The 576,716-nt window shown below is 42.4% G+C and overlaps 1 protein-coding gene and 1 long non-coding RNA gene across 9 annotated transcripts; one reads left to right on the top strand and one right to left on the bottom strand.

Moving 5' to 3' along the window:
* Nucleotides 1–94,405: 94,405 nt before the first annotated feature.
* EPHA5 (EPH receptor A5) lies at nucleotides 94,406–573,658 on the top strand. Of its 8 annotated transcripts, none has more exons than XM_068233605.1 (17): nucleotides 94,406–95,431; nucleotides 159,535–159,599; nucleotides 231,960–232,623; nucleotides 367,198–367,353; nucleotides 373,909–374,244; nucleotides 456,911–457,035; nucleotides 472,753–472,912; nucleotides 485,153–485,258; nucleotides 505,868–505,935; nucleotides 507,110–507,253; nucleotides 508,367–508,552; nucleotides 514,183–514,244; nucleotides 532,015–532,224; nucleotides 541,860–542,009; nucleotides 545,367–545,560; nucleotides 553,253–553,408; nucleotides 557,055–573,658. In XM_068233605.1, the coding sequence occupies exons 1-17, from the start codon at nucleotides 95,266–95,268 to the stop codon at nucleotides 557,158–557,160; spliced, it is 3,054 nt and encodes a 1,017-aa protein (XP_068089706.1). In that variant the 5' UTR covers nucleotides 94,406–95,265; the 3' UTR covers nucleotides 557,161–573,658. The 8 variants fall into 8 exon arrangements, with proteins under 8 accessions (XP_068089706.1, XP_068089708.1, XP_068089707.1 ...); XM_068233607.1 differs by lacking the exon at nucleotides 94,406–95,431 and adding an exon at nucleotides 153,663–153,684; XM_068233608.1 differs by lacking the exons at nucleotides 94,406–95,431; nucleotides 159,535–159,599 and adding exons at nucleotides 196,443–196,691; nucleotides 206,986–207,051.
* LOC137506606 (uncharacterized) lies at nucleotides 379,639–447,624 on the bottom strand. The gene is made up of 3 exons (XR_011020460.1): nucleotides 447,564–447,624; nucleotides 408,190–408,242; nucleotides 379,639–379,717 (listed from the first exon to the last, which is right to left on the bottom strand). It is a non-coding gene; the product is annotated as an uncharacterized lncRNA (long non-coding RNA).
* Nucleotides 573,659–576,716: the final 3,058 nt, after the last annotated feature.

Here is a 576,716-nt window from a genome sequence, read left to right as displayed (position 1 = left end):
CTCAGCCTTGGGTGCTGGAGGACCTTGTCCCGGCTCTGTTCATGAGCCGTTAGTATAGCAGAGAATGCGTCCTCGGAAGGACGTGAAGCTGCTGGCTCCTGCTGCTGTCTCTCCCCACCTGCCTGCACCTGTCAACCCCCACCTAGGCTGGCACCGAGCGCACCCATGGGTGCACTGGGTGCCAGCCTAGGTGGGGGTTCACAGGTGCAGGCAGGCAGGTGGGGAGAGACTGCGGGAGCTAGCAGCTATGCGTCCAAAAGGACTTTTGGATGCATTCTCTGCTATGTGGTTGGGGGGCTTCGGAGATCTTCAATCAACTTAATAGAAGATCGCAACATAAGAGGATACAGTTCGTTGGATCATTTACCGAGGATATTGCCGTGGGAAATTTTTTTTAAAGGTACAGGTAAGTATTTCTGGTTAATTAAGAAAATTAAAGGACTTTTTTCGTGGTTGTGTTTTTATTTCATTTAACCCTTTTTGAATGGGTAGGGGTACTTTGTACCTCTATACTCATTTCTCCTGGGAGGAGGTGGGCATCTGGGGTCCCCTTCTTAAAGGGGACTCCCAGATGCCACCATGAACCCCCCCCACAGGGAGTCGTCGCCCCCACCTCCTCCTGGGGCACCGGAGGTGGGGAAGAGCCCCTTGTGCATGGATTGGACAAGGGCTCCGGGGGGGGGGGGGGGGGAGGGGAAGGCTTGGCTGCCCCTCCCCCCCTGGAGCCCCCCATACCATGGACCATGCGGGCTGGTATAGCTCAGGGTGCGAAGCCCCAATCGGCCGGGGCTCCGCATTCTGGCTATCCCAGCCTGCATGGGGGAACAAGGGGTTACAGAGGCTCGGGAGGGGGGACCCCACGTCATTTTTTTTTCAGATTTCCCACACTCAGCACATAAAAATAATAAAAAAAGAATATATATATATATATATATATATATATATATACACACACATATATATATATATATATATATATATATATATATATATATATATATATTTTTTTAGGACTTCCGAGGCCACAAGTATGAAAAAAGTTAAATACCATTTCATAATCTAGATCCATGGAGGACGCCATCTGCGCCCCCCCCCCCCGTTCTTTCCGCCATGGCACCCGCAGTAATACCGGCCCCGGTCGGGTCCCGACCCTTCCAAATGGGTCGGGTTCTCATTCCCCCCTCAATATGGCCGCCACAGATTGCCATCGGACGTCCTCCGGGCTGTACTGCGCAGGCGCAGTAGTTCTGCGCTTGCGCAGTACAGCCCGGAGGACGTCCGATGACGTCAGCGCGCCCGCGTGGGACGCAGAAGAGCCCGTCCTTGGAGCGCAGAAGAGCCCGACCTGGCAGCCGGCCTGGCCAGGTCGGGTCGGCCACCGAAGACGACCGGAAGCCTCTGGAGCGGCGGCGAGGGCACCTCCTGCCTGCCACGGGCTGGAGGAAGCCCCAGGTAAGTGGATAGGGATTTTTATTTTTTTACAGGTTTCCCTGAACCTTCCCTTTAAGTGGAACACCTGTCACTGATTGCTATGCATGGGAACACCTGTCACTGATTGCTATGCATGGGAACACCTGTCACTGATTGCTATGCATGGGAACACCTGTCACTGATTGCTATGCAATGTCCTGCATTTTGGGCATAATGAGGTAAATACACAAAAGGTTGGTGTTGGCTATCTCTGCATGTCACGTGACATTTATCAGGAGCCACAAGGAGATAAGTTGCACAGTGCATGGTTTCGATGCAAAGAGGAGTGAGGACCTGTCCCGCTGTTGGGATTAGGTAATGTATGATACTCTGTTGTCTCTACTCGGCAAATCACAGCAGGAACAGGCTAAGGCAGGAGTTGTGGGGCCATTATTATGCCCCCTAAAGGCAAGAGATCCGCAAGACCTTACAAGCAGTGAGACCAGCAGCATGCTGCTACACTCTGATGTACGTTCATAGAGGGCTGGAAGTAGGGAAATCTGTTTTAACAACAAATGACAATTGTTTTTAGATATCTCAAAGGTGTTACAATTGGTAATAGATTATTGCCATAAATCATAGAGGATAAGCCTTTAAAAATGTTTGGTGTAAAGTGTATGTTTGCATGGGGGGGCCCTTATCCACAGTGATATACTGCAGGTGATATACAATAGGGCCCCATATGCAGAGCCTGCGTTGAAGTAGGCTGACGCATGTATATCTACCTGTCCTCGCTTCGGCTTGCATCCATGCATCTACCCAGCAGTTTCTAAGCTGGCTACTAGAGCTCCGGGCTCACTGGAGTCACATGACACATTCAGAAGCTGCCAGGAAGATGTGGGGACTGGAGCCAGAGTGAGGAGAGGTAGATATGCTTACATGCATGCATTGTATGCCGTATATACTTGCATTCTGCATTGGGGTTACAGCAACACATTGGGGGAATGGCTAAATGGCTGAACATGACTTTTGGCCTTTTTCAGTGGGTGAGCCTATGCAAATGGGCTTATGTGCAAGTATACACAGTATTTATTATTACTATAAGCTTCATGTATTATCAGGCTGCAGTTTTGTACCAGGAGGAAGCTCATTTAGCACAGTAATGCATTAAGGGAATTTTATGTTAACTAATTCCTATTTTATGAAATGATTGTATTATTAATGCATGTTATTTAGCAAATACAAGTAAGCATGACTGGATGGCGTTCACTGTCACCGTTATAATGACTATTTTTTGTGTTCAGAGCTGATTGCTTTAGGATTAAAGCAAAATAAAAAATAACAAAATGAGGCACAACATGATAGACTCATAATAACAACACAATCTAAAAAAAGCTTTATATTGTCATGCTGAACCAAAGGCACTAATTCCATTGCATGTGTCATTTCACAGTTTACCTTGATGTGTAAATGAAATGTGAGTCAGCTTTTACCAGGGAGTGCTCACTTTTTACACATTATTCTGTGGGTTGTCCCAGATGGATTTATGACTGAAAAGCCTCCTAAAAGAAGCAGATGAATGAAAGAGTTGTAGGCTTATATAAAAACAATAATGAAATAAAGGCAAGGAGTTGAGGTCATGATGAGTCCTATGCTTTCATTCTGTACAGTGGATGGAATTAGCGGCAACAGAGTGGCAAATGGCAATACTGGTGGGAGTGTGCAGCGACAGGAGATTGAAATGTTTGCACTGTCATGGATAAGAGGCTCCAAACAGGATGTAGATTTCAGCAGTGTGCATCCTTCAAAACGGAGGAGGCTAGACCATCAGCTTACAAACGTTTGGGCTTGTATGCCCTAGTACTAATAAGGAAAACGTTTATTTACTAACATAACCAAAATTAGTGAAGACAAACCAGTTGATGATAAAAATTGGCCATGGCCAGTTCTATTTGGGTTTTGTAAATTATCCAACAATTCTTTATAAAGTATTTGTAACCAACATTGAGCAAACTTTATTGTAAACAAATGACCTTAACAAAAAAAAAATGTGTACCACTAATCTGCAGAGCAGTTAAACATGACTTGATTTATTATCAATGTCCGCTTTCCCTGGGCAACATTTCCACTTTCCACCTTCCTCATGCAGGTGACAAGTCCAATAATGCCAGGGATGATGCACAGGAGGGAGGAAGGAAGGGGGCTGAATGGTTTGGAATTTTGCAGGTGAGACACACTCCATTCCAGCACTTTTATATCCTCCTCCCACTCATGATTGGCTGTAGCTGTAGCAGAAGAGCTGTAGCAGAAAGGGCAGGATTGGCTCATCCCCAGGGCCCCCAATCATCCCGACTTCGTCGAGACGGCCCCTGCTTCCTGCTTCCTGTGACGTCACAGGAAGCAGGAAGCGAGAAGACCAGATGAGATCCCGGTGCGGAGAGGCAATGGTAAGATTTACAGCCCGCTCCGCTGCGCATTTTTTACTCTGCAGGCAGGGGGGACTCTGGGGGCACATTAAGAGGGTGGGAGGGAGAAGTTTAATGGCGGCGGCCATCCATGCCGCATACCGCATCCCTGGGCTGGTGCCTCGATCGTTTTTTTCCCCCTCTCTGCCCATCCACAGCCACCCTCACCCTCCTCCCCATCTACTGGCACCCTCACGCGCCTCCCCTTTCGGGAGTAATTAATATTATTAATTAAAAATATTTATTTTAAAAAAACTTTTTGGTGGGCGTGAGTATGGGGTTGTGGGGTGTGGCCAGGGGTGTGGCCTAAGTGTCCCGCTTTCTATCATTCGAATGTTGGGAGGTATGCATCCCTAGGAACAGCAGAAAGAAAGAAAAGAAGAGACCCAGCAGCAAAGGCACAGCTGACCTTAATTGTTAATCAGCCCAGGTCAGCAAGCCCATGTGTTCTACGTTATTACATGTCTTGCTGCAATTAAAGAAAAATGCTGTTTAGAACCACTTGCATGATGGATTTCAAAAAATTTTCCAGTCTTCAACTGTTCAATTTTGGTGAGCTCGTGCAAATTGTAGCCTCTTTTTCCTATTTTTAGTGTCGATAGTAGAATGGCAGCACTCCTGTGGTTCACTTGTCCAATGTGCCTGGTTGTGGGATGCACAGCACTTGAATCCCATTTAAATCTTGCAAAGAGTGTAGACCGGCACCATTGTATTATGCTCTTTCAGTTTATTAAAAGACTTACAGACACATAGAAATACAACGTTTCGGAGGCGAACCTCCTTTATCAAGTTATGTCTGTGTCTAACCAACTATCTCCTATCTTTCTCTTATATACCCTAACATCAATATGGTCACACCAATCACATCAAAGCCTCGCCTCTTGCGATCCCTCCCCCTAACGTCCCGCCAAGCGGACCTGATGGGGAACCGTATATACATATACCTGCCTCTGACGTGTCTCCACCTATGTATCCTCTCCCAGTGACAGAGCGCGCCCGCTCCGACCGGCGTCCCCATCAGATGGCCCGTCCAGACCCATCCAGCCGCCGACCAACCAGAGCGGAGGAGTAGTGACACGTCATCAGGTCTACGCTCCCACAGGGAGCGGACTTGATGGGAAACCTCGGCTGCTGGAGGCGGTGCTAACACCGCCTAGATCGGATAGGGTGCAGCGCGGCCACGTGGATAAACACGTGGGCGCTCTTCCGGGTCCGGAACAGCCAGCATGACGTATGTGCACAACAAAGGAAGCTGACCAATGGAAAACAGACAGATGTAAACAAAGACCACGTGCGCCGACTACAGCGCACTGGGCTTGTGGTCTGGTTCCCATGGGAGCGGCTAAATAGCCGCCTATCAGCCATCCTTTATCAGCGCATCTTGCGCCGACGTGCACCTAAAACGTCAGTCAAAGCGGGCACGCACCTACAGTGGGAGGTCACAGAAAACAGTTACCAAGGAAACCTCATCTCCTCACTCTCACTTAGTCAATACATAATAAAATACAGTATTCACTACTTCATATCAAAGGGAGCATATCATATTCTCTATTCATACCCTTGGGTTCCAATGTGCCCAACCTGCGGATCCAGACCGCTTCTCTATAAAGGAGTTTTTTAATCCTATCACTTCCTCTCCTCAGAGGGGGCACTTGCTCTAAAATCTGGAAGCGCAGCTGGCTCACATTATGCCTAGCCTGCATAAAATGTGAGGACACCGATAACTCTTTGTTACCCGTTCTAATGGCACTCTTATGAGATGATAGCCTGACTTTCATGGCTTTAGTTGTCTGTCCTATATATAGCTTACTCAGAATCAGAATCAGAATCAGAATCAGATTTATTTCGCCAAGTGCGGCGGAAGCCACACTCAGAATTATTTATGGTACACACAGGCGTAGGGCTTAGTGCAAAAAAAAAAAAACAGGTTAACAACAGTGAACACAGTGAACATAACTAACATTGTGCAAAAGGTGCATACAAACACAGACAGAATAAAAACAGACATATATAAGGGCCTAAAAGTGGCAGTTCTGCAGGATGACCGGGGGGCCATGCTGGGTGGATATGCAGCGTAAGGGGCACTAGTTTAGGAGGCGTACCGCTTGGCGGAAAAAAGAGTTCCTGTGCCTGAAGGTTCTGGTGGGAATAGTTCTGTAGCGGCGGCCTGAGCGCATGCGGGTGAAGAAGCGACTACCGGGGTGGAGGGGATCTTGCACAATCCTGTTTGCCCTAGATCATAGCCTGGATGCGTGGAGGAGGTCCAGGGGAGGCAGGGGTGTCCCAATGATTCTCTCCGCAGCCTTGATCACCCTTTGCAGCTTGTACTTGTCGCTTGCGGTAGCGCCTGCATACCATACGATGATAGAGGAGCAGAGGATAGATTCGACTGTGGCCGTGTAGAAGCTCGTCATCAGTTCCTGGGGCATACCGAACTTCTTCAGTTGCCTCAGAAAGAACAGCCTTTGCTGTGCTTTCTTTTGGCATGTGGTGATGTTTTCTCCCCATCTCAAGTCGTTGGTGATAGTTGTACCCAGGAACCGAACGCTAGCTACCTTGGTTACTTCAGAGCCTTCGATGAGGACAGGATTGAGAGGTGGAGGGCGCTTCCTGAAGTCTACAATCATCTCAACGGTCTTTGCAGCGTTTAGGACAAGCTTGTTGCTCTTGCACCAGTTGCAGATACGCTCAATCTCGCTCCTATAGGCGTGTTCGTCCCCACCGCTGATGAGGCCAAGGATAGTGGTGTCGTCTGCGAACTTAATAACCTTGACACAGTCTGTGGTTGAGATGAAGCTGTTTGTGTACAGTGAGAACAGAATCGGGGACAGAACACATCCTTGGGGAGCGCCCGTGTTTGTGGTTCTCTCCCGGGAGGAGCAGCTGCCGAGCCTTACTAGTTGCTTCCTGTTGGTGAGGAAGTCCTTGATCCACGCGCAGAGGGTGTGGTCAACTCCAAGTCGCACTAGGTTGTCATACAGAATGCTTGGACAGATGGGGCTCGATTCACAAAGCGGTGCTAACCCAGTAAGAGACTTTAGGCATGATAACCATTGCACCTCTCTGGTGAAAAGCCAGTTTAGGTGTGATAAGTTTAGGCATGATAAGTTTAGGTGTGATAAGTTTAGGCATGCTAAGTTTAGATAGGTTTAGATCGCTTGCAAAGTCCCGCATGCAAAGCAGCGACATTAAACTTTATACAAAGTGCACCAGACTTTGCTAGCGTAAAACTTTTGATCAGCTGTGCACTGCGGTGCTAACACAGTTGGCGCTTAAACTTATCACACCTAAACTTATCACACCTAAACTTATCATGCCTAAACTTATCACACCTAAACTTATCACACCCAAACTTATCATGCCTAAACTGAGTTTAGGCATGATAAAGGGCTTTTCACCAGGGTGCTAACTGTTAGCACCGCTTTGTGAATCAAGCCCATAGTGTTGAAGGCAGAGCTGAAGTCTAGGAAGAGGATTCTGGCATAGGTGTCCGGCCTGTCTAGATGTTCCATGATGGAGGCCAGGCTAATGTTGATGGCATCCTCTGTAGATCTGTTGGCTCTGTATGCAAATTGGAGTGGGTCTAGGAGAGCGTCCGTGGCACCCTTCAGATGGGTGAGGACCAGTTTTTCAAAGATCTTCATGACAGTTGAAGTTAGGGCAACAGGTCTGTAGTTGTTGAGGTCTGTGATGCCCGTTTTTTTGGGGATTGGTATGATGGTAGACCTCTTGAGGCAGGAGGGAACTTTGCCCTCCGTCAGGGATTTATGAAATATGGAGGTGAGGACAGGAGCCAGCTGACTGGCACAGGTTCTCAAGCAGGTAGAAGACACTCCGTCTGGGCCAGGGGCCTTCCTGGGGTTCAGCTTTTGGAGCTGCCTAAGTACATCCGCCTCTTGGGCTGCCACTGGCACTGAGAATCCCTGGACCACTTTCGAGGAGGTGGTTGTGGGAGGCGGGCTAGGAGTGGTCGCCTGTATCCCAGGATGGTTGGGTTTGCGTTCAAACCTGCAATAAAACTCGTTGAGTTTTTCAGCTAGTTCAAGGCTTGGTGGCGCGTGTTGGGGAGGCGGTTTAAGATTTGTGACAGCCCTGAGACCATTCCAGACTTCTCGTGAGTTGTTGGACCTGAGACTGAGACGCAGCTTGTTGGAGTAGTCCCTTTTAGCAGCACTGAGCGCCCGTTTAAGGGTGTATCTGGCTGTCTTGAATTCCTCTGGTGTGCCGGACTTGTGTGCTGCTTCTTTGGCTTTGCGGAGTCGGCGTAGCTTGCCGTTGAACCAGGGCTTGTTGTTAGGGTAGACCTTGAAAGTCTTTTTGGGGATACACAGCTCCTCACAGAAGCCTATGTAGGAGGTGACGTTCTCAGTCCATTCCTCAAGGCAGGGTGTCTCCAGGGCCGCCCAGTCGGTGCACTCAAAGCAGGTCTGCAGCCTCAGCTTGGTTTCATCAGTCCATTTTCTCACAGTCTTGATAGCCGGTTTGGAGGTCTCAAGGAGTCTTCTGTAGCATGGTATTAGGTGGATTAAGCAGTGGTCAGAGTTGCCTAGAGCAGCCAATCTTGTGGGTTTGTAAGCATCCTTGAGAACTGTGTAACAGTGGTCCAGGGTGTTTTGGTTCCTGGTGGGGCACGTGATATGCTGCTTGTAGCGAGGCACCTCTTGGCGGAGGTTCGCACTGTTGAAGTCACCGCAGATGATAAAGAGTGAATCCGGCAGAGACGTCTCCCAGGCTGAGATGGAGTCGCTGAGAGTTCGCAAGGCGTTCTTGGTGCTGGCATCGGGAGGAATGTATACTCCAACAAGAACATAGGAGGAGAACTCTCTTGGTGAGTACTGGGGCCTGCAGTTGATGAGTAGGAGTTCAACATCTGGAGAGCAGAGCTTGCCCAGGACGGACGTGTTTGTGCACCAGGCATCCTTAATGTAGAAGCAGATGCCTCCGCCTCTCTGTTTACCGGAGAGTACGCTGTCACGATCCGCGCGGAAGAGGTTGAAGCCTGGAAGCAAAAGAGAGTTGTCCGGGATGCTATCGTTCAGCCAGGTTTCCGTGAAGCACAGGACTGGTGTGTTTGCGCCCACTTGGGGATTCATGCTGAGTAGTATGAGCAGTTCGTCTATCTTGTTTGGGAGGGAGCGAACGTTTGCCAGGAGGATAGCTGGAATGGGTGAGCGCAGGCCCTTTTTTTTAAGTCTCACTTGTACTCCAGCCCTGCACCCCCTTGGGCGGCGTTTCCTGACTTTGCTGGCGAGGAGATCAATGTGGGCCCAGACTGCGTCGTGCAAGGGGGCATGAGTCGCTACACTGCAGGCTTCCCAGCGCAGTAGCTCCGCTCTCGTGTAGGTGGTGCGCATGGTTGTCAGGTAGCGTGCCCACTCCTAGACCATGGTTGTCAGGTAGCGTGCCCGCTCCTAGGCCATGGTGCCTAGGTGCTAGTGAAGGTCAGTGCGGGTGGGAGGCAGGAGGGCCCAAGACGTGGTGGGGAAGGCCAGAGAGCCCAAAGTGTGGTGGGGAGGGCTCGCAGAGTTTGTAGGCCAGTGGGCTGCGGGGGAAACAGGACCAGCAGGGAGGACAGTGCCGGTGGAGTACAGTGCCGATAGAGGGCAAGAGGGCTCCAAAACTGGGGTGGAGAGGGCCTGCAGAGCTTGTGGGCAGGGATGTGGTCCTCCAGAGAGTGGGGGCTAGCTCAGGGTGTTGGTAGTTTAGGTCCCTGGGGAGAGCTGGCTGGGCCGTGGGTAGTGGGGAGAAAGGGCACTTTAGAGCGTACACTACATATTTAGAATTACAATCAAATTGGCCATGTATTTTATGTTTATACCCTGTGTATGGGTGACAAATCTCCTTTGATCTAATCACACTACTACAATGTACGCAATTCAAGCAAGGATATGTACCATCAGGTCTATGTGATTTTTCAAAAACTTTTTTAGTGCCTACATCTGCGTGCACCAATTTATCTTTTAACGTGGGAGACTTCTTATACGACATCAAAGGAAAATTCTGTACCTCTACCACTTCAGGCAGGCCGTCCCTCAAAGAGTGCCAATGGCTACGTATTATATTGGCTATCTTATCACTACATATACTGTACTGACTTACAAATGGAATGCTTTTATTTTGTCCCCTCCTTCGATTAGATCTACCTGCAAAGTCTCCCTGCAACCTCAACCTAGCTCTGCCCAACACACTATCTGGATATTTTCTAGATAAAAATCTCCTCTCCATTTCATCTAATCTAGTAGTTTTAATAGCTTGATCCTAGACAATTCTATCCACTCTCTGATATTGACTAAAAGGAATAGACAATTTTGTGGCTGGAGGATGAAAGCTCTCGTAACTCAGGGTAGAATTTGTGTCCGTAGGTTTAATGTATAAGTCTGTGCTTACCCTACCCTGAGACACCTTTACCACTGTGTCAAGAAAGCTGACCTCCTCCAAGTCACTATGTACCGTTAATTTAATAGGTGGATATAGTAAATGTAAAGTTTTAACAAATTCCTCTAGGCTCGAATGTGCCCCCTCCCATATGCAAAAAACATTGTCTATATATCTGAACCAACACAGGGCATGTTTAGTGAATAATTCACTTGTATATACATACGTTTCTTCATAAGTGTTCATAAAGATGTTTGCATAGGATGGGGCCACATTCGAGCCCATCGCCGTTCCCTGAATCTGTAAAAAGAAAGAATCTTCAAACAAAAAATAGTTACATGTCAACACCAGCTTAAGTAATTCACACAAAAACTTAATCTGTTTCTTATCGAAATCTGAAGCACAAAAAAGGGTGTGTTCGACCACCTCTACACCCCCATCATGAGGGATGGAGGTGTAGAGGCTTTCCACATCCAATGTAACCAAGTAAGCACCTGTAGGTATCAACATAAGCTTTTCCAACTCCTCTAAAAACATGGAAGTGTCCCGCAAATATGACTTGCCAGCAATAACATACGGTCTCAGTACAACATCAAGGTATTTAGCCAAGGGAGAAAAAATACAGTCAATCCCTGCCACTATTGGGCGTCCAGGGGGTCTAGTTAAATTTTTATGTATTTTAGGACAAATGTAAAATACCGGTATCATAGGTTTTTTTTGAATCAGATATTCTTTTAATTTCTCATCAATGATGTTTTGATTCAAAGCACACTGTAACAGTTCCTCGATCTTCTTTTCAAATTCCACCGTAGGGTTATAACTCAACTTCTGATAAGTGTTCCTATCAGATAATAATCTATATATTTCTTCCTTATAATATGAGGCGTCCATTATAGCTACTGCTCCCCCCTTGTCCGCCTGTTTAATGGTAATAGACTTGTTGTCCATCAATTCCTTAAGGGCCTTCCTTTCCTCAGCTAATAGATTATGCTTTGGGCGTAAACTATCTGTATTTATGTTCTTCAAAAGCTTTTCAACATCTCCCTGTACATTCTTCACAAATTGATCTATTACTTGGCATGATGATGTATTAAAATTACTTTTCATTCTGAGATTGGTTCCATGCAGTGTTAAACATTCTGTATCTGAGATCTGTGTGGTAAACTAAAATAATACTTCAGTCGAATCAATCGAAAAAATCTTTGTAACTCAATGTCCACATCCACCTGTTGTGGCCAGTATGTAGGTGCAAAAGACAAGCCTCTCTCTAATAGTGTCTGTTGAGCAGGTGTCAAGGTAGCAGCCGAGATGTTGACAACAATAGTTTCTTCTAAAGGTTCCTTGTCTTCTGAGCTTTCTGTGGCCGAGTTCGTTGCCTTCGGTCTTTTATATTGCCTCCTCCTGCCCCCTCTGCATGTTCTTCTGCGCTTGAGGGGTGATCTGAAGATGATTGGGTCGAAGGGGTCAAAAAATCAGTGGAGCCCCCTTGTAAATTCGGATCTTGTTCCTGGGGTTTAGGCCGAATTGGACGTCGTCTTCTATTGGTAGGTTTTTGCCATGGATACACATAGCCTGTAGTGTAGTCTGCAGCATCTCTCTGGAATTTCTTCCTCTTGATGATCTGTCGTGGTCGCGCTGCAGCCTATCGTGGTCGCGCTGCAGCCTATCCGATCTAGGCGGTGTTAGCACCGCCTCCAGCAGCCGAGGTTTCCCATCAAGTCCGCTCCCTGTGGGGGCGTAGACCTGATGATGTGTCACTACTCCTCCGCTCTGGTTGGTCGGCGGCTGGATGGGTCTGGACGGGCCATCTGATGGGGACGCCGGTCGGAGCGGGCGCGCGCTGTCACTGGGAGAGGATACATAGGTGGAGACACATCAGAGGCAGGTATATGTATATACGGTTCCCCATCAGGTCCGCTTGGCGGGACGTTAGGGGGAGGGATCGCCAGAGGCGAGGCTTTGATGTGATTGGTGTGACCATATTAATGTTAAGGTATAAAAGAGAAAGATAGGAGATAGTTGGTTAGACACAGACACAACTTGATAAAGGAGGTTCGCCTCCGAAACGTTGTATTTCTATGTGTCTGTAAGTCTTTTAATAAACTGAAGGAGCATAATACAATGGTGCCGGTCTACACTCTATGCAAGTCCTATTTTTAGTGGAGATGAATGGTACCCGGTGGGGTCTTCTGCTGTTGTAGCCCATCCGCCTCAAGGTTGTGCATGTTGTGGCTTCACAAATGCTTTGCTGCATACCTCAGTGGTAACCAGTGGTTATTTCAATCAACGTTGCTCTTCTATCAGCTTGAACCTGTCGGCCCATTCTCCTCTGAGCTTTAGTATCAACAAGGCATTTTTGGACTGCCGCATACTGGATGTTTTCCCTTTTTACACCATTCTTTGTAAACCCTAGAAATGGTTGTGCGTGAAAATCCCGCAACGGAACAGATTGTGAAATACTCAGACCAGCCCATCTGGCACCAACAACCATGCCAAACTCACAATTGCTTAAATTACCTTTTTTTTCCCATTCTGACATTCAGTTTGGAGTTCAGGAGATTGCCTTGACTAGGACCACACCCCTAAATGCATTGAAGCAACTGCCATTGGTAGATTAGATAATTGCATTAATGAGAAATTTAGGTGACTGTGTGTGTATATATATATATATATATATATATATATATATATATATATATATATATATATATATACAGTGGTGTGAAAAACTATTTGCCCCCTTCCTGATTTCTTATTCTTTTTGCATGTTTGTCACACTTAAATGTTTCTGCTCATCAAAAACCGTTAACTATTAGTCAAAGATAACATAATTGAACACAAAATGCAGTTTTAAATGATGTTTTTTATTATTTAGTGAGAAAAAAACCTCAAAACCTACATGGCCCTGTGTGAAAAAGAAATTGCCCCCTGAACCTAATAACTAGTTGGGCCACCCTTAGCAGCAATAACTGCAATCAAGCATTTGCGATAACTTGCAACGAGTCTTTTACAGCACTCTGGAGGAATTTTGGCCCACTCATCTTTGCAGAATTGTTGAAATTCAGCTTTATTTGAGGGTTTTCTAGCATGAACCGCCTTTTTAAGGTCATGCCACAACATCTCAATAGGATTCAGGTCAGGACTTTGACTAGGCCTCTCCAAAGTCTTCATTTTGTTTTTCTTCAGCCATTCAGAGGTGAATTTGGTTTGAATCTGGTGTGTTTTGGGTCATTGTCCTGCTGCAGCACCCAAGATCGCTTCAGCTTGAGTTGACGAACAGATGGCCCGACATTCTCCTTCAGGATTTTTTGGCAGACAGTAGAATTCATGGTTCCATCTATCACAGCATGCCTTCCGGGTCCTGAAGCAGCAAAACAACCCCAGACCATCACACTACCACCACCATATTTTACTGTTGGTATGAAGTTCTTCAGCTGAAATGCTGTGTTACTTCTACGCCAGATGTAACGGGACACGCACCTTCCAAAAAGTTCAACTTTTGTCTCGTCGGTCCACAAGGTATTTTCCCAAAAGTCTTGGCAATCATTGAGATGTTTTTTTTTAGCAAAATTGAGACGAGCCTTAATGTTCTTTTTGCTTAAAAGTGGTTTGACCCTTGGATATCTTTCATGCAGGCTGTTTCTGCCCAGTCTCTTTCTTATGGTGGAGTCGTGAACACAGACCTTAATTGAGGCAAGTGAGGCCTGCAGTTCTTTAGATGTTGTCCTGGGGTCTTTTGTGGCCTCTCGAATGAGTTTTCTCTGCGCTCTTCGGGTAATTTTGGTCGGCCGGCCACTCCTGGGAAGGTTCATCACTGTTCCATGTGTTTGCCATTTGTGGATAATGGCTCTCACTGTGGTTCAGCAGAAGGAAATGGCAGCGCTTCCAAACAGACGCTGCACCTGAATTGACTACCTGCACAGGTATGCAGAGCTCAAATAACGGGCAGGTTACACACCTTGCATTCAAAACAGGTACAGTAAAGGGGGGCGTTAGCTTCAGCATAAGTTGTGCACAAATTATCCCTTATAGACTCTCCAACGGCGGTGACGTGCCCCATAGGAGAGAAACTAACCACTAATCTAGCAGTGAAACATATAAAAAAGTGAAGCATGTTCAAACAATGAAAATTGTCCAAAAAAAAGGTTAAAAACCTCAAACTAATGTAACAGTGAAACATATTCAGCAGTGAAACATATCCAACAGTGAACCCTAGCTAGTCTAAAATTAAAATCATAATCCTTACCTGGTGCAGCTAGCCATAAATGGTATACACATTTGTTCAGAAGACAGCAAGCAATGGGCAGCGCTCACAGGCTGCAAGTGAAGTGAAAGCTCCAGAGATATGCCCAGCCCCTTGGGGCTAAATACACACCTTGAATACAAATCAGATGCAAATTATGTGCTAACACTAATCTAAATTCTAAAATTTGAATGCAAGCTGACACCCCTGGAGGCAGCTAGCCTGAAGTATACTTAAGTTTTGTACAGCAGAAGGAAATGGCAGCGCTTCCAAACAGACGCTGCACCTGAATTGACTACCTGCACAGGTATGCAGAGCTCAAATAACGGGCAGGTTACACACCTTGCATTCAAAACAGGTACAGTAAAGGGGGGCGTTAGCTTCAGCATAAGTTGTGCACAAATTATCCCTAATAGACTCTCCAACGGCGGTGACGTGCCCCATAGGAGAGAAACTAACCACTAATCTAGCAGTGAAACATATAAAAAAGTGAAGCATGTTCAAACAATGAAAATTGTCCAAAAAAAAGGTTAAAAACCTCAAACTAATGTAACAGTGAAACATATTCAGCAGTGAAACATATCCAACAGTGAACCCTAGCTAGTCTAAAATTAAAATCATAATCCTTACCTGGTGCAGCTAGCCATAAATGGTATACACATTTGTTCAGAAGACAGCAAGCAATGGGCAGCGCTCACAGGCTGCAAGTGAAGTGAAAGCTCCAGAGATATGCCCAGCCCCTTGGGGCTAAATACACACCTTGAATACAAATCAGATGCAAATGATGTGCTAACACTAATCTAAATTCTAAAATTTGAATGCAAGCTGACACCCCTGGAGGCAGCTAGCCTGAAGTATACTTAAGTTTTGTACAGCAGAAGGAAATGGCAGCGCTTCCAAACAGACGCTGCACCTGAATTGACTACCTGCACAGGTATGCAGAGCTCAAATAACGGGCAGGTTACACACCTTGCATTCAAAACAGGTACAGTAAAGGGGGGTGTTAGCTTCAGCATAAGTTGTGCACAAATTATCCCTAATAGACTCTCCAACGGCGGTGACGTGCCCCATAGGAGAGAAACTAACCACTAATCTAGCAGTGAAACATATAAAAAAGTGAAGCATGTTCAAACAATGAAAATTGTCCAAAAAAAAAGGTTAAAAACCTCAAACTAATGTAACAGTGAAACATATTCAGCAGTGAAACATATCCAACAGTGAACCCTAGCTAGTCTAAAATTAAAATCATATTCCTTACCTGGTGCAGCTAGCCATAAATGGTATACACATTTGTTCAGAAGACAGCAAGCAATGGGCAGCGCTCACAGGCTGCAAGTGAAGTGAAAGCTCCAGAGATATGCCCAGCCCCTTGGGGCTAAATACACACCTTGAATACAAATCAGATGCAAATTATGGCTAGCTGCACCAGGTAAGGATTATGATTTTAATTTTAGACTAGCTAGGGTTCACTGTTGGATATGTTTCACTGCTGAATATGTTTCACTGTTACATTAGTTTGAGGTTTTTAACCTTTTTTTGGACAATTTTCATTGTTTGAACATGCTTCACTTTTTTATATGTTTCACTGCTAGATTAGTGGTTAGTTTCTCTCCTATGGGGCACGTCACCGCCGTTGGAGAGTCTATTAGGGATAATTTGTGCACAACTTATGCTGAAGCTAACGCCCCCCTTTACTGTACCTGTTTTGAATGCAAGGTGTGTAACCTGCCCGTTATTTGAGCTCTGCATACCTGTGCAGGTAGTCAATTCAGGTGCAGCGTCTGTTTGGAAGCGTTGCCATTTCCTTCTGCTGTACAAAACTTAAGTATACTTCAGGCTAGCTGCCTCCAGGGGTGTCAGCTTGCATTCAAATTTTAGAATTTAGATTAGTGTTAGCACATAATTTGCATCTGATTTGTATTCAAGGTGTGTATTTAGCCCCAAGGGGCTGGGCATATCTCTGGAGCTTTCACTTCACTTGCAGCCTGTGAGCGCTGCCCATTGCTTGCTGTCTTCTGAACAAATGTGTATACCATTTATGGCTAGCTGCACCAGGTAAGGATTATGATTTTAATTTTAGACTAGCTAGGGTTCACTGTTGGATATGTTTCACTGCTGAATATGTTTCACTGTTACATTAGTTTGAGGTTTTTAACCTTTTTTTTTGGACAATTTTCATTGTTTGAACATGCTTCACTTTTTTATATGTTTCACTGCTAGATTAGTGGTTAGTTTCTCTCCTATGGGGCACGTCACCGCCGTTGGAGAGTCTATTAGGGATAATTTGTGCACAACTTATGCTGAAGCTAACGCCCCCCTTTACTGTACCTGTTTTGAATGCAAGGTGTGTAACCTGCCCGTTATTTGAGCTCTGCATACCTGTGCAGGTAGTCAATTCAGGTGCAGCGTCTGTTTGGAAGCGCTGCCATTTCCTTCTGCTGTACAAAACTTAAGTATACTTCAGGCTAGCTGCCTCCAGGGGTGTCAGCTTGCATTCAAATTTTCGAATTTAGATTAGTGTTAGCACATCATTTGCATCTGATTTGTATTCAAGGTGTGTATTTAGCCCCAAGGGGCTGGGCATATCTCTGGAGCTTTCACTTCACTTGCAGCCTGTGAGCGCTGCCCATTGCTTGCTGTCTTCTGAACAAATGTGTATACCATTTATGGCTAGCTGCACCAGGTAAGGATTATGATTTTAATTTTAGACTAGCTAGGGTTCACTGTTGGATATGTTTCACTGCTGAATATGTTTCACTGTTACATTAGTTTGAGGTTTTTAACCTTTTTTTTGGACAATTTTCATTGTTTGAACATGCTTCACTTTTTTATATGTTTCACTGCTAGATTAGTGGTTAGTTTCTCTCCTATGGGGCACGTCACCGCCGTTGGAGAGTCTATTAGGGATAATTTGTGCACAACTTATGCTGAAGCTAACGCCCCCCTTTACTGTACCTGTTTTGAATGCAAGGTGTGTAACCTGCCCGTTATTTGAGCTCTGCATACCTGTGCAGGTAGTCAATTCAGGTGCAGCGTCTGTTTGGAAGCGCTGCCATTTCCTTCTGCTGTACAAAACTTAAGTATACTTCAGGCTAGCTGCCTCCAGGGGTGTCAGCTTGCATTCAAATTTTAGAATTTAGATTAGTGTTAGCACATAATTTGCATCTGATTTGTATTCAAGGTGTGTATTTAGCCCCAAGGGGCTGGGCATATCTCTGGAGCTTTCACTTCACTTGCAGCCTGTGAGCGCTGCCCATTGCTTGCTGTCTTCTGAACAAATGTGTATACCATTTATGGCTAGCTGCACCAGGTAAGGATTATGATTTTAATTTTAGACTAGCTAGGGTTCACTGTTGGATATGTTTCACTGCTGAATATGTTTCACTGTTACATTAGTTTGAGGTTTTTAACCTTTTTTTGGGACAATTTTCATTGTTTGAACATGCTTCACTTTTTTATATGTTTCACTGCTAGATTAGTGGTTAGTTTCTCTCCTATGGGGCACGTCACCGCCGTTGGAGAGTCTATTAGGGATAATTTGTGCACAACTTATGCTGAAGCTAACGCCCCCCTTTACTGTACCTGTTTTGAATGCAAGGTGTGTAACCTGCCCGTTATTTGAGCTCTGCATACCTGTGCAGGTAGTCAATTCAGGTGCAGCGTCTGTTTGGAAGCGCTGCCATTTCCTTCTGCTGTACAAAACTTAAGTATACTTCAGGCTAGCTGCCTCCAGGGGTGTCAGCTTGCATTCAAATTTTAGAATTTAGATTAGTGTTAGCACATAATTTGCATCTGATTTGTATTCAAGGTGTGTATTTAGCCCCAAGGGGCTGGGCATATCTCTGGAGCTTTCACTTCACTTGCAGCCTGTGAGCGCTGCCCATTGCTTGCTGTCTCACTGTGGTTCGCTGGAGTCCCAAAGCTTTAGAAATGGCTTTATAACCTTTACCAGACTGATAGATTTCAATTACAGTACTTTTGTTCTCATTTGTTCCTAAATTTCTTTGGATCTTGGCACAATGTCTAGCTTTTGAGGTGCTTTTGGTCTACTTCTTTGTGTCAGATAGCTCCTATTTAAGTGATTTCTTGATTGAAACAGGTGTGGCAGTAATCAGGCCTGGGGGTGACTACAGAAATTGAACTCAGGTGTAATAAACCACCTTTAAGTTATTTTTTAACAAAGGGGGGCAATCACTTTTTCACACAGGGCCATGTAGATTTTGAGGTTTTTTTTCTCACTAAATAATAAAAACCATAATTTAAAACTGCATTTTGTGTTCAATTAGGTTATCTTTGACTAATAGTTAACGGTTTTTGATGAGCAGAAACATTTAAGTGTGACAAACAAGCAAAAGAATAAGAAATCAGGAAGGGGGCAAATAGTTTTTCACACCACTGTGTATATATATATATATATATATATATATATATATATATATATATATATATATATATATCACTCTTGCCAAAGCCAAATCTATGGGTGGAGTGGGCCTACCAGATTTGAAATTGTATCATCAGGCAGTAATACTGGCCAGTGTAGTAGAAAAAGCCGGAAGTTGCCGGCGAAACATATCGGGTCCTCCCGGCGTGTCCGACACCTGACCCCGTTGTCTGCGGACTGCCACCTACTCTCTCCCCTCCGCCGGGTACCTGTGCCTCCACTCGGGACATGCTGAGGCTCCCTCCGGCGCACTCAGGCATCCATCCAGCACTGGGTCCCAAGCGTTGGTCAGTGCTGGCTCCCTTTGAGAGACTCACGCTGTGGGGATTGAGGCAGCCCTACTGACCATATAGTATGGTGGACGGCCGCTCCAAATGAGGTTTGTTTTTAATATTTATTTACTTATTTACAGATTATTAAAATAAACATTTTTGATACTTTTATAAATTAATGTTGCTAGACGATTTATTGTTGCACACACCTTGCTATATATATTTTTTCTCCTAAACAATACGTAATTAGTAGAAAATTGTTTCATTACATTTACAGTATTACATTTCACTATTGATCCAGGGATTTTAACAGATTGCCATCTGGAATTGGCAAGCAACTTTTTCCCTTTTGGCTCATTGGACTATACCTTGGAAGGGTTTTTCACCTTCCTCTGGATCAACAAGGATATGTGAGGGTGCAGGATAGTGTTGTACCTTATTTTCTGGTTGAACTCGATGGATGCATGTCTTTTTCAACCTAAATAACTATGAAACTATTAGCAAGCATGGGGTTTGCGGTTTCTTGGGAACTGTTTGCTGTGAGTTTAGTGGTTTAGTGGTTTTTAGATTTTATTTAGCAAAATTCTGTTTTTGGACAACAATTTGTTTTTATCTTTAACCACAGATCCAGATGCCTTTGACCACCATTTAGTCCTCGTGCAGAGTTGCTAATGGGTAAAAGCCTTTTCAGGCCATGCTGGAAAAGTCTTGCTCAGTTTATGTCCAAAGATTAATAAAAAAAACCTGGAGTTGATTCAGTCAATACGAGATTTTATGTGTTGCCAGAAAAATGAAAGTCCTGACAATTCATTTCCTTACTTCAAAATCCTGTTAAGTCATATGATCACTTTTATAACATTTACAAATGAAAGGTTTTCATAATACAATTTACTGTTGCCATAGCATCCTATAAAGACAGAGAATACGTTTCTTTTCCCATTACAAAATACTGCAATCAGTGGCTCATAAACACTATGTCTGAATCAGCTGTATTTATGGAGTTTTAGAGAACATTTTACGAAGGTCGGCTTATCCTGCTCTCATGTATTTTGACATATTTATCTTCACAAACCCTCTGAGATGCATTTTGTAATATCTTTGCATCCGATGAGGTTTTAGGTGCAATTTTTTAAATTAATTAAATTGTGAGTATAAGTGACTGAAATGGTGTGAGTGTCACTAACCCATGAACAGTATTAACCCACTTGCGTAGAATTATTATTTAATTCAGTAAGATGGAAATCCTGAAGCAGAAGAAGGGATGACCAAATATCAGGTTCTCACCTCTGTTGCAATTCCAGGCTCCTGCACTGTGCCCTCTCGCCTACACAGAACCTCAACTAGACTTGGAGGCACATGTTGACCTTGGAGGAGGAAAATCACCACTCCATTTCCTTTTTTAAACTTGTTTTTATTTATCCTTTGTTGGCACCTCATGATACTAATATTTAGTTGGTGGAGTTAGGAGGGTGCTTTATGGTCTAACTTGCATTCCAGGAGTGAGATGACCTACTGACCTGCCTGTGAACGGGCTTATTTTCCACTTCGTGCTTGTATTTGGTTGTCTCTCAAGCAACTCAACTTTACTAGTATTAGTAGTTGACTAAAAATACTACACCATAAGAGGCTCTTGGTTCGTCTCTCTTCCTTCCTTTGTCCTTTTCCCCTACACACACTTTTCTACACCTTTCCGAACTTAGAGATACTCAATAGTGTGTACCTCACAAAGCTGTAAACAAAAGGCTTTGCATCTCCCCCCTCCCCCCCATTTTGACCTTTCTAAACATTTTTCCTCTTATTTTTAAATAGCAATATGTTGCTCAAAATTTGTTATCCAATGCCATTTTGTTGAATTTGCTGTTGCCTCTCAGAAACCAGTATGCACCACTGGAATGTTTCCCATTGACTGCAATGGTGTTCAGATTCAATATCTTCTGAATCCCAAACATTGTTAGGGTTGGCTGAAATGCTCTCGAACTGAACATAATGTATATAATGCTATTTTCAACATGCATGTTTTGCAACTGTGACAACAACAGTGTAAAAGAAACATACAATCATTACTATTACTAGTAATACTTGTTACTAATACAATTAAAAATACAATAATTTGCTTTCTGTTACTTCTATAACCTCACAGGGTAGAATATATTCAAATAAGCTAATTGCTAAAGAGAATTACAGGTTACTAAATTAGTTGACCAACCAACCTGATTTATCTTTAATGAAATAAAAAAATTTAATGAAGCTATCATCCACTGTAAATTTATGTACATTAACTGTAACTTTCAATACAAATAAATTATTTGACTAATAAAAACCTGAAATGTTATTTGTTGAAGCAGAGATTTTGTAATTAATGTAGTTAATATGTGTTGTTGCCTGTAAAATATATAAATACAGAGACTGCTTGCAAGGCTAGTGTTCCTGGAACTAGAGATATCAAACATAATGCATTATGCGTACCTGGCTTTGTGACCTACTCCAGTTTTAATATTTATTTAAAACTTCCTACAAACAGATATAGTAAACTTTAAAAGTCCAGGGAACCTTGAAAACAACAGCGTCAATGCTTTCTGTCTGTGCCCTCCAAAGCTCCACATTTTACTGTACATTAGATACAACATATACACAAGTCTAATAATGTGATAGAAATAAGTTTCCAAAAACATTTCTGCAAAAGAGAAGTGTTTTCTTCTGGCTCATTAGTGAAATTGCAGAGTTTGATTCAACGGGAGGCCAGGACCCCTCACTAAAGCCAGTGCAATTTCCCGATGGAAGATATATAGCAGATGGCGTAAGTCAAAGCACTATGGGAAATAGAGACAGAAGTACGGTAACTGCAAATTTTAATGAAAAAAGTGTAGGTGCAAAGGAAAATCCTAAGTGTATGATTTGGAATGAAACCGACAGCCTCCAGCAAGCAATTGACTTAATCAAAAGATGTGTACTAAGCTTAATTTCAACACAGCTCAACAAGGAGGACAGGTTTTGGATCTGGGAGTAATTTCAAGTTATTTGAAAGGCTAATACATGACAAAATAGTCAGGCTAGAATTAGATATACAGTTTCCTTCCTTTAATAGAACAGTACATTTGTAGATAGGATGTAAAATCTGGCCTCCAAATGTTGTCTACGACATATTAAGAAACATGAATGATTGATAACTCAATGTGCAGCCTGAGCAACTGCAAAGTTGGTGTTACTTTCACTGATACACTGGAACTTCTGAGTTTAACCTTTTCACCACTGGGGGTTTTTAATGAAACTAACTGTTTTTACGCACACATACACACACACACACACACACACGCACGCACACGCACACACACACACACACACACACACACACACACACACACACACACACACACAAAACATAAAAAGTTTCTTAAAGGGAAGGTCCATGCAAAATAAAAAAATGAGTTTCACTTACCTAGGGATTCTACCAGCCCCATGCAGCCATCCCGTGCCCTCGTAGTCACTCACTGCTGCTCCAGTCCCCCGCTGGCAGCTTGCCGACCTCGGAGGTCGGGGGGTCCGCATTGCGTACATTTTTTCGCATTCCTGCTAGTGCAGGAACATTAACACATACATTTTTACGCATTACTGGTTCAATGCGTAAAAATGTACGCATTGAAAACCAATAACGCATAAAAATGTATGTGTTAATGTTCCTGCACTAGTGGGAATGCGTAAAAATGTACGCAATGTGTCCCGCCGACCTCCGAGGTCGGCAAGCTGCCAGCGGGGGACTGGAGCAGCAGTGAGTGACTACAAGGGCACAGGATGGCTGCATGGGGCTGGTAGAAGCCCCAGGTAAGTGAAACTCCTTTTTTTATTTTGCTTGGACCTTCCCTTTAAAGCAGAGTTAGTCCTAATTAAAACTTTGTTTTACATGAATCATACTGCTGTGTATATGTAATAAATTATACCTTCTTATCTGTTGATCTTCTGTTGCAGCACTGACTGGAACAGGGTAATGGTAAAATCAGACTAGTGTTGCGCACTCAAATTTGGAACATCGATCCGACTGCTTTGGATCATAACCAGAGTCTTTACATAAGCTGACCATGGCAGTGGGGGGAGCAGGGAGGGGGGGGGGGGGGTCATCTCACCCTTTTGCTCCTCTGGCTGCTGCATTTCACTTTACATTCCAGCTCTCTGACACTTCCCCCTTCACAGCCACACGGAGGAAGTATCAGAGAGATAGAATAACAAAAGTTTGCTTTCTTAAATCAGAAAGAATTTGCGATAATTCAGGTTGGAGTGAGCTCGAGATGTCTCCCAAGGCATCACTGCTGAATATATGCAAATTAACCATTGTACCCTTACAAGCTAAACACACCTCCAGAGCCGCTGGAATGCAATGATGTGTCAGCTTGTTAATTTGTACAGAGCCATAATAATCCAACATGCATACAGACTGTTTCGGATTGTTTGATCCTCATCAGTGCATGGCATGGATTAATTTGGCTCTATGCAGTAGGGCTTGTAACACCGAGAGGGACAGACTAACCAGCAAGCTCATGGTGACCCAGAACTCATTGATAGAACTCAGAGATAGAATGTGACATGGAGCACAGTGGCCAGAGGCAGTGACTAAGATTAGTTAACCCCCTGCCGTGGCCCGCATATGTAAGTTCTGTTCAGGAGCATTCATAATGACGTTACAAATTCAAATGCTGCAACAATAGATAAGGTATGAATTTTGCCAATTCTCAACTTTGTTTTGATTTGAGAACAGGGCTGGACTTCTGGAGAGGCCACGGTGTTTTACATCAAATATGAAGGCAGATGAGCATTATTATTCCCTATGTTTCTAAGGTCTAGACATACCACACTATCTCAGAATGATGCTTTTTGCAGTCTTTTTTTTTTCTTTAATGTCTTAACTAAATATTTACCCCCCCCCTCCCAATTTGTTGACCTCTGGACTCCCGCGCAGGCTGGTACTGCCACAGCTGCACCGTGTGGGTATCCACCTCCCGAACAATTAGCTCACATGATCCTTAACATGAGGCGTACTCTGCAAAGAGAGGGGGTTGGAAATCTTCCCCCGCCCCCCTTTGAAAACGTCCCTTTTTTTTGTTAAGAACAAGGTGCTTATCACCACTCATGCTTGGAGAGGCGGGGTACATACATGTGGATATATTCCTGAAGGGAAGGGGGGCTTAATGTGGAATCCTGTAGTCTTCTTTATGATGACTGAAATTTGAAGTTAAATTTTCCACATTTATCTGTACTCCGTTTGAGAAGTGATCCCTGCTTTACGCAGATATGTATTCTGTAGTGGTGTACAGAGGATGCATGGGGGTAGCAATCATCCCTGCGACCCCTACCATTGCAGGGGGGCCCAGAGGCTTTGGGGGGCCCTCCTCCTCCCTCTCCCCAACCGTAAGTGTAGAAAATTAGCAAGAATACCTCCCCTTTATCTCACAAAAACTATTCCCGCCTCCTCCTCCCACCATGCAGAGTAGCGGGAGCGTGTGTAATTTCCAGACGCTGCTTCACAACAGAACACTCTCTGCTGCCATTCACTGGCTCCCGATAATGTGACATGCATGGGTTTCAGGGACCAAGGGGGCCCCAAGCCAACATTTTTTGTAGTGGGACCCTATGAAGTCTAGATATGCCCCTGAGAGGATGGTGACTAATTTATAACTCATTCCGATGGACAGCTGAACTGCGGGCCTGTCAGGTGGTTCAGAATCACATCTGCTGGTCACGAGTGCCTATCAGCTGCTATTTTAATGGCAGCATTGGAACCTAACATATCGCTTTGGAGCACAGCTGCAGGATGCAACTCAGTGAACTGCACTGGGGCAGCTGACATGCACCAAATTCACTTCCGTGCAGTGTGATACCATGCAGAAATGTCACCCTACCCTCAGGATCTCCAGTGTCAGTATGTTCCAGATTTCTAAGATACACTCACATAGCTGCTGTCTATAATTCAGCTTGATTTCCATCGTTTTGTGCAAATTTCAAAAGACTTGAAACTCAGTAAATTGAGCCCAGCAGCAGCTGATTAATTATCCAGCTGACAATTAAATAATCCACAGCTGCTGGACTTGATTGGCTTAGCTTCAAGTCAGTGGTAATTTGCTTGGAAAGTTGTAAAAGCATGTGAGCTTTTCAAGCCTGCTATACCTATACCTTGACTGCAATAAAAGGATCTGGGGATTCGGGAACAAGAACACTAGGCCCCTTTCACACTGGCAACTGACAGATGGTGAATTCACTGCCTGTCAGCTGCTCTCATGCAGTGTCCGGGCGCTTGTTAGCCCTCGGCACCGGTGCTGGATAGGCGGTACCTATATAGAGTCAGATCTGAGCGTGGCTGCAGCTGTGCTCAGCAAGTGTGCAGTTCAGCCTTCCATCTGAAAGAAGCCATAGGGCCAATTCACACGGGGAACTTCTGGCATCTGTGTGTGTCATTTACCAACTGGATCCACTGCGTCCTGCATTGAGATAAATGCCAACGTTCGTCTCAATGGGTTTGCTGTCAATTGTTGGCGAATGAGCACGCACTGTAGTCGATCAAATTTCCTCAGCTGCTCCATGTAGCTTCTAGTATCTGTTGTGTTTGCTGTTCCGTATGTCCCTAGGGGCTCAAAACACAATACGATGATGAACCGACAGCAGTTAATGTAATTAATAGGAAAAATGCACATAATGAGCATAATTATGCTGCAGGATATGATTTGTTTTTCTGCACAATATCCCTAGTCTAACTGCAATGTTCACAGAGTTTTGTTCCAGGTTGTTGTCAATATTATTACTAGGGATGCTCATTCAGATTCTGCGCAAATGAAATTTCCGTATTACCGATTGGAAATTGGCTTTTCCGATTGCAACTCAGAAATCGGAAAATGGAAATCGGATTTCTGCCGAAATACCACATTACTGCAACTCGATCATTTCAGCCGAGTCACAGAACTTGGAAGCATTGGACCAATCAGAGAATGAGAATCAGAGTATGCAGAGTGAGCTTGAAAGTATTTGGCCAATCAGTGAATGCAAAAAATGTCCTGAGAAAAACTCCTCGGAAATCGTAAATGAAAATCTGCAGAATCGGTAATTGATATTGGTGGAAATTGGAATTTCCATCAAAACTTAAATCGGCATTTCCAACCATTCCCTATTATTACATATATAATTACATTTTTTTTATTTATGAAGCCCTGGTGGTGTTTTCTCACACCGAACAGACATATGAGATCATTTGTAGTGTATATGATATTTAGGAATGTTTATCATACTGATTGGAGTTTTGCTGCTTTTTAATTGTTTCATGCTGTTGTCTTCTCCAATAAGGTTTATCTATGATAAAATTATTTTTATTCATGCTATTAAACTGTTTTTAATAAGTTAGCTTCCTCTACTAAGCAGCCACTTTAATTGCTGTATTTCATTATACCTGGTTACAGCTGATCCAATATTGGCAACAACATACTACAATATAAGTGGAATTAAGAACTCATCATAGACATTACTTAGGCTTCTTTTCCACAGACTGTTGAGCTGTGTGCTCAGCAAGCAGTTACCAGGCAGCCAGTGGCGTAGCTAAGGAGCTATGGGCCCCAGTGCAAGTTTTACATTGGGCCCCCCCAAGCACTCTATACATAACCATTGATACAGCGCACCAAAACCTGCCAAGGACAACCACAGTGTCAGGGGTGCAAGAAGGGCATGGGGAACAGTTTATTAATAATTACTACCATTCAAAGCATCTATACAAGTGATTATTACAAGCACAGGACCAATAAAGAGCTAATACTGCAGTTGAGTGAGGACCCTCTGGCCCAAGGGCCTCGATGTGGTCGCAACCTCTACAACCTCTATTGCTACGTCACTGCAGGCAGCAGTGAGCAGTTACCAGGCAGCAGTGAGCAGTTGTGATCATTTGAGAGGCATTTCACTGCCAATCAACAGTCTGTGGAAAAGAGACCTAACAGCCCAACTTGGGATGGTGATCTACTTGTTTTAGGCCTCTTTTCCACAGACAGTTGATGGGCAGTTAATGCCTCTCAAACTCCCACAACTGCTTGCTGCTGCCTGGTAACTACTCATAAGGCATTACTAGAGAAAGTATTTAGTTGTGTTAATATGTTTTTTCTTAATGACTGCGAAATCTTTTTTATTCAGTTGTTTGGCTAGGTTCACGCTGACACATTGTGGTGCATTTGATTGGACTTTATAATCACATTGGAAATATGACACAATTATACTGCAATGGTATGTTTACAACAGCGCTCTAGCAGTGTGGTGGAATTCGTCTGCATGGTGTTAGGCATGCTGTGCAGTATCAGACAACATGTGTGTTTACTGTTGTAGTGAAACATACTTTCCATGCACTGTATGCTTCATTCATGCGGAATGGGAGCTTTGGAAGCAACCACAGAAGGTGGCAGCTTGGCGCCATTAATGTCAACGTGAAATCTAGTGTGAAATCTGGCCATAGATTCACAGTGTTCACTTGTGTTGCAGAATAATTATGCATGTCAACTCACTGCCCATACAGTTCTATGAGCCTGTTCACAGTATTGCGTTGTAACTCATCACATTATTCTAACTCACTGCATGAAGGCTTTGTATTCACTAAGCTTGTATTAATCCATCTACGTCGTTTAGACCCCTTAATCGCGCATGCACGGCAGCAACACTTACCATCCTTTGTGATGTCATTGCCAGTCATTGGGTCCTTTTGAGCACTTTGGGCATTCTGGCATATGGAATATAACTGGTAACCATATGTATGTAATCAGAGTGCGGTTCACGCTGACACGCTGGATGGAGCTTGCAGGGGAAGGAGAATATGGTAATTTTCCCAGCAGGGGATACTTATTGGCTCAGCAAGACCTGTAACCTAGCTCAGGCATGGGCAAACTTGGCCCTCCAGCTGTTAAGGAACTACAAGTCCCACAATGCATTGCAGGAGTCTGACAGCCACAGTCATGACTCATAAAGGCAAATGCATTGTGGGACTTGTAGTTCCGTAACAGCTGGAAGGCTGAGTTTGCCCATGCCTGCTTTAGCCCCTGTTGAGTCATGTGACATAACAAAACTGGTAGGGCGGAGCCAAGGAGACACGCGGTGAGCTTGCGAAGGGAAAGGAGAGGTGAGATGCAGGGTCACGCTGGGGGGAACGCCTGAACCTGCAGGTGGTGGGCCCTTCTATGTGGACACTCCCTGGTGGTGGTATAGGTGCATGCCTGTCACTAAAAGGTGATAGTTTAAAGTCATTAACAGGCTATACCATATATGGTTTTGTGTCTTCTCTTAAACTGGTCTGAAAGCCAGCATTTCTACTTATCTCTAAAAGATTCCTTACAGCTTTAAAGCTACTATGCCAGAAAAACATTCTAGCAGAAAATCACTGAAATGGATAAACAAAACACTTTGTCCTGTTCAGCTTCAAATCCGCATCCAAACTGGAGATAACAGCATCTTTTTTACTTTTTAAACACAGATGATGAGTCCTATCGGACGAAACGGCGTAGGGCGGAGCCAGTGCGCGTTGACGTCATTACACTTGAGGAATAGAGCGCACGTGTAGTTTGCATGCTCCTGGGAACGTTCACTGGCAGGACGCCGCAGTGTTTAAACTTACAGTGCCCCGGAGATATAACGTGCTGTGCACCTTACCTTTTATGGATCCTTGTGGATGGTTGCTGGAATAAACTTTTATCGGTGGAATTGTTCCTGGGTTATCCTTACTGGCTGGATGACAGCCTAAGCGCTAGATCCACCTGGTGTATGAGGTGGCAACTATCCGGTGAGCCCCCGTCTGATTGATTGAGGATGCTGATGATATGGTCACTGTGTGCTGCTGACCTTTTATCAGTTACAGCAGGGGTGCCCAATAGGTCGATCGCGATCTACCGGTAGATCGCGATCTACCGGTAGATCGCGATCTACCGGTAGATCGCGACCGCCTATTTAGTAGATCGCGGCCTCCTGGCCGCGTCACATCACATTTTGCAGCCGGCATCAAATTCTGCTGCCGGCTGCTGGCCAATACAAAGCGGGGAAGAGAGAGGAGGCGCGGCTGAAGAGGCAAGAACCGCCCTGGTTCTGCCATAGCGGATGACGAGCAGAGACTTCAGGAATCAGGAGGAAAAATGCCCGACAGCGCTATCAACTATGCAGCCCAGCTGAAGCCGCAGCTTGCACTCTCCCCCTCCTCCATACAGAACGTGCAGGAAGCCAGACCTGGTCCTTCTCATTGGCCGCCCTGCAACAACAGTTTATAGATCGCAGATTCACAGGGGCAGCTGGATGGCCAGGTAACTCATCACACATGGCAGAGGGTGAAAAATCTCCGCGGGGCACTGGAGGCAGGAAGCGGAGCACACAACAGGCAACTTTCACATGTTGCCTCGGTGCAGATCAGCACCCAGATATGTGCCACTCACTGATTCCGCTTCTGACCACGGAGAGACTCACTGCCATCCATCACAGTCTGTGAGCTGCTGTGCCTGATGCTGCCCAGCTTCCCCTCCTATTCAAATAACAGGACAGGTTTTTGCCTCTGATCCCCTGTGGTTTCAGCTTGCGCTGGATATCCCTTTGCTGCAGTTCAGCACTTGGCAGCCTCCGTGACTCTGGCAGCTGACGTTTCTTAGCGTCCTGCCAGGTCAGAAGAGGAGGTCAAAGGTCTTGGAGCTGCCGTGCTGCTGGGGCTGACACTCGTGGTCCAGGCAGTGTGTGGAGGAAGGAGACAGCTTTGGTAAGACTCTCTCTCACATTCCCTCTCCCTTTCTCTCTCTCTACCCCCCTCTTTCTTTCCCACTGTCTATCTGACCCCTCCCTCCCTCTTTCTCCCCACTCTCTCGCTCTTTCTGCCCCCTCCCTCTTTTTCTTCCCACTCTTTCCCTCTCTCTGCCCCCTCCCTATCTTTCTTTCCCTCTCTCTCTCTGCCCCCTGCCTCTTTCTCCCCCACTCTCTGCCCCCTGCCTCTCTTTCTCCCCCACTCTCTGCCCCTCCCTCCCTATCCTCCCTACCTAGGCTAAAAGCACCCATCACTACCTACCTATGCCAAAGGGACCCATCCCCACCTACCTATGCTAAAGGCACCTATCCCTACCAACCTTTGCCAAAGGGACCTATCCCCACCTACCTATGCCAAAGGGACCTATCCCCACCTACCTATGCCAAAGGCACCTATCCCCACCTACCTATGCCAAAGGCAACTATCCCCACCTACCTATGCCAAAGGCACCTATCCTTACCTACCTATGCTAAAGGCACCTATCCTTACCTACCTATGCTAAAGGCACCTATCCTTACCTACCTATGCTAAAGGCACCTATCCCTACCTACCTATGCTAAAGGCACCTATCCCTACCTACCTATGCTAAAGGCACCTATCCTTACCTACCTATGCTAAAGGCACCTATCCCCACCTACCTATGCTAAAAGGGACCTATCCCCACCTACCTATGCTAAAGGCACCTATCCCCACCTACCTATGCTAAAAGGGACCTATCCCTACCTACCTATGCTAAAGGGACCTATCCCCACCTACCTGTGCTAAAGGGACCTATCCCCACCTACCTGTGCTAAAGGCACCTATCCCTACCTACCTATGCTAAAGGCACCTATCCCTACCTACCTATGCTAAAGGCACCTATCCCTACCTACCTATGCTAAAGGCACCTATCCCTACCTACCTATGCTAAAGGCACCTATCCCTACCTACCTATGCTAAAGGCACCTATCTCTACCTACCTATGCTACAGGCACCTATATCTACCTACTTACCTATGCTGAAGGGACCTGTACCCAGCTACCTTTGCTGAAGGGACCTATACTTAGCTACCTATACTGGAGGCACTTGTACCTGGGGCTGTTCATGACGGGGATGGGGGGGGGGGGGTCTGCAAAACTTTAAATGTTGGTAGATCTCCTGGACTTGGCAAATTTTAAAGTAGCTCGCGAGCCGAAAAAGTGTGGGCACCCCTGAGTTACAGTATCATGCTATGGGAGCTTTGTGCTTTCTTTTCAGATATTGATCACTGAGGAGTGCGCACTGGTATCTTTATAGACTGTATTTTATCCTGGAATCTTATCTATGTGCGAACCCACTATCAGTTGCTGATACCGGACTCTTTATGCGGTTGGCGCAGTATATCTGAATATCTGACAAATGTATCAACATTGGAATGTAATCAAACACTCTCTGAAAGCTGTCTCTGCTTCAGGCAGACACAGAGTTCAAAATAGCTCATTAGAAATTTTTTTGGGTGTTGCGGGGGGGGGGGGGGGGGGGGGCACCTCAAAACCCCCCTCAGCGGCGCAATTCCCCCCCTCCCTCTCCTCCCTCTCACCCCTGGTGATTGGGGCTGTACAGGACGCTATCCGTCCTGTGCAGCCTGTGACAGGCTGTCCTCTGTCACATGGCATCGATCCCCGGCCGCTGATTGGCCGGGGATCGCCGATCTGCCTTATGGCACTACTGTAGCAGCAGCGCCGTTCAATGTAAACAAAGGAGACAGACGTCTCCTGCGTTTACATTTAGTCTGCGAGCCGCGATCAGCGGCTCGCAGGCTATTCACGGAGTCCTGCTCCGTGATCAAACAGGAAACTTTCCTGATTAATTAGGGAGGCACCTGGCGACGCAGATGTGCGTCGCTGGTCCTCCAGCTACCACTTTGCTGCCGCAGGGTATGAGTGTGCGGTCGGCAAGTGGTTAAAGAGAAACTGTGAGCAAGAATTGAACTTCAACCCAATCAGTAACTGATACCCCTTTTTACATGAGAAATCTATTCCTTTTCCCAAAATGGATCATAAGGGAGCTCTGTATGGCTAATATTGTGGTGAAACCCCTACCACAGGAAACTGTGAGGACCGTGGTCCTGGCTGTTTCCTGTCTGTGAACCTCATTGCATTGTGGGAAATAGATGTTTACAGCTGTTTCCTACTGCCAAAAAAAAAGCAGCAGCTACTTCCAGTGACATGACTTGCCAGCAGTAAAAAGGCTAGGAGCACACTTAGCAGAAACGCTAGCATTGCAAAAAAACAATGCCTTTTTGCCGCTAATGGAAGTCTATGAGCCGCAGGAAAAAACACATATAAAAAACACATGTGCATTTTATATGCATGCGTTTTGGAAGACGCTGAATTTGTTGCAAGGGATCCGTGCGCAATCTCCTGCAAAACAGGCCCACAGGACCTTAGGCCAATCGGCGTTAGGAGGTCCCGGGGCTGCCGACACTGCCACGCCCATGGATTTGTATTTGCCTATTCCAGTTTGCTGTGGTATGTTTTTGAGGTGTTCTTTTCCCCAATACTGCAGTTTGTTTTCCCACAATTCTGCACATTCTGGATTGTATCATGGCTAGTTATTTATACATATTTATACATATTTATATTCCCTTAGTATTCATATAATTGTGTTGATGGTGCTTACCCAATTGTTCGAGTAATATTAATTTGCATAAAACGCAATTGTGAAACGCATAAAAAACACTCAAAATGCTTGAAAAATACATCTGCGATAAAAAAACGCTAACACAAATGCACCAAAAATGCAGTAAAACGCAGCAAAAACACACAAAAGACACACACAAAAATATGCACATGACATAAAATGCAGCTTTTCATGTTATTATATGTGTGCACCTAACCTTATAGTTATTTGCTTCATTTTACGATTACCTCCTAATGTGCTGACCACCCATCTTCAGTCACGGGATCATTGTACTAGTGGTAAACTAGTAGTGAGGCTATAACTCAGATTTTGAACACAATGGCCTCAATTCACTAAGATCATACTGGAGATAATAAGGCAAGAGAAAACTTACCTCCACATAAGAGAGAGTTATCTTATCTCTACATTCCTTAAGTTACCTCCTCTGTAGTTAAGTTACCTCCTCTGTAGTTATTTTACCTCCTCTGTAGTTAATTTACCTCCTCTGTAGATATTTTCACATGCAGTGAATAAACAGCCTGTCTTTAACTCTGGAGTTATTTTAGGGATTGAAGAGTTAACTTAAAGACAGAAGAGTTAACTTTAGGTTTGCCTGAGGTAAAATGTTTCCTGAATACTACATGCCTTATCAGTATGGTAACAACTCTAGAAGAGTTATTAAAGACAGGAGATAAGCTTAGTGAATTGAGGCCAATGGCCGATAACCTGTTAACTTTTCTTCTGAGTTTTCTCTGCAGAGATATTTTCAAACTGTGCCATTAAAATGCTTTTAAAGCCCACCATCTAAGAAAATACCCCAAATAGTACTTATCTAATTTTTAGTGCTTTTCAATTGCTATGGGCTTTGCAACCCGTGGTAAGCGTAACACCAGTGGTACTTTGCTGTTGGCCAGGTGGTACACACCAGGTTTGCCTGCCACTTTATTACCCATCTGCCTCTTGTTCTGGTCCTGTCCTGCCTCCACAGAGTTTGGCTCCCCATCCCTCGCTCCTTGCTGTGCTGCTTTGCGGCATACTTCACACCTCAGATCAGTGGGGAAGAAACAGCCAGGCGAACGTAATGGCGCACATACAGAAAGTGACATCACTGCTCACTTCCTGTATTTGAAGTTCACACACCGTTACTGTGCACCATTTGCCTGGCTGTCTCTTGCCTGCGGCTGGCTTACCGATGATCTGAGGTGTGAACTATTCTGCAGGGCAGCACAGCAAGGGGTAACCTTATCCCCACCAATGCCTCCTACTTTTCCCCCACCCATATGCCATCTTTTCTTAAAGTGTACCTGTAAGAAAAAAGTGCCCCTGGGGGGTATTTGCCTTTGTATTCTAAAGAGATTTCCTCCTTCCTCCTCAGTAGAGGGAATCCAGCGCTGGGAACCCCAAAGTTCTCCTTGTCAGTGTGTGCACATGCGCAGTAACTCGCTCTCCATTCAGGCACCAGCAGTAACCGGCAAGCCTGATGACATCTAATCTACTGCGCAGGCACACTGGTGGTACCTTTTAGGCGATAAAAGTGGTACAATTAGTGAAAACTAAGGTTGAAACGCCCTGCTCTAGACACACACACACACACACGTTCTCAGCAACTAAATTTCTTTTTCTTGACTGCAGTGCTTAAAGTGAACCTCCGGACTAAAAATCTACTCAGCAGCACTGAAAAGGCTTGGTGTTTCTTTAACAGTTTCACAGCATCAGAACTTTGTTTTTCTTACCAAAGCATCATTTTTGGCTGCATTTTTATCTAAGCTCCACCCGTCAAAGAAAAAAAGCCCGGGCTTTTTTCCCTGATGCTGTGCAGAGCATGATGGGATTTCCTATGTTGTTATTCATGTTGCCTAGCAACTGGGAGGGGTGATCAGCACACAGGACAGTTGGAACTGTGTCTCATGCTCCCTGTCACCTCCTTTCAACCAAAAAGATGGCTGCCATCATGAAATCAAAAATTTGCCTGTTCTTTTAAAACAGGGTGGGTACGAGATAATATTACCTATCTATTTTAATTAACATAACTAATGTAACTTAATGACAGTATGTTTATTTAGGCTGGAGTTCCTCTTTAAAGATGAACTCCAGTGAAAATAATGTAATAAAAAAGTGCTTCATTTTTACAATTATGTATAAATGATTTAGTCAGTGTTTGCCCATTCTGACATTTATTACATGGTGACATTTTTACTGTTGGCAGGTGATGTAGCTGCTGCATGCTTTTTTGGCAGTTGGAAACAGCTGTAAACCGCTATTTCCCACAATGCAACAAGATTCACAGACAGGAAAATGCCAGGTGTACCACGGTCCTCAGAGTTTCTTGTGGTAGGGGTTTCACCACAATATCAGCCATACAGCCCCCCCACCCCCACCCCCGATGGTCTGTCTGTTGAAAGGAATAGATTATGTAAAAGGGGGTATCAGCTACTGATTGGGATAAAGTTCTATTCTTGGTCAGAGTTTCTCTTTAAGTATAGGTCTTCTAACTGCTCATTCTTTTCACTGTAGTGGTACTTTAACCACCCTGGCGTTTTATTGAGATCGCCAGGGCGGCTGCGGGAGGGTTTTTTTTAAATAAAAAAAAAACTATTTCATGCAGCCAACTGAAAGTTGGCTGCATGAAAGCCCACTAGAGGGCGCTCCTGAAGCATAATTCCGATCGCCTCCGGCGATCAGAATTAACAAGGAAGGCTGCAATGAGCAGCCTTCCTTGTTTGGCTTTCCTCGTCGCCATGGCGACGAGCGGAGTGACGTCATGGACGTCAGCCGACGTCCTGACGTCAGCCGCCTCCGATCCAGCCCTTAGCGAACTATTTGTTCCGGCTGCGCAGGGCTCGGGCGGCTGGGGGGACTCTCTTTCGCCACTGCTGCGGCGGCGATCAGGTAGCACACGCGGCTGGCAAAGTGCCAGCTGCGTGTGCTGCTTTTTATTTGGAGAGAATCGGCCCATCAGGGCCTGAGCGGCACCCTCTGGCGGTAATGGACGAGCTGAGCTCGTCCATACCGCTAAGGTGGTTAAACAGTTGAAATTTAACAGTTGTAAAAATGGCAGTTGAAAAATGACAGTTGTAAAAATGGCAGTTGAAAAACGACAGTTTTAAAAATGGCAGTTGAAAAACAACAGTTGGAAAACAGGCAGTTGAACTGTCATTTTCCAACTGCCAATTTTCAACTGCTATTTTCCAACTGTCATTTTTCAACTGCTATTTTTCAACTGCCATTCCCCAACTGCCATTTTCAACTGCCATTTTCCAACTGTCAATTTCCAACTGTCATTTTTCAACTGCCATTTCCAACTGTCATTTTCCAACTGCCAAATTTCAACTGCCATTTTCCAACTGCCATTTTCCAACTGCCATTTTTCAACTGTCACTTTTCAACTGCCATTTTCCAACTGCCATTTTCCAACTGTCATTTTACAACTGTCATTTTTCAACTGCCATTTTTCAACTGTCATTTTCCAACTGCCATTTTCCAACTGTCATTTCCAACTGCCATTTTCCAACTGTCACTTTTCAACTGCCATTTTCCAACTGTCATTTTTCAACTGCCATTTTTCAACTGACGTTTTCCAACTGCCATTTTTCAACTGTCATTTTCCAACTGCCATTTTCCAACTGTCAATTTCCAACTGCCATTTTTCAACTGTCATTTTTCAACTACTATTTTTCACCTGCCATTTTACAACTGTAATTTCCAACTGTCGTTTTCCAACTGTCGATTTTCAACTGCCGTTTTCCAACTGTCAATTTTCAACTGCCATTTTCCAACTCTCATTTTTCAACTGCCATTTTTTTACCTGCCATTTTCCAACTGTCATTTTCTAACTGTCATTTTTCAACTGCCATTTTTCAACTGTTATTTTCCAACTGACAATTTTCAACTGTCATTTCCAAATGCCATTTCCAACTGCCCTTTTTCAACTGTCAATTTTCAACTGCCATTTTCCAACTGTCATTTCCAAATGCCATTTTCAACTGTCATTTTTCAACTGCCATTTTCTAACTGTCATTTTTAACTGCCATTTTTGTGGTGGTAAAGGTTGGTCAGGCAGGCATAGCAATCCCAGCCACTTCATGTGCCCCTCTCACCGACACAAGGGCCAGGAAATTGCCTTCCACCCAAGCCTGTTGCATTTTCAGGAAGGTTAGTCTGTCCACAGACTTGCTGGACAGACGAGAGCGCTTCTCTGTGATTGCGCCACCGGCCGCACTGAAGCATCTCTCCAACAGCACGCTGGAAGGGGGGCAGGACAGGACTTCCAGGGCTTAATGCAAAAGCTCCCTCCAGATCTCCAGCCTCTTGACCCAGTATTTCATGGGGTCCACGGGGGCCTCAGTGTCAGGCCTGCTGAAGGACCCCATGTAGTCTACCACCATGCGGATCAGACACTGGTGTTGGCTAGAGGAGGATGCTGTTGCTGGCACCCCCTATCTAGGCAGCTCTACTGTGTAGAATTGCATAGTCGGACTCAGCAGATCTCCTGGGGCCTGCTGCTGCTGGCTGAAGGAACTGGCTGCTGTGTCAGCTGGACAGGGACGGGGACAGGGAAGGCTTCCTCCAGTGTGCGAACACTCAGGGTCTCCATGCTTCATTAATTGACCCAGCTTCCTCTTCAGCCATGGGTCCAGGATCATGCTGATCCAGATGTCCTCCCTCTGCCGCACCTGGATCACCCTGAGGTCCCTGCGCAGACAGCCTAGCATGTGTGCTGCCATGGTGAAGAGGTGATCATCACTGTCATCCTCTGAGACGATAAGCCAGCCCTCCTCTTCTGCCTGCTGAGTGTCAGCCTGCCCTCTCCACCCTCACACCACTGCCGCAGCGATGTGCTGTTCCCCCTCTACAGCAAGGTCAGAGACCTCCAACTCCTCCTCCAACAAATGAAAATCCTCCTCCTGAGAGGTGGACCGTGCAGCTGCCTGCTGATCCAGCTGGGTCAGGGCTGCCTTTCCTTCTACCAGCAGATCAAACACCACCCTGTCCAGCAGGCAAACCATGGGCACCCACTCGCAGAGGGATGCCCATTCCCGGCTCACCATGTTGGTTCCCTGCAGAAAGGGAGTCAACACCAGACACACCTGCCGCATCTGCCCCCAATCTGCATTGGAAATGACCTGGAGGTGTATGGTGCCGGAGACATTCTTGTCAACGATGTAGCGGGTGACAGCCCTCTTGTGCTGGCACAGCTGCTCCAACATCACCAGGGTGGAGTTCCAGCGAGTTGGTACATCAATGATGAGACGGTGTTGTGGCAGGCCCTCATCTTGCTTCAGGTCGGCCAGGATTGTGGAGGCAGTGGCGGAGCGGCGTAAATAGTGCACAATTTTCTGAGCCCCTTCCAGCAGTACATCTATCCCCTGGTAGGTGCACAGGAACCTCTGCACCACCAGGTTCAGGACGTGGGCCAAACAGGGGACGTGGTTGAAGTGTCCCCCGCTGAGGGTGGCCAACAGGTTTGACCCATGGTTGGACACCACCAAACCAACTCTGAGGCCCCTGTGGGTCAGCCACTTCTGCTTCTGCTCCCTGAGGGCGGCCAGGACATTGACAGCCGTCAGCTTCTTCTTCCCTAGCAGCGCTTCGCAGTGGCGGGGCTTGACAATGCTGCTGAGGCGGGAACACTTGGTGGGTGTGCCAGAGGAGGGAACCGGATCAGAGGAGCCTGCTGCATCTCCCCTGACCCTGCGGAGTGGCACCACCAACTGGGCTACTGCTGCGCCACTTTTTTCTGCGCCCACCCCCCCTTCCCAACAAACTCACCTAGTGTGCAGTGAAGGACAGGTAGGGGTCTGTCTCAAACTGGCTTCTCCAAGAGTCCATGGTGACATGAACCCTCTCGCTCATGGAGTTATTGAGCAAATGGGCCACATTTGCCACCACAAACTGGTGCAGTGCTGGGATGGCTGTGCAGGAGAAGTAGTGACGGCTGAGGATTCACCACTCTGGGATCCCATACTGCAGGAGCGCACGAATGTTACTCCCCCCTCCTGCAAATGGGAGTATGGCAGCAGCTAGAAGCACATGGCCCAGGCAAGCAACCCATTCAGCATCGAGATGTGCCTGAGGCCGTAAGGCAGAGCCTTGGCACACCCGGAAAGGTATCACTGAGCAGGGTCTGCCGCTTGCCAGCACGGGAAGCTGAGGAGGAGGGAACACTGGAGGGAGCAGAGGAAACCACTGAGGACTGGCTGCCCTCCCCAGCCTCAATTACAGGGTGAGCTCTGGAGGAAGCACTGGAGGGAGCAGAGTGTTTACCCGCTTCTGCTGCTGCTATAGTGGGATGCAAAAGTTTGGGCAACTTTGTTAATCATCATGATTTTCCTGTATACATTGTTGGTTGTTATGATAAAAAATGTCAGTTAAATATATCATTTAGGAGATACACACAGTGATATTTGAGAAGTGAAATGAAGTTTATTGGATTTACAGAATGCGTGCAATAATTGTTTAAATAAAATTAGGCAGGTGCATAAATTTGGGCAACACAAAAAATAAATGAAATCAATATTTAGTAGATCATCCTTTTGCAGAAATTACAGCCTCTAAATGCTTCTTGTAGGTTCTGATGATAGTCTGGATTCTAGTTGAAGCTATTTTGGACCATTCCTCTTTACAAAACATGTCTAGTTCAGTTCATACAGGTTTGATGGCTTCTGAGGATGGACAGCTTTCTTTAACTCACACTACAGATTTTCAATTATATTCAGGTCTGGGGACTGAGATGACCATTCTAGAACTTTGTACTTGTTTCTCTGCATGAATGCCTTAGTAGATTTTGAGCAGTGTTTAGAGTCATTGTCTTGTTGAAAAATCCAACCACAGCCCAACTTCTGCTTTGTCACTGATTCCTGGACATTAATCTCCAGAATCATTATTATTATAAGAAAAGATTATCAGAAAAGATGCTGCGCTCCTCACAATAAGTACAATGTCCTTTTAGTCTTTTCAGTACCGGTTTGCACCACCGAAAGTCACCTTATATAAAATACGAAAAAAGGATGTGCTCTCTACGGCACTAAACAGGCAGTAAACAGAACCCAGTCCTATTAGACTTCAATTCCAAGTTGTGCATCAGTATAGTTGTCCACAATGGTCAGAAGTTGTAGCCCTCAGAGAAAGACATAAACATATATAGAGCAATAATAGTGTAGTATCTTCTTAACCAGTTGAGGACCTAGGGCTTTACCCCCCTTAAGGACCGGCCACTTTTTTTCCATTCAGACCACTGCAGCTTTCACGGTTTATTGCTCGCTCATACAACCTACCACCTAAATGAATTTTGGCTCCTTTTCTTGTCACTAATAAAGCTTTCTTTTGGTGCTATTTGATTGCTCCTGCGATTTTTACTTTTTACTATATTTTTCATCAAAAAAGACATGAATTTTGGCAAAAAAATGATTTTTTTAACTTTCTGTGCTGACCTTTTTCAAATAAAGTAAAATTTCTGTATACATGCAGCACGAAAAATGTGGACAAACATGTTTTTGATAAAAAACAACCCATTCAGCCTATATTTATTGGTTTGGGTAAAAGTTATAGCGTTTACAAACTATGGTGCAAAAAGTGAATTTTCCCATTTTCAAGCATCTATGACTTTTCTGACCGCCTGTCATGTTTCATGAGGGGCTAGAATTCCAGGATAGTATAAATACCCCCCAAATGACCCCATTTTGGAAAGAAGACATCCCAAAGTATTCACTGAGAGGCATAGTGAGTTCATAGAAGATATTATTTTTTGTCACAAGTAAGCGGAAAATGACACTTTGTGACAAAAAAAAAAAAAAAAGTTTCCATTTCTTCTAACTTGCACCAAAAAAAAAAATGAAATCTGCCATGGACTCACCATGCCCCTCTCTGAATACCTTGAAGTGTCTACTTTCCAAAATGGGGTCATTTGTGGGGTGTGTTTACTGTCCTCACATTTTGGGGGGTGCTAATTTGGCTGATGGTGTGCAGTTGGCTGATGGTGTAATGGTTAAGGTCTCTGCCTCTGACACAGGAGACCAGGGTTCGAATCTCGGCTCTGCCTGTTCAGTAAGTCAGCACTAATTCAGTAGGAGACCTTTGGCAAGTCTCCCTTACACTGCTACTGCCAATAGAGCGCGCCCTAGTGGCTGCTGCTCTGCTCTGGCGCTTTGAGTCCGCAAGGAGAAAAGCGCAATATAAATGTTATTTGTCTTGTCTTGTCTAATTTGTAAGCACCCCTGTAAAGCCTAAAGGTGCTCATTGGACTTTGGGCCACTTAGCGCAGTTAGGGTGCAAAAAAGTGCCACACATGTGGTATTGCTGTACTCAGTAGAAGTAGTATAATGTGTTTTGGGGTGTATTTTTACACATACTGATGCTGGGTGGGAGAAATATCTCTGTAAATTACAATTTTTTAATTTTTTTTACACACAATTGTCCATTTACAGAGATCTTTCTCCCACTCAGCATGGGTATGTGTAAAAATACACCCTAAAACACATTATACTACTTCTCCTGAGTACGGCGATACCACATGTGTGGCACTTTTTTGCACCCTAACTGCGCTCAGGGGCCCAAAGTCCAATGAGTACTTTTAGGATTTCACAGGTCATTTTCAGACATTTGTTTTCAAGACTACTCCTCACGGTTTAGGGCCCCTAAAATGCCAGGACAGTATAGGAACCCCACAAATGACCCCATTTTAGAAAGAAGACACCCCAAGGTATTCCGTTAGTAGTACGGTGAGTTCATAGAAGATTTTTTTTTTTATTTTTAAACAATAAAAATCAATTTCTGCTAACTTGTGACAAAAAATAAAATCTTCTATGAACTCACCGTACTACTAACAGAATACCTTGGGGTGTCTTCTTTCTAAAATGGATTCATTTGTGGGGTTCCTATACTGTCCTGGCATTTTAGGGGCCCTAAACCGTGAGGCGTAGTCTTGAAACAAAATTTCTCAAAATGACCTGTGAAATCCTAAAGGTACTCATTGGACTTTGGGCCCCTTAGCGCAGTTAGGGTGCAAAAAAGTGCCACACATGTGGTATCGCCGTACTCGGGAGAAGTAGTACAATGTGTTTTGGGGTGTATTATTACACATACCCATGCTGGGTGGGAGAAATAACTCTGTAAATGGACAATTGTGTGTAAAAAAATCAAAAGATTGTCATGTACAGAGGTATTTCTCCCACCCAGCATGGGTATGTGTAAAAATACACCCCAAAACACATTATACTACTTCTCCCGAGTACGGCAATACCACATGTGTGGCACTTTTTTGCACCCTAACTGCGCTAAGGGGCCCAAAGTCCAATGAGTACCTTTAGGATTTCACAGGTCATTTTTGTTTCAAGACTACTCCTCACGGTTTAGGGCCCCTAAAATGCCAGGGCAGTATAGGAACCCCACAAATGACCCCATTTTAGAAAGAAGACACCCTAAGGTATTCCGTTAGGAGTATGGTGTGTTCATAGAAGTTTTTATTTTTTTGTCACAAGTTAGCAGAAATTGATTTTAATTGTTTTTTTTCACAAAGTGTCATTTTCCGCTAACTTGTGACAAAAAATAAAATCTTCTATGAACTCGCCATACTCCTAATGGAATACCTTTGGGTGTCTTCTCTCTAGAATGGGGTCATTTGTGGGGTTCCTATACTGCCCTGGCATTTTAGGGGCCCTAAACCATGAGGAGTAGTCTTGAAACCAAATGTCGCAAAATGACCTGTGAAATCCTAAAGGTACTCATTGGACTTTGGGCCCCTTAGCATACTTAGGGTGTAAAAAAGTGCCACACATGTGGTACCGCCGTACTCAGGAGAAGTAGTATAATGTGTTTTGGGGTGTATTTTTACACATACCCATGCTGGGTGGGAGAAATATCTCTGTAAATGACAATTGTTTGATTTTTTTTACACACAATTGTCCATTTACAGAGAGAATTCTCCCACCCAGCATCGGTATGTGTAAAAATACACCCCAAAACACATTATACTACTTCTCCTGAGTACGGCGGTACCACATGTGTGACACTTTTTTGCAGCCTAGGTGCGCTAAGGGGCCCAACGTCCTATTCACAGGTAATTTTGAGGCATTTGTTTTCTAGACTACTCCTCGCGGTTTAGGGCCCCTAAAATGCCAGGGCAGTATAGGAACCCCACAAGTGACCCCATTTTAGAAAGAAGACACCCCAAGGTATTCCGTTTGGTGTATGGCGACTTCATAGAAGATTTTATTTTTTGTCACAAGTTAGTGAAAAATGACACTTTGTTGAAAAAAAACAATAAAATAAAACAATTTTTGCTAACTTTTGACAAAAAATAAAATCTTCTACGAACTCGTCATACACCTAACAGAATACCTTGGGGTGTCTTTTTTTCTAAAATGGGGTCACTTGTGGGGTTCCTATACCGCCCTGGCATTTTACGGGCCCAAAACCGTGAGTAGTCTGGAAACCAAATGTCTCAAAATGACTGTTCAGGGGTATAAGCATCTGCAAATTTTGATGACAGGTGGTCTATGAGGGGGCGAATTTTGTGGAACCGGTCATAAGCAGGGTGGCCTTTTAGATGACAGGTTGTATTGGGCCTGATCTGATGGATAGGAGTGCTAGGGGGTGACAGGAGGTGATTGATGGGTGTCTCAGGGGGTGGTTAGAGGGGAAAATAGATGCAATCAATGCACTGGGGAGGTGATCGGAAGGGGGTCTGAGGGGGATCTGAGGGTTTGGCCGAGTGATCAGGAGCCCACACGGGGCAAATTAGGGCCTGATCTGATGGGTAGGTGTGCTAGGGGGTGACAGGAGGTGATTGATGGGTGTCTCAAGGTGTGATTAGAGGGGGGAATAGATGCAAGCAATGCACTGGCGAGGTGATCAGGACTGGGGTCTGAGGGCATTCTGAGGGTGTGGGCGGGTGATTAAGTGCCCTAGGGGCAGATAGGGGTCTAATCTGATAGGTAGCAGTGACAGGGGGTGATTGATAGGTAATTAGTGGGTGTTTAGGGTGGAGAACAGATGTAAACACTGCACTTGGGAGGTGATAGGACGTCGGATCTGCGGGTGATCTATTGGTGTGGGTGGGTGATCAGATTGCCCGCAAGGGGCATGTTAGGGGCTGATTGATGGGTGGCAGTGACAGGGGGTGATTGATGGGTGATTGACAGGTGATTGACAGGTGATCAGTGGGTTATTACAGGGAAGCACAGATGTAAATATTGCACTGGTGAATTGATAAGGGGGGGTCTGAGGGCAATCTGAGCGTGTAGGCGGGTGATTGGGTGCCGGCAAGGGGCAGATTAGGGTCTGATCTGATGGGTAACAGTGACAGGTGGTGATAGGGGGTGATTGATGGGTAATTAGTGGGTGTTTAGGGTGGAGAACAGATGTAAACACTGCACTTGGGAGGTGATCGGACGTCGGATATGCGGGCTATCTATTGGTGTGGGTGGGTGATCAGATTGCCCGCAAGGGGCAGGTTAGGGGCTGATTGATGGGTGGCAGTGACAGGGGGTGATTGATGGGTGGCAGTGACAGGGGGTGATTGATGGGTGATTGATAGGTGATTGACAGGTGATTGACAGGTAATTAGTGGGTTATTACAGGGGAGAACAGATGTAAATATTGCACTGGCGAATTGATAAAGGGGGGTCTAAGGGCAATCTGAGCGTGTAGGCAGGTGATTGGGTGCCCGCAAGAGGCAGATTAGGGTCTGATCTGATGGGTAACAGTGACAGGTGGTGATAGGGGGTGATTGATGGGTAATTAGTGAGTGTTTAGGGTAGAGAATAGATGTAAACACTGCACTTGGGAGGTGATCGGACGTTGGATCTGCGGGTGATCTATTGGTGTGGGTGGGTGATCAGATTGCCCGCAAGGGGCAGGTTAGGGGCTGATTGATGGGTGGCAGTGACAGGGGGTGATTGATGGGTGGCAGTGACAGGGGGTGATTGATGGGTGATTGACAGGTGATTGACAGGTGATCAGTGGGTTATTACAGGGAAGAACAGATGTAAGTAATGCGCTGGCGAATTGATAAGGGGGAGTCTGAGGGCAATCTGAGCGTGTGGGCGGGTGATTGGGTGCCCGCAAGAGGCAGATTAGGGTCTGATCTGATGGGTAACAGTGACAGGTGGTGATAGGGGGTGATTGATGGGTAATTAGTGGGTGTTTAGGGTAGAGAATAGATGTAAACACTGCGCTTGGGTGGTGATCTGATGTCGGATCTGCGGGCGATTTATTGGTGTGGGTGGGTGATCAGATTGCCCGCAAGGGGCAGGTTAGGGGCTGATTGATGGGTGGCAGTGACAGGGGGTGATTGATGGGTGATTGATGGGTGATTGACGGGTGATTGACGGGTGATTGACAGGTGATCAGGGGGATAGATGCATACAGTACACAGGGGGGGGGGTCTGGGGGGGGTCTGGGGAGAATCTGAGGGGTGGGGGGGGTGATCAGGAGGGGGCAGGGGGGAGGGGAGGGATAAAAAAAAAATAGCGTTGACAGATAGTGACAGGGAGTGATTGATGGGTGATTAGGGGGGTGATTGGGTGCAAACAGGGGTCTGGGGGGTGGGCAGGGGGGTCCTGATGGGTGCTGTGGGCGATCTGGGGTGGGGGGGGGGGAAATCAGTGTGCTTGGGTGCAGACTAGGGTGGCTGCAGCCTGCCCTGGTGGTCCCTCGGACACTGGGACCACCAGGGCAGGAGGCAGCCTGTATAATACACTTTGTAAACATTACAAAGTGTATTATACACTTTGTATGCGGCGATCGTGGACTTAACATCCCGCCGGCGCTTCCGTATGGCCGGCGGGATGTTGCGGCGGGTGAGCGGCACCAGGCGGAGGATCGCGTCACGGATGACGCGATCGCTCCGCCCATGCCCCTACAAGGACCGCCGCCTTTGGGCATGAGCTGGTCCTTGTGGGGTCCACTTCCCGGCCGCCTCTGTGCTTTAGGCGGTCGGGAAGTGGTTAATGTCATGCACCTCCACCTTCACATGTGTGAACACATACTGTACAATATGGTGACCGTCGACATATAAGGTATGCAATGCGCTCACCAGATGCAGTTGCTGCTCAATCACAAACAGCATAAAGACATAGACAATCAACCATGATTCTCCAGGGAGTTCCTCTCCCTATTCCTCTCAGAAGATAGCACTTTTTCCTCAAAAGAAGAGAAGTATCAACTAGTAGGAAAGAGTGCCATCTTCTGAGAGGAATTGGGAGAGGATTTCCCTGGAGAATCGTGGTTGATTGTCTATGCCTTTATGCTGTTTGTGATTGAGTAGCAACTGCATCTGGTGAGCACATTGCATATCTTATATGTCGATGGTCACCGATTTTTTGTGTTCACACATGTGAAGGTGGAGGTGCATGACATTAAGAAGATACTACACTATTATTGCTCTATATATGTTTATGTCTTTTTTTAAGAGTTGTTTTGAGACCCCCATGTTGCTACTCTTCAGAGAAAATTAAAAGAGGAGGGAAACTTACAACTGACCCCCTTAAATACTCTTTCTCATAATTGGATTCATCTGTGTATGTAGGTCAGGGGTCACTGAGCTTACCAAGCCAATTTGAGTTCCAATAATTAGTTCTAAAGGTTTTGGAACCAATACAATGACAACAGTGCCCAAATTTATGCACCTGCCTAATTTTATTTAAACAATTATTGCGCACTTTCTGTAAATCCAATAAACTTAATTTCACTTCTCAAATATCACTGTGTGTGTCTCCTATATGATATATTTAGCTGGCATTTTTTATCGTAACAACCAACAATTTATACACAAAAATCATGATGATTAACAAAGTTGCCCAAACGTTCGCATCCCACTGTACTGCTGGATAAGCAGGAGGATGGGATGCTGCTACTGCTGATGCGCAGTGGTTATCCTACTCATACCACTACCACGTCCATCAGCTTCCTTCAGGCTCTTAAACTGCTCAAACAGAGTCTTGTGCTGGGTCCTCAAGTGGCTCTGGAGGCCTGTAGTACCCATGTTGGATGGATCTCGACCTCTGCTCAGAGTGGTTTTGCAGGTATTGCACACTGCAAAGCTGTCATCCAGGGAGGAGAGATGGAAATAATTTCATATTGGAAGTGAACTACCCCCTACAGCTTGAAGGGGGTGCCTGTCTCCCTCTGGTTGGGGGTTGCCTGGTTGGGGTGGGGGTGGCTGAAGCAGTGGGCTGTGGCTCCTGTCTTCCATGCCCACTGCTAGCCCTGCCTCTGGCTGCCGTGCTGAGCCTCTCTGCCAGGGTAAACCTCCTCCTTGCTGCCTTCGGGGAGACATCTGGCACATACACCATCCAGCACCTCACCTTCCTCCTCAAACTCCTCCTCCCCAAACAACTCCTTGACCTGCCTAAACACCTCTTCCACTGCAACATCCCCTGGATCAGGCCCCTCCTCACCTCAGCCTCAAAATCAGGTTGTGCTTGGCCTAGCACAACCTCCTCCACCTGCCATGTCCCCAGCATCTCCCCCATCTCTTCCACAACAGTCCTCAACAGCAAGCTCAGTGACTGACGGCAGACCAGCCACAGACTGCCTGCGGCGGCAATGGCGCTGCATCTCCTGCTGCCTCTGCCAGAAATTGCACAATATTTAAGAAACAAAATTAAAAGAAATGAAAAGGGGGAAAACAGATAGTTTTTTTTTTTTTTTTTTTATTAAATATGTGTCTGGTGACTGGTGACGGTCTGACAAATTTAAATGTTTTTTTTTTTTTTTTAAACGGACAAATATACACTAGTAGCATATAGTAATGTACTGAGATAGTTCACTTCACTACATGGATGGTAAGTGACAGTGAGTGAACTACTACAACTACAATAATCAGTAAGATAAGTTAGCCAGTCACTAAGTAATCTGAACTGACTGGTAATGATGAACAGAACACTAGATTGAGACAACAAGAGAGTGACAGTCAGTGAGGGACACTAAAGCTGGCCATACACTGGCCCGATTTGCGCCCGTTTCGACAGCAGATTCGATCACTGGGATCGAATCTGCTGCCAATCGTTCACGCTACACGCCAAATTTCAATCCATTCCGTCCGATCCCGTCGAGCGTGCAGTGCGGAAAATAACCGTCGATCGCCCGCGGGTAAAGAGCGCATCGCTAGCGGCGTTCGAGTGCCCGACGACCGACGCAATAGAGCTGCAATACATTACCTGCTCTGCCGGCACGACTCCCGGGTCTCCGCTCTTCTTCTCCGTCTCCGCTCTGGTCTGGTCTCCGGCATGCTTCCCTTCTTCCTGTCCCGGCAGGAAGTTTAAACAGTAGAGGGCGCTCTACTGTTTAAACTTCCCCCAGACAGGAAGAAGTAAAGCATGCTGGACCTGGAGACCAGAGCGGAGACGGAGAAGAAGAGCGGAGACACGGGAGTCGCGCCGGCGTAGCAGGTAATGTATGCGGGATGGGGGGAAGCGGCACCACCACCACCACAGATTGTGAACGGTTTCAGGCTGAAATCGGTTCACAATCTGTTTGCTGTAAAGGTAGCCATACGATCCCTCTCTGATCAGATTCGATCAGAGAGGGATCTATCTGTTGGTCGAATCTGATGGCAAATCGACCAGTGTATGGCCACCTTTAGACTGTCTCACACTCACACTACGGGTAGCAGCTGCACAATCACAGTTAGAGACACAGATGCTGCTGTAGTACTGCTAGTCTACTAACACTAAATAAACTAACAGTACATATGACTAATCCCTAACCTACCTACAGGCTAGTAGGCTACCTAGCTAGCAGGTCTAGCCTGCACACAGACTTCAGCTAAGCTAACCTAGCTCAACTTCAGTCCTAAGCTAGCACAGTATACACTGTACAGTACACTGACTGTAAGCTAACACAATCAAATGACTAACTAACTATATAGCAATACAATAAATGTATTGTAAAGGTGGATAACAGTAAAAATGCTGTGTTTTAGGACAGTAAAGCACTTGCTAAGATGTACCATAGTACTGGAGATGCTCTCAGCACTACAGAGTCACAAGCAAGAACGAGTTCTCAAAATGACCACCGCCAGCAGAAGCACCCCTCCTTGGTTGCTAGGGCCTCAGATGAGGGCCCTCTGATTGGCCCAAGGGCGTCATTACGACATAATTTCCCTGGTTTCCGGATTCCGGGCTTGTAATCATGGCTAACCAGTGATCATGAGTTGGATTTCGAATACAATCACGAGTGCATTCGAAACCGGCATTCGTGATCGTGGCCGATCACAGATGTTGATTTCGACCTTGTGATTGCAAAAATCCTGGTGATTGCAAAAAACCTTCCTGGTGGCCTAGGAGCACAAAAGGGTTAACCTCCTGTGTTTACATATTAGCCCAAACTATGGCACAGAGTGGCACACCTGACAGCCCTATTTACACTTGCTGTTTACTTGCTGATAAGGCCTAATTATACAGGCTAATCTCTCTAGACCAGGGCTTTGCAACCTGTGGTTAGCATACCACCGGTGGTACTTTGCTGTTGGCCAGGTGGTACATATCAGGTTTTCCTGCTACTTTGCCCTCCTCCCACCAGTCCTAGTCCTGTCCTGCCTCCACAATGTTTGACACCCCCTCCCTTGCTCCTTGCTGTGCTGCTCTGTGGCATACTTCACACCTCAGATCAATGCCAAAGAGACAGCCAGGCGACCGGTGAACAGTGATGGCGCAGATACAGAAAGTGACATCACTGCTCACTTCCTGTATTTGAAGTATACACGCCGTCACCGTGCAACGTTTGCCTGGCTATCTCTTGCGGCTGGCTTACTGATGATCTGAGGTGTGAACTATTTTGCAGGGCAGCACAGCAAGGAGTAAGCAATGGGGAGCCGCACTTTGTGGTGAGTCACTGCCGAGCTCCCGGCTCTCTGGTGGTGGGGCCAGGTTACCTATAATTAAGCGGGAGTGGGGGGGAGAGGAACTTGCAAGGATACCTATATTGTCAATCTACCTACAGATTGCCAATACTGACAATCTGTAGGCTAGCAATCTAATTGTAATCTTTTTTTCCCCACCAATGCCTCCTAATTTTTCCCTCCCATGTACCCTCTTTTCTTAAAGCGGGATTGCCAGCCACAAAAACAAATTCTATTTCAACACTGCAGTGTGTTTAAAATTCTGCCAGAAATCTTTCTCTGCAAGTACAAGCTCTCCAATCTATTCAGGAATCTCTCCGCTGTTATTATATTTTCTCAGTTACCCCAGGCTCTTTCTGTGGCATTGCCAATGACCCTCCCACCTTCCTGCTTCTCACTGATTGGCTGAGCAGACTGCTGCCTAGCTGAAACATTATACTCTGCTCACTCATGTTTACAAGCAAGGCTGAGGTGAGAAAAGAAAAAAAGTTAAAGTAGACCAGAACTCTTGCACAGGACAGAAGGAAAACATAGACAGAAGTGCATGTATGTGTTTAGCCTGTTTAATTCCCCCTCATTTGTGTCTAATCGCAAATTGTAAATTGATCTCTCCCTTGTGTCACATGACTGCCTATGGCAGATAAGCCCATTTGAAAGTACAGGCTGTAAACAATATGTCTGCTTCCTTGAATCAGGAAGTAGACACACTGCAGATTTATTTTAGGATTTGTATCAGCTGTAACAAAGACATTTTTTTAGTTTAAAGGTTATTATGCTGTTGTGTATCTTTTAGAGCAGAGAGGACGTTCTGAGTTCAGGTCTGCTTTATGGGAAGAAAGTACAACAGGATTTAGCCTCAAACTGTGGGCAAAATGGGCATGGCCCCTGCCAGGAATAGAATTCTCTTCATTTACTATATAAAATTCACTGAAATCAAAATGTGGACAGTACAATACATGTGTTATGTAAGTAGATCAAGTATTTATCTACTTATATATGTGTTTTTCCCTTACCTGTAAGAAAAAAGTGCCCCGGGGGGTACTTACCTCAGGGAGGGGGAGGCCTTTGTATCCTAAAGAGGCTTCCCCTTTCCTCCTCAGTAGAGGGGATCAAGCGCTGGGAGCCCCAAAGTTCTCCTTGTCAGTGTGTGCGCATGCGCAGTAGCTGCTCTCAGTTCAGGCTCCAGCAGAAACAGCCAAGCCCGATCGCATCCAATCTACTGTGCAGGCACACTGGTGGTACTTGAACATTTTCAGGCAGTAAAAGTGGTACAATCAGTGAAAATGTTGAAAAGCCATGTTTAGATGACAATTATGTCCTTGGAGAAAACTCAGGAGAAAGGGTTAAGGGGATCAGGGCCTATGTGTGAAGAGGACACAGTCATATGAAAGCTTCTCCTCCTGCCAACTGAGGCAAACCCCCTCCAGTTCTCTCTAAAAATGCCTGAAAGTCCATACAGGGTCTTCAAGAAATCCTGTGAATCTGCAGAGCTCTGGATGAGATACTCTACTATCGATGTAGGTCACAGAGCAGTGTGATGCTCAATGTTCTTTATATTGTGGCCCCCAAAACATGTATACTATTTTGAAACCCATAATCACAAGTTTTCCATCGTATTGATAGTAAAAAAACAAAGATCCAACTGAGGTTCCATAACAAACACAGTCAAGAGAGTTGGTTAGACCACCTTCAACTAATATGTATCCCTAAAAAAAGGTATTTGCCAGACTATTCAACATTCACATCAACATACTAAGTCATGACTGAAAATCTGCAGAAAATTGTATAGATATATATTAAAACAGAGGATCCCAAGCACCTATGATGGATCAATAAAGGAATCCAGAATGAATGTCTGATCAACCATATTCCGCAAACACAACACGTAATTAAATGTTCACAACCCATGTGCTATAGCCCAGAGTATCAGGATAATACATACATAATGTTCCAAGATTTGTTGGCATATTATTATCTTCATCATGTTCATCTGCACTTATAGATTGAGCTAATTTAATGCTTACTTCCAAACTGCCTCCAACTATTGTTGGCATGCCTACGTAGGTTTCCATGCGCCAGACAAATACTCAAAACAGGTTATTTCAGTCAATGTCTGTCTATGGAGCACTCATTACTGTAAAATATGTGGAGCAGTCGTGTTCCTGTTTTCCTGTAATTCTGGCTCCAGTTTGATTATTATTTTGTTCTCCACTTTAAAACACAACTTAATTGTATTAATATTAGTCTTATCACCAGGGGTGTAACTAGAGGGGAGCAGCACCTGTAACTGCAGGAGGATCAAGAGCTGTTTTGGGCCCCAACTACTAACCTTCCCTTACTCCGATACAGGGGACTGTACTTGAGATCAGGTTTGGCTGCTTGTTGTGGGTGGGAAGTGCATGATGGCCACACTTGTTTTATGACCTTTGTGACCTTTATGAGATGGTTCAAGAGGCCATGAAGAGCACCAGGGGGAGGCAAGGGAAGGTGTGTTAACATTCGGGGGGGGCATAAAAATTTCGCTGGGGGGCCCCATGAATTGTAGTTATGCCACTGCTTACCACCAACCCTTGTGTTCTGGTTTCCACACCTCACTGTAAAACTTGCTCATTATTTCATGAGTGAGGCTGTGACTACCTTAGGTTAAACTCCATTATTTCCATGACTCCTTTGGGTAAAAGTCTATTAAAGATCAGTAAGTCCATACATTCGGAAAAAAACGTACGCCAGGATTTCCACACCCTAGAGGAGGAACCACACACTTACTGACAGCCATTCCATAAGAGAAGTGTTATGTTATACCTAAGCCAAATAGAAAAGCCTGAAGATGGGCACTGGCTCTTAAAACACCACTTGCCTTTATTGTGGGTGCACTGCAGACAGATATGCAGAGGAGGCCCTTGATGCGAAGCGCTCCTCCTTACTTTACCGCTGTTTCATGAGGAAACCTTGCATCATAAATGGCATGGCTGGAGTCTGCATTTGGATATTGATTCCTGGATTTGATGGCTGATTGATGACACTATTGCGTGATGGTCTGTGGCCTAAGTGCTGATTACTTTCTTACTAACTGCAATTTTATATGTTAATGTTAATATGTTAATGTTATACATAACTCCCTCCATATGCACACATTTTCTTGGGATGCGAAAATATGGAAGGGCTTTGTACCTATAAACGCCAACCTGGTTGGTTTGAGGAGGGACCAATCATCTTTCTTTTGAAGTGCTCCTATGGACTTGAAGAGTGCACTGCTGTAATAATAGTGTGGTCCATAATCTGCTGACTGGGGTCATTATCTTTAGTATAAGTGACTTCACTTTTATCTTCAGGTAGATGTCTGACAAATTGTATTAATATTTTTGACTTTTTCTAGCCTTCTAGAGACTCTAATTTGGTGGAGTTATATGTATATCTCTAGCCGCACCAGCTCAGCCTTGAGACACTGTAGTGCCAGCCTGCTGTCCATCCTCTACATTTGTTACATTTATATCTCCATTGCTGGCTAGTGAGTTAGCTTCAGGGCTCGTTTCCACTATCGCGAATCTGCATGCGTCCAACGCATGCAGATCCGCACATGTAATACAAGTGGATGGGCCTGTTTCCACTGTAGCGTTGTTGAGGTGCGTTTTTTTCAGCGTAAAAAAACGCACAAAAGAGCCAACGATTTCGCCTGCGTCGGGAATCCGTGCGAATCGCCGCTAATGTATTTAATAGTAAAAACGCATGCGTTTGTTACATGCGTTTTTACCCGCGATTTCGCACCTTTTTCAATTTTATTTAGCCCTGGCAGTGTCATGGTTAATTTCGCATGGCACCCTGCCATGCGAAATCGCATGCGAAATCGCGGGTAAAAACGCATGTGGAAACGCATCCGCATGCGTTTTTACAAGCGTCGGAATGCGGCCGAAATCGCGTCGCAACAGTGGAAACGAGCCCTTATAGATTTAGTCCATGGTATCCATTGGAAGATTCGGCAATGGCCTCAATTCACTAAGATCATGCTGGAGATAATAAAGCAAGAGAAAACTTACCTCCACACAGTGAGAGAGTTATCTTATCTCTTCATTCCTTAAGTTACCTCCTCTGTAGTTCATTTACCTCCTCTGTAGTTAAGTTACCTCCTCTGTAGTTATTTTCACACGCAGTTAATTAACAACCTGTCTTTAACTCTGGAGTTATTTTAAGGATTGAAGAGTTAACTTAAAGACAGAAGAGTTAACTTTAGGTTTTCCTGAGGTAAAATGTTTCCGAGTACTACATGCCTCGTCACCATGGTGATAACTAGAGAAACGTTATTAAAGACAGGAGATAAGCTAAGTGAATTGAGGCCAATGTCCTGTTGTTGGGTAGTGCAATTTGTTTGTATGCACGTGCCTCTTGAAATATATGCACCCATACCCATAAATTTGGTGGGTTTTGTTCAATTAGATTAAACAGTGAAGCATATGTTTTTGCAATAAATGGTTCTCGCCTTTTTTGAGTGCAGCTATGCTGGTTTGTTCGCTTCTTTTTTGATTCTGTATGTTTCACCAGTGCTAACACCAGGGAGGTTTAATCTATGAATGCATTGAACTTTTTTGTAGCTACTTTTTTGTTGTCAATATTTTTACCGTCTTCCATTACATTCATTTACATTTTCAAATGAGAAAATAATGTGTACAGCTTTAATAGAAGATGGAAATCTCTAAAATGGAGAAGACTGGAGAGGAATAAATCTTCATGACAGCACTGTATCTTTTTATTCTATCACTGGAAAATTAAGCACAGGTGCTGAGAAAAATGCATTCTGCAGTCAACAAATAATATGAACTGTTGTATTCAGTTCGGCTGTTTTGGCATTTAAGCTGATATTTAGCTTGGGAATGTTATTCTTTGGCATGGTAAAACAAGACAGCAGGCTCAGATAGACAAGGTAGCACAATGTTTTTGTTAACATTTGGCTGACTTGGAGTAGATAAAAGTACTGCTTGTGAAGTGTTTTGGTCCAGGAATTGTTTCTCACACTGTAATAAAGGACAGATATCTAGCCAAAACTTTGAACATTAAATGAATGTTTAAAGGAACAGCAAATTATTTGACTGTTCACAACAAGTTCTGTAAAAATAAGATTGCTGGGGGGTCTTTCATAATACCGTATGGAGCTGCCATATTCCCAAAAGAATGCTGCTAGGGTTGACCGATTGAATCTTTTTGCCGTCCAAGGAGTAGGAGTAGAAGTATATAATGAATGGTTCCCTTTACAGCTGATCACCAGAACATATGATTGGACAGGGGTTTGTTGGCTAAAAAGAGGCATTTTTAAAAAAATATTATTATATTTGAAAAACATTTTTTATTCATAATTTGTCTTTTAGAAAATTCATAGTTTCAGAATTACATCACCTGCTAAATATTTGCATTCAAATCAGCCATCGTATTGAGCATATCAGCTCACAGCAATGGCTAAAGTATACAAATTAAAAAATATGACATTGTGGGTCCACAAATAGCCATCCTTTTCATGCTTTTTATTAGTAAATAGTGTAATCTTGTTGTTTGTAGCTATGCCCACAAAATCTGTTCAAAGAATCCAAAATCTGTTGGTCTTCATGCTACATGGACGTGGTAAAATTGGTCAGTGATTAGCCAGTCAAAATGTCATGTATGGATGCACCGTTAGGCAGTAAACAAGTGACAGGGAAAAAAAACAAACTATAGGGTTTGGACAAGTGGCAGATTCTTACCAAATGGCAGTTACTCAGTCCAGTTTATAGATCCTTTCCAGAGAACACTTTTGTAAAGAATAAAGAACATACTGAGAATACCCCATTAGGAGATGGACTAATCAGATTTTTACTACCTCCTGTAAGCAACAGCAACATGTGAGAGAAGAAATGTATAGTGCATTTTATAGTGCTGATTAAAAAAATAAGATCTGCTTACCTGGGGCTTTCTCCAGCCCCTGGCAGCCCTCACCGCAGCTCCACTCCCAGTCGGTGGCCTGGAGTCCATTCCGTTGCAGATGCCGACCTCGCCTGGCCACCATCTTCTGCGCCTGAGCAAGCGTGTGGCCGCACCGCTCGTGATCACACTCACATAGTCTGGAGCGTTCTGCACAGGCGCAGTACTTCTGCACCTGCACAGAACACTCCAAGCCACGTGAGCGCGTTTACGCAGGCGCAGAAAATGCCGGCCTGGCGAGGACGGCATCTGCAACGTAGGGAACCCCGGGTCACTGGCTAGGAGCGAAGCTGCCGCGAGGGACACTTAGGCTGCCAGGGGCTGGAGGAAGCCCCAGGTAAGTAGATGTTATTTTTTTTATCCAGCTTGCACCTCCCCTTTAAGGTGAATTTGACAAATTCTGTGCAAATTATATTTCAATGAATTTTGTTTAGCAAACCTTTATAATGAATGTTATTTCCTCTAAATTTCCAACTTGACCGTGTTGTAAATGCATTGCATCACATGATGAAGATGGTGTTTGTTTATACTAAAATATGGGGGACAGTGACAATGCCAAGTTTGCCACAAAAATTAATATTGAAAAGCTATAAAATATTTAATTTTCCCACATATTCCTGTCTCCATAACCTCTAATGGGTTTCATTAGTCTCATGGATGCCTGTGCATTGGCAGTATGCCTATCTCTGATCATTAGATTGGAGCTACCAAGATAAGCCTGTGATTTTTACAAACAATCTGCTTTTATGATCTTTCATCACAAAGGGAGTTAGTATCCCTGAGTGACATCGTGCTTTAGCTTAGTAACATTTTATTCACATGCTTTTTTTCAGCATTTTTCTACACGTGCTTCATAACACATTGTTTTACTAAATAATCATGCTTGTTGTTTTTGAATACTAGGGATGGGACGAATCCACAATTTCTTCGAATCCGAATCCGGATCCGAATCTAAAAAGGTTCTCGAATATCTCGAACCTTTCGAATCCCGAATCTAACGAATCCTGCACATAAGAATTGTGTGATCCGTGGTATAGTTGCCCGCAGTATAGGTACCCAGGCATAGGTGCCCGCAGTATAGGTACCCAGGCATAGGTGCCCGCAGTATAGGTAGCTAGGTATGGGTGCCTTCAATATTGGTAGCTTTCAGTATAGGTAGCAAGGTATAGGGGCCTGCAGTATAGGTAGCAAGGTATATGGGCCTTCAGTATAGGTAGCAGGGTATATGGGCCTTCAGTATAGGTAGCAGTGTATATGGGCCTTCAGTATAGGTAGGTAGCTAGGTATAGGGGCCTTCAGTATAGGTAGTAAGGTACATGTGGCTTCAGTATAGGTAGGTAGGTAGGTAGGTAAAGGGACCTTCAGTATAGGTAGCAGGGTATAGTGCCTTAAGTATAGATAGGTATGTAGGTAGGTAGGTATAGGGGCCTTTAGGTAGGTATAGGGGCCTTTAGGTAGGTAGATAAAGGGACCTTCAGTATAGGTAGCAGGGTATAGGGCCTTAAGTATAGGTAGGTATGTAGGTAGGTATAGGGGCATTTAGGTAGGTAGGTAAAGGGACCTTCAGTATAGGTAGAAGGGTATAGGGCCTTAAGTATAGGTAGGTATGTAGGTAGGTATGTAGGTAGGTATAGGGGCCTTTAGGTAGGTATAGGGGCCTTTAGGTAGGTAGATAAAGGGACCTTCAGTATAGGTAGCAGGGTATAGGGCCTTAAGTATAGGTAGGTATGTAGGTAGGTATAGGGGCATTTAGGTAGGTAGGTAAAGGGACCTTCAGTATAGGTAGCAGGGTATAGGGCCTTAAGTATAGGTAGGTATGTAGGTAGGTATGTAGGTAGGTATAGGGGCCTTTAGGTAGGTATAGGGGCCTTTAGGTAGGTAGATAAAGGGACCTTCAGTATAGGTAGCAGGGTATAGGGCCTTAAGTATAGGTAGGTATAGGGGCATTTAGGTAGGTAGGTAAAGGGACCTTCAGTATAGGTAGCAGGGTATAGGGCCTTAAGTATAGGTAGGTATGTAGGTAGGTAGGTATAGGGGCCTTTAGGTAGGTAGGTACGTATAGGGGGGCCTTTAGGTAGGTGGGTAGGTAGGTAGAGGGACCTTCAGTATAGGTAGCAGGGTATAGGGCCTTATGTATAGGTAGGTATGTAGGTAGGTAGAGGGGCCTTTAGGTAGGTAGTCTAGTGCCCCCCAGCAGCATAGGTAGGTAGTCTAGTGCCCCCCAGCAGCATAGGTAGGTAGTCTAGTGCCCCCCAGCATAGGTAGGTAATCTAGTGCCCCCCAGCATAGGTAGGTAATCTAGTGCCCCCCAGCATAGGTAGGTAATCTAGTGCCCCCCAGCATAGGTAGGTAATCTAGTGCCCCCCAGCATAGGTAGGTAATCTAGTGCCCCCCAGCATAGGTAGGTAATCTAGTGCCCCCCAGCATAGGTAGGTAATGTAGTGCCCCCCAGCATAGGTAGGTAATCTAGTGCCCCCCAGGATAGTTAGTTTAGTGGCCCCCCCACCTGCATAGGTAGTTTAGTGCCCCCCAGCAGCATAGGTAGTTTAGTGCCCCCCAGTATAGGTAGTTTAGTGGCGCATAGGTAGTTCAGTGCCCGAGCCCCCCCCCCCCTGCCCCCATACTGTACCTGTCTGTTGTTCTCTCTCCCTCAGTCCGTCCGTCCGTCCGTCTTCAGTCTCAGCCAGGTCTTCTACGCGAGAGCGACGTCCACACCGTCCACACCTCGGGCCTTCACTGAACTATAGGCGGAGCGGCGTCAACGTCATCACGCGGCGTCGGAACACGAGGTCTTCAGTGGTCGCGATGACGTGGCGGCGCATCACACTGCGATGGAACGCGAGGTCGCGATGACGTCACAAGCGGCGCAGGTAATGTATACACAGCGATCCCGGCGGCGAAACGTTGCGGTGGATGCGGCGGATTCGTCGGATTCGTATGCCCTAAAATGGCATGGGGATTTGAATCCACGAATCTCGAATCTTTCTTAAGATTCGAGGGATTCGTGGATTCGCCAGATTCGAGGTCCCATCCCTATTGAATACACATCTGGAAATAATTATAGGACTTTGGTGTGTATAAACAAACTTTAAAATGTAAAGATATTTTGAATGATAACATTTTATATGTATGCTCATACATACAGTGAGCCTACAGATGCAGATCCTGAAATGAATATAAATGCCCAGGGATAACATGGAGATCACATCCATCACAAAAGATATATAGATATGAGCATCCATGGAAGATACCCTTTAAATCACATGCAGCCCCCTAATAGTGTGCACTCTCTGAAGCTCAATACTTCATGCCATACTTCTATTCAGTGTGCGCTATCTTCATCAGCACTGCTGCTTGGATTGTCTTGTATTTTCTAAATGTCATGTGCATTTGCATATCTGCTATCAAGCGGCTCCCAAGATGTGATTTTCTGTTTTATATGCACTATCATGTCTCAGCACACAGATAACCGAGAAATATATAGCCAAATGCAACTGCTTGTTTTTTGATATTTTTGCGCGTAATTGTCATCTTTCCTCAGGTGACCTCAACATCAAAAGAAAAAGAAAATCAGAATGTGATACAGATTGTGGAAGGGTAAGAGAAATAGCACAGCTAAACTGATAACACCTTCTGTATTAAGCAGAGGATAGGCATAACCATGGGACTACAGGGTAAAACGATTACAGGACACATGAGTTCTGAACCTCACCTGAAAGATAATCACTCTAGTAGGAATCATGGCTGGGGTGAAGGAGAAAACTACTTGTCAGATTTTGCAAGCAATACACTGTACTGCTGACATAGGTATGTGGCTGAGTCTAAATTGGAATTTAACAGTTGATTAATAGCATTGATCACTGTATTGACATATAGAAGAATGCAGTAAATTATTCATGATACCCACTTTTATGGTCGTTTTCCAGGTTCCAGCATCAGAAACTTCCTATATATTGCTGTATAGTGGTATCTAGCCCTCCAAGTGATGCTTAGCTTAGGCTGTTTAGCTATTCTCCACCCAGGGCATTCTAGGAGACCAGGTATTATTTTCACTGGCTTCAGAATTGTCAGAAACAAACATTCCACAGAGCTGCATCTGACAGGACTAAATATGCCACCACATGTGATACATTTCAGAATGTAAATCTGGGTGAGGAAATACTGTATTGTACAATGGGCAAACATTGACTTAAATTGTAAATAAATATTATAAAAAAAGTTAGCCATTTTATTAATTACATTATTTTCACTACAGCTCCTCTTTAAGCATTTTGTACATAACAAATGATATTAAGAACCAAAACCTGTTAAGGACAGCCACAGTGTTAGAGAAGTGTAAGCAAGGGAAGGGGAACAGATACAAGAGTGCCACTGTAACGGTTGGGTGTAGCAGCTCAGATGTCTGATTATTTGATGATCTGCAGAATCACCAATAATGCAGACGCTATACCTGATTATGTGTGATCTACAGAATCACCAATAATACCATTATAGCAGCACAAGGAGCTGAGTTTGTAGTGCTTGGTGCAACCGTAACTTAATAGTTTGACAAGACCTCACCAGAGGGGCTGGTGAGGTACTGTCAGTACACTGACTGTGTAATAGAGTACAGTAACTTTAATAGTTTGGCGAGACTTCACCAGAGGGGCTGGTGAGGTACTATCGGTACACTGACTGTATAATAAAGTACCAACCCCAGCAAGCTGGAGATACTAACACTGAAGAGATAAAACCTCCCGAGGAGCGGGTGATTCAGACAGTACTGCAGCCTAGTGATCACTTGAGGGGCAGGATATCAAGACTGTACTGCAGCCTAGTGATCACCTGAGGGGCAGGTGATTGAGACTATTATGTAGAAAGAACAGAGGCGCCAGCAGGATAAAATCAGGTAATAAAATGTTTAAAAGTGCTTTGGAGACAGCGGTGGACTTACCTCCTGTAAGCAGACACTATAAACTGTCAGTTCAAATCTAAATACATTTTATTGGCATACTTCAAGGGGGTCGCAATGCGTTTCACAGGTGTAAACCTGCTTCCTCAGGCAATACAACATAGGAGCATACAACAGTAAAAGGTCTAGGTAACACCTGGCGCCTCAGTGTTACCCGGACCTTTTACTGTTGTATGCTCCTATGTTGTATTGCCTGAGGAAGCAGGTTTACACCTGTGAAACGCGTTACGACCCCCTTGGAGTATGCCAATAAAATTTATTTAGATTTGAACTGACAGTTTATAGTGTCTGCTTACAGGAGGTAAGTCCACCGCTGCCTCCAAAGCACTTTAAAACATTTTATTACCTGATTTTATCCTGCTGGCGCCTCTGTTCCTTCTACATAATATTAATTATCCACCCTTGGTGGAGGGGGAAACCCTTTTTCTGTCTACAGAGAGCGACTTCTTATTCCTGAGTGGGGACAGGATAGTCTCCTCACCTGCCTATACAGTGGTTGCCTGGAGGTAACCCTGTCTTGTGAGTATATATATTGTACTCTTTACATATATCCATTTTTGCAGTACTTACTACACTATATTGGGCTCTCGGTTTCCCTCTTCTGTAGGTGATTGAGACTGTACTGCATCCTGAGGAGCAGGAGGTACAGACAGTACTGCGACTAATGATCAACTGAAGAGCAGGCGATTCAGACCATACTGCAGCCTAGGAGCATGAGGTACAAACAGTACTGCAACTAGTGATCACCTAATGAGCAGGCGATTCAGACTGTACTGCAGCCTAGGAGCAGGAGCAACCGGTCACCAGCAAATAACTTCACCAGAGGCGCTGGAGAAGCTAATACCTCACCAGTGGCGAGAGGCCCACTGGTGAGTAGAATGGTCAGACAGACAAGGGTTGGCAACAGAGAGGACAGAATCAGAATATAATCGTAAGACAGAAGAGTAATCAGTAATCAGGCAGAGGTTCAGCAGCTAATCAGATGGGCAGAGGTACAGAATCAGTAAGCTTAGAGCGAAGTCAGAGGATAGCCAGAATCATACACAGAATAATCAATAACAATGTAATAATATCCTAGTCTAGGTGTGAAGTCCTTGGTTTCAACACCTGGGATCTAGTCTAAGGTCTGAGCGCTAACACGAGATGTATTCACGACAGCAGACAGCGCAAGACTGAAGCCCGGAGGCTTAAGAAGCAGAGGAGACTTCACTGGCACGCCCCCTGCACTCAGCCAATCCTGGGCGCCGTGAGTCTCCTCTGAGGTCAGCTGACCAGCCGGTCAGCTGACGAGCCTCCTCCCCGCATAAAGGTCCCGTCTGTGCACGTGCCCGCGCGAGACAGGGACCCTATCTGCAAACTAATGACCCGACCTCGGCGTCCTAGACGCCGGAGGGACTGGCAGGGGAACGGAGGCAGCTGCGGTGGCGGTGCTATTCGCCGCAGCTGCCTCTTCAGGCGTTACAGCCACTATTCAGAGCACATACAGTATTACGATGATAATTATCAGCATAGCACCAGGTCCGCCATGAGAAATTTTGGGGCCCCTCACAAATCATCAGGCCTGGGTCCCCCTCCAGGCCCATCCACTGGCTGCTGTGCCTACCCACTAGCCACAAACCCCCCGCCTTTCCTGCCCTTGCCAGGTATAGGTTCCGCAGTATAGGTATCCAGGCATAGGTGCCCCCAGTAAAGGTAGCCAGGTATAGGTGCCCCCAGTATAGGTAGCCAATTATAGGTGGTGCTTCAGTATAGGTAGTCTGATAAAGTTGCCCCCAGTACAGGTAGCCTGGTATAGGTGGTGCACCAGTATAGGTTAGCCAGGTACAAGTGCCCTCAGTGTAGGTAGTGAGCTATAGGTGCCCCAGTATAGGTAGCCATGTATAGGTGATGTCCCAGTATAGGTAGCCAGGTAAAGGTAGTTCCCTCAGTGTAGGAAGTCAGGTATATAGGTGTTTCCCCAGTATAGGTAGCAAGGTACAGGTGGTGCCCTCAGTATAGATAGCCAGGTATAGGTGGTGCCAGCCACAGTATAGGTAGCCAGGTATAGGTGCATAGGTAGCCAGGTATATGTGGTACCCTCAGTGTAGCCTTCTAGTCAAAGGCCCCGTGGTGTGGTCACAACCTTGTCACAATCCCTTGTTGCTGCACCTTGGCACTGCACTACACTAAGAGCCCTAGTGCCAAAATGAATGGCACCAAGCTCTGAAAAAGTGAACCACATAGATCACAACGGGTAAAGTGTACAAATGTACCCTGGACCCAAACAGACAGTTTTATGCGGGTGGGGCGCTGGGAAAAAAGGGCGCCGGGTTTTAAACGATAAACATGGATAACGTTTAAAAAAAATAATGTACTATATTTCGTTTAAAAATAATGTTTTATAACGTTATAAATCATTAAATAATGTGCATGAAATTGGCAATTGTGAAAACGTTAATCTTCCGTTTAAAAAGTGAAACGTATAATAACGTTTAAAAAAAAATAGTAAGTAACCCTCCCTGTACCTACCCCTAACCCCTAGACCCCCGTGTTGGTGCCTAAACCTAAGACCCCCCTGTTGGTGCCTAAACCTAAGACCCCCCTGTTGATGCCTAAACCTAAGACTCCCCTGGTGGTGCCTAAACCTAAGACTCCCCTGGTGGTGCCTAAACCTAAGACCCCCCTGTTGATGCCTAAACCTAAGACCCCCCCTGGTGGTGCCTAAACCTAAGACCCCCTTGTTGGTGCCTAAACCTAAGACCCCCCTGGTGGTGCCTAAACCTAAGACCCCCCTGGTGGTGCCTAAACCTAAGACCCCCCTGGTGGTGCCTAAACCTAAGACCCCCCTGGTGGTGCCTAAACCTAAGACCCCCCTGTGATAAGCATTAATAACGTGTGAAAAAATATTGTGCTGTTTTTCGTTTAAAAATAATGTTTTAAAAAATATTGTACTGTTTTTCGTTTAAAAATAATGTTTAAAAAATTATAAATCATAAAATAATGTGTAATCATGAGAAGCAGTTTTAAAACAGTAAAAGTCTCCGGGCGCCGCTTATAAAACGTTATTTTTCTCCGGCGCCCTTTTTTCCTGTCGGGCGCCCATTAAACGATATTTATTATGGGAGTGAATGGCGGCGCCCGATTTGTCCACTTCCCTCAGGCGCCCGAATTTACTGTTCCCGTTTTATGCTACTGTAAGAACTACTACTTTATGTTTCTGACTTGGTTATATGCAGCATGGCCCATAGAGTGGACTTGAATGAATCCCCTCCCATCAATTTTGCATTGCTGCCCCTCAATTCTAGCCTTTGAAGCCACAAAGATATATACTGCAGCCACAGATGCCCGTGCAAGTCACAGGAACAAGATGGGAGGAATCTCCTCCATGTGGACACAGACTGCATTTAACAGCACATCATGGACCTATCCTGACAGGTTCCCTTTAAAACTTAACTCTTGCTTACGTTATATTTTAGTCTTTAATCACATAAAAAGAGATGTTTTTATAGCTGACTGTTCATCATTTCATATCCTTGGCTAACAATAAGACATACTGTAGGTGGTCAGCAGAAGAGGAACTGGATTTGGGATTTTACCAAGCAGTATGGGCAGAGATTGCCATATCATTTGTTCATTGGTTTACTAACAGTATCTGAATGTAAAAGAATTAAAATTATGTGAAAGAAATATAGGAGAATGTGTTTAAAGGGTACCTGAAGTGACATGTAACATGATGAAATTAACATGCAAATGTAAAGTCCCAATCCTACATAGAACAGGGTTGTGTTCCTTTATTCTTTTTTTTCGCACTTTAAGGGTTAAGAATCCAGGGCTCTGCATCACATTTCCTCAGTGATACTTTCACTGATAACTAAGTAGAGCTAATAAAACTCATGTTTGACTTACAACAGATGCTTAAAATCGCATAGTGCTTCAAGACTTGTCTTGTGGGTTTGAAAAACATTAATGTAAATGATGGCAGTTTTTAAACAGTAAGAACTTTACATGTACATTAAAAACTTTAAAGGTGCGTACGCACGCACTACGGAAGCCAACGACGGGCCCGTCAGACCCTCCCGCTGGGCGGACTTTCAACAGACAGTAGTGCGTGTGTACGCACTGTCGACGGACTGATAAGGCTGCTCCTGAATGATCCGCTGAGCGGATCGTTCAGGAACAGCCTTATCAGTCTGCCGAGAGTGTGTACACACGCACTACTGTTGGCTGAAAGTCCGCCCAGCGGGAGGGTCTGACGGGCCCGCCGTTGGCTTCCGTAGTGCGTGTGTACGCACCTTTAGACAGAAAATAACTATGGGTTTCCATGAAATCCTATTAAGGATGATGAATATACAGTAGATATAATGTTATATCTCATCATATTGTTTTCACCTTAGGTTTGCTTTAATGCTTGTATTGCGCGCAGACTGCACTGTGTAATTCTAGTTCACGATAATATTTAGAAACTGCTGAAATCAGAAGAAGAGCATTGCAGCTTTCATGTGCCTCTTGGTTTAAGTTTTGTTTAATGACTGCTACACAATGCAAATGAAAGTGATAATGCAATATGGAGGATTTATAAAAATGAATGTAAAACAAGTGGAAGTGTTGGCTGAAGCAACTAGTCACATGAGAAATGTCATTCCGCTAGTGCTGCTGGATAGAACATGAAAGCATCTGGTTACTGTGGAAAGCATCACTGTTTTTGCTCTCATTTTTATAAAGGTAATGTAGGTTGAAGAGAGCAATCTAACTAATTTAGGAAATACTGATATAAGAAATGACGTTTTTGATCTTCTTTGATACCTACTGCCGTTAATGCCATTAGAGTTCATCTGTGCAGAACACTACTGAGCTGTAAAGTCAGATTATGGAGCCCATTATCGCTTTGCCACATAGTGGAGGTTCAGAGGGACAGAGCATAGTCAAATTAACACAAATAGATCTGAGGAGAAGTACTCTGCCACAAGACTGCATGCACTCCATTTACTCAAAGCTGGTATAAGCCAGAGTCAAATGTATGAGAAGAGCTACCTTAGAATAAAAAGATATATCTGCTTGTAAATAAATATTTAACAGTGCAAAAGCAGCACCAGTCATACATGTCCATGGTTGGACTGTTAGCAGGCCCGGCCCTAGACCATTTGCCGCCTGAGGCAAACTTTAAAGAAATCGCCGCTGCGCCCCCCCCCCCCCCCCCCGTGGGTGTGGGGGGGCCGCCCGAGCTAGAGGAGATAGCGGGCAGGAAGGGGGTATTGGGGCTAGCGGCGGGAAGGGAGGTCGGACCCCCCCCTCCCTCGCCTGGGTCCCCCGTCCTCCGCTCCCCTCCAGCTTGTTATGCGCGCTGGCTGGCTGGCTGCAGCTGTAAGAGGCAACGGGCGGGGATCACTTACCTCTTCCTCGTTCAGCCTGCGCTCCACTGACGTCACTTCCTGCTACGCCGCAGGAAGTGACGTCAGTGGAGCGCACGTTGGAACGAGGAAGAGGTGAGTGATCGCCGCCCGTTGCCTCTTACAGCCGCAGCCAGCGCGCATAACAAGCTGGAGGGGAGCGGAGGATGGGGGACCCAGGCGAGGGAGGGGGGGTCCGACCCCCCTCCCCGCCGCTAGCCCCAATACCCCCTTCCTGCCCGCTATTACCTCCAGCTCGGGCGGCACTCCACACCCACGGACGGGCGGGTGCCGCCCCCTCAGAAGTGCCGCCTGAGGCAAACGTTTCATCCCGCCTCATGGGCGGCCCGGCCCTGACTGTTAGGTCTCGCTGATCCAAACTCGCTGAAGCCACCTAATAAACCCATCCTATAATTTAGGGATAAAGGATGTGTATGATGATAAACATGATGCTGTTTATGTACAGGTTAGATTTTTGTCTTGGAAACTCAGAAAGTTGCAACAATCAATAAAGATCAAATTAAAACAATACAGCGTGTTATGCTGTTCAAGTCTCATTTGTTATGCCAATTACTAATGCCATTTAGGTATTTATATTACCAAATGTCTTTTTTTTATGTAACTAGCAGTTGGTATAGGGATCAATTGACCACAGTATGCTAAAATATCTCTATGGTGCCCTTTCCTGCTGGTGTCACCCCAGGTATCTGCCTCGTTTTACTATGTTAAAAGTGGCTCTCCTAACATACAGAATGTTTCTGAATAATGCACCCCAAATCATGTGCATTGTTCTAGTGTCAAAAAGTCCCTCTTCTTCCCAGTACCCTCAGTAAGCCCATCTCTCTCCCCATCAACCCTCCAGCATTCTCAGTAAGCCTCTCTGTCTCTTACCGACCATCCAGTATCCTCAGTAAGCACCTTACTCTAACCATCCACCCCCCCCGACATCCTTAGTAAGCCCCCCTCTCTCCCCATATTGGGAGCAGGTGCTGAATTGATTCAATTGACCTTTCTACTGGGGCACCTATACCTGGCTACCTATATTGGGTCACCTATACCTGGATAACCTATACTGGGGCGCCTATTCCTGGCTAACCTATATTGAGGCACCTATACCTGACTAACCTATACTCGGGACACTTATACCTCGCTAACCTATACTGGGGACACTTATACCTGGCTAGCTATACTGGGGGCACCTATACCTGGCTTCCTATACTGGGGGGCTAAATACCGCATCACAAATAACATTCACAGATACATACATACATATATATATATATATATATATATATATATATATATATATATATATATAGTATATATATATATATATATATAGAGAGAGAGAGAGAGAGAGAATTTTGTTCAGCCACATAAATCAAACGAGAAAACCTCATTGCTTTCTGAGTAGTAAAGGAAAGCTGGCCATACACTATACAATCAAGATTGTACGATAAAACTGATGTAGCATATGAGTCAACAAATTGAAAATATTATTGTTTAGGAAACAATTTTGTAGTTCACTGACTTACTAGGGTCATGTCACATGGGCAACTCTGCTGACACTCTGATTTGTTTGAGCAGCTTTTAGCTAATAGACTTTGCATTTTTGTAGATTACACCCCTAGTTTCCAGGCTACTGAAAGTTGTCAGCAGTTTTGATGAGCAATATCACTATTCACTGCTGGTGTCAGCTGCTCCCAATTTCTGGAACATGTCTATATTCAACTATGTCCATGTATGTTTATATAGTACACATATATGTATTTGTATATATATATATATACTAGTTACATCTAGTTATATAGCCCGGGTATGTAATTGGCTGGTGTTGGCTCCACCCACTTTTTCTAACCGTAACACACAATTACTCAATAACCTAGTTTGTGATCTTTGCGGTCTTTGGCATCAATAATTTGCATTGAAATGAAACAAATCAAATTGGCTGTTTGTGGCTCCACCCCCTTTTCTGAATTTGAACCCCAGTCACCCAATGACCAACTGTACCAGGTTTGAGGCTTGTGCCATTAACAGTGCAAGAATGGCAGCAATTAAATATTCCCCCTCAAAATCAATAGGTGCATTTTGATTGGCTTTTGTAGGCTCCACCCACTTTTCTGAATATTGATCCCAGTCACCCAGTGACCAACCAAAATTTGAGAACCCCACCATTAACAGTGTACGAACGGGTGCAGTTTACATTTTCCCATTGAAATTTGTATTTGTCTCTGCCCACTTTTTGGTTTTAGGGATAAAAAGTATCCTATATGTTATTCCAGGCAATGTACTATGTGTGTACCAAATTTCATTTAAATCCTCTCAGCCATTGTTGTGTGATTGAGTAACAAACATCCAAACTTTCACATTTATAATATTAGTGAGATATACAGTATATATATTGAAGGGAACACACAAATAGGTCATCCTAGATCTGAATGAATAAGTATTCTTATTAAATACGTTGTTCTTTACATAGTTGAATGTGCTGACAACGCAATCACACACAAATTATCATTGGAATTCAAATTTATCAACACATGAAAGTTTGGATTTAGAGTCACACTAAAAATTAAAGTGAAAAAAACACCACAGGTTGATCCAACTTTGATGTAATGTCCTTAAAACAAGACAAAATGAGGCTTAGTAGTGTGTGGTCTCCACATGCCTGTACGATCTCTCTACAATGCCTGGGCATGCTCATGATGAGGTTACAGATGGTCTCATGAGCGATCTCCTCCCAGACAAGACCTGGGCTAAAGCATTCACCGTCACCAGCTCCTGGACAGTCTGAGGTGCAATGTGGCATTGGTGGATGGAGTGAGGCATGATGTCCCAGGTGTGCTCAATTGTATTCAGGACTGGGGAATGAGCAGCCCAGTCCAAAGCATCAATGCCTTTGTCTTGCAGGAACTGCTGACACACTCCAGCCACATGAGGTCTAGCATTGTCTTGTGTTAGGAGGAACCCAGGGTAAACTGCACCAGCATATGGTGTCACAAGGGGTCTGAGGATCTCATCTTGGTACCTAATGGCAGTCAGGCTACCTTTGGCGAGCACATGGAGGGCTGTGCTGCCCCCCAATGAAACGCCACCCCACACCATTACTTACCGACTGCCAAATCGGTTATGCTAGAGGATGTTGCTGGCAGCAGAATGTTCTCCATTAAAACATGCATACAAGTATAATAAACAAAGGCCTATAGTGGCTGGTATGGGGGGCCTTTTGGAAAATGTTTCCTTATATATATATATATATTTTTTTCAGCCATGCGTGCTAAACACAGAAGCATATACTAGAGATTCACAGCATGTTTTGGAAATTTTATCGTATTACACTTGGGAACAAAATTATATTTGGGCTTCGTTAGATCGACCTCCTCCAGTTTTCTTTATCCCATAATTATTTTACCTTTAAGGAAAGCCTTTACTTGCAGATTTGTGGGACGTCGATGAGGGCGGGGTTTGCTCCCAGTTTTGCAAATGTATACATGGCCCTGTGGTAGGACAAATATATATGGTCTAATAATCCCTATAGAAAACATCTGGTCATGTATACTAGATTTATTGACGATATACTACTTATATGGGACGGCAGCAAGGAACAATGCCATCCCAGATAAGCCGTGCAATTTTGTAATAACAATGATTTTAATTTACAGTTTACTCATGTGTTAGACAACAAGGAAATTGTATTTTTAGATCTAATACTAATGGTAAATCCTTTCAATAATCGGATATGTTCAAAAACGCATTTCAAGCCTACTGCAGGCAATTCTTATTTGCATGCGTCAAGCTGCCATCATGCTAGATGGGTACAAAACATACCTTGGAGTCAATTTCAACATTTAAGGCGTAATTGTACGTCTGACCAAGATTATGATGAACAGGGATTATTACTAACAAATAAATTCCTTCAGAAGGGGTATGAAAAGAAACAAATTGAAGAGGTATGCAAAGAATTTAGGAATAGGGACAGGAATGGGAGTTTATTCGTTTAGAAAAAAGAGGCTAAACCCAGAAAAGGACCGGCATTTGTAACAAAATTCAGTAGCAGGTCCTCCCAAGTGAGGAAAATTATAAAAAAAAATATTAAAAAAATGGCCCATAATCCTTCAGGACCCCTGGTTAAAAGATTTAGGGGATAAACCAGATATCATTTTCAAAAAGGCAAAATCAATAAAAAAAATGCATTAGCACTGAGTAATGTGAGGGCCTACAAAATAGAAAGAAAAAAGTTTTTCTGAATTGATGGGTAACTTCAGATGTAACATCAAGAGGTGTGGATGTTGTCAATTTATCAGACATCGCACATCCACTATTTATGATTGTAAAGGAGAGAAAGTGAAGATCAAGGAGTTTATTAATTGTAGTTCGCCTTACGTGGTCTATTTACTCTCGTGTGACTGAATGCCCTATGTATTATGTGGGCAGGACTACTAGGCCATTAAGGCAGAGATTTGGAGAGCATAAGAGATTCATCTTAGAAGGTTGCAAAAAACATACTGTACCCAGGCACTTTAAAGAGAGCCATGATAGCTCCATTGAGGGGCTGAAAATAATGGGGCTTGAAGTGATGCCTAGTAATATCAATAGAGGCCTGAGGTTTAGAAGGTTATGTGAAAGAGAGTCATATTGGATATTGAGAATGAAGGACTAGAGATAGCTACATATATTTAGAAAGATCTCTCTCCTCTCTCTTTTTAGGTGTCTTTTTCTCTCCTAACAGCTGATAAGGTGGCAAGCTTTTACCCAAGCGGTGGACCTTTCATTTTATCTATGGGTAATCTTCCTTGATCACATTTTCTACCACTTTTCTTTCCCTGTGTTTATTACAATGTGAGTATGTGTTAGTTGGTAGGATTTAGAAATCAGGTTGACATAACCTTTTCCCAGTTCCCTTTTCTTTTCCTTGCTCTTTCCTTTTTTCCTTGAGTTTCTCTTTCCCCCCTTCCCCCCCGTCTTCCTCCCCCCTCCCTTTTCAATAGACATAACTGCCAAAATAAGTATTGACTTAGGAGTCCAAAATATTGTTGTAAATATCAACCATATTCAAGTTTTCTAATACATTCTATATAATTTTAGGTTCTGTATTGATATGCATTTGTTTATTATTCATGTATGCATTTTTTAAAATTCTTTATATTTTTTTTATATATATTGATTTTATTTTACACATGAAATCGCAGGGTTATAAAGTATTGTGGCAATAATATAAGTGAACACAAGATGGCAGTAGTGGGGATAATTGCTGCATTGTAACGAATGAAGTTTCCCCCTGACCCTATGCGGACATCATAGTTTTGGTTTTAAATGTTGCTTGGTAACGGCGATAGTATTTACCAGCGCCGTTTGCGCCGTTACGTCATCTGACAAAGGGGCAGGACGCCGAAACGCGTAATGACGTAACTGCCGCGACAACCTAGGCACCGCCCACCCCCTGACGGACACTGCCGGCACATGGAGCAATAGTCTCCGCTACTGGCCACAGCGAGGTTGCAGCGTGAGGTGTTAGCATCATTCGGATGGTGGAATGGAAAAGCCTGTGGAAACACGTGATATGCCTAAAGGTGTTTTAATCTTGTAAGTGTATTTTGAATTTTTAACGAAGTGATTAAAGAGGTTAATGCACCAGAGAGCGCTCCTATATTCTCTTTAGTTTGATTTCACAAAAGTGTGATTGACTTGGAGTTACATTGTGTTATATAAAGAGAATCTGTACTCTAAAATTCTTACAATAAAACGCATACCATTCTATTCAATATGTTCTCCTGGGCCCCTCTGTGCTGTTTCTGCCACTCCCTGCTGCAATCCTGGCTTGTAATTGCCAGTTTTAGACAGTTTTTTACAAACAAAAGACATGGCTGTTACTAGCTTGTGATAGGCTGTGGAGAGGGTGTGTATAGCTTCTGCCAATAACAGCAGACAGCACATTCCTGCATGAGCCCGACAGAGCCAACAGAAGAGAGAAGATTAGATTATATAACAGAGATAACACAGCCACTGTGCAACTAGAAAAGGCTGCAGTAAGCCAGACCACATTTGAACAGGTATAAGAACTTATAGGATAGAACAAATAAGGCTGGACATTTTGTTACAGAGTCCCTTTAAGTGTTCCCTTTATTTTTTAGAGCAGTGTGTATACCATATTTTCCGGTGTATTGGATGACTGGGCGTATAAGACGACCCCCCAAATTTTCCAGTTAAAATATAGAGTTTGGGATATACTTGCCTTAGAAGACTGACTTTCTTCCAATGCACACTAAATAAAAAAAAATAAAAAAGAATCATATACTGGTGCTGTACTGTATGTGGTACCCAGTATATAACAGTATACAGGCGATTGACTGGTTGGATTGGTCAACTTTCCCTCTCCTTAAGCGGAGTGGTCATCTCTACCTGTTTCCCTGTTTATCAGAGCGGTATGGACAAATAGATTGTGCTGTGCCTATAAAACACTCCTCTTTCACCTGTCTGGCCCGCCCTTGTATCCTATTTACCTCCTTCTCTGCCTCTCTCTCTTCTGCACCACTTCACTACAGTCCTCAGCAGTGAGATCTGAGAGGCGGTAACAAGATAGGGCAGGCCAGATGGGTGGTAGAGGCGTGTTTTATGGGCACAGCATGATCTCTTTCTTCCATATCCTGGGCGTCCCAGACCTTGCAGCGTAAGCGGTGAGCTCCCCCCCCCCCCAGCATATGCGGCGACTGCCAAATCTCCAGCACCCACTAATGAAACATCTGCATGTCGCGTACGTGCATCACTTATCAGCATCTGGTAAACATCAGTATGTCACGTACGTGCATCGCGTATCATCACCCAGCATTAATGACACCCGGCATATAAGACGACCAGAAGATTTTCAAGGGTTTTAAAAGAAGATTTATATGCCAGGAAAAAAAATAAAAATACGTTAGTGTGAAACATTCCTTATTATGTCAATATAAATTTCAATTATTTAAATATTCCTACTTTATTTTTTTTTACTTGCCTGTTTTTTAATGCCACATTAACTTAACTTTTATAAAACCATTTTCCTCAAAATAACTCTGACAAATACACTTTTTTAAAATTATTATTCTTGCTAATTTCTGTTATGTAAACTTTTTCCGATAGACATATATACTTTTAGTTCAGAATGGCAGTGTAATTATTGCCATTCAGCCATTCAAAGACAAAATGTATTTAATACCAAAGCTGTATAAACTCAGATATTTGTTCTACTTTACTGGGTGTTTTCAGCGTTCCTAGGCTTAATGTCACTAGCTGAGGCAATCAGATGAGACATCTGGAAACTTGCATGCTGTATCATGCATACTGTTTAGCTTATATAGACATTTGGGGGATCCTTTCTTCCTGGTACTGGTAATAAAAAAAGGCTATGCACTTCTAGAAGTCAGGCCTGGGTTTGGAGTCAGAGCCTAGATGCTCACATCAGTGTCCCAAGATATGACATCTACTATTAAGTACTGATTCAGGGCTCGTTCACATCTACCTAACGCAGCTGGCCGTGCGATCCGAATGCAGCGCATCCGATCGCACGCCATCGGCGCCGCTGCCCGCTGCGCTGTCCACTGCGCTGCTGATCCCATCCATTGACAGTGATGGGATCAGCTCTGCGCTTCCGGGCAAAATGCAGGCAGCAGTACGCAAGCGCTTCCCAGCGCATCGTACTCCTGTGCAGCGCAGTAGATTTGAACAGTAGAAGGGCAGTTTATGCCCTTCTGCCGTTCCTGCATTTCAGCACATCATACGCGCTTCCATATCCACACGGAAGCGCGTATGATGTGAACGAGGCCTCAGACAACACAGGGCTCTATTCACATAGCATTACCGCATTCGATAATGCTGAAAAAAGCTGATTTTACCGATCATCTTCCCAAATTACAATTCACTAAACCTATCACCGCACAGAAAATCAGAGTTCTCGACTAGTGAGGTAAATTACCGACTTTTGCGGTAATTACCTCAGGAAATGTCAAGAAATGTAAATTCACAAAGATTTCCACATTTCATTTACCGGACAAAAGTTTTCAGTATTTTTCTCCAGCTCACAGCAGGCGATAACTCGCTCTCCCCATGCTGTCTCTGTGCACTGGAATTGAAAGACAGCCTTTGGCGAGAGCCAGGCAGCCAATGGGGAGAGCCACACAGCCTGCTTCTCACTGTGATTAGATGCGAAGGGTTGTCGGGTGGGTCTTTCAGTGTATCAAAGCAGAGGAAGCTGACAATTCTGAGGGCTTTCCTGCATCCCTTTAGATGTGTAAATCTGTATTCTAGCATACATTAGAGCTCCCCCTGGTGGCTGAAGCGCATCTAAAGTGATGACTGGGATGCCCAGGACATTAAACTTCTGAGTGACACTCGCAGCTCCTTGCCTCCCTGATGCCCTTCTACATGCTGGTAAGTGACACGCTTAGTGAATTGAGGCATGTTTGTTCGGTAAATTACCGAACTTCTGCCTCATGCGGGAAAACCTAAGTGAATTTGGAAAAAAAAGTGTAAAATACAGAATGAGGTATTTTACTGACCAAAATGATTTTACCGAACTGCCTATTGTGAATAGAGCCCACAGTACCTATTTTTCCTATACCGTAAGTGCATCAACTGAAGTTCTGTACTCATCAGTAATGGGTTAAGGGATATTGTAAAGTGTCTATATCCTGTTGTCTAAGCATGCTGATGTGTGCTTAAAGAGACTCTGAAGCGAGAATAAATCTCGCTTCAGAGCTCATAAATAGCAGGGGCACGTGTGCCCCTGCTAAAACGCCGCTATCCCGCGGCTAAACGGGGGTCCCTTCACCCCCAACCCACCCCCCGCAAAAGTGTGTCGTGAAAAGGTCGCTGGCTGTCCCTTCCTGGAGGCAGGGCTAACGGCTGCAGACCTGCCTCCAGTCGCGTCTGTCAGCGGCGCATCGCCGCCTCTCCCCCGCCCCTCTCAGTGAAGGAAGACTGAGAGGGGCGGGGGAGAGGCGGAGATACGCGCTGACAGACGCGCGTGGGGCAGGGCTGCGGCGGTTAGCCCTGCCCCAACCAGGAAGCGCTCCCCCGGTGTATCGAGGGGGATTTGGGGGTGAAGGGACCCCCGTTAAGCCGCGCTATAGCGGCGTTTTAGCAGGGGCACACATGCCCCTGCTATTTATGAGGTCTGAAGCGAGATTTATTCTCGCTTCAGACTCTCTTTAATGACTGGCTGACCTTTTTCCTCATCCACACTCCCATGTTGTCAGCCAGTGGCAGCAGGGCAATACATCTGGAACAAATCCTTCAGTTTTTTTTATAAAGTGGGTAGCTATGGGAGTGATCCTCTGAAGAAGTTTGTATCTGTACAAAGGTACCTAAATCCAAATATTCCAGTGCCGGTTCTCTAATGAAGCAGGGTGAAACACTTAAATCAGACAGAGAGATTACAGGGGCAGCATGTTTGTACTGTGTGTTTACACTAACAGCATGCAGTCAGAGTAGGAGGAGAACCAAGAGGAGAGCGAGGTGAAGAGGTCATTATTGGGGAAAAGCAGCTTGTTGTGCTGTGTGAGGAGTCTGACATTGAGTGAGGAGGGGAAGGCAGGAGAGCAGCAGTGTTTCATTTAACTTGCACAGCAGAAGGGAGGAGGTGACACTGCTGCCCTGACTGAAGAGGAATGGAGGACGGCGACTGGCTGAGGGTGAGCAGTTTGTTTGTCAAAGACTCGCAGCCCGCCAGTGTGTTATTGTGTTGAGCTGCAGCATGTCATGCCTCAAGGCATTGCATATGCTCCCTTGCTGACTGAAAACATTAAGTGAAGCAGAGTAAATTGGCAGGTGCTGTGCGCCCATTCCAAATGTAGGGGGTGCATTCTCACAAGTTTGCCTCAGGCAGCAAAAAGTCTAGAACCGGCCCTGGTTCCCACGGTGACTTCAGGAGCCAGTCTGAGCAGCCGGCCCCTTCTTAAGCTCCTACAGAGGCCGAGCACATCTACAGACTTCAATGACAATTTCATATCAGTGTGACGTTAATTCAACATCAGTTGTTTTAACATTTACTAGTATAGTTTAGGTATGACCTTATTTAAAATGGAATGCATACTGAATGAGAACTAATTTTAGAAGAGTGTGTACACTATTAATGTGTAAAGAAGTGTAGCAATACTAGGGACTAATATATGCTCAAGTGTGACAATGACAAAGGGGCACCATGACTTGCTAACCTTTAATGCAGTGGTCACATTTACTGTCTTGGGCCTTGATGCACCAGACTGTAGTTAGATTGTCCTGCACAGGTAGCGCAGGACAATTTTATCAGTACTAGCATCGGGAATGCACCCTCCATTAACCTAAAAGTGCTACATGTTACTGGGATAATTGCTATGGTAATATGCTTTGTAATGCGCATTCAGATAGCAATGTGATCTTTACCCCAGTAACTCGCATAGCGCTAATAGGTTAATGGGTGGTGCTACCCCAGCGTTCGTACCAATTAATTTGCCATGTGTTTCCTGCGCGCAGCAATCTTAACACATTTTGGTGAATCAGGGCCTTAGATTCTCCTGATATCATACTTTCACAGATGGGAAAGATGTTTTCAAAACATACAAAAAAAAAATGTGTAAACTTCCCATCTTGCTTTAGCTTTTCTTCACCTTATATCAAAAGTAACTTTTCAGCACATTGCAAGTAAAACCAGCCCTCAAAACAATCTGAGCCCAATTAATTTAGCTGTGATAATTGTTTTCTTAAAGAGACTCTGAAGCGAGAATAAATCTCGCTTCAGAGCTCATAGTTAGCAGGTGCATGTGTGCCCCCGCTAAACCGCCGCTATCCCACGGCTAAACGAGGGTCCCTGACCCCCCGAAATCCCCTCCGAGCAGCGGGGATCTCTACCGGATTGAGGCAGGGCTAAACACCGCAGCCCTGCCCCACGCGCGTCTGTCAGCGCGTATCTCCGCCTCTCCCCCGCCCCTCTCAGTCTTCCTTCACTGAGAGGGGCGGGGAGAGGCGGCGATGCGCCGCTGATAGACGCGACTGGAGGCAGGGCTGCAGCCGTTAGCCCTGCCTCTAGGAGCAGCAAAAAATGAAGGGACCCCCGTTTAGCCGCGGGATAGCGGCGTTTTAGCAGGGGCACACGTGCCCCTGCTAACTATGAGCTCTGAAGCGAGAATAATTTTCGCTTCATTGTCTCTTTAAGTTACGTTTTTTTCTTCCTATTTACTGAAACAAAGTGAAATTTTATAAGAAAGGTTTGAGCATCATCTCTACATAAGAGATCTTAATGCTTGTTTCAAAACTTTTTTTTTAGAACTTGTTTGACTGCTTACTGAGCGTTATATATACTAAGCCAAGGGACTGCACCTCCAAATCATGTGCCTTAGATGGAGACTGCAATTTGTTATACTGCCAAAGAGGCAGTCTGTCTTTTATCTGCAGAGTAGAAGTGGTAGAGTGTTGTACCATGGTAGCCGTCAGCAAAAGCAAGAAGTTTAGACCACACCAATGTTATCAGACAGCTTTGTGGTGCCCTGATATCAGAATTAAGCAGTTGGGTTGCCCAGATACCAGATTTTAATGTCACTATGCCCCATAAGTAGTCACATGCCCCCAGATAAAATCATCAAGTAGTTGCATGCCTCCAGATGAAATAATCAAGTAGATAAATGCCTCCAAATAAAAGAATCAAGTAGTTATGTGCCTCCAGATGCAATCATTAAATGGCCATGTTCTCCCAGATAAAATAAACAGTCATGTGCCCCCAGATATCAGTAGGTTGCCAGATTGCTCACATTCTCCCACTTAGCAGTATTAGGTAGCCCTGTTAGTCCCCAGATAGCAGTATTAGGAGGCCATGTATGACTTCTTCCACCCATAGTAGTATCAGGTAGCCAGGTTTTACCATAGATGGTGTTATTAGGTAGTCAGATGTGTATATCCCAAATTGTATTAGGTAGACAGATGTTTCCCCAATAGCAGAGCAGTTTCTAGGCTAAATTGCACCCAGGGCGAGGGTGTAAAAATTGCGCCCCCCCCCCGTATAGGCTCCCGCAGAATGGGTAGCCAGTATAATTGCCCCCAGTATAGGCTGTATAGGTTTGCCAGGTAGGTGCCTTCAGTATAGGTAGCCAGTATAGGTTAGATAGGCAGGTGCACCTGGTATAGCCCCCAGTATAGGTTTGCTAGGTGGGTGCCTGCAATATAGGTAGCCAGTATAGTTGCCCCCAGTATAGATTAAATAGGTGCCTCCAATATCGGTAGCCAGAATAGTTGCCACCAGTATAGGTTAGATAGGTAGGTGCCCGCAGTATAGGTAAGGTAGGAGCCTCCAGTATAGGTTAAATAGGTAGGTGCCCACATTATATGTTAGATAGGTGCCCACAGTATTAGGTAGGTAGGCATAGGCTAGATAGGTAGGCTCCCCCAGTATAGGTAAGCTAGGTAAGTGCCTGCAGTATATGTTAGATAGGTAGGTGCCTGCAGTATAGGTTAGATAGGTAGGTGCCAGTATAGGTTAGATAGGTAGGCTGCCCCAGTAAAGGTTAGATAGGTAGGTGCCCCCCAGTATAGGTTAGATAAGTAGGTGCCCCCCAGTATGTTAGATAGGTAGGTGTCTCCAGTATAGGTTAGTTATGTGCCCCCAGTGTAGGTTAGATAGGTAGGCGCCCCCAGTGTAGGTTAGATAGGTAGGTGCCCCCAGTGTAGGTTAGATAGTTAGGTGCCCCCCAGTATAGGTTAGATAGATAGGTGTCCCCAGTATAGGTTAGATAGGTAGTTGCCCACAATATAGGTTAGATAGGTAGGTGCCCCCCAGTATAGGTTAGATAGGTAGGCACCCCAGTGTAGGTTAGATAGGTAGGCACCCCAGTGTAGGTTAGATCGCGCCGGATTTGTACTTGTTACCGCCCAAGGCCCACTATCACCTGCCACCCACTGGCCAAAAGAACCCCTCACTCTGTCTGCCTCCTCCCTAACATACATATACTTTTTCCCTGGTAAACATAGGTGTAGGTAGGTAGTCGGCTGGATTGTTTTTATGTACAGTCAGTGATTGTTCCCTGCAGTGTAAAACATGGACAACCATGACCATTTTATATATAGAAGCCGAGAGCACTAAACACAGCACTAACCAGGGAGTCAAGAAGCAATATAGTAGGTGAAAGCTCACAGTCAGACCAGGCCAGCTTTTGCTAGTTGTAATATACAGTATATACATAGTGCAGCTATGACTTGGTAGAGTAGTATTGACATTTGCACGGACTGCTCCAATACATTAGCACAGAGCAATAACAAAAGGTTGAATTTGGGCACCCAGAGTAATAAAACTTCACCTGGCAGACTTCAATCACTGGGAGCAGCAGAATAAAAACGAAGCAGAATGCAACACTTTACAGCCCCCTATCAGCCAGAAGCACTGATTGCTTTAGGATCGCATTACAGAAGCTAGAAGAGGCAGAGACTCATGACACCCTGCGTGCAGCTCAGCCTACACGCAGCACACAATTGGGCTCACACAGGAGAGGAGCACAGAACAAAAGAGAAAATGTAAGGACACAAGCTACCTTAGGCAAGTCTGGGAAAGGAAGAAGGGGCTTTAGCCGAGAGCCAGAAGTCTAGGAACAAACTTGGGAACTGCCATGCCTAAATCCATAAGGCAGAAGTCACACTGCTTCACTGCACTGATACAGGAAGCTGACGAGAGGGGGCAGGCTTACTGTCTCTCTCCGCATCTCTCCCACAGCACACCATACATCTTTGGCAATTTTGGCAGCAAAATCCGCGGCTCCACCCTCCATCACAGCGCCCACCCCTTCCACAGCACTCAGGGCGACGGCACGCCTCGCACTCCCCTAGAAACGGGGCTGCCCAATAGTATTACATAGCCAGAGGTGTCCCACACTATTATATAGGCAGAGGTATACCGCAATATTAAGTAACCAAAGTTGCCAAGTATAAGGGTTCGTTTATGCTACAAGAGCTTTTCTATGCACTTTGTGATTTCAAAAGCTCTTTCTAATGTTATCCTATGTGTGTGTTCACACTAGAGCAATGTGATTTTGAAAAAATCCCCCATAGCATTGCATTAGAAGGAGCTTTTAAAATCTCCAGCATTTACAGTGACTTCCAAAAGTATTCGGCCCCCTTGAAGTTTTCCACATTTTGTCACATTACTGCCACAAACATGAATCAATTTTATTGGAATTCCATGTGAAAGGCCAATACAAAGTGGTGTACACGTGAGAAGTGGAATGAAAATCATACATGATTCCAAACATTTTTTACAAATAAATAACTTCAAAGTGCAGCACGGTGGCGTAGTGGTTAGCTCTCTCGCCTTGCAGCGCTGGGTCCCTGGTTCGAATCCCAGCCAGGGCACTATCTGCAAAGAGTTTGTATGTTCTCTCCGTGTCTGCGTGGGTTTCCTCCGGGCACTCCGGTTTCCTCCCACATTCCAAAAACATATGGAGAAGTTAATTGGCTCCCCCTAAAATTGGCCCTAGACTACAGTACTTATACTACATAATGGCAATGGTAGGGATTAGATTGTGAGCTCCTTTGAGGGACAGTTAGTGACAAGATATATATACACTGTACAGCGCTGCGTAATATGTCGGCGCTATATAAATACTAAATAATAATAATAATTAAAAAAAAGTGGCGTGTGCGTAATTATTCAGGCCCCAGAGTCAATACTTTGTAGAACCACCTTTTGCTGCAATGTCTCTACCAGCTTTGCACATCTAGAGACTGAAATCCTTGCCCATTCTTCTTTGCAAAACAGCTCCAGCTCAGTCAGATTAGATGGACAGAGTTTGTGAACAGCAGTTTTCAGATCTTGACACATATTATTATTATTATTATTATTGATTTATAAAGCGCCAACATATTCCGTGGCGCTGTACAAAGTAAGAAACAAACATGGGGTACATAATACAGACAATGGTGTACACTAATATACAAGATACATAATTAGTGACAATATACAAAAAAATGATACAGCGTACAGAATACAAAATACAGAAGTGGTAATGACAGTGATAAAAGTAACATGATAAATAAAATGTATAATGATTTCCAAGACACAAAAGGGGAGAGAGCCCTGCCCTTGCGAGCTTACAATCTAAAGGGAATAGGGGGAAACAAGAGGAGGGGTAGTATACGATAAAATATATAAAGGCAGTGTGTTTTAGGATACCTAGTAGGAGTGCAATTTGGTCTTAGGACAAAGGGAAGTGGCCTAGGGTAGCGCATATGCTTGTCAGAACAAATGAGTTTTTAGAGAGCGTTTAAAAGTAACAAAGGTTGGTGAGTGACGGATGTGTTGTGGGAGGGGATTCCAGAGAAGGGGTGAAGCGCGTGCAAAATCTTGTAAGCGTGAATGTGAGAAGGTGATTCTAGAGGAGGACAACAGAAGATCGTGTGCAGATCTGAGATTGCGATTGGGTTTGTATCTGGAAATGAGTGATGATATGTACCGGGGAGAGAGATTGTGGAGAGCTTTGTAGATTAGGGTTAGGAGTTTGAACTGGATCCTCTGGTTAATTGGCAGCCAGTGAAGAGCTTGACAGAGAGGGTCAGCCGAGGAAGATCGAGAAGAAAGATGAATGAGACGAGGAGCTGAGTTCAGTACCGATTGGAGCGGGGCCAGTTTGTTAGAAGGTAGTCCACAAAGTAGTACGTTGCAGGAGTCCGGACGAGAAATTATAAGAGCATGTATTAACATTTTGGTTGTGTCTTGAGTGAGAAAAAGACGGATGCGAGATATATTTTTGAGTTGGAGATGGCAGGAGCTGGTTATGGAGTTAAGATGAGGAATAAAAGAGAGAGAAGAGTCGAATATTACCCCTAAGCACCGTGCTTTGGGAACTGAAGTTATGGGAGTGTTATCAACATTTATAGTTACTTCAGGCAGAGAGGTGACCAGAGACGGTGGAAAAATTATTAGTTCCGTTTTACTGATTCACTGAGTCTGGGTCAGTGAAGGATTGTGTGAAGAGAGGTGCCAGGGCATCAGAGACGGATTGCATGTCTAGATTGCGATCATTTCTGTGAATATCAAAAACAAAAATTAAAAAAAAAAAAAAAAAAAAATATGTAAGCGTGCTTGTGCTAGAGTGGTAGGAAGAGAGGAGGAGAGAGAGAGAAACTAAGTAGCTTATAGTCAGAGAGTGGTAGTGGATCATTAGTAAAGTCAGTGACAGAGCAGAGACGAGTGAATACGAGGTCAAGCGTATGGCCATTAGTGTGGGTTTAGGTAGAGGACCACTGAGACAAGCCATAAGAGGAAGTGAGTGAAAGAAGTTTGTTGGAGACAGCGTTCTTGGTGTCAATAGGACCCAGAAGTGTCTGAAGAGCGATCCTGGTTGGAGCCCTGTTATAAAATCCTTGTCATAGACATAGGTGCCCCTCTAAATACTGTTAACCCTACTCTGTTATCCTACTAATATAATAAATGGGAAAGTTCGGATGTTTGGATGTTTGGATGTTTAGATGTTTGGATGTTTGGATGTTTGTTACTCGATCACGCAAAACGGCTAAACGGATTTGAATAAAATTTGGCACACACATAGTACATTACCTGGAATAAAGTATAGGATACTTTGTATTCCCATAACCAAAAAGGGGGCGGAGACAAATACAAATTTCACTGGAAAATGTAAACTGCAGCCATTCTTACACTGTTAATGGTAGGGTTCTCAAACTTTGCACAGTTGGTCGCTGGGTGACTGGGATTAATATTCAGAAAGGTGGGTGGAGTCTATAAAAGCCAATCAAAATTAACCTATTGATTTTCAAGGGGAATATTTACATTGCTGCCATTCTTGCACTGTTAATAGCACAAGCCTCAAACCTGGTACAGTTGATCATTGGGTGACTGGGGTTCAATTTCCGAAAGGGGAGGAGCCACAAACAGCCAATTAAATTTGTTTCATTTCAATGCACATTATTGATGCCAAACACCGCAAAGATCACAAACTTGGTAATTGATTAATTGTATGTTAGGGTTAGAAAAGTAGGCACAGCCAACACCAGCCAAATACATAAAAGGGCAACCCCGGGTCATAAGTGGGCGGAGACAAATACAAATTTTGCTGGGAAAATGTAAACAGCAGCCATTCTTACACTGTTAATGGTAGGGTTCTCAAACTTTGCACAGTTGGTTACTGGGTGACTGGGATTAATATTCAGAAAAGTAGGTGGAGTCTATAAAAGCCAATCAAAATTAACCTATTGATTTTCAAGGGGAATATTTACATTGCTGCCATTCTTGCACTGTTAATGGCACAAGCCTCAAACCTGGTACAGTTGATCATTGGGTGACTAGGGTTCAATTTCAGAAAGGGGGTGGAGCCACAAAAAGCCAATTAGATTTGTTTCATTCCAATGCAAATTATTGATGCCAAACGCTGCAAAGCTCACAAACTTGGTAATTGAATAATTGATTCATTGCGTGTGAGGGTTAGAAAAGTGGGCACAGCCAACACCAGCCAAATGCATAAACAGGCAACGCCGGGTCATAAGTGGGCGGAGACAAATACAAATTTTACTGGGAAATGTATACTGCAGCCATTCTTACACTGGTAATGGTAGGGTTCTCAAACTTTGCACAGTTGGTTACTGGGTGACTGGGGTTAATATTCAGAAAAGTGGGTGGAGCCTACAAAAGGCAATAAAAAATTACCTATTGATTTTTCAGGGGAATATTTCATTTCTGCCATTCTTGCACTGTTAATGGCACAAGCCTCAAACCTGGTACAGTTGATCATTGGGTGACTGGGGTTTAAATTTATAAAAGGGGGTGGAGCCACAAACAGACAATATGATTTGTTTCATTTTAATGCAGGTTATTGATGCCAAAGACCGCAAAGCTCACAAACTTGGTCATTGAGTAATTGATTAATTGTGTGTTAGGGTTAGGAAAAGTGGGCACAGCCATCACCTGCAAAATACATAATCGGGCAATGCTGGGTCATCAGTAGGCGGAGACAAATGCAAATTTCACTGAGAAAATGTAAACTGCAGCTATTCTTACACTTTTAATAGTAGGGTTCTCAAACTTTGCACAATTGGTCACTGGGTGACTGGGATTAATATTCAGAGAAGTGGGTGGAGCCTACAAAAGCCAATCAAAATTCACGTATTGATTTTCAAGGGGAATTTGTAATTGCTACCATTCTTGCACTGTTAATGGCACAAGCCTTAAACCTGTTACAGTTGGTCATTGGGTGACTGGGGTTCAAATTCAGACAAAGGGATGGAGCCACAAATAGCCAATCAGATTTGTTTATTTTAATGCAAATTATTGATGCCAAAGACCGCAAAGCTCACAAACTTGGTTATTGAGTAATTGTGTGTTAGGGTTAGAAATAGTAGGCGGAGCCAACACCAGCCAAATACATACCTGAACAATGTTAGGAAATAAGTGGATAGAGAAAAATACAAATTTCATTGCGCAAATGTAAACTGCAGCCATTCTTACACTGTTAATGGTAGGGTTCTCAAACTTTGCATAGTTGGTCACTGGGTGACTGGGATTAATATTCAGAAAAGTGTGTGGAGCTCATAAAAGCCAATCAAAATCCACCTATTGATATTTAATGGGAATATTTAATTGCTGCCATTCTTGCACTGTTAATCACCTGTACCTGGTACAGTTGGCCATTGGGTGATTGGGATTCAAATTCAGAAAAGGGGTTGAGCCACATCCAATCAGATTAATTTTATTTTATTGCAAATTATTGATGCCAAAGACCGCAAAGCTCACAAACTTGGTCATTAAGTAATTGTGTGTTAGGGTTAGGAAAAGTGGGCAGAGCCAACACTAGCCAAATACATACCCGGGCAACGCCGGGCGTCCAGCTAGTGGATGTATAATTCTGGGGCCATATTCTCGATTGGATTTAGATCTGGACTTTGACTGGGCCATTCTAACACATGGATATGTTTTGTTTTAAACCATTCCATTGTTGCCCTGGCTTTATGTTTAGGGTCGTTGTCCTGTTGGAAGATGAACCTCTGCCCCAGTCTCAAGTCTTTTGCAGACTCCAAGAGGTTTTCTTCCAAGATTGCCCTGTATTTGGCTCCATCCATCTTCCCATCAACTTTGACCAGCTTCCCTGTCCCTGCTGAAGAGATGCACCCCCCGAGCATGATGCTGCCACCACCATATTTGACAGTGGGGATGGTGTGTTCAGAGTGATGTGTAGTGTTCGTTTTCCGCCACACATAGCGTTTTGCATTTTGGCCAAAAAGTTCCATTTTGGTCTCATCTGACCAGAGCACCTTCTTCCACATGTTTGCTGTCTCCCCCACATGGCTTGGGGCAAACTGCAAACGGGACTTCTTATGCTTTTCTGTTAACAATGGCTTTCTTCTTGCCACTCTTCCATAAAGGCCAACTTTGTGCAGTGCACGACTATTAGTTGTCCTATGGACAGATTCCCGCACCTGAGCTGTTGATCTCTGCAGCTCGTCCAGAGTCACCATGGGCCTCTTGACTGCATTTCTGATCAGCGCTCTCTTTGTTCGGCCTGTGAGTTTGGGTGGACGGCCTTGTCTTGGTAGGTTTACAGTTGTGCCATACTCCTTCCATTTCTGAGTGATCGCTTGAACAGTGCTCCGTGGGATGTTCAAGGCTTTGGAAATCTTTTTGTAGCCTAAGCCTGCTTTAAATTTCTCAATAACCTTATCCCTGACCTGTCTGGTGTGTTCTTTGGACTTCATGGTGTTGTTGCTCCCAATATTCTCTTAGACAACCTCTGAGGCCGCCACAGAGCAGCTGTATTTGTACTGACATTAGATTACACACAGGTGCACTCTATTTAGTCATTAGCACTCATCAGGCAATATCTATGGGCAATTGACCGCACTCAGACCAAAGGGGGCTGAATAATTACGCACACCCCACTTTGCAGTTATTTATTTGTAAAAAAAAATTTGGAATCGTATGATTTTTTGTTCCACTTCTCACGTGTACAACACTTTGTATTGGTCTTTCATGTGGAATTCCAATAAAATTGATTCATGTTTGTGGCAGTAATGTGACAAAATGTGGAAAACTTCAAGGGGGTCGAATACTTTTGCAAGCCACTGTAAAAAGATTTTGTAGTGCAAATCAGCCCTAAGAAGCTAGTGGTGCCCATAAGTATTAGGTAGTCAGAGGTAGTGCCACACCCCCAGTATAAGCCAGATGTCGCTCCCATAATACTGGTTGCACATATTAGGTACATGGGGGGCTACCTACTGGGTGGAGGATTACCTGATACTACCAGTATTAGTTAGCTCCCCACCAAACCAGTATAGGTAGCCAGATGTGCCCCCAGTTCTAGGTAGAAACCCTACCACCCAGTATAGGTAGCCATACAGTATGTGCTCCCAGTATTAGGTCCCTCCCCCTAATATGCAGAGTTGTGAATGAGCTGAGTGTACAGGAAAAGGTACTCACCTCTGGGTACCAGGATCGCTCAGAGATACACATGATTGATCCTTTCAGAAGTATATTAAAATATAACTTTTATTAATTTATATAAAATCACTTATTATTTTTGTTGTTTTATTCTCAATTATACATCCATAACAGAGTAGGGTTAACAGTATTTAGAGGGGCACCTATGTCTATGACAAGGATTTTATAACAGGGCTCCAACCAGGATCGCTCTTCACACACTTCTGGGGCCATATGCAATTTCCTTTTTCTCCTGAGTGTTCTCCTAGGAGATCATTTTCACCTTCTCTTTGCAATTGAAGAAGTATCAAAAAGGGGTGAATAGGTGAAAATAACTATCACATTTATGTTGAGAATTTTCTTGCTTGCTAGTGGTTCAGAATGGCATTTTATTAACAAGATGTGAACAAAATCATCTAGAAAAAAACTCAGGAGAAAAAAAGTGCATTAAATAAGGCCCCAGGCTCATATGCAATTAGCTTTTCTCCTGAGTTTTCTCCTACAAGTTAATTTTTTTATCTCCTCTGTAACTGCATGCCGACCGCTCCACGCCAATTGGCGTGAATGTGGCGGCAGCCCCAGGACCACCCCACGCCAATTGGTGTGAAGCATTAGGAGCGGAGATTGCAAGGGATCATGCGTGCCGATGCGCGCGCATCCCCACTGGAATGATGGAGCTCTGCTCCAGCCCCATCCCCTTCGATCACTCCCACGCCGCCGTCCTCCGCTGTCTGCAGCTTTGGGAACAAGGTCCCGTCACTTACGTCAGTCGGAACAAGTCTACACAGGAGAAGTGCGCCCTCTACATATCTCTCCAGCGGCTGCTGGAGAGACACTCAAACAGTGCACTTCACTTATGTCAGACTGGCTCCGACCGACAGAAGTGACGGGACCGGGTTCCCAAAGCTGCAGGCAGCGGAGGAAGGCGGCATGGAAGCAATCCGAGCATTTGGGGCTGGAGGAAGCCCCAGGTATGTATAAAACGTTTACCTTATGTCAGCTCTGAATCTCTTTAAGCTGCGTTGCTAAAGCAGCGCAGCTTAAATTGAGCAGCGCTAGTTTAAAATCTCTGTGCGCATGTTACACGTGGTAGTGCTATGTAGCTTGTGTTTCTAAGTTACGCACTCCTTTCATAGTACCGGCCGCTCCCTTCTAATGTGATATGTGAAGTAGCTTTAATACACTTTGATTGGCCCCAAATGCTGACTGTCACGCAGCGCATACTACATAGGGCCTCTCTCTAAGCCCGCCTGAACCACCTCTGGCACCAAAAGCAGTGTGGTACTAGGATACTAGCGGTTCTAGATTGGGCAATGGTTCTGTCACTTATATGCATATGCTAAATATATATCTGTCTCCCTCAAAGATATGGCAGAGAAGCATGCTGATAGATATACTTACCTTCGCCATTCCTGTGTGTACCTCTGTCCACAAACTTCTGAGTCCTCCTGACCATGATGCATCTCTGCCTCTCGTATAAAGGAGCACCAGGGCCCCTTTATTCACTTCATTTTCTCCTAGGAGATCATTTTTAACCTGCTGTTTACAATAACTTTTCAGCACTCTGCATTTGAAAAAGTACTCTAAAGTTGGTGAAAAAGTATTGTCAAAATTATTATGGGTATCTCCTTGCTTGCTTGTGGCATAAAACATATTTATTAAAGAGAAGGGGACAATAAAAACGATGCTACCTGATCGCGGAGGCGGGCTAAGCGGATCAGGTAGCTGCCATCTCCGCCGCTCTATGCCGCTCCTGTGGCCTGCAGCAAGTTACTTTCACTTTCGTGACCTCAGCGTGCAGGAAGGCGGGGGAGTGGCAGGGGGCGCGGCCAGGGAGAGAGAGCTGCCCAATGGCAGCTGTGGAAAACTTGCAAGAACTCCCCCAGTGGGCGTTTTGAGCAGGAAATCCTTCTCCTTCTTTCCCCTCCAGATTAGCGAAAATCATTGTGGCCAATTTTAGGGGGTTATGGAGTGGCAGTGGGGGGTGGGGGGGGGGGCATAGAGCAGCTTGGGGGGGGGGCAGAGGCATTTTATGAGGCAGGGACCATGCTTCTGTGTCCCCTCTGACACCCCCCCCCCCCTCCTGCACCACCGCATGTGCACTTTAAAGGAAATCTGTGACAAGGGGAGATACAAAAAAAATATTGATACCTGGGGCTTCCTCCAGCCCCCTCCAGGCTGATTGCTCCCCCAGTCTCGTTAAAGAGAGCCTGAGATGAAAGCCATCTCAGAATCTATACTTACCTGGGGCTCCCTTAAGCCCCCTTTGGGGCTGCTCAGTCCCTCGCTGTCTCCCCAGGTAGCTCCTGACGCCCGCGATACTGCCCAAAAGGCTGACCGAGTTGTGCTTCATCACATGCGCGGCTCGGCCTGCCGTGCTTCCCCGTCTCAGTCCCAGGGCCTCGGAGCTTTCTGCGCTTGTGCAGTACTACTGCGCAGATGTAGTATGGTATGGTACCTGAGATAGCTTTTAGCTCAGGTACACTTTAATTTCACCTAGGAAAAACCTCAGGAGAAAAGACGAATTGAATAAGGGCACAGGAGTAGGGAGCAGAAGAGATGCATCTCTGTTAAAATTACCAGGACTTCTGACTATAACTCCATGACTAGCAGTTAAAAAATATGGAATTTACCTTTGATGCATGATTCATTTTGTGCCTTACAACCTTGAAGTGTCAACAATATGATAATGATGGGTAAACCTGTGGTGGAAATGCCCAGTTTGCTGTTAACTCCTTCAGCATTGCTGTTTCAGGACATATGACATTTTTCAAATCGAGTTTTATAGCTGCTGAAGACTTATTTCACACAGCAAAGTAACATGTGGACACACTGTGTAATAATATATGAAATCGTATACTTAGAGCTATGGCTATAGTTGTCGGCTGGCAGTCACATCTTCAAAAACCAAGCGTTGTAATTGAACCGATCATAGTCCTTCCTACTGCATACTATATTGTATTACATTTAGGATAACAGTCTTTTGTAACATTGTTTTCTCTAGGTCTAGGACACTGTGTAGATACTTTTTTGTATGCTGTTTTGTTTCCTTTTAGTTGCTGTTCAGAAGAGTCCCGGTGTATTATTACTGTGATACGGAGGGAGAAAAGCCAGGGGCTGCAGGCATCACATTGCTCAGTAGCACTGTTAATCACCTGTACCTGGTACAGTTGGCCATTGGGTGATTGGGATTCAAATTCAGAAAAGGGGTTGAGCCACATCCAATCAGATTAATTTTATTTTATTGCAAATTATTGATGCCAAAGACCGCAAAGCTCACAAACTTGGTCATTAAGTAATTGTGTGTTAGGGTTAGGAAAAGTGGGCAGAGCCAACACTAGCCAAATACATACCCGGGCAACGCCGGGCGTCCAGCTAGTGGATGTATAATTCTGGGGCCATATTCTCGATTGGATTTAGATCTGGACTTTGACTGGGCCATTCTAACACATGGATATGTTTTGTTTTAAACCATTCCATTGTTGCCCTGGCTTTATGTTTAGGGTCGTTGTCCTGTTGGAAGATGAACCTCTGCCCCAGTCTCAAGTCTTTTGCAGACTCCAAGAGGTTTTCTTCCAAGATTGCCCTGTATTTGGCTCCATCCATCTTCCCATCAACTTTGACCAGCTTCCCTGTCCCTGCTGAAGAGATGCACCCCCCGAGCATGATGCTGCCACCACCATATTTGACAGTGGGGATGGTGTGTTCAGAGTGATGTGTAGTGTTCGTTTTCCGCCACACATAGCGTTTTGCATTTTGGCCAAAAAGTTCCATTTTGGTCTCATCTGACCAGAGCACCTTCTTCCACATGTTTGCTGTCTCCCCCACATGGCTTGGGGCAAACTGCAAACGGGACTTCTTATGCTTTTCTGTTAACAATGGCTTTCTTCTTGCCACTCTTCCATAAAGGCCAACTTTGTGCAGTGCACGACTATTAGTTGTCCTATGGACAGATTCCCGCACCTGAGCTGTTGATCTCTGCAGCTCGTCCAGAGTCACCATGGGCCTCTTGACTGCATTTCTGATCAGCGCTCTCTTTGTTCGGCCTGTGAGTTTGGGTGGACGGCCTTGTCTTGGTAGGTTTACAGTTGTGCCATACTCCTTCCATTTCTGAGTGATCGCTTGAACAGTGCTCCGTGGGATGTTCAAGGCTTTGGAAATCTTTTTGTAGCCTAAGCCTGCTTTAAATTTCTCAATAACCTTATCCCTGACCTGTCTGGTGTGTTCTTTGGACTTCATGGTGTTGTTGCTCCCAATATTCTCTTAGACAACCTCTGAGGCCGCCACAGAGCAGCTGTATTTGTACTGACATTAGATTACACACAGGTGCACTCTATTTAGTCATTAGCACTCATCAGGCAATATCTATGGGCAATTGACTGCACTCAGACCAAAGGGGGCTGAATAATTACGCACACCCCACTTTGCAGTTATTTATTTGTAAAAAAAAATTTGGAATCGTATGATTTTTTGTTCCACTTCTCACATGTACAACACTTTGTATTGGTCTTTCATGTGGAATTCCAATAAAATTGATTCATGTTTGTGGCAGTAATGTGACAAAATGTGGAAAACTTCAAGGGGGTCGAATACTTTTGCAAGCCACTGTAAAAAGATTTTGTAGTGCAAATCAGCCCTAAGAAGCTAGTGGTGCCCATAAGTATTAGGTAGTCAGAGGTAGTGCCACACCCCCAGTATAAGCCAGATGTCGCTCCCATAATACTGGTTGCACATATTAGGTACATGGGGGGCTACCTACTGGGTGGAGGATTACCTGATACTACCAGTATTAGTTAGCTCCCCACCAAACCAGTATAGGTAGCCAGATGTGCCCCCAGTTCTAGGTAGAAACCCTACCACCCAGTATAGGTAGCCATACAGTATGTGCTCCCAGTATTAGGTCCCTCCCCCTAATATGCAGAGTTGTGAATGAGCTGAGTGTACAGGAAAAGGTACTCACCTCTGGGTACCAGGATCGCTCAGAGATACACATGATTGATCCTTTCAGAAGTATATTAAAATATAACTTTTATTAATTTATATAAAATCACTTATTATTTTTGTTGTTTTATTCTCAATTATACATCCATAACAGAGTAGGGTTAACAGTATTTAGAGGGGCACCTATGTCTATGACAAGGATTTTATAACAGGGCTCCAACCAGGATCGCTCTTCAGACACTTCTGGGGCCATATGCAATTTCCTTTTTCTCCTGAGTGTTCTCCTAGGAGATCATTTTCACCTTCTCTTTGCAATTGAAGAAGTATCAAAAAGGGGTGAATAGGTGAAAATAACTATCACATTTATGTTGAGAATTTTCTTGCTTGCTAGTGGTTCAGAATGGCATTTTATTAACAAGATGTGAACAAAATCATCTAGAAAAAAACTCAGGAGAAAAAAAGTGCATTAAATAAGGCCCCAGGCTCATATGCAATTAGCTTTTCTCCTGAGTTTTCTCCTACAAGTTAATTTTTTTATCTCCTCTGTAACTGCATGCCGACCGCTCCACGCCAATTGGCGTGAATGTGGCGGCAGCCCCAGGACCACCCCACGCCAATTGGTGTGAAGCATTAGGAGCGGAGATTGCAAGGGATCATGCGTGCCGATGCGCGCGCATCCCCACTGGAATGATGGAGCTCTGCTCCAGCCCCATCCCCTTCGATCACTCCCACGCCGCCGTCCTCCGCTGTCTGCAGCTTTGGGAACAAGGTCCCGTCACTTACGTCAGTCGGAACAAGTCTACACAGGAGAAGTGCGCCCTCTACATATCTCTCCAGCGGCTGCTGGAGAGACACTCAAACAGTGCACTTCACTTATGTCAGACTGGCTCCGACCGACAGAAGTGACGGGACCGGGTTCCCAAAGCTGCAGGCAGCGGAGGAAGGCGGCATGGAAGCAATCCGAGCATTTGGGGCTGGAGGAAGCCCCAGGTATGTATAAAACGTTTACCTTATGTCAGCTCTGAATCTCTTTAAGCTGCGTTGCTAAAGCAGCGCAGCTTAAATTGAGCAGCGCTAGTTTAAAATCTCTGTGCGCATGTTACACGTGGTAGTGCTATGTAGCTTGTGTTTCTAAGTTACGCACTCCTTTCATAGTACCGGCCGCTCCCTTCTAATGTGATATGTGAAGTAGCTTTAATACACTTTGATTGGCCCCAAATGCTGACTGTCACGCAGCGCATACTACATAGGGCCTCTCTCTAAGCCCGCCTGAACCACCTCTGGCACCAAAAGCAGCGTGGTACTAGGATACTAGCGGTTCTAGATTGGGCAATGGTTCTGTCACTTATATGCATATGCTAAATATATATCTGTCTCCCTCAAAGATATGGCAGAGAAGCATGCTGATAGATATACTTACCTTCGCCATTCCTGTGTGTACCTCTGTCCACAAACTTCTGAGTCCTCCTGACCATGATGCATCTCTGCCTCTTGTATGAAGGAGCACCAGGGCCCCTTTATTCACTTCATTTTCTCCTAGGAGATCATTTTTAACCTGCTGTTTACAATAACTTTTCAGCACTCTGCATTTGAAAAAGTACTCTAAAGTTGGTGAAAAAGTATTGTCAAAATTATTATGGGTATCTCCTTGCTTGCTTGTGGCATAAAACATATTTATTAAAGAGAAGGGGACAATAAAAACGATGCTACCTGATCGCGGAGGCGGGCTAAGCGGATCAGGTAGCTGCCATCTCCGCCGCTCTATGCCGCTCCTGTGGCCTGCAGCAAGTTACTTTCACTTTCGTGACCTCAGCGTGCAGGAAGGCGGGGGAGTGGCAGGGGGCGCGGCCAGGGAGAGAGAGCTGCCCAATGGCAGCTGTGGAAAACTTGCAAGAACTCCCCCAGTGGGCGTTTTGAGCAGGAAATCCTTCTCCTTCTTTCCCCTCCAGATTAGCGAAAATCATTGTGGCCAATTTTAGGGGGTTATGGAGTGGCAGTGGGGGGTGGGGGGGGGGGGGCATAGAGCAGCTTGGGGGGGGGGCAGAGGCATTTTATGAGGCAGGGACCATGCTTCTGTGTCCCCTCTGACACCCCCCCCCCTCCTGCACCACCGCATGTGCACTTTAAAGGAAATCTGTGACAAGGGGAGATAAAAAAAAATATTGATACCTGGGGCTTCCTCCAGCCCCCTCCAGGCTGATTGCTCCCCCAGTCTCGTTAAAGAGAGCCTGAGATGAAAGCCATCTCAGAATCTATACTTACCTGGGGCTCCCTTAAGCCCCCTTTGGGGCTGCTCAGTCCCTCGCTGTCTCCCCAGGTAGCTCCTGATGCCCGCGATACTGCCCAAAAGGCTGACCGAGTTGTGCTTCATCACATGCGCGGCTCGGCCTGCCGTGCTTCCCCGTCTCAGTCCCAGGGCCTCGGAGCTTTCTGCGCTTATGCAGTACTACTGCGCAGATGTAGTATGGTATGGTACCTGAGATAGCTTTTAATTTCACCTAGGAAAAACCTCAGGAGAAAAGACGAATTGAATAAGGGCACAGGAGTAGGGAGCAGAAGAGATGCATCTCTGTTAAAATTACCAGGACTTCTGACTATAACTCCATGACTAGCAGTTAAAAAATATGGAATTTACCTTTGATGCATGATTCATTTTGTGCCTTACAACCTTGAAGTGTCAACAATATGATAATGATGGGTAAACCTGTGGTGGAAATGCCCAGTTTGCTGTTAACTCCTTCAGCATTGCTGTTTCAGGACATATGACATTTTTCAAATCGAGATTTTTAGCTGCAGAAGACTTATTTCACACAGCAAAGTAACATGTGGACACACTGTGTAATAATATATGAAATCGTATACTTAGAGCTATGGCTAGAGTTGTCGGCTGGCAGTCACATCTTCAAAAACCAAGCGTTGTAATTGAACCGATCATAGTCCTTCCTACTGCATACTATATTGTATTACATTTAGGATAACAGTCTTTTGTAACATTGTTTTCTCTAGGTCTAGGACACTGTAGATACTTTTTTGTATGCTGTTTTGTTTCCTTTTAGTTGCTGTTCAGAAGAGTCCCGGTGTATTATTACTGTGATACGGAGGGAGAAAAGCCAGGGGCTGCAGGCATCACATTGCTCTCAGTAGCAGCAGCAGCAGCTCAGACGCTGCCTGCCTCTATGGTTCTCACACACAGGCAGCACAAGAGGCTACAGAAGCATGGCAATCCCATTCTGCCAGTGAATATGTAAAAGCCATCATGGCCATATCATTCTGTCTCTCATGCTGTTCAGTGGAGCATGGCATTCTCTGATGCTGTGCGGACAGCCGAGGCTCTGATGGAGAGGACAGACTGATTCCTTGAAAGTGCAAGGCTATGCTGAACTTTCTCCTGCTACGCTAAGCTGGATGTCTGCTTTTGCTCCTCTTGTACATCTTCTGAGCATCGTCTGGACAGAAGAGTGAAAGCCACATAAGAGAACAGAGGCACTGATCTGACGTTTGGATGTTTGCTTCCATCTCTCAGTTGCGCTCCCCAGTCCCCACCTATGTCATTTTCCAGTCTATGGATGTGACTTTACAGTGAGGGTCTCTGTGCTACTACTACCTATTCTCCTCCCTACCAGCCTGCCCCTCTATCACCTCAAGCATATTCCGTGTGATGTCCTCCTCCTGAGACTCTGCCTTTATCTGCTCTCCTTAATTTGGACATCATTGCTGCTTGCAATCTCACAGCCCACCCCCTTCCTCTGTCACCTCACCTCCTCTTTCCCCGTCCACCCTGTCTGACTTTTGGTGGAGGGGGAGAAAGAAAAGTGTGTGTGTGCGTGTGGGGCTGATCTTGTCACATCCCTCGTCTTCCACCCACATCATCTGGCTCCTCAGAGCCATCACACACCAATCTAAATCAAAGTGTGGAAGAGGAGGAGAGACGAGTAGGCACATCAGGGTTATTTGTAGGAGAGGGGGAGGCAGGGAGAGAGAGGGACCTTACACCTGATCACATGCCACATCTGACAGCAAGGTAAAGGACAACTTCTTGATCACGACCAGCTATTGGATTGCCACCGCGGAAGAAGGGATTTTCTCACTGGCAGCAGCTGAAGAGGATTCTAGGAGGACCCTATGTTCTGAAACAGACAGAGCCAAGCAAGAAGTGGTCTTTTTATAAAGGATTGCTGGAGAAAGAAGATGCTGCAAGCCACTGGTGCCAAGTCTGCTGCCGGACTGCCCTGGTTTACTACTGGATCCTCTTGGTCGCTTGGTACCTGCGGTGGATTTGGCACTCACTTAACCCTATGGATATGGCTTGTCTCCAGCACCTATTCAAAGAGCATCGCTGGACCAAGCAATGAAGGTGAGCTTTAGCATTCTGCTTCATCTTCATTGCCTGAACGTTATTTATGCCTGTCTATACATTATGTTAACACTAAACACGTTAGAAGCTGTAGGCAGTCAGTGTGCAAACATCACTTTGAGCCTAGCATCCATCACTCTGGCAGGAAAATGCAGGGATGTTTCAACACATGTGTGTGATTATACATGTGCTGCATTCATCCAGTGACACTGAGCCTCCAATGCTGCCATCCCCTATTAAACAACACTGTGTACCATGGAGAGAGGAGATGTAAAGCAAAAATAGTGCTTGTCAGGTCTAAACTGGATCAGCTAGTGTCAGTCTGCATTATTAAGCAAGTGTTTTAGACTGCATGTTTTAGTTTACAAAGAACTTGCATGTTTTATGTTTACTGTTGTATTTAACTAATGCTGGTGCAGATACACATCCATTCACTATACACATAATACTTGGCCTTTGATGTCATTCCATTACCTTGTCATACCTGTCAAACTTATAGCTGCTTTTTATGATTTTTGCTTAGTTGTAAAAGCAATGCTACAAAAAAAGAAATAAAAAAAATCAAGAGTATTGGGCATGTCATGGTTCTTTAATAGCAAGCAGCTGCATCCATCTATATCCAATAATAATACATGTAATAATATTTTTTCTCCCTTCCCCAGTCTATAATTTGGCATCGTAAATCAAATTAGTTCATGGTATGTATTATACAGCTGTTTTTATAGTTTTCGTATTAGCCTCAGCCTTTCTGGTATTTTGACTTTTAATAGTAAAAACTGGTCATTTTAGTGTTGCTGGCATGGCCACTATCTTCAGCTGCACCAAAAGTAATGTCATGCTGTACAGTGGTGATAATATTGTGCAGGCGATGAAAATGGAGTTGACTCGTGGGTCATAGCATTGCTGCAGGGTTTATGCTGATGCCTTGTTAGAAGCTCGCTCCTTCAGCCACAGAAAGGAGTCAAGAGCTATAGCAGTGACTGACTTTATTGCATTACTATTGCTGGGGTGCAGGTGACTTCAGTACATACCTGTGGTTGTATCATTCATTACAGGATGGGGTCACCATTGTGTTGTGATTGAGAAAGGAGGCGTGGGGCCATGAGCTGTTATCTGCCACAAACTCCAAAGTAATTACTCATTGTTGTCTGAATGGGAAACATACATTTTTAAAAATGTAGCTCTGTTGTACAAAAGTTCTGAATACCCCAAGGTATCACCCTTAATACACTGAGATCATTAACACACGTATGTGATTTTTTTTGTTTGCAGTTTGCAAAAAAAAATTGAAGTTTTTCCTCTTTAATAAGATCTATCGGTTCTCTTAACAGGTGCACCATTAAGTCTATTATACTCTGTATAAAGCACGTGGCATTATTTGATTAAAAAAAACGAAACTTTATAACAAATGGCGTTTTTTTATTTCATTAAACAATAATTGGTAGTATTGGAAACAAGATAGGCCACATGTCATTAGTCAGTAGCTGGTGCATACGCCAAAGGCAAAAGGCACCCAATCAATCACGCTAATCCATTGGTAATTATATTTTATAGTGTTTTTGTGTGTATATATATATATATATATATATATATATATATATATATATATATATATATATATATATATTTATTTTACATCAGGGCCCATGGCAACAAAATCTGTTGACTTTACGATAACGATGTTCTTAAAATGTGCCTACTTTTTTAAAACAAAGTTTTGGCCCAAGATAGTAGTTTGTGATTGCAGGATGTAACTCCGGAAGCAAATAAAGTAGAGGACTATGTCTACTACTGGTGAAATTTCCCACGAGACATACAGTTAAGTTAACAAGCCATTGTAACACAATTTGATTTTAGAGCATTGTGAATCAAGCAGTTGTCTGGGCTTGAATGGTTGCGGTCCATGTGTTTTTGGTAGCAGTATTTACTTTTTTTTCTAGTATTTATCGACTTCAGATGTTATTTTGATATTTTTTCTTATTACGTTTTAAGAAAATGTAAACCTACGGGATTTATCACATATGAATCCTTTTGATATGTTTATTTTAGATGTGTTATTGAATGTGAATATTTTTTACTTTTGTTGTTCAAGCATGAGAGTGTAATGACTATACATGCAATTCTTCATTGCTTGGCATATCAGATATGGCATTTAAAAGAAAATACTCTGGATAATCATTGGTTAACAATGAAACAATGGTCATCACAAAAGAAATTTGCTACTAGTCGCATTGTAAACAGAAAAAATTTTTTTTTTTATTTAATTAAGACTGAAGACATTTTATTTATTAACATCATTGTGTTTTTGCTTTTTAAAAAATTAACTCAAGTCATTAAGTTGGGATTTTGCTTCAGCCCATTAGTTCAAGGACAGCTCTTTGGCCTTGTATATCGTATACAATGTAAAATGTATCTGGGCATTAACCTGTTGTACAAAAGAGCAAGAGATGTCCATTTATTTAATTATTATTATTTTCGAGTCTGATTATTAAACTACTTCATATCGGTCTTTGGCTAATCACATATTATGAATACTCTGCTTTCGTCATAGTGCATTTTTTCTCCAATAATAACTTCTTCACTTCTAGAAGTGGAAAAACCTTGAATCACCTCCTTAGATTTCAATGATGTATAGTGTACATCAAGTGTGTGTGACTCAAGTAGACATTTCGTAGAAGTAATAACATATAGAATACATATCCAAGTCTTGTATGTTGGATGGTGGGAGGTACTCAGAATAGGATCCAAATTCCTGACTGGTGTAATATTGTTATATTGTAGTAAACGCTTGCTCCTTTCCTTTCAAATATTTTTTTTTATATTTACGCAATTTTTGTTTCTACTAAGCAGTTCCATTCTGTTTGTTCCTCTTAACATTAAATCGGCAAAGCAGTAAATAATAATAATGCACATTGCTCAAAATATATGAACCATGATAGCAAACCTAGGCCTTTATATGTACACTTTCATTATACATACACATACCTGGCCTAAAATCGACTTAGATAATTATAATGAAGGGTCAGACCATGCTATATATATTAACAACATGTAGAGAACTTTTCTTACTGATTCGTGCCATGGTGTATGTGGCACATTATATATACTCTACACACAGTAAAAGCTAAATATGTACGTTTTTTTGTGGCACATTCAGTAACCAAGAGTATGGTATGTATTATTGGGTATCACATGCATTTTGATGCATTTATGAACACCAGGGATGTGGTTATGCATTTATGCACACCAGGGATGTGGTTAGTTAATTTAGAACTTTTTGGGGGGAATATTTTAGATGATGACGAGAGCTTAAAGCTCTGGTACTGATCTTGCGATTGTTAAGAGCCCCGACTCTGACTAAACGGAGGTGGAGATGCTGCATTTACTAGTTGAAAACTTTTCCATAGTGCATAGATTTTTTGAGAAGAAAAAGTTGCTGATAATTAAAATAATTAAACACTAATAGTTTTCTCCTCCCTGTTCACCATTGTTGGCTTGGTTGCAGTTGAAATTAATTGCTGTTGATGTACTGCTGGTAAAGACCACATTGTACTTACCTTAACCATTCTTGAATTTCTCAAAGGCTTTCAAGTTTCTCCAATGTATCCTTAAGAGCAAGATCACGAGGATCATGTCTGTTTGAAAACACACATTGAAGGAGGTCTAGCTTTATCAAAAATGGCAAAATGAAGCATGTGACCATATGACTGTTTGGGTTTCATAGCCCTGCACATTAGTGTTTTATTTTATGCAGCTACTACACACCATAACATTAAAACAGACAATAATAGCATACCTATCGGTGTGTAAACAAGTGTTAGGTACACTTCATAGCTCAGCAGTGTGTTTTGTGTTTAAATATTTCACAGTGTGTTTCTGTGCATGGTATGTGCTTTATTTTTATTTTATTTTATTTCACCAGTATGTTTGTGTAATCTAACAAATGTGTACACTTTAAAGGTAACCATATCATAAATGGTATAGGAAATAAGTCAGGTGTATTTTTTTTTCGTCTAGTGAGAAAATCAAAAATTGTTTGTTTTCGCCATTGTTGTAAGACTGCACAAATAATATTTCAGTTCCGTAATAAAAGTGGAACAACAAAAACTATCATGTGAACCATGTATAAAACTTTTAAGCAAACACTGACACTATGGGATTTCTAGCAGCATGTAATGAAGCCCTTATTTTATTGTATTATTTAGTTTGACACTCACTAATAAAACAACCATTATATGTCATTTGGTGAATGTAGACAAACAATGAATGAACATAACTCTTGATCCTTTTTTCTCATAGCCAGATGGTTAAGGTAAATCCCGCAGGCTATGTAAAAGAATTAATACTGCCACCAATCCAGTCATGACTTAACAATGTCACTTTGACAAGCTACCTCAGAATATTGTTTGACAGGACTGAGCTAGAGAAACAATGGGATGATAAACTAGAAGTCACAACATCTGTGAGTCTAAGAGAAAAGTTTAGTATAGAGTTACTGGGTGGGACAGTGCTAGGGATCTCTCTAATGTCTCCAGAGTTTGTAAAGAAAGTGAAGTTAAGTAAACAAACAGGAACACTGCCGTATAAAACAGACATTTCAATATGTTAACCTAATACACTACCATGAGTAATATTACTGTATTAGGGCCCATCTGGAACTAATGAGGTTAAGTAAAATCCCCTATGTTACAAAACTCCCCTCTAAGCCTATTCTTTCTCCCCCAAGCTGAAAACACAAAGGCTGTCCTTTTCACTGCCAACATCTCTGCCCCTTTTGACCCTTCCTTGCTAAATACAGGAGCGCACCACAAAGCAAGAGGGCAGCCACATGAGGCCAGAAATTTCAGAAATTGTTTGAGGCTTTTCAACTGTTACTTAGAGAATTAAAATGGAGAACCTTTATCATGTTAAGCAGAGGATGGATGGTGTGGAAGGAAACAGGCCTGCAATAATTTGACGACTTCCTCTAACATAGTGAATTGTGTATGATAGCACTGTTTACTTAGGCGTGTATCAGCGATAGCGGCCATGAAATCCAAAATGATCATGACAGCTTAACAACACTTCCTCTTTCACCGGTGACACTCATTTGCCATTCAGCACAGAATGTACTCAAAAATGGCCAAAGCATGCACTAAGCAAACAACCAAGTGCTGTGCAAGTTGTCCTTCTCTCCAGGCCACTTCTATGGGCTTGATGCAGAGGGGTGATGTTACTAAGTGTGTGTTTTTAGAGTTTTACATTTAAACACATTTATAATATGCCCAGACTTAACAATTTTTTGATTTTTTTTTTACATGAAAAGATTAAGCTGGGTTTGACTTTATAAACAGAATGTATTAGGTACACTATTGTCTGTGTTATTATGTACCCCATGTTTGTTTCTTACTTTGCACAGCGCTATAAAATATGTTGGCACTTTATAAATCAATAATAATAATAATTAGGTAGGAAAACTAAGACATGGATTCTAACTGGGTAACATCCGCTGCTTTGCAGATGTATACATTGGCCTCTGTTGTGTATCAGCTGATGGAGTTCTGTTCTATAATAGCTGTTGAAATGTTGGCACTAGTGTCATGTTTTATTTTAAGGATGTAGGCTGAATAAACTGTAAAGCATCCTCACCGCTTCTAAAACGAGCAATTTGTGAAACTATTTTGTCAGATAGCACGTTTCCTACGTCTCACGCATGACATACAGCTTGTGTGTTGTCTGTCTGTGACTTGCATAATAAAAAGCATTTTTGTTATTATTTTACTTAACCTTTCTAGCTCAGCAGATGCGTCTATAATCCAAATACCAGTTTTGCTGTTGCATCTATGTACCATGCAGCCAAGTGTTTGAATGCTGCAGACTGCTATGAACAGGCCTTCATTATCTATTAATGGCTTGCTGCAGCTTGCTGCAGCTTGGTATTCTTTATATGTTATACAGTGTCAACAAAGAGGATAGATCTATATAATAATGTGCTGCCTGTGCAGTGAGGGGCTGTGTGTTCCTATGCACATATTCATGCCCCAGCACCATAATTGCTTAGGACTGTGACAGTGGGCCTGTTAATGCTAAGGGAGTGATGCAACAATTTATCCTACAGAAATTCTGTTTAGGGAGAATTGATGGAGAAAAATGGTCCACTTGGTCAGATAATTGATTTGCATGTCTCTGATTATCTGGTTGCAACCACATGACTGTGTCTTAGTTCCTTAGTTCATAGTAGAGCCATTAAAACCAAAGGTACTGTATAGTGTGATATATATGCATTAGTTAGTTATTAGTGATGTGATGCCATAGAAGTTCAGTAGTATTTTTTCACTGAATGGATTTATCATTACTTCTCAATTTGAACTAAGGAACATTGTTATGACCCATCTTTTAAAGAGATAAGATAATTGGCAGTGCAAAAAATGAAGGCACCCATACATTCTATGATGCCATTAGAGATATGTGAATCTTGAAGTCTGTAGCCACTTTGTGGCATGAGGCTTTTGACATATAATTATCATTAGTCATTTGGAGCTTGACTTAGCAAACAGATCATCACCCCAGCATAGTTATGAGGACATTAATGTGTTCCTGTGTCTGGCCCCAGAAATGCCACATGAGTCATCACTAAAGCTTTAGAACGATCTAGCGTTTCAGAAAAGGAAAACGCATTAAGAATTCAATGTTATTGTTTTAGAGATAGTCATTTCCTAGTGAAGATACAACAATGATATTACAAGGCATCTTTTGGCCTGGTTCTTGGACAGACCAGCCGGTACCCTCTGAGAGAGGCATGAAAACCTTTAAAGCTGAATAGGAAATGCACCTGTGCTATGATTTTGTGGTATGCAGAAAAGGGAAATATGGGATGCAGTGTTGCCCTTTAACTACCTACCAATATATGGAGAGAGGTGTGGCTTGAGAGATCAATGGCATCAATTCATCTGGAAGGCTTGAGTAGTGGGGGTTACTCACTTAAGGTGTCTATTAATGGTACAATCTCCTGAGCGATTGACCATATCATTAATTGGGTGCCTTTAATGGTGCCAAACAATGACAAGTGATTGTTCTATTGATCGGTGATCGAAATTTCAGAATGATTCTTTTAAGTCTGATCTGATTGCTTATTATTTTCTCCTCCGTTGGTGAGCCAGGAATCTTCTATTAAATCATTATTTCCAATCAATCGCAATGAACGGATGGTCAATCATTCAGGAGACCTTATAGGTGAGTATTGGCAGTATATTTATCTGTGATAGGGGAGGGAGGGCGTGCACTATCGTTTTAACACGCACAAATACCTACATTGTTTCAAACCGATAATTAGTAAAGATAAAATATATGTAGTTGTATTTTACATATTCATTTCCCTGTTTATTGAATTTTAAAGCAAGTAGAAAGGAGTAGAGAGCATCCCAATAGAGCAGTGTAACTAATACCCAATGTAACTAATACTGCTAGTAAGGGCATATAAATTCTAGAATTTCACTTTTTGCAACCCCTGATGCATTATTTGTTTTAAATGAAATGATTTGTCATGTGTGTTTATGTTTTCCTGCCTGTGTGTTGGAGGATAATAATGAATTAGGGTTAGGATTGCACTTATGAAAAATGAGGCATAAAATGCTGATATTATTAGAATAGCTGTTTTCTGTGCATTTTAATGAGAGAATTTACAAGTCTGCTGTGCTCATTTATAATGTGGTGTTTTTTTTTTCTTTGAGGTTACAGTTGCTTTTCTGCACATGGGAGAATATAAACACATTTGAATATCCATTTAATCATACTTGCCCTAAATGTTTTAGTATAGGAAAGTAATCATCTGTGTAATAAAAATAAGTGAACCTTTTTAAAGAAAGAGCATATGGTTTTAAATTTAGAACATAATTGTTTTTATATGCAATATCGATTTCAGACAAGTCTCTATGCTTCTGTAAATACATCTGTGAATTAAGCTCTTTATGGTCTCCTATAGTATGCATACATATATATCACAGGCCTCTATAGTAAAATGTTGTGGGGGTCCTTGGTAGAGATGGCTTGAACCTCCAATTTTAGGTTCGCGAACCTCGAACGCGAACCTGCGCAAAATGTTCGGTTCGCACAAACTTTTCAAACCGCAATAGAGTTCAATGGGGAGGTGAACTTTGAAAACTACAAACATTTATGCTGGCCACAAAAGTGATGGAAAAGATGTTTCAAGGGTTCTAACACCTGAGTTTTTGCATGGCGAAGTGGAATACACGCCAAAAGTGGGAAAAATCTGGATTTGACGCACAGCAGCGTTTTAAAGGGCAGAAATCACATTGCATGCTAAATTGGGGGCCTAAAGTGCTTTAAAACATCTTGCATGTGTATACATCACTCAGGTAGTGTAATTAGTGTACTGCTTCACACTGACAGACCAAACTCACTGTGTAACGCACCGCAAACAGCTGTTTGTGTAGTGATGGCCGTGCTGGACTGGTGCACACCATGGCCAGAGTGCAGGCAAAAGCGTTTTTCAAGCCCACATGGTCACCGGGCTGAGGTAGCTGAATGACAGAACAACAGTGACTGTCCAGCTGATCGAATTTTGGATGGTCCACAATGAAGCAATGACCTTATTATCTTGGGTGTGCCCCCCCCCGAGACACTCATATAGCCAGCGGCCATTGCTTCATTGTGATACGCAAGCCCCTTCACCACGTCAAGGTAACGATCACGAAGCCTTTTGTTTTGTTGTTGCAGCTGCAGTGCAGCCAGAAAAATTAGGCAGGCATGTACACGCACCAGAAAAATTATTATAAAAATTCAGGAATCCGTCTGGAGTCCTGGACCCTGTTAGTGGTGGCGGAGAAGGCAGTCAAGCGGCCTGCAGGCAGAGATGCTGTGTGGGGATTGACTTAGTCTTGGGGCAGGCAGTCACACGGCGTGCAGGCAGAGATGCTGTGTGTGAGGACTGACTTAGTCTTTCGGGCAAGCCTGACCGTGCTTTGCAGACCACGTGGTCAGATGGACCCTTGACCCAACACTGTATGCCAGAGATGACACCACTTGCCTTTTAGCATCATGGTACAGTTTGGTTATCGCCTTTTGTGAGAAATAATTGCGGCCTAGTATCTTCTACTGCGGTGTGTGGCTTTGCTTTTGAGTGCTGCTTTTCCTCAGGTGGTCATCACATTGCAGTTTGTGCTTTGTCATCATGTGCCTTCGTAAGGAAAGTGTCCCTATGCGGGTCTTGGTCTTTCCACGCCTCAATTTTTGGTGGCAGAGAGTTCAGATGGCATTTCTCTCATCTGAGGCAGACACACAAAAAAATGTCCACACCGCTGAGCCCTGGGGTGATGGCACTTTGTTGGTGGCGGCCGACTGAGTGTTTATGGGGTGCCAGAATCAGAGCATGAGGAGGAAGATATGTCACGCTTCCGTGCGGAAGCTGAGGAAGATGAGGTGTTCTGTGTTATATAATCAACTATGTCCTGACAATCTTGGGGGTTGATGGCACAGGCCTTCTAAACACTGTACTTTGGTCCAGGGCCGCACAAAATCACGACACTATGACGTCAAAAAGACCTGCCGGGTGGCCTGCCTCTGCCTGTTTTGCCCATATTGGGGGGATGAAGTAAAAGGTATGCACTGACTTGACTAATACAATGTGCAGTCACACAGTTGCAGTGAACAGATATGCAGTGACTGGTATCAATACAATGTGCAGCTGTCACACACACAGGTACCGTGAACAGGTGCAGTGACTTGTGGTATATAACACTGCGTGCGCTCATGTAGGTAGGTAGGTGCACTGAACAGGTGGGTATGCAGTGATTGGTATTACAAATGTGCAGCTTTTTCACACACAGGTACCGTGAACAGGTGCAGTGACTGGTATATAACACTGCGTGCGCTCATGTAGGTAGGTAGGTGCACTGAACAGGTGGGTATGCAGTGATTGGTATTGCAAATATGCAGCTGTCACACACACACACAGGTACCGTGAACAGGTGCAGTGACTGACTGGTAAATAACACTGCATGTGCTCACGTAGGTAGGTAAGTGCACTGAACAGGTGGGTATGCAGTGATTGGTATTACAAAAGTGCAGCTGTCACACACACAGGTACCGTGAACAGGTGCAGTGACTGGTATTTAACACTACGTGCACTCACGTAGGTAGGTAGGTGCACTGAACAGATGGGTATGCAGTGATTGGTATTACAAATGTGCAGCTGTCACACACAGGTAGTCACTGAATGTGCTGGGCCTGGCAGTGGCACAGTAGGAATTACCAAGGGGCCAAGGTCCAGTAGCTGCGACTGACTGACATGGCTGTATATGCAACACAAGTGTCTGTGGGACACACACACAAAAAAATAGATCACAAGAACAACATTAGTTCTCAAAAGAGCTGTTGAGGATGAGGTGTGCTTTTTAGCAATAGGTATCAACAAGAACGAGCAACCTAACAAGCCTAACACAAGAGCCTAACTAAGCTTTCTCTTCTCTAATTACTGCAGCCACACGAGTGAGTGAAAAGGCTGACGCTGCCTGCTTTTTATAAGGGAAGGGGGGGGGGGGCTCCAGGAGGGAGTGTAGCCTGATTGGCTACCCTGTGTCTGCTGACTGTGATGTAGAGGGTCAAAGTTTAGCCTACTGATGTAGTATAGGGGGGGGGGGGGGGGTCGAACAAGCATATAGTTTGAGGTTCACAGCGAACGCAAACCACCGAAGTTTGAGCGAATAAGTTCGTGGCCGAACCGTTTGGGCCATCTCTAGTCCTTGGTACACGGCACAGATTTGCTCCCTTCCTTAAGAATGTAAATAGAGAAGACAATTTGCAGTCACATATAAATATGAAAAGTACCATGCATACAGTACATGAATGCACACTATGTACAATTATCCTCCCCATCAACAGTGTACCATACCACCACCACTAAAACAAGACTAGTATGACCAGCACTAATATGGAGCATACAGGAAAGCTGCACTGAACCTGTTGTCTCCTGAATATGAGCACCAATGAGATGCCCTGTGATGACCTGTGATTAGCGATATCACATTCTGCAGCATTTTAGACACTGTCATACTCAGACAAGTTTTGCACCATTTGTGAATACCCATTGATTTCCCCATTTGAACATTTTACACTTCCCAGCAGGGCTGGTGCTCCCCCCACACACCCCGACCCTTTTTGATTTGGAATGATCACACAGAATCTGTCAATTTACTCTGATTCATTTAATTCAAATGAAACACTGCTGCTCTCCTGCCTCCCCCCTCCTCACTCACTGTCAGACTCCTCACACAGCACACCAAGCTGCTTTTCCACAACTGCTCCACTCTTCCGATATTATAGCTCTGCAAAAACTTTTAAAATTAGGCCTATGGTTTAACTTTGGCTACATGGTTCTTAACTGTAGCATGCGGACTTCAAACCAACAAACATTGAGTCAGGTAATACTGCTAATGACTAACTGTACCTGGTTTATTGCAAGCTTTTGAAGCTTTAAGTTTCTTCTTCAGGTATGATACAGAACTGAATCAGAACTGTACCATGATCCAGTAATATATCATGCCTGAAGAAACTACATTTCGAAAACTTGCAATAATCAAGGTACAGTAAGTCATTAAATGTATGACCCTAATCAGCCTTATTTTGGTTTGATGTCTGCATATATGCTCCATGACTAACACCAGACCATATTTCACTAACTAGTATGTATGCTATGTTTCGGCAAATGTAAAGATTATTTATCACAATGCCCATCTGCTTCTGTCTGTCTCTGTCACACATGCTACATGAAACCTGTGACAGGAAATTCACATTCCTTATAAATTGGTCATATACACAAATGAGTGCTGCAGAAGCCTTTTCATAATTTATTGTTAAAAATTATTTTTTCCATTTGAATTTGTAGCCAGATAAGAGTTTTCTAAAACTGTAAAAAAACAAACAAACAAACAAACAAAAACCTGTCAGAAAGGTAAAATTGCACTCCATTAAAACCATGTTAAGAGTCCAGAAGCGCCAACCATACGGCATAAATAGTTACTTGCACAAATCAAGGGCCATGGCTGCTTATTTATTTCATCTGTACTAATTCTGTTCTTTTGGGAGCCAGATAAAGTTATTGCCATGTGCTCAGTGCTGCGTTGAAAACAAAAGTCGATGCTACAATGGAAAGTGTGAAAGTAATCACAGAAGGAAAGTAGCAGTTAGGGTTGTGGGTCAGAATTAAGAAATAGGACAGAGGGACAAAGGTTACAAAGTTAGGCATGGACCTCAGAAAGGGGTTAAAATTAGGGTAAGGGAATGTTTGGTTTTCAGGAAGGAGTTAATGTTGGCGAGGTTCAGTTAACGAGAGGGTTTGTATTCAGCCGAGTTAGAGACATCTGGAAGAGTTTGATATTAAGTGGGACGCTTTGGGAAGGGGATATAATGTTGTGAGATTATTTAGGGAAGGACTGGGGAAGATTTGTGAAAACATGAATATAAACACCTTTGTAAACCTGTAATAGCAGAGTAACACTAATATCTTGAATACACTTGGTACCAGAGACTGGTAATCCTGATGCCTGTGGTTCATGGAAATAGTGGTTTCATAGGCCAAAAGAGCATTTTTGGGTGCCTCATATAGCATTAGCGATTACTGCCACACATTTTCATAATAATCACAATAACGCATTCGCTTTGCCACAAAAACATTTGATGTTAGTCAACCCAGTAACATATTAGCATCGTCACGGCCTCCTCATTATCACTTTTTGTAGACAGGGGATTAGGCATGAGTATGGGAGGGTGAGTGTGAGTGATAGGATAGGCAAGAATGTATTTGAATATCTGTACAGTTACCCATGTTCTATTTATCTGCAATTATTTACTGTTCTCATTTAGCTACTGCAATACTTACATCAGGTGCCCTTTCACATGCAGCTAGTATTAGGAGTAGGTGGGGGTAGTGTTAGGTGTAGGAAGTGGGGGGTTAGTTTTAGGCATAGGAAGGGGAGGATTAGCCTGAGAGATAGGATAGGGAAAACCCTAGGTAAATATGTCTACGGTGACCGATATTCTAACCTGGGTGCCCTACTTGCACAGGCAGAGAAATTACAGATTATGGCCTCAATTCACTAAGCTTATCTCCTGTCTTTAATAACTCTTCTAGAGTTGTTACCATGGTGATAAGGCATGTAGTATTCAGGAAACATTTTACCTCAGGCAAGCCTAAAGTTAACTCTTCTGTCTTTAAGTTAACTCTCCAATCCTTAAAATAACTCCAGAGTTAAAGACAGGCTGTTCATTAACTGTGTGTGAAAATAACTACAGAGGAGGTAAATTAACTACAGAGGAGGTAAATTAACTACAGAGGAGGTAACGTAAGGAATGAAGAGATAAGATAACTCTCTCACTGTGTGAGGTAAGTTTTCTCTTGCCTTATTATCTCCAGCATGATCTTAGTGAATTGAGGCGAAAGAGATCTAGCCGCAACAAAACATTTCCATAACAACTTAATTTCCTATTCACCAGGCAAATAACATTGCAGATACATCTAAATTTCATTTTCACCAACCATATTACGTTTCTGATACAACCACACTTTGTTTTCACCATATTTTCTGGTACGCCTTGACACCTGGTGTATAGTATCAAATTGTACCCCATGTTGTTAAGTTTTGTAGCATAACTTAAATGGACAGATATGAAGCTTAAAGTGTACCTGAGATGTCACTTGTTTTATACTTACCTGGGGCTTCCTCCAGCCGCATGAAGTACGTGGGCTCGCTTGCCGTCATCTCCAGTCGCTCCGTTCTCTTACTAAGCCTTCCAGTAATCTGACCAGCTGCGGTAATCTGGTCAGTCCTGGCTGCAGGAATGCGATGGAAGAGGTGTGCGCATGGCCGAGCAGAAGAGCGCAGCTGGCCAGATTACCAGGTGGAATTAGAAGATAATGGAGTGGCCGGAGAGGACAGCGAGGGAACACACACACCTCATGGGGCTGTAGGAAGCCACAGGTAAGTATAAAAAACCCTAAGCGACATCTCAGATTTACTTTAACCTGTTGCCGACCGCTCCACGCCAATTGGCGTGAACGCGGCGGCAGCCCCAGGACCACTCCACACTGATTGGCGTGAATGGCTTTCTATGGGGATTGAAGTAGAGCATGCACGCCGATGTGCGTGCATCTCTGCTTGGATGATGGAGCTCCACCTTCAGTCTCCCAGTGGCGATTGCCGCTCAGAGACTGTTAGACGGTGAAATCGCCATCTAATAACTATGTACATCGCTGCGATCTAAGACTGCGCTGTACTGGGGACAGCCGTGTGACATGGCTGTCCCCCTGGAGGACACAGGAGCAATCTGCTGTGATAGGCTGACTGGGGGATGGAGGGAAAATTAATAAAAAAATAAGTAAATAGTAAATAAGTAAATTTATTTATTACAAAAATAAAAATATTTACAAAAAAATAAACATGGGGGAGCGATCAGACCCCACCAACAGAAAGCTCTGTTGGTGTGGAGAAGAGGGGGGGGGGGGGTCGGGGATTTGGGGAAAATCACTTGTGTGCTGTGTGCTGCGGCCCTGCAGCAAGGACTTAAAGCTGCAGTGACCCATTTAGTAACAAATGGCCTGGTCACTAAGGGGGTTTAACAATGCGGTTCTCAAGTGGTAAAATATCAAAATATTACAGACTTCCATAATGATCAAGTAAAATTTGTATTTAAGGCTATAATTTTACCTCTTTGTAACTTACTGGATAATTATATAAAGGTCACAGAATGTGTTATTTCTCCTGTTCTATAGTTAAAAAGCTGTTTGAGCATCTATAAAAAAAAACCTCGGACAATGGCTCACTATTTACAGAAGAAAAACATATTTACTGAACAAGAGTAGGGCTGTCAAGCCTTTACTTCTGACACATGTATGCAGTGTGTTCTAAATGCAGGCTATTGGTTTATTTTATGTATTGTGTGATTGTTCTGTTAATACCATATTTTATTACTGTCATTACAAACGTCTGCAATGTTTTTGGTGTTGAATCTTTTGATTTACACGCCACAACTGTGACACCTTTTGCAGTTACGAAGCATTCTGCCCTCTACGAAATGATTTCTTTTGTGTCCTTTAGAGGTGAAAAATAAAACTTGTCAACTGTATGCCATGACATCTGCAGATTGTGATCCATTTCTGTTTTACTAATGCCATCTATGAATCATTGCTTCTGGGAAATAAAACTTTACAGCAGTTAGGACTGCATTGAGATACCGAATTTGCAAAGCTGGTCCTATTGGGAATGCAGTGACATTTATGTGCTGTGAATTCTCATATTGGCTGAAATGGTAACAGATGAGTTTGATGCAATGAATGGGAAATTTGTTTCTGCACTTACAGGCTATACTGTAAAATTAAGGACACTAGTCGCACATGTGTAAGAGGTTAATTGGTATAAAACCTGCAGTAGAACAGAGTTCAAATACCATTTAGTCTTTGGGCCAGTGTTTCTCAAACCTGTCCTCGTGACTCCCCAGTTGTGCATGTTTTGCAGGCAACCTCACCTATGCACAGGTGGGGTAATTAGTGTCTCGGTTACATGGAATGCACCTAGCTGAGACACTAATTACCCCACCTGTGCATAGGTGAGGTTGCCTGCAAAACATGCACTGTTGGGGAGTCACAAGGTTTGAGAAACACTTCTTTAAGCCATGAAAAAAAATCATGTTTTAGCCCTCCAGACAGAAAGCTCATTCGGGTAGTTATGATTCTGTTGTGGTTAATGTTGGCATCAGTGCTAGGTATATTAGCTAAGCAGCATTGTTAATGGTGATAGGGCAGTTCTCCAAGTCATTTAGCAGGCACTAACCAATTGCAGAAACGCAAATGCCTTCCTCCCTAACCTAACCATCTAGATGACTTTTAGGCAGCGATCACAGAGACCGGTTTTTCATGGATGATTCTTTACGTTTTTGGCACACTTGGCAGCAGCTGACTGTCAGCAATAGGAATTGCACACAGTGTGCAAATAAATAAATAAATAAATAAAATAAAGCAACAGAGCTGGTATTTCTTCCTGAACATGGAAAAACTCATTTCACGCACTTGAACCCAATTGTACATGCAATTCTCTCAAGTGTGATCCCTAGCTAACTCGTTTTCGCTTTGATGTCTGAACCTAACATCCCTAATGTTAACCCCTTACTTTTAACAAACTCTACCTCCCCACTAATGGTAATACTTTCCTGATATTTCATCCTTCTCCAGGTAAAACACTGGCTATTATTATTATTTATATAGCGCTGACATATTACACAGCGCTGTACAGAGTATATTTTCTTGTCACTAACTGTACCTCAGAAGAGCTCACAAATGTATCCCTACCACAGTCATATGTCTGTGTGTATCGTGTAGTGCATGTATCATAGACTAGGGCCAATTTAGGGGGAGCCAATTAACTTATCTGTATGTTTTTGGAATGGGGGAGGAAACCATAGTGCCTGGAGAAAACCCGCACAAAAATGGGGAGAACATACAAACTCCCTGCAGATAGTGCCCCGGCTGGGAGGCAAACCGGGGACCCAGCACTGCAAAGCGAGAGAGCTAACCACTACGCCACCTTGCTGCCCATATATATGCTTTGTTCTTGCCGCCCAATACCCTGTAAATATTATTTGGATGCATTTGGCCTTGCCCGCTGTTCCAGGATGTTGAACAGTATGGTGTCTGGCTATTTGGATCAAAGTTTCAAAGTCTAAAACTTTTGATCCCCTTCATTGCCACACTGTGCTATGTAACACAATTACGCTTGCACATGTGCAATGGGGCTGGAGCTACAGCACTTTGATCCCGTTTGTTGCCACACTGCGCCACGTAATATAATTACGCAGGTGTGTGTGCAATGGGGACGGAGCTACGGCACATGAGCTTTTGTCGGCCCTGCCCCTTGCTGATCCCTACCACAAAGCACTCCTGCAATCACCCACATGGGTGAAGCATTAATTGGATTGGAAATGGTTGCTGGGGAGTGGCAAGACTAAACATCAGCACGAGCACAGCTCATCTATGATTTATCTTCTGACTGTTCATGTGCACAGGATTTCTGTTTATGCAGCTGATGCTACCAGATGAATGGTATACACAACTACTGTTACTTGTGAAGTGTTCCTCCATTCCTTGTTCTGCCTATTTTTTTATTTTTTTACTTACAGCATCCTTTAAATACACTTTGAAGGGCTTTGAAGAAGCACATTTAAACTGGGTATGAGCAAGTTCCAAACTGCACTTGTGCCCATCTCCTTTTCTTCAGGCACAAGCAGTAAGAGCATCAAGTGCTTTCTACTACTGTGCTGCTGTTTATTTACTTTTAACTTAATATGTCAGTTTAGGTAACTTTTTAACTTCTATGTTTTACTGCTTATGTATATAAAATTAAAAGTAAGCCTCTGCATGTTAATTTTGCACGTTTTGGGGATTTTTACATTAACATTATGGAAGTGACGTTTCCTACCTTGTCCTATTTTGCCTAGATTAGGAGAAGTCACTTCTATGAGTATCCATTAATTCCAGTCTGCTGTAATGCTCTGATCAGTTCTAACATTGCAAAAATCCGATGAAGGCATCTTGTCTTGTCATTCCCATAGAGGTGCATAAAAGCAAAATATTACTGTTATTGAAACCACTTTACACAGGAATTTTACACTTTACATGTAAGTAAAGTCTCTCTGTACAGAGCTCTGTAAAGTTAAACACACACACTGAATTTGTTTTTTTTAAGAGGCATGCTGCAAACTATGGATTGTCACTATGGTTACAAGGAAGTGTAATTTGAACTTCCTGATAATTGCAGATAGTCATACTATCTAGTTACAAATTGAAATAGAAACGTAAACACTAGCTTTTTCTATGCTTTCTGTACTGTATGTCAGTGACAGGCATGATTTTCTAGAGTCTGATGGGGTGGGGTTTGCATGTTTGTATATAATGGAATGGCATGTATAAATGTGGGATTGACCGCAAAATAGGCTTTTTAATCATGTGAGATTGGCAGGCTGTCAGGATCCTGGTGTTTGTGGGATTTCTGAGTTATAATTATTGCCAGCTGACTCCTCTTAGATTTCAGAGAGCTACGGCTGAGAAATGGAATACAGAAGTCTGGTAACCTTACCTGCATAATAAGCCTCAATGAGCATTCTGCCCATTTGCGATACAGGCAGAATTCCTTGGAAGCAGTGGCGTAACTAAGAAGCTTGGGGCCCTGGTGCGAGCTTCCCATGGGACCCCAAATACTCTATTGATAGGGAGCCAGAAAACCTATAAGGACAGCTGCATTGTCAGAGGGGCTTATTTAGAGCGAAGCAGGTTATTACGGAGCTAAGCGCCGTCATAGCAACAATGCTATGCTGCTCGCCCTGTGTAACGGTAGTTTGGGGCTCCGGTGCTTGCCAGACCCCACATGACATCTCCCTCCGAGTTGCGACAACTTGGAGGCTGAATAGTATTTCACCTTTTTGGGACCAACGTAGGGTGAATCTACGTCCAGCAGGTGCTGCTGCCGCCCTGACTGGACGTTTATTCAACGTCCGCGCTAACGAACCGCCCCGACGCGATCATGCACATCCGAGAGGGGAGATTAAGCTGTCATATGACAGCTGACATCTCCCCTCATCGCGTATGGCTGCTGATCACGTGATCACTACGATCGCCGGCGGATCGTAGTGATCAATTTGACAGCTGTGGCGGTAGGAGGGGAAAGAAGAGGAACCACTCACCTCCATGCCGTTCCCGCGACGATCGGCTCTTGCTGGCATCTCTGCTCCTTCTGACGTCAGCGCCGGTTCCCGGCTTGATGACGTCATCAAGCCGCAACCCGAAACTGAGTGGTAGTAGGAGCAGAGATGTCAGCCGGAGCAGAGGGGTCCGCTGTGGCTTGTTGCTGGAGCCTGGAAGGTGAGTAATGGGGTCTGCATAAAGGGGGGACACCTGGCCACCATGGGAGGACACTGCACGGCAAGACCCTGCAGGGATCCGGCTGCCCTAACCCCCCAAACGCGCCCCCCCCCCTTTCAGCAAAAACCCTGGTCCTTAAGGGATGGTTAGACGGCCGGTCCCGAAAGGGTTAACGACCCCTGGTAATTTAGCGGCAGCAGGGAGAGCTGTAATTTATGCCGCCCTGTGATGAACTGCCTGGCGCCCAAATAATATGTAGTCATTTAGGGTAAGGAAACAGTTTAAGAATTATCACTATTCAATGCACATAAAGAGGTATTCAATACCAGCATAGCACCAATGAAAAGCTAATAAGATGGATGAAGGATGCCCCGAGTGGGTTCCTCTGGTCCAGGTCCCTCTGGTACGGTTGCAAACACTGCATCCCTTATTGCAATACCACTGCTTGGAAGGAAAAAAGGCAAAGGTTATCCCACCCTTTTTCCTTCCCAGTCAGTAAAGTTACATCAGGCACTCTTTAAAATGTAGGCTTTAAAGTGTCTTTCCACTAAATATGTATTGTCTTACTCCACCCACCTAACAGAAAGAAGGGCTCCAGGACTAATATCAATTAAAATTATAACATTTGAAATACATTAAAAAAATTCATATGACATACATTTCTCCCAGATTAAAACTAACTATACATTACTTTTCTCCTATGCTGCTGTCACTTACATTGGACAAATCTGACAAATGTGACTTTTTTTTGGACAAGTTAATCTCTTCATGGTGTATTTTTAGTATTTCCTGAACTATTTTCAAAGCACTACCTGGAAAAGATTTATACAGATGTGCCATCCTTCCTACATGTTTGCACACTATTTTGACAGTTTTTATTGAGCATTGTATTTAGTGCTTTTGAAACTATAGAAGCTCTGAGAATCCCCCGCAAGGAGATGGACTATTCCTCTAGCTTCTAGTGCATTTTACTCTGAGACATCTTATGTGGGTGTATTTTAAATGTAACCATTTTTATAGTAGTCTTTAAAGCACATATCACCTTAGAGATGACATCATGCAGGAGTCACTTGCTGTGCTCTTGATGCCATCGAGAAAAGGTCCATGGCATCTTTGCAGTGTCCAGCCATCAACAGTGTATTCTCAGATTTAAACACAGATGCCAGTCTCTGGCTTTGCACTATTTTTTTTTTTGAGGGAGGGGGGGGGGGGGGATTATTAGTCTATTTTTGATACTTAAGTTGTGAGAAGTACCACAAGGGTTGTAGAAAGGGGTGGGACTTTCTCAATTCTTAGCCTGGCCTGTACCCCATTGTTTCCTATGGAAAGGGAAAATAGCCCAGTTGGTGGTGGCATCTAGGCAAAAAGAAAGAGCTGTATGGTCTGCTGTGATGGGTTGGCGTCTCTCAGAAAATTGAGGACTCCTTAAATTATGTAGGGGCCTTGGGGACCTTCTTTGCGTTAGGTAGAGACGCTGCATTTTTAATCTAGAATGATGTGCTCCTTCAAAGAGGAAACCAAAAAGTGAAGGTATGAACCAATCGTGTGCTTGCCTAAAAAAAGGTGCATTTTAAAGGACAACTGTAATGAAAGGGAGATGGGGGCTGCCATATTAATTTCCTTTTAAACAATATAAATTGCATAGCTTTAAGGATGTTCTTAGTGTTATGTTCTTTAGAAGGAAAAAGTTCAGTATATGCAGATGTATGATGAGATAATTCTGATGGAGGACCAAAGATAATGCACAAAGCAGAGTAGAGGAGACAAATGATGGAGACCTTTGTAGGTTAGAGTTAGGATTTTTAACTGTATTTTCTGTTTTTGTTTTTTTATATTTTTTGTTTTTGTAAGGAAGAGTTAAAGCACAATTACAGTCAAAATGTATCCTTTGTTTTAATAGATTAGCCACATTATGATACATTCTAAGAATATAGCACCTGAATGGGTATTTGGTTTACTTTCATTTTCTACTTTGAACCTAGACAGTGTGCTGCACTGAGGTAAACCAAGTTCTCCAGGCTGCTAAGAGATTGTTTTTGAGACTATGTTCATTTATAGTAGGAAGCAAGCTAACATTATACACAGGTGTATCTATAGGAAAATAATAGTGTTGTGCTTACAGACTTAACATGATATAATATTATTATGCAAGATGGCCCCTTCCAGTACAGTGTTTCCCCTAAAGTAAGACATCCCCTGAGAATAAGCCCTAGCAGGAATTCCCAGCATGCTTGAAATATAAGACCTCCCCCGAATGTAAGCCCTAACAGCAGCCCACATGACACCAGCAAATCACACTCAATACAAAGCCTGGATACAGGAGAGCAGCAGTATAATGTAAGTTCTACTGTCCTGTATATGTGTCAGGCAATTTGTGTTTTTGTTGGAGCCAGCCCTCCTGATCTGTCGTGATAAGCATCAGCAGTACTTCACCTCTTCACCTTTTCCTAGGACACACAGCTTATCCTATCATAGCTCTGGGGAGCCTGACAGAGTTCTCTGCCTGCAAGAAATAGACTCTTACCCACATGATCAGCAGAATCAATTTCTTGTGAGAGCCAATATCTGCAAACCACAGGCTCTGTGCATGCTGCATGTGTTTCAGCAGGGCATGCAGTATATACATTTTGTATAGGAAAAATACCAATGTTTCCCCGCAAAATAAGACATCCTCTGAAAATAAGCCCTAGCACATCTTTTGGAGCAAAAATGAATATAAGACAGTGTCTTATTTTCAGGTAAACACGGTACTAGCTGCTGTGACCAGGGGAAATTGTAATTTTCACAATAACATTACTTAATTTCAGAGACAGGTAGAAGAAGTATATAGATCATAATAGATGACACTGCTTTATTCCAAGGTAATTGGAACAAGTAGTGAGAAGAAATTCACAACAAATGTACCTCTCACCAGGAATGAGCCCATCCCAAAGAAAGGGGGAGGGAAAAAAGGGTAGGAAAAACAAAGACACGTTCAAATCAATATATAAAATTCATGTCCCAGCTCGCATTTAGACAATAGGGTCTCACAGACCAGCAATTTAGGATAAACATCTCCTCTGTGGGTTGAGAATCTAACTCTCTCAATAGCCTTGGATTGATGTCTCCACCATGTCTATGGAAGAAGCTTTTAGAAACATTCAGCATATTATTGTTTAGCTTCAGTGACATTCTGAGGAGCCTAGTTGTGTAGGCCATGTACTTTGCACAGCATCCAGAACATGGCATGACATAAACGACAAAATGTGAAGTTCAGTTAACACACTGCCTTATAGGAAAAGTTTTGTTTGTAGTTAAAGAAACAAGGAATCTGCCCATTTCATGTAAAGTACAATAGCAGCACATTGAGGCCGCGCACCTTACGAATCCAAAAGTGACGAGCCAAGTTGAACATGAACATGAGAGGAAGAAAAGAAACAAAGGAGGGACCACTTCTAGAGGCGCATCTCTCCAGAACCTAATGCAGTTTGTCATCCAAATACAGTATTGTGAGTGAATCTTTCACAATTTTAATAGTTTCATTATATTCCCTATTGTAGATCCAAGAAGTTTTAAATCAGGATGATAACATTTATTGGCTAACTAAAAATAAATAAGAATAAACAAGCTTTCGGCCTTGCAGCCTTTGTCGGGCACAGGATGTAAGCCCGTTTACTTTTATTCATTTTTAGTTAGCCAATAAATGGTATCATCCTGATTTAAAACTTCTTGCTTTTACTGATGGCTAACACGGTACAATACCCTACTGCTACTACTATTGTAGATCGTGACACAAACACAGGTAGCTCAGGGGTCTCACACTGGCACTCTCCCTGGTGCAACATGCTATCCCTTCCTTTAGAGAGTGCTATACGCCTTGCTGTATCCAGCATCCACTTTGGATATCCCCTCTCTAACGATCTTTGATCCAAAACAGTAAATTCATGCAATAAGTATTCCCATGGAGGAGCAATTGCGGCGTCCATGTATAAATTTCCCTACGGGAACGGCTCTGACAGTTTGTTTAGGGTAACAGCTGTTAGCTGCCAATATGAAATTACCTGCACAAGGTTTCCTGTATGTCTTAAAAAAACATCCATACAATGGCCTCAATTCACTAAGCTTATCTCCTGTCTTTAATAACGTTTCTAGAGTTGTTACCATGGTGATAAGGCATCTAGTATTCAGGAAACATTTTACCTCAGGCAAACCTAAAGTTAACTCTTCTGTCTTTAAGTTAACTCTCCAATCCTTAAAATACCTCCAGAGTTAAAGACAGGCTGTTAATTAACTGCATGTGAAAATAACTACAAAGGAGGAAAATTAACTACAGAGGAGGTAAATTAACTACAGAGGAGGTAAATTAACTACAGAGGAGGTAACTTAAAGAGACTCCGTAACAAAAATTGCATCCTGTTTTTTATCATCCTACAAGTTCCAAAAGCTATTCTAATGTGTTCTGGCTTACTGCAGCACTTTGTACTATCACAGTCTCTGTAATAAATCAATATATCTTTCCCTTGTCAGACTTGTCAGCCTGTGTCTGGAAGGCTGCCAAGTTCTTCAGTGTTGTGGTTCTGCCATGCACTCCCCCCTCAGGGGGGAAAGAAACACACAAATGATCTCTTGAGATTCAAAAGGAATGCTGTATACAGCCTGCTTGTGTATGGATGTATTTTCTATGTGTGGACATACTGTACATCAACCTACTTCCTGTTTTGGTGGCCATTTTGTTTGTTTATAAACAAACTTTTAAAAACTGTTTTTAACCACTTTTAATGCGGCGGGGAGCGGCGAAATTGTGACAGAGGGGAATAGGAGATGTCCCCTAACGCACTGGTATGTTTACTTTTGTGCGATTTTAACAATACAGATTCTCTTTAAGGAATGAAGAGATAAGATTACTTTCTCACTGTGTGGAGGTAAGTTTTCTCTTGCCTTATTATCTCCAGCATGATCTTAGTGAATTGAGGCCAATGTGTTATGCTTCACAGGGAATACTGTTGACCTTACCACTGAGGTGAGAACTCCCCAGAGCACAGGGTCTAAGTGACCACGGGTCTTCACTCTAAGGCCCACTGGGGCCAAAAGGACTTCGCTACCTATTGCCCACCAGGTTGCGCTCCAGGTAGTCCTAACAGTGGTTCAGAGAACAGCAACACTGCAACGTGGAGAGAGCAGGGTACCGAATCAGCAGGCAATAGCGTGGTCGAGATAGTTCTGGGGTCAGGGGGGCTGGCAGAGTTCAATCATAAGCGGTATAACAATCCGAGGGTCGAAGCAGGCAGAGTTCTAGCGTAACGATATAACAGGCACAGGTCGGGGAAGGCGGAAATCAAGCGGAGTCAGGAATAAGCCGAGGTCAATAACAGAGATCAATCAGAGTATAAGGCGGGCAGAGACATGGGCTACTGCTAGCAAGCTGGACAAACTGACAGCAATGATGCTCAGGGCTGACAGGTTTAAATAGGCCACTTTGCGCCAAAGGCAGAATGCCGCGCATGCGCACGAGCGGACGCATGTACGCATTGCGCATGCGTAGAAGTACGCGCATGCGTACTGTTGTCCGCATAAAGACGGCCGCGCGCGTCCGTGCCTGTGCAAACTACAAAGCGTGGTGACATCACGTCGTAGGGCGAAACACCATGTGATATGCATAACAAATGCCGGCCTTTCCTGAGCGCGTGAGTGTGAACTGAGCCCTGGGACAAACGAGCAGGAAGTTGGTGAGTATGACACAATGAATGTCCAGAAAGCTGATCTCGGTGGTGTGGGAAGACATTGAAAGGAAAAGGTCACATCTGGCGACCCCCTTCAAAAAAGGAGGGGGTCGTCAATATAATGACCATACCAGACAATCTGGTCATGAAAGGGGTTCTGATCCCCAAAGATGTGAAGCGCCTCCCACTACCCCATATAGAGGTTTGTGAATGAGGGTGAAAATTTTATCCCCATCAAAGCCCCCACATCTGTGGAGGCAGAATGCGCCATTAAATAAAAAAATAATTGTGTGTAAGCAAAAATTCAACAGCTAACTGAATGATAGCCTGAAGTGGTTGTGAAAATGATGAATATCTGGATACATTGAATTCAAGTGCCAATACTATGTGAAATTGAAGAATATAGAATTAGAGAATTTAGCTCCCTTACATTCATTGTCACCCAGATGTAGTCCATACACCACTAAAAATTCTGAAGTCTGGACATGTTTGTGTCTCAAGTAAACCCGGGTAGTTGAAAGACCAAGTGTTGTAACTGTGAATCCACCCAGTCCCTCAAACATTCCCCCCAAAAAAACAATCCACACAACAATAGGTCGTCACTCCGGGGGACCGCCCAGCTTTTGGTCCTTGGGCAAATGGTGAAACACTGAAATCACAGGGTGACGACCTTTCAAGACGTCCGCCACGTTCTTGGAAAGTACACCTATAGCCTCCCCTATAGAGATGGTCCGTAGATAGTTTGAGATATGTGTCTTCATCATTAAGCTGACAATTGAAGTCTTTTGTTTAAAAGTATCTATTGCCCCTCACTTGGCTGTTGTTAAGTTATCTCCTCAACCTCAAGAGCCAGCCAGAGAAATTAGATATATATCCTGGAAAGCATCTACAGGATTGGACCTTGCATGTACTGGGTAAAAATCCAGATTAGATTGTGCAATAGGTTGAACATCTTCCAATTTTGCCTGACATGTAGTCTCTGCTGACATCTGGTCCAAGGAAGAAACAGCACAACATTCCCTGAACCGAGAGGCAGAATATCAGGAAGTGTGGAGTTAATTGTAGGACCACTCTTAGGTCGATTCTGTCTCCCAGCTGCCAAGAAGTGCTTCTGTAAAAGTAAATTACAAAAAAATATTATTTAAAAAAAATACATTCAATACATTGTAGTGCACATATTTAACAATATATTCCCATGCATAAGAAGGTGCAGGAACAACATATTGTGGTGGTTCTTGTGAATCCCAGCTATCTGTCCTGAGAAATATATAGCTATATATAGTCCATGAGAAGTGGGGGGGATAGGTTTTTCAGTTGTACATTACACAAGAGTATAGTTCCACTTTGTATCCCATGTAAGGTGTGCGTGGCAGACTGTATCTCCATTGGGTACACTTCCCTTCACTTACTGTTCCTGTTACATGTGACACTGAAACAGATTAAGCTGGATCTCCCAGTTTACAGTTGTCAAGGAAACAGGAATTGATTATAAAGCTTTAGGGGGGCTCTTGTTTTGCTGACAAATCCTAAGTGTTAATCTAAGTTTCTATTGTCTTTGAAAGAGAAAGCAACTTATATACAGTATATATGCCAATATAAGTAAGATAGACAAAATTAAAACTCAACAGGGGTTGTAACTCTTCCCCACTCCTATAATTTTTTTTAATATGGGCTAGAATTGTACAATAAAGGAATACTTTTTTCACTTCACATTTTCATCACAATGAAGGAAATAATAAAAAAAGACAGCAGAATTCTCCCCTGATAATAGTTGGTCATTGGAAGTGAACTCATGCCAGTTTGAAAATTACTGTACTTCTTTATTAAATCACCCATTGTGCTGAGGTTCTGACTCACTGTACTGCAGTGTATTAGGACTGACAGTATATGCTTGTAAAAACTGCAGGATATCGGATTCATGGTAGAAATGTTTTAACCCTAAAAAAATAATATTTAGAATGCTATACTATTGTAAACTGAGAAGTATTCTTCTCTGTGCTATGAGTTATATACAGTTTATGGGAAACGTTTTTCTATATTGCGCCAGAATATGTTAAAGAGACTCTGTAACAAAATTTTCAACCTTCTTCCTTTTATCCTATAAGTTCCTATACCTGTTCTAATGTGCTCTGTCTAACTGCAGCCTTTCCTAGTTGCACAGTGGCTGTGTTATCTCTGTTATATTATCTAATCTTCTCTCCTCTGTTGGGTCTGTCAGGCTGAGGCAGTCAGGCTGGAATGTGCTGTGCTGCTTGCGATTGGATAGAAGCTATGCACACCCTCTCCAGGCCCCCTGCATACTCTGTATGACTCACACACTGAGCTACTCTCATCACTTGCTATGTCTTTTGTTTGTAAACACTGCATAAAACTGGCAATTACAAGCCAGGATTGAAGCAGGGAGTGGCAGAAACAGCACAGAGGGGCCCAGGAAAACATCATGAATAGAATAGTATGCTTTTTATTGTAAAAATTTTAGAGTACAGATTCTCTTTAATGTACTTTATTTAATAAATGTTCTTTTTTTTAAAGAAAAGCTAGACATGGGAGAAATACTGAGACTGCCGCTGAAAATGTATTTGTGTAATTGCCAGTTCCCAGGTGGTCATGCTTATTTTGTGGCTTAGGCTGGAAACACACTAGGCGGTGCGTTAAAGGTTGCGTTTTGCTGCATATATATTTGTACGGTTTGTGTCATGATGAAGTGTGTTTGAGTGTTTCCTACATGCATTTTGCTTGCATTTTACTGTGTTTGTGTTTTGCACATATGAATCGCAAGTGCAGTCTTGTATGCAATTCTGATATGCTTTTTATCCAAATTTTAATAAAGATTTTTTTTCGATAAAGATGTTTTTTCAATGTCCCCTCTGGCTCACCACTAGGAAGTCAACAGAAAGGTGAAATACATTATCAATCTTGTTTTTTATACAAAAACGCATAAAAAACTCAATAAAAGTGCAATCAAATGCTATACCATTGACATACGTTACGTGTAGATGTGTTTTGAAAAAAAAAATGCAACAAATTCTGCGTTTCAAAAACACACATTGTAGACTGCAAACAAATGCTTTCTTTCCTGCTGCCCATTGACTTACATTATGTGCATTGATGCAAACATTTTACGCAACGCTTGCATTTTTGCCTAGTGTGCTCTTACCTTTAAAGGATACCCGAGGTGACATGTGTCGTAATGAGATAGACATGGGTATGTACAGTGCGTAGAACAAAAATAACTATGCTGTGTTTCCTTTTTTTTTTTCTCTGCCTGAAAGAGTTAAATATCAGGCACGTAAGTGACTGACTCAGTCCTGACTCAGGCAGTAAGTGACTACAGTTTGACCCTTACTGATAAGAAATGCCAACTATAAAACACTTTTCTGGCTTCTGAGAGCAGGAAAGAGATAAAAAGGGTCAATAGTTCATAGATCTTAACTCTGGCGTACTTCAATAAATTTGTCGAGCAAAAACAATAAAACAGTTAAAACTTAAAAAGTAGATTTAAACATAAAATAAAACTATGGAATATCTTAAAAAGTAATTTTTAGGAGAAGGAAGATATATACAATTGTTTATTTCATTAGTTTATTTTCGCCTCGGGTGTCCTTTAAAGGGAACTGAAGGGGAAAGATATATGGATGCTGACATATTTCCTTCCTTACAAACAATGCACATTGCCTGGTTGTCCCGTGGATCCTCTGCCTCTAATACTTTTGCCATTGACCCTGAACAAGCATGCAGATCAGGTGCTCTGACTGGATTAGTCACATGCTTGTTTCAGGTGTGTGATTCAGACACTACTACAGCCAAAGAGAGCAGTGGGACTGCCAGGCAATCTGCATTATTTAAAATAAACATGGCAGCCTCCATATCTCTTTCTGTTCAGATGTCCTTCAACAGATTATGAAGCTGAATTGAACAGATTTCATATTTCTCAACAAGAGCTGAATTGCACATTAAGTTGAAAGTGATGTTTATGGTGAAATATTTCACTTTAATAGTAATGCGTCTTAGTGATTGTGAGTCAGTGAAATTCATATCATTTCCAGTTATATTTGTCACTTGTCACTTATTTGCGTGTGGCAAGTTTTTATAGTAGTAAAGCCATCACTGCCTCGTGCGATTGCTAGAAAATAACACCATGCCGATTAAGGACCACAAGATGAAGATGTACAGTATGTTAACACACTGAATGAGTACTGGCCTAGGGCTGCCTTCTGGGGCATTAGAAAAAAAAAGAAATTGGTATAGACTGTATTATGCTCTTTGAACTACTGCTATAACACGTCTATTGAAAGCAAGAGAGTAAGAGCTCACTGCTTAGCAGCACTGCCCTGCGTTTGTTCCTTAAAGTTAGATAACCAAGACCCTAACAGACACTTGTGTTGAAATTGAATCTTGTAAAACAGGCAGAAAACCTTTTTAATTTAGCCTGCAACAAATCGTCTGTTCGGTGAAGTTTAGTGAATTTATACTTAAAAAAATCTAGTATTCCATTTTTTACTCCTGCAATGCTGACTGCTAGGCTTTGGGCTACTGATATACATTTTTTTTAATTTAGCAAATCATTTTTTTTAATTAAATGTGTGTGCCCTCGAATGAAGAGATATCAGTCCAGCACATAGGCTGCTATCTCTACAGAAAGAAGGTCACTGAAGGTTCAGCTAAAGCTTCAGTTCTTCATCATCAGCCAGTTTATATAGCAAAGCGTAACCACGGCGTTGAGTCAACGTTATTTTAAATTATTTTGGAGTTTACAAGTGTGCAAACTGCTGTTTTATATAAATGTTTAACTATATTTATAAAACTTTTATTTGGCAAATAAACATTTAATAGAGGGTGAATCTATAACTCAGATTCTCAAAAGTGCCGTGGAACTTTCTGTGATAGAATATTACATTTATTTTAGAGGTCAGCTGGTTAACATAACGCACTGTTTTTAATTGTCTTCAAGGTCTAATATTTGTGAGAAGAGTAATTAAATGTTTTTATTTGCTTGGTTTTTTTCTGTTTTTATTGTGTTATAGTCTTTATTGACCTGACCAAATTACCTGTTTTTATTTCTTTATGTACCATAGTTTGTTTAAAAATGTTTTAATAAAGCATGCCCTGTTTCTCCCACCTGCCCTAAACAATGGTAAAGGTTGCATTTGCAAAGTCTTACTTACTCCCTGGTGCCCTCCCCTCTCCTCCAGGAGCTCCTCACCCCCTTCTTCTCTCTGAGCTCTATATGCACACAGTGACATCACTACACATGGAGGGTTCCAGGGCTGCCAGGCTGTGTACTTATAGGAGGCATGAGAATAATGCCAAGGATGTGGGCAGGCTGTGTGTTCATGTGAGGTAAGGGGCAGTGCTACCATAGCAATATCACTTGGTTTCCTACCCAGCATCTGTGTAGAAGACAGGGGAGTCCTTGTGGTGAAGTCATGGAGACACATTTATTTTATTAGGTGAGTTTGAGCTTTTCCTACCTCGGTTTTATGTGTTTCACATTTAAAAACTCTGTTTACTTGTTAACAAATGCAGGTAAGCAGGGCGAGTCTAGGCCCACTTTAAAGGGGCACCCTACTTAGCACAATCATCTTTATAACTTGTTTCATCAGTGAAAAACTCATTTTGTACTTTACTAACATTGTGTACTGTATGTATGTTACCCAGGAAGGAACTCTTTGTGGTATACATTGAACTCACTCTGGACCGGTGAGAGACTATTGCATACTTGTCAAGAGGAAAGGTTACTGCCGTGCTGATGTTGATATAGTTGGATTCACTGGAAAAACTATACTGTGTTTTCAGAGGTGAAATATGGCTTCAGTACTGACAGTATTTTTGGCACCAATTTCATACTGATAAAGCTTTATTCAACAATCTGACACAGTTATTTTTTTCCCTGAGTTATCTCCTAGGAGATAATTTTCATACTCACGTTAAAATAATATTTAAGCATTTTACAATTGAAAAAGTACTATCAAAATAATTTTGAGTATTTTCTTGCTTGTTGCTGACGGTTTAAAGGGCATTTTATGACAAGGACCCATATACAATTCTATTTTTCTCCTGAGTTTTCCCGTAGGTGACATTTTCACAATGTATCAACATGGTGCCTTTTAAGCTAACAGCACGCAAGAAAATTGCTAGTCCTTGCTAACTTATTTTTGATACTTTTCAATTGCAAAGGCTGAAAAACTAGAGGTGTATACTAGGAACTGCACTGTCTTTTTTTATTTACACATCCAATTACTGAGTCACCTCAGCCTTGCTTGTAAACACAAGTAATCAGAGGGTGTTTCTGATAAGCAGCTAGATAGGGAAATAAATGGAAGAGGAGGAAAATATTATAGATAAATAGAACTCCCAGCATTCAACTCTTTGGCACTGTTTGGCACTAGGGCCAGTGCTCCTAAAGTATGTAATAACTACAAACCATAACAGCAGAAAAAGTTTTGCAAGTTTTGAATGCAGAATTAGCATCTTTATCACTTAATACACTCAGACCAGTTGCTGTTGAAATTTGATTTTTATAGTGACAATACCGCTTTAAAGAGAAGATGAAAAATGATCTCGTAGGAGAAAAAGTGAATTGCATATGGGCCATAGTTCTTAAAGCAGACCTGTTAGTTTAGAAAAGGCAAAAGTTGGTTACTACCTTAGTAGAGAGAACACAGATGAAAAAGATCTTTACCCTGCGCTACTGGAGGACAGCAGAGTTTTGTATATTTCGGAGGTATTCCTCTTGTCAAATGCACTAGGTGCTGTTCTTTAACTGGGTGGTACCAGGCACTAAATTGAACAAGAAGAAAACAAGAGCACTCCTATGGTGCATTAACCTTATTTACTTATTTCCGCAAAAACAATATATTGCACTTACAATTTAAAAGGTAGTTACAGCACATATCAGAGGCCGCCCATGATCCGTTTTCCTTCCATCAGTCTGGCAAGGACCTGGGATTGCCACAGATAATTCTGCATTGTTCATGTGGTGGAGCAGGAGATGAGGAGGACGTCGACTTGTCATGCTGAATGTTTCTCTAGGTCACTATATATAGACCTGAGGAAGGCGTGGCATACGCCGAAACCTGTAGTGACATAGAGAGGCATTTAGCATGACGAGTCGACGTCCCCCTCATCTCCTGCTCCACCGTACAAACAACACGGAATTAGCTGTACTGATCCCAGGCCCTGGCCAGACTGAGGGAAGGAGAACGGATAATGGGCGGCCTCTGATATGCGCTGTAACTACCTTTTAAATGTAAGTGCAATATATTGTTTTCTCAGTAGAGAGAAGTCTCAGAAGGACTCAGAAGCTTCTCTGATCCTCCTGCAGCCTACAATTCCTTGCCAGGACCCTCGTCTTCTTCATGGCTGTGCTCCCATCCATGTATGAGCACAGCCGCAATGTACATTGACTGTGCCTAAACAATGGCAAGGAGCCACTCTTGCACCAGGAAAAAGCTGTGTAAGGCCTTGTTCACATCATACACACTTCCGTGCGGTTATGGAAGCGCGTATGATGTGCTGAAACGCAGGAACGGCAGAAGGGCATAGACTGCCCTTCTACCGTTCACATCTACTGCGCTGCGCAGCAGTACAATGCGCTGGGAAGCGCTTGCGTACTGCTGCATGCATTTTGCCGGCACCGCAGAGCTGATCCCATCACTGTCAATGGATGGGATCAGCAGCGCAGCGGGCAGCGGCGCAGATGGCATGCGATCAGATGCGCTGCATTCCGATCGCACAGCCATCTGCGCTGGCTAGATGTGAACGAAGAGCAGGGACAAGGTCCTCCAGCACCCAAGGCTGAGACACCAAAGTGCGCCCCTCCATCCCTCCCACCCCAGCCGTCACACACTGACTGTTATTAGACTAAGAGGGCCACAGGGCCCACAACCTCCCCAACACCTTAATATCTAGTTATCTGGCTTGCAGTCACTGCTATGTATCCCCTTTTCTTATTTCTTTCTGCTTCATACACAATTAGGAATGACAACTGAATGAATTGTGCGCCCCCTCCTACACTGCGCCCTGAGGCTGGAGCCTCTCCAGCCTATGCCTCGGCCCGTCCCTGTGTGAACGAGGCCTAAAAGCGGCTATGTGCTACTGGGCAGGTCCAGGCATCCATCTACTGCACAGTGCGGTAGCGCAGCTGTGGAAACCTTTTTGACAAGGCCTTGTCTTAAGGGTCGAAGGGGCGGGGGAGGGCGGTTGCGGCGATGGGCTACCAGTGCTGAAATGGCAAACTTAAGGAGGATGGGGAAGCCAGTGAATTATCCATAGTCTTCCTTTTACTAAGGTGATTGTCTAATGTTTTCTCTTTTCAAAGTCATGGGTATCCTTTAACCTTCTGCCAACCGTGTCACGCCAGTGGGCGTGGCCGAGGCGGCAGCCCCAGGACCGCATAATGCCGATTGACGTAAAGTCCTGGGGCTCTATTTTGCAGGAGATTGCGCGCAGGCTGCGTGCGCATCTCCTGCTTGGGGGGCTGAGCTCCGCCCCGGCTTCAGTCTCTGAGCGGCTATTGCAGCTCGGGAGACTGTTAGACGGCGTGATCGCCATCTATTTACTTGGTGCAGCACTGCGATCAGCAGCAGCGCTGCACTGGGGACAGCCGTGTCACACGGCTGTCCTCCTGGGGGACAAGAGAGCGATCGGCTCTCATAGGCAGAAGCCTATGACAGCCGATCACCATAACTGGCTGACTGTGGGGAGGGAGGGAAGAAATTTAAAGAAACGTTTTTTTGTAAAAAAACAGACAACAACAATATTTATTATTAAAAAAAATAAACATGGGGGGAGCGATCAGACCCCACCAACAGAGAGCTCTGTTGGCGGGGAGAAAAGGGGGGGGGTCACTTGTGTGATGTGTTGTGCGGCCTTGCAGCTTAGCCTTAAAGCTGCAGTGGGCTATTTTGCTAAAAATGGCCTGGTCACTAGGGGGGTTTAGCACTGCAGTCCTCAAGTGGTTAAAATTGTGTGACTAAAGAACATGATGATAGAATGCTGAATAAGCCTTAAGCCTGCAAAATAATATATAAGCCTCTTTACGTTACATTTCTGGTACTTTTGCATGGTTCTGATCCAGTTCTATAAGATACCTGAAGAAGCAACTTATGTTTAAAAGCTTGCAATAGAGCTATGTACAGTTAGTCATTAGTCGTTTGTTTCATGACAACAGTTATGTACAGTTAGTCGTTTGTTTCATGACAACATTATATGACTTGGTTTTAGAGGTATCCAGCATTTTCCTCCATCTACGTCATTAATTCACAAGTCTGCAAAAAAAACCAGGAAATTCAAATTGAAACAGGAAGTGACAGTTGACTGCATCTGTGTTCACCCCTACAGCCTTGCTTGATTTACTGCTCTATATATTTGGTCTACAAAGAGGTGCTCCTCTACATTGTAGGGTTGCTGGCTCTTTATACTCACAGTTGAAACGATGACTCCCATCACAGTATCAGCTGATAACTGTGCAATGTATGTTTCATTCTGAATCATGTTGTGCTCCAGATTATGGTCCATAAAAAGCAATAGAATAACTCCGTGTATATCTGGGTGCAACAGCTTGTATACTTACAATATGGATAGATTATTTGATAAAGACTGGCATTTCTTAGGAAAGAAGAAATATACTTTAAGGCATTTGGGGCTTTGTGTGCCGGTGATTACTGTTAATTTATGTACTGTACCATTTAGCCATTGGAATGACACTATTTTGTTGGGGCAAGTATGTTCTTTTTGTACTTTGTTATTAAAAACTAATTTTTGTTTTCCACATTTTCACTGCTGTAAAATAAATTAGCTAGGGTTTTCACGTTTGTTGTTAGTTCGGAAGATTAGTTACTTAGTAATTGACTTTTTCTTGGATCATTGCGTTTCTTCATTTTCTTAATAGATTTCTGTTGTTTGGAAGCTGGATGGAAAAGTACAAACTCGCTGTATTAAATGGGTTGATTTGTTTCAGTAATATTGTAATTAAAGGTGTTATTTATCTACATTGTAAATGATTTTTTATCATTCTAAGTAAATTAGTTAGGCATAGAAGTGTATTAATGCATCCTCTGCAGGGTGATATTATGAGTTTGAGTTATTTTGTTTGGATTATTATTGTGAGGCTGTAAAATGAAACTGAACACAGGAGGCTAAGTGTGGCAAGTACATGCCTGCAGGTAGCATAGCATGCTGAGGTTCTGATATTAAAATGTTTGTGATAATGTCTTGAACTTGGCTGACATACTGTAAAAAAATAGAAAAAAAAGAAAAATCATCATACAAGAAATGTGCATTGGAAAAGCCCAACACACTAATCCCAACATTGTCCACTTGCCTAAGTCTGGACTCCTCTCTTCACCTTGATTCCCTCCTGATGCCCAAATCCATCCTACCCCCCTTAATGTAGGATGCTTCCTAGTGCTGTACCTTAACTTCCGCCTTTAAAGTGAAACCCTTCCTTATGTGTAAACATACGCGCCCCCACCTTAACATTAAGCCCTTTCTGACCCCTTGCCCTAATATTCTAAATCTGACCTCTTCCCTTTCTATCCCCTAACACAAAACCCTTCTAATCTATGTTCCATTGTCCATTTTGATTTTGGTGTCTAGTGCCCAATCTTTCTTTCTGTAGCAGACAATCTCTGCAAAGCAATGATGGTGCTGATAGATTTCATGTGAATCTCTGAAACAGGTTTTAAGACAGATGACAAAGGTGACTCTGAAAATGTAATCAAACCAAGCACTGCATATTGGTAAACTGATAGATTTCATGTGAATCTCTGAAACAGGTTTTAAAACAGATGACATAGGTGACTATGAAAATGTAATCAAACCAAGCACTGCATATTGGTAACATTGGCTACTGCTAATTGTAACTGGTATCAAATCCACCTGCTCCAGATAAATGTTTATCCCTCTGAAAGTCCTAAATAAACAGGTTTCTGAGGAAATGGCATAGCAGTTCTCTGCAGGTACAGACCTAGAAAAGATGGGATTTGATAACAGAGAAAAATAAAAAACAATAGGTTCCAAAAAGTTGTAAAATTATTAAAATAGTAGATTACATTTTGGTAATGGTAATAAGGCCTTACTTTGGCAAAGATATGAATACAGACTTAGGCCCAGTGCACACAAAAACCGCTAGCAGACCCTCAAAACGCTAGCGTTTTTTGGAGCAGATTTCAGAGCAATTCTAGGCATGTTTAGAGACGTTTTTTAAACATGCCTAGCGTTTTTGAGAACGTTTTTGTGTAGCAGATTACAAATATTGTTACAGTAAAAGCTGTTACTGAACAGCTTCTGTAACAAAAATGCCTGGATGTAGCGTTTTCCAGAGCGGTTTGCGTTTTTCCTATACTTTACATTGAGGCAGAAACGCTTCTGCAAACGTGCAGCAGGAGGCACGTTTGCGGTTTGCTAAAAAACTCAAACTGCTGGTGTGCACCATCTCATTGAAATACATTAGCCAAGTGTTTTCACAGGCGGATGCGGTCTGCTAAAACCGCTCGGTGTGCACTGGGCTTATGTTACAATGCTTTTTCCCCATACTTTAGCTTCTTCTGGGAAAATAGCATGCCACCCACGCAGCCCTCAGCCAGTCACTATGCAGCAGAGTGTGAAAGAGGAATGTGCCACAAGGAAATTTGCCATTTTCCAGCAAAACTCTGTTGGTAGAGATCACAGCAGGGGTAGATGATAACCCAGCAGAGGTGGGGGAAGAGTAATACTGATTGATAGGGATGAGCTTCCAAATTCCACAAAATACCAATTTCCAAGTTTCCAATTGGGATTGTCTTTCTGCAACAGAAATTGGTATGTGGAAATCAGTATGCAGAAATTGGAATTCTGTGGAATACCTTATCGTGGAGACTTAGAAATTGTAGGCTAATCACAAGACTTGTAAGTATTGCACTAATCAGAGAATCAGTATTTTACTGCAGAAATCGGAATACCCCGGAAATTTCAGGGCAGTCACAAGACTCGGAATAATTAGGCCAGAGAATTGGCAGAGAATTGTAGCGTGGTTGTATGCATAAAAGTGTACATCCACAAACTATATTGGATTCTGCAAAATATAGTGTGTTCCACACAAATTTTTTTTAATTACTTAGCTTTATTAACAAAAATGGTGGCCAACCCTCCCCCCCCCCCCCCCCCCCCCGTCAAAATCATACGGACGGAAATAAAAACCGGAAGTCTTCAAGAATCTGGAAGATACTTGTTGGAAGGTAGAAATCCCGTTGAATCAGAAATAGGTATTTTTGACCATCACTACTGATTGAAAGCCAGGCCAAGGGCTGTCATTTGCTTCCACATTTTGTCAGAACTGAAATATATCAGTTGCTGTCAGTTATAGCTGAGAGGACCACTGATGTGCCAGTTAATGTCCACGTTTCCCTATGGCTCAAGTGGGCGATGTTACAGTTTAACAGTGCACTGACCAGAAAGCTGTTATGGGGAAATGGTCATTTTCAAAATGGCGGATGGAGAATTCCCTCGATCACAGTGGACAAACAAGGATGCGGGAGAGGAGAAAGATATCGATGAGTAGACTACACGGAAGGTAAGTATGATTTGTGTATGTTTATTTTGACTTTTAATTTTCAGTTCAGGTTTTCTTTAAAGGACTCACAAGGTGAAAAAAGAATGCAGTTTTACTTACCTGAGGTTTCCTCCAGTCCCTAGGAGTCATTTGGGTCGTTTGGCGCAGCTCCGGTCCTCCCTGAGGTCCCGCCGGCAGCCTGTAAGGATTGCCAACCCATGGGTCGGCATCTTCTGAGCATGCAAGTACCCATGTGAAAATGTGCCCACATTATCAGGATCGTACTGCCCCGGCAGAGTATGCTCCTGGTGAGGGGGGGCGCATACTCATGTGGAGGCCTGCGCATGTGCAGAAGGCGCTGACCCATTGGGAGTCGGCAATCCTTACAGGCTGCCAGCAGGACCCCTGGAGAGGACTGGAGCTGTGCCAAGGGATGGCTGAAAGAAGCCCCAGGTAAGTAATATTACATTTCTTTTTTTCACCTTTTGAGTCCTTCAAAACAGCCTGAAAGCTGCTGGACTAGCTCTGTGCTTAAAGGAATATTTAAGTCTGGCAAAAAAATATGACTTTTACTCACCTGGGGCTCCCCTCAGCCCCCTGCAACTGAACGGTGCCCTCGCCGTGTCCCTCCAATGCACCAGGACTCACCAACGGCCACTTTCGGTTTGGCCGTCACCGGCCGACAGGCTGGGAACGCGGCTGATTATCCGCGTCCCCCGACGCAATAGCATTATAGAGGTGTAGTATTATATTGCAATTGTTAATGTAGTGTTAAAGAAAAACCATAACCAAGAATTGAACGTCACCCCAATCAGTATCTGATACCCCCTTTCCCATGAGAAATATTTTCCTTTTCAGAAACAGATCATCAGAGGGCTCTGTATGGCTGATATTGGGGTGAAACCCCTCCCACAGTGTGATGTCAGGGCCATGGTTCTGACATTACACTGTGGGAGCCTTGTTGCATTGTGGGAAATAACAGCTGTTTACAGCTGTTTACAACTGCCAAAAAAGTAGGGATGGTCGGAATGCCAATTTCTGATTCCGCGGTAAATCTGCATTCCGTCATGTACCGATTACCGATTCCACTTTCCGCTACCAATTTCCGCATTCCAATGCGGAATTTCCGCCAGAAATCGTGGAAATTCCGCTTGACTTTAACATTGATTTTCTCAAAAACTATAAAGTCTTTTTGAAAACTTTTTTTTGCATCTTGTTCGGAAGATTCTGTTTAATAAACCCTGAAAATTTGGTGTTTCTATGACTTAAGGGGGCTTTGTTATTAACCGCTAAATTCGGCAGATTTTTACTGTAATGTAAAATGCAGGAAATAGGCAGATGCAGATTTTCTGCATTTTACATTATAGTAAAAATCCGCCGACTTTAGCGGTTAATAGCAAAGCCCCCTTAAGTCCTAGAAACACCAAATTTTCAGGGTTTATTAAACCGAATCTTGTGAACAAGATGCAAAAAAAGTTTTCAAAAAAGACCTTGTAGTTGAGAAAATCAATGTTAAAGTCGGGTGGAATTTCCGCGATATGGCGCTTGCATTACCGATTTCCGCATTCCGATGCGGAAATGAAATTTCCGATCGGAATTTCGGAAATTGCATTTCCGCGGAATCCGAATGAGCATCCCTACAAAAAAAGCAAGCAGCATCTCCTTCCACTGAAATCACCTGCCAACAGTAAAAATGTCACCATGTGATAAATGTCAGAATGTAAATCAGGGGGAGGAAAGATTTTACAAAGGGCATTTATATATAATTATTGTAAAAACTTGGCCTAAGGCCCATTTAAAACCTCTACCTCATTAGTGCGCACACTGCGCACGGATGCCGCGCACGCACACGCCCGTCCATCCCTGCTCTCGAGCAAGAGGCGCGCATCATTCCCCCAGCTCTTGGCAATGTCACTGTGTCCCTGCACATGCGCACAACTAAACACACACACACACACAAACACACACACACACACACACGGACATGGGAGGCAGAGACACTTGCCTATTATTATATAGGATGAAGCACTTGTTTTAATACATTATTTTCACTGGAGTTCCTCTTGACAGTTAAAGGGAACCTAAACTGAGAAGGATATGGATTTTTCCTTTTAAAATAATACCAGTTGCCTGACTTTCCTGCTGATCCTGTGTCTCTAATACTTTTAGCCACAGTCCCTCAACAAACATGCCGATCAGGTGCTCTGGCTGAAGTCAGATTGGATTAGCTGCATGCTTGTTTCGGGTGTGTGATTCAGCCACTACTGCAGCCAAAGTGATCAGCAGGACTGCCAAGCAACTGGTATTGTTTAAAAGGAAACATCCATATCCCTCTCTCTACTCATCAATCTCTTTCTCCTCTCCTGCTTCCTTTTTGTCTACTGTGATCAATGGAATTCTCTGTCCTCCATTTTGAAAATGGGCATTACCCCATAACAGCTTCCTGGTCAGCACACGGTTAAACTGTAATATCGCCCACTTGCCATAGGGAAGCATGGACATTACCTTGCACATTAAGTTGTAACCGACAGCAGCTGATATATAACTGACAGTAAGTGGTATGTTTCAGTTTTGACAAAATATTGTCAGAACTGGAAGGGATCACTGTAAAAAGAGAATGGTGAGCTTCTGAGAGGAATATGTAATATTCAATTGAAGCTACATCATGTGTTTATTTTAAATAATTTTACTCAGGTTCCCTTTAAGGTACCCTTAAACAGTGTTGGACTGGGAGGCGGTAAAGCTGAGGAAATCCACTTGCTGGCCAAACAGCAGTAATCAGGTATTTCCGCTCACAGTGAAGACTTGCTGCAGGTTAGTATTGGAAGTGATAGCTAGAGATGTAGCGAACGGTTCGCCGGCGAACGGTTCCAGGCGAACTTCGGTGGTTCGCGTTCGCCTGCAGCATAATGCACTATGAGGGTCAACTTTGACCCTCTGCATCACAGTCAGCAGGCACATTGTAGCCATTCAGGCTACACTAAGCCCTGGAGCCCCCCCCCCCCCCTTATATAAGGCAGGTCTTGCCGGCCATTACACTCACTCGTGTGCCTGCTAGAGACAGACTAGAGACAGCTGCTGCAGACTTGTTCTCCTAGGGAAAGATTAGTTAGGCTCTTGGCTTGCTCCTGGCTGATTGTTATTGCTAAAATAGCACCCCTCAACAGCTCTTTTGAGAGCTAATGTTTTCCAGATGTGTTTTTTGTGTGTGTGTTGCTCACTGACATTATACAGCCCTATAATAATAATGTCTCAGCGAGCTCCACCCCTAATACACCTTATACAATCCCGTGGGTATGCTGCAAATTCAAATGTCACACCAACATATAGAGAATATAAAAAACACAAAATTTGCGCTGCCTCACAGTCCACTAATAGCAAGGAACGGACCAAAGGGAAAGTCTTGGCCTCGTAGCCACCAACGGCGTAGCTGATCGTCTTCAGTCAACCTCAGACAGAAGAAAAACAAGAAAATAATTCATCGCATAGCCTATCAATTCAGACTTGATACTCCACCAGCTATGGCCCGTGTGATATTTAGAGGGTATCACCTTCTTCCTGTGTTCCACCACTCGCAGGGATTGCCCTCACCTTTGGCTATAGCTGCCCAGACCTCACAGACAGCAACCAGCACATATAGGTAACCACAAAGACCTGGCTTCTCCTCGTTTCAGACCAATGGGATGGCTCACGATTCCAGGATTAAAGAGAAAAAATACATATCATTGCATAGGCTGCTATGCAGATTCTTCAAGCGGGATCAAAGCCCACTATCCACTATGCCACCGTGCCTATGGATTTATAGGGACCACCTCTACCACAAACAGGTGTACCACCACCCAGCAGGAGCGTGCTCACCTTTATTCTATGCTGTCCCAGTCATAGACAGCCACAAAACACATTGGTAAGCGATCCTCCACACAGCAGTGCTGGCTAGTATATGTCTCCCAGTGTTGCCAACTCATCCCTTTAATTACTGACACATATGAATTATACAGGTTTCGTGGCTAGGTAGATGCAGTTAAGGCACTGATTATGTGTAAGTAGCCCCAGAACCTGTATAACTTAGATGTGTCAGTAATTAAAGGGATGAGTTGGCAACACTGATGTCTCCTCCACGCATAAGTATAATGCAGCCCACTGCAACTGAACAGGCTTGAAATGGTGTAAAATCATTTATTAAGAACAATATAAAAAGAGTACTACTCACAAGCATGAAAAAGAGTCAGGCATATCATAAAATGTCATGAGGACGTCTCCTCCGTGCACTGCAACCTCCTGTCCGTTTAGCCACGCCCTAAGCGTTTTGTCTTACGACTCATCAGGGGCTCTTGGACAGGACTGGTCAGCAGTGCTTAAATACCCTCCCCGTACATCCCCTTAAATCTATCACATTACTTAACCTACTGGTATTTGAGTATTGCACGCCCAAGTACATCAGCGTCCACTTATCCTCCAGCGCGCGATTCAGCCTCACTGCGCAAGCGCCTCTCAGAACCCGCGAGACTTCGGAGCATGGTCTGGAGCGCAACCAGAGCTGTTCCGCGTTCCAACGCGAACCTCCATGTGCGTCCCAGCATCCCTCCTATTGCGCCTCTGCTCACCTCTCGCGTGATTACGGAGGAGGAGTCAACTGAACCCACTGCCTCCGTGTCATCATGGCCATCATCTGGCGCTTCCTACTAGGAAGTATTATTCTGCGTTCCACACTACAATAGAGAACAGGAGACCTTACTGCAGCCAATTTCTACCCCATTACCCATAATAACTAAAAACCCTCAATATGTGTGGTTTCGTGCAACTACTCACTTACCATTACATGTGCAAACAGCTACTATAAATACGTGTTATAGTGTCAATAGCATACATAAATATATACCCCACCTAATTATTAGAGCCCACCCACTATTCATACACTAATCTCCAGTGCTATACAGATAGTAAAAAATAGTAAATTTTACTGATGTCCCTCACCCTACAGACAGCAAGATTACTGATATCCCACTGATATCAGTAAAATTTACTTGTGGAGTTGTGGACAGACTAAATTTGATCAGCTGGACAGTCACTGTTGTTCTATCATTGAGCTACCACAGCCCGGCGACCATATGGGCTGGAAAACTGCCACGGCCTGCACTCTGGCCATGATGCGCATCGGACCTGCACAGCCGTCACTACGCAAACAGCTGTTTGCGGTATGTTACACGGTGAGTTTGGTGTGTCAGTGTGAAGCAGAACTCTAATTACACTCCCTAATTGATGTATACACATGCAAGATGTTTTAAAGCACTTTAGGCCTGCAATTTAGCATTCAATGTGATTTCTGCCCTTAAAACGCTGCTCTGCGTCACATCCAGATTTTTCCCTGGGACTTTGGACATGTATCCCACTCTGCCATGCCCCCCTCCAGGAGTTAGACCCCTTGAAACATCTTTTCCATCACTTTTGTGGCCAGCATAATTTTTTCTATTTTTCAAAGTTCGCATCCCCATTGAAGTCTATTGCGGGTCGCGAATTTTTCCGCGAACCGAACCTTGCACGAAGGTTCGTGAACTGGGTTCGCGAACCGAAAATCGGAGGTTCGCGACATCTCTAGTGATAACACAGGGTTTCTGCTGTTCGGCCAGCAGGTGGATTTCCTCACCTTTTCCAGCTCCCAGTCCGACACTGCCCTTAGGTGTTGGGATTGCAGGCCCCACAGGTATCTGTGCTGCAATGCAAGTAAATAGTCTAGTGTGTTGCTGCAGCATCCTGTTTGAATACATTCAGTAATGCCATCTATTTGCTAAGTTGCATAAATGGCTGCTTTTTAGTATTTGTGAATATTTAATAGTATATTTTGTAATATAACATAATATGGCTATATTTTTGATACATACTTTTGGTTTCTTTGATAAAACCAAGGTGTTGGTTATAACTAATATCCATGCTATAAATAAATGGAACAAAACACCTGAAAAGTGGCAATGATTTCACTTTCATTACGGATGAATTTACATAAATTATATTTGAGAAAATAGTTTTCACATGCAATCAAATCCACTGTAATTGCAATAAAGGTAGAACATATTTCTTCTAATTACATTCACTTGTAGTTTCTAAAGGATATGATTTTATTTTAAATAGTGGGCTAGAAAGTAGATCAATACACATTGTGCATCCATTATGGCTTTGAAGAAAATATAGTGTTCTACAGCACTTAATTACAATAATTGCAGCCCAGAGGATTGTGGGTGAGAATGCCACCTCCTTGCCAAGAACATCTATAATGCAGCTTGTAATCAATGAAATGGGATACATTCTTAAACTCTCTATTTTCTGTGAAGTATATTCATTTGAATATAGGCTGCCAAGAAAATATTAAAGATTTGGATTATAAAATTAGATGCAGCGATATCTAAACACTAAAAGTAAAATTTTACAGTTGGCTTTCTAAAAACTGACACTATCCAAATTCCAGTTTTACACTTAAAGGACACCTGAGGCAAAAATAAACAAATGAAATAAACAATTGTATCTATCTTCCTTCTCCTAAAAATGACTTTTTAAGATATTCCACGGTTTTATTTTATGTTTTCATCAACTTTTTAAGTTTTTTACTGTTTTATTGTTTTTTCTCAAGGACACATTCATTGAAGTATGCCAGAGCTAAAATCTATAAACTATTTTATCTCTTTCTTGCTCTCAGAAGCCATTTTCTGCTAGGAAAGTGTTTTATAGTTGAAATGTCTTATCAGTGAGGGTCACACTGTAGTCACTTCTTGTCTGAGTCAGGACTGAGTCAGCCACTTACACACCTGATATTTAACTCTTGCAGGCAGAGAAAGAAAAAAAGAAACACAGCATAGTTATTTGTGTGCTAGGTACTGTATATACCCATGTCTATCTCATCATGTCACATGTTACCTCGGGTATCCTTAAAAGCCATTCTCTAGACTAAAACTAAAATATTCACTAGACCGTATTTCTTCATATGTTGTAGAGTATAATGTACCATAAATCACCACAGATAAGCCAACTTTTTATAACACATTTTTGGGCTAAAAGTGGTGGGTTAGTTGATTTGTCTGTGATATATTATTTGAGGTGCAGAGTTTACTGGATATCATAGCTACCTCTCCTGACTCCAATTCTGTCTCACGCATCTCCTTGACAGCTTCGCTTGATTGTCAAATGACCCTACTTAGTGTACAAAGCTGCTAGAGAGTTGTATGAGTTGGAGCTGGAGCAAGAACAGGTAGCTATGATCTTCCAGTTCACTCCAAATGTGCATTTTGCATTGAGGGACTAAAGCTGCACATTGGGGGGGTTGGCCTATCGGTGGGTAACTGCACTTGACCCATTTTTTTTTCTGTTAGAAGTGTGGGGGTGGCCTTATTTGTGGATCAGCTTATCCATGACCATATACAGTACTTGGAGTTGTAATTCTACTAACTCTCTGTACCATAATTCTCACATCAACCCTCCCCTATCTACACTCCCACCTAATCCTAACGCAAAACCCACAAAGCCAGACCAGTAATATAAAAGCTTGGAGTTTGGCTTCATTACAAGCATGTTTTTTTTTTTCCTGCAGTACATAACACCAATCCTTTACTCACTCCACTAGCTACTCATAAAATGTAGAATCATCTTCAAGATTGGCTTATTAACATTCACATCTTTATACAATTTGGGCTCTGGATACCTGAAGGATATGTTGCAACTGCATCACACCTCCCACAATCTTAGATCAAAACGATCTAATAAGTTGGTCTCCCCAAGTCCACCTGAAAACCTTTGGAGACAGAGCATTCTGTAATGCTGCCCCTATACTTTCAGAACTCCTTGCTACTCCCAATCAGGAAATCTACATCCCTGAAAGTATTTATGTTAAACCACTTAATGACAAGCTGACTTATAAAAACGTCCTGCTAGAGCCTCTTAATGGCTACAGGACATTTTTATAAGTCAAACAGGGCTGTGCACTTGCACGTGGAAATAGTAAAAAAAAAAACACTATAGAAAAAATACACCTTTATTTCCAAATAATATATTGTCACCATACTTTGTACTAGGAACATAATTAAAATCTTGTGATAACCAGAACAAATAGGCAGATAAAAGGTGTGGATTTTATGCACAGTAGCATTGTTTATATTAATTTCAAACTATAGGGGATGAAATTGGAGAAATTGTGTATTTTTTCATTTTTTCCTTGTATTTCCCTTTAAAATGCATAGCAAATAAAGTAATTAATGAAAACAAATATCAACCCTAAAAAGTCCAATTGGTGGTGAAAGAAACAAGATATAGATCATTTCATTGTGATTAGTAGTGATTAAGCTATTGGCAAATGAAAGGGATGAGCACTGAAAGGTGAAAATCGCTCTTGTCCGTTAGGGTAAAAACACCTTTGGGGTGAAGTGGTTAAACTGATAAGTCACTGATAAGTGTTTTTATTACAATTTATGTTACACATTGTTGTGTACATATATTTTGGATTGCATATGGTATGAGTAGTTAATAGAGATGAGCAAAAGTACTTATTGAACTTTTGCTTCACCCATAAGTTTGCAGAAATATTGTTTGGTAGTAAATTCTGAATGCTGTTATACGTTGTGCTCAATTTTTCTGAATGTAGTCTCTCCCATTATCCTTTATTTGAAGTGCTTTGCTGATTCCTAACCATATTTAGTTATGTAGTTGGCTTTAATCAAATTCTATTTATAAGTATATTAACCCCTATTCAAAGAGTATGCAATGCCTATGCAAATGAATATGAAACATTTCTCATAAATATACAGATTCAGCTACCAGGAAAGCAGACAAATAGATGTTGGAATTCCTACAACAACATTGTAAAAATTAAAGTTACTGTGAAACTAATGTTTAGTACCACTTTCACTGAATTAATAACAAAATCAGACTGTTTTACTCATTCTTACTCACTTTACTTCCTCCTGAAAACTCTGTAAAGAGAGATAATGAGTTTTACTTTGTGAGGATTTTTTACTTTTTAAAAATTTGGTGCACATAATCCCAGTGCTTTTAAATCTCTTAACATTTTAGCTGTGATGTAGCAGAGCCAATCCAAGGTTAAACCATGTATAAAATACAATTTGATCAATTATATTGAGAGCCAAATTGCTCTTGTGAACTGAATGATAACACTCTCCTATTTATATAAGGGGATTCTTAGTTTCTTAAAGAACCAGGGAGCTAGTTTGTAGTCTCAGAATCCAAGCTTCACTGCTTACAAGTCTCTTGATAATTTTTCATCTTCTTTTTAAAATAACTTTTCTGCAATCTGCAATTGAAAAAGTACCAAAATGTATTTGGAAAAGTACTGTCAAAAGTATTACTATTATTTTCTTTCTTGCTGGTGGCTTAAAAGGCATGGTGATAGCAGCTTTGGATCTCTTTCAGTGTTGACCCTGGACCGTCTTCTCTTCGTTTCCATTTCTTGTCTCTTTCTTTAGTCACTTCCTCTTCTATCTCTTCTTATCTTTAGTCTTCTCTCTTTCCGGTTCTTTAGCGCTGTTTTCTACCTACGATTGGTGAGTTTATTCTCAGGTTATCTTACTCTATTTGGCCTCTAGACCTTCATTGAGGATGGCTCTTTGTGTGTGTTCCCTTTGGGCCCTGGGACCTCCTGTTTTCCTGCCACATAGTTTTTGTGGATTTAGCTCTGGCACCTATACACATAGGGCAGCTGTGTGTTAATTGAGTTTCAAATAGTCATAGTTTAAGTAACAATTGGGTCATAGGGCAAAATTAGCCTGGGGGCCCCCCAACAGACACCCCCCGAACCAAAAAGCGTCATTAGAGGCCCTTTGTTGCAGCCAAATTTCCCTCCTGGGCCCCTGAGCTGGCTGCTGACCCTCCCCCCAATCACCTCCCAACTTAAAAGACTCCGCAGAGTCCCTGGGGAGCAACAGTTAAGATGGGGGAGGGACAACTTGGGGGCCCCTACAGGCTCTGGGGCCCTGGGGCAATTGCCCATTTTTTCCTATGGTAGCTCCGGCCCTGCAAATAGTCATATATGCTGTACAGTTTTCTTCCAGCTATGGTATTACTCTTGCTAAGCAATATTGATATTCCATGTGTACTCATTCTCACATTAACCATGTACAACTGTTTGTGTGTTGTAGGCTGGCCACTAAGCATTTCTGTATATGTCTGTTTTATAGAAATAATAGTGTGATATTTTTTCCTGGTACTGTTTTCTTTTTCTGGAAAATGTGAAACACCATTAAATAAAGAATCTTAAAAAAAAAATAAGTTACACTTGTCTAGTCAAATACTGTTCCATATAGATCTTCTTTTGTTCCACTCAATCAAATGTATTTTTTTAGAGCTATGAGGCCACCACTTATTTGCATTAAGCACGGATTAATTCACATCCAGTGGGGAAAAACCATACACCAAAACAAGGGATTTTTCAGGCATATTGAGGACACTTTTTTATTAATGCAAGTGATAGCCCATAAGATTGCAACATGCCTATATTATTAAAACAGAATACTTAAATCTTTTTGGAATTAGAAATGTACAAATATTTACAAATCTAACATTCAATTTAGAAGGGTACCAATGGTACAAAGACCAAAAGAGTTACTCTCAAGAGTTTAAATCTCAGTTTATTTCATAAACAGCATTACTGTAATTTCTTAAGCCGTGCAGTTGCAAATGTGAAGAATGTATACAAGTTGTCCATTGCAGACAAGCATGGCAGAGGCAGCAAAGGTGCGTATCTAGCCAACTATACTATAGTTTTGTAGTTTAGCTTCTGCTAGCAAGATAGCTAGTTCTTGGATACACCAACCTAGTTTGCACTCTATATGGCTAAAATCAACCTTTTTTTATTGTGCTGTCTTTTGCTAGATAACTGAAAGGGGACATCTAGATTCTGTAATCTGTAATCCTCAGCGCTGGAACATCACCCTCTTCTGTTGTTACAGCCTGTAGTCACCCAGTGCTTGTTAGATACACAGTGTCCACCACCAAGGGACAAACAACAAGCCAGGCTCAGTAGTTTTCAACAAACTGCATAAAAAAGCATATAAGGTTTTTGCAGTGACTGCGTAGCCCGTCTCTCCTTCTCTTCTTGGGAAGGAGAGACGGGCTATCTCAGAGAACGACCATTTAATGGTGTGATAAGGTGCACTTTGACATCAGTCAGTGCAAAAACCTTATATGCTTTTTTATGCAGTTTGGGTCCAGTTTGCATGGACCCACACTGTAAGTAATGTACCTTATTTTATGAAGATTGTTTGAATAAAGTTTGTAACCCCCTGTTGTTGAAAACTACTGAGCCTGGCTTGTTGTTTGTCCCTTGGTGGAGGACACTGTGTATCTAACAAGCACTGGGTGACTACAGGCTGTAACAACAGAAGAGGGTGATGTCTCAGCGCTGAGGATTACAGATTACATGCTTTTATGGTTCCACTGTGGAATTTACCTCTAGCAGCTAGTTGTATCGGTGTGGAGCACTTGATAACTTTTGCAACATAGACATCTAGATTCTACAATAAGTCAGGCCTCCAGGTTTATTTCATCACGCATGGGGCAGTCACCCCTACCTTCTCCCAAGCACCAGAAGTAGGAATAAACCTTTTTTGGTTGATGGACAAGAGTGGTTTGCAAGAGGAAGTATTTCTTCCCCCCTCTTTCAACACACCCTCCATGTCAAGGATCATATGGGCTGGTATTGTACAGGGGGCAGAGCCCCAGGCCAGCTCAGCTATTCTTCCAATATCAGCCTGTAGGAGGCAGGGAGTTAAAAGAGGCTTGTTGTGGGGGAGCATGTAGATTTTTTTTTTTTTTTTTTATAAAAATGTGATTGCATCTGACTTATGGTGAGACATCATTTCATATAGTATACATTTATAATATCTGAATGTGAAGCTTTAGCTTTCTTGCAGAAAAGGGTGTAGAGAGTATGAAACAATACATTCTATATAAACATAAAACAATGTTTCTGTAATGCTGGGGGGGGGGGGGGGGGGGTCATACTTTCTGACCACTCAGTGCAACAAGGCTAAGTAGCTGGATAATGGAAGAGGCTCCACAGATGGACACAGGAGTAATGAACAAGGGAGCAAGATTGCCCAGAGCAACTGCAGCTCTGGGCCGCCTATCAGGCTAGATACCATGTGATTAAATACTCAACAGACGTAGTCGGTAACAGGCTTGGGTCATACACGTTAATTCAGATGTCAGTCATATTGGAAGGATTAGGCAGATTCGTAGTCGAGAGGCGGGCAAAGGTCGGTACACAATACAATATTACAATAATACAGTACTGACTGACTAGAGTACATATATATTGTGCTGATGCGCAAAATATGAAATGTAGCTCTCAAATAACTTACTAGCTAAAGCACAAGTAATGACAGTTAACAAGACAGACAACAGACAGATAGACAGAATGCTCAGCCAATCTAGTCGCTGTTTCAGCGATGGCAACATTCACACTGAGATACGCAAGACTAACAGGTAGGAGCGAACTAATGGCAACTGCTGCTATAGTTCGTCCTCAAGAACAAGGCTAGAAGGAATACTACCAGTCACCAACGTGGTGCTGGCAGAATCTAACTATCAGGATCAGAAGGACTTCACTGACCCCCGCAGGTCAGCAAACGTCCAGCAGACATGACAATACAGAGCAAGGCATTATACATTTACAATAACTTTCACAGCATAGACCCAACGACAACTCAGATAGCTGAACGCTATGTCGGGCGGAGTATGAAATGGGAGGCAGACTTTTATGCTGGCATCAGCCAATGGATGCAGTATGCAAATTCCCACACAGCTGAATGGTCATCATTCAATCCTGACCTGGTTTGATTACCATTTGCTAGCTGAAAGACTAATATAACAAATGCATGCAGTAATATGCAACAACATGCATACAGGAAATCCAGGGCTGTCTGGCTGGAGTTCAACTGCAGCAAACCATAGGAGGAATGCTGACAGCATCCTGAACTGCTCTGAACTGCAGAGTGATTGCAAATGACAATAAGACTCACTGCGAATGCGCAACCAAATGCAAGCAGACAAGTCAGAACTGCCCAGTTGCAGCTCCACTGCAAGCAACAGAACATGCTACAGGAAAGATCCTGACAGTTTCATTTGTTTATTTGACACATTTTATATATATATATATATATATATATATATATATATATATATATATATATATATATATATATATATACAGTATATATATATATATATATATATATATATATATATATATATATATATATATAACTATGAACAAATTGGCTATAACGTATTTGTCATTCTGCTTTGAAATCTATAGATTTATATTCAAAGCTACCAGTTTTTCATTAGGTAAAATAAGAAAATAGACCCTAAGTTATGCTAATTTAGGGTCTATTTTCTTATTTTACCTAATGAAAAACTGGTAGCTTTGAATTCACATGCACATGAACAGACTGATTTGGTAATGCTTACCAAATCAGTCTGTTCATGTGCGTGTTATAGGATAGCAAAGACCTCTCCTTCTATTTCCCTCCCACTATATAGGTGAAAGAAAAGCATAGTGCTGAATGCTAACCCAGCAGACCCCTGGGAAATTTCAGCCTAGGATGGTCCCCAAAGCTCAATTCCATCTCTATTACCAATTCATTGTTGACTTTGTAGAAAATCTCATTAATTAGTTAATTCTGTAAGTAAACTCAGAGGTGTCATTAAGAGTAATTAATAAGTAATTGATTGTTCGGTTGGTCACCTGGTGTTGCTAATAGTTTGAATATTGGTAATGTAGTATAATCAGCCGGAGATATTGGCAGCGGCGCTTCCAGAGATACTTCTGGCAAGCTGCATCCATGTGCTTTAATTTGCATCTGATTTGTATTGAAGGTGTGTATTTAAGCCCCTAGGGGGCTCTGCACACCTCTGTTGGTTTCACTTAATTTGCAGCCTAGGAGCACTGCCAATCGTTTGCTGTTTTATGAAAAAATTTGGTATTATCGACATTCTACTATCAGCCTATGTGATTCCTAATACCAACTCCGCCTACCTACTCCTAACACTATCCTTCCATCTAACAAGATCTAACAACAACTCACCCACTTAGGCCCAACACTAATCTCCCTATCTTTATCTAACATCCCCACCTATGCCTAATATTAATGATCCTCCCCTTACCTATGCCTAACATTATCCAGGGCTTGGCTAGTAAGTGCTTAACTCCAGCACCATTAGCCATTCACCATGACAAGATAAAATTAACTTTGGTGTGCCTTTATACACCCTGACCCGATGGGATTAATCCCCCTTAAGGTGGCCACACACCATACAATTTTTTAAATATCTGTTCAATTTAAGAATTGCAAACAGTTTTTCTGACTGATTGTAACATTTCAAAAATAGGACCAATGTACCATACACCTGTGTTCAATTTTTTCCTCAATTATGATAAAAATGATTGGAAACTCAGAGAAAATTGCTAGGGTGTGTATATGAATAAATTAACAATCCAACACACACCATACAATCTTTAGTAGAAATTGAAGAGAAATATCTGGCATTCCGGATCGATTTAAATCGAGAAAAACGGGAAATCCGATCGGATTTTTCAGTCGAATGAAAAAAAAGCTTTCGATTTTTTCGAGAGATACGATCGTTTTAATCGAATTACTGTAAAATCGGATCATTTTATTGTATGGTGTGTGGCCACCTTTAGATGCATGAAAGATAATGTTCATACAATTCTGAACATTATGAACTATGCCAATATATAACAGCTATTACTACTTCTTAAATTCATTACTTAGATATGAAAAAGGGATTCAATGGCAGATCTTGAAAACATTTTTCCTGTCCTACAAGAGGCTTTGAATGCAGTGCACAGATATGAAACTGGCATGGTTGAGTAATGCTCCATTTGTGCTACAAAAGTCATTTCTTTTATAATTTTTGACATATTAAAGAGAATCTGTACTGTGAAAATCTTACAAAAAAAGTACCAGCCTGTTTGTAGTCTTCTCCCAGCCCCCTCTCTGATATTTTCGCTGCTCCTGCTGCTTTATTGGTGATAAAATCACTGTTTTATTAATTGTTTTTGTAAACAATGAAGATGGCCGCCAAACAGGAAATACATGACCAGAGCAGGTGCCTGTTTGCAGAGGCTCCTCTCAAATGTGACTTGAGTGCTGTAATATTTCTCCCACTTGTTGCCTTGGCTGCTTGTCTGGGCTTTGAAATGATCTTTCTGCACTCACAGCTGTTCACAAGGTCACAGACAGGCTGGCTGTGAGCAGAGACGCTGGCTGTGACTAATAAACAAAGCACACACACAGAGCCTGCAGGGGGCGTGGGGGAGGTGTGCATAACTTCTTCCTATCACAGCACATTCCTCTCTGGGATGACAAGGCTCGACAAAGGAAAGAAGATTAGATATAATACAGAGACAGTGCAACTAGAAAAGGCTGCAGTAAGCCAGAGCACATTAGAACAGGTATAGGAACTTATAGGATAGAAGAAATATGGCTGAAAATTTTGTTACAGAGTCTCTTTAAAGTTTTTGTAAAGGTCAAAAGTTCACCAAGCCGAACACTGTTGTAGGAGGCGGGATTGAACTGTTGCTCTTCATAAAAACGTTAATATCTCTGTATGTTTTTTGGGATGCCGGTGAAACCGGAATGCCTGGAGGAAACCCACATAGACATGAAGAGAACATAAAAAAGCTGTGTAGATAGTGCCCTGGCTGGAATTTGAACCTGGGATCCATTGCCGCAAGGCTATAGTGTTAATCACTACGCCGCTTTGCTGCCCACAGACCGGCAACAATTATGCAACTGACCACTGTGAACTTAGCCTAAACCTAAGTTTTTAGCTTTTAAACAAAAACATAAAACCGTGATTCTGAAAATGTTTTGTTTAGATTTAGGAGTATAGATACAATAATATCATCAGTTCAGGTTTCTTTTAAAAACAAGATGAAGATGGGAGAGGATTTAAGACTATAATTGAAAAGAGAGTGTGTATGGATGCAATATATAGAAAATGTCTGTGGAAAATTATTCACTGAAGTTGGGCACAATAGGAATGACTATATTAATATAGCTTGTCCAGTTGCAGATAGGATCCATTTCAAACGGATCAGTTTTTCTAAAAACGGATGCAAAACTGATCAGTTTTTCAAAATGTTGTCCTTTTGTAGCATACGTTTCCAGTCCGTTTAACTAACTTACGACCGCTACACGCCAATGGGCGTGGCCGCGGTGGCAGCCCCAGGACCGCCTAACGCCAATTGGCATCAAGTCCTGGGGCTGGTCTTTGCAGGAGATTGCGCGCAGGGTGCATCTCCTGCTTGAGGGGCGGAGCTCCACCCCGACTTCAGTCTCTGAGCAGCGATTGCCACTCGGGAGACTGTAAATATGGCGAAACCACCGTCTATGTACATGTACAGCGATGCGATCAGCAGCAGCGCTGTACTGGGGACAGCCGTGTGACACGCCTATCCCCCTGAAGCACAAGAGAGCGATCGGCTCTCATAGGGTGAAGCCTATGAGAGCTTATCGCCATGATTGGCTGGCTGGGGGGAGGGAGGGGTTTTCAAAAAATAATAATAAAGAAATAGTGAAACATATTTAAAAAAAATATATATATATATTTATACAAACAAAAATAAACATGGGGGGGATCAGACCCCACCAACAGAGAGCTCTGTTGGTGGGGGGAAAAGGGGGGGGGGATCACTAGTGTGCTGTGTTGTGCGGCCCTGCAGCTTGGACTTAAAGCTGCTGTGGCCATTTAAACAAATAATAGCCTGGTCTTTAGGGGGGTTTAGCACTGTGGTCCTGAAGTGATTAAATGTGTGTCCTTTCTTCATGTGTGTTTCTACAGGGAGTGCAGAATTATTAGGCAAGTGGTATTTTTGAGGAGTAATTTTATTATTGAACAACAACCATGTTCTCAATGAACCCTAAAAACTCATTAATATCAAAGCTGAATATTTTTGAAAGTAGTTTCTAGTTTGTTTTTAGTTTTATCTATTTTAGGGGGATATCTGTGTGTGCAGGTGACTATTACTGTGCATAATTATTAGGAAACTTAACAAAAAACAAATATATACCCATTTCAATTATTTATTTTTACCAGTGAAACCAATATAACATCTCAACATTCACAAATATACATTTCTGACATTCAAAAACAAAACAAAAACAAATCAGTGACCAATATAGCCACCTTTCTTTGCAAGGACATTCAAAAGCCTGCCATCCATGGATTCTGTCAGTGTTCTGATCTGTTCACCATCAACATTGCGTGCAGCAGCAACCACAGCCTCCCAGACTCTGTTCAGAGAGGTGTACTGTTTTCCCTCCTTGTAAATCTCACATTTTATGATGGACCACAGGTTCTCAATGGGGTTCAGATCAGGTGAACAAGGAGGCCATGTCATTAGTTATTCTTCTTTTATACCCTTTCTTGCCAGCCACGCTGTGGAGTACTTGGACGCGTGTGATGGAGCATTGTCCTGCATGAAAATCATGTTTTTCTTGAAGGATGCAGACTTCTTCCTGTACCACTGCTTGAAGAAGGTGTCTTCCAGAAACTGGAAGTAGGACTGGGAGTTGAGCTTGACTCCATTCTCAACCCGAAAAGGCCCCACAAGCTCATCTTTGATGATACCAGCCCAAACCAGTACTCCACCTCCACCTTGCTGGCATCTGAGTCGGACTGGAGCTCTCTGCCCTTTACCAATCCAGCCATGGGCCCATCCATCTGGCCCATCAAGACTCACTCTCATTTCGTCAGTCCATAAAACCTTAGAAAAATCACTCTTGAGATATTTCTTGGCCCAGTCTTGACATTTCAGCTTGTGTGTCTTGTTCAGTGGTGGTCGTCTTTCAGCCTTTCTTACCTTGGCCATGTCTCTGAGTATTGCACACCTTGTGCTTTTGGACACTCCAGTGATGTTGCAGCTCTGAAATATGGCCAAACTGGTGGCAAGTGGCATCTTGGCAGCCGCACGCTTGACTTTTCTCAGTTCATGGGCAGTTATTTTGCGCCTTGGTTTTTCCACACGCTTCTTGCGACTCTGTTGACTATTTTGAATGAAACGCTTGATTGTTCGATGATCACGCTTCAGAAGCTTTGCAAGTGCTGTATCCCTTTGCAAGATATCTCACTATTGTTTACTTTTCTGAGCCTGTCAAGTCCTTCTTTTGACCCATTTTGCCAAAGGAAAGGAAGTTGCATAATAATAATGCACACCTGATATAGGGTGTTGATGTCATTAGACCACACCCCTTCTCATTACAGAGATGCACATCACCTAATATGCTTAATTGGATAGTAGGCTTTCGAGCCTATACAGCTTTGAGTAAGACAACATGCATAAAGAGGATGATGTGGTCAAAATACTCATTTGTCTAATAATTCTGCACTCCCTGTATTGGATAAGAGATGAATGAGAGGAGCAGGCAGTGTTTTGTGTGCAAAAGTTCTCTATGAGGGAGATTTGTTTTTGTGTAGCCTTTCACTACCTCTTCATGTATCCAGGGTACGTGAAAAACCTGCAAATCCGGACTCTCCATTCAGTTTTTCAAAACGGATCCCGCAGATCCGTTTTTTAAAGTGTGTGAAGACGGACGCTATTTTAAACATTGGTATCCGTGGCTCTGGTTTTGATCCGGGCCAAAAAGCGCAGCCACAGATACGTTTCTCAAACAAGTGTGAACCGTGCCCCAATCGTGACAGGCCTGCATAATAATACAGTGCAGAAAGGAGTAGTCCATGTAATCCAATCTAATTATAGCTTTCAGCAGGTTACTATAATGAAACAATTGATATTTCTGTATGATTAAAAGTAGGTGAATACAAATGTATATGCACCATTTTCTGTTGTTTTGCTTGTTTGAGTGGGACATGCCCTCTTTATATTCCTAGTAAATTCAAGCCTTATTTTCTGAATAAACATGATTCAATTTATATTAATTCCCATGTCTGTTTTGCTCTCCAGTTTAATCCCCTCACATTTAAATACAGATGTCTTTTTTAATGTTCAGAACAATAAAAGAAGCACGTACTGTAATCTGCGCTGCATTCATTGACCCCTTCACTCCCACTGAGGCTACTTAGTAGAAGGGGTCAAGGAACTTGCAGACTTTAATCCTCTCTCGTATTCTCTCATCTTTTTTGTGAGCTACCGGAGAGTAGCGAGTAATCAATCGGAAGATTTATTTTCTGACATGGCAAATCCAGGCTTTACTTCACGTCACACTGCTTTTCGTCATGTCTTTTAACATTTGTAGCTACATTATTTGTTTTATAATAAAGTAGATATATATAGATTGCAAAGAGAGGTGAAGTGCCGATTCCCCATAGCAACCAGCAGTTTATTAGCTGAGGGGCATAATTCTAATGCCCACGACTCCTAATTTTCTAACTGTAGTGAAAATCCCAAGAGAGACTATCAACCTTGCTTTTTTTAGGCTGTTGAACTATATACAGTATTCATACAGGCTTTTTTTTTTTTTACTATTATTTTTTATGGATTAAATAAAAGCAAAAACTCTGAAGTAAGGGGGGACCATTTATTGGCTATTCTAAAATGTCTTATGCAGAAATGTAAAATGGTATTGAAAGCTTGCTTTTTTAATTTGCAGAGTGGTCCAAGAAATGGTTTAATTACTACTTCAAAGTTTCTAATAGAACTGATTAGTAAGTAGTAACACAGAACCAGTGTTCTCCCCAAGCATTAGCAGGGAATGAGCGCTCATGCGCTAGTTCACTGCGGGTAAACAGAGTGGGGATCCGTTAGCAGCCTGCCAGCCGCGATCGGAGCTGGCAGGCTGTAATGTAAAAAAAAGCCACAAATAAACATGTGTATAGCGATGTGATCTAGCGCAGCAATGTACAAGGGACAGCCCTATCACTTAGCTGTGCCTCTGATTGGCTCACAATCTAATCCCTCTCATAGATTGATGCCTGTGAGAGGGTAGTGTAGTGTACGGAGTGCAGTCTAGGGCCAATTTAGGGGGGAGGGAGGGAGAGGAAGAAAATATTTTTTTTATTTAAAAAATTAACTATTAAGATTCATAATAATAATAAAAAAAATAACAGCAGCTATCAGAGGCCACCTAAAAATTCCTCCATTAGTGGCAAGAAAAGGAGGTAAAATTCATTTTGGTGGTAAGTTGTATGGCTGAGCAATAAATCGTTGAATCTCCACAGTGCTGAATTGTTAAAAATCGCCTGGTCACTAGGAGGGTAAAAACCTGTGATCCTCAAGTGGTGAAGTAGCTAGAGGTACCCCGGCTGAATGCTGAGAGCAGGGTGAGTAAGCTCTCATTTACACTGTCATCAGGACTCTGCATAGGGAAGGAAGGGAGGTGCTCTGGGAGGGGAGGGAGCTGCCTTTCCATCATCAGGCGCCTGTAGGCATGAGCCTATAGTGCCTTATAGTAAATCTGGCCCTGCTTATCTGTGTCATCTTACCCTACCCTGTCACAACATGAAAATAGCTAAAAGAAAAAAAGGATTCATTGAAGATGGATGTGCAATAAAAAAAAATCCACCCTCAGTGTTAGCACTGCAACCTTTGATATGGCACTTTGAGTCTGCCAGAAGAAAAGCACAATATAAATGTTCTGTGTCTTGTCTGGTCTAATATGAGCATGCTTTAGAAATACTGTGCAGTATGTACAGGTGCACTTTGGGCTTCTTCATGCAAGGGATTTAAGGCAATTAGTGGTGCTTTAACACTCTAAGAAAATGCCAGTTCATTTTAACCTCCATTAATCTCACTGAGAACTGTTGGCACTAGGGCCCGTATGCAATTAACTTTTCCCGCTTTAAAGTGAACCTCAGGTGAAAATAAACTGATGAGATAAACAGTTGCATTTATCCTCCTACTCCTAAAAAGGTTTTTTTTCAGAAATCCCATGGTTTTATTTTATATTTAAACATTTACAATGTAGATTAAATGTTTTATTGCCTCTGCTCAATGGCAGTCTTTTAAATATCCCAGAGTTAAAATACCTGAACTGTTGACCTTTCTTCTATCTCTCCTTTTCCCTCAGACGTATTCTGCCAGGAAAAGTTTTATGTCCGTAATTTGCTTATCAGTGAGGTTTACTATATTCTCAACAAGGTACCAGCAAGACAGAAGCTGCCACTTGCATGCCTGAAATGTACCTCTTTCAGACAGGAAAATAACAAGAAAAAAAGCCTGGTTATTAATATGTTTTGTACTGTACATATACATGTTTATTTCATCATGTCACATGTCCCCTCAGGTACACTTTAAAAAGGAATTTTATTGATAAGGTGTAAAAATAGCACCTGGGAGAAAAGTCAGGTGAAAATGTTAATTGCATGTGGATCCAGGGCATATATGCCATACAGTTTTTCTCCTGAGTTTTCTCCTAGGGGATAAAAAGTACCAAAAAGTAGGTTAAACAATACTGTCTAAATTATTTTGAGTATTTTTTTGCTTGCTGGTGGCTTAAAAGGCATTTTATTGATAACACAAAGAGGGTAAGAGGCACCCAGGACTGTATAAAACTGAGTTAAAGTACAAACAAATTTCAAAATCCAGGTGCAGACGCTCTGCGTCTGGCTTTTGAAATGCTTCAGGACTTTATTTGGCCTGGAGAAGTGGACAAGGACTCACAAAATGTATTGACTTTGCTTATTAAAGTGGACCTGAATTTAGAACGTCCTCTCTGCTCTAAAAGATACACAACAGCATAATAACCTTTAAAGTGGATCCGAGATATACTTTTACTCATTGCATGATTGTATTCCTTTCATATAGATTATAGGGCATTCCTCAAGCCAAATACTTTTTTTGTTTTGTTTTAATACTCTAATTCCCTATAAACTAAAAAAACCTCGCCCACAGCTCCTTTTGTGCCTTGGCACTGTAGCAAGGGCTTATAGGAGCTCAGTCTGGGCAGGAGGAGGAGGAGGTTACTAGCCATTGATGCCAGAGGCAGAGGGGAGGATGGAGGAGGAGATGGAACTGAATTTACACAGAGGCAACCTGATAGCATCTCCTGATAGCTGATTGCAGCCTGTGACAAACAGAACATGGCTGCCCTCATTGTATCACAGGATGAAATAATCATATTCTATTGAAGCTGTTTGATATGCTGTGTAAACTGTCTAGACTTTAGGTAACATATATAGACAATTTACTTGTTATGGTTAGTTTTTCATCTCGGATCCGCTTTAATAACCACTTAAGGACCAGCCCTGTTCTGTGTGATCTGCGCTGCGTGGGCTCTCCAGCCCGCAGCGCAGATCAGGATTGTGGCAGGGCGATCAGACTTCCCCCCTTTTTTCCCCACTAGGGGGATGACCTGCTGGGGGGGTCTGATCGCCACCGCTCCGTGTGGCTGAGCGGGGGGGCTCTTCAAAGCCCCCACAGCAGCATTTTCCGCGCTCCCTCCGTCCCCTTACCTCCCTCTCCCTCATTCATCTGCGCAGGACGGATATCCGTCCTGCGCATTGTGGGATAGGCTTCAGCCTATCAAATGACGGCGATCACCGGCCAATCAGAGGCCGGGGATCGCCGATCTGACTTACGGCACTGCTGCGCAGCAGCGCCGTATGATGTAAACAGCGGGGATTTCTTCCCCGCGTGTTTACATTTGGCGTGCGAGCCGCGATCGGCGGCTCGCACACTGTTCACGGAGACAGTCTCCGTGAACTGACATGGAAAGGCCGCTTCCATGTAGTAACCACTTAAACCCGCCGCCGCCTATGGGCGTAAGGCGGTCCTTAAAACATTTCTTTGTTACAGCTGATACAAATCTTAAAATAAATCTGCGCTGCTTCTACTTCCTGATTCATGGAAGCAGACATATTGTCATGTGACACAGGGGAGAGATCAAATTACAACTTTGATTAGACACAAATGAGGGGACATTAAACAGGCTAAACTCTCTAAATACATGCAGGGTGCATTTCTCGCTGTTTTCCTTCTGGCTTGTGCAAGAGGTCAGGTCCAATTCATTACATTTATATATATACATTTGTCATTATTGAGACAAGCCACCTCCCCTTTTTTCTCTCTTTTTGTTTTTTCACTCAGCTTTACATACTTCTAGGTGCCTCTTTACCCCTTTGTGCTTGTTCCCCTCCTTGTGAGGGCTAACTCTGGTCACCACGTGGCTGAGGCCACATGTCAGGATCTTACAGCTGTTTTTCAAGAGAGCGACTATCACCACCCTCTCTGGGTACCTGAGTGGAGTCGGGTTTGTGCGTCTCCACCTACTTTTAGTGGTTAGTTGCTCCCTATGCAACCTCCCTTTGTGAGAACGCATTTCGCCTAAATTTCATTTTTATATTCTTTGTGATGTACCGTACCATTTGTCTCTGTGTTTTCTTCTTAGGATGCATTGCTTACCCTTTCACACAGTTCCATTTTATTGATAAGGTGTATAAATATCACCTTGGAGACAATTTAGCTGAACAAGTAAATTGAATATGGACCTATACAATTGGCTTGGGTTGGCTGCCATTTCAGTACGGTGGCGTAGTGGTTAGCGCTCTTGCCTTGCAACGTTAAGTTACTGTTTCGAATCACAGCCAGGGCACTAGCTGCAAAATATTTGTATGTTATCAAGGTGTCTGTGTGGGTTTCCCCCGGGCACTCTGGTTTCATACGGGCACTCTGGTTTCCTCCCACATACCAAAAACATACATATAAGTTAATTGGTTTCCCCCTAAAATTGGCCCTAGACTATGATACATGCACAACACGATACATATATAGACATATGACTGTAGTAGGGATTAGATTGTGAGTCCCTCTGAGGGACAGTTAAATGACAAGACAATATACTCTGTACAGCACTGTGAAAGATGTTGGCGCTATATAAATACTAAATAATAATAATAATAATAATAAAGTCACTCAGCCATCAGTAGGCCTGCAGTGTGAACTGTCTTTATTGAGGACACTGAAGTTTACATTGTCCTGGCATTTTGCTGGAGCTGTAAAGTGCAAGGAACTAATTGCAGTGTAACCTAGCCCTGACTCTGTGCTCCCTTCAATGCTAATGTGTTTCAGCAATTTCAGTGTGAGTAAAAAAAAAACAGTTTTACGTACAATTATAGTTAATGCATCGTTTTTGTATTATTAGCAAATAAAGTACACTAGCAAGGCTCAGTTTTGCAGCTGCATATAAACAAAGTGTCTCTGCAGTCCTCTGATGTGTCCTTACAGAAGTGAGATTAATCATGCAGCATGTTTGCATTATTAATCAGGGGCTGTTTGTTAAAGCTCAATACCTTTGATCATTGTTCTGTGTGAGCATGCAGCACTGTTGTTAAATCGCTTACATGTTTCCAGTTGTAAGGCTAAATAAACAACTATAATGCACCACAATGATAACTAATACAGTTATAATGCATGGAAATGATTACTGATATCGTCACAGTAAAAAAGAACAGCTAATGCATTATAACACCTGAAGATGATAACTGGCACTGACATAATAAACTGGAAAGATGATTAATGTAGTAGAAACATAGAAGAATGCTTAATGATACTTGAGCAAATGGCAGGGAGAGTGGCAGCCAATCAAATCTCAGCTCTCAAATAACAACGGCTTCAATTCACAAAGATTTACCACATGAGGTAAATCATAAAACAGCTAATTTAACTGAACATTTTTGTGAAATGTCAATTTACTAAGGCTGTCAATTACCGTGTGAGGTAAATACCTCTTAAATGTCAATTCACAAAGAATAGAGCATGAGGTAAAACAAGTGAGATGTTCAGTATTTTACTTCCAGTCTGGTGTATTTATAAAGGCCCAACATATTAAAGTGGATCCGAGATGAACTTTTACTCATTGCATAATTGTGTTCCTTTCCTATTGTTTATAGGGCATTCCTCAAGCCAAATACTTTTTTGTTTTTGTTTTAATACTCTAATCCCCTATAAACTAAACAAGCCTCGCCCACAGCATTTAAGAGAGCCTTGGTATTTTCAGACAGTAGCAAGGGCTCATGGGAGCTCAGTCTGGGCAAGAGGAGGGGGAGGTATTACTAGCCAGAGATTTCAGAGTCAGAGGGGAGATTAGTTTTTGTTCACAGGCTGAGTGCTGGAGATGCAGATAAGCTTGCTGTGTGTAATGTTTACAAACAACATGGCTGCTGTCATTGTATCACAGGAAGAAATAATCATATTTTATTGAAGCTGTTTGCAGCTAGATTTGCTGTGTAAACTATCTAAACTTTAGATAAGATTTATAGACAAGTTACTTGTTATAGTTAGTTTTTCTCGGATCTGGTTTAAAGAGACTCCGTAACAAAAATTGCATCCTGTTTTTTATCATCCTACAAGTTCCAAAAGCTATTCTAATGTGTTCTGGCTAACTGCAGCACTTTATACTATCACTGTCTCTGTAATAAATCAACTTATTTCTCTCTTGTCAGACTTGTCAGCCTGTGTCTGGAAGGCTGCCAAGTTCTTCAGTGTTGTGGTTCTGCTATGAACTCACCTTTCCAGGCCCCTCTCTGTACACTGCCTGTGTGTTATTTAGATTAGAGCAGCTTCTCTCTTCTCGCTTATCTTTTACAAGCTGGATAAATCGTCCTCTGAGCTGGCTGGGCTTTCACATACTGAGGAATTACAAACAAGGGCAAAGCTGTTTGCAGGAAGAAAAGAGCAGCCTGAAACTTCAGTGCATGGGGGAAAGAAACACACAAATGATCTCTTGAGATTCAAAAGGAAGGGTGTATACAGCCTGCTTGTGTATGGATGTATTTTCTATGTGTGGACATACTGTACATCAACCTACTTCCTGTTTTGGTGGCCATTTTGTTTGTTTACAAACAAACTTTTTAAAACTGTTTTTAACCACTTTTAATGCGGCGAGGAGCGGCGAAATTGTGACAGAGGGTAATAGGAGATGTCCCCTAACGCACTGGTATGTTTACTTTTGAGCGATTTTAACAATACAGATTCTCTTTAAAGGAAACATGAGGTGAGAGGTTACGGAGGCTGCCATATTTATTTCCTTGTAAATAATGCCAGTTGCCTGGCAGCACTGTTGATCTTCTGGCATTAGTTTCTGAATCAAAATCCTGGAACAAGCATATGGTTAATCTCGTGATACCTGAGTCAGCTGAGTACCTGATTTGCTGCATGCTTGTTCAGGGTGTATGGCTAAAAGTATTAGAGACACAGGATCAGGAGGAATGTCAGGCAACTGGTATTGTTTAAAAGAAAATAAATATGGCAGCTTCCATATACCTCTCACCTAGGGTTTCCTTTAAGCAGCGCTAAACAATAGATACATAGGGAGACAGACAACAAGGTACAAGGCCATGCAATGGAATTCAAGTTGGAGAGACTACATAGATCAAATTCAAGTCAGTCCAAAGGGTAACCGATGAAGGGGGTGAATAATAAAGTTGGATACACTACTGGGGAGGACCCTGTCAGAGGCGTACAATCTAAAGTGTTGGGGTAGGGACATACTAGGTATGGCTGAATCATAGGTGCTCAGCAGAGCACATGATGGCATTGATGTATGTGTGTGTGTGTGTGTGTGTGTGTGTGTGTGTGTGTGTGTGTGTGTGAAACTCCAAGGGACAAGGAAAAGTAGTTTACTATATCAGAAGTTTACTATATCAGAATTGGTCATACATTGTATATTTTTATAGATGCATTTGCTGGAACCTGAGGACTGAGTTTACTATAGCAAGAGGTTTATAATGTCAGTTTACCATAACAAGAGTCTACTGTACCCACATTATTCCTAAAATACCAATGAAATACCTTATAAGGTAAACATTTTAATGCCGCTTCTCTGTAAATTACTGAACTATTTCCATATGTGTGAAGATCTTTGTGAATTCATAAAAAAAAGTCTTTAACACTGAATGCTGTGTTAATTGAAGCCAAAGTGTGTCTAACAAATGCCCAGAAAAAAGCAATATGTATGGCCTGTTAGCTGAAGCATTTTTTTCTTATTTTCAGTGAACCTATTGGATTCCCGATCTGTCATGGGTGATCTTGGATGGGTAGCATATCCCAAAAATGGGGTAAGTCATTTTACATAATATATACTGCATGTAATTTAAATGAAGAGGTTTCAGAAGGATAACAATTGTGTGTGTAATACTTTAGAACCATGCTTTGCTTTTTTTTATAGTGTTTTGCTAGTTGTAAACATAATTTCTATTATTAACCACTTCACAACTGAGGGGTTTTACCCCTTGACCACCAGAGCAATTTTCACCTTTCAGCGCTCCTTCCATTCATTCGTCTATAACTTTATCATTACTTATCACAATGAAATGAACTATATATTGTTTTTTTTTTTGCCACCAATTAGGCTTTCTTTAGGTGGGACATTATGCCAAGAATTATTTTATTCTAAATGTGTTTTAATGGGAAAATAGGAAAAAATGTGGGAAAAAATTTATTATTTTTCAGTTTTTGGCCTTTATAGTTTTTAAATAATGCATGCTACTGTAATTAAAACCCATGAAATTTATTTGCCCTTTTGTCCCGGTTATAAAACAGTTTAAATTATGTCCCTATCACAATGTTTGGCGCCAATATTTTAATTGGAAATAAAGGTGCATTTTTTTCAGTTTTGCATCCATCCCTAATTACAAGCCCATAGTTTATAAAGTAACAGTGTTATACCCTCTTGACATAAATATTTAAAAAGTTCAGTCCCTAAGGTAACTATTTATGTATTTTTTTTTTATTGTAATTTTTTTTTATAAAAAAAAAAAATTGGGGAGTGTGGGAGGTAAGGAGTTAATTTTGTGTGTAAAACTAATTTATTTGTATGTGAAAAATGCTTTAGGGTGTAGTTTTACTATTTGGCCACAAGATGGCCACAGTAACATTTTGTTTATGCGACCTGCAAGCGTCCGGAAGGACGCTTGCAGGAAGTACAAAGAGGCTGGGAACTTTTTTTTTTCTCACAATGATCGCGCTGCTTATCGGAGAAGCAGCGGATCATTGCGGGGCTTAGATCAACGAATGGGAATGGATTTTCCCGTTCATTGATCTCCGGACGAGCGGCCGGCGGCGTGTTTACGAGCGGGAGTGCGCGCTAGAGCGAGCGGGAGCGCGGGCAGCGGCGGGAGCGCAGAAAGTACGCATTTCTCCGTCCCTGGTGGTGAAAGGATGGAAAAAGGGACAGAGAAATGCGTACGCGTGGGGGTAAAGTGGTTAAGGTACAACTCCAAGCACAGAGTCCAAAGTGATATAAATATTACGTGGGCCCATTTGGGCTCTCCGATACCTGCACTGCTGCCAGATCTATTCTAGCATGGCATCAGGCTACTCAGATTAAATTGTCGGACAAAGTTCAATACTCTGATTACCTTTGGTACCACCCTGTGCTGCGTAAATACATAATTATGCTGGCATATGAACAATGGGAGGTGGAGCTACATATAGCATGGGAGCTGGCACTGTCCCTGACCTCCCACTGATTGACAGGAGGTAGAGACCATACTTGCTCCTCCAGCAGCACCACAGCGAGATCATTCATGTCCCCCCTCACAGAAGAATGTAAGTAAGTGCTGGGGAGCACGTGGGTGAAAAAAAATGGATTGGAAAGGGTTAAACAAGAGAAACAGTCCTCTCAATACAGCTTATAGCAAACAAGTGGGGGACTCAAGAGGCTAAGCAAATGTATGCAGAAAAACATTTAAAGGGACATTAACTAAAACTCACATGTAGCCAGGGGATGTACACAGCACTTCACAAAATGCAGAGACTTTTGACTCCACAGTAGAGCCACTCAGGCACAACAAGGCCAGCCTCATTCAGTGGTCCCTATATTAGTGGTGAATGCAATAAAATAAAAATAGTCTTGCCTGGAGTTCTATTTTATTACATTTCTCCCAACGTTGTCTTTAGCATGGAGATTACACATATTTATTTGTTGGGGTTACAAATAGCCACAGTCCTAGAGTTCAGCAGGGATGGGACATAAGGCATACTTTTGCAATCAGTCATGGTGTTTCATTTTTGTGCTCAGTATGATTTGCAGCTTTATACAGGCATTAATATGTTATGACTTCGAAGTAAAGGAAGTTATTCATTTGCAGTTCGCGTGCACGCATTCAATAACAGCAAAGCTGTCATTATCGAATTTAGTCTCCAGCACATGTGTTCACATCATATTCTAAATATGTATTTATTTACTTTGCACAAGCTTTGGCTGTAGTGTTATGGCAACCTCTGATGGGTAATTTGCTTTTACAGCTGCCTACAGTTCTATATTGTGGTGTAACTCCAATTTTTAATTAAGTCATCTGGAATAATAGAGCTATCAAGCAGCTTCCGCCTTGCCGAACCTCTTTGACTCTACCGAGGGTGCACAACTTTACGCCCATGTATGCAGACTGATTTAATCATTTTACAGCCTTATGACCCATTTACTTTGCTTATCGTGCTGATTTTATTTCCTGCTATTTTCATGTTGGAGAGCACTTGCTTCCTTTAAGAAAATACACATCTGTTTACTGTAGGCAGTGAAATTCCTATTGAAGGATTCTGGGAGTTTTGCACACAGGATGGATGGTAACCCTTTTTAGTCCGCAGAGAATATGGAGAATGCTGTGGGGCTTGCTTCACAACATGTTCTGTTTCTGTCTGAATTCAAACAGCATTCTAGCATTCCTTTCAACAGCAGCACAAAAGGAATGGCTGACTAAGCTAGATTCATTATGAGTGGCTATATTGAGCTGTATGAGTTAAAAAGATATAAGGAGATAGTGGGCGAAACACTTAGCAAAATGTTGTGTTATTGGCATAATGTCAGCGGATGCTGAATGGGTTTGAACTGCAGGGTGAACAAATGAGCAAGAGATGACCCATATAATCTGTAGACTGTGCTGTGTGCTCGGAGCTGTTCTTCTCAAGCCATGTGAACAAAATGGGAAAATGAACAGTAAATAAAATGACAGAGATATGGCAACATTTGCACACATTGTCGTGTATAGGCTATTTTTGAAAGATTTTCCTATCTGTTCATCTGCCTGAAACAAGTTAAATGATACATAACTGCCAAATAGAATAAAGGCAAAATACCATTTTATACCCTTGAATTATAGCCATCGGAAAGGTATCCAGTTTTGTAAAACAAATATAAACTGCTGCTAGTGTGCTTACTCACAGCAGTAGCACACCAGGAGTCACTGCAGGATGTGTGCCTCCTTTACTACTCTAACTCTCCATTAACTTCTTCTCTGTATGAGAATTCTACTCCTTCCCCAGGTCCTGCTGTATCAGCCTACTTGGCATTTCTGAGCAGCTCATGGGAGGTGAAGCACCTCAACCTAAAGGTCAGAAAAATGTAAACACAATCAAATAAGGCAATGCTAGATTGTCCCCTGAGCTGCTATAGTCACAACATATGCAAGGAGGCAGGGACGGATCTAGGGGGGGGGGGGGGGGGGCAAGCGGGTATCTTGCCCCAGACGCAGTTTGTTGAATTCTTAAAAAGGCGGCAAAATTTGGATGGGGAATGGCAGTTTAGGCGCCAAAACCTGACCTTGCCCCAGGTGCAACTTGGTCTAGATCCGTTCCTGCAAGGAGTATTTAAAAGCAAACCCAAATTTAATTTTTCATATTTTCTTTGTTGAACATCCAACCTAGTTGTCCAGAACTGGAGAGTTTGCATATTTTGATCCTCATATCATGAGGACATAAAATACCAAGCTGTTTATTTTAGCGTATCCATAATGAATGCTGTACTAAGCCGTTTTTGTAAATTGAGGTGTACTTTAAAGTGGTTTTTCTAGTCCTGAATTCTTGTACTCTGAATCTTGACAATATACAGCTATTTAATAGCCTAACATTGGTGCTCAATAATACACCTTGTGCTGAATAGCGACATAGGACCATTAATTAACATTGTACTATGTGGTGCTACCCAGATCAACAACCACCCAATTTTCCTGCACATCAATGAGGCATATAGGTGATCTTATGGAAACTGGATATATTATAATTTGTTTATTGTTTTGAAGCAATGATCTGCAACCCTCGCTTGGGTCACCTCAGAGAGATTAATAAAAGATTGCACATTTGCTGGTGAGTGTACACAACCACATCAAAAACTTTTTTTTGTTAACCATAAATGCACGCTCGCAAATATTCAATAATAAAAGGCAAGCTCACACTGTTGATGCAGCCATGTAGCTGCACATCCAGTTATTTCTCCACCTCTCTGCAATCCTCCCTGTAATATCCCCCAGGTAGATGCTGCAGACTTTTGCTACCTGATGGCGAATTTTTAATAAATCCAGGGCAGGTTTGCAGGATCCTTTATGCTCTTCCTCAATGATCTTCAGCTTGGAAGAACTTTAATAAACAGGGCCTAGTATATTCAGGTTTAAATAAATACATGTCCTCCGCAGTATGTACTAGTCTTCGAGTCTGTTAAATTCCTACATGTATAATTGTAAACTATTCCATTCTTTTCAGTATGTAGTGATTGCTGAGAGGGAGGTCACCTGTCATTGATGGTATTGATTAGGGATCATCCATAGGGCTAGTTAGCTATTGACCACAGAACCATCTACTAGTTGTCTAGGACTATTTTTTCCAAGTTTACTTTTAGTACCTTGTCATGCATCTGCCTGAATTACTCTGCTTGGATCTGGACTGTGCTTCTGACATGAAAAGCATGGTGCAGAAAAGAGTAGCACTACTGACAGCTCTGATCAGGACCCTTAGTGCAGTGATAAAACAATTTCCTCACTTTAATTTTACATATTTTTTATTTCAATACTGTGAGTTTTTAACCACGTTCCCTCCACAGTTTATTTCCCCTTAAAAACCAGAGCAATTTTTACACATCCCACTCCTCACATTCATTCGCCAATAACATTATCTCTACTTATTACACAAAAATGATCTATATATATTTTTTTTCGCCACAAATTAGGCTTTTTTTGGGTGGTACTAAAAATTATTTTTTAATATGCATTTTAAAGGGAATAAGAAGAAACATATTAAAAAGTCGTTATTTCCCAGCATAGATCTAAAACAAAATGTGATAAAGTAGATAAAACCCACATGTTTTATTTGCTCATTTGTCCCAGCTATTACAACATTGAAATGATGTTACTAGTTACGACAACAATATTTTATTTGTAAATAAAGGTGTATTTGATTTGTTTTCCGTTTTATGTTTTTTTTTATACTATATCAATAATCACAAGCCCCAATTTGCAAAATTAATAGTTATAAGGTAACCATGTTCTTGTTTATGTTTATGGTTTTTTTTTATTCTGTCATTTTTTTATTATTTTTTTCAATAAGTGTTTTCTTTTGGTAACAATAGGAGAGGGAAAAAGAAGGAGTTAAAATGAATGCCCCTATTGTAAGAATAGAATGGAATTTTTAGACCAAGGGTTCCCATTGAGTAGATTGCAATCTACTGGTAGATCACAAAGAACTTTATGGTAGATCTCGACTGTACTACATTTTTCATTCTGTATATACAATTGTTCTCTTAAAATTGTACATAGGTAGATCATTTCGACTTGCTAATTTTTAAAGTAGCTCATAAGCTGAAAAAGTGTGGGCACCTCTGTTTTAGACTATCCATTACTAAGCATACAAAGGCCCATATGCAATTAACTTGCAGTTAAGTTATCTCCTAGGAGATTTTCATATTCTCTCTAAAATAACTTTAAAGCATTTTACAATTGAAAACGTACCGAAAAGTTGGTGAAAAAGTACTAACACAATTATTTTGAGTATTTTTATGCTTGCTGGTGGCTTAAAAGGCTTAGGAGAAAACTCAGGAGAAAAAGTGAATTGGGGGCAGCACGGTGGCATAGTGGTTAGCACTCTCGCCTTGCAGCGCTTGGTCCCCGGTTCGTATCCCAGCCAGGTCAACATCTGCAAGGAGTTTGTATGTTCTCCCCATGTCTGTGTGGGTTTCCTCCGGTCACTTCGGTTTCCTCCCTAATCCCAAAAACATACAGATAAGTTAATTGGCTTCCCCCTAAAATTGGCCCTAGACTACAATACATACACAATACATACACATAGGACATATGACTATGGTAGGGACTAGATTATGAGCTCCTCTGAGGGACAATTAGTTACAAGACAATATACAGCGCAGCGGAAGATGTCGGTGCTATATAAATACTAACTAATTATAATAAAAATTTTGGGCCAATGCCTTTTAGGATTCTGCTATCACTAATGCTGATGCCCGTTCTTCAGTTTATAAAATCTACTTTTCCTAAAATTTACAACATCATTACATATTATAGCATGGCCATTATTGTTCAATTCTTAAACATGCAAAAATAAAGAAATCTTCAATAAGGGAACCAATTTTTGTTTGTCAGTTGACTATTTTTCTATACATGCTCCATCGGAGGTTAAAAATAAGTGCAGTCTAGATTAGTCAGCATGCTTCATGAGCACATTAATGTGCTTCTGTGCAGCCCTGACTGTAGCTATTTAGAAGAGTTGGCATAGCTGTTCAGCCAATGCAGGGCAGACTTTATGGAACAGGGGCCCCTAGGGAGATGAAGAGGAATGAAAGGAAAAGAGGATTTTTTTTTTGGTATGCCAAAGTCATGTCACATTGCTGTCATGGTAATTGGCATATCCAGGGCACCAGGACTGCATAAAATGTTGGCTCTAACTCATAGCATTTACGCACTAGAAAACACATTTAGACTCCTGTACTGCAATACTATTTTAAAGATACAACAACATAAGTGGAAAATTAATGGGCATCACTTATCTTTGTAGTAAAAAATCTAGGCTAATACTTTAAGAGCTATCCTATGCAGAGCAGATGCTGCACACTTGAACATGTGATGTACCATATATAACACATCATTAACAGTGACATTACTATAATTAGTATTCCGTGAGAGTATCCTGTGGCAAGCTAAGTGAAATGATGTGCGTTTATTATTGCAAACAAGCCTTACTATTTCTTTTTATTGCCGTGAAGTAATGATGATCATTATTTAAATCATGTTGTTTATGGATAAAGGGACCCATAAGGCAATTATCACCTGGTCGGCCTAACATTTGGTACCCGGTCTGTTGCAGTGCCTCATCTGGCAATATAGCCCAGGCTGAAAGAGTTGGTGTAAGAAATGATGAGCAGAATGGGTTATCATGACTGGTTAGAATTGCTCATTTATGTATCCTCATACAGCATATATATATATTATGTTCTTAGGAAAGTGCACAGTTTTATCCCACAATTGCATCAGACAGACGTCTGACACAACACAGAACATTTATATTGCACTTTTCTCCTGGTGGACTCAAAGCGTCAGAGCTGCAGCCACTAGGGGCAATCTATAGGCAGTAACAGTGTTAGGGAGTCTAGCCCAAGGTCTCCTCACTGAATAGGTGCTGGCTTACTGAAAAGGAAGAGATGAGATTTGAACCCTGGTCAGAGGCAGAGCCCTTCATCAGTACACTATTCAGCTACTGACCACAATTACGACTGTTCACTTTTGGCTTGACTGCTTTAGGTATGACTATCAGCTAGCGTGTCTACAACCACTTCCACGTCATTATGTTAAGCAAAACTGTAGCAGGCATGTTTGATAGGTTAACCTTCAGTCTTTGCCAGTTGGATGATTGCAGCCTAGAGCATAGGAAAGGTAAGGAACATTTGAAGAGAAATGTTATCCCAGGATTAAACTTCATTCCAATCAGTAGCTGATACAACCTTTCCCATGAGAAATCTTTATTGATTTTTTTCCCTACTACTATCGTTTGTTCGTCTGTGACACAGGTGGAAATGTAGAAATAAAATCACAGTTTAAAGGACCACTATCACAAAAAAAGTAACATTTTAAATACATCTTTACAAGTAGTTCATTTCTCCCAGAGTAAAATGCATCATAAATTACTTTTCTGCTATGTTGCTGTCACTTACAGTAGGCAGTAAAAGTGTGACAGAGCCAGGGCTGTTTCTTGGGCTGTGCGGGCAGGGCGACCGCCCTGGGCGCAGACTGGAAAGTAGAAGAAAGGGAGGCGCAAGCAGAAGGAGATAACCGCTAGAGAGCTGGTGATGTGCGGTGCAGCCAAATGGAATAAGGAAGAAGATGTCCAGCACAATCACCTTCCTTGACTCCTCCTCGGCCCGACGTCAAGTCATCATCACGTCAGCGCGTGATGACGCCTGATGTCCTGTAGTGGTACTGCAGGCTGTCAGTGCGCGGCTCCCATGGAGGAGTCGGCTTTCCAGGCTCTCTTCTCGTGTGTTTTCCTGGTCCTTGCTTCCTCCTGGATGAGCGACTGGTCACTAGAAAGTAGGCAGATCTACTTGTGACCTGTGGCTGTGTGACTGTCCCTAAAGAATAAGGGTTTGTGAGTCCACGGGGGGGGGGGGGCGCAATTTTTACATCTTCGCCCTGGGTGCAATTTAGCCTGGAAACTGCCCTGGACAGAGCTGACAGGTTTTGGACCATCTACTCTTGGGGGGTTAGCAGTATTTCCTTCTTTCTGTACAAATTCGCTCCCTGGAAAGGATCTATACAAACACATCAGCCAGCTTCCCTACTCGCCTGTACACTAATGTTTTTTGTCTTTGGTCATTACTAGCTTCTCTAGTTTGGAAGGGTAGGTTAGGGAAGGGGGGCGTTCAGCTTGGTGAAACGAATAACAGAAAAGTGGCCCTTTTTAGGAGCTATCCAAGCTCTTGTATAGCTCCTGGAAGGGGCCATTTTTCTGTTATTCGTTTCACCAAGCTAAACATACTGAGATCCCCGTAAAACTTCCTGGGCTGAGTTATTACAGTCAGCAGACCGCAGCACACGGTTTTAATTGATAAGGTGTGCAGTAAGCTGCAGTATCTGGCGGTGATGAATACACAAGGTACCACAGCCTACTGCAGTCTTATTGGCACCACCTATTTATAATATAATGGATAGAGAAATGTTTGTTTTCTTAAAGGGGTTCTGTGGCCCTTTTTCAAAATGCAATTTAAATAAAGAAATATGTTCCTTTCATAAGTACAAATCTTTCTTCCCTTGTCTTGTTTAGAAACAGCTGTGCTGTCTTTCTCTTGCTCCTTTCTTATTATTCGTCTAGTTAGACAAATATTGTTTTGCAGGAAAAGGCAGACTAACAACAGCTGTTCCTCCCTGCTATCTGCCTCTCCCTCCTCCTGCTGCACGTCATCTGATGAGTCATCCCTGACCTTTCTGCACCCAGACAGTAGGGGGAGAAAGATCTGCTTTGCTCCAGTGAGGCTGACAGCATGGCGGAGATCTGCCTCCTGTGGCTTCAGCTCAGTTCCTTTCTTGTGCACGGCAGCACAGAGAGACCGTGTGGAACGCGATGACCCGGAAACACTTCCGGAGTCAATTCACATTGCAGCCACCTTGCCCAATATTTTATTAACTAAGTTATTTATTGGCAGCAGGGACCAGTGGAAATAGGAGAAATGAAGAGGGGGAATAACAGGGGAAACAGTAATATGTTTATTTTAATGTGCTGTAAATTTATCACAGATCTCCTTTAACTAGACCTATGAAGAATTTCATTCAGGGACTCTACTTGTCTTCACATTCACTTTTAACACAAAGTCACACTGTCTTATAAAGCAAGAATTGCAGCTAAACTAAGCAAATATTGTTTTACAGGTTTCAACATAAAAAAGTTAAAGGGTCACTCTAAGCCATGTATGGGTGGAGTAAGTGGAGAACACAAGTATGAGTAGTGTCTGAATCACTTACCTGAAACACGCATGTAGAAAATCCAGTCAAACTTCAGTCAAACACCTGATCTGCATGCTTGTTCAGGGTCTACAGCTAAAAGTATTAAAGTAAAGCATCAGCAAGACAGCCAGACAATTTGCTTTGTTTTCAAAGAATAAATAAAATAAATAATAAATATGGCAGCCTCCATATCACTCTCACTTCAGGTGTCCTTTCAAGATAGACGCACAGTGCTAATAGGTGTCAGGCTCCTCCACACCTCACAGTATTAGAAGAGCTGCAAAACTGGGAAGCTGCCTGTAGCTTACCTAACTTAGTTGGACAGCTTTCATTGGTTAGGGAATAGAGGGGTTAATGGAACCTGTTAGCCACGCATCAGTATGTAAGTAGAGTTTAAAAAGGCACCAAAACTATTATTTAAATGAATTATTCAGCCATAGAGCGTACATTCCCCTCATTCTTCAGTTAATTAAAATGTTTAAAATAATCCACAAGAGACTCATCCTGCTCCAGGTTGGCTGTTCATTAAGTAAAAGCATCTCACATTTGGTTTGGAACAGCACAGTTCCTGTGCATTTTTATGCTGTGGCTTGGAGCTTCAAAATGAAGGAATTTTATTGTGACTCATTATGGAAGAAGCAGATGTCATTGTGGTAGATAATGGATAATTCTTTGATTGTTTGATAGAAAACATTCTAGCACACTGTGTTAAAGGGGAAATGAAGAGAGAGGTATATGGAGGTTGCCATGTTTATTTCCTTTTAAGCAATACCAGTTGCCTGGCAGCCCTGCTGATCCTCTGCCTCTAATACTATTAGCCATAGCCACTGAACAAGCATGCAGCAGATCAGGTGTTTCAGACTTTAAAGTCAGATCTGACAAGACTAGCTGCATGCTTGTTTCTGGTGTTATTCAGATACTACTGCAGAGAAATAGACCAGCAGGGCTGCCAGGCAACTGGTATTGATTAAAAGGATATAAATATGGCAGCCTCCGTATACCTCTTACTTCAGTTGCCCTTTAAAGGGGCCCAAGGTGAGAGACCTGTGGGGAGGACCTAATTATTTCCATTTAAATATTGCACATTGCCTGGCTGTTTTGCTGATTCATTGCCCTTAATACTTTTAGCCATAAACTCTGAACAATTTGGCTTCTCAGACGTTATGGCAGCCATGATAGGTCATTTGTTTATCATAAAGTTTTATTTCAGTACAAAATTACATATAAAAGATGTTAACATATAAACAAGACAACATCATTCAAGCTAATTGCAGCTCGTATGAAACATTTAGCACATCTCGTTGTATACATTTCATGGGTACAAAGCTTAAGGGGTATGAACTTCCCACCAAGGTTTAGGAGAGAGAACCTGGCTTCTACCAATACCAGGGGAAACCGGTATCATCCCACTTGTATGTACAATATTGTATGAAGGCCAGATAATTAATGTGTTTCATGAATTAAATCATCACTTCTTCAGGAGAATGTACAGTAGGGTGCAGAGAACCCCCCCCTTATGAACTTACAATTTAGAATTCAGTGGCATGGCTATGTGTCTAGCTTGAATTGTAATTTGATAGATTTTTCCCATTTTTGGAATGATATATACATGTGTACTAGACCTTAAGCCCATTACAATAATGGGCGCTAGGTCTTGTCGCTGCGCCTCCCTCACAACCCCCCTCTCCGTCACCTTTGCTAACGCTGCCACAACAATGGCCGCACGGTCAGTGTGCATGCGCGTGGCCCCTATGCGTACATGCCCGCTACGCATACACGCCTGCACAACACAATGGCCGGGATGCGCACACATGCCACAACGTGCGCGCACATACCCACCCCCTGCACCCGTTCTCCTGTGCTGTCTAAAGTCCGCCCAAATGTTCTTTGAAAGTTAACTTTTGATAATGGGATTTGACCAGCATTCATGTTAAGGAAAGATGGAGTGGGAGTAGCTGATTTCCTTTCAAATAAAACTACTTGCCTGGCTCTAATACTTTAATTACCATCCTTTAGTCAATATGTCGATCAGGTGTTCTGACTGCACTGAGTACTTGTTCCTAGTGTATTATTCACACTCTATTGAAACTAAAACTGTCATGCTTGTTCATTGGCTTCAACTAATTGAGACTCACCTAGAAATAAACACAGTGCTAACTGGTTTAATTGGTGCTCATAGATTAAGGCACAAGGTGTAAATACCCATCTGTTTTTCTGCAGAGCATCTGTTGTTGATAAGGGGTATTGTGATGCAGATACAAACAATAATTAGCCCCCTACACTCAAAATACATGCTCATAACAAGCACTGACAGTAATAAAAGAAACTAGGTTTTCAGAATGCAGAATATTCATTATCAAAATGGACCGCAGTGTTTTTTGTACTAAACCAGTTCACCACATTTAGAATGGGTCCCTACTCTACCTATATCAGTTACACAAGCTAACACTTCAGGCTTGAAAACTTAGCCTACTACAAAATACACTGCAGACCAATTTTGGAAGCTAAGCAGGGGCGTTGCTAGCCCCAAAGATCAATGACACGTGCCCAGGAAGTTTGGCTTCACCCATGACCACACCCACATTCTTGTGCGTAGCCACACCCATTTTCCATCTGGAGTGCCCAAAAGTACCCCAGATCTCTTTATACTAAGAGATTCTTAGGATCTCTAAGGATAAATTTGTAGTTTCCTCAAAAATGTGCAGCTTCTAGAGTATTCATTTTCAATTGACCATATGGTAAAAATATGTGTTTTTGCGAAAATATTTTTGAAAGTGAAAGTAGCATTTTTGATGGACAATAACTTTGGCGAAAGTTCACAAACAATACCATTGGTAACAAAAGAGTGGTAGTCAGCCAAGCCAGGGGTCAAGAGTCAGAAGTCAGTTAGCCAAGCAAGTGGTCAATAATCAGAAAGTGACAATCAGCTAAGGTAGGGCTTTAAAGTTAGAGTTCAAGTCAGGGTAGAAGGAGAAGTTGGTGTAGCCTCCCTGGCATTCTATTTCCCCAGGATTTCCGTGCAAGAAGTGGTTCAATTAATTTCCAATCATTTTAAATTTTTTTTTTTTGGTCGGGATCCCCCTTCTGGGGGGGGTGTCCCTGTTCTTTTCAGGCTGTTGGTGGCCTTTGGGGACCCCCCCTTCTGGGCAGGGAGGGGGGCCCTGTCCTTTGCAGGCTGTGGGGTGTCCCCATTCTATGCTGGCTGGTAGTGGCCGGTGGGGACCCCCCTTCTGGGCAGGGAGGGGGGCCCTGACCTTTGCGGGCTGTGGGGTGTCCCCATTCTATGCTGGCTGGTAGTGGCCGGTGGGGACCCCCCTTCTGGGCGGGGGGGGGGGGGGGTGTCCCCGTCCTTTGCGGGCTGTGGGTGGCCTTTCCCTCCCTCTTCCCATCCCCCGTGCAAGCCCCCCCTTCCCCCTGAACCCCTTCCCTCGGGTGAGTCCTGTTCTACTCACCCAGGCTGTCTCCAGCGGCGGTGGCACAGAATCCCTTCTTCCTCCATCCCCGAAGTCTCATGCTCTGTGTAATTACCGCTACGAGGCTTGGTGACGTCACTGAGCCTCGTAGCAGTAACGTCACAGACCGGGACTTCGGCGTTAGAGAAAGAAGAGATTCTGCTGGCGCCGCTGGAGACAGCCTGGTGAGTAGAACAGGACTCACACCGAGGGAAGGGGTTCAGGGGGAAGGGGGGGCTTGCATGGGGGATGGGAGGGGGGAGGGAAAGGCCACCCACAGCCCGCAAAGGACGGGGACACCCCCCCCCCTCCGCCCAGAAGGGGGGTCCCCGCCGGCCACCCACAGCCTGCAAAGGACCAGGACACCCTCCCGCCCGTAAGGGGGGTGTCCCCCCCCCTTGCTGCACAGAGGGGATCCCCGCCGGCCACTACCAGCCCGCATAGGGAATCCCCCTGCACAGAGTGGACACCCGTCCGCACACATAGGGGGAATCCTTGCACGCAGCACATTCTCTGCCCCGCCAGCTGCACAGGGATTCCCCAGGGTGGCTGGATGCTTGTTCTGTATGCTGGGGGTAGCACAGATCGCTACCCACAGCGTGCAGTCAGGCATCCAGCCATCCTGGGGAATCCCTCTGATGAGGGAAAATTGCAGCGGGCGGTGCAGAGAAACAGGAAATTTCCCTGGCGGGATTGACGAGCTCAGCTCGTCCAAAACACTTTCAGCAAGTTTTTGCTGGACGAGCTGAGCTCGTCCAGAACGCTAGGGAGGTTAAGTACCCCTGAGCAGAGGCTCGGTTTACATTCTTTTAATCATATTTTATGTGTGGTGCTGTGACATATGTCACAGGAGTATCCTCACAGTCCAGCGCCCCTAATGGTCCCTGCACTACACTGCCGTAATATACTGGGAACATTGATTATGGGCAGGGAGGAAGTGGGAGTTCTCCTCCTCTCAGCCTGTCCCTGGGAATTTCACCTCCCCTTTTTTGTTCCCGATATACTGTGTCTTCTTACAGTAAGCAGGAGAGCTGCAACATGTGTAGTTTGTACACTATTGTTCCGAGGCTCACAGCTCAATCCCCCCAAGCCTAAACACATTGCAGCTTTTCTGCGGACTGTAAACAGACACAAAAAGATCGGGAAAGATTAAGGGGTACTGGATTTTTAATTGATGTAACAATTAGAACTCTGTTATTTGTGTTTATATTTTGCTTTATTAATCATTTAAAGGGATTCTGAAGTAAGATATATATAGAGGCTGTCATATTTATTTCCTTTTAAACTGTACAAGTTACCTGGCAGACCTGGTGATCTCTTTGGCTATAGTAGTGTCTGAATCACACACCTGAAAACAAGCATGCAGCTAATCTTGTCAGATTTTAGTCAGAAACATCTCATCTGCATGCTTGTTCAGGGTCTGCAGCTAAAAGTACTAGAGGCAGAGGATGAACAACATAGCCAGGCAATTGGTATTGTTTAAAATGAAATAAATATGTCAGCCTTCATATCCCTCCCACTTAAGATTCCTTTTAACATTGCTGTATTTGCAGAAAATGAGACCATGTATTAGACAATCTGCTTGCAGCTTTTTTTATTTTATCTTTTTTTAAATTTGAAACTATTTGTCAAAAGAGGAAAGAAATGAGGTTCGATCTGGCCCAATACCAGGATGCCATATGTTCAGCCAGATCTCTCGGACTGATCCCAATACTTTAAAAAGTAAGAAATCAGTCGACTTATCTATTATCTGGTGCTTCACAGCTTCAATACAATAATCCCATCTGCATCTGTAGCTCTTTCTAAAATGCACACGAAACACTGTACTATATGACAAAGAGATGAATACAGCAAGAAGTGGCCACAGTCCAGTGATTTAAAAGCAATTGTACAATTCTCCACAGCCTGTACTGTGTGATGATATATTCTGAAGTGAACATCCAGGCTGATATTCCAGCCTGTGAGAAAAATTGCAGTCTGAGATAAGAGCTTATTGATGAAAGATCTCCAGGGTGTTTTCAAAATGAGTGGCAACAGATAACCTCTGCTGGAAATATCATTTGTACATGCTTTGGGAACCGACTCCGAAGTGTGTGTGTCTATAAACATACTAGGTTTTCAGAATAAAACTGATCATGTGTGATCAAGCCTACAATCATATAGAAGAGTACAAGCAAACAATTATGATTTTGAAATATACTGAACTAATTTATCTAATGTGCATTTTTCTAATTTGGGCCATTTTCTGCTCCGGGTGAAAATCAGTCTTCCATCCACTGCCTACAACCATTCATGGTTTCATCACTTTGCTAATCTTTTTACAGTGATGGTGTTGTGTAATCAAACATAATGCAAAAACATTGCACAGGAGTATTCATTTCCACTGCAGATTGGTACTATTCACATTCTTTCATTGCTGTTGAGGTCAATTAACAAATGTACAGTAACAGTAACAACAAATTTGAGCTGTGGGTACTGTAATAATGTCACTATTAATGTTGAGCAAGTTAAAGCTGAATGTCAGAAAGCCCAGGGTGGTGTGTTTTAAGAATACATGCATCAATATAACACAATTGAACATTACAATTTGAAGACCTGGACGAAATATATAGGGGATTAATTTGAAGAGATGCTCTACATATACTTAAAAATGCTAGGCTCTAATCGATAATGCAACACTGTATTTTAAAACACTTTTTAAAAAAAACAAACACAATATTGGCATGTGTCCACATTATTTACACTAAGAAATGACTCATCACTAATCCCATAGCCGGCCTTTGATATGAGCGACCGGAGCGGTCGCTCAGGGCGCCAGCTTCCAAGGTGGCGCCTATAGCTGGTTACCTATACTGAGGGCACCTACACCTGATTTCCTATACTGAGGGCACCTATAGCTGGCTACCTTTACTGACGGCTCCAACACCTGGCTACCTATACTGGAGGCACCTACGCCTGGCTACCTATGGGGGGGATGGAAACCTTCACCGGACTTTCTATACTGGGGGCACCTATGCTTGGCAACCTATATTGAGGGCACCTACACATGAGATCCTATACTGGGGGCACCTATACCTGGCTACCTACCTATACTGAGTCTGAGGGCGTTGGGGGTGGGGGGCGCACTGCGGCTATAACACGTGGTGCAAATTGTCAGTGCTGTGCTATCATTCTAAGTGGGGGGGGGAGGCGGCTAACTGTCCCACTGATTGTTTTTATTAATATTCCTGAAAGGTTCTAGCCTTCATTCTTAAGTGTATTCAGGATAATGCGCTCTTTCCATCCATTCGTGGTTATTAATAGTATTTCTTCTATTATACATACGTGACGTGTCACAGAGATCTGAGCATTTGGCATGATGTGTAACAACGTCAAAAGGTTGGGAACCACTGTTCTAGGAGATATCTTAGGAGAAAAGGGGAATTGCATATGGGCCTGTGTGTGTATACGTGCGTGCGTGTGTGTATATGCAGACATCTTGTTAACCACCTGTGCTTTGAAATGCCCTTATCTGCTATCTCTGCCATTGGCAGTTATGTGACACAGGGGAGAGATCAGATTACAACTTGTCATTAGACACAAATGAGGGGGAATTAAACAGGCTAAACTCTCTAAATACACACAGGGTGCAATTCTCTATGTATTTCTTCAGTCCTGTGTAAGAGATAAGGTCCACTTTAAGCATAAGCACTAGGGATGGTCGGAAATTTCTGACAGAATGAAAATGTCAGATTTTCTGATCTGAACTTTCCATGGAAATTTACTGCAACTCTGTAATTTTAGGCCAATCATAGTCCTCAAAAGCATTCCACCAATCAGAAAATCAGAAATACTCAGTAGTATTGGAACAATAAATGAATGTGTGATTTACTGTGAACATCGAAAAACCACTGAAATTTTAGGCCAATCAGGAGACTAGAAAATACTCAGTAGTATCCAAGATCTTTGATTGGCCTATAATTACTGCGGCAATCCGATTTCCATTTTAACAATTCTGCATTCTCTGATTGGTTGAATGCTTCCGAGTTCTGAAGTATTTAGCCAATTTACTGTTCACAAATATATTGTAATGTAAAATATTGGTTTTAAAAGGAATCCGTAATATTTTGCGAATGTCCGTAAAAAGTATGGACATCTGCAAAATATTACATTGCTTTTAAAACTGATGCATTTTCGGAATTCGTTAATCACCTTACCATCAGTATACCGCGGTAACGGAAATCGGCATTTGTGGAAATCTGAATTTCCGACCATCCCTAATAAGCACACTTAGTTTTCACATTTAGCACGTTTTCAATCAAGCCTTCATTGGTCAACACGATTGATAATATAATGCTTATTGAAGCAAATGCTGTAAATGTTCTGAATATGCAGTAAAACCACCTCAGTCATATGCTGCTTTGCACAGATGATGAGGAGATGATTTTCTAAGCATTGCCATAAATCCAGGGGCAATGAAATAGGTAGTTTTAGACAAATATACAATGCAACATACTGTATATTGCACCCTTACCTTTATTTTTATTTTTGAACTCTCAGTGGCTCCTCACAATGTATGACCAGCATAGCAGAAAACAGATCTTTACTCTACTGCTCTTAACCATTAACTTTCATAGTCAATGAATTTCAATTATCTATTTGTTTGCACTTTTATACAATATTTTGCTGATTAGGGAATACATTTTAATTACATTTCTACACTGAATCACCTTGAATAAAATTCACAGCCCATGTTTATGGGCTAGTCAGCTTGTCCCCTTTTGACTATTACATTATTGATCTGGATATTGACCTCAGCATAGTGTGTATTGTGCATTATTTTAATACTGCTGTAACAGTGCAATGCTTGCATTAATAGAAGTCATCCATGTGCTCATGCTACAAATGACGTACTGTAAGCTTAGCTACAAGGCCCTAAATATAATTTAAATTATCATAAATTAGTTTATTTGGAAGAAGTTTAGAGTCTACATTCTTGTCACCAATAAGATATATACCTTTTTGAGGCCTCTTTTCCACGGGCAGTTGAACTGTGTACTTATACTATTCACAAAAAATTAGACTAGCGTTACAGCCTTCAGCAAATGATGGATGAAACAAGTTATAGGTGTAGAGCGCTCCCCTGCTGCGTGCACAGCCAAACAAGTTAAATACAAATAAGGTAAAAAGCGCTACATACAATTCATCAAATGTATAACCACTACACATACAACCAGAGGCAGTCTGTGCACAGCCAATGTGGCTGATAGGTCCTTAATAGGTTAGGCAAATTAATCCGCAACCAATAAGTTCATAAGCAAGCATAAGCTCATAAGCAGTTTGCAAAGTTCATAGCAGATCAGCCTCAAGCAGATGATGATGCTTAGCAGTGATGGTTAGTAGCAGGTGTAATTAGGGAACAAATCCCCCCTTCTTATCCCCACTCACCAGATTGTACGGCCTAACTGGGCCCGATAGCACCTCTGAGGTATTGGCCACCTCACAGCCCCTCGACCAGATCAGGATCTTTGGTGAGTAAGTTCCATCCAATCGATAGTCCACACCGATATCCTCTGGTCAGTATGTAAAAAATAGAAACGCTAACATCGCGTAAAAATATCTCTTTTTATTAAAACAGCAGATCAAACAAACTGCCAATATTAAAACAAGCCAAAAAATATATATGTATGACAGTAGGAGTACAGCGATTAGTTAGCTAAGCTGGTGCTGGGCTGACGCGGACTATAGGCAGAAAACTGCCGCATAGAGTTGTAAATACCTCAGCCACCTACCGCTACGCTGAAAACCCCGCTCAGGTCCAATAGCCGCGTGTTGCCGACGTACCGCGTCCGCTGACGTCACACGCTACCACGTCGCTCCGTAGCTCCGCCCAACGCGTTTCGTTGCTAGGCAACTCATCAGGGGCTCCTGATTATAGTTATATGCTGGTGGACTAATCAGAAGTTTGCCATAAATCTTGCAAAATTGCCAGCACCCACGACGTTCATCTCTAGTGGAGACTTATGTAGTAAAGCACTGTAACAGTGCATATATAATAACCTATATAAGCCAAATCCACCTGAGCTTATGTAAGGCAGTGCCAGAGATTGAGAGTACCCATAATACCAGAGAGTATTGGAAATCACTAGATCAGTCCCAGATCACAGCAATAGTACAACGCTTGCCAGATCAATAGCAGGCAAAGCTGGTGCACTGATGCATTTATTGTGAATAGGGACACACCCATAGAAACACATACAAAACTGATACAAAACGGACAGGACAGGTAAATGTACAGATTTATGTTTGAACACATCCATAGAAACACATACAAAACTGATGCTTACTGTCAAAAACTGATAGGACAGGACTGGACAGCTTTTTCACGTGTGAACCAAACCTAATTGGTTTTTCAGCATACAGGGCGATATAATCATTTTCTTCTTTTTTTCATCAGTACTCTTCTATTTTAATATTTTCCTTCTTTCATATTCTGTTCACTTCTTTGTAGGGAAGTCTTCTCCTGCATAAGTCCACCTTCTTCTGTCATTTTCAGTTGGAAGCCTCATTTTTTTTCTACCGTGCTTTTTTGTTACTGAATGAAGTAGGATACATAAGAAGAGTATAGAGCTTTACCAGATTGAAAGTGGGCATAAAGGGTTAATGAGGCCTACTGGGGCAAAAGGTCCTGGACAGATTCAATCAGAGACCAAATTGGTAATAAAAATGTATACGTGTTGGCGGGTGTGACAATATCCTTTTGTTTTCCCCTTTCTTTAAAGCATACATGTCAAACTCCGGTCCGCGGGCCAGATCTGGCCCTTAGAGCCATTAAATTTGACCCTCAAGTGGTTTCCCCACTTTGCATTATGTTTGGACCACTCTAGAATACTAGGGAGGCTATATTGGAGGTGAAGCCCTAGATCACTAGGAAAGCCATATGGGGAGGTAGGGGAAAAGCACTAATTACTAGGGAACTGTATAGGGGAGGATGGGGGCCGCTAGACACCAGGGATCTGTATAGGGGAGGGAGGACCACTAAACACCAGGGAACTGTATAGAGGAGGATGTGGGCCATAAGACACCAGGGAACTTTATAAGGTGGCCAGTAGACATAGAGGTTGGCCCGCGGCTAAGTTCAAGTGTTCAGTTTTGGCCCACTTTGTATTTGAGTTTAACACCCCTGCTTTAAAGGAAAGGAAGCACAGGTAGAACATTCTGGGAAACTGTTCATACTTTTAATTAAGACCTTCAAATTGTCTCCATATAGCTGTCATTAGATAGCTATGGAAGCTGACCTTTTGCATTTCTTGTCTTTTTTTTTTATACTTGTTTCCTGATGGTACAGGGGATCTATAAACTGTAATATGTTCTAAACCACTGTTGTTCAAGATCAGCATTTTCATTCCATGGGGAGTGTCTCAAAAACCTGAGGTTCAATCTTACAGGCAGACAAATGCCTTTAATTGTCTTTTTCCACTGCCAAATACCAAGTTCACAGGCAAGAACGCATTCTTTCCCTCGCACTAGCTCAGTGATTTTTGGTTTGGTTGTGGAAAGTCTCATTCGAATGCACTGAATGGTAATCTATCCAAAAATGCTACAGGAAGTGACTTGCCATTCAGCTACAACCACTTTGCTTTGCAATGCAAGCAATGGAAATGATGCACCACAATTTGGCTAAAAAAGCAAGCGTTCGTGCAACCAACAAACCGTGTGCACTGCAAGTCAATCTTATGCTTAGGTAAGTAAAAATACATTTCTTTTTCCTACTTTAGTTTAGTGGCTGGATAGTGTAATCAGTGGCTTGATAGTGTGCTGGTTATGGGTTCTGCCTCTGACCCAGTAGACCAGGGTTGGAATCTCGTCTTTTCCTGTTCAGTAAACCAGCCCCTAACACTGCTACCGTCTATAGAGCTGCCCCTAGAACTTAAGTTCTTTAAGTCTGCCAGGAGAAAAGCGCAATCGGAATGTTCTGTGTCTTGTCTTGTTTTTTATTTTGTCTTATGTATCAAGCTAGGCATGTAAATACAGTCCATATACATATAACCTTAATAAGAGAAACATTACCAGGAGATGAACTGGTACTGTGGAGTAGTGAGTAAAGAATAAAACAATTCCTATTTACTTCATGGTAAATGGTGAAATAGCATGGGTGTCACAGTCTAAATAAATATGGGTTCTATAGCAGGGCTAAAAAATGACAAATAATCAAGAACATAATGCAAGGATTGTGGTATTATTTTACAAAAGGAGAATCACTGTGAATGCTTAGCCCTTTAGAGCCCTTTATCTATAGGCTCTCGATAATTATGGAAATCTGTCAGGTCCATTAAAATAATTATAGTTCCTTATAGCTGACACATTTCCTACAAGTGCATCCCTACTTGAGCACAGGTGGTTCAATCAGCTGCACATTCATCTTCAGTGACATATATGCTCAATCAAGGATATCCTTAACACCTGGCTTAGTAGTGGATCTGGAGTGTTGGGCTTGACTGCTTTTGATGAAGCTCAAAACAGAATTGATTGGCATGAGCAGTGAGCCAGCTATGTAAATATGCTTATATAGAATAGAGAGGAGAAATACAATCGCCTTATTTGACCGTCTTTATCAAGCATGTTAGATATCTTGTTCATGGCATATAATTAAAATGATAGGAGATTAAAACTTTGTACCGCAATCCTCCTACATGACACGATTAAAGTCATAACCACACAAAGCAGTCCTGTAGGCTGGAATCAGTTCATTATACAGCGAAAGCTCCTTCTGGTGTGCTATCCGCTTTGTGTCAGTGCCAAACTGAACAACTGGCTCTCCTGGTGTGATTAACTTCATTGGTGTTGTGTCTGCTCAGTGCCTCCTGGCTGATTTGAGAGTACATTTCACACTCTCAAAACATAACATTTGGGAAGACGCTTCCCTAGCAGAAGCCAATCAAATCACCATTAAGTCATGGAGTCAGATTGGGGATTCTCGCTGCCAACTTACATTTTGTATCCAAATTATAGTATATTAGTTCTGTCAGTGAGATGAATTTACCTGAATGGCATGTAATCAAAACACACAATTCGGAGATGAAAGTTAAATCTGGGGAATTACACTGCTTAATTCGCACACGGGGGGTTTAGACATGTCATTACCATAATGGAGAGCTAGATGAATAATAATGTAGGAAATACATTGAATAAATGGGTTCAGGGAAATTAAAATTCAACCAACAGAAGGTTTGTACAATGTAGATGTTTTAGGATGTGCTAAACCCTGCCTACAATTCATTATTTCCACACAATTTTTCTTTTTTTTATTTTCTGAGTGTAAATAAAGTTAGACAACTTCAAAAGCAAATTGTTTTCACTTTTTCATCACTAAGTTGTAAACAGTATTTGATTAAAATGAATGAAAGAGAAAAAGAAAACAGAAAAAATAACATTTTGCAATGAAAATATCAAATATACTGCTTAGTTGTTCTCTGATGATATTCAAATAGAAGTTCAAATATTTGGGTTGTTACAAATATATTCTTAACATTAAATTGTTGATATTATTGCTGTTGTTGTTGTTATTAATATTATTATAATTACTTGTTGTTGCCATTTGCAAAGCACTGATATGTTCCATTTTACTGTACATTTATTAAGGAAAGTAAAGGAGAACAAAAACAAAAATGTGATGCGGTGGGCAAAGGGTACGATGAGTAATTACACTTGCATGTTAAAGAGACACTGTAAAAAGAAATACCTCCCCTGGGGGGTACTCACCTCGGGAGGGGGAAGCCTCCGGATCCTAATGAGGCTTCCCCCGTCCTCCTCTGTCCTACGGGGGTCTCGCTGCAGCCCTACGAACTGCGGCCCGACAGACCCAACCGCCTGTTCAATATTTACCTTTCCAGGCTCCAGTGGGGGCGCTGTTGCGGCTCTTCTGATGGAGATATGCGGAAACAGCCGATCTCCGTCGGGTCCGTTCTACTGCACAGGCGCAGGAGACTTGCGCCTGCGCAGTAGAGCGGCCCGACGGAGATCGGCTATTTTCGCCTATCTCCATGGGAAGGAGCAAATACTGCGCCTGCGCTGGAGCCAAAAGGTAAATATTTCCATCGCCGCCGCTCCGGGAGGATTTTCAACGCCACCGTGGGACCGAGGAGGACGGGGGAAGCCTCAATAGGATCCGGAGGCTTCCCCCACCGGAGGTGAGTACCCCCTAGGGGAGGTTTTTTCGTTACAGATTTTCTTTAAAGCTATTTTCATGGTTTACTTTTTTCATCTGAAATAGTCATTCATGGGTGACAGTCTGTACAGACAGGCATTCTCATTTGTTCAGAGTAGCATGTACTGTTCATTGGTGGGGGAAGGGGACAACAGCAGGAACAGTGGCAGAGAATGATACAGTGGGATGCGAAAGTTTGGGCAACCTTGTTAATTGTCATGATTTTCCTGTATAAATCGTAGGTTGTTACAATAAAAAATGTCAGTTAAATATATCATATAGGAGACACACACAGTGATATTTGAGAAGTGAAATGAAGTTTATTGGATTTACAGAAAGTGTGCAATAATTGTTTACATAAAATTAGGTAGATGTATAAATTTGGGCTCTGTTGTCATTTTATTGATTCTAAAACCTTTATAACTAATTATTGGAACTCTGATTGGCTTGGTAAGCTCAGTGACCCCTGACATACATACACAGGTGAATCCAATTATGAGAGAGTATTTAAGGGGGTCAATTGCAAGTTTCCCTCCTCTTTTAATTTTCTGTGAAGAGTAGCAACATGGGGGTCTCAAATCAACCCTCAAATTACCTGAACACAAAAATTGTTCACCATGATGGTTTAGGGGAAGGATACAGAAAGCTGTCTCAGAGATTTCAGCTGTTTCCACAGTTAGGAACATATTGAGGAAATGGAAGACCACAGGCTCAATTCAAGTTAAGGCTTGAAGTGGCAGACAAAGAAAAATCTCGGATAGACAGAAGTGACGAATGGTGAGAACAGTCAGAGTCAACCCACAGACCAGCACCAAAGGCCTACAACATCATCTTGCTGCAGATGGAGTCACTGTGCATCGTTCAACCATTCGGTACACTTTACACAAGTAGATGCTGTATGCGAGAGTGATGCAGAGGAGGCCTTTTCTCACAAACAGAGCCGCTTGAGGTATGCTAAAGCACATTTGGACAAGCCAGCTTCATTTTGGAATAAGGTGCTGTGGACTTATGAAACTAAAATTGAGTTATTTGGGCATAACAAGGGGCATTATGCATGGAGGAAAAATAACACAGCATTCCAAGAAAAACACCTGCTACCTATAGTAAAATATGTTAGTGGTTCCATCATGCTGTGGGGATGTGTGGCCAGTGCAGGGATTGGGAATCTTGTCAAAGTTGAGACACCCCTGTGACACGCTAACTGCTACCGGGGCTGCGTCGCATATTGCATAGTGGATGCTGTAAAACTGCTTGTTTTGGGCATTCGCCCAGTGTATTTTGTACTGTATTTTTGTACTCCTAAAATCCTGTAGTCTATGTGTAATTATATGTATGCTGTCAATCATAGTTATGTTCCTGTCCATGAAGGTTTGCTGCTCTGTAGTGCCAACAACAATTCCTTGTACGATCCTGTACTTGGCGAATAAAATCTATTCTGATTCTGATTCTGATTCTGATTCTGATTCCACTCAGTATCAGAAGATTTTGGAGACCAATGTCCAGGAATCAGTGACAAAGCTTAAGCTGCGCCGGGGCTGGATCTTTCAACAAAACAACGACCCTAAACGCTGCTCAAAATCCACTAAGACATTCATGCAGAGGAACAAGTACAATGTTCTGGAATTGAAATCTCAGTCCTCAGACCTGAATCTAATTGAAAACGTGTGGTTAAAGAGAGCTGTCCATGCTCGGAAGCCATCAAACCTGAAGGAATTATAGATGTTTTGTAAAGAGGAATGGTCCAAAATATCTTCAAGCAGTATCCAGACTCTCATTGGAACCCACAGGAAGCGTTTAGAGGCTGTAATTTCTGCAAAAAGAGGATCTACTAAATATTGATTTCATTTCTTTTTTGTAGTGCCCAAATGTATGCACCTGCCTAATTTTGTTGAAACAACTATTGCACACTTTCTGTAAATCCAATAAACATCATTTCACTTCTCAAATATCACTGTGTGTGTCTCCTATATGATATATTTAACTGACATTTTTTATCGTAACAACCAACGATTTATACAGGAAAATAATGACGATTAACAAGGATGCCCAAACTTTCGCATCCCACTGAAGATGCCTGTACAAACAGCTCCAAACATACCATATCTACATGGGGCTTAATGTTATTCAGATATTCATATGCATGAGAGTATCTAGTCTAGGAGTAGAATAGCTAATTACGTTGTATACATGTGCAAAAATCAATTATTTTTGGAGGACTTTGTGTAAAGCACACAGTGAGTGAAAGTAAATTTGATTAAAAAAATGATAGAATATTTGATAGTTTTCTGCTGCGAGCTATTTCCTAACCTAATGCTGCTAAGAAATATCGTTCTATCCCAACTTGTAGAGCTATGATTTTCTAAATTTCACAGGAATTCCAAATGTTACTTCTCTGCTACCGGGCACTTTGGTTTCCTCCCACATCCCAAAAACAGATTTGTTTATTTGCTTTCTCCTATATTGGCCCTAGACTATGTTGGACATATGACTATAGTAGGTATTAGATTGTGAGCCCCTTTCAGGGACAGTTAGTAACACCCTGTAAAGCACTGTATAAGATGTCAGCACTAGAAATAATGATAATTTAGATTTGCTGAAACCAGATTAGAAATCAGATGTAGCTAAAGGGAATAAATAAATTAATTCGTTCAGGTACCTAAACACTATGCAATATTTTTAACAGATGGGCTATAAGGGGTTAATATATATAAATATAAGACATATTAAGCACATTTTACAACAGTTTGGGGATATGTCCCTGGCTCTGATAAAATTTTGAACTTAACAAAAATGTATCAGTTATTTAGGTGGGTGTTGTTGAAAGACCACAGCAATACGTGATCCATAGTTGCATAATTTAATATTGCACTGCATTGAGTATTACAAAGCTGTGGGCATGTGACAGACATTAGATCACATTGCTGCTTGAATGAAATCTACTATTGATTGATGCAAGGTGGTAGAGACTAATCAATTTGCTGAATCTAGTATTGTATGACTACTACTAGTGGTACCGACACTACCATAGAATGCACTGCGGTGATTTCTGCTACATGTGCACATAAGTAGTACCTCCCAGGTCGCGGCTTAGCTTCTGACTAGAGGAAGCTCATGGAGGCGACAATGGTTGGGGCAGAAGCGGGGGAGCGCAGCTAGAATGACAGGATGGAGGTAAATACACGGCTACCGACAAGGAGATTGTCGTTAGCCTAGCGCTTTTTACAGGGGGGCACAGCAGACCCCGGGGGGGGGACACTTTGAGGCAGCGATACAGAAACACAGAGGCATGTCATAGCGCACAGGATATGCCTCTGTGCTCTCTTAAGATTTTAAATACCCACCTCGGGTTCTCTTTAAAGATAGGATATAAGGCTAGTGATTTGTGGTCATTATTTTTATTGTGGTCTTTGTTAACCACTTGCCGACCGCACACTCATACCGTGCGCCGGCAAAGTGGTAGCTGGAGGACCAGCGACGCAGATCTGCGTCGCCAGGTGCCTCCCTAATTAATCAGGAAAGGCCGCTCGCGCGAGCGGCCGTTTCCTGTTAAATCACGGAGCGGGTCTCCGTGAATAGCCTGCGAGCCACTGATCGCGGCTCGCAGACTAAATGTAAACGTAGGAGACGTATGTCTCCTTTGTTTACATTGTACGGCGCTGCTGCGCAGCAGCGCCGTAAGGCAGATCGGCGATCCCCGGCCAATCAGCGGCTGGGGATCGCCGCCATGTGACAGGGGACAGCCTGTCACTGGCTGCACAGGACGGATAGCGTCCTGTGCAGCCCCGATCACCGGTGGGGAGCAGGTAGGAGAGGGAGGGGGGAATTTCGCCGTGGAGGGGGGATTTGAGGTGCCCCCCCCCGCAACTTGCATGCAGACCGGAGCGATTAGACCCCCCCTGCACATCATCCCCATAGGGGGGAAAAAAGGGGGGCGATCTGATCGCTCTGCGTGCCAGCTGATCTGTGCTGGGGGCTGCAGAGCCCACCCAGCACAGATCACAAAAATCAGCGCTGGTCCTTAAGGGGGGGTAAAGGGTGGGTCCTCAAGTGGTTAAGGGGCCCATACACTCAGCCGATGTTCTGGCCGATCGATCGATCAAAATCGATCGATCGATTGGTCGATTGCCGATTTCGATCGATTTCGATTGATTTCAATCAATCTGGCAGGGTGGAAAATCTAGGTCGATCTGTTGAGATTGCTTATCATTTTGCATTGGCCCTAATGGAAATCTGATGGCAAAAAATGCCATCAGATCGATTTTCAATAGATTTCAAACTAAAATCTATTGGATTTCTAATCCTAGTAAAAAATGTTCCTAAACACATAAGATAGATCAGAAATCTATCTGCTGATCTATCTGCTGCTAATCTAACGAGTGTATGGCCACCTTTACTCTTGAGGAAGATCTCTCTTCAATTCTTGCTTTCCCCACTCCCAAAAAGGTAAATTACACACACTTTTTAACAACTGTGAAGCCTGCCTTAAAGTACGGGGTAAATGTTTTCTGCTTCCTGTAACAGAGAGCATTGCAGGTATTTTGAAAGTGACATACCATACGCAGTGTTCCCCAACCCTGTCCTCAAGGCCCACCAACAGTGCATGTTTTGTGGACATCCACAGAGGCAGTTAATCAGCTCTGCCGAGACACTAATTACCCCACCTGTGCATGTGTGTGGTTTTCTGCAAAACATGCACTGTTGGTGGTCCCTGAGGACAGGGTTGGGGAACTCTGCTACAGGACATTTGTTCAGTGCTTTAACTGTCATACATACCTCCTATACATTGAATCATTTACGTGCTGGGGTCAGGAACAAATCATACAAAGCAGGAAACATGCATAAGATTTCTGTGGTATATTCGATTATTTAAACAGGGTACTGGCATATGCTGCTCTCTCGTCTTCAGAGCTGTCACATCATACCCACCAGTATGAACACTTCACCACTGCTGCACTTTCCAGTCCAAAAAGAATCAAGGCTGTAATCATGCCTATCAACGCATAGCCTGCCAGATGTGATAACAGAATTTTCCATTTTGTTGCATTCTCTGTGGCAGCTCATTGTTATATTTAGTATGACATTTCTTCCGCAGCTTAGCACTTTTAGTTCTTTTTGTTCTTAATAATTTAAGGCTGAATGCACACATTATTAGATAGCTTAACGTGTTCTACAGCGGGCCAGCAATTATTCATTCCTTGAGTGACATTTTTTCTACGCATCCCTTGCTCCATCTTTTTAGAATGCAAATTAATTAAAATTAATTATTGTAAGAATTTTATTTAACTCATACTAACATTGTATTTTCTTCACTGGATAATTATTCTATGGCCTGCTTAATACTTGATTCCAAATGCATTGCTAGCTCTATATTTGAATGCATAATATAGCCGTTAGATTTAATATAGCTGGTGGTGTTAATTATAGGAGAAAGATGTCATTTAAATAAATAATAATAAATAAAGGAAAGACAGTTTTAGTCAATTTTGGTGACCGCAATTTTGGTGACCTGTAAAAGACAGGTAAATTGGGTGCCACGTGGTGCCCTCGATTTGGGTGCTGACATAGGCCGTAATGTGAATTAGGGCTATAGCAGCATGAGTAATTTGGGTGCTGGCAACAGCTGGAGCACAAATTACAATAAAAGCAGCCAGAAATAGCTGGAGTCCAAAGTGTGTGTGTGTGTGTGTGTGTCTAATAAATTAGGTAGTCAGAAGGGGAATAGTTAAAAGAAGAGAGGTTAGCTAGAGCAGGGTGAGCCGTCTTTCAGCTTCACCTTGCGCCCAGATTTTTCTGCATCATCTTTAGATGTACATGTAAAATTATCTATTTTTAAGCGGTGAAATCTTAGCCATTTCAAGCTCCTCCTGTTGTCAGGTGGATGAGAATTATCAGAAGGTACATAAATCATATCTGACTCTACTTACGTATTTATTTAGGTTGAAAAAAGACATATGTCCATCGAGTTCAACCAGAAAATAAAGTACAACTCCAGCCTGCTCCATCACATATCCTTGTTGATCCAGAGGAAGGCGAAAAACCCTTACAAGGCATGGACCAATTAGCCCCAAAAGGGAAAAAAATACCTTTCCAACTCCAGATGGCAATCAGATAAAATCCCTGGATCAACATCATTAGGCATTACCTAGTAATTGTAGCCATGGATGTCTTTCAAGGCAAGGAAAGCATCTAAGCCCCCTTTAAAACGCAGCTGTTACAAAAGATGTGGCATAAACTTGATCAGAAATTATGTAACCTTTACCCTCTAAAGACCCATCCCTTCAAAGTTTTTTGCACACTCCTAGAGCTGCCCTTGCCTCTCCTGTACACATTTTCTGACTATATGGTGATCATTTTTAATTCAAACTATTTTCACCCCCCTTTCATTTAGGATAAGAAGCCAGAGGCAGCTATAGGTGGGGACTGTAGATGTCAAGCAGATGTAAATATTGATAAAAGAAAAATGAAACTGCTGGTAGAAGTAATTGGGTCACTGCATATGCATTGTTGCAGTTAAACTGCAGCAAAGTACTACTATTAATTGGACATACCATGATCATTAAGTAGAGTGTGGAAATACAATTGCTGCCAGACATGTAATGTCTGATCACAGTGCAGTCAGAAATGATCACTCTAGCGTAATGCTTTTTGTTGTGGAGGAGGAACTGCAAATGAAGGTAGGGTGATGCCTGGCAGCAGGCAGTCATGGGAGAAACAATAATGAAGGCTGATAAAATCTGGCCTTGCTCATTGCATTTTCCTGAAAACAGACTAGCGTTCAGGTTTGCTGCTTCAGATATTCATCTAATCATTTTGTCAGACTGGTAGATGTTCATCTGATGCTCTCTGCAGTTTGAGGAGTAAGTGTGTAAGTAAATATCTCCCTTTGGCACTACCACTGGGAAACAGTAAATTCGGGCGCCTGAGGCTAGTGGACAAATCGGGCGCCGCCATTCACTCCTATAATAAATATCGTTTAATGGGCGCCCGATAGGAAAAAAGGGCGCCGGTGAAAAATAACGTTTTAAAAGCGGCGCCCGGAGACTTAATGTTTTATTACTGCTTCTCATGATTACACATTATTTAATGATTTATACATTTTTAAATATTATTTTTAAACGAAAAACAGTACAATATTTTTTTTCAAACATTATTTTTAAACGAAAAACAGTACATTTTTTTTACATTATTTTTAAACGAAAAAACCAACAGGGGGGTCTTAGGTTTAGGCACCAACAGGGGGGTCTTAGGTTTAGGCACCAACAGGGGGGGTCTTAGGTTTAGGCACCAACAGGGGGTCTTAGGTTTAGGCACCAAAAGGGGGGTCTTAGGTTTAGGCACCAACAGGGGGGTCTTAGGTTTAGGCACCAACAGGGGGGTCTTAGGTTTAGGCACCAACAGGGGGGTCTTAGGTTTAGGCACCAACAGGGGGGTCTTAGGTTTAGGCACTAACAGGGGGGTCTAGGGGTTAGGGGTAGGTACAGGGAGGGTTACTTAGGCACCAACAGGGGGGGTCTTAGGTTTAGGCATCAACAGGGGGGTCTAGGGGTTAGGGGTAGGTACAGGGAGGGTTACTTAGTAATTTTTTTTTTAACGTTATTATACGTTTCAGTATTTAAACGAAAGATTAACGTTTTTACAATTGCCGATTTAATGCACATTATTTAATGATTTATAACTTTAAAAAACATTAATTTTAAACGAAATACAGTACAATACATTTTTAAACGTTATCCATGCTTATCGTTAAAAACCCGGCGCCCTTTTTTCCCAGCGCCCCTTTTTAACGTACGCCTACCACTGACCATGGTAAGCAGCATTTGGTTTTCATTTTCCTCATGAGGCCAATGACAAACCTATTACCTATTTTAAAAGAGGCAGCATATAGTAACATATGGATAATGCTGCCAGTCAATTATTCAGGATATTTATGGTAATTTTCCTGGTTTCAGTGGATTCAGAAACGCTTCCTTAAAGAACAAGCAACATCCATGCTAACCTAGAAATAGAAAACACATATATAAGTAGATAAATACTACTTCTACTTAAATAACAGATGTATTGTGCTATCCACGTAATGATTCCTGTGAACACAAGTGAGCAAAGGTGTTTCAGATAAGAAGCTAGGCAGGGAAATAAATAGAAGAGGAGGAATATATTATAGATAAAAAGACCCCCAGCAGGGATGAGCAGAAACTACGCCAGTGCGAATTTTTGCATCGTAGTTCGCATCTACGCATCGTAGTTCATAGGCGAAGTTTCAAACCTACGCTTACGAATTTACGCGTAGCGAAGTACCGCTACGCGTAGCTTACACCCACTATGCGTAGTTAACATGTGTATTGCGTAGTGAACTACGAATGCGTTACTCACGTCTAATTTTCCGCATGCGATTGTATGCATACAAATTTACGCATTGGAAAGGGGAATGTACGCATAGAAGGGTTCCCAGTATTTGCATTTCTAAAGAAATTAATGCGTACAATTTTCTGCATACGGGCATAAGTATCCGCACACACTACGCTTCGCTCTACGCGTAATTGCGTATTTTAACGTGTATTCTACGAAATGCATACGAAGTGAATATTTGTTTACGAAGCCGTAGTCTGGCGAAGCGTAATTGCGTAAAACTACGCGTATTTCCAGCGTAGCGAAGTTGGCTGACTTCGAACATCCCTGACCCCCAGCATGCAACTGTTTGGCACTGACTACTAAAGGGCCAGTGCTCCTAAAGTATGTGATAACTACAAACCATAACAGCAGAAAAAGTTTTGCAAGTTTTGAATGCAGGATTATCATCTTTATCACGTAATACACTCAGATAAGTTGCTGTTGAAATTCAATTTTATGGTGACAATTCCTTAATGTGTATTTTGGTAACCCTTCCTTGCCAGTGATGCTTAGTCTAGGCTGTTTAGCTATAGAGAATTCTCCTAGCATTCAGGTATATTTTGTACTGGCTTCAGAACTATCAGTAAACGAATGTTCTGCAGCTCTGTACCTGACAGGACTATGGATGTTGCCACCGGTGATAGATTTTATAATGTGAATCGGGGAGAAGAAAGATTTGTCTCCTTCCAGTCTCTCACTAGTTTTAAACTTCAGCAGCTACTTTAACCCCTCCCCCACCATTTTTTCTGCGTGTTCACTTGACTACAGAACAGCAATGCCTGCAGTCAAGAGGAACTGTAACTACGGATTGAACTTCATCCCAATCAGTAGGTGATACCCCCTTTCCCATGAGGAATCTTTACCTTTTCTTGAATAGATCATCGGGGAGGGGGGGGGGATGGGTCTTTATGGCTGATATTGTGGTGAAACCCCTCCCACAGTGTGATGTCAGGACTTAGGTCCTGACAGCTCCTATCTGCGAGCCTTGTTGCATTATAGGAAATAACAGCTGTTGTCAACTGCCAAGCAACTAGTATCTCCCTCTGTGCACATGTATATCTATAAAAAATAACCTTTTGGCCTAATGCGTTGTTAGGGGGTGTGGTTATAGATAATGGCAGTTGCTTTTTTTTTTATATTTGCAAGTTGTAAGGATGATTATGTGCAGGCTGATTATGGATCAAATAATATGAACAAATTACTTGGCAAATATTAATCATTTCTTGATCTCTCTTCTGCTTTTTACCATCTCACTATGCAATGTATTGATTTATTTTTTTCCCCTTTTCGCTAAAGTTCCTCTTTAAGTATGTAAAAATTGGTAACATAAAAAGCCTATTTCAATTCAAAGAAGGCATATAAACCCTGCCTTTCATACATTCTATAAGCAGAATTATTCACAAGTTTACCCCTTGACAGTCATTGGTAAGATGGTTGTCAGCATGACTGCATTGCACCATCGCATTAAAGAGGAACTCCAGTGAACATGTTGGCAGGTGATGTAGCTGCTGCATGGTTTTTGGCAGTTGGAAACAGCTGTAACAGCTATTTTCCACAATGCAACAAGGTTCACAGACAGGAAACTGCCCAAAAAGTACGTACTTTTCTTGTGGGAGGGGTTTCTTGTGGGAGGGGTTTCACCACAATATCAGTCATACAGCGCCCCCTGATGGTCTGTTTGTGAAAAGGAATAGATTTCTCATGTAAAAGGGGTATCAGCTACTGATTGGGATAAAGTTCAATTCTTGGTCAGAGTTTCTCTTTAAGGATGTCAGACATTTTAGAGCAATATTATGGCATCATCATTTGCTACAAGCTTTAATAAAATAAAAGGTGCTGTCTCTCTTCTGTTTAGGGGTGATCTGGGTGGCTTCTGATCACCTCGTCAACTGCTCAGAATATCACAGAATTTCACCACCAACCTATGCATGACACTGTTGTTGCCACCCCCTCCCACCCCTCCATGCTACACAATAAATCTTAGGATGGCTGGAGCAGAGGAGATAAGTGAGCCTGAACTCAAATTCAAAAACTGTCACTAAGGAGCCATGCTTGCTAACATACAAAATTCATATCCTCACATACTACAAATATATTACTAATTATATAAGTGATTTTGGGCTGTAATTCTAGATTAATGTGACAAACAGGGTACTTCATGTAAAGGGAAAAAGAAAGCCCATATATACAGCACCACTGGAAACGGTACAAAAAAGTTTATTCCAATATACTGACAGCGTCTTCCTGGATTCACCGCTGCGCTCCATCCTGGTTTGTAGTCCTTCCTCCTTCCTGTCTCCTCGTAGCCAGCAATGATGTCACATCCGGTTTGGCGTGCATTTAATGCGGTGTCCTCTCTCCTTCAAAGCGGGGTCACGCCCGCGGAGCTAGCGGGGTTGTCTTGAGGGGTGCCTATCTCTTCTCCTGCTGTTGCATCATACCAGCTATTCTTGGGCATAAGTATCCTCCATTTTTTGCACTCTTACTTTTTCTACCTATGCACTTTACTCTATAGGCTGCTCCTATATAGTGTCGTTTGCAGCCTTTTGCACATTACATGTATATATATATTTTTGTACACTATATGTATTGTATATTACTATTTGTCACTTTGCACAGCAATTTTGCACTATTATTACTGAACCCGGGTTCAAGCATTGCTGGGCTTTTATCAGAAGCCCACTTTGCTGGTATTTATATATTTATTTTTTCATTACTAATTGATGTACTATGATGCTATCACTTATAGTATTGTATTATATGATATTTCCTCAGCAGGATATGGATTTGGTCGCATTTTAATTGGTTTTATTTGATTCTTTGAATCTCATTGTGTCATTTATTATTATATGTCAGTATATTGGAATCAACTTTTTTTGTACCGTTTCCAGTGGTGCTGTATATATGGGCTTTCTTTTTCCCTTTACATTTTATATTTGAGCCCAAGCACGCTAGTTGTTGTATTTACATGTGCAAGGGTTGCGGACATAGATTGCAAACAGGGTACTTCATAATAGAGTACCTGTAGCCTATAGGGAAAAAAGGGCCTATGGCAGATACTCCCCTTAGAAGAGGCAAGATTCTGGATAATCCAGAAGGTTCCCCCATCCCCTCGAACTTGCTGTTCCAGCACTGTAATAACCCTCTGAACCTCTTTCGACTAAGGGCCTGTTTCCACTACACGCAGATTGGATGCAGAATGGATGCGGAAAAACTGACTCCAATGAATGCCTATGGGAAAATCTGCATCAGAAAAATCGCGTTTAGTGGAAATAGGCCCATAGGCAATCATTGGAGTCAGTTTTTATGCATTCATTCTGCATCCAATCTGCGTCACTACGTGTAGTGGAAATAGGCCCTTAGGCTTGTCTGTGTATGACTGTGCATGAGCAGCTCCGTGTTATACAATAGCAGGTAACCAGTGTGCCATGCTCAGTGCACAGGAGCATGACAGTGAACTTTCAGAGGGTCCTGGGCAGGGGCGGTGGTCTGGAGGAGGATGTGAGAAGCCTCTGGAGGATCCCTTTACCCAGGTTAACTGACTTTTTTTTTTACTTCTTCACAAGATGGCTTTAAGGCTTTAACTTAAGCTACTTATGTCCTATGTGTGGCTTTGGTGTTGCATGTTTGATATATATAATTTCTGTATTAACTACCCATAGTTTCATATTTTATATAATCACAATCCGAACATTTGTATAGTGCTTGACATCAGGATTGGCTTCAAAATAGACACAGTTAAAATGGAGAAACCTAAGAAGGATTTTCTTTATTTTACTATAGAAAAATCACTAAAACCAAACGTGGATAGTGCAATACATATGGTATGTAAGTAGAGCAAGTATTTATCTACTTATATATGTGTTTATTTTTCTTTATCTACTTATATATGTGGGTTTTTTTCTGAGATAGTATGGCTGACAGCTCCTCTTTAATGAGCTTTTTTTTCATTCATGTGCTTTTTGTAGCCTGTACAAAAAATGTTTCACACTGGATTGACCACCAGAAGGGCAGTTTGGGAGCAATGGCGTTGCAGCAAAAGATTTAACATTGATGAGGTAACGATGAAGTGAAAATTAGCCCTGTGTGTTAAAGCAGTTGACCTAAACTGTAGGGTGTTGCTTTTAGGTGTATCAATAGGATATTACTATTGCTTTTGGTGAACTTTTCTCAGCATCACACATCACGTATCACCTACTCATATGACTAGTGCACCCATGGTCAGAATGGGGCTGATATCTTCCCCATGGATGCTAATACAGGCTCACATATGATGCAGCTAATGCTCCACCTTGGGGGACCTCATTAATATTACAAGTGATGTCATGGTATTTCTGGGTGTGTCATAGCGTCAAACCATTTTAACAGCTAGATGGCTGTATTTATCAAGAATGTTATTGTAATCTACAGATGGGACTAAGTAGCCAATTAGCTAAAGGAAGGATTTTATACTTGACTATTTTTTGTGCTTTTATATATGTATTCTGTATGCACATTTAGATTAAAGGAGTTTTGTTGATATATTAGTAGTGTGACTATAGCTATGAGTTTTCAGAGCAGAACACATTTTATTGGATCTACAAATAAAATTCACAATTATCAAAAAAAAGATGTTAGTAGAAATAGGAAAGTAACCTGAAGACTTCCAAGCAAAGATATCATAATTACCATGATAACTTATGTGTCTGCCTTCTACATTTTGCTTTTTAACTGTAGCCCTGTCCTTGAAGGACCAATAGGCAACAATAATTATGCTTTCATTCTTTTTCCTGTGCAAATGTTTCTTCTGCTCGTCAGGATACTTTACATTGATCCAGTAATGTCAATGTAAAACTAATTAGAGAACGTTTTACAAAAAATGTGCTAGTCTGTTTTCTTATTGAAATAGCCTTTGATCTATCTATTCAAATAGCATATGTAGGACTTCAACTGTTGGCAGAAATCAGCATAATAATATAGTTTTACTCATTTATTTTGAATTATAGCCTTCTGTTTCTGAAATGTAACTTTTAGTTAAGGATACGCAATGCTCAGGCTGAAACATTTAACATTTTATCAGTCTCTGTAAACATCTGCATGCCATAGCAACCAGTTGCAGATGACCTCTTAATATCGTGTAGTGTACTGTTAAAGGCTGTTATTAGCAGCTGTGCATCACTGAACACTCTCTTGCAATATGTTTTGCTATGCCTTTACGTCCTCAACTTTCAGATGTTGGTAGTTATACGCACAACATAGAGGATATTTTGAGAGATTTATATTTTTCTCCTGGCAGCTCTGTGCCTCTGGTACATGTAAAATTGCGGTTTGAAGTTCCATATAAAATCTTCACAAAGAGGGTCTGTCCCACTACTTAATATTAATCACAACGTCAATTTATTTGTTTAAACTGAAGTGACAGCTACATAAATGGTAAGTATACAATATGACCTCATGAGACAATGTTTTAAATGTAAAGGGGCTGGTGTGATATGTTATGAAGAAATATGTTTCTTTTCTGCAGGGTCATTTGCTTACTGTAAATGGTGTGCTGTCTTTACATTGACAGTAGTTCACCGGAGTGTGGGAAAAGGTATATTGTTATGTCTGTGTATTAAACTAGATGCATATTCTAATTAAATTACATCCAGAATGACTGCAAGTAATCATTTCAACTGGCTTTTCCAGTATAAACCTTCTGCTCGACTGTCTACCCGGCACCATGATCTGGAAGAGGGAAGGGGGTATGATGATTGCACATGGTTATACTTTATACTGGCTTGCTAAGAAACAGTCGGAGGGCAAATGAGGCCTCAGAAAGCAGCAAGGACATACATTAACGTATGTTATTAACAGAAATTTGGGCAATGGAGGTGAGCGATAAAATGACACATGGCCTAAAATCCCTTGGTGCCTGAAGGTGGCACAGATGTTTTCCGTGTTTGTGGTGGTGGTGATGGGGGGGTGTTCAGGTTAGGCATGGGTGGGGTTTGGCATGCTGGACGGGTTTGGTTAGGGTTAGGCAATAGGCATCGGTGGGGGAATTGGTTAGGGTTAGACATCAGTGGAGGGGTTCAGCTAGGGTAAGGCCATATTCTAAGCGGTATCCTTGGAATAGAACCCACGCCATATCCTAAAACAGCTTTTTATAAAAAGTTTCTCTCTGTGAGTGCTGTCCCTGACTACAATCATACAGCTGCTAATTTACAAAAGTTTCAGTCACTCCCCCAGTCACTCCCCCATATTCTGGTATGACTCAGTGACGGCTTAAAACTTTTGGCTGCTGGAAGGAAGAGGACGTGCAATGCATTGGGACTAGGAAAATATATGCACATAGCACAGAGCTAATACTTACCGGGTAAGTCAGTGTGTGGCCACTTCCAGGGGCTTCCATCTGCACATGGGCCCAATATAATCTTGTTTGCTGGGGGGCCCGGGCAACTGTTGTTATGCCCCTAGCTATGGGGCAGGGACTGCAGTCAGATTTGCTCTCCTTCTAAGTGGAATGTGTCACTGCAGTTACTACTACAGAGGGAATGAATTAGGTCTGCTAGGGGACAAGGTAAAATTCAGCAGTAAGGAGCTGGGAACCCATGATCTGATGCATGAAATACCTCTTATTTCCATTTTTGCTAATTCATCTTAGATGCATTTTTTTTACAATTAAATTGGTGGTTTTGAATATTTGTATCTAAAGCAGCCCCAGTGAAGAAGTTGATAGCAAGATCAATGAACAATGTTGGTTGTCCAAACATCATCTGATGACTGATGAAGGGCTCCCAAGAAACCTTCTGTAAATTGGGCATTAAACCAATTAATCCAGTAATAATGTCAGTACAGATGAGTTGTTTATGTTGCAGAATCTACGGTTTATAATATTCTGTAAAATAAATGTGATTGCAGCCAGCCTTCACATGCAAAGGATCTGATTTGAGAACCCCTGTCGTTAGCATGGACAGACCACCCACGACTTCTAATCTGAAGTTGCACATTCAGAGAAATACTGTATGAGCCATAGATAAATGTTCAAAGCTGCTCATTAAATTATAGTGTTGGATAAAGAAGTAAAGCAGGGTTTATTACACGGCTTTAGGTGTACAACGCTTCATTAATAAAGCCACAGACGAAATTAATATTGCATTGAGAAGACAGATTTGCATGTTCTTAGCTAAACTGGAACAAGACTCCCTGAAAGATACTCTGCTATCTCAGTGTCTCGGGATCAGCAATGAATACAGTGTAATGATATAGTTCAGTAGAGCGAAAGGTTGTTCTACTTGAGAAAACAACAAATAACAGTGCTATTTCTCTGTTCCTGGAGCATGATCAGCATCTAAACACCAAATTAAGCGTTTGAATGTCCCAACATAAATCTGGCCTCACAATGAAGAGGATGCAATTTCCCCCTAAAAGCTTGTTCACCAGATTTCAATAGAGACTTAAGGAACCATCTTGATAAAAGTAATAAAGGATTTCCGTGCATCTTGTGAGTTATATCGTGTTGGTTTAAGATGGGAAATATTCCCGTTATTCTACTGATAACACAGGTTTAGATTGTAGTTGAGCAGAAGGGGGACTTAAAGAAGAACTTTACTTATTACATCTAAATAAATGAATACAATTGGTTATTTATTGATTTCATGTATAAATTATTTAGCCAATGTTTGCCCATTGTAAAATTTGTCCTTACCCTTATTTACATTCTTTAGTTTATCTTAGTTGGTGGCATCTTTACTGCTGGCAAGGTGTTTCGCTGTGGAATGTTTTATTTTTTCCCCTCTGTGAAGTGTACAGGAACAACACCATATGTAATTAACTTTTACTCAGGAGTTCACACCTTGTCAGCACAATGCCTTTTAAGCCACCAGAAAATAAGAAAATAATGAAAATCATTTTGATAGTACCTCTTCAGTCTTCACCTACTTTTTGGTACTTTTTTGCAAAATGCAAAAAAGTTATTGTAAATTACAGATGAAAAATTATATCCTAGGGGAAAACTCAAGAGAAAAAATGAATTGCATATGGGCCCTATTGTCTCAGAGCTCTTTGGGGCAGAGTGCTGTGACATCATGGCCTAGGCTAAACATTAGTGAAAGAGTGGGGTTACAGACCAATATTATTATTATTTTATTATATACGTAGCACTGACATCTTACACATCGCTGTACGGAGTATATCATCTTGTCACTCACTGTTCCTCAGAGGAGCTCACAATCTAGTCCCTGCCATAGCCATATGTCTATGTATGTATCGTGTAGTGTATGTATTGTAGTCTAGGGCCAATTTAGGGGGAAGCCAATTAACTTAACTGTATGTTTTCTGATGTGGGAGGAAACTGCAGTGCTCAGAGGAAACCCATGCAGACAGGGGGAGAACATGCAAACTCCATGCAGATAGTGCCCCGGCTGGGATTCGAACCAGGAATACATCGCTGCAAGGCAAGAGTGCTAACCACTATGCCACAGTGCTTTATAGAACAATAGATGTATTGCTATCTAATATGATATAATTTATATAATGTATAAATATAAAAATAAGTGTTTCTGATGCTAAACCCCAAAGGATTAATGAAGAATGTAAAAATTAGTATTCTGAATAATTTAATACATTGTACTCTATGATGTTACAGTTCCTCTTTAACCTCCTTGGCGGTCTGATTCTTTCCAGATTTTAGGGTCTAAAAGCGGTGCAATTTTTTTTCACTCTTTCAGACCCTAAAACCTGAAAAAAATCATTCTGGCAGGGAGATCTGCAGCAAAATAAAAAAAAAATTGTACCTTCCTGGGCTCCTGTGCTGCAGTTTTCTCTTTGCCCACAAGATGGCGCTAATATACATATAAACAAACTTCTCTATATTTCTCTAATATAGAGAAGTTCGTTTTCAATATTAGCCCCGCCCCCGATGACGTCACGCTGCCACCACTGCTCTGCTGCCACCACGGCTCCGCTGTTCCAACTGGCTGCCGTGTCCCCGGAAGAATAGCGGGGACATGGGGGATCCCGGCGGCCAGGGAAAGACCCCACACTGCCGGGGAGAGAGGCTGGAGTCCCGCTGCGCAGCGAGATCGCGCGCGGGACTCCACAACTTCAAGTAAAGCTCTGCAATGCATACCCCGACCTGAGCTCGGGATCACCGCTAATAGCTTGTTTTTTCTACCCCGAGCTCAGGTCGGGAAAACCGACAAGGAGGTTAAAGGACACACGATGTGACATGTGACATGATGAGATAGACATGTGTATGTACAGTGCCAAGCACACAAATAACTAGTCTATATTCCTTTTTAACTTTCTCTGCCTGAAATAGTAAAAAATAAGGTATGCAAGAGACAGTTTCTGGACCCGACCGGGTCGGACTATAGTGTAACACTCACTGATTAGGAATTACAGTCATAAAATTTGTATGTAACACATTCCTGGCAGAAAATGGCTTCTGAGAGCAGAAGAGAGATAAAAAGGGGCAATAGCTCATAGATTTTAGCTCTGGCATACTTCAATGAATGTGTCATTGAGAAGAGGCCATGAAACAGTAAAAACTTATATATTAGATTTAAACATAAAATAAAACCGTGGGATAGCTAAAAAAAGGGTCATTTTTAGGAAAAGAAGGATAGATACAACGGTTTATCTCATAATCTTTTTTTCACCTTGGATGTCTTTTAAGAAAATGTGGCATTTAACTTCAGCTACAAATATTTGTCTTGTTCTTGGATATGGTGGGGAATGGTTAGAACCTGTGTCAAGTTCCTGTGCCCACTTCATGAACATTTGGCCTTACTTTTGTTCTCCTTCCATCATAACAAAGAGTTGAAGAAAGGGGAAACAACCAGCAACAGAGACAGTGCAAATGTTCCAACTCTCCACCTCACTTCTGAAATAATATTATGAAAAAAACATCAGTTAACGTGCTTCTGACCAAGATGTGATTCTAAAAATACCCTTTCCATGAGTTTCAGCGATCCTAATCCCACCCCTAATTTGCTAGGCCTTACCATGCCTCTGCACTGGGAGGGAAGAATTATATTATTGCAGGGTATGTCTGCATTTTTGCTGCTCACATGTTCGGGGTCTCTGAATTTAATATGAATCTGCAGTATGTGTTGGGCGTGTATAGGATGGTGCCAGCAAGATAGAACACCCGGTTTCATTTTTCAGGTTCAAATTTAGGGCCATTCAGATGATGAGAATACTGTGAACTATAACTATACTAGAGTTGTCAGGTGCCCAACAGGGGGAAGTGTACATGTGCTTTGGGCATCCTTTTAACATCAGTTTGATGTTCCAGTTATTATACTGGATGGAAAACTGAGAAAAAAAGTATGTGTGAAGCAAAGTGTAATGAGAATGTCTCTTATTTACTAGGTTCAACATTAAAGCGTTTACCAAGAGCAATCAAGCAGGTCTAGTGGCTTGCACTGTGGGAAGAAATGGATATGAGGTCCAGGTCATTGAGCAAATCTGCTCATTGAGGCACATTAGAGATTTACATTGACATCAGCTTGTTGTGATGGGTCCACTGCTCTGTAAAGCCCTCTTTTGAAAAACAGATACTTACTAGGTATTTGTATGGGTTGCTTGGTGGGATACAAATATTTATTGTGGTTACATTAGACAGCTTCATTGAGTTCCTTGTGTGTGTTGCTCTTTAATTTTTAAATAACATATACCAGTAAGTGCTCGGATTCAATGTCAGGAAGCTGTCGCTTGGATGGACAGAAGTGCATGATGACATTTGATTATTTTTAGAGAACTTCTACTGAATGTCTACTGATGCCTATACTGTAATAGACAGCTTACCTTTAACCCTTAGACTGCTAGCTATTTTTTTACATAAGGTACATGCCAGTTCTATCTATGTCTGAATTGTGTTTATTAAAGTTTCTTGCCCAAGTCTACACGTACCAAAGTCAAAATTATTCAGTAGGATTGTTATTAAGGTGCAAATCGAGATGATTGAGAATTATGCTAATTGTTATGATACAGAACTGTACTAATTATTATAAAAATGTACTGTAAAATGGACTAAACAAATCTTGCAGTAAAAACATGCCACTGGTCCATATTCAAGCTGAATAAATTTGCAGTAACATTCGCATATTTCTGCATCAACTTAGAATTATTTGCTTATTTTAAGTAAAGTAGAAAGTTGGCACTGAGACAAAACTTTAAATTTAACACCGTTTAGACATCTGTGGCAAAAGATCACATCGACACAAAAATGCCTATATATGTCTGCTGCAGGCCAGGCAGAAGTAGTTTTACATTAAAAAGCTTTTAGATGTCTGTGGCATATGGATGCAAACACTTAGAACACCTAAAGATGCTGGCAGCAGTCTAAGGGTTACCGTATATACTCGCATATAAGCCGACTCGCATATAAGCCGACCCCCTAAGTTTTACTTAAAAAAAGGGGTAAAATTGAGTGACTCTCATACAAGCCGAGGGTAGGAATCACAGTGAAGGCAGGCGAGCAGAACCACTGTCACAGGTGCCTCTATATAGTGCACTGATGGTGTGACAATGTAAAAACACACACACACACACACTCTCAAATATTCCCACCTACACAAACACTGCCTGGGTGCCCCTCCCCCCCCCAGTCAAAATGTATAGCACAATTACTTGTATGACAATAATAATAGTCCCCCCCAACACAAACACTGCCCAACTGCCTCACAGTAAAATGTATAACACTTATGACAAAATAGTCCCCCTGCAAAAACACTGCCAGAGTACACCCAGTATCCATGTGCAGCATAACATTCTTCCTTACTTGACCCAAATGCCCCCTCCAGTCAATGCACAGGGGTGTGTGCTGCATCCATTCGCGTTAATGCCCTCCCTGGCATTAGTGCGGTGATGCACAGCGGTATGAGCTTCCACCAATCAAGCAGGTGCACTGCACAGCATTAGCATTGTGCTACACAGCGGTGCGCGTCTTCTCTCCGGCTCGCGCTGACAGGATTCAGCCTACTTCTCCCTCACAGTTTCGTTTCCATGGCGCCCTGTTATTACGTCATAGAGAAGAGACTGTGAGGTAGAAGTAGGCTGAATCCTGTCAGCGCGGGACAGAGAGAAGACGTGCACCGCTGTTTATCACAATGCTAATGCCGAGCAGTGCACCCGCTTGATCGGAGGAAGCACAGACCACTGTGCAATGAAGGGGGGGGGGGCATTCGGATCAGGTGCGGTTATGCTGTACATGGCTCTGCAATCCCTGGGGGCACTCGAGCAGTGTTTGTGTAAGGGGGACGCTATTTGAGGTCATACTTGTGCTATACATTTTGCGGGAGGTCTCTACATTTTTGGTGACTCGCATAGAAGCCGACACCCCCACTTTAGGGCCACTTTTTTGGACCCAAAAATTCGGCTTCTATGCGAGTATATACGGTAATCTCAGTATATTATAGAGTCTGTACATTAAAGAGAACCTGAATTTAAAATAAAAAGTCAAAATAAACATACACAGGTCATTCTTACCTCCCATGTAGTCTGCTCAGCAATCTCTTTCTCTTCTCATGGGTCTTGTATGTCCACTGGGATCGATGGAATTCTCTGTCCTCAATTTTGAAAATGGCCATTACCCCATAACAGCTTTCTGGTTAGCACACTGTTAAACTGTTATATCGCCCACTTGAGCCATAGAGAAACATGGATATTACCTTGCACATTCAGTTGTAACTGACAGCAGCTGATATATAACCGACAGCAACTGGTATATTTCAGAAAAAATCTTGTCAGAACTGGTAAGGATCACTTTAGGAATAAAATGGTGAGCTTCGGAGAGGAACTGATTGTGAGGTGAGTATATAATATTCATTTGCAGATACATCGTGTGTTTATTTTAAATAATTTTACTCAGTTCAGGTTCCCTTTAACTATTTTGCCATTATTAATGATATATGAACCAATACATATGAACCAATATTACAGAAATTATTAAAGGGGCACTATGGCGAAAAATTTTAAAATTTTAAATATGTACAAATATAAACAAATAAGAAGTATGTTTTTTTCCAGAGTAAAATGAGCAATAAATTACTTTTCTCCTATGTTGCTGTAACTTACAGTAGGTAGTAGAAATTTGACAGAAGTGACAGATTTTGGACTAGTCCATCTATTCATAGGGAATTCTCAGCAAGGCTTTTATTCTTTTTAAATCCCTAAAAAGGACTTAAACAATGATGCTGCCCAGCTTCCCTGCTCGCTTCACAGTTTTTTGGCAGTTAGACAGAGCAACTGTCATTCACTAAGTACTTTTGAAAATAAATCCCTGAGAATCCCCCCATGAAGAGATGGACTAGCCCAAAACCTGTAGCTTCTGTCAGATTTCTACTACCTACTGTAAGTGACAGCAACATAAGAGAAAAGTAATTTATGGCTCATTTTACTCTGGGAAAAATTGTACTTCTTATTTGTATGGTTTTGCACATATTTTAAATTTTACAATTTTTCGCCATAGTGCCCCTATAAAGGACACCGGACACAAGATGGATATGGAGGCTGCCATCTTTATTTCCTTTTAAATAATGCCATTTCCGTGGCTTCCTGCTGATCCTTCATGCATTAGTAGAGTCTGAACCACACACCTGAAACGGGCATGGGGCAAATGCTGTAAAATTATAGCCAGAACATCTAATCTGCGTGCCTGTGCAGGCTCTGTGGAGAATAGTATTAGAGGCAGAGAGATAGGCAGAACAGCCACTGGGCAATTTGCATTGTTTAAAAGAAAATAAATATCCTTCTCATTTCAGGTGTCCTTTAATATCCAATGCATGGCTCAGTCTATTCCCATGTTTCACAAAGAGGAAATGTAGCAAGTTATGGCCATGGTATAACATATCCCTGAACTACCAGATGCCCTTCTGTGGGGAGCAATACTTGGTTTCCTCTCAAAAATCTAGCATTGGAAATTTTATTTTATTTTATACTTTATATATGAGACATTGGCCTACACGCACTTCACTTTTTCTCAAGAGTTTATTCCTAAATGATATTTTCATACCTCATCTGTAAAGTACTTTTTTGACTACTTTTTGGAACTGTATCAAATTGCTGAAAAGTTGGTTTAAACAGAAGATGAAAATTTATCTCCTAGGAGAAAACTTAGGGGAAAAAATGAATTGCGTTTGGGCCGTGACTTAGGCTATGTTCACAGTGGGATGTTGCGTTGTAAAGTTGCAAAGCAACATTACAAAGCAACGCAACAAAAAAGTGGTAACGCAGATCAATGCTGCATTACTGTCACATTAAGTAGGTACAGAAAAGCATACAGTAAATGAAAAGTATGCTTTCCAGTACCAGGTAACGTGTGTGTTTAGAGGTAATGCACTGCAGCAGTGCGTTACCATAATGCTACATGTTACAATGCAACGTTGCACTGTGAACTTTTTTATTGTAGTGTATTGTAGTGTATTGTAGTGTATTATTTTATAATGCAGCTCTGCAACATCCCATTGTGAACCTTGCCTTAAAGTACTATATTCTTTCCTGTAACATTATAAATATCCACCTTGAATATTTTGTGTAATTGCTTGATAACTATTGCACACCTAATAGTTTAAAGCTAAGAATTTTAGTTCAGACCATGCAATAAAAGTGAATGGTATAGCATGGAGATCTAGAAAGTCTGATATTGTCATGGGCAGATCACTAAAGCAAAGCTTCCCGAAGGTCACTTGAAATGCAGTTTTGCTGTGTCGTACACATATTGTATTTATGTGATGCGCTTCATGAACTTGCAATGGCTGAGCTTATTTGTGCTAATTAACACTTATCACAATGCTCAATAAGCAGTAGGATAAGCAATGACCTCAAGTCTCTAGCAGTCATGTCACATCATGTCAGAGACATCTCATTACTGAATCAATTGGTGTTTTCTGTTGTGTTGCTCAACTGGTGTAAGAGGAAAGGAAAATGCATTCATTAATGATGATGTGTAAATTTACTATGCATACTTACACATCATCCAAGTTTCTGGTTATTTAGAGAAAGGCCCTTTTTACCTTTGTATGCTTATTACTTGAGAAAGGTCCTTTTTATACTTATTACTTGAAGAGCAACTTTTTACCTCATGATCGCTAGAATTTAGTGTTCTAACTAAATAGCATTGCACATAAACTCTGACCCCACAAATATGAATACTTTGAAGTGAACCTGTGCCCAAATCGTGTGAAGGAAACTGGTTGCTGTCTTATGATTGCAATTTGTCTGGCTTCAGTTTAATGTTTAATGAGAAGGAGACTTTTATCTGAAATGCAAATTGTTCCTGCCTCTTCCTCTCTCACCAAGTTAGTTGTACTGGCCATATGACAGAATAAAGCCTTGTACACACACTAAATGCTTGTAGGGCAGGCCAAGGCATCCATTCGGGGCTGCCTCTGCTGATAAACTAGCATGCATTTGGTGGCCCCTGATCCCGACCAAGTGTTGGCAAGAGACCAGGACCGGTTGGATCATCTCATCCGAGCAGCGAATGAGTCCATTGATCTCCCTCCTTACCCCTCTTACTTTCCGCTGCTCCTGTCATGCACCGCATTGTCCCTTTGTCTGCCGATCCATACATTGTTGCCGAAACATTTGAAAAACTTATGGTTGCAAAAAACTTCAATTTACAGTACCTTGTAGGTAAACAAAGTGATTGCAGACACATGTGGCTGGAAACAACATTAATGAGAACTTTGTTACTGAATCCACCTAATTTTTCGATCTGAACATTTTTATTTCACAGAAGCAACCTTCTCTAATTCCTTAAAGGGGAACTCCATGTATGTGTGGGAAGTTGGATGGAAGCATGGTAGTATATTTCTATCACATATATGTCTTTACTGATGTTTGGAGAGTTATGTATGTTATTACTTGTCACTGATGTAAATCATTTAGTACTTTCACTTATGGTCCTTAATTAATTCACTTTTCCTCCGAAGATTTCTCCTAGGTGATATTTTTACACCTAATCGATAAAGTGGCTTTTAAGTCACCAGCAAGCAAGAACATACTCAGAATAATTTTGGCAATACTTTTTCACCAACTTTTTGGTACTTTTTCAATTGCAGAGTGCTGAAAGTTAATTTAAACAAAAGATGATAAATTATCTTCTGGGAGAAAACATAGGAGAAAAAGTGAGTTGAATAAGGGCCATAGGCCCATATGCAATTCACTTTTTTCACCTGAGTTTTCTCCTGGGTGAAATTTTTAAACTTGTCAAAAAAATGCCCGCTAAACAACCAGCAAGCATACAAATACGCAAAATAATTTTGATAGTACTTTTTCATCAATTTTTGGGTACTTTTTCCATTGCAAAGTGCTCAAAAGTTATAAATTGAAGATAAAAAAACGTATCTCCTAGGACACAGGTGTCGAGCTCCAGGCCTGGAGGGCCGGATCCATGCCAGTGTTTAGGGTGGACCTAGGAAGAGAAGAATGTGTTCTACCTGATGGACCACACCTTTCCTAATTCAGGCCTATCAATTAATTTGAGCTGTGTCAAAAATGTGTGAGGACCTCGGCCCTCGAAGGACCCGTTTGACATCCCTGTCCTAGGAGAAAACTTAAGTGAAAAAGTGAATTGCATATGGGCCATAGTGTTTATCAAGATTATATGAGGCACCGGCATATTTTGTGTGGATGTATATGCCACCATCTGTAAGAATATCACTTGTCTTGTCCTGATAGAAGTTTGTTCATTGCTCCAAAGTGGGATAAGGACAGAGGTTAGTGTTAGGTATCATTATTGGACTATTAGTGTTAGGAGATGGGATAAGGAAAGACAGAAATAACAGCACAGAAATAAGCAATGCAAAATTGTTATAAGAATATCATAAACAATATTCAGATAACAATCATAGTGCCCAAATTAACACACCTGTTTTCAGTGTTGGACTGCAAGGAGGAAATCCACCTGCTGGCCAAGCAGCAGTAACCATGTATTATCACTCCCAATAGAAACCTGTAGCAAGTCTTCACTGTGAGCAGCAACACCTGATTACTGCTGCTTGGCCAGCAAGTGGATTTCCTCAGCTTTTCCAGCTCCCAGTCCGACACTGCCTGTTTTCCATGTATGCCTTAAAACATCTCCAGTGGGTATATTTTAGCAAACATCGAGGCTTGGTGAAAAGTTTAAAAGTTAATATTTGCAATCTCATGAAAGTGTACATAGTGATTTTTTTTTTAGTTAAGTAAAAAGGATTTTTCTGAATTTAATAAAAAACAATACCAGTAATTCACATACCTTTCAAAAACCCTTACTGTGACCTGATAATTGTTAATAGATCCAGGCCAGGTTTGCTGGATCACTTATTATGATACTGTACACCCCCCCCCCCCCCTGCACACACACACACATACACACCTACACACACCTACACACACACACACACACACACACACACACACACACTACTCACATACACACACACTACTCACATACACACACACACACACACACCACACACACACACACACCTACACACACACACACACACACACTACACACACACACACACACACACACACACACACACACACACACACACTCCCACATACATAGACACACACACACACACTCCCACATGAATAGACACACACACACACTTGAAATGCTTGGAGATCTCTGGAGATGTGTATAAAATAAAATAAAGTATAAAATATATAAATAATAAAATAACTCATGCAAACAAGATTGATACAAACTGTAACTATTTTAATACTGGCAGTGCCATTCCATCCACAATAATTTAATTTCCAATTAAATCCTAAAACAAATAAAAGAGCTGGTGTAGCTTTATTTTATTTTGGCTTTTTGAAAACAAGAGTGGTCAGCTAGTCTCTGCCGGATCCTATGTTAGGCATATAGCCAAGAGACGTTACAAAGTAATCTCAGCCAGTGAATGGAATGACAAATGAGACAAAACTTTAAAGAGTTTCTCTTTACAAGCTCCTGTGACCCCTCTGCTTTGTAGCTGGTGAGCACCAGTGATGGCCAGAGCTTGCATTGAATAAGCATAGCAGTTCTCCTGTTCAGAGTCCTTGCCACCAACAGCAAACAATGCTGACTCTGCTCCATCCTGTTACTGAATCACATTAATGCAACTCAAGACAGCCAGACTGAAAAGACTTCAGTGTTTATTAGGGGAATATAATCATTTAAGCTTGAATAAGCTTCAGAGGCCTAATGTGACAGTTTGGTCAACAGAAATGAGATGTAAATTTGCAGTGAATAGCCCCTGATTACAGAAAAATGATTAATGCAAGATTGGAAATTAATTTAAGGGTGCAGTTGTCAAGGCTTAATCCTATCTTTAGAAATGTTTGGGACAGATTACAGCCTAGGTAAGAGGAACAGTGGCACTTTTAGAGATACCTGACACTCTTATCATTCTACCATAAAGAGATGGAAAAATATGCTGTATGTAGTTACTTATTACATTACTCTTTTTTTCAAGCTAGGCAACAGAGTTTTTTTGTTTTGTTTTTTTACCACAAGCATGCCGTAGCAGTAGGACATGCAGAGGTTGTGATCGCACTATTGCCTTTTGACCAGAGGGACCCTGAGGAGCCCTCCCTTAACAAAAGTATTAACATTCTATTGGTTCTGTGCTGGTAATAAGGACTTCTACAAATGCTTCGAATAGTGGTAATCAATAACAAACTGTTCCTCATCCAAACAACTAGGAGGGATGAAGGCGCCCAAAAAATAGGTGGTGGTGGATGAATGGTACATAGTTACTATGGTTGAAAAAAGACATACGTCCATCGAGTTCAACCAGAAAACAAAGTACAACACCAGCCTGCTCCCTCACATATCCCTGTTGATCCAGAGGAAGGCGAAAAAACCCTTACACGGCATGGTCCAATTAGCCCCAAAAGGGAAAAAATCACAGTGAGTGAGTGCCAGGGAGCCCCTTCAGGCAGTGAGTGAGTGCCAGGGAGCCCATTCAGGCAGTGAGTGAGTGCCAGGGAGCCCCTTCAGGCAGTGATTGAGTGCCAGGGAGCCCCTTCAGGCAGTGAGTGAGTGCCAGGGAGCCCCTTCAGGCAGTGAGTGAGTGCCAGGGAGCCTCTTTAGGGAGTGAGTGAGTGCCAGGGAGCCCCTTTAGGGAGTGAGTGCCAGGGGGAGCCCCTTTAGGGAGTGAGTGCCAGGGAGCCCCTTTAGGGAGTGAGTGAGTGCCAGGGGAGCCGCTTTAGGGAGTGAGTGAGTGAGTGAGTGCCAGGGAGCCCCTTTAGTGAGTGAGTGCCAGGGAGCCCCTTTAGGGAGTGAGTGAGTGAGTGAGTGCCAGGGAGCCCCTTTAGGGAGTGAGTGAGTGCCAGGGAGCCCCTTTAGGGAGTGAGTGAGTGCCAGGGAGCCCCTTTAGGGAGTGAGTGGGTGCCAGGGAGCCCCTTTAGGGAGTGAGTGAGTGAGTGAGTGAGTGAGTGCCAGGGGGAGCCCCTTTAGGGGGTGAGTGAGTGCCAGGGGGAGCCCCTTTAGGGGGTGAGTGAGTGCCAGGGAGCCCCTTTAGGGAGTGAGTGAGTGCCATGGGAGCCGCTTTAGGGAGTGAGTGAGTGCCAGGGAGCCCCTTTAGGGAGTGAGTGAGTGCCAGGGAGCCCCTTTAGGAAGTGAGTGCCAGGGAGCCGCTTTAGGGAGTGAGTGCCAGGGAGCCCCTTTAGGGAGTGAGTGAGTGCCAGGGAGCCCCTTTAGGGAGTGAGTGAGTGCCAGGGAGGCCCCCCCCCCGCCGCCGCCACCGCCGCCGCTGCTCCCCCCACCCCCCTTACCTTGTAGCAGACCTCAGGATCAGCGGCGACCCGACCAGTAAGAGCGGGCGCTGGACGCACCCGCTCGATATGCGGAAGTGATGTCACTTCCGCATATCAGTGCGGGCGCTGGGTCCTAGCGCCCGCACGATTGGTCACCGGCTCGCCGCCTGATCCTGAGGTCTGAGTGACGCGGCGGCGGCGGCTGGAGGGAGCCACTGCCAGAGGGGGCCGGGCGGAGATCAGTGGCACCCCAGGATAGATGACAGGGCTAGCGACGCCCCTGTCATCTGCAAAAATAGCAACATTGCTCACTACTGCATCTACTAGGTCATTAATAAATAAATTGAAGAGCACTGGACCCAGTACAGACCCCTGTGGGACCCCACTGCTAACAGTCTCCCATTTTGAGTACGATCCATTGACCACAACTCTTTGTTTTCTGTCCATTAGCCAGTTCCCTATCCATGCACACAGACTCCCCAATCCTTGCATCCTCATCTTTTGCACCAGACTTTTGTAGGGAACAGTGTCGAAGGCCTTTGCAAAGTCCAAGTATATCACATCTACAGCATTCCCAATATCCATATTAGCATTCACTACCTCATAAAAGCTGAGCATGTTAGTCAAACAGGACCTGTCTTTAGTAAACCCATGTTGATGCTGAGAAATAAGATTATTTTCTAGTATGAAGTCATGTATAGTATCTCTTAGTAACCCCTCAAATAGTTTGCATACAACTGATGTTAAGCTTACAGGTCTATAATTTCCTGGATCTGATTTTTTGCCCTTCTTAAATAATGGGAATAATGGGTATATCTATATTATGTGACTAAAAAAAGCAAGACATAAAAATAATAAAAATGGCTTACCTCAAAGGAAGGGGCAAAGCCAGTTTCAAACAAAAGGTTTATTATTCATTATACACTATAAATTGAATGTTCCTCATCCACTTCTTGCACCTCTCAAACTTTGGTTGTCCTTAGCAAGTTTTGGTGCGCCATATAAATTGTTACACATATAGGGTGTGTGTGTAAAACTGCATGGTAATAACGCCACCAATAATAAATTAAGACTGGCATGGCTAACCTATACAAAAAAAAAAAAAAAATAGGCTTTGAGTTAATTCATTTCATTGCTAAAACTGATCTAAACAAGTTGTGTGTGATATTAACCACTTCCGGATACCGGGTGGTTTTGCTGATCGGTGCTGCGTGGGCTCTCCAGCCCGCACCACCGATCAGCTAGCAGCCAGGCCGATCAGACTTCCCCCCTTTTTTCCCCACTAGGGGGATGTCCTGCTGGGGGGGTCTGATCGCCGCCGGCTGCTTGCGCTTGCGGGGGGGGCTCTCTTCAAAGCCCCCCTCCGCAGCGCTTCCTGGCCGCCTTCCCCTTCCCTCCCTCTACCTCCCCCTGTGAGCGGCGCAGGACGGAATTCCGTCCTGCGCCGGATAGGATAGGCTTCAGCCTATCAGGTGCCGGCGGTCCCCGGCCAATCAGAGGCCGGGGATCGCCGATCTCCGCCACGGCGCTGCTGCACAGCAGCGCCGTATACATGTAAACACCGGGGAAGATCTTCCCCGTGTGTTTACATTTACCCTGCGAGCCACGATCGGAGGCTCGCAGGGTGTTCACGGAGACACCCTCCGTGAACTGACATGGAGTATGAGCGGTCGTTTCCATGCAATCCACTTCAGGATTCAGGGGCGTAGTTAACCGTACGCCGAATCCTGAAGTGGTTAATAAAGATTAGCAAAAGTCCGTTTATCCGTAATGGGCAATCCACCACACACATTTCAAAACTTTTGTTAGAGTAGAATGATGATTTATTTCAGGAAACACCGCAGATATAATCTTGCAGGCATTCAAATTCTCAAATTTTATTGCAAAAAAATACAAAAATGCGATAAGTATTTTTTTTTACAAAAAATCACATGTAAACTCAATGGTGTAGGTCAGTATACATAGGTAGCCTACAACAATAGCTTGTTTCATCAGGCCTTTACAAGGCCATAAACCAATTGATCAGGATATAATTGTGAGAACGCACAGTAAACTGAAGTATCAACCCTTACGTTGAGCTCACAGACACTCATCTAGAGATCTTTATCTTGGGGAGAGAGCTGTTAAGATCAGAGCGCAATACTAAGATCAGTGGGAATCTTGGGGCCAGATAATACACACACAGCATTAATGTCAGTAGTAAGAATGTCTGCATGGATAAATGTTGACTGCATAGCAGACACTGCTAATGCCAGCTCTTTATACGTGAAAAAAGTGAGAGCGAGGGGTTTTTAATGGGTTATTGCTTCTTCCTCAACAGTAATCATCTGGTGGTTTTCTTTGAGCTTCTGACGATAGGTTGCTGGAAAAGAAATGGCCTAAATTATAGCTATAGAGACAGTAGGCCATATGATGTCTTTGGGTCAAACCAGCCTTCTTGTGTATTGGTTTATCCTGGCAGCAGAATCATTTTGCATTTATTTTGTTTTTTTATACTATAAAAGTGGCTATCATTAAAGATTTTTTTCAAACCTATGTTGCAGTTTTATATTCATTTATAAATGAGCAGCAATATTGCCAATAAGACTAAGGCCTATAAGCAAATGAGAATGCTACTTACTATATGATAGTTGAACTCTTGCCCAGGAGTTGCTTTTTATTTTATTTACAGCAAGTGTTACAGTGCATCTGGAAAGTATTCACAGCACATCACTTTTTTCACATTTTCTTATGTTACAGCCTTTTTCCAAAATGGGTTAAATTCATTGTTTTTACTCAGAATTCTACACACAACACCCCATAATGACAATGTGAAAAAAAAATTACTTGGGGTTTTGGCAAATTTATTAAAACTAAAAAAATGTAGAAAGCACTTGCACATGCGGATTCACAGCCTTTGCCATGAAGCTCAGAATTGAGCTCGGGCACATCCTGTTTCCCCTGATCACCTTGAGGTTTCTGAACCCAATGATCCCTCTGTCAGAGCTTCAAAGATCCTCTGAGTGGAGAACCTTCTATAAGGACAACCATCTATGCAACTATCCACCAATCAGGCCTGCGTGGTAGAGTAGTCAGACAGAAGCCACTCCTTAGTAAAAGGCACATGGCAGCCCACCTGGAGTTTTCCAAAAGGCACCTGAAGGACTCTCGGAATATGAGAAATAAAATTATCTGGTCTGATGAGACAGAGATTGAATGCTTTAGTGTGAATATCAGGCATCAGGTTTGGAGGAAACCAGGCACCGCTCATAACCAGGCCAATACCATCCCTACAGTGAAGCACAGTGGTGGCAGCATCAAGCTGTGGGAATGTTTTTTGGGGGGATTTATACAAAATTCTTCTCAAGAAGGAGGCCATGTGGATACACCGCCTGGGGACTAGGGTACCCCAAGGCCTTAATGCTAGGTGGGACTTAGCGTTTATCACACATTAGTTTGCCAATGGCTTCCCTCCCCCCCTCCCCCTTTCTTCTCCCTTTGCCCATTTTTCTCCCCTCTTTTTCTCCCCTCTTTCTTTCACCCCCCCCCCTCCCCCCCCCCTTTTTGGAGGCCCCCTGTGTGCCAAACCATGGTTTGGTGAGATGCCCCTCCCTTTATCATCTATTTTTACATTTATACATCTTTCCATCTATAGACAGGGTCTGTGTATGGCCTCATACATACCCACATGATTCTGTGTTTACTCACGCTGTTCTTTGTTAAATTTTATTTATTTCTTAGCATTTTGTATTTTATATACATTTTTAAATTTGTGTGTATAGTGCTTTGTCTTTGTAATGTGCTTATACAAGTAATTACCTGTCCATTATATTAAGACCACCGTCCATTTACTTCCCCCCCTTTCTCTTGGAGGGCGGAGTCTTAAGTGGCCGGCACAGGATATCCTCCTATTTATAGGAGGTTCTGTCATGTCTTTAACCAGCTATGATTAAGAGCTGAGATAGCTCGAAACATGTTAGCATCTTGATGCATGTGCATATTTTATACTGGATACGTCCTAAATAAAAGTCATTGTTTGGAATCCTGGACTGGTGCGGACCTTTCTGCTGTACATTGTGGGCTTTGCTGACCTGATCGTGCACATTCCAGTGATTGGTGGGTAGAGCGGTGTTAACACAACTTCTGGGGAATGTTTTTCAGTTACAGGAACTGGGAGACTGGTCAGAGTAAATTGAAAGATGACTGCAGCATATGTACAGAGACATCCTGAATGAAACCTGAACCAGAGCACTCTTGAACTCAGACTGGGGTGCTGGGGTATCTTTCAGCAGGACAACAACTCTAAGCTTGCAGCCAAGATCGCAAAGAAGTGGCTTCATGACAACTCTGTGAATGTCCTTGAGTGGTATCTATATGCAAAGGTACACCAGCACTCAAGTTTCATATGCAAAACGTTGAATACATTTGTATTGAATTTAAAACAGTACAATTCAAGACATTCTAGGAACATCCACTAGATGATATAAAACATTGAAAAAACATTGACATCAATGAAGTACACTTAGACACATATTTACAAGCAGTAGTACCAAATGGGCAAGATGAGCCCTTGATTCAAAAAAGCATTTCAGTCCACATAGCAATAAAACAACATTGGAAGCATTAGCAGTAATAGTGAAAGCCCATGAAAAATAAAGCTAAATAGCAAGCAATGAACTACAGCCTATGGCACCATATTTACGACAGCGTCTATTTCGAGGATGACCCCTTGATCGTAGTCTCACTGGTGCAGTAATGCAGAAACAGTGAGATTATGATCTTACTGGACCAGTGAGATTATGATCAAGGGGTCATCCCTGAAACAGCTGCTTTCATATGGTGCTATAGGCTGTACATCATTGTTTGCTGTTTACCTTGATGTTTGCAATGTTTTCCTACTGCTGCATGGACTTAAGTGCTTCTTTGAATCAAAGGCTCATCATGGCCATATTTGTTACATTTTCTTGTAAATATTTGTCTTAAGTGTACTTCATTGAGGTCAATGTTTTATTCCATCTAGTGGATGTTCCTAGAATGGTTTGAATTGTACTTTTTAAAATTCAGTACAGATTTATTCAACTTTTTACATATGAATCTTGAGTGCTGGCATATCTTTGTATATAGTTATCATTGTTTATGGGTGAGTCACGCGCATGCTTCATATTTTTAGCACCAAAAACTGTATGGGTGTGCAACATACTATTGATGTATATTTTGTCCTTAAGTGGCCCAGCCAGAGCCCAGACTTGAATTCAATTGAACACCTCTGGAGAGATAGCTATGCACCAAAGCTTCACATCCAGCCTGACAGAGCTTGAGAGGTTCTGCAAAGAGGAATGGGCAAAAGTGGCCAAGGATCGGTATGTCTAGTTTGTGGCATCATATACTGTATTCAAAAAGACTTGAGGCTGTAGCAAAAGTGCATCGACAAAGTATTGAACAATGGCTGTGAATACTTATGTACATGTGATTTCTCATGTTTTTGATTTTTTATAAATTTGCTAAAACTTCAAGTAAACTTTTTTCACATTGTATTGTGTATAGAATTCTGAGAAAAAAATAAATGTAATCCATTTTGGCATAAGGCTGTAACATAGCAAAATGTGGAAAAAGTGATGTGATGTGAATACTTTTCAGATGCACTGTGCTTCCTTTATCAAAATAGTAGTTGATTTTGTATTGGCAACAGATGATCAATTCTACTAAGAGAATTCCTCCTGTAAAGGAAAATGTATGAAGACGCATATTTTGTACATGGTATAGATGTGTTCTTTTCTGGTTGGCTGGCCATGTCTCACTATTGCCTCTTGTGTAGGCTGTTTGTGATCAGCCTAAAGAAGTCCAAATCATGTCACCCCAAAATTTGATTTTGGCATGTGCTTTTTCCAGGAACTCATCTTACAGGAGAATTTTTTTGGTGGGGAAATTGATAATCTCTAAAGCTGCCTTCTTGATTCATGTGCAAAAAAATATTATAGATAATTTCACTGTATGCTCTCTATGTTGCTAAAGAAGTTGTGGGATTTTCCTCCATAATACATAGGGGTAAGCTCTTAGATTAGTAATACATAGCAAGTTGAAGGCAGTTGATGCTAGGTCTGCTTTAGTTTACACACTGCCAAGGCCAAATAAATGTCCGTCACCACTTTATATTTTATTCATCTAAAATATGTGCCATGGCACAACATGCTGTTTTAGTGCTTACTCCTTGGTAATTAGTAGGTATCATCACAATGCAGCAGGCAAAAATCATTAGAGCTCAATTGACGGGATAGTGCTTTAACACTCCACAAGAGCTCTTGTGAGTTTCTCATTAAAGTCTTAACAAAGAGGAAGAAAAAGGACAACGAAACCTTAATGCCTGAGTTGCCATGAAGGACAAGCAGGTGCTGAAATAGGAAATAATTGAAGAGCAAATTACCGCAGCAAAATTACATTTGCTTGTTATAAAACTTTGCTTCACATGTTTGAATCTGCAGTGTACATAATAACCAATTTCTATGTCCAGCTGTACACGTATCAGGCATTCCCAGCAATGCAGCTACTTTATGCATCTCTACTTTTAGAGGGAAAGTGTATCAATTAACAAGCAGTGATCAATAAGTACAGGGTATTTCTGAATGATTTATTTTTCTCCAAAGACTAGAAAACAGTCACTTGCAAAGAATGGCTGCATTAAGAAGCTTTGGCAGTCTGTGTCCTTTCAGTTATCGGTAAATGGCTTGTCACCTTCTCTGTGAAAATAGGAACTTTATTAAGTATGTAAATTGACCACATAATGTAACTTTAGTACAGTTTAAGAGGCACCCTGAGCACCATATTACTGTGGTACAGACACAGTATTGACCGGAGGAGAAGAGGGTATTGAAACCCACGAAATGCGTTATCACATGTGCAAATGACATCTGAAAACAAGTTACAAATTACATTCAAAACAAATTATTAAATTGTATTACAATTTAATACTAGTTATTAAATGACATCTTGAAAACTAGTCTAGGTACTGCTCAAAGGAAAGCAAATTCTTAACGTTGTATGTATATTTATATATAATTTTATAAGTAGTAATAAGTCAATCAATTAAAATGTGGGTGCCTCCTACCCTGCTATTGCACCAGGACTGACTGTTTTTAGGATGCCTATGGCTCTCAAAGTCCAACACATATGAAATCATATTTAAAAAAATGAATTAATAGGTCCTCTGCGCCCACTGGTATTGTAAAGTCAAAAGGGGAAACAAAGAGTCAAATTTGTTGTTGTATGTACTGATGACGAATAAAGTTCTAATTGCTGGAATAGAGTAATACTCAGAAAGGTAGGTTACCTCAATGGTAATCACAATGTAAACAGGAGGGGCAATAAACCTGACCCCACTGAGGTTAAGAAGTCGCTCTCTGCAGTTCGGAAAAAAGGTACACCACTCCATCAGGGGTGGATATCAATAAGAAAAGAGCGGTAAACACAGGCACCAACAAAGTTTAAAATACACTAAAAACAAATTAAAAGGGAGGTATTAGTGGACTTAAGAAAAAGACACCGAGAGCCCAATATGGTGTAGTATGCTCCGGACAATAGTGGATGATGTAATGTGAGAAGGTTATACTCACAAACAAGGGTTACCGCTGAGGCAACCACTGTGAATGCAGGTGAGGAGATTAGACCTGTCCTCACTCAGGGTTAAGAAGTCGCTCTCTGTAGATAGAAGAAAGGTAGGGGTGGGTCCCCCTTCCACCAAGGGTGGACACTATAATGACTTTGATGAACAGAGGCGCCAGCAGAATAAAAACAACAATTAAAAGTTTTAAAATATGCTGGGGAGGCAGTGGTGGACTTACCTCCGAAAGCAAACTAGACTACTTGTCTGACATAAATAAACACTTTATTAGTACCCCAATAGAGGCAACGCGTTTCGCAGGACCAAGCCCGCTTCATCAGGCAATAAAACAGGGGACAAAACAGTAGCTCTCAGGTAGCACATATAGTGCCTCTGTCTGTATTAGTGGACTTACCTCAGGGTAGTTCAGACAAAATGGGTCTAGTTTTGAAAAATGGTTTTATTTTCACATAATGCACTCCACATGTGACATGTATCACAGGACAGCCCAGTTCATCAGGTAAAATGCTGGAGTATCCAACAGAGGCACCAAGCTTGCAACCTTTAGAAAACAGATACTCCAACATTTTGCTGGAGGTAGCTAGTAGTGATGGGCGAACACCTGGATGTTCGGGTTCGGGAAAGTTCGCCGAACATGGCCGAGATGTTCGGCATGTTCGGGCCGAACCCCGAACTTTCCGAACATCCAGCTTTTGGGGGCCATATGGGGTCGCAGGCATAAGGGGGGAGCATGCCCCGATCGCGGGGGGGGTCGGAAATTCCCCCCACCCCCTCCGCTAGCGCTCCCCCCTCTGCCCACTTCCCCATACAAAAGTTTAAGCAAAGTACCTGTAGTGGATGGCCTGGCAGTGGGCGGCACTGTGGAGTGAGGAGGAGGAGTCCGGAGAGTGACGAGTTGAGGGAGGCCGGGCAGCGGGCGGTTCAGCGGAAGTACCCTTGTGGTACTTCCGCCCTTTCTCTGACCTCACGCCCGCTGCCCGGCCTCCCTCAACTCGTCACTCTCCGGACTCCTCCTCCTCACTCCACAGTGCCGCCCACTGCCAGGCCATCCACTACAGGTACTTTGCTTAAACTTTTGTATGGGGAAGCGGGCAGAGGGGGGAGCGCTAGCGGAGGGGGTGGGGGGAATTTCCGACCCCCCCCCCCCGCGATCGGGGCATGCTCCCCCCTTATGCCTGCGACCCCATAGGGGGGCAGTATTCGGCCGAACAGGGCCCTGTTCGGCGGCCATTAGAAGTTCGGGGCGAACCCGAACTTAAAAGGCCGAACACCATCAGGTGTTCGGCCGAACGCGAACATCACCCGAACAGGGTGATGTTCTGCAGAACCCGAACAGTGGCGAACACTGTTCGCCCAACACTAGTAGCTAGGTGTCCCACAAAACACGTTGCATATGGAGTTTTTTATGTGAAAATTTTTTTGAAACTGGACCCATTGGCCTACAATATGCAATTAACTTTTTCTCCTGAGTTTTCTCCTAAGAGATACTTTTTCATCTTCTTCATCTTCAACTAAGGAGAAAGAGGTAATTGCTTATGGGCCATTGTCTGAACTATTTGGCGGTAAGTCCAACACTACCTCTCTTTTAATTTGTTTTTAGTGTATTTTAATCTTTGTTAGCGCCTCTGTGTTTATGGCTATTTACTTGCTGGTTCTGTAGTTCTTATTATTAATTTTGATCTCTAGGCTTTCTTAATGTAGAAAGAACTGCTTTCACTAGTGGAGAAAAGGAAAAATTCCCAGCCTGATTCAGACAAAACAGGAAGCCTTGATTTGTCATGGCAACAGAGATGGTATGAAGGTAAAGGGGACCCACAAAGTATACCTTCATGTTAATGAGAGCTTGGGCTTACTGCAGCTGCCTTCATGATAATAACATGAGCCCACTGGCTGTTAAACGTGGTAATGGCATGACATGGTTCAGGAGTAGAACCTCTGGATATACCTCCCTATCTCATGGATAAACAGGGGATCAGTTTGATCAGGAAATACATTTGGAAAGCACTCATTTTAATCTTTTCCTACTTTAGCTTACACAGGACATGAACACACCTGAACTTTAACCACACATCAGAACCTCACTGATCTATCACCTGCTCAAATGAATTCAACAATATATGAGCAAATTATGCTTTAGCTCTAACTAATGCTCTGTTAAAGAAAACCTGAACTGAACATTAAAAGTCAAAATAAGCATACACAAGTCATACTTACCTCACATGTAGTCTACTCATCAGTGTCTTTCTCCTGTCCTGTGTCCTGTTCGTCCTCTGTGATCAATGGAATTCTCCGTCCTCCATTTTGAAAATGGCCATTATCTCATTACCCCTTCCTGGTCAGCACACTGTTAAACTGTAACATCGCCGACTTGAGCCATAGGGAAACATGTACACATCAGTTCTCCTCTCAGCTGTAACTGACAGCAACTGATATATAACTGACAGCAACTGATATATTTCAGTTCTGACAAAATGTTGTCAGAACTGGAAGGGATCATTGTCAGAAGAAAATTGTGAGTTTCTGAGAGGAACTGATGGCAAGGTAACTATGTAATGTTCATTTGAAGTTACCTCATGTGTTTATTTAAAATAATTTTACTCAGTACAGGTTCTCTTTAAGGTCCTCCAAACCCACAATTAGAACTATGCACTGGATAAGAAATAACATTGGCAACACTGTCATAGGAGAGGAACCCCTTTTAAAAATGGCACTGTCATTCACTTTAATGTTAATTGCCATGATTTGCAGCTCTTAGTGGTAGAAAGAGCGCAGGAGATGTTCCCTTTATTACCGCTTATAGCTGGAAATGATGGCAGTTGACAGTTAGCTACCATACTTTACCTTTTCTGTTAGATTTCAATATAAAGACCGCAAATACACTGCATTGTATATATGAAGGTACTGTTAAAAAACGGACACATGCAATGTCTGCATTACGAATACAAAAAGGGGTACTTGATTTTGGGGATGACCTGACAAGAGCTGCATTCAAGGAAAAAATGAGATCCACTGAATTATGCTGAATAAAAATGTAACTTTAGGCAAGTCAAATAATCCTGCCATTTTCCCCAGCCCGCTACTCTCTAATCCTTGCAGATAGAGGATTTGCCAACTAAATCCTCTAAGCTTGCAATACATATAATAGTCTCTGCCAAATGGTGCATCATATCAGTGTGGTTCCAAGTCCTATTCATGTCCCATAAATAGGATAAACGTTATCATGACTAATGAACATATCATATATAAAAGAAGCTAAAATGGAATAGTCCTTTAATAATTGGAACCAATGTGTTTAATAGTTATCTATCTAGTGATACATTGAAATGTGACCCACTACTCAGAATGTATCATTTAACTTTCTTATATTAACATGCTTAATACAGATTTATCTTTATAGCTATAAGTAGGCTTGCTAAAATCTCTCAATAATATAGAAAAGCAACACCATAAACACTATAATTATATCAGATAAACACTTTAAATACATTAGATTGTAAGCCCCTCTGAGAGACAATTAGTGACATGAATGGTTCAATTTACTGTTTAATGCTCTTGCAAGAATTTGTGTAAAAGAATAATTATATAAAAAAAAAACTGGAGGGAAAACACAGGAAGATACCACAATGGGTATATTATATTCTGATATTCTGGCAAACACACACCCACCCTCATTTTTACATGTGGGAGCTAGCGTTGTATATTGGGACACAAATGTCCTGAATTTGCTGTTAATGTATGGGTGTCTGTTCCCCTGAAATGTTTGTCCTGCCTCCAACAGTCATTGTTGCAATGCTGATTTGGAAATTATACAAAAGAATGACTGGTTGCTATGGGAGGAAAAAAAAAAGGAAAAATAGTACTCTTGCCAGTGGCCCTGAGTTGCAGTTTTATCTCTCAAAGAAAAAGCAGCACTAGGTTAATTGATGCAAGTACCAATTTTTAATGACACCGGTATCACATGACCAGGCATACGACCCATTTTGGGCTTTCTTCTCTTTCATGCCGTCCTGGTATATTCGTATAGATTTGTTTGCAATGCTTTTTTTTAAAAATTAATTGCAATAAGCAAGTGCATGGGAGCTGTAGTTGCTTGGAGTTCCTCTTCAGATTTTCACACAAGAACATGATTGAGCTATTAATACTTTGCTTCTCCTCAGCACAGCTTTGCACTCTTGTTTTAATGAAAATCTACTGACTTAAAAATAATGCTTTCATAAATGATTGAATACCGCGCAGTGGAATCACATTTGTGTTTTGCTTGGTGTGGCTATCAGAAGCTCTGAGGAATATTTAGCTCAGACAGTAAATGCAGAGCTGCAAATTTCAGTCTACTGTTATCCTTGAGTTGTGGCTAAAATTCCAATCTGTGCTTCTTTGGGGATTCAGAACTAAACAATAAATTGTTTTGAAGGATTATTTTGTGTAGCTGCTGTATGGAACTAATTGTCTCACATTTGTCACCTTAACAAAATGTAATACTTCTTATGGCAGTGCCATGTTTTATTAGGTCATGCAGGGCCGTATTTGTACTTTCTACCGCCCAAGGCCTGCTTTCACCAGCCACCTCCTGAGCAACGGCATCCTCAATGCCCCCCCCCCTCCCGGAGACACTCTGTAGCAGTCTTCTGTCATCATGTGACACATTGGAACGTCACATGATAAGAATCCCCGCATGGAGCATGAGAGGCGCACAACTGTCAGCGACAGGGAAGGTCAAGATTCCGCACTGGAGACAAGCCTGGGAGGTGGGGGGGGGGGGGGGGTTACAAAAGTTGTGTCATGTGTTAGCATTGCTACCATACAGTACATTGAAAATGTCCCTCACTGCCACTGTAAACGCACATGTTGTGAGTTGTCCTGCACATGTGCCAGTTAGAAAGCCCAATAGGTATATCTTTGCATCTCATTGGGATTAGATAATATTGTCCGTTGAAATGATATTGTCCATTGCAACAATTCACTTAGTGGGAAAGGAGTCTTATTTTCAAGGACATGTGTTAATGGTCCCTAACTGATTGGCCTATAGAATTAGGGCATGAATGGTAGTTTAATATCCTCTCATTTAAACTAATATCTGCGAAAGGCAATTTACAGCTACTTATCTATATGCATAAGTCACATGCAGCAGTATTTTTAGAATACAGCTATATAAAAGGAGCTGCTAATTACTGTAAAGGTGCCCAAACATCTAGTGATATATGGGCAGATAGACCGAGACAGATATTTATCAGATTGAATGTCATTAGAGAGAGAACTGTTGTCTGCCCATAAAACGTAGGCTGATCAATTTCAGCATGAAATATTTCAGAAATCGGCCTTGTGATGCTGCCCCTGTCCCCCAAAACGTTATGTGTGCCCCCAGTTGCCATGCATTAAAATCTCACCTGTCCACTGCTACTGTGGGTCCACCTGCTCTTTTTCCGCATTCGTGTCCCACATGCAAAGTGCAAAATGATGCTACAGGTTTTACGTTTTTTTTGGAGAACACCGACTCTTGAATTCTTGCAGTTCTCCATTGACATTCATTGGATGTGGGGGGAACGTGTTTTTACACACTTGCAATTTGCTTGTGAATTTTAGTTTGTGTGAACCCTGTTTAAGTCAGGTTTCTGTTTTTTAATGTTTTCTGTGTCACAGCTGGGCCCATATGCAATTCACTTTTTCACCTTAGTTTTATCATTAGTGATTTTTTTTACAACTTGCAAATAAAATGCCTTTTAAACCACCAGCAAGCAAACAAATACTCAAAATAACTTTGACAGTATGTTTCACTTATTTTTTGGTACTTCTTCTATTTAAAGGGCTAAAAAGTTATTTTAAAACAAAGATGAAAAATAATCTCCTAGGAGAAAAATCGGGAGAAAAAATGAATTGCATATGGGCCCTAGTTAGATCATTGCTGATGCTCACTCCCTGTATTGGTGAAAATTGTGACTGAGAATGAAAGTTGTCTTTCTTTTTGTGGGAAAAATAGTATCATGAAAAGTAGGGAAGAGTTCCAACACCTGTCTGATTTTTATTCCTGTCTGTGTTTATCTCACGGAGTAAGCCCTCACTTCCTGTGGTGATGCCTAGGTACTGAAACTCCAAGCGGAAAACATTATTTCAGATGTCTTAGTTAATAATATAAATGTGTACTTGAAGTTACATGTAAAAAAAAAACAAGTACACATAGTACTATTCCTACTAAGAAATTGTCTGAAGTCTATTTCTGTTTTCCTGCACAGCAAGTGTTAAAAAAAACTTATGTTGTTATCTATGCAAAAAAGCTTGTTGAACAGATTGTCAAACTCAGTGGTGAAAAAGTAAATAAAATCCAAAGGAATCTTATCTGATTGAGAAAGGCTGCTAACAAGATGGTAGTGCTAAAAAAGTGCAAAGGATCATTACTTCTGATTGCTTTGTTGCCCAACAGAGCGCATGCTACATGAGACTGTTGTTGTTGCTATTAGGAATGCAGTCTTGAATTATTTTTTATCTGAGAGTTCTAGATTACTCATGTTATTTTTACTGTTTTTTTTGCATGAGTTAAAGGCCTTGATTATTTCCAAGGCAAGTTTCCTACTCAGCTGTGCATATGGCTACCCTCTACAACAATCAGTAAGTTTTCCTTACAAACAGTTTGCTATCAGGTCTGGTGAGATGATTTCACAATCACTGTGGTACGAATGTAATCTACAGGCCTCAAACTGACAATTCCATTTATGGTCTTAATAAATGTAAAAATAAATGATTTTAAAAAATAATGATGTGCTTAGAAATTCCAAGTTATTCATTTCTTAAAGTTTGCTTTAAAAAAAAAAAAATCTGTTGACGGTTTCATGTATGTTTATGCACATGAGTTTAACATTAGTTTTAAATATTTATTCACTAGTTTTTATATAACATATATCATAAAAAATGTATCTGCCTTTTCAAAATACCCTTTTTATAGTTTTGTATTGTCCCTGTTTTTATTTATGCAATTTAAAGAGATAAAAAACACAGAATGTCTTGCTATAGGAAATGTTTTTTCATATGGATTCTCTGTGACTGATTGCTGTATAATATGATGAACAAATGGGACTTGGCCTAGAGTCTACTGGACTCCTGAGAATTAATATAACCTTCAGGGCCTTTCAAGCCAGGTTGTGTTAATCAGAAAATAAATAAGAGGTTGTTATACAATTTCTGATACAGATAACAAAGATAAGATTAGGAGGCAGGAGAAGGTTTGGGCAGAAAGCACTAGGCATGTGCCAAGATATGATTGTACTGTCACTCCCTTGTGAATTTACAGAGATAAGCAGCCTTAGCAAATTACTATTTAGCACATCTTTTTCTTCTGCTCTTTCAGCGCCTGCATTAATTTTAATGAAAGTCTATCTCGGGGTTTGTATTGGATTAGCTGGCTACTTTTCTCTTTCTTTTGTTTGCTGCTGCCATTGTGAAGAGTGGTTCAAGCGTGATGGCGTAATTTCATCACAAATAAGTATTGATATACTAAAGGCTCTATTACATAAGAAATAAAAAAAGGTGGCATGCTCTAAAGACGAGAGCACATTTTTAAAAATAAAACATTAAATCTTTTGAAATGCTTTTCCATAGCCCAGTTAAATGATGTCTTCTTTATATAAAAGTCCCTTTTTCTAAAACTAGAATGGGCATTGGCATAAAAAGCAAATAGTTGTACTGTAGGCTAACATCTGCTTCAAGCATCTAGTTAAATTATGAAAACAGATATTATTTTTCATACAACTATTATTTTTTTTCTAAGATAAGTGATCTTATACATGTATGAAATCTACTCCAAATTGACCATCATACCCTGTATTGCACAAAAATATTACTGACCCTTCCTCCAGAGATCTTAAAGAACCCTGGTAGCCTACTGTTTACATTAGTTTTCCCTTTAGTAATAGCTCATGCACATACATAAGGGCTACTGTAGCTGTTCTTTGTTGATCAGTCACAGTTTCCAAGCCATAGAAAGGTTTTAGTGTTTTTAGTTTGTTTGTGCCAAATCATCTGCTACAAAATAAGTTGCACGTAATTTCACAAATTAAAAATAACCTTCATTAAGCACTAATAGCACAGTTTGCTCATATCTTCCTGTTCTATTTGAAATTTAAGAAAACAAACTAGCTGTAGCGGGAAAGCTTTAAAAATGAGTGCCTATATTTATTTAACAGAACAGACTATGCTATTATGTTCCTTAGTCATGTTAGAGTAATTTCCAAATTTTAGTGTATATGGCTTCTATTCTTGATGGCATCTTTTCAAGAATGTTGGGTTCCTGCTGTGATGATTAATAGCTGCCAGCAGACTGCTATAGTGCCCACCTGTCCAGGACTGTGCTGTGCTTTGACATTGTTAAATATGAGATTGTATTACTGGAAAATAACCATAGTCACAACATACAGAGACAGCTCTCATGCAGCTCTAGAATCAGAGGTGTACCCTTATGTATTCATTTCATATATAACTATCCCCTGAAAGATATACATTTAACAGGTCTAAAAACTGGTTAGAGGCAGAGCAGCCATTGACATTTTGATATATAATAGCAGCACGTACTAAAGTAACCTCTTCATTCAGAAATATAAAGAGGAATGTGTTGCAAATCTGATTTTACCTTTCACTATTCTGACTGCAGTAAATGTTTTGGTTGCATTAGTAAATTTTGACTTTGTCCATCTTGGTTCTTTGCTTTGAAGCCATATATCCCCACAAGGAATATATTTATTTACAGTCATAACAGTCAATTTTATCTTTAGAATAACTAGGGCTGAATTTCAGTGCACCGTATCTCCAGTGAAACCACAGACATTTTTTAGATATACAATTCTGAAGCTTCAGATCTCTTAGGAAATTTTATTTTCCCCCCTGTATTTCTGCATGAATGCCTTTTAAAATGCAATCTGGTCATCATTTTTGCCATAACAATAAATAAAGAAACCCAGCACATACATCATTTTACAGTTCCATGTTTTTATTGAATAAACAGGCATTTGAAATAACATGGATTTTCATTATTGAGCAGTTTTACTGTAAACTACCTGTTTGAATTGGCAGTTTAACTGAGTTGTAAATTGCCAGCTTTTCTATGGGATACAATATTATTTCCATAAAAAGTTGTGATGCTGTTTAAAATGTAAATAAAACAAAATGCAATGATTTCCAAATCTTTTAAAACCTATATGTAACTGAAAATAGTCTAAAACAACATAACAAATATCTGTCACACTTTGCAAAGGATGAATAACAAAGTGTTTTATGGTCGTCTTTGTATTGGTGCACAGGCTTTTGCATCTATCTATAATTGTCTATTACCCTCTTATGCTGGGAATACACAATGCATTTTTTCGGCAGATAGATGGTTCGATAGATAATTTCCAAAATGTCCAATCTTACTTTTGATCGTTTTACCGCTTGGTTTCTCAAATAATTGAATGGTAAAAAAAAATAAGAGACTCGAGCGGGAAATCGAGCGGAAAAACTAATCGAAAATCGATTGAACGGAAAATCGACTGAAAATAATGTATCGTGTATTCCCAGCATTACTGTTGAGCACTATGTTATGTTCCCCAATACCCTTGATCTCAGCCTTTTGATCATTTAGTGCCAGCAAAATCCTCTGAACGTGGAATGTAAGAAGTTTGACTGTTATGTAAATATATGCTCATTTCAGGTTTGTTGCCAGTAACATGTTCTAAAAAAAAGTTGGGATAAGGAGAAAAAAACTCTAAAAAAAAGTATCTAACAGCTGAGCTAATGATGTTTATTTGCGTTAAGTCCATAACATGACTAGATATAAAAAGGCATATATACACAAAGTCTCTCAAGAGCATAGATCAGGAAGAGTACAGGAATTCATTTATAGTGCATATTATGAATAAACAACTTAGCCAATCCTGAGAAATTTCTGTGCACCATTGACAAACCCAAATGCCAGGCCGTCAGTAGAAATCACTATACGGGCTCAAAAACACACCTAAAAAGCATTGTCTATGAACATAGTCTGTATTAAATATCCACAAACAGGTTAGAGTGCATGTCATGGTTAGCCTGCACTTTTCATAATAAAACTGTATTGTATCATAATTTCTAATGCCTGAAATAAACACAAGTAGAATATTGGTAAATGTACCGATATACTAGTATTTTGGAGAGCAAATTTTGACAAAAAATATTGGCAAATGATACGGTTATTTTACTACAGCTAACATTTATCCTATTGTCACACAGAACCCTACCCCAATCGATGACTAACCCTAACCACTCCCTCTGCTGATGCTTAACCCTAAATCCACCCTCTTCTAGCCATACCTTAAAAACCCTCTTCCTAACGCGTAACCTTAATCCCCCTGATGCCGAAGCTTAACCTCCAACTCCTAACCTCAACTATGTTTTGAAGCAAATACTATTTTGTAAAGGAAAAAAAAATGTATTAGCTGATAATATATTATAATGGAAAAATAACCTTGCCCCCAATTTTCTAGTTTGACGCTTTGTAGCTGCTATTTTACATTACAGTGGATAGGTGGGCCCAAATTGTCCATTTGCTGCCCAGGCCCAAATTTGCCAGCTTGAGCTTGCACACCTGGGGAGGCTTCATAAATGTTAAATAATATATAATGTTTTAGAGAAACTTGTTCAGTTTGGCATTTGCAGAAATATAACTTTTGTTGTGTGAATACTTCATCCTACTACCAATTACTGAATCTGAGAGAGCCTACGGGAGTCCTACGGGAGAAAAGCGCTATAGAAATGTTATTGTATTGTATTGTATATATTGTACAGCCATCCAGGCAGCATTTTTTTTCAAAGAGGGTCTCAAACGGTTTAGCATGAAAATGCCAAACTGCATACTCATTCGTTCTAGGTGCATGATGCTCTAGTAAAATAAACTGGCCATCACACAGTTCAGATTTGCTATCCTTTGAAATCATTGATTCAGCATCAAAATTAAAAATATGACAAACGTGCCCCAAAACTTTTGGGCTGCTTAAAATCTCTGAGGTGAAAGAGGAACAATATTTGTTTTAAATCTACAGCAGCTGGTCTGTTCAGTTCACAGACATTTACAGAATAGTGTTAAAACAGTGGTGTCAAACTCAAATACAAAGTGGGTCAAAATTGAACACTGGAACCAAGTCAAGGGAAACCTCAATGTCAAGTGCCCACCTATCCCCCCTTATAAAGTTTCCTCATGTCTAATTGCCCCTCTCCCTCCCTTATGAAGTTCCCTGGTGTCTAGTGGTCCCTCCTCACACCCCTAAATAGCTCCATGGTGACCCCCACCCTGCTTTATACCATTCCCTGGTGTCTAGTGGTCCCTCCTCACACCCCTAAATAGCTCCCTGGTGTCTATTAACCAGGTGGCTGGATGGTGTAATGGTTAAGGGCTCTGCCTCTGACACAGAAGACCAGGGTTCAAATCTCGACTCTGCCTGTTCAGTAAGCCAGCACCGATTCAGTAGGAGACCTTAGGCAAGTCTCCCTAACACTGCTACTGCCTATAGAGCGCATCCTAGTGGCTGCAGCTCGGGTGCTTTGAGTCCACCAGAAGAAAAGCGCGATATAAGTGTTCTGTGTTTAGTGTTTTCCCTCTCTTTCCTCTATGTAACTTCCCATGTGGTCTAGAGTGGGCCAAACACTATGCAAAGAGGGAAAACCACTGGCGGGCCAAATTTGATGGCTCTGAGGGCCAGATTTGGCCCACGAGCTGGAGTTTGCCATGTATGTGCATTAAAAGAAGAGATGATTAAAAGGAATTGGTAGATATTGTCCCATTCCAGAACATTTTAAGTGTGTTGATGGCTTCAAATTCAAAATGAGTATACATTACAAAAGGTACTTCTAAGTTGAAAAAAAAAGTTAAGTCTTTTTGTTATTTTCAATTAAATATCATGCTTACTTTTTGCTAAGTTTACACTATGGCCCATATCCTTTTCACTTTTCTCTTTAACTATAACTAAGGGCCGTAGGCCCGATACGCGTTAGTTGATCCTGTGGTTTTATTGTACCTTGTCATGTGGAGTTTCTAATAAAGAAAAATCTTTTTTTCACCGACCTTGTCAGGCCTGTGGATCCTTCCTTGCTGTCACTTTTCTCTTTAGTGTTCTCCAAGGTGATAGTTCCAAACCTGAAATCAATCAAATACCTTTAAAGCTCCTACCAATCAAGAAATTACTAAAAATAAAGTTCCCACCAAGCATGAAATTATTTCAAATAAATTTGGTATTCCTTTTTTACCTACTTTTTAGTACTTTTTTAATTGTTGAGTGCTGAAAGATAAGATGGAAATTGTCTCCTGGGTGAAAACTAAGGGTAAAAGGTTCTTTGGAAAAGGGCCCATGGCCCTTATTCAATTCACTTTGAAACTTACTCAGTTCACTATGAGATACTTCATTATTTCAGCAAAAAATAACTGTTCAACATTCTGCAGTCAAAAAAGTACTAAAAAGTATTGTCAAAATTATCATGAGTATTTTCATGTTTTCTGATGACTTAAAAAACATTGTGTTGGTTAGGTGTGAAAACTTCTGAGAAAAAGAAAATTGAATAAGAGCCAATGTGTAATGCATTGTGCCAGCATACCGTGGGCATAATGTGATACACACTCTGTAGATAGTGCATTTGGATAACATGATTTGTTACATTGCAGAGATGGGAACCTGCCCATACAATTGTATGCTCAGTGTGTTCACATGCCGCAATGCACCAAACTGCAACACGTGAAGTTTGAACACACCCTTATCTCCTAGGAGATAATTTTTCATCTTCTATTTAAAATAACTTTTCAGTACTTTGCAGTTGAAAAAGTACCCAGAAGTTGGTGACAAAGTTCTATCAAAATTATTTTGAGTGTTTTCTTTCTCGCGAGTGTCTTAAAAGGCATTTAATGATAATGTTGTAAATATCACCTAGGAAAAAAACTAAGGATAAAAAGTTAATTGCAAATGGGCCCTTATCACTATTGAAAAAATATCCTGAGTTTAAATGTAGTGAAAGAAGAAATACCCCAAACACTTACCGGTATATGTACAGATAATTCACTTCCCGGAAGGTAACAAAGTTTTGGCAAGTGACCCCAATAGGGTGATTCATAACTAAAATGTCAAGCTGTGGTAACCAAATACTAGTAAATGCACATTTACTAAAGAAAAAAAGCATGTGATTGAAATGTTGAGACAGTTTAAGTAGCAGGAGCCTCTTTTCACAATAAAAGATAAAATGTAAAACTGATAACTAAGCTATTCTTAGATATTATGCGATTATACCTGGATATGGATATTGCTTTAAGTTACTGCTACACATGTAAAATGTATAAATTATAATAAGATTAAGTTATCAATTTAAAATAAATAACTGCTTTGTACTTTTGTTTATTTGTGCAGTGGGAAGAAATTGGTGAGGTTGATGAGAACTATGCTCCAATACATACATATCAAGTATGTAAAGTAATGGAACAAAATCAGAACAATTGGCTGTTAACTAGTTGGATATCCAATGAAGGAGCTTCAAGAATCTTCATTGAGCTTAAATTTACACTACGGGATTGCAACAGTCTTCCAGGGGGACTTGGTACTTGCAAAGAAACTTTTAATGTGTATTATTTTGAATCAAATGATGAAGATAACAGAAATATTAGAGAAAATCAGTACATCAAGATTGATACAATTGCTGCTGATGAGAGTTTTACCGAGCTGGACTTGGGAGACAGAGTTATGAAACTTAACACTGAGGTGAGAGATGTGGGACCACTAACCAAGAAAGGCTTTTACCTTGCCTTCCAAGATGTGGGCGCATGTATTGCTTTGGTTTCCGTCCGTGTATACTATAAGAAGTGCCCATTGGTGATTCGCAACCTAGCTCTTTTCCCAGATACCATCACTGGGGCTGATTCTTCACAACTCTTGGAGGTATCGGGAACATGTGTCAACAATTCGGTGACCGAAGAAGCACCCAAAATCCACTGCAGTGCAGAAGGGGAATGGCTTGTTCCCATTGGAAAGTGTATGTGTCGTGAAGGCTATGAAGAAAAGAATAACACTTGTCAAGGTAATTCTTTGGCTACTAAAATGATACTGTTATTTTGTTTTCTAAACCTTTGAATAGTATACTATTTACAGATAAAGAAGATCATAACTGGTCCCAATTAAGCGATTTTACTACCAGTCTTTTTTGATTTTGTGGTTTGATAGTCATATGTGTTTTTGTGTGCAGGACTACCTACAGAGAAGGAGAATGTAGGTAGGGTATTTTCTCCTTTGTTTTTCCAATGTCACCCTCATTTATAATGCTTTATAATCAATGGCAGCAGTTGCTGAAGTCTCAGTCTTTCCTTGGGGCTCTGTTCTGCTGTGTAGCAACCATCGCTGAAAGCATACTGCTGGGAAGCTGGGAAGGACAAAGCTGACTCTTAGTGTAAGCAGATTATTTTAAATGTCTGTGGAAGAGTAAACTAAACTCTTGAAGCTGCACTGATCTCCAGATATAGGTATAAAGTATCTCCTTGATGGGCTCCATTGATTTTACAGAAAACAGACGAGAGAGATCCTGGTTTGATTGCATGTGTCCGCTGCAGAGCTTGCAGGGCCTGACAAGCAGCCCAAAGTGCAGGGCTCTAAACCAGGGAAACCTAGGCAGGTCAGATGAAATGAATGATTCTGTGTAACTACATTTTTTATTATTAGATTTTCACTTGGAACCATTTTTATTGGATTATATTTATGTGCAACCATGAATTCAAACAAATGTAAGTTTATATTGTATGTACACCATTGTTGTTTGAGATATGTATTGTGTTTAATATATACAAAGTTATACAATATATACAATATATTGTAAGCAGTAGAGTATTGTACTCTGTACGCTATTAGCCATCAGTAAGAGCAAGAATTTTTAAAATAGAGTGACACCATTTATTGGCAACATTGATTGTGTGTGCATTCCCACTATAAAAGAGAAATGGAAAATGCTTGAATCAAACTGCTCCTTGCCTATGCACATGTGCAGGGTCATTAGCTATTTGCCCAGAGTAGGAAGAAATCAGGACAGAGAAACAAGATATTGTATTAGTGCAAGTTCTCTTTTTAACACATCTTTAGAAAATGTGTGGGGCCAATGTCTCTTTTTTAAATAAGAGATTGTCCAAGGCACTGTTCGATATGTTTTCCTCAGCATATACCTGTATCAAGGCAATGCAGCTATATTATCTTTCATTGTTTCTTTGTAACCTAGGCAAGTTACCATCCAAGATCTGAGACATGATATGATACTGGGGTTTTTATAGTTCATTTTGTTGTACTGTACTACTAAAAACCCTGGTCTGAGTTCACCAAAACCTAACTGGCTATCTTGCCTTGATAGCAATAGCTTGTAAGTTGCTTGGATGATTGCAGAAACAAAGGCCAACTGGAGAATTTGAAAAATGTATGAAATACTAACACGATGCATTCTATGTCTGTATTTTGTCATTCTTTTTTGGACTAAGTATGATGATTTTGCAGTGAAACAGATTTTCATTTTACATTTCTCAGTACAAAATTTAGTTTTTACTTTTTGAGGTTTTCCTCAAATTTTTATCTTTAAATGTATTTAAATGCTCTAAATGAACTCTAAGAAAACAGCTGAAGGGAAACAGTAAAGGTTACAGCAATATTGTTGGATGGAATAGATTCTTAAAACTCTTTTAATTGAAACTCAACCATGCATCATATGAAAAGTTATGCAGTCGCTAGTTTTTTTTTTATATTTTTTTTTCTTCACTGCACTTTAAAAGAAAATCATTATTACAGTAAAGAAATTGTGTGCTTTATTAATGCCTGACCAGGTTTATTAACTCTGAATATTAGGTTGTATAATATTAATAGTTTTTTTTTAGTCACTACCTAAGTATTATAAAAAAAAGAAAAATATTAAATCCTCAAGAACAATCTTCCCATGATGCAGTGCAGTGAATGGTTAGGCAGTGTAGTAGATGGTTTAACATTAAACAAATCTGTGAATAAATATATTTGGTAATTCAGATATGCGTAGTATATCACTATTTTTCACATTTCCTGAATATGAATGGAGCAAATTCTGATTGATACATTTATGTTTTTTACTTTGTGTCATGAATATTATATTATTATTGTGTCAATATATATATATATATATATATATATATATATATATATATATATATATATATATATATTTTAGGGATGGGACGAATCCACAATTTCTTCGAATCCGAATCCGGATCCGAATCTAAAAAGGTTTTCGAATATCTCGAACCTTTCGAATCCCGAATCTAACGAATCCTGCACATAAAAATTGTGCGATCCGTGGTATAGTTGCCCGCAGTATAGGTACCCAGGCATAGGTAGCGAGGTAAAGGTGCCTTCAGTATAGCTAGCTAGGTATGGGTGCCTTCAATATTGGTAGCTTTCAGTATAGGTAGCAAGGTATAGGGGCCTTCAGTATAGGTAGCAGGGTTTATGGGCCTTCAGTATAGGTAGCAGGGTATATGGGCCTTCAGTATAGGTGTCAGGGAATATGGGCCTTCAGTATAGGTAGCAGGGTATATGGGCCTTCAGTATAGGTAGCAGTGTATATGGGCCTTCAGTATAGGTAGCAGCGTATATGGGCCTTCAGTATAGGTAGGTAGCAGGGTATAGAGGCCTTCAGTATCGGTAGGAAGGTACATGTGCCTTCAGTATCGGTAGCAAGGTATAGGGGCCTTCAGTATAGGTAGCACAGTACATGTGCTTTCAGTATTGGTAGGTAACTAGGTATAGGGGCCTTCAGTATAGGTAGCAGGGTATAGGGCCTTAAGTATAGGTAGGTATGTAGGTAGGTTGGTATAGGGGCCTTTAGGTAGGTAGGTAAAGGGACCTTCAGTATAGGTAGCAGGGTATAGGGCCTTAAGTATAGGTAGGTATGTAGGTAGGCAGGTATAGGTGCCTTTAGGTAGGTAGGTACGTATAGGGGGCCTGTAGGTAGGTAGGTAGGTAGGTAGGTATTGAGGCCTGTAGGTAGGTATAGTGGCCTGTAGGTAGGTAGGTAGGTATAGGGGCCTTTAGGTAGGTAGGTAGGTATAGGGGCCTTTAGGTAGGTAGGTAGGTACGTATAGGGGGCCTTTAGGTAGGTATAGGGGGCCTTTAGGTAGGTGGGTATAGTGGCCTGTAGGTAGGTAGGTAGGTAGGTATAGCAGCCTGTAGGTAGGTAGGTAAGGATAGTGGCTGGTAGGTAGGTAGGTAGGTATAGTGGCCTGTAGATAGGTATAGTTGCCTGTAGGTAGGTAGGTATAGTGTCCGGTAGGTAGGTAGGTATAGGTGCCTTTAGGTAGGTAGGTATGTATAGGGGGCCTGTAGGTAGGTGGGTAGGTAGGTAGGTATTGAGGCCTGTAGGTAGGTATAGTGGCCTGTAGGTAGGTAGGTATAGGGGCCTTTAGGTAGGTAGGTAGGTAGGTATAGGGGCCTTTAGGTAGGTAGGTATAGGGGCCTTTAGGTAGGCAGGTAGGTGTGTATAGGGGGCCTTTAGGTAGGTATAGGGGCCTTTAGGTAGGCAGGTAGGTGCGTATAGGGGGCCTTTAGGTAGGTATAGGGGGCCTTTAGGTAGGTATAGGGGCCTGTAGGTAAGTAGGTATAGCGGCCTGTAGGTAGGTAGGTATAACGGCCTGTAGGTAGGTAGGGATAGTGTTAGGTCGGTAGGTAGGTAGGTAGATAGAACCCCCCTCCCACGGCCCCCTCCATCCCCCGTGCCTCCTCCGCTCACCCCTGCATAATAATCTACTCACCTTTCCCGTGGAGCGCAGAGCGGCAGACCTCTTCGTTACTTCCCTGTTCCCTCTAGTGGCCGGACCGGCTCTTACTGATGACGTCATTGTAAGAGCCACTAGGGGGAACCAGGAAGTCGGCGAGAGGTCTGCCGCTCTGCCCTCCGCTACGGATAGGTGAGTGGATAGTAACTATGCGGGCAGGGGGGGCGAGCGGAGGAGGCGCGGGGGGGTCGGAGGAGGACGAGTGCGAGCGGCGGATGCGCGGCGATGTGGTGTCGGGATTCGGCGGATTCGTATAGTGGAAAATGCCGTCGGGATTCTAATCCACGAATCTCGAATATTTCCTAATATTCGAGGGATTCGTGGATTCGCCGGATTCGTCGTCCCACCCCTAATATATATATACATACTTATTATTATTATTATTGTATCATTATATAATGTTGAGGTTTTTTTATGTTGCTGGTAGAAGTAACTGAAATCTGATTTTATCTTACCATGCTATAATCCTCAGCATTACCGCTTCTGGGCGTTGGTAATTGAAATCTACACCCTGTTTGGGACCTGTCATCCCTGTAGATTTCAATCACCGGGTTGCATGCTCCCGCTGCTACCACTGATTGTGCTGCTCTCCAACTGCTGCAGCCCACTCGCCCTGCTGGGGGTATGACAGCAGAGCATGTGGGCTGTAGGGACAGGAGAGTGATACAAATGGTGAGAGCAATGGGTCCATGCCGCATGACATTGGTTAGCCCAGTTTTTGTACCAGAAAGTCTGGTACTTTAGTGGTCAACATGACTGAGAGATGAAGGGGCAATATTAGTAAATAGTCATGTCTTCAAGTATTGGACATTTGTTTATAATAACATGGAGCTATGATTGCAATTGATACAGTTACCTTTTGACAATGCATATCACATAAATGTTGACCTATTAATGACTGAGACTCTTTCAGCGGACCAGGTCATTTGGGCTCTGGGATCAGCAGGCATCTAATAGACAACACTGGAAATGATTGCTATTTGGGCATGCAGGTGGCTAGTTTGGCGCCTGATCACTTATTTTATAGACTATTGGCTACAATTAGCAGTCGTTTGGGAGGGGAGCTACTTTTTAAGTATTAGGAGGGGGAGGTTAGTGTTAGGCACAAGGAAATGGGTTTAGTGTAAGGCATAAGGCTTCCTAAGCTGGGGGCACCTATAGCTGTCTATCTGTACTGGGGACTTCTATAGCTGGCTAACCTATACTGCAGGCACCTATACTTAGCTCCATGGGAAGGGAGGGGAATTTTAACACCCTTGCCCCTGGGTGCAATTTAACCTAGAAACTGCCCTGGGAAAAGTCAACCACATGGCCCAGGGATCTGTGCAAAAAGTACAGATCTTTCAGCAGAGTGGGAGTTTCTCCCACTACACAAAAACATGACTTGATCACACCAACCACCTCCATCTGTATGCTCCTGTAAAGCACAAGAAGGAGGTGGAGAAGGTAAGCTCTGTATTCAAAGGAACAGACTGACAAAAGTCCCCTCCTGGCTCCTCCCTGTCTAACTCCTATGAGTGATGATGGGATGGGAAGAAATTCCGACAGTTCATAGGTTGCTCTTTAGTGCAGCCAAGCAGTATTTGATGTTAGCATAGGGATTTGTCATTGCAAACCCAGCCTGCCAGGCAATAAAGTGAACTATGCAAAAAGAGGTTGGGGCAATGCAAAAATTTGCAAATAATAATATGCTCTACACAATATATAAAATAAATAAATAAAACATGAGCATGAACTCGGGTTTTAAGGTGCCGTGTAATGATTTTTGTGCATTTTAATGCATATGCAAAAATGATCAGCAGAACATACTGCGTGTTATACAGTATATCTGGATTCTGCTAAGCCACACGGACCCCTGTCTAGTTTTTTAAGGTTCTACCTGAAGCTATCATGCATTATTACTGTCATTTACCATTGTATTTAACAGTTTTAACCAGTGGCAGTTAAATTGAAAATGTCCTAGCCATATGTTTCTATGACAGGATCAAAGATCACAGAAATTAGCTTGATGAGCCCCACAAAGCATCCTTATTCCAACATAATGTGGGAACACTTTCTATGGTAATCAGATGGAAATGCGCAAATTACAGCCTAATAATTACAGTTTCAGTTATAGCAAATGATTCATTTTTTGGCTAGGTCACGCAAAGTCGGATGTATTTAAATAATGTCAGGCAGTAGGGTACTTGATGTATTTGTGCTTGCCTAATGCTATCAGGTATAACTCACTGGAAATCCTGCCATTTTTACAGTTTTTAAATTGAAATAATAGATAATCAAAAGAATAAATCATGTCTGAGAGGAACAAAACAATGAATAATGGAGTTCTTCATGTATTTGACTTGGACCCATTATGCCCATAAGGCCATGGCTGGACCTAGTCACAGGTTACTGATATACCAAGTATACCAATCTAGCAACTCAGGCCAAATGTGATTAAAATGGAACTTGCCGCAAAGAATCATGATAGGAACTGTTTTAACAATCACTTTTTCTCATAATTAACCGTTTGCATACTTACCGTCTCTGGCCCCTTAAAGTGGACCCAAACTAAAAATACAAGATTTCAGAAATAAAATCTATTTTCTAAATTATAATAATAAATAGCAGCCTTTTTTCAGCTGCATGATGACAAATATAAAATATTTTACGTTTATTGGAGAAACCCCTCCCTTCCTTTCATATTGCCGGCAAATAATCCGGCAAACTGGTGGAGTAGATGGTGTCCAGCAAAGGAGGAATTGCTAATGGCTGCCACCTGTATAACCCTAGTTATGCAAAGAGGAGGGTGAAAAGCATGCACTGAAATGCTCATAGACTTGAAGGAGTGTTTATTTATATTTGTATGTGTCAGAGTGCTGCAACTAAATATTTTGAATTAAAAAAATGTTTGGTTTGGGTCCGCTTTAAGGACCTGATCCTTTTTTTGTATTCCAACGCTGTCATCCCAGTAATTGGCTCAGAGTGATCACGGGGTCAGGAGCAAATTAAATTGTCTCCTGACTGGCACACGGAGCTCAGCTGTCATTAGACAGCTGATTGTAGAAGCAATAGCGAATGAAGATTGAAATCTATGCCCCTGGCAGAGATAACCATCTCCAAACTGTTAATATTTCATTCAGCTGTGCTCAGGACTGGTTAAAGAGAACCCGAGGTGTGTTTAAAGAATGTTATCTGCATACAGAGGCTGGATCTGCCTATACAGCCCAGCCTCTGTTGCTATCCCAAACCCCACTAAGGCCCCCCTGCACTCTGCAATCCCTCATAAATCACAGCCACGCTGTGAGGCTGTGTTTAAATCTGTAGTGTCAGTCTCAGCTGCTCCCCCGCCTCCTGCATACCTCCGGTCCCTGCCCCCGTCCCTTCCCTCCAATCAGCAGGGAGGGAAGGGATGCAGGCGGGGACCGGAGTTCTGCAGGAGGCGGGGAGAGCAGCAGACTGACACTATAGAGATAAACACAGCCAGCTCTGACAAGCTGTTTGTCAGCAGCGTGGCTGTGATTTATGAGGGATTGCAGAGTGCAGGGGGACCTTAGGGGGGTTTGGGATAGAAACAGAGGCTGGGCTGTATAGGCAGATCCAGCCTCTGTATGCAGATAATATTCTTCAAACCCACCTCGGGTTCTCTTTAAGGGAATGAAATTAAATAATGCACCACTTAAATGCCACAGAGAATGTTTGACTATTTTCTTTAACATTTTTTTTTACTTTAATCATTATTTTTGTTTTCTGACATGCTGCATAAACGTTTGTCAGTAACATAAAAAAATAAACTTTATCCAATTTAATATTTAGGATGTTGCAATGGATATAGAGAAACAAGGGGTGTGGGCACCAGTTGCATCAGTTAATCTCTGCAGAGAAGTTAAAAACACTTGAAAGCAGTAGAAATTCTCATTATAATACACAGAGATTCTCCATGTTGTTTGAAAAGCTTTGCGATCTGTCTGAGAGTATTCCCTCTTCTCAATTTAAAGGGAATGTATACCTCTTTTCCTCAGAAAAGAAAACTGACCTAGCTTACCTCTCTTTATTTTTTAATGAGAGATTTATTTGCTTTGAAACTTCCTATTGGTTTTCCCTCAGTGCAAGGAGAATATTGCCAATGTGATCTACTCTGTGAAAATGTAGTATAAAATGTCTGAACCCCCCCCCCCCCCCCCCATCAACACGCAGCCCCTAGCATTCAACTCGCTGAAGAGCTAAATGAGTTCTACTGGATATTTGATCATCAAACCAAGCTTGGGGCTTTGATGGCCACACCAAAGGAGGCCCCACCCTCCCCGATGGCCAGCGGTACACCAGTGTCAGTTGCAGTTTAGGAGGCGGATGTTCTACGTCACCTCCACAAGCTCAATGTAACGAAAAATCTGCAACGCCGGATGGATTGCGGAAATATGGTCGCATCCAGTCCGGCAAGCGGACCTTCCAACGCGGGATGCGGAAATTCGTCCGCATCCACTGCGCACACCCGTCCGAGCACTCTGCTCCAAACTCACCAACATGCTGTTCACCAGGGTTCTGCCATCTTGCCTCTAGGGGGTGCGCCTGCACGCCAGACACGCCTTTATACTCTTAGAAAGCGTGTCAGCTGACCTGGAGGTCAGCTGACATTTTAGCCTGCTCTGATTGGTTGCTGCCTGGGGTGGAGACTTCTCTCCCAGGCAGTATATAAGGAAGTGCTTTTCAGTCACACTTCGTCTGTGTTTGCGATACCCTGTGTCAGCACTCAGACCTTAGACTAGATCCCAGGTGTTGAAACCAAGGACTTCACACCTAGACTAGGAGATTATTATTGTTATTGATTCTCTGTGTATGATTCTGTGCCTGTCTTGACTTCTCTTCTGCTTCCTGATTCTGTACTCTGCCAGCCCGTACCGTTAACGACTATTGGCTTGGTTCCTGACTATTCTCTCGTCTCACGTCTCTGTACTGTTGCCGCCTGTACTGTTGCCCAACCTCTTTCTGTCTGACCTTGCTCCCTTCAGTGGAACGTCTCCCACTGTTGGGTTATTATCTGAGGCTTGCCTCCCTGAGACGCCGGCCCTAGCAGACCGTTACTGCCAGAGGCCGAGATTCCTCCACTGCCACTTTGGGGGATCTCACACACGAGGTTCCCATTCAGAGGTAACCACACCTCTGAGGAATTGCCGTGTGGTGGATATTTCCACAACTTTGTGAATATTTACTGCTTTGTTTATTTCCATGTTGATCGTGTGTCCACTGCTTTACATCTACCCGCATTATTAGCAATTCCGCAGATTGCTATATAATCGGGTCTATCCTTGTATTATTGGCGATACTGCGGATCCCCAATAATCAAGGTTCGGGGTGTGACACTGGTCTGAGTAGATCATTTCAGGCACTTACCGTGTTAGTGAGCCTTCCGCTGATTTACCATCAGGAAGATACTGACTATTTCACTCTAACATATCTGCATTAGTGGTGATATATCACCACTTAATCAGATATTTGTGCCTCTTGCTGACACCAATCGTTACAGAAACACAGACCATAAAGAAGTAAGATGGAGGGGGTGATAAACCAGCTTCAGACTGTAAGGGCAGAGTTAGAACAGCTGAAGATTACTGTAACTGCACAGCAGGCTCAGATTACTCAGTTAAATGAGACTGTCCAAAGGTTGCAATCACCACTTAACGTTCTACCTCCCCCGGCTCTTAGCGAGCCTAAAATGAACATTCCTGAGAAATTTTCAGGCACAAGGTCAGATTTCCAGAATTTCCGTCACAGAGTGCTGTCTTACTTTGAGATGAAACCTGTGTCCTCGGGAACCGAGGCTCAGAAGGTCACTCTTATCAAGACTCTATTGCATGCAGTTTCCCAGACGTGGGCTTATGGCTTACCTGATGAGCATCCTGCTCTGTCTTCTGTCCAGGAGTTTTTTAAGGCCATGGCGGTCATCTACGATGATCCAGATAGTGCCGCCACGGCCGAACGTAAGCTCAAAAGCCTTAGACAAGGACGCAGTACTGCTGAGGAGTATGCGTCAGAGTTTAGGAAGTGGGCTGTGTCCTCTAGATGGGAGCGATATGCACTCTTGGATAGATACCTAGATGGGTTGTCAGAAGCAGTAACTGACGTGATGGTTAGTCATCCGGAACCCAAAGATCTAGATGAGGCTATTACGCTGTCTATTAAAATAGATAGGCGTCTGAGGTACAACAAGAAGGGCAGGTACCCCATGTACTCTAGGACTTCTGGGGCCAGTAGCTCTGCAGCAGTTGAGACTGAGGAGCCGATGCAGTTAGGCCACGGGCGCCTCACGGAGGCGGAAAGGTCAAGAAGACGCAGAGAGGGTCTTTGCATGTACTGCGGGGAAAAGGGCCACATTGCACAAAACTGTGGTAGGAAGTCGGGAAACTCCTCGGCTTAGGTGTGGTAGGGGGTACCACCCTAAGCGGAATTGTTTTACCTCCAAAACAAGAAAAATTTTTATTGCCCTGTTCCCTAAATTGGGAAGGGCAGAACTTTCCTACCACAGCATTTGTAGATTCCGGGTCAACAGCTAACTTTTTAGATTTAAGCTTTGCTTTAAGTTTAAATATCCCTGTACTTCCGGTAGGAAGACATTTATATGTTACAGCGATTGATGACACTCCTTTGCAAGGAAAGTCCCCACTGTGTCAGACACCTCCCCTCTCGCTGCAAGTGGGAGCTCTGCACAGGGAGGTCATACAGTTTTTAGTTTTAAAGATGTCTACCTCTACGGTGATACTAGGGTTGCCCTGGTTACGATTACATTCTCCTCAGTTTGATTGGGGGAATGGGCAGTTGACTACTTGGTCGCCTTATTGTACACAACATTGTTTACAGAATGTAGTTTTGTGTTCTACTAAGATTCAAGTGGAAAGAGTACCTCCACAATATCAGGAATATGCTGATGTCTTTTGTCCTAGGGCAGCAGATCAATTACCCCCCCATAGACCTTTTGATTGCCCAATAGATTTGAAACCAGGAACCATGCCACCCAGGGGCCACCTATACAACCTCTCGTCCCCGGAAAAATTGGCCATGGACGAGTACATTCAGGAAAATTTGCAGAAGGGTTTCATCCGCCCTTCAAGATCTCCTGCAGGAGCGGGATTCTTTTTCGTTCAGAAAAAAGATGATGGTTTGCGCCCCTGTATTGACTACAGGGGTCTAAATAAGATCACGATTAAGAATCGGTATCCACTACCGCTAATTGACGATTTATTTACACAGGTTCCCGGGGCTTCTGTTTTCACTAAGTTGGATCTAAGGGGGGCCTACAATTTGATCCGTATCAGGGAGGAAGATGAATGGAAGACGGCATTCAACACTCCCAAGGGGCATTACGAATACTTGGTGATGCCCTTTGGGTTGTGTAACGCTCCTGCAGTTTTTCAAGAGTTCGTCAACGAGATTTTTAGGGAGGTACTGGGTCGCTTTGTAATCGTCTACTTAGATGATATCTTGATATTTTCTAAAAATATCACGGAACACCGCCAACATGTAAAGTATGTGTTACAAAGACTCAGGGAGAATCAATTGTTTGCGAAATTAGAGAAATGTGTTTTCGAGGTAAAGGAGATTGCCTTTCTTGGTTACATTATCTCTACATCAGGGTTGTCCATGGATCCCAAGAAGGTCTCTGCTGTAAGGGATTGGCCACAACCATCTGGGCTTAAAGCACTACAGAGATTCTTGGGATTCGCAAATTATTATAGAAAATTTATCAAGGGGTTCTCTTCGGTGGTGTCTCCGCTTACTAATTTGACAAAAAAAGGGGCTGATGCCACTCATTGGTCAGAAGAAGCAGTTGTGGCATTTTCCTCTCTGAAAGAGGCATTCTGTTCTGCCCCCATATTACGTCATGTAGATGTTGCTTACCCATTTATAGTGGAGGTGGATGCCTCGGAGGTTGGAGTAGGAGCAGTATTGTCTCAACGTTCAGGACTTCAGGGCAAGCTTCATCCCTGTGCTTTTTTTTCCAGAAAATTCTCCCCTGCCCAGAGAAATTATGATGTTGGAAACAGGGAATTATTAGCCATCAAGCTTGCTTTTGAGGAGTGGCGCCACTGGTTAGAGGGGGCGGAGCATGTAATTACTGTGTACACGGATCATAAAAATTTACAGTACATTGAAAAAGCTAAAAGACTCACCCCCCGACAGGCTAGATGGGCTCTCTTTTTCTGCCGTTTTAATTTTATAATTACATTCACACCAGGGAGTAAGAACGTTAAAGCGGACGCCCTTTCTCGTTGTTTTGAACCTGAAACTGCTCCATCTCCTTCCTCAGAAAGTATTCTGTCGAAAGAGATCATCCTGGCAGCCACTGAGATAGTTGAAGACCTTCCTAGCCTCTTAAGTCCTTTTCAATTAGAAGTCCCAGAAGGGAAACCAAGAGGGGTTCTTTATGTCCCTTGTACTTTACGTCCCAAAGTGCTGCAGTTGTTTCATGGACACAAGAATGCTGGACACCCTGGCATTACCCGAACCCAAGAATTGTTGTGTAGATCTGTCTGGTGGCCATCTCTACAACAAGATTGCAAGGAATTTGTTAAGACCTGTACCGTCTGTGCCAGGAGCAAACCCTCCCGACTGGCTCCAGTTGGAACTTTGCAGTCTCTGCCCTCCCCTCAGGAGCCATGGACACATATTTCCATGGACTTCGTGGGAGAACTTCCAGATTCCAATGGAAAGACTGTCATATGGGTGGTCACAGACAGATTCAGTAAGATGGCCCACTTTGTGCCTTTGAGTGGTTTCCCTACTGCTCAAAAACTAGCAGATCTTTTCATTCAAAATATCTTTAAATTACACGGCATTCCAGAGAATGTTGTCTCAGACAGAGGGGTCCAGTTTGTCTCTAGGTTCTGGCGGGCCTTCTGTAAGGGGATGGGTATGTCGTTGTCCTTTTCATCAGGTTACCATCCACAGACCAACGGCCAGACAGAGAGGACCAATCAATCATTGGAACAGTTCCTGAGATGTTATGTGGCGGACGCCCAACACCAGTGGACGGAGTTTCTACCATTTGCTGGGTTCGCACATAACAATCTCAGGAATGAGTCCTCTGGTTATGCGCCTTTTCAAATTGTCAATGGGAAATCTCCCAAATTTTCTCCTTTGCCAGTGTCGACCTCTCCATTCCCTGTCCTGGAGGACTGGCAGGAATCTTTCAAGAGGATTTGGGCTAATGTCGGAGAAAATTTAAAAAAGGCTTTCATTATACAGAAGAGGCAGGCAGATAAGAGACGGTCTGCGGAGTGGGAGTTTAAACCAGGAGACAAGGTTTGGGTATCAACTCGTCATATAGCTCTGAGGCAGCCATCCGCGAAACTGGGGCCCAGGTATATTGGACCATATCCAATTTCCGAAAGGGTTAATCGTGTTACTTACAGAGTCAGGTTACCGCATTCTCTAAAGGTGGGGAAAGCCTTTCATGTGTCACTCCTGAAACCAGCTGTTCAGGTGGACTCCCTCCCGCCTCACCCTGTCATGGTTGATGGTGAGCCTGAATGGGAGGTTGAGGAGATCTTGGACTCCAGACGAGTTCAGGGTTCAGTGCAGTATTTGGTGCATTGGAGAGGGTACGGTCTAGAGGAAAGATCCTGGGTCAAAGCAGGTGATTTACATGCTGATAAACTTAGGAGACGGTTCCATGAGCTCCATCCTGACAGGCCAGGTGGGACGTGTCCGGAGTCCACGCCTAGAGGGAGGGGTACTGTAACGAAAAATCTGCAACGCCGGATGGATTGCGGAAATATGGTCGCATCCAGTCCGGCAAGCGGACCTTCCAACGCGGGATGCGGAAATTCGTCCGCATCCACTGCGCACACCCGTCCGAGCACTCTGCTCCAAACTCACCAACATGCTGTTCACCAGGGTTCTGCCATCTTGCCTCTAGGGGGTGCGGCCGCACGCCAGACACGCCTTTATACTCTTAGAAAGCGTGTCAGCTGACCTGGAGGTCAGCTGACATTTTAGCCTGCTCTAATTGGTTGCTGCCTGGGGTGGAGACTTCTCTCCCAGGCAGTATATAAGGAAGTGCTTTTCAGTCACACTTCGTCTGTGTTTGCGATACCCTGTGCCAGCACTCAGACCTTAGACTAGATCCCAGGTGTTGAAACCAAGGACTTCACACCTAGACTAGGAGATTATTATTGTTATTGATTCTCTGTGTATGATTCTGTGCCTGTCTTGACTTCTCTTCTGCTTCCTGATTCTGTACTCTGCCAGCCCGTACCGTTAACGACTATTGGCTTGGTTCCTGACTATTCTCTCGTCTCACGTCTCTGTACTGTTGCCGCCTGTACTGTTGCCGAACCTCTTTCTGTCTGACCTTGCTCCCTTCAGTGGAACGTCTCCCACTGTTGGGTTATTATCTGAGGCTTGCCTCCCTGAGACGCCGGCCCTAGCAGACCGTTACTGCCAGAGGCCGAGATTCCTCCACTGCCACTTTGGGGGATCTCACACACGGGGTTCCCATTCAGAGGTAACCACACCTCTGAGGAATTGCCGTGTGGTGGATATTTCCACAACTTTGTGAATATTTACTGCTTTGTTTATTTCCATGTTGATCGTGTGTCCACTGCTTTACATCTACCCGCATTATTAGCAATTCCGCAGATTGCTATATAATCGGGTCTATCCTTGTATTATTGGCGATACTGCGGATCCCCAATAATCAAGGTTCGGGGTGTGACACTGGTCTGAGTAGATCATTTCAGGCACTTACCGTGTTAGTGAGCCTTCCGCTGATTTACCATCAGGAAGATACTGACTATTTCACTCTAACATATCTGCATTAGTGGTGATTCTGTATATCACCACTTAATCAGATATTTGTGCCTCTTGCTGACACCAATCGTTACACTCAACCCCAGAAAAGCCTCAGGCCTGGATGGCGTGTCCTCATCAAGCCTGAGAACCTGCATGGACCAGTTGGTTCCCAGACTCACCACCATGTATAATAGGTCCCTAACCAAAGGCTTGGCACCCTCCTCCCTCAAATGGTCCATGATCATCCCAGTTCCCAAAAAGCCTGGAAACACAGAGCACAACAACTTCATACCTGTAACCCTAACCCCCACCATCATGAAAATGATTAAGCTCCTGATACTAGCCTACCTGAAGCACAGCATCATTGCCCTCCTCAACCCACACCAATTTGCATACAGGGCTAACAGGTCAGTAGAGGATGCCATTAATGTCAGCCTGGCGTACATCATGAAACACATCGACAGAGCTGACTCCTACGTAAGGATCCTGTTCCTGGACTTTAGCTCTGCCTTCAACACCATCTGTCCAGACAATGCATGACAATGTTGTGCAACTTGGAGTTTACTCCACTTATTCTTTGTGGGTGAGTAAAGGACTTCCTCTCCAACAGAACGCAATGGATTAAACTTGGTATCTGCTCCTCCAGTGAGAGAACCACCAACACAGGTGCATATTGTCCACTCTCCTGTTCTCTCTGTATACCAGTAACTGCACCTTATCAACGGACTCTGTTAAGGTAATAAAATTTGCAGATGACACAACAATAATCTGCAGCATTGGAGAGCAGGCATAGTGCAGCGAGTTTAAGAGCTTCTGCAACTGGTGCAAGGAAAACAAGTTTGTCCTCAACATGGCAAAGACAGATGAACTGATTGTAGATTTCAGGAAACTCCCTTCTGCCCTCCACTCAGTCCTTTGATGAGTCTGAGGTCCTCAGAGTACCGTGCATTTGGTTCTTAGGCACAACCATTACTAGAGCCAACTAAAAAACTTTGGAATGCCATTAGAACTGATGACGAGCTTCTACTTTGCTACCATCGAATCCATCCTCTGCTCCTACGTCATCATCTGGTATGCAGGTGCTACTGCCACTCACAAGTACAAACTCCAAAGAGTGATTAATGCAGTGGAAAAGATCATTCGTGCCCCCCTGCCACTGCTAGACCTCCTCTATTCTACTAGAATGATGACAGGGGCTACCAGGATCTCACATGACCCCTCATACCCAGGTCACTGTTACAGAACAATCCCCTCCAAAACCTCCAGGTGCAGGAGCATCTTCTTCGCCCCAGACAGTCCTCCTGCTGGACTCCACCCCCTCCTGCCAGGTCTGCCCTCTTGTGGCAAACTAGCCCCTTGGACATCACCATTCCCTGGCCGCCCACCCTGAACTTCAAGCTTACTGCTTGTCCTTATGCCCTAATTGTCTGCCCCAATGCTTGTATCAATATGCTTTGTGTGCTGCTCTATGCTCTAATTTTATGCACCCAATGCTTGTATGTATGTAACCTCTCACAGTGTAAATGCTATGTCTGTCTTGTGCCCTACTGTCATTGCCATGTGAACCACAAATAATTCTAAGTATGTCAATGGTGTACTTGGCAAAATAAATGTGATGAGTTTATCTCCTACATTAAAAAGTTACCCTTAAAGGAGTTATCAGGGAAAATTGAATAAAATAAGTGCTACTTACCGGGGACTTCCTCCAGCCCCAAGCTCCCAGCATATCCCTCGCCGCAGCTCTCCCCGCAGCCGTTTGCCGCAGCTTGCTCCCTGCCCATAACGTCAGGCCGACCTGCGCCTGCGCGAGCGTTGCTGTCAATGACGCCACGTGCGTCGGAGCGTACTGCGCAGGCACAGTAGTTCTGTGCCTGCGCAGTCCGCTCCCGCCCACGTGGCGGGGATTGACAGCGCCGCTCGTGCGGGCGCAGTACAGGCCATCCTGAAGGTCGGCCTGCCGTCATTGCCGGGGACCGGGAGCTAGCTGCGGTGAACAGCTGTGGGGAGAGCTGCGTCGAGGGACATGCTGGGAGCTTGGGGCTGGAGGAAGCCCCGGTAAGTAGCACTTATTTTATTTAATTTTCCCTGATAACTCCTTTAACTGGTATACTACTCTAACATATGTATTGAAATATAAGTTCATTTGCATATTAATTGAGCCCCTTTTTGCTCGCGAGAACAGGTAAAATTGGTAGACCTGATTATAAAATAATATACTGTAACTCCTCCTTAACACCTCCACCTTTTCTCATACAAGCACACTCATTCCCTCGTTAATCCTGCCACCACTCTTGCTCCCTGGCTATTCCATGAGTAGCAGCATGGTTATTCAACAATAATGTATTACAGAGTGTTGAGTACTGCAGCAGAGTGTCTTCTTTCATCTTTCTCCACCTGCTGGTTTCCCCACCCTGATGCATGTTGGGGATGACATGCGATAGTCATCTCTCCAGCCACTGGGTCTGCTGTTCAACTATTGCCCTTCTATTGTGTATTCTGTATTCTCCAGGTCCCATCACTATCTGAAAGCGCCTCTGCTGCCAAAGTCATCCATCCTAACATTTGGCTCCTCTCTCAGTTGCCAATATTTAGCTTCTTGTTGGCAAAAAAGAGTGGGAGTCAGAGTAAGGCTCAACACACACCATACAATCTTAGTTGTTCAATCTTACCACTTTCATGTAGTATAAGAGCTTATCCAATCAATCATTCAAGGTATTTTCAATCTGTTGGCCCTTATACTACATAGATTTGGTAAATCTGTACAACCAAGATTGTATGGTGTGTGTTGAGCTTAAGGCTAAATGATGTCATGGGCAGAGGACCCTGAAGACACTGCATAAGGAACCAGAGAAGATTAAGGACATTTGACAGGGAAGTGGTTGTAAAGTAGGAACCTAGCATCTGGAAACAAGAGAGGTAGCTTTCATATTACCTCACCAGCATGTCCCATGCTCTATAGTACTCTGCATTAGGGAAGGGAGGGTCATCTGGCAGATGGAGGGAGTGGGGAAGGGGGGTCTGCTGAAGCACTCTGGGTAGGAACCAATGGCCCCGTGGGATCAGCAAGGGCACTGCACTGACCTGAATATAAACTCCGGGGTTTTCTCTAGGAGATAATCTTCATATTCTATTTAAAATAACTTTTGAGCATTTTTTTTTATTGAAAAAGTACCTAAAAGTTAGTGAAAAGGTACTATCAAAATTATTTTGAGTATTTTCTTGCTTGCTGGAAGGAATTTTATGACAAGGTGTAAAAACATCACCTAGGAGAAAACTCAGGAAAAAAAGTGAATTGCATATGGGCCAATATGTGGCCATTTTTCAGGAGGGAATCTCAGTTTATAATCAAGTCTATTCAGTACATCATCCTTACATGCCACAAAGTCAATATGGAACATTTTGTCGTATTCCTTAATTATGCAGACATAAACCAGCACTGCTACCCGTTATTTGTCTAATTATGTCACCATGTATCCAGTGGATGCATGTGTTGGGTATAAATGCTCTCCTGGGGAACTTTGTATTTCCTGCATGAAAAGTGAAGTGAAAGGTGACTGTGGGTGATTGCTATGATAGTTTAAAAGGGCGCATATTCCATAGCATTTCTGAGAACTCCTACGTTTGCTCCATTCACTGAATAGGCAATGTTGCAAAAATAATGTAATTCAGTACGAACATTCTCGACTGCTGCTTAAATGAATAAACTTTAATTATTTTCATAAACTTTTATGAAAGCACATAAACTGCAATAAAAAGAACTACTAAAACAGCTTGTTATCTCTCTTCAGTCATAAAAGCAAGTTAAAGCAGACTGTATTACACAGAATGCCCAATTCGGAATTAGAGAAGTGCATTATGTAAGGGTGACATACGTGTGCTTTATATATTTCTGACACAAACCGTTCCCCATCATCAACAAACATGCTTCCGCAGAGCACATTATTTATTTATTTTCCTGGACTTTCGGAGTTGTTTTTACATTATTTTTGCTCTCAGAGTTCAAGCATGATTTAACATGTCACAACTCGTTTGCCTAACTGGGTCTGATGGTCTGACATACTTCCACTAAAGCAGGGCAGCCGTCCTTTCAAGCATGCTGCTGCCCAGACAAATGAAGTGTCACAACAGCTAGACCTTGCTCTTGTGTTGTGACAGCAGTAGCTTCCTATGACAGAGCCAGCAGCAGTGCATTTGGACAGTGGTAATGCCAACAAATACGTTTCAGGTCATTGTAGACTGGCCACACACACAGACTTACACATCAAACCAGACTTGAAAGAACACATTGATCATTCATGTGAACATTATTATGGTTTGGCGCAGGGGGTTATTATGTAAGTGTTTGGTGGGAAAGAAGAAACAGATAGACGAATGTGAGGTATATGGAGATACACAAAACATTATATTAATGATTGTGTGGCTTCTTTATGATAGTGGAGCTTGCATATAATACACAGGTGTAATGCAGATTACATTTATTTGACTGTTCCTCATTGAAGGTTTATTGCTGTTATCTATGTAAAGCTGTCTTCTGTGCAGACCCGATCATTTGATTCATAAATGATCATTTTTTTTAGGATGCACATTTAGGCTTGGTTCACAGTGAGAGCGGTTTAACAGGAACACAATGCAATGGAACAAAAAAGTCGTACCACGCATTACATTGCATACAGTGAAGTATAGTGAAGCATACAGACAAAGAAAAGCATGCTTCCCTGTACCTGTTAATGTATGTATTACCATACATTAAAGTGGACTCAAATTAAAAATACAAGATTTCAGAAATAAAATCTATTTTCTAAATTATAATAATAAATATCAGCCTTTTTTCAGCTGCATGATGACAAATATAAAATATTTTACATTTATTGGAGGAACCCCTCCCTTTCTTTAAAATTGCCGGGATTTTCCTGGCAAACTGGTGGACTAGATGGTGTCCAGCAAAGGAGGAATTGCTAATGGCTGCCCCCAGTATAACCCTAGCTATGAAAAGAGAAGGCTGAAAAGCATGCACTGAAATGCTCATAGGCTTTATTTATCTTTGTATGTGTCAGAGTGGTGCAACTAAATATTTTTAATTAAAAAATGTTTGGTTTGGGTCCGCTTTAACATGTTACACTGCAACATTGCACTGTGAACTTCGCATGGGCTTATCCTTACAGTGTGTCGTTCCACGTTGCAATGCCTCCATAATGTCCTACTGTGAGCGTAGCCTTAAGGTGGCCACACACGATACAATAAAATGATCCGATTTTACGGCAGTTCGATAAAAAGATGGGATCTCCCGAAAAAAACGAAACTTTTTTTTTTCATTCGACTGAAAAATCCGATCAGATTTCCAATTTTTTTTTTATTTTAATCGAACTGGAATGCCAGATATTTTTCTTAAATCTTTCTAAAGATTGCATGGTGTGTGTTAGATTGTCAATTTATTAATATACACACCTTAGCAATTTTCTCTGATTTTCCAATCATTTTTATCATAATTGGGGACAACATTGAACATAAGTGTGTGGTACATTTGTCCTATTTTTGAAATGTTACAATCAGTCAGAAAAATTGATTCCAATTCTAAAATTGAACAGATATTTAAAAAATTGTATGGTGTGTGGTCACCTTTACTCTCCAGCAGTTAACTTTTCTTTGTTAAACTAGTTCAGCACAACACAGTGGTGTAGCTATAGAACCATCCTCCTCAATACAAATTTTGCAAATAGAATTGTGCACTGCAATAATGCACAATCTCATGGAAATGTGCACATTATTAAACTTTATGTTAGCTGGGAAAACGCACAATCATGTGGACATTAGGGAGGAGTTTTACTGAATTACTAGTCACATCACATCATGAGAAGCTTGCGTGAAGCTTGAAAACCGGTTTTGCAAAACTAACATTGTACGGTAGTTCTGACACTAACTTGTGGAATTTTTAGGCCAAAATAGTGCAAGTGTGGTTTAGTCATAAAAATTTCAGGGTTAATAGAAAGCAGCTTCAGTTGTATTTTTTTCCACATTTATAAATGGCAAACCTTATATAGCAAAACTGACAGCTGATTTTGTGAGAATCTTGCTAAGTGAGATTGGTGCCAATTTTACTATGGGACTGAAATTTCACTTGTTCATCCCTAATTTGCATGCACATTATTAAATTTCACAGTTAAAATAACGCACAATCGTATGGAGAAATGTGCACAATTTTAAAGTTTGTGGAAAGAAACAGTAAAAATACAGCAATATTTACAAATATGAACAATACCCTTTCAAGTAACAGTACTGACAAAGGATTATGTACAAATGTGCACAGTGTTGATCTCAGGTAACAGTGCTACTGCAGAATTATGTACAAATGTAGATAATATTACTCTTAAAAGGTAACAGTACAAATGCAGAATTGTTTACAAATGTGCACAGAATTACTATTATACTGTGTGAATCATTACATTTTCCCATTGAACTCAATTGGTGAAATATGATTGGCTGTGACTGTTTGTGTCTCTAATCACTTTTTTGATTTCTAAAATGAGACTACATTTTTCAGGTTGAGCACTGACTATGTGATCCAAGTTTGGGAAGTTTAGGTTCAGAACTGTACAAGTTGACAATTGGCACTAGTTTGAAAATTTCTAATGAAAGTCTATGGAAAAAAGATGGGACTTTGGTGGGCAGGAGCATGAAGGGAGGGGTCGTCCCAGGTAGGAATGACAAATGAGAATCAAATATTTCTGAGTTCATGCAAATTTATGTAAATGTGTATGCAAATATATGCAGCTTGAAAATGGACTAATCAATTTAAGCCTGTGAGGGACTTGATTGGTCCTTTTTCAAGATGCATATATTTGTAAAAAAAAATTACATAAATGTGTATAAACTCAGAAATATTTGCATCTCATTGATCATCCCTAGTCCAAGGGAATAAAAATCGGGATTGCTTGACAAAGCACAAGCAACTTATACCAATATGGGCCAAAGAACTGTGCAAAGTTTTGGTGGTGCAATCAATCACAGCAGGGCATGGGCAGGAGGGGGGAAAGGCTTACATACATACACTGGACCAACTTGGAAATTATTATTATAGATAGTGCTATTTCTGGGCACCTGGATATGATGGCTTGGTTTATGATTAAGCTCTATTTGCAAAGTTGCTCACGACTTGTGCTTTACACTCTGTACTCTGAATATTACTATTAACCTCTTGAGGACTGCAGGGCTAAACCCCCCTAGTGACCAGGCCATTTTGAGTAAAATTGGCCACTGCAGCTTTAAGGCCAAGCTGCAGGGCCGCACAACACTGCACACAAGTGATCCCCCCCCCCCTTTTCTCCCCACCAACAGAGCTCCCTGTTGGTGGGGTCTGATCGCTCCCCCCATGTTTATTTTTTTTTCCATCAATATTTTCGTTTGTGTTTTTTTTTTACAAAAAAGGCTGTTTCTTTAAACCCCATCCCTCCCTCCCTCCCTCCCTCCCCACAGCCAGCCAATTACGGCGATCGGCTGTCGTAGGCGTCTGCCTATGAGAGCCGATCGCTCTCTTGTCCCCCAGGGGGACAGCCGTGTCACACGGCTGTCCCCAGTGCAGCGCTGCTGCTGATCGCAGCGCTGCACAGGCTAAATAGACGGCGATCACGCCGTCTAACAGTCTCCCGAGCTGCGACAGCCGCTTGGAGACTGAAGGCGGGGCGGAACTCCGCCCCCCAAGCAGGAGATGCGCGCGCAGCCTGCGCGCGATCTCCTGCAAAACAGAGCCCCAGGACTTTACGCCAATCGGCGTTAGGCGGTCCTGGGGCTGCCGCCGCGGCCACGCCCATTGGCGTGATGCGGGCGGCAAGAGGTTAAATGTCCCTAACTATGGGAAGCTGAGCTAAAAAAAAAACAAATTATGCTGGCCCACTAGAGAATTTACAAACTAAAACTTTAAGTGGCATTTCACTTTTGGCATGGGAAATAAGCAGTCCTTTTAGTTCACCTGTACATGTTGATCTGTTTAATTTCACATGTTAATTCAAACTGTGTACCTTGATTCTTAAACAGACAATCACCCAGCACCTCCATAGCACCTCCACTCAAAGCAGAATACAGTCCTCCAGGTTGTGATTGTCCATTCTACCACCAGACACTCGATAAGTGCACGTTTGAAATATAACTAAGAAGACCTTCTGCTTTGTGAAGCAGATTATTCATGCAGGAACTGGAGCCTTTTATTTAAGATGTTCTAGTAGTAGTAAATAATTTGATTTAGACTTTTTGTAGTTTTTCATCCGTTTTCACCCAGGGTAAGAAATGTTCTACCATTTAACATGCAGAGAGTGTTCTACAGCTTACTGTCTTAGCACTGGAATAGCAAGTACAATGCTTATTCCTTTCAGGGAATTCTGCCTTCGTGACATTCCTGGTCTGCAGCCAAGGAAAAGTCAGTGAAAGGGACTTTGAAGAGTATATTTTGCAATTCACTAGTTTTCACAGTTTTTAACTTTATTATTGGGAGCATGTAGCCTCATACAAAGAGCCCTTCATGTGCCAGACTCAAAGATACATTTAAAAAGAATTATTCACAAGGAACAATGATTTAAATTTACCTTGACAGAAGATATAAATCCATACCAAAACATATCGTAAAATAAGGGGAGATTTAATTTGAGAGGTGACATATTCATCAGTGGCTTTTAAAAATAGATGATATGTGGTATTTCTGGAGAAAAAAAATGAAAATAAATGGTTCTCAAACAGTATAACGCCAAGTGCCTTTACTAGGTGGGAAATAATTAAAATAAACTGTACTTATATTTGTTTATATATATATATATATATATATATATATATATATATATATATATATATATATGGTCGCTTGCCTCTTCAGTCACATAAACGCCTTTAAATAAATACAGTCGAGAGAAAATGCATCATAGTGCAGGCTGTATATGACACTTTAACTCCACCTGTGTATATCCATGACACACACCAAAACTCCCAAGGAGTGTGAAACAAGGAACCATCACCAGGGTATCAGGGTCACACCGCCCTCAATCCCCTGCTCACCAGAGTGTTTCACTATTACTGGCACATCAATGGCTGTTGTTCCCTTTCAGCAAGTTCCAGTAAACACCTCAAGATATAAAAGCTTATAATGTGTAAAAAAGTTTTTAATAAAAACGCTTTCCTAAAACATAGATGCGCACATTATACAATCTTGTAAGCAGTATATCATATAATCACCGTCTCCTTCAGAAGCGGTCCTGGCCATGGCTGCATGTAATCTCCCTTCCTGGTTTGTGTTCAGCACGTCTCTCTAGGCTCCGCCCTACTGGTTTCGCCAGCGCCCCTGAGACAGCAGCGCTGACGAAACCAGTAGGATGGAGCCTAGAGATTAATATTTAGGAAAGTGGGTGGAGCCTACAAAAGCCAATCAAAATTCACCTATTGATTTTCAAGGGGAATATTTAATTGCTGCCATTCTTGCACTGTTAATGGCACAAGCCTCAAACCTGGTACTGTTGGTCATTGGGTGAAAAGAAAAGAAAAAGGGGATGAAGCCACAAACAGCCAATCAGATTTGTTTCATTTTATTGCAAATTATTAATGTCAGAGACAGCAAAGCGCACAAACTTGGTCATTGAGTAATTGTGCGTTAGGGTTAGAAAAAGTGGGTGCAGCCAACACCAGGCAAATACTTACTCGGGCAATGTCTGGTCATCAGCTAGTGAGTTTATAAAGGGGTGAATGTTTGCATCCTAGAGGTGTTCTATTTTAGGTGGATGATCAAGGATAGTAACTTTTGGGTCCTTTGTGGCTCATTTACTGCTACTGTCCTCATCAATATATGTTACAGTGTATCTGTTTATTTTTACATCTGGGGTATGCAATCGTCTTCATTTTCACCACTCCATAATGGTTTAGTTGTGTTTATCCTGAACATGTTTTTAAGAGTGTCAGTGAAAATGATTCTTCTTTAAAAATACGGAATGTGGTTTTATAGAGGATCTTTGAATTTTTTGTAAGATTATAATGTAGTTTTTTTCTTTAATGAATCCCTTATTGAAGCAAGCATTTTTATTTAGTAAGTTAACTACGGGTAAATAAATGTGTTTCCAGCACATACACCTGCCAGGGGACATATTTATGCAATGCCCAGCATTTTTCTATGGAATTGGAAAGTCTGGCTTTCCATGTGGTCAGAGTGAAATCCAATTGAGCATTAATATTGTTTGAATTGTATGTTGTAGTTATTTCATGTGTATGGAATTCATCCTCAAAGATAGTTTACATATAATTAACCTGTGCATAGGACTTGTGGACATGCAGGCAAGGGGAAAGAGAAGGTGGGATCACGGAGAACTGTAGAGTTCAGGACATCATATTTATAAAAGAGCTAGCAGCCTGTTTGCAAGAAAAATGTTGTTGACTATTTACTAAAAGAATGATTTTTTTCTCATCGCCCAGTGAAGAAGATCAACTAAAAAGGTTGCCACTTTTTGCATGGTGTTCAAAGTAAGGGGTTGGAGAGGATTGCTTTCATGATCACCATATTTATACAGTTTTATTTACTGTATATTTTATATTTATAAAGATTGTCATTTTATACATTGCTGCCAAATAGCATTCAACACTTTCAAGGTGTCCTCTTCATCAGTTTGCTGCAGATAACCATTTTAGTGGTATGGACCCCCAGTACAAGTCAATAGGCCGCTTGCTGCTTTTTTTGGCAATGACTTATGGTCATTGTTGGTGATCAATGACTCCATTCAAGTCACTGGAGTTGGGGATTGCCACTTAGGGGTAGCTATGATATGACAATCTAAGCAACAATGTTCACTTTAAACAAAAACATGGTTGCTATTTTTCAAGCTATAAAAATGGCAATAAGATTTTAAAGTGTGTATAACATGTAAAAGGCATTTTTTTGTTTTGATTTTTATCATCCCAACTTTTTTACTTATAGGGCCTTGAATGCATTTTGTAAGATCATCATGAAATGAGTGTTTTGAGTGAAGGAGAACAGTATTCACATTTGTTTTTTTTGCTATTCTCAAATATGCCCTGTTTATCTCTTTTATTTCCTCTATGGGAACAGAGGTAGATAAAGCCTAGTAAACCGCCCACACATCTCACAAAATTCACCCGCACTACTTGAAAGCTACTCTAGTGCATCTGATTGAACCTATTTTGTCAGAAATCTGGAGTGCAGTGATGTGAGAACATCACACTCATGTTAGCACTACAGGCAAACAAGGAGTAGTCTTAGACTTGATAAAAATCACATAACAGCCATGGAATAAATTGCAGTTCCGAAGCTTATGGGAGCACTTCAAATGCATAGGTTCTACATTTTATTGTGTGTCTGGCTTTACAGAACCATAGCAATTCTGGAGTTAGGATTGTTGATTTTCTAATACAGATTACTTTAACACTTGAAAGGTAAAATAATATTTTTTTCATGGAGTTCAGCTTTAAGAAGGATATAGATTTGTTGTCGAGTGTGGGGAAATTGCACAAGTGAGACATCAAAACAATCAATCATGACAATCATGACAGTAACATTGGATTCAGGTATGTTTTGTTTGGTTTCCAAGGTGTTTCAAATACCAATAGCACTCAGAGATGCATACTGAAGTATACACTAAGAAATGTTGCAAGATTAAGGTCTCCCTACAGCCAGAAAATTATTTGAGAAATATGTTAATTGCAGTTTCACAGCTGCTTGGTCCAGGAAGGGGGGTTAGTGTTAGGCAAATAGTTATTTAGGTGTAGATAGGGGAGACTTAGTTTAGACATAGGATTGCATCGGGGCATAGTAGTATTGGTATAAATATTGATATTCTACTATCGGGGATTGGGGATAGTAGACTATGAGTAAAATTACCTCAGTATTTCCTGATGTCCATTTTACCAGGCACAATAACCTCAAATAGCAATACCCAATCACACCCCTTTACCCCCTCGTGCAATGAAAGCTTTAAAAATGCTATTGCTTTTGAATTTGTACTTCTTTACTTGGTCTATTAGATTCCTGCATTACATTTTGCTTTGAAATTTACATTTTGCTGCAGGGAACCTGTACAGCAGTCCTAAAGATAATTGTAGAGGTCATCTGTTTTGGGGGTAGTTTTTGTGTATTAGTTAGAAAAGTTTTTATGATGCTGTTTTTGTCGGTGCTATGGCACATCTTTCTCCATCGTTAATACCCTTATCCCTATGACTCCTTCTTGATGCCTTAAGGCTCATACATACGCCTGCCTGCAGCCAACGACGGGTCTGTCGGCACCTCCCGCTGGGCGGGTTTTCAGCAGACAGTACAGCGTGTGTACAGTCTGTCGGCGGACTGATAAGGCTGTTTCTGAACGATCCGCCCGGCGGAAACAGCCTTATCAGTTCGTCGACAGACTGTACACACGCTGTACTGTCTGCTGAAAACCCGCCCAGCGGGAGGTGCCGACGGACCCGTCATTGGCTGCAGTCTGGCGTGTGTACGAGCCTTAACCCTATTCTCTCCCTCCTTCAAATGCTAAGCCTTTCCTGATCCCTAACCTCCTCCCTACTGTTAGACTCCTCTTTGAACCTTCCCTTCTAACATTAAATATTTCCTAATGCCTAATCCTTACCTCCCCATTGTTAACCTTTTCCTGTCATGTGACTGTAACCTTATGACCCTAAGCAAATCTTCCCCTTCCCTATCCATTAACACTAACTCTTCTAATCAGTGCATAGCCTAAACAATAACCCTAAACATCACTTATCTGTGTCATCCTCAGCTTAAAGAGAACCTGTACTGAGTAAAAATATTTAAAATAAACACATGAGGTAACTTCAAATGAACATTACATAGTTACCTTGCCATCAGTTCCTCTCAGAAGCTCACCATTTTCTTCTGACAATAATCCCATCCAGTTCTGACAATATTTTGTCAGATCTGAAATATATCAGTTGCTGTCAGTAAAATATCAGTTGCTGTCAGTAATGTCCATGTTTCCCTATGGCTCAAGTGGGCGATGTTACAGTTTAACTGTATGCTGACCAGAAAGCTGTTATGGGTAATGGCTATTTTCAAAATGGAGGACAGAAAATTCCCTTGATAACAGTGAACAAACAGGACACGGGACAGGAGAAAGACACTGAGAAGTAGACTACATGGAAGGTAAGTATGACTTGTGTATGCTTATTTTGACTTTTATTTTCAGTACAGGTTTTCTTTAAGCATTATGTACCTCAGGTGCTCAAACCAAACACCTCAAACTGATGATTCCAGTACCTGCCAATAACTTACTATGAGGTTCACAAACCAACCCCTTCAAACTGACATGGACAGTGGCAACCAATTTTCTCTGCAGTGAATCATTGTGCTTGAACTGGAGGGAGACTACTTGAGATGAAGATCAACACATTTTCTACCCACACAGCTGCATTCATGGGGCTTGCCCATTATCTTCTGCTAAGAGGAGAGCATGTTAAGAACCATTACAGTTTACTGTCTTATTTGTAGAAATGAGGAGTGAGAAGATCACCTTATATGTAGCGAATTGTGGACAAGCATGTCCAGTGAAAAGCTCATTCATAGTTTTTTACCTTTAGACATGGGTTACTAGTTCATATAAAGTGACACCTTTTAATAATGTTTATTTTATCTCACTGATCAATTCAGTAGGCATGCACACTTGCAGGGCCGGGCCGAGGCATAGGCTGGAGAGGCTCCAGCCTCAGGGCGCAGTGTAGGAGGGGGCGCACAATTCATTCAGCTGTCATTCCTAATTGTGTTTGAAGCAGAAAGAAATAAGAAAAGGAGATACATGGAAGTGACTACAAGCCAGATAACTAGAGATTAAGGTCTTGAGGGGGTTGGGGGCTCTGGAATGCCTCTTAGTCTAATAGCAATCAGTGTGTGACGGCTGGGGTAGGAGGGATGGAGAAGCGCACTTTGGTGTCTCAGCCTTGGGTGCTGGAGGACCTTGTCCCGGCTCTGCACACTTGAGCAGTGGTACTATTTACAGTGGAGTTAGAATGGACTTACAGGAGGGATACCACCTTCCATGTTACAGGCATGGGATCCGCACATACGGCTAAACCGGGCATCTGCCCGACCCTGGCCGCCCGCTGCCCCCCCCCCCCTGGCCGCATTCCCGTGCAGCCAGCAGGAGGGGAGCAGAGCAGAGAAGAGAGAGAGCTATGGGCACAGTGGGGAAGGGCGGACGTCTCCCCTCCCTTCCCTCACCTTAGGGGGCTCTCTCTCCCTCGCTGTCCCCTCTGGAACGAAGTGTGCAGTGGTTGGGCAGCGGGCGGAACTTACCTCGTCTCGCTCCTGCGCCGGAAGTTCTGGTGCCGCACTCTGGTCTGGACCAGACCAGAGTAGCGGCTAATCCATCCGGCGCGTGCGATGAGACGAGGTAAGTTCCGCCCGCTGCCCAGCCACTGCACACTTCGTTCTGGAGGGGAGGGAGGGAGAGCCCCCTAAGGTGAGTGCCCATAGCTCTACCTCTTCTCTGCGCTGCTCCCCTCCTGCTGGGGCACACCTGGCTACTTTTTCTGGGGACATATACCCCTGCCTACATATACTGGGCACATATACCCCTGCCTACATATATTGGGCACATATACCCCAGGCTATATATATATACTGGGCACATATACCCCTGCCTATATATACTGGGCACATATGCCGCTGCCTACATATACTGGGCACATATACCCCTGACTACATGTATTGGGCACATATACTCCTGGCTATATATACTGGGCACATATACCCCTGCCTACATATACTGGGCACATATACCCCTGACTACATATACTGGGCACATATACCCCTGACTACATATACTGGGCACATATACCCCTGACTACATATACTGGGCACATATACCGCTGCCTACATATACTGGGCACATATACCCCTGCCTACATATACTGGGCACATATACCCCTGCCTACATATACTGGGCACATATACTGCTGCCTACATATACTGGGCACATATACCGCTGCCTACATATACTGGGCACATATACCGCTGCCTACATATACTGGGCACATATACCCCTGACTACATATACTGGGCACATATACCCCTGCCTACATATACTGGGCACATATACCCCTGCCTACATATACTAGGCACCTATACCCCTGGCTACATATACTGGGCACATATACCCCTGGCTACATATACTGGGCACATATACCCCTGACTACATATACTGGGCACATATACCCCTGCCTACATATACTGGGCACATATACCCCTGGCTACCTGTTCTGGGGACATCTCTACTCCTGGCTACCAGTTCTGGGGACATCTATACCGCTGGCCACCTATTCTGGGGACACCTATAGACCTGGGGCTACCTATTTTTGGGGAACCACTGCTGTCAGATTGAGTGTATTTTGGGGAACTTCTGCCAGGTGAGAGGTATCTACATATTAAGGGGTATTCTGCCTATTTATGTGAAATGCTGTCTATTTATGTGCCTCATGACTGCTGAATTTGTCTTGTTGGGGGCCTCATGGTTACTGACTTTGTCTTGTTGGGGGCCTCATGATTTGTTGGGGGCCTCAAGATTGCTGAATTTGTCTTGTTGGGGGCCTCATGATTGCTGAATTTGTCTTGTTGGGGGGGCCTCATGATTGCTAAATTTGTCTTGTTGGGGGTCACATGATTGGTAACTGCGAGACTATGGAAAAAGATGAATCATCATCATATGAGACAATAGCATTAAACCTACTTTTTTCGCTTTTTAAAACAGAAAATTTAACTGGGAGGTTCTAAAAAAATGAATACATTTTTCAGGAGTAGGATGGATGAAATTGTTTATCTTCACAGTTTATTTTCAACTTGGATTTTCCATAATGTTCATGTATGAGTTAAAACGTTTGTATTTAGTTTAAATTGTTGTTGGCACTTTGTGATAGTAAAGTGACTTTGCAGTTTGGACACTCGACCTCCAAAAGGTTCGCCACCACTGTCCTAATCTAATGTCCCACCATTGCTTAGTTCATGTAAACTTGTCTCCACCCACGACCACACCCACATTCTAGTTCATGACCACACCCATTTTTCGGCACGGCGCATGACGTAGCCCCGTTTTTCGGATTTTCAGCGTGGCACTTTTTCCTCCCCCCTTTTTGCCCCCCCCCCCCTGGAAAATTTTCTGCGGATGCCCATGGTTACAGGACTCAATGAATGCAACAGCTCATGTGCAACTTCAGTTTGCCCTGGCAATTTATTGTTGGATTTATCTTTCAGCATCTTCACTGCAGGCGAATCAGCATAGATGTTTGTTTGATTTTCTTGCAAATCTAAACGTAAAGTATACTGCAAAATGATAACTATTTGAGCAGTGTTGGACAACATAACTGCATTTTAGACCCGCAACTGGACAACATATATTAAACTTTAAAAATCTCATGACCAGCCTATGTCTAGCCTATTTTGAAGTCCAATATTTTGTCAGGCACTTTTCCTGTATACTTCACATTTCCAGAAGACAGTTGTCAAGAATAGGAGGAAGAGCACTTAGCATCTTCATAGAAAACTGACAGTTTAGTGTCAAACTGCTTTTATCAGCAGTCAGAGGATTAGAAGAGTGGGTGACAGAAATACAGCTTTCTATAGCTGACTTGCATCATTTTTAAATGGCTACAAAATATATATTTTACTACAAAATAATGCTACATAGTTTACATATATTTTTTAAATAATGTATATACACTTACAAAGTTGATAACTGTTTAGAATCTCCTTTTCCAAAATTGACAGTACATTTATTTTAAGACAAGTGGTCTGGTGCTGTGTAGACCAAAATTTTCTCTTTGGCCTCATTCATACTTATAGCCGCCGGTGCGTTTTCATGAGTTCATTCTTTAATGCATAATCTTTAATGCATGCATGTCCATGTCCCTCAAAACACATGTTCACACCTGCTTGAAAGACATTAAAGAAAACCTAAACTGAAAATTAAAAGTCAAAATAAGCATACACAAGTCATACTTACCTCCTGTGTAGTCTACTCCTCAATTTCTTTGTCTTCTCCCGCGTCCTGTTTGTTCACTGTGATCAAGGGAATTTTCCGTCCTCCATTTTGAAAATGGCCATTACCCATAACAGCTTCCTGGTCAGCACACAGTTAAACTGTAACATCGCCCACTTGAGCCATAGGGAAACATGGACATTACCTGGTACATCAGTTTTCCTCTCAGCTATAACTGACAGCAACTGATATTTTACTGACCGCAACTGATATATTTCAGATCTGACAAAATATTGTCAGAACTGGAAGGGATTATTGTCAGAAGAAAATGGTGAGCTTCTGAGAGGAACTGATGGCAAGGTAACTATGTAATGTTCATTTGAAGTTACCTCATGTGTTTATTTTAGATATTTTAACTCAGTACAGGTTCTCTTTAAATGGAAAAGTGCACATCGTCTCTACAATATAACATACTGCTTTACATTTTTTATGCTAAGAATGACAAAAGTGCCTTAGTTGCAAATGAACCCATTAACATAGATGTGTAGTAATTGTGGCCTTAGTTTGTTTTATCAAAAAATACTCAGTCAAATTAGTGTAATTTTTGATTTTAAAAATTCCGTGCACAGGTCAGAAGGAAAAAATAGAGACATGCACCCTGTATGTATTTAGTGAGTTTAACCTGTCTAATCTGTGTTTAATCACCAGTTGTAATTTGATCTCTCCCCTGTGTCACCTGACTGCCATGGCAGGTAAGGCAGATAAGCTCATTTGAAAGCACAGGATGCTAACAATATGTCTGCTTCCATGAAAGCAGGAAGTAGAAACACTGGATATTTATTTTAGGATTTGTGTCAACTGTAACAAAGAAATGTGTTTCTTTAAAGGTTATTACACTGTATGCAGGTCTGCTTTAAGAACATCACAAAACGTGAATGTGCTGAGTGGGGTTCCTCTTTAACAAATCTTTAGAAGTTATGGCAGGCTAGCATTCCTCTTATTTCCTGCAGGGCCCAAATATGTCTATGCCGAAACACTGGATTAACTTTTGTTTCAGATGTCTGAAATGAGGGCAGCAACATTTACTTAATAAGCATTTTAAGATTCCTTGTTTTCTTTCTTTCTTTCTCTTCTGCCTGTGTCCAAATTTCACCGAGATGAAAATGTTAAGTGGGCTATTGTTTAAGGCTCTTGCTAATGGCTTCCTATTCTTCACAAAGTTTGGTTTTTGCTTCTTGACATTAATTTTCTGTGTTTCCAGCAATATCTGTCCTTGAAGTTAATAGTAATTTACCAGTGGGAATCGGCTGATGATCCACATCGGTGCTTGATGAATTGATCTGTTAGTTTGGTTCTGGGTGATTAGGCAAGGTAGGGCTGTAGTTTGTTGTTCTCACACTGGTATTGCCGTTGATACATGCCTCACTAAGGCTATCAGAAGATATGTTTACAAATTGCCAAGTGACAAAGCATGATTCATTTTGTACTCTTCTTCATGGGGGTCAGTAATCTCATCTTACTTGCATATGTTGGCAATTTGTCTGCAAGTATCCCTGCTATACACAAATCATTGAAAGGGTGAAATATTTCTCTCAATGTGATACCATCAGCACCTGTTAGACTGAGATGCTCAGCAATATTTTATCAAGATGAATATTCTGGAAACCAGATCTTAAGGCAGTTGACAGCAATTAAACTTTGTTTGGTTGAGCATGCCCTTGTCCTCATAGGGTAAAACATGCATTTACTTTATGAATTACCCAGCCTGTATTATTATTATTTCTGTTGTGCACAGATGTCTATTAGAATAGAGTCTGCTGACAAGAGATTACCCAGCAGTTGTTTTATTTCCATTAGCCAGCCTAGAAACACCAGGGGATGAACTCTGTAAACCAAGCACTTGAGTAAATAGAGGGTCCTTTGTGTTTATTGGTAATTTTAGGTTGTGATTTCTTGTGGTTAGCAGATGATGATTTGTGAAGAAGGTTGGGGATATGATGCGGATATTGGAAAATTGTGTCCAACTGGACATTTCTTTAAGTTACAAATGCCCATGAAGGATGAATGATGAATGCACAGCTATTTTTATAGAATCTAATGCAAATCTAAAGTCAATACATATAACATGTCAAAAATGAATAGTCTGCATCTGCTGCAGATTAAAATGATAGCATTGCAAGAGTATACCGTAATTTTAGTTTGAAGCATAAAAGCCTAAAAGTAACCATACATTATTATACATTTTTATAGATTAGACATTAAAATTGATAACAACAACATCAGTTCTAAGTATTACTATGCATTTATATAGTGCTGGCATCTTCTTCAGGGCTTTACAGAGTCCATAGATATGTCACTAACTGTCCATGGAGGACTAGAACAGGGTAGGAGATGCCCAAAACATACATACAGTAGCCTCTGCAACCCATATTGCTACGCCCCTGTTGGGACTCTAGCACAGCAAAGCAAGTATCCACTATGTTACCATACTAATAAAAAAATCCATTAAAAACAGGTGTCATCCAATGGGTTTTTTGATTAAAATATCGAGTGAATGTTGTTTTTTTTTCCTGAAATCTTTACAGGAGCAATGTGTTGGATATGAAAAATTATTCACATCAGGAATGTATTGTTCATTTACTTGATTTAAACAAATTGTTCATTGTATGCCTGTAACGATTGTGGAATTATTTCCGTGGTCAGCGCACAAGATGCGCGCTGACACTACGAAAATCCTCCACAAGCATATAAAATAACAACAGAACCCAGCTATGGTGCAATGCACCTGTAGAGAGAAAGTGAGCACAGAGACAGAATGTATGTGTGTCCACCAATCTAGTCGCCACCCAGCGACGGTGAACACACAACAGCGGAAACGAAGTGGGAACGCAATCGCAAGAGTGGCGATTGCCAACAGTGACACAAGACCAAATTAGACAGAGCACAAGTGTAGCAAGAAAGACATAGCAAATAACAAAGATCAGAACGTCAAGGAAAATAACAAACGTTAGCTAAACGCGAACTCCGCACTCATTCGCAACAGCGAATGCGTTAAAGACACGTTCACCGCGCGTTAGGCACCCAGTGATAAGCGTGCCACCCTAACTAACCAATGTAACACAAACACGAAATAGAGAACGCGAACGCTTGCTAAACGGTTACCTCACCGAGCCTACAGCAAGCATTCGTACCAGACAAGACAGAGAGAAGGAATAGCCAGCAGCAACCGCAGCTCTGGCCTACACTCCCAGACAGAGCACAGAAGGAACCACCGCCACTACCGCTAGAGCGGATGCGATCCAACAAACAGATGAATCAACCAGTAGCAAACGCTGCTCTGGCTTGCACCCCTAAGACGGAGCACAGACAGAACGATTTCCCGCTGCTGGTGACAAGACAATCGCAACAGATAGACAGTACAAGGCAAAACAGATAATACAACCTGACTGCGCTAGAAGGGATGCCTAGTGCAATCCCAAGGAATTACTCTAAGATAATCTTAGCAAACAATAGCAAAGGCTGATACTCCAGGTGAGTAAGCAGGAACAAACCATCATGACCAGCAGGGAATTCTGAGAAGAAATGGTATTTATACTGCAAGTGATCAGAGGAAGCAGCCAGGCAATTTGCATGACATGTAGATGCAAATTCCTCCCCAGAACAGCAACTCTGCAGCTTGCAGAGTGGAGGCAGGTCTCTTTTCCTGGGACCTGCCACACTCAGATTTACAACATGGTCAAACAGCTGTCTGCCTGTGCAGACAGCAGAGCAGATCATTACAATGCCTAGCTTTACCTAATATCTCCTTGGCTGTGGTCACATCATTTTGCTTACTCATCTCTGCCAACTTAGATTCATACTGGGAAAGAATTTTACAAACTATTAAAACTATATTTCCTTCTCAGCATGCATTTAAGTTGACATCTTCCCGCAAGTATAACTACAGTACCGTATGTGAGCACAGCCCAGGAAAAATTTAAAAAGTTTTTGTTTATAGCTTCAAAACAAAAATTATCTTTGCAAAGTTATATATTTTCTGAAACAGGGAGAGCAGAGTATTTACTTTAGTCACAGTATATGTGGTGACTGTAGTTATGCTTTAAGCAGATGGCACCTTTAAATGTGCACTTGTTTGTGATGTATGGCTTTTGATAGTTTGTCATTGTTCACTTACCTTACATCATGGCTAGCAAGAACAACAGAGCAGATGTGGAGATTTCAGCAACCCATCACAAAGAACACAGTATCCTACCACAACAGGGAACATTATCATGCTGGCTTGGAATAGGAACATGTAAAAGAATACTTGTTGGTCAGTTTATTCTATCAATCATTTCCCTCAATGAAAAAAGGTTTATCTATCATATATATCCTTCTGTTACAAAGGATTCATGCTTACATGGAGATACCAATGCTCTCCTATCACAGCTTTGTTAACTTAACAAGACAGCTGCAAAGCAAAATTGGGTGATAAGACTGTGGCTAATAAAACAGCCACTTTATATATGAAAACCTATGTCCAGCCAAGTTAGAAACATGTGATTATAAAACTTGACAAGTCCCTTATCTATTGCAGAACATTGCAGTTGTAGTAATGCATTTAGAAATGTATATTGGTTGATTATTGATATGGTCACATGATCACAGCTTCCTGCTTTTCAATCAAATTATGACATCTAGTTGGTATAGCTGCATGAGAAACTAAAACTCATCACTGGGTTTTTTTTGTCACCCTGCAGGGATTAGCACACGATCCCTTGAGGGGCAGTGCTGTACTGATGCTGTACAGATTCATCACTAGCCTCCATGCTAGCCACAAGATGTCTGTTGCTATGGAGGGAGATGGAGGGAGGATGAGCAACGCATGACAGAGTGGATTCCTGCAGGTGGGGGAGCGGGTAGGGGTGTAAGGAGAACAATGTGATTGGGCATTGCTAAACTCTAAAGATCCAGCATGATGGAACTTTAGCTGGCATCAGGCAGCCGCTGTACACACGCTGAGGTCATTCATGATTGTAGGCCAAGGCTTTCTTTACTGTCTGACACAGCCGAGTTTATTCAAGCGTGTGTACGTAGCTTTATGGGAAGGCTCTGCATCTGCATCAGATGGGGAATGGGGCAGAGTTTTTAGGTCAATGAAACAAGAATACTGATATGTCACTCAGAGGCACTACTAACTTTTGTACCTATTTTCCTGATGCATGCCTTTAAAAGCCAATAGAACTGAAGTGTTAAAAAATGTCCAATATTTTTGTCAGAGGCAACAATGATGCCCACTCCCAATATGATACTTCGGTAGTCAGGTCAAGTTTCACCTGCCCAGATGAGACCCAGGGACACTGGGTGAAATGCTGTAGGGTTTGGGCTATGCACTCACCACCAATAAGTGTGCTGTATTTGTCCTTTCCATCGCTGCATGTTGACTTCATTCTTATTGTTACTCCCTGCATTTCTTCCCACAGCTAAACATAGAAGGCATAACACAGAGAGTGTGGAACCACACTCTACATAATAAATACTAACCCAGGCCTGTGTCTTCATGATGACCTATGCCCAGAAATGGCCCTGAATAATAACTGACAAAATGTGCTTGTAATGCTAACACGGCCTATGAATACTTTTATTTCTATGGAAGCTAAGGCCCGGTTCACATTAGCGGTGGCCGTCCGGAATTGCCGTGCCGGAGCCGCACCGCTTGCAGAACGGACGGAACGGACGCACGGCATAGCAATGAAGGCCTATGCGTCCGTTCACATGCGTCCGTTCTGCCGGACCGGAGCCGGACCGGATCCGGGCCGGATCCGGACTCCGGCCTCCGTTCCAACATGCGCTATTTTTTGATCCGGCTCCTCCGGCAGCCGTATCCGGGGCGGAGCCGGACTGCACCATCCGGCCAATACAAACCAATGGGAACCGGAGAGCGCACAACACACTGGCTGAGAAATCCGGATGTTCTACCCCACTTCCTATGCGGATTGTTGCGGCGATATTGGATGGGGACACGTGGGCAAGCATTTTGGAGTGGAGCAGCACAGCTGGATCCGGATCCGGAGATGTTGGCAGCATGTCGCAGGTGGAGGTGAGTGCTAAACAGCAGAGGGCCTGATTCCACAGGTCCCCCTTCTGCTGACCTCCCAGACCCCAACATTTTTTTTGTTTTTTACGTTAGTTTTGCCAAACGGATCCGGATCGCATCCTGATGAACACCTGATGCAACCTGACCGGATCCGGATCGGATCCGGATCAGAACCGTACGGTTCCGATCCGGATCCGGTCCGGATCCGGTCAGGTCATCCGGTCCGTTTGGCAAACAACCGCAAGTGTGAACGGGGCCTAAGAGTGACATGTTTTATCATTTCATCAGCATAAAACGCTTCCCTTGAATGCTCAATTTTCATTCTGTTCCTGTATATACAGATTTGTCTGGAAAAAAATGTGCTTTATTCATCATTGCTTATTTTAACAGTACAAGTTTGTACATTTCGATGCTGTCTGCAACATATTATGTATTTGATTTACAGCAATATTACTTTCACTGTAAAATTCAACACTGTTGTTTCAATTAAATGTTGTAGCTAGTGAGTGTATAATATAGGCTTAATAACTTTAGTCATTTGTGTTGTTCACGCTATTAGAGTGTCAGCACTCCTTTTAATGCACTTCTTGAACCTATCTCCAAACATACTCCACAGTAATTAAATGCTAAAAGGCTGATGACAGATAAGATGGAGAAATGACCGATATACAGAATGAGTATGCCCTGCAACCATAAACATCCTATTACATTGTACATTTAAATCACTGCACTAGCAAGATGTTTTAGAGTACGGTACATGTGTGTGACTATCCATGATTTGTGTTCAAAATTATTTCCTTGCATAGTTTGTAAAACCAAATGGAAACAAATGTGATTACCCATTGTTTTCTTATAACATGCATGTGTTTAAATCCTTGGTTCAAGCCAGCTGCCACAGGTTTAGTCATTTAAAGCAAAACAGCCACTTACAATGAAGTTACTTGGCAAATACTATTTTTCATAAAGAGGTATATGTAGTAATAAAAATCTTGAGAGAAGCTGGTATAAAGGACAGTACCAAGCATTAGCAGAAAGTTACAGACTGATGCATTTTGAGCTATTACTTCAGATTCATCTTGTACAACGTTTAGAATTATGGACGGTCGGAACATTTCTGCAGAATACCAATCTATGAGTTTCTGATCAGAAATGGGCTTACCGCAGCAGTAATCGGAAATGGACCTCGGAAACTGATATTGAAATAGAATATAGAAATGCCACATTACCGCAACGCTGACATTTTTGTCCAATCACAGAGCTCAGAAGCAATGGACCAATCACAGTATGCAGAATTTTTTTCTGTGACATACCATCGAAATTTTAAGCCAATCACAAGACTAAAAAAAGTGATAGTATCCAAGTCTTGTGATTGGTCTACTGTTCACTGTTTTTCCAATTTTCACAGAAAAATTCTGCATCTTGTGATTGTTGCAATGCTTCCGACTCTGAAATATTTAGCCAATCAGAGAATTTGGTAGTGTATCAAGGATGTCCTCATAATAGAGAACATCCACAAACTATAGCGTATTCCACAAAAACAACTTTTTCTGTGGAAAGCGGTAATCAGAAATTCCTATTTCCGTGGAAATCTCTATGCTACGTAATCGGCATTTGCAGAAATCAGAATTTCTGTGGAATTGGAAATGGACATTTACAACCATCTCTATTTAGAATATCTGAAGTAGGATAGTTTTAAAAAAGTTTATTTCTGATATTCCAGGCTTTGCAGCTAATAAATCTGGCATTGCACAGCAAAATGCATTGCACATTATAGACTATCTGCTACCCTCTGCCTGTCTTTTGTATTGTTTGTATACATCTAGCAGGTATGTGATCCTCCTCCACATATCCTTTCAAGTTTTTTTTTATGCTAACCACAAGAAGATTTATGCGTGCTCAACACCAAGCTTAACCCTTACAAGTCTGGCTGTGCAAATTGGCTAAATTGGCTTATCATGAGGTATTGCTCATGCAAAATTGCATTTGCTTTCGCATGCCAAACTTTGCAGGGTCAAAAACTAATACCGCAAAGCGGTTGCCCTGCGGGAACTAGTTCATGCTACATAGCACTATCCAGGAGTGCCACGGGGAGGCTTCCCAATGCCCCCATATAACCGGGGTTTTTTTTTTATGCTGAAAAGCACCTTGCCCTGCTCTACTTGCAGTGTACTAAGAACAGCCTAACCAGTCATCCTAGAAACTATTTCCAATGATATTGCTGCTTTCCTAAGGAAGATTTTATATTCAGCTTCTCCTGTTCTAAATCTCAAACCACATTTCTTTTCCTTATTTATGTAGGAGCTAGAAGGGGCAAGACGCGGTGACCATATTGCATATGGATATTACCACCATCCAGAATCACAGCATCATCCTGGCAAGTTGGGGCTCTTATCAACCATGAGCTAATCTGAAAATGGCACCATAGGGGTTTGGTGAAAATCTCATCCTCAGATTGCTCTCCTCAGATTGTTCCATTTCCCACAAGTTCTGTTTTAAAGAGATATGGAGGCTTACAGATGTATTTAATTTTAGAGGAACCCTGAGCAGTCCCCTAAAAACAAAAAAATGCACTTACCTGGGGCTTCCTCCTGCCCTCTGTAGGCCCCAAGGTCCCCCGGCGTCCTCCTGGCTTCTGTCCATGTCCCTTCAGCGGCTCCCGTTACCGGAAACACCCGGGCCGGTTGTCGGGCCAGCTCTTTCTGGTTTCTGACGCTCCGCGTCATCATGCCAGCCGCAGTACTGTCATGGACAGGAGCCAAGATGATGCCGGGAGACATTTTTTATTTTACGGGACTTCTCAGGGTCCCTTTAAACAATGCAGATTGCCTAGATGTCCTGCTGATGCGTACTTGTTATATCACCACGGGTGAGCTGGGCACAGGGTGAGCCAAATGAAGGCGGTGTTAAAGACTATTCCCCCTCCGAGTCGTAGCAACTGGGAGGAAGAAGTAATTTGGGGTCCAGCAATTGCCGTACCCCTGAATTACCCTTGCATGGGTTGCGTACGATAGCGTTAGTGTACAGTATAGTGGCATCCAGCTGCTGATCATCTGCCTCTAATACTTTTTCCATAGATCCTGAACAAGTATGGAGAACAGTTTTTTTCTGACTGAAGTCTGACTGGATTAGCTGCATGCTTGTTTCAGATGTGTGATTCAGACACTGCTGCAGCCAAAGAGATCAGCAGGATTGCCAGGCAGCCTCCATATACCTCTTGCTTCATGTTCTTCATGTTCCCTTTCTGTTAAATTGCCTGTTGAGAAAACATTGCAGCAACATTTTCCCTTTTCAGCATTCAGCAAGGAAAAGTTATTTCCAATATAGGGTTTAACTGTAAGCGCTACATCAGTTCTGCTGCTGTTCTTTCCGTATAAAATCAGCTGCGGAGCAAAGATAGGATATGCAGTTCAGCTGTCAAGCTGCTGAAACAGTCAAGACAATCAGATATTTTCATTATCTTGAAAGCAATTACTTGATAGCCATCACACTCACTTGGTGTTGCTGTCCTTTTCTGGCTGGAGCCCTCGGTGAAGTGTTTGTCAATTTACAACGTCTGTGTTTCGTTTTTCAAGCAGAAAAGACATACAAATATCTCTGGAGTAGCTCCTCATGCCTAATAATTAGCACTCTGTCACAGTGACTGGTTCCTGTTGAATGCATCTTTCATGTGCAGTGCTGAGCGTCCAATGTTCACGCATCTGACAAGACTTGGCATTACTAACTGGCAGATGTTTCCAGCCACTGAAGTGCAGAGGGGTTACGGACACCCAGCTTTACCGCTGTGAATTAAATTGGTCGACTTCAGAGCTGTCTCAGAGGATTTCATTCAAAGGCAATTTTTAACACTGAGCAAGGAATATTTCAGAAAGAGGCCACTCATCCAATCAGTACATATCTGACTAATTGTTGCTGAGATCATTTGCAAAACATATTCCAGGAAATAACACTCTTTCTGTATTTCGTGAGGCGTACAAGATTTTTTTCTTAAAATGTTCAATCAAAAATATTTGCATGACGTAAAATTAAATGTAATCATTTAGAATCATGTGAGCTTTTATAAACTGATCTACATATGTAAATGTAAAACGTATCTTATAGTTATTGATTCACAGCTTTAAATGATATGTACATTTTCTTTATTATTCTTATTATAATTTAGTATTTATGTAGTGCTTTTATTTATATAGTGCTTTACATTATTATCATCATTATTATTATTAGTATACATTTTTTAGAATATATATATAGCGGTGGCATCTTCCGCATCACTTTACAGCGTACACAGTCTTAGTGTTGTCACTAACTATCCCTTTAAAGGGGCTCACAATCTAATCCCTGTCATAGCCATATGCCCACTGTAGTCTGGTGTTAATTTATATATACAGTAGTTGTTTTCTGATAGTTTTCACCCGTCCCTACCATTGTGAAATGGTTCCCTAGCTTTAGTGCTGGGCTTAAAAGAGATTTCTGTGACGTGCCAATGGGCTGGGAATTAAATAGGAATAGCATTTTCACTTTATACCTATTCAGTTGTATTTATTTTATTTTTACTTCAGACGTTGCAAGCAGCAACATTTCAATGTATTATTGTATTTCTAAATAGTGTTCAGGCCCTGGCTATAGTTGGAAATCTGAATGAGGCCTCTTTTACACTGCATGCAATTCCGATTTTGATGCAAATTTACATACGATTCAGATTTTTTATTCAATAAAAAAATCGTGCTTTCTGTGTTTTTTTTCTGCGTTTTTCTTCTTGTGTTGCTAACATCCAGTGAAAATCGCAAATCGGAATTATAATTTGCAGTGTAAAAGAAGCCTAATGCCTGCAATTTAGTAAAAGGGATATTTAGAGGAACTGCTTACATATTACATATTTCTATGGGCAAGTGCAACAACAGATTTTGCCTAGAACAACTTATATTTATTTTATTTGTTAGCAAACCAAGTGGTATAGGCAATTAGGCACACCTCCTGCTGGGCATTTTTAACTCCGAGCAAGACACACTAACTTTTCAGCATCAGAAAGAAAAATTAAGAGATCTTTCAAACTGGATTATAAGTAATGAAAAATAAATTTAAAGTTAATTACAATATATGATATAATTTGAGGGATATTTGAAAACTGTGGAATTAATCTATAGCAACCCATTAAGCTCAGGTTTTATTCATATATCCTCGTACCTGCTTCCTCTGTCCAATAGAGGTCATGATTCAATGTGTGAGCTACAATATGTTCATTTAGCATTATAGAAAGCTTGTACATGTTCGGCAAACTTCATCTTTCAAAGGCAAGAGGACAAGATAGTAAACACGCATTAACAGAACCTGAGATTGGAGCAGGGGAAATAAAGCATAGTGCTACTGGAAGGGAGCAGAAATATAACTGTATTCCTGCTTACATTTGTAGAACAGAAGAGAGGCACCAGGAAGAATAAAATACACTAAAATCAGTTTAACCACTTCAGGACCACAGTGCCAAACCCCCCTAAAGACCAGGCTATTTTTTGTTTAATTGGCCACTGCAGCTTTAAGGCCAAGGTGCAGGGCCGCACAACACAGCACACTAGTGACCCCCCCCCCTTCACCCTATGAGAGCCGCTCGTTCTCTTGTGCCTCAGGGGGACAGCCGTGTCACGCGGCTGTCCCCAGTACAGCACTGCTGCGGATCACAGCACTGTACTATGTGTTAAGATGGCAGTTTCGCTGTCTAACAGTCTCCCGAGCAGCGATCGCCACTTGGAGACTGAAGGTGGGGTGGAGCTCCGCCCTCAAGCAGGAGATAAGCGTGCAGGCGTTAGGCAGTCCTGGGGCTGCCACCACGGCCACGCCCATTGGTGTGGAGCAGTCGTAGGGTAGTTAAAAGAAGGATGTAATGGTGAACCTACCTCCAAATCGATTACACGAATTGTCAGGTACAGTCATATCAAACATCTTTAGTGGAATCGACTTAATTTGTGAGATGCGTTTCACAGGTAAAAAAAAAAATGCTTTCTCTGGCAATATCAGAGACACTGTCTCATGTTTCTTTAGCATTTGATGCCTCCGGAAACTATATACTGTTTTTCTTTTCTTATTTTTATTGCAAAACTGAATATGAGAAAAAAGCTATAGACAAAAATATCTTTATCCCTAATATTTAAAACTGTAATTGGAAATTGGAATTGAACATTAGAGATGACCCAAACAGTTCGCCACTGAGCTTTATTCTGCTAAAATCAGCTGTTCCCATTTGCGGCGAACATCGAACATTTGTCGTGTTCGATTCGTCACCTATACATCATCATTGAGCTAAACTTTGACCCCTTACCTTACAGTCAGCAGACAAATAGCAGCCAATCAGCTAGCACCACTTCCTGGACCCCCCACCCCCCTATCAAAAAGCAGTTGCGGTGGCCGTATTGGATCAATTCTCTGCTAGCTGCTGACTGTTATTGAAAGCAGGGTCAGACATGCTGCAGATAGTTAGGGAAAGTATATTAGCTAGGCCTGTGTTCTTGTTCATTACTTGCTGTGAAAGCACTCCAAACAGCCCCTTTGAGGGCTAGCACATTGGTCTCCTGTGTTTATTTGTGTGTGAAACTCCACAGCCCACTGACACCCAGAGCTGTGTGCACACTACTGCTGTTGCCTCATTAAGTTGCAGGCACAGAACCACTCCAATGCATTATTATTTCACTGTATTCTGATAGTACTATTGTATCTCTATGTGTGAGACACTCCACAGCCCACTGACACCCAGAGCTGTGCATAATGTGATTTCTGCCCATTAGGGTCAACTCCATAATTTTTGGTGAAACTTTTGGCATATATCCCCCTTTGGCATGCCCCTATCCAGGTATTAGACCCCTTGAAACAACTTTTTCATCACTTTTGTGTGCCTTTGTAAGTTTTAAAATACGGCTGCCCATTGAAGTCTACGGTGGTTCGCCAGATTCACCTGTTCCTCAACATTTTGCAGAAGTTCGCGTTTGCCGTTCACGAACAGAAAATGTGTCCATCTCTATTGAACATATATGGCTTTCCTTATATGTGGCTACAATGGCCAGTTGGCCACAGAGGGTATAGCTGAAAACAAGACTAATATTTTAGTAGGCTGGGTTTCCGTATACACAAGCATCCTTATGTTTTATCTGTGTGATCACATGATTTATAAGTATTGTTGCTGTAAGTAAGGTCTTGTATTGGTTTGCTAAATGTATATTTAAAATCAGGCTTTTGATCACACAAGACACAGAACATTTATATTGGGCTTTTCTCCTGGCGGGCTCAAAGCGTCAGCCACTAGGGTGCACGCTATAGGCAGTCGTAGTATTAGGGAGACTTGCCCAAGGTCTCCTCACTGAATAGGTGCTGGCTTACTGAACAGGAAGAGTTGAGATTCAATCCCTGGTGTCCTGTGTCAGAGGCAGAGCCCTTAACCAGTGCACTATCTCTGCCAGGCATTATAACACTATGTGAAAAGTCACAAACTGATAAAGACACACACAAGCATAATCTACATCAACAAGGAGTTATTCATTGAACAGAAATATCAAGTGAGAGCTACATGTACATAAAATTTAGGCCATAACTGTCAGCACGACCGGTTCTAGACATTTTGCTGCCTGAGGCATACTTGTGAGGATGCGCCCCTCCCAAATTGGAATGATCGCACAGCACCCAACAAATTGCATCGCACATTAAAGCTGCAGTGAGCCCCTCTAAAAACACCCTCAGTATAGAGAGGTAGCCAGGTATAGGTGCCCCTAGTATTGGTAGCTAGGTACAGTTGCCCCCAGTACAGGTTAGCCAGGTACAGTTATCCCCAGTATAGGGTGGCCATGCACTCTCTTCACTTCCTGTTTCTGCCTGGTGCTGCTCCCAGACTTCTGCCGCCTGGAGAAGTCACCTCACTTGGCATTATGGACAGACCAGGCCTGACTGTCAGTGAGAGAGTCCACAAAACTAAGATGTGAAAAGAAGCACCAGCTGAGGCTGGCTGTTTTCTTTTTTCTCTTATCTGTAATTCGTGAGTGGTTTGCAGAAGGTGTATTAAAATAAATAAATAAAAGTTCTGGTTTTTATTTCCTTATGTGATATATTGTATTAGTAACCGAACACTAAGCTTTTGTGTATATTAACAACATGCTTTAACATGCCAAGCCTCTCAGTTAGCCTTTACATCCTAAAATTTCCAATCAGTACTTTCAGGTTCTCTGTGTTGGGATCTGTGAAGCAGCAGTTGGTTTGTTCTGCTTCTGCTAATGTTACATTGATGTGAGTGTTGGTTGGTGGTGTAGTATTTGCCTTATCTTGCCAGTGTAAAGTTATGTAATGAAGCACTGCCCACACATACATAGATAAAAAGCACTAAAGGATTGGCAGGAAAATGATGTCATGTACCTGCTTATTGTGAGACATCAGAACCTCATCCATAGTGTATGTGCCTCTCTATGTCTCACCACAGCTGACTGGGAAGTTTGCCATTGACTGATTGGAGGTCTTCGAGCATTGTGGACAATTTTTCTTGCTAGTCTCTAATCTTTGTGGAAAATGAATTGCTACTGATTTTGCATAGGCTTTCCAGCCATGATTTGCAGGTCACCACTAAGGGTACTTAGGTTTCCCCACTTCTAACTGGTATTACAGTAAATTGAAATCATAGCGATTTTACTAGTCTATACATACGTTGTCCTTGAGTTGTTCCCTCCATATCTGCATTCCCTCCTTAGCTGTGACAGATTTCTGTTGTAGTCCATATCTGCGAATCAAATATTAATTCCATCCTTAGATCTAAAAGATTCCTATCTTGGTTTTGAACAGATGTGAAGAAAAAAGCAGAATGTTGTTTTCTGTTATCTGCTACCTGGCTATCTAATAGGCTCATTATGTCTCCATTTTATTAATATAACTACCCAAGGGCTACATGAAACCCTTGTATCTTCGCTCTGTGAAACATGATCTGGGAGGAGGGGGGTTGTTGTATGTGAGGCCTATACAGTTTACTCTTTACACAGCCTACCTGTACATGAAGGCCTACATCCACCTTTATCCAATTTTATCCAATGTTTTCTTTTAGATAGTTACTGTGCAGCTAAGTACAGTATATGCATTTTGCAGTGTTCTGATTTTTGCTATTTTTGTTTTTATTTGAGATGATAAATGTTCTATTTTTGTTCCATTGTAGTTTTGCTTTATTACATAGGTTCCCCATGACTTTTGAATACAGGTAGACAGTAGTTCAGTATTGGAAGATTCCCACATGGTGATGATCATTGTAATGTCCTGCATATCTGATAATAATGTTGCAAGCTTCCTTATAAGTACCTCTGAAACTTAAATTGAGAAAAAGACCAATACATTGAGAAAATACCAAACATTGATCATTTAAAGCGGACCCAAACCAAACATTTTTTTTAATTCAAAATATTTAGTTGCACCACTCTGACACATACAAATATAAATAAACACTCCTTCAAGCCTATGAGCATTTCAGTGCAAGCTTTTCACCCTTCTTTTTTCATAACTAGGGTTATACGGGTAGCAGCCATTAGCAATTCCTCCTTTGCCGGACACCTCATACTCCACCAGTCTGCCGGATTCTGTCCCAGCAATATGAAAGGAAGGGAGGGGTTACTCCAATAAATGTCAAATATTTTATATTTGTCATCATGCAGCTGAAAAAAGGCTGCTATTTTCTATTATAATTTAGAAAATAGATTTTATTTCTGAAATCTTGTATTTTTAATTTGGGTCCACTTTAAGCTGATGTTGTGTTTCATTTACTAAGTATCAAAGCTTTACTCAGCACTGTACAATTCATATGGTATACAAACTAGATACTTGCGTACATAACAACTACAGGCTATGCCACAGTATTATTATTATTATTGATTTATAAAGTGCCAACATATTCCGTGGCACTGTACACAGTAGAAAAACAAACAAGGGGTACATAATGATACAGACAATGATATACAGTACATCAAATATGGACACTGGTAAAAAATACAGAACTGGTGGTTACAATGACAGATGTAACATGATGATAAGTGTTTTTCCAGTTGACAATTTTTCACTGTCTCTAAACTACTAAACCACGGGTAAAAAGTAATATAAATATTTTAAGTATTTTCTCGCTTACTGGTGGTTTAAAAGGCATTTTATTGACAATTTTGAAAATATCACCTAGGAGAAAACTCGGGAGGAAAATGTAATTGCATATGGCCCAATGGCCCTTTTTAAAATAACTTTTCTCCTGAGTTTTCTCACAGGAGATGTTTTTACACCTTGCTGATAAAATACTTTTCAAGCCCCAAGCAACCATGAAAATACTTAAAAAATTATATTACTTTTTACCCACTTTTTAGTAGTTTAGAGACAGTGAAAAATTGTCACCTGGAAAAACACTTAGAAGAAAAGAAGAACGGCATAAGGGTCAATGAGCCTGATGCAATTCAATTTTTCTCCAAGATTAATTTTTCACATATTATCAATAAAAAGCATGTCAAGCCACCAGCAACCAAAAAAAATACTGAGAATAATTTTGACAGTATTTTACCCACTTTTTGGATTTTTTTCAATTGGCACAGTGCTAAAAAGTAATTTAAACTGAAGATGAAAAATTATCTACTAGGAGAAAACTTAGGAGAAAAAGGGAATTGTACCAGGCCCCATATCTCATAATGGCCCATATGCAATTCACTTTTTCCACTCATTCAGATTCTGTGGAATTAAAATTTCCACACTTCCAGTTGGAAATCATCAAATCTCTCCAACTCTTGGAACAATTGAATTGCTGCGGTCATTTTAGACCATCACAAGACTCGGATACCACCAAGTATTCATGAGTCTTGAGTTTGTCCTAAAATTTCTGTGGTATTCCAATTACTGAGGCAAAATTCTGCATTCTCTGATTGTTTCCATACTTCCAAGTCATCTCGGAAGTATTTTGGCAATCAAAGAATGCAAAAAAAAAAAAAAATGACCAAAATGAGCTTTAATCTTATTGGAACTCGGAAATCAGAAAAACTGGAAATTCGGAAATCTGCAGAGTTGGCCATCAGCATTGGCAGGAATCAGAATTTCTGTGGAATCAGAAATTGGTATTTCTGACCATCCTTGTTCCTAAGTTTTCTACTAGTAGATCATTTTTCATCTTCAGTTTAAAATAGGTTTTCAGCACTCTTCAACTGAAAAAGTAAAAAAAAAAAGAAGGTGAAAAAGTGCTGTCAAAAGTATTTAATTGCTTGCTGGTAGCTTCATTGATAAGGTGTGAAAATATCACCCAAGTGAAAACGTATAAGGAAAAGTGACTTGAATAAAGACCAATATCTTAGAAAAGTCAGGACTGGGATAAGTTTATTGGTAAAAAGTCTCAGAATGTTGAGAGAGTATGTAAGAATTTTGAGATATTTCCAATTTGGGGCATCCATTACTTTGGCATGTGTGAAGGGTCTGACTGTAGAATACGTGATATTCTTCTCCCTGCAACCAGTCACTGTTATTGTAAATGCATCAAGGAAAGACTATAATAATTTTGATTGAATGATTGCTAGAGAAGAAATAGCAAAATGTTCTAAAATCACCCCATACACAAGACCTGTGTTCCTTTCTATAAAACCATCCTGCAATTGTACATGTCATTAGTCTGAAAGCCAACAGCTAGGAGCTAGGGTGTGCAGCCAAAACCCCCATCCACAGGGCTGGATAAACTATCTAGAATCAGGGGTGTTCCTAGGGTCCTTGGAGATCGGGGGCACCTGTGGGCACTAGGCAGGGGGTGTTGGGCGTGGCCATACAGTGAGTGGGCATGGCCATGGGTGGGGCCAAATGTACATGAACTTAGCAGCAATGTAAGCTACAGATAACAGGCCTGCCCATCAAAATATTGGATGGAGCCCCCAGTCCTTTATTTAGATAATTTACAATCAGTATAGGCATAGATCAAAGATGTATACGCACATACAATTTTGATTGGTCAATCACTGACCAATTTTACCACCCCCATGCAGTAAGTGGGCCAACAGACAATGCATTTGATGAACAGAGCTAAAATTGGCTAATCAAAATTGTATGTGTGTACCAGGCTTTACAGCTAATACTGTACTTACTGAAAGTAGCAGGGATCAGCATACAATACAGCTGGTTTAAAATCAGTAAAGGCACAGAGTAACACCTTATACTGTACACACTGCAGGTAGATCAGCACACAGTGCAGGCACTAGAGAACAGCTTATACTGTACATACTGTAGCAGCAGAGATCAGCACACTGCAGCTAGCGCGCCCAAAAATATGAGGATTACGTTGTGCCCAACGAAAAATGGGTGTGGCCATGGACCCGAATGTGGGTGTGGTCACGGAGGGAGACAAATTTACATGAACCTAGCAATGGTGGGACATTAGATTAGGACAGTGGTGGCGAACCTTTTGAAGGCCGAGTGCCCAAACTGCAACCCAAAAGTCACTTGGGTTGATTTTTGGGTTGGTTTTTGACAGTGATTATGGGCTGGTTGGCTGGTGGTGATGTTGGGCTGGCTGGCCTGCATAGTTTAGGTAGTGACAGGTGCCCCCTTGTTAAGGTAGCGCCATGAGTTCCCCAGTTTAGGTAGTGACAGGAGCACCCCAGTTCAGGTAGTGACAGGAGCCCCCCAGTTCAGGCAGTGACAGGAGCCCCCAGCTCATTTAGTGAGAGGAGCCCCCCAGTGTATGTAGTGACAGGTGCCCCCCAGTTCAGGTAGTGACAGGGACCCCCCAGTGTATGTAGTGACAAGAGCCCCCAGTTTAGGTAGAGACAGGAGCCCCCCAGTTTAGGCAGTGAGTGACAGGGACCCTCAGGTTAGGTAGTGAGTGACAGGCACCCACCAGGTTAGGTAGTGAGTGACAGGCGCTCCCCAGGTTAGGTAGTGACAGGGACCCCCAGTTAGGTAGTGACAGGCGCCCCCCTTACCTTGACAGCCTGCGTCAGACCCGGCCAGGGGCGTAACTAGGAATCGCCGTCCCCCCTGCGGAAATTCTGAGTGGGCCCCCCTCCCCCGGGCGCGCTCAGGGCCGTTTTTGGGGGCTGGAGGGGTCGCAGCATGAGGGGAGAGCTTGGTAGCACGTTGGCGGGGAGGGGGGACGGCCCCCCTCCCCACCGACATGCCACCAAGCTTTCCCCTCATGCTGCCACCCCTCCAGATCCTAGGGGCAGGGCACCCCAGTAAATAGATTGGGGCACTCCAGGACATGTTGGGGGCACAGGCCCCCCCTAAAATAGGGCTAGCGATGCCCATGTCTAGAATTGTGTCTTATGTAAGTGATTTGAGAAGACTTAAAGCCCTGTACACACATATGAGGACTGTGTGGGAAGGGATCGAGACTCAATCCCTAGGCCAACAATCATAGCCAAATCTGCACGGACACATCACTAGCCTAAACGCTGAAAACACATCTGTGACTATGGAAAAAGGAGGAGGAAAGGCGCGTGACAGAGTGGCTTCCAGTGAGCCAGGGGACTGGTAGAACAATGCCTTTGAGGGTCACGTGGGTTTCAGATTTTGCTGGCATGCCAGAATCTAAGCGACGTTGAGAGGGTTTCTGAGCACTTGCTAGTTTTTTGCTAAGTTGCTACCCAAGGTGGTTTTTATTGACTGTCATGGCCGTTTAATCTAGCATAGGAGAATTCTAATCTATTATTTACATTTTTTAGACAGAGCATCTGCACACAAAAGGTATGTATCACTTGTCCTTTTGTATGATCTTTATTTTATATAGCGGTTCCCATAGATGTAGTTTGATATTAAAAAAAGTTTGTTTTTTCATGCATCCATTGTTGCCATAGTTCTTGTTATCCTTATCAGTACTGCAGCTGCCACTGCTGCTGCTACAGTTGTCATAAGTAATTCCAATTTTTTGTCAAAGAATTAGAGAAAAAAAAATCAAAGCTGATTCTTTGCTCAGTAGAAATTAAAGTAATAGATTGCTGTGTAATTTTGACAATTGGCACCATATTCAGAAACGCTATGCATGCAAATTATACACCATTATGTTTAACACAGCACCTTGTAAGAAGGTAATGAATATCAGTGAATAGCAATGTAATTGTACTAAAAGAATGGATAAGCAAGACAGCATATATACATATATACTAAGTGCAATTGCCATTTAAGTATAATTAAAACAATTATAAAATTGTAGCGTAATTGCCTATCTCTGTCCTTTAATAGGGGATTTTCTGTGTATACTTAAAATAGTAGACTCTGGATACATTCTATAACCCAGGTAATACAACTAAATCGAGTTTCTTTAAAGGACAGATGAGCTGCGAGGGATTTCTTTTTAAACAATGCAGATTGCCTGGATGTCCTGTTGAGCCTCTGTCTCCAATGATGCTCTTAGCCAAAGACCCTGAACAAGCATGTAGATCAGGCATTTCTGACTGAAGTCTGACAGGATTAGCAGAATGCTTGTTTCAGGTGTGATTTAGAATCTACTCCATCTAAAGAGATCAACAGGACTGAAAGGCAACTGGTATTTTTAAAAAGGAAATAAATATCCCTCTCTGTTCAGGTGTACTTTACATCAAATGATAGATGGGATTACCCATTGACCCATTTTCTATTGCCCATAGACCGGAGATGACAAATGCCCATTCTTGATATTTTCAGCTACATTAGATGATGATGGGGTAATGTCTTGTGCTCAACAGATGGATGTGTGGTTGGTGACCATTTACTGTATGGGTTGCTATAACTTCTCCCTGGAGCTAAATGGATCCAATACCCTCCATTGCTCTCTTCCTGTTATTCACCTTACTGTCAAATTCTCCATAAACCTATATATAAGCACACAGTAAAGCTGGTTGTTAGTGTTTTAGAAATAATTTTAACACAATAAGGCAGGAGTGTCAAACTTAATCACATCTTTTTTGCATAAGTTGCAGGCCAAATTGTTTGTTCACATACAGCACGGAAAAGGTGTGTGTGTGTGTGTGTGTGTGTGTGTGTGTGTGTGTGGGGGGGGGGGGGTCCGAGGGGCACCTTAAAATATCAAGGACAATATCTAAATGTGGCCATTGCACTAGCAGGCTGTTCTGGATGGCAGCATGCTGTCATCTACATTAACAGGAGGAAATGGAGAGAGCCAGCCGTGTTGTATACTATATTTCATGAATGTGCTTACAGCAAACTGGAAGCTACATTTTTATTATAGAATGCCCAGGCACGTAGGTGATGAGGCAGTAGCTCCAAACAGCTAACAGTTATAAAAATGCTTGAATCCAAAAAAACATGAGATGATATTAGATGCTGGTATAACCCGATTGAGCACAAATCACACTGAATAAAGATTCTTTAAATCCAAAAAAGATACTTTATTAATCCAATATATCAAACACTTAAAAAGTTACCCCATAAAAATGTGCCCACCCCGCACCCCCAACCACGCCACACCAGGGGGTCATTGAGCCCCTCTCAAATTGCTGCCGGTTGTGTTCCAGAGCCTACAAAAATAATATTGATATTCATCTGCAATACAATATCTTATACAAGATTGTGTTGATGTTCACCAGCTAAGCTGGGGAGACCATTAAAAGTCAAATCCAGGTAAGGTAATGTCGATTTTCAGCCAATCACATTGTACATGGTAATGAACCAAAATCTTCACAGAGCGGTGTTAGCTCATAGCAGAGCAGTGGCCACCCTGCAGTGTTAGGGAGTCTTGCCTTGAACTCCCTACTGAATAGGTACTTGACCTAGCCAGGATTCGAACCCTGGTCTCCCATGTCAAAGGCAGAGCCCTTAAAGTGAACCTTAAATCATAAAAAATGGCTTTTACTCACCTGGGGCTTCCCTCAGCCCCCTGCAGCTGATTGGTGCCCTCGCCGTGTCTCTCTGATCCTCCCATCTCCGCTGGCGACCACTTCCGGTTTTGCCGCCAGGACCCGACAGGCATGGGAACGCGAGGGAAGCCCCAGGTGAGTAAAACTCATTTTTTTATGACTTGAGTGCCTCTTTAACCAGTACACTATCCAGCCACATGATTATAAAATATATACAGAAAAGAACAGTCCCTGGAGTCATGTAGTGGAAGACTTTAGGGTTCTGAGTGTGATTACACACAGGACAGAGTGGAGCAGGAAAAAGAAGGGCTTGAAAGTCTGGTTTATATGAGCTCAGTTTCTCAACAGGTTGGGTATGTACAGCAACTGGAAATCCAATCCAATAGATATGCCAGCAATCCAAAATGATCCAGCAACTGAGGATCCTGCTGTACTTTTTGCTCAGTCTGTGCACAAATGGATTTAAAGATGTGCAGGATTGAGACAAGGGGCTCTTATTCAATTATTTTTTTTCTCTTGAGTTTTCTCCTAGTACATGATTTTTTATCTTCTCTTGAAAATAACTTTTCAGCACAATTAAAAATGTTCCAAAATCAGGTGAAAAAGTACTATTAAAATTATTTGGAGTATTTTCTTGCTTGCTAGTGGTTTAAAGGTCATATTATTAACAAGGAAAAAACTCAGGAGAAAAAGTTAATAGCATATCAGCTGAAGGGATCAGGAGCCACTTTGGGTGTGCTCAGTTACTCATATTAATAAGAATCCAGTTGTAAAATTTAAAGCAGAACTGAAGATTAAAAAAAACCTAAGAGTTTCACTTACGTGGGGCTTCTGCCAGCCCCATCTGTCCTACCCCACCAGTCCTCAAAAATCCTCAGTTCCACCGCCACCAGCTAGTTTCGGTTCGGTCAACTTGTAAGTCGATGGGCCACTGCGCCTGCACGGCCCTGCCACGAGTAGATTTGCTCGCATTCCCGTCAGCAATACCGTCCTCTGCAGGCACGGAACAGGACGGCTGCAAGGGTCTGGCAGAAGCCGCCGATAAGTTAAACTCTTTGTTTTTTATTTTATTTTCAGTTCCGCTTTAATGGTGAATGTATGGAAACACCATGGAACATTTTTCTGCATTAATTAATTAACCTCGTTAGCGGTAACCCCGAGCTGAGCTCAGGGTAAGCCGCCTCGGAGGATATCTCAGCCCCTGATGGGGCGATTTAAATTTGGTAAAGTGCTGTATGCGCAGCTAGCAGTTTGCTAGCCACGCGTACAGCTTGATCGGTGCCGCCGCGCGGCGATCGGCCGCACGCAGCGGCGGAAGACGGCCCCCTTGCCAGAGCCCTGTGCTGCCCGGACCAATCACTCCCGGGAAGTGCAAAGGGCTGGATCCAGTGCGCCTGACGTCAGGACGTCGGCTGACGTCCATGACGTCATTCCGATCGTCGCCATGGCAACAGGAGAAGCCAAACAGGAGATTGCGTTCTATACGCGATCTCCTGTTTGCTGTTGTTGCCGGCGGCGATCGGACTAGAGGGACACATGCGCCCTCTAGTGGTGTTTCATGTAGCTACCACTCGGGTAGCTACATGAAACAGAAAAAAAAAATACAAAAAATGTGTAATGCAGCCTCTTTGGCAAAAAAATTGAACCACCAAGAAAGTTAATAAACACTCGCTAACTGTCCTCTTTTTACATAGCAAGCATATTGTTGTGTAGGACTGAGAGATTTGCATTCTGGTCATCTGGCTTCTGTTAAGGATTTTTGACTTGTGTCGTGTATAGGATATTTGGGGATAGAATTCATATTTACACGGTAGAGTTGTATATAGTGACATAAGGTGACAGTAAAAGGTGTGTAAGCACAAAGCTGGTTTGTCTTTTGAGTAGCAGAGGAGTCAGATGCTTTTATTTTGCACAAAAGTCTCTAAAACTATTTGTGATACAGTTGTGCTTAGATATATACAGTATAATCTTGTATAAAAAAAGTCTCCATTGTCTGTGACTGTGAAAGATGAATGTACATTGTGATACTGCAGCTTGTGCTCACCATTCCCATTCCAAACACCAGCCTGTGGCAATCAGTTTCAAGGTTAGATATGCTCTAGCAGTGATTCAAGTTCTCGGGTCTCAAATCGAGAAGAGGAATTGTCAGCAGTTAGAAAATTGGTTCGTAATTAGTCTCTGTTAGCTGCAAGGTATGAATAAATTGAATGTGGAATCAGCTAAAGGTGCACAGCCTCTTGCATTCAGCACACACCGATAGCTACGTTTTTCTTTGCACATAAGAATATGCACTAGAGGAAATTTGTGTAGCAGCTGCCCATGGTAAAATGATTGGTGCTATCTGTTTTTAACACTCTAAATGGAATTCATATGGAAATTAATAACAGTGTGGTTGTTGTGACGCTTATACCTTTATGAATGTTTTTAGATTGTGGATATCACAGTTATCTCTATATCACACTTACCTTAATACATTTATCAGCTGCATCTCAGTTATTTTAACACACAGCTCCCATCCCAATTTGTCCTCTTCCCTTACGTCTTGAACACAAGAGCCACTCACAAATTGATGAATGATCCAGTCAAAATTATTATGCTCTCTGTTGATTGGGAATTAACTATTCTACAAACTGATTAGAAAAGACCAATAAAGGTTATTTCTTTAATGTATAATTTGTTAAGTGATCAGATGTAACATTAAACAGCAGGACTTAAAGGGTACCTAAAGTGAGAAGTATATGGGGGCTGCCCAATTTATTTCCTTTAAAACAATACCAGATGCCTGTCAGCTCTGCTGATCTATTTGGCTGCGGCAGTGTCAAAATCACACCAGAAACAAGCATGCAACTTATCTTGTCAGATCTGATCATAATGTCAGAAACACCCGATCTGCTGCATGCTTGTTCAAGGTCTATGGATAAAAGTATTTTAGAGGCAGAGGATCAGCAGGATAGCCAGGCAATGTGCATTGTTCAAAGAGGAGCTTTCAGCCATAGTATCTCAGAAAAAAAAACACATACAGTATAAAGGAGATAACTACTTGCTCTACTTACATAACATATGTATTGCACTATCTACATTTTGATTTAAGTGATTTTTTCATAGTAAAAAAAAAGAGAAAATCTTTCTTAGGATTTTTTATTTTGACTGTCGATCTTGAAGCCAATCTTGACATCATTTCCTCCCTTACTCTGTCTGTGTATCATTACTCGCCCTCCTCCCTGTCTTCAGACACTCCCATCTAGCTCTGCAGTAGGAAGTGCATTGTCATTAATCATTAATGTGTGACTCTGTAGAGCTGATTTATTTGTATGAATCAGATTTTAGAGGCTGATGCTAGGGTGAGTGATTTTCTCAGCTTCTCAGCATGATAAATATTAGCCAATCAGAGAGTAACAGAGGTGTGGGAGGGAAAAATGGGAGGGAAAAAGGCTTCAGCCAATCAGGCCGCATTAGTTATGTCTGAGGGGAAAGTAAAGAAGAAAAAAATAAAACCTAGCATGCCCTGCAACTTTCTTTGTGTGGCAGATGTACCAAATAAGATCCAGGGAAACTGGGGAATGATGTTTTATGCAGAAGAAAAGTAAGAGTGATTTTTAACTTTTGGATTGTCTGGTTAGCATCTTTTTCACTTGTTTACCAGATAAAAATAAAGCATTGATGTTTGATTTTATACCCGATAGTTACTCTTGAAAAGGAAGTAAATAAGTCAGCCTCCATATCCAAGATTAATGTTGTAGCGCTTATTTGTGCAGTATCGGTTGGCAGCACAGAGTTAGCAAGAAAAACCACCACCTCACACTCTAAAATAGCAATCAAAATAACTCATTTCGCCAATGCAAATCAATATTGCAAATTATTTAATAAAATATACCTGTTAAAATATATCTATCATTCAAATATACAGGACAATGATTGGCGTTAAATCAGGCAATTCTCCTTCACAGTACCGTCACTCTTACTGTTGCAGAAAGAATTGAATATCCCCACCTGCAGCAGATCCAAACTACTGCTACAAGAATGCTTCCTAATCGCACTTAAAACGCTTATCTTTATTGTGCAAGGTTCTTTGATTTGCAAGATCCTCTTCGTAGCTACAATAAACAATGTTCTTCACACAAAATATTCATAAAAATTCATAAAAAATCCTTTCAACGAAGAAAAACTAAAAAATGACATCCAATGTCATATAATGCCAATTAAGCACGTTCCTTAAAAAACTTACTGGCCAGTAAAGTCCATACATTCATGCCATGGCTCAAATGTCATATAAATTTCATCCCACGATTTCAATCAAATTAATAATGCATAGCTCCGTGGATAGATAGCAATAAACAGTTCATAACGGATTGGCAGCACGTTGTATCGTTGCACCAACAGACTCACGTATCCTGGAGGGTGATATAGATAATCCTACTGTTGGAGCCTTCAAACTTCGATGATCCACAGGCAGCTCGAGTCCCAGCCGGTGACTCTTAGATGGTAATTGCCGCTTGTCTCAGAAGATTAGGTTAATAGCGTGTCCGGCACTTCCTAGTTGGAACGGGAGGAAGTCCAGAGGTGACGTCACCACACAGCAGCCAATCGCCTACGCGTTTCGGTAGGTACCGCCTACCTTCATCAGGGCGTGTCCTCATTGGCTGAAATTCTTATTTATATTCTATCACTCCACCCTCCAATCTCTGTGTGCTTGTTGTTCTGGTTACTATAGTTACACATAGCGGCTATGTTTTAAAAAGCAAAGATCTCTACATCAGAGTTTAAACCCTGCGGAATAAAACTGTTGAGTGTGTAAATCCACTCCGTCTCCTTGCGTGACAATTTACCAATAAAATCACCTCCTCTCCAATCCTTTTCCACGTTCTGAATAGCATAAAATTTAAAAGTCTGTAAACTTCTATTATGATACTCCATAAAGTGCTTGCTTAATGGCATTTTGTCATTTCCATTTTTTATATTGTTTATGTGTTCCCCTATTCGAGATAGCAATTTTCTTTTAGTCCTTCCGACATATTGTTTATTGCATCCACATTCAATAATATAAATAACTCCTGTGCTATTGCAGTTCAACTCTCCATATACATCGAATTGTTCATTAGTCACCATAGATTTAAAACAAGTTATTGGTGGACAGTACTTAGTACTCCTACAAGGGACACAGAAACCGCATCTTTTATGGTTTTTAATCCTGTTTGTCTGTTCACAGTTGGTGCGATCATGTTTTCAGATTATTGGCCTTGCTGAAAATAAATTTCGGTTTTTCTGGCAATATGCCATTCAAACTTTTGTCTCTTTGTAAAATCTCCCAATATTTCTCAACAATTTTTCTGACATCTTTTGCTTGATGGCTATATATAATATAACCCCCCAGTATTAAGATGCAATATAGCCATCAAGCAAAAGATGTCAGAAAAATTGTTGAGAAATATTGGGAGATTTTAACCTAACCTAAACTTAACCTAATCTTCGGAGACAAACGGCAATTACCATCTAAGAGTCACCGGCCGGGACTCGAGCTGCCTGTGGATCATCGAAGTTTGAAGGCTCCAACAGTAGGATTATCTATATCACCCTCCAGGATACGTGAGTCTGTTGGTGCAACGATACAACGTGCTGCCAATCCGTTATGAACGGTTTATTGCTATCTAGCCACGGAGCTATGCATTATTAATTTGATTGAAATTGTGGGATGAAATTTATATGACATTTGAACCACGCCATGAATGTATGGACTTTACTGGCCAGTAAGTTATTTAAGGAATGTGCTTAATTGGCATTATATGACATTGGATGTCATTTTTTAGTTTTTCTTCATTGAAAGGATTTTTTATGAATTTTTATGAATATTTTGTGTGAAGAACATTGTTTATTGTAGCTACGAAGAGGATCTTGCAAATCAAAGAACCTTGCACAATAAAGATAAGCGTTTTAAGTGCGATTAGGAAGCATTCTCGTAGCAGTAGTTTGGATCTGCTGCAGGTGGGGATATTCAATTCTTTCTGCAACAGTAAGAGTGACGGTACTGTGAAGGAGAATTGCCTGATTGAACGCCAATCATTGTCCTGTATATTTGAATGATAGATATATTTTAACAGGTATATTTTATTAAATAATTTGCAATATTGATTTGCATTGGCGCATTAGTTATTTTGACAGCCTCCATATCCCTCTTACTTCAAGTTCCCTTTAATCATTTAGTTATTTATGTTATTTTAATTTTGTTTCACCTATTGAAGCATCATTATTCAGTTCTGTATTTTTTAATTTATGTGTGATTTTTTTTTAAATAAAGACCTTTTATCAAATTATGCACTATTAGGCATAGGCAATTTCTTAAGTCATTAGGTGTACATTTGAATATTGAAAGTAGGATAAATGAGGCAATAGATAAATAATACCTTTACATTTATCAGTTCTGCTTATAGTTAACACTGCAGAGACAGCAGAATATTGAAAATGTCCAACTCCCAATTTCAGGCCAGTTTTTTTTGTAATAAATAGGGATGTTGATGGACAGTGTGAAGCAGTGTAATTGCAGGGAATGAACATGCCGTGGAATGAATTTGACAATGTAAAGTGAAGGATTGCACTTGGCTTTCTGGGACATAGTTAATCAGGCTGATGATATTGATATCACGATGTGGTTAGAGAAATCTAGCAAATTTTTTTTTTCCTTTTACAAAAAGAGACATGTAGCTAAGAAATTACAGATTTAGAGATCTATAAAATAGTTTAATGAACATGTTGCTTCCCAGAATACTAAAAGGAATGTTCACAGTGTCAAAAAAGGCAGATGGTCTCAATTACAAGGCAATTCCTCTTCTTAATGGCAAGCTGCACAATAGGTACAGATTACAGACGATGCACTTGCATATTAATCATTTTTCGAGCAATCAACTGCTATTCAGTAAAGGATTCCAAACCATTACTGAGGAAACTTCTCCTCAAATGACATTTACTGCATTATAGACATCATCCAGTATATGCTTAGAGACAGAAATGGTCTCTATACTACTTAATTATTTTACTATGGCAAATATGATTGCCACTACATATAATAGTTCTTATAGTTCTTGAAATGCTCATTAAAAGATGAACATAATTGTAGTGTTGGGCTTAATATATTGGGCACGTCCAACCTGGAGATCTTTGATCGTAATTTATCCTGAAAAATTGTTTAGATTTAATGAAAATATTAGGGCCCATATGCAATTACATTTTTCACCTGAATTTTCTCTTGGGAGATATTTTCACAACTTAAATAAAATTAATTTTAAAACACCAGCAAGTAAAAAACACTCAAAATAATTTTGATAGTACTTTTTCACCTACTTTTTGGTACTTTTTACATGCTTGAAATATAAGACCTCCCCCGAAAATAAGACCTATCTTATATTTCAAGCATGCTTGAAATATAGGACATCCCCCAAAAATAAGACCTAGTGGCAGACTTCCTATGCTCGCCCGCTTGCTCAGCCGCCCACCTTACCTAATCTGCTCCCACTCCTGGCCCCCACCTTAAGTCCGGAGCCCCCTGCAGTTTATGCCAGCATAGCGGTGCGCACATCAGCGGAGACTTGCGGCAAAAGCAACTACAGTAATGTATCCAGTAACAGCGCCACCCTATACAGGAAGTTACCTCTGTTTACTTCCTGTCGGCGCTGGTACTGGATACCATAGCTGCTTTCACCGCAAGTCTCTGCTGATGTGTGCACCGCTATGCTGGCATAAACTGCAGTGGGTTCCGGATTTTAAGGTGGGGGCCAGGAGCGGGAGCAGATTAGGTAAGGAGGGTGGCTTAGCGAGCAGGCGAGCCCGGGGAGCTCTGGCTATATACACTGGCTATACAGGGGGGTCTGACTATATACACTGGCTATACAGGGGGGGTCTGGCTATATATAGGGTGGGGGGGGGTCTAACCATATACACTGGCTATATACAGGGATACAGGGGGAATCTGACTATATACACTGGCTATATACAAGGGGATCTGACTATACACTAAAGGGGAATCTGGCTACCTCCACAAAATATAAGACCTCCCCGAAAATAAGCCCTAGCACATATTTTGAAGACAGTGTCTTATTTTTGGGGAAACACGGTAGGTGATGTTTTTAAACTTGTCAATAAAATGCCTTATAAGCCACCAGAAAGTAAGAGAATACCCCAAATAATTTTAATAGTACTTTTTCACCTACTTTTTGGTACTTTTTCAGTTGCAAAGGGCTGTAAAGTTATTTTAAACAGAAGATGAAAAATGATCTCTAAAACGCAGGTGAAACCGTTAATTGCACATGGGCTCTGGTGGCTTAACATGTATTTTATTTATGGGAACATTTCACCTAGGAGAAAACTTAGAAGAAAAAGAGAATTGGATTGGGTCCAAGGTGCTGAAATAAATAGTAATAACAAAATAAGTCCAATCATGTCTATCCACCACTAGAGAAACTACACATTGTGTGGATTTTTGCTTATACAAAAGGCTTTACCCTCCATTCCCCCTGATGGATTTTTTTTGGTGTGTAGTGAAACAAAAATAGCACACTTGTCATTTTTGCTTCTGACAATAGTACTAAGGACATTATTTTAAAGGTAAAAAAACACACAAAGGTTTAAGCGTTCACTCTCCAGCTCAGAATTTCAAACATGGATTTTGAGGATTCTGCCTTCGGAAATGCTTTTATAAATAATGTAAACTCCAAAATTCAGTCTCAGTGGGAAATTTCCAGGGAAACCAAGTTTGCAGCTTTAATACTGTAACTCTTAGTAATAATCCACATCCTTGTGAACTTTTGGCAAGGCAGTGGGCAAGTTTTAATTTGGATAGCATTGCAGATCATGGAAATTCAGAGCACAATGTTATACTTGTTATGTATTACGGAAGTTATTAACTCTTATGTAATACACAACTTATTATTTTTTTCCTACCATTTTTTCCTGTCCAAAATCTGAAAAGGTCTAGAGACTTCAAGCAAAAGAAAGCAATGCAAATGTAAAGGAAATAAGGGAGTGACTATTAGGTGCTATATCTTATGCAGTGTGACACTGAAGGAAAACAGTCACCAGTCACATGTGTAAATTTAGAAATACAATGTGCAATTTCCCGAGCTGTAAATAGTTACACATTTCTGACTCTTGTATATAGCTGGATGAGTTAAAGAGAAACCATGACCAAGAATTGAACTTCATCCCAATTAGTACCTGATACCCCCTTTCCCATGAGAAAAAATTTCCTTTTCAGAAACGGATCATCAGGGGGCTCTGTATGGCTGATATTGTGGTGAAGCCCCTCCCACAAGAAACTCTGAGGACCATGGTCCTGGCAGTTTCCTGTCTGTGAACTTTGTTGCATTGTGGGAAATAGTTCCGCCGGGTCCCCGCACTTCAATCGTCCCCCCGGGTTGCTCCCGACCCTATAGCCGGGTCGGGCTCTCCTGCCTCTAGTAAAATGGCCGCCTGAACTGGCCGCGGCTGCGCAGTCCGCATAGACACGAGTGTGGCTGCCACAGCTCTAGGGCCTCCCCAGATCAATGCTATAGGAGACAGCCTGTAGCGTGGATCGGGGGGCCTTAGAGCTGCGCAGCCGCACTGACATCTATGTGGACTGCGCAGCCGCGGCCAGCTCAGATGGCCATTTTACCAATAACGACTGCCTTTGCTGAGACTCTAGCATGTGTATGGCATCCCCCGACCCCGCTCTGCTGCTTAGCTAGCAATCAGACTGGCAGACCTCTTTGGCCAAGTACCAGCCAAGAGCACTGTTCTCCCCACTCCACCCTATGTGTTTATATGACCAGCATTAGTAGTGACAAAAGAATGCAATGAAATTTGTCATTTTATTCAGAAATATCACAATATCATTCCAAATGGTGACAATGTATTGTCCCTTAGGGACACTTGCACCAAGGGACACACACACATGCGCTTTATAATTGACAGCAAAGCATCACTTTCTATTGCATTATGGGCAATTGCATAGGAAAGATAGAACTCACTGGGTGATAAAATTGCCCAAGCAAGTTATTTACTGCCCAACTGAGTGATAATTTAAATTCAATTAGGATACAGTTCCTCAACAGCACTAATTGCTGGTGCATTTGGGAATAACATAGGGCCCATAGTCTGTTTCCAATCAAATTATCTTCTTTATGCAAGGCATTGAGTGATGACATAACAACTCTTGTTTGTTGCTTAGAATTCTTTTGTCAAATGGTTACATAAATAAGGATTCCAACTGATCATTTGCATTGAATATCTTATTTATACCGGCAGCCTAAGAGGCTCCTGTGTGGTGAAACTTTCTTATGATTCCTGTGTGTTTTAATTTACTGGTGTACATATTATTGATTAATGGGTAGATTTAGATAAGGGTATTTAGGATTACCCTGCTGATAGTTGATTAATGTAGAATATGTTCAACACCAGATTTTTAAGCCTGATAAATATATTGTTGAATATCATAGACCGGGATACTAGACCTGATTATTTTAGAATATACATCATGTGTACATTTGCTCACCTTCTTTCCAGAATGATATGGACATTGTGTGGATCAGATTTAGGGATCCCAGTAAATGGTAAAACATGGTGAAAATGTTAGTCTACTGATACATGTGCAGTGCAATGCTGGCCATACGCTATACAATGGTATATCCTCCTGATATTGATTGTTTACCTGCTCTACTACTTTGTGCCATTGGATATTAGCCAAAATTTCAGTAGACATTTTATCTAGTGCTGATTGTGGTGCCACCACCTCTAGCTCTGTATTGCACTATAAAGTACGAACTACAAAAATAGGTACTTATTTTTTTTAATAGATGTTCCTGTATTTGCTATCTAATCTATGAAAAACATATTGCAGTGTATGAGCTCCTCAATGCTATCTTTACAGCTCACCAATTAGTAAAAGGACATTGCGTGTGGAATTATGGAAAACACTATCTTTCTGCAGGAGTCCATACACCAGCCTGAGGCAGAATAGCCAAGGGGTGTAAATATATGTGATCTTATTGGGGTTAGGCATGGGATGGATGTGAATGTGACCTGAATGGGTCCCCTGGTGAGCTTTGATCCAGGACTTCATTTGTGTAAAGCAGAGAGGTTAACCACTGGGCTACAATGTGGCTTGCTGCAGCAGATAAACTAGATGGAGGTAAAAAAATAGAGGAGGAAAAACGTGAACTTCAAAATAGTTGTTTCTATGAGTCTATATGTCATGATTATCATGGTAAAGTAATGAATTGTTTGAACCAGAGTGAACTTAGAGGTTACAGTGTTACGGAGAGGTCACTGCTGCATCCATTCAAAAATATTACATACAGTTCGCTTGGTCTAATGTAATCTAGATCAATACAGGTTTTGGACGCAGCTAATAAATTCATCAGCCGTACAGCTGCATGCAATACATCCCTGCTTATTTATCTAGTTGCTACAGCAGCAGAATTTCCTAGTTGTTGTTTATATATTTTCACAGGACAAATGAATCTAGCAAGCCTACATGCTTTCTCCTTTATCTGTGTTCTGACCACTGACCTCCATGATGAAACATGGGAATAATAAATCTGCAAAGTCCTCCAGCACCTCTCTGTTTTGTTCTGCCAATGGATAAACAAAAAAATAGTCATCTGGCATTCGGAGGCGCCTTCCACAGGGCTTATATGTCTTTGTTTTCATGTCATGCTTGACATTAGTATAATGGACGTGTGCGTCAGATATGACCGTGATTGCAACTGCCGATTTCATTAACTCAAGCGTAAAATTAGATTTGGCTACTTGCTTCTGGATATCAGCAAATGAAATGCAGTTGACTATACTGAATCTCTTTTGGTCACCTTTCTTGTCCCTTTCCAGTGACCTGTTAAGGTGAGATGTACAACTGCTTAATAAGCATATCTCTCTGGCCTTCCATTCTGTCTTCCTTGCTGCCGCCTAAGCCTCTCACTTTCTTTCATCTCATAGCCCACAATCACAAAAATGCTGAGATTTGGGATTTGCATAAATGTTCTAGTATGCTTAGCAATGTTACTCCAATGCAGCTAAGTTTGTAGAAAGCTTGTTATGCGGATATTGCTAGCTGATTCTAGCTGATACAAGCCTGGCGGTGTACTTTAAAAAGAGGCCTTTCACACTCGTATCCCCTTTACTTGCTCCATTTGGTCCTAATTTTAGCTTACAGATGGTTCGGTTTCCCAGGTTTCACAGTTCCTATGAAATCTTTCTCAATATACAAACCTACTGGATATCGGAACAGTAATTAACAGAGTGGAAGGTGTAAGTGAAACAGAAATGTTCCTTTACACTTTACAGAATGTAATGTGTATATGAGCTTTATAGATAAGGATGTACAGCAGCTATGCTGCTCCTGGCTGTGATACAAATTGGACTTTCTACACTCTCATTGTTATTCTTTAGGTTGTTTAGTATTACAAAGAGGCTGATTAAAGTAGGGCTGCTGGCAAATAAAAATAACCCAGTATGTTGAAATATTTAAATAATTCTGTTTAAAATGTTACATTTGAAAACGACATTGTTCTAAAGATTAGTGTACTTTTGTTGAGCATGTTTAGAAGAGTTATGGCAGAACATTTAGCGAGAGCTGTTATAAGAAGCAGATGTAAATGTTACCCTGGGCACCCAGTCAGATTTGTTCTGTGAAAGGACACCTTAGCACTGCCACAAATGAAAAAATGGGGGGAGCAGGCATGTGTAGGAAGCTCTCCCCGTGCCCACCGCTCCACCCGTTCTCCTCTTCTCCCTCCATTACATTGTAATAGACCTCCAAACTTACTTCAAAGTTGGGAGAGTCAATGAGCAGTGCGCAGACACTTCCCAGCAACAACTTTGTAGTGCGCAGAGCTGCTGTTGCTTACACCTTGCCCAAGTCTTTTCTAAAAAAAATGGGCCATTTCAGCTGCTAAGGATGTAATGTAGTCATGTGTTCTCCCTTTCTGAGAAAAAGTGTAAAAAAATGCTGAGAACCCCCTGATAATTCCTTCTTTTATGTCTGCCATTTTGGGCAGGGTGGGTCTGTGGTATGATTGTATCTTTGATACTGCAATTGTTTTAAATCTTTTCAAAGTTTTTTTGTATCATGTTTTTTATGAAACCATGGAGTGATTGTGTTTGGATTTACTCATTTGGTGAAACTCCATTCCATTAAAACTTTCCGTTCTCTGATCCTTTAACCACTCTGTGACTGCCTAACGCCGCGATTTGCAGGGAACGCTCGTGTGCATGCGCGATCATTCCCTGCCCATCAGCCTGCCTGCCCGTGGGTGTCAGGCTGTTAAAAAAGCGGTTATTTACAAGTACGGTGATGAGATCTATTGCAGCGCTGTACCAGGGACAGCTCTGTCACTGAGCTGTCCCCTCAAGTGTCTCACAAAGTGAACACTCTCATAGGCTGAAGCCTATGAGAGCCGATCACACTGATTGGCTCTCGGGGGGCGGGGGGACGAGGGAAGGTGGGAAGAAAAAATAATAATTTTTTTAATAAAAAATAAAAAACATTTAAATTAATAAAAAAAAAATGTCGCAGCAGCAATCAGATGCTAAACGCTATCTTGTCCAGGGCCCTTTTTCATCTTAATCCATTCCTGACTGATACTTTTTGATACTTGATACTTTTTTTAATAACAAAGTGCAGAAAAGCTTTTTAAAACTGACAAAGAAAAATGATCTCCTAGGAGAAAACATAGGAGAAAAAACAAACTGAATAAGGGCCAGGGTGTCCAGTCTCTAAACTACTTTCAAACAACTCATCCAAAATATGTTTTACTGCATGTTGCCAAAAGAGAGAAATAGGTTAACTAGGAGTGGAATCTGATCCTCAAACAGCCCATACGCCGAAAATGTGGATAAATATGAATAACTATCTAAAAACATAACCAGCCCAGTCTACAGTGCCATCAGCCCACCACTGCCTACTTCTGTCTCAATTCTCTTTATGTTATGCAATGAAAAATAACTTTTAGTTTGAAAGAACTGTGTGCAAAAACTGCCCTAGTATATTAGTATTTGATGTACAGTAAAGACATTGTTATGCAACACAGCTAGGGATAACTGGAATTTGTTTGGCATGTAAACCAGTTTCTGTGCTACCTGGAGTTTCACATTATGTCAAGAGGAGTATGATCCCTCTAAAATAACTGTAGAGATTGAGTATCACCAGAAAAAACATTTTAATGGTTTTTAGCAAGACTGCTGGGCCTGTTAATTTTATGCAACCCCCCCCCCCCCAAAAAAAAAAAATCATATGTCTAGTATATTAGCCACAATAGCATTTTTTTGTGTTTTCCTCTTTCAAATTACAGCAGAAATGTGATTGCGACTAAATGCTGCAATGTGGTGAATCAATGCCTGCTCATTAGAATGCTTTTTTGATCAAGGTGTAAACACGTTGCAATGCACTGTTTAGTCAGCCAGGCATTAACACCAATTCAAGTATTTGTTTACACATTCATGCCCCTGTTGCGGGAGATATATAGCAGGGGTCCTGGATGTATCATTGCAACAGTCTGATTTCCTTATCTCAATAATCTTATTTCTGTTGAAGACTAGAAAAACCGTGTTGGCCTTGGATATAGTTTATTCATGTGAAAGAAAGCTAATATTTTTCACTATACAAGCCGAAATGCCCTGTGGATCTGTGCCTGGCATTGCCTCAGGGCACCCGCGCCACAAACCAAGAATCCCCGCATTACTTGATTCCAGATAATAATAAAGATCAATTGTGTCAGATTTTATATACACGGCATTAAACTTTGAATAGTTTCCTGTGGCCCGAAACTTGACCTTTAGAAATGTACTTCATTTGTAAATAAAAGACCAGTTGGAAGAAAGGTAGCTTAGCTCTGAATTGTACTAGAGGTGGGTGTATTGTTGAATTTATCATTGTCTCATCTGGTGTAAGACTGTCAGTGTGATCGTTTCCACATCTGTTAGGGGTTGTAGAAAAAGAAAAGAAGTGAATGAAGCTAAGCAAATAACACTCCTACTGCCTCCCAGCGTGCGGAATTTGGCTCTGTAGTGTTCGCTTTGCTCTCTGATATACAGAGATTAAGAGCTCAGTTGTATGAGATTTTCATTTCAAATCTTTGAATCAAACACTATATTCCTCTGCTTAATAAAAATTGTAAAATGATAGTAACTAATCTTTTTTTTTATGTATTTTTTTTTTTACCTTTGCTGCCAGACCATCTTGGCAATCTTAGATTCTGGCTGAGTGTTAGAGTAAGTTTAATGACAAAAATATTTTCTGATGCTTGCGCGGATTACTCCTATTAATATCCTGTATTCAGAAAAGTCTGGCGGAATATCTCACAGCTTCTCATTTCCTTGCATCTATAATCTCGAAGATTTGTTTTTATTAGATTGGGATACCAGCCGTATGTTTCAGTTTTATTGTTTTGTTTCACGAATCGGCCATGAAACAATAACAATAAAGGATTCATGTGCCTTCCATTGTGAACAAATAATGCTGGCAGCGCCATAATTGGAGTTAAAGGATAGTGAAGTTGCCAATGCTAACAAAACAAGTAGTATTATTGGAGGATTTACATTAATACGCTTGTTCTTGTTTCATTATTTTATCACTGTAATGTAACAATTACAAAGAGTAATTCAGTTTGTGTCTTAAATAATATGATATAAAATGAATCTGTCAGACGGGACTGCAGGGATGCAATGCATAACTTTAGTGACTTTTCTGCAGGTAGCAGTCTGGTAGCTATACAATCAGAGCCGGGTTTACCATAAGGCACTGTAGGCATCTGATGATGGAAAGGTGGCTTCCCAAGTGTCTCCCTCCCTCCTTCCCTAAGCAGAATCCCGAGCAGAGCGTAAATGAGAGGTTACTTGCACTGCTCTCAGCATTCCACTCTACAGACCTCCCTTCAGTTCGGGGCACATCTAGCTACTTAATACTGAGGATATCCCTGCCTACCTAATACTAAGGGGCCACATAGCCTCTGAAGATGCGCTAGAGCAAAACAATTGTTAGGCGGACCCTCACTGCCATGCTGCCCCACAGCCGGTCACTTTACCTGGTATGTCTCCTACTATTATGATGATGAATTGTGTATGTGATGTTGAGAACAAGCAGCAGGATTTGAAATAAAGCAGTTTTATCTTTGTAAAGGATTTGTGCCAGACATAACTTTCTACATAAGTACATGTTTAACTACTGGCTCTAGAGCATGTCCCACCGGAAGAGGAGTTCGATACCAGGGGGAGCATCCGTGAATGTCACACATCTTCCTGACTAGATAATATAAATAAATGCTAACTGTAGTGCCAGTCCTATATCTACTTGAAGTGGTAATGCTAAGGGCCACCTGTGAATACCTATGACAGGCAGAGGAAATAAGGAAGAAGTTATTGCTGGGCAGCCAGCATGCTTGTGGTGTGGTTTGGTGGGGGTTTGTAGGTTCATGGCGGATTGCCATCGAGTTTTGCATTTCTGAGTGTGAATGGGGCTGCACAGAAACATTGCGGTCTTATGATCTTATGATGCTTTCCTTGTTCCTAGCAATATTGTGCATACTTTTTGTGTGTGTGTTCATATATATATATATATATATATATATATATATATATATATATATATATATATATATATATATATACACACACATATCCAACCACTGCTGGATCAAAAAGGTGTCTAAAACACAAGCTGAATACACATGCAATCAAGAGTGTTTTCAATGTTTTCATGTGTTTTACTAGTCCCAAGAGTGATAATGCTTTAGTAAAGTCTTAAAACGATAATAATATTTGAGTATATGTACTGCTAAAATACATTAAGTTTTAGACTAAGTCAGAATTTGTTGGGATTTGTGTAAACATCGTTTACAGTATGTTTTTGGGACAGGGTATGGGATACAAAGCAGGTTGTTTCATGGAGCTCTGAAACTAGGTGCTACTTTAGTGCATGGCACATAATGGTAATTTGGGGTTTCAGCAACCGCTGCACCCCAAATTACATCTCTCTCCAAGTTGTGATGACTCAAAGGGGGAATAGTATTTATTGCCACCGGGGATTTGAGCGTCAGCAGGGTGAACTGTCAGTGAGCTCACCGCCCAGCTCACCGACGGTGTACGTGTACTGTACAAACACCCAGGATACTGGCACTGTGGGAGGAGGGAAAGATTACAGTTAAAATGCATACTTCCCTGCAAGAAACCTTTTCTATTTTACTGGATACACCTCCTTTCTTTCTTATTGGTGCTACATCCTATAGAAGTCACTGATCCTGGAGTATTGCTTGCCACCCCCCCCCCCCACACACACACACACACGCACACACCATGTGACTGTACTTCTAAACTTCCTGTGACCAGGATCATGTGCCTATTTTCTGAATTGGCAAAGAGGCAAGTTTGTGCTGGGCCATTCCTGCTACATAAGAATTTGGGCTTGCAAATGGGACCCCAAGATCACCAAGTGGCAAATAACAATAGAGGTTACATAGACCCTCACAGATGCTCATTTACTGCCTGCTACATTTTCAGAGGTTTACTTGCAGGTCCACTTTATACAATAAAAACAATATTGGCTGGCGCACTAAAGCTCAGGTTTTCCCTGCTTGGTGTCTGTTTGTTTGCTGGGATTCCAGGAACACTATCTTCATGAATTGTTTTGTTAATATTTGCTTATTGCTTTGCTTATTAGCTAGCTCTAAAATTGGCAGATCTCTCACTCACTGGTGTGGTGATGTTGCTATAAAACTCTCATTATTTCAATATAAAACTGAGCCAAATATTCTCTTTCCAAAAAATTCACTTTCATTTTCTAGGTTTGTTACGCTACTTACTTTGTTTTAGACCAGGTTTAGATGTTGAAGTGGATATTGTATTTTTCATTAAATTCCTAACACTGAAAAAACGTACTTACTTTAGGAATTGGAAAGGGTCTTTAGTGTGTTACATTGTCTGGGTCCCCACTTAAAATAAACTAATTATATGATTACAAGATTCAGGCTAAGTTCACAGTGGGACGTTAAAGTCGCACGTTAAAACAGCATTTAACGCAGAATAACTCACTGCAATGAAAAATCAATGCCCCGTTCAGAGTGCACACGTTGCGTTGGTGCCTAACGCTGCACGTTAAGTAAAAGTACTGCATGCAGTGCGTTATACACGTTATTAGCTGCGTTGGACTGTTTGCACATGCTCAGTAATGACTTGGAAGCATACTTTTCATTGCCTGTATTTTTTTACTGTATCTGCTGTATGCGACGGTAACGCTGCGTTGCCACTTTTTGGGCGCGTTGCGTTGTAAGCTTGCGGTGCGACTTTAACGTGGCATCAAAACGCAACGTCCCACTGTGAATCTAGCCAAAGTAAAGGAGAGATAAAGGGGAAAGAGGATTAACTCATATTTTAGTAGTTAAAATTTTAAAAGATTACTCTAGCAAAAATGCAGTTCAAATCTGGCAGAACTGATAGGTTTTGAACTAGACCATCTCCTTCCTCATGGGGGATTCTCTGGGTTTTCATTGTTTTCAAAAGCATTTCCTGAACAACAGTTTAACTGCCAAAATAGTAAGCTACCAGCCAGCCTCTCTACTTGCACAATATTTTGGCAGTTAGATATAGCAGCTTCCGTTCAGGAAATGCTTTTGCAAACAAAGGAATCTATGAACACCCCCCCCCCCCCCGTGAGGAGATGGACTAGTCCTAAACCTGTTGCTTCTGTCAGACTTTGACTGTTTCCTTTTTTCGCTGGAGTAGTCCATCAAGTTTTATATAAATATCACATTCCCTTCTAAGGTTTGGCAGGCCTCAGGATGGATATGAAACAGTACATGAGCAAGATGGTGTAAGAGAGGTAATGGTAGGTGTTCATGAGGGTTGGTATTCATAGCAAGAATTTTGGCATGCAGCAAACAGGCTTGGTCTGTATCCATAGTGAGGTTCAAGGTTGGCTGAACACAGACTTGGTCAGTGTTCACAGCAAGAGTGAAAGCATGAAACAAACAGTAGCAAAAGTCAGATCAGACTGAGGGTGGCATCAATATCTGGAGTTCAAAGGAGGTAAGTTTCCAGCACACACTGTCATAATTTATTCATTTTAGTTAAAAATCTAGCTTTCAGATTATTTTATGTATTTAGTGAACAAGACACCTATTCACAGAATAACAGACATGCATCTAGTAAGACAAGACAAGACACAGAACATTTATATTGTGCTTTTTTCCTGGTGGACTCAAAGCCCAGAAGTGCAGCCACTAGGGCATGCTCTATAGGCAGTAGCAGTGTTAAGGAGTCTTGCCTAAGGACTCCTTATTGAATAGGTGCTGGCTTCCTGAAAAGGAAGAGGCAAGATTTAAACCCTGGTCTCCTGTGTCAGAGGCAGGCCTCTTAACCAATACACTATCCAGCCACTAGTAAGGTCTCTACAGCCATAGCAGTAATAATGTGTCACTGGCCTCTGCTGCACACAGGAACACTTGTATGCACAACAAAGTAAAAAGCAAGCCTAAATCAATGTAAAATAAATACGTTTTCCATTTTAATATGCACAGAGTTCCCTACTTATGAACAAGTTATATATACTAGGTTGTGCAAATTAATTTATCTCCAAGGGATGCTGCAATTCATGGTATAATTAATATTTTAATAAATGTGCTAAGATGTGATGTATATATTAGCATTTGACAGTAAAATTGCAAAGAGAATAAACTTTAAATGTACAGTCTGTTTTAATGAGCATATATTAAGAGATCTAAAAGCCTGTCTGTTAATAGCTGCATAGTTTAAATAGTTTAAGTAAGTTTCAAGTTCCACCATTTCAACTTTCAACTTTTGTTTATTTAAAGATAGGAAGGCATTGTACACATAGATGATCATCCATTATTATAACGTAAACGTGATCGCAACAAATTGTCAAATGTGCATTTACAAAAGAAAACATGGCCACATGCAGTGGATGTTTGTTCAGGAATTCACAAAGTATTTTCTGACTAAAACCTTGCTGATGAAGGCGGAAGTAGTTGTCTGATAAATGGCACACAGGGTTGTATGGGACATATTTACTGTATATATTTTTTAAAAAAAGTGCTTGCCCCCTAGGCAGGTTAGTATTCCTCTGGGAATTCTGAACCCACTACCATGGGGTTCTGCCTCCTGAGCAGCACCAGCCCACATGGTCCATAATATTAGGGAGTACTTTGCAAAAGGGGGGCAGCAAGGTGTCCCCCCATTGCAGATCTGTGCAGTCAAAAAGGGGTGGCAGGTGATAGTATGGTGGAATATATGAAAGCCCCCTATAATAACGAGACCATCACATAATCAACCCCCTCCAAAGTAAGTGGGTTAAAGGGCTCATTTTGAGGATTAATGAGTAATGCATACCATTAAGGTGCCCATACACTCGTCAGATTGGCAGAAGATAGATAAGAAATGCATCTGATGATCTATCTGATGCGTTTTTAGAACATTTTTTACCAGGATAGAATTCCAATAGATTTCAGTTTGAAATCTGTTGAAATTCGATCTGATGGCATTTTTTTGCCATCAGATTTCCATTAAGGCCAATGCAAACTGATAAGCAATCTCATCAGATCGACCTAAATTTTCCACCCTGCTAGTTCGATGGAAATCCATCGAAATCGATCGAAATCGGCCGTCGATCGGTCGATTGGCCAACCGATTTGCGATCGATCGATCGATCGATCGACCGCGATCGATCGGTCGGCCAGAAAATCGGCTGAGTGTATGGGCTGCTTTAAGTGTAGGTGGATAAGCACAGTACACAGTTTTGTTTTGTTTTAAATCCTTTTTTTGTATACTTTTTTGTATTCTTCTTTTTCACCTGTTTCAATCTACTTTGCAACAGCTGTATGATTCTTGTTTTTTATCCTTGTTTTTTGCAGTCACCAAGTTTCCTTTCTTATTTACTTCTCTATACTTCTTTTTTCTAGTTTAAATCTTTTGCATGTCTTTTGTGTTCTTCCTTTTTTCTTCTTTAGTATTGCTTTACGACTAACTCCATCCTGTTGCAACAATGACCAGCAGCCCCATCAGCAGTTCATATGAATTGATCATTAAGAAGGCTTGGCAGGAAGTTCAAATATTGAATTTCCCACCTGTGAACTGCCTGAATTTTTCTGCCAACAATTTCTATCGGACTACACAAACGGACCAATAGGAAAATCAAATGCATTTCTGGTCATTGCTGCAAGTATGAACAGCAGGGCAGCTGCATGCTACTAGTAATAATAAAAAGTAGATAACACCTGCAGGTACACAGAAGTCACTTTGTCAGTATACCTCTGCTGATCATTGTCTTGACAGGTGATTGTAGAAGCACTAAACTGAAGGATCACAATGGTCAATCTCCCAGCTTAGTAAATTAGGCTCCAAGGGTATTTACACATGATGAACCCCCTATCCCATTGAATTGTAAGATCGCAAGGACAGGGCCCTCTTACCCTACTGTGTCATGGAATGTGCTATACATTTTATTCATCATATTACTTTTGTCACTGTAATTAGTAAGTCTGTATATTGGTGTATGCCATTGTCTTATTCCATGTTTGTTTCTTGTACAGCGCTACAAAGTATGTTGGCACTTTATAAATCAATAATAATAATTTGTTGTAATAGACATTGTTAGAGCCTTTTTAACACAAAACAAGGTGCAGAGTGGTGGACACTAAGCTTTTTAGGAAAATATTTACACTGTATACAGAATTCTGCATTTGCCTGTGCTCTCCTTAAATAAACAGTGTCAGCAGCATACTATTCTAGAAATGTATAGAAATGTATTAATACATGCAGTTCCTGTGTGCTGCTTTGATAATAAAACCTCCTATATGTTTTGTACTCTCCTGTGTTTAGTTTTCCTTATGGGAGAACACACAGTCCTCACAGTGAAAAAATGATTTTGTCCTACATGATGAGAGTTTTATATTTCTCACCCTCTTGGGATGATTTTATGTTGTTACTTGGGACTAGAGATGGCCCTAACTTCCGATTTTTGGTTCGCGAACTTCCGCAAAAGTTCGGTTCGCACGAACTTTCGCAAACCGCAATAGACTTCAATGGGGAGGCGAACTTTGAAAACTAGAGACACTTATGCTGGCCACGAAAGTGATGGAAAAGATTTTTCAAGGGGTCTAACTCCTTGGGGGGCATGATTTAAACGCCAAAAGTAGTGATTTAAACGCCAAAAATCGAGGGGAAAAATCTGGATTTGATGCAAAGCAGCGTTTTAAGGGCCGAAATCACATTGAATGCTAAATTGCAGGCCTAAAGTGCTTTAAAACATCTTGCATGTGTATACATTAATCAGGGAGTGTAATTAAAGTACTGCTTCCCACTGACACACCAAACTCATTGTGTAACGCACTGCAAACAGCTTTTTCTGTAGTGACGGCTGTGCTGGACTGGTGCGCACCATGGCTAGAGTGCAGGCCATGGCGGTTTTCAAGCCCATATGGTCGCCGGGCTGTGGTAGCTCAATGATAGAACAACAGTGACTGTCCAGCTGATCAAATTTGGTCTGTTCACAATGAAGCAACAACCTTATTATCTTGGGTGTGCCCCCCCCCCCCGAGACACTCATATAGCCGTCGGTCATTGCTTCATTGTGATACGCAAGCCCCTTCACTGTGGCAAGGTAATGATCACGAAGGGGAATTGGTACATGTACATGCCTTTTGTTTTGTTGTTGCAGCTGCAGTGCAGCCAGAAAAATTAGGCAGGAATGTACACGCACCAGAAAAATTAGTATAGTGGCTGCTGCTAGCAGTGGCCTTAAAAATTCAGGAATCCACCTGGAGTCCTGGACCCTGTTGGTGGTAACGGAGAAGGCAGTCAAGTGGCCTGTGGGTACAGGTGCTGTGTGGGGACTGACTTAGTCTTGGGGCAGGCAGTCACACGGAGTGCAGGCAGAGATGCTGTGTGTGGGGACTGACTTAGTCTTGGGGTGGGCAGTAGGCCTACAGGATCCATGCCTCATTCATTTTGATAAAGGTCAGGTACTGAAAACTTTTGTGACTTAGGCGACTTCTCTTCTCAGTGACAATGCCTCCAGCTGCGCTGAATGTCCTTTCTGATAGGACGCTTGAGGCAGGGCAAGACAGAAAATGGATGGCAAATTGGGACAGCTCTGGCCACAGGTCAGTTGGCTACCTGCCCCTCCAGGCGTTGGTGGATGGTGGATCCGGAAGCGCTAAGGCAAGGCGTTTGACTAAAGACTGTCCGCATGTCCGACATCACCATGAGATCGCTGGAGCGTCCTGTCCTTGCCTGCGTGGACATGACTCTTCCTCCTCCTTCCGCCTCTGTGCTGCCGCAGGTGTTGAGGAAACATCTGGTTTTGATGAAAATTGCTCCCACAACTTTTCCTCCCGTAACTGTAACTGTAACATCGTCATCATCATAATCATCCTGCCCAGCTTCGCTTGCCTCAGACACCTCCAAAACTGCACCAATAGCAGGTACTTCATCATCCCCCTCCGCACACGTTATGTCCATAGTGTCGCCTAACTCAGACATATGAGGTGGTGTAACTTGCTTAGCACCTTCATCTGGTTGTAACAATAATGGCTGTGCATCAGTGATTTCCCCACCAAATAACTCCTGCGAACTGTCAAATGTAGCGGATGTGATACTTGGAGTAGCGCTGGTGGCTGCGGAAGATGAGGTGTTCTGTGTTAAATAGTCAACCATGTCCTGATAATCTTGGGAGTTGATGGGACGTGCCTTCTTCTGAGCACTGTACTTTGGTCCAGGGCCGCACAAAATCACATCACCACGACCTCACACAGACTTGCCGGGTGGCCTTCCTCTGAGTCTGCCTCTACCTCTGCCTCTACCTGTTTTGTCCGTTTTGTCCATATCGGGGGATAAAGTGAAAGGTATGCACTGACTTGAGTAATACAATGTGCAGTCACACAGGTGCAGTTAACATGTATGCACGGAGTGGTATATCACACTGCGTGCACTCACGTAGGTGGGTGGGTGCACTGAAGTGAACAACAGGTAGTAGTAGGTATATGCAGTGATGGGTATTACAATGTGCACCTGTCACACACAGATAAGTACCGGACAGGCACAGTGACACTGCGTGCACTCACGTAGGTGGGTGGGTGCACAGTGAACAACAGGTAGGTATATGCAGTGTGTATTACAATGTGCACCTGTCACACACAGACAGGTACCAGACAGGCACAGTGACACTGCATGCGCTCATGTAGGTGGGTGGGTGCACAGTGATCAACAGGTAGGTATGTGCACCTGTCACACACAGACAGGTACCGGACAGGCACAGTGACACTGCATGCGTTCACGTTGGTGGGTGGGGGCACAGTGAACAGGTAGGTATATGCAGTGGGTATTACAATGTGCACCTGTCACACACAAACAGGTACCGGACAGGCAAAGAGACACTGCGTACACTCACGTATGTGGGTGTGTGCACAATGAACAACAGGTAGGTATATGCAGTGGGTATTACAATGTGCACCTGTCACACACAGACAGGTACCGGACAGGCACAGTGACACTGCGTGCGCTCACGTAGGTAGGTGGGTGCACTGAAGTGAACAGGTAGAAGGTATATGCAGTGATGGGTATTACAATGTGCACCTGTCACACACAGACAGGTACCAGACAGGCACAGTGACACTGCGTGCGCTCACGTAGGTGGGTGGGTGCACAGTGAACAACAGGTAGGTATATGCAGTGGGTATTACAATGTGCACCTGTCACACACACAGGTAGTAGTCACTGAATGTGCAGGGCCTGGCAGTGGCACACACAGTAGTAATTAGCAAGGCTGTCTATGCAACACAAGTGTCAGTGGGACACACAGAAAAAAACTAGATCACAAGAACAAGGTTAGCTCTCAAAAGAGCTGCTGTGGGGTGCTTTTTTTAGCAATAAGAATCAGCAAGGAGCAAGCTAACAAGCCTACACGAGCCTAACTAAGCTTTCCCTATGAGAGTCTGCAGTAGCAGCTCTCCCTTCTCTAACTACTGCAGGCACACGAGTGAAAAGCCTGACGCTGCCTGCCTTTTATAAGGGAGGTGGGGCTCCAGGAGGGAGTGTAGCCTAATTGGCTACAATGTGCCTGTTGACTGTGATGTAGAGGGTTAAAGTTGACACTAATGATGCACTATGGGGGCGTACTGAACTTCCGGAAAAGTTTGCGGTTCTCCGCGATCGCAAACCACGGAAGTTCGCCGGCGAACCGTTTGGGCCATCTCTACTTGGGACTCTGAATTCTCTTTATGTGTCATTGTTAAAGCGGACCCAAACCAAACATTTTTTTAATTAAAAATATTTAGTTGCACCACTCTGACACATACAAAGATAAATACACACTCCTTCAAGGCTATGAGCATTTCAGTGCATACTTTTCACCCTTCTCTTTTCATAGCTAGGGTTATACTGGGGGCAGCCATTAGCAATTCCTCCATTGCCGGACACCATCTACTCCACCAGTTTGCCGGAAAAATCCCGGCAATTTGAAAGGAAGGAAGGGGTTCCTCCAATAAATGTAAAATATTTTATATTTGTCATCATGCAGCTGAAAAAAGGCTGCTATTTATTATTATAATTTAGAAAATAGATTTTATTTCTGAAATCTTGTATTTTTAATTTGGGTCCACTTTAAGTGAATATAGGCATATATAGGAGCTGCTTGATTACACTGGGGCTACTGGCTTTGACTACATAGAAATTGATAAGACAAAATGAATCCTATGCATGTCAATACTTGACTTATTAAAACTCAGGAAATGCAAAATTACACGGAATAACAAGCAATAAACACAAAGGATATTAAAGGTGAATATACATTTACTATGCAATTCATACAAGGACTAAGGTTAAAATTAACAATTATATTTTAGGAAGTGCAGTTTTGGCTCTTACTGTACACTTTTCCTGTGTTTCATGGTTTGTTCGAGACAGACACTAGCATGGTACACCAGGTAAGGAAGGTCTGCCATACCCATATTACCAAAATAACATTTAGCTTATTTTATTTATTTTGTATTTTTATATAGTGCTCTTATCTTCTATAGTGCTTTTGTACCACCGCAGAGGGCTCACAGTGTAATCCCCAGCATAGCCATATATCCCTATCATAATCTTATGGTGGCCATACACAATACAATAAAAAAGTTTGATTATCCCGTTTTTTCAAACTAAACGATCAAATTGAATGAAAGTTGAAATTTTTTTTTTCGATCAAGAAATTCGAACGATTATCCCGTTTTTCGAGAAAAATCTGATTGGACATGCTGGAAAAATCTTTATATTCGATCTAACGGAATAATCAAACTAAATTATCTAATCGAAAAAAAATGAAAAATTGTACCATGTATGGCCACCATAAGGCCTATTTTTGGGGTAAGCCATTCAATTTATTAGTATGCTTCTGAGATGGGAGGGCACCCGGGATCCTGGAGGAAACCCACAAAAACACAGGGAGAACACAGGGAGAACATACAAAATATCTGCAAACAGTCTGTCCCAGACTCAAAGCAGGACCCAGTGTTGCAAGGTGAGAGTAGCTGTTATTTGAGCATTAAACTTTCCCTTTCTTTGCATAATAAAAATGCTTAATAATAAAATAATAATAAAGACTGTCCATGTTTGAAAAAATATATATAAAAAAATAAATAAACCAAGTTAAATATTCACTATACTGTCACTCAGGAGAATAGGGGAACACATATGCCTTCACCTCATATTTTAGTATTTCAGACCACCAGTTTTCTAAGAAATGCCTGGGATTTGTTATGTTTCAGCTACACATACAGCTTATGGAATAGTGTCTTACTTATAGCTGAGCAGATTTCAAACCCCCCATAGAAACCCAGAAGCATCATCACCCATGGGTCAAGAGTATAATAAATATTGAGATTTCCTTCTTAACCCTGACTTGGCATTCGTTTGACAGACTGCTAACGGAATGCCTGAAATACACAAAAAACAAGGCTATTCTTCAAAAGCAAAATGTGTCATGTTCATTAGGCCAGCTGCTATATTGTTCACCAGATGTTAATGCCAGTCAGTCACTGCTGGCATTCTTCATGGCAGAGCTGTTCAGTTTATGTAAAACAGACTCTTTATAACTGTTCACTGCTTAGAACGCTTTGTCTTTGTCTTCTTCTGCGTTCACCGAGGCAACATTATGGAGGCATCAAACAGTACAGCTGTAGTAATTCAGAGACCTCATTATACCTAAACACTAAGATAGTACTGAAGATTTTCTACGCAGTGATATAGTACCGTGATTGTGTTCCTATTGGACTGTTAGTCATTCAGTTTGTGCCATTACTAGACATGAGCAAGCCAATTTGCATTCTGACTGATGTGCATTTAGATGATGCCCCTACTAATTTAAACCAGATTATGTGGCATAAGGTATGGTTGCCTCATAGAAAAAGAACCACACACACTTGCAGGTCCATTGCAATGATAATGCTAGCCTGTCTGGGCATAACCAAAAGACAGATGCCTCATGAGAGAATATATACTAAATCTGAACCACCTTCACACTTCAAAGCCAAGCGTTGGTGTGGTTGTTTTCACCTTATCGGCTTTGACTGAAATACTATGTTTTTGGTCCACATTAGGGGGAGATTTGTGGGAGAGTCTGGGGCCCCTGACTTGTCGTGTGAACCAGGGTTTGTGGTTTTAAATTTCTAATCCTCATTAAATCTTATGAATAGCCAATCAAACATGGCCACATTAAGATAAAAAAGTATCTTAATTGTTCACCTGATTCAGCAATAACTGAAGCTTGTGCAAAGCAATACCAAGAACAGAGAAAAACACTACACACAATAAAATATTTGCTATTGTTTAACCACTTTAGGTTCCGGGGTTTTTTACCCCTTAAAGGGAAGGTCCAAGCAAAAAAAAAAAATGAGTTTTACTTACCTGGGGCTTCTACCAGCCCCATATAGCCATCCTGTGCCCTCGTAGTCACTCACTGCTGCTCCAGTCCCCCGCTGGCAGCTTTCTGACCTCGGAGGTCAGGGCCACATTGCATACATTTTTACGCATTCCAGCTAGTGCAGGAACAAAAATGTACGCGTTGCACCACTAATGCATAACAATGTATGCGTTAATGTTCCTGCACTAGCGGGAATGTGTAAAAATGTACGCAATTCGGCCCTGACCTCTGAGGTCAGAAAGCTGCCAGCGGGGGACTGGAGCAGCAGTGAGTGACTACGAGGGCACAGGATGGCTTCATGGGGCTAGTAGAAGCCCCAGGTAAGTGAAACTCTTTTTTTTTTTTTGCTTGGACCTTCCCTTTAAAGTGTACCTGAGATGGTACACTGGACCTTATGTATACTTATTTATACTTACCTGGGGCTTCCTCCAGCCCCATGAGGACAGCAGCCTCCCTCTTCGTCCTCTTTCTCTGGTGCCTCCCGAGAATCCATTCAGTCGCCTCCAGTTGTTGGCTTCTGTACATGCGCGGCTCAGCCACCCGCACTTCTGCTGCACTCCCCTCCACGTACAAGATACGTCCAGAAACAGGAAGAGGTTAACTATATGTCAGTCTGATGCGCTTGTTGCAGTGATATACAAATGTTCACTCAAGATGAGCTTTTCCACACTGCCTATAGCGCTTCAATCCACCATCTTCGACCTTGAAAATATAAATGATTTTACTGAACAACAGTGAAGCTTGTTCTCACTTTCAGTATGACTTCAGCTCCCTACATCTACTAGAAAGATGTACTGATTTAGTGTGCAGTTCTCAGTTAAGGTTATTTCTGATTATGTATATGTGAGAAAACGCGGAAAAGCCGCCGCGTGTACTGACAGCAAGGCGGCTGATTCCGCGTCCAACGCAGCGGTCTGCACGCGGAAGCGTGCATCTAGTGACATGGCAGAACGCGGAAAAGCCGCCGCATGTACTGACAGCAAGGCTGCTGGTTCCGCGTCCAGCGCGGCGGTTTGCACGCAGCAGCGTGCAGCTGGTGTGGCTGAGCCTGTTAGTTCACACAGGTTTAGGGCTACGCACGCGCGCGCCAGAAGTCAGGACCTTTATGCCAGCAGGAGATGTGTCAGCTGATCAGGATGATCAGCTGATTCCTGCTGGACTCCTGATTGGCTGAGTGGTTCGGGCGGGGCGGCAGAGTCCTGCAACTATATATACAGCTTGCTTGTCAGTTGCTGGTTGTCTACCGTTGCGATCACTACGTGGAAGCACTCAGACCTTAGTCAGATCCGACAGTGTGTTTGAACCAGGAGGACCTGGGAATTCACACTGAGCCAGATTACTTGTGTTATTATTCTGTTATACATCAGACTAGTTCCAGGGTGTAGAGACCATGGACCTCACACCCAAGACTAGGCATTGTTTGATATTTGTTATGACCTATTGCTTTCCTGACTATCCCTCTGCTTTCTGATTCGGTACCACACATTTCTGATATAAACCCTGCCTGACTTGGATACTGAATAAGTCTTTGTACTTTGTCTGTCTGTGTGTTGCCGACCTGGCTGGCCCGACCTCGAGAGCTATCTCTCTCCACCTAAGAGATAGTCTCCAAGATCAGTCAGTGACATCCACCTTCAGGTGTCACTCACTCTCTGGTCCTTCCTATCTTCAGCCTGACTCCACCCCTTGGAGAGTCTCGGGCTGCTGAAAGGTTTTCTGTACTCTCCATAGCAGTCTCTTCTGTACTGCTTAGGGTCACCTGTTCATCAGGTGGGTTGCTCAAAGTCATACTGTTACACCAAACACTCACCATATATATATCTAGAGGTGTCCAGAGGTTAGCACTATATCTGTATTATTGGTGATTCTGCATATCATCCATAATCAGGTATAGATCTGTATTCTTGGTGATGCTGCAGATCACCAATAATCAGATTCTCTCTGCGTGCTGACACCGATCATTACAGTATACACACAAGAATAGAGATGGCCCGATCGGTTCGCTGGAGAACTTGTTCGCGTGAACTTAACTGGTTCGAGTTCGTGGTAAACTGCGAACACTTAGCAAATTCAACGCGCCCCCTATACTACATCATTGGGCTAAACTTTGACCCTCTACATCACAGTCAGCAGACACATGGCAGCCAATCAGGCTGCATTCCTTCCTGGAGCCCCCCTCCCCCTTATAAAAGGCAGCAGCGTCGGCCATGTTTTCACTCTGTGTGCTGCTGTATTAGTGAGAGAAGGGAGAGACATTAGAGAGATAGGGAAAGCAATAGTTAGGAGGTCTGTTAGCTTTCTCCTTGCTGATATTTGTTGATGAAAAGCACCATAAAAATTGCTCTTTTGAGAGCTAATGTTCTTCTGATCTGTTTTTTTTTTTTGTGTGTGTGCCACTGACACTGCATATACAGCCCTGTCTGTCGCAGCTGGCCCTTGCTAATTGCTGTACTGTGCCAGGCCCAGCACATTCAGTGCATACCTTTCACTGCGTCTGTGTGACTGCACTGTATTATACAATACCACCACCAGTCAGTGTATACCTTTTCCCTGCACCTGTGTGACTGCACAATTGTATTATAGCGGCAGTCAGAGCATACCTTTTCACTGCACCTGTGTAACTGCACATTGTATTATACCACCAGCAATCAGGTCAAAAAAGTGTTCAGTACCTCACCTTTATCAAAATGAATGAGGCATGGATCCCGGAGGGCTACTGCCTGCCCAAAGACTAAGTCAGTCCCCACACACAGTATCTCTGCCTGCACGCCGTGTGACTGCCTGCCCCTAGACTAAGTCAGTCCCCACACAGCATCTCTGCCTGCTGGCCACTGCTGCCTGCCCCAAGACTTATGCTACGTACACACTTACGATAACTATCGTTCGCTAGGAACGATAATTGAAAGACGAACGATACAGCAACGATAGGAATGCAACGATGGGATGCAGCGATCATCATACACATTTTAACGATCGTTCTCGCAGAAAAGAGCGATCAGAAGGAAATGTTGCGTACATACTTATATATAAAAAAAAAAAAAAAAACACTGACATGGAGTTACAATAGATACAAATATATGATTGTTAACTTGAAAACAAAGTTTAATTGAAATGAGCAATGTAACAATCTTTACGTCCGCGCTACAAAGGAAGTACTGAAGCTGGGCAGAATTCAACGCAGGCGCATTGGCCCTTGTAACGATCGTTCTCAGCCGATGTCTGTACACACTATAGTTTTGTAACGATTGTCGTAGATACGATCCGTCAGGTTGGATATTTCCATCTTCGTTCTTTTGTCGTTCGTGTTAATGATCGTTGGGTAAAGTATTTTCCCCGATTGTCGGCGGAACGATCGTTAATTAGCTGTTTCAAACGACCGTAGTCGCCAGTGTGTACGCAGCATAAGTCAGTCCCTACACAACATCTCTGCTTGCAGGCCGCTTGACTGCCTTTTCTGCCACCACCAACAGGGTCCAGGACTCCAGGTGGATTCCTGAATTTTTATGGCCCTAGCAGCGGCTGCTACAAAACATAATAATAACTTTTCTAGTGCGTGTACATGCCTAATTTTCTGGCTGCACTGCGGCTGCCACAACAAAACAAAAGGCATGTACATGTGTCAATTCCCCTTCATGATCGTTACCTTGCCGCGGTGAAGGGGCTTGCGTATCACAATGAAGCAATGACCGGCTATATGAGTGTGTTGGGGGCACACCTGACCCAAGATAATAAGGTTGTTGCTTCATTGTGGACAGTTGTTCTCTTATTGAGCTACCTCAGCCCGACCATATGGGCTTGAAAACCGCCATCGCTTGCCCTCTTGACATCGTGCGCACCAGTCCAGCACGGCCATCACTACACAAACAACCATTTATGGTACATTACACAGTGAATTTGGTCTGTCAGTGTGAAGTAGTACACTACTTACACTAACTGCTGATCTATGTATACACATGCAAGATGTTTTCACGCACTTTAGGCCTCCAATTTAGCAATGCAATGTGATTTCTGCCTTTTAGGGATTATAACCCTGCTGTGCGTCAAATCCAGGACTTTTGGCATGTATCCCACTCCGCCATGCCCCCCTCCAGGTGTTAGACCCCTTGAAACATCTTTTCCATCACTTTTGTGGCCAGAAAAAGTGTTTGTAGTTTTTCAAGTTCGCCTGCCCATTGAAGTCTATTGCGGTTCGGAAAGTTTGCAGGTTCGCAAACTTTTTGGGAAGTTTGAGGTTTGCGAACCGAGAATCGGAGGTTCAAGCCATCTCTATACAAGAAGATATATGGGATATCTACCTATGTGATGTAAATTGCTTGTCTCAACCTTACAACTAGTAATACTAAATTGAACTATTAAGGAAGCACAAAGCTGAATAAACGTACAAAAATGCTTTATTGTATCTAAATTGAGTAATTCAAGCAGACTATCAAAAAGAATAACCTTCCCCACCCCTGAAAAACATTGTAGCTGATGATAATACGCTATTATAAAAGGAAACCTTCCTAGGTGTATACTCCAATATCCTTGAAGGTAAAATAATGTAGAACATTTATTTCTGATTATGTCTTATATGCATAGGATTATGAGAGGTTTTCTTGACAGTGATGTTATACTGCAAAAAAACAAAATCTAAATTTTGACATTTTGAAAACCACTGTATTGTTTTTACTAAATTTACAACTATATGATTCTGCCTTACAAACCATTTATTTATAAGGATATAAGTAATATAAGTTATACTATACCCAGGTCCCCTGACTCTTAATCTTGCCATTGCTGGGGACAGACAAAAGTCAAGTTAGGTTAGCACTCTGCGTGTTTAAGCTGATGACATTTTATTCTTCAAACCATAAGTCCACACAAAGGGTTTGAGTAATGAAATATTTTCAGCTTAAGCACCCAGTGTGCTTACCTAACTTGACTTTTGTTTTGCCTCAATGGGTGACCTTGTTTAGCATTCTAGTTATGTACCCTACTGCTGGAAAGGTGTGCCATTCTGAACACTACTACTTAATATCTGGGTACAGAGTAAGTGGCTGACAGCTGCTGGTGTGAGGTGGCTGATAAGGTAAGCTGCTGCTCCTGCTCAAACCCAATCTGTACAGCTCATAAATTCCCATGTGCTTTGTTTTAAACACAGTCTGTCTGTGTAGGGATCTCGGTAAGAGTGTCTGTAAACTCTAGGAGGAGGATGGGCAAATATACACAAACACTGATGCATAGGAGAAACAATAGAAAGGTAGGACATAATTTGGCTTCAGTCAGGGGCACTGAAGATGGGGAATATCAGGAACAGTTTTCTCTTGTATTACTTTGTAAATCATAAACCACACAGTCCAAAACATATATAATGTCAATTTTATTCATCCTCATATTTATGTGTTTTCTTTTTGCACTTAACTATGGCTTATATTTTGCTTTAAGAGTTCAAGTCAAGAGGTTCCTCTATATTTCCTTGTGATGAACATGCAAATTATAACTTACCTGTACTGACATCAGAGAATGTCACATGCGTATTCCCTGGTGGTGGGAAAGGTGTATTACAATGCATTGTGGGAGGATGGTGTTTGGGGATCAGAACTATGATGTATACCCCAAAATAGACATTTTATATTGACCATTATTGGTTTGGACATTTTTTTTTCCAGGTCACTAAGACAGAGATCTACACTGCTGTGTTTTAACATAACTCATCTTTAGTACATTTTGCATTCTACCTTTCAACAGCATAATAGATAGCGGTAAAATGATCACTTTCTGCTTTTCATTCTGTACAGAACAGTCATTTATATCACATATCATTCAAAGCCAGTCCAGTGCCTCTTTGTAGTATCCCAGATGAGGTTTGTCTCCAAGGCACAGTAAAATCTAATCTCCTCAAGTAACAAAAGGAGAAAACAGACCAGAAAATGGTCAGATTTTCCGATTTCATGGCCAGAGATACCTTGGGAAGTTGCAAAAGTAGCATTTAAGCTCTGTAACTAAGGTGGTGTGCCAAACAAAACACTAATAACAGTTCAGCTTCATGGAAAGATAGCGTCTTTACAATTTTACAGCTGCTAAGTGTGACAATTGTAGTGTGGTCAGATTCCTGGAAACTGACAGCAGGCAGGTATTAGGTGCAGCGTCGTTTTTTTCTTGTTCTGACACACATTTAAGCTGAGTAATTATTTCTTTGTTATGGTTCATTTTCATTCCTTGCCTTTCATTGCCTGGAATTGTTTTCCATATACCGTGCTTATTAGATTGTGCTCATTTTATCTGTTTACAAGGTTTGTTACTCTAGATGAAAATGTTCCTTCCATACAAGGTTCCCCAGTTGTAAACTGTTGCATGCTCAATGAAAAAAATATATAATATATATATATATATATATATATATATATATATATATATATATATATATATATATATATATTATATATATATATATATATATATATATATATATATATATATATATATATATATATATATATATATATATATATATAGTATACAATGAACAGAGGCGCCAAAAGTATAAGATTAGATTAAATGAGCTTAAAAACCAACTTAAATGGCAAAATTGAAGGAGGAAGTGGTGGTCTTACCTCCCTCAAGCAGACACGACAAAGTCTGCGATTCAGACAGTCAAACACATTTATTAGGAACTCCAAAAAAGAAATTCGCAGGTTCAACCCCGCTTCATCAGGCAATATAGGGAGGAGTATCAAACAATCTGCACAAGGATTCAAATTAAGCGCCTCTGTTATATATATATATATATATATATATATATATATATATATATATATATACTCTACTTAATTTTTTTTAGAATATTTTAGTCCACTTAAACATGACCATTAAGCATATAAATGATATGATTTTACAGCTATACTGTAGTTTTTATATGGCACACTGGAAGGCGCAGTTAACTAAGAAAAGAACAAACAGGTCTAGACATAATTTAGAAATAAATGCCATAATGTTGATTAAGGTTTGGTATACATGGCCGATTTAACTGCATTTGTAAGATATTTTAGTGCATTGTTTCTGCTTTTTGCCATTTCCAATTAGACACGTGATATTCAGCTGCTTTCCAAAAAAACAAACAAATAAATGCATAAATCCTTATGGGCATACTACAGGAAAACTTCAGTTAAATGCACAGATGATTGCTGAATGGTGCAATACTGTATTTGTATTTGATCTACACTAGCACTTAGGGCTGGTTAAACACAAAACTGAAAACACAAAAATACATACATTATAACTTTGGAGCATTGCATTGCAATACAAAAGCAATACAGTGTTCACAGTGCTGCCGTTACGGTGCATACATACGTTAACAGAACAGTGAAGCATGTTTTATTAACTGTATGCTTGACTGCACACGACACAATGTATGGATAATTTGAGGCACCGCCTTTCCGATCTGTTGCATACCTTCTGTAACAGGGAAAGCAACGCAACTCCCACTGTGAAACTAACCTTAAAGAGACTCTGTAACAAAAATTTCATCCTTCTATCCTATAAGTTTCTATACCTGTTCTAATGTGCTCTGTCTAACTGCAGCCTTTTCTACTTGCACAGTGGCTGAGTTATCTCTGTTATATGATCTAATCTTCTCTCCTCTGTCAGCTCTGTCGGGCTGAGGCAGTCAGGCTGGAATGTGCTGTGCTGCTTGTGATTGGATAGAAGCTATACACACCCTCTCCAGGCCCCCTGCACACTCTGTATGACTCACACACTGAGCTACTCTCAGCCTATCACTTGCTATGTCTTTTGTTTGTAAACACTGCATAAACATGGCAATTACAAGCCATGATTGCAGCAGGGAGTGGCAGAAACAGCACAGAGGGGCCCAGGAGAACATAATGAATAGAATGGTATGCTTTTTATTGTTTATTTTTTAGCATTTTTTAGTATTAGAATTTTAGAGTATAGATTCTCTTTAAGCACACTGTAACTCAAGTGTAAATCAGCTCTTGGTCTAATAGCATAGTTATAGAAAAACTACCTAACGCATTGTTAATCTGTGCTACATATCATTTTTTGTTTGTAATCCTTCTGTATTGCTGCAATTTGTTTTGAAGTCAGAAAAGTGTGTATAGCTCCAGCTAAATGGCAGGGGAAAGCTGCAGTAATTGAAGCAACATCCTCAATCACTATCATTACAGCTGCCCCCTGTCAAGACCAAGGGCTATTTATAAAGAGTAACAATCTCAAAACATATTACCACTGTTTTCTTCTACTGTTTTCAAAGTTTGATTGCCTCTTGCATGGTGCTAACATTGGCAAAAGCCAGTCAGATTCTGTGCACTGTGAATCTGCTATAGTAGCCATGTCACATTTATCCTAAAGTGGTGATCCAAGGGGCTGCATTCTATTGAATACATGAATAGAATAGCAGGTCACTATCACAGCAGCTACTTAAAGTTAAAGAGAAACTCCGACCAAGAATTGAACTTTATCCCAATCAGTAGCTGATACCCCCCTTTACATGAGAAATATATTCCTTTTCACAAACAAACCATCAGGGGGCTCTGTATGGCTGATATTGTTCTGAAACCCCTCCCACAAAGAAATTCTGAGTACGTACCCTTGGCAGTTTCCTGTCTGTGAACCTTGTTGCATTGTGGGAAATAGCTGTTTACAGCTGTTTCCAACTGGCAAAAAAGCATGCAGCAGCTACATCACCTGCCAACAGTAAAACTGGCACCATGTAATAATGTCAGAATGTAAATTAGGGACATAATTATTGTAAAAATGAAGCACTTTTTATTACATTATTTTCACTGGAGTTCCTCTTTAACCTTCAGACTAAAAATCTACTCAGCAGCACTGAAAAGGCTTGGTGTTTCTTAGACAGTTTCACAGCATCAGAACTTTGTTTTTCTTAACCAAGCCTTATTTTTAGCTGCACAGAAGCTAAGCTCCACCCCATCAAAGAAACGTTTCCCCTGATGCTGTGCAAAGCATGATGGGATTGCTTATGTTGTTGTTCTCGTTCTGCTGTATTGGTGCAATTTGTTTTATTTTGAATTTGAGATTTAAAGCATAGCGCGCGCAGCTGGGAACCCCTCCCCGATCAACCCACAAAATGGCTGCCCCATTAAATCACAAATATTTGCCTGTTTTTTAAAGCAGGGTGGGTAAGAGATTATATTACCTATTTTAATTAACATAACGATTGTAACTTAATGACAGTATGTTTTTTTAGGTATGTTTTTTAGGCGGCCATATTCCTCTCCCCTCCCCCACTCCCTGCAGAGTCACGAGCGGGCAGTACAGTTAAACTTAAAGGGTTACTTAAAACTCACCTGATCACTGATTCCAGCATTGCACCTCCATGGCAACAGGGCATCTCATGAAACGTTGGCAGGATGTGCCAGCGATGCAAAGTTTGCCCAGCCCTGTTCTGGGCAGCTATGACCATCCTAATACAAAATAATTCTTATTTACTTGTAAACCACAAGAAGGATTCACTCATTCATACAGTATGTCCTCAAAACCTTTCCCTGACTGGCTGCTGGGGCCACATCCTCAGACATCTGCCCCAACTAAGGTGAGAATGCAAAGGCTGATTTATCAAGACAATTAGAGCAAATGTGGAACAGGCTCCTAGAGCAACCAGTCAGGTTTCAGTTGCTGAATGGAATGTGGAATCTGATTGGTTGCAGATAAAATTCTGATGTCATCACTGTAATATGTAAAAATAAAAAAAAAAAGAAACGAAGAAAAAGAAAACTTAAATATCAGTTTCTATTTACTTTTCCACAATAGCAGTATTTTGTATGAAAATCTCTGCAGTATTCTTTTTCAAGGTCAGCTTCCTTTTCTTTTTCTTTAATCACTGTTCTGCTCAATAACACAGACTTGGGATACACATTGTTTCACCTTCTGTAACCCATTCTTCTAAATTCCTTTTCAATTTTTATCCTTGATATCTTACTCTGCCTGTGATAGTCTTACATAACCTGCTCAAGGCCCTCCATTTCCTTCCGCTTTTGTCTCACCTTTGATGGAAACATTTAGCATTTGAAAGTTTCAGTATTCCTTTCTCTTTATGTATAACACCTTTTATGAACTGCTTCTTTTAGAAATAATATATGATCCTTATGCATGCTTTCCTAACCGTATGTCTATCTCCCTGTCTATCTAATGGTGACCACACACCATTCAACCAAAACTTCTGGTTTTCACAATTTCTTTTATGAAAAATAATTCATTGTATAGAAAAAAATGATGTAATTTTTTCTATACTTTTTTTCCGAAAGAAAAAATGGCAAAAACATGTAGTAGCCAACTGAAGCAACCAATAAGGTTATAACTGTGCTTATTTAAACATTGGTTCCTATTGGTTATTATGGGTAACAACTTTTAACCTTTTTCGTTGCACTGGTCAACAAATATCTGTAAATAGCACAGTTGGGGATGATTAGTGTTAGGGTTAAAGTCAGTGTAAGAGCCATGATATTGTTGAATTAGAAGGAAAACATCTGTAACAGCATAAGTTTAAAGGAAAACTTAAGGCAACTATAAAAAATGAGATTTACTCACCTGGGGCTCCCCTCAGCCCCTAGCAGCCGATCGGTGCCCTCGCAGCCCCGCTCAGATGCTCCCGCACCCGCCGGCGAACACTTCCGGTTTGGCCGTCAACGGCCGACAGGCATGGGAACGCGAGTAATTCTTCGCGTTCCCAGCCTGTATATCGCCCCCTATGCTGCTATTGCGACCAGCTGGCCGCAATAGCAGCATAGGGGGCGATATACAGGCTGGGAACGCGAAGAATCACTCGCGTTCCCATGCCTGTCGGCCGGTGACGGACAAACCGGAAGTGTTTGCCGGCGGGTGCGGGAGCATCTGAGCGGGGCTGCGAGGGCACCGATCGGCTGCTAGGGGCTGAGGGGAGCCCCAGGTGAGTAAATCTCATTTTTTATAGTTGCCTTAAGTTTTCCTTTAAGCACTAAAATAGACATTTTTTTCTGGGCTGACTGCCTAGTACTAGATTTTGGAAACGCAAGAAAAAAAAATGTATTAAAGGACACTTGAAGTGAGAGGGATAAGAAGGCTGTCATCATTATTTCCTTTGAAACAATACCAGTTGCCAGGCAGTTCTGCTGATACTACAGCCAAAGTGATCAGCAGGACTGACAGGCAACTGGTATTGTTTCAAAATAAAAAATTTGGGAACAGTCATAAAAAGTAGGTACAGTACAGTCAGAGGGGTTTCGTGGGGAAATTCAGATTTTAAAATTTACCCATTTTGGACTTGCTCATATACAGTGGGTTGCAAAAGTATTCGGCCCCCTTGAAGCTTTCCACATTTTGTCACATTACTGCCACAAACGTACATCAATTTTCTAGAAATTCCACGTGAAAGACCAATACAAAGTGGTGCACATGTGAGAAGTGGATCGAAAATCATACATCCAAACATTTTTTACAAATAAATAACTGCAAAGTGGGAAGTGCGTAATTATTCCGCCCCCTGAGTCAATACTTTGTAGAACCACCTTTTGCTGCAATTACAGCTGCCAGTCTTTTAGGGTATGTCTCTACCAGCTTTGCACATCTAGAGACTGAAATCCTTTCCCATTCTTCTTTGCAAAACAGCTCCAGCTCAGTCAGATTAGATGGACAGCGTTTGTGAACAGCAGTTTTCAGATCTTGCCACAGATTCTCGATTAAATTTAGATCTGGACTTTGACTGGGCCATTCTAACACATGGATATGTTTTGTTTTAAACCGTTCCGTTGTTGCCCTGGCTTTATGTTTAGGGTCATTGTCCTTCTGGAAGGTGAACCTCTTCCCCAGTCTCAAGTCTTTTGCAGTCTCCAAGAGGTTTTCTTCCAAGTTTGCCCTGTATTTGGCTCCATCCATCTTCCCATCAACTCTGACCAGCTTCCCTGTCCCTGCTGAAGAGATGCACCCCCCCGAGATGCACTACCATATTTGACAGTGGAGATGGTGTGTTCAGAGTGATGTGCACTGTTGGTTTTCCGCCACACATAACGTTTTGCATTTTGGCCAAAAAGTTCCATTTTGGTCTCATCTGACTAGAGCACCTTCTTCCAGATGGTTGCTGTGTCCCCCACATGGCTTGTGGCAAACTGCAAATAGGACTTCTTATGCTTTCTGTTAACAATGCCTTTCTTCTTGCCACTCTTCCATAAAGGCGAACTTTGTACAGTACATGACTAATAGTTGTCCTATGGACAGAGTCTCCCACCTGAGCTGTAGATCTCTGCAGCTCGTCCAGAGTCACCATGGGCCTCTTGACTGCATTTCTGATCAGGGCTCTCCTTGTTCGGCTTGTGAGTTTAGGTAGATGGCCTTGTCTTGGTAGGTTTACAGTTGTGCCATACTCCTTTCATTTCTGAATGATCGCTTGAACAGTGCTCCGTGGGATGATCAAGGCTTTGGAAATCTTTTTGTAGCCTAAGCCTGCTTTACATTTCTCAATAACTTGATCCCTGACCTGTCTTGTGTGTGCTTTGGACTTCACAGTGTTGTTGCTCCCAATATCCTCTTAGACAACCTCTGAGGCCCTCACAGAGCATCTGTATTTGTACTGACATTAGATCAGTGGTGCTCAGCAGAGCTCGAATATTCGAGTAGCTCGAATATTCGAGCTCTTTTTCAGCTATTCGAGCTCGGTATTCGAGCTCCGAATAGCTGGAGCTATTCGAATGGGCTATCCGAGTACACTCGAATAGCCCATTCACTATTCGAGCTATTCGAGCAACTCGGCGCTATTCGAGCTCGGTACCGAGCTCGAATAGCGTCATAGCCCAGATTGATGTCCTTAGAGCCAATCAGAGGGCTCCCAGGCCCTCTGACGGCAGCCAATCACAGAGGGGGACCCTGGCCAGCCCCTACCCTATAAATAGCGGCCGCCATGTTCCGTTTCTCCATGCTTGCCTGAGACTTGTACAGAGAGAGAGTTGCTCCTTTGTGCTTTGGCTTAGCAAGTGCTCTATTGTGATCATTTACCTAGCGTTTTTGCTCACCTACACCTGCCATATACACCTATATTGTTGTTAGTTAGATAGACATTGTATTTTAGTTAGTAGCTTGTGTGTTACATTAGAGACAGGCAGCTGCTGCAAGCTTACAGGTTTAGGCCTCAGGGGGGCCTTGCCTCTGTGGGCAGCTGTCCTCTGTTTATTTCTCTCATCTATACCAGTATTTCTGCTGTCCTTTACTAATAGTATTGTAGTTATACTGTACTAGGAGTAGGACACTCACTGACTGTCACTGTTTATAGGCTACTAGCTAGCTCCTGCGTGTGTGCACTCACTCACTGTCTGTGTGTACACACACTCTATTTCCTTCTGATTACTGATAGATTATTGTTAGTTAGTTGTACTTACTTACTACTTACTCTTACTGTACCCGTAGGGACACTCACTGTCACTGTTCATATAGGCTACTAGCTCCTGCGTGTGCGCACTGCACTCACTGTCTGAGTGTACACACACAACACACACTCTATTTCCTTCTGATCGCTGATTGATTATCGTAATTAGTTAGTTCTACTTACTGTTACTACTTACTCTTACTGTACTAGGAGTCTAGGACACTCAGTCACTGTCCATAGGCTACTAGCTCCTGCGTGCGTGCACTCACTGTCTGAGTGTACACACACCCACACTCCATTTCCTTCTGATCGCTGATTGATTATTGTAATTAGTTAGTTCTACTTACTGTTACTACTTACTCTTACTGTACTAGGAGTCTAGGACACTCAGTCACTGTGTTCATAGGCTACTAGCTCCTGCGTGCGTGCACTCACTGTCTGAGTGTACACACACCCACACTCCATTTCCTTCTGATCGCTGATTGATTATTGTAATTAGTTAGTTCTACTTACTGTTACTACTTACTCTTACCGTACTAGGAGTCTAGGACACTCAGTCACTGTCCATAGGCTACTAGCTCCTGCGTGCGTGCACTCACTGTCTGAGTGTACACACACCCACACTCCATTTCCTTCTGATCGCTGATTGATTATCGTAATTAGTTAGTTGTACTTACTGTTACTACTTACTCTTACTGTACTAGGAGTCTAGGACACTCAGTCACTGTGTTCATAGGCTACTAGCTCCTGCGTGCGTGCACTCACTGTCTGAGTGTACACACACCCACACTCCATTTCCTTCTGATCGCTGATTGATTATTGTAATTAGTTAGTTCTACTTACTGTTACTACTTACTCTTACTGTACTAGGAGTCTAGGACACTCAGTCACTGTGTTCATAGGCTACTAGCTCCTGCGTGCGTGCACTCACTGTCTGAGTGTACACACACCCACACTCCATTTCCTTCTGATCGCTGATTGATTATCGTAATTAGTTAGTTCTACTTACTGTTACTACTTACTCTTACTGTACTAGGAGTCTAGGACACTCAGTCACTGTGTTCATAGGCTACTAGCTCCTGCGTGCGTGCACTCACTGTCTGAGTGTACACACACCCACACTCCATTTCCTTCTGATCGCTGATTGATTATTGTAATTAGTTAGTTCTACTTACTGTTACTACTTACTCTTACTGTACTAGGAGTCTAGGACACTCAGTCACTGTGTTCATAGGCTACTAGCTCCTGCGTGCGTGCACTCACTGTCTGAGTGTACACACACCCACACTCCATTTCCTTCTGATCGCTGATTGATTATTGTAATTAGTTAGTTCTACTTACTGTTACTACTTACTCTTACTGTACTAGGAGTCTAGGACACTCAGTCACTGTGTTCATAGGCTACTAGCTCCTGCGTGCGTGCACTCACTGTCTGAGTGTACACACACCCACACTCCATTTCCTTCTGATCGCTGATTGATTATTGTAATTAGTTAGTTCTACTTACTGTTACTACTTACTCTTACTGTACTAGGAGTCTAGGACACTCAGTCACTGTGTTCATAGGCTACTAGCTCCTGCGTGCGTGCACTCACTGTCTGAGTGTACACACACCCACACTCCATTTCCTTCTGATCGCTGATTGATTATTGTAATTAGTTAGTTCTACTTACTGTTACTACTTACTCTTACTGTACTAGGAGTCTAGGACACTCAGTCACTGTGTTCATAGGCTACTAGCTCCTGCGTGCGTGCACTCACTGTCTGAGTGTACACACACCCACACTCCATTTCCTTCTGATCGCTGATTGATTATTGTAATTAGTTAGTTCTACTTACTGTTACTACTTACTCTTACTGTACTAGGAGTCTAGGACACTCAGTCACTGTGTTCATAGGCTACTAGCTCCTGCGTGCGTGCACTCACTGTCTGAGTGTACACACACCCACACTCCATTTCCTTCTGATCGCTGATTGATTATTGTAATTAGTTAGTTCTACTTACTGTTACTACTTACTCTAAGAAAAAAGTGAGCATGCAAATGTGTATAGCAAAGAACAGGTGTTATATATATTTAGCTAGAAAACACTGGTGCAGGTAAATATTTTTGGGCAAAGGAAATCAACATACAAATCGCTCATTGTACTTGGCAAAGAAATATGGGCCACTGAGGCCATCTTTACATAGCTAGCTGTTAGCACACAAGCTGTTCAGCATGCATAAAAAACATTTCCACTCTAATGGCCCATACACATGGGCTACAACTGTCGCCGCAACCACGTGGCACGCGCGTGTTGCGGCGACAGGTCGCTCGTGTGTATGACGCGCGCTTCCCGGAGGGTCGCTACTCAGAGCTGTCGCCGGGCACGTTTGACTTGGTCAATCGCCTGCAACAGCTGTCGCCGCAACTTCGACGCAACTGTCGCTAGTCCGCCGTGTGTATGCGGACTAGCGACAGCAACTCCATACACAATGTATAGAGCTTCCGGCGGGGGGATGGCGGGGGAGAGGAACCTTCAGCGACAGCTTCCGCCGAATCTGTGTCCCTCTGTGCGCCGTGTGTATGGCTGTTGCACAGAGGGACCTGGCGACGAGCTGTCGCTGCTTTTTTTTTTTTTTTTTAATGGCTCGAGCCACTGCTGTGGCTCATGTGTATGAGCCTTTAAGGTGGCCACACACAATACAATTTTTTTAAATATCTGTTCAATTCAATAATAGTAATCAATTTTTCTGACTGATTGTAACAATTCAAAATCTGACCAATGTACCACATACCTATGTTCATTTTTTCCTCAATCATGAATAAAAGAATTGAAAGCTCAGAAAAAAATGATTGGAAATGTACATCAAGTAATTGACAATCCATCACTCACCATACAATTCTTGATATAGTTGGTTCGAAATTTCCAACATGTTCAATCTCCAAAAATCGAAAAAAGGGGAAATTTTATCGCATTTATCAATTAAAAATAAAGAAAAGCTCTTGATTTTTCGGGACAACTGATTGAAATTATCGAATTGGTGAAAAATGGGATCTTTTAATTGTATGGTGTGTGGCCACCTTTAAGCCTGGTAGACACCATTTGATTAGCCAATTACTAACCAATTTTACCACCTCCATGTAGTATAAGAGTTTACCTATACAATCTGTTCATAGTATTCATAATCTGTAGCCCTTCGTATTGCATCAAGTTGGTACCAATCATTGGCCAATCAAAATCGAAGGTGTATACCAGGCTTAAAGATGCATATACACATCCAATTTTTTTTGACCAATTTTACCACTTCCATGTAGTACGAGAGCTTACTTACACAATCTGTTCATAGTATTCAAAATCTGTTGACCCTCATACTACGTGAAAGTGGTGAGATACGGACCTCTAATGTTTCCCACAATTTCAAGTAGAAAGGTATGCGGTTTAATCAGTAATGCTTTATAGTAAGCCGGTTAATTATTTTGTGAGTAAGGATGCATACACACATCCAATTTTGATTGGCAAAGTATACTACTTTCATGTAGCATGAAAGCTTTCCTACACAATCGTTTCAGGGTGATCACATTTATAATCAAATATATTTCTCAATTTCCAGTATTGTAACTATACAAGTTTCCAGTTAGATATGACAGGTCTGAACTGTTCTTGACAACATACTCTGATGATCAGAGCAGGGCCGGATTTGTAATTTTTACCGCCCAAGGCCAACTATACCAACTGTATGGTTGTTATCTCTGTGTGCCCCAATGAGAATTCTACTTACTTTCCATCATTGAATGTCACAGACAATAACTATTTCAGTAATACACGTATAGATTATAAGTTATGTTTTCCTTAAAAACTTTTATGTTATGTTTGTCTTCTCGTAATGATGGACCCATTGTGTCACCATGAGAGTTAGCATACCTCCCAACTTTTTGAAATGAGAAAAAGGGACACTTAAGCCACACCCTGCCACACCCCTGATTACGCCCCATCACAACCCTAGTCACGCATACCATAAAGATTTCATAAGAAAAATATGTTGTTTTATAATTCAAACCACATTGGTACTTTCTATCCTGGTTAATTTTCTTTCATATTAACATTTTAAAATTGGTAATATATCAATTTAAAGGATGGGAATAAAGTTTAGAGTCAATCAAACACATTTTTAGTAGAGAAATATATATATTTACATAGAAAGAGAGACAAAGTCCTGAAAGAGGGACAAATGAGGAGGAAAGAGGGACAGGGCTCCCAAAGAGGGACTGTCCCTCCAAAAGAGGGACAGTTAAGAGCTATGGAGTTAGGCTGATGTGTACCTGCAGGATAGAGCTTGCAGGGACAACACAAGTACAGGACAGAGAGTTCAAAGGTTAAAGCTGTCTTTGTAGATAGGGATGGCTGCATAAAACAGCTTTACTGCCCCTCACTGAGCCGCCCCTACATTTCTGGTGCCCTAGGCCATGGCCTATGTGGCCTTGCCAGAAATCCGGCCCTGGATCAGAGTGACATATGATCTTGACTGATCAGGGAATGTAGTGGTAACTGCTATGAACAAAATATAAGGGATTTGAATGTACTTGTTTCTTGACATCATTGTGGTCTCTAAAACGTATCTCTATCTTTGAAAGAAGGTCAATGACCAAAAAAGGAAGATATTTATATTAAGTTCATTCTGTGATTTTGCTTGTTTTGACTTTACATTGACTTACTAACTCTTAGGCTATTGAATTCTTGACAGCAATATAAAATCTCTCTGTACAGTAAAAGCACATCATGATTACCCTTGCCATTTTGTGCTTGTAATTTGCATCCATTTAATCCTTTGTGCTGTGCTTGCAGCAAGCATCTACTCCATAACGAACAGGTACACATGAAATGGAAACAAGAAATCCCTATAAATGATATGACAGATGTCTCTTTATTCAGAACAGAAAGCAATGAGGACTAAAATCACAAAACAATGGAAATATATCAGAACACTGCAGCACATGCATAGATTAGGATAACCAATGTGATTAGTGAGCCAAAGCAAGATCTTAGCGCATAGTATAATCCCTCATTTTATTCTATTATAAATTTAGTTTAGGAGTTGGTTTTATAATGAGTACATAATTTGTATTTGTTGAAAATGTTTGATTTATTCCTGATAACAGTGTAGAGGGTGTCTAGTTGAAGCATACCCAATTCCCCCAAAGGTTCTCTGTAAAGGGACTGTACATTTAGGTAGGTACATACATGACCAGGCTTAGACTTGGTGCTTGAAGAAAAAAGCACAGATGAGTAAAATCATGAGATTGTGTTTTACCGCAGATTAGTGTGTCTTAAAGTCCAACTCAACTCAAAATTAAAGTTGTTAAAGAGACACTGAAGCGAACTAATTTTGCCCATTTTACCTTATAATTTGCTTCAGTGCTCTCATGACAAGTAAACCGCCGCGTCCCCGCCGCAAAACGAGGGCTGCAGAGCCCCCAAATCCCCAGGGGATCCATCCCATCCTGGAAGGGGCAGGGCTTTCAGCTTCAGCTCTGCCCCTCCTGATGTCAATCGCGGTGGATCGCCGCCTCTCCCCACCCCTCTCACTCTTCCTTTACAGAGAGGGGCGGGGAGAGGCAGCGATCTGTGCGGTGATTGACGGCAAGAGAGGCAGAGCTACAGCTCATAGCTCTGCCTCTCAGAGCAGCAAAATCCACGACCAAGTTGGTCGTGGATATTTGCAGAGGGATTTAGGGGCTCTGCAGCCCTTGTTTTGTGGCGGTGACACGGCGGTTTACTTGTCATAAGAGCACTGCAGCGAATTATAAGGTAAAATGGGCAAAATTAGTTCGCTTCAGTGTCTCTTTAAATTCTGAAAGCACACATTGTTTAGCATAAATTACACATATTACTTCTGGAACTGCATTTACAGAAATTTAAATTTCTGTTCATAGCTGTGCTTGTCTGCAGCCATTAGGAGAGGAGGAGGACGGGGTAGGTGTGTGCGGGTGCGCAGAGGGGGGGCACATGCTGACATGTGGCTGGCGGCAGACATGGGTGGGAGGGGAGGCTGGTTGTGAGGGTGGCCTAGAGCCCATTCTTAAACATGCTTAGGTCTGCTAGTAAATGTATATTTGACCTATAGCTAAATTACTCTAAAACCGAAAGAGGGGTTTTTTTTCAGTTTATTTGCTTAATAAGAAAATTGTCATTTTTTTACTACTTATCTCTACTCATCTGGTGTGAGCAGGGTTCATAAAAAAAAACAAAAAAAAACATTGTCTGATCCTTCTGGTCAGTAGGAGTTGCAGTTGGTGGATAGATGGATAAGCTCATTCTTACTCCGCACACAAAAGAGTTACATGACACCAGCAAAACTGAGTGCTGTAGCTTTTTGGTACAGATTGTTGCGTGCTTTCTTTAATTTTTCTTTCTCTGTCTTTTTTGTCTTTGAAGTTTAGTCATTTATAACTCCTTGTTCATTTCACAGCTCTGAAAACTGCTTATGGCCTTATATTATTGTGGCATAAAGCGCTGGAATCAGCTGTGGTCTGAGGCTTGGCTTGTGGCATGGCTTGCTGGCATCTTCTTAGTATCTACCTTCTTTCTGTTGTATAATTAGCCATAAAGTTTTGCATTATGTCTGCATTAAAATCTTTAAAAATACATTCAGCCCTTTTACACATTAAATGCAAAGCACTCACTTGTTTATACAGGACAGATCGGAACCTAAAACTAAATTGTTGCAGTGTATTATATGTCATGTAATATGTGCTGACATTATGCATTTGTATTCTTAGATATCAATATGTAATATGCACATTCCTTTATTGATCGTGTAGCTGTAATCCAATTTACACACATTATGTGCTTTGTGGATGCACACCAGCAATTCAAATCACGGAAACTGACAAGCTTGCTGTTCTCAAATGTGTGTCATGGGAAATGCAATCATTATTATTATTATTAAGCGTATTATATGGCGAGTAAATGAATCTGAAACACTCCAGCAGTAACAGAGAATTTACTCCACTGAACTTGCTACATACATATATATATATATACAAAACATAATAAATAAAGTGATTGTATTGGGTCCACAACACAAAGAAAATTAAAGCAGACCTGAACTCAGAACTTTCTCTCTGCCAGAGGACAAGGTCTTCCAGCACCCAAGACTGAGACACCAACGTGCGCCTCTCCATCACTCCCATCCCAGCCATCACACACTGATTGCTATTAGACTAAGAGGTGCCCCCAACACCGTAGTCTCTACTAGTTATCTGGCTTGCAATCACTGCCATGCATCTCCTTTTCTTATTTCCCTCTGCTTCAAACACAATAGGGGAATAATAGCCGAGTGAGTTGTGCGCCCCCCCTACACTGCGCCCTGAGGCTGGAGTCTCTCTCGCCTCTGCCTTGGCCCGGCCCTGGTTTCTGCTCTAAAAGATAAGCAACAGCATAATAACCGTCAAACAAAAAACATGTCTTTGTTACAGCTGGTACAAATCCTAAAATAAATCTGCACTGTTTCTACTTCCTGATTTATGGAAGCAGACATATTGTTGACATCCGGTGCTTTTCAATGAGCTTACATTCCTATCTGCCATAGCAGTCATGTGACACAGTGAAAGATCAAATTACAACTTGTGATTAGACACAAATGTTGGGGAATTAAACAGGCTAAACTTTCTAAAAACCATACAGGGTGCATTTCTGTTTTCCTTCTGTCCTGTGCTAAAGTTCAGGTCCACTTTAATTCAGCAGTGCATTGCCAAAATGCTTTCAGTGAAAATGTATATACGTAATTTTTCCATCAGGAAATATGGATTCCTTTACCTGCGCTCCTCGTCTGTTGTGCATTGCATTAAAGCTCACTGCAAAGCATACATTGTAAACCAGCACTAAATTCAGAGGATGGGGAACCCTAGCCCCGTGCCCCTTTGTTTTGTTACTTCTTCAGTAACAGCAAGATTTAAAATTGCTTGCAAGCCTCTGATCTTTTGACTTTACTTGATGTTTTGGTAATGCATGGATCATTAAAGAGGAACTCCAGTGAAAATAATGTAGTAAAAAAAGTGCTTCATTTTTACCATAATTATGTATACATGATTTAGTCAGTGTTTGCTCATTGTAAAATCTTTCCTCTCCCCGATTTACATTCTGACATTTATTACATGGTGACATTTTTACTGTGGGCAGGTTATGTAGCTGCTCCTAGCTGTTTTGGCTGTTAGAGACAGCTGTAAACAGCTATTTCCTGTCTGTGAACCTTGTTACATTGTAACAAACTGCCAAAAGTACCGCGGTACTCAGAGTTTCTTGTGGGAGGGGTTTCAGCACAAAATCAGTCATACAGTGCCCCCTGATGGTCTGTTTGTGAAAAGCATTATATTTCTCATGTAAAAGGGGGTATCAGCTACTGATTGGGATACAGTTCAATTCTAGGTTGGAGTTTCTCTTTAAAGAGTACCCAAGGCAACATGCGACATGATGAGATAAACGTGTATGAACAGTGCTAAACATATTAACATACATATATATATATATATATATATATATATATATATATATATATATATATATATATATATATTTTAGACCCATTGAAAATGAAATACTTGTTCAGGAAATGAATGGAGGGGGGAGTTGCTAAGTAGTCAAGTACGTCATGAGAGGCAGAACAGAGGCGATTGAAGCCAGAGCGGCTCATTACACAGCCAGTCATTGGTTTCTTCTCACAGGCAGACACTCGGTGAATGGATGGACAGGGAGAGCAGCTAATTGCGCAGCAGATTCTGTGCTGACAACTGCCTCCCTTAATGCCTGGGGCATGCCTGTGTGCGGGGGTCCTTTACATGTAATGGGAAGACGGGCAGCGCATGAGTTATTATACAGTTTGGGCAGTTAGGGAGAGCAGGGCTAAACCATTTGTTTTATCATATTTTTTCTCTCAACACCTGACAAGGCTCCCCCTGCTAAAGCTTTACAGTTACAAAAGTCCATCAGCGTTACTTCAGGGACTGACACACATAGGCTACAGTGATGTATGGCAAATTAAAGGGCCATGTCAGAAAAAAAAATGACACAGTAAGGCTTTTGTATATTTGATGTATATACTGTGAGGTGATTAAAAATGAAATGATTCGCGATAGTGGTCCTTTAAAGTACCTCCACAGACAAAGGATGTGGAGAAGAGATCTGATCCGAGTAAGAGACTGTGAAAGACCTTACAGAGAGATAGGAAGATATCCAGGAGAGAGCAAGGCCCTTCATGCCTTCAGATGAAAGGCCAAATTGGCCGTGGCTCCCATTGGAAATAAGCCTGTAGAGTTGCGCTATTTTTCTGTACCAGGGATGTTTAGGTGCTGCCACAGGTGCCCATGTTAATAGCTGCCACATGTTAGGAAAAATAGATAGTTTGTCTTTGATCATTTGGCAACCCATAATGAGGGACTACTGTACATTAAATCAGGGAGCAGTGACATGCTCAGTACTTAAGCCTGTAATCAGATTTCAGATTAGAGATGGCCCGAACAGTTAACTACCTAGCAGTATTCTGCGAACATCAGCTGTACACATTCGCTGCGGACAGCGAACACTTGGTATGTTCGATTAGCCCCCTATACATCATCATTGCGCTAAACTTTGACCCCTTACCTTACAGTCAGCAGACACATGGCAGCCAATCAGCTAGCACCACTCCCTGGACCCCACACCCCCCTATCAAAAAGCAGTTGCGGTGGCCATATTGGATCAACTCGCTACTGGCTAGTAGTGAGAAGAGGGTTAGACTTGCTGCAGATAGGTAGGGAAAGTATTAGTTAGGCCTGTGTTCTTGTTTCTTACTTGCTGTGAAAGCACTCCAAACAGCCCCTTTGAGGACTAACACATCGGTCCTCTGGGTTGTGCATAATGTGATTTGTGCCCATTAGAGTTTAAAACCCGACTTTGCGTCAACTCCGTAATTTTTGGTGAGACTTTTTTCATGGATCCCCCTCTGGCTCGCCACAGTCCAGGTGTTAGACCCCTTGAAACAACTTTTTCATCACTTTTGTGGCCAGAAGTCTTTATAAGTTTTAAAACTCACCTGCCCATTGATGTCTATGGCGGTTCGCCAGCGGTTCGCCAGATTCTCCAGTTTGCGAATATTTTGCGGACGTTCATGACAGAACATTGTATGTTTGCGACATCTCTATTTCAGATTACTGACTGGCATTTCCGTTGCTAGTTAGCAGCACTTCATTCATTTAGAGCTCATTCACACTGAGTGAGTTGTAGTGACTTTCATTTTACCATTCACTACAACAGGTGAGTTGCTGTGCAGTGCATTTCAACTCGTCGGGAGTTAAAACTTAAGGCAATGCATGGTAATGCACAGCAACTCACAGACCCATTTACACCCATTCATGAGTTTTTATTCATGCATTTTCATGCATTTCAACTCACTGACTAGTGTGAATAAGCCCTTAGAAACAGTGACATTTTTAATGCAGTTGGAGACTGAATTTGTCATTTAATATGGATATATTTCTTCCATTAATGGTATATCAATATATTTGAAAATGAAATAAATATCCTGATAAGGTAACCTGACTAGCAGAATGTATCACTCATTGCTCGTTTTTGACATGTTAATGAATTCCCTTCAGAAATATAACTGCCTCCAGAAAGCCTTGCTGTGTGTAAAAGTACCATTAGTTCCTCTTACACAATCCCATGAGGCGATAGAATGTTTGTGGTGTCAGCAGAACAAGGATTTCTTTCCACTTGATAATCCAGACAACCAGGTCATTTTGTTACAAAAAAAGTATAAAACAGGCAGTATCATTTTTTTTCCAAACTAATTTTAAAATGTAACGAAATGTGATAATATATAGCATGCACATTTTATGCTTAACCACTTCAGTGCCAGTGATAAATCCCACTTGTTTTGGGAGCTTAAGGGTTAAAATCAAGCAAGTTTTCTTCACTCTTCATTTATGTGATTTTGGGGGCTTTATGGTTGCATACATTGAAGACATCAAAGGACTAATTAGATCCATCATGACTTCATAAAGATTTCCTGCCTCATACACTGTCACACGTCCCCTGTGCACCCATTTGCCACTTACACACCCATGTGTATTGCATAGCATATACAGTATTACATCTATTAGCTACAAGTTTGATGTTTTAGGAGCCCTGTTGTTGTTCACTTGTTACCTTACGAGGGATGGGCAAGATCAGTTTTAATTTAATTTACTGAATTTAATAAAGATATTTTGATAAATACTGTACTTACACATGCATCATGAAGCATACTAGCATACTAGGTCTTGAGGGGTTGGGATGAGATTGTTTAATGCTTTACAATAGTCTTTAATATGTGTCTCACTGATGCATGTGAAAACATAAAAACAACCCTGGTTAAGAAGTGGTTATTAAAGCAATATATGGTTTTATGTGAAATAAATGCTGCATCTAAATAGTGTTATCAGTGTTTTTTAAAGTGGACCTGAGATGGTTGTACAGGTGAAAACAAATCCTACCTGATCCAGGGGGGGGGGGGGGTGTTATCATTCAGATCAGTTAGTACTACTTACTGCTGCTTCCCACCGCTCCTGCTGGCAGCAATCAGCTGTTTTCACTTTCCTAAAATGAAAAAAAAAATGGCCACAACCCTGTGCTTCTCTCACAGAGCATAGAGAGGAGAGAGAGTGGCAAGGAGGGGCAGGTGAGAGGCAGGGAGAAGCAGTAAATAAGCAAAAAGAGGCAGGTAGGGGGTTTTCTGCATGCCCCTTCCTTTCGGTCAGCTGCTGATAAGCTCCATGTGGGCAACTTCGGGAAGGGGGGGGGGGGGGGGGGCAGTGCAGTGGCCGGGGGGACGGAATGCAGAGCAGAAAGGACACAGAGGTATGTCATTTAGCATCTAACATGCCTCTGTGTACACTTTAATGTATAACAACCCTTGTTTCTGTATATGATGTGCAATGATTTATTATTGTCACTATAGGCATCTCTATTTGCTTATTTCTTATGTTGGCTATGTTTCTTGCTGCACCTTTTATCTCACTGTAAGGCAGAGGCTCTGTTTCTTTATGCTCTGTATAATGACATCAAACACAGGCAATGCTTCAGCTACTGCTGAACCTAGGCACGCAGGACAGTTACAATGATTAAAGGGTAGGACAAGGAAAGTTCAATATAGGTGAAATTATGTATAACATAAACCCGGCACATAAATCAGGTTTCAAATATAACTGCAGTCCTGCTAACAGTATGATCTTGCATTTGTCACTGATATACAAACTGAAAGGTAAATTTGTTTGTAATGTAGTTTGAAAAACATGCTCAAGGTTTGAAGTGTAACTTTTTAATGAATATGTATATTGGAGATGCCACCAATACGAAACATTAAGCTTGCATGTAGCCTTGGCTTGGTGAAGGTATCCATTGGATGTTTTCATTTTTACATTCCCACTACAGTGAGTGCCTCTTCCTTACAGGAAGGACTGTATATCAAGTTCCCAAACATCCCATGTACAGTGACACCCAATTTATTTTGTGCCATTACACCTCAGCTAGCCGCCAAGACAGAGAGCAAAGAAGGAAAGTGAGCAGTGTCTGCAGAGACTTCTCTTACTGATTCTAATACTTTCAGCCACTGACCCAGAATCAGTATGAAGTGATTAAAGGGAACATGAAGTAAGAGGGATATGGAAGCTAACATATTTATTTAATATTAAAGCGGGAGTGTCACCATAACAATCAAATGTCAACAGCAACTGGTCTGAGTGTATTAAGTGATAAAGATGCTAATCCTGCATTCAAAACTTTCAAAACTTTTTCTGCTGTTATGATTTGGAGTTATCACATACTTTAGGAGCACTGGCCCTTTAGTAGTCAGTGCCAAACAGTTGCATGCTGGGGGTTATTTTTATCTATAATGTATTCCTCTTCTTCCATTTATTTCCCTGCCTGGCTGCTTATCTGAAACATGATCCCTGCCCACTTGTGTTTACAAGCAAGGCTGAGGTGACTCAGCAATTGGAGGAGAAAAGAAAAAAAAGTAAAGGGCAGAAATGACATCAGGATTTAGCCTAAACTGTGGGCAAAAGACATGGCCCCCACCACCACCAGGAACAGAATTCTTTTCATTTACTATATAAAATTCACTGAAATCAAAACGTGGACAGTACAATACGTGTTATGTATGTAGATCAAGTATTTATCTACTTATATATGTGTTTTTTTCCCTGGCATAATATGGCTAATCCTACTGCTTTAAACAATATCAGATAGCAGTCCTGTTGATCCTCTGCCTCTAATACTTTTAGCCATAGACCCTGAACAAGCATGCAGATAAGGTGTTTCTGACTGAAGTGTAAGTGATTTAGCTGCATGCTTGTTTCAGTTGTGTGATGCGGACACCATTGATGCCAGAATGATTAGCACTGCAGGACAGCCAGTCAACTGCTATTGTGTAAAAGGAAATACATCTGACAGTCTTCATATACCACTTACTTCAGGTTCCCTTTAAAGTCTGGGCATGTTAGCAGCATTTTTGTTTCAGGTGTGCGATTCAGCCAAATTGATTCATTGGACTATCAGGCACCTAGCATCCTTTAAAAGGAAATAAATATGGCAGTCTCCATATACTGCTCAGGGTCCCTTTAACCTCCCTGGCGATATGAACGAGCCTGACTCATCCAGGGAAAAATAGCTACAAATGGTATGAACGATTCAAGCTATTTGAGTTTGTATGCACATGTTCTGAAAAGCTGCATGTGACAAATTGTACATGAATGAAAGAGTTAAACATCAGGAATGCAAGTGACAGTCGGGACCTGGTTGGACAATAGCATAACCCTCACTGATAATTAATTACAACTATAAAACACTTTCCACACATACTTCAATGAATGTGTCATTGAGCAGAGACAAAAAGGCGTAAAAAGTAGATTTAAATAGAAAATAAAAATTTGGGATATCGGAAAAAAGTTGTTTATAGAAGAAGGATAGATACAATTGTTGTTTATCTTATCAGTTTATTTTCACCTCGTGAGAGAGGCACTTAATACTATTGGCTACAGCTGTCCTGGCACTTGGGTTGGCCTGAGAAAGGGGGCTTGCACCCACAAAATGTGTTGCCTGTGCCTAATAAACCTTGTTTGTTGCATGTGACTGTCGTTACTTAGGTATGCCACCTCACTTTTTTGGGGGGGGGGGGGTTAACCTAATTGGTGCCTCTTTACCCCTGTTGTGTGCCCTTATCCTTCCCCTTTCTTGTAAGATAGGACGGGTCCTCTCTGTTTATGCATGGTGGACACCATTGTGATATTCAATGGGTGTTTTTGACCAAGAGAGCGACTGCATCGGTCCTGTTGGGACATTCTGAGTTAAAGGGGTTCTGTGTGTGTGTGTGTGTGGGGGGGGGGGGCTGATAGAAGCCCTAGGTAAGTGTCTGTTTTTATCTTTAACATCCCCCTCCCCCCCCCCCACACACACACACAGAACCCCTTTAAGTCGGGTTCATTGTCTCCGCCTGCCTCAAGTGACTGGTTAACCTCCTTTGAAACCCACCTTTGTGAGTAGTCTTGCTTACTCTTTAATACCACATTTGATATATTAACATACTACACCATCTGGGCTTTCATTGTTTCTGTGTCATTCTTCTCCTTAGGGGGTTTCTTTATATACATTTTCACCTCATGTTTCCTTTAAAAAATATTAAAAAAATATGTATAATGAAACAAGGGTTAGATATGATACAAGTGCTTAACACTTTACCTTGTGTATATTTTACAGATTAAACTTTTCTTTTTTTAAGACAACCATGTTGCCTTTAAAAAAACAAAAAAAAAACAAGCAGAATTAAAGTTGGCATGAATAAATATGCAGAATTTGTGGAGTGGAGCTGCTGGTGCCCATCTGACTACACTCTCCCATTAAGAGGCGAGATGTCATCAGGAAACATCTGCTGCTTTTGCACTTTACCCAGCAGAGCAGTAAGTGATGCAGAACAATAAAGAATGCAATTTACACACTAGTAAAACATAAAACCTGTGCATAACATCATTTCAGGGTCAGGCTTCATATTTCCCTTTAATATGATGAATTGGATACCTTATTGATTATGTGGTGGTGGGAGTTTTTTTTTCTTTCGTTTTAGATGCTTGTTTTTCCCATCCCATGATCATTATAGAAGTGAGTACCAATATTCATTACTGTGCAATGGCCAGCCTGACAGTTTAAGTTGCATTGTGCACTCTGGGAAATATATAAGGATAGTTAGGTTTTCTGGGTCTTTTTCCTGCTGTACAAATCTCTTTGTATGAGAGATAATCACTAGCACTTACCAATGACATTTTTCTTCTTCAAGATATGCAGTAATAAAAATTATTTCCCCCGAGGAGAGAAACAAAACATTTCTTTCTGGAGAATGACCATGTGTAAGAATGGGGAATTTAGGGATTATATTGGCCTATAAAATGATTTTATAAAGTGTTAAACCTGCCTCAGAGTTATGAGAGGGTGAGAATAGGCAATTGTCCATCACCTTGCTACAGTTTCTCTGTTCTGGATTGTTAATCTTGCCAAACACAAACACAGATAGAAAACATTTCTGAGCATCTGTTATATTGTGCTCTTCCTCCCATGACCTGTGAAGAAAATATGAGTAGAGGCAATTAGCAGCTGGGAAAAGTATTAGCTAGCAGGTATCAGATGACACACTAGGCTTTATTTACAGTTTAACACCTTCATGACGGACAGACTTTCATACCTTGGTGACAAAAATACATTTTGTAATTTTATAGTATTGATATCAAACTGCTAATAACACTTCTTTTTTCGGAGGACAATCAACAATCAGATGTATAAATTTAGTTACTAGAAAATAGTTCTTTGGGTTGTAAACATGTATTGTATTCTATTATTTTACCAATCTCCTTGAGTAAAGAAAATACTGATTTCCAAATAATGAGAGGAAAAATATATCTGTCAAAGGGTAGGCTTTACATTGGATATCTATATTCTTTGTTGCTATAGGATCCAATTATTCTAAATTCATAAACATTCAGGACTTCCATTATGAATATAATACATCTAGACTTGAGTGTTAGTATAGTATTAGATATATTAGCAAGAACATTCAACTAGCATATTAATAGTAAGGTTAGTGTACAGTAGTGTTGGGCGAACATCTAGATGTTCGGGTTCGGGCCGAACAGGCCGAACATGGCCGCGATGTTCGGGTGTTCGACCCGAACTCCGAACATAATGGAAGTCAATGGGGACCCGAACTTTTGTGCTTTGTAAAGCCTCCTTATATGCTACATACCCCAAATTTACAGGGTATGTGCACCTTGGGAGTGGGTACAAGAGGAAAAAAAAATTTAGCAAAAAGAGCTTATAGTTTTTGAGAAAATCGATTTTAAAGTTTCAAAGGGAAAACTGTCTTTTAAATGCGGGAAATGTCTGTTTTCTTTGCACAGGTAACATGCTTTTTGTCGGCATGCAGTCATAAATGTAATACATATAAGAGGTTCCAGGAAAAGGGACCGGTAATGCTAACCCAGCAGCAGCACACGTGATGGAACAGGAGGAGGGTGGCGCAGGAGGAGAAGGCCACGCTTTGAGACACAACAACCCAGGCCTTGCATGAGGACAAGAAGCGTGCGGATAGCATGCTTTGTACCACCATGCAGTCATAAATGTAATAAAGATAAGTGGTTCAATAAACAGGGACCACGCGGCAACGCTAACCCAGCAGCAGCACACGTGATGGAACAGGAGGAGGCGCAGGAGGAGAAGGCCACGCTTTGTGAGACACAACAACCCAGGCCTTGCATGAGGACAAAAAGCGTGCGGATAGCATGCTTTGTACCGCCATGTAGTCATAAATGTAATAAAGATAAGAGGTTCAATAAACAGGGACCACGCGGCAACGCTAACCCAGCAGCAGCAGCAGCAGCAGCACACGTGATGGAACAGGAGGAGGCGCAGGAGGAGAAGGCCACGCTTTGTGAGACACAACAACCCAGGCCTTGCATGAGGACAAAAAGCGTGCGGATATAGCAGCAATGCTTTTTGCCGCCATGCAGTCATAAATGTAATACAGATGAGAGGTTCAATAAACAGGGACCGGAAACGCTAAACCATCCCAGATGTTCATCGGTCATGTTACTTGGTTGGGGTCCAGGAGTGTTGCGTAGTCGTTTCCAATCCAGGATTGATTCATTTTAATTTGAGTCAGACGGTCTGCATTTTCTGTGGAGAGGCGGATACGCCGATCTGTGATGATGCCTCCGGCAGCACTGAAACAGCGTTCCGACATAACGCTGGCTGCCGGGCAAGCCAGCACCTCTATTGCGTACATTGCCAGTTCGTGCCAGGTGTCTAGCTTCATGCCCGGTTTCAGGTCCAGCGGTGCCAGCCACAAATCCGTCTGTTCCTTTATTCCCCTCCAAATTTCCTCCCCTGTGTGCTGCTTATCCCCAAGGCAGATCAGCTTCAGCAACGCTTGCTGACGCATGCCAACAGCTGTGCTGCACTGCTTCCACGATCCTACTGCTGCTGGTGCTGGGTTAGCATTTCCGGATGAGGTACAGCTTTGAGATGCGTTGGAGGAGAAGGAGTCAGAGAGGTAGGTGCTGCTGTTGTTATCCAGCTGTTTGCGGCGTGGGCAACACCCGCGCCGTAGCAGGTGAGGAATCGCTGCCAGGCTCCACAAGGTTCACCCAGTGCGCGGTAAGGGAGATGTATCGACCCTGGCCGAACGCACTCGTCCAGGTGTCAGTGGTGAGGTGAACCTTGCAGGCAACGGCATTCTTCAAGCTTCGGGTTATTTAGCTGACCACGTGCTCATGCAACTCAGGCACTGCAGAGCGCGCAAAGTGGTAGCGGCTGGGAACCACGTAACGTGGGATGGCCACTGACATCATGCCCTTGAAGCTGTTTGTCTCCACCACTCGATATGGCAGCATTTCGCAGGCCAGAAGCTTGGCTATGCTGGCTGGCTGTTACTGCCACGGCCCGGGGGTCATTTGCTGGCAATTTCCTCTTGTGCTCAAACATCTCAGAAACAGACAACTCAACCGTAGCGCTGCACACCGAAGGGCTGTTGGTTGTTGTGTTTGATGAACACTGGGAGACCTCAAGAGCACTAGTCCGGAAAGTGACAGTGTCAGCATCGTCTGATGTTTGTGAATGTTGTGAACCACGCAATGGCTGGGCTACTGCTGCTGCTGAGGCGGGTCTGGTGGTGAGTCTGGTGAACCCAAGGGAGGCAGTGTTGCTGGTGGTACCCTGTCCTGCCGCGTTTGCCCACAGAGTGGGATGTTTGGATAGAATGTGGCGGCTCATGCTGGTGGTGGAGAGGTTGTTAATACTTTTCCCCCTGCTCAGGCGGGTCTTGCACACCTTGCAAATCGCCATGGTAACATCCTCAGTGCAGTCTTCAAAGAAAGCCCAGACTTTAACTGGCTGAGGACTCGGACCTCGTGCGTGATGTGCTGGTGCTGCTTAACCCACTGCTGGACGCTTGAGAGGTCATCCAAGTAATTATCTGGTCCTGTTCTTTTGGATCTGTGAGGGTTGTTGTCCTGGACAACATGGGCAGTATTGAGTGGGTTTTCTTGGGTGCTCCCCTGTGGCCTGTACGTGAACCGTCAGGGGAAACACCTCTTCCCTTGCCCCTCCCTCTTTCACCGGATTTCTTCCTCATTTCACTTATCCTTAAAGTACACGCTGACTGGCAGCAGTACAGTGGCAGTACAGAAATGCTATACAGTGGTGGGTGAGCGGTGTACCACTATTGTCAGCAGTGACACAGAGCACAATGCTATACAGTGGCGGGTGAGCGGTGTACTACTGTTCCCAGCAGACACAGAGTGGAAGTAAACACAATGCTATATAGTGTGGCTGAGCCGTGTACACAGAGTGGCATTAAACACAATGCTATATAGTCTGCTATATAGTCACCCCGAACAGGGTGATGTTCTGCAGAACCCGAACAGTGGCAAACACTGTTCGCCCAACACTACTGGGAGGGAACGCAGATTTTAGTACCTAAACACACGATACAACATGTTTTCCGGGGTCGGACTCTGAGGCACATACAGATGGTCCCGATCATCATCCTCATCATACAACTCTTCTCCTGAGTCTGACCCACCCACCACCTCTGCCACCCCAACATCCCCAGACACAGACCCCTCATCGTCCTCAACATTAACTTGGGATGCTGGCCTGAGCCAGACCTCCTCCTCCACATCAGGCCCCATCATCTCCTCAATGGCAGCCCTCATTAATCGCTCTGGCGACGGACTGATGGACACAACGTTCTCCTCCGGGGAGGGCTGCTGCTGACCACTGGCTGCTGGGGTGGATGTTATAGCTTGCGTGGGGCGTTGGCTGTTGCTGTTGTTGGGAGTGCTGCTCACAGCGGAGGTCTCTGGGGAACTCATGTTGAGCTCATATAGTGGTTGACGGTGAGTGGAGTATTACTGATCCCAGCAATATACACACTGACTGGCAGAGTACGCAATGCTATATAGTGTGGCTGAGCGAGGTACACAGAGTGGCAGTAAACAGAATGCTATATAGTGTGGCTGAGCGAGCGGTGTACCACTATTCCCAGCAGACACAGAACAGTGAACAGAATGCTATATAGTGTGGCTGAGCGAGCGGTGTACCACTATTCCCAGCAGACACAGAACAGTGAACAGAATGCTATATAGTGTGGATGAGCGAGCGGTGTACCACTATTCCCAGCAGACACAGAACAGTAAACAGAATGCTATATAGTGTGGCTGAGCGAGCGGTGTACCACTATTCCCAGCAGACACAGAACAGTGAACAGAATGCTATATAGTGTGGCTGAGCGAGCGGTGTACCACTATTCCCAGCAGACACAGAACAGTGAACAGAATGCTATATAGTGTGGCTGAGCGAGCGGTGTACTACTGTTCCCAGCAGACACAGAACAGTACACAGAATGCTATATAGTGTGGCTGAACGAGCGGTGTACTACTGTTCCCAGCAGACACAGAACAGTACACAGAATGCTATATAGTGTGGCTGAACGAGCGGTGTACCACTATTCCAAGCAGACACAGAACAGTGAACAGAATGCTATATAGTGTGGCTGAGCGAGCGGTGTACCACTATTCCCAGCAGACACAGAGTGGCAGTAAACAGAATGCTATATAGTGTGGCTGAGCGAGGTACACAGAGTGGCAGTAAACAGAATGCTATATAGTGTGGCTGTGCAAGCGGTGTACTACTATTCCCAGCAGACACAGAGTGGCAGTAAACAGAATGCTATATAGTGTGGCTGAGCGAGGTACACAGAGTGGCAGTAAACAGAATGCTGAGCGAGCGGTGTACTACTATTCCCAGCAGCGACACACAATGACTGGGGGGGACCCTGGCTAGCGTGGCTGGAGCGCGAACTACCCTGCCTGCCTACCCAAAGCTAAACCCACAGACAAATGGCGGAGATATGACGTGGTTCGGGTATTTATTTACCCGAACCACGTGACAGTTCGGCCAATCAGAGCGCGTTCGGGTCCGAACCACGTGACCCGTTCGGCCAATCACAGCGCTAGCCGAACGTTCGGGGAACGTTCGGCCATGCGCTCTTAGTTCGGCCATATGGCCGAACGGTTTGGCCGAGCACCGTCAGGTGTTCGGCCGAACTCGAACATCACCCGAACAGGGTGATGTTCTGCAGAACCCGAACAGTGGCGAACACTGTTCGCCCAACACTAGTGTACAGTTTTAGTGATAGTTTTAGAAGTATCGGCTAGTGTTAGGTTGGTCGGTTAGTGTTAGCCAGGGCCGGTTTAAGCAACAATGGGGCCCCAGGGCAAAATAAACCTGCCCCCCCCCCCCCCAACATATACCCCGGAGCAAAAATCGGCATTAGGGGACCTTTTTTGCAGCTGGTATAGTCAGGGTGTAAAGTCCCAATCGGTCGGAGCTCCACATTCTGGCTATCCCAGCCTGCATGGGGGACAAGGGGTTAAAAAGTTTTAGGAGGAGGGACCCCACATAATTTAAAAAAAAAAAAATTCCCACACTCTAAACATAAAAAAATATATTGGGAAAATAGCAAAAAATGCCAGGGATCTTCATACAGCCATATTGCGGCTGTATAGCGATCTCTGGCCAAAGCGCTGCGGCTGCGTATAGACCCCCTGGAAACCCCGTCAGGAAATTTATTGCGCTTTCGTTTGATGCATGTAAAATTACACTACCGTTAGGTTTGCTACTAAAAGTGAAATTTACCGCATTTAAAAGTATACTTTTTTCCTCAAAAACTATAAGGTCTTTTTGAAAAATTGTTTTTCCCTCTTATTCCTAATGATCTCCTTAACATATCCTGCAAATTTAGGGTTTCTAGCACTTAAGGTGGATTTGCTATCAACCATTAAAGTCGGCAGGTTTTTAAATGTGTATTTTTTTTCCTTTGAAAATTTAAAATCGATTTTCTCAAAAACTATAAGGCCGATTTGAAATTGTTTTCCCCTTGTAGCCACTGGGGGTCCCTACAAGCTCTGGGGCCCTGGGGCAGCTGCCTCCTCTGCCTCTATGGTAGCGCCGGCCCTGGTGTTAGCTAACATCGATAGGATGGTAAGTGTAAGAGGATAGGGTAGGGTGAGGTTAGAAGGCCATCCTCACAAATAATTAAAAAAAATTGTTGTTTAATGTAAAAGGATTGTACTATAATGCTACTGATATTCTAATTTTCAGTATCCCCATATGCCAAAAAAAAAACCATGATCACAAAAAAACAAACAAACATGCACTATAGGTTGGGCTGTAGTATTTCTGTGGTCAAGTATGGACCACACAATGAGATACTCCCTAACATCTAAGCAATACCTTAGCTGCAGAGTATACTAGTGAAGCAGTGCTGTAATGCCCTTCCACAGAGCTTTGTGTGGTAGCTGCTGAGAGCTGGTGTAGACTGCACTGATGCTTTCTCATGTCTTATTTGAACTTGATTAATTTAGCAATAACAGTGAACTGAACCTTTTTTTCTGGCAAGCTCAGCATCCTCTCTCTAAATCCAGACAACTCCTTCCTGTATCCTAGAACAGGGGTCCCCACCCTTTTCCGGCCCAGGGACCACTTTCTGACCAAACTTTTCTCTGGGGCCCGCCGGGGGGGGGGGGGGGGGGGGGGAGGGGTTGGGGAGGAGCGTCCTAGTGGACAGTAGCGTGTGCAGCGGGTTACCGGGGGGGGAGGGGGGTGCATAGCTAGCATAGTTGCCCCAGTATAGGGAGTTTAGTTGCCTTAGTATGGCTAGTACAGATACCCCAGTAAAGCTAATATAGTGGCCAGTATAACTAGTATAGTGCCCAGTATAGCTAGTATAGTGTCCAGTATGGGTAGGTAGTGCCCCAGTATAGCTAGTATATAGCTAGTATGCCCCAGTATAGGTAGTATGGTGCCCCAGTATGGTTAGTATGCCCCAGTATAGCTAGTATAGTGCCCCAGTATAGCTAGTATAGTGCCTCAGTATAGCTAGTATAGTACTCCAGTACAGCCAGTGTAGTGCCCAGTACGGCTAGTATAGTGCCCAGTATAGCTAGTATGCCCCAGTATAGCTAGTATAGTGCCCAGTATAGCTAGTATAGTGCCCCAGTATAGCTAGTATGCCCCAGTATAGCTAGTATAGTGCCCAGTATAGCTAGTATAGTTTACTATAGTGCCCCAGTATAGCTAGTATAGTGCCCGAGTATAGCTAGTATAGTGCCCCAGTACAGCCAGTATAGTGCCCAGTATGGCTAGTATAGTGCCCAGTATAGCTAGTATAGTGCCCCAGTATAGCTAGTATGCCCCAGTATAGCTAGTATAGTGCCCAGTATAGCTAGTATAGTATCCCAGTATAGCTAGTATGGTGCCCCAGTATAGCTAGTATGCCCCAGTATAGCTAGTATAGTGCCCCATTACAGCCAGTATACTATGCCCCAGTATAGCAAACACCACCAACCGGTCTCCCCCCCCAGCTGCAGTTACCTTTGCCGTGGTCTCTTATATTCCCCTCTCTCTCGCCGGAGTATGATTCACTGCACTGCGCGCCCCGCGGCTGCTGTGATGGAGAGGGAGGAAGCAGGAAAGATAGAGCGGTTTCCATAGTAATGGCGCGCCGCTACAGGAAGCCGCTCTCTGTCTTCTGCTTTCTCCCTCTCTATCACAGCAGCCGCAGGGTGCGCTGCTGTGAATCACAAGCTGGCAAGAGAGAGAGAAGGGGAATATAAGAGACTAAGCGGCCGCCAGAGGAAACAGCAGCGGCGGCCGCGGAGGGGGCGGGGCGGAGGGGGCAGGCAAGAGGACAGTCCCGCGGCCCAACTGAAAACGTCCTGCGGACCACCAGTGGGCCACGGACCACAGGTTGGGGATCCCCGTCCTAGAAGGCTTTCTACGTGATTCCTGTATTTCTGAAGTCTCTTTATTTCAGAACTATGGGAAACTTATATTTCTTTGTAGCTCAGAAGTGTTTCCCTTTGCAACTTATTAAAATTCTTGTGAAATGACTGTACATTTGTATGCATTTACATTGTGATGACACATTTTCTCCAGGGCTTTACTTATTTAAGGTGGCCATACATAAGGCGACTTGGTGGCTGTTCGACCATTTCGACCATTTCTAATTGAATTGGATGAAAATTGGTGCCACCAACTGCATGCCCGACCAACAACGCGACCAACTGAAAATTGGACGCATTCTCGATCGCGCATGCTGCAACATGTTGCTCGATCGGGTGAGTGGTAGTAACGGCATGCAATTTCCCGACGAACGCGACAAAACCCCCGATGCTCTCCCCCTAATGTAAATGTCCCCCCGGTGCCTTGTGTAAAGTGTATACATTACCTTTCTGCTCCTTGCGCTTGTCCCTCTGCTGCTCCGGGCATATTCCCCTCTCTATACATGCGCGCCCTTACTAGGAAACCACGTGGGGCACTAGTGTATGCAGTGGAGGAATCCCGGAAGCCAGCAGGGGACAAGCGGAGGCAGCGGAGAAGTAATGTATACACTTTACACGGGGTACATTTACGTTAGGGGACAGCGTCGGGGCGGAGAGGCGGACGTATGTGACGCACAAGGCCGATTCCCGAGAGATTTCATGCTGAAATTGATCAGGAATCAGCCTGTGGTTTATGGGCAGCTGACAGATCTCTCTCTTATCAGATTCGATAAGAGAGAGATTTGTCTCTAAGTTGAATCTGCCCATACATCTCTACATGTATGGCTACCCTTATGCTGGGGATACACGGTTCGTTTTGAACCGTGTATCGAGCCACACGATAGATTGCGGCGCGTCCCCGCTCGTCCCCGCGGGCAGTTCTTTATCTTCACTTTGTTTCTGACCATTGTCCTGCTCACAGTATCGAGCGGGGAATCAATCCGTGGGGGTATCGGACAGGTCGGAAATTATCAGCGCTGCCATCAGCACTCGATTACACGGTTCAAAATGAACTGTGTATTCCCAGCATTAGACCTATTTGTATGACCATAACTGTCCCTCATGGGGCTCACAATCTAATGGATCAGTTTGGAAGAGAGGAGATAGCTGATTAACTATCACTAAGGTTTATAGTGATATAGTCATAAATAAGCATTTTGAATATTCCACACAGTTTTTAAAAGTGGTTCATTCTCTTTAAAGAACAAACAAACTAAAAAAAAAAATTGTACTTTGCAGTTTTTTTTTAGTAGGGGACAATTCAATTTCTGTAGATGCATGACAAATAATATTGGTGGTTCTCTTCATTGTAAATTAACAGGAGACCTTGTAAAACCATCAGTAACCAATCTATAGTTTGAGCTGAGAAAAACAAAACAGCTTGAAACAGCAGGATGCAAGTTGTATTATATGACTCTGTAAAATTAATAAGCAATGGGTGTGTTATAAACCAGCAGATCTGGATGCGTGCCTGGCTTTTCAGAAACATTTAAGAATATTTTTTTTTATATTCCACTCACTGTCCTCCTAACATGATGCATTATATGTGTTGATTCTTACTCATGTGGAGGTGAAAGATAAAAATCCCTTTCGTTTTTAAAGGGACTCCGACCACCTCATGGGCCTGCCTTTAAGCTAGACGACTTCTAACAAAGTCGTGCTATGACCCCTCTGGAGGAGCCTCTTGCAATGGCCATGCGTGTCACTTCCTCTTCCTGCTTCATTCAGTGATGCACAAAAAAAAGGGTTTTTTTTAGCACATGACTATTGTTCCTTCATTCAGCTGCTAGTTAGATCCGTCTACTTCCTCCTCTTCAGGCTTTCAGTAAATAGTTACTTCTCAAACCAGCGACCGCGGTCATCAAGACAGCAGACAATGATGACACTTTGCACACTTTCCTCAGAAGGAGACAGTGGGAGTTGTTACTGACCACATGTTTGTAAGCCACCAGCAGGCTAAACTGTGGTCAGACCTATGTGATTGATAAACCTTTTACACTGATTAATGAAAAAGCCATGAAAATAACTAAATGTGTTACTGTAAGTTTAAAGATCCCAAATATAAATATAACAGTAGTTGGATAAATATAACAGTAGTAATGATCTCACAAACAATACCTTGGTTGCTTTGTTACTTATTTATTCTGAACAAAAAATATAAAATTAAATTACACTGATCTAACATTTTACAACCTAACTTCTATACCAGGAGGGAAAATGATGTGTAAATCCACTGAATTATGATGCATTATATACATAGACATATAAAATAAACAAAGGTCAGCCAGCACAGAGGATCAGGAAAATAATGAGATTTAAAATATATTTCCTTGGATTCTTGTCTTCTTAACACTGTCTCAGATGTGCACTTTCTTGGACAGTAGGGAGGAAGTTCAGAGAAAGGTTTAACAATCTGCATTAGATATTATACAGAAAAACAAGCATTTCCTCTAGAGTGGTTATTTCCTATGTACATGCAGAGACATGCCTATGTTTACATATATACACAAGTCATCACACGCAAGTACAGTATATGCTACAGGAACTTATTTAATATAATATAAGTTAGAGGTAGAGATAGAAAAGGAAAATGGATGAAGCTTAAAAACAAAGTTTAACCACCAAGAGGATTTATGCTATGCTGTAAATTCATTGTTTTTTTCTAGTTGTGTAAATTAATTAGCCTTTTTTTTCCATATTTATGGCAGAGGTAGTAAACTAAGTACAGTAGATGGGGAAGGGTACAGATACTGTTCGCTTAAAGCAATCCACTGCATAAAGATCTGCTCCATACCTCAGACCGCTGTGGAAAATTTACTGCATGTTTGCACAGCTCTATTCCTGGATAAATATGTCATAAATTCTTCATGGGAGAATAGTAGATATATAAAACACTGAAAGTCTGCCTTTACTTCTTTAGGGATAAGATTTCTGTTCAAAGAATAATTATACTCATAGTAAAAGAAGGATTTTTGAATAGAACAATACAAATCAGTCATTACAGTTTCTTTTATGTTAAGGGGGTTCTGTGGTATCCTAAAATCAAACAAGCTGACACTTACCTGGGGCTTCTATCGGCTGTTGCAGCGGTAATGTCCCGCGCCCTCCTCCTCTGATCACTTGTTCCCCACCAATGGTCCCGGTGTAACCACGCGAGTGATTACACTGCGCTTGCTCCCGTGCGCTTCATCGGGGGCTTACAGTAAGAAAACTTCGTACTGCGCCTGCGCAGTAAGCTCCTGATGACGCAAGCGTGAGAGAGCATTATTCGTCTGTTTAGAGGAATATTAAACCGGGACAGGCAGCGGGGAACGAGTAAGGATGGCGCGGGACATAACAGCTGCAGGGAGCCAATAGAAGCCCCAGGTAAGTGTCAGCTTGTTTGATTTTTAGGCTACCACAGAACCCCTTTAAATCCCTAATTCTAATTATTTTTCTAATAGCAAATTTCCTAGAAAATCCATTATTAAAAATTGCTTATAAAATGATATTGCAGAAAGTAAATATTTTAGCTATATAATTTTATAAGCTTATTTATGTATGGCTGAAGCTGCCACAGCAACAGGTCATTGTTAGCCAGCTCCTTACCATAAACAGCTTGCAGTCTCCTCACACACTCTCCTCCTCCCACTTCCTGACAGACTAAACATAGCCTGGCCCTGTACAGTTATTGAAAGAAACCTGACGGTAGAGACATATGGAGGCTGTCATATTTATTTCCTTTCAAACAATACCAGTTGCCTGGCAGTATTGCTGATCGTTCTGGTCAGTAGTGTCTGAATCCTCACAACCTGAAACAAGCATGCAGCTAATCTTGCCACATTTTAGTCAGAAACATCTGACATGCTTGTTCAGGGTCTATGGCTAAAGTTTTAGAGACAGCAACATAGCCAGGGAATGTGCATTGTTTAGAAGGAAATAAATATGTCAGCCTCCAGATGTCTCTTACCTCAGGTTCCCTATAAGGCTGTAGAGTATAGAGATATGGCTGAAGAGTTTGCAGCTAACATGAAAGGTAGTGCTTCTAAGGTTCTTTCATATTGGCACAGATGTATCGTGCCAAGCAGCGTGATTAATTGAACTGTTCATATGTAAATTGTATTCAGTTTCTGAACAGCAATTACAGTCCTGGGACTGTAAGTGAACTTTCTGACATTGCATATTTCATTGTAAAACCCTTTAACCTGCAGAGTCCATGCTTAAACACTGCGCTGGTCTTTTATCTGGGATGCCAGTAATTATAGGAGACTGCATTTATGAATTAGCCTTCTTGTGCTCTTAATTAGTTCATTTAAATATACAGATACAGCTTGCAAGTGAGAAGCCACCTGGATTAAAAAGAACATTTCTAATTGGGAGAAGTGCTAGGATATTTATTCTGATCACAGAAAGAGCTTTGTCTGGCCAGGAACAAAAGAAGCGGCAAGGTACAGGTCTGTGCTGAAATCTGTCAGAGCTATCATACATATAAATTACAGCTAGAGGAAACGGATTGAATAGAGGGCATGTCTGGTTCACAATGTACATTGAAGAAACTGTCAGCTAGCTCAGAACCTCCACAGGTTTTCTACAAAAGGCCTATGGGAAATAATAGACATCGGTATGGCTTCAGGCTCTCTCTGCTGATATTCACATTATTAATATTATAATTTGATGGAACACAGAGAAGGCCTGGTTTGGAAATATATTATTGTTGGCTTCCAATACAGCCCATGTGTTTTATGAATTTATTAAAAGGAAAAAAAAAGAACTGTGTTTATTTTATTCTTTGTATGTAAAATGTAGAGGTCATTAAGGACTAGATGCTTGTTAGCTATGGTATTGATATTCTTTATCTGGAGCTGAAGATGTGCATTCTGCTCCCCATCAATATTCTCAGCCATGCTTCTTGCCCTCCCTCCAGTACTTTATTAAACTAGGAGAATTGTCTCTGTAAGGAGTCTTTTTTTTGAGCGCTCATTTCAACTCATAAAGCGACTGATTGTTTTCTTGCAGTAATCTTTCGCACCACACTGCCTTTATAATCCGTACTGAATGTGAGCTGTCAATGAGTAACAGGACTGTTAAACATGTTATGCATCTTGCCCTCAGTTAACAATACTTAAAGGGGCACTACAGCGAAAAACTGTAAAATTTAAAATATGTGCAAACATATACAAATAAGAAGTACATTTTTTCCAGAGTAAAATGAGCCATAAATTACTTTTCTCCTATAATGCTGTCACTTACAGTAGGCAGTAGAAATCTGACAGAGGTGACAGGTTATGGACTAGTCCATCTCTTCATAGGGGATTCTCAGCAAGGCTTTTATTCTTTATAAAGATATTCCCTAAAAAAGATTTAAACAATGATGCTGCCCAGCTTCCCTGCTTGCTGCACAGTTTTTTGGCAGTTGGACAGAGCAACTGCCATTCACTAAGTGCTTTTGAAAACAAATATATCCCTGAGAATCCCCTATAAAGAGATGGACTAGTCCAAAACCTGTCACTTGTGTCAGATTTCTACAACCTACTGTAAGTGACAGCAACATAGGAGAAAAGTAATTTATGGCTCATTTTACTCTGGAAAAAATGTACTTCTTATTTGTATATGTTTGCACATATTTTACATTTTACAGTTTTTCGCTGTAGTGTCCCTTTAATAACTGTAAATACAGTAAACCACAGTTCTTATAACATTTGTCTATGCTTTAGTTAAATAGATTATGATTACTGTTATAGGTTTATATAGTGCCAGCATATTGTGTGGCGTTTCACAATTCCAGTAAGAAACAGTTCATACAATAACAGGATGCAAACCACGATAATATGAAGAAATCTCAGTCATCAATATGAGTGATAGTAGGTAGGAATATAGTGAAAAAGCAAGGCAATATACAGCTTACAGTGTAAGGGAACTAAAGGGGTGAAGTGGTAAGTTGTGGTGCCCTGACTAGGAAGTCAAGAATAAGACTGAGCTGAAGATAAAACTTCCTGAGTCACATATTCTCCAGGATGATCACCAGGCAGTGGACACGTGCTTTTGAACTGAGCATGGATGAGTTCCAGCCCATTATAAGGAAGTGCTCATGCATGAAAGAAGGAAGTGCATAATCACCTTCCTACACCCACACATGCCCAGTTCAGAATCACTTTGTTCATTTCCTGGTGAACATTTAGGAGGCTATAGGAGAGAGGAAAGGTCACGGGATGGGGAAGGAAGGAGTGACCCTGAAGACAAGGAGAAGGATGGTCAGCAGGAGGTTCCCCTACCCACCATGTTTTTATATTTAAGTGTTGGCACACTTCAGGTCTAGTTTAATACAAAGGTTGTGTACAAATATTCCAGCAACAATTTTTATTTATCATTATTTTGTAATGAAAATTATGCTATGTCATAATAATACGCTAATAGATATCTACCTACCTACACTGTGTTCTTTCTGTGCTAAACTTTACACTTAGCAGGGCCCCTTCATCCAGTTGAATTCATAGTTTACTGTTATATTCATTAATTATTTTTGCCTATTTTGTCTATAAAATGCTTATCCCAAATCCTGCTGAACAGTGAGCTAGAACTGCCTGCAATTGTAGCAGTATAAAAAGGAAACACATGGACAATAGGAGCTAAGTAGATGAAAGTATACTCACAACTCTGGGTTGCTGATAAAAGCAACCACTCAAGTGTCCATATGGGGAAGTCCCACCCTTATTCGGCCTTGGTCTAGAAGATGTTGGTCATTGGTCCAAAAAAGAATATTTAAATTATCATTGTCATAATTAAATTATGACAAAAATATAAAATGCAACCCCCCAACAGGAGATACATCTGCAAGAATAAACAACTCCTGTAGGCGCTTGATATATAATAAAGCAATTGAAAACATTTATGACAAAATCAGCATAAAATAGGGTTGTGAAAATAAGGCACCCAATATGCAATAAAACAACTAAAAACAATTTAAAAGGAAAGTAAGTGTTGGCTTACCTTCTAACCACCCAACTGGTAAATTTTTAGACTTTTATTGAAATATTGCACTAAAAAAGGCCTACGTATTTCACGACTCAATGCCACTTTTTTAGATCAATACAGTGCAGGAATCATCAGTGTAGTCCTACTTGTGCAATACTTCAATAAAAGTTTAAAAATGTACCAGTTGGGTGATGAGAAGGTAAGTCAACACTTACCTACCCTTTAAACAGTTTTTAGTTGTGTTATTGTCAGGGGTGCCTCTAGCCATTTTGTCACTCCAGGCGAGAAATCCTGTGCCCCCCCCCCCCCCGAAAAAAAATAATCGTATTGCAGTAGCGTTTTACCATAAAATCAGAAAATACACTTATCGCGGCATGGGTTCACCAGAAAATACAGGTGATGGGAGCACAATCAAGGAGGCCCACAGATGCCAAGACTGGGCATGTGCAGTAGCTGCAACTAGTGCTTTCAGAGGGGGCTGCAACACAAGCGAGCAGACCGGGGGGACACTGAGGGACCTGACAGGCTACAGGATGCTGGAAGGAACCCAAGGCAAGTAAATAAAATCTACTTTTTTGGGTGCCAATTCAGTGGTACTTAAGTGCAGATTACGACCCTGTTCATTATCTGCAATACTTAAAGTACCCCTGAATTGGCCTAAAAAAATCGATTTTACTTACCTGGGGCTTCCTCTCGGCCCCTGCAGTCCATATGTTCCTTTAGGGCCCTTTTCCACTTGCAATCGCTAGCGTTCACGCTGAACGCTAGCGATTGCTGAATCGCAATTACCGGCGATTCCCCGACGTTCGCCACCGCGATTTTGCTATGCTATGCACTGCATAGCAAAATCGCGGCAAATATCGCTCCGCCGCGCGTTCGCGTTCCTGACAAAAACGAATCGCGGTAGTGGAAATGACCTACCGTGATTCCTATGTTAAAAAGCAAACCGTAGCGATTGTAAAATCGCTAGCGGTTTGCGTTTTTGCGATTCAGCCAGCGCAAACGCGCTGGTGGAAAAGGGCCCTAAGTGTCCATCTGGTCTGGTCCATTCTCCTGCAGCCAACTCCAGTAAAGTTCCACACTGAGCCAGTTAGGGACTACTTCACTTGCACAGCCCTAGCCATGCATCTCCTTGGTTGCATTCTAGTGGACAGGACTATTCTGTGCCTTTATAGTTATAAGCTTTAATTAACTTTGCAGGTGCAGTACACTCCTCGCCACAGCAGTGTGACCAAGGAAACGCATGGCCAGGGCCACGCATGTGCTGTAGTTCCTGACTTCTGGGGCTGACAGCGGTAGAACGGAGTGGCTCAGAAGAACACAGAGGGAGGCACTATTATTATTTTATATAGCACCAACAACTTCCGCAGTGCTGTACAGTGCCTTTTCGCTTAGCTGTCCCTCAGAAGGCCTCACTATCTAATCCCTACCATAGTCCTATGTCTATGTATGTATCATGTAGTGTGTGTATTGTAGTCTAGGGCTAATTTAGGGGGAAGCCAATTAACCTATCTATATGTTTTTGGGATGTGGAAGGAAATCTGAGTGCCCAGAGGAAACCCACACAGACAAGGGGAGAACATACAAACGCTGTGTAGATAGCGGGATAGCTGGGATTGGAACCAGGGACCCAGCACTGCAAGGCGAGAGAGCTATCCACTATGCCACCGTGCCTCTAGTTAAAGGTTTCCTGAGCGCAAAGCATTAGGAGAGACGGAGGCATGAATGGTGAGCTATCCTGATGCCCACTGCTCCCCCCCCCCCCGCTCTCCTCTGCCCCGCTCCTTTCATGCCCGACTCCAGCGACCCGGAAGAGGCTGTCAAAGGGGCTTTAGGTATGAAAGGAGGGGGCAGAGAAATGGTGGTCGTCAGGACAGCTCACTATTCATGCCTGCTCGCTCCCCCAGTTTCTCCTAATGCTTTGAGCTCTGGTATCCTTTAAAAGAAACCTAAAGGTACATACTCGCTGGAAAATGGATCAGGTAACCCACGGCAACACAACAAACAAGCACTTCTTAATCTATATTCCTAGCGCACGGCACACGACGGGCGCGAACGAGAAATCGCTGGTTGTGAGAAAATTTCACACCAAAGTTACATCTTGGGTATGTGCCTTTAGGGTTATTAGAAATGAACTGGAGGAAGACAAGGGCAGGAGGGGAGCTGACTAATTAGGCTGACCCCAGGTCATAGCTGGACAGGGAGTATGTGTGCTGATAAAAAGGCTCCCTTCCCCCATGACTCCTGTTGTGGATGCAGCAAAAAAAATCCAGGGGGAGAGAGACTCACAGGAAGGGACAGTTCCTGCCTGTCCCCAGGGAGAGAGACCTGCTGGCATCACATGCTTTCAGCACGTGGGATAAGGCAGCCAGCAAGTACACACAACATGAGAGGAGTGCAGAGACTCAGCAGCACAAACCTTTCTGTGCTGGGACTGTGGGACACTGATCTAGCTGTCACTTGTCATGCTGGCTGCTCTCTGCTCTGCTCGAGAATCGAGCTGTCTTGCTTCTGTTTCTGCGGTGGCAACAGAGGGCTGGAGGCGGAGACGAAGTCTGACTGGGCAGGCTGGGAGGGACAAAGGCTGGGCTGAGCTGTATTCAGGAGACTCCACTGCACTGAAGGAGAGAGAGGGCGGTCCAGTAGGCAGAACACTGGGAACGTGTCAGCTGTGCTAGCTGACAGAAAGAAAAAAACACTCTGCAGTAGGAGCGAGTAGTCCCCCTGTGTTGCGCTCCTGCCTTCTCCTGCGCTCTAGGCAGAAATTTATACTTGCCTTATGGCTCAGACGGCTGTGGTTATTGTATATTGGGTGCCTTCAGGAGTTATTTATTCTCGCAACCCTTTTTTATGTTGATTTTGTCTTTATAAATACTATACAAAAGGTTGGAACCCTTGGATGTGCTTGAAATGTCTGAAGACTCAGACTTGTCTCTGACTTTCCAGATTAAAAGGCATCAAAAGGTAAAGGAAAGTTGGATTTTTATGACTATGACCTTAATTCACTAAGCTTATCTCCTGTCTTTAATAATGTTTCTATAGTTATCACCATGGTGACGAGGCATGTAGTATTCAGGAAACATTTTACCTCAGGCAAACCTAAAGTTAACTCTTCTGTCTTTAAGTGAACTCTTCAATCCTTAAAATAACTCCAGAATTCTAAAGTTAAAGACAGGGGCCCATATGCAATTAACTTTACCTCCTGCGTTTTCACCTAGGTGATATTTTTAAACTTGTGAATAAAATGCCTTTTAAGCCACCAGAAAGTAAGAAAATACTCAAAATAGTATTGATAGTACTTTTTCATTTACTTTTTGGTACTTTTTTTAATTGAAAAGTGCTTGAAAGTTATTTTAAATAGAAGATGAAAAATTGTCTCCTAGGAGAAAACTCAGGTGAAAAAGTGAATTGCATATGGGCCAGGCTGTTAATTAACTGTGTGTGAAAATAACTATAGAGTCGGTAACTTAACTACAGAGGAGGTAACTTAAGGAATGAAGAGATAAGATAACTATCTCACTGGGCCATATGCAATTAACTTTTTCTCCTGAGTTTTCTCCCAAGTGATATTTTGAATCATGTCAATAAAATGACCTTTAAATCACCAGCATGCAAAAAATACCTAAAATACTATTGAAAGTCCTCCCCCTTCTTCTTTTTGGTACATTTTCAATTGCAAAGTGCTGAAAAGTTATTCTGAATAGAAGATGAAAAATGATTTCCTAGGAGAAAACTCCGGAGAAAACGTTAATTGCATATGGGCCACTGTGTGGTGGCAAGTTTTATCTTGCCTTATTATCTCCAGCATGATCTTAGTGAATTGAAGAGTTAACTTTAGGTTTGCCTGAGGTCAAATGTTACCTGAATACTACATGCCTTATCACCATGGTGATAACTCTAGAAACATTATTAAAGACAAGAGATAACCTTAGTGAATTGAGGACATTATGGGCAAAAATAAAAATATAGTCAACACCTTTATGAGTAAGCTATTCAAACCAACCAATCAGAGTACAGCTGTTGAACAAAATGGGGAGTCTTATTGTTTCATATAGATGCTAGACTTTTTCTTTAGTTCTCTTTGAATCTGGTTTAACAGCTGTTGTAACTCAAGGTTTTAAGCACAGATGATGATTTTCAGAAAATAAATATTGTGCTAATATCCCTTTCCATGAGCTTGCTGACATTTTGTGTGCCCTATAACAGAGTAGAAAAGGATTTTAGAACCATTGGTAAAAATATGGTATAAAATAGTCAATGTAAATGTACAGTTTTTGTTTCTATGTACACCAAATTCTATTATTAAAAATATTTGGAAGCCTATTAACTTAAACACACAAGGGAATATAAGATTCTATTATAAATGCTGATTATCCTAATACTGGTGGCAGATAGCATTCAGAGTTGAAATATACAGTCCAGTGTGAAAAGGTGTGTAGTCCAATAAAAATGCTATTAACATGGACATAGTCCAGTTTGTACTCCTCTCCCCGCCAAATCTGCTGGCATATTGCGATTTAATGTTGGCAAGTATATTAATTTTCAGTATATTGTGTATTAAATTATCAGCATGTCCGTGTCTCAGCAAAATGCCAAACAAATTAAAAAATGCTTTTGCAAATTGGACCAGTATCTGTTGATGAATGGGCTCATTAATACGGATGTATTGCTTGGTATGAGCTGTGTTTAATCCAATGTGTTTGAGGCATAATGTGTATAAAAAAGGACATTTTCACTAATAGCTATGTAATTATCCATGCTCAATCACTCAAAGTAGCATTGTCTTACACATAAGTGAAGCAATCTGGTTTGAAATTCAGTGCATTGTGGGTAAATTAGGGGTCTCTAATCCCACCACAAGAAAAGCATGTGTAAAATACTGTCATGAAATATATTTTTTCCTTACTTAAAGTGAACCAGAGATGAAAATAAACTAATGAGTTAAACAATTGGATCTGTCCTTCTACTCCTAAAAATGACTCTTTTAGATATCTCAAGGTTTTATTTTATGTATAAACATTTACAAAGCAGATTTATGTTTCATAGTTTCTGCTCAATTGCAGTGTCTCAAGAGTCCCAGAGTGAAAATACATGAACTATTGACCTTTTTTTTATCTTTTCCTCTCACAGTAAAAAGCCCAGGTATCTGCTTAGCAAAGTGTTTTATAGCTGTAATTTGTTGTCAGTGAGTTGACTGAGTCCTGACTGGAGAAAAACTGTCAGTTCCATAGCTAATTATAAACGCTTTCAGGCAGAGACAAAAGAAAATGATTACAGCATAATTGTCCTTATGCTTGGTACTGTATATGTACTGTACATATCTATTTCATCATGTCACATGTCATTTCTGGTACACTTTAAAGGGATTGCGTGGACCTAAAAGGAAAAAAATGTATATATATATATATATATATATATATATATATATATATATATATATATATATATATATACACACAAGTACAGGTAGATAGATCAGGCACCGTCCTGTTATACCATTTATTGCCAAAACTTGCAGCCAAATTTACATACAGTAAAGACAATAGGGTACATCAAACCTGTTGGATGTCTTGTGACAGATTTCTAACATGTCCCAAAGTGTGCAGTTGCAGTGGGAGGAATGGTGACCAGGGGATGAGTGCATATGGCACAACAGCCGTTTCGTGCTGTCACAGCACTTGCTCACATGCTAATCCAGGCGAATGGCGGCACGTCTCGGTCTCTGGCATCAAAGCAGGAGGCCCCGCCCCTCGCGTCCACCATTGGTCCATCAGCTGGAGTGAGGGGAGTGTTTGGTGGGGCAGTTGAAAGGTCGCCATATCGGTGATAATGTGTGCATAACGTGCATAAACATTTATTCAGTAAACATGGGACTGAGAACATAATCACACTTTGATATTATGGTGTTACCAATTCTTAGTGGCATTGTGGAGGTGAATTCACTGCATGTATAAGTTCCCCGCAGTCAGGCAAATTCAATTAGCCTACCAAACAGTTGCCCTGGCAACCTAACAGGAACCGCTTCTCCATGCTAACATATACAATAATAAAAATACACTTTATTAAACATTATAAAACCTCTCTAACTACCATTAAAAACACTTAGGGGAGAAACACCTCTTTGTTTCAATGAAGGAGATGTTGGGTTTATTACCCAACCATCAATGAGTACTATGTCACAGAATTGTTTGGACCAGCTCAGGCTGGCAATACAGGGTAAAGGGGAATGCCAGCCTGGGAAGTACTAGCCCACGTTCCTGCCCAGACCATGACACCACTGTGCTGGCCATGAGGGCGGGAGCCCGCTATCCACCCCCGGTCCCCGCCAGGGAGCAAGAAAATATTCTGGTGCCCACAGCAGTCAGTCCGGCCGAGGGTCTCTGGGGAGGTCGACAGTGCACCATACTGGTTGGAGATGGGGATGGGGGCGCGGGCACCGCTCCAGGGTCAAACCGGCAACACAGATAAAGCACAACCGCATCGCGGTCGCCTCCTATGTCCACGGCATCCCCCAGTCCCACATCCAACAGTGCCATGAAAAAAAAAAAAACCTGGACCCCTCGAGCTTTATTAGCGTCCTAGAGTGTGAAACGCACCTCTTAAAGGGGACACCGTCGGCCACCCCAAATAAGACCACCCTGTCTGGGGGAATATGTCACCCCCAGTGGGTCCGGTCTGTCAACCATGGGCTGCACCTCCGAAGGCCTGCATTGGGGAGAAGACCATCATGGTCACCAGGAATCAAGGTGGGTAGGCCTAAATCGGGCACAGACAGGCAGGGGGTGCAAGGGGACTCAGGAAGGACCCCAGGACCATTAGAAGGAGGGGGAAAGAAGGGAAAGGGGAGCGAGGGAAGGGTGGAGGGGCAGGGGATGGAAGACAACACTACATGAGTGGCATTCTTCTACGTAATGGTAGGAAGGGGATGTCCTCTATCCCAAATGCACATCCGTGTCGCTAGGGGTCGAGGAAGCATGACAGTTCCAATCTTTCATTGAGGCCCAAAGACCACATTGCTTCTGTGCGCAGAATTATGCGCGATTCCTGGCAGGGCAATTCACGATCGCGATCTCCTCCTCGTGTTGACAGTGCGACATGTAAAAAACCAGCAAACCTCAAGCATGAGGATCTTCCCCTGTGCACTTAATAAGGCGCTGGCATCCCCTACCACTCTTCACCGATCCAAAATGTTCACCCACCCTCTCTTTGAGTGGTCTAGTCATTTTCCCCACATAAAAGAATGAACCGGGACAGAACACCACATATGACACAAAAGTAGTCTGGCACGTTATGAAGGCTTTCACTTCCCAGCTCACTGCGCCCAACTTATAGCTCGTGCCCTCCTGCATACGGGGGCAGAGCTTACAGTGGCTGCAGCGGTAATTCCCTGTCGGCCATCTGGCCAAGAGCCAATTCAGGGGTGAAGGTGACCTATACTCACTTCGGGTCACTAAATCCCCAAGGGTGGGTGCTCTTCTGAAGGCTACACGTGGGGGGTTGGGAAAGATTTTCTGTAAAGCGGGGTCCCTGGTGATTATAGACCAGTTCTTCCTCACAATTTGTTTGATTTTAGTAGACATTGGCATATAATCAAAAGTGAAAGTGATGGATCTTTCGTTTCTCTTTTTTTTGCGTTTTTTCTCACTAATAAAGATGCACGATCTCTGCTTCTTGCTCGCTCCCTTGCCATATTCAGGAGGTCCCTCCTATAGTGCCTTGTTTCAAGGCATTGTGTAAGCTCCTCCGACTGAGTGTCGAAGCCCTCCAAGGTGGAATTATTTCTCCACAGGCGCAAGTATTGGCCGTATGGCAGGGATTCTTTCACATGCCCTGGATGGAAACTATGCATGTGCAGCAGGGAATTGACGGCTGTCTGCTTTCTGTGTCCTTCACAGATCAGGCTCTCTCCATTCGGCCTTATTTTCAGGTCCAGGAAATTGATTTCCCTATCATTAAGCTCACTAGTGAAGCAAGCGCATATTGATCTTGTTGGTGTTTAAATACACCATAAACGTCTTTAATTCTTCACTGCTGCCCTGCCACACGGCCAATACGTCGTCCACATAGCGGGTCCACACTTTGATCTTGTCACGGGAGGGGTTATGAGGGGTCAGGACATAGTCCTCCTCCCAAGCCCCCAGGAAGAGGTCCGCATAGGTACATGCCACAGAGTCTCCCATAGCCGTCCCAGCGGTTTGATGGTACCACCTTCTTTCGAACAAAAAAGCGTTGTGCGTTAGGACAAATCTGAGACACTCGTCCAGATAGTCCTTATACCCGTTGTCCTTGTTGGTTCGGTCGAGAAACCTACGTACTGCTGATATCCCCTCTTTGTGAGATAACCTGCTGTACAAACTTTCCACATCTATTGAGGCTAATAGGCAGCCCGGCTGCCAATCCACATTCTCCACAATTCTTATTGCGTCTAGCATGTCTGCCAAATAGGCTGGGACTCCCTTCAGTAGTGAACGCAGCAGGTGGTCCAAGTAGCGAGATAGCCGCTCCATCAGAGAGCCGCACCCCGATACTATGGGCCTTCCGGGGGGATTGTCCATCGATTTATGCATTTTAGGAAGGTGGTACCATACAGGGTATCTGGGTATCTGGGGAATCAGGTCAAGGGCCAGCCTCTGTGGCATGTACCCCATCTCGACTTCCCGTCTTAGCAAAGACCGGAGAGCCGACTGGTATCTGGGGGTGGGACTACCTCCCAGTGTCGCATAGATTTCCTGGTTACCAAGCTGCTTATGGGCTTCCCTGGTGTAGGCCTCACCTGACATAACCACGACGTTCCCCCGCTTGTCTGCTTGCTTCACCACCAGGTCGCGGCGCTGTGCCAACCACTTCACCGCCCGTCTCTCTTTGGCACTGAGATTGGGGGCGACTCATTGTAGCAAATTGGTTTCAAGTCCGCGGCGACCTGGTGGAGAAACTGGTCCGTGGGGGAACCAGTTTCTCCATATATATACACACACACACACACACACACACACACACACACACACACACACACACACACACACACACACACACACACACACACACACACACACACACACACACACACACACACACACACACACTGTATATGGAATAATTTTCAAAACTGCTCTTAAAGTGAGTAGGTAAATAGTATGACTATTATGTCAATATGTCAAATTTCTTGAAATTTGTGTTAAGGGCAGGTTTGTTTTTAAGTACACCAACTGAGAGGGATATGGTGGTTGGCATATTTAATTCCTTTTAAACTATCCCAGTTGCCTGGCAGTCCTGCTGATCTCTTTGGCTTCAGTAGTGTCTGAATCAAACTCCAGAAAAAAGCATGTGGCTAATTCAGTCAGACTTCAGTCAAACACCTGATCTGCATGCCTGCTCAGGTTCTAAGAGTATAAGAAACAGAGGCTCAACAGGACAGCCAGGCAATCTGCATTGTTTCAAAGGAAATAAATACAGTATGTTAGCCTCCATATCCCTCTCAGTTCATGTGTACTTTAACGTATATTTATATACATGTGTTTGCAATGCGAGCTGTTCTCATGAGTGATCTGTTAACATTTTTCATTCTGCCTGTTTTACAGCATGCCGGGCAGGATTTTTCAAGTTTTCCCCTCAAAGTCAGACATGCAGCAAGTGTCCACCACACAGTTTTGCTCATGAAGAAGCCTCCACATCTTGTGTCTGTGAGGAGCACTTTTACAGAAAAGAATCTGACCCACATACAATGGCTTGCACAAGTAAGTATGTCACATTCCTATATCATGCCATGTCTTATTGTTTTTCCTGTGCAAACATTTTAAAGCAAGTCTGAAAATGACAGATCTGATGTGCAAAAAGCACATAAAGTGGCTTGCAAAAGTATTCGGCCCCCTAGAAGTTTTCTGCATTTTGTCACATTACTGCCACAAACATGAATCAATTTTATTGGAATTAAACGTGAAAGACCAATACAAAGTGGTGCACACGTGAGAAGTGGAACGAAAATCATACATGGTTCCAAACATTTTTTTTACAAATAAATAACTGCAAAGTGGGGTGTGCGTAATTATTCAGCCCTCTGAGTCAATACTTTGTAGAACCACCTTTTGCTGCATTTAAAGCTGCCAGTCTTTTAGGGTATGTCTCTACCAGCTTTGCACATCTAAAGACTGAAATCCTTGCCCATTCTTCTTTGCAAAACAGCTCCAGCTCAGTCAGATTAGATGGACAGCGTTTGTGAACAGCAGTTTTCAGATCTTGCCACAGATTCTCGATTGGATTTAGATCTGGACTTTTACTGGGTCATTCTAACACATGGATATGTTTTGTTTTAAACCATTCCATTGTTGTCCTGGCTTTATGTTTAGGGTCGTTGTCCTGCTGGAAGGTGAACCTCCGCCCCAGTCTCAAGTCTTTTGCAGACTCCAAGAGGTTTTCTTCCAAGATTACCCTGTATTTGGCTCCATCCATCTTCCCATCAACTCTGACCAGCTTCCCTGTCCATGCTGAAGAGAAGCACTCCCAGAGCAAAATGCTGCCACCACCATATTTGACAGTGGGGATGGTGTGTTCAGAGTGATGTGCAGTGTTAGCTTTCCGCCACACATAGCGTTTTGCATTTTGTCCAAAAAGTTCCATTTTGGTCTTATCTGACCAGAGCACCTTCTTCCACATGTCTGCTGTGTCCCCCACATGGCTTGGTGCAAACTGCAAACGTGACTTCTTATGCTTTTCTGTTAACAATGGCTTTCTTCTTGCCACTCTTCCATAAAGGCCAACTTTGTGCAGTGCACGACTAATAGTTGTCCTATGGACAGATTCCCCCACCTGAGCTGTAGATCTCTGCAGCTCGTCCAGAGTCACCATGGGCCTCTTGACTGCATTTCTGATCAGGGCTCTCCTTGTTCGGCCTGTGAGTTTAGGTGGACGGCCTTGTCTTGATAGGTTTACATTTGTGCTATACACCTTCCATTTCTGAATGATCGCTTGAACAGTGCTCCGTGGGATGTTCAAGGCTTTGGAAATCTTTTTGTAACCTAAGCCTGCTTTAAATTTCTCAATAACTTTATCCCTGACGTGTCTGGTGTGTTCTTTGGACTTCATGGTGTTGTTGCTCCCAATATTCTCTTAGAATACCAGTATAGGTAGGTAGGCATAGGTATGAGTCCCAGTATAGGTAGGTAGGCATAGGTAGGTGTCCCAGTATAGGTAGATAGGCATAGGTAGGTGCCCCAGTAGTTAGCTAGGCATAGGTAGGAATCCCAGTATAGGTAGGTAGGCATAGGTTGGAGTCCCAGTATAGGTAGATAGGCATAGGTAGGTGCTACAGTAGTTAGCTAGGCATAGGTAGGAGTCCCAGTATAGGTAGGTAGGCATAGGTATGTGCCCTAGTATAGATAGGTAGGCATAGGTAGGTGCCCTAGTATAGGTAGGTAGGTAGGCATCGGTAGGTGCCCCAGTAGTTAGGTAGGCATAGGTAGGAGACCCAGTATAGGTAGGTAGGCATAGGTAGGTGCCCTAGTATAGGTAGGTAGGCATAGGTAGGTGCCCTAGTATAGGTAGGTAGGTAGGCATCGGTAGGTAGGTGCCCCAGTAGTTAGGTAGGCATAGGTAGGAGACCCAGTATAGGTAGGTAGGCATAGGTAGGTGCCCTAGTATAGGTAGGTAGGCATAGGTAGGTGCCCTAGTATAGGTAGGTAGGTAGGCATCGGTAGGTGTCCCCGTATAGGTAAGTAGGTACCCCAGTAGTTAGGTAAGCATAGGTAGGAGACTTAGTATAGGTAGGTAGGCATAGGTAGGTGCCCTAGTATAGGTAGGTAGGCAAAAGTAGGTGTCCCCGTATAGGTAAGTAGGTGCCCCAGTAGATAGGTAGGCATAGATACAGTGCAGTTTCTAGGCTAAAATGCACCCAGGGCGAGTGTGTAAAAATTGCGCCCCCCCCCAAGCAAGGTATGGGTGCCCGCAGTATAGGTTAGCCAGGTCTAGTTGCACTTAGTATAGGTCCCCCCAGTATAGGTAGCCAAGAATAGGTATCCCAGTATAGGTAGCCAGGCATAGGTGAGCCAGTATAGTTGCCCCCGCTATAGGTTAGCCAGGTAGGTGCCTCCAGTATAGGTAGCTAGTATAGTTGCCCCCAGTATAGGTTAGATAGGCAGGCGCCCCCGGTATAAGTTAGTTAGGTAGGTGCCCCAGTACAGGTTAGCTAGGTGGGTGCCTCTAATATAGGTAGCCAGAATAGTTGCCCCCAGCATAGGTTAGATAGGTAGGTTCCCCCCAGTATAGGTTAGATGGGTAGCTGCCCCCCAGTATAGGTTAGATTAGGTAGGTGCCCCCCAGTATAGGTTAGATTAGGTAGCTGCTCCCGAGTATAGGTTAGATTAGGTAGCTGCCCCCCAGCGTAGGTTAGATTAAGTAGGTGCCCCCCAGTGTAGGTTAGATTAAGTAGGTGCCCCCCAGTGTAGGTTAGATTAGGTAGGTGCCCCCCAGTGTAGGTTAGATTAGGTAGGTTCCCCCCAGTATAGGTTAGATAGGTAGGTGCCCCCCAGCGTAGGTGAGATTAGGTAGCTGCCCCCAGTATAGGTTAGATTAGGTAGCTGCCCCCCAGCATACGTTAGATTAGGTAGCTGCCCCCCAGTATAGGTTAGATTAGGTAGCTGCCCCCAGCGTAGGTTAGATTAAGTAGGTGCCCCCCAGTGTAGGTTAGATTAGGTAGGTGCCCCCCAGTGTAGGTTAGATTAGGTAGCTGCCCCCCAGTATAGGTTAGATTAGGTACCTGCCCCCCAGCGTAGGTTAGATTAAGTAGGTGCCCCCCAGTGTAGGTTAGATTAGGTAGGTGCCCCCCAGTGTAGGTTAGATTAGGTAGGTGCCCCCCAGTGTAGGTTAGATAGGTAGGTGCCCCCCAGCGTAGGTTAGATTAGGTAGGTGCCCCCCAGTGTAGGTTAGATTAGGTTGGTGCCCCCCAGGGTAGGTTACATTAGGTAGGTGCCCCCCAGGGTAGGTTACATTAGGTAGGTGCCCCCCAGGGTAGGTTAGATTAGGTAGCTGCCCCCCAGTATAGGTTAGATAGGTAGCTGCCCCACAGTGTTGGTTAGATAGGTAGCTGCCCCCCAGCGTAGGTTAGATTAAGTAGGTACCCCCCAGTGTAGGTTAGATTAGGTAGGTGCCCCCAGTGTAGGTTAGATTAGGTAGGTGCCCCCCAGTGTAGGTTAGATAGGTAGGTGCCCCCCAGCGTAGGTTAGATTAGGTAGGTGCCCCCCAGTGTAGGTTAGATTAGGTTTGTGCCCCCCAGGGTAGGTTACATTAGGTAGGTGCCCCCCAGGGTAGGTTACATTAGGTAGGTGCCCCCCCAGGGTAGGTTAGATTAGGTAGGTGCCCCACAGTATAGGATAGATAGGTAGGTGCCCCCCAGCGTAGGTTAGATCAGGTAGGTGCCCCCCAGGGTAGGTTAGATAGGTAGCTGTCCCCCATAATGGAGGGGGGAGCCGGAGCCGCGGGGAGGGCAACCCGACCTCTCCCTCCCTCTCCCCGGGCCGCCCTCCGTGCTCCCCCCTCAGATGCAGAGCGCAGCAGCAGCAGCAGCAGCCAGGGAGGAAGCGCTGTAAACAACATACCTCCCTGCGTTCCAAGCGCTGCTCTCTCGCCGCCGGTCTCTTCCTCTCTGCCGCCTATACGATGATGCACACGCTGGTTCCTGTTAGCCGGAACTAGTGTGTGCATCATCGTATAGGCGGCAGAGAGGAAGAGACCGGCGGCGAGAGAGCAGCGCTTGGAACGCAGGGAGGTATGTTGTTTACAGCGCTTCCTCCCTGGCTGCTGCTGCTGCTGCTGCGCTCTGCATCTGAGGGGGGAGCACGGAGGGCGGCCCGGGGAGAGGGAGGGAGAGGTCGGGCTGTCCTCCCAGCGGCTCCGGCTCCCCCCTCCATTTCAGCGCCCACCTCCCAACAGCGCCCCGGGCGGCGGCACGGGCCGCACGGCGCTAAAAACGGGCCTGCATAGATAGGTGTCCCAGTATAGATAGTTATGCAGGGCTTGGTTGGCACAGTAATAGCAATTACCAAGGTCCAGCTGCAACAGATAGGGATGTATAATGCAGTGTCAGTGGGCAACACACACAAAAAAAAACACATCAGGAGAACATTAGCTCTCAAAAGAGCTGTTGAGGGGTGCTATTTTAGCAATAACAATCAGCCAGGAGCAAGCTAACAAGCCTACAAGAGCCTAACTAATCTTTCCCTATGAGAGTCTGCCAGCAGCTGTCCCTTCACTAATTAATGCAGGCACACGAGTGAGTGTAATGACCAGCGCTGCCTGCCTTTTATAAGGGGGGGAGTGGCTCCAGGAGAGAGTGTAGCCTAATTGGCTACAATGTGCCTGCTGACTGTGATGTAGAGGGTCAAAGTTGATCCTAATGGTGCACTATGGGGGCGAACCGAACTTCCGCAAAAGTTTGCGTTCCATGGCGAACGCGAATCACCGTTCGCCGGCGAACCGTTCGGGCCATCTCTACACACATACAGTATAATTTCAGGTACCCTTTACAATTTAAGAAGCAATGCGAACAGTAAATCTGTTTCTCTGTGCCTAAACAGATAGTAAACTAACAGTTACAGTATGTGTGATGATTCATGCAGAAGTTTTTCTTATTTTAAATGTTCCCTTTCTCTTTCCATTTGCATATTGTCCCCCTGGGATCCACCTGTTTAGGTCACTATTAGAACTGGATTGCCATATTTATAAAAAGGGTTTTGTTATGAGGCAAACAGTGCATTTTTGCCTCCTTAATAACTTATTTGACCAAAAGTGGTGATTAGCAGCTGTCTGAGGCCTACTGTTGCTTTGGCCATTCCTGGGATTCTGCAGGGACTTGCATCTTAGTTGCAAGCACAAGGAAATCAGGTAGCTGGTGGTAGGTAGGTGCCTGCAAGGAATGCATTTCTGTCCTGCTGATTATCACTATTGTCTGGCGATTGCCAAGAGAATGTGGCTCTCTCAGATAAGTAGTGATCCCTTATAAAGGTGGTTATTATTTACTAGTGAAAAGTTCCACCCTTTAAAAAATGTGCGTTAGGCCTCGGCTGCGACCCTCTCCTTTGCAATGTGCACATGGTCGCGAATCGCAAGCATGAACGACCGTGACCCACGGGTGGCCGTGGCCGTGGCACGCGCACACGTGACGCTCTCACACAAGGCTGCGCCTGCCTGCTCCCCTGTGCCCATCTGAAGTCTGCACGTGTGCTGTGCACGCACGCAAGGCACAACGCGCGGACGCAGAGGGATGCAGCAACAGGCATTTTATTGTAAAGGATGCTGATAGCCAAATTTAGCCAGAAAGGGCAGTTTGCAATGCATAGCGGATGGTGCTCCCGACTCCCGACAGCCACTGTTTTAGCTGCCGCCTCCAGTGCCCAAATTACTGCTAATAAACGCTAATCAATAGCCGTTTCTACCAGGGCACTTCTAGCGCCCTTTTTACCTACTTCCAGTGTGGGGGATATTAACAGGAACATGTAATGGGAAGAACTATTCTGAAGGAAGGGGAGTAGTAGGAAGGAGTTAAAGGGGTCATCTTTCTGCTGAGGAGTGACATGAATGGCTTAGTTAGAGCATTAATTCCTAGATATGTGTTTGTGTAGATTGAGGCCTTCAGCACAGTGAAGTGTTGTGTAAATCTGTAGGCAGACAGCAGGGGTTAGTGTTGCGTACTGATAAAGAATTACCTCCTCTTTGTCACCCTTACGCAATGCTCCTTCTTTAATGAAACAGAAACAGCAGAACTAGTTTGACTTTGAGCTGACAGTCTCCTGTGACGAGCTCAGCAGAGTTAGACTTTTATTACCAGTAACAAAAAGAATATTTGTAATAGGAAGTATTTTACCCTAGGTACTATTTCAAAACTAACAATCCAACAATAAAAATGTGGCAAATTCAATTGGAGCTTGCATATCCATATATTGTGCCCAAGATTCCCGTTGGCCTCAGAAAAAAGTTCAAATATGCCATCTCCCAAGCTCACAGTCAGTTTGCAGTGGTCAGCAATGTATTAGTACTTCAATAAGCAAGTACAATTAGAGAAGAAAACAAAACCATGACAACAGTCGGCTATACCTCTTTAGTGCCACAAGGATATTAGTCATCACATAGCCTTATGAATTACAGAGAGATGGAAAAACTCTGACTAATGACTACCTTTGATTCTTTATTATAAATCAGTTCACATACATCACAGATATTTGATCTGCACTTGTAAGCCTACGCATGAAAGATATTTTGGTTTTACGTAAAGCTATTTATATTCTTTTCATTTGTTAAAACAGGACCACCATCAGCTCCACGCAGTGCTATATCCAACATAAATGAAACAAGCGTTTTCTTGGAATGGGTGTTCCCTGCAGATTCCGGTGGAAGAAAAGATGTCTATTATAATATTGTATGCAAGAAGTGTAACTCCATCTCCAGCATATGTGACGAGTGTGGGATTCATGTCCGCTATATACCTCAACAAGCTGGCCTTAGAAACACATCTGTGATGGTAATAGATCTTCAGGCACACACAAATTACACCTTTGAAATTGAGGCTGAGAACGGCGTGTCTGAGCTGAGCTTTGGATCCAGGCAGTATGTCTCTCTAAATGTCACCACCAACCAGGCTGGTAAGTGCGATCTGATATACTGTACAAGGCAACGCATTGCTAAACTAAATACTAAGGCTTGATAGATTTTCATATAAATTGCTGGGAATGATAAATTAATATCCTGCTTTTGCGTTCCACTTTGTTTTAGCAGTTTGATTAGCTGGTTTGCATAATTCTTCTCTTTGCGAAAGACAAATACTGGCATATCTTATTTCTTTTTAAAGAAATAGTGAAAATGTCTAAAGCAATCAGTGTTTTGATTGAATAGAGATGCAAGCTGAATTAACTGTTGGTATTGAACTGGTATTGTGGGTATATATTGTGGGTATATATTGTCCTGAGGGTGTAACTACAAATCACTGGGCCTCCCAGCAACACTATGTCCACAACTCCATTTCTCCCAGCCCATGGTGACAAAATTGGCCAGAGTCCAGTCTGCCAGGGGTCAGTGGTAATAAGTGTGGCCACTATGACTTATTTCACCCATACCAAGTGTAGCAGCAAAAACATCTACTCTGGTGATGGAGCTGTATCAGAGGAAGGGGAGAGTAACTTGGGCTCCTTACAGCACTGGACCTCTTTCCCAGTGGCGTAGCTAAGGAGCAGTGGGCCCCGATGCAAGTTTTACAATGGGGCCCCCCCAAGCACTCTATACGTAACAATTGATACGGCGCACCAAAACCTGCCAAGGGCAACTACAGTTTCAGAGGTGCAAGAAAAGGATGAGAAACAGTTTGTTAAGGATTACCACTATTCAAAGTATCTATAGAAGTGATTATTATAAGCACAGGACCAATAGAGAGCTAATACTGTAGTTGAGGGAGGGCCCTTCGGGGCCCCTCTGGTCCAAGGGCCCCGATGAGGTCACTACCTTTGCAACCCCTATTGCTACGCCCCCGCTCTTTCCCTATAGTTACACATCTGTATTGTACCACTGTGGTCACTCTTAGTAGGTTTGGGTCTTCCATTTAAAATCTACAGCCTTCTCCTTGCAAAAGCTTAGGCAATGTCAGAATCCTGTCTGAGTGGCACATTTTCTGAAGTACTTTGTTCATTGTCTGTTTTTCACTGTACATGGTGGACATGCTGAGCAAGGAATCCTGTTTCTTTATGATGTTTGATTATCCTGAATACAGTAAAATGCTGATAATACACTTTGAAAACAATATGAAGAAGAGACCTCTCTTCCGTAGCCACTGTTGTGATCGAGTGGTACGTGAAAGACAATAAATTATTTGTCATCTTAACTGTGAAGAACTTTAGAGGTTTATGAACTGTAAGAAGATGTGAATCAGGATGATACAAGTTATTGGTTAACTTAACCACTTAACAACCGCCTAATGCCGATAGGTGGCGGCAGGTCGTAAGTGGAATTACATCCATGTCAGTTCAGGGAGGGTGTCTCCGTGAACAGCCTGTGAGCCTCCGATTGCGGCTCGCAGGCTAATTGTAAACACGGCGGGAAGAAATCCCCGCTGTTTACATCATACGGCGCTGCGAAGGGGGGTTTAAGGAGCCCCCCCGCTCGGCCACACGGAGTGGCGGCGATCAGACCCTCCCAGCAGGTCATCCCCCTAGTGGGGAAAAAAGGGGGGAAGTCTGGTCGCCCTGCCTCACTGCTGATCTGTGCTGTGGGCTGGAGAGCCCACGCAGCACATATCAGAAAAAAACAGCCCAGACCTTAATCACTTCCCTACCACGCTATTTTGTGCTGATCGGTGCTGCGTGGGCTCTCCAGCCCGCAGCACCGATCAGCTAGCAGCCAGGCCGATCAGACTTCCCCCCTTTTTTCCCCACTAGGGGGATGTCCTGCTGGGGGGGTCTGATCGCCGCCGGCTGCTTGCGCTTGCGGGGGGGGGCTCTTCAAAGCCCCCCTCCGCAGCGCTTCCTGGCCTCCTTCCCCTTCCCTCCCTCTCCCTCCCCCTGTGAGCGGCGCAGGACGGATTTCCGTCCTGCGCCTGATGGGATAGGCTTTAGCCTATCAGATGCCGGTGATCCCCGGCCAATCAGAGGCCGGGGATCACCGATCTCCTCTACGGCGCTGCTGCGCAGCAGCGCCGTATACATGTAAACACCGGGAAAGGTCTTCCCCGTGTGTTTACATTTACCCTGCGAGCCACCGATCGGCTCGCAGGGTGTTCACGGAGACACCCTCTGGGAACTGACATGGAACGGCCGCTCATACGAGCGGCCGTTTCCATGGAATACACTTCAGGATTCAGGGGCGTGTATATACGCTCCGAGAATCCGGAAGTGGTTAAGTATTAGCATCTTCCTGATTCAAAACGTCTTGCTTTTAGTCTGGGTTCGCACATAAAAAGGTGTCCATTCCTTTCCTGTCCATTTTTAACAGTTTCATATCAGTTTTGTATGTGTTTCTATGGATGTGTTCACACATAAAAGGTGTACATTTCCGGTCCAGTCACATAAAACTGATAGAAAAGGAATGCAAAACTGATGCATAACTGACAGGACTGGCCAGTACTGATAGCTAACCACAGTACAACTCTCTACTGTGATTTATCTGTGTAGCCTCAAAGAGGATTGGCAAGCAGTTACAGTTCAGTAATCACATGCTTTGATTGACTCAGTGTTATGGCCCCTGATAAGCTGGAATGACTGCCTGACATGTTCTTTTCTACCGTAAAAGTATTTCCAGAATTATACCCAAGCATCATAATGTGGTTCTGGATATGGATTTAAAATCTACATTACATTTTATTTTATTTTGCCATATAATTTATTTATCTATTTTTATTTACATCTTTATTTATCTTATGATACTTTGAATTTCACATAGAGGAATATATTTACTTCTGTACATACCAGGGATGATCAGTGATTTAATGAAATGTCTTGTGGTAAAGAAGGTTGAGCTACAGAGTGGTGGGGTTTTGTCTGGGATTGGTGTGCAGCATGTGGGATCATCAGAACAAGATCAGGGCAGTGCTTCATTCCAGACACCCATCAATGTCATTCGTTCATTATATAGCTTTGAAATATAACATACCACTCTTAACTGTTAGATGCTTAGATACATGTTTATGTTCATATACTGTATCATAAAATGGTGTTCAGGAGTGTTACTGCTGCTCCTCTACTGAAGCATCACCACTGCCAAATTCTTAATACAAGCAGTGCATTTGCACTGTGCTGATCACAGTGGGCTAGTAAAATGGTGGGCTAGTAAAATGCACTGCAGGACGTGTTTTCATGTAATATAACACCTAGGGGCCTCATCTAGTTCACATTTTCTCCTAAATTGTCTCCTAGGTGATTTATCACATCTCATCAATGAAATGCCAGCAAGCAAGTAAAATATTAAAAATAATTTTGATAGTATATTTTTTCACCTACTTTTTGGTACTTTTTCAAATGCAGAGTGCTGAAATGTTATTTTAAATAGAAGATGAAAATGACTCCTATGAGAAAACTTAGGAGAACAAGTGAATTGGATCAGACCCCTGGTGTCACACACTGTAGTGAATGCTGGCTATGACACAATGCTATATGTTGTGCTACATAACACACATCACATAGCTCTGCTGAATGAGAAGAGAGCCTACATGAACAAGAATAGGTACTGTAACATGCAGTAAATGAAATAGTTAAGGAAAAATATTGCTTTCATTCATCTTAAACTCATCTAGGACCTGTAGTTTGATTAATTTTATCACTTTCTAACTGCTTTTTCATGCTGATGTAGCGATTGTTGGCCCCTGTGGAGCAACACCCATAGGAGTATAAACTTACTATTCTGAGTCAGCTCTCATTTAGTGGCTTATGCTTTATTGGTAAAACAAGTGAGACTGCTAAATTAAAATACTAGAAGTGCTATTTCTCATATACTACAGGCCTGCTTATAGTATTTTAATAACTGTGTTCATTTATTTATTTATCTGTAGGACTTAGTTATTTTTGTAGTGTTGTTAGACATGCTGTGTTACATATAATGTAAAGTCTAACCTGTATATTTTGATTCAGTGCAGACAAAGCATACCTGAAGTGACATTTGACATCATCAGATAAACATAGGTACATATAGTGCTAGCCTTACTAAGAAACTATAAGTCCCTCTCTGTTTTACAGCATAGAAAGAGCTAAAAAAAAGTTGTTATGTATACAAAAACACTAATCGAACAGCTTATTGAATTCAGTCCAGTATTCTAAAAAGTAAATAGAAGCCAAAAGCCTGTTATCTGTCAGGGAGAAGGCAAATAATAAGGTTTTACTGAAGGAAAGTTAGAAGGGTCATTACTTCTGCTTCTTTTTCAGCAGTATTCTAAGCAGTAAATGTTATAATCGGATGCCATCTTAAATATGAAACCGTTCAACTGAAAATTAAAATATGAGACCAATGCCTTATTTATTACTGGTGGTACACATACAATTAATTATCTCATAAGTCTATTTTCCCTTCAGTGTCACTATAAATTTTCAACTCTTTCTGATGAAGTTAATGAAATGTTTATGGAATTTTGAAAATATTAAAACGTATCACTTTTTGAATGAGCATTTTATACTTTACAATGGATTTCTTAAGGTATGGGTTAAAAATACAGCAATGATACTCTATACGCCAGATCACATTGATCCATTTGTGGCATATCTATTTATGTCCATTGCTTTTCCACAATGGACAATCCCATCTGGTACTATTATTTCGCCAGCAGACTCCATTACTGTCATCCATTCACCCAATATATGTGATGCACCCTACATGTTGTGTAATGCCTATGCGGGCTCAACCCAATGAGCACTTTGCATGCTACAGCATGCCCGTTATTTTTCATAGCATGAAGATTGCTATGATAATGTGCTAGTTAACACATACATTATCCAGAAGCACACGGTAGGAAATATATTTGGATAATGCGGTTCACAGGGATGTTGAACATGCCAATACTACAATAGAAGGGGCAGTGAGTTCACATGCAGCAACGCAGGGTGTAGCAACACACACATGGCTCGATTCAAGCCTTGCCTACAGCAAGCCTTAAAATACTTAAAGCGGACCCAAACCAAACATTTTTTTTATTCAAAATATTTAGTTGCACTACTCTGACACATACAAAGATAAATAAACACTCCTTCAAGCCTTTATGAGCATTTCAGTGCATGCTTTTCACCCTTCTCTTTTCATAACTAGGGTTATACAGGTGGCTGCCATTAGCAATTCCTCTTTTGCCGGACACCACCTACTTCACCAGTCTGCCGGATTCTGTCCCGGCAATATGAAAGGAAGGGAGGGGTTCCTCCAATAGATGTAAAATATTTTATATTTGTCATCATGCAGCTGAAAAAAGGCTGCTATTTATTATTATTATAATTTAGAAAATAGATTTTATTTCTGAACGCTTGTATTTTTAATTTGGGTCCACTTTAGTTAACTTTGACTGTACTTTTTTACTTACTTTTTAGCACATTTGATTTGCAGACTTCTGAAAATGTATTTTAAACAGAAGATGACAAATGATCCCCTAGGAGAAAACTTAGGAGAAAAAAGTGAATTAGGAGAAAAAAGCACATCAAACAGAAACTTTTAGTACCTCAACTATTTGTTGTTGATAAATAATGTATGCGGTCATGATAAAAGACCACCCTGTGACATATTGAGTTTTGACAGTTTTATAAAGTTCTCTGGTGTTGGTACAAGTGCAAGAGATAAAAAATTGCACACGTGTCACCTATCGCCTTCCATCTCAAATAATTGATTGTCTAAATCAACCCTTAAAACATTCCTGAAGTAAAAAAACAAAAAAACAAAAACATGATATAATAAATTGTATGTGTGGTATGGATAATGCACAAACAAAAAGGTTGCTGCGAACCCCTGTAGCTTTAAGCCTGACCAGGCCTAAATAGACGGTGCACAATCCTCCTATGGTTCACTACTCCACACTAATATACAATCAATGAGTAAGAAGTACACCTGATGAAAGGGGTCACCCCAAAAAATGCCGTGTATTGCTGAAGTTTGATAAACACAAGTTTAAAAACCATTGGAGTGCCTCCTTCTTACTCATTAATAGTAATAAGATAAGATAATGAATAGAATATTAGTACCAAAGAAAAGAGTCTCTTATTTGTATTTTCAGTTATATAGCTTTTATTTTTATAACATTGCATCATTCTGTCATATTTGCAGTTTACAAACCACACTCTGTATTTTAAAGCACAAAATAGAGCAGAGCCAATGACCCTATGAACTTTCCTGCAGTAACACTTTGGGCGTGATTCACAAAGTGGTGCTAACAGTTTGCACGCTGGTGAAAAGCCCTTTTTCGCGCCTAAACTCAGTTTAGGCATGATAAGTTTAGGTGTGTTAAGTTTAGGTGTGCTAAGTTTAGGCATGATAAGTTTAGGTGTGATAAGTTTAGGCTTGACAAGTTTAAGCACCAACTGGGTTAGCACCGCAGTGCACAGCTGATCAAAAGTTTTGCGCTAGCAAAGTCTGGTGCACTTCGCATAGAGTTTAATGGCGCTGCTTTGCGTGCAGGACTTCGCTCGCGATCTAAACTTACCTAAACTTATCATGCCTAAACTTATCACACCTAAACTTATCACGCCTAAACTTATCACGCCTAAACTGGCTTTTCACCAGCGTGGTGCAATGGTTATCACGCCTAAAGTCTCTAACTGGGTTAGCACCGCTTTGTGAATCGAGTCCATTATCTTAACCTGTCTCTCACTGTTTCTTGATTAAGTGCTTCAAAAAACAGGACTGAACAACTGAAGTTTTTTTTAATGCTTCCTGTACTGGAACTACAGGAATTGTACTACACATACAGTTCATTATCTCATAAGTTTATGTTCACTTCATGTTTGCTTCAATGCGGAGTATTGTTGTAATCAGGCACTCTATGTAAGTTTGTAATTAGGGTGGCATGATCCATCATTCATTGAAAAATATCTTTATATGAACAGGAAAGGTATTATCATCCAGAGGAGTTTTCAAAACACAAGCAGAATATTGCAAATTATGATAGCCAGATTTATTTTCTCAGCTAAGATAAGCCGAGTGTGGGCAGTGACATCATTACACTACATATGGCTGAATATCTGCTACTATCAGATGAATTATGAATCAGCCAGATATTGTATGGCTTTGCTTATAACTCCCAGGCTGGTAATGGCTGCCTTCCCCGAGTTTATTAGCCCTAGCGAAAGGACTAGATTAATGAAAGGATGTAATCCATTGTGAAAACATTCTTAGACTCTCTTGAATGGCTTTTCAGTCAGCTGCTTTGATCATGTGCGCTTGTATGTTATTTTCTTTTATCTACTGGAGGTAAAATACAATAAACCGACAACAAAAGGAGATACATGATTCTTATGTAAAAAGAGTTTATTGAGCTGCAAAGAAAGACGACAGCAATATATTTCATAATATAGCAGCAGATGTACACCAGTGTTGTACTGTAGCAGAACAGCTTGTATGACTCTTTTAATAATGCACAATGTGAATAGCCCCAAACTGTCTAGGTTTACAGAACAGATTTTAAAGAAAAAGAGAAACAGCAAAAGAATAGCAGTCATAGAGCACACCGTGCTTTTATGAATAGTTAGCATTAGACGTGCAGTGACAATGAGCAGTATGTACTGTTGTATGGAGAGGGGAAGGGGTGGATGCATGATAAGTTCCATGCTGCAGGAACTTCCCTACCAAGAACAAAAATGCAGCAGGCTAGTTAATCCATACAACCCAATCACTACAGAGGAGGCCAGAGATATCGGAAGACAATTTTGACCAATATGACCAGGAACAATAGTTTCAGCCAAGAAAAATCTAAAGTGTATTTGGTCATGCTTGCATAAGGCATTTATGTTAGGGTGGTCCTACACCATACAATCTCGATTGTGCAAGATTAGCTCATCTATGTAGTTTATTTGCGGGCAGCATGGTGGCGTAGTGGTTAGCTCTCTCAACTTGCAGCGCTGGGTCCCTGGTTCGAATCCCAGCCAGGGCACTATCTGCAAAGAGTTGGTATGTTCTCTCCGTGTCTACGTGGGTTTCCTCCGGGCACTCCAGTTTCCTCCCACATTCCAAAAAACATACGGATAAGTTAATTGGCTCCTCCTAAAAAATTGGCCCTAGACTACAGTACTTACACTACATAATATAGACATATGGCAATGGTAGGGATTAGATTGTGAGCTCCTTTGAGGGACAGTTAGTGACAAGATATATATATATACATTGTACAGCGCTGCGTAATATGTCGGCGCTATATAAATACTAAATAATAATAATAATAATAATTTGCCAACTGATGGAACATTTTTAAACAGATTGTGTTTAGCAATCTCTCATACTACATAGAAGTAGGAGGTAAGAGGTAAGATTGTAGAGGGTGGTGCACAAAAGACCAGCCCAAAATGCTGGCCAGCCATTTCCCGACCCCGCGCAACTTTTACTCTATCCCTGCGGTGTGTGTGTTCTTTCCAACTTTTTGCACCCTCTGTTATCTCATGTGGCAGCTAATGCAGTTGACTAAGAGGCGCATGGGGACCAGCCAGCATTTGCCTGTATATTCACCTCATTGCAGGCAGCTGGGTTGGTGTTTTGTGCACCTCCCTGTACAATCAAAATTGTGTACTGCATAGATTATATTACATTGCAACAATCACTACTATTCATCATCGATGGTTTAAAAAAACAAAAACAAACAAAAAAAAACTAAAGAAACACTTTTTTGGGGGGAACAGAAACACATATATATGCAGGCTTAGTATGTAGGTGATAGGTCTACTTCATAGTGAAAAACAATATATTAGTACTGCACAACTTTTATTTAGGACCACTACAACTGAAAAAAGTAAGCAGTGAAAATCGGACAGAACCAACAGGTTTTGGACCAGTTTGTCCATCTCCCCATGGGGGATTCTCTGGGTTTTCTTTGTTCTCAAAAGCATTCCCTGAATGGCAGTTGCTAATTCTAATAGTGTGCAATCAAGTAGGGAGGCTGGTTGGTATCTTACTACTTTGGCAGTTAAACTTAGCAATTGTTGTTTGGGAAATGCTTCTGAAAACAAAGAAAACTCTGAAAATCCCTCATGAGGAGTTGAACCAGTCCAAAACCTGTCTGTTCTGTCAGATGTCAACTACTGCTCAATTGTTTTCGCTATAGTGGTCCTTTAAGTTTCTAATCTGACCATAAACACAAATTGCTCTTCTTTTCAGTGATGGAATCTATATTCTGCAAGTGCATGCATAGATATTTTCTGTTCCTGCATAAGTATTTAGTTACACAGAGTGGGAACCCCTTATACTTATTTTCCTCACTATGCAAACTAAGTGACTGGCAGCAGCTTTGGTAATCCCAATCTGAGTCTACAGGCAGCATCAAGCACTCAACATGGCATTGGACTGTTGCCTGCCCCTTGCATGTACATCTGAGCAGGCAGCAACCGACTGCTAGATGTTAGATGTGACTTTTAAACTGGGCAGTAACCACATCATGTGTCAACAGCTAATCCACACGTAGCTATAGACCAGGCATGGGCAAACTCGGCCCTCCAGCTGTTACGGAACTACAAGTCCCACAATGCACTGCAGAAGTCTGATAGCCACAGTCATACTCATAAAGGCAAATGCATTGTGCGACTTGTAGTTCCGTAACAGCTGGAGGGCCGAGTTTGCCCATGCCTGCTATAGACCCTACCCCTTGGTTGCATTATATAGCAACCTAGTCCAGAGGTTTCCGACATCCTCCTAGAGCCCATTGTTCCAGATTTTGGTCCATTTCAATCTTCTGGCCACACTTCCAGCTGTGGAGGAGGGTCCATGCATGTATAAACTAAAATAAAAATAAAACAAAGCAACTCAGTTTATAGATAAAAAGTCATTGAGATAAAAATGTTAAGCTCAGAAGCTTTGGTTAGCATTTGTATTAGAGTCACTATTCACGGCCACTGCACCTCTCTATGGGGATGGTTTAACAGCTGTTTAAGTAAATAATGCACAGAGGAATGGGCTCGACTATATTCAGGAATGGCAATGATCCTTTTTATCCATGAAGAGATATAGGCACAATCTAGCCAAATTACAAGCATATTAGAGCCACAAATCAAGGCACAATGTTTCTGGGTAATGCCCTTCCTTATGGTTCGTTCCTGAAATCCAGCAGCGTAATAACCCACAAAGCTCATCTAGTGACTTGTCAATGGCTGTTTAACTGCTTTGCTGTCAATGTCCAGCATCCATTTGCACTTCAACTGGCTAAGCCAGCTTTTCTGTGTTCCACATGCCACAAGAAATGCACATTACTGGCTATATAGCCAATATTAATAAATATAGCATTGCCAATTTCCTATATCCTGTGATCTTTGTGCAAGTGTTAATTAAAATAATAATAATATCTTTTAAAATACATTAAAATCAGTATTGGCACTCACCAACACAAACACATTTTACATATTCAGACAAAATTATAAAGATGAGCCTATGTTTAGTTAACCACTTCAGCCCGCAGGTCTTTTTACCTTCAGGACGAAAGCAATTTTTCCATCAGCGCTCGTCCCATTAATTCGCCAATAATTTTATCACTACTCATCAAATGTAAATGATATATATATTTTTTTTCACCACAAATTAAGCTTGTTGTGGGCAAGACTTGTTTTCAGTAATTACTTTAATTACTGTATTTTCTATTACAATAATTACTTTATTTTCTATGCATTTTATAGGCAAATACAAAAAAATGAAAAGAAAAAATACACTACTTCTCCAGTTCCATGACCTATAATTTTAAAATAAGCAATGCTTATGCTACTATAAATACCCCCCCCCCCCCCATTGTATTTCCCCATTAGTCCCAGCCATCACAACATTGAAATGATATATTGTATCATATAATGAGGCCCTGCTCTGTGGTACTCGTTGCCAGGGCCAGTTCTTGACTTTATGCTGCTTGAAGCAATACATTGTGAGGATGCCCCTTCCCCCCTCCTCCATGTGTGTGTGCAAAGATAGATCGGAGAGGAGAGACACATCGGGCTGTGTGTTGCAGGCACTGGCACTACACTTACCTCCCTCTGCTTCCTCTAAGACAGCATCTCTTCCCTGCTGGCCCACAGTATCTGATCTCCAGGGTGGCGGGTATGTGCTGCACCAGCACCACATGCAGATTAGCAATGGAATCACCGGCCACACATCAAGTCCTGCTTCCTCTCTGACTACAGTGGTGCCTCATGTGACCCCGCAGCACGTAACAGGTCACATGAGGCACCTCTGTAGCCATGGATACAGGGTGTTGGACAGGCGGATGGAGTAGGTGAGTGAAGCGTCACCGCACATCTAGGGAGGGGGTTGTTCGAAGAGGGGGACATTGGGGGAGGAGAGCCGCTTGCTTCATTGAAGAACCACCCCTGCAGGTTGCCCGTGTTTTGCAAGATAAATTGAGCTGCCCAGTATCAGTCTTTCCAAAATGTTTTTTTTTTGTTTTCTTTTTTTGTATCAGATTTGGAGATTCACAATTTCAATAAGCTTTCACTTTGCAAACCATACATATGGCTATGAAAGAGCTTATGGAGAGTTGCTTTTTTTAGTAGGAGGGCTTTTGGTCCCTTTTATCCCCCTATACATTCCTAGTAGTTTGGGTCACCCTGAACTGCTTGGTTACTCTGTTACACTCTCCCTGCACAGACTTAATAAATACTGTAAATGCCATTGTGTAAATCACTTACAAATGTCGGAAATCAGTAGTCAAATTTACCAAAATATGCAAAAGCATACAGCACACTAAAATTCAAAGTCACTCGCGAATCAGTGTTTAAATCAGCTGACCCAAGTACATTAATATTACAAAATATTACAACAGAAGCATAGCTGATAATTTAAAGGGATACTGTAGGGGGGTCGGGGGAAAATGAGCTGAACTTACTCGGGGCTTCTAATGGTCCCCCGCAGACATCCTCTGTTGGCGCAGCCACTCCCCAATGCTCCGGCCCCGCCTCCAGTTAACTTCTGGAATTTCTGACTTTAAAGTCAGAAAACCACTGCGCCTGCACGCCCGTGTCCTTGCTCCCGCTGATGTCACCAGGAGTGTACTGCGCAGACACAGACCATACTGGGCCTGCGCTGTGCGCTCTTGATGACATCAGCGGGATCGAGGACACGGCAACGCAGGCGCAGTGGTTTTCTGACTTTAAAGTCAGAAATTCCAGAAGTGAACTGGAGGCGGGGCAAGAGCATCAGTGAGTGGCTGTGTCAACACAGGATGTCTGCGGGGGACCGTTAGAAGCCCCGGGTAAGTTCAACTCATTTTCCCCTGACCCCCCTACAGTATCCCTTTAATAATGACATTTATAATGTGTGATTTGAAGATAGAAGACATGCACCATCCGGTCTGTTGCAAAATGAAGCTATTTTATTGTAATCCACATTCCACACAATATATACGTCACGATACAGTAACTGTGTCCAGATAAGCACTCATAGTAGATGTAACAGGAGTCTGGACTCCACATGATCAAAAGTATTGCACATGAAACGGCTTTTAGTGCACCACACTCACCCTTTGAACCCTCTCCATGGCTCCATTAGCCACACATGATGTGACATCTACTAGGAGCCCTTATCTGGATACAGTTATTGTATGTATCATGTGGAATGTGGATTACAGTAAAAATAGCTTCATTTTGCAGCAGACTAGATGGTGCATGCTTTCTGTCTTCAAATTCGAGATAAATTATCTTCCTTCGTCCAATTAATAGAGCACACCGGACTACAAGCGTTTGTCTCCACTTTTTGGAGGAGAAAGGATTGTTGGCCACTGAGACATGCTGAGTTGGTGAGAGATGCAGATTTTTTCTAAACAGAACAGTGCAGACAGGGGTGAGCCTGGGGTGCCTGGCACCTGGGTGCAAGATTTTCTCTGGCGCCTATGGGAGTGGTTAAATTAACCGCGCCCAACCACATAACCACACCCATGTCCTGCCTAATCACACCCACACCTTCCACCTCTTGATGTGATACCCCATTCCTACCCCTCTTCCATGGGCTTGCTCCTGGCTGGCTTTGGCTTCCTGCGAGTCTGCTAGTCTCTGGACTGACTCAGGCTGAGAGGCTCTGCGAGTGCGACGCAGTCACACACTGCGTATTTATGGCTGCCTGCGGCCACCCTACTCTCGCTCGCTGATGTCGGCTCCTCCCCCCTGCCAAGCCCAAGGTGGGCTGCCTGTATCTTTCCCGTTGCGCCACGCAGCCTGCCAGTGTTGCCACCCTTTCACGTTATTTTTTACTGACAAATACCTAAAAATTTACTGACAAAAGATTTTTACTGACAAAATTTCCCCACTAAATGCACATAAGAGACAGCTTTTCCCCATGTAAATGCACATAACAAGAGACTGCTTTTCACCAGTAAATGCACATAACAAGAGACTGCTTTTCACCAGTAAATGCACATAACAAGAGACCGCTTTTCACCAGTAAATGCACATAACAAGAGACCGCTTTTCACCAGTAAATGCACATAACAAGAGACCGCTTTTCACCAGTAAATGCACATAATAAGACAGCTTTTCACCAGCAAATGCACATAATAAGACAGCTTTTCATCAGCACATGCACATAAGAGACAGCTTTTCACCAGCAAATGCACATAATAAGAGACAGATTTTCACCAGTAAATGCACATAATGACAAACAGCCAGTGTCCCCAGAATATATAGCCAGGGATATATGTGCCCAGTATATGTAGGCAGGTGTATATGTCCCAGCATATGTAGGCAGGTGTATATGTCCCAGCATATGTAGGCAGGTGTATATGTCCCAGCATATGAAGGCAGGGGTATATGTCCCAGCATATGAAGGCAGGGGTATATGTCCCAGCATATGTAGGCAGGGGTATATGTCCCAGCATATGTAGCCAGGGGGTATATGTGCCCAGCATATGTTGCCAGGGGGTATATGTGCCCAGCATATGTAGCTGGGGGGTATATGTGCCCAGCATATGTAGCTAGGGGGTATATGTGCCCAGCATAGGTAGCCAGGGGGTATATGTGCCCAGCATAGGTAGCCAGGGGGTATATGTGCCCAGCATAGGTAGCCAGGGGGTATATGTGCCCAGCATAGGTAGCCAGGGGGTATATGTGCCCAGCATAGGTAGCCAGGGGGTATATGTGCCCAGCATAGGTAGCCAGGGGGTATATGTGCCCAGCATAGGTAGCCAGGGGGTATATGTGCCCAGCATAGGTAGCCAGGGGGTATATGTGCCCAGCATAGGTAGCCAGGGGGTATATGTGCCCAGTCTAGGTAGCCAGGGGGTATATGTGCCCAGCATAGGTAGCCAGGGGGTATATGTGCCCAGCATAGGTAGCCAGGGGGTATATGTGCCCAGCATAGGTAGCAAGGGGGTAGATGTGCCCAGTCTAGGTAGCCAGGGGGTATATGTGCCCAGTCTAGGTAGCCAGGGGGTATATGTGCCCAGTCTAGGTAGCCAGGGGGTATATGTGTCCAGTCTAAGTAGCCAGGGGGTATATGTGCCCAGTCTAGGTAGCCAGGGGGTATATGTGCTCAGTCTAGGTAGCCAGGGGGTATATGTGCCCAGTCTAGGTAGCCAGGGGGTATATGTGCCCAGTCTAGGTAGCCAGGGGGTATATGTGCCCAGTCTAGGTAGCCAGGGGGTATATGTGCCCAGTCTAGGTAGCCAGGGGGTATATGTGCCCAGTCTAGGTAGCCAGGGGGTATATGTGCCCCAGTATAAGTAGCCAGGGGGTATATGTGCCCAGTCTAGGTAGCCAGTGGGTATATGTGCCCAGTTTAGGTAGCCAGGGGGTATATGTGCCCAGTCTAGGTAGCCAGGGGGTATATGTGCCCAGTCTAGGTAGCCAGGGGGTATATGTGCCCAGTCTAGGTAGCCAGGGGGTATATGTGCCCAGTCTAGGTAGCCAGGGGGTATATGTGCCCAGTCTAGGTAGCCAGGGGGTATATGTGCCCAGTCTAGGTAGCCAGGGGATATAGGGTCCCCGTTTAGGTAGTTAGTGACAGGAGCGCTCCCCTCCCCTCTAGCCGCTGCCGCCGCCGCTCCCCCCTCACCTTGCAGCAGCTTCAGACCTCAATCAGCGGGCGACCCGACCAGTAAGAAGGCGCTGGACGCTCCCGCTCTATATGCGGAAGTGATGTCACTTCCGCATATCAGTGCTGCGTGCTAGGTCCTAGCGCCCGCCTGCCTGATCGAGGTCTGACGCGGCGGCGCCGGCGGCTAGAGGGAGCGAGCGAGCTTCAGCCACAGGGGGAGAGCGGCGGCCGGGCGGCGCCTCTCAGAGGCACGCGCCTGGGTGCCTTGCACCCGCAGCACCCGCCCAGGCTCGGCCCTGAGTGCAGAGTTTAGAGGATGCAATCCACTGAACACCAGTCTCTGCAGCTGATCTTATTTGAGGAGCTTATATCTGTTACTATCCCTCCCTTTCTGGGGACTTCACTTGTGGAGCACTGACACTATTTGGAGTCACCTCCGCTAGCTAGAGTTCTGTTACACAATATAAAATACACAGTCTGCACTTCCATAGCCACAAATTGCATTGTGGCCTAAGATGGGGCTTAATTCACCACCAGGCGTGCTCCTCACTCAATTTAATTGTCTTAAAGGGACACTTAAGCCAGAAAAAAATTTAATTTTACTCACCTGGGGCTTCTACCAGCCCCCTGCAGCAGTCCTGTGCCCTCGCAGCCACTCACTAAACCTCTGGTCCCCCACTGCCTGCTAGTTTCGATTTTGCGACAGGCCCGACAGGACTAGCCACGCGTAGAGATGAGCGTAATGACGTAATTACGATTTCGCAAAATTTCGCGTAATTAGTGTAATTACGATTATGGCCGTAAGTACATAATCGTAATGAAGAAGGATTTCACGAAATTTTGCGTAAGCGTAATTTTCGCTTAATTTTCGCATTACAGTGGGTATTACGAAATTAATGCGTATGGCCATGCTCCCAAGCGGAAAAGTTGACGCATGGATCAATGTTAGGTAGCCGCCGACTTTAAGGGTTAATAGCAAAGCCCCCTTAAATGCTAAGAGCCTCAAATTTGGAGAATATATTAAGGAGATCAGAAGGAATAAGAGGAAAAAATTTTTTTTCAAAAAGACCTTATAGTTTTTCAGAAAATCGATGTTAAATTTTCAAAGGAAAAATGTATACATTTAAAAACCCGACGACTTTAACGGTTAATAGCAAAGCCTGCTTGAAGTTGAGGAACACCAAATTCCCAGGGTATATTAAGGGGATCAGTGGGAATAAGAGGAAATTTTTTTTTTCAAAAAGACCTTATAGTTTTTGAGAAAATCGATTTTTAAGTTTCAAGTGGAAAAATGTCTTTCAAATTCGGAAAATGTCAGTTTTTTTTGCACAGGTAACAATAGTGTATTATTTTCATAGATTCCCCCAAGTGGGAAGAGTTTTACTTACTTCGTTCTGAGTGTGGGAAATATAAAAAAAACGACGTGGGGTCCCCCCTCCCAGTCCTCTTTAAACCCTTGTCCCCCATGCAGGCTGGGATAGCCAGAATGTGGAGCACCGGCCGCGTGGGGCTCCGCACCCTGACTATACCAGCCCGCATGGTCCATGGATTGGGGGGTCTCGGAAGGGGAGGGGCAGCCAAGCTTTCCCCTCCCCCTCCGAGCCCTTGTCCAATCCAAGGACAAGGGGCTCTTCTCCACCTCCGATGGGCGGTGGAGGTGGAGGCCGCGATTTCCTCGGGGGGGGTTCATGGTGGCATCTGGGAGTCCCCTTTAAAAAGGGGTCCCCCAGATGCCCACCCCCCCTCCCAGGAGAAATGAGTATAGAGGTACTTGTACCCCTTACCCATTTCCTTTAAGAGTTAAAAGTAAATAAACACACAAACACTTAGAAAAAGTATTTTAATTGAACAAAAAACATAACCACGAAAAAAGTCCTTTAATATTCTTAATTAACCATTAATACTTACCTGTCCCTTTAAATAAATGATCCCTCGCAATAGCCTCGGAAATGTTTTATCAGTTACAATGTAACAAAGTTATTACAATGTAACAACTTTGTTACATTGTAACTACGCCGCACCCAACGTCACTCGCCGCTCAGCCGCCGCATACACTTACGCGTCCATGCAGGACGCTAAGTCCCCGCCGGCTCCCGCTGTCCACCCCGCCCACATCTGTCACCCACATGTGGGTGACATGTGGGTGACATGTGGGAGAGGCGGGGAGGGCAGCGGGAGCCGGCGGGACTTAGCGTCCTGCACGGACCCGACAGAGCTCTGAGCTATATAGCTCAGAGCTCTCTAAGCATCTTTGAATTTGGGCTCCAAGAAGCCCCATAGATCCTTAGCAGACCAATGGGGTTCCTTCTGATTTGAAGGAACCCCATTGGTCTGCTAAGGACCAATGGGGCTCCTGGAGAATATATTCTCCAAATTTGATGCTCTTAGCATTTAAGGGGGCTTTGCTATTAACCCTTAAAGTCGGCGGCTTTTTTATATTATACGGGAGCGTTATGGTTTAACGCGAAATTACGGTATGGTTTAATGCGAAATTACGGTATGAACGAAACGCAAAATTACGCGTTGAAAATTACGCTTACGGTATTTTCAATTACGATTTTAATGGCAATTACGCTACTGTAATTTCGCATCGTAATCGCAAATTTCGCATGGGTAATTATAGTAACGCGAAATTACGAAAATTTCGGCTCAACTCTAGCCATGCGTAGTTTCCTCCGCATTCCTGACTGCAATTAGCGCTATTGCGGGCCGCAACATGTACAAAAATACGCGTTGCCACATTACCAACGCATAGATATGCAGCAACGCGTATTTTTGTACACGTTGCGCCCGCAATAGTGCTAATTGCAGTCGGGAAGGCGGAGGATGCTACGCGTGGCTAGTCCTGTCGGGCCTGTCAGCAAAAAAAAAAACTAGCTGGCAGTGGGGGACCATATTTATGGGACCTTATTGTATGTTTAGTGGCTATTTACTACACAAGACATTCACTTGAGTAATTCAGCTGGTTTAACCACTCCTTCGTTCTTTTTTTTTTTTTTTATTCAAGGTTCTTGTGAGTGTGTCAAACTGTTAATTTGTATTACTTTAGTATCCAGCAGCACATTACCTAGTGTCAGCTGATATGTAATTTTGTGAAGATCAGTGGGTTTAACACTAGCCCGCTAGAGCAGTATTTGCCCTTTTTCAATCATTGTTTTCTAATAACAGAACTAGCTCAGTGCACTGGAGTTTACAAAAGAAGTAGGCAGCAGACTGAGAATTATGCAAATTTTTAATTGTGTTTAGTTTTTAATAGAGTTGAAGTGCTCAGGTTTATTAAAAGTAATTATTGTTTGGATCTTTGGATTGTAAAATCCATATTTTACATTTCAGTGGCTGTGATGTTTGCTACATCAATATGCTGTTCCACTTTGTGTAGGAGACATGATAACATTTTTCTGTAACTGATACATTAGCTGTTGCTTGTAAAGTGGTGCTTTGTAACCTAATAAATCTAATGCAGAGAGTTAAAGGTATTACTGTAAAATGAGGGCCCTAACTTTTTTTTAAAAATATTTGATGTGCTGGGAGAATCCTTCTTAGTGCAACATTATGAATGTTTTATGCATGGCCACACATACTGATAGTGTGTAAGTAAGTGTTATATGTACATGTTTGTGAACGTGTTGTATGTGTATGGGAAACAGTTTAAAGAGGAACTCCAGTGAACATTTTACTGTTGGCAGGTGATGTAGCTGCTGCATGGTTTTGGGCAGTTGGAAACAGCTGCAACAAGGTTCACAGACAGGAAACTGCCAAAAGTTTGAACTTTTCTTGTGGAAGGGGTTACTTGTGGGAGGGGTTTCACCACAATATCAGTCATACAGCGCCCCCTGATGGTCTGTTTGTGAAAAGGAATAGATTTCTCATGTAAAAGGGGGTATCAGCTACTGATTGGGATAAAGTTCAATTTTTGGTCGGAGTTTCTCTTTCAAATGTGCCAGATAGAGCCTACAGGCTGATATATTCCTGAAAGAACACTTGAGCTGAGATCTCCATTGGTGGCTGCATGGAGGTGGTTTTTAATACCAACACCTAATTAGTTCTGTATACCCTGCTCAGTACACCGCTGAAAGAACCCCTTTCAACCATGCGTGCACTGTGCCTCAAACCGGAAGTGCAAATAGGCGCTGTCATGGAAATTGGCCCATTCCTTACTCCTAATTATCCAGGAACTTTTTTTATGGGGGGGAGGGGATTTAAAGTTTTGTTGTCTTTGCAAATAAATTACACCATAGATTTATTAATAGATACAAATAAGGAAAGAAGATAACAACAGAAGAGAGAAAAAAAGAGGTATCCAAATTGACAGCAATACTAATTCCTCTTAGAGAGTATCCTTAAATAACATAACAAAATAAAAGCTATTAGTTTCTTCCATCTAGGATGTATTTTCTATCACTAATAACCCTGTCCATTGGATTAGTGTACATTCCACTTGGCTATGCTAAATATATACATATAAAAACAGAAAAAGTAAAAAAGGACAGGTGGATATCCATGCTTCCATGTGCACTCTGCACCCATCAGCATGCTCTAACGCATGCTCTTCATGGAGGGCTATGGTGGCACATTAGTGATGTCAGCCTTTCGGCAGGTCATAACTTTTGGCCTATTTTTTAGACTTTTGTGGGTATATGTGGTAATATATATGAAGTAATATTAATTTCAATATTTGGTATGAGTGCCTTGCATTTACCCAGATACTAGCCTAAATAATCAATTTTCACTAGAATTGTTCTTATGTTTTGTGTAAACAATATGCATTGTAGTTGAAGGAACTGGGCTTGTAAGGGATGTGGATTAAGGTGCTTACTGTTCCTAAATTCTCTCTTCCCCCACACCTCCTTTCCCCTCTGCTCTTAGTCATCAAAGATGCTCTCTGTGGCACCCTCAATTTGCAGTATGTCTCCTGACTGCCTGATAATATCCTGCCTTTTGCACAAAGCAAAGGTGGTGGAATGAGTTGCAGGGGATTGTGATTTATGGGAAGAGAGTTTTGTGGAACAGATGTCTAGAGGAAAAATCTATCTGGCCAGATGTGCTACCACTTTTCTGTGGCTCAACAAGTGCTCAGTAAACACACCACTTATTGATCTATTTATGACCCTCTTTGAGACTCTGTGATGACCCATCCCACACCTGGAACCCAGATGCCAACATACACCTGTCCAGTCATACTGTAGAATAGATCCCTACAGGAATTCTGTGACCAATCAGCGAAGTAATGTTTTAGCAATGTTGGGGCTGCCGCAATCAAACCTGTTGTGCTGAGCATAGGAGTGTATGCCCCACCTCTTATAATTTGCCTTTTCACTGAATGACCCCAGAAAGAAAAATTGTCACTATATTTAGGAGTGAACAAACCCATCTCCATGAAGTCACGTTCAGCAAAAAGATGACCTTTTTTAAATGAATTACATATTATCTGGAATACGGGATTTCTTCCCCTAATGATTGCACTTACACCCAGAAATATTATTAGTGGCATGAACTTCCACATCATGATTGAATGTGTTAATTAAAATTACTTTGAATGTACTACACTTGCTTCTAGACAAAGATAAAAGTGACACAGTGAATGTAATGTATTAACATTCACAGATAGTGTGCAGACAGGGTCTTTCTGGTATTCTAGCCCCCAGCAGCTAACAAAGCTTCTTATGTTTCTATAACATGAAAAATGATTTTGTATGCCTGCATCTGTGTGATAGAACAGTATATTATTACGTTTTCCATTTAAAACTTAAAAAGGAGCTTCAATCAAGGATTGAACTTCATCCCAATAATTAGCTGACACTCCCTTTGTGCCGGGTGGGGGGTGGGAGGGGGTTGGTCTGTTTGGCTGATAATGGCCTCAATTCACTAAGCTTATCTCCTGTCTTTAATAACTCTTCTAGAGTTATCACCATGGTGACGAGGCATGTAGTATTCAGGAAACATTTTACCTCAGGCAAACCTAAAGTTAACTCTTCTGTCTTTAAAGGGACTCCGAGCAGTACAGAAACTATGGAAAGATGCATATCATTTTAAAGCTCTCTTTCTCCTCTTTCCAATGATATATAAACCGCCGCCCTACGCCTTTTAGTTTTCGCTATTTCCGCGATTGAAATTGCCGCGGCCGCGATTTCAATCGTGAAAATAGAGAAAACTAAAAGGCGTAGGGCGACGATTTAGGTATCGTCAGAAAGAGGAGAAAGAGAGCTTTAAAATGATATCCATCTTTCCATCGTTACATTGTATTACACAGGGCGACTTTTTCTGCTGAATGGAGCTGCTGACACTGGGGAAAGTGTCGTCCTGTGTAATACAAGTAACTATGGAAAGATGGATATCAGTTTAAAGCTCTCTTTCTCCTCTTTCTGGCGACACCTAGATCGTCGCCCTACGCCTTTTAGTTTTCTCTATTTTCGTGATTAAAATCGCGGCCGCGGCAAATTTAATCACGAAAATAGCGAAAACTAAAAGGCGTAGGGCGGCGGTTTATATATCATTGGAAAGAGGAGAAAGAGAGCTTTAAAATGATATGCATCTTTCCATAGTTTCTGCACTGCTCGGAGTCCTTTTAAGTTAACTCTTCAATCCTTAAAATAACTCCAAAGTTAAAGACAGGCTGTTTATTAACTGCGTGTGAAAATAACTACAGAGGAGGTAAATTAACTACAGAGGAGGTAAATTAACTACAGAAGAGGTAACTTATGGAATGAAGAGATAAAATAACTCTCTCACTGTGTGGAGGTACGTTTTCTCTTACCTTATTATCTCCAGCATGATCTTAGTGAATTGAGGCCATTGTGGTGAAACCCCTCCCACAGTGTACTGTCATGACTATGGTCCTCGCTGTTTGCTGTCTGGGAGCTTAGTTGCAGTGTGGGAAATAATGGCTTTTTCCAGCTGCCTAGCAAGCAATATCTTCCCTCTGTGCACAGAACTCTCAGTAACGAACTGGCATCACCTGGCAGAACTAAAGATGTCACTGCCAGTGGTAAATTTCAGAATGTAAATTGGAGGGGAAAGATTTTACAATGGGAAAACACTGACTAAATAATCGATAAATTAATATGACTAAATCATTTATAAATTAATATTTTAAAAAGTGAGCAATTTTATTATGTTATTTTTACTACAGTTCCCCTTTAAAAAATATGTTCTGGTTTACAGTTTCCTATTGATAACTGTATCATCAATAAGGGGGGGTAGTAGTGATAATAATTATGATTACTGTTAAGGGGTTATTTATAAATAAAAAAAAGAGCATTCAAAATATAGTGAAAACATTGTCTTATAATCAGGGCCGGTGCTACAAGTAAGGCAAAGGGGGCAATTGCCCCTGGGCCCCAGAGCCCCTTTGGGGCCCTAGGCCCCCTTTGCCAGACAGCCAAAGATGTCCTGTGTTTAGGCCGCGGCAGTCGTCAGATGCTTTGGCCGGCTGCCACCTGCGCAGTGTGTGTGGTCTGCCGTGGTGCCAGTGCGGGCGGTGATGCAGTGATGAGTCGAAAGGAGCCGAGCGGAGACAGTATATAGTTGATTCCTCCTCGTGGCGGCTGGTGGCATCCTGGTCTCCATTGCTCCCTGGCTGTGTTACATGCACGCAGCCAGCTATAGTGTGGTGCTTCTCCCCCATCATGTAGCGCGGGCATGGACGTCATGTCAGTGCTTCCATACCTGTTGCTGGCTGCTGCCGATGGAGTCAGATGTGCCTGGCTGAGTTTTGCCTGGCTGTGGTGAGTCAAATGCTCATACTCCACTCTGGTGGGGGGGTGGGTACGAGGGTTCTTGAAGCCTGGCCAGGCAGCCATCATGCAACATAATGCCTAAAAGTGGCCTGGCTGCAATAAAAACCCTAAAAGTGACGGAGAGGGGTTCCTTAGGCCTGCCCTTAAACCCTGGGGGGGGGGGGGGATATGCATGATAGATGTACTTGCAGCCTGCTATCTAAACCCTAAAAGTGACCCTGTAGTTGGGGGGGGGGGGTGTGGCTTGTTTAGATAGGCTTCAAGTTCATCTTGCATGCATATTCCCTGTCCCACAAACCCCTCTACAGGGTCACTTTTAGGGTTTAGATAGCAGGCTTCCAGTTCATCTTGCATGCATATCCCCCAGAGAGGGCACTATATAGTTGGGGGAGGGGGGTGTCAGTCGACTTGAGCAGCTATGAGGGGATTTGCTAAAATAAAGGGGCTTCTACCAAAATGGGTAATGGGGCCCCTCAGATTAATTTTGCCCCAGAGCCCCATCATCCCTAGAACCGGCTCTGCTTATAATAGAAACATTTTATATAAACTAATCACTCAGTTTCTTTCCCATAATTCATTATTATCATATTATTCATATTTATCTGTTATGGCCATGACCAATAAATATCTACCGTCTTCTGTAAAGACATTAATGAAATAGGGATTCACTCCTTGTAATCCAAGACTGCTGTTATTGTCTACTACACTCCACTCCCACCATCTCCAAGTAAATACCTTTTCTGCCAAATGATGATGCTCACCATGCTTGTGCTATTATCACTGTTATACCAAGTAGGGGATCGAAGTCCAGAAAACATTCAAATGGTGTTGTACCTTGAGAATAAGATGACCCACTTCTTCTCCAATAAAACTGCCTCTGAACTGTACAATATTATTGTGGATAATATGACTGATGAAGCCTATGTCAAAGCTGCTGACTGCTTGAACAGGCTGAATGAAATTTGCTATTAGGCTGTTACCGGACTCCCACTTTTTCCATATGACTGAGCTCTGTTCATTTGTTCTCTCTTATCTACTTCTCTAAATCTATTAGACTACTTCAGTATTATGGATGGTTTGGATGGTGTGGTGACTCAGTGGTTAGCACTTCGTCCATTGAGTTCTACCAGAAATTATAGTTGCAGGTTTGAATCCAGCCCTGGATAATATTGGTAGGTAAACTGGAATCCCTCCTAAATTGGCCCTAAACTTCTCAGAAACATCACCCCTCTTTTGAAACGTTCTCTCACACCCAGTCCATCATGCTCTGAACCTGGAAACCTTCAAAGTACTCTGAACTCACCTGTTCAGACAAGCCTATCATTTTCTATTGGTAGAATTGGAGGTTCACTGCCTGCTAATCCCTGTGTCTCCTTCCCTAGAGATGGCCCGAACGGGTCGCCGGCGAACGGTTCCCGGCGAACTTCCGTGGTTCACGATCGCGGAGAACCGCAAACTTTTCCGGAAGTTCGATTTGTCCCCATAGTGCATCATGAGGGTCAACTTTTACCCTCTACATCGCAGTCAGCAGGCACATTGTAACCAATCAGGCTACACTCCCTCCTGGAGCCCCCCCCCCCTTATAAAAGGCAGGCAGCGTCAGGCTTTTCACTCACTTGTGTGCCTGCAGTAATTAGTGAAGGGATAGCTGCTGCAGACTCTCATAGGGAAAGCTTATTTAGGCTCTTGTAGGCTTCTTAGCTTGATTCTTGCTGATTCTTATTGCTAAAAAAGCTCCCCACAACAGCTCTTTTGAGAGCTAATCTTGTTCTTGTGATCTATTTTTTTTTGTGTGTGTGTGTCCCACTGACACCAAGGCTGCCTATGCAACACAAGTAATTCCTACTGTGTGTGCCACTGCCAGGCCCAGCACATTCAGTGACTACTACCTGTGTGTGTGACAGGTGCACATTGTAATACCCGCTGCATATACCTACCTGTTGTTCACTGTGCACCCACCCACCTACATGAGCGCACGCAGTGTCACTGTGCCTGTCTGGTACCTGTCTGTGTGTGACAGGTGCACATTGTAATACCCATCACTGCATATACCTACCTGTTGTGTTCAGTGCACCCACCGACTTATGTGAGTGCACGCAGTGTGATATACCACTCCGTGCATATCTGTTAACTGCACCTGTGTGACTGCACATTGTATTACTCAAGTCAGTGCATACCTTTCACTTCATCCTCCCCGATATGGACAAAACGGACAAAACAGGTAGAGGCAGAGGTAGAGGCTGACCCAGAGGAAGGCCACCCGGCAGATCTGTGCGAGGTCATGGTGATGTGATTTTGTACGACCCTGTACCAAAGTACAGTGCTCAGAAGAAGTCATGTCCCATCAACTCCCAAGATTGTCAAGAGTGAACGTGGTTGACTATTTAACACAGAACACCTCATCGTCCGCAGCCACCAGTGCTACCAGTGCTAAGTACCACATCCGCTACATTTGACAGTTCACAGAAGTTATTTAGTGGGGAAATCACTGATGCAAAGCCATTATTGTTACAACCAGATGAAGGTGCTAAGCAAGTTACACCACCTCATATGTCTGAGTTAGGCGACACTATGGACGTAACATGTGCGGAGGGGGATGATGACGTACCTGCTGTTGGTGCAGTTTTGGAGGTGTTTGAGGCAAACAAAGCTGGGCAGGATGACTATGATGATGACGATGATACGGATTCCACGTATGTTCCCAATAGAGGAGATGAACAGGGGGACAGTTCAGAGGGGGAGTCAGAGAGGAGTAGGAGGAGATGAATTCCTGAAAGAAGCAGGGGGAGCTCATCGTCAGAAACAGCTGGTGGCAGTGTCCGGCGGCATTTATCGCCACCTATGTACAGCCAGCCAACATGCCCTTCAATGTCAGCTGCTAATGCCACCATAGTGCCATCACCCAAGGGGGGTTCATTTGGAAATTTTTTAGTGTGTCCGCCTCAGATCGGAGCAATGCCTTCTCTCTGCCTCCAAAAATTGAGCCATGGAAAGGCCAACATCCACGTAGGGACAAGTGCCTTACGAAGGCACATGGAGAAAAGGCACAAACTGCAATGGGAAGAGCACCTGAGCAAAAGCAGCACACAAAATAAAAGCCACCCTCCTTCTATTCTTCCTCCTTCAGGTGCATCATCTTCAGCCGCTTTCTCCCTTGCACCTTCTCAGCCACCCTCCTCCACTCCGCCTCTGCCCTTGAGCGGTTCCTGCTCCTCTGCCCACAGCAGCCAGGTGTCCATGAAGGAAATCTTTGAGTGGAAGAAGCCAATTCCTGCCAGTCACCCCCTTGCCTGGTGTCTGACAGCTGGGTTGGCGGAACTGTTAGCTCACCAGCTGTTACCATACCAGCTGGTGGACTCTGAGGCCTTCCGTAAATTTTTGGCCATTGGGACACCGCAGTGGAAGATGCCAGGCCGCATTTATTTCTCTAAAAAGGCGATACCCAAACTGTACTGTGAAGTTGAGAGGCAAGTGATGTCATCTCTGGCACACAGCATTGGGTCAAGGGTCCACCTGACCACCGATGCCTGGTCTGCCAAGCACGGTCAGGGCAGCTACATTACTTACACAGCCCATTGGGCCAACCTGGTGATCGATGGCAAGCAGGGAGTACGTGGCTATGCAGCGGACCAACTTGTGACACCTCCACGGCTTGCAGGCAGGCCTCCTGCCACCTCCTCTCCGCCTGCTACATCCTCTTTGCTGTCGTTCTCCTCCTCCTCCTGGGCTGAGTGGCAGTTCTACTCTACTGGTGCTGCGATCTCCTCTCCAGCTACACAGCCCAAGCTCCCCAGGGCCTATGCTGCATGCCAGGTACAACAGTGTCACGCCATCTTAGACATGTCTTGCCTCAAAGCGGAGAGTCACACTGGACCATCTCTCCTGGCTGCTCTTAACAAACAGGTGGATCAGTGGCTGACCCCACAGCAGCTGGAGATTGGCAACGTGGTGTGTGACGACGGCAGCAATCTCATTTCCGCGTTGAATTTGGGAAAGCTGACAAACATACCCTGCATGGCACATGTGCTGAATCTAGTCATTCAAAGATTTGTATCAAAGTACCCAGGCTTAGAGGACATCCTGAAGCAGGCCAGGAAGTTGTGTGGGCATTTCAGGTGGTCTTACATGGCCATGGCACACTTTGCTGAGATTCAGCGAAAAAACAAGATGCCGGTGAGACGCCTCATTTGCGATAGCCCGACTCGCTGGAATTTGATGCTCCTTATGTTCTCTCGCCTGCTAGAACAGGAGAAAGCCGTCACCCAGTACCTCTACAATTTCAGTAGAAGGACACAATCCGGGGAGATGGGGATGTACTGGCCCAACAACTGGACACCGATGTGAAATACATGCAGGATCATGCGGCCGTTTGAGGTGGTGACCAACCTGGTGAGTTGCAGTGAAGGCACCATCAGCGACTTGATCCCGTACACTTACTTCCTGGAGCGTGCAGTGTGTAGAGTTGTGGATCAAGCTGTGGAGGAGCGTGAAGAGGAACAGTTATGGGAGGAAGCGTTGTGGGATAAATTTTCATCAGAACCAGATCTTTCCTCAACACCTGCGGCAGCAGAGAGGGGGGGAGGAGGAGGAAGAGTCATGTGGGGAAGAGGAGTCAGACTCGGATAATGAGGAAGGTGTTTCTTTGGAGGAGGAGGCGGCGGCAGAAGTACAACCACAGCAGGCATAACAGGGGGCTTGTGCTGCTCAACGTTCTCGTGGTATTGTTCGTGGCTGGAGGGAGGAGGAGGACTTACCTGACGTCACTGAGGAAGAGCAAGAGGAGATGGATAGTACATCTGGATCCAACTTTGTGCAGATGGCGTTTTTCATGCTGTCCAGCCTGTTGAGGGACCCCTGTATAAAAAAAACTCAAGGGGAATGAGCTGTACTGGGTGGCAACGCTACTAGACCCTCGGTATAGGCACAAAGTGGCGGACATGTTACCAACTCACCTGAAGACAGAAAGGCTGCAGCACTTGCAGAACAAGCTGGCAACTATGCTTTACAATGTGTTCAAGGGCGATGTCACAGCACAATGCAATAAAGGTACCAGTGCCAGTAATCCTTCTCCCATGTCCACGCAGGCAAGGACAGGACGCTCCAGCGATCTCATGGTGATGTCGGACATTAAGACATTCCTTAGTCCAACACCTTGCCTTAGCGCCTCCGGATCCACCCTCCACCAACGCCTGGACCGGTAGGTAGCTGACTACCTGGCCTTAAGTGTGGATGTAGACACTGTGACCAGCGATGAACCTTTGGACTACTGGGTGCGCAGGCTTGACCTGTGGCCAGAGCTGTCCCAATTTGCCATCTAACTTCTGTCTTGCCCTGCCTCCAGCGTCCTGTCAGAAAGGACCTTCAGCACAGCTGGAGGCATTGTCACTGAGAAGAGAAGTCGTCTAAGTCACAAAAGTGTTCAGTACCTCACCTTTATCAAAATGAACGAGGCATGGATCCCGGAGGCCTACTGCTCGCCCCAAGACTAAGTCCGTCCCCACACTCAGCATCTCTGCCTGCAGGCCGTGTGACTGCCTGCCCCAACACTAAGTCGCTCCCCACACAGCACCTCTGCCCACAGGCCGCTTGACTGCCTTCTACGCCACCACCAACAGGGTCCAGGACTCTAGGTGGATTTCTGAATTTTTAAGGCCAGCTAGCAGCGGCCGCTATAATCATTTTTCTGGTGTATGTACATGCCTGCCTAATTTTTCTTGCTGCACTGCAGCTGCAACAACAAATCAAAAGGCATGTATATGTGCCAATTCCCCTTCGTGATCATTACCTTGCCGCGGTGAAGGAGCTGGCGTACCATAATAAAGCAATGACCGCCGGCTATATGAGTGTCTCGGGGGAGGGGGGGGGAGGGGCACACCCACGATAATAAGGTCATTGCTTCATTGTGGACAGACCAAATTTGATCAGCTGGACAGTCACTGTTCTGTCATTCAGCTACTTCAGCCCGGCGACCATATCGGCTGGAAAGCCGCCATCACCTGCACTCTGGTCATGTTGCGCACCAGTCTAGCACAGCCGTCACAACACAAACAGCTGTTTGCGGTGTGTTACACAGTGAGTTTGGTGTGTCGTTGTGAAGCAGTACTCTAATTACACTCCCTGATTGATGTATACACGTGCAAGATGTTTTAAAGCACTTTAGGCCTGCAATTTAGCATTCAATGTGATTTCTGCTCTTAAAACGCCGCTTTGTGTCAAATCCAGATTTTTCCCTGGGACTTTTGGCGTCTATCCCACTCCCCCATGGCCCCTCCAGGTCTTAGACCCCTTGAAACATCTTTTCCATCAGTTTTGTGGCCAGCATAAGTGTTTCTAGTTTTCAAAGATCGCCTCCCTATTGAAGTCTATTGCGGTTCATGAAAGTTCGCGCGAACCGAACTTTTGTGGAAGTTCACGAACCGAAAATCAGAGGTTCGGACCATCTCTATCCTTCCCTAATCTCTCCAACACACTAACCTCTAGATTGTAAGATCGCAAGGGCAGGGACCTCCTGCTAGTGTTTCTTACTCTGCTGTAATGTATCCTTTTAACATGTACCAGTATTGGTGATTTCTAAAAACCATGGATCATCTATGTATGTATTTATATTTTCATTGTTGGATGTCCTGATTGCCCAGACTTTTGAACTTCTCAAGTTCTCATGTATCTATGCTCCTAATTATTTTTTTTGTACTACGTACAATGTTACAGACGATATTGGTGCTATATAAATAAAAATAATATTAATAGTGACATTAGATTGTATCCAGACTTGTTACTGTTGCTTGCTACTACTCCTTATGTATTGCCTGATGAAGCAGGATCACACCTGCGAAATGCGGTGCATGATTATTGGAGTATCCTAATACAATTTCTGTGACTTTTAAAGCAGCTCTTGTGTCTGCTTTGGGTAGGTAAGTCCACCACTGCCTCCTCCATATTTTTAACTATGTTAGCTATTTTTACTCTTTTTGGCACCTCTGTTTTCTTATTCATCATTAGAGTCCACCCTTGGTGGAGGGGTACTACCCCTTTGTTTCTGATCTACGCAGAGCGACTTCTTAATCCTGAGTGGGGACAGGTCTAATCTTCCCACCTGCGTTTACAGAAGTTGCCTATGAGGTAACCCTGGTTGTTGAGTATTACTATACTTACCTTTCATTACTCTGATCAATTATCAGTACAAACTACACTATACCGGGCTCTCTGTGTTCCTTTCTTTGTGTCTTCTTATTAGATTGTGTGCCCCTTTGAAAGACAGCTATTGAGCTTAGTTATTCATTTTTTTCTGTGTAGCACTACAGAAAATGTTTTTGCTTCATGGAAGTCTCCTTTAAAGGAAACGTTGGGTGAGCTGATGAAAAGTATCTGCAGTAATCCTTTTATTGTGCCACTTTATATAACAGATATGATTTATCAGCAAGAAGGAACTAAAATGTATTCCTGTTAGCGGGGAAGGAAAAACTTTGTATTATTTGTTTTTATTTGTACATTACAGTGGATAGCGGATCAATCTGTCAATGGCATTTTCTTAGCCTATACATCATCCTTTAGCAAAACACCTGTTTTGCTTATCCAGAGCTCGGTGTTTAACTATGAAGAACCTTGCCTAACCTTTAGGATCTAGAGGGACTTTTGATGCACATTTGAAAAGAGCTAAAGTTGAATATTAGGTTTCATCTGCAGATCTCTGGCTTACAGACATATGGAATGAAAACATTTTACTAAGCTTTTCAGCCTGAAGACAGCTTATCTTCGTGAAAGCAGAATCTTGCCTAATTTCTGGCACTTATTTAAACCCTAGTGCATACTATCAAAATTCCTTTAATAGAGAAAAATAAGCACACCTGTAGATATATAGATATTCTACCAAAAAGCCCGCCTAAGTAATGAACACATGGACTGTTTCTCTCTTTAAATATTCCTGACATCGGCATATGGGTTCACTGGTAATGCATGCGAATAAAAGAATAGTAACATGTTAAGGGAGCAATGACATTTCTACTTGTCCAAAGCTTCATGAATACACCAAGTGCAATACTACAAAATGTATATGGAAATACCCTTAGGGCTGTAAAGAGATGCCAGCAGCAACCTATGCAAGCCCAGACTAACATATTCAGAAGAAGACCAGCATTGCCTGCTTTCATAGTTTTCTTTATGGTGGACATGCTTTTATAATGAATTTACAGTCAGAGATGCCATTAATTATTATTATTATTATTATTATTATTATTATTATTATTATTATTAGTATAATTTTTGAGTAGCAAGGCGTTAGTAACCTGTCTCCTGCCTTTGGTCTCCTGTGTTCCTATCATTTCCTATCCTAACAGGAAGTGAGGTAAGCATCCCAAGAGTGACTGAGACACACCACCCAAAAAAACAAAACAAAAAAAAGAAACGTATGGGGAAGAGAACTCCTGAAAAGTTTTAATTACTTTTCCTAATCTCCTGTTCCAAGGAAGACCACATTTCATATTAAAGCAAAAAGCTCCCTGGAGGTTCCAAGGACAAGAAGCGATTGATTTATTCTAAACTAAGATTTTGCCTCATGCATGTATTTTTAAGTGCCATGCAGCATGCTGCATCATACTGTGTGGTAAGTGACAGTACATGAATGAGGCAGCGTATTACATTGCATAAAAAATAAAAAAAAAATCCTGTACATAAATGGACTCCATTAAAGTTAATGCAAAAGTCCTATCAGTTGCATTCAAGGTAAGAGTTAGCAACTATGAACAGAAACATTTAAATACTCCATAATTTAAAACATAAATAAAACAATTAAGAAAGCAGATTGAAAGCACCACTTTAATATATGTCAGTATACTGTGCAGAATAGCTAGTTTGTTGTTATGGTCACTTTCTATTTACATGAATACCTTCTTTCTACAAACAAAAAAAGTGTTTAGAAATACATTCTGCCTGGCAGTCAAATATTATAGATGATATGCTGAGAATGGACACAACAAAGTAAACTGAAAAGCTGTACCATCAAAATGTCTGTTCCCATGTAGGCTAAAACAGGCATCAAGAATCAGCTATAAGGTAAAAAATTATACCCGATTTATGGCAGTTAGCTTGGGGACTTCAAATGATTAAACCATTTTGTGGCATTTACCAATTCTTGTAAAAACAAAACAGAGGACACCAAGAGCCCAATAGTACAATATTGTCTGGTAAGCTCAATATATAATGTAAAGTCAAAGGTTCTTATACTCACAAAGGTGGGTTACCATCAGGTAACCACTTGACAGGCAGGTGGGGAGTATTAGTACCTGACCCCACTCAGGTATAAAAGTCGCTCTCTGTAGATAGGAAAATGGGGAAAGAACCCCTCCACCAGGGGTGGACTTAATCGTGCTGTAATATGTACGAACAGAGGCGCCAAGCAGAGTAAAACAATGTTCTAAAAATGATAAAAAGAGGGAAGTCGAGGTGGACTTACCTCCCTCTGGTAGTGGACATATACTCAAATGCAGAGTAAAAAATATACAATTTATTCACAGCTCCATAAAATCGCAACGCGTTTCGCGGTCAACAATCCCGCTTCATCAGGCAGTACAGGAGCATATAAAACTGGTTCAGGTCCATAAAGCGTGTGAGCGCCTCTGTGAGAGACAGAGGCGCTCACACGCTTTATGGACCTGAACCAGTTTTATATGCTCCTGTACTGCCTGATGAAGCGGGATTGTTGACCGCGAAACGCGTTGCGATTTTATGGAGCTGTGAATAAATTGTATATTTTTTACTCTGCATTTGAGTATATGTCCACTACCAGAGGGAGGTAAGTCCACCTCGACTTCCCTCTTTTTATCATTTTTAGAACATTGTTTTACTCTGCTTGGAGCCTCTGTTCGTACATATTACAGCACATTTACCAATTCTGCTCTTTTCCTTACTGCAGAACAGTATGCCATATCATAAACCTTCCTCCTCACTGGTGACTGCACTATAACAATAATAATAATAGTAATGATAGTAATAATAGTAAGGTAGCACTGATCACTCCTTACACTTGTGCCTGCTTCTTCACTAGCTGATATGCAGAACTGGTTCTGTGGGCTGTGGGTGCCATAGTAACAGTCACTGGAAAAGTAGTGCTAATAATTTCATGCAAGCATAATGCTGGAGGGAAGCATGGCACCTCATTTAGCCCACCACTGTTTACATCGGAATTGAAGTACTTAGAAGCTTTTTTTTAGAATGTTACACTATGATTGTTGGTCTAATGGGCAGCATGGTGGCGTAGTGATTAGCACTCTGTCTCTTGCTCAAATCCCAGCCAGGGCACTATCGGCACAGAGTTTGTATGTTCTCCTCATGTCTGCATGGGTTTCCTCTCACATCCCAAAAACATACAGATAAGTTAATTGGCTTCCCCCTAAATTGGCCCTAGACTACGATGCATACACTTCACGATAAATACATAGACATATGACTATGGTAAGGATTAGATTGTGAGCTCTTCTGGAGGACTCTTAAGTGATAAGACAATATACTTTGTACAGTGCTGCAGAAGATGTCATTGCTATATAGATACTAAATAATAATAATAATAATAATTGGTTGATAAAATATTTGGCTTGACAGGTGATTTAGAATACATAGATAGAAAGACAGACAGATGGAATGTCTATTATATAATATGGTGTCATCGTATGCTCTGTTTGTATCTGTCTATAATGCAGATATTTTTGATTAGATTTTATGAGATCATAGGGGCTTACTTATTCATGATTTAGCTACTGGTGTGCGGCAATCATACCTGCATGTCAGAAGTAAATGAGGTTTATTTGTTTAACTCTCACAAAGTGTCACACTTGTCTCAGGTTTGTTAAATCTCTGTTTTGTATATATACATAATTATTTATGTTAAGCAGTGAAAATTTAGTAACAGGAAACTCACATTATCTCTCCATCAAGGCTTGAAAGGTGTTCTTAACAGATTTATTGGTTAATTTGGAATGGCATGCAGGTGGTTGCAATATTTATGAGACCTGTAATTACTTTTTGGAAAATGAGTTCCGCTGAGAAATCAGCACAAACAGTGATGAAATGTGATGAGGAACTTCTGCATATCCAAATGTCTAGTCACACAAACTGAAAACTGAACTGAAAATGTTCTTCTGGAGCTGTTTACTGAGCAAATACTTTTATTAATTGGGAATACTTGCAACTTACAAGCTGAGCCACACTTACAGGTGGAGGTGGTTGCTGTGTTGTAGATGTAGTTAATGTGTACTTGAGATGGGCTGGAGAGAAAAAAAATATACATCAAAAACTTTCTAGACAAACAAGTGGCCACTTACACCTATTCATCATAGTCCAAATTAACAAATCTTTATTGCACAACGTCATATATACAAAAAAGTAAACATACCAGGGGCTTCCTCTAACTCTCTCCAGGCTGATCGCTCCCTTGCTGTCCTCCTGCGCCATCTGGATCCTCCACAATTTGCCCTGAAAAGTCCTCCAATCGGGGCCAGTCAGCACAGGCGCAGTCCGTCAGCATTCTACTTGGTACACCATAGACCAGAGGACTTTCCGAGGCGAATTGCAGATGATCCAAAGGGCACAGAAGGCAGAAGGATGGTTAGGTAGTGATCAGCTTAGAGTGGCCTGGAAGAAGGTATGTACAGTATATTCTGGCGTATAAGACTACTTTTTAACCCTTGAAAATCATCTGAAAAGTCAGGGGTCGTCTTATATGCCGAGTTTCATTGATGCCGGGTGATATGCCCTATCCTGTTACCGACAGGCGCACATGTGTGAGGTCTGAGAGGCAGAGAAGGCGGTAAATAGGATACAAGGGTGGGACAGAAGGGTGAAAGAGGTGTGTTTTAATGGGCACAGTGCAATTTATTCTTCCATATCGCTCTGATAAACAGGTACACAAGGAGAGTTGACCAATCCAACCAGTCAATCGCCTATATACTGTTATATACTGGGTACCACATACAGTACAGCGACAGTATCTGTTCATACATAGCACCAGTATATGATGGGTTTTTTTTTATTTGGTGTGCGTTGGAAGAAGGGTAGTCTTATACGACGAGTATTTACCAAAATCTATATTTTAACTGGAAAAGTTGGAGGGTTGTGTTACACGCTCAGTCGTCTTATACGCTGGCATATACGGTATATATTTTTTCTCTCCAGTCCTTCTTAGGTTCCCTTTAAGTTACAACATTGATCACATTATTATAGCTGGTGTCTGAAGAATGCAAGTTGTATGTTGTTAGTGTCTTTATAGTTTACGTGAAAGTGGTCCAATATCCTTTCATAAACCAGAAATGTTGTGGGGTTGATTGGCAATGTTACCCAGGTGAAGGTGGCAATTCCACATCACTTTTTCTATTTTTTTATCTATCTAGTTCAGATTTGCTTGATCACTTATGATATCCCAAAGACAATGCATGGAGATGCCTCAGGAGGGTGTGAGGGCACGTTTAAATAAAATCATGATAGATAAGGCGTCTGGCCCAGATAGTGTCAACCTTAACCTTCTACCGCCTAACGCCAATTGGCGTAAAGTCCTGGGGCAGTAATTTGCATGAGATCGCGCGCATCGTGCGCGCGCATCTCGTGCTCGGAGGGCGGAGCTCCGCCCCGCCTTCAGTCTCCGAGCGGCTATTGCCGTTCGGGAGACTGTTAGACGGCGATCACGCCATCTATTTACTAGGTGCAGCGCTGCGATGAGCAGCAGCGCTGCACTGGGGACAGCCGCGTGACACGGCTGTCCCCATGGGGGACAAGAGAGCGATTGGCTCTCATAGGCAGAAGCCTATGACAGCCGATCGCCATAATTGGCTGGCTGTGGGGAGGGAGGGAGGGAGGGAGGGAGGGAGGGATGGAAGAAATTTAAAGAAACAGGGTTTTTACAACAAAAAAAAACAAAACAATAATATTTATTTAAAAAAAAAATAAACATGGGGGGAGCGATCAGACCCCACCAACAGAGAGCTCTGTTGGTGGGGAGAAAAGGGGGGGGGAATCACTTGTGTGCTGAGTTGTGCGGCCCTGCAGCTTGGCCTTAAAGCTGCAGTGGCCAATTTTGCTAAAAATGGCCTGGTCACTAGGGGGGTTTAGCCCTGCAGTCCTCAAGTGGTTAAAGAGGAACTCCAGTGAAAATAATGTAATAAAAAAAAGTGCTTAATTTTTTCAATAATTATGTATAAATGATTTAGTCAGTGTTTGCCCATTGTAAAATCTTTAAATCCCTGATTTACATTCTGACATTTATTACATGGTGACATTTTTACTGTTGGCAGGTGATGTAGCTGCTGCTTGCTTTTTTGGCGGTTAGAAACAGCTGTAAAAAGCTATTTCCCACAATGCAGCAAGGTTCACAGATAGGAAACTGCCAAGAGTATGTACTCAGAGTTTCTTGTGGGAGGGGTTTCACCACAATATCAGCCATACAGCGCCCCCTGATGGTCTGTTTGTGAAAAGGAATAGATTTCTCATGTAAAAGGGGGTATCAGCTACTGATCGGGATAAAGTTAAATTCTTGGTCGTAGTTTCTCTTTAAGGAATTAAAGAAGTTGAGTTCAGTTATCGATAGGCCAATTTATCTTATTTTCAGTCAGTTCCGTATGATGGGCATACAGCTGATGTTTTTCCCTTATTTAAGAAAGGGAAAAAACAGAATCAGAAAACTAAAGAGCTCTAAGCTTAAAGAGAACCCGAGGTGTGTTTAAAGAATGTTATCTGCATACAGAGGCTGGATCTGCCTATACAGCCCAGCCTCTGTTGCTATCCCAAACCCCCCTAAGGTCCCCCTGCACTCTGCAATCCCTCATAAATCACAGCCGTGCTGTGAGGCTGTGTTTACATCTGTAGTGTCAGTCTCAGCTGCTCCCCCGCCTCCTGCATAGCTCCGGTCCCTGCCCCCCTCCCTTCCCTCCAATCAGCAGGGAGGGAAGGGATGCAGGCGGGGACTGGAGTTCTGCAGGAGGCGGGGAGAGCAGCAGACTGACACTATAGAGATAAACACAGCCAGCTCTGACAAGCTGTTTGTCAGCAGCGTGGCTGTGATTTATGAGGGATTGCAGAGTGCAGGGGGACCTTAGGGGGGTTTGGGATAGCAACAGAGGCTGCGCTGTATAGGCAGATCCAGCCTCTGTATGCAGATAATATTCTTCAAACCCACCTCGGGTTCTCTTTAACATCAGTTGTGTGTAAAGCACAAGCGGAATAATCTAATGTAAGCTAATCAACATGGGTTTACTAAAGACAGGACTTGTCTCACCAAAATGTACAGCTTCTACATAAAAGTAAATGCAAATTTAGATATTGGGAAAGCAATAGATATACTTTGCCTATCTTTTGACACTGTTCCCCACAATAGCCTGGTGCAGAAGCTAAGCATACAGCGACTAGGAGAAAATACATGTACCTCAATAGAGAACTAGTTAAAGGACAGAAGGTAAAGATTAAAAAATGGGAAACTCTTATCAGTGCAGTACCACAAGGGTCAGTACTAGGTCCAATCCTCTTTAATTCTTAATGATCTAGTAAATGGAAATAAGAGTAATATTGCCATCTTCATGTATAATACAAATGTATGCAGAATTATAAACATTAACCTTCTGCCGCCCGCGTCACGCCAATGGGCGTGGCTGCGGCGGCAGCCCCAGGACCACCTAACGCCGATTGGAGTAAAGTCCTGGGGATGCAATTTGCATGAGATCGCGCGCATGCTGCGCGCGCATCTCATGCTCGGAGGGCGGAGCTCCGCCCCGCCTTCAGTCTCCGAGCGGCTATTGCCGCTCGGGAGACTGTTAGACGGCGAACACGCCATCTATTTACTAGGTGCAGCGCTGCGATGAGCAGCAGCGCTGCACTGGGGACAGCCGTATGACACGGCTGTCCCCATGGGGGACAAGAGAGCGATCGGCTCTCATAGGCAGAAGCCTATGACAGCTGATCGCCATAATTGGCTGGCTGTGGGGAGGGAGGGAAGAAATGTAAAGAAACGGGTTTTAAAAAAAACAAACAAACAATAATATTTATTAAAAAAAAATAAACATGGGGGGTGCGATCAGACCCCACCAACAGAGAGCTCTGTTGGTGGGGAGAAAAGGGGGGGGGGATCACTTGTGTGCTGAGTTGTGCGGCCCTGCAGCTTGGCCTTAAAGCTGCAGTGGCAAATGTTGCTAAAAATGGCCTGGTCACTAGGGGGGTTTGGCCCTGCAGTCCTCAAGTGGTTAAGCAGAATAGTGACATTTTATGACAGGAACTCGACAGCATGGCCATATGGGCAGGCAGATGGCAGATGAAATTTAATGTTGCTAAATGTATGGTTGTGCACATTGGACGTAATGTTAGAGCACCATATATAATGAATGGCAAACAGCTGGAAGCATCAGACATGGAGAAGGACTTATAAATACTCATCGACTGTTGATATTGTCCATATACACTGACTGACATGCTACTATGATATATACGACTTCCACCTAGTGTCCGAGAAAAATGTGCAAACCTAGACTTTGTGTTCTGTCACTGCAACAGACACATTCACCCGACAGAACAGACACATCAGCATATGTGCGAATAGGAAAAACGTTATAATGGCACCTATTAAAAAGGGCACCCCATTCGCATGAATGAAAATCTTTTCTCTGTTTGGGCCAAGTACTATGTAGTTTGTAGAGATGTAGCGAACGGTTCGCCGGCGAACGGTTCCAGGCGAACTTTGGTGGTTCGCGTTCGCCTGGACCAAGCGAACTTTTGCGAAACTTCGATTCGCCCCATAATGTACTATGAGGGTCAACTTTGACCCTCTGCATCACAGTCAGCAGGCACATTGTAGCCATTCAGGCTACACTAAGCCCTGGAGCCCCCCCCCCCCCCCCCCCGCCCTTACATAAGACAGGTTTGCCGGCCATTACACCCACTCGTGTGCCTGCTAGAGACAGACTAGGGACAGCTGCTGCAGACTTGTTCTCCTAGGGAAAGATTAGTTAGGCTCTTGGCTTGCTCCTGGCTGATTGTTATTGCTAAAATAGCACCCCTCAACAGCCCTTTTGAGAGCTCTAATGTTTTCCTGATGTGTTTTTTTTTGTGTGTGTGTGTGTTCCTCACTGAATTATACAGCCCTATCTGTTGCAGCTGTCCTTGGTAATTGTTATTACTGTGCAGCCAGGCCCTTCCTAACTATCTATACTGGGACACCTACCTATGCCTACCTAACTATTGGGGCACCTACTTACCTATACGGGGACACCTACCTACCTACCTATACTAGGGGACCTACCTATGCCTACTTACCTATACTGGGTCTCCTACCTATGCCTAGCTAACTACTGGGTCTCCTACCTATGTCTAGCTAACTACTGAGGCACCTACCTATGCCTACCTACCTATACTGGGACTCCTACCTATGCCTACCTACCTATACTAGGTCTCCTACCTATGCCTAGCTAACTACTGGGACACCTACCTATGCCTACCTACCTATAGTGGGTCTCCTACCTATGCCTAGCTAACTACTGGGACACCTACCTATGCCTACCTACCTATACTGGGTCTACTACCTATGCCTAGCTAACTACTGGGACACCTACCTATTCCTACCTACCTATACTGGGTCTCCTACCTATGCCTAGCTAACTACTGGGACACCTACCTATGCCTACCTACCTATACTGGGACTCCTACCTATGCCTACCTACCTATACTGGGATTCTTACCTATGCCTAGCTAACTACTGGGACACCTACCTATGCCTACCTACATACAAGAAGATAATAAGGTCGTTGCTTCATTGTGGACAGACCAAATTTGATCAGCTGGACAGTCACTGTTGTTCTATCATTGAGCTACCACAGCCCGGCGACCATATGGGCTTGAAAACCGCCATGGCCTACACTCTCGCCATGGTGCGCACCAGTCCAGCATGGCTGTCACTACACAATCAGCTGTTTGCGGTGCGTTACACAGTGAGTTTGGTGCGTCAGTGTGAAGCAGAACTCTAATTACACTCCCTGATTGATGTATACACATGGAAGATGTTTTTAAGCACTTTAGGCCTGCAATTTAGCATTCAATGTCATTTCTGCCCTTAAAACGCTGCTTTGCGTCACATCCAGATTTTTCCCCGGGACTTTGGCCATGTATCCCACTCCGCCATGCACCCCTCCAGGTGTTAGACCCCTTGAAACATCTTTTCCATCACTTTTGTGGCCAGCATAATTTTTTCTATTTTTCAAAGTTCGCATCCCCATTGAAGTCTATTGCGGTTCGCGAACTTTTCCGCGAACCGAACCTTCCGCGAAGGTTCGCGAACCGGAAATCGGAGGTTCGCGACATCTCTAGTAGTTTGTAAAAAAACAAAACAAAAAAAAACGCTGTGTAAATATAAAACAACTGTATCGCTTGTTATGTTTAACTTTCATTTCCATATCATATTTATTGATTACAATATCCCATTATTTAACAAATAATTGTCTTTAAAACTGTATAATTGCTCTTAAAACTATGCTTTCTCAGAAAAAAAATTGTTTACAATTCTGGCCTTTTATATAGGTGTTATTTTGAAGTCCTTTGAAACTGGATTATCTGGTGTTGTTTAATTTTTGATGACTATGGAATGCAGAGCAGAAAAAACATTTTTATTGATGATTTTAATTTTCAGGAATTATCATTGAAAATGGAAAATCTGTTGTATGCACTGTTTGAAGGATATTTTGTAGGTAGGAAAACTGCAGTTAAATTTATAAAATACTTTCTGATGATTTTAAACTAAAACTAGTTATGGTAAAATATGTTAACGAAAGCTCATATGTAACTACCTTATACTAGTTCTAAGCTAGTACAAACTTTAAAAGCTTTCACTTGACCTGAGGCAAAGCTGCCTAAGGTTAACACAGGGGTATGCTTATGCTGAGTCCACATATCTCTGTGTTTTCTATTTCCATCCTCAATCACCTAAGTCTTTGAATTACTACATTTTCAGACAGGAAGAGGCAGGCTTGCATAACATTCCCTCCTATACCCATGGGTATAACAATAGCCCCTTCGACTGCAGGGGTGGGGGCTAAGGGGGCCCATCACTCTCTCTTCCCTTATGCAGAGCATTACAGTGTGCTCATTCTCTCATCCCTCGCCTCAGCTCCCTCCTCTTCACGCTGCAGTGCATCAGTGTGTATCAGTGTCTCTCTGTAAGGCCCCAATGCGTGTCACATGACATGGGGTCCTTACAGAGGAAAGATGGACCATGCTGCAGAGTTAGGAATAGGTAATAGAGCTGTGGCAATGTAAGCATGCGCATGCTGTGCTGCTCTCATTATGGGGGGCCTGGGGTTCACAGAGGCAAGCCACACTGGGGCGGGGTAAGAGCAGGGTTTTTTTAAGCATGGGCCCCCACAAAGTTGGGGGGAAGGGCATACACCCTAATTACACCCTTGCCTGGACTATTACAGTGCAATCCCTTCATAGCAAACTTCAAGGGACCTGGCTAAGTAGTTTACTATATCAGAAGTTTACAATATTAGAATTGGTCTTCTATTCAGTAGAAAAACACCTACCGTATATACTCGCATACAAGCCGAATTTTTGACCCCCAAAAAGGGGGTCAAAAGTTGGGGGGTCGGCTTGTATGCGAGTCTTCCCTGGTGGTATAGTGGTGGGTGGTGGGTGTTCCGCGCCCCGCTCCCCCCCCTCCCCGCTCCCCCCGCGGCCGCCGCTGCTATTACCTGCAGGCAGCGGCCGCTTCCTAATCCGCGTTCCTCTTCTTAAACTTTTCAGCGTGTATCACAGCAGCGCGCCCGGCGCTGCTGCTGTGACGATGCAGGGGCAGGAAAGAGCGGTTCCCTTGGTAACGGCGATACAGATCGCCGTTATAGGGAGCCGCGCTCTTTCCTGCACTCTGCATCGTCACAACAGCAGCACCGGGCGCGCTGCTGTGATACACGCTGAAAAGTTTAAGAAGAGGAACGCGGATTAGGAAGCGGCCGCTGCCTGCAGGTAATAGCAGCGGCGGGGAGGGAGCCGGGAGTACTACCTACCTATGCTGGGCACTATACTGGCTAAACTGGGCACTATACTGGCTAAACTGGGCACTATATTGGCTAAACTGGGCACTATACTAGCTAAACTGGGCACTATATTGGCTAAACTGGGCACTATACTGGCTAAACTGGGGCACTATACTAGCTAAACTGGGCACTATATTAGCTAAACTGGGGCACTATACTGGCTAAACTGGGCACTATACTAGCTAAACTGGGCACTATACTAGCTAAACTGGGCACTATACTGGCTAAACTGGGCACTATACTGGCTAAACTGGGCACTATACTAGCTAAACTGGGCACTATACTGGCTAAACTGGGCACTATACTGGCTAAACTGGGCACTATACTGGCTAAACTGGGCACTTTACTAGCTATACTGGGCACTATACTAGCTATACTGGACACTACCTACCTATACTGGGCACTATACTAGCTATACTGGGACACACTGGGGGGCTGCACCAATCCAGCATTTCCTACCCCCGGCTTATATGGGGGTCAATCATTTTTCCCAGTTTTTTCAGGGAAAAGTTGGGGGTCGGCTTATATGCGGGTCGGCTTATATGCGAGTATATACGGTATACCTATTGTATATTCATACAGGTGCATGATCCGGACCTGGGCACTGGGTTTACTATAACCAGAGGCTTACTGTATCAGAAGTTACTATAAAGAGAGTCTACTGCATTGTTTAATTTGCATTTTGTTAGTTCCATGGGTGACTTATGCCGCTTCTTGAGAAAACAGTTTATCCCTATAAGATTTTTGTGCTCAAGTGGTAATAATTTACAGAAAGGTTGTAAACTAGATAAACTGTTTCTGTGAATTTAATTTCCAGTAAAATGTTCACATTTTCCACATAAGTAAAGTGTAAGATGGAGTAGAAGCTTTGTTTGAGATTTGTTGGAGATTTTTGTGATGTACGGTTGCTAGCCTGAACCCAGAGACTGTTCTCCTACTTGCCGTTTTGTTAGTGCAGTTGACAGATATCTCAAAAGAAGTATTGAAGCAGAAGTTTAGCTTTTGAATCCACCATTAAAGGGGTCAATTAGCTCTTTTAATTATACATCGTAAAGCCTGTTAATGAGACTAATGTAGTCATAGATCGTGTCATCTCTGTGTCCTCCTCATGGTTTCAGGATTCTTTGCATTCTTCTCTTACTTATAACTGAAATTTATGACAAAGGAAACAAACAAAACCTCTGCCTGATCTGAAGCTCTGTCTAGGGGCCTTGTTTACCTCAACACCCTTGACTCTGCCCATTTATAAGCAGAAATTTCATGGAATAGGCCAGGTGACTGATGCTAGCCTTGATGAGGAGTGACCTATGCACTATATGAAGGTAACAGTCCTATTACCAAAGTTTTGCTACATATAAATGTACCTTCTTAAAACAGAAGGCATTTGCAGTAGTTAAGCTTTATTTGAGCAAGGACACTTCCCATGATGCATGAGCCCCTTGTAATAGCTTAGTGGTTCTGGGTCACCATGAGCTATCCGGGTACCTATTTATGGCTTGTAATGTATTACTAAGGCACCTGGCTAGATCCCTTTATGGTGACCTATAAAACATTTTTACTAGTGAGTTTGGTCATTACTATTCAATGCAGTGCACATCCCAATCATTTGCTGAAAATGAAATGACCAAACTGGATTAAATACGAGCGGCTATTGCCGCTCGGGAGACTGTTAGACGGCGAACACGCCATCTATTTACTAGGTGCAGCGCTGCGATGAGCAAATTGTGTGTTTTCAGATGCTGACATTTTGATCACTTTCAATAACAGAAACAACTGTATTGAAAATTAGCCAATTTATTTAAAGGCTTACACATGCTCCAGCCAATTAATTCTAGCACATTTTATTTCATACTTCTTACATTTCCCTGCTTCTAATTAGTACTGCTTTAATTTGTGGCCACTTGTCACTAGGGGCAGGCAGTGTGAGACGATAACAGAAGACTTCTGCTTTCATTTTCTATATTTTCTGCTAGTAGAGAGAGATCAAAGCATTCCAAGAATGTACAGCACGAGTTCTGTCGACTGAAGTCAAAAGCAGTGCACTTATCTCAAAAGAGATAATTCCATTGAAGGTGCTAATGTGTTAAAATATGGAGACTTTCAACTGTATTTCCTTTTAAAAATGTAAGTTTCCTCGCTGTCATGGAGAGCCTGTAACTTCAGAATTTTTTTAATTCACAAACTCGTAGTAAAGATGCAACAATTTTAACTGAAAGATGTAAAAAGCCTTCTCAGTTTGAGCCAGTTTGAGGAAAATAAAGGGCAATACAACTTGGCAGCTTTTATATCTCATTAACTACATGTTTCCTTTAAGCGCCTGTCATTTATGTCTGCAGCCATGATGGTGGCAGCCAGCATGTCCATTGTAAATCTGCTCTTGGCCACCTCATTGCTTCAGTAAAGCATAGAGGAACTGATTTTGGTATTTAGGAGTGGTCTGCTGAATTTGACTATCACCCAGGTAAAGCTTTGAGCAACAGGTGGCATGTGTAAGAGGTGGAAGATTTTCTTAAAGAGGAACTGCAGTGAAAATAGCTTAATTAATAAAATTGCTTATTTTTAAACATTTGTAGATTATTTAGATTATTTAGTAATTGTTTGCCCATTGTAAAATTCCTCTCCCTGATTTACATTCTGACATTTATCACATGGCAACATCTTTACTGCTGGCAGTTGAAGTTTGTGGAAGGCGATGCTGCATTTTTTTGCTGTTGGAAACAGCTGTTATTTCCCACAATGCAACAAGGCTCCCACAGTGTGATGTCAGTACCTAGGTGCTGACATCACACGGTGGGTGGGGTTTCACCTCAATATCAGCCATATAGAGCCCCCTGATGATCCTTTTGAGAAAAGGCAAAGATTTCTCATGGGAAAAGGGGTATCAGCTACTGATTGGGATAAGTTCAATTCTTGGTTACAATTCCTCTGTAAACCCCAAACAGCATTAAAAAGCCACAATAAGCATTTTATATCATCCTGTAAGGTCTGATATCTAATTAGGCATGGCAGGCATGGTGCCTTTTTGTCACTAGTGGAGGTGTTTTCCTAGAAGCACTAGTATTGTTGCCACATTTCACACATGGTCCACAGCTGCCACCTGACCGTGAGATGTAAATCTAATCTGTCCCTACATCCAGGCATTAATGAGTCAGGTAAATGGTGGTAATGTGAAAGCCAATGTCAGTGAGACAGCACAACTCCTTCCAGCTAACATGACACGCTGAGAGGAAGACAAAGAATTTTGCATTATCAGGCTCAGTAAAAATAATATGTAGTCTTTCAGCTATGATGCAGATTGCACATATAAAATACAGATAAATCTAATGTGAATGATAATATTTTTCATGCAAGCAGGTTATCAAAGTATAAATTAATGTAAAAAATATGTTAACGTTAAATTGAACTAAGCACAATAGAGTACTTTGGGTGGAGTTGAGTGTTGGATTGACAGGACAGCCATCTTTATCAGAGAAAAAGCTGATAAAGCATTGTTGTAGACACCCCTGCTGCCAGGGTTGGACTGGGACACTAAGGGCCCACCGAGGAACTTTCAGCCTGGGGCCCGCCCCCTCCCCCATTTTGGGCTCACATGTACTTTAGAAATTGTGCATGATTTTATGGTAGGGAATAGATTGTAAGCACTTCTGAGGACAGTCTCCAATAGGGATATGTCCACCGCAGCAAAAATAAATGAGTGCCACCACGCACTGGAACAAGGGCATGGTCATGATGGGTCAGACTTAAAAAAAAAAAAAAACACAAAATAAGTAGCGGTGTTATTCACAGAGATTAGGACTGACCAGATACATTTTAGAACAAATAATCAAGTAGTTACATGCCTAATGATAATTCATCAAGTAGTCAAATGGCAGCAGATTTTCTGACAAAATGCAATCAGATTGGCAGCAGATTCCCCACAAAATGCAATCAAATTGGCAGCAGATACCCCCACAAAATGCAAATAGATTGGCGGCAGATATCCCCACAAAATGCAATGAAATTGGTGGCAGATTTCCCAACAAAATACAATCATATTAGTGGCAGATATCCCCACAAAATGCAATTAGATTGGCGGCAGATATCTCCACAAAATGCAAATAGATTGGCGTCAGATATCCCCACAAAATGCAATTAATATGGCGGCAGATTTCCCAACAAAATACAATCAGATTGATGGCAGATATCCCCACAAAATGCAATTAGATCGGCAGCAGATATCCCCACAAAATACAATCAGTTTGGCAGCAGATATCCCCACAAAATACAATTAGATTGGTGGCAGATATTCCCACAAAGGCAGGTCCTCAGTGGGGGCCCCCATGCTGGAAGGGGGTGCAGTGGGCACAGAGCGGCGGGGAGGGGGAAGCCTCCCCCCCCTTCCTGACCTGGACCTTCCCCCCAGTTTAGGTAGGCAGGTCACAGGTGTCCCCAGTTAAGTAGGCAGGTCTAAGTTCCTCCCCAGCTTGGTAGGGGGTGCAGTGGGCACACAGAGCGGCGGGGATGGGGGAATCTTCCCCCCCTCCCTCACCTAGGGGCCCCCCCTTCTGCGCTCCCCCTCCCTCCAAAATTGCAGCCAGTGGCAGCAAGCGGGGTATAGCTTACCAGCATGACATGAGATCCTCACAGGAAGTACTGCGAGAGCGGGATTACACAGTGCATTGCAGGAGACGGAGACCAGCCAGCGGCACGCAGAGCTATGGATCTCATGTCATGCTGGTAAGCTATTCCCCACTGGCTGCCGCTGGCTGCAATTTTGGAGGGAGGGGGAGCGCAGAAGGGGGAGCGCGGAAGGGGGTGCCCTAGGTGAGGGAGGGGGGGAAGATTTCCCTCATCCCTGCCGCTCTGTGTCCAATTTTCCCCCTTCCTGTGCTGTGCCCGCTCTGGAGCCCCCAGGAGCCAGAAGGCGGGGCCCACCGATGGAAACATCGGCAGTTCGGTGGGTCAGTCCGAGCCTGCCTGCTGCACTTATGCTTTACAGCATCCTGCTAAGCTATTTGACCAGCTATAACCACTTGCACAGTTTACAGCAGAGGAACTCACAGGACCAGCAAGAAGCTGCACAATGGAGGAACAGTGGGAATGCACCCAACAGCCACCAAAGGCCACAGTGGCACCATGTCAGCAGTAGGGATCAAGCAATAGCCTATGTAGGGAGTACTGCTATCATACTCACTCTCACCTCCACCCCTGTCATTGTATGGTGCTTGATGGACTTCTCTCATAATGTGTTTTTTCATTACCTGCACAAACTGGCTATCTGAAAATATATCCAATTTCCCTTTAATAGCAGTGAAACCCCTACAGATTTCTTATGCCACATTTGTACAATGTCCATCATTATCTATTTGGCTAATGTAAAAAGTGTGCAAACTGTGAGAAGCCTGAAGTCCTTGTTAGAAAGAAATGGAACAATGCGCTCCTGTCTGCAGTGACACCGATTAATCTGCCTCACAAAGCTCCCAGGCCAGCCCGGGTGATTAGTTAATCCAAGCAATAGCATGATCATCTGATAGCAGAGGAATACAATGGCATCAGTCTGCCAACTGCCTGTTGATTAATGCCTAAATCACAAGTCAGGCATTTCAGGCTTGCAGGCTCATTCTTATCCTTTGCTTGTCGTTAGTGCAGAGTAAAGAACAAATACATCTTCAACCTCAGCTCCAGGCAGACAGCTGCACACACAGTGGTAATAGAGTATATGTAAATGTCCTTTCTGCCAATAGATGTGCAATTCTATACAGCTATACATAGTCAAATAGAAAGATACTTTAAATCATAAAGCTTAACTTCATGCACATAGCTGCTCAGATGGAAAACAATACATGTTATATGTTTTACCCTCCAATAATTTGTAGGGTCACTCCCAAGTGTAACTTCTCTAGAAATCTTAAGGGGCCCATACACCTAACGATTTTCGATCACAGTGGTCGAAACGGCTGTGAAATTGCCGCGCACACCGCTGACAGAACGATCGATTTCTGTCCGAAATCGATCATTCCCGTCGATTCCCGTCGACCCATCTGTGCGGAAGAATTTTCTCGGTCGCCGTCGGGTCGGGAGTGCGTCGATAGCAGCATTTGAATCCCCGACGACCGACGCAATGCAGCGGGTATACATTACCTGCTCTGCCGGCGCGAGTCCCGCTGTCACTGCTGTCTTCTCCGCTCTGGTCTGGTCTCCGGCATGCTTCACGTCTTCCTGCCCGGCAGGAAGTTTTAACAGTAGAGCGCCCTCTACTGTTTAAACTTCCTGCTGGGACTCGCGCGGCGGAGCAGGTAATGTATGCGGGGGGGGGGGGGAGCGCCGGCAGCACCATCACCACCACAGATTGTGAACGGTTTCAGGCTGAAATCGGTTCACAATCTGTTTGCAGTAAAGGTGGCCATGAGATCCCTGTCTGATCAGATTCGATCAGAGAGGGATCTATCTGTTGGTCGAATCTGATGGCAAATCGACCAGTGTATGGCCACCTTTAGTCAGTTTTGGTGACTTTCATCTGTCCTTTTGTGTTTCTGTAAATATTTACTTGTGTTTTTTGTTAACTTGATTTGTCAAGTTTAAAGCTTAACTCCAACTTTGTTACCTAATAGTATTGTATTAAGACACACACCTTATTATAGTTTGATGTTATTAGAATTATCTTTCCAGTTCAACAGACAGACTGGATTTTTAACACAAATTTGCTTCCTTGCAGAAAAGACAACAGTGGACTTTTATTAGTAATTTGTGCACAGCCATCTCCTCCTGTCATGAGTGTTTTATTTATGCATGAAGGATTATTGACATCTAGAGATTTAATAAATTAAATAGAAACCGTGACCAAGAATTGAACTTCCTCCCAATCAGTAGCTGGTACCCCTTTCCCATGAGAAATCTATTCCTTTTCACAAACGGATCATCAGGGGGCTCTGTATGGCTGATTTTGTGGTGAAACCCTTCCCACAGGAAACTTTGAGCACCATGGTCCTGGCAGTTTCCTGTATTTGAACCTCATTGCATTGTGTGAAATAGTTGTTTACAGCAGTTTCCATCTGCCAAAAAAAGCGAGCAGCAGCTACTTCCAGTGACATCACTTGCCAGTAGTAAAAATGTCCCCATGTGGTAAATGTCAGAATATAAATCAGGGAGATGAAAGATTTTACAATAAGCAAACATTGACTAAATCATTTATACATAATTATTGTAAAATGAAGCACTTTTTTTATTACATTATTTTTACTGGAGTTCCTCTTATTAACATCAAATGTTAATAATAGTATTAGAAACCCAAGCCCAGTGATTATTGTGCTGAAATATACATATCTGCTGTCAATATACTTTAGCACCCACCTTTCACCAGTAGCAACCTTTACCTTGTTGTAACATGCAAACATGCCCCTAAAGGCCCCATCGAGCACTGCCCAGCTGTAATCCCTGTTCATATAGTGCTGGATAGTGTCTAGTGATCTATGAATCTAGTGATCTATGAATATGTTATGTAATTTCCACATTGTAGTACAAGGGCCTATTAAGTGAGATATAATTATTGTACACATCTTGGCTCTCTTTTATGAGCCTGACGCACTGTACAGCCAAATCATTGATGTGAATCCACCCACTGCAGGACCACTGCCATGCGTTGCTGTGCGAATATTACTTTTGGTATAGTGCACCACGATGTACATAGTGCAAATATACCTTAAAGAGTAATCAGAAGCGAAAAAAAAATGATATAATGAATTGGTTGTGTAGTATGAATAATTACTAGAATATTAGAAGCAAAGAAAATATCATATTTTCAGTTATATAGTATTTTTTTATAACATTGCATCATTCTCTAATATTTGCTGTTTACACACTACTCAGCAATCTAAATGATTTTACAGAGAAGGCTAGTGAACTTTTGAACTGTTATCTGCAGAAGAAAAAACATACAATGACTGAGGGTTTAGATAACAAGCTTCAGAAGACAGAGCTCTCTGCGACTTTGAAAGTCGTGGAGCTCAATGGCTCTTTTGCATAGATAACAACTGAAGTTTCTTAACTCTTCCTGTACTGGAAACAATATTAGACTTACACACCTAAAGGATTATAAGGAAAACCATACTAATACAGTGTTTGACCCCCTTTCGCCTTCAGAACTGCCTTAATTCTATGTGGCATTGATTGAACCAGGTGCTGAAAGCATTCTTTAGAAATGTTGGCCCATATTGATAGGAACGCATCTTGCAGTTGATGGAGATTTGTGAGATGCACATCCAGGGCAGGAAGCTCCCGTTCCATCACATTCCAAAGATGCTCTATTGGGTTGAGATCTGGTGACTGTGGGGTCCATTTTAGTACAGTGAACTCATTGTCATGTTCAAGAAACCAATTTGAAATGATTCGAGCTTTGTGACATAGTGCATTATCCTGCTGGAAGTAGCCATCAGAGGATGGGTACATGTTGGTCATGAAGGGATGGACATGGTCAGAAACAATGCTCAGGTAGCCCGTGGCATTTAAACAATGCCCAATTGGCACTAAGGGGCCTAAAGTGTGCCAAGAAAACATCTCCCACACCATTACACCACCACCACCAGCCTGCACAGTGGTAACAGGGCATGATGGATCCATGTTCTCATTCTGTTTACACCAAATTCTGACTCATCAGACCAGGCAACATTTTTCCAGTCTTCAACTGTTCATTTGCTCGTGCAAATTGTATCCTCTTTTTCCTATTTGTAGTGGAGATGAGTGGTACCCGGTTTGTGTCTTCTGCTGTTGTAGCCCATCCGCCTCAAGGTTGTGCGTGTTGTGGCTTCACAAATGCTTTGCTGCATACCTCGGTTGTAACGAGTGGTTATTTCAGTCAACGTTGCTCTTCTATCAGCTTGAATCAGTTGGCCCATTCTCCTCTGACCTCTAGCATCAACAAGGCATTTTCACCCACAGGACTGCCGCATACTGGATGTTTTTCCCTTTTCACACCATTCTTTGTAAAGCCTAGAAATGGTTGTGCGTGAAAATCCCAGTTACTGAGCAGATTGGGAAATACTCAGACTGGCCCATCTGGCACCAACAACCATGCCAAGCTCAAAATTGCTTAAATCACCTAACTTTCCCATACTGACATTCAATTTGGAGTTCAGGAGATTGTCTTGACCAGGACCACATCCCTAAATGCATTGAAGCAACTGCCATGTGATTGGTTGATTAGATAATTGCATTCATGAGAAATTGAACAGGTGTTCCTAATAATCCTTTTAGTGAGTGTATGTCTCTGCTCCTAATGTTTTATTTCTTAGCTGTACTACACATACAAATCATTATATCATATATATTTTTTTGCTTTAGTGTCTCTTAGTACTTGAAGTATAAAAGACAGAGTCTGTCTTGCCAGGCTGTCTTAATGATGCAGTATTGGGGGAGTGTCAGGGTTAATTACTTACCTCATCAGCCATAATTTATTAATTCATGTGAGCACCTTGCCCTACCCCCTTGGAAATGTAGCCATGGCCGATTTTTTTTTTTTTGGGGGGGGGGGGGGGGCTAAACAAATAAATAACACAGCAGCAGTGAATTATATACTGTATGTGAAATTAAGACTTGTGTGGAACTATATGTGGAATGAAGAGTTTAGGTCCACTTTAAGAGTTTGCAGTAATCTCCCCATGCAAAGTGAAAAATTTTGTTACAACCAGTTTATTCAAACAGAAGCAGGGGCTCAGAGTTCCATACTCACCAACATATTGGAGTGTTGGTTGGTCAGAATACTGTTGTACACTGCTTTCAAAAAGAATGTCAAACTTTCAAGATTCCCTACACTTTCTGTGCTACAATATACAGTTTGATGAAGAATGTGTGTTGCATGAAAGTACTAAAAATCAATCTCTTAAATCTGTTATCAGCTTAAGCAGGCTTGAGACAGGGCCTACAAGAGGAAATGATGTTTATTTCTTTATCTGTCACACATAGTAAGAATGTCTCGCACACATTCTGTATCAGATGACCTCGTATGTTTAACCATATTACACTCCTTGCTCTTTCCACCCACCTAAACTGTCTACATCTGACTCAGCACTCACTGGACTTTATACGCAGAAACATCTTAAATTGTTGTTATAGAAATAAATCATATCAGACAAGTGGGTTCTGAAAACAGGAATATGTGTTTTCACTGTTCCCTCATTATTTGCTTCCATAAGGTCCCTGAAGTGCACTCGGGAAATTTCTATTACCTATTAATTTTAAACACACAGCCAATCTAAAAAGTAATGATTCATTTTGCAGCAACTGGATTTTTACATGCCATTTGAAACCACCATAAACTTATGAATTACATTTTTTGCACCACTTGGCCTGTAACAGGCAGCTGGTTTACAAAGAAGCTTATGGGAGGCACTGGTAACTTTATTGTGCTGTTACAGTTTCTGTTTTGCATGCTTTGCATACTCATTTATTCAATTTGCTGCTTTCATGACCTTTAATTATGTTAATAAACTGTTAAAGTCGCTTTATGATAATGTAGATGAAGAAGATGTGTAAGACCTTTATATATTTTCACTCAAATGTGATGCAAGTAGCATAAGACGTTTAAGAGACCAAAACTTTGTTGGCTAACAGTGTGATTACAGGACTTACAGTTAAAGCAAGGGCCCATAATCCTTGACAATGATATACATGAGCTTTCTGTTTTCCTTTAATGCAACAAAAGTATCAGAAATGAACTTTTGTCAGAATACACACAATTCTAAAGCTAATTGTAGACTTAAAGGACAACTGAATTAATCTAAAAAAAATTCGAACTACATATAAAGGGTTGTATTCCTACCTACCCAGGTCCCTCAAGTATGCAGTGTTTCCCAGCAGTAGACCCTGCGACTAAATCCCCGTCATTCAGGTCCATGCCGCTGCAAACTTGGCATGCGCAAGCTCTTGAGCTGCACATACTCAGTCCACAGGAGTAAGGGCATCTGAACTGGGCATGTGTAAGCTCTCTACCACACATGTTCAAGCATAGCAAGTGCTTTTCATGAGCACTTCAATGAGCATGCCCAGAGGGGAACTGCACATTCCCATTTTAAATGCGTACTATTCAGCAATGAGAGTGCTTCGGTCCAGTATGAGGATCAGAGATCTGACCAATGCATCACATACTTTTGTACAATTTTCTCACAATTCTGAAAAGATTGATCGAAAAATCTGAAAAAAATATGCATAAATAATATCAACCTATCACAGACTACTCAATTTTCAGAAAAACTGATCAGAATTTTCCCCTATGGCTGATCGAGGAATATATTTAAAAAATGGAAATTTAGTCACATTTCTCAAGCGAACTAAAAGAAGATAATTTCTCTATACAGTTGATCATTTTTATCAAAGTAATGGAAATATCAACCATATTTTGATTGAATCATAGGAGCCACCTTAAAGAAATGATCAGTCTATTGTACATAAAGTCTCCATAAGTAGTAATCAGGAAGGAGCATGTGATACGTTTTTTTTATCAGGTGACTAATTTGTAAGTCTCTAAATGGGTGATCATGATCCTGCGATCATCTTTCACTTCTGCTTCCTGTTTTAAGTTAGGCATACATTACTTAATAGATCAAATGTTAGTTTCAAAACAAAGTATCCAATATAATGAAACTGTTATAAATTAACTCATCCCAACTGAAAATGACCGACTTGCCAGTTCTTTCTATGAGTGGTTCCTGTGCATGGCAGCAGTACACAATTGATGATGACTTTATAGCTTTGTACTGTATCAGGTAGTCCAAAAGTAGCAATGTCAGCATGATCAATATTGGGTAGCGATCTGCGAAAATTGTTTTTAAACACTTTAGCCTTCAGGATGTAGCTCCTACGCAGCGGCGTAGCTAAGGAGCTGTGGGCTCTGATGCAAGTTTTACATTGGGGCCCCCCCAAGCACTCTATACCTAACAATTGACACTGAACCTGCCAATGGCAACCACAGTTTCAGAGGTGCAAGAAGGGGATGGGAAACAGATTGTTAATGATTACCACTATTCAAAGTATCTATGGAAGTGATTATTATGAGCACAGGACCAAAAGAGAACTAATACTGTAGTTGAGGGAGGGCCCTTCGGGACCCCTCTGACCCAAGGACCCCGATGCGGTCACAACCTCTGCAACCTCTATTGCTACGCCCCTGCTCCTATGTCCAAATATGCATGCTGGACGTAGGAGCTACGCCCATGAGAAAACGGAGCCGCCGGGGTTCGCAGGGCCACAACAACCGTTGGGGTGCACGGGCCACATGTTGGCCCGGAGATCAATGAATGGGAAATTAGTTCCCATTCATTGATCTAAGTCCATTAGAACAATCGCTGGCTTCTATGGAGAAGCCGCGATTGTTTTGTTGCACATCCCCTCTTCACTTCCTGTAAGTACGCTTACAGGAAGCCAAAAAAATAGACTGTGGCCATCTTGTGGCCAAATAGTAAAACTACATCGACATACATTTTTATTAAAATGAATAGACATTTTTACATTTAAAATTAACTGTATACCTCTCACACACCCAAAAATATTTAAATAAAATTTTTAATTAGAAAAAAAATTACAATAAAAAAAAACATAAATAGTTACCTAAGGGTCTGAACTTTTTTAATATGCATGTCAAGACGTTAAATTACTAATATTTTTTAAATTATAAGCTTGTAAATAGTGATGGACGCAAAACTGAAAAAATGCACCTTTATTTCCAAATAGAATATTGGCGCCATACAATGTGATAGGGACATAATTTAAATGGTGTAATAACTGGAACAAATGGGAAAATAAAATATGTGGGTTTTAATTGTGGTAGCATGTATTATTTTAAAGCTATAATGGCCGAAAACTGACAAATCATGATTTTTTTTTCCATTTTTCTCTTCATATTCCTGTTAAAATGCATTTAGAATAAAATATTTCTTAGCAAAATGTACCACCCAAAGAAAGCCTGATTGGTGGCAGAAAAAACAAGATATAGATTATTTCATTGTGATAATTAGTGATAAAGTTATTGGTGAATGAATGGGAGGTGAAAATTGCTGGGATGCATAAGGTGAAAAAACACTAAAGGCTGGAGTGGTTAATGTTTGCTGGTGTGGGGTGGCATATTCGTCGACTACAACCCATGTGTGCACCCGCCGTGTCATCAGCCGACACGCATGGGTCGTGCATGCGCGACTTCAGACAAATTTGCTGGATTAACAGAGCAATAGGCTGGAGGAAGATTTTTAATTTGCGCCTCTGCTCAGGGTCCCTTTAACTTAATCTAATATTTTTTACTGTATAAAGAGGTGTACAATATAGATTTATGCATCCTGCAAAGTCAGCATTTTTTTTTCTGCTTGCTTGAGACTTCTGGTGAGTTCTTCATAATGGGGATTTTACTGTAGATAGATCTGCTGTGCTAATACAGGAAGATATACAGGATCTTCTCAAAAAATTAGCATATTGTGATAAAGTTCATTATTTTCTGTAATGTACTGATAAACATTAGACTTTCATATATTTTAGATTCAAATACACACAACTGAAGTAGTTCAAGCCTTTTATTGTTTTAATATTGATGATTTTGGCATACAGCTCATGAAAACCCAAAATTTCTATCTCAAAAAATTAGCATATTTCATCCGACCAATAAAAGAAAAGTGTTTTTAAAACAAAAAAAGTCAACCTTCAAATAATTATGTTCAGTTATGCACTCAATACTTGGTCGGGAATCCTTTTGCAAAAATGACTGCTTCAATGCGGCGTGGCATGGAGGCAATCAGCCTGTGACACTGCTCAGGTGTTATGGAGGCCCAGGATGCTTCCATAGCGGCCTTAAGCTCATCCAGAGTGTTGGGTCTTGCGTCTCTCAACTTTCTCTTCACAATATCCCACAGATTCTCTATAGGGTTCAGGTCAGGAGAGTTTGCAGGCCAATTGAGCACAGTAATACCATGGTCAGTAAACCATTTACCAGTGGTTCTGGCACTGTGAGCAGGTGCCAGGTCGTGCTGAAAAATGAAATCTTCATCTCCATAAAGCTTTTCAGCAGATGGAAGCATGAACCCACTTTTGAACCAGAAACAGCGGCAGAAGCGCCTGACCTGGGCTACAGAGAAGCAGCACTGGACTGTTGCTCAATGGTCCAAAGTACTTTTTTCGGATGAAAGCAATTTTTACATGTCATTCGGAAATCAAGGTGCCAGAGTCTGGAGGAAGACTGGGGAAAGGGAAATGCCAAAATGCCTGAAGTCCAGTGTCAAGTACCCACAGTCAGTGATGGTCTGGGGTGCCATGTCAGCTGCTGGTGTTGGTCCACTGTGTTTTATCAAGGGCATGGTCAATGCAGCTATCAGGAGATTTTGGAGCACTTCATGCTTCCATCTGCTGAAAAGCTTTATGGAGATGAAGATTTCATTGTTCAGCACGGCCTGGCACCTGCTCACAGTGCCAAAACCACTCTTAAATGGTTTACTGACCATGGTATTACTGTGCTCAATTGGCCTGGCAACTCTCCTGACCTGAACCCCATAGAGAATCTGTGGGATATTGTGAAGAGAAAGTTGAGAGACACAAGACTCAACACTCTGGATGAGCTTAAGGCCGCTATGGAAGCATCCTGGGCCTCCATAACACCTGAGCAGTGCCACAGGCTGATTGCCTCCATGCCATGCCGCACTGAAGCAGTCATTTCTACAAAAGGATTCCCGACCAAGTATTGAGTGCATAACTAAACATAATTATTTGAAGGTTGACTTTTTTGTTTTAAAAACCCTTTTCTTTTATTGGTCGGATGAAATATGCTAATTTTTTGAGATAGGAAATTTGGGTTTTCATGAGCTGTATGCCAAAATCATCAATATTAAAACAATTAAAGGCTTGAACTACTTCAGTTGTGTGTATTTGAATCTGAAATATATGAAAGTCTAATGTTTATCAGTACATTACAGAAAATAATGAACTTTATCACAATATGCTAATTTTTTTAGAAGATCCTGTATATAGAGACATCTCTGTTATATGGGAAGTCTCTAAAATATGGCAGATAGTAATATGTTTAGGTGCCTACCTGATAGTTTAAATATAAACTTCAACCACATTTCAAGTATTACCAATAAAACAAACGTAGCTGGAACATAATAAATAGCACCTTTTATGTTCATCTCAGCTGTCACTGCACTTAAAAGTCCCAATACTGTCTAATATAACAATAGTTTCTATTCCTACGTCTGTCAGTGGATTTATCACTGTGTCAAATTACAATGGATCATTCAGGAGTCCAGCCACTAAAATGATAATAGATAAAACAAGGTTTATTTGAAAGCATTCTCTCCAGTTATACAATAGAAACATTCTAGATGGCTAGGTAAAACAAAAGAGTTTTTTTCAGCTCTCTCTAAACTGTCCGGGGTACAGCTTTTCAGCTATCACTGTCACAGCTGTGCTTTTTAAATTGAATTTTCATTTTACATGCTTTCTACATTCTACTTGCCTGGTTCATTGTCATGTGGCAGTGTACAGTAGGGATGATCATAATCTGCTAATTACGATTACGCAAAATGTTGCGTACATTTTTGCAATTACAGCCATCCGCAATTACAGTTTGGAAATTTAATTGATTTTTTTTGTAATTTATTTGTAATTTTGCGCCAATTTTAGCAGTTAATAGCAAAGCCCTTATACCTGCTATAGTCAGCACAATTGCTACATATATTAACCACTTGCCGACCGCCCACAGCCCATGGGCGGCGGCAAAGTGGACGCCTTAAGGACCGCAATACGCCTGACGGCGGCGGGTCCTTAAGGCGTGTCCGGGGAGCGATCGCGTCATCTATGACGCGCGCTCCCCGCGGCGAAAGGTCCCGCCCACCTTGCCCGATACCCCGCCGGCCAATTAGCAGCGCCGGCGGGGTTTAAAAATACGATCTGGCCAATAGTATTGTATAATACACTTTGTTTACGTAACAAAGTGTATTATACAGGCTGCCTCCTCCTCCTCTGCACGCATCTTCGCACGGATCTCGGAGGAGGAGGCAGCCCTGTTAGAGCAAGCACAGAACAGGTTTTTTACACCCACAGACCCCCCGATCGCCCACCCCAGCCTTCAGAACCCCCCCTGACCACCCCAGCAGACCCAAGTTTGCACCCAAGCACCCCCTAATAAACCTATCAATCACCCCCTGCCACTATCTGCCGACGCTATTATTTAGATTAGGTCCCTAACTGCCCCCTAGGGTCCCTTGATCACCCCCCCCCCTACCCTCAGATCCCCCCAGACCCCCCCCCCCAGCCCCCCACCCCTGTATACTGTATACTGTACTGCATCTGCCTCACCCACTGACCACCTGTCTATCACCTGTCTGTCACTTGTCTATCACCCCTTGTCACCACCACCCATCAGAGCAGACCCTAAACTGTCCCTTGGGGGCACCTGATCACCCACCCAGACCCCCAGATTGTCCTCAGACCCCCCCCCCTGATAACCTCCCCAGTGCATTGTTTACATCTATTCTCCCCTGTAATCACTCACTGACCTCCCATCGGTCACCCCCTGTGTCTGCCACCCATCAGATCAGGACCCAATCTGCCCCGTGCGGGCACCTAATCAACCCCCCTCACCCTCAGATCGCCCTCAGACCCCCCCCCCCCCCCAATCACCTTCCCAGTGCATTGTATTTGATTGTGCTGTCATATTGTGCTGTCATTGTATTTGATTGTCCCGTAATTGTATTTGATTGTCCCGTGATTGGCCTGTGATTGGCCCGTGATTGGCCTGTGATTGTCCCGTGATTGGCCTGTGATTGTCCCGTGATTGGCCTGTGATTGTCCCGTGATTGGCCTGTGATTGTCCCGTGATTGGCCTGTGATTGTCCCGTGATTGGCCTGTGATTGTCCCGTGATTGGCCTGTGATTGTCCTGTGATTGTCCCGTGATTGGCCCGTGATTGTCCCGTGATTGGCTTGTGATTGTCCCGTGATTGGCCTGTGATTGTCCCGTGATTGGCCTGTGATTGTCCCGTGATTGGCCTGTGATTGCCCCGTGATTGGCCTATGATTGGCCCGTGATTGGCCTGTGATTGTCCCGTGATTGGCCTGTGATTGTCCCGTGATTGGCCTGTGATTGTCCCGTGATTGGCCTGTGATTGGCTTTGATTGTCCCGTGATTGGCCTGTGATTGTTTCTGATTGCTTCTGATTCCCCACTCGCCACCACCCCCCTGTCACTATCCTAGTGATCTAAAAACAGATCAGTGGAAACTGTCACTTTTTTAGTATCACTAGTGTTAGCAGTTAGGCCAGTTAGCTAGGCCCCTTTGTTAGTGTCAGTTAGTGCTCAGCCCACTGCACCACAGTCACTAATTAGCGTCATCACTGTCGCTAATCAACATTGTTACTATATAGTATCTGTAAGTGATCATTACTGATCGCAGTCAGATCTATTAGGGTCACTAGGATCCACTAATAAACGCAGTGTTTGCCCGATCAGGTCTGATCGCTCGCCTGCACTTGCGTTCAGCCCACCCCACCGCAGTGACAGAATTTTTTTTTCTGATCACTGCAAAAACCACTGTACACTAGCTGTGCACTGTAAACATCAGTTTTGATTTTTTTTTAAATCAAAACTCAGTGATCACAGCTTTCTACCGCTCAAATACTCCCTTTCGCTAAGTAGGTGCTCTTTTTTCTGGGTAGTCTCAGAGGAATACCCCCTAAATTTAGCAGTCCACCATGGCAAAAAAGGGGTATTCCGATGATGAGGTTCTCAGGTACATGGCCCAGTCGGATGAGGACGATTGGGATGAACCATTCGACGAATCATCTGGGTCAGAGTTTGCACCTGAATTGAGCAGTGGCTCACTGACCGATAGTGATGACGAGGTTGAGGTCCCGGCTAGAGCCAACCGTACCACACCCCATGTCGTTGGACCGCAGGTGGCGCAGGATCAGCCTCAAGGGCAGCAGAGTGGTGCTCGTGCTGGTCTGAGATTTCATGGTGGGGCAGGCAGCACAGCATCTCCTGGACCTAGAACCAGTACTTCCGTACACCCTGGTGAAGTGGCGAGCACCAGCGTGGAAGTTGAAACTGGTTCGGTGGCACGTGTAGTAACACCCCAGTCGCAGCCATCAAGTAGACGGGCCCGTACTACCTCTAGTTTACCAGAGGTGCTGGCAAATCCAAATTGGCAATCCCCTGATACCGCCGCACCCGTACTGCCCCCTTTCACCGCCCAGTCTGGAGTCCAGGTGATGACAGATAATCTAGGATCGCCCCTAGACTTTTTTTATCTGTTCATCACCCAGGATCTCTTAGACCTAGTCGTGGCAGAGACCAACCGTAAAGCCACACAATTTCTAACCGCCAATCCGAATGTCTTCCTTGCCCAGCCATTTCGGTGGAAACCAGTCCAAGTTTCCGAACTTAAAATTTTTTTGGGCCTTCTCTTAAACATGGGTCAAATCAAACAAAATGTGTTGCGGTCTTATTGGTCTACAGACCCATCACAACATGTTCCCTTGTACTCTGCTGCCATGTCCAGGACACGATTTGAGAACATCCTGCGCTTCCTGCACTTCAATGATGATGAAACCTGTCATGAAAGTGACCACCCTGCTTTTGACCGGCTCCACAAAATGCGGCCCCTCATAGACCACCTGTCATCAAAATTTGCAGATGCTTATACCCCTGAACAGCAAATCTGCGTAGATGAGTCCCTCATACGTTTTACCGGGCGCCTTGGCATCAAACAGTACATCCCAAGCAAGCGCGCCCGGTATGGGGTGAAACTGTATAAGCTCTGTGAAAGGGCCACAGGCTATACATCTTATTTTAGAGTCTATGAGGGAAAAGACTCCAAATTGGAGCCGGTCGGATGCCCTGACTACCTGGGGAGCAGTGGAAAGGTTGTGTGGGACTTGGCGTCACCCTTGTTCCAGAAGGGGTACCATCTTTATGTGGACAATTACTACTCAAGTGTGGCCCTCTATCAGCACTTAAAGTTAGAAGGAATCCGATGCTGTGGCACCGTGCGGCATAGTCGCCGGGGCTTCCCCCAATGGCTCATTACCACCAAACTTCAACGGGGGCAGAGGGCCGCATTGAGTGCTGACGACCTGCTCGCGGTGAAATGGAAGGACAAGAGGGACGTTTACTTTCTGTCCACCATTCACGCAGACACGACAGTCCAAATTCAACGGCGAACTGAGGTCATTGAAAAACCCCTTGTCGTCCACGAGTATAATACCAACATGGGAGGGGTGGACTTCAATGACCAGAGGTTAGCGCCCTATTTACTTTCCCGCAAAACAAGGCGCTGGTATAAAAAAGTGTCCTTTTATTTAATTCAATTGGCAGTTTACAACAGCTTTGTTCTCTACAGTAAGGCTGGGAGAACTGGATCGTTTCTACAATTTCAGAGACAGATCACTATGGAACTCCTGTATCCAGGAGGTGCCCGGGCCCAACCCCAAGATGCAACTAGCAGGCTGCATGGAAGGCATTACGCCTATCCGATTCCAAGTACCCCAGGTCACCGAATCCGAAGAAAACGCTGTCGTGTCTGCAGCAGGGCTGGAACAAGGCGTGACACCACTGTTTATTGTCCCCGCTGCCCTGACCAGCCTGGACTATGCCTAGGGGAGTGTTTTGAGAGGTACCATGAGCAGGTACACTATTAGAGAGTAGGGAACTACAGACACAGCGGTAGGCACACAAGGGTCTCTCAGTGCTATTTCACACTGCTGCGATGCGTTAGGGCAAAATGCCTAGCGAAAGTCACACTTTGCGGTCCCCCCCTACGCCGGAAGTGCTTGACTTAACACTAGTGCATGCCTACGTTACTGCATGGCTTCTGTGGCAATTTCGATCGGCCCGGAAGTCATGTTAGTCTATGGCGACGCAGTTCATTACTAGGCCGAATGCTACTCTTGTGGTATTCCCTGAAGGTCTGTTTTGGACGATACGGTGCGGCGGGCTCGACCCACCGGATATGTCAATATGCAGTGTGAAACCAAACATCTGGTTTTGAGAGAGCGTAATACACAGGGCTGCCAGAAACCTCTCCTTTCACTTGGGACAAAATGCGTAATGTACTTCGCCACAACTCTGTGCGATTTGCACTTCGCACATTGTCCCATGGGGGAGGAGAGGTTTGTCCTCGGGAGGTAAGTTAAAAAAAACAAAAAAAAACAAAAAACAGGTAAGCAAAGAAGCTAATGTTTAGTTTGCAATGTTAAGGTTTTTATTAAAAAAGTTCAGTTTATTAATGTTAATGAAGTAATTGCTTTGCTGCTTGCCTGTTTTTTGTTTTTTTTTGTATTTTTTTTCCTTTTTCCATCCAATAACCTTCCAGGTGGACCGAGCGAACGACTAACCAGCTGCAGCACTGATGGTGCATCCTGACAGAACATTGCGCGTCTGTCAGCTTACACATAAGTCGGTGCATGCAGCGCTGCAGGACGAGATTTCTCCTCCGCAGTCAAAAAGATACGTTTGCCGAGGCATATGGGCCGAGGAGTGGTGTTGGGGATTCATATGCTTTGGCAAACACTTTGTATCAAAAAAGAACTCTGGCAATGATTTGTTCATCCACATCGATCGGTGTGAATGGATAAATCAGGTTTGCCAGGGCATACGAGCTGGTGGGTTTGGATTTTTGGGGCGGCAGCTCCTATGTCCTGGCAGACGCCTTCCTCTTTTTTTTTTTTTTTTTTCTCCAAAATTTTTTGGCAGATATTTTTTCATCCACATTGATTGATTGTTTGACGTTAATTTTTCCTTTCAGCCCACAGTGCATTACCCTTATGCCCAATATAAGGAGTATAGCAGAAACTCCTAATACTGGCCATACATGTAATGATTGCAGAGACCCTAAAATGCCAGGACAGACCCCACGAATGATGCCATTTTGGAAAGAGGACACCCAAAAGTATTCCGTGAGGTGCATGGTGAGTTCATAGAATGTTTTATTTTTTGTCACAAGTTAGCAGAAATTGTGGTTTTGTGTTTTTTTGTTTTTTTTTCACAAAATGTCATTTTCCGCTAACTTGTGACAAAAAATAACATTTTCTATGAACTCACCATGGCCCTCATGGAATACCTTAGCGTGTATTCTTTCCAAAATGGGGTCATTTGTGGGGTTTGTTAACTGTCCTGGCAAGTGGGCGGGGTGCTAAATTTTGAGCACCCCTGTAAAGCCTAAAGGTACTCATTGGACTCTGGGCCCCTTAGCGCAGTTAGGGTGCAAAAAAGTGCCACACATGTGGTATCGCCGTACTCGGGAGAAGTAGTACAATGTGTTTTGTGGTGTATTTTTACACATACCCATGCTGGGTGGGAGAAATACCTCTGTAAATGACAATCTTTTGATTTTTTTACACACAATTGTCCATTTACAGAGTTATTTCTCCCACCCAGCATGGGTATGTGTAAAAATACACCCCAAAACACATTGTACTACTTCTCCCGAGTACGGCGATACCACATGTGTGGCACTTTTTTGCACCCTAACTGCGCTAAAGGGCCCAAAGTCCAATGAGTACCTTTAGGATTTCACAGGTCATTTTGCGGAATTTGATTTCCAGACTACTCCTCACGGTTTAGGGCCCCTAAAATGCCAGGGCAGTATAGGAACCCCACAAATGACCCCATTTTAGAAAGAAGACACCCCAAGGTATTCCGTTAGGAGTATGGTGAGTTCATAGAAGATTTTATTTTTTGTCAAAAGTTAGCGGAAAATTGATTTTTATTGTTTTTTTCACAAAGTGTCATTTTCCACTAACTTGTGACAAAAAATAAAATCTTCTATGAACTCACCATACTCCTAACGGAATACCTTGGGGTGTCTTCTTTCTAAAATGGGGTCATTTGTGGGGTTCCTATACTGCCCTGGCATTTTAGGGGCCCTAAACCGTGAGGAGTAGTCTGGAAATCAAATTCCGCAAAATGACCTGTGAAATCCTAAAGGTACTCATTGGACTTTGGGCCCTTTAGCGCAGTTAGGGTGCAAAAAAGTGCCACACATGTGGTATTGCCGTACTCGGGAGAAGTAGTAAAATGTGTTTTGGGGTGTATTTTTACACATACCCATGCTGGGTGGGAGAAATAACTCTGTAAATGGACAATTGTGTGTAAAAAAATCAAAAGATTGTCATTTACAGAGGTATTTCTCCCACCCAGCATGGGTATGTGTAAAAATACACCCCAAAACACATTGTACTACTTCTCCCGAGTACGGCGATACCACATGTGTGGCACTTTTTTGCACCCTAACTGCGCTAAAGGGCCCAAAGTCCAATGAGTACCTTTAGGATTTCACAGGTCATTTTGCGGAATTTGATTTCCAGACTACTCCTCACGGTTTAGGGACCCTAAAATGCCAGGGCAGTATAGGAACCCCACAAATGACCCCATTTTAGAAAGAAGACACCCCAAGGTATTCCGTTAGGAGTATGGTAAGTTCATAGAAGATTTTATTTTTTGTCAAAAGTTAGCGGAAAATTGATTTTTATTGTTTTTTTCACAAAGTGTCATTTTCCACTAACTTGTGACAAAAAATAAAATCTTCTATGAACTCACCATACTCCTAACGGAATACCTTGGGGTGTCTTCTTTCTAAAATGGGGTCATTTGTGGGGTTCCTATACTGCCCTGGCATTTTAGGGGCCCTAAACCGTGAGGAGTAGTCTGGAAATCAAATTCCGCAAAATGACCTGTGAAATCCTAAAGGTACTCATTGGACTTTGGGCCCTTTAGCGCAGTTAGGGTGCAAAAAAGTGCCACACATGTGGTATCGCCGTACTCGGGAGAAGTAGTACAATGTGTTTTGTGGTGTATTTTTACACATACCCATGCTGGGTGGGAGAAATACCTCTGTAAATGACAATCTTTTGATTTTTTTACACACAATTGTCCATTTACAGAGTTATTTCTCCCACCCAGCATGGGTATGTGTAAAAATACACCCCAAAACACATTGTACTACTTCTCCCGAGTACGGCGATACCACATGTGTGGCACTTTTTTGCACCCTAACTGCGCTAAAGGGCCCAAAGTCCAATGAGTACCTTTAGGATTTCACAGGTCATTTTGCGGAATTTGATTTCCAGACTACTCCTCACGGTTTAGGGCCCCTAAAATGCCAGGGCAGTATAGGAACCCCACAAATGACCCCATTTTAGAAAGAAGACACCCCAAGGTATTCCGTTAGGAGTATGGTAAGTTCATAGAAGATTTTATTTTTTGTCAAAAGTTAGCGGAAAATTGATTTTTATTGTTTTTTTCACAAAGTGTCATTTTCCACTAACTTGTGACAAAAAATAAAATCTTCTATGAACTCGCCATACACCTAACGGAATACCTTGGGGTGTCTTCTTTCTAAAATGGGGTCATTTGTGGGGTTCCTATACTGCCCTGGCATTTTAGGGGCCCTAAACCGTGAGGAGTAGTCTGGAAATCAAATTCCGCAAAATGACCTGTGAAATCCTAAAGGTACTCATTGGACTTTGGGCCCTTTAGCGCAGTTAGGGTGCAAAAAAGTGCCACACATGTGGTATCGCCGTACTCGGGAGAAGTAGTACAATGTGTTTTGTGGTGTATTTTTACACATACCCATGCTGGGTGGGAGAAATACCTCTGTAAATGACACTCTTTTGATTTTTTTACACACAATTGTCCATTTACAGAGTTATTTCTCCCACCCAGCATGGGTATGTGTAAAAATACACCCCAAAACACATTTTACTACTTCTCCCGAGTACGGCAATACCACATGTGTGGCACTTTTTTGCACCCTAACTGCGCTAAAGGGCCCAAAGTCCAATGAGTACCTTTAGGATTTCACAGGTCATTTTGCGGAATTTGATTTCCAGACTACTCCTCACGGTTTAGGGCCCCTAAAATGCCAGGGCAGTATAGGAACCCCACAAATGACCCCATTTTAGAAAGAAGACACCCCAAGGTATTCCGTTAGGTGTATGGCGAGTTCATAAAAGATTTTATTTTTTGTCACAAGTTAGTGGAAAATGACACTTTGTGAAAAAAACAATAAAAATCAATTTTCTGCTAATTTTTGACAAAAAATAAAATCTTCTATGAACTTACCATACTCCTAACGGAATACCTTGGGGTGTCTTCTTTCTAAAATGGGGTCATTTGTGGGGTTCCTATACTGCCCTGGCATTTTAGGAGCCCTAAACCGTGAGGAGTAGTCTGGAAATCAAATTCCGCAAAATGACCTGTGAAATCCTAAAGGTACTCATTGGACTTTGGGCCCTTTAGCGCAGTTAGGGTGCAAAAAAGTGCCACACATGTGGTATCGCCGTACTCGGGAGAAGTAGTACAATGTGTTTTGGGGTGTATTTTTACACATACCGATGCTGGGTGGGAGAAATAACTCTGTAAATGGACAATTGTGTGTAAAAAAAATCAAAAGATTGTCATTTACAGAGGTATTTCTCCCACCAAGTATGGGTATGTGTAAAAATACACCCCAAAACACATTATAGTACTTCTACTGAGTATGGCAATACCACATGTGTGGCACTTTTTTGCACCCTAACTGCGCTAAGGGGTCCAAAGTCCAATGAGCACCTTTAGGCTTTACAGGGGTGCTTACAATTTAGCACCCCCCAAAATGTCAGGACAGTAAACACACCCCACAAATGACCCCATTTTGGAAAGTAGACACTTCAAGGTATTCAGAGAGGGGCATGGTGAGTCCGTGGCAGATTTCATTTTTTTTTTGTCGCAAGTTAGCAGAAATGGAAACTTTTTTTTTTTTTTTGTCATTAAGTGTCATTTTCCGCTTACTTGTGACAAAAAATAATATCTTCTATGAACTCACTATGCCTCTCAGTGAATACTTTGGGATGTCTTCTTTCCAAAATGGGGTCATTTGGGGGGTATTTATACTATCCTGGAATTCTAGCCCCTCATGAAACATGACAGGGGGTCAGAAAAGTCATAGATGCTTGAAAATGGGAAAATTCACTTTTTGCACCATAGTTTGTAAACGCTATAACTTTTACCCAAACCAATAAATATACACTGAATGGGTTTTTTTTTTTATCAAAAACATGTTTGTGCACATTTTTCGCGCTGCATGTATACAGAAATTTTACTTTATTTGAAAACTGTCAGCACAGAAAGTTAAAAAAATCATTTTTTTGCCAAAATTCATGTCTTTTTTGATGAATATAATAAAAAGTAAAAATCGCAGGAGCAATCAAATAGCACCAAAAGAAAGCTTTATTAGTGACAAGAAAAGGAGCCAAAATTCATTTAGGTGGTAGGTTGTATGAGCGAGCAATAAACCGTGAAAGCTGCAGTGGTCTGAATGGAAAAAAAGTGCCTGGTCTTTAAGGGTTAGAAAGACTGTAGTCCTCAAGTGGTTAAGGGGGGCAGTGGCAACAAGTCAAAAACATTTTTTGCAAAAAGACCTTGTAGTTTGTGAGAAAATCAATTTTAATATTGGAAATGTGTTTTTTAAACTCAGAAAAATGACAGTTTAAAAACTATTTTTCCTTTACATTCTTGAAATTGATTTTTTTTAACTATAAGGTCTTTTTGAAAAAATGTTTTGGCTTGTTGCCCCTATTCTCCTTACATAGCAAATTTAGTGGTGATGCATGTATGGGGGGGCTTTGCTTTGAACCGCTAAAGACGGCCCAACATTTTGGGAAAATTATTTGAAGGACTTTAAATGAAGTCCTATGGCCAGTTTAGAACACTAGTAGAGAGGTGTGGTTTATACAGTATGTTTGTGCAAAGCAACTGGTAATTAGCAGACAACTGTCAATATTTTTTCAAGCACCTGCTGTAGGTTTTGTGTGATGGGTTTGTGAAAATGCATGTCAGCTCAGCTGCACTCAAATGCATCGCAGTTGATTTTGTACTGTATTTGCTGTATTTTCCGGTGTAAAGCTGGGTTGACAAAACAAAAAAAGTACAGTTCTTTTTAAAGAACGGTTGTGGACAAATGGACATTTCAATTAATACGATATTATCAATAGGACCCATTCACACATGTCAGTTTGAACTGTATCTGTTGGTTCTGTTCCTAAAAACATCCAGCACAGTCCCAACCTGCATATTTTTTACAGACACTGTGTATGGACATGTCATAATAGCACAATTCTGCCATTTTTGATGCAATGGACATGCCTGAACAAGTGTTCTGTTCTGTGGATGATGGCGGTGTATGTGCTATCACTGTCCATGGCACTGCACAAGTGTAGTGGGAACCTAGCCTAAAACTGTTGCAGCAGTTCAGCACCAGTACCATAGATGTGATAAATGCTGCATTCTGACTTTGATAACAACAATTTACTGTCACAGTTAATCAACTTCTGTGCAATACAAGGATTGGAGATGAATTGATGGACTTACTGCTGTCAGAGACAATGAAAACATACTGCAGAACTGCAGCCAAGCCATCCATTTGAAATGGCCCCACATATCATGTTTGAAGACCTGAACAAAGTTTGATGTTGTCACCACATCATCCCAGCTCACACATACTAGAAAGGTAGTGTCATGCAGATGCACCATATAATGGAAACCTCACTTTTACATTGCTTTTTGATACAGCTAAGGTGTGTTTAATATGTAAACAAATGCATATAATGTGCTTGTGGCATTTGTGTATCGGCCTCTTGCTTCAGTTTTACACTGTATACTATAACTATAAACCATTCACATTCTGATCAGGCAAAAAACTTTTTCTTTTGTTTTTTTTTCCCAAAGCAGTCTTACTGCTTTTACTTTTCCCCCATTGAAATGTTGAACACGATTCCTCCTTGAAATATATGATAATCACGTTAAATGCCTTTCACTTAACTGTCAAAACTTTCTTTTATTCTTGCAAACTTCTACAGTTACTTTAATTTTACGTTATGCAGATGAACCCAATAGAATTCAGTGCACATAGCAGACTCTAACATTTTTTCAGAAAGGAACAGCTGCAAGATCAGTAATAATCAGGGCGGAAACCTGTCATTATATATATATCAGCATCCGTTGGCACTATGAGTAAACGGGGTGGTTTATAATAACAATTTAGCAAATATCTCAACTGTCTTTAGAAACTTTTAGTATTTTCTATTATTCTTGATCATTTTATCAAAATAGGGTAAATTCTGTTGAAGACATTGTAAACATGGCCGGATTTCCGCACAGACCACCTAGGCCGGTTCCTAGGGCGGAAACCTGCCGACAGGAGAGCTGGGGCGGGTGTCACACACCGGCAGCAGAACAGCTGTTTTTCCGTAATCTGCTGTCTGTTGCTGCGCTGTCCCCAGTCTCCCCTGCGTGCATAGCACAAAGCAGAGCGCCCTTCCCCTTCCCTTCTCTCTGACACTGAGGGGCGGGGCTGAGAAGAGACAAGCCGTGAAGCCGGGAGATTTGAGCCCAGGAGGAGGAAGTCAGCAGACGGGTAGGCAACTGGAGTCAGCGCTGTGAGGATTGAGGAGGGAGAAGTGTGTGTGTGCAGAACTACAGGCATTTTACACACTTCATCCTAAGCTGCTGTGGAGTCCTGAGTGACCAGCTGTCTCCCTCTCCCTCCTTCTTCCTCTCCCCCGGAGCCTGTCACTTTGTGACTTCTGAAACTGCAGGCTGCCTGACGCTCCCCTACTGTCCTGCTGGCTTCTATCACTCACTCACTCTCCATACAGCCCCCTCTCTCTTTCTGTGTTGTTAATCAGGCAGCTCTTCTCCTCCCCTCCCACAGTCATTTCCCTGTCACACAAACAAGGCTATTCATGTATGCCATGTTCCTTTTGTTATTCCTACTATAGTCACACTCTAATGTTCTACCATATTATTATTATGTATTTATATAGCACTGACATCTCCTGCAGCACATTACAGAGTACATAGTCATGTCACTTACTGTCCTCAGAGGAGCTCACACTCTAATCCCTACCATAGTCATATGTCCTACCATATTATTATTATGTATTTATATAGCACTGACATCTTCTGCAGCACATTACAGAGTACATAGCCATGTCACTAACTGTCCTCAGAGGAGCTCACAATCTAATCCTACCATAGTCATAGTCTAATGTCCTGCCATAATATTATTATGTATTTATATAGCACTGACATCTTCTGCAGCACTTTACAGAGTACATAGTCATGTCACTGACTGTCCTCAGAGGAGCTCACACTCTAGTCCTACCATAGTCCTAGTCTAATGTCCTATCATTATGTATTTATCTAGCGCTGATACCTTCAGCAGCACTGTATAGAGAACATGGCCATGTCACTGACTGTCATAGGAGCTCACACTCTAATCCTACCATAACCATAGTCATAGTCTAATGTCCTATCGTTATGTATTTATCTAGCGCTGATACCTTCAGCAGCACTGTACAGAGAACATGGTCATGTCACTGACTGTGCTCTGGGCAGCCCACAATCTAACCCTACCATAGTCATAGTCTAATGTCCTACCATATCATTATTATGTATTTATGTAGCACTGACATCTTCTGCTGCACTTTACAGAGTACATAGTCATGTCACTGACTGTCCTCAGAGGGGCTCACAATCTAATCCCTACCAAAGTCATAGTTTAATGTCCTACCAAATTATTATTATGTATTTATACAGCACTGACATCTTCTGCAGCACATTACAGAGTACATAGCCATGTCACTGACTGTCCTCAGAGGGGCTCACACTCTAATCTAACCATAGTCATACTCTAATGTCCTACCATATTATTATTATGTATTTATACAGCACTGACATCTCCTGCAGCACATTACAGAGTACATAGTCATGTCACTGACTGTCCTAAGAGGAGCTCACAGTCTAATCCTACCATAGTCATAGTCTAATGTCCTACCATATTATTATTATGTATTTATATAGCACTGACATCTCCTGCAGCACTTTACAGAGTACATAGTCATCTCACTGACTGTCCTCAGAGGAGCTCACTATCTAATCCTACCATAGTCATAGTCTAATGTCCTACCATAGTATTATTATGTATTTATATAGCACTGACATCTCCTGCAGCACATTACAGAGTACATAGCCATGTCACTGACTGTCCTCAGAGGGGCTCACACTCTAATCCTGCCATAGTCCTAGTCTAGTCTAATAACCTTCTGCAGCACTGTACAGAATGCATAGTCGCTATCCTCAGTCAATTTAATCACCTTAATCTTGTGATCAGACCCTCTAACCTGAGATGGTACACTGGACTTTATATATACTCACCTGGGACTTCCTCCAGCCCCGTGAGCCCTGTGGCCTCCCTCTGGCCTCTTTGCCCCCTCTGTTCTGGCGCTATGACTCCCGGTAATCCCCTGCGATGTGGGCACCCTCTGTCACGCTCTTGTCCCCAGGAGCGTCCTGTGCAGTACTGCTGCGCAGGTACAAAATGCACCTGGACGCAGCAGCGCAATGAGGGGTGCACGTCTGGACGAGCTGCGCATGCGCAGAAGAGCACTTCCAGCCGGATTACCGGGAGGCATACATACCGGGAGGCTACAGTGCTCATTGGGCTGGAGGAAGCCCCAGGTAAGTATAAATAAAGCCCAGTGTACCATCTCAGGGTCACATAAATTTTAACCCTTTTTCCCACAATCCTATTGTCAAATTCCTAGCCTTACCCTAAATTGCCAAAAGGCCTAGCCTTTAATCTCCACTAACCACTTTTTTTTTGTAAATGCCTAACCCTAATATCCTGATCTATCAGATACTAATTCCGCTGATTGACATGGGGCGGCTGAAGGTAGTGGGCCTTGGGCGGTAAAAAGTACAAATCCGGCCCTGATTGTAAATATGCCACTCACCAGCTTATATGCCCTCCTGTGGTTTCCTCCATGCACAGTGCATGCACACTTGTGTACAATAATATCATCACGCTCAGCACACAGTAATGTAAATGTGTTGCGTTCCCTGTGACAGGAGGAATGTAATGCCATATAGTCATATCTCTTGAAGATTATAAGAATAGGAAAAAAAAAGATCTAGAGGAAATTTTAAAAAGAAATAAAGAAAGAAATGGGGGAGTGGAAAGAAGAAATTTTCTCAAAGTCCCACCAGCCCTTCTACCCTCAACACACGTGTCACATCACTGTCCATGCCTGATCCACATCTACCAAGTGAGGACAATACATTGCAATCTAAGTGTCCCATATCTTGTGAAATGTTTAGGGCAATTTCTATTTTGGTGGGTAAATTTGTGTAGTGGTAAAGCTTGATCTACAGCCATTTTGTGATGAGAGTACAGTTCCACACTTTTCCATTTAGTGTTTCTCGCTTGGCATTTTGAAAGTGCTGCAGGTAGAAATAGGCACAAAATAACGGCAATAGAATATTGTTAATTTTACAGATATTCTATTATCCACTATATTAGAATATTGATAACTTTATCAATATTTTACTATGTGCTAACCTATTCTTAGACAGAACCCTTCCTCTTAAAACCTAAAACTAACCTTAACCCCCGCATGCCTAACCCTTAGGACTCCTCTCCCCCACGCCTAACCCTTAAGACCCCCCAGCACGCACACCTAACCCTTAAGATCCCCACCAACATTTAGGACCCTCCTTCCCCCACATAAACCTTAAAAAACCCCTCCCAAGTCTTATGCTTATCGGTCGCCCACGGCCCAAATTTCACCCCAATGCCATTATTTTAATGGGTGCCCCTCTTCACCTGATAAAGCCCTGCGCCCATTGCCGCTAATGTAATTTATGTGCTATAAGGAGAATCCTGGCACATAAATTTGGGTGCACTGCGCCCAAATTTAACATTATGCCTTTGGATTCTCCTTATAGTGGAGAAATTACATTAGCGGCATACCGCCGCCCAAATTTCCTTACGACTTAATTACTGTAACCATCTCTGTATGACTGTCTCCCATTCCTTCCTATCCAATCCCTCAATGTACTCTTTCCACTTATTAATACATTTTGCCACTTCTCCTTTTCCATCCCTTATTAAACAATTTCTTTAAGTCAGAAAGTGTTTTTTAAAAGTTGTCAACAGTTGTTCCTAATCATCTGTCTCTAGTGTAAGTCTATTGGGGCCAAATTAAGCCTGCATAGCAAGCCTGAGTTGCAGGTATTGGAGTAACATATGGTTATCTACATTGAAGACAGTCTTTAGACTATCAAACGTATGTGATGTTCCCTCTGGTGCAATGGTTTTAATCTATATGATACCGGTCCAAGCCCAAATAACATGGAATAAGTCTAAAATTTATGTGGCTCTTAAAAAAATATTGTCTGTCTATGATATTTAACATTTTGAAGACTAATAAATTATTCCACTTATTCCTCCTTCTTTCATATGAATTAGGAAAGTTTCTGAAAACCCCTGTTCATTCAGTGACATTTCTATATGCAAGTGCACATAAACACACAAGTTAAAAAAATGAAAAAATAGAACACATTTTGCTGAACATGCCAGTGGAAGTTTAGCCTAAACATTTTCCTCTTCTAATCCGCTATTCTGTATTTTCCTTGAAAGGGAGCTGCTGCAGCCTTTCCTTTGCTATTATGAAACGCAAAGAAAAATAAGTATACCAATCATCCAGACCTGTTGGGCTGTGTGGGAAATGTCCTTCGATGCCAAGTCTGCCAGTCTACATGATACAGCAATCAGTCTTCTTGATGGATGCCTTAATACTGCAGCCAATTCTAACATAGTAGCTGAATCATGCCCCACAGAATAAATGATCTAGAATTTTTTAGAATGAAAAACAAGCCAGCAAGCAGATCTTCGGTTCTGTTCTAGAATTTTCTTTTTTTTAATAGTTGACAAATTTAAATAATTATGTGAGGATTTTTCTTTCTTTTCTTTTTTACTTTTCTTTTTTTTATGTAAACTTAAGCTATCTCTATATTAAATCAACATACAGCATACATATATTCATTTCATCTCTTAACTTATTTTGTGAAGAGCTCTACCAGAATCCACTGGTGTTTTTGTTGTTTCTTTTATGCATAGCCAGAACGCAAACTAGTTATGTCACCAATATAAATTGCAATATAAATTGCTGAGGTTATGCAGTTTATCCTGGAGCTAATTTTTTTTTTTTACTTGTAAGAAAAGAAAAGAAAAGGTGTAGACCGAGAGCCCAATATAGTGTAGTAATTCTGGTATTCAGATATAAATTGTAGAGAATGTGAAAATATACTCACAAGTATGGGTTACCACATAGGTAACCACTGTAATCGCAGGTGGGGAGAATTATGACCTGACCCCACTCAGGTTTAAGAAGTCACTCTCTGTAGTTAGGAAAAAAGGCAGGGTTGCACCCCTCCACCTGGGGTGGACTAGATAATGTTGACGTTTTTGAACAGAGGCGCCAAAATAGAATAAAAACGACTAAAATCAGTTTAAGAAGGGGGAAGTGGTGGACTTACCTCCCTCAAGGAAATACAGACAGGTATTCATTATTTTATATAAAAAATAACATTTATTATAAAAACTCCACTTTGCAATGCATTTCGCCAGGCACAGTCCCGCTTCATCAGGCAATAACCGGAGATACTCCGAAAATGAAACGCGTTGCAAAGTGGAGTTTTTATAATAAATGTTATTTTTTTTAATATAAAATAACGAATCCCTGTCTTTATTTCCTTGAGGGAGGTAAGTCCACCGCTTCCCCCTTCTTAAACTGATTTTAGACGTTTTTATTCTATTTTGGCATCTGTGTTTAAAAACTTCACCACTCATTTTTTTTAAGTTTGGTGCACAGAAATTGGGAGTAGACACTGCTTGGCAGCCTCAGTAAACTAATCAGGGGATCTTTTAGTTTAGGTCAACCCCTCCCTCAACTGTTTTAAATAAATAAAATGTATTGTTCCCACATATGGGGAAAAATATGGCTGGTTGAACTGTTGGTGGATTAAAACTATGATGTCAGAGGGGACTCTAAAATCGAGATTACATCGAGGAAAAGATCATTTATAAAATATTGATTAGGCATTTAATTAAATACTTTTTTTCTGTCTAGTTCCCCTATTTTTACCCGCTGTGCTTCACAGCATAGGATTTTTTTTTTGCCATTTCTGGGGACATGGAGGGAAACATTTAATCCAGGAATTCGACATACAGCTGTTTAATTTCTTTGCAACATCTATTACAGTAATTTGCCATGAAATATTTTTTTTTCACCCGGGAATATTAATTACAGAAATTTGGTGTACTTTAAAGAACATTTTTTGGTTTTGTTTTGTATTTGCCATGGAGATACAGAAATCTGGCCCACTAATATTATTTTCTTGGGGTTTTTTTGCCATGGGATTTTAAGTTCAAGAACCATTAGTGTGGGGGAATTTTTCTGATGACATTAGAATTCTCCCAATGGGATAATTTATGAAATGTAAGTTACAACATGATTTTGTTTTATTGTTTTTTTTCTTTTCTTTGCAATCTTATATAATTATAACTTGGTATGAGTAAGAAGTACTTATGTGCTAATTTCACCTGAACAGTGGTCAATATTTGTGGGTTGTTTTATTATCTAAGGAGGATTCCAATGGCCTCCATAAATAACTCCCTAAGGACTATTGTCACATATTTGATTACCCTCACCCCTCATTGTAGAAGGTGGGGATGAGACCCTGTGCATTACAATATCTAGGTTGCTTTGTGAAGAGGTTGTGCTTTGTTGCCTCTTTGGTCCTAGAAGACCCTCATTTCTTATGAGCAAAGTGGGTTGGTATTGCTCATGGGGCACAGCTGCAAGATTTTCAGGCTCTAAATTTCCTAGAAAATATCAACTTTCATGAAAAAAGAACAGTGCTTGGGAGGTTGTAACCCACACATTTTTTTGTGAGGAGAGGGGGACTGGCAATAACACCTGGGAAAACTCTTTTGGCTTGGGAGGATGCTGTAATGACAACTGGTACCAGAATCTGCTATTAAGTAAATTGGTGACCATTTTTCTAGTAGAATACTAGTGGATTATAATGAAGGTCTTAAGTTACTTAGCCACTGGCAGACCCAGGCAGATGGATGGGGGATCTCCCCCGATTAACCCTCTGGGCGATACAATTATATCGCCCAGGAGGTGGTGCAGCACTATTTTTTAAATTTTTTTATTTTTTAAATCATGTAGCGAGCCCAGGGCTCGCTACATGATAGCCGCAGCGCAGCGGCATCCCCCCACCCACTCCGATCGCCTTCGGCGATCAGAGTAAGCAGGAAATCCCGTTCAGAACGGGATTTCCTGCTGGGCTTCCCCGGTCGCCATGGCGACGGGGCGGGATGACGTCACCGACGTCATGGACGTCGTGACGTCAGAGGGAGTCCCGATCCACCCCTCAGCGCTGCCTGGCACTGATTGGCCAGGCTGCGCAAGGGGTCGGTAGGGGGGGGGGCTGCACGGCACGGCGAGCGGCGGCGGATCGGCGGCGAGCGGCGGCGATCGGAAGTTACACGCAGCTAGCAAAGTGCTAGCTGCGTGTAACAAAAAAAAAATTATGCAAATCGGCCCACCAGGGCCTGAGAAATCCTCCTGCGCGATATACCCCGAGCTCAGCTCGGGATTATCGCTCAGGAGGTTAACAATTGTTTCCTGATCCACCTGGCCAAATTTGCAAGCATCGCTTGTGGTGTTGGAAATGAGTGGTCATGTAAATGAGCATTTACACGATCGCGATAAAACCTTCACAAGTTAATGAGAATCATTAATGAGAGTCAGTAGTCAGACATTGGATATTGTGGTGTGGAGGAGGTCAGTTATGGTTAAGCATTAGTAGGGTGACGGCTTGTGTGAGAGTTGGTTAGGGTTAGGCGTAAATGTCTTCAAATTTTGTGTGAAGGAGGTCGGCTAGGGTTAGGCATCGATAGAGGTATGGCTCATGTGAGAACAGGGTTAGGTTAGGTGTTAGTAAAATATCTGCAAAAGTTACCAATGATTTACGATTGGCATTTAGGACTGACAATAGTGAAATATCTGTAATTTTACTGATATTTCACTAGCAGCCTTCTCCAGTGCCAAATTCCAACCCTTTTAAATGAACATTGCTCAAGGAACACAAATGATAAAGTTAAATAGGAAAATGAAGAAATATGAATTGAAATTGTAACCTACTTTGAACATATTTTCCCGAGTTGGCACTAACCATACCAATATGGTTAGTATAAAAATGTATCCGCAATAACTTTTTTTAGCAATTTTGTAGTTTTGCAATACAAATTTTGAATTTGCTAAATTAGGATTTTTGGGGAATTCCATGTGAAATTTTGGCTTCCCTGATCCTCCTTGAGTCCACCGACGCGGCCCAGTACTCTCTTCTTCTGGGGGCCCACTCCCATCTGTGTATGAGTGCCTCAGTATTGCACATGCGCAAGTTCGTTTGGCACATGCCTAATAGAACTAAAGGCCATGTATGAGTGGCTTTGTTCTACTGGGCCTGTGTGAACCATACTAGGGCACAAATAGTGCGGAAATTCTTGTACACATATGGGAGTATCGCCATAAGAACATAATTAACAAGCTCTTGTCCTTTATGTTCAGATGGGCCCAGCCCCGATGTGAGAAGACTCTGGACAATCCAGAGGCTTCCTGCTACTTGATTCAGTATCTTTCTTTTAAGACAGCCATTTGTGTAGAATTCCTGTGATTTATGTACAGTACAAGTGCGCATGTATATGTTTGTGTATTTGAACATGTCTGGATGTTGGAAATGATCATAAGGTTTCGCTTTACTTTGTATGTATTGTATTTTTTTATTTATGTATTTATTTATTTGCGAGCAAAAATATTTGTATGCAAACTTCTCTTGAATAATCATTCAGTTGAGGCCATGATGTTGGTTCCATAGTGGAGTAAAATGAACGGACCAGTGTAAATGTGATAAATGCACATTTTTGTTGTTCTGCTTCTCTGAAAGCCTATTGTTAGTTTATGTGCAGCACAACTCTCTGATATGCTGTGAGAGCTGCCCTTCCAGAAATAGTGGCCTTTAAGAACAGGTTCCAGGGCAATTCGCTTTCCTTTCAAATCATATGGTGCTGTATCCAGTTGCAGACTTTTTAAGATGGAATGATTGCAGGCTTTGTGAGGTCAGAAGGATCACCTTACATGTTGTTTGAGAATAAAAACTTAAATACTTCTACCTTTCCACTCCAGGCTTGTGCATTGTAACGCAGATGTGCTGTGGATAGAATAGACACTATCATCTGAATACCTAAGGGATCGATTTGATATACTTAATTGGTCTTTATCGCACAGTTACACTCTAACACTTTTATGAAAGAAAGCTCAAGGGGCTTAAATTACCAGCTTTATCAGTTACTCTTAGTATAGTGTTTCTTTATTTTTTCCCTATCTGATTTTATTCAGTGTCAGAGTAACTTTACAGATGTCCACAGCACATATTGTTAAACTGCGAATGGTTTTTGCTGGATGATTTTGAGATAACATATGATCACTCATACTCCATATTGGATTCAGCTGTGCAAACTCTGGGAATACAGCACAGGGCATAGGGCCCGTCCAAACTGTGCATGTTGAATTGTGATAGCATGGCATTGTAATGGTGCCAAAGAATGCAGGAGCACTGTTGCCATGAGACTGTCTTGCCCAAGGTCTCCTTAATAAGTCCTGGCTTAATGAACAGGAAGAGCTGAAATTCAAACCCTGGTCTCCTGTGTTAGATTCAGAGCCCTTAACCAGTACACTATCCAGCCACTGCAACCCTTCTACTTTTTCCGTTTCTGTTTACTTTATTGGACCCAGCAGTAATCCTAATAGGGAAATTCAGCTAACGTGATTGGATAGACAGCACCCTCTTGAACTGTTAGGTTTCCAATAGGTTGTAATAAACCACACCCACATTATTTGACCAATCACAATGCTTTGTGTTGTAAGAGAGTAATGTGATTGAAGACCTGTTACCTATGAGGTTTCATGTTGGGTCCCCTAAAGTAGGCTAGCGCCAACATTTCTACTGTTAGGTTGCCAGAGATTGCAATTCTCCTTTGGTAACACCTAATGATACTGAGGTTTAATAACTGGTGGTTAACTAGCAGCTTATAGCTTAGAGCCACATGCACATTACTGCAATGAGAACTTTAATTACCTGGATTTAATACAATAACCATGTATATGCACATTGATTGCTATCAAATGACATGTATATCATTAAAAAGGTTGTATGCAAGATGCTAATAAATCTTTGTGACTTGCAAGCACATTTCATGCAAATTGTATGCAGCTTGGAACCAGGCCAGTCAAAGAAGGCAGCACATTTCTTTGATTTCCAGTTCCAAGTTGCATAAATTTGCATACAAGCCAGAATGTTTGCATATCATTGACCATTAAAGATGGTCAATAAGATGCAAATAATTCCTGGTTGATGCAGAGTTATACACATTTTGTATGCAAATTGATGTAGCTTGAAAATGGGCCTATCACATCTAGCTACAGTGGAATTTGATTCAATTCATTTCATCCAAATTATTTGCATGTCTCTGTCCATCCCTGTTCACAAAATGTGTTCAGTATCCTTTTAGTACACCACGGGTCACACTTGCAGGATGTGAAATGCATACTTTTTTTTATGGTACTGCATTTCTGTGTTTTCCAATGCATTTGCATTTTTCATTGTGCAGTTGTTGATGGAATTTTGATGTGTTTGTCCCATTTCAATGCATTATGCGGAAATCACAAGTGATTCACAAATGCAAGTGAAAAATGTAGTGCATGCAACCTCAATACAGAATTGCAGGGGAAAACAGAAATATGTGTAAGGGACAAAAAACAGAGAATAGCGCAATTCTCTGTTTTTTGTCTATTTTTATGTTTGGTGGGGATTAAAGGGATACCCACACCTTGAGAATCAAGCAGCTGATTGATTGGGGGGAAAGGGAGACAGAGTAGCGCCTTTTTACTTCTCCTTCTTTTTGCTTCTCCAGAAATATGTGTAAGCCCACAAGAAACTAGAGATGGCCCGAACTTTTTGCCGGCGAACGGTTCACCGCGAACTTCCGTGGTTCGCGATTGCGGAGAACCGCAAACTTTTGCGGAAGTTCGGTTTGCCCCCATAGTGCATTATTAGGGTCAACTTTGACCCTCCACATCACAGTCAGCAGGCACATTGTAGTCAATCAGGCTACACTCCCTCCTGGAGCCACTCCCCCCCTTATAAAAGGCAGGCAGCGTCAGGCATTGGACTCACTCGTGTGCCTGCAGTAATTAGAGAAGGGAGAGCTGCTGCAGACTCACATAGGGAAAGATTAGTTAGGCTCTTGTAGGCTTGTTAGCTTGCTCCTTGCTGATTCTTATTGCTAAAAAAGCACCCCTCAACAGCTATTTTGAGAACTAATGTTGTTCTTGTGATCTATTTTTTCTTATTTTTGTGGCCCACTTGCATTATATACAGCCCTGTCAGTCAGTCGCAGCTGGCTTTTGGCACCTTAATTCCTACTGTGCCACTGCCAGGCCCAGCACATTCAGTGATTTCCTGTGTGTGTGACAGGCAGCTGCACATTTGTAATCCCATCCCAATCACTGCACCTGTTCACTGTTTAGTGCACCTACCTACCTATACCTACGTGAGTGCACGCATTGTTAATACCACCAGTCACTGCACCTGTCATTGCAGTCTGTGTGTGTGACAGGCAGCTGCACATTTGTAATCCCAATCACTGCACCTGTTCACTGTCCAGTGCACCGACCTACCTATACATACGTGAGCGCACGCATTGTTAATACCACCAGTCATTGCACCTGTTCAGGGTACCTGTGTGTGTGCGTGTGACAGGCAGCTGCACATTTGTAATACCAGTCACTGCAACCTGTTCACTGCATCTGTGTAACCGCACATTGTTGTACCAGCAGTCACTACATACCTGTTCACTTCACCTGTGTAACCGTACATTGTATTAGTCAAGTCAGTGCATACCTTTCACTTCATCCCCCCCCCCCAATATGGACAAAACAAAAGGCAGAACCAGAGGTAGGCCACCTGGAAGGTCTGTTGGAGCTCGCGCTGTCGTGATTTTGTGCGGTCCTCGACCAATAAAGTACAGTGTTCAGAAGAAGGCACATGCCATCAACCACCAATATTGTCAGGACGTAGTTGACTATTTAACACAGAACACCTCATCTTTCTCAGCTTCCGCACGGAAGCGTGACATATCTTCCTCCTCCTGCTCTGATTCTGGCACCCCACTTAACACTCAGTCGGCCACCACCACCGAAGTGCCATCAACCCAGGGCTCAGCGGTGTGGAGATTTTTTTGTGTGTCTGCCTTAGATAAGAGCAATTCCATCTGTACTCTCTGCCACCGAAAAAAGACCCGCGTGGGACAACTACCTTACGAAGGCACATGATTACAAAGCACAAACTGTAATGGGATGACCACCTGAGGAAAAGCAGCGCACAAAAGCAAAGCCACACACCGCAGTGGAAGATACCAGGCCGCAATTTTTTCTCAAAAAGGCGATACCTAAACTGTACCGTGATGTTGAAAAGCAAGTGGTGACATCTCTGGCACACAGCGTTGGGTCAAGGGTCCATCTGACCATGGATGCCTGGTCTGCAAAGCACGCTCAGGCCTGCCCGAAGACTAAGTCAGTCCCCACACACAGCATCTCTACCTGCACACCGTGTAACTGCCTGCCCCAAGACTAAGTCGGTCCCCACACAGCATCTCTGCATGCAGGCCACTTGACTGCCTTCTCTGCCACCACCAACAGGGTCCACCAGGACTCCAGGTGGATTCCTGAAATTTTTAGGCCGCAGCTAGCAGAGGCCGCTATAATAATTTTTCTGGTGCGTGTACATGCCTGCCTAATTTTTCTGGCTGCACTGCGGCTGCAAGAACAAAACAAAAGGCATGTACATGTGTCAATTCCCCTTTGTGATCGTTACCTTGCTGCGGTGAAGGGGCTTGCGTATCACAATGAAGCAATGACCGATGGCTATATGAGTGTCTCAGGGGTGGCACACCAAAGATAATAAGGTTGTTGCTTCATTGTGGACAGACCAAATTCGATCAGCTGGACAATCACTGTTGTTCTGTCATTGAGCTACCTCAGCCTGGCGACCATATGGGCTTGAAAACCACTATCGCCTGCACTCTCGCCATGGTACCATGGCACCAGTCCAGCATGGCCATCACTACACAAACAGCTTGCGGTATGTTACACAGTGAGTTTGGTGTGTCAGTGTGAAGAAGTACTCTAATTACACTCCCTGATTGATGTATACACATGCAAGATTTTTTTTAAGCACTTTAGGCCTCCAATTTAGCAAGCAATGTGATTTCTGCCCTTAAAACGCTGCTTTCCAGATTTTTCCCCCGGACTTTTGGAGTCTATCCCACTCATCCATCCAAAAACTCAGATGTTAGACCCCTTGAAACATCTTTTCCATCACTTTTGTGGCCAGCATAAATGTTTCTAGTTTTCAAAGTTCGCCTCCCCATTGAAGTGTATTGGGGTTCGCGAAATTTCACAAGTTCGCGAACGTTTGCGGAGGTTCGCGAACCTAAAATCAAAGGTTCGGGCCATCTCAATAAGAAACCACTAAAATGGACACTATTTAGCCATGTGTGTCCCCTACCTTTCCTTGCTATGGTCTGCTATACTCAGCTCAGCTTCCTTTGATCGAGCAACAAACTGTAGCTAAGTTGCTGCACAAAACTATAATCTATTGGTACAGGTTGTACATGTGTGCATGTATTTTAATTTCAGCAGTTATGTTTTACTCAATACCATGTTTTTGTCAATATACTGTACATACATTTATTTACTATACTGAATATTTTTATTCCCTACTTTTATGTTATTTTCATGTAAATTTATACTGATCACATGAGCTAAAACAAAAGCAAATGAATGAATAAATAAATGCTATGGAAATATACAGTATAAAATGTAAACTACATTTGTAATTCATTTTAGCATTTTGTTTTTGCAGCACCATCTCCAGTCACTCATGTGAAGAAAGGAAAGATTGCCAAAAATAGCATCTCCTTGTCTTGGCAGGAGCCAGAGCGACCCAATGGTATCATCCTGGAATATGAGATCAAATACTTTGAAAAGGTCTGACCTTTTGTAACGTACAGTTATATCTTTGTGTTGTTTCGCTCTTGCCAGCTAATCCTAGTCAGGGAGCCAACAACTGCACAGTGTAATTGATTACTAATTGATTGTGTCTGCTATAAATTACCAGTGTGACTTCCAGTGTGTGTTTTTCATTAGTGTGGCACGTCAGCTGGGGAAAATACATTAAAAGTTCAGCATGGAGTTATTGGCAGACTTTACTCATCTGAATAAAGGTCACCAAAACAGTCCAAACATTATATAGCCAATATTTACAGCCCCTTCGCTTTATAATTCTGCTATGTGTTCATTGTTATGCATTGAAATATATATCTATTTACTACAGACAGGCAGGAAATCGGCTTGGTTGTAAATAATTTGCTTAAATTACTGCCCGTAAATCATTGATTACGTTGGTAAAGTTGGGAACAAAAAGCAGGAAATGAAACCATTGCTGAAATATGAACCTCTCTCTAGTGGATCTATCTGTCATTTCTCTTTGTGAGTCCAGCACAGTGCCACTGGCAAAAGCAATTATGAGATGTGATAAGAGAGACCCTTACTAAAAACGAAGCAATATCAACTAATATGTTGAAGGAGAGTGCAAAAAAAAATGGAATGGAAATTAATGTCATTGTTTAGACGGCTACAAGGTTACAAGTTGAAAAACCAAGTTAGACTTCCACATGTGCTTTTTTGTAACCAATAGCAACTAAACTTTGCTCTCCTTTCCTGACACTTAAAAAAATATACATTTTATAAATAGCATTACTTATTTATTCGCTTTATATAGAGGCAATATTTTACACGGTGCATTGCAGAACACAGAGACCTAATCACATCAGCATTTCTCCCAGAAGACCTTACAATCTAATGTTGTTACAAATTGCTTTGCTGTCATAATTATCTTTTTGGCTTCAGTAGTTTGAGTCACACACCTGACTCAAGTCTAACTACACTGGCTGCATGCTTATTTAAGAACACCTGATTTACATGCTTGCTGTGGGACAAGGAAACAAAATGTGTGATTTAGGGCCCTTTTACACAACCAGCTGTATTTTCCAAGTCTGCTTTCCCCTCACTATTCACACACTGTTTTGAACTGTGTAGATATAGTGCAAAACATGTAGAAATAAGGATGCAGGTAGCACTGGCCACTCATGAGATGGATTTTGGCTTCTCAATTAAATGGAAATAAACATTGCCAGCAATCTCGAAAGCCACCTTTTAATAAGCAAGAACACCTTACCCACTTAGTGACATGCAGACGTAATAAAACGTCCTGCTGGAGCCTCTTAATGGCTCCAGGACGTTTTAAAACGTCATGCACTGCCGCTGTGCGCGCTTGCGCTCCCGCGTGTGTGTGCACAGGCATTCCCGCACGTGCACGTGCAGTCCTGTGCACGTGCACATAGTGAAAAAACCCACCCAAAAAAATACACCTTTATTTCCAAATACTATATTGTCACCATACTTTGTAATAGGGACATAATTAAAATCTTGTTATAACCAGGACAAACAGGCAGATAAAATGTGTGGGTTTTATGTACAGTAGCAGTGTTTATATTAAAAATATAGGGGGTGAAATTGGAGAAATTGTGTATTTTTTCATTTTTTCCTTGTTTTCCCCTTTAAAATGCATAGAAAATAAGGTAATTACTGAAAACAAATATCAATCCCAGAAAGCCCAATTAGTCTGCTTATTAAATGGTTCTCCCAGATTCCACCATAAGTCAGCACCAGGAGTTAAGCACCTACCACCACAGGAGTAATGGTAGTTAGCCCCTCCACCCCTTGGCACTAGAATTAAGGGTGAGCCCCCAGTGAGCTTCAAGATCTCTGTTGCTAGGCTTTAGCCAAGTAAGGCACCAAAGGTAATCATTGACTGAAATGAAGTACAGGGTACAGCCTGAAGACTCTGGAAAAGTTAATGCACTCTCTGAAATAGTGAATTATGTTTATGGGACTGTATCATTGATTAATCAGACTTTGTGAATAAATAGTACTATAACTATTGGTTAAAGAAGTCTAGAAATTGCATGCCATTCATTATATGGAAGGCTTGAGGGAAGCCTGGGGTCTGGCCCTTAACAGTGGCAGACTGGCAACACAAGGGACATGGGGAGGAGTGCCCAACTTTTCTCCTCCCTCACTATCCTAGGGACCTTGCAGTATGCAGAGCAACGCACAGCAGTGGGGCTTAGGGTTGAGGCTCACCTCCTCTAAACAACCACAGCATACTGTAAGGGGAATGTTGGGAAGGGGAATGTGGATACTGTAAGGGGAATGTGGATCACTAGACCTCCAGGGATACTGTGAGTGGGGTGGAAGAACAAATAGACCACCAGGGCATTTTGTAAAGGGAAGGGGGGACCACTGGACCACCAATGAATACTGTGAGGGGGATGGAGAGACCACTAGACCAGATTACTGTAAGGGGAAGGAGTGACCACTAGACTACCAGGGAATGCTATATTGAAAGGGTAGTCCTTTACTCTACCAAAGAAAACTTTTGAGGGGGGGACCTCTAGACCAGTGTTTCTCAACTCAGTCCTCAAGTACCCTCAACAGTACATGTTTTGCAGAAAACCACAGATGTAGTAAATGAGTTCTGCTGAGACACTAATTATCTCACCTGTGAATGTTTGTGTTTTTCTGCAAAACGTGTACTGTTGGTGGGCCTTGAGGATAGGGTTGAGAAACACTGCTCAAGACTGGCCCGAACCTCCGATTTTCGGTTCGTGAACCGGGTAGGCAAAGTTCCACAAAAGTTTGGTTCGCACGAACTTTCGCGAACCGCAATAGACTTCAATGGGGAGGCGAACTTTGCAAACTAGAAACACTTATGCTGGCCAGAAAAGTTATTGCTTCATTGTGATACGCAAGGGGAATTGGCACATGTACATGCCTTTTGTTTTGTTGTTGCACCTGCAGTGCAGCCAGAAAAATTAGGCAAGCATGTACATGCGCCAGAAAAATTATTATAGCGGCTTTCAAAATTCAGGAATCCACCTGGTGTCCTGGACACTGTTGGTAGTGGCGGAGAAGGCAGTCAAGCAGCCTGCGGGCAGAGGTGCTGTGTGGGGAGCGACTTAGTCTTGGGGCAGGCAGTCACACAGCGTGCAGGCAGAGATGCTGTGTGTGGGGACTGACTTAGTCTTAGGGCTGGCAGTAGCCCTCCCAGATCCATGCCTCATTCATTTTGATAGAGGTCAGGTATTGAACACTTTTGTGACTTAGGCGACTTCTCTTCTCAGTGACAATGGCCTCGATTCATAAAGCATTACCTCATGCGGTAATGCTGAAAACAGCAGACTTTCCCGACCACTTAGAAATGTGTCAATTCATAAAGGCTGTTACCGCATGAAAAGCTGACATTACCGACCAGGGGATAAATTACCGACTTGGCTGTAGTTACCTCCAACACATGTCAGTAAATTGTCAGCAAATGTCAATTCATAAAGCCAGCAAAAAGCGGTAAGCCTGACGATAGTTACTGACATCTCTGGTGAGGTGTTAACAAGTTACCAACACCTCTGATGAATGCAAAGTGCAGAGAGCCGAAGTCTGTTTGAGTCATCTGTGGAGAGAGCCAGAGAGCCGTCTGTGTGAGTCATTTGTGCAGGCAGGGAAAGTCTGTGCGAGTCATCTGTCTGAGTCATTTGTAGAGTCATTTGTGCAGGGCAAAAGAGAAAATCGTCACACTGCTCTGCTCTACCGCTCAATGGGCAGCAGTAATTTACCGACCTTCTGTCACACACAGACAGGTAGCGGACAGGCACAGTGACACTGCGTGCGCTCATGTAGGTAGGTGGGTGCACTGACTGAAGTGAACAACAGGAACGTATATGCAGTGATGGGTATTACAATGTGCACATGTCATACACAGACAGGTACCGGACAGGCACAGTGACACTGCGTGCGCTCACGTAGGTAGGTGGGTGCACTGACTCAAGTGAACAACAGGTAGGTATATGCAGTGTGGGGGCGAACCGAACTTCCGGAAAAGTTTGCGGTTCTCCGCGATCGTGAACCCCAGAGGTTCGCCGGGAACCGTTCTGCAGCAAACCGTTCGGGCCATTTCTACTCTAGACTACTAGGGGAAACTATATGGAGGGATGAACCATGAGACTACCATGAAAATCTATATTAGAAGGGGAGACACTAGACCACCAATGAATACTATAAGAGGGATTGTGGACCTCTAAAGCACCAGGGAAAACAGGGCACAGCATCGGGATCATTATTAGGCTGGGCTGCAGACCAAAGGGCATTATGCTTGGGAATTTAAAGGGGTACTCTGCCCAATTTTGTCTGGCGTTTTATGGAAGGAAAATGATTCTGCCTGCTGATGATTGGTAGTTTAGGTTTGGAGGAATTCCTGCCCATTGATGTGAAATGCTGCTTAGATAGGATGGAGAAAGTGCTGTTTAATAAAGCTTGGGGGAATCCCTGTCTATTGATGAAAAATTGAATCAGGATGATTTCGTGTATTGGCTAATTTAGAAGAAAAGGAGTAAGCTTTTAGCTAATAAGCCTTTTTCAGACTTGATTCCTATGTGCTGTCTTACTCCTTTTCTTCTAAGTTAGCCAATAAATGGCATTATCCTGATTCAAAATGTCTTGCTTTTACTAATGGCTAAGCTGCATTCTCTCAGCATTGAAAGTGTATGTATTGCTTTTCTACTGCAAATGGCTCTCAGCACTAATTGAATCTCTCACACCCCCTAAAAATGCAGAAAATATCTGAGATATCTCCAGGACCTACAGTTAATTGCTTAGTTCAGTGAAGCCTTCGGAGGCAGGAAACAACATGCAAATAAACTATGGTGTTGCTCACTTGTAGGAAATTGATTGCACTACCAGGTAATTAAAATGTCTCTAGTGTGCCGGCTCACATAAATATCCATTTGGTGCAAAACTGGTGATCTTTCAGAAGAGGTTAATCTCTTACAAAACCACCAATTAAAATTGTATGTGTAGTTCAGCCTTACATGCACCAGAGATATTACAAATCAGTTCATTTCTCAGTAGTGGGAATATTCTGATGAGAAGATGATGTGCTAGGTAGGAATAGAGAACTGTTCAGTCTGTGTATGCGAGAATATTTCTAATTTGTTTCTGCTAACAAAATACTCTGCATGTTGTTCATCTTATTCTTCTAACTGGCAGATGCAGTTAGAGCATACATGCAAAAAGGGCGTCGGGGACAAAAGGGCGTGTGGTGTAAACAATAAGTGGTAATAGCGTTTATAAAAATATTGTGTTGTATTTCGTTTACAATAATGTTTTACAAATTAAAAAAACATTTAATAATGTGTATGAAATCGAAAATTGTGAAAACTATAATCTTCCCTGTTTTAAAAGTGAAACTTATAATTACGTTTGTTAAAAAAATGATAATCTATGTATAATCGTTATAATTGTATAATATTGTGTATAAGCTTCATTTATCGTGTCTTCATGTAATAAAATCTGAAAATATTGTTTATAACGATAAAAAAAATATATAAGTACGTTCGTAATAACTGTTGTAAAATATTAGTAAATATTACTAACATTTTACTACAACTAAACCTAACCCTACTCTCACACTGAACCTTTCCTCTACCCATCCCTAACCCTTAGACCCCCTGGTGGTGCCTAACCCTAAGACCCCCCTGGTGATGCCTAACCCTAAGACCTCCCTGGTGGTGCCTAACCCTGAGACCCCTCTTGTGGTGCCTAACCCTAAGACCACCCTGGTGGTGCCTAACTCTAAGACTCCCCTGGTGGGGCCTAACCCTAAGACCTCCCTGCTGGTGCCTAACCCTAAATCCCTCCTGGTGGTGCCTAACCCTAACCCCCACCCTAGTGGTGCCTAGCCCTAAAACCCCCTTAGTGATTGCTTTATTGTGTGGACAATACTGTTTTACAAATAGTAACTAGAACAAATATATTACAATTTACTTACTGATCACTTTATTATGTGAATAAGAATGTTTTACAATTATGTATTATTTAAAAGGGATAACATTTTAAATAACGTTTTAGTTAAATACGATAGATATGTTTAGTATTTTTGTAAACGTTATTTGTCACGGGCGCATTTTGTAAACTGAAATCATCACAAGAGCAGTTTGAAAATGTTAATAATTTCCAGGCGCCATTTGAAAATGTTAATAATCTTCAGGCGCCCTTTTTTCCTGACTGCGCCCATTAAACGATATTTATTATGGGCGTGAATGGCGGCGCCCTTTTTGTCCACTTGCCTCATGTGCCCAGATTTCCTGCTTCCTCAATATTGTTTGGGATCCATATCTACTTTCTCTATTTAGTATATCCAAGCTAAAGGTCTGACCCTGGGCCTGGAGAAAAAGCACAGCTGAACTGAACATAATATAAAAATGATCTTACCTTATCCTTTTCTAACCCTGTCTATGTAATAGAGTTTCAGCAATTAGCAAACAAAAAGGGCAAAACATTTGGTGATAACGGTAGTAAAATATGTATTTCCAGTCAAAGAAATAGGATTGCTCAGCTTTTATTGCAGTCAGGCTTAAAGGGAATCTGAAGCATCAGGTGTATGGAGGATGCCATATTTCTTTCCTTTTAAACAATACCAGTTGCCTGGCATCCCACTGATTATTCTGGCCTCAGCCGTGTCTGGATCATACACCTGAAAGAAGCATGCAGCTAATCTTGTCAGATTTTTGTCTGAAACATCTGATCTGTAGTGGTGCTCAAATACCCCTTTTCAAAATTCGAGTTAGGTCGAATTCGAATAGTAAATTATTCAAGATCAGTCGAATATTCGAGTCGAATAATTTTTACTATTCGATTCGACCTCGGAATTCGAGCTCACTATTCGAGTCGGTATTCGAGCTCATTATTCGAGCTGACTATTCGAAATGGCCTTAAATAGCTTCCAACACTTGTTTTGAGGGTGAATGATGCAAGAAACCTCTTTTTTTCCAAGTAACAACAGCAAGTGATTATGTGGGGATGTTCCTTTAAAAAAAAAAAAGTTGAAAAGAGAAGTTGTGTCCAGAAATTTGTTCAGTACTGTATATACTTCTTCTTCTTCTTCTTTATCTTCTATATCTTCTTCTTCTTCTTCTTCTTCTTCTTCTATATCTTCTTCTTCTATATCTTCTTCTTCTATATCTTCTTCTATATCTTCTTCTTCTTCTTTTATATTGTCTTCTTCTTCTTCTTCATCTTCTTCATCATCATCTTCTTCTTCTTCATCTTCTTTTTCTTCATCTTCTTCATCTTCTTCTTCATCTTCTTCATCTTCTTCTTCATCTTCTTCATCTTCTTCATCTTCTTCTTCTTCTTCTTCTTCATCTTCTTCATCTTCAACTTCTTCATCTTCTTCTTCTTCTTCATCTTCTTCATCTTCTTCATCTTCTTCTTCATCTTCTTCATCTTCAACTTCTTCATCTTCTTCTTCTTCTTCTTCATCTTCTTCATCTTCTTCTTCTTCTTCTTCATCATCTTCTTCTTCTTCATCTTCTTCATCTTCTTCATCTTCTTCATCTTCTTCTTCTTCATCATCTTCATCTTCTTCTTCATCTTCTTCTTCTTCATCATCTTCATCTTCTTCTTCTTCATCTTCTTCATCATCTTCATCTTCTTCATCTTCTTCTTCTTCATCTTCTTCATCTTCTTCTTCATCTTCTTCTTCTTCATCATCATCTTCTTCTTCTTCATCTTCTTCATCTTCTTCATCATCTTCATCTTCTTCTTCATCTTCTTCTTCTTCATCATCTTCATCTTCTTCTTCTTCATCTTCTTCTTCTTCATCTTCTTCTTCTTCATCTTCTTCATCTTCATCTTCTTCATCTTCTTCATCTTCTTCTTCTTCATCTTCTTCATCTTCATCTTCTTCTCCTTCTTCTTCTTCTTCATCTTCTTCTTCTTCTTCTTCATCTTCTTCTTCTTCATCTTCTTCATCTTCTTCTATATCGTCTTCTTCTTCACTTATTTCTCTTTTCAAATTTTTTTTTTAAAGAAATGCAGCTATTTTTGAGCGTAACAAATAGCTGGTGGCGCACGCATGTTGGAAGCGCCATTGTATGTGCTCCCTGGCAGTGGAAACACACAAACAGCAGGAGGTAAATTCAGCAGCAGGAGGAGGAGGATGAGTGTGTGGCAGCAGGCAGTCAATGAGGCAGGCAGCGTGACATAATAGCCCTGGTACCTAGCGGTGATACCAGGGCTGTAAATAAACACAGCAGGCAGGAGGTCCCAGACAGCGGTCGTGCAGCCCACATTGTGTCCAATACACAACTGGGACAACACAGTTTTCAACCCGGGCACCTCAGAAAAATTAAACCTTTTTTTTTTTTTATGGTTTTGTAGTTTTGTTTTTACAACAAATTACACAGACAGATATAGCTATTTTTTGACGTAATAGCTGGTGGCAGAGTGGCAGCAGAAGGTAAATCTGTGTACCCTGGCGTTGGGAAACACAGACAGACAGACAGCAGCAGCAGCAGCAGGAGGAATGGAGGAGTAATGTGAGCAGCTATTGTTTGACGTAATAGCTGGTGGCAGAGTGGCAGCAGAAGGTAAATCTGTGTACCCTGGCGTTGGGAAACACAGACAGACAGCAGCATCAGCAGGAGGAATGGAGGAGTAGTGTGAGTGTGGCAGCAGGCAGGCAGCGTGACATAATAGCCCTGGTACCTAGCGGTGATACCAGGGCTGTAAATAAACACAGCAGGCAGGAGGTCCCAGACAGCGGTCGTGTAGCCCACATTGTGTCCAATACACAACTGGGACAACACAGTTTTCAACCCGGGCACCTCAGAAAAATTAAACCTTTTTTTTTTAATGGTTTTTTGGTTTTGTTTGTAAAACAAATTACACAGATATATAGCTATTGTTTGACGTAATAGCTGGTGGCAGAGTGGCAGCAGAAGGTAAATCTGTGTACCCTGGCAGTGGGAAACACAGACAGACAGCAGAAGGGCAGTACGCAGCCCACTGTAGGTGTAAAATGTGTGGCTGCAGGCGACTTAATAGTCAAAGTGAACCAGGCTGGCTTAGTGAGCAGGAGCCAGGAGGTGGTAAAGGGTGGTAAGGCACATTAACGATGGTTCTTAGCCAGTTCATGTCCCCCTCTCGCTGACAACAGGGGCCAGGAACTCGCCTTCCACCCACGCCTGGTTCATCTTGAGAAACGTCAGTCTGTCCACAGACTTGTGAGACAGACGTGAGCGTTTCTCGGTGACCACACCACCAGCTGCACTGAAGCAGCGCTCGGACAGCACGCTGGAAGGGGGGCAGGACAGCACTTCCAGGGCGTACTGCGCCAGCTCGCTCCAGATCTCCAGGCGCTTGACCCAATACTCCATGGGATCAACAGGGGCATCGCTGTCAAGCCCGCTGTAGGACCCCATGTAGTCAGCCACCATGCGGGTCAGGCGCTGGCTGTGACCGGTGGAGGATGCTGCTGCATGCACCTCCTCTCTAGTCACTGCTGCCGGAGCCTCTACAGTCCTGTAGAGCTCGTGGCTGAGAGACAGCAGGTCTGTGGGGCGCTTGCTGCTGGATGCAGGCACCTGCTGCTGCCTCTGTGCTGGCTGCTGGACAGTGGGGGTGGAAGGCTGGGGGAAGGCTTCCTCCAAGCGCTCAACAAGGGCCTGCTGCAAGCTCCTTATTTGTTGCGCTGGGTCTCCTCCTGCAGGCGGCAGGAACTGGCTCAACTTCCCCTTGAGGCGTGGGTCCAACATCATGCTGATCCAGATGTCCTCCCTCTGCTTCATCTGGATCACCCTGGGGTCTCTGCGCAGGCACGTCAGCATGTGCGCTGCCATTGGGAAGAGGCGGGCCACGTCTGCTGGCACATCGACGGCAGTGCTGCTGTCCTCATCCTCCTCCTCTGCCTCGTCAGCCTCATCCTCTCTCCACCCCCGCACCAACTCAGCTGCACTGTGCTGCTCCCCCTCATCAGCAGCAAGGTCAGGGACCTCCACCAAGTCCTCCTCCTCCTCCCCCTCAGAGGTGGACTGTGCAGCTGCTTGCCGCTCCTGCTGGTCCAAGGCTGCCGCTCCCTGTTCCAGCAAAGCATCGAGGGCCCTGTTCAGCAGACAAACCAGGGGCACCCACTCGCAGACCATAGCATGGTCCCTGCTCACCATGTTAGTGGCCTGCAGAAAGGGAGCCAGCACTAAGCACACCTGCTGCATGTGCCTCCAGTCATCATCGGGGACGATGGACGGGATGTTGCTGGTCTTGTCCCTTCTCTGAGCGGCGGAAACAGTGGCCAGGGCAAGGTACTGTTTGACAGCGCGCTTCTGTTCAACCAGACGCTCCAACATCGCCAGGGTGGAGTTCCAGCAAGTCGGAACGTCAAGGATCAGCCGATGGCGTGGCAGATCCAGCTCCTTTTGCACGTCTTCCAGGCTCGCACAGGCTGCAGCCGAGTGCCGGAAGTGACGCACAACGTTCCTTGCCGTTTCCAGCAGTTCGCCCATCCCCTGGTAGGTGCGCAAGAACTTCTGCACTACCAGGTTCAGCACGTGGGCAAGACAAGGGATGTGGGTCAGGTTTCCCCTGTCTATTGCGGCAACCAGATTGGCCCCATTGTCGGCCACCACCTCTCCGACTCTGAGGCCTCTGGGGGTCAGCCAAATCCTCTCCTGCTCCTGGAGTTTGGCCAACACATGGGTTGCCGTCAGCTTGGTCTTCCCAAGGCTGACCAAGTGCAGCAGCGCTTGGCAGTGGCGGGCCTTCACGCTGCTGCTGAAGCGGGGGGTTTGGCCAGGTGTGCCGGAGGATGGCAGAGGATCGGAGGAACCTGCTGCAGTTCCCCTGACCCTGCGGGGTGGCACCACCCACTGTGTTGCTGCTGCTGCTGTGCCCGCTGCTGCTCTCCCATCCTCACCCCCTTCCACCAAGCTGACCCAGTGGACAGTGAAGGACAGGTAGCGGCCTGTCCCGAAGCGGCTGCTCCAGGAGTCCATGGTGACGTGGACCCTTTCACCAACCGCGTGCTCCAGCCCTCGCTCCACATTGGCCATCACAAAGCGGTGCAGTGCAGGAATGGCCTTGCGGGAGAAAAAGTGTCTGCTGGGGAGCTGCCAGTCTGGGGCTGCGCAAGCAAGCAGCGCACGAATGTCGCTCCCCTCCTGCACGAGCGTGTACGGCAGGAGTTGGGAGCACATGGCCCGTGCCAGCAAGCCGTTCAGCTGCCGCACGCGACGGCTGCTGGGAGGCAGAGCCCTAACCACCCCCTGGAAGGACTCGCTCAAAAGGCTCTGGCGTGGCCTTTTGCTGGCACGGGAATCAGCAGACACAGCGGAGGAGGCCACTGAGGACTGGCTGCCAGAACAGGCCTCAGTGTCAGCGGCAGGAGTTGCAGAGGGGGGAGGAGCAGTGCGTTTCCGCACTCCTGCTGGTGCTGCTGGAGGAGCAGGAGGGCGGGTGGCTGCTGTTGCTGCTGCTGCTGAAGGCTGTGCAGTGATGGGTGTGGTGCCACTGCCAGCACCAGATGCCTTCAGCCTCTGGAACTCCTGATGCTGGTGGAAATGTTTCGCAGCAAGGTGGTTGATGAGCGAGCTGGTGCAGAACTTTAAGGGGTCTGCACCTCTGCTCAACTTCCGCTGACAGTGGTTGCAAGTGGCGTACTTGCTGTACACTGTGGGCATGGTGAAAAAGCGCCAGATTGGTGACAGAAACATCCCCCTACGGCATGGAAGCGCTGCTGCCTGTCTCCCTGTGGTGGTTGGGGGTGGGGCTTGGGGGGCTTGGGTGCGGCTGGTGGTGGTACTGGCAGATGCTGCTGCTGCTGCTGCTGAGCCTGAGACACCAGCAGGCTGTGGGACCTGCCTACTGCTGCTGCCAATGCTTGCAATGATGCGCCTCCTTGCAAGGCCCACAAGAGCATCCTCCTCCTCCTCCTCAGAGCTGCTGAGGACGACATCCCCTGGAGGTGGTGGCACCCAGTCTCTGTCTGTCACCGGGTCATCAACATCCTCCCCCTCCTGAAACATGTCCTGCTGGGATGAGGACCCCCCAAACTCCTCTCCTGATGCATGGATGGGCTGCTTGACTGTCGCCACAGTCTTGCTGTCCAATCCCTCATCCCCCAAAGTGCCCATCAGCATCTCCTCCTCAAGATCGCCAACAACAGCAGACAATTTACTCATGATGCCTGGGGTCAAAAGACTGCTGAATGACAGGTCGGCGAGTGACGGTGAACTGGCCTCCTCCCCAGACCCTGCTGGGCGGCTGCTGCGAACAGGGGTGGTGGTGGTGGTGGTGAGGGTGGAGGCCTCAGATGCAGAGCTGATGGCGGGCTGCTCATCCTCCGTCATGAGTTGCACCACAGTGTCTGCATGCTTTTCCTCAATGGGACGTTTCCGACCCGGCTGGAGGAAAATCGGAGCAGGTGCTACACGCTGCTGCTGCTGTGTCTCTGCAGCGTGAGTTGCAGATGCTCCTGCTGGGCGGCGCCCAAGGCGTCCACGGCCAGTGGCTATGGGAGGAATGTTAGCCACTGACGCTGCTGCGGAACTGTGCATGGTGGCGCGCCCGCGCCCGCGGCTTGCCACAATGCTGCTCCCTCTCCTCCTGATTCCCTTGCTGCCCTTCCCCTTGCCCAAACCGCGCTGGCTGCCACTTCCAGACATCTTCGATGTTTTGGGCGTATAGACAAAAGTTTTTTAAAAGGGCGGGTGAAAAGTGGGGTACTTTAATGGAGTGGGTTGGTGGGTGAGGTGACTGAGTGAGTGTCCCTAGTACAGTAAGTAAGTAGTAACAGTCAGGAAGTACAACTAGCAGTTACAATAATCAGTAGTAATCACAAGTAAATTTAGTGTGTGTACACTACAGACAGTGAGTGCACGCACGCGCAAACACGCGCAGGAGCTAGCCTATGAACAGTGACTGAGTGAGTGTCCCTAGTACAGTAAGTAAGTAAGTAGTAACAGTCAGTAAGTACAACTAACTAATTACAATAATCAATCAGTTATCAGAAGGAAATAGAGTGTGTGTAGTGTGTACACAGACAGTGAGTGCACACACGCAGGAGCTAGTAGCCTATGAACAGTGACTGAGTGTCCTAGACTCCTAGTACAGTAAGTAGTAACAGTAAGTACAACTAACTAATTACAATAATCAATCAGTTATCAGAAGGAAATAGAGTGTGTGTAGTGTGTACACAGACAGTGAGTGCACACACGCAGGAGCTAGTAGCCTATGAACAGTGACTGAGTGTCCTAGACTCCTAGTACAGTAAGTAGTAACAGTAAGTACAACTAACTAATTACAATAATCAATCAGTTATCAGAAGGAAATAGAGTGTGTGTAGTGTGTACACAGACAGTGAGTGCACACACGCAGGAGCTAGTAGCCTATGAACAGTGACTGAGTGTCCTAGACTCCTAGTACAGTAAGTAGTAACAGTGAGTACAACTAACTAATTACAATATTCAATTACAATAATCAATCAGTTATCAGAACTTGGAAATAGAGTGTGTGTAGTGTGTACACAGACAGTGAGTGCACACACGCAGGAGCAGCTAGTAGCCTATGAACAGTGACAGTGAGTGTCCTAGTACAGTTACAGTATATAACTACAATACTAATACAATCAGTAGTAAAGGACAGCAGAAATACTGGTATAGAATAGAGAGAAATAAACAGAGGACAGGAGGACAGCTGCCCACACAGGCAGGCCCTGAGGCCTAAAGCTGTAAGCCTGCAGCAGCTGGCCTGTCTCTATGTAACACAAAAGCTACTAACTAAAATACAATGTCTAACTAACTAACAACAATATAGGTGTGTATAGGAGGTGTATGTGAGCAAAAACGCTAGGTAAATGACCACAATAAAGCTCTTGCTAAGCCAAAGCACAAAGGAGCAACTCTCTCTCTATGCAAGTCTCAGGCAAGCACGGAGAAACGGAACATGGCGGCCGCTATTTATAGGGTAGGGGCTGGCCCGGGTCCCCCTCTGTGATTGGCTGCCGTCAGAGGGCCTGGGAGCCCTCTGATTGGCTCTAAGGACATCAATCTGGGCTATGACGCTATTCGAGCTCGGTACCGAGCTCGAATAGCGCCGTTTGCTCGAATAGCTCGAATAGTGAATGGGCTATTCGAGTGTACGCGAATAGCCTATTCGAATAGCTACAGCTATTCGGAGCTCGAATACCGAGCTCGAATAGCTGGAAAAGAGCTCGAATATTCGAGCTACTCGAATATTCGAGCTCTGCTGAGCACCACTGCTGATCTGCATGCTTGTACACGGTCTATGGCTAAAAGATTTAAAGGCAGAAGATCAGCAGGACAGCCAGGCAACTGGAATTGTTTAAAAGGAAACAAATATGGCAGCCTACATATTCCTCTTATTGCAGGTGTCCTTGAAATCTAATACCATCTTATTATTACTATTATTGCTGTTATTATTATTATTGATTTATATAAAGACGCTAGGGGAGGGGCTCCGCTCTTGTTAACTAACAATCTGGAGGAAAAAGGTGGAAACAGTAGATTAGGTGACAAAATTGGAGCAGGGTGAGCAGAAGGTTCTTGAAGGGCTGGTTCACAAATTGCAATCGCTCAGCAATAAATTTTGTGATTTTGCCACGACTTGCAATTCCCATTCAAGAGAATGAGAATCTCATTGAGATCACCGCCAAAATGCTGCATGCAGCATATTTGCAATTTATGCAAACGCTGCAGTGAGAATGATCCCTTAGGGATACATTAGTCACAGCATTTTGCTTATCACTGGTAATTAGCAAAGCACTGAAAATCTCCCCAGAAGTGCCCCAGTGTGAACCAGCTCTAACAGCTGGAGCAGACATGCATTTGTTTCTGGAAAGGGATTATGACAGATTACCTGCTTGTTTGAATACGTGTGTTTTTAACAGCAAACTTGAAAGTTTTAAGATTCTCTTACTTATCCCTGAGACCTCATTCACAGTGGGACGGTGCGGAGCTGCGTTATAAACTCTTATAACGCAGCTTACCGCACTGTAATACTAAACCTATCTGACGTTCACAGTGTGACGTTAGCGGCGCATTGTAATGTGTAGCATTGTGGTAAAGAACTGCTCGCAGTGCGTTACTGCAACAATAATGCAGCGTTAATGCGCGTTTCCACCTTTTGTGTTGCATTGTTAATGCTGCTTTGTGACATTAACACTGCATTACAACGCAACTTCACACTATGAATGAGGCATCAAACTACACTGCTGCATGCATTTTATACCACAATGCTGCACTGTCCTTTGCACAGTCATCAAGTCTTTTCTGAGGTGTGGAAGGGTTCAGAGAAAGTGGTAGTTGGGCCGTTTGACACCCACTAGGCCCTAGGCACCTGTCTAGGTTGCCTTGTGGATGATCCTGCTCTCATCCAATGGGATAGTCACTGCAAAGGATGTGCTATGGGTTACTGTAAAAAAAATTCCAGAGACCTCTTTACTGACTGCAACTGTAGTATTGCACTTCTTTCCCCCACACAGAGCTTTTTCAGCTGCTAATTTCATTGGCATGCAGTTAGGTATCAGAGAAAACCTGATTCCACTACAGTTTTCTTTAAGTAAGAGATGTAAGACAAGGAGATCCTTTTAAAACTAAAGCATGCATTTTAATTAAACTTTACAACTGAATAATTGGAACAAAAACTACCATTGAATAATAGAAACTACAACTGCAATAAATATATTTCAATATATTCACAGCTTCTTAATCTTTGTTTGATCTTTCTGCACAAATGAAGGACCAAGAAACTAGCTACACCATTATCAAATCTAAAGAAACGGAAATCACGGCGGAGGGGCTGAAGCCAGCGTCGTCCTACATATTCCAGATCCGAGCACGCACAGCCGCAGGGTACGGTGCCTACAGTCGCAGATTTGAGTTTGAAACCAGCCCAGTGTGTAAGTCATTTTAATTACTGTCAGCTCTTGTCCATGTAATAGTTAGCAAAGAGAGTCAGCAGATCAATACCATAACAGGGAACTGTCATTCTTACATGGCTGTAGATTTCCTCTCCTGCCTGATGCATTAAGTGAAGAGGCCTTATTCATGTCACTCAGCTGGATAAGTTAACACATTGGTACTAGCATTCTCATCTGATTTAGCCCAAACAGTGGGTCAATTTCAAACCACGCTGAAAGCTAAGAGATTAGAAAAGCAGAGCTTATTTATCACCTTGATTTTTTTTCTTTTTTCTTCTAATCGACACTAGTGTTGGGCGAACATCTAGATGTTCGGGTTCGGACCGAACAGGCCGAACATGGCCGCGATGTTCGGGTGTTCGACCCGAACTCCGAACATAATGGAAGTCAATGGGGACCCGAACTTTTGTGGTTTGTAAAGCCTCCTTACATGCTACATACCCCAAATTTACAGGGTATGTGCACCTTGGGAGTGGGTACAAGAGGAAAAAAAAATTAGCAAAAAGAGCTTATAGTTTTTGAGAAAATCGATTTTAAAGTTTCAAAGGGAAAACTGTCTTTTAAATGCGGGAAATGTCTGTTTTCTTTGCACAGGTAACATGTTTTTTGTCGGCATGCAGTCATAAATGTAATACATATAAGAGGTTCCAGGAAAAGGGACCGGTAACGCTAACCCAGCAGCAGCACACGTGATGGAACAGGAGGAGGGTGGCGCAGGAGGAGAAGAAGGCCACGCTTTGTGAGACACAACAACCCCGGCCTTGCATGAGGGCAAGAAGCGTGCGGATAGCATGCTTTGTACCGCCATGCAGTCATAAATGTAATAAAGATAAGTGGTTCAATAAACAGGGACCACGCGGCAACGCTAACCCAGCAGCAGCAGACGTGATGGAACAGGAGCAGGCGCAGGAGGAGAAGGCCACGCTTTGTGAGACACAACAACCCAGGCCTTGCATGAGGGCAAGAAGCGTGCGGATAGCATGCTTTGTACCGCCATGCAGTCATAAATGTAATAAAGATAAGTGGTTCAATAAACAGGGACCACGCGGCAACGCTAACCCAGCAGCAGCAGACGTGATGGAACAGGAGCAGGCGCAGGAGGAGAAGGCCACGCTTTGTGAGACACAACAACCCAGGCCTTGCATGTGGACAAAAAGCGTGCGGATATAGCAGCAATGCTTTTTGCCGCCATGCAGTCATAAATGTAATACAGATGAGAGGTTCAATAAACAGGGCCCGGAAACGCAACACCATCCCAGATGTTCATTGGTCATGTTACTTGGTTGGGGTCCTGGAGTGTTGCGTAGTCATTTCCAATCCAGGATTGATTCATTTTAATTTGAGTCAGACGGTCTGCATTTTCTGTAGAGAGGCGGATACGCCGATCTGTGACGATGCCTCCGGCAGCACTGAAACAGCGTTCCGACATAACGCTGGCTGCCGGGCAAGCCAGCACCTCTATTGCGTACATTGCCAGTTCGTGCCAGGTGTCTAGCTTCGATACCCAATAGTTGAAGGGTGCAGATGGATGGTTCGACACAGCTACGCCATCTGACATGTAGTCCTTGACCATCTTCTCCAGGCGATCGGTGTTGGAGGTGGATCTGCACGCTTGCTGTTCAGTGGGCTGCGGCTGCATGGGTGTCAGAAAATTTTCCCACTCCAAGGACACTGCCGATACCATTCCCTTTTGGGTACTAGCTGCGGCTTGCGTTGTTTGCTGCCCTCCTGGTCGTCCTGGGTTTGCGGAAGTCAGTCTGTCTGCGTACAACTGGCTAGAGGAGGGGGAGGATGTCAATCTCCTCTCTAAAGTCTCCACAAGGGCCTGCTGGTATTCTTCCATTTTGACCTGTCTGACTCTTTCTTCAAGCAGTTTTGGAACATTGTGTTTGTACCGTGGATCCAGAAGGGTATAAACCCAGTAATTGGTGTTGTCCAGAATGCGCACAATGCGTGGGTCACGTTCAATGCAGTCTAGCATGAATTGAGCCATGTGTGCCAGAGTCCTACCAGAATCCTCATCATCCTCTTGTGAGCGTTGTGATAGTTGTTGTGATGCATCATAGTCGTCACCTTCCTCCTGGTCTGCTTCTGCTGACCATTCGCGTTGAATTGTGGAAGTCCAACGTGCACCGCTCTGGCCCTCGTCAGTGGTGGCATGAAATTCCTGCTCCAACTCCAGCTGTTCCTCCTCCTCTTCTTCGTCATAGCTGCTGGGGCCAGCGTTCCCTGAGGCGGATGGCCTGATGTTGGTACCATCACGCTGATCGTTTTCTCCTTCAGATTCCCCCAGTTGCATCATGACAGCTGTTTCCTTGATTTTTAACATCGACCTCTTCAGTAAACACAGCAGTGGTATGGTAATGCTGACTGAAGAGTTGTCACTGCTCACAAGCAACGTGGATTGCTAAAAATTTTGGAGGACTTGGCAGAGGTCCAACATGTTGGCCCAATCGGATCCACAGAAGCTTGGCAGCTGGCCGGATGCGCCTCGGTACTGCGCCGTCATGTACTGGACCACTGCACTCTTCTGCTCGCAAAAGCGGGCTAGCATGTGCAGCGTAGAATTCCAGCGCGTAGGGACATCACACAGCAAGCGATGGTGGGGGAGATTGAAGCGCTCCTGCATCTTGGCGAGTGCCCCCGAAGCAGTACTGGAATTTCTACAATGTTTGGACACTCGACGCACCTTCAACAGCAGATCGGGCACGCCTGGGTATGTCCTCAGGAACCGCTGAACTACTAGGTTCATCACGTGCGCCAGGCAAGGGATGTGTGTCAGCTTAGCCAACCTTAAAGCGCGAATGAGATTACTCCCATTATCACACACAACCATGCCCGGTTTCAGGTCCAGCGGTGCCAGCCACAAATCCGTCTGTTCCTTTATTCCCCTCCAAATTTCCTCCCCTGTGTGCTGCTTATCCCCAAGGCAGATTAGCTTCAGCAACGCTTGCTGACGCATGCCAACAGCTGTGCTGCACTGCTTCCACGATCCTACTGCTGCTGGGTTAGCGTTTCCGGATGAGGTACAGCTTTGAGATGCGTTGGAGGAGAAGGAGTCAGAGAGGTAGGTGCTGCTGTTATCCCTTTGGAGGGACGGCGGTGCAGCTGTTTGTGGCGTGGGCAACACCCGTGCCGTAGCAGGTGAGGAATCGCTGCCAGGCTCCACAAGGTTCACCCAGTGCGCGGTAAGGGAGATGTATCGACCCTGGCCGAACGCACTCGTCCAGGTGTCAGTGGTGAGGTGAACCTTGCAGGCAACGGCATTCTTCAAGCTTCGGGTTATTTTGCTGACCACGTGCTCATGCAACTCAGGCACTGCAGAGCGTGCAAAGTGGTAGCGGCTGGGAACCACGTAACGTGGGATGGCCACTGACATCATGCCCTTGAAGCTGTTTGTCTCCACCAATCGATATGGCAGCATTTCGCAGGCCAGAAGCTTGGCTATGCTGGCTGTTACTGCCACGGCCCGGGGGTCATTTGCTGGCAATTTCCTCTTGCGCTCAAACATCTCCGACACAGACAACTGAACCGTAGCGCTGCACACGGAAGGGCTGTTGGTTGTTGTGTTTGATGAACACTGGGAGACCTCAAGAGCACTACTCCGGAAAGTGACAGTGTCAGCGTCGTCTGATGTTTGTGAATGTTGTGAACCACGCAATGGCTGGGCTACTGCTGCTGCTGAGGCGGGTCTGGTGAACCCAAGGGAGGCAGTGTTGTTTCTGGTACCCTGTCCTGACGCGTTTGCCCAAAGAGTGGGATGTTTGGATAGCATGTGACGGCTCATGCTGGTGGTGGAGAGGTTGTTAATATTTTTCCCCCTGCTCAGGCGGGTCTTGCACACCTTGCAAATCGCCATGGTAACATCCTCAGTGCAGTCTTCAAAGAAAGCCCAGACTTTGGAGCACCTGCCTCCTTGCTGGCGATTTCTGTTTGCTCCTCTTTTGCCTCTCACTTGCACTTCCACGCTTGTGGTGCCTGAAATTGCGCGCCGCCTACCTTGTGGCACAAGGCGAACTCGTGCAGCAGTGTGTTCTTCAACAGACTCATCTGTGCTGCTGCTACGACGGCGATGTTCTCGTTCACAAACAAAATCTGGGTCTCTGTCCACATTGTCCATACCCTCCTCTTCCATCTCCTCAAACTCGTCATATGTCATTGTGGGCCACCGCCGTGGAGTAGAGCTCCCCACAACAACCTCTGCGCAGCACACTCCAACGTCGTCTTCCAGATCTTGTCGGCCGACCTCCTGCAATTGCAACCCCTCCTGCCCAAATTGCTCTGGGATTTGGGTTTCCGAGTCCTCTTCGGACTCGCCTTGTATTTCAGTGCGCGGTGCATTTCCCACAGTTAACGGTTGTGAATCCAGGCACAACATTTCTGGCTGTTCCTCCATTGACCTTTGAAAGGTGGAAGTTTGTTGGGCTGGGAATAGCTCCTGCGAATACCCCATTGTGTCCTGAGGTAATTCATCGGACTGGTTATCTGGCAGTTGTGTGCGTGGTGTCGCTGCCGGTTGTGTCAGCTTTGTGCCCACTGGCTCCTTGTAACTGGCTGAGGACTCGGACCTCGTGCGTGATGTGCTGGTGCTGCTTAACCCACTGCTGGACGCTTGAGAGGTCATCCAAGTAATTATCTGGTCCTGTTCTTTTGGATTTGTGAGGGTTGTTGTCCTGGACAACATGGGCGGTATTGAGTGGGTTTTCTTGGGTGCTCCCCTGTGGCCTGTACGTGAACCGTCAGGGGAAACACCTCTTCCCTTGCCCCTCCCTCTTTCACCGGATTTCTTCCTCATTTCACTTATCCTTACAGTACACGCTGACTGGCAGCAGTACAGTGGCAGTACAGAAATGCTATACAGTACCACTATTCCCAGCAGCGACACAGAGCACAATGCTATACAGTGACGGGTGAGCGGTGTACCACTATTCCCAGCAGCGACACAGAGCACAATGCTATACAGTGACGGGTGAGCGGTGTACCACTATTCCCAGCAGCGACACAGAGCACAATGCTATACAGTGACGGGTGAGCGGTGTACCACTATTCCCAGCAGCGACACAGAGCACAATGCTATACAGTGGCGAACGAGCGGTGTACCACTATTCCCAGCAGACACAGAACAGTACACAGAATGCTATATAGTGTGGCTGAACGAGCGGTGTACCACTATTCCCAGCAGACACAGAACAGTACACAGAATGCTATATAGTGTGGCTGAACGAGCGGTGTACTACTGTTCCCAGCAGACACAGAACAGTACACAGAATGCTATATAGTGTGGCTGAACGAGCGGTGTACTACTGTTCCCAGCAGACACAGAACAGTACACAGAATGCTATATAGTGTGGCTGAACGAGCGGTGTACCACTGTTCCCAGCAGACACAGAACAGTACACAGAATGCTATATAGTGTGGCTGAACGAGCGGTGTACCACTATTCCCAGCAGACACAGAACAGTACACAGAATGCTATATAGTGTGGCTGAACGAGCGGTGTACCACTATTCCCAGCAGACACAGAACAGTACACAGAATGCTATATAGTGTGGCTGAACGAGCGGTGTACTACTGTTCCCAGCAGACACAGAACAGTACACAGAATGCTATATAGTGTGGCTGAACGAGCGGTGTACTACTGTTCCCAGCAGACACAGAACAGTACACAGAATGCTATATAGTGTGGCTGAACGAGCGGTGTACTACTGTTCCCAGCAGACACAGAACAGTACACAGAATGCTATATAGTGTGGCTGAACGAGCGGTGTACTACTGTTCCCAGCAGACACAGAACAGTACACAGAATGCTATATAGTGTGGCTGAACGAGCGGTGTACTACTGTTCCCAGCAGACACAGAACAGTACACAGAATGCTATATAGTGTGGCTGAACGAGCGGTGTACTACTGTTCCCAGCAGACACAGAACAGTACACAGAATGCTATATAGTGTGGCTGAACGAGCGGTGTACCACTGTTCCCAGCAGACACAGAACAGTACACAGAATGCTATATAGTGTGGCTGAACGAGCGGTGTACTACTGTTCCCAGCAGACACAGAACAGTACACAGAATGCTATATAGTGTGGCTGAACGAGCGGTGTACTACTGTTCCCAGCAGACACAGAACAGTACACAGAATGCTATATAGTGTGGCTGAACGAGCGGTGTACTACTGTTCCCAGCAGACACAGAACAGTACACAGAATGCTATATAGTGTGGCTGAACGAGCGGTGTACCACTGTTCCCAGCAGACACAGAACAGTACACAGAATGCTATATAGTGTGGCTGAACGAGCGGTGTACTACTGTTCCCAGCAGACACAGAACAGTACACAGAATGCTATATAGTGTGGCTGAACGAGCGGTGTACTACTGTTCCCAGCAGACACAGAACAGTACACAGAATGCTATATAGTGTGGCTGAACGAGCGGTGTACTACTGTTCCCAGCAGACACAGAACAGTACACAGAATGCTATATAGTGTGGCTGAACGAGCGGTGTACCACTGTTCCCAGCAGACACAGAACAGTACACAGAATGCTATATAGTGTGGCTGAACGAGCGGTGTATTACTGTTCCCAGCAGTGACACACAATGACTGGGGGGGACCCTGGCTAGCGTGGCTGGAGCGCGAACTACCCTGCCTGCCTACCCAAAGCTAAACCCACAGACAAATGGCGGAGATATGACGTGGTTCGGGTATTTATTTACCCGAACCACGTGACAGTTCGGCCAATCAGAGCGCGTTCGGGTCCGAACCACGTGACCCGTTCGGCCAATCACAGCGCTAGCCGAACGTTCGGGGAACGTTCGGCCATGCGCTCTTAGTTCGGCCATATGGCCGAACGGTTTGGCCGAGCACCGTCAGGTGTTCGGCCGAACTCGAACATCACCCGAACAGGGTGATGTTCTGCAGAACCCGAACAGTGGCGAACACTGTTCGCCCAACACTAATCGACACTAATGGACAGCACCATTGTATCTGTAACTGATTTACAAACGGCCTTACATTTTAAAATAATGACAATGAGCATTTATTTTTTTATTTTTATTATTCTTATTATTTACCTCCATCTCACTCCATGGTACTCCAGGAACTGAAATTGGAACATGAGTTTGTAGCAAGAACATATATGTGGTCCAAATATACCCATACATAAATAATCAATGCCCATTGATAGGATAGAATGATGTAAATAGTAATGGTATGGACAGGGGAGGTCCTGCCACAATAACTATTACAGATTGGGAGTTGAGTATATACCCACACAGAGACTTTTTTTTTCTCTTGTATAATAAATCTAGGCTGTCCTGAATATATTAAAAATAATAAAATTAAGTTCTTGTTCTGTGTGACTGCAGTAGCATAAACTTTGATTCACTAATAGGGATGAGCTGGCAAATTGCCACATATTGTGCTTTAAATTTCACTTTCCACATTTTTGAGATTTTGCTGGCAGATTTCAGGGTAAAATTGCATTGAAGTCAAAGACGCCAACTTTATCGGCTAATAGAAAACCCCCCATACATGCTATAATCACCAAATGTGCTAGGTATATTAAGGAAAATAGTTGGATGGGGGGGAGGGAAGCAGGTCATTTTGGTGCATGCTCTAACCCGCGCTGCTCCTGGGGCGCCACCATAGGCATAATGTTATGTCTATGGCCACACAGCAGTGTAATTTGGGTGCCGTCGTCAATCTCCGGACCCCAAATTACTTCTCCCTCTGAGTTGCTATGACTCGGATGGAAAATAGTAATTAACGCCGCCATCATTCAACTCACCCTGTACAAAAGGTTTGACTGCAATTTTGCCAATTTTGCCACCTGATGTGCCAGCATAAAATTAAAAAAAGAAAATCCAGTTAAGGTGTACTTGATTAGTAAGTTAAACCGATTACATTAAAGTGGATCCGAGATTAACTTTTACTCATTGCATAATTGTGTTCCTTACATATAGATTATAGGGCATTCCTCAAGCCAAATACTTTTTTCTTTTTGTTTTAATACTCTAATTCCCTATAAACTAAACAAGCCTCACCCACAGCTTCTCCAAAACGCCAAGGCACTCAGTCCCATGTAGCAAGGGCTTATGGGAGCTCGGTCTGGGAAGGAGGAGGAGGAGGCTACTAGCCAGTGATTTTAGAGGCAGAGGGGAGGAGGAGAAGGGAGTGAGCTGAGGGCTGGAGATGCAGATTTGCTGTGTAAACTATCTAAACTTTAGATAAGATATGTAGACAAGTTACTTGTTATAGTTCGTTTTTCATCTCGGATCCACTTTAACCCCTTCACCACTGAGGGGTTTTACCCCCTAAACACTAGAGCAATTTTCACCTTTCAGCGCTCCTTCCATTCATTCGTCTATAACTTTATCATTACTTATCGCAATGAAATGCACTATATCTTGTTTTTTCCGCCACCAATTAGGCTTTCTTTAGGTGGGACATTATGTCAAGAATTATTTTTTTCTAAATGTGTTTTAATGGGAAAATAGGAAAAATGTGGGGAAAAAAATAATTATTTTTCAGTTTTCGGCCATTATAGTTTTTAAATAATGCATGCTACTGTAATTAAAACCCATGAAATTTATTTGCCCTTTTGTCCCGGTTATAAAACCATTTAAATTATGTCCCTATCACAATGTTTGGCACCAATATTTTATTTGGAAATAAAGGTGCATTTTTTTCAGTTTTGCGTCCATCCCTAATTACAAGCCCATAGTTTATAAAGTAACAGTGTTATACCCTCTTGACATAAATATTTAAAAAGTTCAGTCCCTAAGGTAACTATTTATGTATTTTTTTTAATTGTAAAGTTTTGAATTTTTTTTTAATTACAAAAAAAAAAAATGGGGAGTGTGGGAGGTAATGAGTTAATTTTTTGTGTAAAAATCATTTATTTGTATGTGAAAAATTGTGTAGGGTGTAGTTTACTATTTGGCCATAAGATGGCCACAGTAACTTTTTGTTTTAATGCGACCTCCAAGCTTCCTTCCGGAAGCTTGGAGGAAGTAGGCTGGACACGTGAGTTTTTTCTCACAATGATCGCGCTGCCCATAGGAGAGCAGCGGATCATTGTGGGGCTTAGATCAACGAACGGGAATGGATTTTCCCGTTCATTGATCTCCGGGCGAGCGGGCGGCGGCGTGTTTACTAGCGGCGGGCGGCGTGTTTACGAGCGGGAGCGCGGACAGCGTCGGGAACGCGGAAAGTACGGATTTCTCCGTCCCTGGGGGTTAAAGGATGGAAAAAGGGACGGAGAAATTCGTACGGGCGGGGGTAAAGTGGTTAAATCTATATTTCACATATTTAGAATAATGTATATAACACCATAAAACTTTTACATGTGACCAATTAGAATAAATATGTTTTTCCTTAACATATGTACCAATTTTGGTCGCAATAGCTTTTCTATTCCCCACCAAAGTCGGCACGGAATTACGTGTAAATTATGTGTAAATTCATGCGTAATTATGAATGCTTACAATTACATACAAAATTAATTACGCTTTTCCCTGAAATTTCACTTTACCATTACAATGCATAAATGCAAATTACGATGCGTAATTACACATAGGCGTAATTTCTACTCATCCCTAGTGACATGGCCATCATGTGCAGAAACCATGGAGTTGTTTCACTTTTTTGTTCACCAGAAGTCATGAAAAGTTGAAAGAACATTAGAATAACTATATCTATTACAAAAACAGAGATGTTGCCATGCCCATACAATTACAGTGGCTTGCAAAAGTATTCGGCCCCCTTGAAGTTTTCCACATTTTGTCACATTACTGCCACAAACATGAATCAATTTTATTGGAATTCCATGTGAAAGACCAATAGAAAGTGATGTACACGTGAGAAGTGGAACGAAAATCATACATGATTCCAAACATTTTTTACAAATCAATAACTGCAAAGTGGGGTGTGCATAATTATTCAGCCCCCTGAGTCAATACTTTGTAGAACCACCTTTTGCTGCATTTACAGCTGCCAGTCTTTTAGGGAATGTATCTACCAGCTTTGCACATTTAGAGACTGAAATCCTTGCCCATTCTTCTTTGCAAAACAGCTCCAGCTCAGTCAGATTAGATGGACAGCGTTTGTGAACAGCAGTTTTCAGATCTTGCCACAGATTCTTGATTGGATTTAGATCTGGACTTTGACTGAGCCATTCTAACACATGGATATGCTTTGTTTTAAACCATTCCATTGTTGCCCTGGCTTTATGTTTAGGGTTGTTGTCCTGCTGGAAGGTGAACCTCCACCCCAGTCTCAAGTCTTTTGCAGAAGAAGTTTTCTTCCAAGATTGCCCTGTATTTGGCTCCATCCATCTTCCTATCAACTTTGACCAGCTTCCCTGTCCCTGCTGAAAAGAAGCAACCCCAGAGCATGATGCTGTCACCACCATATCTGACAGTCGGGATGGTGTGTTCTGAGTGATGTGCAGTGTTAGTTTTCTGCCACACATAGCATTTTGCATTTTGGCCAAAAAGTTCCATTTTGGTCTCATCCGACCAGAGCACCTTCTTCCACATGTTTGCTGTGTCCCCCACATGGTTTGTGGCAAACTGCAAACGGGACTTCTTATGCTTTTCTGTTACCAATGGCTTTCTTCTTGTCACTCTTCCATAAGAGCCAACTTTGTGCAGTGCACGACTAATAGTTGTCCTATGGACAGATTCCCCCACCTGAGCTGTAGATCTCTGCAGCTCGTCCAGAGTCACCATGGGCCTCTTGACTGCATTTCTGATTAACGCTCTCCTTGTTCGGCCTGTGAGTTTAGGTGGACGGCCTTGTCTTGGTAGGTTTACAGTTGTGCCATATTCCTTCCATTTCTGAATGATCGCTTGAACAGTGTTCCGTGGACTGTTCAAGGCTTTGGAAATCTTTTTGTAGCCTAAAGGTGGCCACACACTATACAATAAAATGATCCGATTTTACAGTAATTCGATAAAAACGATCGTATCTCACGAAAAAATCGAAAGCTTTTTTTTTTATTCAACTGAAAAATCCGATCGGATTTCCCGTTTTCTTCGATTTTAATCGATCCGGACTGCTAGATATTTTTCTTCAATCTTTCTAAAGATTGTATGGTGTGTGTTGGATTGTCAATTTATTAATATACACACCCTAGCAATTTTGTTAGAGTTTCCAATCATTTTTATTATAATTGGGGGAAAAATTGAACATAGGTGTGTGGTACATTGGTCATATTTTTGAAATGTTACAATCAGTCAGAAAAATTGATTGCAATTCTTAAATTGAATAGATATTTAAAAAAGTGTATGGTGTGTGGCCACCTTAAGCCTGCGTTAAATTTCTCAATAACTTGATCCCTGACCTGTCTTGTGTGTTCTTTGGACTTCATGGTGTTGTTGCTCCCAAGATTCTCTTAGACAACCTCTGAGGCCATCACAGAGCAGCTGTATTTGTACTGACATTAGATTACACACAGTTGCACTCTATTTAGTCATTAGCACTCATCAGGCAATGTCTATGGGCAACTGACTGCACTCAGACCAAAGGGGGCTGAAAAATTATGCACACCCCACTTTGCAGTTATTGATTTGTAAAAAATCTTTGGAATCATGAATGATTTTTGTTCCACTTCTCACGTGTACACCACTTTGTATTGGTCTTTCACGTGAAATTCCAATAAAATTGATTCATGTTTGTGGCAGTAATGTGACAAAATGTGGAAAACTTCAAGGGGGCCAAATGCTTTTGCAAGCCACTGCATATTGGCAATGCATACACATGTAGCAGCACAGCGTTTATAAGTAGCGTTGCCTGTTTAAATGAATGGGAAATTAGTAATGAAAAAGGAAAACTCTATTTTTAGATAACAGTCTTGCTAGATAGTTAAATGTGCACATCTGCCATGCTAGCAAATAAGCTCGCTGGCCATTCTTGAGCGATAAAAGGAGCAGAAGCAATAGATTGAATAAAAGAAATCCTAAATGTTACTGATTTTTTTGTTTTGCTTTGGAAATAGTGTAATTCCACCCACCTGAATCATGATCAGCTATGTGCCAGCAACTGCTATGCTTCTCACAGTCTGTTTGTGCTCTAATCATGTAAATTCAGTCACACAATAAGGATGTTGCCATAACTGAATTTTTAATTGAACAATTTTGCAGAAGTTGCAGTAACTTAAACTTGTGTAGTGGTTGTAATTAAAGCTGTAATGTCTATCTTCTGTCTATCCACCCAGCGTTTGCTGCAACCGGTGATCAGAGCCAGATTCCTTTAATAGCTGTATCGGTCACTGTGGGGGTTATTCTGCTGGCTGGAATTGTCGGTTTTCTTCTAAGCGGAAGGTAGGTGGAAATATATTGTGATTTTCTGGACTGAGACGAAACTATAGGACGTATGCCTGTTTATTTTTAGTCATGGTGATGTATAGTTGTATTATATTAGAGTGTCTAGACTTCTACAGAAAAATGCATCCCTTATCTATGATGGTCTATGGAAAAACATCATCAGCTCCTTCATCATCAAGTGAGCAGGCATCCATGTATGACATATACAAAGCTGTAATTATGAACACGCTAATTAACTTAATCCTTCTAGTTAGAGAAGATATAATGGACTATACATGCACAAATACATAATGTAATACAATTTGCTTATCATTATCATGGTATACAGACATAGCGGAGCAACAGTCTAGCTCTGAGGTGTATGCACCTTCTATAAAATAAGTTATTATTATGTCCACACAGTCAGATTTATATCGCATTGACACATTTTCCACACCAACTCACATCACACATTGTGAACCCCACTCAGGGACAATTAAATGTTCCTCTCACATTTTTTTTTTGGGGGGGGGGGGGGGGGATCCAAATCACACAGAGGAAATCCATGGTAAACCAAATCATTAATGACTGCAAAACTAGAAGCTTGAAGCAAATAATAATAATCCACATTTGTTTTACTCCATAATAGGAAAGTCTCTATATTGATTCTCACATGTAGAGTGACCTTGTCTTCCAGTTGCTTTATGACTATGTTTAGGGTACAGGGAAACAGAGTGGCTAGCTGGCCAGCTTTTTCACCTCACAGTCCTTGGGCAGTAGCATAGCTGAGGAGCTTGGGGCCCCAGTGCGAGTTCTACATGGGGCCCTAAGTATATGAAGTCCCAACATCTACCAAAGAAAATTTTAGTGTCAGAGAGGTGTAATTAAAGTTAGGACACTTAGTTAAGGATTAACTCTATGCAATACACATACAGAGGTTTTTATTGCCGGCATAGCACCAATTAACAGCTAATAAGATAGATGAAGGAGGGCCCCTAATGGGCCCCTCTGGTCCAGGGGACTCAGTGCTGACACAACCACTGCAACCCCTATTGCTACGCCACAGCCCTCGGGTCTTTCATACAAATTATACTAGGAGACTATTTATTAGGAAATTGTGTGTCTCTCCTGTGCTAATGTGGATCTCCTCTAATTCCTGTCACCACCCAGACTTACTGAAAGGTTAATAGGCTTGGACAATGTCAATTTGGGAAATTAATAAACAGGTAAATAACCAGTTCTTTGTATACTACAAGATGTGTATCTGACCAGTATAAGAAAGTAAATTAGGTAAGGAAAATTTTACAATGGGCCACCAGTGGATAAATCATGTATTCATGAATATTAAAAAATAAGAAATGTTATTCATTAAGTTAGGTACAGTAAAGTCTAAGAGAGTTGGGCTCCATACGGTTCTGTTCATATGGACAAAGGAATGGTGTCCAAGTAGTTGGGTCAGTTTGTTTTTCAATGGATCTAATGGCAAAGTCAGAGGTGTGGTCATTGTTTTGTAAAGATTTTACATTTAAAAAACATAATAAAGTGCAAAATGTATAAATTTAACACAAAATCCAGAGCAAATTCTGAATTTTGCAGATTCTGAGTTTGCATTGCAAAATCATTAAATGAAAATGTATTGAAAATATCTTTTCACACAAAATTGTACCTAGTTTAACTTTGTGAAAATATGTTCAAAATAGGTTACAAGTTCATTTCAAATTTTTGCTTTTTCACTTACAATTTTCACTTTTTTGCTTTGAATTTTTGTTTTAAATTCCATTAAGCATGTTTAGAAGACATTTTTTGTTATGTATGCAAAAAGAAAATTGGACATTTTGCAAAAACAATTTTGCATAACTTTCAAACTTTTTGCACTGAAATTCTGTGAATATTGAATTCCGGACTTTCAACTCAAAAATGCAGAAGTCAGAATTCTGCCAAATCTGTGCGTTCATCGCTAGTTGTGTGCTCTGGCATCATAGTTGAACTGAATAGAAAGCCCCTACATTCACCTGAAAAGCATCAGCTTTTCATTTCACCTGGATGTGAAAAGCATTTTCTTAAGTATTCCAGAGGACAGAAAAACAAATTTCCCGGGGATACGGTGGTTGAGAAAACAGCACAGCTGGAGGGCACTTGTGAAATGTTGCCAAAACCACAAAATGTTAAAAGTTAAATGAATGCTGTGCCAACTGCTGAGAAAAAAACACAGATGTTCATATGATGTTCATATTTCTTTACAAATGTCCATTCATCTGAATATAGCCTAAATGTATCAGCAAACATATTTGTAAGCCTGGCGTTAAATAGTAATCTACAGTGAAGAAAAGCAATAGTTTAATAATCATCTGGGAATTCACAACACTCACACCATCACTTATCCCAGAAACAGACAAGACCAAATAGAAGTGGAACAGCTGGGAACTTTTTGAATACATAACAAGGACTAATGAAGACTATAATAACTAATTATTATAATAATCAAACAAATGTTGGTAAATAATAATCCAATAAATTATTTAAATAATACAATACACAAGTCATAGAACATGAATGCTCTCCAACTGTCGTAAGTTCTACAAAAATGAAATTGAGAAAGTGTAATGGAACAGTCAAAGCTTTATTAACAGTGGTTATCAGCCCGCTGTAATGTCAGTGGAGCTATAGCGGAACACCATAGTCTGACGATATTTCATTAAATATAAGTAAGGCTCCTATATTATGGTCAGGCATATAAACACACAGAGAATAAATGACTGGAATTAATTATGTATTAGAAAGAGAATTTCTAATATGAGAGATCATACCATGAAATGGATTTTCCAAGAATTTTTCATCTAAAACACCAATTTTGATGCTGCAGCAAATCTAGCAATCCAAGGCTATACAATAAGAATACAAATCTATGGCTTGGAGAAGTTGATGGTGGAGAATTTGACATCTTTAAATGCATCAAAAGGAAACATTAACTAGGGATGGGACAAATCCACAATTTCTTAGAATCCGAATCCGGATCAGAATCTAAAAAGGTTCTCGAATATCTCAAACCTTTTCGAATCCTGAATCTAACGAATCCTGCACATAAGAATTTTGCAATCCATGGTATAGTTGCCCGCAGTATAGGTACCCAGGCATAGGTAGCGAGGTAAAGGTGCCTTCAGTATAGCTAGCTAGGTATGGGTGCCTTGAAAATTGGTAGCTTTCAGTATAGGTAGCAAGGTATAGGGGCCTGCAGTATAGGTAGCAAGGTATATGGGCCTTCAGTATAGGTAGCAGGGTATATGGGCCTTCAGTATAGGTAGCAAGGTATATGGGCCTTCAGTATAGGTAGCAGGGTATATGGGCCTTTAGTATAGGTAGCAGGGTATATGGGCCTTCAGTATAGGTAGCAGGGTATATGGGCCTTCAGTATAGGTAGCAGGGTATATGGGCCTTCAGTATAGGTAGCAGGGTATAGAGGCCTTCAGTATCGGTAGCAAGGTACATGTGCCTTCAGTATCAGTAGCAAGGTACATGTGCCTTCAGTATCGGTAGCAAGGTATAGGGGCCTTCAGTATAGGTAGCACAGTACATGTGCTTTCAGTATTGGTAGGTAACTAGGTATAGGGGCCTTCAGTATAGGTAGCAGGGTATATGTGCCTTCAGTATAGGTAGGTAGCTAGGTATAGGGGCCTTCAGTATAGGTAGTAAGTTACATGTGCCTTCAGTATAGGTAGGTAGGTAGGTAAAGGGACCTTCAGTATAGGTAGCAGGGTATAGGGCCTTAAGTATAGGTAGGTGATAGGTAGGTAGGTATAGGGGCCTTTAGGTAGGTAGGTAGGTAAAGGGACCTTCAGTATAGGTAGCAAGGTATAGGGCCTTAATTATAGGTAGGTATGTAGGTAGATATAGGGGCCTTTAGGTAGGTAGGTAAAGGGACCTTCCGTATAGGTAGCAGGGTATAGGGCCTTAAGTATAGGTAGGTATGTAGGAAGGTAGGTATAGGGGCCTTTAGGTAGGTAGGTAGGTAGGTAGGTAAAGGGACCTTCAGTATAGGTAGCAGGTTATAGGGCTTTAAGTATAGGTAGGTATGTAGGTAGGTAGGTATAGGGGCCTTTAGGTAGGTAGGTAGATAGGTAGGTAAAGGGACCTTCAGTATAGGTAGCAGGGTATAGGGCCTTAAGTAAAGGTAGGTATGTAGGTAGGTAGGTATAGGGGCCTTTAGGTAGGTAGGTAGGTAGGTAGGTAGGTAAAGGGACCTTCAGTATAGGTAGCAGGGTATAGGGCCTTAAGTATAGGTAGGTATGTAGGTAGGCAGCAACAAAAGGTGTCTTGCGCTCCTAGTCACTAGTACTCGTCCACAGAAGTTTCCTCCTTAAACTCATGCACTGCGACGCTCCGTAATAGGGTGGCTTGGCAAGAAACTAAAAACAAATGGAGCACGCCATAGTGCATTATTCAAAGGGATAATTTATTCAAAAGTTCAAAGTTATACTCACAAGTGTATAGGTAAAACTCGCATGTCAGCGGGCAGCCAGCCGCTTAACCTCAACAGTGGAGGATGACGCGCTGTGGCCAGCAGCGCGGGTCCCAATGGCCTGGGTTCCGTCTCGCTGGGAGGTGGGCGTGGCCAATGCTCAACATGCGGATGACGTCATTACGCCATCGGGACCCGCGCTGCTGGCTACAGCGCGTCCCTTTGAATAATGCACTATGGCGCGCTCCATTTGTTTTTAGTTTCATGTAGGTAGGCAGGTATATTTGCCTTTAGGTAGGTAGGTACGTATAGGGGGCCTGTAGGTAGGTAGGTAGGTAGGTATAGGGGCCTTTAGGTAGGTAGGTAGGTAGGTATAGGGGCCTTTAGGTAGGTAGGTATAGGGGCCTTTAGGTAGGTAGGTAGGTACGTATAGGGGGCCTTTAGGTAGGTATAGGGGCCTTTAGGTAGGTAGGTATAGGGGGGCCTTTAGGTAGGTATAGGGGCCTGTAGGTAGGTAGGTAGGTATAGCGGCCTGTAGGTAGGTAGGTAGGTAAGGATAGTGGCCGGTAGGTAGGTAGGTATAGTGGCCTGTAGGTAGGTATAGTGGCCTGTAGGTAGGTAGGTATAGTGTCCGATAGATAGGTAGGTAGGTAGGAAGACCCCCAACCCCCCACGGCCTCCTCCGTCCCCCATGCCTCCTCCGCTCACCCCTGCATAAGTATCTACTCACCTTTCCCGTGGAGCGCAGAGCGGCACACCTCTTCGTTACTTCCCTGTTCCCTCTAGTGGCCGGACCGGCTTTTACTGATGACGTCATTGTAAAAGCCATCACTAGAGGGAACCAGGAAGTCAGCGAGAGGTCTGCCGCTCTGCGCTCCGCTCTGGATAGGTGAGTTGATACAGTATGCGGGCGGGCGGAGGAGGCGCGGGGGGTCGGAGGAGGACGAGTGCGAACGGCGGATGCGCGGCGATGCAGCGTCGGGATTCGGCGGATTCGTATAGTGGAAAATGGCGTCGGGATTCGAATCCGCCGAATCTCAAATATTTCCCAATATTCAAGGGATTTGTGGATTCGCCAGATTCGTCGTCCCATCCCTAACATTAACACATTCTGGTACAGTATTTGACAAGTGTTAGAGTGCTGTATTGTGTTGGCCATAAGCTAAGGCACAAAGCTTTAAATTAGGAAGATATGTTGGCTAACTTTATATTTAAAGTTATCTAATAAATGGTTTTGCAGCAGGGAGCTGTGGCAGCGCTTTCCAAGAAAGGCTACAAAGTTACATAGTTACATAGTTATTTTGGTTGAAAAAAGACATACGTCCATCGAGTTCAACCAGTATAAAGTACAACTCCAGCCTGCTCCCTCACATATCCCTGTTGATCCAGAGGAAGGAGAAAAAACCCCACAAGGCATGGTCCAATTATCCCCAAAAGGGAAAAATTCCTTCCCAACTCCAGATGACAATCAGATAAAATCCCTGGATCAACATCATTAGGCATTACCTAGTAATTGTAGCCATGGATGTCTTTCAACGCAAGGAAAGCATCTACGCCCCCTTTAAATGCAGGTATAGAGTTTGCCATAACGACTTCCTGTGGCAATGCATTCCACATCTTAATCACTCTTACTGTAAAGAACCCTTTCCTAAATAAATGGCTAAAACGTTTTTTCCTCCATGCGCAGATCATGTCCTCTAGTCCTTTGAGAAGGCCTAGGGACAAAAAGCTTCATCTGAATGACCAATAGCATAGGTGTGCAGAGCCTAATTATAGGAAGGGTACACAACTTGCATTCAAAACAGATGCACCAGATTAACATTGATGGAGGATGTTGGCTTGCAAAAACAGTTTGCATGCTGAGTGTCCCATACTAGACCATTACACTGTGATTAGGTAATTCCTCTGTAAGGAACCTAACCTCTTAGGTAAGTTTAATTTAAAGAGGAACTGTCGTGAAAATCTTAACATTTAAAACACATACAAAAAAGAAGTATGTTTCTTCCAGAGTAAAATGAGCCAAAAAATGAGCCAAAAATTACTTTTCTCCTATGCTGCAGTTACTTACAGTAGGTAGTAGAAAGCTGACATTACCGACAGGTTTTGGGCTAGTCCATCTCTTCATAGATGATTCTCAGCATGGCCTTTATTTGTAATAAAGACACTCCCTGAAAAAGATTTATACAAAGATGCTGGCCAGCTTCCCTGCTCACCATAAACTTCTTTGGCAGTTGGACGGAGAAGATGGGCTAGTTCAAAATCGGTAATGTCAGATTTCTACTACTTACTGTAAGTGACAGCATCATATGAGAAAAGTAATGTATGGCTCATTTTACTCTGGAATAAATGTACTTCTTATTTGTATGTGTTTACATGTATTTAAAAAAAAAAAGTAAGATTTTCGCGACAGAGGTCCTTTAAGGCTAGCTTGCCCCATTTGCTATTTCATGTTTTCCTTCTGTTTATATTCTGAATTTAGTGATCCAGTGCATAGTTTAGCATCTGTTTTTAATACAAGGTGTGTATTTGCCTCTAGGGGGATCTGCACCTCTGTTGGTAGTCATTTCAGATGTGGCCTGGCAACACCTCTGTTGGTAGTCATTTCAGATGTGGCCTGGCAACACCTCTGTTGGTAGTCATTTCAGATGTGGCCTGGCAACACCTCTGTTGGTAGTCATTTCAGATGTGGCCTGGCAACACCTCTGTTGGTAGTCATTTCGGATGTGGCCTGGTTTGAGAAGAGTTGGAATTGTTTAACAAAACTTATATCATTAATCATTTCTCTTTAGTCATTTTGTACTTTGGTTATAAAGTGTCTTTTCAGCACTTTCCAAAGGTTAAAAACTCAAATGAAACTCAAATGAAGTTGTTTCTGGTTAACTTAACTTCAGGTAAACTTTTCTCATGTTTTATTTGTAATACTTTTTATAATGCTTAACCACTTGCCGACCGCGCACTCACAACGCGCGTCGGCAAAGTGGCAGCTGCAGGACCAGCGACGCACATCTGTGTTGCCGGCTGCAGGCTAATTAATCAGGAAGCAGCCGCTCGCATGAGCGGCTGCTTTCTGTCAATTCACGGTGGGGGGCTCCGTGAATGGCCTGCGGGCCGCCGATCGTGGCTCGCAGGCTAAATGTAAACACAAGCGGAAATAATCCGCTTTGTTTACATTTGTACAACGCTGCTAACAGTAGCAGCGTTGTACTAGATCAGCGAACCCCGGCCAATCAGCGGCCAGGGATCGCTGTCACATGACAGGCAGGAGCCTGTTAGAGGCTGCACAGGACAGATCCGTTCCTGTGCAGCCTCCGATCTCTGGGGAAGGGAGGGAGGAGAGGGGGAATCCTGCGGTGGAGGGGGCCTTGAGGTGCCCCCCCCCCACCAGCCACACGCACACAGGAGCGATCAGACCCCCCCAGCACATCATCCCCATAGTGGGGGAAAAAGGCGGCGATCTGGTCGCTCTGCCTGGTGTTTGATCTGTGCTCGGGGCTGTAGAGCCCACCCAGCACAGATCAGCGAAAACAGCGCTGGTCCTTAAGGGGGGGTAAAGGCTGGGTCATCAAGTGGTTAAAAGGCTTTTGAGATAAGGCGAAAAATCTTTTCACTGTGATAAATAACAGAGTTGATTAATTGTCCAAGGGCCAATTGATGGTTAGCTGCTGTACCAATAGATATAAGGCCATTGCTATATAAAGATGACTGAATTTCTCCTCCGTCACATCATTGCTATATATTTTTTTCACTTCTATGGATTCATTCACCAGCCTATGGAATGCAACGGGCATAGAAAGAATCAAGTAATGATACTTTAACCAAATCAAACATTAGGCAGAGCGACCAGATCACCTCCCTTTTTTCCCCACTAGGGGGATGATGTGCTGGGGGGTCTGATCGCTCCTGCCTGCGGGTGGCTGGCGGGGGGGCACCTCAAAGCCCCCTCCACTGCAAGATTCCCCCTCTCCCTCTCCTCCCTCCCTGCCCCGGAGATCGGAGGCTGCACAGGAATGGATCTGTCCTTTGCAGCCTCTAACAGGCTCCTGCCTGTCATGTGACAGCGATCCCCAGCCGCTGATTGGCCGGGGATCGCTGATCTGGTACAACGCTGCTACTGTTAGCAGCGTTGTACAAATGTAAACAAAGCAGGTTATTTCCGCTTGTGTTTACATTTAGCCTGCGAGCCGCGATCGGCGGCCCGCAGGCTATTCACGGAGCAACCCGCCGTGAATTGACAGGAATCAGCCGCTCGCGCGAGCGGCTGTTTCCTGATTAATTAGCCTGCAGCCGGCGACGCAGATGTGCGTCGCTGGTCCTGCAGCTACCACTTTGCCGACGCGCCTTATGAGTGCGCGGTCGGCAAGTGGTTAATGTTGTCTACAATTATAGTTGATCTTGGGCCTCATGGCAAGATTTATGATTTGGCAGTGTAGGAATAACCTCCATACAGACTTGGTGCTTTATGAAGAGGGGAGACAACATTGATGTACCATCTTATGGAGAGAGGAGGAAGGCAAAAGAGCAACATGTCTTTTGAAGTTTGAAGTTCCTGCAGGGAGCAAGAGAAATGGGAGTGTGGGTTCCGCTGCGGGGGGGGGGGGGGGGGGGCAGCGGCATTGCAGGACACCTGTGTAAACTTTAGCTTTCCAGATGAGAGAAACAGGAATGATCGTTTTGGCTGAGGAAATTCTATCGTGTGTATAAAGCTTAAAGAGGAACTCCAGTGACAATAATGTAGTAAAAAAAGTGCTTCATTTTTTACCATAATTATGTATAAATGATTTAGTCAATGTTTGCTCATTGTAAAATCTTTCCTCTCCCCGATTTACATTCTGAAATTTATTACATGGTGACATTTTTACTGTGGGCAGGTTATGTAGCTGCTCCTAGCTGTTTTGGCTGTTAGAGACAGCTGTAAACAGCTAATTCCTGTCTGTGAACATTGTTACATTGTAGCAGTTTGCCCAGAGTACCGAGGTACTCAGAGCTTCTTGTGGGAGGGGTTTTAGCACAAAATCAGTCATACAGCGCCCCCTGATGGTCTGTGTGTGAAAAGCATTATATTTCTCATGTAAAAGGGGGTATCAGCTACTGATTGGGATAAAGTTCAATTCTAGGTTGGAGTTTCTCTTTAAGTCATCTTTATCTCCCACAAGTCCTGGGAAATGCATTCATAACCATGATTTGTGGTGTATTGTTATAGCAGAACGGCCAAAAGACAGGAGAGGCTTCAAATGTATAAATGTTTAGCTCAACAAATTAAATAATTTTCAGAGTATCTATAGCATCCAGGTTTATATGGCATATATTGATATCAGCAAAGTAGCAGGAGACAAATCAATTTTTAGTAGGTGTTTCAATCAAACTTACCACAGTAATACAAAAAACGCTTGTTAAAATGAATCTCAAGTCACACCTAAGAAATAAGTAAAATTATGTGTTATGTGCTGAGGCACTATTCATTCCTTTACTGGAATTGTTGAGCAATGTGGCTACATGTGATTAATCTTAGTAACTCATCAAGAAAGATTATACTGCATTGTTTGCCTGATTTACTAAAATTACTATGTGATGGTAATGAGTGCAGTCCTGCTAAACTGGCAACAGATAAATACAAATTTAAAATCCTTTACAAGTACCAATGTGTAAATTCCTGTCGGTAATATCATGCTAAGCTTTATATACAGTATGAAATATTTATTTATATACTGTATGTACTGTACAGTATACATTGCGTTATACAGTAAACATTATATTCAAATACACCGTATTTGGTTAAGCATGTTTAGATTGTTATTAAATATAGAGAGCTTGTTCTCTTGCAAAGCTCAAGAGGGACAAAGACAGGACGGTACTGCATTCAGCCTGTGCTGATATTAGTCTTCCATCATAAATCTGGTTAAAGAGAATCTGTAGTAGAAAATAAAAAAAACAGATACTCACCTAAGGGATCCTACAGAGCCTTCCTGTTCTCCTTACCATCCCCGTGTTCTAGCGCTGGATTCCCGGTTCAAATCTCCCGCCGCAGGAGGATGTGGAAGTCTTCAGGAGCACTCAGGCTCTGGAAGACCAGCGGCTCTGTACTGCGCACGCATTGGACCCAGAGCCTTTCCCTTCTTTAGGTGAGTATCTGTTTTTTTTTTATTTTTATTTTCACTTTAGATTCCCATTAACACTATCATCTTGGCAAGTAATTTAAACAAATCCTTATTGTCTGCCCTATTGTTTCCAGTTCACATATTTACCAAAAAGAATGTAGCTCGTTTAGAAGGAGTGTAGTCAGAGCACCTTCTCTGAATAAACATTCTGGTTTGGTAACTCATAGTAACTCTGTAAATTGCAATGAAAAAATGTTTTTTTTCCTTAAAGATTATTATGCTGTGCCTAATTTTTCAGACAAAAAGGAAGTTCTAAGTTAAGATCCACTTTAAGGCAGGGACTCACAGTGACAGCCAAGTAACATGCATTTTTTTAAAAAATGTGGTCAGCAATGTTAGTTTCCATAATGTCTAAGTATGGGTTTGCTGTTACCCAAACATTCACTTGTCCTGTACCTAACCCTCAAAATCAACTTTTTTAAGTGATCCCGAGCCGAAGCTCGGCATCAAAATTAAATACATACCTCAATAGAGGGAAGCCTCAGATTCCTAATGAGGCTTTCCTCGTCGATCTAAACCCCCGGTTGTTGAGCACGGCTCCCCTCCACGTTGGGGCCGTGCAGCTCTTCTTCCTGATGCGGGGCTGCGCAGTAGCCGCACATGAGTACCACAGAGCCCGCAGCTCCGGCTTACTGTGCTGGGTCGGCTATTGCGCGGCCCCGCATCAGGAAGAAGAGCTGCAAGGCCCCGTAAGGATTAGCGACAATGCATTGTCGCTAATCTTCTGGGGGCCATGCTCAGCAACAGGGGACAACACAGCAAGGAGAAAAGCCTCAAAAGGATTCTGAGGCTTTCCTCTCTTTAGGTAAGTATCTGATATTGTGTATTGGCTCAGGTAGTCTTTAAGTTTATCTGACTAGTGCTATAAATGACCACACACCCACCCCTAAAACTCCCAGATATTCTGAAAATGAGGTAAAGTTACACTGGGCCTTCCATCTGACGACATGTCATTTTCCAAAGGCGAGCCACTAAGTCATTGCAGTGTCCCACAGTCTCTAGTTGGATGGGGCATGTGCCGTCTGCGACTGCCAAGCTCTGATACCTAATGGATTGTGAGCAACTGTTACAGCTACTAAACTACACCGTACAATTTCTTATCCATGGAAGATGCTGGTGTTGTATAAATCAATAATAATAATAATCTGGGTGCTTGACCATGAGTGGGGGGGATGTGGTGGAGAGACATTGGTTGATGTGAAAATAGGTTTACAAAACTCATTAGCATTATAGCAGCTGTGTGACCAGTCTGTGTGACCAGACTTCCACCATTTTGTACATCTCTGTAGAAGGGAGATGTGAACCAGTGACAGGGTGGACATTGGAACAGCGAAGAGGAGTGTGAGGTGTAGGAAAGACCCAGGCAGTTGCTCGGGTCAAGGGGGATTGAATAGTCTTTAGGGGACACTGAGCAGTACATTAAAGAGAACCTGAGGTGTGTTTAAAGAATATTATCTGCATGCAGAGGCTGGATCTGCCTATACAGCCCAGCCTCTGTTGCTATCCCAAACCCCACTAAGGTCCCCCTGAACTCTGCAATCCCTCATAAATCACAGCCATGTTGTGAGGCTGTGTTTACATCTGTAGTGTCAGTCTCAGCTGCTCCCCCGCCTCCTGCATAGCTCTGGTCCCTGCCCCCATCCCTTCCCTCCAATCAGCAGGGAGGGAAGGGATGCAGGCGGGGACTGGAGTTCTGCAGGAGGCGGGGAGAGCAGCAGACTGACACTATAGAGATAAACACAACCAGCTCTGACAAGCTGTTTGTCAGCAGCGTGGCTGTGATTTATGAGGGATTGCAGAGTGCAGGGGGACCTTAGGGGGGTTTGGGATAGCAACAGAGGCTGGGCTGTATAGGCAGATCCAGCCTCTGTATGCAGATAATATTCTTCAAACCCACCTCGGGTTCTCTTTAAAACAGGAAAATTAAGTTACTTGGGGCTTCCTCCAGCCCCTCGCAGTTGATGAAGTGCCTTCGGCGTCCTCCGTGCTCTCTCCATTCTGCCCCCAGTGGCTCCATTAGAGCGGTGACTTCTGCCAAAGTCGTGGGTCAGTGCGCATGCCAGTGCCAGTGCAAAGTCATGGGCCAGTGCGCCCCTCTGCGTGCTTGTCCGTCGCCATAAGCATTATGCACATGCGCAGTTCATTCTTTGAAGAATGAAAGTAACAATTCTGACCTGTAACTTCTTCTCAAAGATGGATTTCCTTTGTCACTGGGACAGATCGTGAAGGGTAATCCCCCCAACAATTATATGAACAGCGCTAAAATTCTGGCATAGGTATTAACGATTTGCTACTGTATTTAAAACTAAATAAAATGACTGGAGTTCCTCTAAAAAAACATATTTTATAGAGATTATAAAACTTTTTGTATAACTTTACTTGGGATTTTACATTAATATCCACACGGTTAACTTTCTGTTGTGTTCTATTTATAAACAAACATAATTTGTCACACGTCAGAATAATCAGTTAAACAGAAAACTGTCTGCCAGAGCAAATCCAAATCTCTATATTACTTTTTTTGTATGTTTATTTCAAATTCATAATAAGTTTGGATTTCTCATTAAACTGCAGCCACTTAGTTTTTCCACTCAACTAATAGGATTATATTTTAACCCAGTCTTGGCTAGCATTGACATAACAAGGGTCAAGCTGGCTCTAAAAAAGGCTCTGTAAATGGTTAATTTGTCTTTCCAGAAAGTCTCCAGTAATTATCTGGATAATTGGGGTTGGAACAAGACAAAATATAAGTGTATTTGCATAAACTGCAACTACTAGGCCCTGACTAGCAGGAAATCACGGCCATTAATGATTGAAATCTAATTGCATATTCACAGTTAGAAAATGAATTTTTGCATCTCCGGAGTACATTTTCCACTCTATATTCCTGTAGAGATTGTTTATTTATTTTCGCCATGCTACAGAAATGGATGCAAATGTGTTAATGAATCTAATATGTAAGATTTTTTAAAAAGTTTTGCTAGTATCGAATTTACTTACTTGTAGTTTTTCCCTAATATACCAATCGGTATTGTATACCATTTTTTGCTATAATGAGAGATTACATAAATTAACCCAATAGAGGGTGGGTTTACTAAGGTCCTCAACTGTCTGTTATTTGGGTTTGTGACCCTTATTCAATTCATTTTCTTTTCTAAGCTTTCTTCTAGGAGATAATTTCAACTGAAAAGGTACCTAAAAGTAGATGAAAAGTACTGTCAGAATTATTCTGAGTAATTTCATGCTTGCTGGTGGTGGCTTAAAGGGCATTTTATTGATTAGGTTTGAAAATATCACCTAGGAGAAAACTTAAGAAGAAAGCGATTAAATTAGGGCCTGCAACACTTACCTGGGTTACAGTCTTCAGAATGGACAGGTAACAAACAAGCAAAACATTTTTTTTCAGTGTCATTTCAGCATTCAATGTTACATTTGCTTATCTGCTCAGAATAAGAGGATTGACACAACATATCAAGGAGGAAATTCTCTTTAAAGATCACTGATAGAGGTATATGAAGGCTGACATATATAATTCCTTTTGAATAATGCACATTGCTTGGCTGTCCTGCTGATATTATTTTCTGACGCAAATCTGACAAGATTAGCTGCATGCCTGTTTCGGGTTTATGATGTAGACATGTTTGCATCAATTTTTATGAAGCTCCTGTTCATGTGAACGCAATCCCATCATCTGAATAGTGAGATCACTGTCTCAGTAGCGCCAGATTCAGGAACACACTTGCTAAAGGCTGCAAACAGTCAAGTGACTGTTGTTTCAGTTCTTACAGTATGAAGCCAGTATAATATGAACAGGAAAGGCCATTCCCCCATCTACGAAAGTTTAACTTTAAGGGTGATCGCCAGCACTTCAGACCACCTGAAAATCTTTTCAGAACACAAAATAGTCTACAAATCTCTGTGCATGGTTTGAGTCACTCAGCAATGTTTGTAGCATCTCCTGGGCACAGCTGCTTCATGCTGGTTTCAAGACAGCAAGAGTTTCACTACTTTGATTTTGAATGGTAAATGATTCACTTCCCACCATTGTCATTGGAACATCTGCCACATATAGACAGATAAAGCACTTATAGCCACCAAAAAGCATGGATATCTAGAGACTTTGATCCTGTCAAACTGACAATGAAAGCTTTCAGTGCATCAAAATTGACAAGAATAAGCAAGAGTATTTGTCAAAAGAAACAATCTTTTGTCTCATTTATGAAATTATGTCAGCTACTATGGTTTTCTAATTGCTTCAGAGCCAAAGAAGATTTCTTTTCCTTCATTGATAATTCTCCCAACTTGAGTTGCATACATGAGAAACTTTAAAATTGTGCTGCACATTGCTTGGATTTTAAATATTTAAAAACATAACAGTGAAATGTGGTTGGATTATTAAAACAAGACTTGGTACCCATTGCAGCTAGATTACTGTTAATATAGGCAGAGAATAAAGATTTATACAGCACGCTGGCATAGTGATTAGCAAACTTGCCTTGCGGCACTGGGTCTGCAGCCAGGGCACTATCTGCAAGGAGTTTGTATGTTCTCCCCGTGTCTGCGTGGGTTTTCCCCGGGCACTCTGATTTCCTTCCACATTAAAAAAAAGCAGATAAGTTAATTGGCTTCCCCTAAATTGGCCCTAGACCACGATACATACACTACACGATACGTATAATTATGGTAGGGATTAGATTGTGAGCTCCTCTGAGGGACAGTTAAGTGACAAGACAACATTTGCTGTGCAGCACTGCGGAAGATGTTGACACTATATAAATAGTAAATAATAATAATAATGTACAAACAGGAGGTGGCATGCTAGTATTATAAAACATAATTGAAATCAGTAATGCAGGTATATTGCAGAATTGAGCGGGATCCCAGCACACTTGAGTAGACAAATGCTAACAATTTAAAGGTTAACCCCAAACTCTTGCACAGCACACAATACGAAGTATTTTTCCACATATAGTAGCACTTCACTGCACTGTGCTCTGAGTTTGTTTAGATAGATCAAAGAGTCCAGATAGCTCTTATCAGCAGCTGTGAATTAGAGTGCCAGTGTATACAGCTTGGCCCTGCTGCTACCCACAGTGTAGTCCAGAGTGGTACACTCCATTTTAGTGCAAGTGAATATGGCTGCCCATCTTTGCCACTCAAAAATAGACCTGAATTGCTTTCATCATGGGCATTGAGCACTGCTTTGCACTGCATTTGTTGTGAGTAGGGTCTTAGAATCCCTTCACTTTTTTTATTATTGGTCCTCTTATTCTGTCCCCAAGACTACCAGGAGTTATATTTGGAAGATTTGTTTCCAATAGTTCAGCTTTAAGAAGAAGTAGACTGAACATTCTCACAATTCACCTTAGTGCACTGCTTTTGATCTGTATATTATTGACCTCACAAAAAATGCTTTACAGAAGCTTAAAAAATACATTTCAGAATATTTTCTCTCGATATCATGTTTAAAAATAAACCCACTTAAGTTCTTTTTTTTTTTTACATGTTTCGATTTGAAACAGTTACAGAATCACGTAGGCAGTCCTTCAGTTGTCCAAGTATTTTGATAGCTAATGCATAAGTATTTTTGGGCTTACTGTAGGAAGTTGAAATTCAGGCTAAAAGCCATTTGCTGTAGTTCAGAATCCAGTGCATCTGTTTTTCACAAAGCTAACATTTACATGCTAAACATTACAAGGCATAATTTGTTCACTAGCTGACAAATTTATAGCCGTCTGATCAGTAAATGTAGTACATCTGGAAGCTTTATGGCAGATAGTGTTTCATGGACAGGTTTTCTGCCATGCATTATTAGTGAAGCCGAACCAGCTCGGAGATGCCAACATAAACCCACTATAGTATTATGCAGTGCATCATGTTCAGGCATGTTTTTATAGTACTTTGGGGTTTTCATGACTTAATTCTGTATGTTAATGTGACATGCTGCCGTATACATTTATAGATCTCCAGAGATCCACCGGATGAAAAATAAGCGACCTCCCCTGCCTTTCTAATCTCCCTTTAGATAATGCAGTGTGAAGTATTTAGCAGTGACAAAGGCCCTTTTATAGTGCTGGCAAATTTCCTCTTTGTTTAGGGATTTTTAGGACGTTTTCACATGTACGGGAAAAATATTTGCATTGTACGGAGATAATTCACACATTCCAACAAATGTTCTCCCTTAGTTATAGGTATTTGTAAGCATTTTAGGGACTGGGATTAGCTCTGTTATTAAGAATACAGACCCTAACAATAGAATAAACTTACAAAAAGATCATATGTATATCAGCGCAACCACAATTGAATTAAAACAGGGTATATAAGCAAAGCAGCCAAAGTCCAACACTTCAGTAAAGCATCTGAATCTTGAATAGAATAGAACACTTCAGCGCTGTGTCATATACGTCCACCACCGGAAACACCAAGAAAAACCAATGCGCTTACCGGACAATTCAGACCTTAATTACAGGGTCTGAAATAAAGCCTTATGAGGTCAGCAGCAGGTGTCTTCACAACTGGCCTCCTCTCCAGGTATAGCAGTATCAAATATGGTATTTCACCGTTTTTGGGCATGTAAAAATAATAAAAAACAATCCACATCTAAGCGTATCTATTGCGACTTTAATGATGATCCATAAAAACAACATATAAAACTTTTAAAAGATCACTTACATCTGGGCCCTTATTACAGGGACCCACGATGAACAACAGCAATGAAAATCATAGGACGCCGTCCAGCCACACGTCCGCCTCACCCGACCGGTTTCACTACCAAAGTTTCATCAGGGGCTCTGATGAAACTTTGGTAGTGAAACCGGTCGGGTGAGGCGGACGTGTGGCTGGACGGCGTCCTATGATTTTCATTGCTGTTGTTCATCGTGGGTCCCTGTAATAAGGGCCCAGATGTAAGTGATCTTTTAAAAGTTTTATATGTTGTTTTTATGGATCATCATTAAAGTCGCAATAGATACGCTTAGATGTGGATTGTTTTTTTATTATTTTTACATGCCCAAAAACGGTGAAATACCATATTTGATACTGCTATACCTGGAGAGGAGGCCAGTTGTGAAGACACCTGCTGCTGACCGCATAAGGCTTTATTTCAGACCCTGTAATTAAGGTCTGAATTGTCCGGTAAGCGCATTGGTTTTTCTTGGTGTTTCCGGTGGTGGACGTATATGACACAGCGCTGAAGTGTTCTATTCTAAATAGAATAAACTTGCTGGAGACCCCCCAGCATTGCAGAACTAGAGCACTACAAAACACTATCTGCATCTAAAATTATCACTTCTTATAAAACTATAATAATAATTGCAATACACAAAAATTCTCCTGAAAGTCACGTATATTATACAGAAATCCAATCCCTGCTCTTTTATCTGACACACCTTTTGGGAGTTTTTAATTTTGACCTTTTGTATTTCGATCCTCCTCAGAATGTCACAACTGAGTAGTTATAACCCAGGAAGAAACTCAGTGCTTATTATGCATTTTTGTTACGTGTTAGGCCCGGTTCACATTAGCGGTGGCCGTCCGGAATCGCCGTGCCGGAGCCGGACCGCTTGCAGAACGGACGGAACGGACGCACGGCAATAGCAATGAAAGCCTATGCGTCCGTTCACATGCGTCCGTTCTGCCGGACCGGAGCCGGACCGGATCCGGACCGGATCCGGACTCCGGCGTCCGTTCCAACATGCGCTATTTTTTGGTCCGGCTCCTCCGGCAGCCGTATCCGGAGCGGAGCCGGACTGCACCATCCGGCCAATACAAAGCAATGAGAGCCGGAGAGCGCACAACACACTGGCTACAAAAACCGGACGTTCTACCCCACTTCCTATGCATTTTGGATGGGGACCACATGGGCCCAGCGTTCAAAGAGTGGGGCAGCAGCGATTTCATGCTGGAGCTCGTTTTGGCAGCAACATGTCTGATGTCTGATAACGAGGAGGCGAACAACAGGAAGGAGAGAATTCCCAGGTTTACGAGTAAAAAATGCCTGGATCCATGGTCCCAACTGCAGTCTCTGTATCCACGGATGGTCTCCACACGTCCACCTGTCTCCAACAATGACCCCAGACCCTTCTGCTGACCTCCCAGACCCCAGGTATTTACAGGATGTTATCTCCTTAAGAAACCGGATCCGGACCGCAACCGTGTTCACACCGCACGGAAACCGGATGCAAACGGACCGGATCCGGACCGGATCCGGATAGGAACCGTACGGATCAGGTCCGGTCCGGCTCCGGTGCGGTCCGGACATCCGGTGCGGTTTTGACAAAACCGCAAGTGTGAACGGGGCCTTACTTATGGCCATGAGATGACATTTGTCTTCTCTGGTTGTTCCCTTTATTCAATTAGTAAAGAAACATGTCTGCTCGGTTTAAATAATAGTCTAAGAAGTTTGAGATTGGTAAGTTTCTACTATCCTGTTCATTTGCTTCACCCAGGAGTTAGAAGTCAAGACTAACAAATTACTAAACAACTAACAAAGCTTCTGGTTAAAAGACACCTGAAGTGAGAGAAGTATGGAGGCTGCCATATTTCCTTCCTTTTAAAAAGTACCAGTTGTCTGGCATCCTGCTGTTCTTTCATGCATCAGTAGTGTCTGAATCACATACCTGAAACAAGCATGTGGCTATTCCAGTCAAAACATCAGTCAAATGTCTGATCTGCAAGCTTGTTTGGGGGCTATAGCTAAAAGTATTAAAGGCAGATGTTAAGAAGGACAGCCAGGCAATTTGTAGTGTTTGAAAGGAAGGAATTTGACAGATTCCATATCCCTCTTACTTCCAGTCTCCTTTAAGTTGATCAACTGGCAGAGGCATTAATTTGCCAGTCTCCAGGATGGGGCTAATTGGCATAGGAGGAGATTTTTTTTCTGTTCGTGAAAATCTCTAGCAAGTTGTTGAAATCTCTAGCAAAATACAGTTCAAAACCAGGTCATTTTCTCAAATGATCAAAAAAAATGTAACACGGTTTTTCATGTACAGAAGCACATGCATCAGGGTATTTCTTTCCCTCATTTTTATTGTAAGTATTTTTACATGACTTCCATTTTAATGCATTGTAAGTGTAAGTGTAGTAATGTAACACAAGGATTGTAACTCTTTGTTGGATGTATATCTGATATCTTTTTAAAGTGCAAGTTTAGTTTCCAAAATGAGTTGCAGGATACGAGGGAGATACGGCATTTTTGCCTCTATTAATAAAACATAGAGCCAACATACCTTTGTAACCGCAAGATAGTGATCATGTGACTCGTGTTCAGCTTACCAAAATAAATTGAGCTAACTGGGAAAAGTTGGGCTGTAGCAATAACTTATGTAACGATATCTCTTCTCTATATACAGAGATCTCAAAAGCACATTTCTGTGGTTTATACTTGGCAAAAGCTTCTTCTCCATTAAAATACTAACTTTCAGCAACTTTGACTTATGGAATTTATCTTTAGATTTGAAAAGTAAAGTCTTGTCAGTTTTCCTCCCAAAGATTAAATATATTTGCCAAATTAAAGTTTAACAAAACTTATAAAATGAGGTGCACTGCAAGTTTTAATACAAATTGTGAATTTGTTGAGAATTCCTAAAAAAATTACAATGAAAAGGAAAGTTCACCTTTAGTAATCCACATTTAAAGATGAACTGTAATGACATACAGTATAATGTAATACATTATTCAGGACATCCATTTTTACATGAATTACCATGGTTTCAGTATTGTTCATACTTCCTATGTCTATATATTACTGTATATTAGCATGTAACACATCTGTTCAGTTAAAGATGATTCAGTGGAAGACATTTACAATTTCCAAACAAAACATATGTATAATATTGCCTTTCTACTACCATTTATTTGCCAGCTTAGTACATGGTACAGACAGTTTGAACATTTTAAGAAACACATATTGTATAACATATTGTATTTGCTTAGCTACTGATTACTGTTTATAACTGTTTTTATGCAGAAGGCAAATTTTACTTTAATATAATTTACCATAAAATAATCTGTTGTAGGCGGTGTGGCTACAGTAAAGCTAAACAGGATCCAGAGGAGGAAAAGATGCATTTCCATAATGGACACAGTAAGTACCATAAACCTGATTGCGATGTTCTCTAGAGTACATGCTATATTAGTATATTGGGATGAAGCATGATGTTACAAAAATAAAGCATTATTTACCCTTAATATGTTGAAAGGAAGGGTATGCTCAAATAGAAATTAGTGCATTGATGGACTAGCCAACTTAAAAACAAAATGTTTTTTATATTTTGTTAAAAGTGAGTCTGTCTTAAGGGCAAATGTGTTAAGGTTTCATGGTTTGTACTGTACAGTTTCTAACTTACGGCTGATTGATCACCAAAAAGGACAATTAATGAAGTAAGAGAACACAAGGATACTCTCCTGACAGACGCAAAGCGCAAGAACTGCAGCCACTAGGGCACACTTAGTAGGCAGCAGCAATGTTAGGGAGTCTTGCAAAGGTCCCCTTACTGAATAGGTGCTGGCTTATTGGACAGGAAGAGCTGAAATTTGAACCCTGGTCTCCTGTGTCAAAGACAGAGCCCTTCACCATTACACTATCCAGCCACTGCAAAATAATACATTGGAACTCTGATAGATTCCAGAGTTTCACATATTCTGATTGGCTCATTTCTTTTATTCCTTTCCATGTGTTATACCAGTTTACCCAATGCTATCCAGCTAAGGACTCGACAGCCCAAATGTCTCATATAGCCGGTTGGTATCTTTATTGCGGATTACTGATACTGTTCTACTGCACTATATTAAACTATTGGGAAAAAAAGAAGATGAATTCTGGCAGTAATGTGTATAGGTCTAATGGATGTGGGAGCAGATTAGATGAATCATCTTAGGAGTGGATTTGAAATTTTAATCATTTACTTATCCAGCATGACGTCTCTGGCATCCATTTAGTTCTGTAGCATCATTGATTAGTATTGACAGTTCCTGGGGAGTGAGGATGCTTGCCTCTGCTTTTCAAGAATGTAAGCTGTTGCCATGAACACTTTTGAAGGACCAGATCTTGATTTTATGCCACAAACTCTATTTTCTGTTTTTTTGTGGAAAATAGTGAAGTAACATAAATATGCTGTAGTCTGTAGTACTTATGTCTTAGTTGTCCCGTTATTTTAGTAAGACTTCTTAAAACATTGTTAGGCAAATTATGTTTTCATTATTATTATCAGAGTATGTTATTATTTTGAATTTCTGTTTCTGACTAATAAGGGATTCAGTTTTTTGCTCCTCTACAGTAAAACTTCCAGGGATAAAGACGTACATTGACCCTCATACCTATGAAGACCCGAGCCAGGCAGTGCATGAATTTGCTAAAGAAATTGATGCTTCCTGTATCACAATTGAAAGAGTTATTGGTGCAGGTAAGTGTAATTGATGTGCAATGTATGTATTAATATAATACAGAAATCTAGCACCCCTTGCCAGCATGCATTTAATATAGGCACTTGGCAAAATGGCCATGAGATGTTCCCAATAGTATAATATCTGTATATTACAGATATTCTACTACCCCTGATTCCCAATAGTTGACTACTGGTAATTTTACCAAAATTCGACTGTCCCACTCTGTGACCTAAACTAACCCCCCCCCCCCCCCACCTGTGCCCAATACTAAGCTGCCCCTACCTACACCTAAAACTAATCTCTCTGCTACCTACAAAAACTACTAACCTCTTGCCTACCCACACCTAACGCTAAGTACTGCAACTCAAAAGTGCATGGTTAGAGTGCAGCCAAGCAGCCACTGCTGCAACTTAAAGCTTGGTGCCAGCCATATGTAAATGCCAAAACCCAAAGTACTGTAATCACTAAGTTTAACAGTGCTTGCCTATACTTTAGTTGAGCTCCTATTACTGATCCCCCATTGCTAGCCTGAATTCCAACACTGCACCGCAGCCAAATTGCACTTGGCTGTTTTACCATTATGCAATTTAACCATTACTTAGACCGCTTGATTCGTGCAACCCCTGTTAGCCAGGTGATTTCTGTATGACTAGGGTAATGCACACTATGCAGTCAGATTAAAATTGCCATGTTCTCACTGTTCACACAAACTTTACCAATGTTTAGTATATATGGCCAAAGAACACCCAAGACAATATTAAACATTTTTAGGGGTAATCTTAGTTGCAAGTGTGTATGGATCTTAAGTGTATAGATCCAGTGGCGGCAACCTAAAAATTAAGGGTAGATCATGTATTTCTAATAGAAGCAGAGTGAACCTGAATGTCTCACCTTTTATACCAGGGCATAAGTGGCTGGCTACGGCTATATAAATGATATAACTAGATTCTGCAAATAAATGACGCTGTTAGTTTACTATCCATGCAACACATACAAACTGTGGTTTTGAACATGGTTTTCTTGTCGGTATGTTGCCTAGACTGTCATGTTTCTGCAAAATACTGGTTTAGATTAATGTGTGATTGAGGAATAAGCTGTCTAACTGACTTTGTGCCTCTGTTCCTGTGTAGGTGAATTTGGGGAAGTTTGCAGTGGGCGAATTAAACTTCCTGGCAAAAGAGAATTTCCAATAGCAATCAAGACCCTTAAAGCTGGATATACCGATAAGCAAAGAAGAGATTTCTTGGGTGAAGCAAGCATAATGGGACAATTTGATCACCCAAACATAATTCACTTGGAAGGGGTTGTCACAAAAAGTATGTAGCATTCATTTCATTCTAATTATTTAGTGTTGCTGTACTTTTAGATGATGCTCTAATCAATAATGCAGTATAATCACATTACCAATTTAGCCTTGTAACTAGAATGTCACTGCCATTGTTTACTGTACAAAAAATGACTCGCTTGAGCCTGTGCTCAGTGTATACAGGAGTGCTGATAATGATAATCACAGGGAAAATACATAGAACATAGAGTGGGTGGGAAGCATTCCTGTTATCGATCAGGAGCAAATTGGACAAGTCAGAAATAATCGGTGCGACCCGCCGGTCTGATGGAAAGTTGAGCCGTTTGTACCTAGCATTATGCTATTTTTTAGGCTCTACTCCCATAAATAAATTGAATTTATGCTTCAGTTTTACTGTGCAAAATTTGTGTGATCCTGCTAAAGCTAACGCACAGTTTCTAATGGTACATCTAATTTGCCGTGTTATTTGTGTCTTTTAATTTCATGCTTCCTGGTCCGATGCTAATGTGTTCAACAATTACTTTTGTCGTGCAGCACACAGATGAGAAGAATATAACACAGATATATGACCCACAGATATTTTTTTCAGCATATGCTCATTTTATTTTAAGGAATCTGTGCCAAAATGTGGGTTGACATGTTGTTAGCATATTAGGTTATGTGATTATGCATCAGGAAATGAATCCATACATTTTGAACACTGGCATGGACTTTGAATACTATACTAGTACTTATCTACTCAACGGAAAAACTTGTTTTTGTTAAAGAAAAGCTAAAATGTCATTGAAAAATTGATATAGCATATCAGAGCAAGACTAGGTGAGAGTGCTGTACCGTACACCACTACACCACCATGCCTGTACAAACTCCAGTTCCCTGTCACACCTGTCACAGCCTTACCCGGCACATAGATTCTCCAATCCATATACCAGCCAGCTGAGAGTAGGGTAACAGGCTATTGGTGCACTACTCACACACATACAGGGTGACATTTCTTGCCACCACATCTACATGGAGAGACGTGCAAGTATGCAGACACTGTGCCTGCTTTTACCTATGCTTTCTGGCAGCAGTCCTAGCCACCATTTATTGGTTGTTTGTTAAAAGCCCATATACTACCTTGGAAGCTTTTATTCTGGGATTTTAAGCTTCTATGAGACTCTGACAAATGATGATGAAGCTACATGACAGAAGCATGGCAGACGGTCCCCCACATGCCATTATGGGCGTTCTTAGATTGCCACGCTTTTTAGTATCCCAAATCCAATTATATGGGCAAAGTCAGCAACATATTGCGCTGGAGCCAATTTTTTTCATTCATGGACGTAAAGAGCAATTTAAATTAAATAAAAAAAGAAAAATTCCTTCAATACTTTCAGATCCTGCAATTAGTGGGAGCCCAATTTGGCCAAGAGAGCTTTGAGGTTGAGTCATACTGTCTGACTGTTGCTTAGATTCATGAAAACATTATCTATAATTGACTTATGTGCAAATACTCTCATAAACTGGCAATGAAGCTTAAAGAGAACCCGAGGTGGGTTTGAAGAATATTATTTGCATACAGAGGCTGGATCTGCCTATACAGCCCCGCCTCTGTTGCTATCCCAAACCCCCCTAAGGTCCCCCTGCACTCTGCAATCCCTCATAAATCACAGCCATGCTGCTGACAAACAGCTTGTCAGAGCTGGCTGTGTTTATCTCTAAAGTGTCAGTCTGCTGCTCTCCCCGCCTCCTGCAGAACTCCAGTCCCCGCCTGCATCCCTTCCCTCCCTGCTGATTGGAGGGAAGGGACGGGGGCAGGGACCGGAGCTATGCAGGAGGCGGGGGAGCAGCTGAGACTGACACTACAGATGTAAACAAAGCCTCACAGCACGGCTGTGATTTATGAGGGATTGCAGAGTGCAGGGGGACCTTAGTGAGGTTTGGGATAGCAACAGAGGCTGGGCTGTATAGGCAGATCCAGCCTCTGTATGCAGATAACATTCTTTAAACACACCTCGGGTTCTCTTTAAGGTGGCCATACATCAGGCGACTTGGTGGCCGATCGACCACCCGATTCAATTATTATACTCGAATCAGATGAAAATCGGTGCTGCCAAGTGCATGCCCAACCAACAATGCTACCAATTTCACACTATATAATACACAGTTTTGGACTTGTCGGAGACCAATTAAAACATAACTTGTAACTACATTTGGTGTAATTGCCTTCTTAAAACAGAAGGAAATTTGCAATAATTCAGTTATAAATGAACATTTGTGGTTACCCACAATGCACACCTACTAAATATGCAAATTATCCCTTTCCGCCCTTGTTAAGCCAAGCAAGCATCCAGAGCTGCTGGTGTATAGCAAGCCTATAGCTTTAAGTTTTACACAGCCATATCAAACTCACATGTAGACAGCCTGTTTCAGACTTTTGGTCCTCATCAGTACATGGCAGGGATTGATAAGGCTGTATGAAATAGGGCTTGGTCGAGTACAACAGAGTAACCAAGCAGCTCAGGGTGACCCAAACTACTAGGAATGTATAGGGGGATGAAAGGAACCAAAAAGCCCTCCTACTAAAAAAGCAAAGCTTGGTGTAATTGCCTTCTTAAAACAGAAGGAAATTTGCAATAATTCAGTTATAAAGGAACATTTGTGGTTATCCACAATGCACACCTACTAAATATGCAAATTATCCCTTTCCGCCCTTGTTAAGCCAAGCAAGCATCCAGAACCGCTGGTTTATAGCAAGCCTATAGCTTTAAGTTTTACACAGCCATATCAAACCCACATGTAGACAGCCTGTTTCGGACTTTTGGTCCTCATCAGTACATGGCAGGGATTGATAAGGCTGTATGAAATAGGGCTTGGTCGAGTACAACAGAGTAACCAAGCAGCTCAGGGTGACCCAAACTACTAGGAATGTATAGGGGGATGAAAGGAACCAAAAAGCCCTCCTACTAAAAAAGCAAAGCTTGGTGTAATTGCCTTCTTAAAACAGAAGGAAATTTGCAATAATTCAGTTATAAATGAAAATTTGTGGTTACCCACAATGTACACCTACTAAATATGCAAATTATCCCTTTCCGCCCTTGTTAAGCCAAGGAAGCATCCAGAACCGCTGGTTTATAGCAAGCCTATAGCTTTAAGTTTTACACAGCCATATCAAACCCACATGTAGACAGCCTGTTTCGGACTTTTGGTCCTCATCAGTACATGGCAGGGATTGATAAGGCTGTATGAAATAGGGCTTGGTCGAGTACAACAGAGTAACTACATTTATAATAAAATTATTGTTCAGTATTTTCTTGTTTACTTAAAATAACCATGATAGTGTTAAAAAGGTATTTGATTTATGGGCTCAGTATTTTTGTAAATATAATACTCAATGCCATCACTATCCCTATATCATAGTTTCAGAATGCTGAGTTACTTCAAAACATAAAGAACCCCCCCCCCCCCCACACCAAAACCAACATCTTTCAGCTCCCTAAAAAGGGCTAATAGTAAAGTGCTAGAGGTGCTTAGTGCATAATTGAAATAGAACGCAGCAATTAAATATAAATTTTCAAGAAAAATAACAAAGAGTGAGAGATGTGCTCTCTAGTAATGGCAGCAGTCAAATGAGAGAGCTCCAGATTCTCCCTTATATACTGTGATGAATAGCGGAAAAGCCGCCGCATTTTCTGACAGTAAGGCGGCTGATTCCGCGTCTGATGCGGCGGTTTGTCCGCGTCAGCATGCGTCTGGGTTATCTGGAACTAATGGTGCACATGGGAAGAATGGCGTGGGGCCGCCGCATGTTCTGACGGTAAGGCGGCGGATTCCGCGTCCAGTGCAGCGGTTTCCCCGCAGCAACATGTGTCTGGGCTGTCTGGACCTAGTAGTGCACACAGATGGAGAGTTCTGAGCCTGCGCAGTAAAGCCCGGAGGACGTCCGATGACGTCAGCGCGCCGCCGTGAGGCGCATTTTGGAACTCGCAAGGAGCCCGACCTGGCCGCCGGCCTGGCCAGGTCGGGTCGGCCACCGGAGACCACCGGGAGCCTGCGGAGTGGCGCCGAGGGCACCTCCTGCCTGCCACGGGCTGGAGGAAGCCCCAGGTAAGGGGATGCGGATTTTTATTTTTTGTTAACAGTCCCTGAACCTTCCCTTTAAAGCCTCTTTCCATCAAATAGACTGCTTTCTCATTGGCTGGTCTATCTTAATACATGTATTAAAAAACATACCTTTATAAGGCACATATTTTTCCAAGATCGCTAATATAGGTTGATTTCCAGCTGTACAACCGCTACAGCAGAAAAGCGCATCTCTAAATCTATAGATTTCACACTAGTTGGGCTTTAAGAGAGCTGATTTTGCTGTCAGCAGGAAAAAAACTGTAATATACTACTGAAATGACTTAGGATATGGAAGCTGTGCTAGCAAATGAAAGCAGCAGCTGATGGTCAGTTAGTCAACAGCTTTATTAATTCCTCAGCTCCCAGATAATTGATTGTGAGCTAGTAGATTGAATTTGCTAACATATAGGATTGGGTTGACAGGTAGCGCTGGAATTAATTGTTATTCGTACAGAAATGAATTTGTTTGATGATTAAATCAACAGTTAATACATATATACATATTATTCCTATGCATATATATTCAACATTATATTTTTTATTTTATTTCTTTTTTATATATATTTTTATACATTTTTATCAATATATTCCTCGCATATTTATTAAAAAAAATGTATTTACATAAGTTCAGATTTCAATTTATAATACATATAAGTAGGGAAGTTATTCACCTATTCACCTTACTAAAATATAACATTTTGATTTAATCATCAAACAAATTCATGTCTGTACGAATAACAATTAAAGCGGACCCAAACCAAACATTTTTTTAATTAAAAATATTTAGTTGCACTACTCTGACATATACAAATATAAATAAACACTCCTTCAAACCTATGAGCATTTCAGTGCATGCTTTTCACCCTCCTCTTTGCATAACTAGGGTTATACAGGTGGCTGCCATTAGCAATTCCTTCATTGCCGGACACCACCTACTCCACCAGTTTGCCGAAAAATCCCAGCAATTTGAAAGGAAGGGGAGGGGTTCCTCCAACAAATGTAAAATATTTTATATTTGTCATCATGCAGCTGAAAAAAGGCTGCTATTTATTATTATAATTTAGAAAATAGATTTTATTTGTGAAATCTTGTATTTTTAATTTGGGTCCACTTTAATTCCAGCACTACCTGTCAACCCAATCGTATAAATTATTTCCATTTTTTCTTGGGAAGGGTGGGTTCCCCAGAAGACAGGCCAGCAGCAGGTGAAAAATATATACCCCTATTCCAAGCACCCTCCACCTCACTTTCAGAATTTGCTAACATGACCTCCACTTCCCAAGTGAGTGAAGATTTGCATGTTAGAATAATATTCTGCTTACTCCTTATCAGTATTGTTTGTATAAGCATTTATGTATGTATGTTTGTGTGTAGGTGTATATGATTGTAAGCAGGTTCAGGGAATGCATTTGAACCATACTTTACTATAATATAAAGTCTGATGTATAATGTGCCAAGGCAACTGAAAGTAATTATCACCATTGTTAACAATTATTACTTACCACATTAAGGAAGCATGTGTGTCTGTTGCAGGCAAACCAGTGATGATTGTTACAGAATACATGGAAAATGGTTCCCTGGATACTTTTCTAAAGGTAAGGACTTGCATGTATGAATGCTATGGTTTCTTTTTGGCATAGCGCTCAAATGAGTGAATGCCCAGCTGTGGTGTGCCATAGCCTGGGTGCTTAAGTTAAATTATAGTATTTGAACTTGACTGTTAGAACCATAGAAACTCTTTGTACAATACATGATTTGTTGTTATGTTTATGCTTTAACCACTTGAGGACCTAGGGCTTTCTACCCCTTAAGGACCGGCCACTTTTTTTCCATTCAGACCACTGCAGCTTTCACGGTTTATTGCTCGCTCATACAACCTACCACCTAAATGAATTTTGGCTCCTTTTCTTGTCACTAATAAAGCTTTCTTTTGGTGCTATTTGATTGCTCCTGAGATTTTTACTTTTTATTATATTCAGCAAAAAAGACATGAATTTTGGCAAAAAAATGATTTTTTTTAACTTTCTGTGCTGACAGTTTTCAAATAAAGTAAAATTTCTGTATACATGCAGCGCGAAAAATGTGGACAAACATGTTTTTGATAAAAAAAACCCATTCAGTGTATATTTATTGGTTTGGGTAAAAGTTATAGCGTTTACAAACTATGGTGCAAAAAGTGAATTTTCCCATTTTCAAGCATCTCTGACTTTTCTGACCCTCTGTCATGTTTCATGAGGGGCTAGAATTCCAGGATAGTATAAATACCCCCCAAATGACCCCATTTTGGAAAGAAGACATCCCAAAGTATTCACTGAGAGGCATAGTGAGTTCATAGAAGATATTATTTTTTGTCACAAGTAAGCGGAAAATGACACTTTGTGAAAAAAAAAAAAAAAGTTTCCATTTCTTCTAACTTGTGACAAAAAAAAAATGAAATCTGCCACGGACTCACCATGCCCCTCTCTGAATACCTTGAAGGGTCTACTTTCCAAAATGGGGTCATTTGTGGGGTGTGTTTACTGTCCTGACATTTTGGGGGGTGCTAAATTGTAAGCACCCCTGTAAAGCCTAAAGGTGCTCATTGGACTTTGGACCCCTTAGCGCAGTTAGGCTGCAAAAAAGTGCCACACATGTGGTATTGCCGTACTCAGGAGAAGTAGTATAATGTGTTTTGGGGTGTATTTTTACACATACCCATGCTGGGTGGGAGAAATATCTCTGTAAATGACAATTTGTTAATTTTTTTTACACACAATTGTCCATTTACAGAGATCTTTCTCCCACTCAGCATGGGTATGTGTAAAAATACACCACAAAACACATTATACTACTTCTCCTGAGTACGGCGATACCACATGTGTGGCACTTTTTTGCACCCTAACTGCGCTAAAGGGCCCAAAGTCCAATGAGTACCTTTAGAATTTCACAGGTCATTTTGAGAAATTTCGTTTCAAGACTACTCCTCACGGTTTAGGGCCCCTAAAATGCCAGGGCAGTATAGGAACCCCACAAATGACCCCATTTTAGAAAGAAGACACCCCAAGGTATTCCGTTAGGAGTATGGTGAGTTCATAGAAGATTTTATTTTTTGTCAAAAGTTAGCGGAAAATGACACTTTGTGAAAAAACACAATTAAAATCAATTTCCGCTAACTTTTGACAAAAAATAAAATCTTCTATGAACTCACCATACTCCTAACGGAATACCTTGGGGTGTCTTCTTTCTAAAATGGGGTCATTTGTGGGGTTCCTATACTGCCCTGGCATTTTAGGGGCCCTAAACCGTGAGGAGTAGTCTTGAAACGAAATTTCTCAAAATGACCTGTGAAATTCTAAAGGTACTCATTGAACTTTGGGCCCTTTAGCGCAGTTAGGGTGCAAAAAAGTGCCACACATGTGGTATCGCCATACTCGGGAGAAGTAGTACAATGTGTTTTGGGGTGTATTTTTACACATACCCATGCTGGGTGGGAGAAATACCTCTGTAAATGGACAATTGTGTGTAAAAAAATCAAAAGATTGTCATTTACAGAGGTATTTCTCCCACCCAGCATGGGTATGTGTAAAAATACAACCCAAAACACATTATACTACTTCTCCCGAGTACGGCGATACCACATGTGTGGCACTTTTTTGCACCCTAACTGCACTAAAGGGCCCAAAGTCCAATGAGTACCTTTAGGATTTCACAGGTCATTTTTGTTTCAAGACTACTCCTCACGGTTTAGGGCCCCTAAAATGCCAGGGCAGTATAGGAACCCCACTAATGACCCCATTTTAGAAAGAAGACACCCCAAGGTATTCCGTTAGGAGTATGGTGAGTTCATAGAAGTTTTTATTTTTTTGTCACAAGTTAGCGGAAATTGATTTTAATTGTTTTTTTTCACAAAGTGTCATTTTCCGCTAACTTGTGACAAAAAATAAAATCTTCTATGAACTCACCATACTCCGTACGGAATACCTTTGGGTGTCTTCTTTCTAGAATGGGGTCATTTGTGGAGTTCCTATACTGCCCTGGCATTTTAGGGGCCCTAAACCGTGAGGAGTAGTCTTGAAACCAAATGTCGCAAAATGACCTGTGAAATCCTAAAGGTACTCATTGGACTTTGGGCCCCTTAGCGTACTTAGGGTGTAAAAAAGTGCCACACATGTGGTACCGCCGTACTCAGGAGAAGTAGTATAATGCGTTTTGGGGTGTATTTTTACACATACCCATGCTAAGTGGGAGAAATTTCTCTGTAAATGACAATTGTTTGATTTTTTTACACACAATTGTCCATTTACATAGAAATTTCTCCCATCCAGCATGGGTATGTGTAAAAATACACCCCAAAACACATTATACTACTTTTCCTGAGTACGGCGGTACCACATGTGTGACAATTTTTTGCAGCCTAGGTGCGCTAAGGGGCCCAACGTCCTATTCACAGGTCATTTTGAAGCATTTGTTTTCTAGACTACTCCTCGCGGTTTAGGGCCCCTAAAATGCCAGGGCAGTATAAGAACCCCACAAGTGACCCCATTTTAGAAAGAAGACACCCCAAGGTATTCCGTTAGGTGTATGGCGAGTTCATAGAAGATTTTATTTTTTGTCACAAGTTAGTGAAAAATGACACTTTGTGAAAAAAAACCAATACAAATCAATTTCCGCTAACTTTTGACAAAAAATAAAATCTTCTATGAACTCGTCATACACCTAACAGAATACCTTGGGGTGTCTTTTTTTCTAAAATGGGGTCACTTGTGGGGTTCCTATACCGCCCTGGCATTTTACAGGCCCAAAACCGTGAGTAGTCTGGAAACCAAATGTCTCAAAATGACTGTTCAGGGGTATAAGCATCTGCAAATTTTGATGACAGGTGGTCTATGAGGGGGCGAATTTTGTGGAACCGGTCATAAGCAGGGTGGCCTTTTAGATGACAGGTTGTATTGGGCCTGATCTGATGGATAGGAGTGCTAGGGGAGTGACAGGAGGTGATTGATGGGTGTCTCAGGGGGTGGTTAGAGGGGAAAATAGATGCAATCAATGCACTGGGGAGGTGATCGGAAGGGGGTCTGAGGGGGATCTGAGGGTTTGGCCGAGTGATCAGGAGCCCACACGGGGCAAATTGGGGCCTGATCTGATGGGTAGGTGTGCTAGGGGGTGACAGGAGGTGATTGATGGGTGTCTCAAGGTGTGATTAGAGGGGGGAATAGATGCAAGCAATGCACTGGCGAGGTGATCAGGGCTGGGGTCTGAGGGCATTCTGAGGGTGTGGGCGGGTGATTGAGTGCCCTAGGGGCAGATAGGGGTCTAATCTGATAGGTAGCAGTGACAGGGGGTGATTGATGGGTAATTAGTGGGTGTTTAGGGTAGAGAATAGATGGAAACACTGCGCTTGGGTGGTGATCTGATGTCGGATCTGCGGGCGATCTATTGGTGTGGGTGGGTGATCAGTTTGCCCGCAAGGGGCAGGTTAGGGGCTGATTGATGGGTGGCAGTGACAGCGGGTGATTGATGGGTGGCAGTGACAGGGGGTGATTGATGGGTGGCAGTGACAGGGGGTGATTGATGGGTGATTGATAGGTGATTGACAGGTAATCAGTGGGTTATTACAGGGGAGAACAGATGTAAATATTGCACTGGCGAATTGATAAGGGGGGGTCTGAGGGCAATCTGAGCGTGTAGGCGGGCGATTGGGTGCCCGCGAGGGGCAGATTAGGGTCTGATCTGATGGGTAACAGTGACAGGTGGTGATAGGTGGTGATAGGGGGTGATTGATGGGTAATTAGTGGGTGTTTAGAGGAGAGAATAGATGTAAACGCTGCGCTTGGGTGGTGATCTGATGTCGGATCTGCGGGCGATCTATTGGTGTGGGTGGGTGATCAGATTGCCCGCAAGGGGCAGGTTAGGGGCTGATTGTTGGGTGGCAGTGACAGGGGTTGATTGATGGGTGATAGGTGATTGGCAGGTGATTGACAGGTGATCAGTGGGTTATTACAGGGAAGGACAGATGTAATTAATGCACTGGCGAATTGATAAGGGGGGGGGGGGGGTCTGAGGGCAATCTGAGCGTGTGGGCGGGTGATTGGGTGCCCGCAAGGGGCAGATTAGGGTCTGATCTGATAGGTAACAGTGACAGGTGGTGATAGGGGGTGATTGATGGGTGATTGATGGGTAATTAGTGGGTGTTTAGAGAAGATAACAGATGTAAACAATACATTTGGGAGGTAATCTGACGGCGGGTTTGCGGGCGATCTAATGGTGTGGGTGGGTGATCAGATTGCCCGCAAGGGGCAGGTTAGGGGCTGATTGATGGGTGGCAGTGACAGGGGGTGACAGGGGGTGATTGATGGGTGATAGGTGATTGGCAGGTGATTGACAGGTGATCAGTGGGTTATTACAGGGAAGAACAGATGTAATTAATGCACTGGTGAATTGATAAGGGGGGGTCAGAGGGCAATCTAAGCGTGTGGGCGGGTGATTGGGTGCCCGCAAGGGGCAGATTAGGGTCTGATCTGATAGGTAAAAGTGACAGGTGGTGATAGGGGGTGATTGATGGGTGATTGATGGGTAATTAGTGGGTGTTTAGAGAAGATAACAGATGGAAACAATACATTTGGGAGGTAATCTGATGGCGGGTTTGCGGGCGATCTAATGGTGTGGGTGGGTGATCAGATTGCCCGCAAGGGGCAGGTTAGGGGCTGATTGATGGGTGGCAGTGACAGGGGGTGATTGATGGGTGATAGGTGATTGGCAGGTGATTGACAGGTGATCAGTGGGTTATTACAGGGAAGTACAGATGTAATTAATGCACTGGTGAATTGATAAGGGGGGGTCAGAGGGCAATCTGAGCGTGTCGGCGGGTGATTGGGTGCCCGCAAGGGGCAGATTAGGGTCTGATCTGATAGGTAAAAGTGACAGGTGGTGATAGGGGGTGATTGATGGGTGATTGATGGGTAATTAGTGGGTGTTTAGAGGAGAGAATAGATGTAAACAATGGATTTGGGAGGTGATCTGATGTCGGATCTGCGGGCGATCTATTGGTGTGGGGGGGTGATCAGATTGCCCGCAAGGGGCAGGTTAGGGGCTGGCTGATGGGTGGCAGTAACAGGGGGTGATTGACGGGTGATTGATGGGTGATTGACAGGTGATTGACAGGTGATTGACAGGTGATTGACAGGTGATCAGGGGGATAGATGCATACAGTAAACAGGGGGGGTGGTCTGGGGGGGGGGGGGGGTCTGGGGAGAATCTGAGGGGTGGGGGGTGATCAGGAGGGGGCAGGGAGCAGGGTGGGGGATAAAAAAAAATAGCGTTGACAGATAGTGACAGGGAGTGATTGATGGGTGATTAGGGGGGTGATTGGGTGCAAACAGGGGTCTGGGGGGTGGGCAGGGGGGGGTCTGATGGGTGCTGTGGGCGATCTGGGGCAGGGGGGGGGAAATCAGTGTGCTTGGTGCAGACTAGGGTGGCTGCAGCCTGCCCTGGTGGTCCCTCGGACACTGGGACCACCAGGGCAGGAGGCAGCCTGTATAATACACTTTGTAAACATTACAAAGTGTATTATACACTTTGTATGCGGCGATCGCGGGGTTAACATCCCGCCGGCGCTTCCGTATAGCCGGCGGGATGTTGCGGCGGGTGAGCGGCGCCAGGCGGAGGCGGAGGATCGCGTCACTGATGACGCGATCGCTCCGCCCATGCCCCTACAAGGACCGCCGCCAATTGTCAATACGGCGGTCCTTGCGGGGTGCACTTCCCGGCCGCCAATTGTACATACGGCGGTCGGGAAGTGGTTAAAGAAAACCTAAACTGAAAATAAAAAGTCAAAATAACCTTACACAGGTTATATTTACCTCCTGTATAGTCTACTCCTCAATCCCTTTTTCCTCTCCTGCGTCCCATTTGTCCACTATGATCAATGGAATTCTCCATCCTCCAATTTAAAAATGCCCATTACCCCATAACAGCTTCCTGGTCAGCACGCTGTTAAACTGTTATATCGCCCACTTGAGCCATAGGGAACCATAGACATTACCTTGCATATTCAGTTGTAACTGACAGCAGCTGATATATAACTGACAGCAACTGGTATATTTCAGTTCTGCCAAAATATTGCCAGAACTGGAAGGGATCACTGTAAGAAGAAAATGGTGAGCTTCTGAGAGGAATTGATGGCGAGGTTAGTATGTAATATTAATTTACAGCTACGCCATCTGTTTATTTTAAATAATTTTACTCGCTTCAGGTTCCTTCTAGGCCTCCTTCACAGTGGGACGTTGCATTTGATGTGACGTTAAATTTGCACAACATGCCCCTAACGCAGCGCATGTAGGTTATAAAATTGTACGTTATTTTGCACTGCGTTATGTGTCCCTTGGTGCACCGTTTTCGTCGCATACCGATGGAACGAAAACGGCGCATGCATTACATTTAAAAAAAAACCATTACTGAGCATGTGCAACACACATAACACAGCAAATGTATTGCTAAACGCACAGCATGCAGCACTTTCTAAATATTGCTACACATTACACACAACACAACGTGTGCACTGTGAATCTTGCACAGACTTAATATTGCTGTGCGTTAGTTCACGTTGAAACATTTTCTAACGTGCGACTTTAACGCCGCACTGTGAAAGAGGCCCTAAGAAGACTCTGTATAAAGAATGGTGATCTGAAATCTGAGGTGACAATGACACTTTAAAAACTTTTTTATATTTAAGTTTTTTGATGATACTTTATAAAAAAAAGTATTTTTCCTTCTTTTCTGACTTTTATCACCCTTGCATTTTCTTCTGTTTTAGTTTTACTTTTCTTTTTTGCTTTCTGGCTTGTAAAAGCTACAGCATTTCTACAAAACCTGTTCATACAGAATGTATGTATTAAAACTAATGCACATTATACTGTTCCTGAGCTTGGCCTTGAAAATGGAAAGCTGAAATAAAAGAAATCCTTATTTTATCTAGTAACCTGCTCATTAAAAGATGATTGAATGTGTTTTCATCTACAGTCAGTAGAAGGACCTGATTCCAGTTCTATCATTTAAAGTGGACCCAAACCAAACATGTTTTTTAATTCAAATATTTAGTTGCACCACTCTGACACATACAAATATAAATAAACACTCCTGCAAGCCTATGAACATTTCACTGCATGCTTTTCACCCTTCTCTTTTCATAACTAGAGTTATACAGGTGGCATTCATTAGCAATTCCTCCATTGCCAGACACCACCTACTCCACCACTCTGCTGGATTATGTCCCGGCAATATGAAAGGAAGGGAAGGGTTCCTCAAATAAATGTAAAATATTTTATATTTGTCATCATGCAGCTGAAAAAAGGCTGCTATTTAATTTTATAATTTAGAAAATCGATTTTATTTCTGAAATCTTGTATTTTTAATTTGGGTCCACTTTAATTGTTACTTAGTAGTAGTACTCCCAGACAGGAGTAAGTTTGTCTTCACTTTAAACGCACTGGACTGTACTATACTGCACACCGCATGAAGTCTAGCCTGATTGCAGGAGCTGAATGATAAACTCAACAATTATCTGCTAAGCCAATCAACAGTTTAAGGAAAGCTTCTTGGGTCATGATAGGTTGTTTTGCTGCTAAACTAGAAAGTGGAGGGCATATAGATGTCTATGCAGGATGTTTTGTGTGGCTGAGTTAACTTAATCCCAGGACTGGTAGGAAATAAGTGTTAATCTTTTGGCAGGTATAGATATTAATATATATAATAAGATATTTCACCTAAAGTGTATTTCGACTGTAGGTTTACTTGGCTGCCTAGAGTTGAGCTTTCCATAAACCTACAATTGTATAATTCTATGAGCATAAGAGACCTGGTAACATAACACACAATGGCCCATATGCATTCCTCTTGAGTTTTCTTCTAGATTCTATTTTCATACCTTGTCAATTCAATGTCTTTTAAACTACCAGCATGCAAAAAATACTCAAAATGATTTTGACAGTATATTTGTTTTGATAGTTTTTCAGTTGCAAAGTGCGGAAAATATATTTTAAAGGTAAATTGTAAAATTATCTCCTAGGAGAAAATTCAGGAGAAAAAGTTGATTTATTAAGTACTGCAGTATCATTGACTGTGAATAAAGTATGTTGTGACAAGTATTTGCAATTCTCTGAAAGACCAAAATGCTTTATTACTCACCAGTATGGCTAATTTTGCTTAACCACTTGAGGACCCTGGGCTTTAACCCCTTTAACATGCAGAGACCCAGTGTTGTAATATTACAACATCACATTTAAGGCTAAAAAAAAAAACCCTCCCCCATTCTCTTCTTTTTAAAACCTCATGTACATTACTAATAGGACCTATTGTTCAGTTCTGCAACACTATTGGATGATTGAATGTATAAATAGGTCTGTTTATTTGGCCATGAAGTCATACAACTCTGTTGCCTGCTTTGGAGTATATCATCTTGTTGTTTTGGACAGGATACATCAAGACTCAAGTAAATAAAAAGTTTGAAATATTTTTTTCTGTGATAATTAACATGTGTAGATCATGCAGATTTTGTAACATCATCAAATATACTGATATTGAGAGATTTGGAGATGGTTATTTCTATGTTGTAATTTTACAACAGTGGGTCATAGTGGTAGCAAGATTTTGTCTGCATAGTAAACTTGAGAAGGTGATAGTTTTCTTTGAGGCAAGGATGAAACTGTTTGCATGACTAATTGAATAAGATGTCTACCTGAAAAGAGTTGTGGAATGGAAAGTGTGAAGTTGAAACATGAAACATGGACTAATGCTGGGAATACACGGGTCGATCTGGCGGCCGATTAGCCGCCGGATCGACTCCCGCTGCGTCCCCGCTTGTCCGCGCGTGCACCCGGATCGATTCCCACTCGTCCCCGCCGGCGCTTCTTATCTCCCGCTCGATTCGCCGTTATTGTCCGGCCGCGGGTATCGAGCACGGAATCGATCCCCGCGGTGATCGGACACGTCGGATATTATCAATCGAGCCATCAGCGGCTCGATTGATAAGGGGGCATCGAGCCGTGTATACCCAGCATTAGGGCTGGTGCACACCGAGCGGGTTTTCTCGCGTTTTTACAGCCTCTTGCGGCTGTGGAAACGCGTGGGTAATGTATTTCAATGGGGTGGATCACAGAGCGGGAGGCATTTTGCTGAAACGCATACTCCCGGGGTGAGGAATTTTTTGGATTGCGGAGGCGTTGCTGCCTCCAATGTTAAGTATAGGAAACACGCAAACCGCTTTGAAAAACGCCAGTTCAGAGCAGTTTTGCAGGTGTTTTTGTTACAGAAGCTGTTCAGTAACAGCTTTACTGTAACAATATATGAAATCTACTACACCAAAAACGCTACCCAAAAACGCAAAACACTAGGTGAAATGCTTCCTAAAAATAAGAAAAAGCGTTTCAAAAACCGCTAGCGTTTTGCGGATCTGCTATCGGTTTTTGGTGTGCACCAGGCCTTAATATCAAACCTGGCTGTTCCTGCCTGACAGGAAAGTCATTGGAACTTCCACAAATGCCTATCTCTTGCAGCCCTCAGACCTGCCAATACATATGGTAATTGATGACATTTTTCATTGTTTGATGCATCCACTGTAAACAGGCACCCAATTTGTACATCACAGGGTCCTGCTTGCAGACTTCCTAACCTTTTTTTGTGCCCTGTTGTATCAACTGTTATCCCCTGTTACCACCTGTTCTTTAACAGCTAATTTAATTAGAGTTTTTGTATACCTGTGGTTAGGTGCTGGCAATTAGCTAATTTGTTTAATTTATGTATGTCTCTACCTACTGTATAGAGCCTTTAGAGTAAATTCATGGGCCAAAAGGCCATTACCCCATAACAGCTTCCTGGTCAGCACACTATTAAACTGTAATATTGCCCACTTGAGCCATAGAGAATCATGGACATTACCTTGCACATTCAGTTGTAACTGACAGCAGCTGATATATAACTGATATATAACTGACAGCAACTGGTATATTTCAGTCCTGACAATCTTGTTAGAACTGGAAGGGATCACTATAAGAAGAAAACGGTGAGCTTCTGAGAGGAAAGGTAAGGATGTAATATTCATTTGCAGCTACGTCATGTGCTTATTTTAAATAATTTTACTCAGTACAGGTTCCTGTTAAATACACCGACAGCAGAAACATAAATAACGACAGGGCAGTGCAGGCGATATTGCACTTGGAATTTACCGCCCTGACATGCCCCCTTTCTGCTTCTTGAATACTAGTTTCGGAAAATTTACCGCACAATTACCGCACGCACGATATTGACCTGCGATGTCATTCATGAATACTAACTTCCGCTACATGCTTGCGCTAAATTACCGAACGCTCGATAAAGCATTCGGAGAGCGTTCGGTAACACTTGATGAATCGAGGCCATAGTCTGGATCCAGTGTTTTTTTTATATGATACTCATTTTTTGTATTAAAGAAAAAAAATAATTTTTATTATCAATTTATTATACTGTTGTTATTGTGCATATACATGAACTTATGTGGGTCTTTATAAACTGTAAAGTAAAAAATAACTTAATTGTTCCTTACATGTGTTCAGAGTGTGAGTGATACTATTGAACTTCTGCTACTCTACAAGCCCAGCGTTGCAATTTTACAACATCCTCCCAAAAAGTTACTAAAATGTCAAAATTAAAAAAAAACACTGATTTAGGCATCACAAGCCTCCTATAACAAGAAAGGTTGAAACATTTTTTTGAAGCTTTTTTCTATATTTGGGTCTCTGGGGGTTAAGGACCAGGCACTTTTTTTCCATTCAGACCACTGCAGCTTTCACGGTTTATTGCTCGCTCATACAACCTACCACCTAAATGAATTTTGGCTCCTTTTCTTGTCACTAATAAAGCTTTCTTTTGGTGCTATTTGATTGCTGCTGCGATTTTTACTTTTTATTATATTCATCAAAAAAGACATGAATTTTGGCAAAAAAATGATTTTTTTAACTTTCTGTGCTGACATTTTTCAAATAAAGTAAAATTTCTGTATACATGCAGCGCGAGAAATGTGGACAAACATGTTTTTAATGAAAAAAAACCCATTCAGCCTATATTTATTGGTTTGGGTAAAAGTTATAGCATTTACAAACTATGGTGCAAAAAGTGAATTTTCCCATTTTCAAGCATCTATGACTTTTCTGACCCCCTGTCATGTTTCATGAGGGGCTAGAATTCCAGGATAGTATAAATACCCCCCAAATTACCCCATTTTGGAAAGAAGACATCCCAAAGTATTCACTGAGAGGCATAGTGAGTTCATAGAAGATATTATTTTTTGTCACAAGTAAGCGGAAAATGACACTTTGTGACAAAAAAAAAAAAGTTTCCATTTCTTCTAACTTGCGACAAAAAAAAATGAAATCTGCCACGGACTCACCATGCCCCTCTCTGAATACCTTGAAGTGTCTACTTTCCAAAATGGGGTCATTTGTGGGGTGTGTTTACTGTCCTGGCATTTTGGGGGGGTGCCTAATTGTAAGCGCCCCTGTAAAGCCTAAAGGTGCTCATTGGACTTTGGACCCCTTAGCGCAGTTAGGCTGCAAAAAAGTGCCACACATGTGGTATTGCCGTACTCGGGAGAAGTAGTACAATGTGTTTTGAGGTGTATTTTTACACATACCCATGTTGGGTGGGAGAAATATCTCTGTAAATGACAATTTTTTGATTTTTTTTACAAACAATTGTCCATTTACAGAGAGATTTCTCCCACCCAGCATGGGTATGTGTAAAAATATACCCCAAAACACATTGTACTACTTCTCCTGAGTACAGCGATACCACATGTGTGACACTTTTTTGCAGCCTAGGTGCGCTAAGGGGCCCAACGTCCTATTCACAGGTCATTTTGAGGCATTTGTTTGGTAGACTACTCCTCACGGTTTAGGGCCCCTAAAATGCCAGGGCAGTATAGGAACCCCACAAGTGACCCCATTTTAGAAAGAAGACACCCCAAGGTATTCTGTTAGGAGTATGGTGAGTTCATAGAAGATTTTATTTTTTGTCACAAGTTAGTGAAAAATGACACTTTGTGGAAAAAAAACAATTAAAATCAATTTCCGCTAACTTTTGACAAAAAATAAAATCTTCTATGAACTCGTCATACACCTAACAGAATACCTTGGGGTGTCTTTTTTTCTAAAATGGGGTCACTTGTGGGGTTCCTATACCGCCCTGGCATTTTACAGGCCCAAAACCGTGAGTAGTCTGGAAACCAAATGTCTCAAAATGACTGTTCAGGGGTATAAGCATCTGAAAATTTTGATGACAGGTGGTCTATGAGGGGGCGAATTTTGTGGAACCGGTCATAAGCAGGGTGGCCTTTTAGATGACAGGTTGTATTGATCTGATGGATAGGAGTGCTAGGGGGTGACAGGAGGTGATTGATGGGTGTCTCAGGGGGTGGTTAGAGGGGAAAATAGATGCAATCAATGCACTGGGGAGATGATCGGAAGGGGGTCTGAGGGGGATCTGAGGGTTTGGCAGAGTGATCAGGAGCCCACACGGGGTAAATTAGGACCTGAGCTGATGGGTAGGTGTGCTAGGGGGTGACAGGAGGTGATTGATGGGTGTCTCAAGGTGTCATTAGAGGGGGGAATAGATGCAAGCAATGCACTGGCGAGGTGATCAGGGCTGGGGTCTGAGGGCGTTCTGAGGGTATGGGCGGGTGATTGGGTGCCCTAGGGGCAGATAGGGGTCTAATCTGATGGGTAGCAGTGACAGGGGGTGATTGATGGGTAATTAGTGGGTGTTTGGAGGAGAGAACAGATGTAAACACTGCACTTGGGAGGTGATCTGATGTCGGATCTGCGGGCGATCTATTGGTGTGGGTGGGTGATCAGATTGCCCACAAGAGGCAGGTTAGGGGCTGATTGATGGGTGGCAGTGACAGGGGGTGATTGATGGGTGGCAGTGACAGGGGGTGATTGATGGGTGATTGACAGGTGATTGACAGGTGATCAGTGGGTTATTACAGGGAAGGACAGATGTAAATAATGCCCTGGCGAATTGATAAGGGGGGGTCTGAGGGCAATCTGAGCGTGTAGGCGGGTGATTGGGTGCCCGCAAGGGGCAGATTAGGGTCTGATCTGATGGGTAACAGTGACAGGTGGTGATAGGGGGTGATTGATGGGTGATTGATGGGTAATTAGTGGGTGTTTAGAGGAGAGAATAGATGTAAACACTGCGCTTGGGTGGTGATCTGATGTCGGATCTGCGGGCGATCTATTGGTGTGGGTGGGTGATCAGATTGCCCGCAAGGGGCAGGTTAGGGGCTGATTGATGGGTGGCAGTGACAGGGGTGATTGATGGGTGGCAGTGACAGGGGGTGATTGATGGGTGATTGACAGGTGATCAGTGGGTTATTACAGGGAAGGACAGATGTAAATAATGCCCTGGCAAATTGATAAGGGGGGGTCTGAGGGCAATCTGAGCATGTAGGCGGGTGATTGGGTGCCCGCAAGGGGCAGATTAGGGTCTGATCTGATGGGTAACAGTGATAGGTGGTGATAGGGGGTGATTGATGGGTCATTGATGGGTGTTTAGAGGAGAGAATAGATGTAAACACTGCGCTTGGGTGGTGATCTGATGTCGGATCTGCGGGCGATCTATTGGTGTGGGTGGGTGATCAGATTGCCCGCAAGGGGCAGGTTAGGGGCTGATTGATGGGTGGCAGTGACAGGGGGTGATTGATGGGTGATTGACAGGTGATCAGGGGGGATAGATGCATACAGTACATGGGGGGGGGGTCTGGGGAGAATCTGAGGGGTGGGGGGGGGGGGGGTGATCAAGAGGGAGCAGGGGGCAGGGGGGATAAAAAAAAAATAGCGTTGACAGATAGTGACAGGGAGTGATTGATGGGTGATTAGGGGGGGTGATTGGGTGTAAACATAGGTCTGGGTGGTGGGCAGGGGGGGGGGTCTGAGGGGTGCTGTGGGCGATCAGGGGGCAGGGGGGGGGGGAATCAGTGTGCTTGGTGCAGACTAGGGTGGCTGCAGCCTGCCCTGGTGGTCCCTCGGACACTGGGACCACCAGGGCAGGAGGCAGCCTGTATAATACACTTTGTAAACATTACAAAGTGTATTATACACTTTGTATGCGGCGATCGTCGGGTTAACATCCCGCCGGTACTTCCGTATGGCCGGTGGGATGTTGCGGCGGGTGAGCAGAGACAGGCGGCGGCGGAGGATCGCGTCACGGATGACGCGATCGCTCCGCCCATGCCCCTACAAGGACCGCCGCCATTTGTCAATACGGCGGTCCTTGCGGGGTCCACTTCCCGGCCGCCAATTGTCAATACGGCGGTCGGGAAGTGGTTAATTCAGCTTTGTGTTGAATTCATTTGAATTTTCTTAATTTGCATGGCATTTCTGGGGCAGTTTTGTAACATCTGATTGTTACGCAGATCTCTAATGCACTCACACCTTGTCTAGGGCTCTCTTCCAAGTTGTAGCTGCCAAGCTTTGCTTGGGAGTTTTTACACTAAACTTTGTCCCAGTGTAACCTTTACTGAAAACACAGATGATTTTCTGAAACTGAAAGAATTTCAGGTCTTGCAAACCCTTGTAAGGAACTATATATTTGATCATGGTTGGTGAGCCATGTAAATTTCCATCATGTCTTTGCTTTTAACTGTATAAATGTTTAAAAAGGTTTTCCCTGTTTAAAATGTAATTGAGTGGCAAATGCTATTAAAAGTTGAACTCTATATAGACAGTTAAATATACAGTTGAAATACAATGGGCTTTAGTTTCTATGCCAAATCCTTCAGCTTAGTCTGCCTGTTCTGGCAATGGCAACAGGCAGAATTGAATTGCATCCTGCTCATGGGACCATTATGTGCAGATCCTGCAAACCCCCATAGCTTTCCACACATCAGGAGACATACTTGGCTCCACAGACATGAATAGGTCGTAATGCATGTTTCCCTATAGTGCTTGCCTGGCCAACCACATGCTCTGTTTATGAAATGAATGTGCTGTAGCCTTACAGTACAATGCACAGCCTACACTTTTTTTCTTTTGTAAAGCACTGTGCATGCAAGTACAGATGGCACACACAAGGTGTGAAAGAGTGTTTTTATTTTTATTTTTTGAAGTGTAGTTACCAATTCCTATAAGCCCCTTACTCCACTATGGAGGCTGGATGGCCTGGAAAGCAGTTATTGAGCATAGGGCTCTGTTCATTGACCAGTATGAACGAACATACCTTTTAACACTGGGAGAACATTTTGCATCAAATCTTCTCTCTACCACCCTTTAAAAGCACCCCTGTCTCAGTGCTGACGGACATGCATGGGTTTGTGGTGCTATCTGATCACCCCTTAATTATGGTGCAAATAAATATTCACCACATCCAGGTACATAGATAAAAGTATTTATGACCCAAAATTCTTGTTTAAATCTCTCTTTAGTAAAGGCTTATACCCACCTTCCGATTCTTCTGATAACCGGCAATGTTTTGAGTGATGAATGATCGTTTCCACCATTTTGCAAAATGGGTATAAGTGCATGATTAGGTGAATGGTCCTTTGCGATATGCAGTGATAATGACCATCACTGCAGATCAGATCTTAACCCCTTTGGGACCAAGGACGTTACAGTTACGTCCTTTGTGTGGCTGCCTGCTGGTGACAGGATGTAACTGCAAATTCCTTGAAGTCCCGCTGCTCCTGATGCGATCGCATGCACCCAAGAGGGAAGATCAAGCTGTCATATGACAGCTGACATCTCCCCTCACTGATCAGGAGCCATGGTGACTAGCTCCTGATCATGTGATCACTACAATCGCCGCCAATCGTAATGATTACTGAAGCAGCAGAGGTGGCAGGAGGAAGGAAGAATGTCGGACTCTCCTCTCCAGGCGTTCCTCCGGTGATTGTCGCTTCTCCTCTGCTCTGCCCGGCATCCAGCCTCACTCTCTAGCGTCTGGCCCCGGCTTGATGGCGTCATGATTAGCAGCAGTGCGATCCTGGATGCCGAGGTGAGAGGAGGCGGGGAGAGCTGCTCATCACTGGATTTCGGGAGGTGAGTAATGGCTGCTACCTATACTGGGGACACCTATCAATACTAGGGACACCCATTCCTGGCTATACTGGGGATACCTATGCCTAGCAATTTAAACGGGGGACACATAAGAATGCCAAACTGCTCTGGGGGTGCTTCTAGATGGTCCTCAAGTGGTTAAAGATCCCCATTAACTCACGGGCAAAGTTTGAACTCTTGTTCGCTCCTGTCCAGTGACTCACGGGCAGGATGATGAATCAGGGAACCTCGTTCGTGGAGAGGCATCGCTGTAAGGTTCCATGATCCATCATCAGGTGAGTAATAATCTGAAGATTGACATACGTAGACAAAAAAAGGAAGAAATGAAATACATAGATGTGTAATTGACAGTTCATATGTTAAAAGCTCCAAAGAAAGAAAAAAGGAAAAAAAAAAAAGAAACAAATTAATAACCTTTTTCTTGAACACAGAATATAAAATACCATTACTGCTTGTTTGATCTGTCATTATATACAGTATAAGTTCAACCAAAGATAGATTTGGACCTATAATGCCCATTAGTGCCTGACTGACTGTCAGAGGCAAGGAACGGGAGAGGAACACTACATAGGTAAGATAGGGCAGCTGCCCTAAAATAAATACTAAATTATAAAATCAATTTAATAACCTATATTATAGCATATCCCAGAAGGCTGTTGACAAGTCTCTGAATACCGCAAAGAGATATGTTCATCCAACAAGTCACTTTCTAAGGACAATTGCTCCTTCATCCTCATTAATTTGTTCTTGGCCTCCATCCAGAGGGGATTTCTAAGATCTGGCTATCACGGTTCTAGAAGCAGTAAGATAATGTGTAAAGATATTCTTTTAACCCGGAAAACAGGACCAGGTAGCAAAGACAACAAAGCCGTAGCAATATGCATGTTACCTATATACAGTGGGTCATGCTAATTGTGCAATGCTCTGCTGGCATTATTACCAGTAATATTGCTATGCACTGTTTGTCCACAGTATTACCAGTGGTACCGGCATCAGGCCCATGGTGAGTAAAAGTTGCAAAGCATCAGAAAGGAAGCATAATCAGTGCAGTGTGCAGTGCACAAGTACCAGGTTAGGTCACACTGCAAAGATTATGTGAAACTGCTACAGAAACTGATTTATGTGCTTTCAATGGCTGTTTACACTTGTTTTCCCTTTTATTGAGTACAGTACTGGATTACATGGTATTTTTATATATAATATTTGTAAGTTTTGATTATAAACGTTTTCCATGACTTTTTTAAATGCGCTATGTTGTCACAGCTTTCAGACAGTTATGATTCTTCTACAATTCTCCTTTCCCCAGAAAAATGATGGCCAGTTCACTGTGATCCAGCTAGTAGGTATGCTGCGGGGGATTGCCTCTGGAATGAAGTACCTCTCCGATATGGGCTACGTACACAGAGACTTGGCAGCAAGAAATATACTGGTGAACAGCAATCTGATGTGCAAGGTTTCAGATTTTGGCCTATCCAGGGTCCTTGAAGATGATCCTGAAGCAGCATATACAACAAGGGTAAGACAACAGCCTTGTGTGTTCATGCTCTTTTCATGTTGTATATTACTTGCTATACTGAGTAGACGACTTTTCCTTACCCATTGCAACTAGTCCGTATTGCTGTTTTTATTATATCTGCTGTAGAACTTTGGACTACAACCACAAGTATATTTCTTTAAATGTCCTATGGCACAATTTTATATTTCAATGGGCCAAATTGCCTGTTTGCTTTGTTTGTTAGTGGTTTAAATGGATGTTTTGTAAGCTCCAATCTCTTTGTGTATATGCCTTGAGGTTTTATTGTGTATGGTGTAAAGAATATTCTGTAATGAAATCCTCCGTTTTGTGAAGAAACTAAATCCATAGTGCCACGTTCCAAGTAGCCCTTTGTAGTGTACTAGTATAGTACAATTAGTTGAATGTTCCCTACAATGAAAATAGCTGTTTTTTATTTAGCTGGCAAGCAATTTGTGACTGGAGCCAGGAAAGCGCTTTTATTTATTACAACAAATACTTGGAACAAATAGAAAGCTATGGATACTGAAATACTTCTATCAAAGACTATATTGGTCACTGCCTAAATTGTTAGTGAGTCAAATTAATTTAAACTGCTGTTTACGATAACACACATTTTTAACACATGTAAACTCATAGGTATCAGAACATTCATGCCGCTATCAACTATGCTAAATTAAAATGAACCCCTGTTAAATGATTTTTGGAGAGAGACTCAGCTTAAAGCTACATACTCACCACCCGACGGCTCCAGCGAGGTCCCCTTGATGACTATAAGCGATGCCTCTTCCTGCTCACGACGTCACACGACTTCACGCCTGGTGCGAACAGGAAATAAACAATTGCGCTACTTTGTGCAGAGTCGTCTGGAATCTTAACGATCCAATCCGACATGTCCATCGCTTATCGATGCACATTCACCGCGGGGGGTAACATCGTTGAACAGCTTATGTTAAATGATGTTCCCCAACATCGGGGTAACATCACCACAAATATCGCCTCGTGGGTACGAGGCTTAAGTCAGTGTTTTTCCTCATGACCCGTTCATGTTTTGTGGAAAATCAAAAAAGTTAGTTAATTCACATAGCTGAAACACTAATTACCCCCTATGTGCATGTGTGAGGTTACTTGCAAAACATGCTCTGTTGGGTCGTGAGGACAGGTTTGGAAAATGCTGGCCTAAGTTATAAATTGTGACCAGTGGTTACCATCTCTATTTATACAGTATTGATAATAATGTTAGTAGGTACCACATTAGTAGTCAGTCTGCAAGCAGGTTAATGAGGGAGGAAGAGGCAATATAGAACTTAGATCTAAGTCTCACTCCTTCAACAACTAGACACATTTCTTTAGCAGTTTTATGGCTCATTAATGAGCTCTCACTTAGTAAATGACAGTAAAGCAGAGCTAGAATACATACATCTATAGCTGTCTTTTCTATATTTCATTTGCGTCACAATTTTGCTACTCTTCCAGCAGCCAATGCTGCCAGTCATTAAAATTGAATGTGTGTATGCACCCTAAGTGCACAGCACCATATAATGTGCTTGACAGATCCCCATACATTCTACTCAACTAAGCCCTTTTATACATAAGACTATCGGGCTGATTTATCGAGGCACCTCAGGAGTTTGCCAAGTCTGATGGAGATTTTAGATTTAAACATTTTTTTATTGAAAGAAAGGATCACAACAAATAGTTCAGCAAGTGTGTAGAACCAATAAAATGTTTCCAACATGGATAATCATTAAGTAACAGCAGCAATCAACATATTCATGGTGAAGGTTTCAAAAAGATCTGCCATTACATAAATGCATATTAGACTGCAGCTCTCTCCTGAGTTCTGTTGCAAGAGAATGGAGATTGCTGAAAGTTTAGTGAATTAGTAGTGTTGTGAGTGCAGTCTCATGCAGGTGCCTACAGTTTATTTTTATTGAACCACGGAAAATGTTGGAGCTATATCAATCTATTATTATAATAATAATAATAATAACAACCAAGGCTTCCGTGTATATATTTCTTTACTTTCTGTGCATACTCCATGCAACCAAAGCAATTAAAAGCAGTGTCAGAGATCTTGGCGCCGCCATAGGCCGTAATAGGAATGACAGCTAAAGCAGCGCTCAGACAGTAATTTGGGTGCCATCAAAAGACCTAGGTGGAGGTGGCAAAGACTAACCTCTTAATAGCAGGAGAAAAAAAATCACCTACAGGCTTGCTGGATCACTTATGATAGCCTCACATGAGACACCTTAATTAACCAGGACATGTGTGTTTCTTAAAATCCTTTTTACATTAAGCCACAGCAAGTTTGGTTATGTAGCTGAATATTTAGTTGGAAGGTGGAATGATTTTTTGGAAGATTGTATAACAGTAGATAATATTGGGAGTCTCGGGCAAAAAAAAATTGTGGACCTTGAATTGCCATAGAATGCTGCAAGCTGCTTTTTGCCTCCTTTATGTTTACTCTTCAGTGGCTTCACGCATTATCCTACTAGAGCCCAAACTCTAAACATTTTTTAAAAGTGATCTTTTTTTTTCTTATAGAAGATATTCATCTATCCAACGTGTTGGGCTTTTAAACCAGCTTAAAGGATCACTAGCATAGTTACATAGTTATTTGGGTTGAAAAAAGACATACGTCCATCGAGTTCAACCAGAGAACAAAGTACAACACCAGCCTGCTCCTTCACATATCCCTGTTGATCCAGAGGAAGGCGAAAAACCCTTACAAGACATGGTTTCCAAGGAAAAAAATTCCTTCTCGACTCTAGATGGCAATCAGATAAAATTCCTGGATCAACATCACTGGGTATTACCTAGTCATTGTAGCCATGGATGTCTTTGAACGCAAGGAAAGCATTCTAGGGCAATGCATTCCACATCTTAATCACTCTTACTGTAAAGAACCCTTTCCTAAATAAATGGCTAAAAGTTTTTCCTCCATGCCCAGATCATGTCCTCTAGTCCTTTGAGAAGGCATAGGGACAAAAAGCTCATCCGCCAAGCTTTTATATTGCCCTCTGATGTATTTATACATGTTAATTAGATCCCCTCTAAGGCATCTTTTCTCTAGACTAAATAAACCCAGTTTATCTAACCTTTCTTGGTAAGTGAGACCTTCCATCCCGCGTATCAATTTTGTTGCTCGTCTCTGCACCTGCTCTAAAACTGCAATATCTTTCATGTGCCCAGAACTGAATTCCATATTCCAGATGTGGCCTTACTAGAGAGTTAAACAGGGGCAATATTATGCTAGTGTAATGGATAGCGGAGATGCCGCCGCGGAGAGAAGCGGCATGGCGGCTATCTCTGCATATCAGCCGGCGGCTTCGGCCTCGCAGTTACATGCTGGTGCTCTGCCTGGTCCTTCTATTGCACATAGATTGAGGGCTACGCGCGCGCGCGCCAGGTGACAGCACCTTTATGCGAATAGAAGGGGAGTCAGCTGATCTGCCAGGTCAGCTGACTCCAAACGCTATCTCGGATTGGCTGAGTGACTGGGGCGGTGCTGCTGAGCTGCTATGTATATATAGTGGTAGTCTGTCAGTTGTCCCGTGTCTGCTGTTGCAAATGCTAATGTGTGAGCGCTCAGACCTAGTCAGATCCCAAAGTGTGCTAGAACCATCCGGAGGTGGGGATCCACACTTAGCCAGATTCTGTTGATTTGACTATTCTCCTGCTTACTGACTCTGTACCTCTGCTCATCTGATTCATGTTGCCAACCCTGCCTGAACCTAACACTGAATCAGTCTTCTGTCTTTGTACCTTATCTGCCCGTACGTTGCCTACTCTGCTTGTCTGACCTTCTTGCCTCACCAGTGGGCCTAGCCACTGGCGAGGGATCTGTGGCTTTGCACCTGCTCCTCAGGTGAAGCTCAACTGCAGCACTGTCTGTAAACTCCTGCTCCTCAGGTGTCCCTTGGCTGCAGTGTAGTCTTAATCACCTGCTCCTCAGGTGAATATCCTTTGCAGCACTGTCTGTAACACCTGCTCCTCAGGTGTCCACTGGCTGCAGTATAGTCTTTATCACCTGCTCCTCAGGTGAATATCCTTTGCAGCACTGTCTGTAACACCTGCTCCTCAGGTGTCCACTGGCTACAGTATAGTCTTAATCACCCGCTCCTCAGGTGATCATTCTCTGCAGCTCAGTTGGTGATACCTGCTCCACAGGTGTCCACTGACTACAGTACAGCCTGACTCGCATGCTCCTCAGGTGATCAGAGGCTGCAGTATTGTCTGAATCACCCGCTCATATTCCTCATTACTGTTGCACCAAACACTATCTCACATTGGTAGTCCTGTGTCTGGCTATACTAGCATTATTGGTGATTCTGCAGATCACCACATAATCAGGTATAGCATCTGTATTATTGGTGATACTGCAGGTCACCAATAATCAGAAAATCTGTTTAGCTGACACCAATCGTTACAGCTAGCATCTCAAGTTTTTATTTCCCTTTTAATGCATCCCAAAATTTTATTAGCTTTAGCTGCAGCGGCTTGGCATTGAATACGATTATTTAACTTGTTGTCGATGAGTACTCCTTTGCAAAGTCCCAGTATGTCCCATCTATAGCATTCCCAATATCCACATTAGCGTTCACTACCTCATAAAAACTGAGCATGTTAGTCAAACAAGACCAGTCTTTAGTAAGCCCACGCTGACGCTGAGAAATAAGATTATTTTCTACTATGAAGTCATGTATAGTAACTCTTAGTAACCCCTCAAATAGTTTGTATACAACTGATGTTAAGCTTACAGGTCTATAATTTCCTGAATCTGATTTTTTTGCCCTTCTTAAATAATGGGAAAACGTGGGCTGTACGCCAATCCACTGGGACTCTGCCAGTTGAAAGAGAGTCACAAAAGATAAGATAAAGGGGTTTATCTATAACTGAACTTAATTCCCTTAGGACCCGAGGATGCATGCCATCTGGGCCAGGTGCCTTGTCTATGTTTAATTTATTTACTGTCTTGCCTTCACTTCTACCTGCGTTAAGTATTTAATATTACAATTGGAAGATTGAGACTCTTCTGCATCTGTAATTTGCAACAGTGATGTTTCCCTTGTGAAGACAGAAACAAAGAAAGCATTTAATAACTCTGCCTTACCTTGGTCATCCACCATTGAGTTCCCACCCTCATCCTTTAGGAGTCCTATACAGTCAACCTTTCTTTTTTTAGAGTTGATGTACATGTAAAACTTCTTTGGGTTAGATTTTGATATCCCTAGCGATTTGATTTTCAGCTTCAAACTTTGCCAGCCTAATTTCTTTTTTACAACTTTTATTACACTCCTTATAATTGCTTTATGCAGCATGACAAAATTTAAAATGTAAAACACATACATACTGTATAAAATGTACATTTTCCCAGAGTGAAATGCACTACATGTCAACTGTCACTTACAGTAGGTAATAAAAAGGTGACCGATCTGACAGATTTTAGACTAGCTCATCTTCTCATAGGAACTTCTCAGCATGTCCTTTATTCTTTACAAAAAACTCACTGAAAAAGACCTATACAAAGATGTCAGCCAGCTTCACTACTTGCTTGCACACAATGGGCTTGATTCACAAAGCGGTGCTAACTGTTAGCACGCCTGTGAAAAACCCCCTTAGCACGTCTAAACAAGCTTTTAGCGCATAAAACTTTACGCGCGCAAAACTTTATGCGCGTACTGCACAGAGCGCAGGGCGCTTCGCGCGAAGTGCCCATTAAAGCCTATGGGACTTAGCGCGCGTAAAACTTTGCGCGTGTAAAACTTTGCGCGCGCGAAATTAGCGCGCAATCTGATTGATAAATCCGGTGCTAACCTACTTAGCACCCTGGTTAGCGCGTCTAAAGACTTTAGACATGCTAAGTAGGTTAGCACCGCTTTGTGAATCAAGCCCTATGTTGGCAGTTCGGCTCAACAAATGCAGTTCTGGAAGTGCTTTTGTAAATGAAGAAATAAATAAGAGTCCCCCAAAAAGGAGATGGACTAGTCCAAAACCTGTCAGATTTTCACTACCTTCTGTAAGTGACAGAGACATAGGAAAAATTAATTTTAAGTGCTGTACAAGAAATGTACATTTATATAAATGTTTTTATATATATTTGTCCTTTAAACCAGCTTGCGCACAGCTGTTTTGAAATTGTTGGTACATATCATTGTGAGATACTGGCAATGTCTGCTAAGAAAGAAAGATCTCTAACCTGTTTCATGCCATTTGGCACTTAACCAAAGTGATGGGTAAGCATAAGTTGGTGTAGAACACATTAGAGGTCATGCCATGCTGAAGTGTATGACAATGTACTACAAGGGGAGGACACTGAAGGGAAATGGCAAGCTTTTAAACTTATTCTCAATCAATATTGTAGTATGTATATCCCATATGGAAACAAAATGTCTAGGAATAAAAAAAGGCCTCTATGGATGAACAGAAAGGTTAGAGATAAAATGAAAAGTAAAAAGAATAGGCATTCTTTTTACTTTTCATTTTATCTCTAACCTTTCTATTCATCCATAGAGGCCATTTTTTATTCCTAGACATTTTGTTTCCATATGGGATATACATACTACAATAAGGTCCTAAAACAGGAGGGAACCGAGGCTGCACTAAGCAATTATAAGGAGTGCAATAAAAATTGTAAAAAAGAAATTAGGCTGGCAAAGATCGAAGCTGAAAATAAAATCGCTAGGGATATCAAATCTAACCCAAAAAAGTTTTACAAGTACATCAACTCTAAAAAAAGAAAGGTTGACTGTATAGCACTCCTAAAGGATGAGGGGGGGAACTCAATGGTGGATGACCAAGGTAAGGCAGAGTTATTAAATGCTTTCTTTGCTTCTGTCTTCACAAAGGAAACAGCACCGTTGCAAATTACAGATGCAGAAGAGTCTCAATCTTCCAACTGTAATATTAAATACTTAACGCAGGAAGAAGTAAAGGCAAGACTAAATAAATTAAAAATAGACAAGGCGCCTGGCCCGGATGGCATGCATCCTTGGGTCCTAAGGGAATTAAGTTCAGTTATAGATAAACCCCTTTATCTTATCTTTTGTGACTCTGTTTCAACTGGCAGAGTCCCAGTGGATTGGCGCACAGCCCACGTTTCCCATTATTTAAGAAGGGCAAAAAATCAGATCCAGGAAATTATAGACCTGTAAGCTTAACATCAGTTGTATGCAAACTATTTGAGGGGTTACTAAGAGATACTATACAATACTTCATAGTAGAAAATAATCTTATTTCTCAGCATCAACACGGGTTTACTAAAGACAGGTCCTGTTTGACTAACATGCTCAGCTTTTATGAGGTAGTGAACGCTAATGTGGATATTGGCAATGCTGTAGATGTGATATACTGGGACTTTGCAAAGGCCTTCGACACTGTTCCACACAAAAGTCTGGTGCAAAAGTTGGGGATGCAAGGACTGGGGAAGAGTCTGTGTGCATGGATAGGGAACTGGCTAATGGACAGAAAACAAAGAGTAGTGGTCAATGGATCATACTCAAAATGGTAGCAGTAGGGTATTGTCCTGATTTATAACTTCTTACTCAAAATGGGAGATTGTTAGCAGTGGGGTCCCACAGGGGTCTGTACTGGGTCCAGTGCTCTTCAATTTATTTATTAATGACCTAGTAGATGCAGTAGTGAGCAATGTTTCTATTTTTGCAGATGATACAAAATATTGCAGAATCATCAACTCTCAGGAAGATAGTGTCATATTACAACAGGATCTGGATACGATGGCTATATGGGCACATACATGGCAGATGAAATTCAATGTTGAAAAATGTAAAGTCATGCATTTTGGTCGTACCAATGGTCTAGCACCATACAAAATAAATGGGATACAGTTGGAGACATCAAACTTGGAGAAGGACTTAGGAGTACTCATCAACAAGTTAAATAATCATACTCAATGCCAAGCCGCTGCAGCTAAAGCTAACAACATTTTGGGATGCATTAAAAGGGAGATAAAAACTCGAGATGCTAGCATAATATTGCTGATAAGCACACAACACATGAAACTCTCTAGTAAGGCCACATCTGGAATATGGAATTCAGTTCTGGGCACCACATTACAAAAAAGATATTGCAGTTTTAGAGCAGGTGCAGAGACGAGCAACAAAATTGATACGTGGGATGGAAGGTCTGACTTACCAAGAAAGGTTAGATAAACTGGGTTTATTTAGTCTAGAGAAAAGACGCCTTAGAGGGGATCTAATTAACATGTATAAATACATCAGAGGGCAATATAATACCTTGGCGGATGAGCTTTTTGTCCCTAGGCCTTCTCAAAGGACTAGAGGACATGATCTGCGCATGGAGGCAAAACATTTTAGCCATTTATTTAGGAAAGGGTTCTTTACAGTAAGAGTGATTAAGATGTGGAATGCATTTCCACAGGAAGTCGTTATGGCAAACTCTATACCTGCATTTAAAGGGGGCTTAGTTGCTTTCCTTGTGTTGAAAGACATCCATGGCTACAATTACTAGGTTATGCCTAATGATGTTGATCCAGGGATTTTATCTGATTTTATCTGATTGCCATCTGGAGTCGGGAAGGAATTTTTCCCTTTTGGGGCTAATTGGTCCATGCCTTGTAAGGTTTTTTTTTTTGCCTTCCTCTGGATCAACAGGGATATGTGAGGGAGCAGGCTGGTGTTCTACTTTGTTCTCTGGTTGAACTCGATGGACATATGTCTTTTTTCAACGAAAATAACTATGTAACTATGTAAATATTTTACTGTAACACATTTCTGATAAGCACACAACACATGAAAATTAATTGACACAAGAACGGAGTAAAGTAGGTAATTGTGTTAGTAAAATGTTAGTATTTTTATTAAATTGTAATTTAGCATTGATTGTGTTCAGTTACATATTAATAGGCGACAATTATTCTAGCGTAAGAAGTGGATCTAGTTGGTCCTCTTTATATCTGACTAGCTTTAATGTGGTCTTTGGCTATAGTAATGTGAGAACTTTGAATGTGATCTGTAGCATTGCATTCACTTAGAGACGCTGGACATTTCTGTATCTGTTCACATTTCTCATAACCCTAGTTTATTAAAAGCCTGCTGCATTAAGGTTATTGCCTTCCATATGACAAATGAAATCCAGATAAGTCCTGTACATCTGTAGTACAGACCATATGCATTTTATTACTTCTTCATAAATCTAGGCTTTGTGCTTAGCACAGTGCTCATTTGTAACCAGCCACAGAGTTTTCAGAGTTTAGATTTCATCTGTATATCTAGACTGTGTATCACGCTTGACATTCAGGGCTATGCCCCTTCTTGCTGTACCGTTGTACCGTTTATTACTTCCATGCAGCACTGTAATAACCATTCAGGAAGGAAGATTACGGCCAAGGTCTTGAATTATCTGTAAATGGAGTTCAATTCATTGTTTTGAAATACATCATGTGACTCATGAATTTTATTTTACTCTAGAGACAAAATCATTACCCGTTGTGGGAAGTGAACATTTTATTCTCTATTACTTGATCTGAGCATCCACTGATATATGCATTCTTGTGGCTGTGAGCCTTGTTTCACCTCATTTGCTTCACCTCATTTATCACTTCTAGAATAGAAAGGGCATTCACATTATCCCTTGACCACGTGTCTTGTTCACAGGGAGGAAAAATACCGATTCGATGGACAGCCCCTGAAGCCATAGCTTTCCGCAAGTTCACCTCTGCCAGTGATGTCTGGAGCTACGGAATCGTGATGTGGGAAGTTATATCATACGGTGAAAGACCCTACTGGGAGATGACAAACCAAGATGTAAGTTTTGACATAAATTTATCTGTATGTTCAGCAAGTACAAATAAAGCGTGGGAAGTTAGCTTGCAAGTAGAATTCCTATGGGTTAATTTACTATGGTTCTCCAGATCTGGAGCATAGTGCAGATCCTCAGCGATCTAGCAAACCTTGATTAGATTTATTCAAAACGACGCCATTTTGATAGGAAGGAGTTTGCAATCAGTGCTGCATGCACATTTCCACTGAAGTCATTTTTGCATTGAAAATGCTATTTACGATATCGAGAAAATATTTGCCAAAATAAATTTTATTTTCGCGATATGGTCAAAGAAAACAAATGACCTTTTCCAATGTAAAAATTCACCCAAAAAGTGAAAATTGTTGTTTTTACAGCTTATAAATTGTTTATTTAAGTGCAGAAAATTGCGAGAAACCATACATTTATTACAAAATGATTTTCAATGGCATTTTCACTAAAAAGTCAAATTTTACATTATTTTTACAAAACTTAATGCAGAAAGAATATCTGCATTTTCGCTTATAATTGTTTGCAAACCATGCATGGGTTAGATCAAACCATAGCAAAAAATGTTAAAAGGTTTGCACCATATTTGTTTTACATTTACACCTTCATACACGCAGATTTGGTAAAAACATTATTGTACACCGTTACCACTATGCACCCGAACAAGCATGTCGGCCCGAGATTTTCCAGCCTATCCATGCTACCAATTTGGTCCCGAAATTGATTGCATCATCGATTGGGCATGCTTGTGGCGGCACCGATTTTCATCCAATTTGATAATTATTGAATCAGATGGTCAATTAGCCGCCAAGTCTACAGATATATGGGCACATTTACTTTAAAAGATTGATACCATCTATCTCCATGTTAAAGTACACATTTCAAAAAGTACAGGTCTACATTTCAATACAATTTAGCTACTCACCGTTGATAAAACTCCTGATACCTTCACAGAAAACAAACTGACCGAAACTCTTTATAGAGCAGATATGTACAGCACAGCAGATCAGAAATGGGGCAAAATCACAGGCACCCTGAGTAGTGTCAGATGTACAAAAACCTACCAAAATAAACTGTTTATATTGGAGAAGGGAAGCATAATACTAAAAAGTTAAAATAATCATGGGCAGTCTGGTAATTACATGTATGCCAGTTCAGATACACTTTAAGCCTTAGGAAAGTTTATTGTTTTATCTGCTCTGTTTGCTATACTGTAGCATGCCATTGAATAAACCACAATATCATGCCATTCAGCATAGTCTGAGAATGAAGAAATCAAACAGCTCCGAAAATACTGAAAACATTTCTGATTATAATCAGCTTCTCACATCACGTATATTCAACCTGATCAACTAATCGGAAGTTGATACTGATTGCAAGTGCATTTCTGAGTCAATTGAGAAAACTGTTTATGCACAGCAGAATTCTCAGAAACCACAGTGATAATGCTTTATTTTTCCCTTCATTCTCAATGGAGTGGAATAAAATAGCTATTCATGGTGTTTGGCAACTGTACAACATGAGATTTAGCAGCTGTATTGATTTGCAACAAGCGCTGCTGTGTTCAGTTTGGTGTAGCAAGAGTATCATTCTCTTGTACTCTTTGTGATCACCTAAATGATTTGTAGCTGAATGGATGCACTATGATTTAATCATAAAAAATATCTGACAGTATACATGAATACAGAGACTGTGTGTAACCTTTAATTTATTCTGAAACATGTAGAAATTTTAGGCAATTCCATTAGAGTTTATACATCATCATCACCTTCTATATATCTAGTGGTGGATTGACTTCTACACGGTCATTTCACAGCATATTTGGTGATACAATTAAAGATTTTGACTAGGCCACTCCAAAACTGTGATTTAAACCGTACCGGAAGTAGCATGTCACATGATAAGCTAAACATAGGCACATATAGTGCTAGCTCTACTAAGAAATTGTCCCTATATGCTCGTGAAAGCAGCTATATCCTCATGTGAGAAAAATGGTGTATGTGGAAAACTGTCTCAACAAAGTACTGTTGCCATGGTTGCAAAAAATGTAAAAAGTTATACCTAGTAATAGCCATTATCTACTTCAATGCAACAAGATTCACAGGACATTGCCATGCCATGGCAATGACATCACACTGTGGGATTAACCACACAGATGTCCCTGATGATCAATTTGAGAAAAGGTAAAGATTGCTCTTGGGAAAGGTGGTATCGGCTACTGATTGGATTAAAGTTCCTCTTTAAAGTATTGTACATTTATAAATGGACCTCTTTTTTGTGTTGCTTTGTGTATTAGTGCCGCAATAGGCATTTATTAATGAAGAGATTTTAACTATTATATAGTCATACCGTAATATACTGTAGCTAAAATACCACAAATTTAAAAACTGGGAAATTAAGCAAAAGGAATCTTAGTTGCACTTGAAAGATAAAGATATTTAGTAAGCGATTTTTCAACTAACAAAATTTTGGGATGCATTAAAAGGGAAATAAAAACTCGAGATGCTAGCATAATATTGCCCCTGTTTAACTCTCTAGTAAGGCCACATCTGGAATATGGAATTCAGTTCTGGGCACCACATTACAAAAAAGATATTGCAGTTTTAGAGCAGGTGCAGAGACGAGCAACAAAATTGATGCGTGGGATGGAAGGTCTCACTTATCGAGAAAGGTTAGATAAACTGGGTTTATTTAGTCTAGAGAAAAGACGCCTTAGAGGGGATCTAATTAACATGTATAAATACATCAGAGGGCAATATACCGGTAATACCTTGGCGGATGAGCTTTTTGTCCCTAGGCCTTCTCAAAGGACTAGAGGACATGATCTGCGCATGGAGGAAAAACGTTTTAGCCATTTATTTAGGAAAGGGTTCTTTACAGTAAGAGTGATTAAGATGTGGAATGCATTGCCACAGGAAGTCGTTATGGCAAACTCTATACCTGCATTTAAAGGGGGCTTAGATGCTTTCCTTGCGTTGAAAGACATCCATGGCTACAATTACTAGGTAATGCCTAATGATGTTGATCCAGGGATTTTATCTGATTGCCATCTGGAGTCGGGAAGGAATTTTTCCCTTTAGGGGCTAATTGGACCATGCCTTGTAAGGGTTTTTTCGCCTTCCTCTGGATCAACAGGGATATGTGAGGGAGCAGGCTGGTGTTGTACTTTATACTGGTTGAACTCGATGGACGTATGTCTTTTTTCAACCAAAATAACTATGTAACTATGTAACAGTGTAAGAAAATCCTCAAGCTATTAAAATACTAGCACACTAACCTTACCTAACTGTCAGCATAGTACAGATTTATGTATGATCCAAAAGAACTACTAAAAATCAATTTGTCTGTGTTAGGTAATTAAAGCAGTGGAGGAAGGTTACCGGTTGCCAAGTCCCATGGATTGCCCGGCTGCTCTTTATCAGCTCATGCTGGATTGCTGGCAGAAAGATCGGAACAGCAGGCCCAAGTTTGAAGAGATTGTCAGTATGTTGGACAAGTTGATCCGCAACCCAAGCAGCCTAAAAACACTTGTTAATTCATCCAACAGGTAAAACATATTTTAGAAGTAATAAAATATGTGAAAATATGCATATGTACACAAACATAATGTGCGACCAAATTCGTTTTTGTAGTTTAAAACACTGGTATTTAGAAGAAAGTAAAGAAATGTCTTTTGAATGTTCCACTCTTTTAAGAGGGGTTCCAATAATAATATGCTCATTTTGTTCTGGAGGAAAACTTTAATGCAAACCTGAAGCAAACTGTAAAAAAAATGCTCGATGCTCACCTATTTAGACGGAAGGTTCTGGATCCCATAGAGCCATTCCAGTTCTCACTCTGTTACCTCCTTCCACCGATGTACCCCATCCAAATTACGTTCTTTTGGGACTCCTCAGAGCCGAGACTCGTGTGTAAAGTACAGATCCACTCATGAAGCCTGTCCGGGGAGGGCCAATGAGTTTTTTTAACCTGCTGGTCAAATAATTTCACCAAGGAAGACAGTGGGGCAATTAGGACATGAAGAGAGGACTGGAAAGGCTCTATGAGATCCAGAACCTCTAAATAGTTGAGTATCTAACTTTTCTACAGCTTATTTCAGGGTCTCTTTAAAAGGTTTCTGATTTGGAATGACTGGAATCTTCGGGTCATACATTTCAGTGCATTAATAAAGTAATAAGATAATAGTTTACTACAGTTGACAATGTGGAGAAAAGGAATGCACATCAATATTGATTAGAGAAATCTCCCTATGGAATATGAGGGATCAATTTCTGGAAAGCAAATATGAGTATTCTCTCTCTCTCTTTTTTTTTTATAAATATTTTAGTGTTTTAAATGTTAGTTCCTTGAAAACATGGTACAACATAATTTGTCCTTGACACAAATTATACACAAGTTCTTATTGATAAGATTCCCTAAACCAGCTAATACATAGGGACAATTTCAGCTATGGAACAGTAACTTTTCCTTCCCCTTAAGCAGGATATAGCCCAACCCCCTCCCTAATAGTCCCACATGCTGTAGCAACATTTCACTTCCTACCCACTTCTTACACAACCCTTTACTAGACAATAACAAAAACGAGAGTCAGTCACATGACTTTCCATAACTACCATGTCTGACCTGTACCATTGTTTTGTCTCACCCTGAGGTGACTGCTCCAGGGTTCATTGGAGATCCTCTGCACAGTACCAAGTGGTAAATGTATAGTCCTCCATAAGTAGATTCATTTCTTCCTGAGAAAAGTCTTATTTTACTTTATTATATTTTATTGACCATTTTTCTTAGGCTTGAGTCGTGTTTATTTTTTTCATCATAAATAACCTAAACCGTTCACTTTTCAGATCTGTTAGTGTAGTGATACTAGGTTATTTCCACTTGCAAAAGATCAGTCTGTGTGCCGTAACAAGTACTATATAAAAGAGGTTGGTGGTTTTATTAGTAATTTCCACGTCTTTGCCCTCATGATAGTTAAATAGACAGAGATCTATCCTCTCCTAATTCCAGGATATGTCAATATGCAGTGGTAAAGATCCGCATTTGGTAGCTAATATTTAGGACCCTGCGAAGTATAATGTGTTGGTGGGTTCCAGTACTTGAAATTGAATGCATACCTGCATAAATAACAGATGTGAAACCTTCCAGATTTCTGACTTAAACTCGTAAATTACCATTGCTCCAGAACATATTTTATCAGAACGGTTATCATCCACAATATCTTTTTTCCAACCTTTTGTGATACATGTAATTCATGGATACCTCTATACATCTCCACCAATGAGCAAGGGCACCTAGGCTCCACCAACTTATCAAAAAAGTGGTTGGCTGTGCAATCAATTTAATGTTAGCCACTTGTGACTGTACATCAGTACGGAGGTGCAAATAAGGAATGTAATCTTTAACATGTATATCATATTGTTTCCAGAGATCTTCAAAACGTATCCCGGCTCCTTTGGCTATATCCCACGTATAACCAAACATTTTAATGCACCCTATATCCCAGTCTGAATAGCTCTTTTGATATGTACGCCCAAGTTGAACCATACCAGCATATATATGGAAATAAGAATTGGTTGTCCAAGTTTTTTCCTCTACACCTCCCATGTAGCAATTGAATCATTAAAAAATATGTTCCATCCAATTCTCAGTTGCTGAGAGTGCCATTTGGCAATTGGCATGAGCCAATCCAGTTAAGACCCAGGGCTGGGCTATTTCAGATTCTAACATGTAACAAGAGTACTTACTAGACCCCAATATCCAATCATGCATATGTCTTAACCATGCTGCTAAATGATAGCTTCTCACATCTGGGACTCTGCGTTTTCTCTATTTTTGACACATTTCTGGCATTGCAGAATGTTTGTAAAACTGACAAGTTGATATATTACATTTTTTAGCTGTCAATGCAGAAATTTTAATGAAAGTCAACTGTGCAGAAAAACTATTAAAAAAGTTAAGAACAATTTCTAAATTATGTGGACTTATAGAGAATCTGTACTGTAAAATTCTTACAATAAAAAGCATATACCATTCTATTCATTATGTTCTCCTGGGCCCCTCTGTGCTGTTTGTCACTCCCTGCTGCAATCCTGGCTTGTAATTGCCAGTTTTATGCAGTGTTTACAAAAAAAAGACATACCAAGTGATAGGCTGAGCTTAGCTCAGTGTGTGAGTCATACAGAGTGTGCAGGGGGCCTGGAGAGGATGTGTATAGCTTCTATCCAATCACAAGCAGCACAGCACATTCCAGCTTGACTGCCTGAGCCCGACAGAGGAGAGAAGATTAGATCATATAACAGAGATAACACAGCCACTGTGCAAATAGGAAAGGCTGCAGTAAGACAGAGCACATTAGAACAGCTGTAGGAACTTATAGGATAGAAGAAATGAGGCTCAAAATGTTGTTACAGAGTCTCTTTAAGATATTACATAATTATTCCTCTCCAAACTTTGCTAAGGTTACAGACTCAATAAAATCGTCTCAGCCAGATTAAAAATATAAATATAGTTTCCCCTATTACCTTTGCATGTTTGGGCTGGTGGTTGCTAAAAACCCTGAATAAGGACTATGGTATATTGACATACTTCCATATCAAGAGTCCAAAAGGTTGCAGGAAAGATGTTCAGAAAATGTTTCAAACATCTGCTCAAATCATATGGAGCTTTGAGGTACTTCCTGTCACTCTTTGGCTCAAAATGTCCTGTGTAGTTCTACTGTTATATTACTTTTACTTATTTTTGAACAGCCTGTGAGGTGGCAATACAGGATTTGTATAGGCTACGGCTGGACGATCCTTGTGTGCAATTACCTCACTATGGTGGTATGGATATTACCAGGAGAGCGTACTCCCAGCATTGATTTTAATTTGTTTTAACAAGGCTGGTATTTTACATCACTTATTCAGGTGTCATTCAAGAACATGTATATTTTCATAAGCACATGAGTTACTATCTTTAGTACCTAGTCCCCAGTCATATAAACAGTTATAGTTCAAGAAAGGCTGGCCCGAATGTCAGCTCTTCCTGTTCAGTAAACCTGCACCTAATCAGTGAGGAGACCTTGGGCAAGAGCACTGCTACAGCCTATAGAGCGCGCCCTAGTGGCTGCAGCTGTCACTTTGAGTCTACCAGGAGAAAAGTGTGATATAAATGTTCTGTGTCTTGTCTGTTGTGCCATACACATGAGATGGTGGTCATTTATTTTATTGATTGATTTATTTAAGTATTTATGACATATTACGCAGCGCTGTAGATAGTATATTGTCTTGTCACTAACTGTCCCTCAGAGGGGCTCACAATCTAGTCCCTACCATAGTCATATGTCTCTGTATGTATCATGTAGTGTATGTATCGTAGACTAGGGCCAATTCACGGGGAAGCCAATTAACTTATCTGTATGTTTTCGGGATGTGGGAGGAAAGCTGAGTGCCCGGAGGAAACCCACGCAGACACGGGGAGATCATACAAACTCCTTGCAGATGGTGCCCTGGCTGGGAATCGAACTGGGGTCCCAGCACTGCAAGGCGAGAGCGCTAACCACTACACCACCATGCTGCCCACAGTCATTGAGTGACCATAATTATGTCTCTATCCATTTTATACTCTGTTGCAGTTCCATTGCTTTAAGTGTTTTTTATGCTTTTTTGTCATTCAAATTAAAGCAGAACTGCAGTGAAAAGAATGTAATGAATAAAATTGCTCTTTTTTCAATATTAAATTCTAAACGATTTAATCAGTGTTTGCTCATTGTAAAATCTTTACTTACCCTCAGTTAAATTCTTACATTTATCACAGGTGGTGACATCTTTAGTCCTGCCAGGTGCATCTCTGTGGATTGTTTGTTTACTGAGAGTTCTTAAGCCAGTAGAAAATACACATGGTCTCCTAGAATGCTCTAGGAGGAGAATTCAGCATAACTTAAAAGCCTAGGCTAAGCACCACTGGGAGGTCGGGTGTTACATCCTAATATACAGCAATATATAGATATAAGAAGTGTTTGTGATGCTGAAGGCAGGAACATGACTGTAAAAATGGGTATCCTGAATAATTTACTGCATTGCACTATGTTGTCACTAAAGTGCGCCTTTAAGAATTTTATCTCTTCAGCATAATGCACTTCAGATCAGAAGTTCCTATAGCCGGTCAAATGTTAACATATCTTCCAAAGAATTTGATGAAGTAAACACAAAAATGATGTAATAATAAACATTGAACTCCTGTAAGAGCTAGGGCAGCTTAGCTCATCAATATACAGAGAAGAAACTGATGACAGGGAATTTGTAATAAAATGATAATGATGGTCGGCTGATACTCAGGGTCACATAAAAAAATTGAATTAAATTAATTATGGAAAATTTAGCTGTTACTTGTAAATTACTGTAGGGGAACAAATATCTGCCGAGTAAAACATAGTGCATTTAATGTATATTGCTTGTACAAGCTTTCTGTAAAAGTAGAGTATTTAACTACTGTATATCCTTGGATATAAGTTGAGAAATTTAGGTCTGAAAAGTAAAGTATGGGGGTTACCTTATATGTGAGTCAGACCTACTTCTTTTGACTTATAGCTGGGGGTCCCAGTATCTACATATCGGTTTGCACTCCCCTTAATGGCCCCCACCTCTCTCCCTCTCCCCACAGAGGAACTTTGGATCTAAAGCCCCATACACAGGCTCAACAGCGGTATTTTATGCTGCACAATTATCCAACAGTTGGATTGACGTCTTATCAGTCTTATCAGTTGAGTGAACAATAGCAAGCAACTTTTTTTGGTTTGTTCAACTTGTTTCACAACAAAAGTTGTTTGATAATTGTGCTGCATAAAAGACCTCTGTTGAGGGTGTGTATGGGGCTTAAAGAGACACTGAAGCGAAAAAAAAAATATGATATAGTGAATTGGTTGTGTACTATGAATAATTACTAGAAGATTGCATCATTCTATAATATGTGCACATTACACACCACTCAGCATTCAAAATGAGTCTTTCAGAGCAGTCTGTGAAGTAATGACCTCTCCTCTAGCAGAGGAATTGTAAATAGTCCAGGAACAGTTGAGATAATAAAAGTCAGATAACAGCCCTCTCCACGACTAACTTAGTCGGAGAGCTTAACGGCTTGTTTGCATAGAGATAACAACTGGAGTTTCTCAACTCTTCCTGTACTGGAAACAATTACACTGATGTATCTGATCTTAATGTTTTATTTCTTAGCTGTGCTACACATACAAATCATAATATCATCATTTTTTTTTCGCTTCAGTGTCTCTTTAAGGCTTAAGAGCATATGGCAGCAGCATAATGGTGAATACTGAATGCAGTGTCAGTGCTCTGAGGGGCAGATCGTCTTTCCTATGTTGTGTTCATTCTGGTGAGCATGTACCAGCGCCCCTGTAGGCTTCTGCTTTTACACACATCTGGAGACAAGTATGGAGGGATGCTGGTACATGTTTATCAGCATGAATACATAGGAGGTCAGAAGAAGAGATGATCCACCTCCCGGAGCACTGACACTGGATTTGGTATGCACGATTAAACTGCAGCCCCTCTCTTAAGCCTCAGATACAAAGTACCACACAACCCTGGCCTCAATTCACTAAGCTTTATCAAACACTTTATCAAACATTTGATAATTTACCTCATGAGTAAAATCTGATTTTGAATTCATTAAGGTATTATAGATTTATTGAACATTTTATCGATAAAACAGTCGATAAATCTATAACAACTTAGTGAATTCACAATTAGATTTTACTCATGAGGTAAATTATCAAACGTTTGATAAAGTGTTTGATAAAGCTTAGTGAATTGAGGCCATAGGGAGAGGGAGAGAGGTGGGCATCATTAAAAGGGCGTGAACTGGCATGTAGATACTAGAGCAGCCCGCGGCTATGACATTGATAGTTATGGCTGTGGGGTTGGCATCGGGGGACAAATACTGGCTGGCTGCATAAATTACTGTGGGGTGGAAAGGACAGGTGTACAGGTACTGGCTTTTCTAATTAGGAGAAGGGGGATGAGGGATACAAACAATGGCAACACTGCATACTGCAGTTACTAAGAAAAGTGCATCATTGCTGAACTTGGGGAACAGGAGAGTTAATTGGCACAATTAAGGACCAATGGGTGCACTTTTAACTTTCCCGGGGAAGCAGGAGATTTGGGCGCATGAGACAAGTGGACAAAAAGGGCGCCCCATTCACTCCCATTATAAATATCGTTTAATGGGCGCCGAACAGGGAAAAAAAGGCGCCGGAGATTATTAACGTTTTAACAAACGGCGCCCGGAGATTTTTAAGGATTTATAACTATGTTTGTGATGATTTAACTTTACAAAATGAGCCCGTGACTATTAACGTTTATAAAGATACTAAATCACTATTTCTAAAACATTTCTAAAACATTATTATCCACCCCAAAAAATTAATTACATTTTTTTATTTACATTTTTTATTTATTAATGTCTGTAAAACATTATTATCCATAGGGGGTCTTAGGTTTAGGCACCAACAGGGGGGTCTTAGGTTTAGGCACCACCAGGGGGGTCTTAGGTTTAGGCACCAACAGGGGGGTCTTAGGTTTAGGCACCAACAGGGGGGTCTTAGGTTTAGGCACCAACAGGGGGGTCTTAGGTTTAGGCACCAACAGCGGGGTCTTAGGTTTAGGCACTAACAGGGGGGTCTTAGGTTTAGGCACCAACAAGGGGTCTAGGGGTTAGGGATAGGTACAGGGAGGGTTTTTAACAAACATAAATATAAGTTTCAGTTTACAAATAGGGAAGATTAACGTTTTAAAAATTGCCGATCTCATACACATTATTTAGTGATTTATAAATTCTTAAAACACTATTTGTAAATGAAATTCTACACAATATTTCAATAAACGATAATACTGTTTATCGTTTACACCACGCGCCCTTTTTTCCCGACGCCCTTTTTTGATGTACGCCTTTCCCGGGCCTACTTATTATTGAGTCAATTATAACTTCCACTATAAGATGGTCAAATAATGGGGTTGACTAATACACAAAGTCGACTTATATTCTATGATATATGGGTAGTTAATTTTTATCTGACTCATTTTCAAGGTTGGGCAAGTACACAACAGCATCATATCCACTGCTTACACAAAAGTGTGCTGAATAATGCCTTTCATGAGATCTTTATCTCACTGCTATAATAAAGAATAGATTTTGTGCTTGTATTACATGCACTTATGCTTATAACATGTGTATTACATTTTAGGTTATCAAATTTACTGGTAGAACACAATCCGGCCGGTAGCAGTGCATACAAATCTGTAAATGAGTGGCTTGAAGGCATTAAGATGGGAAGATACTCTGATGCATTTTTGGAGAATGGATACACTTCAATGGACACAGTGACACAAATGACTTTGGAGTAAGTAGTGAATTGTTTTTAGGAGCATAGACTCATAATAAAACTGTCTTTATTCTGTGCATAGTCATATTAGAACTCATATTTGAACTTTTCTTGGTACCAAGCAGATACATACTACTACCACCACTGGTAACACATCATTTCCTTTTATCAGCTGCATTTTTATTATGACAAATCATGCATCTAGTTATGTATGAGATGATCTCATGCAATATCAGTTTGTGTAAATGATCAAAGTGCAAATAATTTATACTTAATATGTACTATACCAGTGGTGGCACATGTGCCAGAGATGTCACTCTGAGCCCTCTCTGTGGGCACATGCACACACTATAAAGGGGTCTGCAGCAGACTGCCCTTGCTACTTATACGGGGGGGGGGCACATCTAGCTACTTATACTGGGTGCTTCACTTGCTACATATACTGTATGTAGAGCAACCTCTGGCTACCTATGCAAGAGGCCCCTCTTTCTACCTTGTACTGGGTAGGCTACCTATACTGGGGGCCCCTCTGGCTACCCATACTGGGGGCTACCTAGGGCTTCCTAATACTGGTAGTACCTCTGGTTACTACCTGGGGACTGGGTGACTATTTAATATTTGGGGTTACCTATAGTTACCTATACATCAGCATTTAGGTTAAATTGCCATGTTGGCACTTTGCAACTGAGTGGGTTTTGGGTTGCAGTTTGGGCACTTGGTCCCTGAAGGATTCACCATCACTGTATACATTTTGTCCAGTGGCTGGATAGTGGCTAGACAGATTAATGGTTAAGGGATCTAACCATAGGAGACCTAGATTCAAATCTCACCTTTTCCTATTTAAGAAGCAAACACCTATTCCGTTAGGAGTTCTTAGGCAAGAATCCCTTACACTGCTACTGCCTACTAAGTGGCTGCACTCTAGTGTCCCACAGGAGAAAAGCAATATACCAATATAGGAGTTTATTATTATTATTAGCTTGCAGACATGGACACAGGTTGCCTGCCTTTATATTGTGCGTTTTGCTGTTTTGCTTGAAAATGCACATGCTACTTTGTTTATAGCTGCAGTATCATGGTTTCAAAACTTGTCTTTGAGGTGTGCAGCAATTTACAGTACTGTATATAAAGTCCTCTTACCACAACACAACGACAGAGAGCAGGGGATTCCCTGTTTCGCATTTCATAGTGTTTGTTTACATCACATGTTGCAGAGCAGCTAATGACAATGAGTTATCTCTCATATCATCATAAAATGCAACTGTAGATGATGCAGAATGACCTGAGGCTTTAATTACTAGGCAATGTTTAAGAGGCAGCAAAGGTACAAAGATGTGGTATTTTTTACACCTTTCGTTTTGTACAGTCCTATTCAAGCCAAATTAAAGGGCAACTGTAACAAGAGGGATCTGGAGGCTGCAATATTTATTTCTGGTTAAGCAATACCAGTTGCCTGGCAGCCCTGCTGATCTATTTGGCTGCAGTGGTGTCTGAAGCACACCAGAAACAAGCATGCAGATAATCTTGTCAGTTCTGACAATAATGTCAGAAGCACCTAATATGCTGTATACTTTTTCAGGGTCTATGGCTAAAAGTATTAGAGACACAGGATCAGCAGGAGAGCCAGGAAACTGGTATTGTTTAAAAGGAAATAAATATGGCAGCCTCCATATCCATCTTATTATAGTTGTCCTTTAAGCCGCGCCACTTAGGTAAAATATGCCAATGAGTGGATGATCTGCTTAGCAGTCCCTGACTTGGAAGTAGAGCTTGCACTCTCACTGACACAGTCCTTCTTACCTGCTGCTGAGAAAGTATTTTAAATGGGAAATGGTTGCTTTTATTAGGAGATGGTAAAGGGGTATTGCCACAAAAATAGAGAAGCACCGAACCCTGGATTATCCTACTACCACTGGTGACACAGCATTTCCTTTTATCAGCTGCATTTCTGTCATGAGAGGTCAGACATCTTGCGATGTAGGCAGAGATGATATCATGCAATGTCAATTTGTATAAATGATCAAAGTGCAAATAATTTACATTTAATATGCACTATACATTTTGTACAAATTCCTGGCCAGGTTTTTAGTGAATTTGTTTTTCAATATTATTTTTTTGTTTACAAATGGGCATCAGTTATATTAATCCAACTGGTACAATTTAACTACATGTCCTCGAATATAAGTCGACCTCACGTACAAGTCCACGCCAATAGATGACCCTCTTCAGATGGAATTTTTTATGGACTCAAGTATAAGTCTACCCAGCAAAGTTAATGGCTGCAATTGGGGACCAGGAGGGGTTAATGACAATTATTATTTACTTCCCCTTCCTGCAGCCCAGTACACCCCCCCCCCCCCCCCCAACTCTGCCACCCCTTTCCTTGTTAATTGTTGTAGCCAGGATTTTCAGACCTGTGTTTTCTTGGCATTTCCTTTATCAGGAAAGTGTCACTTACCACTGGGTAAATTGCCACAAATGAGAATGCCACTAATAGTACAAACATTGCTCAGTATTGCTCATAACTCGTGTATAAGTCAACCCCTATACTTTTATTTAGTGAGTCAGACCTACATTTCTAGACTTATAGTTGAGTATATAAGTTAAATTCCAATCAGAGAATATTTTTGCTAGGCTGGGCTACATACCAATGTACAGCAATATGTAAAGTGTTTCTGATGCTGAAACCAGGAAACTTACAATAAAAGAGGATATCCTGAATACTTTACTGCATTCTACTATATGTCACTACAGTCCCTATTTAACCTTCTGCCGCCCGCGTCACGCCAGTAGGCGTGGCCGCGGCGGCAGCCCCAGGACCGCCTAACGCCAATTGGCGTAAAGTTCTGGGGCTCTGTTTTGCATGAGATTGCGCGCATGGTGCGCGCGCATCTCATGCTCGGACGGAGGAGCTCCGCCCCGCCTTCAGTCTCCGAGCGGCTATTGCCGCTCGGAAGACTGTTAGACGGCGATCACGCCGTCTATTTACTACGTGCAGCGCTGCGATGAGCAGCAGCACTGCACTGGGGACAGCCGTGTGACACGGCTGTCCCCATGGGGGACGAGAGAGCGATCGGCTCTCATAGGCAGAAGCCTATGACAGCCGATCGCCATAATTGGCTGGCTGTGGGGAGGGAGGGAGGGTGGGAAGGGTCTTAAAGAAACAGGGGTTTTTAAACAAAAACGACAAACAATAATATTTATTTAAAAAAAAATAAACATGGGGGGAGCGATCAGACCCCACCAACAGAGAGCTCTGTTGGTGGGGAGAAAAGGGGGGGGGGGGGGTAATCACTTGTGTGCTGAGTTGTGCGGCCCTGCAGCTTGGCCTTAAAGCTGCAGTGGCCAATTTTGCTAAAAATGGCCTGGTCACTAGGGGGGTTTAGCCCTGCAGTCCTCAAGTGGTTAAAGACTTCACTTCAATTACAAAGAAGCAGACCTTGCTGCCCTGGAGTTAGTACACAACTTGTGACTAAGCCAAAGGCAATCTCCATCAGACTATAAAGGTGATTTAGCTATTAATACACTACTATATAAAACAAAAGAGGAAAATGATGTAAGTTATTTATAGTGAATCTGTGCAGAAAAAGAGCTTTTTTGCTTAGCTTTTTATTGTTGCTGTCTGGAAAGCACTTCATATGCTCTGTGTGTTTCCCTTCCTTAGTGATCTGAGGAGGTTTGGAGTGACTCTAGCCGGTCATCAGAAGAAGATAATGAATAGCGTCCAGGAAATGAGAGCCCAGTTATTGAATGGAATGGTGCCGTTGTAATCGTACTATTCCACATCCAAGCAAACCTGCACTTTGTAACCTGCCCAGAGATTTATAGACACAGAAAGAACGGAAATGAAAAAGGGAAGTATAACGCTGTAGAAAAAACTGAGGATGACACAATGAACATACAACTGATAACTCAAAAAAAAAATCAGTATTTGACTCAAACTTCCATTTATTTTTTATTCTGTTTGTGTCCTCGTTCTTCATGAGTAATTGCAACATGCATGGCACCCGGAGCTGGATGTAGAGGCCTAAAGAGAGGTTAGCCAGTTCTTTGGCTTTTGTAACAAAGGACTTCCCATGATGCTTTGTACAGGAATTGTATATAGCATCTTGATAGTGCTTTCATTGTAGCAGCACGCTAAATACTTCCAAGGACTTACTTGAATGGATCATTAAAACTAAGTTTTGTAGCCATGTATGGCCTAGTGGGGAAAAAAAGCTGCAGTTTACTGATGTTTACTAAGTCTCAATTGTCTACAAAAGTGTATTGAAGAGCAATATGTTTAGATTTTCTTCATAGTTACTTTTTTGTATATGAAAAAAAATGCTGTTACACAGCATTATGGTATGGAAGTGTATGTATAAACAAGTTGCTTGATCAGTTGCAGATACAATATATTTATTTTTGTTTTTGTTTTTTGTGCTCTGATTTTTCCTATTCCTGGCTCTCTGGTGAGTTAATGCATTAAATGACAGCTAAAATTGCTATGTATATATTGTACAGTTTGCTACACTCCCAGGTACATTTTGTGCTGCCACTTACGTCTATTTTTGTTGTTTTGTTCTTACAATATCTGGTATGCACTCCAAGATGGTGTGAACATATGAAGTAAAAACACAGAACAAAACATCCATTTTTTTCTTCTCTCTGAACAGCTCTCCATCATCATTTTTGAGATAGCTATATTTTGCAAGAGCAAAACAAAAACAAAACAGGGTATATACATACATATAAATGCAAAAAAAGTGAGATTATTCTTCAAAACGCAACAAATAAGTTGATAATAAATAGACATTTCATATTTGGCTTTAAAGTATGTTCGTTTTCTAGGAATCCTTCATCAAATATTATTACATTATGGCTTTTGACGATAGCTGCTGAACTTTGAAAGCTTCCTGTTGTACAGAATACATATCTAATTTAGTGGAAAATGTAAAGTGGACTTATAGCTAAAGATATTTTTAATTTTGGACAGAATGGGTAAAGTCTAAAACCTCTGTTGTGTTCCAGTTGTTGTCCCCAGAGAACAGATTTCTGCAGTTACCGTAATGTAATCCGTGACAGAAATCCAAATGCAAGGTAGAATCTTCAATAGAAACATAGCAGAGGATATATGCTTTTCCTAGTCTAGCCAAATCAAAATATAATTCAAATGTCTGAATTTCTTCATTAATTTTCAGTTCTGGGCTTTGCTTATTAATAGTGTGAAGATCCGCATTAATGTGTAACCAGTAGCTTCTGCACATTGGAATTTGGATCCCCAGATGCTATAGAGATTTCAAAACTACACTGAAGGGGTATTTAGCTTTTGTCATCAATTTTGTGATTTTCTTTACAGTTCTGGATTTGATTGCAAAACAAAGCCGTAATGATTGTTTGCCCAAACTTGATCCCTGCATTTTATTTGTATGTTCTTCGCTACACATATCCTAGTCTTCTTGTCATCTCTTACCTCTGTTAAGGTTATGGTTTTTAGCACAGCACCTTTAGCTTTCATGGTAACACTACAATTTTTTGGTACCACCCATTGCCTGGTAAAAATGATGTAGATGTGGGTGGTTGCTTGCTAGTTACTGCCTGACCATTTGAAATCAGAGTAGAATTCAACAAAGTATTAACAAAGTAGCAACAAAGTATTGTTGAATAATGTTATTCCATGCTGGTGGGCATTCAAACTATAATGGACTATGTAACAAGAGCTTTCCATTCTGGTCGTGTTTATGAACTTTCCAGCCTGTGTACTTCTGTCACAGGCTTCTATCACTGCTTCACTGTAAAATTTAATGATGAGTCAAGTTTAAGGGAAAAATCTGAAATGTACTCTGCTGACATTCTGACTGTTTGTTTAAAATTGCCAATTTTGTGAATCAAGTAATGGGCCTTCTTATCAGTGTATTAGTTACTCTACCTGTTCTTCAAGCCATCCCGGCCAAATGCTGCAGCAGAGGCAGGGGAGAAAGACGCTCTCTGCACACATGTGCCAGTGATGGACGTGCGGTATGAGGGAATGGGGGCAGGGCCAGGAATGGGATCCAGCACAGCCATTATGGCTATTTAGAGATGGAGCAAGGGCAGAGCAAAGGCGTTGTAGCTGCCAATAAGGAAGGTAGCTCAGGGGGAAAGATCCACCTTTGCACCAGGCATAAGCCCTTGTAAATATTTCAGTTGTTGGTGACCACCAGTACTGACCAACTACAACAGGCATGTCCAGGCCCCTGTATGCCCCCAGGCCCACCCTCCACCCAGTGCTACGTAGGTTATTGTTATGCCCCTGCACTGTCTGTAGATTCACCCCATACCAAGATGCATACATTTTGCATTACATTTGCAAACATGCTAGAATTATTAGTATCTCATTGACCATCGCTAATGAACCTATTAACCACTTGAGGACCCACCCTTTACCCCCCCTTAAGGACCAGCGCTGTTTTAGCTGATCTGTGCTGGGTGGGCTGTGCAGCCCCCAGCACAGATCAGGGTGCAGGCAGAGCGACCAGATCGCCCCCCTTTTTTCCCCACTAGGGGGATGATGTGCTGGGGGGGTCTGATCACTCCTGCCTGCCTGGGTGTTCCGGGGGGGGCACCTCAAAGCCCCCCTCCGTGGCGAAATTCCCCCCCTCCCTCTCATCCCTGTTCCTCCTGGCAATCTGGGCTGCACAGGACGCTATCAGTCCTGTGCAGCCAGTGACAGGCTGTCCCCTGTCACATGGTGGCGATCCCCGGCCGCTGATTGGCCGGGGATCGCCGATGTGCCTTACAGCGCTGCTGCGCAGCAGCGCCGTACAATGTAAACAAAGCGGATTATTTCCGCTTATGTTTACATTTAGCCTGCGAGCCGCGATTGGCGGCCCGCAGGCTATTCACGGAGCCCCCCGCCGTGAATTGACAGGAAGCAGCCGGTCGCGCGAGTGGCTGCTTCCTGATTAATTAGCCTGCAGCCGGCGACACAGAACTGCGTCGCTGGTCCTGCAGCTGCCACTTTGCCGACGCGCGGTATGAGTGCGCGGTCGGCAAGTGGTTAAGGTTGATTTACACAGCACGTTAGGATCATAAGTGACTTTGTGAAATTGACAGTTCTTATAGTGACTGTGTTAATGTCCGCTTTTTAGCAATTCTGCCAATAGTCTTTGTTTTCCCTGTTACCTATTAACAAGCAATGTATTATAGATCCAGACCATCTCTTCAGGATCACTTATGATTTCCATCCCTCAGTATATCAAATTTATTACACTGAAACCAACATCAGTCTTTTTACATAAAAGTATAAGCACAGGTTTGGGAATGGTAATTGTGATATTGATGCAAAAAGATCTATCTTAGTAGAATCGTAAATACCATCTTACATTTTCTTCATTTCTAGTTGGAGTCCAGAAGTGTAAATGTAACGTGTCACAAATGTGTATTCCGTAAAAGAGACAAATGACAATATATAAAGTCCAGCCTTTTAGCAGGCAGCCTTTTGGCATACATTTATGCTGCACATGATAGATTTTTCCTGTAATTTTCAGGCTTTGTAGTCTTCCCTTTAGAAATGTATCTGATCGAAAATAACTGAAGCACAAAGAAATTAGATTTTCTTAAAATCAATTTCATTGGTGAACCAATTCCTTGATCTCCCTTTATTGAGTAACGTGATAATATGGAATACAAAAAATAACTATCATAAATAGTATAAGTGGAAATGCCCAAAATACATAAACATATCCTACAGTTATATAATACCAGTTTTATGAAGTACAATTTTAGTCATTCAGAGATTGCACAATGTATATGAGCTATACCGTTAGCTTAATGTGCATCAGGGAATAAAATATCTTTATTTGAATAAATAAATTAGAGATTTCACATATATTTTGCCTCTTTTTAGAAATTAAACCAACCGTATTTGTGTCCGAGACATTTTTTGCATTATGTTATGTGGCTTCTGTTTAGTATCATTGCCCTAATAGCATGGCCACACTGAAACAACAAAGTCATCTCTACAGACAGATACATTATTTAAAGGAAAACCGAAGTCAGAGATCCATGGAGACTGCCAATGGTATCCTGTTATTTTTGGACTCAGCGTGACATCACTGGCTGCATGCTTATTTCAAGTTAATGACTGCTTTACGTGACCCTGTGTCCAAATCCTGCAAAGTAAAGCAAACCTTATAAACCATTATATATATGGTTTTATATTTAACTTCAGTATATTTTTTCTTCGGTTAAGAATTTGCCTTCTTTTTATAAGTGAAACTTGAGGCCTGGATCATCAATTGTGCCCTCCTCTACCTGCCTCACTGAGTTGCTTTCACTGGCCAACCGTCATTACATCTAGTGATTTCATAATGGTGACAGGTGTAGTGGGCACCTGTGTTCAATTAAGCTACAATAGTTGGGGATAGAACTGCAGCCAAGTAACTCATGTGTAGGATATGTGCTTGTTGCCCATAGCAGATAGTCATGTTTCCTGTTTTATCTGCAAATCAGAAGTGTAAAATGACAGTTGGAAGCAGGAAAATGTTTCAGTGAAACCAGCAGCCATTCTGATGTACACTGAAGGAGGCAACAGCAGGGCAAAGGGCTGTGCACTTCATATTTCCCTGTGAGTGACCAAGCTATTAATTAAAATGAAAAATTACAAAGCACAAATGAGTAGTAGGCAGTACCTATGTATTGCCGTACATGCATATTTAGCTTATGAAGTCTTTTTTTGACACAGACTTATTTTTAGCCAAAAGACTGGCAAGGGAGCCAAGCAGCTGACATTGTTAAAGGGGAGTAAAGATGGCATGTTCTGCTTTCCTCTCACTTTTGGTTTCTTCTTTTGTACATGAATTACATTTCACATGGATGCAAGCAAGCTACAGAGATCCATGTAAGTTAGTTATTTGACTAAATCAACATTGTAGCTTCAAGGTATAGCTGTGACCTCTAGGAACTGCACTGTCCAAAAACTAGGAGAGTGTGGTTTAGCTTAAAGAGGAACTGAAATAAAAAATAGTTGTTACATATTGCACCCACAGAATCATAAATAAAAAAACACAACACTACTAACTAGCTAAACCTCACTCACTATTGAAAATGTTTCAGGCCCTGTTCACAGAGGTCAGTTGCGTCACAGAATAATTCTGCATGTCAACTCACTGCCCATTTAATTCTATGGGCCTGTTCACAGTACTGCGTTGTAACTGATCACATTATTCTAACTTGCTTCATGCAGGCTTTGTATTAAAGTCTATGCCCAGACTACAGTGCAGTTCACACTCATTATAATGCATTATAGTGCGTACGTTATGCAACTGACCTCTGTGAAACTAGCCTGATAAATGGATTGCTGTATCAAATGCAAGCTAACACCACTGAAAAACTCAATTTTTCTGTGATTGTGTTTTCGATTCTGGGAGCCTGTGTAGTAGTGACTCATATTGTTCCAGCATGCAACATGATCCTGCCGGACCCTTGCCCCATCAAGCTGTTATGGGGGGTGGGGGAGGGGAGAAACGTTTCAGCTTGCAAGTAGTTAAATGAATATTAGTAATAAAAAATAAATAAATCAGGATTTCCTTGTAAAATTGTATTTACTAAATTGTGAAAACCATGGTCAGTTTTAATACAGGTTCGCTTTAAGGTAAACCTGCAGCCACTTTTGTGTGTTTTTGATCTTTATCCTTGCTTTAAATTTCAGTTTCTACCTGCAAGGTCCCCAGCGCAATCTAGTATTTAATCAGTTAGCAGTTTCAAACAAAATATTTAGTTTGAGCTGCTGGTGCCCTCTAAACCCCTGGCCGCAAATCTCGTTTGACTGCCTAGTGCAGTTTCTTCTCTTCCTCCACCTGTGGCTCTGAACTACCAATAGGTCTTCTGGGTCCCTATCACATCCGATCACATGATATGACATCATGAGATAATGTGTAGCACTTCCTCTTAGCTGTCAGTAGTTTGGCATGCCAGGCCAAGATCCAGCAGCACTCCGGATCACACTGTATGAAGTAGAGAAGAGCATTACTGAATTGGATGGTGCTGGCAGCTTCTCTACTTCATGTGATCGGGATCCAGGAGACCATGTCAGCATTTCATCGCCACCTGGGGGTGATGGAGAGGATGGAACAGGCTCTTCCATTATCCCTCTTTCACCACCAGGTGGCGCTGTAACGCTCACTCCATCTCCTGGATCCTGAACACATGTGATGCCATTTGATCAGAACGGAGAAGACATGACACATCATACAGCTAACTATAAATGCTCCACTGCCTAGCCTGCCAGGCTGGGGTAGGCACACTTCCCCAGTAACAGGAAAAATGTGGCCTTGCAGCCAAATAAAGTTTTATTTGGGTGCTAAAAGGTTAAAGACTAGTTGTCCTTTGGACGTTCACATGTTTCCTGCCCATCCTCTCTTCAAAATATTTATTATTGGAACATCAGTCTGTTAACTAGAATAACAGAACAATAATTATGCTAACACAAAGATACAGTGTAAGGCCTAACATGGCCTTCTTGTGCAAAATGTTTCATATTACTGTAGATCTTAGAAGTTTAAAAAGTCATGCCTGCACAACATCTGTGCTAGCAACTCTACTGCTTACAAGCTCTATTTATACCAAGGGAGATCAAGAAATAGGCCACAGAGCCCAGGACTGTCTTGTTGTAGAACAACTGTAGAATATTGTATAGGAAGTATGTGATTTGTAAGTGTTTAAAATATTGTCTATGTGACAGACATACCTAGAGTCGTTACTCATTTGTTCTGAAGATAATTAATAAGGACAACAGTCTCCAAAACAGAATGAAACTGTAAACTAGCAAAACGTCAAGGTTTTCTCTTGTAAAATACATTTTCCTTTCTGTATTCAGTAAAAGCAGTTGAACTCATGCAGACTGCTTCATTGTAAAGAGTATAGACAATTATCTTGTACAAATCATACTAAGCCTTTTAGTCTATTTTTATTAAAATAACTGAATCATAACACAATGCAGTATAGTGTGAATGTAAATCAAATACTTATTCAAGAGATATATTAGCACTTCTAATTTAAGAGAATTCATTGTATATTCTAGTTGAATCTAGTAATGATTAGTGAAAGATGCTTTTAATTGCAGATATTTTAAGATACTCGTCTATCTTGTATTTATTTACAGAGAGGAACATGCAGTATTCCTTCCTATCATGCCTTATATCCATATTACATTATACCATTCTATATAGAGTATTGAACGACATTATTTTAAGCTGATCTCCAGGCTGACATCAAATTATATATAGTTCAGTAAATGTGAAATGACTTTCTTGTCAAAAGATTTTTAACTGTCGAGACAGTCTTAGTACTGTGATTTCAGATTACCCAACAACACAAAACAGTCTGCCATAAGCATAACCTGGGTCTAAACTAAACTAAACTAAACTAAACTAACCTTCTCGGCAACTCCCATCCACAACACACATACAAAGCCCATGGCTGATGGGTATGTATGCTCACAACCACCTTGCAAGCAAGCAAATGCAAGGTCCTGTGGCTCCTTGACAAGCAAACTCCAGGCAGGGCTGGATTTCTGGAAAGGCCACAAAGGCCTTGGCCTTGGGTGACTGCAGCCCAAGGGGGCACCTGGATGTGAAATATGGGTTGCTACATCTGAAAGAGAAGGCGATAATTGGGGAGCAATTCGTGAAAAGGGAAGCTGATGCCTAAGGGAGCTGTACATGAAAGAAAGGGGTTGCAGTACATGGATAATACACATGGAAAAGGGGGCTGCACATGGAATGAGATGGGCACTGTTGCACATGATAGTGGAGCCCCAACATACTTGACTTAAGAGCAGAAAAAGTATAAATCTGGCATAACAGCTTTATGCAGTTTATGCATTTACTTGGTTGCATTGAATTGTTGAATTGGCAAGCTAGAGTACATTTCTTTGACTTTGGTGATGTCACTGGATGAGAATGATTGTTGCCTGACTGTTCTTGATGTTTTAAGTTGTGGTTCATGTATTTCCTCTTTTTTTGTTTTGGTTGGCGATGAAGTAAATTACTTATGAGGAAGTAACATTATAATCTAGCCCATGTTCATATATTTCTGGCCGCTAAGCCTTACTGTTCTTCTTACTTATAAAGGATTGCTGGCTAAGCTTTAAAACAAAATTATGTAGAATTTTGAGTTATCTATACTTATAAACAAAAAAGAAGTACTGTTAGATTAAAAATGGCATTGTGCCAGTTGGCCACCTCACCACTAGTCTTTTAATGCTGCTTAACTTCAAAATGTGTTGTACAGAGGTTTTCCAATGTCCACTTGCATCAGTTCATGTTCACCTAATTTCAAATCGGAGATAATGAGATACTGCTAGTATTTAATTCCTGGCTAATGAGACCCAACATTTTCCAAATGTGTCAGGCGCAAGTCTTTTCCTTTATAGAGAGCAGGCTTATACATATCTCATTTTGGATAATTAAAAAAATGATTGCCTTCCACATGCCCACCCACAGTGGTAAAGTGACGCATACAAATGATGTTGGTAGAAGGTGTCTTATAATGGTAGGGTACTGATCTGATATATTCTCCCCTGGTCCAACTGTGCAGATTGAGAAATTCACTATACCAGATAACAAATGTCCCCCACTCTCCATCCTAGTACAGTATACCTCAATGTTACACCTATATAGACTTCAGGCAACTTCATCATTCATTATATAATTATTAGCACCAGGCACCTCACCTGACCATAAAAGATATACATGTGATTAGCAGTTCTACAAAAAAAAACAGTGAGCTTTACATCATATGTGAACACATTTTAGGTTTATATATTCTTATTTGCAATTTGTCTGCAATTAAATCTGGTGTTTTTGTATATGCAAACAGTACATCTGTGTCTATTTAGCTTTTGCATAGTGTGCAGTTGATTCAGGCTACCCGCATCCAGAGCTTTCTCACCTCTGCACAAAGGAGTATTGGAAGGTCAGTGATGAGTCATCATACTAACTTCCCTTCCTGTAATCACCCTCATAATGTCGCCTCGCCTTACAGAAATAAAGCCCCCCCCCCTCCCCCACTTGGAACAGATTGCAGCCCTCACCATCCCAATGTGAGTGCAAGGAGGGCAACTCGCTACCTAAACTGGATATGAAGATGGATAATCTTTTTAGCCACTGATTTATTAGCTAGCCTAGCTGTATTTAAAGTGGCACTAGTTTCTCAGCAAATTACTACAGCAAAAAAAAAAAAACAACAACTTTCTTTAGTGTGAAAACACAAATATACATTGATTGGCAGTGAAAGATCTTTTTTTGTTTGTCTCAGGAAAAGCAGGACCACGAAGGGTAAAGGTACCCATTAACGATACAATTTTTCCATCAGATTTGATCTTTTGAGGCACTTTTTATGATCGAATCGTATAGAAAACTGCGCTGTTTGTGGCGCAAATCGAAGTGATATGATTCTTTGGTCAATCGGAAAAGGAAACATTATTGAGGTGAAAGTTGGATTTTATGATCAGATCGGAATGTAAAACCTTCATAAATCGTTCCGTTATTGGGAACCATCGATAATTACCTTCCAAATAGTTCTGATGAAAAAAATTGTACGGTTAATGGGCACCTTTACATGGATCAGGTGATTTTCCACATTAAAGGGGAGGAAAGTAATGACAGAGAGAGAGGCGTAAAGCATGCTATAGTTTTATGGTAGTGGAGGTGGAAAGCTGGACAGAAAGGGGAGGGATGCGTGCCGTGTTGGGTGAAGGGGTGTGCTGGAGACAATGAGAAGGGAAGATGAGGTAGTGAGAAGAGCAGTAGAAGGGGAGGGAGTAGCAGGAAAAGGGAAATATCTTTGTAGATCTCAGCAGGTCATCTGGAAGGCTGATGTAACCCACACATGACCACTTAGAAAAAAATGGTTTCAGGGCTACCATCAGACATTTCTGGGCCCCATACTGGGAAATCCTACTCGGCCCCCTCACGCCCTCCCCAATACATAAGGTGAACCCCTATGTTTAAGGTGGTCACCGGCAATCAGCAAAGCACTGTGACACATGTAATCCTATGGGATTACTCTAACTGCAGTCCTTGAGCAGTGCTTGCAATTTGTAAAAATCTCTCAGTGATTGTGATGTGACTCTCATTCACTGAATGAGCATGGCAAAGCACAAGCATGGCAAAATCACAATGAAAATGGGTTAGCCAAGGCTAAACACAACCACACTCACTGACAGTCTGTATATTCTGTGACAGACAGGCAGCTGGACTCCACGTTCGTAGCATTGTTCGCCGGGCCCCTAACTCACTCGGGCCCCATACTGAAGTCCCACCTGTGATGCCCTGAAGGCAGCCCTGAATGGTTTATATGGAAGCTTACTGTGAATTTTTGCTTTTAGCTTACTGTTATATAATAAAGTCATTTCTAGTATGTAAACTGCTTTCTCAGCATGTTAACAATTTGCTCTAACAGGTGACAAGTGGCATTTACAGTGTTTACAATATGTGTACCATTAGAATATTAGTTCTCACAACAATAAAGGAAATGTCTCACTAAGGAAGGATAACGCGTGCCTGCAAACAATTAATACAGCTTCAGGTTTCTGTCCAGTCTGTCAGCATTATGTTCCACCAGCATTATAGATGCTCATTTTAAACTGGATGCTATTTTTGAAAAAATTAATTATCTCCAGTGTTTAGGCACAGTGCCAACTTATTCTATGCAGCTTCTGCTACAGACTTTCAAAATTAAAGGCAAAGTGCACTTATAAAGTGACTTTATGCAATCCTCATTCTTAGCCCCCTCCCCAAACAGATCTGTCCCTGAATATGTGCTTGCAGAACATGGGGGCTTGGGGCTTGTATCTGAAGGTAGCCCTGTTGATACTGGCTTAATGCTGCCACTAGAATTACTTATATTGTGATAGGACAACAGGCTTCTCATTCAAACCAATAGAGGGCCTGTGACCCACACACAAAACTGCATCCTCTGCTGTCCAGGGCAATGCTAGCAATTTGTATAGAGTTTCCTGCAACCATTAGATTCCAGTGCTGGATTATCAGGCATTTCTGTATAGCAGGTACTTGAGGCCACATGTTAGCTAAAGAGGGTGGGAAGATGAGGAGGGCTAAAACAATTTTTAAAAACTGAGTTGATCAAACCAGTTATTTAAAAATTATTTTAAATTTAAATTATTTAGAAATTAACAAACACATTATCTACCTATTTAACAAAATTGTGTACAAAATTGAGATCTTACTTTAGATGTAATAGATCCATCTTCATTTATCAGCATTTTTATCCATAAATTACTTGGAAGAGAAGCACAATAGATATTTATATGTTTACATCACACAAACACGCCACTGGCTTGATTGATTCTGTAACATGTCAGGACCACACAAGTTTCTATGGATTGCTAGAATAGTATTGTTACAGTGCAGTTCTATCAAAATAACTAATCCAGATTTGTATAGGCGATAAGTTCATTCCCATGCTGAATGCCTTTATTTTCTGGATCCCAGTGGTGAAATATTTTCTGCAGAACTCTCACATCTGCCAATCTGCTCTGGCCTATACAAATCTGCTTGATTGTGTTTTGTTCTGCTATTGGAATCTGCGTAATATCAATAAACAATTGTAATATGTGGCAGCAGATAGATGTCACTGTATCAGCACCTGTGGTTGATGGGATAGGACACAGACTATTGCAAGTGTAGATTTAGTCCTAAAGTGGGACAGATACCTGAAGTGAGAAGCATATGTAGGCTGCCATATTTATTACCTTTCAAGCAATGCCAGTTGCCTGGCATCTTGCTGTTGTCTTTGGCTGCAGTAGTATCTGAATTACCCACCTGAAATAAACATGTGGCTGATCTAGTCAAACCTCAGTAAGGGCCCTTTTCCACCTGCAATCGCTAGCGTTCACGCTGAACGCTAGCGATTGCTGAATCGCAATTACCGGCGATTCCCCGACGTTCGCGGCCGCGATTTTGCTATGCTATGCACTGCATAGCAAAATCGCGGCAATAATCGCTCCGCCGCGCGATCGCGATCCGGTCAAAAACGAATCGCGGTAGTGGAAATGACCTACCGCGATTCCTATGTTAAAAGCAAACTGTAGCGATTTGACAAATCACTAGCGGTTTGCGGTTTTGCGATTAAGCAATCGCAAACGCTGTAGTGGAAAAGGGCCCTTAGAACACCTGATCTGCATGCTTGTTCAGGTTCTATAGCTAAAAGTGTTAGAGGCAGAGGATCAGTAGGACAGCCAGTGAACTTGCATTGTTTAAAAGGAAATATATATGTCAGCCTCTATATCCCTCTCACTTCAGGAGTGCTTTTTATCAATACTGGTGCAAGGAGAACTGGCGCAAGACTGGAGCAGGTGTCTTGATCAAGGATTCTGTTTAGCTGCTCCATTTCTGTATGTGTTTTGCAATTCCACATTTTCTTGCACTGGTTTTGATAAATCTGTGCCAATGCCCCCCCCCCCCCAACATTGTTGTGTACCCAGCAATAGCCACAGTAAGGGCCAAAACTAACGCATTGCTGATATCTATATTACTACTGTGCAGTTCTGTCCAATTCTTTCTGTGAAGTTTTAACCTTCACTGGGATTTCTCATAAAAACGAGTATGCTAATCTACAAACCTATTTTGTATTGTTTTGGTTAGATCTATTTATTATGAACAAGTGTCTTTAAATTGTGTTTATGAGCTGGAATGTGAAAACAAAACAAAAATTGCTAAACTTTCATCCTGTGTCAGTGGCTACACAAGTGCAGTTGTCTTGTTGACCAATAGCAAGCTCCTAAAGAAAAGTAAACTTGATTTCCTACCTTGCATGTCCAAATACAGATATTTTGGCCAGTGCCCCCCACAATGTCTTCTGTTAACCCAATAGGCAGACAAGGTATTTTATGGCCAGGGCAGCACTTCTGTTAGAGAATAGGAGCTAAAATTAACAGCCATAGATTGACACTGATCTACCCTATTCCATCTAAAAAAACACCTCCTTCTTCCTTCAATCCTCTTTGGGTAAACAGGAGATGCCATCACTATATTATACTATTACTAGTAGAAAAAAGCCCGCCCATAAAAAAATGGGCGCTAGGCTATGGGAGCTCACCCCCCCCCCCCCCCCCCCAGCAACGAGAGCACAAATGCCTCCCGCTCGCCCTTCCTCCACCACTGTCTGCAGTATGTGCACACAGGGAGATGTTGCTTGCTTGGCAGTTGGAAAAAGCTGTTATTTCCCACAATGCAATGAGGTTCACAGACAGCAAACTGTCAGGTCTGGAAGCAGAGACACACACACAGGGACGAGACACAGAGACACAGGGGTTTTATTATATAGGTTTTACAATTGCCAAAGTGGTCTTGAGTGTTGCTAGACCATAATGGCCAAATATCAGCATTCATGCAACATACATAGGAGGCCCTATTTAGCTTAGTTCTTATGAAAGCAAAATCAGAGATCTCTTTCTAGTTCTAACTATAATGCAATCCCTTTTTTTCACCATTAATAGGTTAACTGGTAATTTTTAGGTTTGCCTAAATCATCTTTCGCTAGCCACAATTGCACATGCTATAGACCTGACAACCTGTGTGTACCTGTCACTGTGGTCAAAACTTTCATCACTGAATCATGATAGAACAGAGTGTTGACAATGCACCAATTTGCATAAACATTTTCTCCATTAAAAAAATAACAATGCAGCATGTTCTATAAATATAACCTAATTATTTGTGCTGACATATTTAAAGTGCAGGTCCCTTTGGCAGTATAATGGTTTACAAAACGTTCATGTTATCATTTTATTTTAGCGCTAATTCAAGGAGAGATTTTCACATAGAAAATGCAGCAAGCAGCATGTGGCCAGTTACCAGGATAATTATCTTTTACTTGCTCAGCAGATAATTAGAAGCATTGCATATGACATTGTAAGCTTATTCATGCTCGCCTAATGTGCACACCAAAGCGTCACTGTCTCTTCCAGAAGCATGAGCTTGTCTTTAGATAGAGTGTTACATACGTTCTTTATAACAGTTTGTAGAGCTGTGTATCAGCTCTTTTGCACCATATTTTTGCGTCTTCCTTTCCGTTACTAAACGCAAACTGCTCATTGGCAAAATCGTCTTCGATCAAAACAAATCTGCCTATCCTGCTGTATGTAAAGGATTCACAAATACCTGATGCACATTCTTACTTGATTTGAATGTGAGCATTATAGTAGGTTTGCATAGTAAATGTTCCTTTTTCTTGAGTGGTTTGTTCTCAGCAGTGTTATGATGAGCATTGAGCAAATGACCGATACGTTTCAGCGCGTTAGAATATTAATGCAAATTGCATTAGATATATTTACAAATATTTCCAAATGTTTGTTATAATTCATATTGCCCAAATAGTACCAAATGTTTTTTTTTGTTAAATCAAATAGAACTCTCCTAGTGTATATGAGCTTTGGTGGACTCCACGCTTACACCTGAGCAACCTTATCAGCTTAACCTTTCTTAAAACCCAAACTCAGGATGGTTGTTTCAGTTTAAGTTTTTGAATAGTTTGGAAAGGGTTAGCAGGTTTTAATGCTGTCTGCATCCCAATTGTAGACATTTTCTCTAATTGCCTATCTAACTCCTTTTAACTCTTCCCCACTTTACAAAAAAACGTGTTCTTTGTTGCAGCCTCTGCCAGACTTGGAAAGACTTATCTGCTTCCTGTCTGTACAGGAAGTAAGTAGAATTTTCACAGACGGAGACACAGAAAACATTGTAAAGCAGAATTTTGCCTTCTGAAAAAAGAAGGTATTTGCGGTTATCTAGTTTGCTCCCACAGGGCATCATTACTGAATATGCAAATCATCCTTTGTTGTCTCTGAAAGCTAAACCAACCCCGAGAACCACTGGAATGCAGTGATGTGTCGGCTTGTGAATATTACAGAGCCACAATAATCCAACATGCATACAGGCTGTTTTGAACTGATTGATCCTCATCAGTGCATGGTATGGATAAATATGGCTCAATGGATAGGACCTGAAACACCCAGAGTTACTGATTGCCCAGTGGGCTCATGGTGAAACAGAGCACCTAGGATTGCGTTAGAGATGATTTGCATATTCAGCAGTGATGCACTGTGGGACATCTCATATTTTCACTCCAACCTGAATAACCGCAAATACCTTCTGAAGGCAAAGTTTCTGTTTTACATAGCATTGATAGTAAGAGAAAAGCATTAGAGTTACAAAATAGTTGCAACCCTTAATCACACCATTCAAAACTACAACTGTGGAATTGATTTTAATTGTATTGAGCCAATTCTGTGATTCAGAAAGTTTAAGCACAAAGGACAACTGATATAAACATCCCTGTGTAGACCTTTTTCCCTTACCAAAGCCTGCTGGACTGACAGAGCAGCGATACAGCCAATGAGGCATCGTCACTCCTGTAATCAATTTCACGTGGTTAAACTGCAAACATTGAATATGACATAAAGGAACTTTCAGGTACCTTCAATGGCTTATGTAACATACATTAAAATATAGGCCATTATATTTCATTGGATACATATCTAAGTAAAATGGTAACTTACCTCTATACTTCTTCCCAAATTTAAGATAGACCAGTCACATCTTCAGTGCTTTTTATTGGCATAACAGAGACCTGATAGATAAGCACAAAATTAAAACTTGATATGGAAAAACTATATAAAATTATTTTCAAAACCAACCTTTTAAACATATAGTAAATAAGATCATTTGTATTTACATGAAATTACATTTATACCACAACACCAGAGTCTTAACTGATAAAACTTGCTAAATAAAGAGAAGTGCAAACATTAAATGCAGCCAATATTACTTCAGTTTTCTTCAGTTCCAAGTGGCAAATGTAATAGTGTTACCTGATTTGTTGCAGTTGTGATTCATAACTACATAAAAAAAGAAAATGGTAGAAGAAAGGCGCACACAACCACCGCATTATAGTCCTTCGGTCTGATCGGAAGTACTTTAACATTTTCTTACAGATAGCCTTTAAATCATAAATCCATACAAGTCATCAGTGAAAATGAAACTTATGATTCGTAATATATGTGCTGGGTATAAATTACTGTGATTAAAAAAATGGGAGTTTAATGAGCAAAGATGTCTTCGGTTTGTAAATAAGGCTGTGTCTCTCTTCATTGCATTGCTGTTATTGCCCCTTTCATTCCCCCCAATCCCTAAAGCTATGTGTGCTTTTTGGTTGTGTACATTTTTGTAGTGTAAGATATGAAATTTTATATTTTTTCAAAAAATAAAAACTTTCAATAACAAACCAAGTTGTCCTGTTTTTCATAGTAAGCATGAATGTAACTAGTCTTGTTCCTCCATTTATCAACACTTAAAAAACCACTTTGATTTGAATGATAAGACACAGTATATAAGAGTTGGGCTATTTAACATAGCACATTAGTGTATGTAGGTGGGTTTAAACTGACTTAAAGTGGACCTGAACTCTTGCACAGGACAGAAGGAAAACAGAGAGAAACACACCCTGTATGTATTTACAGAATTTAGCCTGTCTTATTCCTCCTCGTTTGTGTCTAATCACAAATTGTAATTTGATCTCTCCCTGTGTCACATGACTGCCAATGGCAGAGATGGCAGATAAACCCATTGGAAAGCACAGCAGGTTAATATGTCTGCTTTCATGAATCAGGAAGTAGATACAGTGCAGATTTATTTTAGGATTTGTATCAGCTGCAACAAAGAAATCTTTTTTGTTTGCCGGTTATTATGCTGTTGTGTATCTTTGTATCTGCATTACTAATTGTAACTTTGTTTGATGCAAGCATGTCACTGCCATTGTGGTTTGTGAAAAATTGTAATTCAAAGTAAAATGATATGCAGTTTTTCTAGTGACTCTGTAGACAACTTTGAAGGACAACTGGACTTCAATTTATCTTGATACAGGTACATGAAAGTGCCTCAACAGTGAATGGTATTTGAAGCCCAGTCTCCAGGAGTTAGAAGCTGGTGGATAAATCCAGATATGATGAACAACAAGTGATACATAATATACATATATCCTTTAAAGCAGACCTACACTCAGAACTTCCTCTTTGCTCTAAAAAATACGCAACAGCATAAAAACCTTTAAAGGAAAATATTTATTTGTTACAGCTAATACAAATCCTGCAATAAATCTGCAATTTGTCTACTTCCTGCTTTTCATGGAAGCAGACTGTCACAGGAGCCCTCAGTGGCTGACCGCACTTAGCCTTCTAAACGGTGCCAGCGCACAGATTGTGCGAACTCTGGTCGCAGTCAATGCGCAGGAACCGTTAAGAATTAGCCGCGGACAACTCAGAAGGGAGCCTGTGAGACACGGGTGATTACCACTTCACCCACTGGTTCAGAGTAAACTGCCACCACCGCGGTTACTATGGGACCGTGGGGCCCACTAACTGACTGACTAATCCTGCGAATAAAACGGTTAAACACACGATATTCTGTCTAGCCAACAACAAACAAACAGTAGCGTATCTTCAGAGACCCGGGATCATTTCTGTGTGTGCTGATAAGCAGGGTAGCGGAAAGTGAATGACTTGGAGAAAGTCGTTTATTCACGCAATATAAATAATTAATATATACAGACAATTATGAAAATCAACAATTATGAAAACAGCAATAGCCAGTATGAAAAATAAAAGAAGGGAGAAAATTACTTAGTTCCTGGAAAGATGTCCTTATTGTGGGAAGAATCATAAAGTCCTTGGTTTCAAAGTCCAGAGTTCAGAGTTCAGACCAGGTGGATACCAGCATATCCTCAAGCTGGCATCTGATGAGTGCAAGATGGTTCAGTGTGGAGGACACTGAGTTTTAGTCCTCAGCCATTCTTATGCCCCTGCTTCAGTAGGAGGGAGTGAGGGCGGGGAGCTATACACCTCCTTCAAAGATGAGATGAGCCCTCCTCTTGTACTGGGGCTAGAAATCATATCTACCCATATATGGGCTCTATCTCACAGAACCGTACAGGTCAGGGCAGATTTACTAATATTTCCAGATCTGCCTCGATGTACCCAGCAGTCTGATACCAAACATGAGGGGTGGGACCCCTGTGGTACCATTAGGGCACTGTTGGACTGCCTAACGGGCAGTCTTTACCTCAGAAGGTTCTGAAATGTGCTCAGAACCAACGCCAGGCAGGGCCCTACCTGCTCTGTTAGTTTGGAGGGTCTGCCAGCCTGGCAACACAGAAAATATGATACATATAGCAATTTATGGAATATGAGAGACCCCTGGGATTTATACCAGGTCATTCCCAGGCAAAGGTTCTTTGAAGTTGGCAGCAGCAAGCCACATGTCGGCTCCCTGCTGGGAAAAGGAGTCGGAGTGTCTGAGTTCCCTCACTCTAAATTTGGTTCTGTCATGGTGTTTGTCACCTTATACCTGATGGATGGGCCATCAGCACAGCTTGAAGCCAGGGACTCTCTGGGCCCAGGCTCATTAGCATATCAAAAGAGCCATCCTGCAGTTAAGGTGATGCTATTCCTCTGCTAAGAAAGGACTGCAGACCTCCTACACACTAAATCCAGATTCTATCGATTTGAAGCGCAATCGACGCAGAGAATCGAGTGCGATCGCTTTTCTTCACGGGCGGTTCCAGGACGCGCCTGCGTCCCCGCAATCGTCCGTGACAGCCCCCCCCCCCTTGTCCGTGGCTTAGCCACTCATCCGCAAGATGTGTGGCGGCGCCGCTAACCTGGCTGACGGGCCTCGAGTTGCCGGTACGGCGGGAAAACCTATTGGAGCCTGTGGCTCGGTTCCCCTGGACCGGTCGCGGTCGGCTACCCTCAGGGTTGACCCAACATGGACCGTTCTGGACAGGGCGTTTGCGCCACTGCAGTCGGACGTGGTGTCTGCCGGGACTGCGGACAACGGGCAGTGGGTTGGTTAGGTCAACGGCCAGCCCACGCAGGGTTCCCCTGCTGAGTGGCTGTGGACCTAAGGGAACCCCGCGGGAATCCCTGGACCTTCCCAGCTCCTGACAGACGGCACATGCCCTGCAGTAGTTGGCTACATCCCTGTTCATCCGGGGCCAATAAAACTGTTTCCGAATACCGGCGAGTGTCTTGCGGACACCCGAGTGCCCGGTCAGAGGATTACCATGTGCGGATTTCAGCACATGTCCCCTGAACGCACTCGGGACCACAAGCCATTTGGTATTCGCGTGGGATCTACCTGTAGGGGGCTGTACAGACTCACTGTACAGTCTCCCACCTTCCCAGTACACCTTGAAAGCGGCCCCGTCTGCGAGGGGCTCAGCGGCTTGCTTCCTGAGCACCTCCAGGCTTGGGTCACTTTGTAGTGCGGCTGAGAATATGGCGCTG

Source organism: Hyperolius riggenbachi, chromosome 1 (genome assembly GCF_040937935.1).
Source record: "Hyperolius riggenbachi isolate aHypRig1 chromosome 1, aHypRig1.pri, whole genome shotgun sequence".
Classification (NCBI taxonomy): domain Eukaryota; kingdom Metazoa; phylum Chordata; class Amphibia; order Anura; family Hyperoliidae; genus Hyperolius; species Hyperolius riggenbachi.
This window is presented reverse-complemented; position numbering and strand designations above follow the sequence as displayed.

What these genes read in the sequence shown, in the direction of transcription:
- EPHA5 (XM_068233605.1), top strand. Translation starts at nt 95,266, where the DNA reads ATGCTGCAAGCCACTGGTGCCAAGTCTGCTGCCGGACTGCCCTGGTTT. An exon ending in TAGCATATCCCAAAAATGGG is followed by an intron (nt 159,600 to 231,959) that starts GTAAGTCATTTT and finishes TTATTTGTGCAG; the next exon opens with TGGGAAGAAATTGGTGAGGT. An exon ending in GCATTTCCATAATGGACACA is followed by an intron (nt 505,936 to 507,109) that starts GTAAGTACCATA and finishes TAAGGGATTCAG; the next exon opens with TTTTTTGCTCCTCTACAGTA.